This window comes from Tursiops truncatus, chromosome 3 (genome assembly GCF_011762595.2).
Source record: "Tursiops truncatus isolate mTurTru1 chromosome 3, mTurTru1.mat.Y, whole genome shotgun sequence".
In the NCBI taxonomy this organism is placed as follows: domain Eukaryota; kingdom Metazoa; phylum Chordata; class Mammalia; order Artiodactyla; family Delphinidae; genus Tursiops; species Tursiops truncatus.
The window spans coordinates 146699323-147159157 of NC_047036.1; the positions used below are offsets into that span (position 1 = coordinate 146699323).

The 459835-nt window shown below is 43.0% G+C and overlaps 4 protein-coding genes, 2 long non-coding RNA genes and 1 pseudogene across 24 annotated transcripts; 3 read left to right on the plus strand and 4 right to left on the minus strand.

Annotated features, from left to right (window-relative positions):
• Nucleotides 1-41147: 41147 nt before the first annotated feature.
• Nucleotides 41148-173268, minus strand: FBXW11 (F-box and WD repeat domain containing 11). 8 transcript variants are annotated; one of them, XM_019945889.3, is made up of 15 exons: nt 173081-173221; nt 164053-164214; nt 136450-136551; nt 86722-86784; nt 82862-83087; nt 73545-73731; nt 72655-72745; nt 65032-65169; nt 60072-60190; nt 57948-58197; nt 54950-55068; nt 53099-53209; nt 52187-52265; nt 50946-51131; nt 41148-43696 (listed from the first exon to the last, which is right to left on the minus strand). In XM_019945889.3, the coding sequence occupies exons 3-14, from the start codon at nt 136498-136500 to the stop codon at nt 50970-50972; spliced, it is 1596 nt and encodes a 531-aa protein (XP_019801448.1). In that variant the 5' UTR covers nt 136501-136551; nt 164053-164214; nt 173081-173221; the 3' UTR covers nt 41148-43696; nt 50946-50969. The 8 variants fall into 8 exon arrangements, with proteins under 8 accessions (XP_019801448.1, XP_019801430.1, XP_019801463.1 ...); XM_019945871.3 differs by lacking the exon at nt 164053-164214 and having other exon boundaries at nt 173081-173268; XM_019945904.3 differs by lacking the exon at nt 136450-136551.
• A 204-nt stretch (nt 173269-173472) lies between these two features.
• On the plus strand, nt 173473-246901 carry LOC109551818 (uncharacterized). 5 transcript variants are annotated; one of them, XR_012330963.1, is made up of 4 exons: nt 173473-173737; nt 241239-241421; nt 243317-245610; nt 245754-246901. It is a non-coding gene; the product is annotated as an uncharacterized lncRNA (long non-coding RNA). The 5 variants fall into 5 exon arrangements; XR_004525945.2 differs by lacking the exon at nt 245754-246901 and adding an exon at nt 223166-223254 and having other exon boundaries at nt 243317-245641; XR_012330961.1 differs by lacking the exon at nt 245754-246901 and having other exon boundaries at nt 243317-243576; nt 244448-245641.
• STK10 (serine/threonine kinase 10) lies at nt 238772-358411 on the minus strand. 3 transcript variants are annotated; one of them, XM_033853561.2, is made up of 19 exons: nt 358256-358411; nt 334320-334484; nt 307535-307583; nt 302201-302350; nt 289588-289660; nt 288425-288619; nt 287759-287840; nt 279643-279777; nt 278235-278780; nt 275641-275771; nt 270961-271084; nt 270331-270510; nt 254976-255068; nt 251999-252128; nt 249952-250076; nt 248020-248208; nt 247291-247416; nt 244513-244626; nt 238772-241253 (listed from the first exon to the last, which is right to left on the minus strand). In XM_033853561.2, the coding sequence occupies exons 1-19, from the start codon at nt 358409-358411 to the stop codon at nt 241113-241115; spliced, it is 2904 nt and encodes a 967-aa protein (XP_033709452.1). In that variant the 3' UTR covers nt 238772-241112. The 3 variants fall into 3 exon arrangements, with proteins under 3 accessions (XP_033709452.1, XP_033709453.1, XP_033709454.1); XM_033853562.2 differs by lacking the exon at nt 248020-248208; XM_033853563.2 differs by lacking the exons at nt 238772-241253; nt 244513-244626 and adding an exon at nt 246933-247065.
• A 473-nt stretch (nt 358412-358884) lies between these two features.
• Nucleotides 358885-377032, plus strand: EFCAB9 (EF-hand calcium binding domain 9). Of its 3 annotated transcripts, none has more exons than XM_019945982.3 (5): nt 358885-359402; nt 366939-367107; nt 369907-370055; nt 370841-371017; nt 371752-377032. In XM_019945982.3, the coding sequence occupies exons 2-5, from the start codon at nt 366972-366974 to the stop codon at nt 371944-371946; spliced, it is 657 nt and encodes a 218-aa protein (XP_019801541.1). In that variant the 5' UTR covers nt 358885-359402; nt 366939-366971; the 3' UTR covers nt 371947-377032. The 3 variants fall into 3 exon arrangements, with proteins under 3 accessions (XP_019801541.1, XP_073658900.1, XP_073658899.1); XM_073802799.1 differs by lacking the exon at nt 358885-359402 and having other exon boundaries at nt 366780-367107; nt 371752-371916; nt 374516-377032; XM_073802798.1 differs by lacking the exon at nt 358885-359402 and having other exon boundaries at nt 366780-367107.
• On the minus strand, nt 375096-432803 carry UBTD2 (ubiquitin domain containing 2). Of its 4 annotated transcripts, XM_073802796.1 has the most exons (5): nt 416323-416342; nt 414565-414638; nt 395561-395611; nt 392823-393059; nt 375096-377671 (listed from the first exon to the last, which is right to left on the minus strand). In XM_073802796.1, exons 1-5 carry the CDS (start codon nt 416325-416327, stop codon nt 377274-377276), a joined length of 765 nt encoding a protein of 254 aa, XP_073658897.1. In that variant the 5' UTR covers nt 416328-416342; the 3' UTR covers nt 375096-377273. The 4 variants fall into 4 exon arrangements, with proteins under 4 accessions (XP_073658897.1, XP_073658898.1, XP_033709460.1 ...); XM_073802797.1 differs by lacking the exons at nt 414565-414638; nt 416323-416342 and adding an exon at nt 432597-432803; XM_033853569.2 differs by lacking the exons at nt 395561-395611; nt 416323-416342 and adding an exon at nt 432593-432803.
• LOC117312049 (U5 spliceosomal RNA) lies at nt 391877-391968 on the plus strand (annotated as a pseudogene).
• On the minus strand, nt 418958-432584 carry LOC141278360 (uncharacterized). Its single transcript, XR_012330964.1, has 2 exons — nt 421564-432584; nt 418958-421153 (listed from the first exon to the last, which is right to left on the minus strand). It is a non-coding gene; the product is annotated as an uncharacterized lncRNA (long non-coding RNA).
• Nucleotides 432804-459835: the final 27032 nt, after the last annotated feature.

Consider the following 459835-nt stretch of genomic DNA (forward strand, 5'->3'; position numbering starts at 1 on the left):
CTAGAGAAGACTGACACAGCTCTGATACATGGTATGCGACCTGGCTCTGGTAAATGTATTCTTTTCTCTCCCTGTCAAGAAAGAGTACCAAAAGCAGTCTGCATTGCCATGGGACAGTCCACAGTATAAATTTACAGGCTCACTCTAGGGCTATATTAACTCTCTCATCCTTTTTCATAATACAGTCCAAAGGGATCTGGGCCATCTGGACATTCTGCAGAGTATCCCATTTATCAATGACAGACATGGCAGATATCACTACATCAATGACATCATGTTAATCAAATTGGATGAGTAAGAAGTGGCAAGTATGCTGGAGGCCTTGATAGGAAAAGAGCTCCAGAGGCTGGGAAAGTAACCTTGCAAAAATCGAGCGACGTTCTACATCGTTGCAATTGTTACGTGCTGTGGCTTGAAGCATGCAAAAGTAGATACACTATATAAGGGGATGTCCCATCCAAAACGAAAGATGGCAGCTAAGCTCACCTGAGCCCCCGGCAGTGAGCAGAAAGCTGCAAGGAAATGCGTCCAGACATTCACTCATTCACTTATTTATTCATTCGTCCACCAAAAATTTGTTGACAGCTACTCTGGGCAGCCTGCCCTATGCCTGAGGTTGAGATGGAGTGGATTGGGAACTGTTGGATGGTGTCACCACAAGGGAACCAGGGATGCCTGGATCCTGTCTTTTATGACTGCCACCACCATCCCCCAGAAGGAACCCAAGGAGCAAGGGTAGAGGAGAACAGAGAAACCATTTGAGAAACAAAGTTCAAGGTCAAAGTAAGGCCACCTATCCTTCTCCAAATTCTTTTAGTTACCTACTCTCTTCCAAACTCCCTCCTGGAAACACAGTGAAAGCTCAATAGAAATCCAGACTGTCTTGAAGGACAGAGGGTTTCCTCAGGGGGATTTGTATATTAATCACAAGAGCTTATGAAGTCAGGTTGGGGTTTTTGAAGCTGGCTTGTGGTGTGCACACGCCCTATCCTCTCAGAATGTCTGGCCCCCGAGCGCTCCGCACCCACTCCCTGCGTTCTGCTCGGTGGCCACTGAAACAACAAACATCCCTCAGCTTGTACACAGTGAGCTAGAGACAGGCCAACTCCGACGGAGCTCTGCTGCTTCCAAAATTATCCAGCAAGCTTACTGGCGTCGGTCCACGTTCTTCCAGGTTTTAGTGGGGACAGAGGCTGAAAATTGGTCTCTTGAAGCACCCTTGGCTGAACTGAGTGAGTTCATGAAAAGAAAAAAAAAAAAAACACGGAACAACTGCTCCAAGAAAAATTCCCATTGGGTCGCAGTGTGTCACTCCATCTGACCTTTTCCAAAGTAGGGTAACCATCTTTACAGAGTAAAATGCCCCAAAGCAAGGGCACCCCATGTGGTATCATGGAAAGTACAGAGGCTTTGGTGTCAGAAGGAGCCAAATTCAAACCCTAGCTCTGCCTCTGTGTGGTCTCGAGCTACAGCCGCTTGGAGCCTTGGTTTCCGCATCTGTAAAGTGGGAATATTAACTGACTCCTCACACGGATCAGAGGAGAGTGCAGCTGTGAGGTGCCTGGCATGCAGTGGATGGTCTTGGAGTCGCTTTACCATAATTGGATCAGCTTTCACAGAATCAGAGCTTGTCAGAGTTGGAAAGGACCGGAGAGAGCGTCGTGTCCAAGCTTCAGTTGAATATTCAATTCTTACAGCCCCTGGGGCTTCTGTCTTATGGTTGACCTCACCCAAAACAGAGAGGTAGAGAGGTCTCAAGAAAAGAAACCAATACAACATTTTATTAGAAAGAAAAATATTAAAAGGTGTCTTCTCCCACCCCAGTTTCTGAGATCTTGCCATCATCCGTGCTTGCTGTGTGTCTGATATATGGACCATGGCAGGAGAGCGTGACAAAGGAGGGAGGGAGACGCTTGTCCTGGGCAGCCAAGCAGGGATCCATGACCTCCCCAACGTGTTGTCCCCTGAGCCTGGTGAAGGGGTATAACTCAACGGCTGCATCTGCAAGATGGCCTGGAAATGCTTCCAAGGAGAAGAATGCGGCGGAGGCGGTAGCTCTCTATTAGGAACAGCTCATTCTCAAGTAATACAAGACTAATGAATTAAGAGACTATATTGACCCCTGCAACTGAGAAGTCCAGAGGCAGGATAGGTTTCAGCAAAGCTTAGTTAGCAGCTCAGTGGGGAATCCAAGAAGTTTGTTTCTTTCCATCTCTTCCCTCTGCCTTCTGCCCAAGGCTGCCTCCCCTCTTGGCCACAAGACGGCTGCCAGCAGCGGCAAGGACATCCTAGTCCAGTGAGAAAAGAGAGCTCCTTCAAAAGGGCTTCAGTGAAAGAACAAAGAAAGGTGGGGAAAGGCTTCCTTCTCAGAAGTCCCCAGCAAATGCTTCCCTGGGACACTTGCCAATCACGAAGGCCAGGGTATTGAGCTGTGAGCACTTGCCGAGGACAGCTAGGGTCCACTTCCGGGAGCTAGGACTTGGGCCTGCTTTCCCTTGAGGTACAAGAGCTACGTGGGAACAGCACCCAACTGAAAATTGGTGAAAACAAGATAAAGGGGGAGTGGACGCTGGGAAGCCAATGGCAGCAAATGTGCAGGACACCATCAAAAGCTTTGCTTACCCCAGACAGGCATCAGCTCTGATTCTTCCACTGCGTCCCCGGTCTCCATCCTCCTGAAGATGATGAGCAAATCTGACCAGATCGTCTCTCTCCAGTATAGACGTGGCTCCTTCACTGACTAATGTCTTGGTGGAAAAAGCCCATGGTTGCCCAACTCCCTGAAATCACTGGTTTCCAAGTTTTTACCAAGGAGCACTTTTGTCCATGGAGCTGTCTCAGGGGGCATTGTAATTGCAACAGAAAGGGGGTGACTGTGGATGGAGAATGCTGAACAGGCCAGGCTCTGGGTCCCCCTCTTCTATTTTAAGCTCACACATATAACCCTGGCACTACCTTAAAATGGGTCTCTGATACCCAATATCATTGCAGCCTTGACCTTGGCCTTTGACCCTGTCCCACATCCTAATGTAAATACCAAAGCCTTCCAGCCTCTGCCTTCAAGAGCTCAGTTTCCTGATTGTGTGTGACCTCAGTCGTCAGACCATGTCCCTGAGATTTACTTCCCCCGTGGCTCTGAGCCAACCCCTAGAACCTTCTATGTCACATTGGCACCGCCTACACACAGTCAGCACTGTCACTTGACTAACCAGAACTAGCCTGCCTCTGCCACATCCCAGCTGTGTCACCTTGGGGAGATCACTTTACCTCTCCCAGCCTCAGTTTTCTTCTCTATTAAATTGCAAGAACAAGCCACAATCTGGACCAACAAAAATGCTGCCTGTTGGGTCACTGGGTTGACTGTTACATTTGCAAACTCTCTCTTCTTATTATCCATAGTGGCTGGAAATGCTTGACCTGCTCAACATTCATGTTAACTGTATCCAGGCTGTATCCATTTTTTTTCAAAGCTCTTTATAAAGGGAATTCGAGGCCCCTGAAGACAACACTTGCACTAAGTGGACCATGAGTGGCCCCAGGCTGGTTCCCCAGAGCTCCATAACTTTCTAGAGCCTCTCCAAACACGATGCTTAAAGCTAAGACCGTACTCCAAAGCTGGGTCCACTTACAAACACACCTGCCCCTCGGAACTGCCTTCTGCGGCCGCTGCTGAAAGCAACTCTAAAAGCTGACTAAGATGTGCAGGCCTGGGTCTTCTCTTTGCTGCTCCAAACTCCTGCCTTTGGAAGCCCGGCTGCTAGGCTCAACCAAGGCCCTGACAATGAGCACAAAGCTGTCTCAAGGAAATGCATCCAGCCATTCACTGACTCACTCATTCATTCACCCAAAACTGCTGACAGCCACTCTGGGCAGCCTGCCCCAGGCCTGAGGTTGAGGGAGTGGTGAACTGGGAACTATTTGACGGTATCACCGTGGGGGACCCAGGAATGCTTGGATCCTGCCTTTTACCACCGCCATCACCACCCTCCCCCTGAGGGAACCCAAGGAGCAAGAACAGAAGAGAAACCAAGGAAGAATTTCAGAAACAGCACCTCAGGTGACCCTTATAAAAGGCAGAGCACCCTAGACAAAGTTCAAGGTCAAAGTAAGGCCACCGATCTCTACTCCAAACCTTAATCTTAAAATCGTCATACCAACGCATGCTGAGAATAAGCGCAAGAAAGAGAGGGGAAGATGGGGGGAGGGAGAGAAAGGCAGCTACCATGAGAGACAACCAGGCACCAAGAGGGACCCCGAAGTCCCCTTACCACCCACAAGGATGGAGAGGAAAAGAAAGACAAATAAGAACATCCCCGGCCCTGCGAGCCAAGTCTTGCTTATTCAGAAATGATGTGATGGGGTTGACCAGGTGGATGAGGCAGTGGAGAGCATTCTAGGCTCACAGAACAGTATGTGTACAGATACAGAGGGTGAAAAATCAAGGCAGGTGCGGGAGACTCAAGGGGTCTCAGGTGGCTGCAGCAGAGGTGCCAGAGAGAGGAAGAAAGAGATGAGACACGGGAGGTCTGCAGGGGCCAGATTACAGACGATCTACTTTAAACCCCACGTTTGCCATAGCCCTCAGAACGTGCATTCCCATCCCTTCACTTTGGGTTTAACCAGGTGACTTGCTTTGACATGTGGATGATAGCAGACATGAAGAGAGCAAAGGTGAGGCATGTGCTTCCAAGATTAGGACTGTCCCCTTGTACTCTGGCCTGTCGCCATGACAAGAACATGCTCTGAACAATCACTGATCCAAGGAGGCTGAGACATATGGGGCAGACCCGGGACTCAACACACAGCCTGGAGTCAAGCCCAGTTGGGCCCAGCCAACATCAGCCACAACCCAGCCCACCCACAGATGCATGAGCAAGACCAATAAACGCTTACCGTGGTATGCCACTGAGTGTTTGTGGTTATTTGTTACACAGCAATTGCTAACTGATTCAGCCTTGTGTGCTTAGGGAGGACATTTGGAATCTACCTTAGATGCACAGGTCATTTAATAATCTTATGCTGATGGTCCTCTCACAACCTTCCCAGCGAAAATCTGGAGTATGAAATTCACTCCCTACTCGGTCTCTGGAGCAGTGCTGGACCTGTAGAACATACACACTAAATCCTTGCTGATAGCTGACAGGATCATGAGCTTTGGTTTATGAAGGTTCCTCTGCCTGGGAAAACTTTGCCCATCTCAGCCACCTAACAGATACGTTTTTTCCTACCCCAAGAACTCTGCTCAGAACCTTCACAGAACCTTCCCCAAGCTGGATTAGAAGCGCCAGCAGACAAGTGCATGTGGAACATGCTCTAGGACTGACCACATACTAGGGCACAAAACAAGCCTCAACAAATTTAAGAGTACAAAACTTATTTCAAGCATCTTTTCTGACCACAATGGCGTGAAACTAGAAATCAACCACAGAAAAAGACACAAGAAAAGAAGCAGCTCCAGCAGATATTAGACTATCGATTTGGCTTCTCCTTTTCTAGACTGCGAGTCACTTAAGAGCAGGGACAAAGTCTCTTTTCTCTTGGGTCCCCAGCACCTAGGACAGGGCCTGGATGGAGTCAGGGACTGGTCAATGTTTATTGAATGAATGAACAAATGAACTTCCCAACAGCTCCCAGCACAAAGCTAGGCCAGTGGTCCTCATGCAACAAATAACTGGTTTCCTGGCTGCCAATGTTTATCTTCATTAATTCCCTTGCCTGTTATTTCTTTCTTCTCTCATTTAGAATCACAAACTGCGTCCTGTGTGCTACTCAGCTTCTGCTACAATAACCTCTTTATTCCATTTTAATAATACCTAGACTATGGACAGAGTGACATAAAGGAAACCGGTGAGTCAAAACATCTATGGTAGGAAAAATACAGGTGACCTATAAAGTACTTCACCAACTTTCCTGAAGACTTCATGTTTGGACCTTATAAATCACGGGCGCCTGTCCCGCACAGGCTAAGCCAGCCGCGCTGCAGTGAGCTGCCCATCTTTAAGAGGCCTGGTGACACAATGCCTTGTTGATGTAGGGTATTTATACAGAATTTCCCACATCAATCTTGGTGTAAAAAAAGATGATGTCATCAAGCAGTGAAATAACTATCATCTGTAGAAAATATTAGGCAGTCTCTGGGAAAGAGTTATGCTTGTTTATTGATTCAAGGCCGTATGGATTGTAAGATGAACACTGAAGCTGTGCTATAAAGACCAGGAGCTGCAGAAATGGTCCTCCCCTCTGACCCAGGAATCATTCCCCTTCTAGGAATCTGTCCTAATAAAATCATCAGGGAGGTGCAGAGAGAGACGCACAAAGATTTATGTTCATAGTTCGATTCCTGGGATGGTATCTAGAAAAAAATACAAATGGCCTCTACTTAATACTATGGGGAGGTGGTTAAGCCAACTAGATACTGTAGTGTTTTGCAGCCATTACAAATGGTCATTTGGTCCTCTCCCCTTTTCTTCCCTCCCTGATAAACTTTGTCTAGAAGCCATTAGGTGCAGCTGAACAAGGTAGGCATCTTCAGAAGGTGAGAGTGGGGAGTTCCAGAGCCTGAGCGAGGTAAGGGGTGTGTCTACACAGAGTGGTGGCAGTGGCAGGGGTGGCCCGGCCCAGCATGTTGAAGCCTGAGTGTCCATGTAGGAGGGTGGCCTGGCACAGCTGTCTCACCAGGCAGGTGAGGAGTGGTGGCAGCCTGGCGTGGGGTTCAGAGCCCAGGTGAGTGGAGGAGAGAGTCTTCATGAGCAGTGGCAGGTGCAGTGGGCCAGTACGGAGTGTTGGAGCATGACCAGAGTTGCAGGGGGAGGGAGATACCCCCCAGCACATCAGGTTAGAGCCCAAGTGATCAGGAGGTCACACACATGATTGAGGGTGGGTAGCAGTGGCAGTGATGAGATTGCGAGAGCATTAAGCAAATAAGTAAATGTATTTTAGGTTTCTCATTACCAGAGAAGAGTGTTAGAAGTATGGAAAGGCAGAAAACTAGAATCGATCTGTCGTATTGGATTGGAGATATCAGTGTGAATTTATGGAGAAAGAAAGGTAGATAGAGAGACAGATAGATAGAGAGGCAGGATAGATAGATAATTAAACGTAAGATTGTGTCTGTGTGTCTGTGTGTGTCTGTGTGTGTCTGTGTGTGTGTGTGAATTCCCAACTGTCTTCTGAGCGCATCTATGAGCAAAAATAGCTCAAGGCCATGAGCACACCTAGCAAGGAGATCTCGGTTTCTAAACACCACTTTCCATTAAACGGAACCAGGGGTCTGTGGAGAAATGGCTGTTAGAAGAGGTAATTTGCTATAGACCTAAGCATGCCTGGATATTCTTACTTGCTGTGCTAAGAATGGAAGGATCTGACCACTCCTTTCTGGGCCTGTCTCAGAGCTGTGTTTGCAGTGAGCAATTTTCAGAATGAATAGTGTCTCCCTCCAGGATGACGAGAAGGCTTGCTTAGTACCTGCTATAAAAGCAGTGGATTTCCCAAGCTCAGTGTTCTTCAGCTGTAATGCAAATGCACTGCCACGCATCCATCTGGGCCATTTCACGTTGCTTCAACCGGACGTGGGGGCAGGAAAACTGATTTAAGTACGCTGATGCTCATGTTTTTTCCTGTGTCATAAGTAATAAAGTCCTTTGTCTCTGACTCAGGAGTCTCATGGATTCTGCCAGCATCCGTGAAAGAGTAAAAGGCTCTTATTAGCTTGAAAGTAAGGTAAAATCAAATCCCAGAACCAATGATTACTGATTCCAAGTCTGGGCCAGGAAAAGTAGGAGACATGCCTGGAATATCCTTTACCAGAGAAAATGAGAAATTGCTGAGAAAGATGGCAACACATCCAAAGGATATAAAATGCAGCCTGAAGGAGCTCTCATTGGCCAAATCTGGGACAATCTGAACATCAAAATAAATAATGATAGTAACAGATTATAACCTATTGAACAAGACAGGAACCCACGACTTCATACTGATTTAAGTACACAAACAGGCAAAAGATGTATGCTCTGCTCTACATAGAGGATGGAAGATAGGACCTCTTTTTGGTTTGTTTGTTTTTAAGAAACTATTCCCCATTTCCCAATATTTATTTGTGGTTCCCGCCTCCTTCCTCAGGCCGTGAGGTCTGGATGAGAATCTCTGCTTCAGATGTGGAACAACACACGAAGCATTCCTGGTCCATCAAAGCAGGCCATGCTTTTGGCCATTGAAACTAGTTCGGAGATGGGCACTTGACCTAGCCTTTCCAACCAAAGTGAACCTCAAAAGTTTTGTGAGAAAAAAAAAAAAAAAACCTTTACTCTTTCCCATTGGGCTTGAATTTGAAAGGGTGTGACTTTAGAGCTGCTTGGCCATCTTGTCACCATAAAGGAAGATCCCGGAACTCTTGGGGACACCGTGCTGAACCTGTGAATGAATGGTGTCATGTTGTCTGGAGGCCCAGTGACTTGTGAGCATCCTTGATATGCATGTGTGTTTCTTCCACACCACCAAGCAATTAACTCAATTCAATCCTGACACTATCTACCCGGTGAGAGCATTAGATCCCACAGGTGAAGGGCTCAGTCCTACAAAACTGCGCCACTTCAGATGGCATTCTCAAGTCCAGGTTGTCACCTGTGCTTCTAATTAACTGGCTATAGATCAGGGGTTCCCATGACCCCCTCCTCAAGTTCCATTGATTGTCTAGAGTGGTTCACAGAACTCAGAGAAATATTTACTTGCATCTACCAGTTTATTATACAAGGATGTAACTCGGGAACAGTCAGATGGAAGAGACGCATAGAACAAGGTTTGTATGTGGGAAGGGCACTGTCCTTCCATGCCCTCTCGGAGTGCACCACTCTCTCAGCATCTCCACAAGTTCACCGACCCAGAAGCTCTCCGAACCCATCCTTTCGGGGTTTTATGGAGGCTTCATTATATAGGCATTCGAATAAATTACGCAGGTTTGATTGACTTGTTGGCTATTGGTGATTGAACTAAATCTTCAGCCCCTCTCCATTCCTTGGAGGTCGGAGGGTAGGAAAGTTCCAACCATTTAATCTCATGGTAAGTTCCCCTGGGCAAGCGGTCCCCATGCTTAGTTGATCTAGAGCCTTTCCAAAAGTCACTCATTAACATAACAGAAGACACCTTTCTTGTTTATCACTTAGGAAATTCCAAGGGTTTTAGGAGCTCTGTGCCAGAAATGGGGAGGAAGACCAAAAACAAATTTCTTATTATAGATCACAATATGTTTATTCATCCTTATGAATTCTTCCTACAGGAGAATTCAGAAATTTTGCTTCTCTAGCCTCTTTGCACCTAGCCACAGGCCTGTATTCTGGGTGTCACCTGTAAAATGTATTTATGCAGATTTTGAATATAAAGTAGCCAAGGTGGGCAAGGAGTCATTGCTCAAAACACACGTTTCTGGTGAAGGTAGCAGCAGAGGCCTCTGGATGCAAGGGTGGTTGAAAAGTCACATTACTGGCACTGGACGAGCATCAGTGTTGGCAGAAGTATTAGTTGCACTGAAGTTGATTTCCTGACAGCGATGCAAGCTATAGCGTTCACTGCTTGGTCATCACAGTGGCAACGGTTTTCTCATCATATTGATTCCCCAACATTTTGGGGGACATTATTTCTGGAAACTTAGCCTTGACCCTGATTCTTCAGCCCTTGCGACAATTCTAAATTACCCAATACCCTTTCATTAATCTCCTTTTCTGCTTAATAAGCTGGATTTGATTTCTGTTACACACATCTGAAATTCCTCCCTGTTTTTTAAAAAAATATTGGTACCACGAGTCGGGTAACGACAGTAACAGAACTTAAAACTTAGGAGAAGAAGGACCTGATCATTAATGGCTGAAGCAGATGACTTTTTATGCAGTGGCAAATGTTTGGTCAAATTGTCTGCTCTACCATAAGACTTCATGCCAATTGAGGTTATAGAGTCAGAAGAAATGATAGGAAAATTCCAGAATATTAGTCCATGCTGGTTACTTCTTGCCATTTTTAATAAAATTCTAAAAGAGAGAGATGATCTCAGACAAGAGCTAGCCAGCCTGCAAGCAGGTGAAAGGGATACAGCTTTCCTGAGAGAGGCACTACTGTATCTGACTGCAGCCCACTTTCTCAATTGACTGAGAATCCCATAATTTGAAGCTACATAAATGGAAAAAGCCCAAGTAACAGCAATGAAGCTAAAGCATTAGCAGGAAATTAGATCAGTGCCTCAGTTTATGGTTTAGAACCTCCCCTTAAGAGTTCTCTGTCAAGGGACTTCCCTGGTGGCGCAGTGGTTAAGAATCCACCTGCCAATGCAGGGGACATGGGTTCGAGCCCTGGTCCGGGAAGATCCCACATGCCGTGGAGCAGCTAAGCCTGTGCACCACAACCACTGAGCCCACGTGCCACAACTACTGAAGCTCATGCTACAGCCCATGCTCCGCAACGAGAGAAGCCACCGCAATGAGAAGCCTGCACACCACAAGGATGAGTAGCCCCTGCTCGCTGCAACTAGAGAAAGCCCACACACAGCAACGAAGACCACTGCAGCCAAAAATAAATAAATAAATTGTCAAATAAAGGAGGAGCATCAGTCAACATGCAAAGATCCAACGAAAGGAGGTGTTTCTCCACCCAAGGTTACTATTTTTAACTGCTCCAAAGAAACACCCGATAAACAAGGACGAGAGGGTTGGGCAGAGCACAGAGAAAGAGTAGGTAAGAGATGGGACTATTTAGGCTTCCATGCTACCTCTAGATGAAATCTTTGTTGTGGTTACTTACACATGGAAGTCCCCGAAATCAAAGACTGAATCTCTATTACATTTTTGAGGGATGTATTATTTTCAAAACAATCTGAGCCTGGCCTATGATAGCCTGTGACTGTTAAACCCTGAAAATAATCTCTGGGGGTCAAACTCTCACCAAGAAGAAATAAGCCACTAAAGCTGTGCAGCCCCCAGAAGAGACACCCATCCCAATAACTGTCTCAGATGTAACTGAGATACCAGATAGGTATCATCCTCTCACATCTGGACCAGATGAGTGGGCTGCACATCATCACCCAGATTCCTGGGCTTGGAGATGGATGCAGTAACTGACTTTGGGTAATACATTGAGTATATATCCAGAAAGAAAGGCGTGTGTGGAGGTTGGGTAAATAAAAGGATGAACTACAGCAGACATTTTTAATTGGTTCCCAACAGCCACTGACAACTCTCTCCTTCCTCACGTCCCTCTACCAGCACAGCTGAAAACTATTCACCTTTCCAGACTCCTTTGCAGCTAAGGGTGGTCACGTGACCCAACACAATGAACAGTACAATGTAAGGGAAATCATTAGGGAGGCTTCCAGGAATGTTTTTTTAAAAGAGATAGGCTCAGCTGACATAAGTAAGGCAATTAAACTTTTTCTTTAAAAAAAAAATCAAAAATATTACATACAAAGTTGAAGTGTCCTTTGACCACCCCTCAATTTTTTCCTCTTACCCTCCCCTCCTCTCCTGTTATCAGGTTGGTATGTCCCCTGCCAGACCAATCCCACGCATTTGAATATGTTTGTATTTGTATACATCCAATATATGTGTGTGTGTGTGTGTGTGTGTGTGTGTGTGCATAAAACAGTGTGTATATGATATATAATATTGTTGTGGTTACATATATGGTATCATATTGAGGGTATCACTGTGCAACATGACTTTCTCATTCAACAATGTATCTTAGAGGTATTTCCATGCCATACTTATAGGATCTACCTCATTCTCTTTACCCGCTTCATGATTTTCTACGGATGGTCCGCAATTTATTTAGCCATTTCTTTTTATTGATGGACATTGAGACCGTTTCCAATTTCACTATTTATTTCTTATTCTCAGAAATAACACTGGAATGAGAATTCTTGTCCAAGGCTCTTCGTACACATGTGCAAGTATTTCTCTAGGGTAGATACTCAGAAGTGTAATCGCTGGGTCATAGGCTATGCACATTTTTTATTTTTATGTCCTTTTAAAATTTTAATAGATCCTGCCAAATTTCCCTCCAAAGTGGCAGTACAAATTTATAGTCTCTCAGCAGTGCATGAGAATTCCCCACACTCTCAACAACTTGATTTTTTTTTTTTTTCTAATCTGATGGGTAAGAAATGGCTTCTGATGTGTCCCCTTGCAATTTTCTAAAGAGTAGTGAGTTCAGCTTCATTTTCCCAATTCTTATCTCAGCAGGGGCTTGTTTTGGCCCCAGCAGCTCAGTGGGTTCAGGTCAAGCATCTACATTATGTAAAGGAAGGGTCTCTGGAGTGGGAACCACCAGAATCAGGTTCTCATGTCTTTGCTACAGGAACTCAGGGAAGTTACTGAACCTTCCTGGCTCACAGAGCAGCATGGCTATTAAATGAGACAATGCACAGAAGGGATTCAGCCCAGTGCTTGGCACAGCAAAAGCATCCAGTAAATAGCAGCTATCATTATTATTATTATTATGACCACCATCTCTACTTTCCTGAAATGTGATAGGAAGCTGCTGACACGGCAGCTCCCAGTAGACCCCACCTCCTGGTATTCACCCCCTGGTGCAATCTCCTCCTCTTGAGTGTGTGTTGAACCTAGTGACCCACTTAATGCAAAGATTACAGCAGAAGTGATGGGATATCACTTCCATGATTAGGCTGTGAAAGACTGTGGCTTCCATCTTGCTGACATACTCCTATTGCCTTCTTGGTTTGTACATCTTGATGAAGGAAGCAGCCGTGCTGGAGGGGCCCACATAGCAAGGACTGAGGGCACCCTTCAGCTCTCAGACAGTGAGAAACTGAGGCCAACATCCCATGGGGAACTGAAAGCTGCCAGGAACAATGTCAGTGAGCTTGGAGGCCAACCCTTCCCTAGTCATCCCTACAGCCCTGGGTGACACCTTGACTGCAGCCTGTGAGGGACCCTGAGCCAGAGCACCCAGCTAAGCCACACCCAGACTCCTGACCTGCAGAAACTGTGGGGTGGTAGTAAATGCTGTGATTTCAAGACATTGAGTTTGGGAGTCATTTGTTACGTAGCAGCAGATAACTGATACACGATATTAGTTTCTCGAGGACTGCCTTTCTTGGTCAGTAGCATGAAACCCAGAATCTCTCCTAAAAACATGGCAAAAATGCCCATTTGACTGCAAATAAACCTGTTGAATAGTTCTCTAAGACAGGAAGATGTTGTGAGTTATTTCAAAGGCAAAAGCTTCCGGGTATTTTCATAGCTGTTAGCTTGATTTGCCACCCTGTGCTTATGAAGGTGGGAGGCGATGCATTGTGACAGAAGGAGCAAGGGTTTGACAGTCAGATGGACCTGGCTTTCAAGTTCAACTCTGCTGCTTCCTTGCTAGGCCACCTCAGGCATGTCAATTCTCCTCTCTGAGCCTCCATTTCCTCAACCATCAAAAGAGGTTTAAAAAAGAAAGCAACCCCCCCACCTCTTTTAATTGTGCAGATGCAAAGATACACGACATACCCAAGAAGCCAACACACAGTGACACGGAAATATTACTCTCTTCTTCCAAGACTTTTTGACCTTGAAATATTTGCCCCTTCACAACCAGAGAAAACACTGGAAAATATGCCACTGAAATGGTCAAGGAGAAATTCCAGCTCTGTTGAGCTTGTATGAAAAGAGAAGGGAGGTCCAGGCTTTTCTTCACAGGATTAAAAGTGGATGAGGTGTGAGAACCTATTCAGGAATGGACAGTACTGTAAGAGAATGTTATCAAAATGGTTGAGATATGCTTGCCCTCTGTTCAGCCTTGGAAAGGAAGAAAGAGAGAGAGAAGGATTTGGAGTGTTACCTAGAAGGCTGAGAGTTGATTTTTCTTTTAACTTTTCAGTTAATCTTTTTATTCACCTTCTAAGTAATTAGGGGCTGAAAAGTAAAGGTCTGCTGGCCTTGGATGGACCCTATCTGGGGCACTTTTCCTTCTTTTTTCCAAAAGAAATACTCTCTCTAAAACCACAAACCTGCACCTGTTTCCCCTGATTTAAAGGCCCCCAAAATGATGTTTTCAATTAGTAGATGCCTTTCTTTCTAAACTTGATCTCAGGCCAAAGCTTTATAGTTATTCATTTTCTCTCACAGCCCTCCCCCAAACAAACAGATAAGAAGAAGCAGCAAACATCCAGTGTTCCTTACCTTTCATTAACTTTCTCACTGTGATACTTCAAGCTTTTCCCTCAGTGGAAGCACGAATCCTTTGAAACTAGAGCGAGCAACAGCCCCAGGCCAATTCTGGGGATGGCCCAGACAGCCCAGTCTGAGGATGGCTTGAGAAGGACCGGTGGTGATGGCTTGAGTTTCAGCTTTGGCCAAGGCCTGCTTCTGCCTGTTTCCTCCCCAGCCAGAGCCCTGTCTAGACAGTCAACCCCATAGATTATTTCCATTTCAGCTCAGTTCCTTCCTTCACCTGCTCTGGAGCCATGGGGACTCATTGGTAAGGACTTTGGGGCCCTTCCAGAAAGATCCTTGCGTTCTCTGCTTCCAGGATGACCTAGCGGGTGGAGGATGGAGAGGAGGCATCTTCTGGTGTTTTGAAAAGTGGGCACAGAAAAGGAATGACCATGGGAGTCATTCCTACCACGCAGGTCTTCTCTGGGTGAAGGCAGCTTTGAAAAACATTCAGGCAGGTGACTTTTTAAAAAAGAGAGGTTTTGAGAAGCTGCAGTTGATATTTGCTTTTTTGGCTATTCTACATTCAATAATGTGATCAGTCCAATGCCCCAAGATTGTCATTGTCACCACAGAAGTGGAAGGGGCAGATGTCCCCTCCCACCAACCTAAAGCAGAGCACAGCCCTCTGGGTGGGTTGACCAGAGTTAGCAAGTAAAAATACAGGATGCCCAGTTACATTTGAACCTCAGATAAAGGTCTGCTAAAAAAATTTTATTATCTAAAATTCATACGTAACTGGGCATCCCGTGATTTTTCCCCAACAATGCCTGGAAGGAATGACTCAAAGGCAGAGTAAGAGATGGCTCACCATGGCTCCAGGAGGGTTAAGAGTCCAGGAGGGAATAGGAAGACCCAGAGCTGGCAGTGCCATTGGTGACGGCAAATGTGCCATTGCAATGGTGCCAGCAGCGTTAGGTGAAAGGAACCACCACTGGGCAAGGTCTTGTCCCTGCCTCAGTCTCCTCATCCTTCCACCTTCCTCCTGATTCTCAGAGCTGTCTGATAATCGTCCAAGAAATTCTTTTCTGATAATGCGTTTTTAACTGTAGTTTTCCTAAATGTATCTCCTGAGTTGAAAAAGAAAAAAGGCTCATCTCTCAGTCTGTCTCTGGGAAGTCCCACCCTAGGGACGGGGGCCAGGACCCCACCCTATCTGATCCCAGCCCCTCAGAAAGGGCTCGCCTTCTCCCTCAGGTGGGCGGATGCCCGGGAGGCCACTCCGCTGCCCTTGACTTGGAGAACCAGGCCAGGATGCAGAAAGGCTTCTGGCTGGCCCCGCCCACCTTCTTCTTTGCCGTTTGTGGGTTCACAAGGAAAGGGGCCATTTATGGAGTGGATTTTAGTGCAACGGGGTGCTGCCATCCCAATGCCGGCTGCATCTTCTTCGCCTCTGAAGGCCGGTGCTGGCAGGGGTAGGACTGTTTCTGCACTCCATCCTCCTCCAGTAAAGAGCCCCTCAGGTCCTCCTTCAGCCGAGAGCTGGTCCATCAAGCCACTTGCTAAAGAATTCGGCAGGGCACAGTACCCACAAAAAGGGAGGAGACCCTGCCCTTACGGCTCACTGCTGGGCTTATTCCTGGCTGCCCCACCACAGCTGCCTGGGACCTGCCCTCCACCCACTGACTCTGTCCCTCCACTTCTCCTTCAGCCCTTTCTTCCCTGCATGCCCCTGTTTAAAAACAAAGGGTTTGGAGCAGTACAAATTCTCGTTTGAGCCCTGGCTGTACCACTCTCTGAATATGATCTATCATTGTTCCTTTCTGAGCCTCAGCTTTCTCATCTGTAAAATGTGGGTAATAAATGAATCTAGCTTATGGGCTGCAGTAAGGATGCAGTGAAATGATGCAAGTGAGGTGCTTAAACAGTGCCAGACATCCCCTAGTCTCTGCTCAGGCCCACTCTTACAGAATCGGAACCTTAACCCATCCCAGGAGGCAGAGTCAGTTAAGCGTGCCAGCTGTGATGGACTTGTCTTCCCCACCTGGACCACAAGCCCACAGACAGTCCCTGTAGGATGCCACACAGAAAAGTCTCAACCAATGCTGGACAACCATGAATCGTGATAACGATAATCATCGCTCTCATTTATTTAGTGACCTTATATCCCAGGAACTGCAGTGGGGATCAAAATAAAATAAAATGACAAAAAAACCTGCCCTCATGAAGTTCCCATGCTTTATCTCAGTCAATGTTCACATTCACCCCATGAGGTAAGTACTACTGTTATGCCCATTTTACAGATTAGGAAATTGAGGCTCAGAGAGGGTAAGTGACTTGCCCAAGATCACTCAGCTTAGTAAGTAATCAAACTAAGAGTCAAACCCAGACTCCAGAGCCCCTCCCTTTATTACTACTTGGTTTACTCAAGCTTCATGAGAAGGCTGTGCAGTAGAGATTACCTGGCACCATTTTACCAATGATGAGGATAAAAGAGGCTGAGTCAGGATAAGTCACTCACCACAAGCCACCAGACTGGTCAGGCCCAGAGTTCCAAGTAAATGCTGGTGTTTATGAATCCACAAGGCCATGGTGCCTTCATCTTGCTGCCAGAAAGGTCACCTCTGAGCATCCCTGGAGGAGGCCAAGGACTGGGACATGGCGGGCACCTCAAAAACCCTCTTTCATTGAAAGAGACCCCATGCTCGACTCAGCTGTAATGAGAATGGCAGAGATAGAGACCATGGAGAAGTCAGGGCATCCACTTCAAGGTCAAAAGGAACTAGATGCTGAACTGGTCCTCACCTCATTTCTACTCCTTTCTGCTCATTTGTGGATGGCTGATGGGGACTGCCTTAGCCATGGCCCCTCCTTGCTCAGCCCCCCACGAGGGCTCAGGAAACCAAACCCAGTGCCACGTATGTTCGGCGACTCCCATCTGTAAACGGCTGCTCGTTCGAGTTCCTGTCTGAGCATCCTACTAAGTGACAGCCAAGCTCATTCTTCACAGCCCCATCCAAGGATTTTCAAAATGATCTTTCCCCTTTTTGAAAGCCTTTTTAAACCCAAACTACACTTTTGTTTTTAACTGCCAGCACCCCAGCCTACTCTAAAAACTAGGAACATTGGTGGTAAAGGAGCTCTGTCCACCTCTGTCCTGCATGGCTTCTGAGGCAAGGTGGGAATTCCTGCCTAAGTAAGAAGAGACTGGTGCCCACTCACCTCATTTTACTTCTGCATTTGCTACCTCTAGCTATTGGAATAGCACAGACCTGGGCGCAAATATAAGCACTCTCCTTGCAATTTGTAATTTAATTAATCTTATTCGTTACTAACTGATCCCCCTATGTATTGTTCAGGAATTTTAGCTGTTAAGTAACAGAAAACCAACTCAAGTTTAAGGGGAAAAAAGGAGGGGAATAGGGGTTAGGTATTTATTGGTTCATGAAACTCAAGAGTCCAGGATAGTATCAGTGCAGCTTCAGGCACAGCTGGATCCAGGAGCTCAAACAAAGTAGGACTCAGTCTCTCTCTATGTTTTTCTTTTTTTTTGTATTGGCTTCTGTTATGGGCTAAATTGTGCCCCCGCCCACCACCAAATTCATTTGTTGAAGTCCCAACTCCCCAGTACCTCAGAATGTGACTGTATTTTGTGAGAGGGTCTTTAAAGAGATAATTAAGGTAAAATGAGATCACATGGTGGGCCCTAACTCAATACAACTGGTGTCCTTATAAGAAGAGATTAGAATACAGATATGCACGAAGAAAAGACTATGTGAAGACACTGAAAGAAGATGCCCATCTGCAAGCCGAGGAGAGAAGCCTCAGAAAAAGCCAACCCTGATGATACCTTGATCTTGGACTTCCAGCTTCCAGAACTGTGAGGAAATACATTTCTGTTATGTAAGCCACCCAGTCTGTGGTACTTCGTGACGGCAGCGCTAGCAAACTAATACAGCTTCATTCTCAGTCAGAATCTTCTCACATAGTGACAGTAAGGCCTCTGCAGTTCCGGGTTTACCTGCCCGGCTCCGCAACCTGAAAGAGTCTCTTTTCCCTAGCAGATCTAAAAAAACAAAACAGGAGCTTCCCTGGTGGCGCAGTGGTTGAGAGTCTGCCTGCCGAGGCAGGGGACACAGGTTCATGACCCGGTCCGGGAGGATCCCACATGCCGCAGAGCGGCTGGGCCCGTGAGCCGTGGCCGCTGAGCCTTCGCGTCCAGAGCCTGTGCTCCGCAACGGGAGAGGCCCTCGTACCGCAAACAAACAAACAAAACCACAGTTGAATCTCATTGGCCTGACTTGGGTCACATCACATGTACACTCCTGAGCCAATCCCTGCAGCCAGGAAGATGGAAGAGGCTGATTGGCCAGACCTGAATCTTGTGCCCACCCCTCAAGTTACGTAGAGTCAGCCAAACCATGTGGCCTGGGAGCAAGGGGGTCAGGGGGACTACTCCCCTGGGGAAGATCAGGGCAAAGGGGAGAAGAGTGCAATGGCAGGAGGCTGAAACAGCAGGTGCCTGCTCTCCCTGGCTCTAATCTACCCCCAGCCACAATTCACCCTCCACTGAGCTGCCCGAGAGCTTTCTTCATTTCAGATCAGACGGTCTCACCCCCCTCCTTCAATAAAGCGTCATTATCTGTCCCTGCCTGCCTTTTCCATTTCCCGCCTTTGAATGCACCTCTCAGGATGCACCACAGCGCTTAGCACGCACCCTCAACTTTGGAGGCCTTGGGTCACCGCTTCCTCTACCTCAGAAACGTTCTCACTCCATCCTCAAGATACAGATTAAAAAATCACTCTCTGGGCTTCCCTGGTGGCGCAGTGGTTGAGAGTCCGCCTGCCGATGCAGGGGACGCGGGTTCGTGCCCTGGTCCGGGAGGATCCCGCGTGCCGCGGAGCAGCTGGGCCCGTGGGCCATGGCCGCTGAGCCTGCGCGTCCGGAGCCTGTGCTTCGCAGCGGGAGAGGCCACAGCGGTGAGAGGCCCGCGTACCGCAAAAAAAAAAAAAAAAATTACTCCCTTACATATTTGCAAACGAAGCAACTGTAAAAGGATTAATCTCCAAAATATACATGCAGCTCAATATCAAGAAAACAAACAACCCAATCCAAAAATGAGCAGAAGACCTAAATAGACATTTCTCCAAAGAAGATATACAGATTGCCAACAAACACCTGAAAGAACGCTCAATGTCACTGATCATTAGAGAAATGCAAGTCAAAACTACAATGAGATATCATCTCACACCGGTCAGGATGGCCATGATCAAAAAATCTACAAACAATAAATGCTGGAGAGGGTGTGGAGGAAAGGGAACCCTCTTGCACTGTTGGTGGGAATGTAAATTGATACAGCCACTATGGAGAACAGTATGGAGGTTCCTTAAAAATAAAAATAGAACTACCATATGACACAGCAATCCCACTCCTGGGCATATACCCTGAGAAAACCATAACTCAAAAAGACACATGCAACGCAATGTTCATTGCAGCACTATTTACAATAGCCAGGACATGGAAGCAACCTAAGTGTCCATCAACAGATGAATGGATAAAGAAGATGTGGCACAGATATACAATGGAATATTACTCAGCCATAAAAAGAAATGAAATTGAGTTATCTGTAGTGAGGTGGATGGACCTAGAGTCTGTCATACAGAGTGAAGTCAGAAAGAGAAAAACAAATACCGTGTGCTAACACATATATATGGAATCTAAAATAAAAAAATGTTTTTGAAGAACCTAGGGGCAGGACAGGAATAAAGACGCAGATGTAGAGAATGGACTTGAGGACACGGGGAGGGGGAAGGGTAAGCTGAGACGAAGTGAGAGAGTGGCATTGACATACATACACTACCAAATGTAAAACAGATAGCTACTGGGAAGCAGCTGCATAGCACAGGGAGATCAGTGACCACCTAGAGGGGTGGGATAGGGAGGGTGGGAGGGGGACGCAATAGGGAGGGGATATGGGGATATATGTATACATATAGCTGATGCACTTTGTTGTATAGCAGCAACTAACACAACAACATAAAGCAATTATACTCCAATAAAGATTTTTTTTTTAAAAGCAAACTAGCTGGTTTAATCAAGGGAAAAGTGGGGAAACATCTGTAATGAGAGCGCACAAAAGACAGAAAAATTTTTTTAATTGTACTGAAATAAATTTGAAAATCTTAAAAAAAAAAAATCACTCTCTCTGGGAATCCTTCCCTTTTGAACAGACCCATCTCATTTCCAAAGCACAGCTGGATAGCATGACGGTAAAAGGCTGGACAGACCACTTAGGTGCAAATCTGTTTGCTGTGTGACCTTAGGGTAAGTTACTTACATTTCTGTGCCTCCATTTTCCCAGGACCTAGCTCCTAGGATTGCCGACAGAAATGAATGGGTTAAGACATGAAAGCACTTGGAACAGTGTCTGGTACATGGAGAATGCCTAAGAAGCTTTCTCTCTTTTTACCTCCTGTTGGTTGAACACATCCCTATTGGGAATGACCTGTCCATTTCCCCTACGGAGTCTGGGTTCCGCTCTGAAGGAGGGAATGCCTGTTTATCACATTGGACCCCTGGGGTTCTGTAGGTGTGCTGTTTCCCCAGCACAGAAAAGGTGCTTGGAACTTCGAAACCCTGAATGCAGGTATGAGTGAGTAAGCAAAGCAAGTTCCTGCACACAGAGAAAGAGTCTCCAACAGCGAGTGGAACAGCATCCTCCTTCGGTCTGCAATCTGTGCAAACCCCACCTGGCCTGCAATGGCTCTCACCTCTGAGGCAACCCTACCCCTCTCCTCCAAGCCACTTTCCTCCCACCCCCTCCTCCTACTTCATTCAGCCCAAGTTCAAGGGCAAACCACCAGGAAAACCCAAAGAACGTTCATCGGATAAGTCACCCGATTACTAATCAGGTCCACCCACCCCACGGCTAACGACTATTTTCCCTGCGAAAAGTAAACACCGCCTCCTCCCCACCGCCTGACAGCAAAGCCATTAAACCCAGGAAGGGCGTGTCTCCACAGCAGCCCAGAAACAACTTGAAAGTGGAAAAATACGGTGGATTTGGTGATTCAGTGGTCGTTAAGATAGCCAGAATGTTTGGTTTCAGCTCACATGGAACCTATTCCTCTCCCCTACTGGTCTCTTCTAAGATGAGAGGGGGCAGAGCCTCAGAAGACACCTGAGCAGGTTGGATGTCTTTGTGACCCCGCCGGCGAGTTAACCCAGCCCTTGAGTTTCTTTCCGATTTGCCCCCTATGCGTGGGGCTGCCTGGAGGTGCCCAAAGGTTCTCACCCAGGCAGGCGAACTTGAACAGCGCCCCCTGGAGGAAGCCAAAGCAGTGCTCGAGAAACCAGGGAGCAAGGCCCCCAGCACTTGGGCGACACATTTGGCTCCAGCTTCTGGCAGCTCAGGCAGAAAGAGAAACACATCGGGTTGCATAGTTTTCATTTTCCAACAACAGAAAGCATGTTCAAACCTTGGCAGAGACAACATTTTTACTGGAACCAGGCTGCAGAAGGAATGTCTTGGGGCGCTGCAGGTTTAAAGGACCCTGGGTGACAGGCTGGGTGATCCCTGTAACTGCAGCTTCATTGTCCCCACGTTGGTTCTTTCACTCTCAGAACAAACACCTGCTGAGCTGGCATGCTGTGCCTGCCCTTGGCTGGGCCCAGGCCGCAGAGGGGGCATGGCACACTCCTTGCTGCCCAAGGCTTCCGGATCACTCCCTCCTTCAGCATTGAGGATGCCTGCTCCTTGGGTTATCACCTCCATCCACCCATCAGTAACAGCATGACAGCAGTGTTACTCTAACGGCTGCATGGGACTTCCTCCCTCACCTCCAGAACATAATCATTTGGAGAAAAGATGGGACCAGGGGTAGCCCCCACACCCAGGGGCACCCTGTGTCCCAGTAGCCAGCCTCCCACTTCGTCTTTGCTAACAGAACCCCTGTCTTGGTAGGGTGTGCCAGGCCCTAGGGGATACATGATTGATCTAAGAAAGCTAGGACGCCTCCATTCCCGTATATTAGAGACTTATTTTCCCATCCCTTGTAGCTAAGTCTGAGCCTGTGACCCAGTGCTGGTCAAAGAGATGTCTGCTAAGGCCTCTGGGAAAGTTCTTTCCTCCTTAATAAATGGAAAGCCCCTATTTTCAACCTTGAACACCATGTGTGAAGACATGATGCTTTGAGCTGTGGCAGCCATCTTAGGACAATGAGGTAATAAGGCTGGACTCTTAAAGGAAATACATGGAAGATGGCAACATAAAGAGAGAGAGTCCTGGATGTTAACTTGGAATCATTGAACCCACCCGGGACCAACTGTCTCCCTGAAGACATCTAGTAGAAAATGTCTTTATTGCTTATACTACTGTTAGCTCATTATCCTCTCACTTGCAGCCAAATACATCCTAATTAATACAACAGGTATATACACAACATAGGGAAATTCAGTCCTGGGGAGACCACAGGCAGTCATGAAAAGAAAGCTTGCTTTGGAATAAAATGATTTTTGGCTTTCATCTTGGGCTCTAGCATTTATTTGCTATGCATTCTTGGAGAATCATTTTTACCTCTCTAAGCCCCTGTTTCCTTGCTGGATTGATGTAAAGATGATGGGGGAGAATAGATGAGAAAGCACTGGACCCACTCTCTGCTTGGTCGCCTGGCTGCTGCCTGCCTATCTTGTTCACTACACTTCCCCAGGCTTCTAGAGGCAGGCCTAACATGTGGGAGGCATCCGATAAAGTTTTGTTGAACAAAGGAATAAATTCCTTTCCTTCCCTCTTATAAAATGAGGTTTCAGGGCTTCCCTGGTGGCGCAGTGGTTGAGAGTCCGCCTGCCGATGCAAGGGACACGGGTTCGTGCCCCGGTCCGGGAAGATCCCACATGCCGCGGAGCGGCTGGGCCCGTGAGCCATGGCCGCTGAGCCTGTGCGTCCAGAGCCTGTGCTCCGCAACGGGAGAGGCCACAACAGTGAGAGGCCCGTGTACCGCAAAAAAAAAAAAAAAAAAAAAAAAAAAAAAAAAAAAAATGAGGTTTCAGTGGTATATTGGTTTGCTAGGGCTGCCAAAACAAAATAGCACAGACTAGGCGACTTAAACAACAGAAATGTATTTTCTTGCAGTTCTGGAGGCTGGAAGGCCAAGATCAAGGTGCTGCAAGTTCGCTTTCTTCTGAGGCCTCTCTTCTTGGCTTGCAGATGGCCACCTTCTTCCTCTGTCTTCACATGGTCTACCCTCTGTGTCCTCACTTCCCTGGTGTCTTTCTGTGTGTCCAAATTTCCTTTTCTTATAAGGACATCAGTCCTATTGGATTAGGTCCTGCCCTAATGACCCCATTCTAACTTAAGTGCCTCTTTAAAGGCCCTATCTCCAAATGCAGTCCAATTTTGAGGTACTGGGGGTTAGGGCTTCCACGTATGAGTTTGAGGGAGACACAGCTGGTTATTGCCAGATTTATCCCTCATTGCTTAATTTGGGTCTTCCCCTCATTCCCTGCATGTCCTCTGGTCATTTGGGCTTCAATCATGGAATGGTTAATGAAGATCATTTTGATAACTGTTATCATAACATTCATTTGACAAACACTGGCATAGCCCTTTTGGACTTTTTTTCCAAAGCACTTTCCGTATCTATGGTCCCACTGTCTCGTGGGTGGTTCTCATTTTGCACACGAGAACACAAAAGCCTAGAGAGGTCAATTGACTTTCCCAAGGTTATTTGCTAATAGTTGGATCAAAGGACAAGGGGCCAGGTGTGTCTGACGCTGAGCGCTGGCTTCTCCGCACAGCCTGGTGTGTGTGTTGGGGGTGGGTATCTTAAGGTGCTGTGGGTGATGGCAGGGATCCCAGGCCTCTTCTTCGAGGAAGCTCTGCTCTGTGACAGCCCCTGCCATCTCCCACCCCTGCCTGTCTTTCACTTCATGGCCCAATCACACAACGCTTCCCCACACACACACACCCTCTCGCCTGGACAGGCTGTGCCTCCGCTGAGACCACCCTTCCCTACATCCTCCCTGCCTTCATGATCCCCCCAGAAAGGCCTACGCCCCCTCTCCCTATAATCTCAATGCATAGCCCTGACCTCAAGGAGTTAGTCCTGCTGGTGATGGCCTCCGTCTTGGGCCAGGAGGATTTCCTGTTGCTTCTGTGCCCTCAGCACTGGGCAGCACAGGACTGGGCAGAGTGTCCCTGCCCAGTGAATATGGCTCTGCACTGAGGTGAAGCCCGTGGACAGACATGGCAGCCTGTTCCCCTGCGGAGCGAATGTTTTAGTTATTTTAGAGATCAGGGGAAGGGAGAGTTAACTGAGGGCCAAGGCCGTGGGGAGGGGCTGCAGGGGATGAAGATGGGCCTCAGTGGTCACAGGTGTCCAGGAGGGAGGGGGATTCAGCTTGTGCACAGACCTTCCCCATCCTAGAAAAACAAGAAGCTGGCTTCCCCTCCTGTCCTTTTCTTTTGTTTTTTTTTTTGGCTGCGTTGGGTCTTCGTTGCTGTGCACGGGCTTTCTCTAGTTGTGGTGAGCGGGGGCTACTCTTCATTGTGGTGCGCGGGCTTCCCATTGCGGTGGCTTCTCTTGTTGCGCAGCACGGGCTCTAGGTACGTGGGCTTCAGTAGTTGTGGCACGTGGGCTCAGGAGTTGTGGCGCACGGGCTTAGTTGCTCTGCGGCATGTGGGATCTTCCCGGACCAGGGCTTGAACCCATGTCCCCTGCATCGGCAGGTGGATTCTTAACCACTGCAGCACCAGGGAAGTCCTATGTCCTATCTTTGGGCCAAAAGGAGAGAGTCCACACCTGAGCATCCCACGTGCAAGTTTCTTGCCCAAGGAAGGGGGAAAATCCTATCTTCCTGCCAAGGAGAAGGCCTAGCTCACTTTTGGTAGAGAAATAATGACATCCAGTGGACATCCACGTCATCCTCAGACTCGGGCCATGGCTTCCCTGGCCAGGAGGCCTTCCGGGGCTGGGACAACGGGGAGCAGTGAATTGAGCACTGCAAAGCTGAGCTGGAATCTTGATTCTACCTCTTAAGCTGTGTGACCTTGGGTAAGTCACTTCCCCTCTCTGGACCTCTGTCTCCTCCATGAAAAAGGAGGGACTCCGAGAGCCCTTATTGTAAAGTATTAAGCAAACAGGGTTCTCCTACTATCAGAACTCCGGTTTCTCGTTAACAATAAGTTCAAGGCTGTACTACAAACTAGCAGGGCAAGCTTTGGAATCAGACAGCCCTGGGTTCAAATGCCGAATTCCCGACTGAATGACCCGAAGCAAGTAACCATCTCCTTGAGCACTTAGTTCTGCAAAACAGGTTCATGGTTGTTTCCAAACGCAAAGGTTGTTGCCAGTATGGGATCTTATTGTGGGTGCACAGGCAACAGCATTCCTGGAATATGGGAAGGCGGACAGGTCCCCACCTGGGGGCACAGAGGAGAGCTTCAAGTCCCCATATTTCCTGAGCAGGCTCCAGCAGCCCTCTAGGCATGTCCAGGGGGTATGGCTGAGATCCCACGGGGCTCCAGAGGCCTAGGCCATGGTTTGGTAGAACAGTCACCCAGGCCAAGGGAGCCAGGCTGGAGAGAAGTGGATGGGAGGCAGGGGAGAGACAGACTCCAGGCCACCATCCCATCGAGAGGGAAAGAGGAAGCTGGGAAGGCGGGGACAATCACATCTGAACGGGACTGAACTGGAAACCCAATCAACAGGGCTGGAGTCCCTGAACTGGAGTGAGGCAAGGCGGGAAATGACTAGTGAAGGGCTGCGAGGCACACAGGGGAGCTCAGAAACCAGAGTTGTCAGCCTGTGTTCTAGAAACAAAGTTGCATTTTTGCATGCGAGTCTGTGACTGAGACAGGAATACTATTGACTAAGGCAAAGCATGTGGAAATAGGAGGCTCTCAGGAGAGGTTGCCTGCCTCTCTGTTCCTTTACCTCTCCGTGAAATGAGTTCCTGCTTGTGGAGAGCCCCATCCGTGTCACAGGTCTACATGTGCTGGGGCACTCGTCCCATTCATCTGGATCTCCTGGGAATGTGTCTGTGATTGTAACCCCTCACACGTTAGCCCAGCCTGGGCAGGAGACAAATTCTCAGCACTTGTAATCGCACTCTCTAACCCCGCAACAAACCTGCAAGGGAAGTATCATGCCCCCTCCCCGCCCACTTTATAAACAAGGAGGATGCTGGAGCCCTGAGAGGGTGTGTGAGGTTCCCTGAATGGCACAGGTAGAAAACTGAAGGGCCAGAGACTGAACCTGGCCTCTGGCCACTGCCTCCCAAGGACTCTGGATGGGATTCACTGAGGCCCCGCTGTGTGCAAGGCCTCGTGCTGAGGCTTCATGATGAAACAGAAAAAGTTAACGTTTATTCAGCAAGTATTACATCCCGTGCTCTGTAATGGAAGTAAAGTATGTAATACTTGACTGCATTGTCTCATTTATTCCTCACAAAATTCCTATGAACTGCTCTTCCCCTTCCTCCCATTTTGCAGATGAGGAAACTGAGGCTCGAGGAGGTTACATGAGTCACCTAAGGTCACTCAGCCAGTCAGTGGTAGGACTCAGTCTATGCAGATGCCGACGTCCTCACGCTTAACCCTTCTGTGATTCCTGGGGAGGCGGGCATGCTGTAACAGAAGCCGGGTAACACCTGGACAGGTACGGCACCTGCACTCCAGAAGATCTTTCAGGCCTCCACTGTGCCTGTCAGTTGCTCTCATCATCACCTACCTGCCTGAAATTTGGCATACCCTAATGCTGCAGTATAAAATATCTCTTTTCTCTTTCCTTCTTAACTAGCTCTGTGACATTGGATAAGTGCCTCTACCTCTCTGAGCCTCAGTGTTCTCACGCATGGATTGGGGCCTGTAAGTCCCAGGTACAAAAGTACCGTGAGCTGTGGTTTTCGTCCCACAACCCTCTGCTCCCTGAGCATACCTGTGAGGTACTCTCTACCCACCCAGCCTGGATTCCGGCCACCAGCTCTCCTGTCCTGGCTCTTAGTGTGGCCCCTGCAACAAGCCAGCACATCTGCCTGAGAACGCCATGGAACTCTGCCCCTGAGCCAGGGTCCTGCCAGCAAAGAGTTTAAGCAAATAGAACTGGGCTGAAACGAAATGGTCTATTGGTTGTAAAGAGTTGCGCCTCATGCTTGTGCTCTCAGGTTTCATGATAATCCAAGCGATGGTTCTCCAGAGAAGGATTAGGAAGAAAACGGTTGGGGGCTCTGAAGGGAGCGGAGAAAAAACAGGCATGGACCCAAGGCAAGCATTGCCAAGAAACGGCCCCAGAGGGTCAATAAAACAAAGATGGGGGGCAATGATTGAGGCACAGGAGGAAAGGAAAAGTGGGGCTCTTTCCAACTCTTCTAGTGCCTAAGTCAGACCTTCACCAGCGAGAGAGCTTACCACTAAATTCGTGGAGAAGGACTACCAGCCCCCCCAAAAACCACTGTGGTCAGAAGCTGGGATGGGCACCTTGATGGGGAGCCGGGGCTGCGAGCTCAAATGCCCTCCAAGGCCGTGCAGGTAAAGCACGAAGAGCATAAAGAAAACAACAGACACACAGGATGAGGCATGACAGCTGATGCTCAGCCTCAGTCTCAGGAAGGCAATTGGGAGCGACGCGGACTGTGGTGCTGGGGACAGCTGGGACTGAGCTGTCAGCCCCAGCCAATCTCTATCAGGCAGGAATACAGGCCCGGGATTGCCAATCTTCTGATTTTTTGCAAGAGAAGTAGGAAAGAATGAATTTTGTTTTTTAATGTGCAGGTTCTCAATTTTAAAACATTGGCAACTAATTCAAGTGTTTTTTTCCTCTAAGTACTATGTGGGCCAAACAAAATATATCAGGAAGCCAAATTTGACTCACAGGCCAAGGGTTTGCAATTTCTGAAGTTTTGTGTCATGGTAAATGCAATGGAATCCGTCTGGGTTCAAACCCCAGTTCTCCCATCTGCTTTGGGGTGACCTTGGGCAAGCCATCTAGCCTTTCCAAGTCTCAGTTAACTCATCTGTAAAATGGGTATAATAGTAGCATCTACTAATATGATATTTGAGAAAATTATATGAAATTATGTCATGGAAATTCCTTGGCACAATGCCCAGCACATGGTAAGCCCTCTAGAAATTTTAGCTATTATTAATAACGCACCCAGAAGGATAAAGATAGGGCAGCAGGAATGGGCCGAGAAGGAGGCCGAGAAAACAGATCAAGCAGGCGAAACAGGGCCAAGTCTGAAAAGGCCAATCAACAATTTCCTGTCTTGATGCGTCAGGAATGGCCCTTAAGAGATTATTGTCACAAACTGGCCTCAAATCGACAAGAGAATTTTGACCAGGTTGGGCAGTGACCTGAAAGGTGGTGGCCCTCCACTATTCCTCTACCTCCTTCCAGAACATCATCAAAGAGGCTCTTGTGAAACTTCTGGATTGTTGTAGAGCAAAAGGTGGTTAGGGAGGGTGCCCTGCAGGGGGCAAAGTTGTGCCCCAGGTCTGTGGCTCGTTCACTGCCCAGCTGTGTGATTTTGGCTGTGTCATTTCTTCTCCCGCTGAGACTCCACTTACCCATCTGTAAAATGGGATGATAATACCAGCCTCTCAGGATACCGCTGGGGATTAGGAATAATTCAGTGTAGCGTCTGGTGCAGAGCTCATGTACCACAAATGGGGGCTGCCATTATTGGTTATTGTGGTTACAGTTTGTATTATTAATGGGGCAGTTGAGGTGCTTGCCTGACCAGCAACCATTGCCCTCTTTTCAGGTAACTGTCTTAGTTTTCCTATGGGGAACCATCCCCTCCCCATTCCCAACTGAATAGTTCAATTGGTGTTGGCTCCACCCCTGGCTCGAGGGACAGGGGTGTGAATCAGGCGTAGCTAATGAGAGTAGCATAGTCTCCTGGGCCAATGGGAATGAGATCCAGGCTTTCATTCAAACTATGAGAGCAGAGAAGCTCTCCCTTTACCACCAGATCTGTTGTAGTGAGGAGTAGGCCGGAGCTGCTGGCAGCCGTCTCACCACCACATGGGAAGAGCCTAACTAAGAATGGAGCCAAAATCGAGGAAATCAGAGCAAAGAGCTGGAAAAATTCTTGATCCTTGATAACATTGCTTAAGCACCTGGATCCAGCTGTGCCTGAGGCTCACACTATGCTGGGCTATTCCATTACAGGAGCCAAAAATAATTTCCCTTTTTTGCTCTTAGAACATTTTGAATGGGGCCTTCTGTAACTTGCAGCCAAGAACCTCAACAGATACATGAGCCTTAAAGATGAGTTAAGAAAAATGCCCAAAAGGGAGTTTAATCAGTTGGCAGTTCTTATACGCTCTCAGAGCATGCTCTGAGTGTGACAGCACTATATTCCTTCTTCTGAGAGGATGGTAGTATACTCTGAAAGCCTTTGGTCAGGCTTTCCTTAAAGTAATTGTTCTCAACCGGGACGGTTTTGCCCCCCAGAGGACCTTAGGCATGTCTGGAGAGATTTCTGGTTGTCACGGTGGGGCAAAGGGGAGGAAGTGCTGCTGGCATCTAGGGGGTAGAGGCCAGGGATGCTGCCAAACGTCCTACAATGCACGAGATAGCCCCTCCCCCAACCAAGTATGATCCCCTCCAAACGTCAACAGTGCTGAGGTTGAGAAATCCAGAAGAAGCAATGCATCATCCAGCATTTTACTCCCACCAGCTCTCCTCTACACCCAGAGCTTCCCGGGGGTCTTAAAGTACAACATACTTGAAGACAAAAACCAGGCTCTTAGGGAACTTTATTACTTCGTGATGTCCTCTTGGACTCAAACCCAATTGACTCAAACCCAATTCAAAGAAGCTGCCCAGAGTTTACACACAGGTTATGCATCATCCCCTCCCATTACCATAACAACCACACCTCATAACTACTGGACCAACAGGATGAGCAGGCAACCTCTCTGAAGACAGTCTCATCCAGTGACACCTGCATGGCTTCCCACATCCGGCAGTAATGATCAAACCAATCAGCAAATTATATAAATCCCACATATCCAATAAAGAGGAAAGATAGCATTCCCTTTCTATCCAGAGGAACATTTCTCAGTGTGTTGCTGCTCCAACACTAGTCCTGTGAGATAATCATAGGATTAAAATATATATATATATATATATATATATATATATATATATATCAAAATCAAATAAGTGTGGGAAACGTGAAAGCCTCCATTACCTTGTGGGCAGAAGGCTCTGGTAAGTCCTACAGTTTAAAAAACCTGTTTAACTTTCTTGAACTTGGTATTTCCCAAATTCCCATGATCACAGAATCCTTTTTCACTTATAATACTTATTTAATATTTCATAGGACTATTGCCCCACAGGACACCCACTGGGAAACATTTCAAGGGAACTACAGAGAAAATGAAATATTAATGAGATATAAAAGCAGATCTGGGGAAACCAAGTAACGGTGGAAACAGACCAAGTTCCTTTGGCCAGAGAACTGTGCCTTAAACTTCTCAGCATGGCTCATCCTAGTTTCATTTGAGCATCCCTACCTTTTTATGGCTACTCCAAAAGAGGCTCTTGAGGGCTGAACGACTGTCAGGCGCTGGGCTAGACAGTGGGATTGAGAGAAAAGTCAGACTCCACTAGATACTGCAGTGATGGGTAGGATTTGGAGAAACTGTCATGGAAGAGATGATGCTGTTCTGTAGATGCCAGCCTTCCTGGGGAGCCTTCTCATGTGAGGGAGAATGGAGGGATTGACCCCTTGAATCTTAAAATCTTCAAGTAATTTCAGGAGCATGCAATTCCTACATATCAGTTATATTGACCTCTCCAAGTTTAACAAGGAGCTGGGCAGGCACAGGGGGTCGGAGGAACAGTGCCCTGACCCGTGAATGGTGGCGTCAGGCACAGCCAAGTGCCTTCCTAAAGGAGACCACCCCATCCAAGGCCGCTGTAGAGGGAAATAACTTTAGGCTGTGCTTGATCAAGGGGCGGCCACGGATTGGACAAAAGATGGGCACCTGACTCAAGGGCAGCCCATCCATTGGCTGGTTGGTGACCTATGAGGAGGCCAGAACAAAAAACCCTGCCCAGTAATTTCAAGTAATTGAGTTGATGGGTTCTGTGCTTCTAAGATTTAAATAGGAAAAATATGGAGTGAGTCAGCAAGTTGGTGGCAGAAGAAAAAGAGGCACAAGTAACAAGCTGACACTGCAGCGATGGAATGAAGATGCGTGAGCTCCTGCTCTGAAGGGATCAGAGAGCAAAGAGCCTGCCCCAAATCCTGACCTCAGAGACTCACACGCAGAGCCAGGAGCCAGGCTCCAGGCTGTTGACCCAGAGTCCTGGCTCCTAATCAGTGGGGCAGCACAGGGAGCCCAGGAGTCTGCTGTTCTCCGAGGAGCCAGTGTCAGCCTCAGGCTGACGTCACCCAAAGAAAGGCGCCGTTTTTAGAGCCTGCAGTTAGGAGAACTGGGACCTTGATAGTGACAGTCAGTCCAAATGCTGGCTGGGACCAGCCCTCAGCAGGAAGCCCCTTCGCCTCCCAAAGGTACCTTTGGAGTCTAGGACCATTGAGACTTCACAGATTCTGCAGTCATGACATATTACAGCTAATGTCACACCCAGGGGCTTGCCATGGCTGTCCCAGAAATCACACGGAAGGCACTGCAAAAACACAATACAAAACCTCGCGCCTAGAATAACAACGCCACAGTGCTCTTGATTTGAAGCTTGGGTGGCTTTTTGCAGGGGAAGGAGATGGTCAAATTCACATACTTGTCTTGAAAATGAAGTAATGCCAACCAAGATGCAGGGAAAAGGGGCTGGGGTCGACTTCACTTGCCTGAATTCTGCTCCCAGCAACAGCATTCTGGAGGAAGCAGTGGCAGCAGAACTATATCACAAACCACTTGAATTTCATCCCAGGCTTTAGGACCTAAGCGTCAGTGACCAAATGTCTTGGGGCAGGAGTGTGAGACCCAGCGGGAGATACAGGCAGCCGGCCGGACCTCCACCGCACCAACCCAGGGGGTCGCGTGTATGTCAGACCACCGAGCAAGACTTGGTTCAATCCCATCACACTCACTGAACCCACACTTCGTGCTCCACATTGTCCTCAGTGCCCTCACACGTGTGACCCCATTTGTTCTCTCCATAACAAACAAGTCTCTCGACACGTATTAAAGTTATGGGATGTGGCTGCATATTAAGCCAGAATGGAGTGAACCTCGCAGGCGGTTTAAATTCAGAATTTACTATTTTCTCTTTGCCTTTTACCCTCTCACCTCCCGCAAGTTATTTTGAGAGCAGAATCATTTGAATGATGGAGTATCTGCATTTAGACTTTTCTCTTGCCTCCTTTGACCAGCTTGGTTGTTCTCAGACTCTAAACGGATGTCAGAGTTACTGCACTGGGTCGTAGAGCACACACACTGTGTCCTGCACTGAATTCACATTTTAAGGGTTTTTAAGAGTCTCTGACTCTATGGTTTTTCACGTGAAGTGCTCACTTTGGAATCCAAGGGCTGCAAAAGGGGAGACCCTATTGTACCCTGACAGTTCTGGAATCCACAGGTTTGTTCATTCAACACACATTTATTTATCAGTACCTGCAATCAGGGCTGGGATCGTAGCGATGACCAAGGATGGATTCTGCTGTGAAGGGAATCGAAAGCCCTCTGAACCCAGACTGGGCTGGTTCATCTCACTGAATGCTCAGAGCATGCCCGAGAAGGAGGAGGGCTTAGAAAGAAGTATCTGGTCCTCGAACATCCGACCAATAAAGAGCAGACAGGAGATCTGAACCCAAACCCTCTAACTCCAAGGTGGACTCTTTTACCCTCTCTACCCCCCAGTCCTCAAACGTGCACATTAATAGCTACAACGCCCAGGAGATAGTGACAAGGCCGGAGAGCAGTCCAGGCATGGAGGATTTAGCTCCCCACTCAGTGGATCAGGAAGGAGGTTACATCTGAGCTGAGCCCCGAAGAGTGTGCAAAATTAGTCATTTCCCATGGCAAAAAATCAGGCCAGGCGGCAGGAGCAGTGGACACTGGATTTTCTCTGCCCGGCCTCTGTTCCCCTTTCTTTTTGGACCTTAGCACCCTGATCTTCCTTTGGGCATCTGCCTCCCTTCCCATCTCAGTCCATGTGGTTTGTGTGGGGTGGACCCCAACGCCTCTCTCCAGGGTGGCTACGTGATCCAGTCCTGGCCGATCAGAGCATCTCATTTCTCTGACCACCGTGAGGGGTTTCAGGGTGGGCACAGGACCGAATCTGAGCCAAGGAGATGAATGCAAGGACTCTCTGGGCCCGCCAGGAAGAGGGATTTTGCTCCACCAGAGATACTAAGAGGCTAGGATGTGCTCCTGGGGTTGCTTGGAGCCACCTGGCCACCTTGTGAGGAGAGAGCCTGTCTTCCAATGAGACCATGAGAGAGAAGAGCTGGGCAGGTAGGGAGAGTCCCAAGAGGAGGTGACATCGTTTGAGGCCATGCCTGAAGCTACCCCATCCCTGGGCTTATGTGTATATGAGCCAGTAAATGCCCTTCTGTGAGGAAACCAGTTTGAATTGGGCTTCCATCCTTGGATCAATAGAGTGAGCAGAGTAGAAATAATAGTCTGAGAATAATAGCACTGAAACTATGTTGGACCTTGACATTACTATTCAGCTGGGGATGCAGAAATCAAAACTTCTTCGTAACCTTTTCTGGAACACAATTTACACGTTGCTTGATCAGAAGGCAGGGTAATAGACTCTCTAGAGCTTTAGCAGATGTACTGTGGCTCAAATTCTCATTTGGACAAGGAAACGGGGGCTCAGAGAGCTGAAGGACATGGCCCACAGCGGAACAGAGAGCAAGTAGCCCCACAGAGAGCAGGATGCTGAGGAAACTGTCTTGGATAGGTGGGCTTGGATGTGCGAAGGGTGGAGGACCTAGATGTGGGCTGGAAGAAGGAAGCAGTGGGCAAGGCACCTGGCAAGAGGCCTTGGGCTGGGCAGGCCTTGTGGAGAGCCAGTTCAGGATCAGACAGAACTGGAGTCACATCCTTGATCTGCTGTTTTATTAGCAGAGTGATCTTGAAAGCCACATCCTGTTCTGTGCCTGAATGCCGTGGTTTATAAAAGAGGGTTCGGTCCTTCATTGAACTATGAGTCCCTGAGTTCTCTGATGACCACACCCCAAAATGGCCTCTGAAGAAGACAAACCAGGTTCTGGGCGGGCCTCAGAAAGGTTACGCTTCTGGTCAGGGAAGTCAGGAAATACACAGTTTGTTCATCATCTGCCTTCCCATCTCATCCTGTAGGCTCCAGGGGACGGGGAGATTTGTTTTGTCACTGCCTAGCTCAGTACCTAGCACGTGGTAGGCCTTCAAAAAATAAGTCTTGAATAAATACGAGTGAACAAATAAAGTAATAAAATGGTAAGTACTGTACAGTAAATAGAATACAGGATGTGATAGAGAGTGACACGGGATAGTTTAGACGACCTGGTCAGAGGAGGCTTCTCAGAGAAGAGGGTATTTGAGCTGAGACCTGACTGGCGAGCAAACGGCCATATGAAGAAGCTGGAGAAATGCCTGCTAGGCAGAGTGAACAGCATGTGCAAAGGTCCTGGGGCAGAAATCAAGACTGGAAAGAAAGCCACGTAGTTCCAGTGGGAGTGACAGAGGGAAGCTGATGTTGGAGAGGCCGGCAGGGACTTGATCACTGCTGACCATAACAAGGAGTTTGAACCTGAACTAAGCACAGTGGACAGCCATTGGAGAGTCCTGGACAGGGCAGGGACATGATCTGACTTACATGTTCAAGAGCTCTCCCTGCCCACTGTGTGGTAGCTGAAATTCAGCAGGAAAGACAATAATGTATGTCACACACAGCATGTGGCACACAGTAGGTGCTCAGTGAACAAGAAGCATCCTTCACGACCCCTAATGCCACATCTACAAAGGCTCGCCAGTGTCCATTCCAGGCCAAGAATGTGCTCTTTATCCTCTGGGTTCAGGCTCTCTCTAGCTACCCTCTGTGTACTGTGATGGCCATAGTAAAGCCAACAGGCTAAGCTTTGGAGGAAAACCCCCTCCCCTTTTTGGTTACAGTAACAATCCAGGAGTCACGGTGGGGAGGTGTAGGGTGCGGGGCGGGTGGAGTGCGAGCCTTCTGTTCAATGTTGAGCTGCTCCCAACATACTTTTCAAACATTCGTTTGCTTTTGCCCAGTCTCCTCCGTAAGAGACACGCTTTCGGATGTGTTTTGAAAAATATTCCATATGCTAATGGAATGTCACCATCTGCCAAAGAAGGCAGAGCTGTTTTTAAAGGAAAAACTATTACAGAAATGAGGTATTCACAGAGGGGCACTAAAGAGCCCAAACGTCGCTGACCTGAGGCTGACCTGGGCTGCCTCGTGTTACCAACATGAAAAGGGAGTGAGAAAATCTGAGGCCAATTAACTTCTCTCTCTCCCTCCCTCTCTCTCCCTCTCCCTCTCTTTTTCTCCCCTCCCCTTCTTGGAGACATGATGAAATTTCCTGAAACAAAAACTCGCAGCCCGTTCTATAAAATGCTTTCGCCTTTGGTGGAAAAAGCCCCGATGGTCCCTTTTATCTCCTCATTCCTGAGGCGCAGACCTGGCCCCCCGTCTGTTTGGGCAGATGGGCCACAGGGAACACTCCCAAGGCCCCGAGAGGCCGGGCCGGAGCGGGAGGCCCCGGCGCCCGCTGGCTCTGGCCGCCCAAGCCCTTGCCGTCGGGAGAGCGCGGCGCTGTCTTGGACGGAGCAGGAAACAGGATTAGGTGTCCCGTGGCGTGATTACTGGACAGGCATTGTTCCTTGGGAGGCCTGGGCAGCTCGGACAGACGCAGTGTTTGGAGAAGAAGGTTTTCCAAGCTCTGGGCACGTCCTCTGGGTCCTGCCAAGCCTGCTGGTTATCACGCCCCTACCTTTCCGGTGGCTTCTTCTCCGCCGTGGTCGCTGGCTTGTCCTCCTGTGCCCTCTCCTAACTGCCATGTGCTTCCGGACTCCGTGGCAGGCCTCTTTCTTCTCCACAGCCCGAGTCTGCACCACTTGAATATCTCCCAGGCACCTGCAATGTCCAAGTCCAAACGCCCTTCCACCCCCTCAGCCCGACTGCTCCTTCCCTTATCTGGGGGACCAAGCGCCCCGCCGGCTAGTTTGGTGCAGGGCATGCAGGGGTTTCCCACCTCAAGGCCTTTGCATCTCTGCCCCCACTAGCCTGGAATATTGCATGGTGGGCTCCTGCTTATCGTTGAGGTCGTGGCTCAAATGTCTCCCAGGCCACTGCCCCCCACTGCCCTGTGTGATCTCTTCAGAGCACTTATCAGGGTCTGAATTTATCTTGTGAACTCATGCGTATATGGGCACCTTAGCTTTCACAGTGTGTTGTCAATTTCTTCTTGGGGGAATGTAAGTTTCCTGAGCGCAGGGACCATGTCTCCTTTCCATTAGAGTGGCACTTAGTGGCACACAGAGGGAACAGGGGTGCCACTGTCAGCGCCCACCCCCCCCAACCAAGGTCCGTACTTTCTGTCTCAATACCCCTCAAAACCGCCCTCAGTGTTCTGCCCTATTCCAGACCTCAACCTTTCTCTCCTGAATCTCAACACTAGCCTTCTAACTGGACGCTACCAGTTTCAAACCCCGCCATGGCTGCCTACTGCCCCCAGTATACAGCCCCCTACTCGGCTGGGCCCCTGGCACTCATCCCGTCCAGCTCCAAGCACTCCCCCACCCACCGTGCCTCGCTGAAGGCACACCACGCGTATTTGTTACGACTGAAGAACAGCTGCACAGGTACGAGTGGGAGGGAAAAGAGATGTGCAGAGGGTCTGTTAATGCAGGGGGACTGCACAGCGTGAGGCCTGGCTCCGTGGGGAGACTGCTGGCATCATGGTGCCCACTGAGAGGGAGAGGCTAGGCAGCGTGGTGAGAGCTCAGCCGTGGCAGTCAAGACAGACTGGAATCGAGCTCAGGGCTCGCTAGGGAGACACACCTGAGCCTCGGTTTCTTTAATGTTAATAATATAACCACACAGGGTTATTGTGAGGATAAGAGTAAAGCCCTTACCAGCAGTCCTGGCACGCACTAATGGTGGTTATTTCTATTCTTGCTGTCGTTGCAGTGGTGTTAATCAGTCTCTCCCCTGCATCGCTCACCACCCCCAGCCCTGCCACCTACATGCACACTGAGGACCTGATATTGTCTCCTGTCCACTTGGAGACGCTACAACGAGCTGAGGATACTGGAATGTTGAGGTCTCATTCGTTTTCCAGAAACATCCCCTGCAGATAGGATATATAGGCTGACTGCTTTTAAAGCGGAGTTATTTTTTTTTTTTTTGCAGTACGTGGGCCTCTCACTGTTGTGGCCTCTCCCGTTGCGGAGCACAGGCTCCGGACGCGCAGGCTCAGCGGCCATGGCTCACGGGCCCAGCCGCTCCGCGGCATGTGGGATCCTCCCGGACCGGGGCACGAACCCGTGTCCCCTGCATCGGCAGGCGGACTCTCAACCACTGCGCCACCAGGGAAGCCCTAAAGCGGAGTTATACTTAATTAAAAAAAAAAATTAACAAAAATAACTTGGTGTAAACATTATTCACCTGGTCCATCTCCCCCTGTTCCACCCACTGAATAGCCCAGACTACTGGTTACAAACTCAAGTCCTCACCGGGACCAGTCCTCACGGGGGACTGTCAGCATGCTTCCTCATTTTTCCCCTTCAGGAGGCCCAGGTAGGCTTCAGTCTGCCTGCGCACGTTTAAATTTGTGTCATCTCACACCCTCCCAAACTCTAACCCTTATACTTTTCTCTGCTCTGGGAATTCTGTACCATCTGTTTAAATGCCACAGTTGAAGCTACCAAAAAGAGCTGGCACCAAACACCTATTATGTACCAGGCACTGTGCTAGGCACTTTAGGTCATCTAGTCCTTACAGTGATTTTAAAATACTGTCTCCACTTCCCAGATGAAGCAGCTCAGGTTCAAGGCAGGGAATGCCCTTGCCCAGAGGGCCTGCTGTCAGTTAGCTGGCAGAGCTCCAATACCGACCTAGGTCTGTGGGCCCCAAAGTTCATGCTCTTTCCTCTGCCATCCAGTAGACCAGTGACCCCCGTGGATAGTCTTCATCAAGATCCAAAGGCTGTGGTGTTCTAAGAGCATTTCTTCCCAATCCCCAGAGCTGCAGGATATTTGGGAGAACAAACACAGCCCATGAGCACAGAATGGTTCCTTGGATCCAAAAATGGTGGTGAAGGGTGGAGGGAGCTTAAGTTGCAGTCATGATACCTTCCCAGAACATCGGCTTTGAGCTGCTGTTCCTAAGGCATGCCCCGCCACAGATTTAAAGTCTTTGGCGTGGTCACTTCCCTGTTTTCCCAGACCAACCCAACAATAACCTGTCTACTCTGAGAAATACAATTAAGTGATTCTTGGACACAGGATGAGTAGGTGGTCACAAAGTTGAAAGCAATGGGACAATACAAATCCATTTACAGGAGTATGCTTTCCAGGTTACCCTGCGCGCACAGAGGAAATAGTTACTGCTGATCTGCACTACAATTCTTCCACATGGCTTCATACAACCAATAAAAATTTTACAACACTTGAATGAGGATTTCAGTGCATTTGGGCAGGTAAGCAGCTGAATATGGCCCTGTTCTCAGTTATCCTGCAGATGCTGATTGAGTGTCTATGAGGTGTTAGACCCAGCTCTGTGCAGCAGACAAGCAGAAGTTTGGAGGTCTTGGAGCTCCCAGAGTCTTCCCCAGCTGGAAGTGCATGCAACGTGTAGCATGTACAAGCACGCTACCTTCAATGTTAAATGTGATTGAAGACAGTGGCTGTCAGCTCTTGATTCCTTCCTCCTCCTCTCCTTGTCTTTTCAAACACCTCCCTTTTTGGGTCATTTTTTATTAACCAACATGTATTGACTACTGTGTGCTGGTCACTTTGCCACAAAGCTCATCACTTAATTTGTCCCTTTTCTCTGGAATCCCTTTCATTCTTCAAGAATTCAGTTGCCAATCTTGGATGCAATGCTTCAACAGGTCACTGCTAGAAAAGCTTAAGACGGTTCAGAGACAGCAAGCTGATACTCTAGCAATTGACTTAAAAAAAAAAATCAGTTCTCAACTTTGATAAATTGGGTCTCTTCATAAACTGGATTTTCAGCTTTTCTTGAAAATTTACACCTGGCATCACTGGGTCTGCATTCCAGCAACAGACCATCCAGAGCTAGGGCAGGCACCCTCCAGGACTTGGACTAGTGAAACCTACTCTTTTTTTTTGAAACCTTCTCTTATACATGGGAAAGCTGAGATCCAAAAGGGGGGATTGCCACACAGCTAATTAGTAACAGGATGATCAGCCAGTCTCCCTAATTTCCCTTCTCCTTATTATTTTTTTGTGTGGTACGCGGGCCTCTCACTGTTGTGGCCTCTCCCGTTGAGGAGCACAGGCTCCGGACGCGCAGGCTCAGCGGCCATGGCTCACGGGCCCAGCCGCTCCACAGCATGTGGGATCCTCCCGGACCGGGGCACGAACCCGTGTCCCCTGCATTGGCAGGCGGACTCTCATCCACTGCGCCACCAGGGAAGCCCCCCTTCTCCTTATTAACTAGAAACCAAACAGACTGAGGTTGCAAAGCACCACTTAGTCTGATTGTATATCCAAGGAGTTCTACCAAAATCTGAGAATCTCTGTGCATTCGTAGCTGTGAATTTCTTGCAGTAACACCTCACCTACCAAGGAAAAGAGAAACTAGTACTGACTGCTTTGTATTGACTGAAGTTATGGACTGAACACCTATATGTGAGGGCAGGAGACGACTGGAGGTGTGAAGATCCAGGCCGACACCTGAGGCTTTTCCACCCTGCAGCACAGTTTGGGTTCAACATCTGCTCTTCATAACGATTAGCCCAAATCACCAAGAACAGTTTATTCTGTTTAGCACAGGCAGGGATAGAAAGACCTGTGAAAATGGAGAGTCATTATAGGAAAAGTCAAGAAACCACTTCAACCTGGTGCTCAAGGAACTAAATAAATTATGGAATATCCTTATAACCAAATACTAGGCAGCCACCAGCAAGAATTACATGTACTGACATAGGATATAATCTCAAGAAGACTAGATGAAAAGGTGCAGTACAGCACGCTACCATTAATGTTACAGGGCATGGGGACAGTACGTATGTTTGTATGTAGACAGGCAGGTAGGCATATACGCATAGACACGTACATACACACACCCTTCTGTACACAGACCATTATCTGTCAGAGGATATGCAAAAAACTGGTTAACAAGGATTGGAGGACGGAGGGTCAAGAGTGAAAGGGAGAACCACTTTGTACACTATCTTTTATGGCTTGTAAATTGGTTTTCTTAACCGTATGCATACTAGCTATTTCTAAAACATTTTTTTTTACAAGAAAAATGAGTGGGGGCAAAACTGTATAGAATTACTCTAATTTCATCTCAAAAGTCTACATTACCAATTCGGCTAAGGGCTGGCGGAATCTAGTTATCAGGAAAACTCTGCTACTGTGCAGGCCTCCTGAGCAGAATCCTGCAGATACTGTATTTCCTTCTGCTCTGGTCCTCAACCAGTGATGTGTCAATCTGCCAAAAGGAAAGACAACAATTTCATGTCCGATGTGTAAGGGGGAGAGGGCTGCAGCTGCACTTCTCACACTGCCCCCCCCCCCCACCCCTTGGAGAATCAGAGGATCTACTCCCACCCAGAGCCATCTGGCACGTTTAAGGGACCATTTTCGTAGTAACCTGCAAGGCAATTAAGCACTTGTGGAAAGCAGATTTGCTGGGGAGGAGTTCTGAACCAGCCCCAGGGCATGGACTGGCATTATCTCATACCAGTTCTCCCACACCAAAAAAAGTACTTTGTCTTCAACCTCACTGTACAGAGCAGATGATTTTTTCAATCTACAAACTTTAATTGTATGTCACTGATATACTGACAGCACGTTAACAGTTTTTTTTGAAAAATTTCTTAACAGAACATCAGAGTATTGCAACACTTTATTAAGAGTATTGGCTTTGAATTAGTAGCTGAAGTAACAATTGCATGAAGCCAGATCAGGTGTACTGCATAATACTCATACTTGATTTATTGACATTACTTAGCAATTTATTGGACAAAGGTCAAACTTTTTGTTTTTTATTAAGCACATTCCACAGTACAAAGCTGTCGTGAATAATATCTGTACAATTTAACAGTTTCAATAGCTGTTCAGACACAAATTTATTTCAAACAGTTATTGGCAAACATAATTAATTACAAGTTAGAATCAGACTATCCCAGTGCTTTAAAACATTAATATAGCAGTAATTTACAGTTTCTCAATTATGGTTAGCAAAATAAAGTCCAGAGTACAGCTGGGAATTACTACTATAATCCCAGAAAGTCAGAATTCCTCGGGTGCCAAAGTCCCCTGCTATAATTTAGTAGGCACAATTCAAAGGTTGTGTGCATATTCAAAGGCCATGATCTCCCAAGGAACCAGAATTTCTATATTAAACATGCAGAGACAACCACAGAAAGTCCATTCGTTCAGAAGAATTGCCTCCTCCCCTGCCCCTCCCTGCCCTGCCCCCTGGGCTCTCCTAACCAATCTGATATTAAAGCTGTAAGGTAAGAGTGGTCAAAGTTAAGTCACTTTCACAACCGCTGTCAGGGTTACAACATCCACCCGCTGAACGGAGATTTCTTTTTTTTAACACTTTGAGACTCAACTTTTCAAAACCAGAAATTAATTTACTAACATGTAGGAGGGAAGGATGTATTTTTTAAAAAGGACAAAGGAAAACAAAAAAGCAAACCAACCCAACAAACAACCACAGACACACACATTGATTCCCACACCATTCTCAATGTAAAGGACAAAACAGAGCCCAGGCACCTTCCCCTCAGTGGGAGAGTGTGCTTCCACGGGAAGAGGTTTAGTTACAGGAAGTTCTCATTGGTCCTTTAAAACGTTAGCAACATTCCTTGATCTTTGGAAACAATGGCAAGGGGCAAATCAAAACCTAATATTGAACAAGGGAAAAGGAGTGCCAACCAGATGCCAAAGTCCTTTCCACGCACGTCAGCATGATGGTGCCATTCACACATTCGGGCTGCGGAGCGCGCGGGAGCCAGGAGAGCTTGCCGGGGCCACGGCAGCAGGCGACACCAGAGATGACAGGGATGGGACCATGAGCCTGAGGCTTCACACCACCTGGGAGGACCCTTCCCCTCAAGATGGGCCCTTGAACCAGCCTGACGCGGGTCCCGGGCTCCAACACACAAGTGGGCCCTGCTACCACCTGAGAAGGGCAGGACGCACGAATGCCAGAGCCGGGAGAGCCAGTCAGCGGGGGCCTTCTCGCTCTTCCCTTCCCAGGGTTACTAACACACAGAGTGTGACCTGTGACGGTGGAGTCAAATGAATGCTATGGGAAGTGACCACGGGTACTTAAGGAGTACTGATGAGGAAAAGAACAACAAAAGTATTTAAGGTACCTCTCTACTGTATATACTGCACAACAAATAAAACATTTTGTGTTAAACTTTAGAAATTACATCTTAAAACAAGATTCCCATTAAAACACACACACACACCACACACACAATGACAATGACAATGACAAAATAAGAACACCGTATGAATACTGCAGGAAGGGTTCTAGGTAATCCACATCAACCCTGGTAGCGGGTTCTTGAGTCCAGCCCACGGCTAAGGGCGAACACACTCTGCATTAGTGTCTCAGGCACGGGGGCCCTGACTCGAGCAACCTTGAGGTTAAACTGTTATGTACATTATATCTACATGCGGATACAGTATTTTAAATTAGGAGGCAAGCACACATGTAAAGGTGTTACTCTACCAAATATCAGGAGATGGTTGCGGGTACAGAGAACAGTTAATAAAAGAAAAGAGCTATATTACCTGTTGGGAGATAATATAACCTGGCTTACAGTTCTTTAAATTAAAAGAAATTGGTACAGAAAGGAAGTATAATCCAAAAAATATTACTAAAACAACCCAGAGAAATGTTTCCATTGTCCAACATGTTCCTAATACAAGTCACAATTCATAATGACTTGGACGGTCAAAAGGAGAACGCTAACTTCTGAAAAGGAAAGCCCTGGACATTCTGGGTAGGTGTTTGGCACCCAAAATTTCACCGAAGAATGCTGTTTCTTAGTATCAGACCAAAGTGCAAAGCAATATAAATTAGAGGCCAAGTCTTCTCTTGACGGTCGATTTACTTCTGTAAAACAGACTGTACGTTCCTTTTATATGAACAATTTACATTTGAAGCGATAGATTTCTTTTCACTGATGGGGGGAGGAAATGGGCTTCTGTACTACTGAAAGTCGGTGAAGCTAAGGTATCCTTCTCAAAGTAGAGGCCGGAATCGGAGGTGAGAAATGTCGGTACTTGAAGAGTTAGGCTGCTTTGCATCTACCCAGCGTCTAGAACCAATTCCAGCTTCATAACTCAGCTGTGAAGAACTCCCTTAGGCATTTGGTAGCCATGTAGCCAGTAGTTCAAGACTAGGAAACCCTGAAAAAACAAAAACAAAAACAAAGGGAGTACGGATGGATATTCTGGTTAGACATGGAGATATACACCACAGCCCATCCACATCCACACAGACATGTATGTACTTGCGCACACATAACACTGATTTTTAAATAATCAGCATCAAAATAGAAGTTGCAAGTTGTTTTGCGTATACTACATACCAGGTATCAGGTTTATTTAAACCTCTCAAGAACTTTATAAGGTAGAAACTATTATACCTACTTTACAAATAAGAGAACTGAGGCTCAGAAACATTATTTGGTTTAAAGCATTAGCCATTATATCCTGGGATAAACCATAATGGAAAAGAGTATAAAAAAGAATGTATTTATGTGTGTATTACTGAGTCAGTTTGCTGTACAGCAGAAATTAACACAACATTGTAAATCAACTATGCTTCCAGAAAAAAAAAAAAAGCAAGCATTAGCCGTTAAGTGACAGAGAGGGGATTCTAATAGATGACTGATCCTATAACCTATCATCTTTCATGCTGCTAAAAGTTATGCATGTAACAAAATATGCTTAATGTTAGATTTTATATTTAGCATAATCTTAAATTTACGCCATCCAGAGGCCACCAGGACCTCTCTCATGACCGACCCAGTCTTCATCTATCACTGTGAAACAAAAATATGTAAAAGCTAGTAAACAGAGTACTCCTTCTAAACAGAATGCCAACAGTCAGAAATTACTTCTTTTTGAAATAAATCATTTATAAAAGGACAACACAATGTAGAGGGGAAGACAACTGAATGTTCTGTATTTTTTTGACCATGACCTTGAGTCAGGAACACATTTTAATCACAATCTCTACATTCATCCGTGTATGTAAATACACACACATACCCCTACGCAGAACATTCTAACATTCCAACACTAATCGTTACTATGGACAATGCAGGCTGACATTTTATGTCCTGAATTTTACCCAAAGTCAAAATCCATTAAAATGATTTCACAACCCCTAATAAGTTACAACCCTTTCCAAACACTGCACTAAACCATTGGCCTGGAAGATCTAAGTCACCTTTAGGTCTAAAATTCTATGGCCAAAAAGAGAGAGAGAAAAAGAAAGGGGGTGGGGGTGGGGGTAGTTGTTTGGTTTTGTTTTGCTTTTAAACCTTGTATATATTTTTTTAAAGGCAATTTTCCTAAAAGGTTAATTTCCACAAAATCCTAATTTCACAAGAATCCTAATAAGCTTCCAAACGAACGCAAGACAGATTCACAATTTCATCTGCCACTGTTTTCCCATGAAGGATATGTAAGAGTATTTGAATTATTTTAAAAATATTAACACCCAGAGATAAGAAGTCAGCACTCTCAAACGCTGCTGGTGGGAATGTCAACTGATGTAACTCTTCTGGAGGGTAACACAACTCTTAAGTATCAAACCTCTTTAAACATCATAGCTTTCAACCTAGACACTGCAGACATTTCTAGAATTCTATCCAAAGGTAATAAAAGGTTGGGCAAAGATTAAGCTGAAAGAATCATGGCAATGTGTTTTATAATAATTAAAAGCTGGGGGGGGATATAAATCTATAACAGGTGTGTATCCAAACAATCAAACATGATTTTGCCATTAGGAACAGTAATTTAGACAAATAGTGACATTACTGACAGGCAACAATTTCACAATAAAGAAAAAAAAAGCACAGTTATCAAACATAATTTTTAAAAGCCTGAAAGGCTACATACAAAGGAGTTAATAATGGTGAACCAAGAAGAGGAGTTATCTACTTTTTACTAATTTCCTAATATTGTCTCATAATAAAAAAGAGAGCTACTGTATACATAGCTCTTGGGAGTTAGTAATTTTTTTTAAAAAAAATGACTCAGCAAAAAAATCTATTGCTAAATTTCTCGACATAGAAATACTCCTACCTTATATTTTAGGGGTAAATATTTTACTGCAAGGTTAAATCATCATTAGGGTAGTGTTTCTTATTATGCATAAATTTTACAGCATCACATGGTAATAATTTTTTTCATGTTACAATAAATGAAAAGAATTTGGAAAAGAGCAATAAAATCTATAAAGTTGACTGCCAAGGTTGTCAGAAGTAATTCACTTTGAAGAGACAAACACATTTGAGGTTTCATTGCTTGTGCTGCTTAAAAAGCAGATAAGATTTTTCCACTGATTTATAATTGTGGATCATAACAAGGCAGTTGTTCTTAGTTTCCCAAAAAGGGGGCGAGAGGAGGGCCTGGAAGAAGTAACACTACAGTTTCCTTTCCACCACAGCCAATGAGAGAAACGGCATTGGTGATCATTTCATCTCTCAATCAAAGGAATCTAATTTCACGGCATTTTAAAGTAGTATATAAAAGTTGTCCAATTTGTGAAAGTTTACTATGTTCTATAATTCATCTATCAAATTCGCCAGAGGGGGAGAAAACATACTACAGATGTCTTAGATTTTATCATGTGCTTCTTTAACAGTGGAAAGACACAAACACATATCCAAGCTACAAAAGAGGTATACTTAAGTTGTTGTATGATATACCTACTCCCCTGACCCTATCCATTCCAGAAGCTCAGCCACAATTGTAGTTGTCTGTGTTCTATTTTATCTATTTATCTATGTGGGAAAATAAAAGCAGAAGCATTGGGATACAGTCAAAGCAATGCAGAGAGAATGTATAGCTCAGAAAATAAAAAATTAAGAACAGAATAAACTTAACAAAAGGTGTGCAAGACTTCTACACTAAAAACTGCAAAACACTGCTGAAGAGAAACTGAAGAAGACCTGAATAGTAAAGAGATATACTGGGTTTATGGATTAGAAGACTCAGCATTTGTTAAAGATGGAAATTCTCCCCAAGGTGACCTTTAGAGTCAATGCAGTCCTGATCATAATCCCATAATCTTCATAGAATTTGATGATTTCATTCAAAAATGAGTATGAAAACCAAGAGGACCTAGAAGAGTCAAAACAATTTTTTTTAAACTGACTTATTACACAGCATGGTATTGGCAAAAGGATAGCCATAGATCACAGAACAGAACAGAGGCCAGAAAAAGTATAACAAACAAGTGGTCAATTGAGTTTCTGACAGAGTGCTATAACAATTCGTTGGGAAGAGGACAGTCTTTTAACCCAAAAGAGCTGGAACAACTAGAAGGCTGTATAAAAAACACCATTCACAAAATTAATTCTAAATGGATCAAAGACCTAAATGTAAAACCTAAGCATATAAAACTCTTACAACGATGCTGGTCCAAACACGGTAGTCACTAGCTACACGTAGTTATTTATTATTTTATATTTTATTTTAAAAAATTTTTGGCTGCGTTGGGTCTCCATTGCTGCACGCGGGCTCCCTCCAGCTGCAGTGAGCGGGGGCCCCTCACTACGGTGGCCTCTCCCTCTGCGGAGCACAGGCTCCAGGTGCACAGGGTTCAGTAGTTGTGGTACGCAGGCCCAGCAGCCGCAGCTCGCGGGCTCCAGAGCGCAAGCCCAGCAGCCGTGGCGCACAGGCCCAGCTGCTCCGTGGCATGTGGGATCTTCCCGGACCAGGGCTCGAAACCGCGTCCCCTGCTCTGGCAGGCGGACTCCCAACCACTGCACCACCAGGGAAGCCCGCTACATGTAGCTATTTAAATTTAAGTTTAAATGAAGTACAATTAAATACAATTAAAAATCCAATCCAATTCAATTCAATTCAAATATAATTAAAACTTCAGTTCCTAAACCAAACCGGACACATTTCATGAGCTTAATAGCCACATACGGCTCGTGACTATCAAAGTGGACAGTGCAGGGACTTCCCTGGTGGCGCAGTGGTTAAGAATATACCTGGCAATGCAGGGGACACGGGTTTGATCCCTGGTCCGGGAAGATCCCACATGCCGCAGAGCAACTAAGCCCATGTGCTACAACTACTGAAGTCCGTGTGCCTAGAGCCTGTTCTCCGCAACAAGAGAAGCCACCACAGTGAGAAGCCCGTGCACCGCAGTGAAGAGCAACCCTGGCTCACTGCAACTAGAGAAAGCTCACGCACAGCAACGAAGACCCAACACAGCCAAAAATAAATTAATTAAATAAATAAATTAAAAAAAAAACATCACAAAGTGGACAGTGCAGCTGTAGAAAATGTAAACTAATCTGGTGAAAGGAAGCAGGTCAGTGTTTGCTAAGGCTGTGAAGGGATCAGGCTCTGACTACAAAGAGGACACAAGGGAACTTCTGGGGGGTGATAAAAATATTCTTACCTGGAGTGTGGAGGAAATTGCAGGGGTGTATATATTCGTAAAAACGTGTCACAAAACAGTATAATTTAAGTGGGTACAATCTGTTTTACAAAAATCATACCTCAATAAAATTGATTCAAAACAGCAATGGGGCTTAGCGAAGGTGAAGGGGGCGGGGCAGAGGGAGATGTGTACATCTAGGTACCTGTCTATATGTAAGGAATATATTTAGTACTTGACTATGCCACTTTAGACAACTTAGTCTAATTTCTTACTGAGCTATTATCTTTATGTTTGTGGAAGGTGTATGAATACACTGCAGTTTCGCACATATTTATTTATGGGCAAATTCTTGTTGGCCCAGGAGAAAGAGCACAGAGATGTCATGTTGGCCCCGGGTGTCACTTGACCAACAAATGTCAACAAGCACTCATAATACACTGTGTGCTCTATTAGATACTGGGGCTCCAAAATAAAAGGAGCTCCACGCCTGGTAAGAGAGACAGGCATGCAAATTATTTCAATACCAAATAATAAATTAAGTCAGATGAAGGAAAGGAGTGGGGGTGTGGTGGTATCCACAAAACCCTAACAACACAAGCAAGGGGAGGGAGGTGGCAGAGGTCTGTACTACTGAAGTGTAATTAGGGAAATTAAACAGAATTCAGTCTGGTTGGAGCCCTGGATTTTTGGGAGGCAAGAATGCAAGGCTGGGGTGGGGGAGGGTAGAGAGGACAGAAGGTAAGAGCTAGATATTGAAATTTCTGTTAGCTAATCTTAGCTAAGCCTTGCTCCTGAAAACAAAAGGAAGCTAGTGAAGAGGAGAGGCAGGGCTAAGATGACCATAGTTGGTAACAGGATGAAGGGTGGGCTGAAGAGGGAGAAGAAGAGAACAGGAAGGAGGAAATCAGTTTTCATTTGGGTCCCTTCCTCCTTCCTTATGTATTTCTTTAGTTTGGGGCGAAGGGAGGTTGAGGCGGGGAAGAGCAATCACTCAAAAAATCCTTGCCGGGCTTCCCTGGTGGCGCGGTGGTTACGAATCCACCTGCCAATGCAGGGGACGTGGGTTTGAGCCCTGGTGCGGGAGGATCCCACAGGCTGTGGAGCAACTAAGCCCGTGCGCCACAACTGCTGAGCCTGCGCTCTAGAGCCCATAAGCCACAACTACTGAAGCCCACGCGCCTAGAGCCTGTGCTCCGCAACAAGAGAAGCCACCGCAATGAGAAGCCCACGCACCGCAACGAAGATCAAATGCAGCGCCACCCCACCCCCCAAAAAGAGATCCTTGCCTTCTTCCTCTGTAATTTCCTATAATTCCATAAACGTAAAAATTCTGCCATGTGAATTTCTCAACTGACTTGTGAAGAATCTATCCAGAGAGAAAGCAGCAAGGGAGATGGCCACTGTCACAAGAGCCAGTATGAACACAGCTGAGACCAGGAACGGCAACTATGTATGTGGCTTACAGGTCACTACTGTGGCTCAGATCCTATAGCCAGGGAGGCACAGCCAAGCCATTGAGGCACTTAGGCCTTCTGGGTCCATGTGGGGTCCCATCATCCTTCCAAAGGCAGTACACCAGCCAGTCACTACGGATCAAACTGAGTTGGCATGAAGAAACAATGCATTTGCCATTCCTGATGCAGATCCTTGGTTTATCGCTAATAGATGGAACAGGGGCAAGACCAGAGGTCCGCATGCTTCTTCTTAATGGGCCAGATTGTACGTATTTTAGGCCACACAGTCTCTTTTGCAACTACTCAGCTCTGCCACTGAAGCACGAAACCAGCCACAGACAATACATAAACAGATGAGCTGTGGCTGTGCTCCAGAAAAACTACTTATGGGCACTGGAATTTGAATTTTATATAATTTTCACATGTTCTAAAATAATATTCTTCTTTTAATTGTTTCAGAGTATTTAAAAGTGTAAAAAACTATTCTTAGATTGCTATGGTAAGGATAAAAAAAATAAGGCAGTGGGTCAAATTTGGCCTCCAGCTGTAGCCTGCCGACCCTGAATAAGATAAACTTCCTGGAGCAGAAATAAGGAGTATCTGAAAAGATGTCAACTTAGTGATCTAGAAAGCAGTGATTCCCTATCTTTTCACCCCCAAAATTTCACGATTCTGCACACGGACTTTCTTTACATTTTTAATATTCAATGAACAGGAAAATATACAATGACAAAAAGCTACTAAGCATTAAGTAATGTTTTTACATAAATATGAATTTTATTAACACAGTCTTTACATACATATATACATGACAGTACAAATATGCACAAACATTATTTATTCAATCTACAAAGTTTAATGTGCACAGAATTCACAGGCCCCCTCGCAAAATTCTCAAGAGTTGGGAATACTGCTCCAGATGAACATGGTCATCAGTCCCAAGGACACTGCCAAGTAAGGCTTCTCATCCTCTACCTGGACACCCTTAGTAATCAAAACATGCCATCGTCAATGTTATTATGGCCCTAAGTCTTCCTGTTACCGGAGCAAAGGACTTGGCTTCCAGGGTACCTGTTGTGTCTAATGGATGAAGAACGAGTTTTAGGGGCTCTCTCAACAAACACCCTTCTTTGATTCCTACCCTAGGGAATGGTGGTGGTGGGTGGATTGTAATGGGGGGGTGGGGAGGGGAGGTAGTTTTAAGTGTTTGCCTGATGGTGATTTTTAAAAAAATAAAAGCTAGAACTGAAAGACAGGAAAGAAAGAGAAAAAGGAGATCCTTGCACCGCAAAACAATTTGGAGGACTTTACTGGTACTAAATTGGTATGACCTGGGAAAAGTTTTAAAAAACAGGAACCGTGGTGTCTACCAATATGAAAACCCACAATAAGCAGGATTTCGATTTAGATCTTATTTTGATGTGACCATAAAGATCTAGCCTTATGCTAGAACTCTGCAAAGTTGATGCATCTAATGTTCCTATTACTGAGAAAGGAACCCAAACCATAAAATTTCCCCAAAGGGAAGGTGAATTCAATCAGCAAAATTAAAAGTGGGGCAAGTACTCACCTGAAACAGGTAAAGTGCAGACTGTTATCTGGAGATGTAAGTGTATGTTCTGGAGGGAGAACGGGTCTCATTCTGGGCACTGGGAGGCACATTTAAGAAATCCCAAATCAAAATTGTGTCATCATGGGAGCTGCTGATGATCTGAAATTCATCAAACTGTAGCCGAAACACACGTCCAGAATGTTCCTGTGAAACGTAACAGCTTTATGAATAAAACGAAATCTTTACAATCCCTCCTATCTCACTACCAGGGAGTTGGCACAGGCTGAAAATACAGCTCCTTATCCAGGCTTCCTACATAACTTTATTGAGCTTTGTCCTTCTCCCTAGGAATACAGATTCTGCCTTCCCTTCTAGGCTTTTTCTTTAATTTAACTTTGTGTCCTAGATCCTGGCCCATTAATATGTCAAAGAAGAAAAACTATGTGATCATCTTACAAAGGGTCTTAAGAAGGTAAGCAACAATATTTAATACCCATTCTTGATACACTGTAAAAACTAGGACCAGAAGAATAGTGTTTTTAACACCACCAAGCATATCTATCTCAAACCACAGCTAACATCAAAATTAATGGTGAAATACCAGAAGTCTTCCTATTAAAATCAAGAAGAAAACAAGAATGGCCCTGACTCAAGTTCTGCATGTTCTTCTAGTCAATGAAAGGAGAGAAAAAATAGAAGGTAAAACTACTGAAAATAAGAAAACTCTATCAATATTTTCAAACAACTGTCTCCTCAAAAATACAAAAGTAAACAGACTGCTAGAAATAATGAGCTTGGCAAAGTTGGTAAAACAAGATTAATATATAAAAATAAAGTATTCCTATATGCCAAGCAATAATCCGTAGAATACAGATTGAGGGGAAAGTCCACCATAATAGTACAAAAATGTGCTGAGTTATAAAACACAACACAACCACAGACACCCATATTAGGAAATCTCCCAAACTTGCAGACAGGAAATACTTTATGTTCTAGGAGGAAACCAGTCCACCTACAAATGAGGAAGCCTGCTTTCATATTTTAAGTTGTGTTAATACTCTTTATAAAAGAGCTCACAGAAATATGAATGTCAAATATTCTCCGATTTTGACTAATAAACAAAATTAACAGAACAGCGCATTTCTCAGAAGGCATGCTGTGAGGTACAGAAGCTTTCCAGTGATAGGCTCAGGGAGGTCTATCTGCAGGTGGCCAACCGCCAGCACAGGGAAGCACTTCCCTTTCAACAGATCACATACCACCAATGTGCGCAGACACAACGTGCTTGCTGGGGCTCGGGGGTCGAGAGCAGCCTGCAAGTCCCAAACTTTGATTTTCCTAGAAAGGAAAATGAAATCACAATTAGTGGAAAAGTCAACATTTTATATATTGTCAAGCATTTCCTCGATAGAAAGGAGTGCATTCGAACTGCCTATTTTAAAAGCTAATGGGGAACCTGCTGATGTTTTGACAAGGTATTTAAACCAATTACACTTGATTTGGAAAAAATAAGGACCTACACATTCTCAGAATTGCTGAAATTGTGAAGAAATATTGTTTGAAGGGAGACAAGAAAACAACTTCACATTATCTAAATTCAATTCCTGACTTGATAATCTATGTCACCAAATTCATTAATCAGGAAGCTCTCTAGGGCTGAGTAGGTGCTGCTGACAGAAGCTAGGGCTCTCTGTGAAATTCCAAGGATACCTTTCTCCAAACTAAGCAAATGCTGAAAGTTAATAATAGGAGTATGAACAGACCAACTAACCCGCCTGTGAAGTATATATAAGGTCATCTTGAAAGGTTTACGGTTGCCATTTGCTCATTTTAAAAGTCATGAGGCTTTTTAAAGAGGATGTGTTCAATTCACCAAAAGGGGAAAAGAAATTTATCATTGAACTCACCAAAAAGAAAAAAAAAAAAGCCTGGATTAATTTAGTACTGGGACAAGGAACTAGCTACTCCCTGAGTTTACAATAATGGTTAAAAGCATAAGCTTATTAATTCATCCTTCTGGGTCTCAGTGTCCCCACTTGATCCTGCCATCCACCATTACATAAGAAATACCTAGCATGGGACCTAGCACATACACAGCTGCTTAATATGCAGTACTTATTTTTCCTCTTCATATAGTTATGGCCACGCATTTGAAAATTTGAAACACGTACCCATCATAGGCCCCACTGACAATCCTCTTGTTATCAAACCGGATGCATCGGACCAATTCTTCATGTCCCTCTAGGACTCTTAAACAGGCGCCACATTCAATATCCCACAGTCTTGAATGAAAAACAGATTTCTGTGAATCAACTTCCTACGCATGATTCAAACTATCCATACGTGATCTTCTCTACCCTGGGAATCTTTTTTTCTATCTCACTCCCAGTTCATATTATACACATGTGAAGATATGTGTGTACCTTTGTACCATTCATGTGTTTTTTAAGAACTAACTTGGGAGAAAGGCTTACTTTTCATTTTATTTCCTTTTACATAGTTTGAAACTTTTAAAAATCACATGCATGTTGTTATTATTTAAATAATACCAACAAAGAAATTTCAATTACATTTAGTTTGTAGGCATGCTCTTGATGTCTGAGTTGATGAAACCAAGTAGCCAAATGGTCTAGGAAGAATTCTGGGGGGGAAACAGGGATTGCAGGCCGTAAAGAAGAAAAAGGATGTCGGTGTGGGGAAGATAATAAATACAGCCCAGGGGGTTAGGCTTCCACCACCAAGGTTAGAACTGGTGGACCAGCACAATGGTCTCCCTCTCCTGATGAGGCTTAGGGATTCCCCTTCCTAGATACAGTATTACAAGGTCAGAGTGGGAGCCTCTCATTAGGCATATGCAGTGTCTTAGAAATATAAACCCAGTGACTACCATCCAGCCTTTTTCTCTGTATATGATTTATGTAACAATTCTGGAAAGAGATTTTTAAAAAATTATCACTGATTTAACTACATTATTTGCAAAAAGAAACCACAGCAAACTAACATGTACAAAACAAAGTTAGCAAATTAATTCTATAAAGACATTTTCTTAGCCTCCCCACTAGTACCTATCATAAATCCAATGAATATTCTATCCTCAGCAAATGTTCTCATCAGTGTCAGTGATGATGGCTTCTCTAATCTACTGTGAAGAGAACACTGCCACTATAACTCCAAAGTGGTTCTCTTCCATAAACTATTCAGCAGTACACATTATTATTTTGTAGAAGCTCGGAGGTTCCAATGAGGAAGTTAAGAATTGTTTATTGCTGAAATATTAAGTAATACCAAGCATAAAGAATGCAACAGAACCAAGATTCAAGTTCTCAACTGACTTTTATGATACCTTAAAACTTAAAATGATAAAGAAAACTTTTGGCAGATAAAGCTACATTGTGTTTGCTTTCTTTCTTTCTTTTTCTAAAAAAATAATCTTGAACCCAATCCTTATTTTGCCCAAACAGGCAATTTGATTATAAAAAAGCTACTAGAATATGTTGGGACAGTTGGAAAAATGACTTGGGGTAATTAAATAGATATTTAAGGGAAGTTCTTAATAAGATAAAAAGTGTTTAAAGACATTCATATTTATTAGAAAGCAAGGACAATGAGTGTTGGGAAGAAAAAAGGGAGATAAGATAAATGACCAAACAGGAATTGATGACAGTGTTGGGAGAGAGAAATAAAGTACACTGCCCTCTGTTAGGGAGAGAGGCAGGAGCTCACTGGTAAGGGAAAGGAGAGCATCAGGCTGGAGCATCCTCTGTTCTGAGGCACTACGGTATTAAGTGATCTTGGGTGGAGTTGAGGTTATAAAACCTTGTGCACTGGGGGAATCTTGGAAGAATACCCAGGGCATACACAATTTACCCACTTTAGTATGCAGAACCAGAGAGATAAATAAAAGTTACCTAAAGTTTTCTTATCTGAAGCAACCCCCAATGCTTTTGAGCATCAGGACTGGAGATAAGTCAACACTATGGCAAAAATGAGCCCACTCTGTCACCACACCAACTTCTACCCACCTTATGGTATTATCGGATGATCCACTAACAACCAGCCGATCCCTGTACTGGAGACAGGCAATGCCTCGCTTGTGCCCATTCAGAGTACGAACAAATTCACAGGTGCTCGTGCTCCAGACCTGTACAACAAATTAGCAATACATTTAAGAATAAATGCAGAAAAGCCCTTGCACAATGTACCTTTAAAAAAAAAAATCAGAACTTCTAAGAATGACCACAATACTTGATTATGAAATACGCTGGGGAGGTTGGGGAACAGATTGGATAGCATAACATTTCCTAAGCTGCTGAGTGATAAAACTGGAATGAAATACAGAGGGAATTTGTGAAGTCTCCAAACCTTGAGATCTTCACAAAGAGAACATCTCCTGGATGGTTCAGACATTCATTTGCCTAGAGAGAAGGGTCTGGGCCAGATCTTATGTTTTTAGGCCGGGTGACACGTCAAACCCAATGTAACTGACGTGAAAGGGCTTCACCTTTTGCATTCTCTTCTTTTCCAGCATAGTTTCTCGAATAGCTCCATTTGTTTTGACACATCACTCCTAATATTATGTATGTGGAATAAATAACCCCTCTTTTGTGAAGCTGTCTGCAAGACTCAGATGTCCATAGACACACTTAATACCAGCCAAATAAGGAGACACAAAGTAACCAATGTTCCCTGAATTATTTTATTAGCTGCATTTGTAGTTGAATGGGACAACCAGATATCCAGAGGCAAAAGGATGAAGTTGGATCCCTGTGTCACACTGTATACAAAAATTTAATTCAACATGGATCAATGATCTAAATGTAGCAGCTGAAACTGTAACTCTCAGAAGAAAACATAAGAGTAAATCTTTGTGACCTTGTATTAGGCAACTGTTTCTTAGATATGATAATAAAAGCACAAGTAACAAAAAAAATTGATGAACTTGACTTCAACAAAGTTAAAACTATTTGTGTTTCAAAGGACACCATCAAGAAAGTGAAAAGACAACCCACAGGAAGAAAATATTTGCAAATCATTTATCTGATAAGGGACTTGTAACCAGAACATGTAAAGAACTTTTGCAACTAAATAATAAAGAGACAAATAATCTAAGGTTTGAAAAGAGCAAAAGATTTAAGTAGATGTCTCTTCAAAGAAGTTATAAAAATGGCCAATAAGCACATGATGCTCAACATCACTGGTCATTAGGAAAATTGAAAGAAAAACTGCAGAGATACCACTAAATACCTACCAGGATGGCTATAATAGACACACACACACACACACACACACACTAACAAGGGCTGGCAAGGATATGGAGAAATATCTGGGCTGATATTATGCAACATCTGTTTTTTTTTTTTTTTTTTTTGCTGTACGCAGGCCTCTCACTGTTGTGGCCCCTCCCGCTGCAGAGCACAGGCTCCGGACGCGCAGGCCCAGCGGCCACGGCCCATGGGCCCAGCCGCTCCGCGGCATGCAGGATCCTCCTGGACCGGGGCACGAACCCGTGTCCCTTGAATCGGCAGGCGGACCCTCAACCACTGCGCCACCAGGGAAGCCCCAACATCTGTTTTGTACAAAGGCCCAAACCCTCTTGACTTCCAGGCACTGGTCTCATACAAATTGGTGTGACTGACTGGTGAGGTGCCAAAAATCCTAGTTTTTCAGCTTCCAGACTCTATCCAATCTAAAAGTCTGATGCTATCTAGTCTGTGATCTGTGGGGCTAGATACTAGCATGCTGGCCAGTACGGGTCATAAAAGGAAGGTTTCTGAGCCCATACACTGCTGGTGAGATTGTTAAATGGTGAAGCCATTTTGGAAAACAGTTTGGCAGTTCCTGAAGATGTTCAACACAGAGTTACCATCCCAAGAGAATTAAAAGTGTATGTACACGCAAACATCTGTACACAAATATTTATGGCAGCATTATATATAACAGATAGAATGTGCAAACAATCAAAATGTCCGTGAACTGACGAACGGATAAACAAAATGTGGTGCATCCACACACAGAATTTTTCTAGTCATCAGAAGGAATGAAGTCTGATTCATGCTGCAAAGTACATGGATGACCCTTGAAAACACTACACTAAGTGAAAGAAGCCAGACACAAAAGGCCACATGTATATGATAACATTTATCTGAAAAGTCTCAAATAGGCAAATCCAGAGAAGGAAGATTACTGATTGTCAGGGACTGGGGGTAGAGAACAGGGGTTGACTGCTAATGGGTATGAGGTTTTTTCAGAGGGTGATAAAGATGTTCTGAAACTAGTGATGACCATACAACACTGTGAATATACGAAACCACTGAATGGTATGCTTTCAAATGATGAATCTTATGGTATGTGAATTATATCTCAATAAGGCTATTATAAAAATATAAGGAAAGCTAAAATTTTAATAAGTTAACATGTACATTGGAACCAGCACTGCATTTACCATACCCGATGGATCACCCTAGACTACAAGTGCTTGTCACACGTCTGCCTCACACCACACGTTGAGCTCCTTGGAGGCAGGGACATGTCCTGTTCCTCATCATATCTCTAGCATCCAGCCCAGGGTCTATGGCATGGCAGGCTCTCAAGATTAGGTGAATAAATCAAAGCTGAACTCTGCCACTAACTAGCTAATGTGGCCTCCAGCACAGTCCTCTGTGCCACATCTGTAAAATGTGGCTCAGCAGAGTGCTGGGAGGGTGGAATGAGGCAGTAATGGGAAGCTTCTGGCACATGGTACATGTCCCATAGGTTAGTTCTCTTCCCTTTTAAAAGGTTATCAACAATGTCCTTTCATGAAATAGAGGACTGCTCTCGGTCCGGACCCCATGACCCTTTTCTACGACCTCGCCTACGGCTTGAGAAGCATAAAGAATGAGCATGCCTTGAGGTCTCATAAGCACAAGTAGAGGAGAATAAAGATCTTGCCAGATGCGAGGTTGGTATAAGCCACCTCTGCTTTCTCTGTGTTCTAAAAGGGATGGCAACAAGCAGAGTTATGACTGCAGACACACTTACTTTGATGGTCCTGTCCCCAGAGGCAGACACTATGTACTTATCGTCAAAGTCTACTACATTGACAGCAGCACGGTGGCCAACCAGGACACGGCGTAAAGTGATATCAGTGGCAGAAGCCATGTCCCACACTGCGATGGAGCGGTCCTTGGAACAGGTCACCATCAGTCCATTGCTGAAGCGTAAGTGCAGTACAGCCTCGTTGTGGTGGATCAACGTGTTCAGAACTTCACCCGTGTTCACATCCCAGACTCTAGGGAACAGAAAAGCACAATGCTTAATTATCGAGACAACCAGGAAAAGATTCCTGTGTCTGTGCTCTGGGCCCATTTTTAGTAGTAGGCTGGGGAGGAGTGGACTTCACGTGTATCTGGTGACTGGGACCTGACACCATGCTTAAAAGGAGCCCCCAGAAGCAATTTCTCTATTTGTGAAGAAATGGTAAGATGGTTTCAAAAAAGAAGGCCAGGGCTTCCCTGGTGGCGCAGTGGTTGAGAGTCCGCCTGCCAATGCAGGGGACACGGGTTCGTGCCCCGGTCCGGGAAGATCCCACATGCCACGGAGTGGCTGGACCCGTGAGCCATGGCCGCTGAGCCTGCGCGTCCGGAGCCTGTGCTCTGCAACGGGAGAGGCCACAACAGTGAGAGGCCCGCGTACCGCAAAAAAAAAAAAAAAAAAAAAGAAGGCCAATTCTGACTCCTGCCCAGGTATTCAGGGATGGTGTTTGCAGCCTTGTGCTGATGGCAAAAAATGATGCAAGGAAGTGGGCTTTGCAGTGAGTTTGAGATGACAGAAAGAAGATGGCTTGGTGGCTGGGTTCCAAGCTTAAGGTTGTTTTTGACCTCTGACAAGCTTTTGAGTCTATTATTTATCCACTGCAAACTGGAGGCTGTGGGTCTCATCAATCACCACACCCATCTATCTACCCAACCGCTTTATGGACAAAGCACATGTCTCCAATTGCTTCACCCTTGAGATACAGGCTTCTTAGGGGCAGCCCTTTCACATCATAGCTTTTCTGTAACCCCAATCTCCTAAGGGGACAAGTTCGTGCAGAGCAGACGAAGAGAGTCTCAGGCTTCTAAGGCCGAGACATGACCTATCGTGGAAGCAGCAGCCTGGAAGCACTGAGTCAGGGAAAGGATACTAGGCATGCTGGTGACTATTTCAATCTCTTAGGTGTGCCTGTAAAGCAATCCTCTTCAAATCTCTGACTCACTCTAGAAGAGGCATTTCCTTTCCTCCCCATGACATGCCTTCCTCAGGCTACCAGCAGTCCAGCTCAAGCTTTACTGTATTACCTCTAGGCTCTGGTGAACGCATCACTATAGCAAAATCCAAAGCCATCTGGTATGGAAAAACATCCTTGTCCCAGTGGTTTAGGAGTAGATCCCAATAATGTTTCCTTTCTACTCTCAACTCCCAACCAGCAGTCACTGCTTCCCTTCTACTGTAGAACACTGCCACTTCCATCTTCATCACTCTGCCCCTGGGGTGGCATCTGAAAACTACTGTCTCCATCACTGGAAAAGCTACATAATATCAAGATAGTCTTGAGTGCTATAAATTCAAGGCTCGAAATTAACTAACTATGTGACTGAGTAAATTATTCGCCTCTCTGGCCTCCATTTCCCAATACTACATCTATAAAAAAGAAGATACTACTTACTTTAGAAAGGTTGATGTGAGAATTCAATAGAATAACATTATACAAAATATCGGGCACATTATTTGTGTCCCTCAAAAAGTGCTGCAAATCTCTGCTTCTGATTCTTCTGGTACTTGTAGTTTACTGTCCACCACACTCCTAGAACACCTGCTTCCTTCCTCTCTCCTCTAGAGCGTGGTCTCCCAGGAGAAAGCTACCCTGACACTGTCAGGTACTGTGCTTTTACAGGAAGGCATGTTGCCATCTCTAGAATGTATGGTAATGGGAATAGGACCTACTTAACAAAAGTTAGCTTTCCTGCCTACTTTGTTCAAATGTACCTACACCACAAATGGTTTTGATATATAGCATACAAAAACATATACAGAGCATGTGTGTACTTCATTGCAGAAGAAGAGGTGAATCTGTCTCCTTGTGGAAGGTACAGAAGTTCAGGCCAGTGAAATCCAATCACTCACCTCACTGTAGAGTCAGAAGAGCCAGTCACAATGACACGTTCATCATACTGGAGACAAAGGACAGAGCCAGTGTGTCCCGTTAACACTTTCAAACATTCCAAGCTGGTTTTATCCCAGATCTATTGAGACAAACACAAACAGTAATTTAGTATATCACATTCTGATCAATGTTTTTATCATACCTTATTTTCTGAATCATAAAACAAAACAAAGCTGTGTTACAGTAAATAAGAGCAGTAAACATCAAACAGGTGGTAAATGACAAGAGGGGAAGAAGAGGCAATACTGAATAACTTCCAGAATAGGTATACTACTTTGTTTACTTTGTCCCCATAACTACTGTGCCCATTATACTTAACAGCTTTATAAAGAGAATTTTTAAATAAACTCTGTGAAAAGAGTTGGCTCACCCTCTGGAAAACAACGTGACAGTATCTATTAAGAGCTTTTAAAAATGCATACCCCTTAACCCATTACATTTGTTTATGAAAGTTTAAAAATGAAAAATGTTCAGCATCTCAGAATAACTTCAAAGTAAATTATGAAGAGTTTTTAATGAGAAAACACACTGCTTTATTATAGTTACTTTTTTAAAAAAATCAGAATAAAAGTCATCTCTATAGTGACATAAACATTATGTATATTTAAAAAAAAAGATTAAAAGGAAGTAAAGTGTTGATAGTTGACTTTGTACTCTGAATGCCATTTTTCTCCTCTCTTTTGATCTTTCCAGTGTTTTCCAAGTTTTCAATAATGTCCCAAAATAATGGGGGGATGGAACGTGATTTTTTTCAAAGACTGTTTTGTTAAAAATAGAGTCTACGGAACTATTTCTTCCCTTGTAAAAGTACTATCATAATTTGCAGTGTCCCTAAAGTTTACCACAAATGGCCAAGATATTACAAGCACTACAGACAGTTAAGTGTCTTTCTATAATAGTAAGGCTTGCTTCTAATTTCTGACCTAGTAGAACCACAGCTATTTTGAAAGTGTGAGCTGATCAAGGACTGAAGCAGAATGAAGTACAGAAGGTTTCCAACCATTGGTCTAGATGAGCTCTCTAAAGCGTATTTTTGCTCCATTGTTCCGTGTCTTATAAATCAAGTGTAGGCCTAATTTAGGCATGGGTATGCCTCTATTAAGAGAATTCTTTGGAAACATCCAGCGTAAGTGAAATGCAAGCCCATGGCCAGCCCATGCTTTGACAAGGTCATTATAAACCATTCTTACCTACTCCTTAAAGGAGAACTGCCAAAATTAAATAACAACACTTTCAAGAGCATTTTTGTGGCCACAGGTGAGGACTATCAATAAGTATTACATAAAAATAGAGTTCTGTGGTCAAGTATGTTTTCTAAGTTGGAAAACTCCGGGTGCCTCTACTGTATGTCTTCTCAGAGCCTTTATATGCTACTGTAACCTGTACGTTTCTAAGAAAGGGATACAGCATGCAGTGTTTTCTAAATTTCTTTGAAGGGAATTACTCTTCAAAGCAATATCCTTTGGATTCACATCCACAGAATACCTTTTGGGAAACACTATAATACATATAGGAAACCAACAAAACAGTTTCTTTATATTCTATAATTCAGTGATTTTTTGCCCCAGTTATTGGAATTATTGAAATTCCACTATTTTATAAAACAAAAAACACACAAGCAAAAATACCTTTTAACTCACCCAAAGTAAAAGAATATAGAAAACAAGGCCAAGGGGAGAAAGCCCACTACAACCTATCTTCCCAGTTGACTGTAACTAAAAACTCTAGACAAAATACAAAAACAACTAGCTGAGGGCTCTGAAAACTGTGAGGGGAAGGGCAGCCAAGAGAAAGCAAGTATTGTATTGAATACATTGTAGCAAGGGGTAAGAGTTTGGAGACAGGATCCACATGGGGTGAGTTTACCATTCTTTCTGTTTTCTCGTTTCCTTCTTTTGTGGTCTTGACCCAAAGGCAGGTCCAGATCAAGGAACTGCACAGTGAAACAGCAGCACAGGCAGCTACAATCTGAGAAACCAGTCTTTCTGGACAGAAAGGCTAAAAAAGGAATCCTTGGGGACCAAAGAATGTGCGAAAGACCCTATTTTCTTTTTCTCTTTTCTCAAACGGCTTTGATCCAAAGGACAAGCCCAGTCATGGAGATGTACTGCAGAGCAGTGGAACAGGTAACTAAAATTCTAAGAGAAACCCCATTTTTCTGGCCAAAGGAAAATGAAGAAAGGATCCTTGTGGGCTGTAGAGACTTAGGGAAATCCAAAACAGGAAAGAGCTGGAAAAAAGAAAAAGGCTTCCCTAATTGTATATGAGAACCCACACAACACATGACTTGGGCTTGCCCTTAAGCAGTGCATGCACAGGACAGACTAAGCCAACACATCAAAGGCCGGAAAAAGCGCCCTGATATTTAAACTACCACTGAAGTCTCAGACTAAACTCTGAGTAGTGCAAGCCCAAGACAGACCCAAAGTAGCATGGCAAAAAGCAGAAAAGAGATTAGAACCAACCCCCCTAACTAGGCTGACCACCTGCTTAAAAAAATACTCACTCACACATATTCTCCAGAGGATTATAACAGGATCCATAGACTTTACAATACAACATCCATAATGTACAAGATACAATCCAAAATTACTTGACATTCAAAAGCCAAGAAAAGTGACCAATTCTCAGGGGAACAGACAATCAACACACGACAAGCTAGAGATTACCCAAATGTTGTCACGGTCAAAGACTTCAAAGCAGTTGTTGTAACTATACTCCATGAAGTAAAGATAAACACATTTGATATGAATGAAAAGAGAGAAGTTCTCAGTAGAGAAACAGAAACTATAAAATATAATATCTGAAATCTTAAAATTCACTCAATGGGGGAAAATAGCAGAATACAGATGAAAAATTCAGTCAATTTGAAGACAGGCTAAGAGAGATTACCCAGAAAAGAGAGGGAAAAAAGATTGGGAAAAAGTAAGACAATATCAAAAGATCTAATACTTGTGTAATTAGAGTCTCAGAAGGAGAGGAGAAAGAAATTGGTGCAGAAACAAAATTGAATAAATAACGGCCCAAACTTCTGAAATTTGGTGAAAGACACAAATTTACAGATTCAAAAAGAACTCTTAGATATGACATCAAAAGTATGAGGCATAAAAGAAAACACTGGCGGACTTCTCTGGTGGCGCAGTGGTTGAGAGTCCGCCTGCTGATGCAGGGGACACGGGTTCGTGCCCCAGTCCAGGAAGGTCCCACATGCCGCGGAGTGGCTAGGCTCATGAGCCACCATTGAGCCTGCGCATCCAGAGCCTGTGCTCCGCAACAGGAGAGGCCAGAACAGTGAAAGGCCCACTTATCGCAAAAAAAAAAAAAAAAAAAAAAACACTGGCAAACTAGACTAGACAAATTAAAATCTTCTGCTCTACTTAAGATATCATTGAGAAAGTGAAAAGACAAGTCACAGAATGGAAGAAAATATCTGCAAAACATATCTAAAAAAGGACCTGTATCCATAATATATAAAGAGCTCTCAAAACCCAATAATACGAAAACAGAGAACCCATTTTAAAATTGTACAAAAGATCTGAATAGAAACTTCACCAATGAATATACAGATGGCAAATAAGCATGTGAAAAGATGCTCATTATCACTGATCACTGGAGAAATGTAACTTTACACCAAAATGAGTTATGTCTACATACCTATTCGAATGGCTAATATCCAAACAAAACAAAACAAAACAAAACAAAACAAAACAAAACCCTGAGACTACCAAGGGCTGACCAGGATGCAGAACAAAAGGAATTCTCATACATCGCTGATGGGAATGTAAAATGGCATAGCCACTTGAAAATACAGCTTGGCCGTTTCTTCACAGGTAAAACGTACACTTACCATATCAGTTAGCAATCCCACTCCTAGGTTTTTATCCAAGTGAACTGAAAACTTACGTTCTCGCAAAAACGTGCATGCATATGTTTACAGTGTCTTTATTCATAATTGTGAAAAACTGTAAACACAAATGTCCTTCAGTAGGTAAATGGATAAACACACTGTGGTGTAACCATAAAGCAGAATGTTACTCACCAATAAAAAGGAACTAACTATCGTTATGTGCAACAATGTAGAAGAATCTCTAATGCACAATGCTAAGCATAAAAAGTCAGACTCAAAAGGCTACATACTGTGTGAGTCCATTTACAGGACATTCTTGAAAAGGCAAAATTATAGGGACAGAAAAAAACATCAGTGGTTGTCAGGACCCCGGGGAAAAATGGGTAAACGCAAAGCAGCAGGACAAAGGAATCTGGTGGATGATGGAACTATTCTGGATCTTGATAATAATTGTTGTGGTTGCACAATTCTTTGTGCTTGTCAAAACTCACGGAACTTTACATCAAAAAGAGTGCATGTAAATTATAACTAAAAGTAAAATTATCCCACAACGTTTTCTTAAATATGAGAAAATAAGCTACAAACAATGTGAAACAAAATCTATTAGAGCCATTAAACATTAAACACAGAGAAATGATCCCGTTTATCTACTATTGAAAAGTAAATAAAAACAATATAAATTGCTCTATCATTCTTTTGTGTTATCAATTGAGCCTTTCACAGAAACCATAAAAGGTAATGATTTTCATTTATATGCAAGTCAGCAACACTTTTACCAGCTAGCCAAGAAATCAAGAGCCCTGTGGATACTGAGATATTTTCTACTTGCACCTAAATACGGAATACAGAAAGTGAATGTGCTTAGAGAAGGGTAAGAAGCAAGAAAATCCAAGGGTCCAGTGTTAGTAGAGGGAAACGCTCTGGCTCTAGTTCTTTAGAACCACGCAGACAGCTGCCAAGATTGAGTGGAACAGATAAAAACCAATCAGGAGGAAATGGAGAGATTGTTACCTCTAATGTCTAACATGTAACCACAATTCTAAAAATAATACATACAAAATGCAGTCATTCACCTTAATAGAATTATCTCGAAGGCCACTGATAATTTTTTCATCATCATACTGTAAACAGTAGACACCTTTACTATTTTCAGAGCGGCACTGAATCCTCTGCAAGTTGTGTCGTCCACACCGCCAGTTAGATTCTATAGTCTAAGGGAAAAAGGAGGCAACAGATGAGTTTTTGTGAATCAACTATTCTATTAGGGTTCAGACTTTGGGGTTCCAGAAACAGCATACCACTGATACTCCATCTTGGTTTGCATAACTGTCTGTGGATAGGAATCACACTCTTTTCCAAGTAAGACATTAGCCCAACAATATTTTTCCTCAAATGTTCCCTGCCCATCTGGCAACTGTCACAGGATTTCCAATGAGTTTGGGTTGGGTTTGAAAAAAATGGCCTAGACAGAATTCAATACGTTTAAAGAATGCCATTTGCACCCAAAACATACAAATAAATAGTAACTCATTGGGTCACTCTCTAATGCCAGTTAAAATATCTGGCAGAAGACCACCACTAACATTAAGCATATACTAACAATCTGTGTATCCATCCACAGCACTGATTGTCCTGATCATTGAGAAACGATATTGACAACTACTACATGCCAACTACTATAGCAAGAATTTTATTATCCATTTTTAATCTTCTACCAGACTGAAGCCCCTTTGGAATAAGAATGGCACATTTCAGCCCTGGATTCTCATTCTTTCATCATTCGTACAACACTTACTGAGATGTTAGTATATTCCAGGTACTGACTGTGCCAGGCATGGGGTGAAAAGACTGACAGGAAGCATAATGCTTTCAAAGGATGCAACTGCAATACACAGGCACGCAGTAACTGGAATTGGATATACTCTAATCATATGTTTATTTGGTTAAATGATCCACACATTAACCTTGGAAGGAAGTCCTCAGTTACTTTCCTTTTACAAACAAGGAAACAAGAGTTTAACTTGCCTGAGGCCACAAAACTAGTAACTGGATGAGCTGGAAATCACACCCAGTTCTTCCTGACTCTGAGCCCATGCTTTTTCTACTAAAATATGCAGTGTCTACAAAGAAAGTATAGCCCTAGCTATTGCGGCAGTGAACACATAAAAAGATCAGTAACAACTCCAGATAAAATATCAGTGCCAAATGAGTGATTAAAAACTGTAAGCGCTGCAGGACTAAAGGGATCTTAAACAGCGCGACAGCCTGAGACCAGTGGGCAAAGTTTAAAGAGGAAGTGGGTCATGCCCAGAGCACTAGAAGACCTAACCTTTGGTAATGGATGTCAAGGATTTTCAGGATCAAAAGATACACTAAGAATAACCAAAGTATAAATTCCTGATCCTTGAATTTAGGGGACAATAGGGACTACAATTGGCTATACCTGAGAGTTCAGGATCTAGTTCAGAAGACATGTCTGAGTAGCTAATTATCTGAGTAGCTAAAAGTTTAATTAGTTGCTTTAGTGAAGAAAGGAGATAAATCTCATCTTTATTCACAATAAGCACTTAATTACTGGTTCTGCTGACATCTAACAAACCATGTTTCCTCTTATTTTGAAGGCAACATGCTTCTGTATGCTCTGAAATGTTAAAATTTACGAATGTTATGCCAGGTACCACGCTTCCATAACACTATGCTATGTGTTTTATATAGTTTACAGTTAATTTAATCATCACAATTCTGAAGCCAAAATTATTGTCCTCATTTTACAGAAAAAGAAATGGAGGATTGGAGACACTGATACATGTATACTTAAACAGGAAACTGTTTCCTCATTTGTGGCCTCAGTACTTAGCACAGGAGCCTGGAAATATAAGCCCTGCCCTCAAAGAGTTCCCATACATAGCCTTGAGAGAGGCCAGGATCACATATTTCCAACATCCAGGGGATGCAAAGAGGTACCATGGAGGTGCCATGAGCGAGAAACAGCTCATCTGTCCATCTGCTACCAAATCAGAGCTTCTTAGCCAGCATCGTCATCTCTACTGAGTTTGTAAAATGTCAGACATAAAACCACATTTCAAAAACAAAAAACCAAACAACAAAACAAAAACAAAAATTTACCCCACTGTGGCTACCGCTACCAAGGTAGACAACAGATATGTCTGTGAGCAACTTTTTAAAAAGGGATTCAGAATATAAAGAATTTCTTAAATTGAACTCAATGCTTGGAATCATTTAGAGAAATAATGTATTTTTAGAGTGACTGAGCCACGTCAGCATGCTAAGCATACCAGGAAAATGCTGACTTAGGAGGCAGACCTACTGGTAACAAGTCTTATTCATGGCCAGTGACTCCTGGCAATGGTCACCAACGTTCAGGCTACACCCTGGGGGCCCAGATGGTTGCTGCTAAATGTGACTCCACATAAACCCAAAGTATTACAAAGACGAATACATAACCTGTCTTATCAATATATATGGTGTTATTTTCAAAATTCGTATCGTCGTTCTTAGTTTTAAAACATACACAATTGCTTTAAAATATTATTGAATCAGTAAGCAGCTTTGCTACTCTGTATAATATTTCAATGAATAGAAAAAGCACATTTATTTACTATCACATGGGAGCTTGAAAAAACTTTTTTTAACTTTCGTATGGGAATCCCCATACCAAAAAGAATTTCCTACATGCTCTCCCACTACTCTAAAATGTTTTTGAGAACCAAGAGACTTGGCTATAATCTATTACTGTACCTAAAGCCCTGAGGACACGGCAGAGAGAAACTGGGTAAGGCAACACGATCAGCCTGTGATACACCCACCCCCTAAGACGTCTGGACAGAGAACACTACCCAACATAAAAGGCCAAGCCATACCCTCTATCTCCAACCCTCAAACAAGAGCCAGAGGCCAGGACCTCTCAAAAGCTCTGCTAGATAACAGGCTTTCATTCTAAGTCAAGTAGAAGTTAGGAAATGGCTTAGCTTCTCAACACTTAGAACGAGCCTATTTTCTAAAATACATTTCTGAATTTTAAAAGAAGAAGGCTTACCAAATCATTTTTCATGGGTCATTTTAGGAAGTTCCCATCTAGGGCTGTTTTAAAAATTATTAGGTTCCTGAATCCCAAAACAAGTACAGTTTGTTTCAAAATGCCAGGAAAGGGACACTAAATGAGACCAGGGAGCTGACTACTTTGTTATACACCAACCCGGTGTAATTCCTAAGACTTTACTCTTCTCAATTCTCAAGGCCACCCACAAAAGAAAGCAACACTTCCTGCTGACTGTGCCTGCCCAAAATACTACCTACCACCATATTTGACGACCTCAACTGGCTTATATAAGCCAGGACTTTTTCAGAAAAACTAGACCTTTAAAAATGGAAGGCAGCCCATTGTAGTAGAAAATACCTAGGTCAATTAGCAGCTTTAGCAAATGACTTGGACTGTTTGAATTGCAGTCTCCTCCTCTGTAAAAGATAATATATACGTTCTCAAATCTGTTGGAAGGATCAAATGAGATTACGTACATACAGTGCTTATCACAGTGCCTACAAACGGTAGCAGTGACGCTCTTTCTCATTTGTGGAGAACACTGACCAAAAGGAGTAGGCTGTGACCAAAAAAAATCTCACCAAATTGCCGGGAACTGTTGTCTCAGTCTAGGCTGATCTTCAATGCTGATAGCCCTGAGCCCTCCCCAACCATTCCCAGGAAGGGGCTCAGCCTGCAAATGCAATTCAACAATCATCTTAACTTCAGCAGTAGGAATACAGGGCATACACAGGTGCACCTCTTTAATGATGCAGATACCTGCCATTTCACTTAGACATCATGTGGTGTGGCTACTGTAGAGGAATATTTCATGTTTTTGAGAACTTGTAAAATCCCCTTACCCTGTGCAAATTTTCAAAATACTGGGAAAGTAGCCATGATACACAGAGTATACAGCAGCATTTAAATTGGCAATAGAGTGAAAACAGATGTCTGAGTATGAAGGAATAACATTATTTTTAGAAGCCTAAACACAACTGGGTGGGTGGGCAAATTTCAGCATTTTCTGGTTAGGACAATGTTAATATCAAGTTTGCAAACCACAAAAAAGCTCCCCACTTTCCCTGAATAAAATGTGGTTTATTATAAGGTGCGATACAACACACCATCGTTTTACTAGTGGTCTGTTCCAAGGAGAGTGCTTCAAAGGCTTTAATCCAGTGCATAAAAAAAGGAAAAAGGCATATTATATGAAAGAGTTTGCCACTAATCTGAGATGGCAAAAGAGAAAAATCCAAGTTCAGGACATCAGAACTCTGACTGCTTGAGTCTATTATAACAACTCCCACCTCTCTGTTGAGGGACATCTGACGGCATGGTAGGGCGAAAAGAGCATGGACTTTGGACTAAGAGTCTCAGTTTTGACAATTTGAGGACTAAATTAAATTACTGTGGCAAAGTACCTAACAGTAGTCTCATCATTAATAATAATGAGGATGAGGATGATAATAACAATTAAGACTCTAGATAGCAAAGGAAATATGGCTGCTTCTTTTAGGACTGTGCCTCAGGTTTTCCAGGAATTCCTTCTCAATTCAGAGGCACTCTAAACTCTCTCCCTCCCACCCTACCCCCTCTTCTCTCTCCCCCTGTGTGTGTATGCGTGTGTGTATGGCAAGAGCACCCATGAGAGATGAACCTTTGCAGAGAACTAAGAATTCTTATTCTCTTCAGACTTCATTCCTCACATTCTCATTTCCTGGATAATAGGGGTTGGCCATACTAAGCCAGGTTCCCTACTTCTTAAAAATTAGCCAATTTCTGTTGGGTCAATGTGGAAGGGCAAGGTCATCTGCTTGTCAGAGCCAAATATGGGAATGGATAGATGACAGGAGCCAGCACATGAACTGGAGCTTTCAGGGTAGAGCAAGAAGGATAGAAAGCAAAAGGTGCTGTGAACTGGCAACCCTGCAAAGCATATGAGAAAAAAACACAAGAGACTCCAAGGCTGTGTATGGGCAACCAGGGAGGGGGACAAAAACATCCACTTGATGTTCAGGGTGTCATTTATCTTTTGGCAATAGTCTTAAAACCCTCTAAAGCGCTACCTTTGCCATAACTGGACTAAAACAAGGCCAACTAATCTTATCTTAACTCATATGCTTTTTTCAACTAAGAGTTTGCAAGCAATTGGACAAAGATGAGAAGATCACCTTGAAAAGTCTGTAGGCATTTAACAACATACCTCTTTCTCCTTCTCTTCTGGAATTTTCTACTTTGAAAATGACAAACAACAACACTAAGCCTAGAGCTGGCCAGACCTCAGTTAAAATCCCTTGTCTTCTACTTAACTATGTAGGAAGTTCTAAAATTTCCCTTAGTCTCAGTTTCCCCTCCTTACAGATGAGGATGACAGGTAGCTTGCTGTAAGAATTAAATGCAATTAATAATCTATGTAAGTCACACGACATGGTTCATGAGTATACTGCGAGGGCTCAAAAGAGGGTACTTGTAATTATTATAGTCTGCTTGTGAGGGTTTTGTACCAGGCACATGGGTAACAGCCAAGCCTGTGAGTCTCTCATTTGTTTGACCCACGAATCACTGACACAACTCTCTGCTTTGTGTGTCTACCCAGGACAGAATAAAACACACTCACAAAGCAGAGGTAACGAACTCTATTTTGATGAAGTACCATTGATCTATAGCACACAAAAAGTTGCATTAAGTGCAGAAGAATGTAAGGATGATCACAGACTCAACTACTGACTGGTTGTATGATCACCGGCAAGCTATTTAACCTGCGTGAGCCTCAGGTTCCTCAATTTTAAATATGGACAGGGCCTAACTTTCAAGTATTGTCCAGAGTGTTAAATGAGAAAATGCATTATAAAATGCTGAAAGTATCTAGGACAAGTAAACACTCTATACGTGGTACATTATTTTTATTATTATTACTATGAGTGAAAGTACCAAAGTATAAAACATCATCCCTTAAACTAAGAGATCTAGCCCACAAAAATCTGGAGGAGACTCTTGTGGCCAACCAGTGGGTTTTCCTAAACCACACTTTAAGAACCACTGGGTAGACCACCATGATATAGAGGTTTTGTGTCAAGAAGGGTTTTCCTCCATAGCTCTATTTTCCCTCACATCTGCCTCCTTCTAACTTTAAAATATTATTTCAGCCTGAGTAAATGGTTATGTTAGGTGGTGTCACATACTGTCATGCCACAGAAAACCGAGTTCATACTGTCGATTATAACACTACTAATGGGAATTAAATAATATATGTCACCAAATCTTCAACCTGATCAAAGTTCTTCCAGAGTTCCTATTTATTAATGATTGACCTCAGACATCATCCTTCTTATAATAAAGGACTTGCTGAAATTATTCAAGGAAATGTGGAGATACTTTATAAAGAATAGCTGGGAGGAAAAAAGTAACAAGTAATATAGTTTCTAAGATCTGTGCATAAGCAGTGTCTTAGTAAAACTACATGGGGTAAAAGACAATCCCTCTAACCTGAAACACACATACACCAACCTAAGGTTCAAGTTAACACTATGTTTCAGCTACTAAAACTGTAGGAGCAATTTATTCTAAGTTTTGAACTGCCAAGGGATCAATTAATTCCTAAACTTTAGGATTTGTATGGCAGAAGTTTTAAATCATTTAACCTACCCTAAAAGGTTACTTATAGCTCATTTTAGGGAACAGAATATTCAAGACAATGGCTTGCATTTGAAATAATGATATTCCAGTCATATTCAGATTTACTGTTAACAAAGCGATTCCATTAGTTCACATCTGCCTTAAAAAGAAGGCAGCGGGGAGGGGACTCCAAGAAAAGCACATGTTTCTCCATTAATGAATTTTGGCACAATAACTTTTATGTCTATCACCTGGGGGTGAGGATTACTTCATGTTTGGGAAACTGAGTATAACTTTATGGGTGATACAGCATTGCCTAGCAAAGGCTGAACTTTTTTGCCAAGGAGGAAATCAGTGAAGTAACCAAGACCTGCCAAGAACACATGTGAAAGAGTTAATCAGAAATGCCTGTGCATGTCTTTCTTGGTTCAAGGAAAAGGGCTAAATAATAAAACTGAACTAATTAGAACACATGAACAATATCAAACATCTCCAATGTTTCTCATCAAGTTCACAGAGTTTTACTGGTCTGGGGAAGTTACACTCAACTCCAAAATGGTCCACGAGCATAATTTGCTCTATAAAAGCCACTTAACTATTGCGTAGAATCATATTTGAGTCCTTTTAATGAAAAAGTATGGGAAATTTACAGAGGAAACTGAGACTGTGCCTTCTCTAGTTCTCTAGAGATGGCTCAAAAAATGTAAAACCATGCTTACCTGAAAAATTGGGCCTTGGATTTCGGAAATTTCATCAAATTAAAACCAAAGGGTAATTTTGGATTAAGGTTTTAATTAACTGGTAGTCTTGCAGAAGCATTTCATGTTTTAGAAAAGTTAGATTAGTTTTTACAAAAAGGTACTATCTACTCTGAAGGACAGCTGCAGATTACACATTGTGACATATATGCTCTAAGACTTCAACTTAAAAAAAAAACAGTTCTATGATTTTAGAACTAGACAACTAAGAACACTAAGACAACAAAAAAGTTGAGAACAAGACACAAACAGCCCATAAAACAGATAAATCATAAAATTACCTCTATATCCTGGATAATCTTTGGGTATAATGACCTATAAAATGAATTGGGAGGGCCATCTGTTGGTCTGTTTTTAAACAGGTACTGATCCCTGGCAAAAAAACACAAGCAGATGTTACATTTTTGCACATAAAAGGGTGAATTTTATTTAAACATGGTGCTTACAAAGATGTATCTTTCAAGTCTTTTGACTTGCATTGAGCTTTAACAGTTCCAAAGCAGGATTTCTGACAATTAAATGTACATGTTAGGCACAACTTTACTTCAGCTTACAGTTCTTTAGCATGGTCCTAACCTTTTATTTTCTGAATACCCAACACAATAATCTAGCCTTTCATTCTACAGTTCGATAAAAAGTGTTAATGTAGCTTTGTGAAAAAGCTAACTGAGTACATGAACAAACTTTTTCCCATAAAGAGAGCACAGCCCTAACCATCACTCACACAGCCACCTATCTGTCCTAGCTGTGGCACTCTCTTTCTCTGTGCTGTCAGGGTACTGACATGTACAGAGCTATAAAGCTGTATTTCAGACAACAGGTTGTCTCTGAAAAATCCTGCCTGCTGTACCTTCCATCTTCAACCAGGATCAATATCTAATAGCAAAACGGCATTATTTGCCTTTCTCATATTTTCCTTTTTCTTATCTATCTTTTGGTAATGGTGTCATCACCTAAGGAAAATGTGAAAGGAAAAGCATAAACACATAGCCTTGAAAAGCCAAATTGCTCAAACTGTGCATCTCCCCCCGCAACTCTTGACTACTCATCTTTTCCCACTTGTTTAAAATAGGCCAACACATTTGGCAAGTATAATTGCATTTTTTAGTAATCAAACTGACCCTAGGTCAAATAAACTTTTTTCAAGGGAACAACCAACCTAAATACTTACCACCCTCTTCTTTCTGAAAGTCCCTTCCATAGAGGGTCAGTGCGCACCATTCGTTCAATCAACTTCTTCCAAAGCATTCCTTCGGAGATGACTCGCTGCCATTCCTTACATACCAGCTCTGCTGCACACAGAGACCTGGCATCCAGGTAGGAAAGAATGTTTTCTGCTATGTGATCTAAACCTTGCTCTACAAAATAGAAAAGGCAATGAAGGAATAGGAAGGGAGATGGAAACGTACCAGTTACCATTTCCTTAAAGATAAGAGGAATAAAGAAATCCTGAACCAGGAAACATACCTGAGTAATATCAAAAGTTCTTCAGATATACAAGTGCATGAGTACATAGACATAGACACTTCTTCTTGGTTCTGATTTTTTAAGATAAAACAATTGATGGCACCAGTTCCTGTCTGTAAAAGCCAACCCTGGACAGTTCTGTACTTGTCAGACATTATAATAAATGATTTCTTTTACATAACTCTATGGGGTAACGACACCCCAAATTTTACAGATGAGGCAGAAAGAGGTAAAAGGATTCAAGGTTTTACAATTATAGGGTAGTGAAGCCAAGACTGGACTCTGATCTCTTGCTCCAAAGTCTGCATTCTTTCCCCTCTGATTTACTGTTTCTCGTAACAAGTCATCCTATTGATACATGACCTATGTGAATCCCTTGGGGCTAAGGAGACAAAAAGGTGAGAAACACTGACTTATCTGAAAAGTTTATGGAAAGTTAAACGACAATCCAAGAGTTAAGTCAGGTGCACTAAGATGTATTTTCGTCAATCATTTCTCCATCTCCTTATGGAGGTAAAATCCTCAAAACCATGAACCACATGCCTAAAAATTCTAGAACCTTAAGTCGTTTATCCTACACAATGCAAGTATCCTCTCCAAGACAACCAAGATTCAGCCTTCGCCTGACATTCACGAAGGTAAGAAGATCACTATGGTCAATGCTGTTGCCACCTGTACACTCCCATCCTGTGGTTTTGGGCATGTCCTCTGCAACTACAAGAAATAAAGCTCATCCCCAGGCCTCCTCTGTGTTGGGGTGGGAAAACTAAACACACAGTCGGAAAATTCCAATTTCAAGTCTGGGTTCCCCACCTAGAACTTCTATGACATGAAACAAATACTTAAACAATACTGAAACATCCCTGCCCCTTGGTTTTTTACCAAATAACATGGTAATGGCCAGTAACAACTGTCCTTTCTCACACTACTTGTATGAATCAAAAAAGTTCTACAGGAAGATTTTAAAGACAACAAAGTACCATTTGGGGTTAATACTTGTTCTCTTTTTCAAGATAAATAGAAGGAGTATAGTCATACTAACTTGGCAGGGTATAGGTAAATCGTTAAACTTTCAGAACCTCAATTTCCTCATCTGTATAAAACAGGGATAATAATCTCTGCCTTATTTTGAAAATATCACAATGAGATGCTGCATAAAAAATGCTTTACAAACTAAGGTTTTTTCCAACTCTAAGAATGACTATTTACACTGTTGATTATGGTTTACAGGCCCTTCATATACTAGTTCTACTCTATAGTAGGTCTAATACCCAAGTTATGATCTGATAATGAAGACTAACTACACTGCACGTTATTATATTAAGAGTTAAGGCCATCAAAGATTATACTGCCTTCATCTAACAGTCATATCACAGTAGACTCCTAAGATGGTAGTAAGTTGAATTAAAATCTTAGGCCCTTCTCCCCAAAACATCTATTAAAACAATTCCCCTTAATTTCTGTATTTGTATGGGTAGTTTAGAAGGGGAGGGCAGCTCACACGGAAGTCTACAGTTATCCTCTCTATAATTCACCTTCAAATCTTTATCTGACCCTTCCATGTCAGTCTCAACAATTCTGATTCTGTCACACAGAAAAGTGGATATTCCACACCAGATCTTCATGGTGGGCAAATGCAGTAACTCTTTACCCCAAGTTGCTGGCAAACATGTTAAATGGGTCAGAACCAAGGACAGCACCCGTGATTCTATATTTCCCTTCAAGCTATCATACACCCATTCATTAAATACTCACAAGGTACCAACACTGAGCCACCAGTTCTAAATCATCTGGATTTTATATTACTATTATCCAGCCCATATCTCTCTATTCAGTCCTCAAGGATATTTGGAGAAACTCGGCCCCATGAAGACACTGCCATCTTTATTTATATCATGTTTCTGACTTGCTAGTCTCATAACTTTATCCAGAAAGGAAATCAAGTGACTTTGGTACGGTTACTCTCCACGTTCCCTTGCTGGTGCTTACTACATAAAGTTGGTATTGCAATTTTCTGTTTACAAGTTGGCACTACCTGCTTTGTGTCACTTTTAAACATATATAACCCATGTTCATTATAGAAAAACTATAAAATGCATATAAGCAAATACCTTTAAATCCCTAAACCCCACCTCTCAGAGATAATAGCTTTTAACATTCTGTATACTATACCTTTCTAGGATTACACAACCCTACACAGTCTTTTCAACAGCTAATTAACTTTTGATAATCCATTTGAGAATTAGGCTAGAATGGAACATCAAATTCAATAGCCAATAGCTCTCATATACACCTTCTCCAGTTCTCCCGTTCTTAAGACCAGGAAATCTGCTCATCAATCATCTCTGGGTTCTATCATGCAGGACTACCAAACACAGTTGTACAAGCTGTATGTTCACAACTGTACAAGCTATATGTGCACAACTGTACCCAGTAGCTCTACCTACTGGTTTCCAATTACTTCTCAATGTTCCACAATTCTGAAAGTCACAGACTTAGGTTCTGTCACTATCCCGGCACACAACATTTTTAGGTCTACTTGTTATAGGAGCTGTGTTAAAGACAGCTTCATATCTTTCTTGGACTACAATTTTTCTGTCCTTTCTGGTTTTAAAACCATTCTTCTTAGTGGGGAAAGAAAAAAGGATAAGTTAAATGAGGAGTGAAAATATGCTGTTTCTTTCTATTACCACTACACCATCTATTCCAAGTACACTGTCCCTTCATTCTTCGTGTTCTTGCTCCAAACAGTTGATTATTTTATTTGTTTTTAACTCTCCCAAATTCCTTAACCATTTTGGACAATTTCACAATATTTGGGGCTTGGCCTTCTTGATACCATTCTCAAAGGTTCAGGCTACCTTTTTGTGTATCTCCATGCCCCTTTCTTCCATCTTCTGTCCAAGTATATTTAAAATCAGGGAAATTCATGGAAAATCACATGGGATTCTACTTGTGCCTATCCACTGACAGGATTAGCAAATTATTAATCAGAACTTTAAATTTCAGAATCTCTCTACCGTCTTTAATCATATTTTCTTTTACAGTCTCTGGCCATGGCCTAATAAACTTAGCTCTTCTCTGAATTCTTCTAATTCTGGGGTACTTTATCTGACTATCTTCTAGTTTCTACACTTAATATGAGAACACAGTCACTTTCCAAGGTTTATGTTAATCCTAATCACTAACCAAATCCTCCTAATTGGTTACAAACACACCCCTAACCAACTCCCCTCTCAAATCCTCTGCTGAGAGAGGAAATGAACAGACAAGAACACATTATATAGCTGTCTTTTCAGGCCTCAATGGCTGCCACATCCCCATGGTCTATATATGAACTGGGAAAGCTGCATCCAAACCCTCCACCTGGCTGGGTAGTCTATGCGCTGGTTCTCAGAAGCCTGTGTGGTTATATCACTTAGGGTTACTAATCTGAGAAGCAACAGCAGCAGAAACAGCTTCCTAAATATTCTCCTGATCCACTGAATCAGAACCTCTAGATGGTGGGGCCCAGAAATCTACATTCTTAAGAATTACTACCAGATAATTCTGACATGCTGGGAACTACTGCTTCATAGCAATAATATCCCTTTTAGTCCTCATTGATTTCCCGCCACCTCAATATCTCACACCACTGGGCTATCAATGAGATTCTGCAGAAAGAAGCTCATTATTAGACACATACTTCCTACTCTTTCAAATGCCACTGGTCCAATTCGGCAACATCTCATTGAAATCTATGAGATTTGATTTATTTCCTTTTGGTAATACGTTAAATTCACTTCATCCTTCTAGGGGGCAGCATGTTTTAGTTTCTCGGAAAATGCACTGGCTATAGAGCCATATAATCTGGGTTGAAGCAAATCAGTTTTCCTTTTTGGATCTCAGTCTGCCATAAAATAGGAATGATATTAAATGCCTAAGAAGGATCATCTCGTATAATCTGCATGATAAAACCCTCTGAGATAGGCTATAAATAGCCTCATTTTATAGAGAAGGAACTTCTTAACCTTGTTGGAAAGGTTCATAAGAGGAGGTTATTCAGGAGCCAGATACAGAGCAGGTACTCGATAAATGTCAGTCTCTCTTCTTCCCTCTTCCAGAAATCGCTTTACCTGATATCACTGGTCAAGGAAGCTAAGCAGTATTCCCCTTCCTTGTTACTTTCTGCAGAGAAAATATGACACACCTCCCCTAGCAAATCGCTAATTCCTCACTAATAGCTTGGAGTAAGTCTCATACCCCTTAAATATTTAAAGAAGAATAGGAATCACACAACCTCTATTTTGGGCACCTTGGAGTAACTAGCCCCAGGAGCCATGTAGACCTTGTAACTTTCTGGTTTCAAGACTGTTCAGAACAAAGAGGTTACTGAATAAGGTGGTCCATTTGCCTGAGCTAGAAAGTGCTCTGAGGTGTTAAAGCTAAGCATTTTCTTAAGTATCAATGTCTGGCTCTCATTTACTCTATGGTGCTGAGACGCCCCCATCTCCTGCCACCCCCCCCTTCCCAAGGTAATAAGAGGACACATTATGGCCTCAGAAAATGAGTCCAGAATACTGCACACATAGTGCTGAAGAAGTGCTGCTGTTGCTAATTATAGGCACCAGATGAAGGTCTGGAAATTTTTCAATAATAAATTAAAACAATTAAAAGGCAGAATTTTCAAAGCTCAATATGTAAATAACATTGTACCAAAATGAAACTCAAATGTGTAATGTCAGTTCAATGCCCTTGACTATAGCCAGTTTTAAGACAGCTGCTTAGATCATACAATTACAGAAACTTTTATTATTTTAGAAACACATTTCAAAGAGCAGCTGCAAAGAAATTTCCTTCCCCACCCACCCCTGCTGTCCCTTCCCCCTCCCTAGTCACAGATCTAGTTGTAAAATCTGAAGTTAGAAACTTTCTTTCCTGAGAGCAAAAGTCTGTCAGTGGATGCCTTTAACTTGGAATATACTGACCTAAGGATTCAGACACAAATGCTCAGGTCACAAAGTCCAACATTTTGTTATGCCAACAAAGTGGCACACACACCTACCTAAATGATGTCAGGATGAATCAATTCGGAAATCAGTGGGTGAATAATTAAAACTTCCTGGCAATAAATCGTACTGCAGGTGCTTCCTGCCTCTCTGGGCTTTTTTTTTTTTTTTAACTGACATCCTCAGAATACCCACCAGATGCTAGGCATATTATATACAATGTCTTTAATCTTCACAATATCCTATAAGGTATTATTATCATTCCCACACAGATAAGGAAACTGAGGATCCAAAAAGTGAGCTCACGTAACCATTAGGGGCAGGGGCTGGATTCAAATGGAGGGGCTGTCAAATCCAACACCCATCATCTTTCCACTCTGTCATGCTGGATCTCTGGCCCTGCATCCAGCCTAAAGCCTACACTCTGGTTCTTCCACATCTCCCAAGACCTCTGATCTAATCTCTGTCACATTCACAGTCCATAATGGTTTATCATCCTTACTTGAGGATGAGACAAAAGAATAAACCATGGCCAGGAAGGTAAGTGTTTTTTAAATTCTTAATTGCTTAGACACCTCACCAAACAGATCACCAATGCTTATCGTCCTTCTTGAAGTACAATCTGTCTCTACTTCAAATGGTATAAATTTTCCCTTTAACAACAGTTCTTACAAACCACAAACTTAGCCTGCAGAAATTGACATTGCAGACTAAACATTTACCATGATTTTTAGAAAAGCATATCATAATTATCACTTTTTCCACTGAACCAAAAGGAGCCAGAGACCACAAACATTTTCCATTTTCCCTATACTGACAGGTACGATATTCACAGTAAGCATTAAAAAGTCAAAACTACAGACCGTTTTTATAGAATTAATGGTTTTCACAATCAAAAGAAGTCTTAAGTAGACTGTCAATTTCAACAAAGTAAAAATTCAAACTAAGGATCATCTACAGTAAAAGTTAAACACCAAACCAGGATAATGATTAGTAAGTTGTTCCACACATTATTAAATCTAAGTATGAACAAACACATGGACCTGTTTCTCCCCTAATGCTCTTAAGGCAAGATCTGTGCTAAGGAACTAATGCCAGATTTAATCCAAGTCTACTAGACACTAACTAACACAATCAACTTGGCCAGCTTGTCCCCAGCTATTAGATTCATATGTATGATATATACTGACATATGTATATATGTTCAGATCAAATCCTGTTAAAACAAATAGCATTTTAACAAAAATATTTCCATGTCCCAGCCAATGGTCCGTTCATTTCATGTAATACTCGATACCACAAAATTCCACTTTAACAGAGATATGGACAATGCCTTAAAATTCGCTGTAATGAAAACTGAATTGTATGCAATTATACTAACCATATTTATATACATAACACATGTTCATCTGTTCTGTCTCTTCTCCAATTCTGTACACTCCCCAAGAGAAGGGGCTGCCTCTGAACTATACTCTGCAAATCAAGAGAACTACAACAGTGCCACCTCGTGGATATTCTGTAAATACAAGTTGAATTCCCTGGTGCTCTAAAATGTTTGAGAGGCAAATTATAGGGAAAAAATAAAAATAAACCAAAACAACAGAAAGCAAACAGAATGGATTTGCCTCAAAAAATGGGAGCATAGCTTCATTTATTTAAAAGCACTTAAGAGGAACAAGTATAACTGTCAACTTTAAAAACTACCCTGTCTCTTCTTGGTGTGAAATGTAGCATGAGTCAGTAGAAAGTCTTGGATGAGGGGGGTTCTGAGTTCTGGGCTGCACATACAGAGGAGCTGCAGCACATGTGCACTCATCTTACTCAAATTCACCTATAATTCTCTCTCTCATGCAATTAGAAGCATAGCTCTTCTCTCCCACTCTCTCTCTTATAATTAAAAGTAAATGTTACTGAATTGGGGTGTAAACCATGTATACTTGAGGCCAGTTTAAGGCACTGTCCAGAGTAATCTTAACTGGAAGTGATTTCAGCTTTTGTACTAGCTTTTGCACCAACCCCCACCATCACCTGCAAAATCACAATAACCAACATGTATGATCTTAGGCATTTCACCCAATTCTCTGATCCCTGGCTTCATAATCTACCCAATGAGGAACAGCACTAGCTGACGGCTAAGATCCCCTTCAGCAATTAAATACTATGATTCTAGAAAAAGAGGGTTCATGTTTTGCTTTTCTAGAAATACTAATTCAAGAAATGAGGAAAATAATGCTACATTTCAGCATAAAAAGAACAGTAGGGGCAAAATTTTCTAAGCTAACTCTCAAATATCCCTAAAACACTCCCTTTGTAGAAAGTAAACTTATAAGTTCTAGAAGAGGGATTAGGAATCAGAGGCTGGCATGTCACTTTGCAGCCCCAGGTTTCAGGCCTGAGGCATGAACCCAGGTCCTGTCTACTGTGGAAATACTTAAGACTATGGAGTTGTGATGCACTGTAAATCACAGACAGGCTAAGAGAGAAGCTGCTCTTTGAGGAGCCATCCAGAAGCTCTGAAAAAAGGGTAGGGCTGGTGGCAATGCTACTGGTTTATCCCTGGCTATTTCTAAGGCATACCCTGGCACAGCAGCTATAACCTCCAGGTTACCCTGACCACGTTAGAGGAGAATGTTCTGGCCAACAGTCTCACATTCTCTTCAAGAGTGAAATCTCTCTATCTTACCTAGACAAACTTAAAATAAAAAATTTAAAAAAGAACACAGAAAAGAATTAACGAGTGACCAAAAATCAAAGAGGGGGACTTCCCCGGTGGCGCAGTGGTTAAGAATCCGCCTGCCAATGCAGGGTACACAGGTTCAATCCCTGGTCTGGGAAGATCCCACATGCCATGGAGAAACTAAGCCCGTGTGCCATAATTACTGAGCCTGCGCTCTAGAGCCCGCGAACCACAACTGCTGAGCTCATGTGTCACAACTACTGAAGCCCACGCACCTAGAGCCTGTGCTCCGCAACAAGAGAAGCCACCGCAATGAGAAGCCCGTGCACCGCAATGAAGAGCAGCTCCCGCTCACCGCAACTAGAGACAGCCCACGCGCAGCAACAAAGACCCAACGCAGCCAAAAATAAATAAATAAATAAATTTTAAAAAAAAAATCAAAGGGGGATGAACAGGCAGAGCACAGCGGGTTTTTAGAGCAGTGAAACTGTTCTGTGTGACACTATAATGGTAGATACATGTCACTATACATTTGTCAAAAGCCACAGAATGTACAACACCAAGAGTGAACCTTGAAGTATGTACTTTGAGTGATAGTGATGTGTCAGTGTAGGTTCATGTATTGTAACAAATGTACCACTGTAGTGTAGGATGTTGATAGCAGGGAGGCTGTGCTGGGAGCTGTTGCGGGTGGGGGGTAGGATATGGAATCTGTACTTTCTGCCCAATTTTGCTGTGAACCTAAAACTGTTGTAAAAGTAGTCTTTTTTTTCTTTTAAACCAAAGTAAACTTAACTAGGGGGTGAGGAGGGAGAGACAGAGAAAGAGAAAAGGGAGAGAAGAACACACTCATGCAGGGGTAGGATAGTGAGGGAGAGGATGCAGAAATAAGTTTTAAGAAATGTAGTAAGACATGCTATCAATTTCCCCAATACTTTTCTGCCATTACCTAAGTGTTACTTCAGATATAAATGAACATCTTAAATTTGGGGACACTTCCCAAACACTGTAGGAAAAATTGTCCCATATTAAAAAAAAATACTTATAAAGGCAAAATGCAGATTCTATAGACACCACATCAAAATAAAAAGTACAGCATTAATTCACTAATGTAGCAACAGTATTGACCAATGATCAACACTAGTAATCACAGAAACTGCCTACAGTTCCTAGATAGATGCTAAATTATAGCTGCTCTTCAAGTACCACATATTAAAGTACAGTATGTGTCCCAAAGAAATGCTGTCTCACGCTGTACTCATTCATTCATTTCACAAACACCTACTCGGCTCCGTCTAGGCTCTTGGGCTGGGCATTCTTCCACTTCTCAGCTTTTTAAAAGACAAGCATGGTTACCTGGTAAAGCGGTAATAAAGTCCCGCTGCAACATGGGCTTCAGGTAAGAGTTAATATGTCCATGCTGGTAATGACACATTCGTGAAATAAGGTGTTCCACAAATTCCACTTGATCTGATTCAGACCACTGGTCAAAATATTTAATACACAAGTCTTTTTCTTTTTGATAGTTTCCTTCTGATGGCCTCTTTCTGGAGACGATCACTGATGATGTTCCATTACTTATCTATTTTAGAAAAACAAAAAAGTAATTAGTTTGACAAGGAAAATAAATCTTAAGAGCATATCATCAGAAACATTTTTTTGCCCTGTGTATTTATTCTTAAAATGCCAGTTTTACCCTAAAGCCAAACTCATTCCTTTATTAATTAATTCAGGAAATAATTAAAAAAGCATTCAGGGCCCATGTACTCGAATTAGTCACTAAAGTAATGATAAAGTTAGAGTTCTATCTAAAGCTAAATGGTGTCTTAAATCATCATTCTCCAATGCTTATTCCAAAATCGTGCTGTTATCAGTTAACTAACTAAGGTTGGAGAAGACCATCTTAGAAAAACTGTTCAACTTGGCAAAGTGGCAACTGATTGATTATTGATGGTTTGTTTTCCTTCCTCAAAGTTGGAAGGTAAAGCTATATTCATCTATGCAAATAGTTCTCACACTTGTGCATGCATCAGAATAACAAAAGAGCTTGTTAACACACAGACTGCTGGGCCCACCGCGGAGGTTCTGATCCTACAGGTCTGGAGTAGAGCCTGAGCACTTCCAACAAGTCCCCAAGTGATGCTGATGCTGCTGGTCTAGAGACTGCACTTCAGGGACCTCACTCTGAAAACTACTCGTCTATGTAACGGAGAAATCAGAGAGCAATTCAATCTAAAAAGCTTCATTTTACCTAACAGTTTCAATCTCCTCCGTATTATTTCCAGGGCTGCTAACTGCTGACAAAATAGTTTACAGACTTTCACTGTCTCTTTCAATCACCTACTCAGAAAGTGACCCAACGTAAACCACATATACCTGAAAAGTTCCTCATCTTATTTAGTTGGTTTACGGATATCCCACAGACTCCTATACTAAATAGTTGCATCTCTCATCAAATCTACATGGTCCTTACATAAAATCAGTATACTTTTTAAAAACTGAAACTAGGGCTTCCCTGGTGGCACAGTGGTGGAGAATCCGCCTGCCAATGCAGGGGACACGGGTTCGAGCCCTGGTCCGGGAAGATCTCACATGCCGCGGAGCAACTAAGCCCGTGCGCCACAACTACTGAGCTCACACGCCTAGAGCCTGTGCTCCGCAACAGGAGAAGCCACCGCAATGAGAAGCCTGCACACCGCAACAAAGAGTAGCCCCCGCTGACCACAACTAGAGAAAGCCCGCGCACAGCAACGAAGACCCAACACAGCCAAAAAAACAAAACAAACAAACAAAAACACTGAAACTACATGCACTGCATCTGGACAACAATATCCAAAAAAATCTAAATCCCTAGACTGAACCACAACTGCTACTGATATTATGAGGCTCAGTAATTTCCCTGTTTACAAACAAAAGAACCTCAATACTTTCGTCAAACATTTGCCAAGTCATCTGTCCATCACTATTCTGAATGCCCCTTCATGTGTAACACTAGAAAGAATAACATATAAGAGAATTTTGAAAACTGAAGAGTTGCATCACAAACATTCATTAATTCCATTAGGAGCTTATTTCAGAAGTCTTACATGGGAAGAATGAAGAGCTTTTTTTATCAGTATATCCCCTAACTTAAAGTGAACTGAACCCATCCCAGAAAGAAGACGTCCTTTGTAAATATCCAAAGGAGTCTTTGGCCTTCCTTGGTAAAATCTTAAAAATCCTTCATATCTGAAGTGAGTTCTTATATCGACATTTAGAGGTATAAACCTGGAAGGCATTAATCTCCCACCTCACTTATCTTACCACTTCCTTGTCTGAGAACGTTTTTTCCCTTATAATTTGGGTGAGGGAGAGCTCATTGACACCGGGCACCACCAGGGGGCAGCATTGAACAGAGATTTTTGATGTTGCTTGTAGTAAAACATTCATATCAAACAGAACCAAAACATCAGCATTAAGAACAGTCAGACGAAGTAAACATTCTTTGCTGTGGTGAATATCAGCTAGCATAAGGAGCACCTTTGCTACTTCTAAGCACAAGGATGTTCACCATAATGTTATAATAAAATTCAGAAAAAACTACCCAGTTACAGGCAACTGGTTAAAGTGAATTATATAATACATCTACACAAAGTACTACGATGCAGCCATTAGAATTAGGTTTATAAAGTAAGATTTTAATAACAAGAGAACATGTTTATGAAATAGTATTAGGGACAAAAGAATTTTATATAGCATATGATCACAATAATTTGTGTGAAGGGAAACACGCCAAGAAAAAGTAAAGAATATAAATGAAAATGTTAAAAGTGCCTAATCTTGAGAGAGAAAGCTACATATTTTTCCTTCCCCTTTTCTTTCTATATTTTTTTCATAATACTTGCCAAAATAATTGCTTTCATAACAGGTTAAATATAATTATGGTAACAACTTGCATTTGTGTACTGCTTTATTGTTTATAAAATACTTTCACACCCATTATCTCACTTGATAAGCAAAAGGGTTATTATTTCATTTACAGAAGGGTTCCTTTCCTAACCATCTAGCCCCCTTAGAGCATCGGTATACCATTAACTAGTTGACTGAAAGGCAGATGAAAAAAAAAACAAAAAACTGAAAGCTAAAGTGTTAAGAACCACTGTGAATTGAAAAGCAATAGTAAATTAAAGAGAATCCTGTTGCAAAATACCAGACGTGGAGGGAACAGCAGTCAGTCTGCACACAGTTCCCCCTAAAATAACAGTATGTGCCCAATTCTACAGCACATTTTCCATTTCTATTTCTAACCACCCGCTTGGCCTAGAAAGATCTTCCTGGAATTGCACTGCTTTGTTTCTTTTCATCATAAATTTGTTGGGGACACTTTATTCTTGCTAACTCCTTTGATTCAAAACAAGTGAACCCAGAGAACTTTTTTTTATCATTATTCTCTTCAGATTTAGATTTGTTTTGCCTTTATTTGTATCTTCATGAAGGGAAAAATTATGTGTACCATAATGGTCGATGAAAACACGAAATCATGAAACTTTATATGCTCTCCATCCCGCGCCTTACAAAAAAACTGGGGGATTGGAAGGAAAACTGGAAAACTAAAATAGAGGTAGGAGAGAAGGAAACTGAATTTAAAAGGAAAAGGCAAACAAATAGGAAATGGGGGAGAAGGGTGACGGTTGGGAGAAAAGGTCGGTGCATACACTGGTATGCGGCATGGTGCCATTCTGGTGACAAAGGACACCACCACTGTCCATCTTTGGCTTAGACAGTGGCCCCAGAGACGGAATATTTTGGGCTGCAGCCAACTTCAGAATCTTGGTGAGAATTCCTAAATTCTTTACTATTCATAATGACACTTCCCTAAGGAACAGAAGATAAATTAGGGTGAATTCTTTTTTTTTTTTTCTTATGTGGACCATTTAAAAAGTCTTCATTGAATTAGTTACAATATTGCTTCTGTTTTATGTCTTGGTTTTTTGGCCCTGAGGCATGTGGGCTCTTAGTTCCCCAACCAGGGATCGAACCCCCACCCCCTGCATTGGAAGGTGAAGTCTTAACCACTGGACCGCCAGGGAAGTCCCAGGGTAGATCCTGAAACTAGCAGAATTGCACAAAAGAAAACAAAAGTACTTGGCTCTTAGTTTCACTGAGGACAGGAGCTGAGGGAGCATCTTATCTACAGTAAGTCAATTGCTATCTTATCTGTGCGCCGTCATTCCTACCTGCCAAAGAGTATTTTTCTTTGGGGACTCATCTTCATTTTGATCCTCCATAACTGAAGTGTTCTAAGGGGGGAAAAACAGGTTATTTGAATTATGCCGAGTTTTGCAAATTCTAAATAACTACACCAAAATATAGTTTTGAAAACCCAAACTGGAGTGTACCAACACCAACCCAAGAGCTGTTTGGCTTGTGGCTAACACATGCCATTTTGGGTCAACAGGGGTGTTTTCATCTTTGATCAATCATTAGTTAGTGGTTGGACAAAAGTAAGCATAAAGTCTTTATGAAGGTTGGGTGTACTTAGAAAACAGGCTAAATTATGGGAGTGGGGCTGAAGCTCTACCTCAATCATCCCCGTTATTCTTTTAACCTGAAGAAAGAAGGCCCAGAGACCCACTAAGTTCCTGATGATTACACAAAACATTTACTAGAATGTCTGCTACTCAGTAGCCCACCCCAGCCATCAGCAATTAGAAGTGACAAAGCCCTGGAAGCCCCCCTGCCTTTCTCTTTCCTCCCTTGATGGCCTTGTTTTCCTGGAATGGCTTTGCAATCTCCCCTAGCAAGCATGGTGGGTGCCCCAACCTTTTCCCTTAAGAGGAGGATGCTGTTAGCCAGCAACAATCTGGCTTGCCTTGGGAATGCATTAGCTTTTGATTTTTGTGTTTACTGCACAAAGAGGCACTGTGTATTCTTTCTGGTGACCTAGTCGCTCAATAGATGCCCATTAACTGGAGATTATACATGATTGGATTTTCCCTTTTGAAGCTCCTACCTAATAGCTAAATGGAAACTTAATGAGAAGGGGAAGTGGGAGAGTTGTGTTCTGAAAGGAATAACAACTCATTTATGGATAGCAGTCTCTCTAAGATTCCTTCCCAAGCCTAAAATTCCAAGATTGGGGTACAAAATTTAAACTATAACATTTGTCCTGTAGTATTAGTCGAAAAGATCCTATAGATCTATTTATCAGTGTTTACAAGAGCTTGTTTACTGCCTATAGGGAATAAGCCTACCTCTCAAATTTTCCGTTTTTCCTTTATGTCGTCAAGTTGTAAAATGTTTGGGCACATACAGTATTTCCAAACACTCCATTTGAAAATACCCAACGTAGGTGGTGGCAGAAGAATCACCACTGGACACTAGTGCTCTGCAGGTCTCACAGCAGGCTCTGATAAGAGATGTAGAATGAGGGCTTCCCTAGTGGCACAGTGGTTAAGAATCTGCCTGCCAATGCAGGGGACACGGGTTCGAGCCCTGGTCCAGGAAGGTCCCACATGCCGCGGAGCAACTAAGCCCATGCGCCGCAACTACTGAGCCTGCGCTCTAGAGCCTGCGAGCCACAACTACTGAAGCCCACGCACCTAGAGCCTGTGCTCCACAACTAGAGAAGCCACCGCAATGAGAAGCCTGCACACCGCAACAAAGAGTAGCCCCTGCTCTCAGCAACTAGAGAAAAAACCCACGTACAGCAGCAAAGACCCAAGGCAGCCAAAAATTAAATAAATGAATAAAATAAAATTAAAAAAAAAAGAGATGTAGAATGATGTAGTAGAAAAGCCAAAGGCTTTGAAACCAAAGAGAGAAGTTGGAATCCAGATTTGGTCGGTCACTCTGTGTGTGTGTGTGTGTGCGCGCACACGCGCGCGTGAGAGAGAGAGAGAGAGAGAGAGGGAGACAGAGGGAGAGGGAGAGAGAGGGAGAGGGAGAGAGAGGGAGCGGGAGAGAGAGACAGAGAGATCCTGAGCAAGTTGTTCTACCCATGGACAAATACAAACCACACAAAGTTGTGGGGATTGAGACTACCAGCACAGTGCTTGGTGTATAGTGGGTATTCATAAACTCTGTTTATGCCCTGCTTTGAAGATACTACTTTCCCCCAGGTGTTATCTATTCTCATGCTTTTCTAACTTCAGACTTTGACAGAAAGGCTCCAGATGGTTGCCTAATAGGGAAAACCCACTGGCTTCCTTGATAAAACCTTATAAGCCGCATAACACCGAGGTCTGCGATGGGGAAGGGGGGCAGGAGGGCAGGGCTCCATATGTTAAAGTCAACCATGAGCCAGAGAGGAAGGAAGTGTGTCCAAGTGTCCAAAGCAGGTCTAAAGTGGTGGCAGCAATAAATGATCCTGAATGGGAAAGGGGGGATGAAGAATAGGGAAACACAAGTAGTACTCCTCCCTCAAATTTTCCTTTTACTGCTATCTTGAAGGACTTAGGGATTAATAAAGCTGACAGTTTCCTTAGGGGAATGAACAAAGTGGGAACAGTGACTCAGTATATCACCTGGATCTGACTGGTAGTTACAAAGGCATCCTTGCAATATCACAATGTCCTGGGTTCTGAGAGAGTGGCAAGAAGAAAGAATGGCTGGGAACATGGAGGTGAGCGTGCCAAATGGAAGAGAGATGGGAAGTAAGTTCCCGCTCCCTCGTCTCCAGGCAGCCCAGGAAATGTGTGAAGGAGGTATATGTGCAAAGGGTTTTGAACTCCAAAGTTTTAAAACACAGGAGTCTGAATCCACCAGAGCTATTCTGACGTAACCTACCTCAATACTTTCCTCACTCAGGCAGGAAACATAAAAACGTCAGAAGTTCCTGCGGACTACACAAGAAACAACCGTCTTTCCAGTAAGAAAATTTAATTCTTCCTTTCATTCCAAAACAGAGAAATGGTGTTTATTTACATAGCTGAAAAGAAAACAACCCCTCTGATAAAAATAGCAACTATTCTCTTAAGGCTTGATGAAAGTGGATAAAGACATACAATTTAGTAAAACTGTATTTAATAGAGCCCTGTGGGGGCTGGAATACATTTTTTTTTCAATTTCTCTTATAAAGCCTTCAGGAAAAGATGCCAAAGGGAAAAAGCTGCCCTCCAGCTACACTGATCAGAGGATCATTTCCAAAGAGTAATCCAGGTGACACAAGAGATGCTCAGAGGAAAAAGGGTCCTGGGGTCTAATTAAGTTTGACAAATGCTGCATGCTCACGTGTGTGCTCTCCCCCGCCGCCCTTCTTCCTTTCCTACACAAACACACCCCACAATGCACTTCGTAAAGATACTAAAGGCTCTGACATCTTATAATTTTAAAAATCAGGTTAGATTAGTTTAACAGCTATCCCTAATTTGTTGGGTATGGCCAACCCCCCTTCTACACTCTCTCAATAAGAGCTCAGCACACTGGCAAACAGTGGACTAGGGCAGTAGCATGGCACGATTCCTTCCTCCTCCCACTTCACTACATGAATACTGCTGAGAGACAAAGGAAATGCCCACTTTTGGTAAACACAATATATACCTCTCCTATTCCTCATTATCTTATGTGGGGATAAGAATGGGTGGCAAGCATCAAAAATTCTAAGAGCCACAGGTTTTTATTTTTAGTCACTTTGACTGGGCTTCCCTGGTGGTGCAGTGCTTGAGAACCCACCTGCCAATGCAGGGGACACGGGTTTGAGCCCTGGTCTCGGAAGATCCCACATGTCGTGGTACAACTAAGCCCGTGCACCACAACTAGTGAGCCTGCGCTCTAGAGCCCGTGAGCCACAACTACTGAAGCCCACAGTCCACAACTACTAAGGCCCGTGCACCTAGAGCCCCGTGCTCCACAACAAAAGAAGCCACTGCAATGAGAAGCCCATGCATCACAATGAAGAGTAGCCCCCGCTCGCCCCAACTAGAGAAAAGCCTGCACACAGCAACGAAGACCCAGCGCAGCCAAAAATAAATAAATAAATAATCATTTTGACTTTTATTCCTTAAAGGTTTAATAGACAAAAGGTCACAAGTTCAAGGGAGAGGTAAGAAAAAACAATGAGTCTTCCTTCCAGGAGAAAAGGAAGGTGGTTTCCTACATCCAAGCTCTCAGATGAAACCATGAGGTAAGCCAATCTGAGAGGTGAGATCCTCTTTTAAGTCTCCAACACTTCTGGGAAAGGAAAGTTCTTTGAAATACCAACCTGGCTTAATCACTTCCTACCCTTCTCATCATCATCTCTTTCATCCTACACCTACATCACATGCAAACAAACAAAAAACGCAGACCTTCCTACTACCAATGGAAGATACAGTCTAGGAAGCAGCAGCTAGACTCTAGGGCAGATCAACCTTAGTACTAGTGACATTTGGGGCCAGATTAATTCCGTGGTGCGGGGGCGGGGGGAGCGTGGCTGTCCTGTACAACGTAGGATGTCAGGCAGCATCCCTGGCTTTTCCCTGCTAGTTGCCAGTAGCAACCCCCTCCCCTGCCCTAACTGTGATAACCAAAAATGTCTCCAGATTGCCAAATGTCAGGGGTGGGGATTGGGGGCTCGGGGCAACAAAACTGCCCCCTCCACTTGAGAGCCACTGCTCTAGGGGTGTGAGCTCCTAAACTCGCTTCCTTAGGAAAATATACTAAAAATCACCACCATCTCAGACCTGGCCTTTCTTTCTCTTCAGGCTTCTTTTCCTTTAACCCCTGTGACAGTATGTGATTTCTTCAAATATAGCCTGACCGTACCATGGTCAAGTAATTCATAGAGTACATAGTTATCTCAATTCTGGGGTAAATCCTGCTTGCCATTCAATGCCTATCCAGGAAAACTTGATATAAGGAGTTCTTTACTAGAGATCCATGGGCTTGGGGGTGTGAATGAGGGTGATAAATATCATGAAGTCATATACAAAAGTTCGTGTGTATACAGTCCTCCAGAAAGAAGATCCAGAGCTTTCATTAGATCTCAAAGGTGTCCCAAATGTAATAAAATAGCAAAGCATGTCTGACCAAATAGGTGGCCAGGGTGGATGGAGCCTAGGTATACGTGTTTTGCTTTGCTTTAATTTAAAGTTCTCCAGGTAATTTTTATGTATGTGTCTGCTTTAAAATCACTGCTATGGCAAAATGATGTGGTCCATGTAGTACCACCATCCTAAGGAAATTGCACTGATACCGTCATGACAGACTCCATCCCAATATGTGATATTTCAGAACTACCAAATACCATGAGAATCTAATGCCTGTTCCTTCTCTTATAAAGCCTTCAGGAGAAGATGCCGAAGGGAAAATGATGCTCTCAAGCTACCCTGATCAGAGGATAATTTCCAAAGAGTATTCCAGGTAACACAAGAGATGTTCAGAGAAAAAAGGGTTCTGAGGTCTGAGTTTGACAAATGTGGTGCACTGCATGAGTGTTCCCCCAACTCCACTCCCAGAGGTTATGATATACTTCACTAAGATACTAAAGGCTCTGTAACATCTCATAATTTAAAAATCAGGCTAGGTTAGTTTAACCTAGCTTTCCCAAGTTTGTTGGATATGGCCACCCCCCTTTCACATTCTCTTAATAAGAGCTCAGCACATACTGGCAAACACAGGACTAGGGCAATAGCATGGCATGATTCCTTCCTCCTCCCAATTCACTGGACAAATACTTTGCGGGGGGGCGGTGGGCAGGGAGGGCCAAGGAAATGCCCACTTTGGTAAACACAATATATTCCTCTCCTATTTCCCATCATCTTTCCCAGTCTGTTATATGGGGTTAGTTTGTATAAAAGCACAGCAGGCTCTAAGCAGTGATATATCTTTGCCAGTAGGTGCCACCAACTAACACAGAATATATTTCACTTGGAAAATTCCCTACTTGAAGAGTTATGTAAGAGGAATCAATTTCCTACTTTAAAAATCCTACAAATTCTGCATTTTGGCTTTCATGATGAGAAATGCTTATACAATGTAAGGTTTTCATATCAAAAACATCTTTACTCCTGAGAGGAAGCAAAAACAAAAACAAAAACCTTACAAAGGATCTAGAAAACATGCGGGCATTTTGCCCTTTTCTCTTGCGTTTTTAAATGTTTGGATTTAAGAAATTAAGGATAGGGCTTCCCTGGTGGCGCAGTGGTTGCGAGTCCGCCTGCGGATGCAGGGGACGCGGGAGAGGCCACAACAGTGAGAGGCCCGCGTACCGCAAAAAGAAAAAAAAAAAAAAAAGAAATTAAGGGTAACAGATACATTGTGCAAAATGTTATTACATAACTTTAGTCTCTGTACTAGGCTTGTTTCACATATTGTCTTTTTCTTAACATTTAAAAAAATTTATTTTATTGAAGTACAGTTGACTTACAATGTTGTGTTAATTTCTGCTGTACAGCAAAGTGATTCAGTTATATATATATGCATTCTTTTTCATATTCTTTTCCATTATGATTTATCACAGGATATTGAATACAGTTCCCTGTGCTATACAGTAGGCACACACTGTCTTTTAATCTTCAGAAAAACTATGTAAGTAGACATTCCAATTTTACAGAAGAAATTGAGGACCAGAGAAATAAGTAACTGGATCAGATCTAGGTCTGTTCTACTCAGAAATCAATGTACTTTCTATACAGAAAAATACAGCTCAGGTGTTTTCCAACTGCTGGTTGTAGCCTATGAAATCAATTTAATGGGCTGTAACCAGCACTTTTTAAATAAAAAGCAAAATTGAATCCGGGCATTCCCCTGCCCACAAGGGTAATAAGCATAACAAAAAACACATAGAAAGGCTAAAAGCAATAAGCAAAACATAACAGGAAAATTCAAATTAAAAGGAAAGCAAAAGTCATTATTGCAAGGAGAGCAATATTCAAGTCAAACCACTGAATAACATTAAGAGCTTTAAAACTCTCTAAAAAGCAAAAATCTATAAAGAGGATAATGTGTGCTTTTATATACTGAATAAAATTCCACAAAGTACAAAAAAGTTAGAAATATTTAAAAAAATTTTTAAGCACCTTTTCATCTTCGACAGATCAAGCAGACCAACCAACAAACAACACTTAAGATTTTCCACGGAACGTTAAAAACAACAACAACAAAAAAAAACTGATAGAGAATCCTAGGCCACAAAAGAAATCTCAAATACAGTTAGAAAGCAGGAAGAGATTATACATTTGAGAGTAGGCCAAGCAGAAAAGTCTAGATTTAGTTTGCCAATTATTACTTGCATAAATTCCAAAGGTAAATACACAGAACAATGACTGGCACAGGCAAACCAAACACCTTTGAGTTGTTATTGTAAATGCCAGCTTGGCCCCTAACCTAGCCTACAATTCTTCCCCCTTAAACCTAAATCTTACCAACACGTTGTTGGGAAATGAGATCAATGGAAAGCCAGAAGCATTCATTTGGAAAAAGAAGAGACAAGCTTGTCCAAAAAAGCAGCCCCTATCTCTCATACCACTCTTGCAACTCAGAAGGAAGAAAGCCATGAATAAATACATCTATACATACATGACTTTTTAATACAACGACTCCAGCCACCAGTAAGCACAACTTAATCAGAAACCTTCTACTCCTCCACACAAACACTAAAATGTAGAAACAAACTGTTTTCTTTCTACAATAAAACTAAAAAGTAATAAAAAATTTTAAATCCATTGGGAGTTTGACTGAAATCACTGCTACATGCTATTTCCAATGTAGTAAGTTTCCTTCCAACTTACCTAACCTGTAGTTCCACTCAAATTTTTAACAAGTATTTGGCTGCTATTAACATTACATGACAAGATTATACTAAGGTATCTGGAAGAATAAATATAGGAGAGTTTTTCTTCCTTTCCTCACCACCAATTATTTTTTTAAAAGAGGGGAATGCTTATGTTATTAGATATTAAAATTTTTCTTAAAAGCTATAATAATTAGTGTGGTACTAGCAAAGCAAGACCAATGAAACAAAACAGGAAGTCGAGAAACAGATTCATTTACACTTACAATTTGTGTGTGATGAAGTTAGAACTTCAAATAGGGGAGAAAGGGATCATTTAAGAAAGAGGATTAAAAATAAAAGTTAAATGCTACCTCATGTCACATACCAATATATACTATGGATAAAAAGAATCAAGTGTGAAAAACTCTAAAACCATAAAATGACTAAAAGCAGCTACCAAACAGAAATAAAATTTAGATTTGCCTAAAAAATTTTTTTAGCTCAGGAATGTTCATAATCAAATTTTAAAGACAAATACATTGGGGGAAATATTCTGACATATGGTAAATAACTTACCATATAAAGATCTCTTATAAATTACTTAGGAAACCAAAATTAATACTTTAATAGGCAAATAAGCAGAGTAATTACCAATATTGCAAAACAAGAAATTTAAATGGCTGTCAAAAATGAACATGTACATAACAAAGAAAGATGTAATTTTTCACCTATCAAATTAGTAACTTTAATTTTTATATACTTTATAGGAACTGGGCTCTTTGGTAGGATTATAAATTGTTACCTTTCAGAGAATATTTATCAACATTACTACATAACACTGGATATAATTTAACTTACAGCAATTTATCCTAAGGAATTGTAGACCTACACAAAATTGTAGCTACAACAATTTATAACACAGAAAAATAGAAAACAATGTAAATGTCTAACAAGAGGGTTCGGACATCATTTAAGTATATGATACAACAGGAGAAAATTTAAGTTCTTTTAAAAAACTTTTCTACTGAAGCATAATACATACACATTACATACATAAATACATATATACACACACATATGTTACACACACATAAACACATATACTCATGTATATAAGGTCTAGATGTAAATTTTATTTCTTACTGTAAAAACACTGAAAACCCCTGGTTAAGGTATTAGAGTACAATGAATCCCATACTGCAAAACTTACCACCTTTTCAGTTTTCTTTCAGTTCTCCTAATTATATCAAACTATATTTTCATATCTCTCTAATACCTCCAACTGTCTGTTCTTAACAAAAAGAGCTGGTCTCCTGTTCAGTTTACTGTAACAAACAGTATCTGGCTAGAATTTCATTATAGGTTTTGTTTTTAACGGTATTTATTTTTACAGTAACCTATCTCAGTAAGTTGCCATTATTTCATGGCAACTTACAGTGATGCATAAGTTGCAGTGACGCATAGTTCCCTTTTCTGATTTTTCAAAGAAAGCGGATTTTAAAAATATGTGAAGTAGAACAAAAGAACAAACGCTATGCATATATCAAAAGCTGTGAAGGCTGCTGTCACCTGTCTAAAACTGGTGAAATACTATCTAAAAAGAACAGTGACATGAAAAATGGTCTAAACTATATTAAATGGAAAAAAAAGCAAGTCAAAATATGTCTGTACGACCCCATCTTTACAAATAAAAATTTATCTATCAATCTACTTATTTAGAAAAGCAACTAGAAAAAGTGTGTTAAAATGCTAACAATACTATCTCTAATTTTTATTCTTTTTCCTTATACAGCCTATCTAAATTTTCCTTGAAGACACATCTCTTTTTAATAACAATGAACAGTGGTTTTTTCAAAATGAAACTTAAAGGAGTAAAAGATCTACATCAAGACCCCAGATATATATGCTCTAGTTTAAAGAAAGAGAAACTAGTCACTGAAACTTCCAGCAGAGTCAGATGCTGCTGCATGTCATCTGACCTCTCTATGCCTGTTTCCTGATCCATAAAACTGAAATGAAAACAGGGCCTCCCCGACAGAAAATTTTAAAAAGATAATCCTGGCACTTAATATGGGCTCCTTTAGTCAAATTTAACCTCCACAGGACAGAGGTGTTTGACTGTTTTATTCATTCTGTATTCTTTTTAATTTTATTTATTTATTTATTTTGGCTGTGTTGGGTCTTTGTTTCTGTGCGAGGGCTTTCTCTAGTTGTGGCAAGTGGGGGCCACTCTTCATCGCGGTGCACGGGCCTCTCACTATCACGGCCTCTCTTGTTGCGGAGCACAGGCTCCAGACGCACAGGCTCAGTAGTTGTGGCTCACGGGCCCAGCTGCTCCACGGCATGTGGGATCTTCCCAGACCAGGGCTCGAACCCGTGTCCCCTCCATTGGCAGGCAGATTCTCAACTACTGCGCCACCAGGGAAGCCCACATTCTGCATTCTTAGCATTTAGAATAATTCCTGACACACTACTTAAGTAGAGAAGTATAATAAATATCTACTAATAATATTATCTATAGTTATTACAATCTTCCTGTTAACTGTAAAGGCCAAAACTGTAATTTTGTTTCTGCTTACTCCTTTTCCATATTTTCCAAACTGTCTACAATGAGCAAGGATTCAAAATGTAGGGGAAGAAAAACATGCAACACCATTTCTGGTCCTCACAGAAAGTAGCAAGAAATAAAATCTATTTTCAGAAAGGCAGTCACCCTTATCACCTCCAAAGTATTCATTTACCTAGGTAAAAGAAGAACATCTCATTAATTATTTGACTGTTTAAAAAGGTCCAAAAGAAGCACAGACACAAGTCTGCTGGGGTCTCCCTAAGAAAGCAGACAAGGAGTGGCAGCATATGCACTTAAATGCTTCCTAGGGCTTAACACTTTGGAGAGAACTTTAAAGTAAAACTTGTAAAATGTTTCATATGCACTAAAGGAAGCCAGAAAAAGAAGGTGCTTTAGAAGTGGTAACAGAAGAATGGCCAAGAGATCCTGAGTTGTGAAGAATGGCGGAAGGCGTCAGTCTGCTGAAGTGTAAAGAGCAGGCCTTCAGAGCCAGGAGTCCCCAGTGCAAATCCCAGGCTCTGCCAATTACAAACTGTGACTTCCGGTTAAGTCACTTGACTTCTCTCTCAGATTCGGTTTCCTCTTTTATAGGACAGGGATAATATTGCCTATGTTGCAGGAATAGAAATAACATGTGCAAAGTACCTACAACATAACATTGCTGGGGGGGGGGGGGGAATAATACACCAGAAAAACATTTTTACTCTTTTGCTTCTACTATAAATCATTTTAAAAGAAACATGAAAGCATCTATCAGTGATGTCAGGCAAAGCTAGAGAAATACCATCCCACATCACAATCATTTCTCATATTACTGTGTTCAAGGGTAACTTAACAGACTCAGCAAAGATTTCAAACAAGAAATCTACCCAAGAAATTGTAAAGCAATGAATTATATTGAATATTTATAATAACAGTAGCTACCACTTATTGAGTACACTTTAGAGATTATATCATTTAATGAAAACTGGGGAAAGAAAACCAAAACCACCAAAAACTTAAAAGAGTAAGAGATGATGAATTTAACACGATACCAATCAAAACTCCAGCAGGCTTTACCACCACCCCACCCACCCCACCCCAGCCCCCAGCAAAATGAGCTGATTTTAAAATTCATATGGAAATATACAGAGTGAAGGCAATCTGGAAGAACTAAGTAAGAGAATTTACACTACGAAATATCAAGATCTAAAATATAGCTATTGTAACAAAGAGAGTGTTAATATAGGAATAAAAGTAGACAAATTGATCAACAGAACAGCATCCAAACTCAGATTCACACATGTGAGTTCACTTGACTGAACACTAAGGCAACACTTCGGTGCAGTGGAGAAAAAATGCTCTTTTCAATAAAAGACCGTATCAATCGGACATCCTTATATTTTGAGCCCCACTCTCTCACCAAGGGGGAAAAAAAGTCTATTCTAGATAGACTGTAGATCTAAATGTAAAAGGTAAGCTTTTAGAAGAAACCACAGAACATCTTCATGACCTTGGAATAGCTAAAGCTTTCTTAAACAGGACAAAGCAACTGCTAACCAGAAAGAAAAATCTGATAAATTGGATTATAATGAGGAATTTCTCTTCACTGAAAGCACCATTAAGAGACTGAAAAGATTAAAATGTTCTAAAATTTATTTATGGTGATGGTACAACACTGAACTGCATACTTGAAATGGATGAATTTTATGATACGCAAAATTTATCTCAATTTTTTTAAGGAATTAAATTTAAAAGAAAAAAGGCAACCCACAAAGTGAGAGATTGATTATATATCCAGAACTTTAAAAAACAAACAAACCAACCCTCACTTCAAATCAATAAGGAAAGCAAACACACACACACCCTCCCTGAAAAAAGGTGAAACACTTATACGAGCACTTCACAAAAGAAAATATCCAAATTAAGTTAAAAAATGAAAATTCAACCAAAGTGCTGTCATCTGGAGACAACCATTTGCTTTGGAACACAGGTTGAAAACTATAGATATATAAAAGAAAACTGTCTGAAGCATGCTCTCCAGTAGAACTGCTTTTCACATATGTCATAGATATCTTTCCATGTCACTGTAGACCTTTATTTTCATTTTTAATGCCAACAGTTTACATCATCACATAATTTATTTACTCAATCAGGTTAAGTAATGAACATTTAAACTTTTTACTGTCACATGCAACACTGCAATTAACCTTCATGCCTACTTTGAGTAATTGCCTCTTTCGATCAAATTCCTAGGATTGCTGAATCCATGAGAATGTGTATTTAATAAATGGATGTCTGAACAGAATTTAATTTCCTTTGTTTAATCATTTCTTTTCATCAGAATAGACTTCATATGACAAGTTATTAAATCTAATGGTCAATTCTCATTGCTCATATTTCTGTACCTATCAACAAAATTGAGCATTCCCCCCTTCGTGATATACTTCAATCACATGGCTTCTGGGGCTCTGCATTCACCTAGTTCATTCACCTACCACAAGAAACGTTAAAGATTTTCAGACAGAAGAAAAATGAAACCAGAAGAAAACTTGATTCTAATGAAGGGATGCAGAGATAAATGAAGAGAAAAATGGTAAAAATGACAGTTTTTATAAAATAATTTTTTTCCTTTTTTAATTTCTTTAAAATCTGATTGACTACCTAAGAAGTTCAAAATGCTGCTGAATGATATTAAACAAACCACAAATAAATGGAAAGGCATCTTTTAGCCATGAATTTCAAGACTTAATATTGTTAAGATGACAATACTACCCAAAGCAATCTACAGATTCAATGCAATCCCTATCAAAATTCCAACAGTGTTTTGCAGATATAGGAAAGCCCATCCTAAAATTCATACAGAATCTCAAGGGACCCCAAATAGCCAAAGTAATCTTGAAAAACAACATTGGCAGCCTCACACTTTCTGATTTCAAAACTTACTACAAAGCTGTAGTACTCGAAACAGCAATGGTACTGGCATAAAGACAGACATACAGACCAATTACAGTAGAGAGCCCAGAAATAAATCCTCACATACAAGGTCAAATGATTTTTTTTTTTTTTTTTTTTTTTTTGCGGTACGCTGGCCTCTCACTGTGGTGGCCTCTACCGTTGCGGACCACAGGCTCCGGATGCGCAGGCTCAGTGGTCATGGCTCACGGGCCCAGCCGCTCTGCGGCATGTGGGATCCTCCCGGACTGGGGCACGAACCCGTGTCCCCCGCATCGGCAGGCGGACTCTCAACCATTGCACCACCAGGAAGCCCAGTCAAATGACTTTTGACAAAGGTACCAAGATCATTCTATGGGGAAAGAACAGTCTTCTCAACAAACACTATTGGAAAAACTGATATACACATGCCAAAGAATAAAGTTGGGCCCTTACCTGGTAACATATATAAAAATTAACTCAAAATGGGTCAAAGATCCAAATGTAAGAGCCAAAACTACAAAGCTCTTAGAAGAAAAGATAAAGGAAAGGCTTCATGACATTGGATTTGGCAATGATTTCTTGCACATGACTCCAAAAGCACAGGCAACAAACGTAAAAATACATAAGTCAGACTATATCAAAATTTAAAACTGCTGTGCATCAAAGAGTACAATCAACAGAGTGAAAAGGCAACCTACGAAATGGGAAAAAATATTTGCAAGTCATATATCTGATAAGGGATTAAGATCCAGAATATATAAAGAACTCCTACAACTAGACAGCAAAAACAAACAAACAAACTGATTCAAAATGGGCAAAAGACTTGAATAGACACTTCTCCAAGAAGATATACTAATGGCCAAAAAGCTTATGAAAAGATACTCAACATCACTACTGATTAAGGAAATGCCAATCAAAACCACTATGAGATATCACCTCACACCTATCAGAATGACTACTATCAAAAAATCAGAAAATAACAAGTGCTGACAAGGATGTGGAGAAACTGGAACCCTTGTACATTGCTGATAGGAATGTAAAATGGTATAGCTGCTATGGATAACTGAATGGTGGTTCCTCAAAAAATTAAAAATAGAATTACCACATGATCCAGCAAGACCACTTCTGGGTCTATATCCAAAAGAATTAAAAGAAGGGTCTCAAAGAAATATTTATACACTTATATTCATATAGCAGCATTATTCACAATAGTCAAAAGGTGGAAACAAACCAAATGTCCATTGAAGAATGAAATGCTAAACAAAATATGGTATAAATATGCAATAGAATATTATTCAGCCTTAAGAAGAAAGGAAATTCTTATACATGCTATAACATGGATGAATCTTAAGGACATTATGCTAAGTGAAATAAGTCAGTTATAAAAAGACAAATACTGTACGATTCCACTTATGTGCAGTATTTAGAGCAGTCAGTCATAGAAACAGAAAGTAGAATGGCTGTTCCTGCTTTGCCAGGGGAAATGAGAAGTGGTTATTTAATGAATAGGAAAAAGTTCTCAAGATTGGTTGCAATGCATAACATTGTATAACGTTACTGAACTATATATACTTAAAGTTAAAAATGGTAAAATGTATACTGTGTGTATTTTACCACAATTTTTAAAAAACCTTTTTAATTGTTGACTGAAAATGACTTTACCAATATTTTCTTTCAGTTTTACTGAGATATAACTGACATATAGCAATGGGTAAGTTTAAGTGTACAGCATAATGAGTTGACTTATATACATCATGAAATGATTACCCCAATAAGTTTAGTGAAAATCCATCATCTCATACAAAATAAAGGAAAAAGAAAAAATATTTTTTCCTTGTGACGAGAACTCTTAGGATTTACTCTTTTAACAACTTTCATATATAACATACAGCAGTGTTAATTATATTAATCATGTTATAATTACATTCCTAGTACTTATTTATCTTATAACTGGCAGTTTGTACCTTTTGACCACATTCTCCCTCTCCATACCCCTGCCTCTGGTAACCACAAATCTGATCATGTTTTCTGTAAGTTTGTTTGTTTTTAAGTATAACTGACCTACAACACTAAAAATAAATAAATAAACAGCTTCTGAAGTTATGCATTTACACACATACATATGACTCAGTAGTTAAAGCAAAAATAATAACAACATATCATGGAGTTTATAGCCTTTGTAGAAATAAAATGTAAGACAACAATAGCACCAAGGAGGGGAGGAAGGAAGGGGAAGTATTGAATGTATAGATGTAAGTTCTTTCTTCCACATGTGTGAAGCAGTATCTTATCATTTCAAGACAGGCTGTGACAAGTTAAAGGCACGAATTGTAAACCATACAACAACCATTAGAAAAAAAATTAAGCAAAAGAGGTTTAACTAATAAGCCAATGGTAAAGATGAAAATGGAATCACTCAAAAACTAAATCCAAAAGAAGGCAGAAAAAAAGTGTAAAAAGGGAATAAAGAGCAGGTGGGACAAATAGAAAACAAATAACAGGGGTAGATTTAACACCAAACATCTTAATAGCTAGTTAAATGTAAGTGGTCAAAAAAACCCCAATTAAAAGACAGAGATTGTGGAATTGGAGATAACTATATGCTATCTACAAGAAACCCATTTTAAACACAAAGGAACACTGGCTAAACCTAAAAGGACAGAAAAAGATAAATAACATCCAATGACTGACTAATCAAAGGACATCTAAAGTGGCTATGTTATTATTGGACAAAATAGATTTTAGAACAAGGAATGTAACCAGGGATGAAGTGACATATTTTCATAATGTTAAAGGGATCAATTTATTAAAACAATATAATGATCCTAAATGTATATGCCCTTGGCTAACAGTTTTAAAATACATGTGGGGGAGAAAACAATAACATACTCAAAGGAGAAAAAGACAAATCCAAATTTTTATTTGGACACTTCAACAGTCCTCTCTTAGTTATGCATACAAGTAGACAGAAAAGAGTAAAGATATGGAGGACGTGAATAACACCATCAGCTAACTTAACCTGACATTTATACAGCACTCTACCCAACAAGGGAACACATTCTTTCCAAGTACAGACCAAACGTTCAACAAGATAAATGCTATTCTAGGCCATAAAACAGGTTTCAATAAATTTAAAAGGACTGAAATCATGCAAAATATGTACTGAGATGACAAAGAATTAATCCAAAATTAATCTAATAGAAAATCCCTAAATGTTTGGAAATTAAACAATGCATTACTAAACAACACATGGGTCAAAAAAGAAATCACAAGGAAAATTAGAAAATACTGTGAACTAAATGAAAACGAAAACTCAACATATTAAACATTGTGGGATATAACTAAAGTGGTGCTTAGAGAGACTGACAGCATTAAATGCATGTATTAGAAAAGAAAAAAATGGTCTTCAAAGCAATAATCTAAGCTTCCACCATAAAAAAATAGAAAATTAGTGAATTAAACCCAAAATAAGCAGCTGGAAGGAAATAATAAAGATGAGATCCAAAATTTGTACACTAGAAAATAGAAAAACAATAAGGAAAAAAATCAGTGAAACCAAAAGTCATGTCTTTGAAACAATCAACAAAATTGACAAACTTCTAGCTAGACTGATAAGGAGAAAATTGTATAAGAATCATTTCCGGGCTTCCCTGGTGGCGCAGTGGTTGAGAGTCTGCCTGCCGATGCAGGGGACACGGGTTGGGGACACGGGTTCGTGCCCCGGTCCGGGAAGATCCCACATGCCGCGGAGCGGCTGGGCCTGTGAGCCATGGCCGCTGAGCCTGCGCGTCCAGAGCCTGTGCTCCGCAACGGGAGAGGCCACAACAGTGAGAGGCCCGTGTACCGCAGCCCCCCCCCCCAAAAAAGAATCATTTCCAATCTCAAAAATAAAAGTGGGAACATGAATACAGATCCTATAAACATTAAAGGAAAACAAGGGAATATTACAAATATGTACTAATATATTCCACAACTCAGATGAAAGGGACAAAGTCCTTATAAGATACACAAATACTCACACAAGAAGAAATGGAAAACTTCAATAGCCCTATAGCTATCAAAGAAACTGGTTTCAGTCGTGAATTTTACTTAGTATTTAAGGAAGAAATAGTATCAATTCTATATAAACTCTTCCAAAAAGCAGATGAAAAGGGAGCATCCCCAACTATATATATATTTTGTTTGTTTTTTGCGGTATGCGGGCCTCTCACAGTTGTGGCCTCTCCCGTTGCAGAGCACAGGTTCCGGACGTGCAGGCTCAGCGGCCATGGCTCACGGGCCTACCTGCTCCGCGGCATGTGGAATCTTCCCGGACCGGGGCACGAACCCGTGACCCCTGCATCGGCAGGCGAACTCTCAACCACTGCACCACCAGGGAAGCCCCCCAACTGTATTTTGAGGTCAGATTACCTTGATAACAAACATCTACCAATGACCAGTCCCTTCCATCAGGAAACTTGCACAAGCCTCTTAGATAGCCTCATCCACCAGAGGGCAGACAGCAGAAGCAAGAAGAACTACAATCTTCCAGTCTGTGGAGCAAAAACCACATTCACAAAAAGACAGACCAGATGAAAAGGCAGAGGGATATGTACCAGATGAAGGAACAAGATAAAACCCTAGAAGAACTAAATGAAGTGGAGATAGGCAACCTTCCAGAAAAAGAATTCAGAATAATGATAGTGAAGATGATCCAGGACCTCGGAAAAAGAATGGAGGCAAAGATCAAGAAGATGCAAGAAATGTTTAACAAAGATCTAGAAGAATTAAAGAACACACAAACAAAGATGAACAATACAATAACTGAAATGAGAAACACACTAGAAGGAATCAATAGCAGAATAACTGAGGCAGAAGAACGGATAAGTGATCTGGAAGACAGAATGGTGGAATTCACTGCTGCAGAACAGAATAAAGAAAAAAGAATGAAAAGAAATGAAGACAGCCTAAGAGACCTCTGGGACAACATTAAACTCAACAACATTTGCATTATAGGGGTGCCAGAAGGAGAAGAGAGAGAGAAAGGACCTGAGAAAACATTTGAAGAGATTATAGTTGAAAACTTCCCTAATATGGGAAAGGAAATAGCCACCCAAGTCCAGGAAGTGCAGAGTCCCATACAGAATAAACCCAAGGAGAAACACGCTGAGACACACAGTAATCAAACTGGCAAAAATTAAAGACAAAGAAAAATTATTGAAAGCAGCAAGGGGTAAACGACAAAAAACGTACAAGGGAACTCCCATAAGGTTAACAGCTTATTTCTCAGCAGAAACTCTACAAGTCAGAAGGGAGTGGCATGATATATTTAAAGTGATGAAAGGGAAGAACCTACAACCAAGATTACTCTACCTGGCAAGGGTCTCATTCAGATTCGATGGAGAAATCAAAAGCTTTACAGACAAACAAAAGCTGAGAGAATTCTGCACCACCCAACCAGCTCTAGAACAAATGCTAAAGGAACTTCTCTAAGTGGTAAACACAAGAGAAGAAAAGGACCTACAAAAACAAATCCAAAACAATTTAAGAAAATGGTCATAGGAACATACATATCGATAATTACCTTAAAAGTGAATGGATTAAATGCTTCGACCAAAAGACACGGGCTTGCTGAATGAATACAAAAACAAGACCCATATATATGCTGTCTACAAGAGACCCACTTCAGACCTAGGGACACATACAGACTGAAAGTGAGGGGATGGAAAAAGATATTCCATGCAAATGGAAATCAAAAAAAGAGCTGGAGGAGCAATACTCATATCAGATAAAATAGACTTTAAAATGAAGAATGTTACAAGAGATAAAGAAGGAGACTACATAATGATCAAGGGATCAATCCAAGAAGATATAACAATTATAAATATATATGCACCCAACATAGGAGCACCTCAATACATAAGGCAACTGCTAACAGCTATCAAGGAGGAAATTGACAGTAACACAATAATAGTGGGGGATTTTAACACCTCACTTACACCAATGGACAGATCATCCAAAATGAAAATAAATAAGGAAACACAAGCTTTAAATGACACAATAGACCAGATAGATTTAATTGATATTTATAGGACATTCCATCCAAAAACAACAGATTACACTTTCTTCTCCAGTGCGCACAGAACATTCTCCAGGATAGATCACATCTTGGGTCACAAATCAAGCCTCAGTAAATTTAAGAAAACTGAAATCATATCAAACATCTTTTCTGACCATAACGCTATGAAATTAGAAATGAATTACAGGGGGGCTTCCCTGGTGGCGCAGTGGTTGAGAATCTGCCTGCTAATGCAGGGGACACGGGTTCGAGTCCTGGTCTGGGAGGATCCCACATGGCGCGGAGCAACTGGGCCCATGAGCCACAATTACTGAGCCTGCACGTCTGGAGCCTGTGCTCTGCAACAAGAGAGGCTGCCACAGTGAGAGGCCCACACACCGCGATGAAGAGTGGCCCCTGCTTGCCACAACTAGAGAAAGCCCTTGCACAGAAGTGAAGATGCAACACAGCAAAAAATAAATTAATTAATAAACTCCTACCCCCAACATCTTCCAAAAAAAAAAAAAAAGAAATGAATCACAGGGAAAAAAACGTAAAAAACAGAAACACACGGAGGCTAAACAATACGTGACTAAATAACCAAGAGATCACTGAAGATACCAAAGAAGAAATCAAAAAATACCTAGAGACAAATGACAATGAAAACACAATGATCCAAAAGCTATGGGATGCGGCAAAAGCAGTTCTAAGACGTAAGTTTATAGCTATACAAGCCTACCCCAAGAAACAAGAAAAATCTCAAATAAACAATCTAACCTTACACCTAAAGGAACTAGAGAAGGAAGAACAAACAAAACCCAAAGTTAGCAGAAATCATAAAGAGCAGAGCAGAAATAAATGAAATAGAAACAAAGAAAATAATGGCAAAGATCAATAAAACTAAAAGCTGGTTCTTTGAGAAGATAAACAAAATTGATAAACCATTAGCCAGACTCATCAAGAAAAAGAGAGAGAGGACTCAAATCAATAAAATTAGAAATGAAAAAGGAGAAGTTACAACAGACACTGCAGAAATACAAAGCATCCTAAGAGACTACTACAAGCAACTCTATGCCAATAAAACAGACAACCTGGAAGAAATGCACAAATTCTTAGAAATGCACAACCTGCCAAGACTGAACCAGGAAGAAATAGAAAATATGAACAGACCAATCATAAGTAATGAAATTGAAACTGTGATTAAAAATCTTCCAACAAACAAAAGCCCAGGACCAGATGGCTTCCCAGGTGAATTCTATCAAACATTTAGAGAAGAGCTAACACCCATCCTTCTCAAACTCTTCCCAAAAAAGGCAGAGGAAGGAACACTCCCAAACTCATTCTATGAGGCCACCATCACCCTGCTAGCAACACCAGACAAAGATACTACAAAAAAATTAATATACAGACCAATACCACTGATGAATATTGATGCAAAAATCCTCAACAAAATACTAGCAAGCAGAATCCAACAACACATTAAAGGGATCATACAACATGATCAAGTGAGATTTATCCCAGGGACGCAATATACAGAAATCAATCAATATATCAATCAATAAATCAATCAATATACAGAAATCAATCAATGTGATACACTATATTAACAAATTGAAGAAGAAAAACCATATGATCATCTCAATAGATGGAGAAAAAGCTTTTGACAAAAGTCAACACCCATTTATGATAAAAACTCTCCAGAAAGTGGGCATAGAGGGAACCTACCTCAACATAATAAAGGCCATATACAACAAACCCACAGCAAACATCATTCTCAATGGTGAAAAACTGAAAGCATTTCCTCTAAGATCAGGAACAAGACAAGGATGTCCACTCTTGCCACAATGATTCAACATAGTTTTGGAAGTCCTAGCCATGGCAATCAGAGAAGAAAAAGAAATACAAGGACTACAAATTGTAAAAGAAGAAGTAAAACTGTCACTGTTTGTGGATAACATGATACTATACACAGAGAATCCTGAAGCTGCCACCAGAAAACTACTAGAGCTCATCAATGAATCTGGCAAAGTTGCAGGATACAAAATTAATGCACAGAAGTCTCTTGCATTCCTATACACTAATGATGAAAAATCTGTAGGAGAAATTAAGGAAACACTCCCATTTACCACTGCAACAAAAAGAATAAAATACCTAAGAATAAACCTACCTAGGGAAACAAAAGACCTGTATGCAGAAAACTATAAGACACTGATGAAAGAAATTAAAGATGATATAAACAGATGGAGAGATATACCAAGTTCTTGGATTGGAAGAATCAATATTGTGAAAATGACTGTACTACCCAAAGCAATCTACAGATTCAATACAATCCCTATCAAATTACCAATGGCATTTTTTTACAGAAGTAGAACAAAAAATCTTAAAATTTGTATGGAGATACAAAAGACCCCAAATAGCCAAAGTGGTCTTGAGGAAAAAAAACCGAGCTGGAGGAATCAGACTCCCTGACTTCAGACTATACTACGAAGCTACAGTAATCAAGACAATATGGTACTGTCACAAAAACAGAAATATAGATCAATGGAACAGGATAGAAAGCCCAGAGATAAACCCACGCACCTATGGTCAACTAATCTATGACAAAGGAGGCAAGGATATACAATGGAGAAAAGACAGTCTCTTCAATAAGTGGTGCTGGGAAAACTGGACAGCTACATGTTAAAGAATGGAATTAGAACACTCCCTAACACCATACACAAAAATAAACTCAAAATGGATTAGAGACCTAAATGTAAGACAAGATACTATAAAACTCTTAGAGGAAAACACAGGAAGAACACTCTTTGACATAAATCACAGCCAGATCTTTTTTGGTCCACTTCCTAGAGTAATGGAAATAAAAACAAAAATAAACAAATGGGACCTAATGAAATTTCAAAGTTTTTGCACAGCTAAGGAAACCATAAACAAGACAAAAAGACAATCCTCAGAATGGGAAAAAATATTTGCAAATGAATCAATGGACAAAGGATTAATCTCCAAAATATATAAACAGCTCATGCAGCTCAATATTAAAAAAACAAGCAACCCAATCCAAAAATGGGCAGAAGACTTAAATAGACATTTCTCCAAAGAAGACATACAGATGGCCAAGAAGCACATGAAAAGCTGCTCAACACCACTAATTATTAGAGAAATGCAAATCAAAACTACAATGAGGTATCACGTTACACTAGTTAGAATGGGCATCATCAGAAAATCTACAAACAACAAATGCTGGAGAGGGTGTGGAGAAAAGGGAACCCTCTTGCATTGTTGGTGGGAATGTAAGTTGATACAGCCGCTATGGAGAACAGTATGGAGGTTCCTTAAAAAAACTAAACATAGGGCTTCCCTGGTGGCGCAGTGGTTGAGAGTTCGCCTGCCGATGCAGGGGACACGGGTTCGTGCCCTGGTCTGGGAAGATCCCACATGCCGCGGAGCGGCTAGGCCCATGAGCCATGGCCGCTGAGCTTGCGCGTCCGGAGCCTGTGCTCCGCAAAGGGAGACGCCACAACCGTGAGAGGCCTGCATACCGCAACAACAACAAAAAACTAAACACAGAATTACCATATGACTCAGCAATCACACTACTGGGCATATACCCAGGGAAAACCATAATTCAAAAAGACACATGCACCCCAATGTTCACTGCAGCACTATTTACAATAGCCACATCATGGAAGCAACCTAAATGCCCATCGACAGACGAATGGATAAAGAAGGTGTGGTACATATATACAATGGAATATTACTTAGCCATAAAAAGGAACAAAATGGGGTCATTTGTAAGAGGTGGATGGATCTAGAGACTGTCATACAGAGTGAAGTAAGTCAGAAAGAGAAAAACAAATATCATATATTAACGTATATATGTGGAATCTAGAAAAATGGTACAGATGAACCGTTTTGCAGCAGAAATTGAGACACAGATGTAGAGAACAAACGTATGGGCACCAAGGGGGGTAAAGCGGTGGGGGGCGGTTGGGGTATGATGAATTGGGAGATTGGGATTGACATGTATACACTGATGTGTATAAAATGGATGGCTAATAAGAACCTGTATAAGAAAATAAATAAAATTCGAAAAAAAACCTATCAATATCACAAGAAAAAGAAAAAAAAAGACCAGTACATGATTGTTGTAGATATTATACTACATTCATCTGAACTGGAAACTTAAAATTGGTGAATTTTATTATATATAAACTACACATGAAAAAAGTTAGCTTTTAAAAAAAATTAATTGCTACACAAAAACAAAAACTTTCCCACAAAGCAAACTCAAGCCCTAAATGTCTTTACTGATAAATACTATCAAACATTTAAGGAAGAAATAACAGTAATCTTTCCCAAACTCTTTTTAGATATAGAGAGGTTAATTCATTTTATTAGGCTAATCATAATGCTAAAACCTGAGAAAAGACATTATCAAAAAAGGAAGTATTGACCAATTACCTTCAGGTAAAAAGATTAAAATACCCTCAACCGAATATTAACAGATCAAATATAAAATTATATAAAAATGATAATACCTCATGATCAGCTGGGGCTTTCCCAGAATTAAAGATTAGCTGAACATTCAAAAAAATCAGTGTGATACACCATATTAAGAGAATAAGAAAAGTTATATGATGATTTCAATAGATGCATTTAGGGCATATAACAAAATTCAAAACGCACTCATGATTAAAAACTCTCACGTAACTTCCTCAATGTGATAAAGGACATATACTTTTAAAACCTATAGCTAATATCATACTTAATGGTCAAAAATGAAACACTTTCCACTGTACTCAAAACAAAAGTAGAATATCCATTGTCACACTTCTATTCAATACAAATTTCACTAGTTATAGCCAGTGCAAAAAGTCAAGAAAAGAAATAAAAAGCATAAATATCAGAAAGCATCCAGATGGCATGAGTACCTAGACAGAAAATCTGAAGAGTGTACAAAACAAAACAAGTAGAATATGCAATGTTGGCAAAGTCACAGGATAAAAAAAATAAAAAGAACGAACGAAGCTACACAAAACTCAAGCCCTCAGCATAAGCAGAAGGAATAGAAAATAAGCAGAAAAAGAAATACTTAGATCCTAGGATGCCCATATGTTCCTACCATAAGCCTTCATGAAGAGCAAGAGTAGTCCAGGATAACTGTGCAAAAGGAAAAAAAGAGGGAAACAAGCAGCAGACTGAAGACTGACATAAAATCCCATTAAGTGTGAAAATACTGAGAAAGAGTTTTGATAGGTCAGAGTTGATTACAAATTTGGGACTCAAAAGAGGATTCGAGATGCAAAGAAATAGTCTTCCAGGCACCACTCTTTAAGGAAAAAAAGTGTAAAAGGAAAGGCAAACAGAGGGAGCACTTCAACTTGATAAAGAACATCTACAAAAAACCCATAGCTGACATCATACCTAATGGTAAAAAACTTGAAGTTTTCATGCTAAGGAACAATGCAAGGATGTCCCCTCTCATCACTGTTTTTCAACATTGTAGTGGGAGTCCTAGCTAATGCAATATGACACAACAAGGAAATAAGAAGAATACATATCGGGAAGGAAGAAAACTATCTTTGTTCACAGATGCCATCATCATCTATGTAGAAAAAACAACAACAAAAATGACCCCCAAACTCCTGGAACTAGTAATCAATTGTAGCAAGGTTGCAGAATGCAAGGTTAATATGAAGTCAATCACATTTCATATATACCAGCAATGAACAAGTGGAATTTAAAATTAAGAATACATTACCATTTACATTAGGACCCCATCAAAATGAAGTATTTAGGTATAAAGTTAACAAAATATGCATAAGATCTATACGAGGAAAACTATAAAACTCTGACGAAAGATATTAAAGAACGAAATAAAGGAGATATTCCAAGTTCATAGATGGTAAGACTCATTATTGTCAAGATGTCAGTTCTTCCCACCTTGATCTAAATATTCAATGCAATCCCAATCAAAATTCCAGCAAGTTATTTTATGACTCTCAAACAAGCTAATTCTCAAGTTTACATGAAGAGGTAAAAGATCTAGAATAGAGAACACAATGTTAAAGGAACAGAAGAAAGTCAAAGAACTGACACTTCCTAACTTCAGGAATTACTATAAAGTAACACTAATCAAGATAGTGTGTGGTATTGCTGAAAGAACAGACAAACAGATCAAGAAAACAGGAGAGCCCAGAAACAGACCCATATAATCAGCTGATCTTTGACAGAGAAGCAAAGGTGATATAATGGAGCAAAGATAATCTTTTCAACAAACGGTACTGGAATAACATAGGAGAAAATCTAGGTGACCTTGGGTATAGCGATGACTTTTTAGATACAACACCAAAGGCACAGCCCATGAAAGAAATAATTGACAAGCTGGACTTCATTAAAATTAAAAACTTCTGCTCTGTGAAAGACAATATCAAAAGAGAATTTGGAAAAAAAAGAGAGAGAGAGAGAAGCCACAGATCTGAAGAAAATATTTTCAAAAGACAAATCTGATAAAGGATGTTAGCCAAAATAATACAAAAAAAACCCCTTAAAACTTAATAATAAGATGAACAACGCAAATTTTTAAATGGGCAAGACATGAACGGACACCTCACCAAAGAATATATACAAATGGCAGTAAGCATATGAAAAGATGTTCACTTCATATGTCATCATATATCAAATTAAAACAATAGATACCACTACACACCTATCAGAATGGCCAAAATACAAAACATGGACAACACCAAATGCTGGTGAGGATATGGAGCAACAGGAATTCTCGTTCACTACTTATGGGAATGCAAAATGGTACAGCTACTTTGGAAATTCAGCAGTTTCTTACAAAACTAAACATACTCTTATCTGATCCAGCAATCACGCTTTTCGGTATTTACCCAAATAAATTGAAAATTTATGTCCACACAAAAACCTGCTCAGTGATGTTTACAGTGGCTTTATTGATAATAGCCAAAATTTGGAAGCAACCAGGATGTCCTTCCGTAGGTGAATGGATAAACTGTGATATAGCCAGACAATAAAATATTATTTGGCACTAAACAGAAAGGAGCTTTCAAGCCATAAAAAGACATGAAGGAAACTCAGATAAGTATTACTAAGTGAAAAAAGCCAATGTGAAATGGCTACATACTATACGATTCCCGTTATACGACATTCTGGAAAAGGTAAAACTATGGAGACAGTAAAAATAATAGTGGTTGCCAGGGGTTAGGAGGAGAGAGGGAAGAATAGGCAGGGCACAGAGGATTTTTAGGGCAGTGCAACTATTCTGTATGACACTATAATGGTAGATTCATGTTATTATACATGTGTCAAAACCGATGATGATGTAGGTCCATGGATTGTAACAAATATACCACTCGGGTGCAGGATGTCAATAGTGGGGGAGGTTGCGCCTGTGTAAGGACACGAGATATATGGGTACGCAACAGCCTGAGGTAGGGAAGATGCGTTAGTCGGGGGAAGGTTCTAGAAAAGTGGCGGCAGTGGCTCAAGCGGCAGTGGCAGCAGCACCGCGTCGCGAGTGGAGGTGCTCCTAGCGACGCTGTTTCCCGAGCTGCGGCAGTTCTCACTAGAGCGCCAGAATGCGTCCGGTTCGTGTTCGTCCGCGGAGATCTCTCTCATCTCGCTCGGCTGCGGCCAATCGCGCTGAAGCAACTGAGTCCGCGATGGAGAGAGAAAAGGAACAATTCCGTAAACTCTTTATTGTGGCTTGAGCTTTGAAACTACAGAAGAAAGTATGAGGAACTACTACGAGCAATGGGGAAAACTTACAGACTGTGTGGTAATGAGGGATCCTGCAAGCAAAAGATCAAGAGGATTTGGTTTTGTAACTTTTTCATCCATGGCTGAGGTTGATGCCGCCATGGCTGCAAGACCTCATTCAATTGATGGGACAGTAGTTGAGCCAAAACGTGCTGTTGCAAGAGAGGACTCTGGAAAGCCAGGGGCTCATGTCACTGTGAAGAAGCTATCTGTAGATGGAATTAAAGAAGATACTGAGGAACATCATCTTAGAGATTACTTTGAGGAATATGGAAAAATTGAGACCATTGAGATAATTACGGATAGGCAGTCTGGAAAGAAAAGAGGCTTTGGGTTTGTTACTTTTGATGACTGTGATCCTGTGGATAAGACTGTGTCGCAGAAATACCATACTATCAATGGTCATAATGCAGAAGTAAGAAAGGCTTTCTTTGTCTAGACAAGAAATGCAAGAAGTCCAAAGTTCTAGAAGTGGAAGAGGAGGCCACTTTGGTTCTGGAGATTCTCGTGGTGATGGTGGCAGAAATTTTGGACCAGGACCAGGAAGTAACTTCAGAGGAGGATCTGATGGATATGGAAGTGGTCGTGGATTTGGGGATGGCTATAATGGGTATGGAGGAGGGCCCGGAGGTGGGAATTTTGAAGGTAGCCCTGGTTATGGAGGAGGAAGAGGAGGATATGGTGGTGGAGGACCTGGATATGGCAACCAGGGTGGGGGCTACGGAGGTGGTTATGACAACTATGGAGGAGGAAATTATGGAAGTGGAAATTATAACCAGCAACCTTCTAACTACGAAGAGTTGAGACTTTGGTGGTAGCAGGAACATGGGGGACCATATGGTGGAGGAAGTGGGGGTTATGGAGGGAGAAGCCAATATTGAGCTTCTTCCTATTTACCATGGGCTTCACTGTATAAATAGGAGAGGATGAGAGCCCAGAGGTAGCAGAACAACTTCAGGTTACCGAACTAACAATGTTAAGGAAATTCTTTTCTCAGCCATGCATAAATACGCAGTGATATGGCAGAAGACACCAGAGCAGATGCAGAGAACCATTTTGTGAATGGATTGGATTATTTAATAACATTACCTCACTGTACAGGAAGGATTGTAAAAAAAAAAAAAACACCTTTGAGACAGTTTCTTAGCTTTTTAATTGTTTCTTTCTAGTGGTCTTTTTAAGAGTATAGAAGCATTCCTTCTTTGATAACGTTAAATTTGTAAGTTTCAGGTAACATGTGAAACCTTTTTTAAGATTTTTCTCAACGTTTTGAAAAGCTACTAGCCAGGATCATGGTGTAATAAGACATAACGTTTATCCTTTAAAAAAAATTTAAGTCCGTGTGTAGAGTTAAGAAGCTGTTGTACCTTTACGATTTCATAAAATAATTCTAAAGGAAAAAAAAAAGACAGAGAGATGGGAACTGGGAACCGTCTATATTTTCCACTCAGTTCCAGGATAAAACTGCTCTAAAAAATTAAGTTTATTAATTTTAGAAAAAAAAAAAAAAGGAAAGGAAAAGCCAGTTGTCTTTTGGAAACCATACAATTAAGGGAAGAAGAAATGGCAGGGGAGATATTTTAAGATCCTGCAAGATTAAAGAATTTTTTGAAACATTCAAAGGATGCAAACAAAGCCCTTCCTCCTCGATCTCCTGCTCCCCACCCCAAAACAAGACACCCAGTAAAGAAACTATGTTTTGGGGACTTCCCTGGCAGTCCAGTCGTTAAGACTCCGTGCTTCCATTGAAGGGGACACGGGTTCGATCCCTGGTCTGGGAAATAAGATCCCACATGCTGTGTGGCGCAGCCAAAAAAAAAAAAAACAAAGAAAGAAACTATGTTTTGTTACACTGACAGAAGATGTTCTTAAACTAGGACTCATAAAATTAACCTCAAACTGCCAGTCCTGCCCCCCAATATGAAGTGACATAAGCAAATCTTCATCTACACACACACAAAAATTCAGCTAATGAAATCCCCACACATAAAAGAAGAAAGGACAGGGAGGGGCAGAAGAAAATGAAAACCTCAAATCAGTCTCTCCTAACTGAGGTTCTACAAGATAATTAAGCCCTACTGAGAGTGATTTTGGTAATTGTTCACTTGATTTTCCTAGGGATAGTACATAGATACTATCATTCTAGTTATACATAAGAAAAGTCAACTTATTATGTACTACGTATGCCTTAGTGCATTATGGCATATTGCGCTTATGGAATGTGCCTGAAAAGAGTACTCCAAACTGAACTCAATATGCTGAAACAAATATATGATGTTATTTTTTAAATGCCTTGAATCAGAATGTCAAAACTCAAGAAGGAAAACATACCAAAAGCAGAAAGAAATGAAACAAGATTTAACTCAGTAAAGAAATAAAAACAAGATTATAATAGAAATGAAAGTAAATTACAATGCCCCCAAAATGATAAGCTCAAATGAAAAATGTAATAATAGGCATTAAAGAAAAGCAGGAAAATAATCTAAGAGAACGAAAGTGAGATAAAGAAAGAAACAAAACAGGACAGAGAAGTAGCTGAAACCGAAGAAAAAGAGGAAGCCTTTCAGGGACAGACCCCTCCCCAATATCTTCTGCTTTAGCCTCTGTCTGAAGTACCTAGATACTAGCTAGTATCATTTCCTGAGCTGTCTTACAGATGTTAAAATGCCCACCAAATGCAAAGCGTTAACTAGTTGCTGACCATGAGCACACAGCCTCCACAGGCCTACTAGAGGCTAAGAACTGATAATGTTCACCCCTGTGACACGGCCCTGTTACCTCACCATCAACCAAAGAACTATGCATGAGCTGACCACATACCCGGGGACTCCTCTCCCTCATCTTGCCTTTAAAAGGGTTTTCCTGAAACCCACTGGGGAGTTCAGGTGTTTTGAGTACTAGCTGTCCTGGACTCCTTGCTTCGTGCCCTGCAATAAACGCTGCACTTTCTTTCACCATAACCTGGTGTCAACAGACTGGCTTTACTGCGTGCAGGTGGGTGGACCCAAGTTTGGTTCAGTAACACTATAATTCAAGAAAACTTTCCAGAAATAAAAGGAAATCTGAACTGCATGTTAACAGGGTCTTCAGATACTAGGGAAAATTGGCCCACAGCACCGAACTCCTAGAGATACCCTAGTAAAATTATTAGACTTTAAGATAAAGAAAAGATTTCTCAGTCTCCAGTCCAAAATTTTTTTTAAATTAAAAGAAAACTTACAAGAGAAAGAGTATGAATTAGACTGGCATCAAATATCTTAAAAACAATGTACCAAGCAACGTATCAGTGGGACAGCATTTTCCAAAAACGGTAGAAAAGGAAGTGTACGGTAAAGATTTTCTAACCAAAGACAATAGGAAAATAGTTTCAAACAGGTAACAGGTCAGGGAATTCTGTATCCTTGAGCAACCAAGAGATGACTCAGAACACTTTAGCAAAAAGATTAATGGTAAACATTTAAAAATAATTACAGTAAAAAAAATATATAAAATAAAATAAAATAATTACAGTATGGATATAAGAATAAAACAAAGATGAAGATGATGAGGGTTGAAGAATATATGATACATTCTGAAAAGTAGAAATAATGCAGCTTAAAAGGAGAAGGGACCAGAAGAGGAAAGAACAAGTCCTGACTGTTGTATAGTGAACAGGTGGCAGTTAAAGAATTTCATTAAAAGGATAAACTTGTTAATAAAATATTAAATAAAATCCCAAGAATTACAAGCATTTTAAAAGTTGTAAGTAAAGGGTAATCAATAGAACAAAAATATACACCTTTCTAAGTTTAAACAAAAATTTCAAAAATAAAAGAGCAAAGAAAACAACACATCATGAAAAGAAACTAAAAGATATGCAAAGAGACATGGATTAAAAATACACTAACACACACTACTCCCAATACAAAGCAGATCAAGAGGACCAAAATATAAAGTTCAGAAGAATAAACATAATCAAGAAGGTACAGCAAATATTAAAGACATCAAACTTTACACCCTGTAAATAGAGACTAATCTGTTTTTCAGGCACACATGAAAAATTTATGAAGACTCATCATATATTTGATCACAAAGAAATAAGTTCTACAATAGAAAAAAAATCAGATAATAATAGCCTCTGATCAAAAGATATAAAACTAGAAATAACTCCCCCCAGAAGAACTGTTTTTTTTTCAAAATCAATGCTATGAAGCAATTTATGAAGCTTCTGGCCTACACATGCTTTGAAGATTTGGTAGAATTCCCCTGTGAAACCATGTTGGTCTGATGCATTTTTGTGGCTTGGTTCTTTGATAAGTTTCTCTATTCTCTTCTTCAAAATTAGTTCTTGGATAAGACAACTCAACATTATAAAGATAACAGTTCAGCCTAATTTATAATTTTAAAACACCCCAGTATAGGGCTTCCCTGGTGGCGCAGTGGTTGAGAGTCCGCCTGCCGATGCAGGGGATGTGGGTTCGTGCCCCGGTCCGGGAAGATCCCACATGCCGCGGAGCGGCTGGGTCCGTGAGCCGTGGCCGCTGAGCCTGCGCGTCCGGAGCCTGTGCTCCGCAACGGGAGAGGCCATAGCAGTGAGAGGCCCACGTACCACCAAAAAAAAAAACAAAAAACAAAAAACAAAAAACAAACCACCCCAGTATCACATAAAAAGCTTCTTGTGGAACCAGACAAGTTGGTACTCAAATTCATGTGGAAAAACTTACAAGAATACTCAGAAAACAACATGCAAAAAGAAGAGCTACAAGGTGCGATTAGCCCCACCAGACATTTAAACATACTCTAAGTCTCTCTAGTTAAAAACAAGGTTCTTTTATGGCATACGCATAGATAATTACTCTGACGTAGGGGTCAGCAAGCTTCTGTAAAGGATGAGAGGTGAATATTTCAAGCTTTGCAAGCCTCACAGTTTCTGTCACAACTACTTGACTCTTCTGTTGTAGCACAAATGCAGCCATAGACGATAAGTAAATAAACGAGTGGGGCTGTGATCCAATATAACGTTACTTACAAAAATAGGGCTGGGTTTGGCCAGAGGGCCATAGTTTGCCACATCCTGGCCTAATGGAATAGAATGTTCAGAAATAGACCCAGGTACATATGGAAATTTAGTAAGTGATAAAAGTGGCTTCTCAAATCACTAGGGAACTTCAATGTTGTGTTGGTTTCTGCTGTACAGCAAAGTGATTCAGTTATACATATGTAATACATTCTTTCTTATATTCTTTCCCATTATGGTTTAATCATAGGATATTGAATATAGTTCCCTGTGCTATACAGTAGGACCTTGTTGTTTATGCATTCTATATTAGTTTGCATTTGCTAAACTGCAGAACTTTTTAATAAGTGCTGGGACAACTGGTCAGCCATTTGGAAAAAGATAAAATTAGAACACTGGAAAAAATATTTAAAACGTATGTCACAGGTAAAAGGACTTATATACCTAAATTTTTCTTTTAAATTGAGGGGGATAAAAATTACCAAAATCCCAATAGGAAAATGAGGAAAGGACATGGACAGACTTTTTAAAAGATATAAAAACAACCCTTAAATAAGAAAAGATGTTTAGACTTACTCATAATTAAAGAGAGGCAAATTAAAGCTATACATTTCTCACCTAACACTGGCAAATATTCACAAGTATGATGAGACATTCTGTCAGTAAATGAGTAAGGAAACAGGCACTCCCATATACTTCTGGTGGGAAGGCAAATGTGTACAACCCTTCTGGAGGAGAATTTGGCAATATCTAACAAAACTACATAAGTAGCTTGACGTTTTGATCGGGCATTACCTTTGATCCTGTATCAACCTTTTTTTTTTTTTATTTCTTCGTTTTTGGTTTTTTTTGGGGGGGTTTTTTGAATTTTATTTTATTTATTTTTTTTATACAGCAGGTTCTTATTAGTTATCTTTTATATATATATTAGTGTATATATGTCAATCCCAATTTCCCAATTCATCCCTTGATCCAATAATAAATTTCTAGGAACCTTCCCTGAAGATACACTATAATTAAATACTATGAAAACACATATGCACAAGGTAAACATATGCACTGGAGTCCTGTTTGTAATTTAAAAAAAAACAAAAACAAAACAACCTGCATGCTCATACTTAAGATTCTAAGCCGAATATACTATGGTGTATCAACACACAGTATGCAGCCTTATGCAAGAATAAGAAAGGCCTCTATGGGCTAATACAGAGTAATTTTTCAGGGTACATTTTCAGGTGAAAAAAGCAAAGGGCAAAACAGTATCTACCTATATACTACCCTTTGTATAAGAAGTAAACAGAAATAAGAAAATATACATGTGTGTACCTGTTCCTTAGTGCATAAAGAAACCCAGGAAGGATAAACCAGAAACTAAAAAAAATTGGTTACCCAATGGAAACAGGATGGAAAGAACAGATGAATGGGAACAGGACAGAAAGGATGACCTTTCTGTATTGTTTTTACTCTTAGAACCGCAATACATGCTTTATATACTCAAAAAAATAAAATCAACAACGACTGGGAGAGGGAGATGGAATATCAACAGAAACAAACGAACCTACATACATTTCAATTGAATAACATAATCATACTTAATGGTGAGGAAAAAATTAATCCAAGTGACTCTGGAACTCAGCAGTTAGAATATATAGCCAAAAACAAAAGTTAATTGTAAAGAAATATTCAGTATGGTTAGTAAATTTATTTTTCAGTGATATAGGTAAGCAATTCTAAAACTATTGAATATGCATTCTAGAACTGAGCAAGTGAATAAATATACTGTGGAAAACAGGAGTCATTGTTTCTCACTGTTAGAGAAGGGAGTTACAAATATGAAAAGGGCTACCTTAGAAAACTAGAATGAAATCTGTGAGACTGGACTAGAACTATCACTGTGAACTCGCGGTTTTTTGGTGTTTTTTTGCGGTACGCGGGCCTCTTACTGTTGGGGCCTCTCCCGTTGCGGAGCACAGGCTCCTGACGCGCAGGCTCAGTGGCCATGGCTCACGGGCCCAGCCGCTCCGCGGCATGTGGGATCTTCCCGGAGCGCGGCACGAACCCGTGTCCCCTGCATTGGCAGGCGAACTCTCAACCACTGCGCCACCAGGAAAGCCCGCGGTTTTTTTTTTTTTTTTTAGATGTTGGGGGTAGGAGTTTATTAATTAATTTATTTTTGCTGTGATGGGTCTTCATTTCTGTGCGAGGGCTATCTCCAGCTGTGGCAGGCGGGGGCCACTCTTCATCACGGTGCGGGGGCCTCTCACTATCGCGGCCTCTCTTGTTGAGTAGCACAGGCTCCAGACGCGCAGGCTCAGTAGTTGTGGCTCACGGGCCTACTTGCTCCGCGGCATGTGGGATCCTCCCAGACCAGGGCTCGAACCCGTGTCCCCTGCATTAGCAGGCAGATTCTCAACCACTGCACCACCAGGGAAGCCCCCGCGGTTTTTTAATACATAGAAAAGGAGGGAGTTTTTTCCACAGAGACAAAATTATACATATATTACCTAACACTGTTGGCTGAGAGAGCCTATAGAAGCAGTGACATCCCAATAGCACTAAGCACACTTAGCAACCAGATCTAAATACCATTCTTCACAAAAAGAAACCAAGGCTCCTTACAGAATTGACTAATTCCAGGGCTGACTATGGGCAAATACAAGATGAGCCTGGAAATTTTTTTTTTGCCCCAGAAAGCAAGAAGTGCTTAAAGAATTATGAGGACAGATCAAAAGGATACAGGACCCAGCTTGAAACGGCATGCAATGGCCAAACTTTGAACAATCTGACCATCAAAATATATAATCATAATAACAGATTATAACCCACTGAAAAAAATAAGAAACCACAAGTCTATAAGTGAATAAATTGAAATTCTAATGAAAAGAGGACATTTATACAGTTTCAAAGTACCTCTCCACAAAATACTTAATTACAGAGAGAAAAAGGGTAACTTTATAGTGAAGAAAGCTCCTAGATACCACCTTCCTCAAATAATCAAGATGACCACCATTAGTAACAAGAGAAATCAAAATCATGTACTACATAATAAGATGCAAAGATAAAGAACACAGCGTCACTTCTGTGATATTCCTTTCAAAGATGTATAAACTAAATTTAATCATAAGGAAACAGACAAACCTACACTGACAGACATACTACAAAATAACTGATCTGTAATCTTCAAAAGTGCCAAGGTTGGGCTTCCCTGGTGGCGCAGTGGTTGAGAGTCCGCCTGCCGATGCAGGGGACACGGGTTCGTGCCCCGGTCAGGGAAGATCCCACATGCCGCGGAGCGGCTGGGCCCGTGAGCCATGGCCGCTGAGCCTGCGCATCCGCAAAGGGAGAGGCCGCAACAGTGAGAGGCCCGCGTACCCCAAAAAAAAAAAAAAAAAAAAAAAAAAAAAAGTGCCAAGGTCACAGAAGTCCAGGAATGCCGGAGAAACTGTTCCAGATTGAAAGAAACTAAAGAAGTATGACAACTAAAGGTGTCTTATCATTCTGAACTGGATAGCTTTGCTACAAAGGACATTATTGGACCTTTGGTGAAACTCAAGAGACTGAGGACTGGATGGCAGTAATGTATCCAATGTTAATTTACTGATTTGATTCTCATATTATGATTATGTAGAACATCCTCCTTTGTAAGAAATATACATTAAAACACTAGAACATGAGGGAGCATTCAGCCAGCTTTACTTTCACATAGTTTGAGAAACAAAAAGTTCTTAGTACTGTACTTAAAATTGAGCTCAGGACTGGCTCAAAATCAATAAAAATAAATCTTCTAATGGCTGGTTTGCAATAACTAATACCCAACACTTCAAACTGTGGGATCATAACCCTAGGAAAAAATTGTGCTGAAATGATTTGTGCTTTTTTCACCACCACTGTCAGATGATTTTAGTAAACATCTCAAACCAGTACTGACTGAGGACACTACAGGCTCAGTGTCTTCCCCAAGCCATTCACTACTAGCTGACAGTTAGGGATTCTTCCATCCTTCTCTTTCCTGCGAACTCTACCAGATCCCTCTGGGCAATGTTTCTTCTGGCAAAGTTTTTACTTTGAAATTAATTAGGTGTTGGTTTCTTCTGGTTACCATTACTCTAATCCTTAATTTTTCATTTCCTGTTGTCTTACAGATGAAGGATTTAACATTTGCCTTTTACTCCGAATTTAAAAAGATGGAAGCATGCTATAATATAAGAGCTTTTACAAGGACTTCAGTAAGCGACTCCTGGTTTTCTAAAGGGAGAATGGGGTAGAAAGAACCTTCCCTTACTGGGGTAAACAGTTTTCATATGCCATCTATCTACAAAGATTGGCAGCTGGCTCTTTGTACTACCGGATCATAGCACAGTGCATGGCACACAGCAGGCAGTCAGTAAAAATGTATTATGGGTGATTCTATACTTTCTGTATTTCCTGAATAACCTCATCTAAACTGAATAATCTCAATTTTGAATTCTAGTCAGAGCACCCAGGCAATTCAATAAGAAGGCACATGTTGGAAAATGTCTCTCAAGTCCTTTATTCTTGGCCACGCATATCCAGTATTATTAGATCTTATTTTAGTAGGCCATGCCTTAGCTGACTCAACATATACTCAAATTGCGCAGAGAGGAGAGCTGCCATTTGTGAAGAGGCTGTGAATTTAGAGTATTCTACTGAATCACACAAATCAGCCTTGTTAAATTTTTTTAGAATAATAATGTTCAATCCCAGTGAGGGTACAATGATATGCAAACACTCTGGAAAACAATTTGACAGGATATATACAGTACATCTCCTAGGAATATATCCTAGGTAATTGAAAATGACAGCAAAGAATTATGCCAAAAGATGGAGATTCGTTTTTAATAATTAAAAGTGAAGAGTTTAAGCACCCAGAAAAAATGTTAAATTATGGGCTGTTCATGAAATATGGTAATTTCAAATTATGAGAAATTTTTAATGACAGGAAAACATTAACACAATAATTCTGAATAAGTGTACAAAACATGTAAAGCATATAAAGATATATAGAATCATATATATATATAATTCTCAACTATGTAAAGCATATGCAAAGATTAAAAACTCAAAGACAATATGCCAAAATACTAAGAATGGCGCTTCCCTAAACTGAGGATTATTTCTCATTTTTCTTTCCACTTTTATCCCAACATTCTACAATATGCATGTACTGCTTTTATAATCAGAAAAGATTTTTTAAGCAAAACAACAATACAATAAGCTATCCTTCAAAGAAAAATCAATTTTTACTCAAGGAACTCCCTTCAACTCACTTGAATACCTGGATTCAAAGAACTCAGAGAACTACGTCGAAAGTAGTTCTGGCTATGACAGCAAATACCACTACCCCGTATAATCCCAACAAAGCTTAGAGACAGCCATTCCTTCACACTCCAGTTTATTCTGTCTGTCCAGGAACTATTTTAGAAACAGGTGAATTTGTCATTCAGTGAACAGTGAGACATGACCGACCCTTTTCTCATGGAACTTGGGATTCTGATGGGAGAAAAAGACAACAGACAGGAGGAAAAAAAACAAACATGGAATGTAATTTCAGGCAGTGCAAAGTGTTCTGAAGAAAAAATAAAGTAGGGTAAAGGAACAGAGTGAAAAGCAGGAAGCTATTTTAGATTGGGTGGCCAGAGAAGGTCTCTACAGAAGAGATATTTGATCATGTACGCTACTTGTGTAATAACATAAATAGCATTCCTATTGCATAATTGTCCTAGAAAACCCTATTTACAACTTAAAATACAGATAATCGTCTCTATGAAAATAGTCTCTACTTTACGAGGCAATAAGGTGTATTGGAACCAGAGAGACTAGGTTTAAATCCTGGCTTTGCCACTTAGTAGGTGTGCGCCCTTAGGCAAGTCGCAAGCTTTCTTTCTCAGTTTCCTCATGTATAAAACAGACATAACAAAACCTATTTCGTAAAATTTGTTCAGAGGATTAAAAAAGACAATATATGGGAAAGGGCTTAGTAATGTGTCTAGCGTAAGTGCTAACTGTGAGTTCCCTACACACTTACGGTTCTTCCACAAAATGAGTACTATGTACTGAATGACTCTTTACGAAGAATCATTACTGAAGCATTTCATTATTGCAAGTAGATACATATTTTTATCTTCCCATACCATGGACTCCAAAGTCCAAATCACCTCTGACTAAAAGGTTATTAGATATTGGTGATATAAATGATATTGGCTTGATAAGACTGGTATCATTTTTCCTAATGTCACACTCACCTTTTCTTTCTTCATTTGGTCATGGACTACCTCTGTTCCCATTTGTATCCCTAACTCCAAATATTGGCCTCTTTTCAGTCACAGTTGTAATAGTTAATTTTATGTTTCAGCTTGGCCACAACAAACTTGGCCAGTTGTGTGGTCAAGCTTTAGTCTACATGTTGCTGTGAAGGTATTTTGTAGATGTGATTAACATTTATAATCAGTAGACTTTGAGTAAAGCAGATTACCCTCCAAAATGCAGGTGGGGCCTCATGTAGAAAGTTAAAGGCCTTAAGAGCAAAGATGCTGCCTCAAGACTGTAAAGACTGTAAAAGATAAATCTTGCCTGCATTTCTGCTCACACAAATTTCAAATTTGCCAGTCCCCACAATCATGTGAGCCAATTCTCTAAATTATCCATCTATCCATCTATCTATCTACTACTGGTTCTGTCTCTCTGGAGAACCCTAATACACTGGTCAACCTTAGAGTTGGTCCCCCTGCTTCCTCTCTTCATTCTATTATCTAATAGGTCCTATTAACACATTAGTCAGATAAATTACACCTTTCGTCAAAATTCTCTAATGACTTCCCATCTCATGCAGAATAAAAGCCCCAACCCTTGGGGTGCCCTACTCCCCGCCCCCACTTTCTCCACAGCACTTCTTACTACTTAAAATACCATGTGTTTTACTTATTTTCTTTCTTTTCCCACTAAAATTTAGGTTCTAAGACAGTGGCTTTTTGTCTATTTTGTGCACTCTTGTATTCCCAGCCCCTACAATAATCCCTGGTACACAGTAGGAGCATCATAAATATGTGTTGCTTGAAGAATAAGCAAATGAATAAACAAAGTGTGATTTTTTTAATGTATTCTTTGGGCTTTCCTATGTTTTCCAGTTTTCTACACTGGGCATTTATTTGTACTATCATATACTGAGATAGTATACTATCATATGCTAAGAATAATATAAATTAGAATAACCTCTTTGGTGGAGGATAGGTCAATTTTTTTGTTTTTTTTTTAAATTAATTATTTATTTTAATTTTTATTTTTGGCCGCATTGGGTCTTTGTTGCTGCGCACGGGCTTTCTCTGGTTGCGGCGAGGGGGCTACTCTTCGTTGCGTAGCACGGGCTTCTCGCTGCGGTGACTTCTCTTGTTGCAGAGCGCGGGCTCTAGGCGCGCGGGCTTCAGTAGTTGTGGCACGCGGGCTCCGTAGTTGTGACACACAAGCTCTAGAGCACAGGGTCAGTAGTTGTGGCACACGGGCTTAGTTGCTCCGCGGCATGTGGGATCTTCCCGGGCCAGGGCTCAAACTCTTGTCCCCAGCATTGGCAGGCAGATTCTTAACCACTGCGCCACCAGGAAAGCCCTTGGTCAATGTTTAAAAGCCTTAAGAAAGTTCATATCCTTTGACTCAGAATTTCTCCAATGAATAATACAACCTAAGAAATAAGTATAGACTAAAATTTAATAACCTTAATGTCCATCAGTAGGAGAATGATTAAATTATTGTACATCCAGACAATTAAACTCTACATAGTTATTTATTAAAAATGTAGACCTAAGTTTACTAATGTGAATCATATTGGTAAAAATGGAGTTATAATTCAGTATACATAGAGTATAAGCCTATTTATAAACTAAACAAAACATACACATATACACACATACATAAAACTAAAATGTCGGGCTTCCCTGGTGGCGCAGTGGTTGAGAGTCCGCCTGCCGATGCAGGGGACACGGGTTCGTGCCCCGGTCTGGGAGGATCCCACATGCCGCGGAGCGGCTGGGCCCGTGAGCCATGGCCGCTGAGCCTGCGCGTCCGGAGCCTGTGCTCTGCAACGGGAGAGGCCACAACAGTGCGAGGCCCGCGTACCGCAAAAAAAAATAAAAAATAAAAAAAATGTCAAGAAGAAAAAACAATGAATGGGCACTAAAATGAAGTGAGATTATGGCTGAATGATTAATTTCTTCTTTATACTTCTCTACTGTCCAAAATTTTTGCAGGGAAAAAGTGTTACTTTCATAAACAGAGCAATAAAAATAAATCAACAGAAATACATAAAACCAGAATTCTTACAAGCAATAAAAGTCTGTAGTATGAGGTATATTGTGTCATTTTTGTTGAAAAAGTAAAAAGGCATTTTTTAATGTGGTCTGAATCCCATTTACCCACCTCCCTATCCTCAAATTACGTATACTGTTAAACCTTACTCAACACGCATACTGCCTTATCCATCACGCACACTGTTTTGGAAACCATAAATTAAAAGTGTTAGTAAAACGAGGCATAGTTTTCATTTTCCCATAGCAGAGGCTCTCTTCCACGGAAAATATATGTGATTTCTTGAGTGCCTAAAAATATGTATATGATCAATGAAATTAATAAAGTGCTATTTCTTGAGGGCTAGTACTATATGCCAGTCATTGTGCTATCATTAAAACTTTCTCCAAAATATGAATTTACTTGTTGCTTCAAATTCTGAGATCACCAAGTCACCCTATATTCAGAAAATGACATGGAAATCACTAAAAAAAAAAAAAAAAAAAAAAAACCCAAGAATTTCAATTCACAGTAGAAACAGGAAACATCACTTCTTTAGAAAAATGCTAAAATGAATCTTTCTGTTTGGCACTTTGAACTTTTGAACTTTCAAAGCTTATCATCATTAACAGGACACTCTGAAACCAGCATTATGTGTATGAAAGACAGCATGATACACCGCGGACCATGACAAGCCTAAAGAGGTTAATAACTGATGATGATACTAGAGAAGTAAAGAAGAACAAAAGCTTGAAAGAGATTTCTGTGAGTGGGCATCATCAGATACAAGGAAATGGAACATGAGCATATGATCTCAAACCAATGGGGGAAAAGCTAGATCAGTAAATAGTATGCAGAAAACAGTGTGGCCATTTAGAAAGAATGTGGATCCCTGATTCACAGCATATACCAAAATAAATTACAGAGAAACAGAAAGATTTAAATATAAAACATAAAGCCATAAACCACTAGAAGAATGGTAAAGGAAAAGAATGACTACAGATGGCCAACAGGCACATGAAAAGATGCTCAACAATGCTAATTATTAGAGAAATGCAAATCAAAACTACAATGAGGTACCACCTCACATCAGTCAGAATGGCCACATTAAAAATCTACAGATAACAAATGCTGGAGCGGGTGTGGAGAAAAGGGAATCCTCCTACACTGCTGGTGGGAATGTAAGTTGGTGCAGTTACTATGGAAAACAGCATGGGAGGTCCCTCAGAAAACTAAAAATAGAGTTACCATATGATCCAGCAATCCCACTCCTGGGCATATACCTGGACAAAACTATAATTCAAACAGATACATGCGTCCCTATGTTCATAGCAGCACTATTCACAATAGCCAAGACATGGAAACAACCTAAATGTCCATCGACAGATGAATGGATAAAGAAGATATGGTAATATATACAATGGAATACTACTCAGCCATAAAGAAGAACGAAATAATGCCATTAGCAGCAACATGGATGGACATAGAGATGATCATACTAAGTGAAGTAAGTCAGAAAGAGAAAGACAAATACCATATGATATCACTTACATGTGGAATCTAAAATATGGCACAAATGAATCTATCTATGAAACAGTAACAGACTCATAGACATAGAGAACAGACTTGTGGTTACCAAGGGGGAGGGGGTTGGGGGAGGGATGGACTGAGAGTTTGGGATTGGTAGATACAAACTATTACATACAGAATGGATAAACAACAAGGTCCTACAGTATAGCACAGGGAACTATGTTCAATATCTTGGGATAAACCATAATGTAAAAGAATATAAAAAAGAAGGTATAAATGTGTATAACTGAGTCACTCTGCTGTACAGCAGAAATTAACAAATTATAAATCAACTGTACTTCAATAAAAAATACATTAAAAAAGAAAAAAGAATAAGTATGATTATATAAAAAGTAAAAATTTCTTTCAAAATCTTCTTCAAAGCACAAAGCATTATAAACAAAACTGAAAGGCAAATGTCAAACTAGGGAAAACACTTGCAATAAATGACAGAGTTACTGGATTTAATATATAAAGAATTCCTACAACTAAGATTTTTTTTAAAAAAGTCATTTTAGAAAAATGGAGAAAAGGTATGAAGAGGTAACTCATAAAACAAGAAGTAGAAATGGCCAATAAATAAATATGTATTTTAACATTTTCATTTATCAGAATGGCAAAAAAACACAAAATTAAATTATCCAATGCCAGCTAAGGCATATAAAAAGGGAATCTCTCATCCGCTGCTTTTAGGAGTATAATCTGAGCCAGCCTGTCAAAAGTACAATTTAGCAACCTAAAGTGTTTTAATGTGCACATTCGTTCACCTAAAGAAATAATCACAGAAGTATACAAACACTTAGCTACAATGATGTTCTACTCAACATGGATGTCTCAAAAATTGGAAGCAGTCTTGACAAGGAAGGGAGAGTTTCTTAAAATCAGTAATATATATATTAAATGGAATATTATGCAGTGATTTTTAAATGATGGTAGAAAGTCTTAATTCATCATGTTACTATTTGTCACTTTTTATTATTAGTTTAAATTGGAACAAGTATAGGTTGTTTTTAATAATATTTTTAAAGTAAACCTTAAACATTTTTAAATGATATCCAGAGCTTACAGAAATAAACTAGATTATAAACTGGTCCACCCTCCATGAAAACGATTTAGCCTCACCTATCAAAATAAATCACTGCCCATTTTGTGACAAATCACTGAGCTATATAGTTAAGATTTCTGTACTTTCTACACATATATTATAATTCAAAGAAGAAAAAAAAATGTATTCCTCGCCCTCACTGCCCCCAAATCTATGGATGATAAAAGTTGGTGAAATTTCCACTGGTGAAAGAGTTAGATTTTACAAAACCTGGGGACATGTCTGCAATATCACTGTAAGTAAAGAGGGAAAATCCCTGTAATTGTTGGGTTACATATCATCCTATGAACAAAAAACCAAAACATGCAATGGTAGACAACATTAACTGTTCACATTTGTTGCGGGGGCGATGGAAAGGAGAGATTATTACTTTTCTGTATACAGACAATTTAATAATAAAACACTGATACTCCTTGACCAAGCAACTGTACTTCTAGGAGTTTATTCTACAGACATAATCATGCAAGCCTAAAGGTATATGTTCACTGAAATTAGCAAAGTGCCATAACAGAAAAAAAAACCTGAAGCCTAAAGTTCCATTAATAGGGAACGGGATATATATATTTTTTTAAATGATAAAGCCAATATGATGAAATATTATTGCATCCACAAAAAAGAATAGGGTTTATATGATTTTATATGCTGATATGGAAAGATGGGCGATGTATCTTACTAACTGAAAAAGTTATTAATTGAAAAATAATATGTATAATATGGTTCTATTTCTATTTTTTAAGTTTCTGTCTAAACGATAATGGGAAACTCAGAAGTGATACTTTGGGAAGTGAGAACTGGGTTCAAAGGAAACTTTACATGTCTTTTATAACCTTTGGTACCAGTTGTACTATTTTTTTATTCTTTGAAACTTTTTTATATATTTTTTTTCGCTGACATAAAACAGTGATTTGTCAAACTCTTTTTTTTTAAAAGCTATCTTAGATTTGTTTTAAAATGCCCCAGAAAAAAACAAAGTTCAAGAAAGAGAAAGTTGGACTAAGAATAGCATAATTTTGAAAACTATTCAAGGCTGAGTTGAATGGATCGCTTTACTCTTTTGTGTGTTTAGAAATTTCCATAGAATTTTTCACATAAAATCTTACTAAAAGCTTTGCTATATAATACAGATAAATCCAGAGCTATTCCAGGTGAGTAAGTGAGAGAGGCATTATCCTTCTAGTGACTCCAAAGTCACACTCTGGGGTTCCATGGGACATTAAAACACTATTTTTATAATCATTTTCATCACCACAATAACAAAGAGAACCTGCACAATTTGATGAATTCCTCCCTGCCCAACAGGAAGGAGGAAGACAGACCTTAAAACAGCAACAAATGTTCTCTCTGGGTGGTGAGGTTACCAATGGATTTTTTTTTTTTCTTAAGAAACTATATTTGTAAATTTTCTTATACAGGGAAAAAAATGTGTTTTTTAATGTTCATAAAATACTACACTCTACCACTGAAAGGTTACTCCACGACTTCACATTATTGGCCCTAGAGTGCAACAGAATAATGAACAAGAAATAATAAATCCCCAACGCTCATTAAAAAAAAAGACAGAGACATTGAGTTGGAACAGCCATGTGTGACCTTAGGAGACAGCCCTGAACAAAACACGAACACCTGACAGCAGGGGCCATATCATATCATATGCCCAGTCTTTCATCTTATTCTTATCTTGCCCTGGACTCTAAGACTGGAGTTCCCTCTTCTTGAATAGGGAACCAGGTGCAAGCAATGAAAGAAATGGATTTTCATTCCTCAACAGCAAGCAATTGGTAAGGTGTAGCTGTTATCTCCCCTCTACCTCAGACAGATATAACTATCTCCATGTAAAGGATGAGGAAACCGTGGGTCTGGAAAATTAAGTAACTTGCCTAGCGTCACAAAGCTATTAAGCATCAGGCAGAAGACTAGAATTGACGTTTGTCTGCTCCAGAATAAGGATTCTTTCTACCAAGCTATCTCCCTTCTCTAAAAAATATTCTCTTACGTTGGTAGCTGTTAAGTTCCAACTGTAATGTTCTCAAACCAGTGTGGCTCACTATATATACTGAAAAGAAAAGAAACGAGAAAGGCAGATGTCAAGAAGTTCTATTAATAACTGCCCAGCACTATCCACAATGGAGCTAGGTGAGAGGCACTAAAACTTGATTCACATGACCCCTGCTGTCATTTCAAGCAATCAGTCCAACTCTTTAAAAAAGCTTATCACTAACACTCTCCCCAACTGAGAGCTTGCAAATGTCATTCCCAAGAAAACTTGTCAGATCACTACATGGAACCTCTACATTCCAGGTGCATTAGCTTTCAACTTTTTAATGTTAAAAATAAAGAGGAGGAACTTCTCTGGTGGCGCAGGGGTTAAGAATCCGCCTGCCAATGCAGGGGACACGGCTTCGAGCCCTGGTCCAGGAAGATCCCACATGCCGCAGAGCAACTAAGCTCGTGCACCACAACTACTGGTTCTGTGCTCTAGACCCTGCAAGCCACAACTACTGAACCTGCGTGCCACAACTACTGAAGCCCACGTACTCTAGGGCCCATGCTCCACAACAAGAGAAGCCACCGCAATGAGAAGCCCGCGCACCGCAGTGAAGAGTAGCTCCCGCTCGTCCCAACTAGAGAAAGCCCGCACACAGCAACGAAGACCCAACGCAGCCACAGATAGATAGATAGATAGATAGATAAAATGTATTTTAAAAGTAATTAAATAAATAAAGGATAATTGTTTCTACCCAAAAATGGCAGTTGCCAGGTTAAGGTCACTACAGCATGGTGACCAGAACACTGGCTTTGCAGTTATCCAGACCTAGGTTCATAACCTAGTTCTGCCACTTAAATAAATGTGTAACCTTAGGCAAGTCAATTCAATTCTATAACTTCATATACAAAAAGGCAAGATAGATAACTTCTCCATAAAGGATTAAATGAGATAACCTAGTACCTAGGACCCAACACTTAAAAAGAAGGTGGAAGGGCTTCCCGGGTGGCACAGTGGTTGAGAGTCCGCCTGCTGATGCAGGGGACACGGGTTCGTGCCCCGGTCTGGGAAGATCCCACATGCCGCGGAGCAGCTGGGCCCGTGAGCCATGGCCGCTGAGCCTGCGCGTCCGGAGCCTGTGCTCCGCAACGGGAGAGGCCACAACAGTGAGAGGCCCGCGTACCACAAAAAAAAAAAAAAAAAAAAAAAAGAAGGTGGAAAATTAATGATACATATATATAAATAAATACATATACAGTCATATATATATATGATACCTATATGATAATTATATTATCATATAAACGATACATATATACACGGTCTGAACTCTTGATTTTATGATGTAATAATCAACTGGTTGAATCTGGTTATCTGAACCAACTAAAATATTGATTCAGTTCAGCTTAGTTCAGAGACAACAAGATATTCTAGTTCAACTGTTCTAAAAAATGTTGAGGGTTAGTCCTAGTTCAAAGTGTTTCACTTTTTTTTTTTTTTTTGGCTGCACTGGGTCTTCATTGCTGTACACAGGTTTTCTCTAGTTGTGGCAAGCGGGGGCTACTCTTCATTGCGGTGGCTTCTTTTGTTGCGGAGCAGGGGCTCTAGGTGCGCAGGCTTCGGCAGTTGTGGCTCACGAGCTCCAGAGTGCAGGCTCAGTAGTTGTGGTGCATGGGCTTAGTTGCTCCGTGGCTTGTGGGATCTTCCCGGACTAGGGCTTAAACCCATGTCCCCTGCATTGGTAGGCGGATTCTTAACCACTGCGCCACCAGGGAAACCCAAAGTGTTTCACATTTTTTAAAAGTATGTATGTATGTATGTGTGTGTATATTTACATGTATGTGTGTGTGTGTGTGTGTATATATATTTGGCTAACTTCAGAATTTCATCTCACACACACACACATACAGGGACTTCATTTGTGGTTCAGTCTATAGATTTTTGTTCACAGGTCTGCTTACTACAATGGGTTCCTTGAGAGCAGGGAACAAGTCTGTATTGCTCATCTTTTTATATACCCAGCACCAGTACAGGCCCTGGCACATACCAATCGTTCAGTAAATATTCATGGACTCGAATTTTCAGAAAAGCCACCAAGAAACTCGCTAGCTTTAGGATTCAGGAGGGCTCAGCTTGGCAAAGGGAATGCAATTTCCCCCGCTATAGATACTTGGCAGGTTTTCTTTTTTTATTTTCAGATAATGACTAAACAAGCCACACACTGGATATCGCAACAGTAAAGTTTTCACAAACAAAACTAAAATGGAAAACTCTAGAAATAGTAGCATTCCAGTGTAGAGGAAAGAAAACCAATTTTGGAATCATGCAAATTTTGGGTTTAAATGCTAGTTCCACCACTTCACAGATATGTAAAGATTAACTTGGGTCCAATCACACATATCACCTCTGAGACCCAGTTTCTACATCTGAAAAAATGGGAATAATAATACCTATCTCATAGGGTTGTCACAAAGCTAATATATGTGAAGCCCCAAGTACAATTGGTGTGATTTTTTTTAACAGTTTTATTGAGGTGAATGAGTGATTTTTATTTTTTAAGTCTTTACTATTCCTTTTCCCCTCTCACAGGTGGCAGAAACTATGCCTAAAGGGAACTACAGTACTATCTTTACTCCTGCTTTTCAGAAGGTACACTAATTCAGCCATATATCAATAGATAGGCTAACTGGCTAAAGATGCAACTGTTCATGGGTCCAATGTGGCAATTTTAAAGGAGGCCCTTTCATGCAACTCCAGAGCCCCAGCAAAGTCAACCAGGCTCTTTGGGTAGCCTGTTCCTTCTCTTCTTAACATGGGCTTGCTGAGAGGCATGCAATGTGAAGCAAAAGTCATCTTTGTGATAAACCTAAGATGTAGCATATAAACAACAGGCATTCTTTGAAAAAGCCCATACCCAAATTAAATTTTAATCACTAAGTTTTAGCACTTGTTTGGATACTGGAGGTAGGGAGGAGGAACACTAGTGTTAAAATAATATGTAAAACCAAGGGGTAGAGAGAAAGGAAGTCTTCTGGGTTCATATACATATGTTTACTTTCCATTCACAAATGGAACAAAATAGAGCAATGATTTGCTAATCCCAATCAGCTGAGCACATATTTCACTTTACTGTGCTGCATACTCTATCATAAACTAAAGAAAATGAAAACCTAAGTATGTGAAACTCCCAAATACACCTCTGAAGACAATATCTGTTCCATTCACATTTCAGTGACTATCATTCAATATTTCACCTTATTTCAAGGTCCAATCAAGGCAAAGTTTACATTTTTTCTCTTAAATGATTTTCACTTGGAGAGATGAGTCAAAGAAGAATTTTTAACACGTTTGGGTTTCCATTTTCAACAAGGTAGGAACCCATATTTCCTCCCACTCACCCCACCTCCAGAGAATTCACAATACTGTTACTAAAATATATTGAATAATGCCTTCCATCAGTCAATTGCTTTTAACTGAATGCAATAAAAATAATCTGCTCGTCCAGACCTCATTAACAACTACAATTCTTCGCCTGCTTAAATTTCTGGAAAAAAAAACTGGATCAGTCCACTAAAAAGCAAACTGTAACATTCAAGTAAGCATCTTCAGAGAAATAGAGACAAAGATGTACACTATTACTATAATGCAAATATCCATTATTTAGCACCAAGGAGAACACATGCAATAATGTCTGCTATTGCAAGAACATTTTTGTTAAAGATACATCACATGCAGGGAAGCCGCTTTTCCAAGGATAAACATACATTACCCTGCAGCATCGCTGAAACACCCAATCCCTGGACCCTAAGAGTTGTAACCTAAGTTTTTATACTGACCCTAAGACAGCTGGATCTTACATTAAATTCACTCTCTAGTTAACTGTGTTAGTGAGGTTCCAGCACAGTTTTCTAAAGAAAGCAATCTGAATCAATAACCACACCAATGCTGCTCAGAATGTTTGCTCATAAGTAAATAAAAAGCATGATCCCAATATGAAGGAAACTCTTCTCCTTCCTGGCCCCCCCAGCTCCACTTAAAGACTGTAAACATGAATAGAAAGATAACCTTGAGAACAGTAAACTCACCCACACCATCAATAATATCCCTCTAATTCATTTCCTGATTCTACAGTGTTTTCCTAAAACAGAGCAGTCTCAACAGGATGCCAGGAATTCAATATTGCTTTTTAAAGATATATCAAACTGTCTGGAATATACAGTGATGAAAACTGAATACTGCTACTGAAACCATACTAAATTAAATTCATGCTTTCTCTAAACAGAGCTTCCCCAATAAAGTCACAATGTTTTCTGCCTTGGCTCTCTTACAATCCATCCCAACAAGTGAGGTCAGTCCAGCTGCACTCCTGCTAATAGCTTTTTTCTGGAGCAACCCCTCCCACACCCCAAAAGAGTTTTACTTTTATCTGTGGAATTCTCTGCCAGCCTCGGCCTGGAAAACTGGGTGGACCCTAAGGACAGGTGTGGGAGGTGGCCCAAACTGATAGTTATTGCCAGCATAAAGCTGTGATCTTTATAAGCTTCAATTTGAGGCTTTGTACCATTAGTGATTCTTTCTCCACTCCTTTATGGAAGGAGGGAGAGAAAGCAAGCCAAAAAGATGAGTTTCAAAATAGAAAAATCACCACTTGAATTATGAAATCCTCCCAACTCAACAAAGAACTGTTGAAAGTAGCCAAATGGAAAATGTCAAGGTTGTTTGGGTACATGCACAGCTATTAAACATGAGAATCACAGCTTCAAGGTGGGGGTTGGGGGGATAAAAAGCAGGAGCAGAAAAAGAGGAGCACAACAGGGCCCATCCAAAGACCCATTTGCTCAGAAGGGCCCCTCCTGGCATGAACTCCTCCATGTGGGGCACCCAGGCTGGAGGAAAGCAGAGGGTTACACAGAACATTTAGCAGACTTAACATTGGATTAAACACACTACTGCAAGTTTCAACAAATGTTCATGGTATACGTAAAAAACACATTTACAACAAGAAAGAAGAGAGGCACCTGGAGACATCTGACACTGGGCATGCTCTGCAGGCAACTCAGTGCGCACATGCTCTCTACCAGGTTGGCGCAGCCTAGCCACAAAGACCTTGGCACAGAACACTGCAGGATGACAAAAAGGAAGGAAGAGAAGAAGAAGCAGTTAGAGGCCGCAACAAATCACTCCTTCACACAGGCAACTTGAATGTTAGTTGGGCGGGGGGTGCACCCTTGGCAGCTTGGAGGTCAGGGGTGGTAGTCCAACAAAACTTACTGAAACCTTGGGAAAGGGCCCACTTTCTGTCCTACGGAAAGGAGGTTTCTGCTGCCAACCACTAACTCCTCAGGATACAGTGAACAGAATCAAGAGGGAGAGAAAGAATGTTTAAATGAAAACCACTAAAGGGAACTGTAAAGTTTGAGTGCAAAACAAGATTATGGTGAGATCGACACTCTAGCTTCATAAAAGTAGTGGTTTTTGGTCTATGTCATGTAATTATAATTGCTATCATTACATCACCTACCATGTGCCAGGCACTTTAAATGTGTTCTCTAATTCCCGCACCACAGCGTCAGGAAACTGAGGCTCAGAGGTAAGTCATTTGCACAAGGACAAACAGCAAAGGAGGGGAGAGTCAGAATTTCAAACCTTGATGGCTGCTATTAAAACCCACATTCATTCCACAAGACTATGATGCCTCTATTATCATTGATCACCTGAAATTTTATCATCTGGGTACAGTTTTGCACATCCCTAAATAAAATTACAGGAGACCTAGAGACATAAGGCAAAAAGAACAAGAAAGATAAGCGACAGACTGATTGATAGATACAGGAAATAAAAGAGCTGATAAAAACGCATCTGATTTTGAGTGTCATCCATATCTCTGCCTTCCCAAAGGAAAAAACTTTAGAATAATCATGATTTTCATTTTGGACTTTGCTTACAAAGTTCATTTGACACAAGTAAGAATTAAAAGCTTCTTTCATTTACCCATTCCCATTCCTCTTTCAAGAGCTTGCTGGTTTTAAGGGAATTAAGAAAAAAAGTAAAATATAAACATATGCATTATGGCTAGTATTTTTTAAACCATTAGATTATTTATGGTATTCAACAAGTACTTTTTCAGACCTAAGGTCAATTAATTTACTCTGGCAAAATCAATAATCATGCCAAAAAAAAAAAACAAACACAAAAAACAAACCTGAAGGTGGGTGTTTGGGTTCAACCAAAATACTGCAGAAGCCTCAGGCCCAACCTCATAAACTTGTTTATTCTAGCTATAATTAGGATGGTTAAATATACTCACTTTCCTGGGACAGTCCAGGTTTACACTTGTCCCAGCATAACTTTCACTCTCAAAGTGTTCTGGTTTGGTAGATAAATTCTATGGTTACCCCAGCTATAATATAAACAAAGTCCACTATGCTTGAAATCAGACCCGATTCCTTCCTATCCAGCATCTGTACTTTCTAGTTATATCTCACCTATAATGTAACTAGAGTATTGAGATTATTTAGAAAAGGTATTTAAAGAACACAAAACCAGGGCTTCCCTGGTGGCGCAGTGGTTGAGAGTCCGCCTGCCGATGCAGGGGACACGGGTTCGTGCCCCGGTCCGGGAAGATCCCACATGCCGCAGAGCGGCTGGGCCCGTGAGCCATGGCCGCTGAGCCTGCGTGTCCAGAGCCTGTGCTCCGCAACGGGAGAGGCCACAACAGTGAGAGGCCAAACCAGAGGACTCAAATGGAATAAAAAAACAGAGGAGGTTTTCAGTAACGATAACATGCCACACATTTCCAATAGTGTGCTTTCATTTCAAAGCTTCCCATAGCCAATACAGTAAAGTATATCACTGATACTCCAGTCACACATATTTTGCCACTCCAACACTTTCATAGAGTGCCATAAAAGATGCTGAATAAATGTTCGTATAATATAATGAAAATAGCTGCCATTTATCAAGCTCTTGTTATATGCTAGACAGCTGACATAGTAAACCCTCACAAAAAACCTTGTAAGACAAGTATTATTCCATTGTACAGATGAGGAAACCAAAGATCAGGAAAGGAGAGCTTGATTTGTTGAAACAGCAACTTGTCCAAGGTACAAGAAAAAAAGGGCTAATTGATGGCAGAATTAGGACTACAAGTTAATCCTGTCTGACTCTAAGCAAACATGTTTTCTTTTTACTACAACAAACTCTCTCTATCCAGAGATACCTAGCAAAATGTTTAGGGCAGAGAAAAGGCCCAAACACATTACGTATGTATACACAGATTACACACATTATTTAATTTAAATAAACTTCCAACATCCTCATAGCTCAAGTTAGGTTTCTTTTTTGGAATCTTTGTAGTTATCCAAATCACAGAATCACTCAGATCTGAGAATAGAGTTTAAGGATTATACTTGTACTCAGCAACTAATACCAAATTAGTGCCAAAGCTCATCTGCAAATCAATTTTCATTTATTCACTAAAAACAGATTCCCTCTGCAAGGTTTAACATGTATTTGCCTCAAAGGGTAAAAACCATGAAGGCATAACGTACTGTACCCTGATTAGATTCTGCTAGTAACTTGAGATCCAGAACTTAAAAAAAGGACCAATTTCCACATTCAATAAATCGAAGAATCATAGACTGTGGAAACTGGAAGACCAATTAGTTCAAACTTCCACCCCTGATTTCAGAAGTGAAGAAACTAAAGCCCAAAGAAGAAAAGTAATGATCTTCCCAAGGTTTCCTAATCATCTAATGATCGAATTAATACTTACAAGAATATGGAAAACAACATAAAGAAAAACTTCTGAGAACTTAATTTCAAAATATTAAACGTTTATTACAAGTATTTTTTAAAACTTGATATTGAACGTGTATATCCAGAAAAAGACTTTTAAAGGACCCTTTGAGGGTCCAGTTTCCAAACTTATCTTTATAACGTCCATGGAAGATACTTTGGGGTAAAGAGAGTGATGCCAGTGTTCATAACAAGTATTAGAACTGCCCTACTTTCACACTCAATTACCCTGAAGCTAAACAACCAACCACAGTGCTGAAAAATAGTCTTTACTCAAAAGAAAATGCCACTCTAGGAAATACATCCATCTTTAAATAAAGTCTACACCTGCTCATCTAAATAAGGCTCCTCTTAGGTCTAATGGTCCAAGAGGACATTGATCTAATTTGAAAATAACAGCTAAACATAAAAGTTCCATATTTATCAACCTAAGAGCATTAAAATACAGCTCTGACCACAAGCAGTAATTGATTCTTAACGCTGCTAATTTTAAACTTAGGGACCTGGTTGAAAATCCATGTTGACTATTGTGGAACAACTATTATCCATCACTCTTTAACTGAATAATGTAAAGATTTCTTCATATAAGCTATAATCACAGTGCAGACTATTATCTTTTTCTTTTTTCTTTTTTTAAAGCTAACAGTGGTCTATCTTTAAACTTCTGAAACACTATCTCATTGTTAAAATATGTCTGAAGAACTTACCCTGATACCGTGGGTATTTACCAATTTTAACAAACACTTATTGACCTACGTATTAAGCTAACAACAATACAAACTAAGCCTCTTTCCTCTTGAGACTTCAGCCTGGAGCTCAAGAGAAACCCAGAGGGATCACAATGGAGATGCTTAAGAGAGGCCTTTCAGGGGTAGAAAACCCCTAAGAAATGTTTGTTTTAATTTCACATTTAGCTACTTGTAATGACCAATATTCTAATTTAGGGTTGTTCACAGAGAACAGGAAATGATTCACAGGGGATTCTAACATTAACAGCAAATACCCAATTAGACTGATTATATTTGTATGTTCTATAGCCAAAGAAAATAACATTAATCAAGGAAACTGATAGTGTTTATTAATTTTGTCATACCCACTGTATAATCAAAAACGAAAATCAGGGCCACCATGCTGAGAAACACTATAAGACAAAAAGAATAATAGCTTTTGGCATTTTTCAAAAGCAAAAAGTTATTAAAAGAGGTAGGAGGGAAATGTCCTAGGCTCTCTTCCTATTGCCATAGGAACCACAAATCAAAAGGGAAAAGTGGCTGCAGGCACCTTGCCTCTGATTGGCTAGTTTTAAGAATAACTCACAAAAGCTAACTTTGGTCTGTGTCTAGATGGAATTGTTTTGAATATCTTGCCCTGATTCCTTCTCAAAGAGGCAATTCTTTTAAAAGCTACTCAAAGAGGTATTTTATGTTAATCGTCTCTCTAATGTCACTCTGATTTAGAAATAATGCCCTATAAATCCTAATTTGTTTCTTTCCACAGAACCATTACCAGCTTCTTCTATCATCACGATTGAGATAACCAAGTTGAGGGGCTTAAATACTATTCCATTCAACAAAAAACTTACCTGACCTTATATCTGCAGACAGAAACGCAATGAAGACATTCTCTCTTTCCTCCAGCAGCTTACAGGAGGGAATTTTGAGAATGTGCCATGTAAATACACACACACACACACACACACACACACACACACACACACACACACAGAGTCTCTTAACACACCCAAAGGAGGAAAATGCCTAAACTAAGCCATAAAGGATGAGTAGGAGGCAGCCAAGGGAAAAAGAGAGAGAGACACATTTCCGGCAGAATAAACAGCATTAAGCAAAGCCAAATAGCTAAGAAATGGCAGTCCTATTCAAGTATCTGCAATTAATTTAGCATGACTAAAGTATCTAAGTGTGAGATGAGGAAAGCCTGATAGAGAGGGGCCAAATCACAGAGGACTCCCTTATACCATTCTATCGAACTTGAGACTTCATCCTGTAGGAAAACAGCTCTTCGGCTGCGTGCTATAGCTCACCAGTTAACAGCCAATCCTTCCCAGGTGTGCGGTCCAATATTTTATCAACGTGTATGAGATTTTGTTTTTCCCTGCAACTCAGTATACCTACTGCTTCAACAATATGTGTCAGAGGAACAGAAGCAGGTCATGCAACACACTGGCAAGGGTGGGGGCGAGGTTCTTAGACTAAGAGAAGTAGGAGATAAAGCATAATATCAAGCCAAAGTCAAGCCGATTCAAGCAAGCATCAAAGAAAAAAGATGCTGTTCTCTAGAACATGTGGGGAACATTTGCCACATGCAAGAATAGAGAAAAAAGAAGTTGGCTCAATAGTAACCCAATGATAAAGAAAGGAAGTAATAAACAGTATACAAAAACTGTATATGTTTTTATAAATATTGTGAAATAAGAGTGTTTAGGATGGTTTAACTCCTTCAAATGAGACATCAAAAACTTTAACATTCAAACCATTGCTAGAGACAATGATGAGACAACTATTAAACTTTTAAGCAGAGGAATGACCTTTGGCAGCTGGAGTGAAGCATGTTAAAGAGAAGTTAGAAAGATAAGTCTATTAGAGAGACTAAAGACAGCCCCTCATTTTTATTTTACAACTAATGCAAATTTCTTTCAGCTGGGCTACAAAGAGTAGAAACAAGGGCCAACACTTACCTTTGGAAGTACATGTCTAAAGTCAATTTTTTTCCAATAAAACTCCCACCATAATACAAAGAGTGCCATGATAATGAAATGGGAGCTACCAAATACAGAAGGAATGAGAGAAAAGATCTATTTCATAGTAATCACTTGGCGATAACACGCTCTCCACTGGGAATCTCTATCCAGGAGTGGGGACTTGGTTCTGAAGAATGATACAGTAGGTGGGCTCAAGGAGAGTATGAAACTCCAGCCCTCTAAACCTAGATGTGACAGCTATAGAGTATCCATTCAGTTTCTGCTGGAGGCTGTCCTCATCTCAAAGCAAATAAAGCAAGAATTAAAGTTAATCCAAATTAGGAACTATCCTACTGTGTCTGAATTCTCAGACTGTTGCTTTTCAAGAAGCTGCAGTAGTTGTAATGAAAACAGAGCCACAAAGCTTTTAAAAGTGTCTTTCTGGGGCTTCCCTGGTGGCACAGTGATTGAGAGTCCGCCTGCTGATGCAGGGGACACGGGTTCATGCCCCGGTCTGGGAGGATCCCACGTGCCGCGGAGCGGCTGGGCCCGTGAGAAATGGCCGCTGAGCCTGCGCGTCCAGAGCCTGTGCTCCCCAACGGGAGAGGCCACAGCAGTCAGAGGCCCGCGTACCGCCAAAAAAAAAAAAAAAAAAGTGTCTTCTAAGAGTCACAATGTAGGTTTCTGCTCTTATAATGTTTGATGGCAGCCTACAAGAAATAGCAAACTCTCACCAAATAACTGTATTGTTTTTAAAACTAAGAACCATAATAATCAGGTTGTAGCATTATGAATTCTACAACCTGATTAACTTTTGTTAATTCATAGTTTAAAGCTATTTTCCAAAGTGTTTTAAAGAACCGAACACTGGTCCATGCCTCAATGTGTGAAAGGTTTACATTTCCTTATAATGGTATTTTATTATAACAGAATTTGACAGTAACCATGTGACATGTAACATCTAGTACTTATAATAATATTTTAATACTACATTGTATAATTTTAAGTGATGCTTTATTTTTGTTTAATTATATAACTAGTTATATAAGTTGTTATAAGTTACAAATAGTAACTGACAATTTAAATAAAAACAAATTCTTTTCCCAAGAATTAATTGAGTCTATCTCAAATACCTGTGGTTTAAAATGAGTTAAAATGCTGAGTGCTAGAAAAATATTTTACCTAGTGACCTTCAGAAACAGCAGTGAGCATCAAAACGGTAACAGCTTATTCCTGAGTAATTTCAAATGAAAAAAAAATCATCCTTGTCCACTTCACAACTACCACTCCAAACTGTCACTATGTTTTTTCAGCACTCTAACAGAAGCTGGAGAGAGGAAGGATTAGATGTATGAAGGGGGAAGCAGAATCTCTATTCGAAGCAGCATGACAGAGAACAGGATGTAACACAATAATCTATTTCCGGCATAGCCACATGGGTCCTCAGTTGTACCAGGACCTGTCTGAGGTTCAGCTGCCAATAAGGAACAGATTCCCCTAGCAAGCTCCAGGTCAGATCAGTTTGAACCCAATCCCAATGGGGTTTATCCAAGATCCACAAATCCTGAGACAGCAGAGAAGTAAACAACAGTTAAATTAAGTACATCTGAGCCTTTAGGCAGTTAGCATCTCTGTTCCAATTAGGAACATTTTTCAGGACTAGGGGAGACCAATAAACTATAAATTTAATATCATTTTCAATAAAAAATGTAAATGAAATTTACAAAAAAGGATAATTTGGGAAGGAGATGCAAATTTGTGTTTTCAGAGTGCCTACTATGTGCTAGACACTGTACAGCTATCGTGATCTCATTAACTGTCACACCACCTCTGGACAGACAGGTATCTTAGTTTTAAAGAGGAAGAAACTAAGGATCAGAGACATCAAACCACTTGCCAGAGGTCAAAAGTAGCAGACTTGCAACTCTGACTCCAAAATCCCTACTTTCTTCCCTGAATTATACTCCCTGTCACTTCCTTTGTTAGACATTAAACTCCCTAAAGCAGCAATTTTCCTCTGATTTACTTTCAAATTTTATCTGCTTGTCACTCATCTATACTGCTGATGGGAGCGTAACTGGTACAACCTCTCGTGTGCAACTTATCAATACATACTCAAGACTTGAAAAAAATGCACATCATTGATTCAGCAATTTCATATGTAGGGAATTATAATACAGGAAAAAATAAAGATATGTCCAAAAATATAGCTAAGAAGATGTTCATCACATGACTGTCATAACAGCAAAGGAAAAAATGCCCAACAATAGACTGGTTAAATAAATTACAGATCATCCAGAAGATAGAATATTATGTTTCCACCAAATAAAAATCATTTTTATAAGAGTATATTTACTGACCTAGAAGTAAGTTACATAAGAAAAGGAAGTTACAATACAATGAAATAAGTTCAAGAAAACTTAAGTGAATAAAGCCTACAAAATCAGGACTTACATTATATTATGATCTCATTTTATTTAATAAAACACACATAGGGGCTTCCCTGGTGGTGCAGTGGTTGAGAGTCCGCCTGCCGATGCAGGGGACACGGGTTCGTGCCCCGGTCCGGGAAGATCCCACATGCCGCAGAGCGGCTGGGCCCGTGAGCCATGGCTGCTGAGCCTGCGCGTCCAGAGCCTGTGCTCCGCAACGGGAGAGGCCACAACAGTGAGAGGCCCGCGTACCGCAAAAAAAAAAAAAAAAAAAAAAGCACATATAGGATACAGAATTAAATACAGGTGATTTTTTACTCTTTTTGTCTACCATAGTTTTTCAGATGCAGCCAATATAAAACTGGCAATATAGTATTCAAGTTTCTCACCCCTTTCTCCTCCAGGCCACCTCAAAACAAAGTGGCATTTCCACACTATTACTTGGGGTTCTGGTCCTAGCAACTTTTCCCTTGGTTCAGGCCCATGCTCCAATGAATGTGGAGAGCAGGTGGGGTTAGGCTAGCTACCAGAGTTTGGCTGCACTCTGAGGTGACAAAGACATTACCCTAATAGCTGAGAATACCCAGCCACAGAAAACTCTTCAACAACCGTGTTGTCTTAGGAGGCTACCACTTCTAAACATCTGACAATCCATACTCCACACTGCATGACACCTGAAAAGAATTCCAGGGTGCAAGAACTGAAAACTCACCTTGTTTTGTAGACATCATCTGAGCACCAAGAGACATCTGCTCTCATTATCTATACCTGGGCACCAGCCCCACCCTGAGTCAGTCCAACCTCCCCTTCTTTACCATTCCAGACACAGGTGCTGGCGGCACCCCTTCCTCATCCTTCTACCAACTCTCACAAGCCAAAAAGCTTTAATCAGAGAATTTCTGGAAGTGCCTACACAACAAGATCTGACTGCCCTATCATATCAGTACTGAACCAAAATTCTTACCCTACTTTCATGTAAGAGAGTGCAAAGTTTATCATGTTTTAAAAAGAACATTAGAGTTTATTTCCTGGCAGTCTTGTGGTTAGGACTCCATGCTTCCACTGCAGGGGGCACAGGTTCGATCCCTGGCCAGGGAACTAAGACCTCGCAAGCCGCTCAGCATAGCCAAAAAAAAAAAAAATTAGAACACAAAGAAAGAGGAAACTTTTTTTCCCCTAATATAATGAACACTCTCATTTTTTCTAGGAAGAAATATCACTTTCAGAAAGATGCCTTAAGGAATGTTACTGCATCTACTCTCAATAGGTCTGACAATTATAGTCAGACCACATCATAATCCTACTTTAACTCTTTCATTTAAACTGATTATTCATTCAAAAAGTTTACTGAACATGCCAGTATACTAAATGCTTCAACAGACAACACAAGAATTCTGAAAACCAAATATTCTGGTATCAAAATTATTTCTGGAAATAAAGCTATATTATTTCCCAGTTCACTAAAGGGAGATAAATGGCTAAATTCCTGAAGTATAAAATACTTCAAAGAAATGCAGTTTCACTGCTTTCAAGAGTATTAAAACTCAACCTCCACTAACTAATGGTATTTTAAAAATCACTTCCAAAGACTTTCAAAGCTTCCACTATCTAACATACTTCCTGTCTCACTGTACCTATCGAACGAAAGTTGGTCCTGCTAAGAAATCTTTTGAAATCAAACCTTGCACCATTTAAACAAGCCCTCTAATAGTTTCTAAACACTGCTCATTTCTCGAATATCCATTTATTCTCAGAGACCTAACCAGCTCCCATTCCAAAGAAACACATATTCCAAGTTAGTAGAGTCTCAATGTTTAAAATTTTATACACACACACACACACACACACACACACACACACACACACAGCGATGGATCTAGAAAAAGATCGTAATCAAAAGTTTGCTTCTTTAAGCTAGGAATAGCATGAAAGTGAGTGGTCCAAGCTAATAGATATACAGGGATTTATCAACCCTTAATTAAATGTATAGTAAACTTTGCATTTGCTCTACTTTCTCATATAATCCCCATTGTTCTCATATCCTAAGCAGACCTTGGTTTCAAATAAGAATGAAGTTTTGTGCCTCACAATCCACTGGGCTCTAAGAACAAACGAATCTGTCTTTCAGCCGGGGGCTAGGACTGCCTTAGTAAGGATTCCTGCTGCTTGCTGCACAGCAAGGTTTTCTTTGATTCCCTTCACACTGTTTCCTGCAGGCAATTGGGTACGGTGAGTTCTTACCTCTTGAAGCCAGAGATTTCATTAAATTCTGGAGCTGAAAGGGACCTTATAGAGAGCATTTTGTCCATCTTCTTAAAATGTTTTTATAGCCCAGGTCTTCTAAATATCTCACGAGGTGCTTTTGGTATGTACCCCCTTGAAAGCACCTAGTCTCAACAGCAGATAATTGCTGCGAGACACATGCTACGATAAGGTCAACCTATACGTTACAGACCTTTGTGCAGGAGTACATATGAACACAGGTAGACTACAACACTCTGGAAGTTCTCACACAAAGGAAGTAATGAAGTCAAGATGTAAAGGCCCAATATCAATTTAAGAGATACTGGACTTCTTTGTCAAAAACACTATTAAGCTCCATTGTTTTAATAACTTTATGTATGACAGCTATAAGTGGTCAGTCAAGATGTTCTACAAAGCACGGAACAGAGATGTCACCATCATAATAAATTTTTTATTAACTCTGAGAAAATAGAGAATTGAGAGGAGGATCAGAAGACAAATCTCATGCGGGCATTTTTTTGCTGCATTTAAGACGAAAAAAAAATATTCCATGATCCACATTTCTTTTAATCGACGAATTAAAAGTCTAAAGAGAAACAATAAAAACAGCTACCAAGGGGCTTCCCTGGTGGCGCAGTGGTTGAGAGTCCGCCTGCCGATGCAGGGGACACGTGTTCGTGCCCCGGTCCGGGAAGATCCCACATGCCGCGGAGCGGCTGGGCCTGTGAGCCATGGCCGCTGAGTCTGCGCTCCGCAACGGGAGAGGCCACAACAGTGAGAGGCCCGTGTACCGCAAAAAAAAACACAACAACCCCCCAAAACAAAAAAACAGCTACCAAGATTGGGATGTGAGCAAAAAAAGGTTGAAAGGGTGATTTTTACTTTTACTTTGAAAATAATCAAACTCAAAAACCAAAAATTGGTCTATAAACCACAGGAAAACACAAAGTACTAAACTTTCCTATAAAATTTGTACTTTATTTCCAAATAAAGTGTTGTATTTCCAAAATAATTTATAAAAAATAAAGTAATACAAGCAATTAATAAGACAATTTACCAATTTACAATGTAATGCTTTCAGGTCCTCACAGCGCTTGTACAGAGTAGGAATTCAATAAATATTTGCTAATTTATCAAATAATTAACATGTAAAGTCCAGAAGGTTACATGCAAAGCAATAATTTGATTCAGAGGCTAGAGAAGAATGTAATGTTGTAATTTTAAAGGGCTGATGGTGGACGCTTGTTTTTTGACTACATCATCTAATCACAGTGTGATTAGGTGAATAAGCACATACTCGGGAATAAGCACATACTCCAAGTTGAATCCAGGATTTCTACAGGAGCCACAAGAAATCTCTTTCCCCACTGAGCGTGAACATAAGAGGATGAAAGCTGGAACTGCCCTCATGCTACCACAAGGGACAGCTGGTTCTAGGAGGTACTACATTCACTCTGAGGAATAAAGCTGAATCCACACTACCTCTGGATTTTTCAAATTATAAATTCTCTGTTTCAGCTTAAACCAGTTTTGAGTTGGGTTTTCTGCTACCTTATGCTGGAAAAAAATCATAACAAACCTTAAATATTTAGTTCAAATAAAACAGGCAAAAGCCAAAAACGTATTTGACATGGCCACGGTCTTAAAGACAAAGAATATTCTGCAGATGAAACATTCTTAAATTTATTTTTATTTTCCTAGGAAGTCATTTTATTCTACTAAAAGTATTCAAAACTAAATGTTCGAAGAATATCCCATTCCTGCTATAACACAGATACTAGACAAAGAAAAAAATATGTAACGGGGTAAACTAAACACTAAGAAGAATGCAGAAAGAAAGTACAACAGAAAAAACGAGTCCTGATTCTCCAAGGAGCTCTGACACCCAATACTGAGAAAGCTGACCCACTGCTTTACAGGCATTTAATTCCAAATAAGCAATGAGGTTGGTAGTACCAAGTACAAGCACACCAAATAAATAAATAACCTTAGAGCAAGGAATATATTTATCATCTAAGATTACAAAAGTCCTGCAAACTGCTACAGACACAGAATATTACTATTACAAGCAGCGCCTAACCTGTGCCCCTCCTGTAACAACTAACCTTATTCTATGCATTTTTGTGTAACTTTAACTCTTCCTTTACCTTATTTTACTACATTTATTTTTTCCTTTCATCTTCACTTATCCACTTATTTTGTTTTTATCTTCCTACACTGTATGGGTCATTGTAATCACTCAAATTCTTTTTTTTTTTTTTGAAATAAAGTAAGGTTTAAGTATATACCAACAATAGCAAAAGTCATTACATTTCTGAACTGAGAAAAAGAAAAAAGTTGAAAATTTTAAAAACTATAGGAATAAAACTCTAATACTGATCGTCAATACCATAAAATGTGTCATCACTGTCCTTGGCAAAATTGACAACGACATGTGGATATTCCTGCAGCCAGGTTACTGCTTCTCTATCAGCTGTCAATAAATTATGCAGTTTTTAACTCAGAAAAATGCAAATGCAAAGAAGTTCTGTATTTCTTCAAGAATCACTTACTTGGAAAGGAGAGAGAATATCACAAAAGTAAGAAAGCACCATAGCACAGTGGACATAGCATGAGTTTTGATTTTTGTTTTATTTTGTTAATTGATAGAGAAACAAACTAAACTTAAATCTAACAAACCTCTGGATGTGATTACCAATTTATAAGAAATACAAATGAGATCAGAATATGTAGACCTAATAAGAACATAATTAGCAAAATCCAAATTTGGGGAAGTTACACAGAACAAATGACCAATCCAGTTTCTTCCATAAATACACAGCAAGAAAAAAAGATGGGAGAGGCAATTTTTATAGATTAAAAGAGATTTGAGAGACTATTAACTATATGCAATGTGTGAACCAACTCTGTCTCCTGAATTGGAAAAACCAACTACTAAGAGACTTTATGAGAAAAACAAGACAAATTCCAACAGAGGGCAATACAATATACCTGACCAGTGCTCCAAAAAACTGTCAAGGTCATCAAAAACAAAGTCTGAGAAAATGACACAGCCAAGAGGAGCCTAAGAACACATGGCAACTGAATGTAAGGTGGGATCCTGGATGAAATCCTGGAGCAGAATAAAGACATGAGGTAAAAACTAAAGACAGCTGAATACACTATGGACTATAGTTAATAATAATGCGTCAATAGCAGCCCATGACCACGCTTATGTAAGATGTTAATAATGGAGAACACTATGCAGGGGAAGAGGGTGTATATGACAATTCTGTACTACCTGCTCAATTGTTTTGCAAATCTAAAACTGTTCTAAAAAGTAAGGGCGATTAATTTAAAAATTATTTGTGAGACAATTAAGCAAATATAAACACTATTTGATATGAAGGAATTATTGTTAATTTTTTAGGTATAATAATGGAACTATGTGCTCTATATGTGTGTGTTTTTATCAGTTTTTTAAGTGCACATCTTTTACAGATACATACTGAACTATTCATGGATGGATGAATGAATAAAGTTAAAAGGGTAGGCTACAGCAATGTTTCCCAAGGTTTAGTATTCAAGGTGATTTCTGGTGACACGTAAGGGTGTTTTTTTTGTTTGTTTGTTTGTTTGTTTGTTTTTGCGATACGCGGGCCTCTCACTGTTGTTGCGGGACACAGGCTCCGGACGCGCTGACTCAGCGGCCATGGCTCACGGACCCAGCCGCTCCGCGGCATGTGGGATCCTCCCAGACCAGGGCACGAACCCGTGTCCCCTACATCGGCAGGCGGACTCTCAACCACTGCGCCACCAGGGAAGCCCAGTAAGGGTGTTTTTAATGTTTAATAGCTATACATTTAATTTAAATACATTATAAAAAATATACAGCGAGCACATCAAACCCATGATTTCACAGATTTTCATTGCTTAGGGTGGATTTCCCTTAGGAAAAAATTTGTTAAGACTAAAAAAAAACACTTAGGCAGAGGTAGGTTAAGATTCTAGATTCACACTATGTGACCTTAAGCAAGCCAGCTGTTTCAAGGAGTACAGCACCTGCTACATCCAAAGCAGGCACTCAATAAATATTAACTACTGCACTATTGATAAAAAGCCAATCTATCAACAGAACTCCAACAAAGGAGAAAAGACTGGAACTGGGGAGAATGAGTTAAGCACAGAATGAGGGAGCAAAGGAAGCATGAGGGCTTACAGAGGCAATTTGGGCAGGGGCAGGCAAGGTTTCCCCTGTTCTTCTCAATCTCCCCAAATACTGACAATCTGCTGCTGCCCACCTACAACCTGGAAACTCTGCTGCTCCAGAGTCTCTGGCACTTTTAAGAGTCCCAAGCTGCCACCTAACACTCCTCAAACTAAGGTGATACCTAGAGGTGCGGAATCTAAAATAATCAGAAGAGTTTTTCTTTTCTTACCCCAGGCAGGGATGGGAAAGAGCACAAGGTTTTGTAGAGATAAAAAGGAAGGAAGGGAGGAAGGAAAGGAGGGAGGGAGGGAGGGAGGACAAGAGAAAGAAAGAGAGGGAAAGAATCACTATGTGACCTTGAGCAAAAAAATAATTCTCTTCTCCAGTCTCCATTTCCTCACATGCTAAAATGTGGAAAATAAGCCTATCTTTCAAGGTTACGGTGAAGATTAAAAGGAATCGTAGATGTAAATCTGGCATTTAACGAGTGTTAGTTCCCTCCCTCCTTACTTTGGCAGGGTGATAAGAGAACCCTTGGTGAATAAAAGAAGTTGGGGTGAAATACACAAAAATAGTAAAGAGCCTTGGGTTGTATCAGTTTTGAACCAAAATAAAGGAGGAGAGGAATTCTGGGGTCAGAAAGTTTGGGAAATACTGGGAAACATATTATTAAAATGACAATTACCAAGTGAATTTCTAAGAGGAGGAGATTACGTGCAGCATTTACTAAATTTACTTGACCTAAGGAAGCAACTCCCAGTAATAGTGATCCTATTAATCTCACACACTCACACACACACACACACACACACACACGAAAAAAAAAGGGAGGGGGGAGGAAACGAAAGGTTAGCAGTTTACAGCAGCTGACAAATCCTTCAAAATGACAGCTGTAGTATTACTATCTGGACAGATCAGAAGTCAATGTCTGGTTTAGAGGCAGAGAGGGAGAGAAGGGATGCGTTTTGATCTTCTGAAAGGAGTTACTGATGCCAACAGCTTAATTTTCATGACCAAGTCATTTAAAACTAAGAGATGATAGTGAAACAGAAAACACCAAGCAATGGAGTGAATGTATTCATTTTAAAAGTACATATAAACTTCTGATACAAGATGGTTAATTCTTATTTGCCCTCCTAAATTTATTCCTTCATTCAATCAACTGGGCAATTGTATGGCATGCACTGTGCTAGATGCTGGGAATATGCTATGAACTGAATAGGACATGACAGACGTGATCCTTGTCCCCATGGAGGTTACCTTCTTAATAAAGAAGCTGACTCTAGTGGGGGATTACGCAATACGTTTATCAATTACAATTATGTTAACAGCTGTGAAGAAAAAGAACTGAATGCTGTAATAATATGACAAAGGGAATCTAACCTGTAGGGGGGTACATGGGGGCCCAGACACAATCCCTGAGGAATTGATGCTTGAACTCAGCTCTAAAGGACAAGCAGAGGTTAAATGGGCAAGAAAGGAGTTAAGGGTGAAGCCTCCCTGATAACAGATAATAGATGTTAATGCTTGTTAGGTCAAGACAGAATCTGGTGCACTGGAGGAAGGGGTGGGGGAAAATCACTGTGACTGAAGTATGGAAAGCTGAGGTGAAAAAGAGCAAAAACAGACAAGACTCAGGAGGAAGACAGAGGTGCCAAGGCTGCGGTTTCTGACTGTGCAACTGAAATCATCAAAGGAATATCAAAGTAAAAGACAATGGCACTGGAAACCTGGCTAGGGTGCTCTCCACAAATATAAGGAATTTCTATTAAATATAATAGAGAAAAAACTGGACTGGAAACAGGGGTTCACTGCACATAAACAAAGAAAAGTCTACCTGAAAAGTAGAAGAATTCCCAGCAGAACCTCACTTCCTAGGTCAAAGCAGCAAAAGCTAGTAGGAGGGAGTGTCCCTGAAGCTGTCAGTGAGGCCAGTCGAGACGGATCCTAACGTGCTTCATAAAGAGCACCAGCAGCCAGGGGGGCAAGCCAGAGCAGTGACCTGGCTTAAGCTTGCCGCAGACAGTCTGCTGAATAAAGCAGATACTCCTGCAGCTGGCTTCAAACAAAAATGGTCATTTCAATCACAAAAGGGCAGCACTGCCCCAGCCACAACAAACTCAGAAGTTCCTCACCCAGGTGACTTCCTTCTGCTACTCCCCAAAAGCACCTGGATCTAGAATCAGCAGAGAAGACAGCTAATCTACATACTTCCCTTTCTTCACGAAAGAAACATAAATAGCCACAAACCTAAGACATATATGTCCAATATCACTAGTAATTTAAAAAAATAAAAATTTAAATTCTTTAACCAAATTGGGATTTTAAAAAATTATTAATACCTTAAAATGGCATAAACATGGAGAAAAGAGCACTTTCATAGACTATGGTCAGTTTGATATGTCATGTTCATATAAATAACAGAAAGTGGGTAAAACCTTTGGCTATATAAAATACACATGCACATTTTTTGTGTACACTCTTTGACTCAACAATTCTACCTCTTAGAACTTACCCCAAGGTAATACTCACAGATTTGTTCAAAGATTAAACTTCAAGAAAGAGCACCACCTTTAAGTTGCTATAAATTAGAAATAACTTAAATGTCTAATAAAGGAGTGGTTTAACTATTTATCCTTTGCATATTCATGCATATTTGGCACCCCTTCAAAATGTTATAAAGAAATGTATGATGGTTCAGAAAGATGTCACAAATATTGCTGAGTTTTAAAGGCAGTTTGAAAAATAATTTTATGTGTGAAAAACAAATATGAAACATATAAGAAAAAAATATGTATATGAAGGCAGAGAAGTATACCAAATATTAACAGCAGTTATCAGTGGAACTTTTTATTCTTTTTGTTTCTTATTTTACATAATTTTTATTTGCAATTTTCCTATAATAAATATAAATTACTTCTGTAAAAAGAAAATATAAGTTTCTTACTCAACATTTTTTCAACAGTTTTTTAACGTATGTGTAAATAACAGTACTGGGCTAATTGGGTAACCATGGGAAGTAAAAATGAATCTTGATCCCTATCTCAACCATAAAAAACAATTATTTTGAGATGGTAAAAACATACCGCTTCTAGAAGAAGGCACAGAGTATCTTTAAGACCTTAGAGTAGGCAAAAATTTCATAAACAGGACACAAAAACTAGTAACTATGTAAGAAAAAATTGATTAATTAGACTTCATTAGTATGAAGACCTTCTGCCCATCAAAAGACAATATTAAGACATTGGAAATGCAAGCCACAGAACAGGAGGTGTCTGCAATATGTATGTCTGACAAAGAACTCGTTTCCAGACTATAATGAAGAATTCCCACAAATCAGTAAGTAAAAAGACAACTCAATTTTTTTAAAGGGTCAAAAGATTTGAATAAGCATTTCTCTAAACAAGATAGCTAAATGGTCAATGGGCACAAGAAAAAAATGCTCAACATCATTAGTCGTTAGGGAAATGTAAAATAAAACCACAATGAGATACTATTTCACAACTATTAGAATGGCTAAAACTGAATGACAATGTCAAGTGCTGATGAGGATGTAGAGCAACTGGAATTCTCATACACGGTCAGAGGAACTCTAAGAATGTACAGCCTCTTTGTGAAAAGATCTGGCAGTTTCTTGAAAAACTAAACATACATCTACACTCTACCCCAGCAATTCCACTCCTAGGTATACACAAGAGAAAAGAAATGTCCAAACTAAAACTTGAACATAAATGTTCACGCAAGCTTTATTCGTAATAGCCAAACACTGGAAACAACCCAGATATTCATCAGCTGGCGAATGGATAAGCAAAACTGTGTATACTTGTATAATGTAACACTGCTAAGCAATGAAAAGGCACAAACAACTGATACAAGAATGAATCTCAAAAACACGTTAGGCAAGATAAGCCAAACAGACTAAGAGTACGTGCAGTATACGCATGCTGTACCCATCCCATCTGTATGAAATTCTAGAACACGCACAACTGATCTACAGTAATAGAAAGCAAGTTATCTGAGGCCGAGGATGCTGTTGAGGGGACTCCAAAGGGTAATGAGGGAAGGTTTTTTTTGGTAGAAATGTTCTATATCTTGATTGTGGTAGTGGTTACATGAGTATATATAGTTTTCAAAACTCAAACAGTATACTTGAAATGAGTACATTTTATTGCATGTAAACTATACATCAATAAGCTGATTAAACAAAAAACCCCCAAAACTACAAAATAGATACCAGTACACGCTCATCAGAATGGCTAAAATGAAAAGGATTGGCAAAGCCAAGAGATAACTGGAACTCTCCACATTATAGGTAGGTGTCTAAATTGTCATAAGTGCTTGGAAAACAGTTGAGCAGAATCTACTGAAACTAAACATATGTCTATCCTCTGACCCAGTAATTCCACTCTGGGGTTTTTATAACTGAGAGAACCAAGTGTTTATGTCCACCTTAGAAGTGTTATTCACAATAACAGCCAAAAATTGGAAACAAACCAACTAATTTATCAACAGTAAAATAAATGAATCATGGACTATATATACAATGGAATAATGCACGGAGGGAAAAATACACAACAAAATGGATGAATTTCACGGATACAGTAATGGGGGAGGGGGAACACAAGAGTACATATATATGCTATATAACTCCATTTATATAAAACCCAAAAACAGCCATAACTAACCTATAATAAAAGAGGCCAGAATAGACCTTTGGGAGGGTCTATTGACTGGGTGAGGCACAGACAAAAGAGCCCTCAAGTGGCTCTAGCATGTTTTCTATCTTGATTTGGGTAGTAGTTACACAGTGTAGTATACATACATGTAAAAAAAATCATTAAGCTGTACACTTAATATTTGTGTTCTATACTGTATGTAAGTTAAAAGCAAAAAATATATATATATGCAAATGCCCTTTAATCTATCTTTGTTCATCCCTTGAAGCTGGATGCTTTTTACACAGTATCCAGGTGTGGCCTCTGTCAGTGTGAGTCACTCTCATTCCCAGTCTACTCAGTTACATGTTCTTCATGTCCACCTCCCTCAGATTATCTGAGCTGGTGGTGCTACTAAATATCTGGAGTAATGGCACTGGAAATGGGACTGGATAAAGTCATGCCCTAACCAGACAGGGAAGATGTCCAAAATACTTATTATTATTATTACCAGTATATATGGTTTTAATAAAGGTGTAATTTCAAGTCTACAGTACAGTCAGTCCCTTGTTGATTCACTATCCTTTTGATTAAGTTCTTGCAGAGATTGTGGGGAAAATTAAATACAAGCAGCCAACATTCTGAAAATAAGTACTAGCATTGCTAATATTTTTGCTTGAAAGTTTAGCTCCACAATTATAAGGAAAGTGACTTTTAAAATCATAATATAAATATTCACTTTATAAACAACTTTCAGAAATAAAGCCATGTCAGAGTTAGACTTTGTTGAAGCACGTTATTTGCATATTGCAAAACTAAACACAGTGGCAACGCATGAAACTATTACTGCTGTCTTCCAAAATTAACCAACAGATTAAAAAATATGTGGTTAAGTTCCAGAAACTATAATTAATTCATTCACAATCAGTTAATTCATAACTGATTTATGAATGCAAAGCTTTTTAGAGACAGGACTTCATGTTTTAAGAGAGTCTGATTTACATTCTCTTCAATACATGCACATACATACTCATATCTATCAATACAATCTACCCATTCTACATTTAAAATGTCTCATCTCCTCCTCTTCCACACCATCTGTTACTATCTTGTGATTTCTTCCCTGGAACATTACAACAGTCTATTAATTGGTCTCCCTGCTCCACTGCATCCTCCAAACTGACTGCCAGAGTGATCTTTCTAAAGCACAGATTTTGCTCAAACTTTCAGGTCATCTCTCATCTCAAACCACACCCACTACCCTCACCCTTCCTCTCCTCCAGGGATGACAAGCTCAAAAGTAAAGAAGGCCTTACAGGAGCTATGGTGACCAGGAAAGTACAAGACTTGACTCAAAAAGGCAGCCACTACTCAGCTCCAGTTTTCAGGCAAAACCAGAGTGTTTTGATATGAAATGTCTAATTTTTAAAAATCTATGCAGATCAAATAAAATACATCTGTGGATCTCTATCTACAGGCTACTTGTCTGTAACTTATAACCTAAAGGATGACCCAAGATTTGGTTATAATCTCTTTACAAATTTATCTACCTCAATCCCTTCACACAAACTACACTCCAACAATCCACAGAACTACTTACTCCCAACAGACAATACACACCACTGCCTCCCAGCTACTGTTCATTTGGTTACCTTTGCCATGATATTCCTCCTCTGCCCCAACACATCCACATCCATGTCTAATTTTTGCTCAAGCCCCAAAGGGTAACTTTTTAAAAATTTCCTTTATGAGATTTCCTTTCTTTTCTAGCTCCCACACAACGTATGTCCACCTCTCATGATCCTTAGCAGTTCTCACATTAAACTATACTTTTTTACGTAAAAGACTGTAAGATTCTGGAAGCAAGGTACACATCTGATTCTGTTCTGTATTCCCCACATTACCAAACAGTACCTGTTCGATTACATGCTCAATAATAAATGAATAAAGCTATTTATCTGCCTATTTGCATAACAATTAGTACCTCAAATAGACGGCCATTACACAGTATGATCCCTTAGATTTTGAAAATCAAAAGGCTAACAAGGTTCAGAAAAATATCCCTGTAATATTAATCAGAACTAACATGAACACATGGTTCATTTTAAATATACGTCTTAGGTCTGTCCACTGAAAAGGTCTAGAAGCAACAACAACCCACCAGTATTGATTTTGTTTCTAAACACCATTCCCCACTAAAAGGAACCAGAGCTTCTTGGAGAAATGGTTGATTCCTGATATGCAGGGAAAAGTAGAAAACCAAGAAACACACCAAAACTGATGGGCTCATGTTAAAAAGGAAGCAGGAGCTATCTTGAAGGGGCTCTCATTAGCCAAATCTGAACATCAATAAAGATTGTAATTGTTAACACAGTGAATAAGTAAAATCCATGAGAGTACGGTGACACACAAAAGGAAGGAGGAGAAATGAGATGGCCTCTGTGAATGCTAGCTAACAAATATAGACGAAACGACAGAAAACCACAATTCTGTAACTTACATTGTAATAACTGATTTCAGGCTCAGGATGCTAAAACCACTGGGTGAAAGGCTGTAATGGAACAGGATATTTACAAGGTGCCAAAATATTATCCCATAGTCCTTTGTAATAATAGGGGATAAAACTGTACCTTAATGGAGAGATCTGGCTGCTGCCACCTTAGTCAAGGGATCAAAATTAGCATAGCTCATAATGGGATAACCTATCATTAAGTGCCTCCCGACATGACTCAATGCAAAGTACACTTCACCTATGATGAAGCATTCTTGTCACTCTTATTAAATGGGCTGCAATCAAGCCTCTCACATAACTTCCAGTTTACAGCAAGTATAGGAGCTAGAGAAACGAGTTAAGTAACACCATGAAGAAATATTCAGACAAGTGAAGAATGCTGCACACGCTACAGGACAACTAACTGAGCTGGACTCTTAAAAAAAAAAAAGTCAATTCCAGGAGAGGGAAAAGGGCAGAGGGACAGTTAAAACAAAAAGAAATTTAAAAGACATCTACAACCAAATACAAAAGGTGTGTTTTATTTGGAACTTGGTTTTTTTTTTTAAAGAGGGGGTGTTTTTTAAAATATTGAACTGAATATTTGTTATTATATTATGGAATTACTTTCATTTTCTTAGATATAAAAATAGTATTGTGGCTTTATATATGTATAAAATACATATGAGTATATTTAATATTTGGTTATATATGGAGATGTATACTATATACATGGTGTGTGTGTGTATGCACGCTTGCTTTTAGAGAGAGACTATCTTAAGAGATACATGCTGAAATGTTTAGAGGATGGGGTATCATGTTTGCAACTTACTTTCAAATTGTTTAACAACAAAAAAGGGTACTTATTTGGGGAGAGAAGGACAGAAAGGGGAGGAGAGGGACAGAGGAAGAAGGGAGGGAACGGACGAAGGGACGACCAAGGAGGGGAGCAGACAAATGATCCAAATACAGCAAAATGTTAACTGTTGAGTCTAGGTGGGGAGAGTATACAGGTGTTTGTTGTACTGCTTTTCCCCCCAACTTTTATATATATGAAATTCTTCATAATAAAAAGTTATGGGGGAAAAGAGAGAACAACTTTAAATGCAACCAGCTTAAAACCAATGTAAAACCTTGAGAGTGTCAGGAAATAAGAGTACTCTCAAGCAAAGCCTGCGAGAGTGTAAATTGTTGCCATGTGACTGGAGGACAACGTGGCAATGTCTATCAGATTTTTTAAAGCACCTATCCAGTGACACTCCCAGGAATCTGTCCTGAAGATATACTCCTCCACATATGAAATGACATACACGTCAAGTTATTTTTTACAGCATTATGTATAACAGCAAAAGACTGGAAATAGCCTCTATCTGTAACAGCCCAGACTGGTTTCACAAATTATGGCACATATAATAAATCAGCGTGCATCTTTTAAATTATCTCTTCAAAAAACATGAGAGTTCTTTGGAAACTGATATGAAAGATGACCATGTCATATTTTACATAAAAAAAATCAAGGTGCAGAATAATGTGTATAGCACACACACACATATATGAAAGCTACACAAGAATGTGGTTGAGTAGCTGGAGCTAAAGAGAAGTGAGACTTTTTTTTCCTTACTGTGTACTCCTTTTTGCACCTTATGAATTTTGTACCATAGACATATATAATGTATTCAAAAAAGTTTTTTGTTAAGTATTGATTGACTTCAGCTGTAATGAAGTCTTCACATCTCCATGCTTTCATTACTAAAACCTAATTACAGTGGAGTTATGTAGCACACCTGGGAATAAGGGTCTGCAGTCAGTACACAAGGTGAAAACAGCATATAGTAAAAATCTGCCTTAAAAATCTCTTAAATATATGCCACACTGGACCAACACACCATCTCAATAATTCCTACACAGCTAATTTTCATACCAGCACTTGAACAGTTTGCTGTTTCTTCAACTGACTAGTAGATTAAACAGCTGGCTTGTACTTCAGCCTCATGTTGTGATGTTAAAAATGTTTCTTTAAAATACCATAATCACACTCATCACAGCTAGATGAGAAGCATTCAGGAATTGAGACAGGCTGAGAGAAGAGCAAATTTCCATTCCCCATTTCACGTTTGGTCCAGAATGTTCACTGTTTAGGTTAGTTTTCCCTTGCTTTTGTCACCAGATGTAAAGAAATGAATTTGATAAATGTATGAAAGATGTGTAGTGACAACATGGTGCTTTCTAAAATACATTTCAAAAACAGTACCTCTATTAATTAAACAAACCCCTACAGTGGAAAAAAATATCACAATCCAAATATAATGGACTAATTTGCTGATTGGGAACAGGCTGTAACAATCCCCAGATCAATGTGAGAAGGACAGAGGAGTAACACCTCTTGAGAGACATCACATATGATCTCATAATCTGAGCTGTAGCCCATTCCTTTATATTAGCATTTCCATACAGATATATAGATTCTTCAATCTTTACTCCGAGTTATCTTCTAACTCCAATAAGTAAAGTTAGCTATCACTGAAGCTAAATAAAAACTCCCAAATCTTTCTATCCCTGCTCTCTCTGGTGAGCGCCAGATCAGTATTCCTACTAGATACTTCTCCTTTTAGAGGATTCACCCATAGGCTACTCAAATTCACTACAAACCGAACTCATTCTTTCTCCTCCCTCCACTCCCCCCAGTCTGTTCTTCTAGTATTCCCTATCTTGGAAGAGAGCACAAACAACCATTCTGGCGCCCAAGGCAAAAATCTAAAATTATACTATATTCCATCCATCTCTTTCTCCTATAACCAATCCCCAAGTTTGGTAGGTCCTGCCACCTACATCTCTTTTAAGCCCACCCCATCTCCACCATGCCCACTGTCAATGCTTTGGTTTGCCTTCATCATTGCACACTTGAGCGAACTGGTCTCCCTGCCTTGAGTCTCTTCAATCCATCTTACAGACACCTGAAAAGTTAACTTCCTAAAATGCAAATTTGGTTACATCACTCTTTCTATTTTAAGAACAGAAGGATCAAGAACAAGTCCCAAAGTAATGATATAGTAAGCTAAACACAAGCTCATTTAATAACATGACATAATGCAAAGAGAATGTACTACCAGGCATATTTTTTATGAGTATATTCCTATTCTACCCCACACTATATGACCAAATTAAATAAGCTATTAAGTGTGTTTCAGTAGAAAGAGGCCTTAGGGAAGCAAGGAAAATTCAACTGCCTTCTTAAAGAGAGTCAAAAATGAACACAAAATGGATCCTAACAGTGATAAAGGTGCCTTAAGGAAAACAAGGAGTTTCCCAGACCTAAAAAACAAGAGTGCGTTCAAGCTGAATGTAAATATTAACATGCTTAAAATGAATGCCGTAATCAGAAAAGGATTGGGGAAGTAAAAACAAGCAGAGAAGCTGAAGGAAGACAGAAAAACCATCCATCCCTAAAGTAAAAGCTGAATGAGGTTGTCTCAGTCCCAGGCCAGCAAATGTCACTTCCCTGGTCAAGTCCATGCTAACGAAACCAGGTGACTATGATCTGACCTGGTAGGTAAAGTCTACCCACTGGACAAGAATATTTTGGTCATTTGGCTTGAGTCTTCAGTTCCCTCTAAATATCTCTTCTCATTTGAAAAACTTAAACTGGCATGTTAAGTAGGATCTAGTAAGGAAGTCTACCTATCAGAAAAGTTTATATTAATCATGCCAACAAGCACATATCATTATAAATTAATAAACTGGAATTCTGGCTTTACACATCAGTCTTGCACAGCTGGTTAATGAATTTAAGTCTAACCGTGGGATAAGGTGCTGGCTTTCAGCATGCTGACAAGATCAGATTTCTAAGGGTGTTAAATCCAAGACCAGACCTAGGATGAAGGTAAATTCTATAACTGTATTTGTGGCTATTAAAATTAATTAAAATTTAAAATTCAGTTCTTCAGTTAACAGAGCCACATTTCAAAATAGCCACAAGTGGCTAGTGGCTACCATATTGAACAGCACAGATAATGAACATTTCCATTATCCAGAAAGTTCTAACTGGACGGCACTGTTCTGGAAGACAACCTTAAACTAACCCTACTGTGAGTCCTCTCGGGAAACAGGCTGAGATAGTCTTGGATGGCTAACACAGAATCTGAGATCTAGACTATTCTCTACAGAAGGTACGAAATAGATACTCAGCAACCATTGTTTCCTTTCCCTTTGCAATGATTTTTTGAAATCAGAATACAGTTTTAGTCTTCAGGATTTCTGCCCCTCTTTTTATCACTGGATGGTATTTTAAACTTGAGGCACAGACATTAGAAGCACATTCTCTGAAACGAAACTGCCCAGATTCATGTCTCATCTTTGTCTCTTACTAGATGTGTGACCTTGAACACGTTCCTTAACTACTCTATCCTTCAGTTTCCTCATAACTAAAGTGGAAATAAGGGTACCTACATCATTGGGTCACTATGAAAATGAGTTTATACATGTAGAGTGTTCAGAATTGTGCTCAATACAGAGTAACTGCCCATTAAGTGTAAACTACTACTACTTTTCCTACTACCACCACCCTGAGAGCTCTTCACGTGACAAGCGTGAAAAATGCTCAACTAGAAGAAATACTAACAAATATAAAAAGTAAAACATGGATCACAAAGCCAGAGTGTCAGCCTATGATAAAAAGGTTTTTTTTTTTTTTTTAAGGGTAAAGGAAATGGGTAATCTGGAGTGATTAAATACCAGAAAAAGTCATGGGTTGCCTGACAATGTCTTACTTGTAAGGCTGATAAACCAGAGATCAAAAGAAGTCTACATAGGGACTTCCCTGGTGGTCCAGTGGTTAAGACTCCATGCTCCCAAGCAGGGGGCCCAAGTTCCATCCCTGGTCAGGGAACTAGATCCCACATGCTGCAACTAGAAGAGCCCACATGCCGCAACTACAAGAGCCCACATGCCGCAACTAAAGAGCCTGCATACTGCAATGAAGATCACGCGTGCCGCAACTAAGACCCGGCGCAGCCAAATAAATAAATAAATAAATATTAAAAAAAAAAACATGCTAAGAATGTCACTGTTAAAAAAAAAAAAAGAAGTCTACATAATAAGCTACTGAGCTATTTAAATAACCAATAAAAAGTAAGGAGGAACTGAGAAGATACAGGTTTGAGTTCACTAGACCAAATGATACTTCCCTATATAAAACACATTTTGACATGCAAATGTATAGCCTCTCTTATACTTCCTAAGTTACCTTTAGGTTCACTTGGTGACTGACTAAAGATCTTCTAATCTTTTCATTAAGAAGGGAGAGCACCAGATACAATTAAGATACCATGCTAAACAACGATCCATCATGTGTTCTCCAAGTGAAAACCCACTGTAGAAAACCGCATCTTACTCTAACAGTATATAGACAATATGAAAATCCTGAAGTTGAAGTACAAACTTCAGCAAATGTAGTCAGATGGAAAGAGCCAGAGCTCTGGAGACACACAGGCTCAAGCTTAAGCTTGGCCTTGCCATGTACTAGCTGTATGACCCTGGGCAAATTGTACTTAACGCTCATGAGCTTCATTTTACAATCTGTAATATACACGTAAAGCAGGTGCCAACTAAGTAAGAAATATATGTAAAGAGCTTACAATAGTGCCTGGCACTTAGTAGATGCCCAGTAAACAGCAGCTACAGTAAGTAAATCGTCCTGAGAAGACCCTCCAGGAGTCCTAAGAATAAAAGACCACTACTTTACATGGTAAATACAAAAATTATTCTGACCAGGTAATAACTATAAATCATGAGATAATGCCACAAAATTGTCATTTGCTTTCCATAGTTTATAACCTATTCCTCAAACAAATGTCCCTTGTTTACTGTACTGTATTCCCTGTTAGGCTATGACTACAAAACTTTTGGGCCTATTTAATAAAAATAACTGCATTTCTTACACTGAAACAAAGTTTTTACTAGCAAATACCTTCACTAAACCACATCCAAACATGAACACTATGAATAAATGTCTAACATTTCTTCTTTCTCTATTATAATGGAAAAAAGTAAAGAAATTTTAAGTTTCTCTCAGTGAGCTGAGTTCTACATAACAAAACAATACAGGGTAATTGCTTACCTGGACAATATTTTGTACTTCAGATCCACCAATCCAGAATGAATGGGGGTATTCCCTTTCAGACTAGTCTGAGAAAAGACAGCAGTCAAGCAGCTTCCAAGATTCTTTCCGCTTACTGTATCCAGCTTTCTTCAACAAAATCCCAAACATGCACTTCGGTAACTGTTGAAAGACAGAAAGCAATCCATACACCCACCATGGCACCAGCGGCAAAGGACAGCCACCAAGAAATGGAAGGGTCAATGGAGTGGTAGATCTGAAGCACAGAAAGAGTTACAACCCTTGAGTCAGCTATTTGGTATAAAAGGTCTGTAGTAGCACTGCTCATCTCTGTGTTGAGAGAAGGATAAGAAATTCTACATAACAAAGAAGGAAACATCCCTAATACTATTATTTGTTCATGATAAATATCATGCAATTTCCAAATGCATGATAAAAATTTCTTCTATTATGCACATAAATTGTCCCAGATCATTCAGCTGCAATGAATTTTATCCATTTTCTAAGACAGCTCCTCTACTACTACAGAAACTTTGTCAGCCAAAGTTAATATAGGAGGGCTCAAATGTCTCCCAATCAAAATATGTATTTAAGCACCTAACAAGAAATCTTTTGGTTTGCCACATATAAGAAATCAAATCCTCACATCTCTCAAATCTTCCACCCTCAGCTGAAATACAGGACATTTTAAGACATGTGACATAACTTCAAGAGTAAACTTCTGACTCAATAAAGGCCAATCCCCCACAATGGCCAGTCACTGGGTAAATTAGGGAAAATAATAAAGAACACTAGTAAACAATTTACTAGATAACACCTTTAAATACATAAGCCCACTCCACATTATATCAACATTCTTTTATTACCATACCAACTCTTCCATTAGACTGTAAACTCTAAACAAACTACGAGGGAGAGAGAAAAAGACATTCAACAGGATGACATAGATAAAAACTTAAAAATCCAAAGACTGTGAAGCTGCTTGCACATAAATTTGCTTCTTCCTCAACTGTCACACTACTGCCAAAATGTTCCGGCAGTAATTATAATACCTACCTTTATTGAAGGGTTACTAATGGGCCAGGACTTTCACATTCATTACTCATATTTAATTCTCAAAAAATATGAGAAGAAATAACTTGCCCACAGTCCCACATCTACTAGGTTGGAGAGCCCATGCCCTTTTCACAGAATACTGTGGCCTCCCAAGTCCACAGTCCATGGATCAGAAAGACCATGATTCCTGGGGCAGAAGAAACCAAGCTTTAAGCTAACTGACGTCAGAAGGGAGAACCACAAAAATACAGAAGAGTTAAGTATTTCAGCCTAGCTGAACTAAAATACAACTGAACTTGTTGAGCCATCCTGAAAGGGCTGACTCCCCTGATGTAGCCACTTAAAAGCATTTCAGTAACAAAAAGCCATGCAATTCTAAGGCCCACAATATTAATTTTATAACAAAACACATTATAACGTTGCCCAAGCAGACTTTGTGTTTAGCAGCAAAGATGTGTCTGTGACAAAGAATCCCAAACCCAGTTGAAACCAAGGAATTTTTAAATTCCAAGATCAATAAATAGTCCACAGGCAAAGACTAAAGATGTTCTGATTTTTCATGTTACAGGCAAAGCAACTGAGGCGACTGACTGAAGTACAAGTCTAAGATTAACCTCTTCATAACAAACGGGTGGAAATATCTTAATACCCTCAACTTAAAGGCATTATTTGAGTAAAATCACAAGCAAAGAATAATTGCTCAAGCTCTTCTCATTACTCTAGAGCCTAAGAATAAACTAAAAACCCAATTTTGACAAAAGCTGCTAGTGGGCTAGTAGTTAACTGCTAGAGCAATATACTCTGCTTTTCAAAGTATAACTCACTGCTATAACCAAAATGCCGAACAATTATAGCAAAACACAGCCACAACAATTTGACTAACGGACTCACTCCTGAACCTCTTGCGTTGTCAGGGCTTTTTCTTGTATTAGTGAGTTAATTTTCCCCCCTTCCCTTCAAATAAACATTTACTGAATGCCTAATTGGTGGCAGGCCTTATGCTAGAGAAACAAAGATTAATAGATGCCAGACCAGGAATGTAAGGACTGACTTCTTCCTGTCCCCTGCCCCTTTCTCTCTGAGTCTCCTAAGCAATCACTTCACAGAACCAAAACATATTTTATTATTAGTTCCCAAAACTGGTTAAGTGATCTGAATTTAACTCTCAAAAAAAAAAAAAATACTCAGGTTCCTTTTTCTTAACAGCAGAGCTCTCATTTTTCTTTTTCTTCTGTGGATCAGAGGTTTGCTATTAGAGAATGGTTTCCTATATTCATTGTACTTAGGTATTTGCCCATCTCTCTACTCAGTCATCTTTTTCAATTTACATGTTAATGTCTCACTGTTTCTACTTCACTGCTTTCCATTCTGTGAAGGTCTTCATTGTTGACTAACCCTGAGAGGGAATTTCCTAAAAAATGTTTCCTGCTGACATCACTGAACTCTGCAATCTTTGAATTTTGTTAAAACAATAATAAGATCCAGGTTAGAGATACCCTACTGGACTGTCAGGTCTTCCTGGCTGGTCTCTCATTTGCCTACAAAGACAAGCTTCCTGTGAGGCAATTGCGATCAGCAGAAACTGAACTGAGGGTAACAAGCACTTTCTTGACCAACAGGTTTTTCCCCTTTTCTCAACTAATTCAATGAACAACAATACAACTCAGGAGGAAATCTTGTAGGATAGTCACCACTTATTCTGTTAAAGGTCAAAATCACCAGCTTTGCTAAAACAAGGATAAGAATTTGAAAATCCTAATTTCCTTGTCGAAACTAAATTGATCAAACATAAATCACAAAGCTCAATGTTAATATGAACAATTACCAGTCTCTTTCTACCAGGATACCTAAAACAGGGTTAAGTGGGTTCTCTCCACAGGTAGAGTACAAGTCTAATTATGGCTAATTGGTAGTTCTTAGTAATTGTAACAGTACTTCCCAGATTTCCAAGACAGTACTTATTCTGTATGATTTCATCATCTCCTCCAAAGATGCCTCGTTAAATGTATGGCTAAAAGCAACTGAATTTTAGGCCTCTGTAAAGCTTCACAATTAAATACACACACAAATCAGGGGGGAAAATTTAAAACCTTCCTCACATCATCTGTCTTGATTGTGCTTTACAAAATATGGTCCCTGTACTTGTGGGGAGAGTTAGCTTGGCAGGTAGTTGCTGAGAGACAAGTCTTTGCAAGGTCCTTTCACATGCATCTCTCATAATCCTCCCAGCAGCAATACCTACATTTTCTTATTTTTATATATAATGAAATCATACCAGAGTTTAAACGTTAACGTTCTTAAGGTCACACAGCCAGCAAGTGACAGCTAAGATACAAACTCAGGTGTTTCACTCTAGAGTCCATGCCCTTTATGCTAAATCACGCTTCTCTAAGGTCACAGCATCCTTAGAACTTATCGACTGTTTGGCAAGTTCACGTCAACAGATATAAAAGGAGTTTGGTTTCCTCAGTCCTTCTATCAACCACTCTCTAGGATGTATATAAATCAATCTGTATGTGTATAAAAGTCTGTAAATAATGGTTAAAATGTCTATGAATGTCTGTGTACCACATCCCACCTTCCTTTTCCCCTTAGCAGTCTTTCTCGTCTATCTATCTCCACCTTTGTCTTAAGATTATCAAAAGGAAATCTTTTTTTTTTTTTTTTTTTTTTTGCGGTACGCGGGCCTCTCACTGTTGCGGCCTCTCCCGTCGCAGAGCACAGGCTCTGGACGCGCACGCTCAGCGGCCACGGCTCACGGTCCCAGCCGCTCTGCGGCATGTGGGATCCTCCCGGACCGGGGCACGAACCCGTGTCCCCTGCATCGGCAGGCGGACTCTCAACCACTGCGCCACCAGGGAAGCACCAAAAGGAAATCTTAAAAAGTTTTCACAGCATGGAAAAAAAACTAACGTTAATTTAAATCAATACCTACTGCACACCCAAGTGTGAAGTGTAGTGAAGGATTCAAAGGACAATCAGATACAGCCTCTGGAAGAGAAGCTTAGACATGATCAAACTTTTATGATACACAGGAAGGTCTGATAAGTCCCATAAGAGTTAGGAACAAATTATCGTAAGAACTAGTGATATAGGTGAGAATTTCCAGAAAAGAAGATGGCTAAGATACAGGCAGACAGCAATAATACACGCAATCAACAGGAAAGTTCAACTCAACATTTACTGAACACCTACTACAAGAGGCACTGTGAGGAGTTTATCATTTAATAGGGGACACAAACAGGAAACTATAATACAAACCCAGAAGATGTTCACTGCCACAAGATAAAGTGTCAGAACTCATTCATTGAACGACGATTATCATATAGGCAGTGCTATAGATAAAAAACCAAAATGGTATCTGCCACCATAATATAAACTGACATCAAAAAGAGAAGGCATCTAAGCTGTGTTCTGAGGGGATAGTACTTCATCAGCATAGGTGGAAGAGAGGATTGTTGAGATCTGACCTAAAGCAACTTGGCCAGAGCACCAACTATTAGGTCCTTCCCATAAACATCAGTAGCCTTAAATACATGGGTTTAGGTCAGTTCGTATCAGTGCTGACAAAGGAAACAGTGAGCAGAATCTGAAGAACCACAGATCCCCACGCTTTGGCTGGAATATAGAATAAGTGAGGAATGTGAGAAGAAAAAGCTGAAGAGAGGCTGGAATTTGAATTACTAGGACTTGAAATGCTTTCTTTCCCTCAAACTGTAAATATCACCAGATGGAAGCCAAGATCCCAGGTACCTCACAGCACAGAAAAGTTTGTTTCTAGAATTCATAGAACCAAACAGTACTACTCAGAGAAATACATGTGCTGTCCTGTAAAGCTATGTAATGGGTTAGCGATTCTTCTGTGCTATACAGAACTCGCAGTTTTCAGGGGACAGCAGTCAGGGGCCAAAGAGTGGCAAGACTTGTGAGCAGGATCATGTTTATCCTTGTCAAATCTGAAAGGACATCTAACCTACTCCAAAATCAGGAGTAAAAATTGATAATATTTGAGCCACAGCCTCTTGAGGCAGGTCAGTGAGGTCTATGCATATGCATGTGATTTGTTTCATTTGGACCCTACTTAAACTTCTGTCTACTTTATCTGCATTTGGTAAATCAACACATGGCTAGTGGCAGATGAGGGTAAGCGACGGTGACAAAGTAAGACCCAATTTCTTAAAGGAGTCACTAAACAATCCCACTTATTCCACTTAGAAAGCCAATGACAAGGCGGGGTGGGGGGACACAAAAAGATAAAAAGATAAATATTTCCAATAACGTCACTTAGTTTCTTTCATCTCCTTGGACTTGTGGCCTGTCTGTACTTCAATAGCTCTAAAAATAGATTTGATATTACAGCTTCTTAATAAGATCCAACATATTTTACCTATATCACTACATTCGACAAGTAATATAGCCATTTAGAGATAACACAGAGGGGAATGACTCACTTAAGGTCACTTAGCAAAGAAGGGAACCATTCAGAGGCTAACAACAGAGTATAAAACTACCCATTACTTGTGTAAAGGGGGGAAGGGGTACGCTCACACCCACAGAGGAAGCAGGATTATCTTTCCCAAACTTTTAACATTAACTTCTGCTATCTTCTAATAGGAAAGACTAACCATCTTTTTCCAATTAGCAGCTATGTGAGTGCTTTCTAGTAATAAGTGCCTGAACATAAAACTCATACTACTTCTAACTCAAGTGTTAAATATCATGTGACACACAATGCACAGGTTTCATTCTTTCCGGTGAAGTCCACCACACTAGACAAAGTTTGGTGAACTTTTGTGTATTTCCAAATGGATTACTACTTTTCTACCTTATTAATAATAAAGCTAATTTTACCAAAGTCAGAAGTTTGAAAAACAGTCCCACAAACTAGGTACAGTACTGGGCCCACATCAAGCCGCCAAAGTCATTTGGTGGTTAAATTATTCACTATCAGCAATCGTAAATTCAGTTGGCTCGATGAAGAGTTTATAGTCTATATTAAAGACTGAATCCTACGAGGTAGGTCAGCTGCAGAAGCACTTTTTGTGGACCTGGCCACAGGCAGGGGTAGGAGTCACAATGGGGGTTATATTTTGAAGATTTAATTATTCTGCTATCACCAGTTTTACTTCCTAGTAAACTAAAAAACTGCAAGAAAAAGAGAAAGAATCAAAATCAAAGAAAGTAGAGGAATGAAGATTAAGAAATTGGTGAAACCCAAGAACTGTTTCCTTTCTTTGAAACAGCAAGCTCTGGAATATCAAATGAAAGTTATCCTGTTAACCATTAAGTACCGAACTGGTACAGGCAGCACAATCACAAATATTTGAGTACTGAAGCTGACTCATAAAATTCTAAAAATATTTCATGCTTTAGGCTTTCAAAATACCATCAGTTTAACCCCTCCCCCTCCTTTCATCATGTTATTTTGAAATGTAAATGTTTTTAACCTAGTTCTGGAAACTCTAATTAAAATGCAGTGAATACAGAAAGCCACATGCAATTAGATTTCAAGGCATTATCATTCCTACATCTGATCCTGGATTTAGTAAATCAGTTGTTAAGTACCTGTGCTATCAACTACACTAAAATAAATATATATGTTTAGGAAAAGAGTTGCCTAAGAGTCTTAACTGCTTAACTGATAGCCCTTTGAGGGAATATAAAAATCCGTTTATAAAAAGCCATTGTAAAAAAAAAAAAAAAAGCCATTGTAAAAAAAAAAAGCCATTGTAAAATTGATCTAGAGAACTACTTTGTTAAATTTTCTAAGAATCCCAGTTTATAACGTCCTTGAAAAGGCTGAAATATCTTTTCAGGTCATAGACAAGTACAATCATGTAAAATCAAAACTTATGAGCACTGGATGCTAGTATATTTAGGCCAGAAATGTTTTTCTACATCCATTCAAAGACATTAAATGGATTACACTGTACTTACTCTAATTCTTTTGCAAACAAATACTATTTATTTATTTAGGCCACACGGTGCAGTTTGTGGGATCTTAGTTCCCTGACCAGGGATCAAACCAGGGCCCTCGGCAGTGAAAGCACTGAGTCGTAACCACTGGACCACCAGGGAAGTCCCTAGTTATTTTTTAAATGAATGGAAATGGAAGGAGCACTGAACAGCCAATTTCAAAGAGGTACCAAGTTACAATTTTTTGCTATGCAGTACTCCTCCTGTTGTAAGTACATGTATTATACACACATAAGAATATGTACTATGTAACTCCAATTATGATATTTTACCAAAATAACCCCATACAAAATTTGAAGAATATCAAAGGCTTGACCTCAAAAGTTTGATAAATTGTACTGAAAGGAAAAATTACTTAATAAATGAACATCAAAAACTCATAAGTATCAGTATCCCTTAGAAAGCAGCCATACGTGCACATACCCCCCCCCCACACACACACATCAGAAACTACCAGAGCTTTTTTTCCTCTAGTTTTCAAGACTGCTGGAGAAGTCTAGTGAATTATGCAAAGGACAGCAAATATTAAGCTGCCTCTGTATTTATGCTACTGTACTTCCATTTTTAAAACATGCATCTCAACTCCCCAGATACCATCATCCACAGAAACCATGCAGCTATCCAACAGACTTTCAGTGTCACCATTTATTATTTATAGCATTAAATGGGGGAAGTGGCTCTGATGTCACCGACCCTACCCAGTGGAATCACTGACTCAATAAACATTTTCACACTGGAGAAAATCTGGCTAGGAAAACATTTTGCTGTGTTAAGTAGAGTCTTTCACCTTTCCTCTCAACCCTGGGGTAAAAGTTGTTACTGTGTTAGGAGAGATACAAAGAAACTGTCAAGGTTTCCACAGGAGGAAAACCTGAGCATGTCCGTTTGCTGAGGCAAAGACTTCCCCCTCCCAACCCTCCGGAGCCCAGTTTGATTTCCCTAACGCTCAAATTGCCATATTTTACTTCTTCCACCAAATCATCCACCAAGTAGGAAATTCTTCATTTCTACTAGCCACTCTCTCGTGGTCCTGTTTCTAAAAACCCGTTCTGACTCAAAGTCCTAAGGCGGAAGGGGGCTGGGGTGTTCGCGGGGCCAGGAAGTTTGGCCTAGCTACCAAAGGTTTCTAACAGAAGAGTGATCGCCGCCCCAGGGCCCTAGGACACCCCCCCTCCCCCTTTTTCTAGAAGAAAGAACTGGCGGCAGTGACGAGGACAACCCCTCCCCCCTCCTCCCCAATTTCCCAAAGCAGCTTTGGAAAACGTGAAGTTACAGTTTCTCTTTCCTGGGAGATGGAATCCAGAGTACCTGGGGCCTTGCTATGCAAACATCCCTCTCGGCCGAGTAAGAAACCCTTTGTCCGAGAAGCCGGACACCCCAGGGGGCCGGGAAAGAGGCCCCTTATCGGCCACTTCTTCAAATCCGAGAGCTCTCCACCTCCACCCCTGTAGGGCCTGTGCCGGCATCCTCATAGCCCTAGGTTGAAGACAGGGTGCTGAGACCCCTTCTAGGACGCGGAGGCCGAGACCCTAACCGATCTTCTCGGTACCCTCTCCCATCAGCATCTCACTCGGCCTGAGTGGGGCTTGCAAGAGCGATGCAGGCCTGGACCGGAGAAACAGAGAAAAAAAGAAAGAAAGAAAAAAATCCCTTCTAAAGGGGGAATAAGATGCTAGAGCTAGTGCGAGCTAAGGCCACAGCATAAGCGAGCGAGGGTCGTTCGAGACATGGGCCAAGAGACAGGAGGAAGGGAGGGAGGAAAAACGGGGGGGGAGGGAGGAAAAACGAGGGGCAAGGAGGGGGCCGGGCCAGGTCCGGCCTGAAATCTCGAGGGATCCGGAGGAACCGCGCCGGGCCGGAGGCCAGGGAAGGCGGGGGGCCCAGGTCCCGGCCGAGGCAGCGAAGAAGGGTCAGGGCCGACCTCGCGCGGGAGGTGGGCAGGCCCGCCCGGAGCCGGACGGACGGAAGAACGGACGGTCCAACGGCCCGCACTCACCATGAGCTCGATGGTCTTGTCCTCAATCACCGAGTCGGGCTCCATGGCGGCCCCGGCGGCCCCGCCTCGCTCTCCCCGCGCAGCAGCGAACAGCCCGGGCGGAGGAGGCGACGGCGGAGGCGGCAGAGGCGGAGGCGGCTATCGCACCCACTCTAGCTGCCAGCCCGCCCGGGCCGCCGGCAGCTCCGCCCTCCCCCTCGGCGAACGCAGTACGCAGAGCTAGGACTACAGCTCCCAGCAGGCGCCGCAGGCCCTGTAGAGCGTTGTGGGAACGAGAAGCCGACACCAGGCCAATCTCTCCTGACAGCTCGAAGCTGAATTCTGAGCCGAAAGTAGCACTGGACTGTGAATGCGAGACGTGCAGACCTAAAGAATTAAGGGGTGCCTCAAGGTGGGGCCTCGGGAGCGATACGACTACATGTCCCAGAAAGCCCTGCGCTCGGGTTCTCTTTCCGGCTAGTTTCTCCTGACTTCCTGGCAGCCCAAGGCTACCCAGACCCGGACGGAAACTCGGAGGCAACTCTTCGTTTGACAGATATCCTGCGTGCGCGACTGATTTCCGCACATGCGCGGTCGGTGTCTGCAGGGCACAGGACGCCTAGGTAGCGGAGCGGCTGGTGCGCTGTCGTCTGTGGTAGAGTGAGGTGTTGGCGACAGGTGGGTTCTAGATACTTTTGGAGGGGATGGTTTTGGGGCTCAGGTGTGGGAGGGGGCCAGCGAAAGAGAGAAGTTCGGGCAAAGCTCTGAGAGTATGGGCGTCCCGGGAGGGAGGGGTTTGGAAATTTAGTTGGGGAAGAGGAGGTTTATGGTCTGTATGCACCAGGTACTGGGAGGAGCTGAGAGGTGAAAGGGAGCCTGTGTATATTGAGCCCCTCTTATTCATTTGTTCAGAAAATGTTTTTTAAACTTCCAGCCTCTGCCGGGTACCAGTCTAGGCACTGGGAATCAGCTCTGAGCCTTACAGACAAGGGCTCTCTTCTTATGGAGCTTAATTCTAGTGGGGGGTGGGGGGGGAAGACAGGCATTAACCACAAGAGTGATAGGTGCTAAGAAGGAACACAGCTGGAGATCTGGAGACTCCTTCTGGTGAATTCTGCCTCCAGCGCTATGTGAACTTTGTCAGGTCTGTCAGTACCCTCTAAGCAAAGACGACCAGGGGGCGGGCGGATAGTTGAACAAGTTGGGTTTCTGACTGGTTGCAGGAAGGGAGATCACACACCACGAAGAACTGTGGGGCATCTCAGTAGGAGTTGTCAGGTCATTTGGAAGCGAGGCTTTACTCTGGATAAGATGCTGTCAGGAAGTGGGGGTGATTCTATGATTGGGTATCTCGATAAATCTTACCTAGAAGGAAGGAATGCTAGACTGAGGCTGAAGGTCTAATTGGTAGAGAAGCAGGAGTCCGTCATTAGCCAGGATGGGGGATGTTTGGTCCTTTTTTATGGTTTGGACAATGTCATGTTTTATCTGTGTTCAAATGTAATTAAGGAGCGGTCTTGCTTTTATATTGATCTATCATGGTCACAGAATGGCTTCATCTAACGTTTATGTTCCGTGAAATTTATGTTCAACAGGGGAACACGAGGCCTAGCTAAGAGGGCCAGGCTATCATCTAGTAACATTACTGCCTGTCTGATTGTATCACGCCAGCTTCCGAATGTCTGCTTTTCTTTCTCAAGTGTTTTGCATTCTCTGCACCTGTAGGGTGAAGGGACAAGACCTAGAAATCTTTCCATTTCCAAGGACCAAGTTATTACAGTAATTTGTATGCATGCAGGACACAGTGTAAGTTCCGTGTACGTAGAGTTTTAAGTTTTATAGTCCTTATCTGATGCTTTCCACCAGAGGAATCGAAAGAAAAGCAATGGGAAGAAAGAGCACAGAACTGGAAAGTTATTGCCACTAATTTGCTGTCTGAATTTCACCATATCCTTTTGCTTGTCTGGGCCTTGAGACATTCATTAGTAAAATAAAGGGGCTGAAATAAATGACCTCTGTTTCAGTTACCTATTGCATCATAATAAACCACCTCCAAGGCTTAGTAGCTTAAAATACCAGTGCTTTATTATTCTTTACAATTGTGTGGGTTAACTGGACTCAGCTGGGCCCACATAGTATAAGCTGAAGTTACTTATGGGATTACGATCAGCTGGGAGCTCATCAAAACGGGTTATCCTCGAGGGCCTCTCTCTTTACCTCGTTTCTTACCATTCAGGCTTCTGCATGGTGACTAGCTTCCAAGAGGACAAGCCCCAGTGAACAAAGGCTTATCAAGCCTTTGGTTGCACGCAACTTGCTAATGTCCCATTGGCTAAAACAAGCCACATGGCAAAGCCCAGAGTCAGTGTGGGAAGGGACTACACAAGGTTGTGAATACAGAGTCGTGGTTCGTTGGGGGCCACTAACGTAACAGCCTATCAAGACCTCTAAAGTGTCAGCACTTGCCACGGACCTAGCACATAGGGCTAGGGTAGGAGTCACAAGCTGAGTATGAACCCCCAGTATGTCTGTTTATCCTGCACTGTCTTTTTTATTGTTTCAAAATTCAACAGTCTCACAATTGAAAATCCAAATTTCTAATTTCTCTTGAAAAGTTAGACTATCTTGCTGTTCTGGATCTGCGTGGCAACAGTATGCAGGGGTTAAGTAGCAATTACCTTCTTTATATGAGGCATTTACTCTATAGATTGCCACTGTTACCACTGCTCCCTGTTGCCTTATATCTGCAAGCTTTACTCATTTAAGTTGTATGCTTAACCCATATAGATATTTGAGTTTGCAACCCTTGGCATTGGAACTGTAATGGAGATAACTCAAGGTTTCTCTCCTTTTATTAAAACCATATCCCACCTTAAGAGGTAAAAAAAATACTGATTTTATTGGGTCAAATTCCAGGAGCTCAGTAAGATGAAAAAGTTATGTATACGATAGAAGTCATTCCCAAGCTGTTTAAGAGGCAAACCGAGCCTAGGCTTATCACTTTGCTCTCTCCTCTTCTCAAACAAGAACTCAGACCCTCGGGTATTTTTATTGCTTTAGGCTTGATGCTGACTGGCGATTAGATTTGGTCATAGATAAAGGCAGAAGACCTTGAGGCATATTTTCCCCCCAGTTTTTCAGATAGATCTGCACTGGGGTTTATATGACATGCTAACAGCAAACTGGTACAGGTCCACAATCCCTTAACCAAAACCCCGAGGTCCGGATATGCTTCAGAATTCAGAATTGTTCAGATTGTACAAAGGTAGTATGATGTACATACTGTGTATATAATGTAACACTGCCACTGGGGTCTAAGACAGCATTTCATAATGAAATACATTTATTTTTCTGCAGCAGAGCATATGGGTGCCTGTTATCAATTTATAGCCTCTCAGTTCCAAATCCAGCCTTCTTTTCCATGCTTTGAAATACTGGAGTGGGACCCTGTAAATATTTCTCCCCTGGCAGCTGGCACAGTGCTTAACTTTGTCAATAGAGAGCCCTAGAGGAGACCAGCCAAAGGGTCTTCTCTTCCTTGTTCCAGAATACTTTCTTTTCCTTCTTGCCTTTGTGGCACACAGTAGCAGATGGTTTGCAGAACCGTATCCCTCTCTCTACATACACACACTCACACACACACACACACACACACGTGTGGCTAGAACATCTAGAGAGTGCTTCCCAGTGAGTTCAGTGGCACCTTAGCGGGCAGTTTCCTGCTTTCCAGCCCCAGCCTGTAGCCCCTCAGCAACATCATCCAATGGGCCATAACTATCCTCTCTCTAGTGAGATCTGAATCTCATCCTAGCAGTGGGGGTGGGAGGATTCTTCCAAGTTTGTTCCTTCCTTGAGTTCTCTGCCTCAGCCCTAAAGGTAGTAGCGTCTCCCTATAACTGCTATTTCTGTATTCTTTAGAGTTGTCTTTACCCCCTTAGTACTTAATACCCTGTTACTAGTTAATAATTTTTTGTATTAAATTTTCACAAAAGAGAGTGTGGCAGATGTGAGGGTGTGTGACTTCCAAGACTAGATCGTAAGAGTTGTGCGTTCCTCCTTGCTCTTTCTCTCTTGGGTTACTCACTCTGGAGGAAGCAAGCTGCCGTGTCATGATGACACTTAAGCAGCCCTATGGGATGTCCATGTGGTAAGGAACTGAGGCCACCTGCCAACAACCAGCACTAACTTTCCAGACCTGTGAGTGAGCCATCTTGGAAGCCATCTCCTCCTGCCCCAGTTAATCCTTCGGATGACTAGCCCCATTCAAATCTTGACCTCATGAGAGACCCTAAGCCAGGACTACCCATCCAAGCCATTCTTGGACCCCTGCCCCACAGAGGCTGTGGGAGATAATAAATGTTCATTACTTTTAAGGTGCTAAATTTTGAGATAATTTATTACGCAGCAACAGATAACTAACAGAGGTACCCCCCAAAAAAGAGCTCGTTCAAAATACTGAACTCAGTTCTCTCTTTCTTTGGGGGGGGCGGGGATCCTAGTTCCCCAACCAGGGATCGAAATTGTGCCCCCTTGGAAGCACAGAGCCTTATCCAGTGGACCACTAGGGAAGTCATGAACTCAGTTCTCTTTTTTTTTTTTTAATTTTATTTATTTATTTTTGGCTGCGTTGGGTCTTCGTTGCTACACGTGGGCTTTCTCTAGTTTTAGTGAAAGGGGGCTACTCCTTGTTGTGGTGCACGGGCTCCTCATTGTGGTGGCTTCTCGTTGCAGAGCACAGGCTCTAGGTGCACGGGCTTCAATAGTTGTGGCACACGGGCTCAGTAGTTTTGGCTTGCGAGCTCTAGAGCGCAGGCTCAGTAGTTACGGCATACAGGCTTAGTTGCTCCGCAGCGTGTGGGATCTTCCTGGACCAGGGCTCGAACCCGTGTCCTCTGCATTGGCAGGCGGATTCTTAACCACTGCACCACCAGGGAGGTCCCTCAGTTCTCTTTTAATCAAGGCACTTTTAATCAAGTCACCTAAACACTTGGTAGGGCTTTTTGTCTTTCCCTTTCTTACAAATACTTTTTCAGGGAAAGGGTGACATTTTTTTTTTTGGCTGTGTCGGTCTTAGTTGCAGCATGCAGGCTCTTCGTTGCAGCATGTGGGTTTCTCTCTAGTTGTGGCGCGTAGGCTCCAGAGCGCATAGGCTCTGTAGTTTGCAGCACATGGGCGTGGCATGTGGGATCTTAGTTCCCCAACCAGGGATCAAACCCCTGTTCCCTGCACTGGAAGGCAGATTCTTTACCACTGGACCACCAGGGAAGTCCCAAGGGTGGCATTTGAAAAGGGTATATTTTGACCTGTGCTGGGTTTTCTGAATTCAAATACATTGTAGAGAAGGGTAGTGCAGTGAAATTTTGACTTAACTCATTCCCAACTAACGTAAAGAACAAAATTCTCTTGAAGGAGAATCATGTGAAACCAAAGGAAAGAGAATGTTGGGAAGAAGTATTGAAGGTAGCAGCTCTCTGTTTTATCCACATGGTAAGGTTCCATGCCTTATCCATCTATGTATAGAATCTAGAAAAGAAGATAGTTATCATGAAATACATATGAACACGTTTATTTGAACTGAAAAACAAAAGCCAGACTTTTTCTGAGAGTCTAACTTGGCTGACTGGTTTGATAGGTGGCATAACAATAATAGATGTTAGATGAGGTGAATCTTTAGTTCTATAATTTTTAGGAAAATACATTTAAAGCACATGAGGAAAAACATTTCATCAATTAATGTATTGGCAAACATGTATTAAAATTAATATTTGTATCTTCCCAATGCTTTTTTGTTTCTTTAACTTATCAGGTCACTTAAGACCACCAAGTGAAAGAGTAAAAAAAGATTGTATTAGAATAGAATACACTGTGCCACCATGACAAATTAACTCTCTGTATATTCAGAATTCAGTCAGAGAAGCAGAACCACTAAGGGTGTTACTAAGGGGCTTTTTTTTTTTTTTTTTTTTTTTTTACAAGAAGTTGACCTCATGTAATTGTCCAAGCAATCTCTGTAAGGTTGCAGTCTTTGCAGTCGATGCTGGATCTTCAAGTCCACGGGGAAGGCAGTCAGGACGAGAAGATGGATGTAAGGTGGGGAGAGCAGGCATAAGCCAAACTGGAGTCCATGAGGACAGATGAAACCTGTGTCAGTTGTTATTGCCCCTGACCTTGGTGGTATGGACGTCCTGAAGAGGCTGGAGCCCTTTGCCAGAGAACTGAACACACACAGGCCTGCCCAGGAATTAGAGAAGCTGAAAGAGGCTTTAGGGGAAGGTGGAGTGATTGCAGGCAGGGCCTTTCCTCATGCCAAGGAGGTGAGTGAGCAAGCAGATCAGTGACAATGTATATGGGCTGCAAAATGACTACAGTTTCACTTCCACCTTCCAAATCCCTACACCAGACTGTCTGGTGGCCCACCCTGATCAGAAATGTAGGTGAACAGAATTCTGGGAAATGTAGTTTAGCTTAGTCAAGTTGACATATTACTAAGTGTCCACACCCTGGAAACGTAGTGACTTTATATACATGTCTTGTTCATACAAGGTCTAATGGAGTCAGCTAGCCCTCCATCTTATAGTTTTCATGGTCTCCAGTATTGCTGGGGCAGAGGGGAAGCTCACCAGCATACTCAGAAGCACATTACTCCTGCTCACTATTCATTGGTCAGTGCCTAATCACGAGGCCCTAAGAAACTGCAAGGGAGGCTGAATTTGGTGAACACAAAGGAATTTTGGTAGATGATGTGTGCTATACCAGTAAAATTCATATTCATTTAATAAATCTTGGTAAAGACTTTTTGGTATATTTCCCAGAAATTGAGAAAGTGAATTTCTCCAGTGAATATACAAAAAAATCATTTTACTAGTCAGGTGGTTTCCAAAACTTTGCTTTCAAAAAAACTGAAGGAAGATTGAATTGAATTTTAATGATAATTTAAAATAATTTTGCTAACAGACCACTATGTAATATTTGCCATAATAACTTGGAAATAATCTTCAAAGTTGCATACCATTGCTATGAGAAATGTTCATTCTTATATGAACAAGTCTTCTTAGTACTGACCATGGGCACTGGTTCCTCATTCATGTCTGAAAAAGTAAGTGCGGGGGCCAAAGGCTGAGTGGGGACAGCCTGTGGCCACAGAGGGGACATACCTGTCTTGGGAAGGGCTCATACTTCCCAAGTTCTGAGGGGCAAAGATGCATGGTTTGTGGGGACCAGCTGTAGATACCACAAAAAGATTGTTTTGAAATAGTTGTTGACCAAGAGGACCATCTGGAGGGTCAGGATGGTCTCAACAGGCATGCCTTGTTGAGAGTATACCACAGGAAGCGCTAGATTAAGAGGAGGGGGATTTCAGGTAGCTAGCCAGAGGAGGTGGTATCTCTCATCTGAGAATAGCAACCCCAAAAAATGCCCCAGGAGAGCACTTTGACATGAAATACCTAGGACGTACATGTACCACATTATAACTGGGCAAGTCAAGACATCTCTTCCCCTGCCTCAGCTTGGGTTCCCCAGAAGCAGACCCTGAGTCGAGGATACTGTAAAGGGCTTTATTAAGAAGTGCTCCCAGGAGAAACCTGTTAGAGAGTGAGGAAAGCAAAAAAGGGAAGTTGTGCTCTCAGGCAGAGTTCCACAGAGAGGAGTTTGAGCTGCAGGCTGATCCTGTGTGGTGCTCCAGAATGTAAATTACTCCTCAGAGTTTGTCCTGACTTGAGGGGTGAGAGCTTGGCTTTCCTGGTCCTACATCAGTCAGTCTGCCCCCAGGCACTTCTGACTGTGCAAAGCATCACCAGCAGGAGGACCGTCCTCCAAAGAGTAGTTGGTGTGGGCCTTTAGAAAGGAAAGCACACGGAAGCCAGGAGAGGAGGTTAAAGGAATCTAGGTTTGAACACGCACCATCTGCTACAGATCATCCTGCAGACCGCTCAGATCTACTTGTAATATTTTACATTAAGTTCACCTCGTCCCAACTGCTTCAAGATTGGGATTGGTCGCAATGTCTAGGTGAAAATTTAGAAGAATGTTAGAGGGATGAGCGACAGCCCCCTCTGCTGCAGTTGTTGCCAAGGCTGTAAATTTGTCATCTTCCTTTCTCTGTGTTCTAGATTTCCTCCTTTACCCTTGATTGTAATGCTTCTGCTGTTGTAGGTGGCTTGCATTGAAGGGTGTCCCAGACCTTCGTCCCTGAGAGGTCTGAGGCCCTGGATACCCATGCCTTTATGAAGCTGGGATTGCTGTGATTGGCCATTCACCATTACACCTGGCCTGGGAGTACAAGATCTCACTGAGCTAGTACCTCTAAGGGACCATACACAGCCCACAGTTCCCACAGGAGAACTGGACAAAGTCCTGCTCTAGCTCTTCTTTGTAATGATGTATCGCATCTACCTGGTCTTCTCTCTCTGAGTCTTCTGTTACCATTTCTGTCTTATTTCACTTCTGCAGTCTCAGTGTAACCATATTAGTTTCCTGTGGCTATCACAACAAATGACCATAAACTTGTGGCTTAAAACAACAGAAATTTATCCTCTCACCTTTCTGGAGACCAGAAGTCTGAAATCAAGGCGTGGGCAGGACCATATTCCCTCAGAGTAAGAGTTCTTTATATATTTTAGATATTAATTTCTTATCAAATATATAATTTTAAAATATTTTCTCCAATATTTTCACTCTGTTGATAGTATCCTTCGATGCAAAAAAGTTATAAATTTTTATGTAAATATTTTTCTTTTGTTGCCTGTACTTTGGGTGTCATAGCCAAGGCATTACTGCCAAATCCAATCTCATGAAGCTTTTTCCCTGTTTCCTTCTAAGAGTTGTATAGTTTTAGCTCTTAAATTTAGGTGTTTGATCTGTTTTGAGTTCATTTTTGTGTATGGTGTAAGGTAAGGGTCCAACCTCATTCTTTTGCCTTTTTTACCTCTTCCAGTTTCTGGTTGTTCCTGGTTCCTTTTCTTGTGGCAGTGTAATTCCAGTTTCTATCTCTGTCTTCACATGGCCTTCTTCTCTTTGTCTCTGTGTTTCTCCTCTGTGTCTGTGTCTTGTAAGAAACCCATCATTGGCCCACCCTAATCCAAGGTGATCTTAGCTTGAGATCTTTAATTGCATCTACAAAGACACAATTCCAAATAAGATCACATTCTGAGACTCTGGGTAGGAATATTTTGGGGAGGCCACTCTTCAACCCACTATAATGTCCATTCTAATCTCCTTTGCTATAAGCAATTTTATTACCAATCCTTTTGTTCCTTTTCCTTAGAACAATCTTTAGCATCCTCTGCCACATCCCACTTAAAGCGCTCCACTCAACCCAGTGAGCACCAAGTCCTGATCTATTGGCTTTTTAGCTATATCTGTTCAGTATTTTCTTAGTGGTTGTTCCAGGGATTGCAATATACCTCCTTAACTTTTCATTTACTTAGAATTAATATTTTAACACTTCACCTAAAATACAGAAACCTGGCAACTGTACGGATCCATTTATCCCTTCCCATCTTTTATGCCATAGATGTCATAGGTATTATGTCTACATACATTAGAAACCTCACAAGGCAAAGCTATACATTTTGCTTTAAGCAGTATTATGTATTTCTTTTAAAAGTCAGAGGGAAGAAAATAGTCTTTTATGTGTTACCCAGTTATTTACCATTTGTGATTCTCTTTATTCTTTCCTGCATATCCAGTTTTCCATCTGGTATCATTTCCTTTCAGTCTGAAGACTTCCTTTACCATTTTTTGCAGTACCTCCCTGCTGACAATGAATTCTTTTGGTTTTTCTTTTATCTGAAAATGCCTTTATTCGTCATTTCTTGAAGGATATTTTAGCTAGATTTAGAATTCTAGGTTAAGAAGTTCTTCTTTCCACCCTTAAAGATGTTGGTCTTCTATTATATTAGGTTCCTGGGGCTCCTATAACAAATTACCACAAACTTCATGACAGAGCAACAGAAATTTATTCTTTCACAGTTTTGAAGGCCAGAAGTTCAAAATCAACGTGTGGGCAGGGCCACACTCCCTCCAAAGCCTCTAGAGAAGCATCCTTCTGTGCCTCTTCTAGCTGTTCCAGGCATTGTTTGGCTTGTAGTTTCATAACTCCAATCTCTGCCTCCCTCTTTACATGGCCTTCTGTGTTTCTGCTCTTCTTATGAGGATACTTGTCATTGGATTTAGGTCCCACTTGGTTAATCCACAGTGGTCTTATCTCAAGATCCTTAATTGTATCTGTAAAGACCCTTTTCCAAATAAGTTCACATTCACAAGTACCCAGGGGTTAGGACTTAGACACATTGTTTTTTAACTGAGATATGATAACATATAAAATATATTAGTTTCAGGTTTACAACATAATAATTCAATGTTTGTATTTATTGCAGAATGATCACCACAGTAAGACTAGTTAAGCCACACATAATTACAATTTTTTTCTTGTGATGAGAACTTTTAAGATCTAATCTCTTAGCAACTTTCAGATATACAATACAATTATAGTCACCATGCTGTATGTTATAGCTCATGATTTATTTTATAGCTGGAAGTTTCTACCTCTTGCCCATCTTCACCCCATTTTGCCTGTCCTTCAACCCCTGCCTCTAGCAACTGCCAGTCTGTTCTCTGTATCTTGCATTCAGTTCTTTGTAATTTTTTAGATTCCACATGATTATATGATATTTGTCTTTGTCTGACTTATATCAGTTAGCATAATGCCTTCAGGGTCCATCCATGTTGTCACAAATGGAAGGATTTTCTCATTTTTTATGGCTGAATAATATTTCAATGTGTGTGTGTATGTGTGTATCAAAACTTCTTTATTCATTCATTAATTGAAATTTAGGTTTCTCCATGTCTTGGCTATTTTTAATAATGCTGCTATGAACATTGGGGTGCAGATGTCTTTTTGAGTTAGTGTTTTCATTTCCTTTGGATATATTCCCAGAAGTGGAATTGCTGGATCATTGGTAGTTCAGTTTTTATTTGGGGAGGGGGGATCCTCCATACTGTTTTCCATAGTGGCTATACCAGTTTACAGTCTTGCCAGCAGTACACAAAGGTTCCCATTTCTTTACATCCTCACCAGCATTTATCTCTTATCTTTTTGATGATAACAGTTCTAACAGGTGATATCTCATTGTCGTTTTTTGCCCATTTTTAATTATTTTTTTGGACACGCCACGCGGCTTGCGGGATCTTAGTTCCCTGATCAGGTATTGAACCTGGGACCTCGGCAATGAAAGTGCAGAGTCCTAACCACTGGACCTCCAGGGAATTCCCTCACCCATTTTTTAATTGGATTGTTTTTTTGCTATCGAGTTATATGAGTTCTTTATTTTGGATATTTATCCCTTATCAGATAAATGGTTTACAAATTTTTTTCCCATTCTATACGTTATATTTTCATTTTGTTGATTGTTTCTTTTGCCACGCAGAAGCTTTTTTAGTTTGATGAAGTCCCACTTGTTTGGTTTTTATTTTGTTGATTGTGCTTTGGGTGTCATATCCAAAAAAATCATTGCCAAGACCCATGTCAGGGAGCTTTTTCCCTGTGTTTTCTTCTAAGAGTTTTGTGGCTTCAGGTCATACGTTAAGTATTTAATCCATTTTAAGTTAATTGTTGTGAGTAGTATAACACAGGGACCTAGATTCATTCTTTTACATGTGAATTTTCCCAGCACCGTTAATTAAAAAGAATCTCTTTCCTCCATTGACTATTCCTGGCTCCTTTATCAAATATTAGCTGACTGTGTATGGTTGGTTTATTTCTAATCTCTCAATTCTGTGCCATTGATCTATGTGTCTGTTTTTATGGCAATATCATACTGTTTTGATTACTATAGCTTTATACTATAGTTTGAAATCAGACCGTGTGATGCCTTTCATTTTGTTCTTTCTCAGGACTGCTTGGCTAGTTGGGGTCTTTTGTGGTTCCTTACAATTTTTCTTTTCTACTTCTGTAACAAATGCCATTGGAGGGCTTCCCTGGTGGAGCAGTGGTTGGGAGTCCACCTGCCAATGCAGGGGACGCGGGTTCGAGCCCCGGTCCAGGAGGATCCCACATGCTGCGGGGCAGCTGGGCCCGTGAGCCATGGCCACTGGGCCTGTGCGTCCAGAGCCTGTCCTCCCCAATGGGAGAGGCCACAACAGTGAGAGGCCCGCGTACCACACACACACACACAAAAAGCCATTGGAATCTTGATAGGGATTGCATTGAATCTATAGATGACTTTTGGTAGTATGAACATTTTAACAATATTAATCTTCCAATGAGTGAACACAGGATACTGTTCTATTTATTTGTGTTGTCTTCAATTTCTTACATCAGCGTCTTGTAGTTTTCAGATTAGAGCCCTTTCATCTCCTTGGTTAAGTTTATTCCTAACTATTTTATTGTTATTGATGCCTCTGTAAATGGGATTGTTTTCTTTATTTTTCAGATAACTCCTACTTACTATGTAAAAACACCACTACTTTTGGCACATGAATTTTGTATCCTGCATCTTTACTGAATTCATTGATTGGATTTAACAGTGTTTTGGTGGAGTCTTTAGGATTTTCTATATATAAAATGTCATCTGCAGAGAGATAATTTCACTTCCTTTCCGTTTCTGATCCTTTTATTTCTTTTTCTTTTTTTTTTTACATCTTTATTGGAGTATAATTGCTTTACAATGGTGTGTTAGTTTCTGCTTTACAACTAAGTGAATCAGTTATACATATACATATGTTCCCATATCTCTTCCCTCTTGCGTCTCCCTCCCTTTCCCCCTCCCTATCCCACCCATCCAGGCAGTCACAAAGCACCAAGCTGATCTCTCTGTGCTATGCGGCTGTTTCCCACTAGCTATCTACCTTACGTTTGGTAGTGTATATATGTCCATGCCACTCTCTCGCTTTGTCATAGCTTACCCTACCCCTCCCCATATTCTCAAGTCCATTCTCTAGTAGGTCTGTGTCTTTATTCCTGTCTTACCACTAGGTTCTTCATGACATTTTTTTTTTAATTCCATATATATGTGTTAGCATACGGTATTTGTCTTTTTCTTTCTGACTTCCTTCACTCTGTATGACAGACTCTAGGTCTATCCACCTCATTACAAATAGCTCAATTTCGTTTGTCTTTATGGCTGAATAATATTCCATTGTATATATGGGCCACATCTTCTTTATCCATTCATCCGATGATGGGCATTTAGGTTGTTTCCATCTCAGGGCTATTGTAAATAGAGCTGCAGTGAACATTTTCGTACATGACTCTTTTTGAATTATGGTTTTCTCAGGGTATATGCCCAGTAGTGGGATTGCTGGGTCATATGGTAGTTCTATTTGTAGTTTTTTAAGGAACGTCCATCATACTGTTCTCCATAGTGGCTGTACCAATTCACATTCCCACCAGCAGTGCAAGAGGGTTCCCTTTTCTCCACACCCTCTCCAGCATTTATTGTTTCTAGATTTTTTGATGATGGCCATTCTGACTGGTGTGAGATGATTTCTCATTGTAGTTTTGATTTGCATTTCTCTAATGATTAATGATTTTGAGCATTCTTTCATGTGTTTGCTGGCAGTCTGTATATCTTCTTTGGAGAAATGTCTATTTAGGTCTTCTCCTCATTTTTGGATTGGGTTGTTTTTTTTTTTGTTATTGAGCTGCATGAGCTGCTTGTAAATTCTGGAGATTAATCCTTTGTCAGTTGCTTCATTTGAAACTATTTTCTCCCATTCTGAGGGTTGTCTGTTGGTCTTGTTTATGGTTTCCTTTGCTGTGCAAAAGCTTTGAAGTTTCCTTAGGTCCCATTTGTTTATTTTTGTTTTTATTTCCATTTCTCTAGGAGGTGGGTTAAAAAGGATCTTGCTGTGATTTATGTCATAGAGTGTTCTGCCTGTCTTTTCCTCTGAGCATTTGATGGTTTCTGGCCTTACATTTAGGTCTTTAATCCATTTTGAGCTTATTTTTGTGTATGGTGTTAGGGAGTGATCTAATCTCATACTTTTACATGTACCTGTCCAGTTTTCCCAGCACCACTTATTGAAGAGACTGTCCTTTCTCCACTGTACATTCCTGCCACCTTTATCAAAGATAAGGTGTGCATATGTGCGTGGGTTTATCTCTGAGCTTTCTATCCTGTTCCAGTGATCTGTCTTTCTGTTTTTCTGCCAGTACCATACTGTCTTGATTACTGTAGCTTTGTAGTATAGTCTGAAGTCGGGGAGCCTGATTCCTCCAGCTCCGTGTTTCGTTCTCAACATTGCTTTGGCTATTCGGGGTCTTTTGTGTTTCCATACAAATTGTGAAATGTTTTGTTCTAGTTCTGTGAAAAATGCCAGTGGTAGTTTGATAGGGATTGCATTGAATCTGTAGATTGCTTTGGGTAGTAGAGTCATTTTCACAATGTTGATTCTTCCAATCTAAGAACATGGTATGTCTCTCCATCTATTTGTATCATCTTTAATTTCTTTCATCAGTGTCTTATAATTTTCTGCATACAGGTCTTTTGTCTCCTTAGGTAGGTTTATTCCTAGATATTTTATTCTTTTTGTTGCAGTGGTAAATGGGAGTGTTTTCTTGATTTCACTTTCAGATTTTTCATCATTAGTGTATAGGAATGCCAGAGCTCTCTGTGCATTAATTTTGTATCCTGCAACTTTACCAAAATCATTGATTAGCTCTAGTAGTTTTCTGGTAGCATCTTTGGGATTCTCTATGTATAGTATCATGTCATCTGCAAACAGTGACAGCTTTACTTCTTCTTTTCCGATTTGGATTCCTTTTATTTCCTTCTCTTCTCTGATTGCTGTGGCTAAAACTTCCAAAACTATGTTGAATAAGAGTGGTGAGAGCGGGCAACCTTGTCTTGTTCCTGATCTTAGTGGAAATGCCTTCAGTTTTTCACCATTGAGGACGATGTTGGCTGTGGGTTTGTCATATATGGCCTTTAGTGTGTTGAGGAAAGTTTCCTCTATGCCTACTTTCTGCAGGGTTTTTATCAGAAATGGGTGTTGGATTTTGTCGAACGCTTTCTCTGCATCTATTGAGATGATCATACGGTTTGTCCCCTTCAATTTGTTAATATGGTGTATCACGTTGATTGATTTGCATCTATTGAAGAATCCTCGCCTTCCTGGAATAAACCCCACTTGATCATGGTGTAGGATCCTTTTAATGTGCTGTTGGATTCTGTTTGCTAGTATTTTGTTGAGGATTTTTGCATTTATTTTCATCCGTGATATTGGCCTGTAGTTTTCTTTCTTTGTGACATCCTTGTCTGGTTTTGGTATCAGGGTGATGGTGGCCTCGTAGAATGAGTTTGGGAGTGTTCCTCCCTCTGCTATATTTTGGAAGAGTTTGAGAAGGATAGGTGTTAGCTCTTCTCTAAATGTTTGATAGAATTTGCCTGTGAAGCCATCTGGTCCTGGGCTTTTGTTTGTTGGAAGATTTTTAATCACAGTTTCAATTTCAGTGATTATGATTGATCTGTTCATAGTTTCTGTTTCTTCCTGTTTCAGTCTTGGCAGGTTGTGCATTTCTAAGAATTTGTCCATTTCTTCCAGGTTGTCCATTTTATTGTCATATAGAGTTCCTTGTAGTAATCTCTCATGATCTTTTGTATTTCTGTAATGTCAGTTGTTACTTCTTCTTTTTCATTTCTAATTCTGTTGATTTGAGTCTTCTCCCTTTTTTACTTGATTAGTCTGGCTAATGGTTTATCAATTTTGTTTATCTTCTCAAAGAATCAGCTTTTAGTTTTGTTTTTTTTTTAACATCTTTATTGGGGTATAATTGCTTTACAGTGGTGTGTTAGTTTCTGCTTTATAGCAAAGGGAATCAGTTATACATATACATATGTTCCCATATCTCTTCCCTCTTGCGTCTCCCTCCCTCCCACCCTCCCTATCCCACGCCTCCAGGCGGTCACAAAGCACCGAGCTAATATCCCTGTGCCATGCGGCTGCTTTCCACCAGCTATTTACCTTACGTTTGTTAGTGTATATATGTCCATGCGTCTCTCTCGCCCTGTCACAGCTCACCCTTCCCCCTCCCCATGTCCTCAAGTCCGTTCTCCAGTAGGTCTGTGTCTTTATTCCTGTCTTACCCCTAGGTTCTTCATGACATTTTATTTTTCTTAAATTCCATATATATGTGTTAGCATACGGTATTTGTCCTTTTGTTTCTGACTTCACTCTGTATGACAGACTCTAGGTCTATCCACCTCATTACAAATAGCTCAATTTCGTTTGTCTTTATGGCTGAATAATATTCCATTGTATATATGGGCCACATCTTCTTTATCCAGTCATCCAATGATGGGCATTTAGGTTGTTTCCATCTCTGGGCTATTGTAAATAGAGCTGCAATGAACATTTTGGTATATGACTCTTTTTGAATTATGGTTTTCTCAGGGTATATGCCCAGTAGTGGGATTGCTGGGTCATATGGTAGTTCTATTTGTAGTTTTTTAAGGAACCTCCATACTGTTCTCCATAGTGGCTGAACCAATTCACATTCCCACCAGCAGTGCAAGAGTGTTCACTTTTCTCCACACTCTCTCCAGCATTTATTGTTTCTGGATTTTTTGGTGATGGCCATTCTGACTGGTGTGAGATGATTTCTCATTGTAGTTTTGATTTGCATTTCTCTAATGATTAATGATGTTGAGCATTCTTTCATGTGTTTGCTGGCAGTCTGTATATCTTCTTTGGAGAAATGTCTATTTAGGTCTTCTCCTCATTTTTGGATTGGGTTGTTTTTTTTTTTTGTTATTGAGCTGCATGAGCTGCTTGTAAATTCTGGAGATTAATCCTTTGTCAGTTGCTTCATTTGCAAATATTTTCTCCCATTCTGAGGGTTGTCTGTTGGTCTTGTTTATGGTTTCCTTTGCTGTGCAAAAGCTTTGAAGTTTCCTTAGGTCCCATTTGTTTATTTTTGTTTTTATTTCCATTTCTCTAGGAGGTAGGTCAAGAAGGATCTTGCTGTGATTTATGTCATAGAGTGTTCTGCCTGTCTTTTCCTCTAAGAGTTTGATAGTTTCTGGCCTTACATTTAGGTCTTTAATCCATTTTGAGCTTATTTTTGTGTATGGTGTTAGGGAGTGATCTACTCTCATACTTTTACATGTACCTGTCCAGTTTTCCCAGCACCACTTATTGAAGAGACTGTCCTTTCTCCACTGTACATTCCTGCCACCTTTATACAAGATAAGGTGTGCATATGTGCTTGGATTTATCTCTGGGCTTTCTATCCTGTTCCATTGATTTGTCTTTCTGTTTTTGTGCCAGTACCATACTGTCTTGATTACTGTAGCTTTGTAGTATAGTCTGAAGTCGGGGAGCCTGATTCCTCCAGCTCCATGTTTCGTTCTCAACATTGCTTTGGCTATTCGGGGTCTTTTGTGTTTCCATACAAATTGTGAAATGTTTTGTTCTAGTTCTGTGAAAAATGCCAGTGGTAGTTTGATAGGGATTGCATTGAATCTGTAGATTGCTTTGGGTAGTAGAGTCATTTTCACAATGTTGATTCTTCCAATCTAAGAACATGGTATGTCTCTCCATCTATTTGTATCATCTTTAATTTCTTTCATCAGTGTCTTATAATTTTCTGCATACAGGTCTTTTGTCTCCTTAGGTAGGTTTATTCCTAGATATTTTATTCTTTTTGTTGCAGTGGTAAATGGGAGTGTTTTCTTGATTTCACTTTCAGATTTTTCATCATTAGTGTATAGGAATGCCAGAGCTCTCTGTGCATTAATTTTGTATCCTGCAACTTTACCAAAATCATTGATTAGCTCTAGTAGTTTTCTGGTAGCATCTTTGGGATTCTCTATGTATAGTATCATGTCATATGCAAACAGTGACAGCTTTACTTCTTCTTTTCCGATTTGGATTCCTTTTATTTCCTTCTCTTCTCTGATTGCTGTGGCTAAAACTTCCAAAACTATGTTGAATAAGAGTGGTGAGAGCAGGCAACCTTGTCTTGTTCCTGATCTTAGTGGAAATGCCTTCAGTTTTTCACCATTGAGGACGATGTTGGCTGTGGGTTTGTCATATATGGCCTTTATTATGTTGAGGAAAGTTTCCTCTATGCCTACTCTCTGCAGGGTTTTTATCATAAATGGGTGTTGAATTTTGTCGAAAGCTTTCTCTGCATCTATTGAGATGATCATATGGTTTTTCTCCTTCAATTTGTTAATATGGTGTATCACGTTGATTGATTTGCGTATATTGAAGAATTCTTGCCTTCCTGGAATAAACCCCACTTGATCATGGTGTATGATCCTTTTAATGTGCCGTTGGATTCTGTTTGCTAGTATTTTGTTGAGGATTTTTGCATCTATGTTCATCAGTTATATTGGCCTGTAGTTTTCTTTCTTTGTGACATCCTTGTCTGGTTTTGGTATCAGGGTGATGGTGGCCTCGTAGAATGAGTTTGGGAGTGTTCCTCCCTCTGCTATATTTTGGAAGAGTTTGAGAAGGATAGGTGTTAGCTCTTCTCTAAATGTTTGATAGAATTCGCCTGTGAAGCCATCTGGTCCTGGGCTTTTGTTTGTTGGAAGATTTTTAATCACAGTTTCAATTTCAGTGATTATGATTGATCTGTTCATAGTTTCTGTTTCTTCCTGTTTCAGTCTTGGCAGGTTGTGCATTTCTAAGAATTTGTCCATTTCTTCCAGGTTGTCCATTTTATTGTCATATAGAGTTGCTTGTAGTAATCTCTCATGATCTTTTGTATTTCTGTAATGTCAGTTGTTACTTCTCCTTTTTCATTTCTAATTCTATTGATTTGAGTCTTCTCCCTTTTTTACTTGATTAGTCTGGCTAATGGTTTATCTATTTTCTTTATCTTCTCAAAGAACTAGCTTTTAGTTTTATTGATGTTTGCTATTGTTTCCTTCATTTCTTTTTATTTATTTCTGATCTGATTTTTATGATTTCTTTTCTTTTGCTAGCTTTGGGGTTTTTTTGGTTCTTCTTTCTCTAATTGCTTTAGGTGCAAGGTTAGGTTGTTTTTTCGAGATGTTTCCTGCTTTTTAAGGTGGGCTTGTATTGCTATAAACTTCCCCCTTAGAACTGCTTTTGCTGCATCCTATAGGTTTTGGGTCGTCGTGTCTCCATTGTCATTTGTTTCTAGGTATTTTTTAATTTCCTCTTTGATGTCTTCAGTGATCAGTTCGTTATTAAGTAGTGTATTGTTTAGCCTCCATGTGTTTGTATTTTTTACAGTTCTTTTCCTGTAAGTGATATCTAGTCTCATGGCGTTGTGGTCAGAAAAGATACTTGATACAATTTCCATTTTCTTAAATTTACCAAGGCTTGATTTGTGACCCAAGGTATGGTCTATCCTGGAGAGTGTTCCATGAGCACTTGAGAAAAATGTGTATTCTGTTGTTTTTGATTGGAGTGTCCTGTAAATATCAATTAAGTCCATCTTGTTTAATGTATCATTTAAAGCTGGTGTTTCCTTATTTATTTTCCTTTTGGATGATCTGTCCATTGGTGAAAGTGGGGTGTTAAATTCCCCTACTATGAATGTGTTACTGTCGATTTCCCCTTTTATGGCTGTTAGTATTTGCCTTATGTATTGAGGTGCTCCTTTGTTGGGTACATAAATATTTACAATTGTTATATCTTCTTCTTGGATCGATCCGTTGATCATTATGTAGTGTCCCTCTTTGTCTCTTGTAACAGTCTTTATTTTAAAGTTTATTTTGTCTGATGAGAATTGCTACTCCAGCTTTCTCTTGGTTTCCATTTGCATGGAATATCTTTTTCCATCCCCTTACTTTCAGTCTGTATGTGTCTCTAGGTCTGAAGTGCGTCTCTTGTAGATAGCAAATATATGGGTCTTGTTTTTGTATCCATTTAGCCAATCTGTGTCTTTTGGTGGAAGCATTTAGTCCATTTACATTTAAGGTAATTATCGATATGTATGTTGCTATTCCCATTTTCTTAATTGTTTTGGGTTTGTTATTGTAGGTCTTTTCCTTCTCTTGTGTTTCTTGCCTAGAGAAGTTCCTTTAGCATTTGTTGTAAAGCTGGTTTGGTGGTGCTGAACTCTCTCAGCTTTTGCTTGTCTGTAAAGCTTTTAATTTCTCCATCAAATCTGAATGAGATCCTTGCTGGGTAGAGTAATCTTGGTTGCTGTTTTTCTCCTTCATCACTTTCAATATGTCCTGCCACTCCCTTGTGGCTTGCAGAGTTTCTGATGAAAGATCAGCTGTTCACCTTATGGGGAATCCCTTGTGTGTTTTTTGTTGTTTTTCCCTTACTGCTTTTAATATGGTTTCTTTGTATTTAATTTTTGACAGTTTGATTAACATGTGTCTTGGCGTATTTCTCCTTGGATTTATCCTGTATGGGACTCTCTGTGCTTCCTGGACTAGATTAACTATTTCCTTCCCCATATTAGGGAATTTTTTGAACTATAATCTCTTCAAATATTTTCTCAGTCCCTTTCTTTTTCTCTTCTTCTTCTGGAACCCCTATAATTCGAATGTTGGTGCGTTTAATGTTGTCCCGGAGGTCTCTGAGACTGTCCTCAGTTCTTTTCATTCTTTTTGCTTTATTCTGCTCTGCAGTAGTTATTTCCACTATTTTATCTTCCAGGTCACTTATCCATTCTTCTGTCTCAGTTTTTCTGCTATTGATCCCATCTAGAGTATTTTTCATTTCATTTATCGTATTGATCATCATTGTTTGTTTCACCTTTAGTTCTTCTAGGTCCTTGTTAAATGTTTCTTGCATTTTGTCTATTCTATTTCAAAGATTTTGGATCATCTTTACTATCATTATTCTGAGTTCTTTTTCATGTAGACTGCCTATTTTCTCTTCATTTGTTAGGTCTGGTGGGTTTTTATCTTGCTCCTTCATCTGCTGTGTGTTTTTCTGTCTTCTCATTTTGCTTATCTTACTGTGTTTGGGGTCTCCTTTTTGCAGGCTGCAGGTTCGTAGTTCCCGTTGTTTTTGGTGTCTGTCCCCAGTGGCTAAGGTTGGTTTAGTGGGTTGTGTAGGCTTCCTGGTGCAGGGGACTAGTGCTGTGTTCTGGTGGATGAGGCTGGATCTTGTCTCTCTGGTGGGCAGGTCCACGTCTGGTGGTGTGTTTTGAGGTGTCTGTGGACTTACTATGGTTTTAGACAGCCTCTCTGATAATGGGTGGTGTTTTGTTCTTGTTTTGCTAGTTGTTTGGCATAGGGTGTCCAGCACTGTAGCTTGCTGGTTGTTGAGTGAAGTTGGGTGCTGGCGTTGAGATGGAAATCTCTGGGAGATTTTCCTTGTTTGATATTATGTGGAGCTGGGAGGTCTCTTGTGGACCAGTGTCCTGAAGTTGGCTCTCCCACCTCAGAGGCACAGCACTGACTCCTGGCTGCAGCACTAGGAGCCTTTCATCCACAGGGCTTAGAATAAAAGGGAGAAAAAGTAGAGAGAAAAAATTAGTAGAAGTAGGAAGAGAGAAAGGAAGGAAGGAAGAAAGAGAGAAAGAAGAAAGAAGGAAAGAAAGGAAAGAGGGAGGGAGGGAGGGACGGTGGGAGGAAGGAGGGAAGGAAGGAGAAAAGATAAAATAAAATAGAGTAAAATATAATAAAGTTATTAAACTAAAAAATAATTATTAAGATAAAAAAATGGACGGATAGAACCTTAGGACAAATGGTGGAAGCAAAGCTATACAGACAAAATCTCATACAGAAGCATACACATACACACTCACAAAAAGAGGAAAAGGGGAAAAAAATCATAAATCTTCCTCTCAAAGTCCACCTCCTCAATTTGGGATGATTCATTGTCTAAAGGAGGGAAGGAAGGAAAGAAAGAAAGAAAGAAGATAAAGTAAAATAGAATAGATTATTAAAATTAATTATTAAGAAAGAAAAAAAATTTAAAATAAAAAAACGGACAAATAGTACCCTAGTACAAATGGTGGAAGCAAAGCTATACAGACAAAATCTCACATAGAAGCATACACATAAACATTCACAAAAAGAGGAAAAGGGGAAAAAATCATAAATGTTGCTCTCAAAGTCCACCTCCTCAGTTTGGGATGATTCGTTGTCTATTCATGTATTCCACAGACATGAAGTTGATTGTGGAGCTTTAATCCACTGCTCCTGAGGCTGCTGGGAGAGATTTCCCTTTCTCTTCTTTGTTCTCACAGCTCCCAGGGGCTCAGTTTTGGATTTGCCCCCGCCTCTGTGTGTAGGTTGTCGGAGGGCGTCTGTTTTTTGCTCCGACAGGACGGGGTTAAAGGAGCCGCTGATCCGGGGGCTCTGGCTCACTCAGGCCGGGGGGAGGGAGGGGCACGGAGTGTGGGGCAGGCCTGCGGTGGCAGATGTCGGCAGGACGTTGCACCAGCCTGAGGCGCGCCGTGCGCTCTCCCGGGGAAGTTGTCCCTGGATCCCGGGAACCCGGCAGTGCCGGGCTGCACAGGCTCCCGGGAGGGGCGGTGGGGATAGTGACCTGTGCTGGCACAGAGGCTTCTTGGTGGCGGCAGCAGCAGCCTTAGCGCCTCATGCCGGTCTCTGGGGGGTCCGCGCTTTTAGCCGCGGCTCGCGCCCGTCTCTGGAGCTCCTTTAAGCAGCGCTCTTAATCCCCTTTCCTCGCGCACCAGGAAACAAAGAGGGAAGAAAAAGTTTCTTGCCTCTTCGGCAGCTCCAGACCTTTTCCTGGACTCCCTCCCGGCTAGGCTATCCGTGGTGCACTAACCCCTTCAGGCTGTGTTCATGCCGCCAACCCCAGTCCTCTCCCTGCGCTCCAACCGAAGCCCGAGCCTCAGCTCGCAGCCCCGCCCGCCCCGGTGGGTGAGCAGACAAGCCTCTCGGGCTGGTGAGTGCCAGTCGGCACCGATCCTCTGTGCGGGAATCTCCCCGCTTTGCCCTCTGCACCCCTGTTGCTGTGCTCTCCTCCGAGGCTCCGAAGCTTACCCCCTCCGCCACCCGCAGTCTCCCCCTCACGAAGGGGCTTCCTAGTGTGTGGAAACCTTTCCTCCTTCACAGCTCCCTCCCACTGGTGCAGGTCCCGTCCCTATTCTTTTGTCTCTGTTTATTCTTTTTTCTTTTGCTCTACCCAGGTACGTGGGGGAGTTTCTTGTCTTCTGGGAGGTCTGAGGTCTTCTGCCAGCGTTCAGAAGGTGTTCTGAACGAGTTGTTGTGTAGGAGGTGTTCTGTAGGAGTTGTTCCACGTGTAGATGTATTTCTGGTGTATCTGTGGGGAGGAAGATGATCTCTGCGTCTTACTCTTCCGCCATCTTCCCCTCTTACCTCTGCTGGTATTTTATTGAGAATTTTTGCATCCGTATTCATCAGGGATATTGGTTTGTAGTTTCCTTCTCTGATAGTGTCCTTTTCTGGTTTTGGCCAAGGTGATGCTGGCCAAAGTTTGGGAGTGTTCCCTCTTTTTTGATTTTTTGTAAGAGTTTGAGAAGGATTGGCATTAATTCTTTGAATGTTTGGTAGAACTCAAGTGAAGTTATCTGGTTGTGGACTTGGTTCTTGGGAGGTTTTTAATTAGTGATTCCGTGTCTGTTGAGATTTTGTGTTTCTTCATGATTCATTCTTGTTAGGTTGCATGTTTCTAGGAATTTATCCATTTCTTCTAGGTTGTACAATTTTTTGCTGTATAATTGTTCATAGTAGTCTCTAATGATCCTTTGTATTTCTGTGGTGTCAGTTGTAATGTCTCCTCTTTTATTTCTGATTTTATTGATTTGAGTTCTCTCTTCTTGGTGAGTCTAACTAAAGGTTTGTCAATTTTGTTGATGTTTTCTAAAAAAAACAGCTCTTAGTTTCATTAACCTTTTCTATTGTCTTTTTAATCTATTTCATTTATTTCTGCTCTAGTCTTTATTTCCTTTCTTCTGCTAAATTTGGGCTCAGTTTGTTCTTTTTCTAGTTCCTTAAGGCATAGAGTTAGGTTGTTTATTTGGGATCTTTCTTGCTTCTTAATGTAGGCATTTATTGCTTCTAAGAACTTCCCTCTTAGAACTGCTTCTGCTGCATCCCATAAGGTTTGGTATGTTGTGTTTCCATTTTTGTTTGTCTCAAGATACTTTTTAGTTTCCTCTTTAATTTCTTCTTTGATCCATTGCTTGTTCAGGAAAGTGTTAATTTCCATGTATTCATGAATTTTCCAGTTTTTCACTTGTTATTGTTTTCTACTTTCATGCCATTGTGGTCAGAGAAGATACTTGGTATGATTTCAGTCTTCTTGAATATGATAAGACTTGTTTTTTGGCCTAACATATGGTCTATCCTAGAAAATGTTCTGTGTATTCTGCTGTTGTATTTGTATTTGTATTCTACTGTTGTCAGAATGTTCTATGTATATCTGTCAGGTCCATTTGATAGTGTTCAAATCTACTGTTTCCGTATTGATTTTCTGTCTGGATGATCTATCCAGTGATGGAAGTAGAGTTTGTTTTATTATTAATTTTTATTGCAGTATAGTTGCTTTATAATACTGTGTTAGTTTCTGCTGTACAGCATAGTGAATCAGCTATATGTATACCTATATCCCCTCTTTTTTGGATTTCTTTCCCATTTAGGTCTCCACAGAGCACTGAGTAGAGTTCCCTGAGCTATACAGTAGGTTCTCATTAGTTATCTATTTTATACATAGTATCAATAGTGTATATATGTCAATCCCAATCTTGCAATTCATCCCACCCCCTGCTTGGTATTCATACATTTGTTTTCTATATCTGTGTCTCTATTTCTGCTTTGTAAATAAGATTGTCTATACCAGTTTTTTCAGATTCCACATATATGCGTTAATATACGATATTTGTCTTTCTTTTTCTGACCTACTTCACTGTGTATGACAGTCTCTAGGTCCATCCACGTCTCTACAAGTTATGCAATTTTGTTCCATTTTATGGCTGAGTAATACTCCATTGTATATATGTACTACATCTTCTTTATCCATTTCTCTGTTGATGGACATTTAGGTTGCTTCCATGACCTGGCTATTGTAAATAGTGCTGCAATGAACATTGGGGTACAAGTGTCTTTTTGAGTTATAGTTTTCTCTGGGTATATGCCCAGTAATGGGATTGCTGGGTCATATGGTAGTTATATTTTTAGTTTTTTAAGGAGCCTCCATAGTGTTCTCCATAGTGGCTGTATCAATTCACATTCCCACCAACAGTGTATGAGGGTTCCCTTTTCTCCACACCATCTCCAGCATCTGTTGTTTGTAGATTTTTTGATGATGGCCATTCTGACCAGTGTGACGTGATACTTCATTGTAGTTTTGATTTACATTTCTCTAATAATTAGTGATGTTGAGCATCTTTTCATGTGTTTGTTGGCCATCTGTATGTCTTCTTTGGAGAAATGTCTATGTAGGTCTTCCATCCATTTGTTGATTGGGTTGTTTGTTTCTTTGATATTGAGCTGCATAAGCTGCTTGTATATTTTGGAGATTAATCCTTTGTCAGTTGCTTCATTTGCAGATATTTTCTTCCATTCTGAGGGTTGTCTTTTTGTCTTGTTTATGGTTTCCTTTGCTGTGCAAAAGCTTTGAAGTTTAATTAGGTCCCATTTGTTTATTTTTGTTTTTATTCTCATTACTCTAGGAGGTGGGTCAAAAAAGTTCTTGCTGTGATTTATGTCAAAGAGTGTTCTGCCTATGTTTTCCTCTAAGAGTTTGATAGTGTCTGGCCTTACATTTACGTCTTTAATCCATTTTGAGCTTATTTTTTGTGTATGGTGTTAGGGAGTGTTCTCATTTCATTCTTTTACATGTAGCTGTCCAGTTTTCCAGTACCACTTATTGGAAAGGCTGTTTTTGCTCCATTGTATACTCTGGCCTCCTCTGTCATAGATTAGGTGACCATAGATGTGTGAGTTTATCTCTGGCTTTCTATTCTGTTCCATTGATCTATATTTCTGTTTTTGTGCCAGTACCATACTGTCTTGATTACTGTAGCTTTGTAGTGTAGTCTGAAGTCGGGGAGCCTGATTCCTCCAGATCCTTTTTTTTTTTTTTTTTTCTCAAGATTGCTTTTGCTATTCGAGGTCTTTTGTGTTTCCATACACAAAATTGTAAAAAAAATTTTTTAGTTCTGTGGAAAATGCCATTGGTAATTTGATAGGGATTGCATTGAATCTGTAGATTGCTTTGGGTAGTACAGTCATTTTCACAATATTGATTCTTCCAATCCAGGAACATGGTATATCTCTCCATCTGTTTGTGTCATCTTTGATTTCTTTCATCAGTATCTTATAGTTTTCTGCATAAAGGTCTTTGGCCTCCTTAAGTAGGTTTATTCCTAGGTATTTTATTCTTTTTGTTGCAATGGTAAATGGGATTGTTTGCTTAATTTCTCTTTCTGATCTTTCATTGTTAGTGTATAAGAATGCAAGAAATTTCTGTGTATTAATTTTTGTATCCTGTGACTTTACTAAATTCATTGATTAGCTCTAGTAGTTTTCTGGTGGCATCTTTAGGATTTTCTGTGTATAGTATCATGTCATCTGCAGTGACAGTTTTACTTCTTCTTTGCCAATTTGGATTCCTTTTATTTCTTTTTCTTCTCTGATTGCCATGGCTAGGACCCCCAAAACTGTGTTGAATAATAGTGGTGAAGGTGGGCGCCCTTGTCTTGTTTCTGATTTTATTTTTTTTTTAAGATTTATTTTCTATTTATTTTATTTTTACTTTTGGCTGTGTCAGGTCTCAGTTGCAGCACGCGGAATTTTCATTGAGGCACGCGGGCTTCTCTCTAGTTGTGGCACGCAGGTTTTCTCTTCTCTAGTGTGGTGTGTGGGCTCCAGTGCACATGGGCTCTGTAGTTGTGGCATGCGGGCTCCAGACGCATGGGTTCTGTTGTTTGTGGCACACAGGCTCTCTAGTTGAGGTGAGTGAGCTCAGTAGTTGTGACACGCAGGCTTATTTGCCCCATGACATGTGGGATCTTAGTTCCCTGACTAGGGATTGAACCCGTGTCCCCTACATCATGAGGTGGATTCTTTACCACTGGACCACCAGGGAAGTCCCTTGTTCCTGGTTTTAGAGGAAATACTTTTAGTTTTTCACCATTGAGGATAATGTTTGTTGTGGGTTTGTCATATATGGCCTTTATTATGTTGAGGTAGTTTCCCTCTATGCCTACCTTCTGGAGAGTTTTTATCATAAATGGGTGTTGAATTTTGTCAAAAGCTTTTTCTGCATCTATTGAGATGATCGTATGGTTTTTATTATTCAGTTTGTTAATATGGTGTATGATATTGATGATCTATCCAGTGATGCAAGTGGAGTATTAAAGTCCCTTACTCTTATTGTATTGCTTTCCATTTCTCCTTTTATGTCTGTTAATATTTGCTTTATATTTTTAGGTACTCCAGTGTTGGGTGCATAAATATTTACAAATGTTATATCCTCTTTTTGGATTGACCCCTTTATCCTTCTTTGTCTTTTAATCTTTGTCTTAAAAGTCTATCTTGTCAGATATAAGTATAGCTACCCTCTGCTTTCTTTTGGTTTCCATTTACATGGAATATCTTTTTCCATCCCTTCACTTTCAGTTTGTGTGTGTCCTTACATCTGAAGTGAGTCTTTTGTAGGCTGCATATAGATGGGCCTTGCTTTTTTATCCATCCAGCCATTCTGTGACTTTTAGTTGGAAAATTTTGTCCCTTTCCATTTAAACTAATTTTTGACAGATATGTACTTATTGCCATTTTGTTAATTGCTTTCTGTCTTTTTTGTAATTCTTCTGTTTTTTTCTTCTTCTCTTGCTCTCTTCTTTTGTGATTTGATAGTTTTCTGTAGTGGTATGCTTAAATTCCTTTATCTTTTGTGGATCTACTTTAGGTTTTTGCTTTCTGGTTATCACGAATCTTACACAAAATAACTAACTATATTTACGACAGTCTGTTTCAAGTTGATAGCAACTTAAGTTTGAATGCATTCTAAAGCTCTGCAGTTTTACCCTCCCCCACCACTTTTCATGCTTTTGATGTCACAATTTACACCTTTTTATCTTGTGTATCCCTTAACAAGTTATCGTAGTTATAGTTATTTTTTACTACTTTTGTCTTTTAACCTTTATACTAGCTTTATAAGTGATTAACCCACCACCTTCACAAGATTAGATTATTCTGAATTTTACTCTATATTTACCTTTGCCAGTGAGTTTTCTACTTTTGTATATTTTCTTGTTACTAATTACACCCTTTCATTTCAACTTAAAGAAGTCCCTTTAATATTTCTTGTAAGGCCAGTTTAGTGGTGATGAACTCCTTTAGCTTTTGCATATTTGGAAAACTCTTTATCTCTTCTTCAATTCTAAATGAAATCTTTGCCAAGTACAGTATTCTTGGTTGGCTTTATTTTTCTTTTGGCTCTTTGAATATACCATGCCACTTCCTTCAGGCCTACAAGGTTTCTGCTGAAAAATCTACTCATAGGGTTATGGGGGTTCTCTTGTATGTAACAAGTTGTTTTTCTCTTACTTTTAAGATTCTTTCCTTGTCTTTAACTTTTGACACTAATTATGTGTCTTGGTGTGGGTCTCTTTGGGTTTGTCTTCTTAGGAACTTTCTGGTCTTCCTGGAACTGGATGTCTGTTTCCTTCCCCAGGTTAGAAAAGTTCTTGGCCATTATTTCTTCAAATAAGTTTTCTACTCCTTTCTCTCTCTCTTCTCCTTCTGACATCCTCATAATGCAAATGCTAGTCTGCTTGATGTTGTCCCTTAAGCAGTTCCCCATGCTATACAGTAGGTCCTTGTTGGTTATCCTTTTTTTTTTTCCATTTTGCCTCTTTCATTTTTAAAAGTGCAAAGGGGATGCAAAATAGAGTATGGCTTCATTTACTTTTATTTTTTTAACATCTTTATTGGAGTATAATTGCTTTACAATGATGTGTTAGTTTCTGCTTTATAACAAAGTGAATAAGTTATACATATACATATATTCCCATATCTCTTCTCTCTTCCGTCTCCCTCCCTCTCACCCCTCCAGGTGGTCACAAAGCACCGAGCTGATCTCCCTGTGCTATGGGGCTGCTTCCCACTAGCTATCTATTTTATGTTTGGTAGTGTATATGTGTCCATAATTCTCTCTTGCTTTGTCACAGCTTACCCTTCACCCTCCCCATATCCTCAAGTCCATTCTCTAGTAGGTCTGTGTCTTTATTCCTGTCTTACCCTTTGGTTCTTCATGACATTTTTTTTTCATAAATTCCATATATATGTGTTAGCATACGGTATTTTTCTTTCTCTTTCTGACTTCATTCTGTATGACAGACTCTAGGTCTATCCACCTCATTACAAATAGCTCAATTTCATTTCTTTTTATGGCTGAATAATATTCCATTGTATATATGGGCCACATCTTCTTTATCCATTCATCCGATGATGGACACTTAGGTTGTTTCCATCTCAGAGCTATTGTGAATAGAGCTGCAATGAACATTTTCGTACATGACTCTTTTTGAATTATGGTTTTCTCAGGGTATATGCCCAGTAGTGGGATTGCTGGGTCATATAGTAGTTCTATTTGTAGTTTTTTAAGGAATCTCCATACTGTTCTCCATAGTGGCTGTACCAATTCACATTCCCACCAGCAGTGCAAGAGGGTTCCCTTTTCTCCACACCCTCTCCAGCATTTATTGTTTCTAGATTTTTTGATGATGGCCATTCTGACTGGTGTGAGATGATTTCTCATTGTAGTTTTGATTTGCATTTCTCTAATGATTAATGATGTTGAGCATTCTTTCATGTGTTTGTTTGCAGTCTGTTTATCTTCTTTGGAGAAATGTCTATTTTGGTCTTCTCATTTTTGGATTGGGTTGTTTTTTTTTTTGTTATTGAGCTGCATGAGCTGCTTATAAATTTTGGAGATTAATCCTTTGTCAGTTGCTTCATTTGCAAATATTTTCTCCCATTCTGAGGGTTGTCTTTTGGTCTTGTTTATGGTTTCCTTTGCTGTGCAAAAGCTTTGAAGTTTCCTTAGGTCCCATTTGTTTATTTTTGTTTTTATTTCCATTTCTCTAGGAGGTGGGTCAAAAAGAATCTTGCTGTGATTTATGTCATGGAGTGATCTGCCTATGTTTTCCTGTAAGAGTTTGATAGTTTCTGGCCTTACATTTAGGTCTTTAATCCATTTTGAGCTTATTTTTCTGTATGGTGTTAGGGAGTGATCTACTCTCATACTTTTACATGTACCTGTCCAGTTTTCCCAGCACCACTTATTGAAGAGGCTGTCCTTTTTCCACTGTACGTTCCTGGCTCCTTTATCAAAGATAAGGTGACCATATGTGCATGGGTTTATCTCTGAGCTTTCTATCCTGTTCCATTGATCTATCTTTCTGTTTTCCTGCCAGTACCAAACTGTCTTGATTACTGTAGCTTTGTAGTATAGTCTGAAGTCGGGGAGCCTGATTCCTCCAGCTCCGTTTTTCGTTCTCACATTGCTTTGGCTATTCGGGGTCTTTTGTGTTTCCATACAAATTGTGAAATGTTTTGTTCTAGTTCTGTGAAAAATGCCAGTGGTAGTTTGATAGGGATTGCATTGAATCTGTAGATTGCTTTGGGTAGTAGAGTCATTTTCACAATGTTCATTCTTCCAATCCAAGAACATGGTATGTCTCTCCATCTATTTGTATCATCTTTAATTTCTTTCATCAGTGTCTTATAATTTTCTGCATACAGGTCTTTTGTCTCCTTAGGTAGGTTTATTCCTAGATATTTTATTCTTTTTGTTGCAATGGTAAATGAGAGTGTTTTCTTGATTTCACTTTCAGATTTTTCATCATTAGTGTATAGGAATGCCAGAGATTTCTGTGCATTAATTTTGTATCCTGCAACTTTACCAAAATCATTGATTAGCTCTAGCAGTTTTCTGGTAGCATCTTTGGGATTCTCTATGTATAGTATCATGTCATCTGCAAACAGTGACAGCTTTACTTCTTCTTTTCCGATTTGGATTCCTTTTATTTCCTTCTCTTCTCTGATTGCTGTGGCTAAAACTTCCAAAACTATGTTGAATAAGAGTGGTGAGAGTGGGCAACCTTGTCTTGTTCCTGATCTTAGTGGAAATGCTTTCAGTTTTTCACCATTGAGGACGATGTTGGCTGTGGGTTTGTCATATATGGCCTTTATTAGGTTGAGGAAAGTTTCCTCTATGCCTACTTTCTGCAGGGTTTTTATCAGAAATGGGTGTTGGATTTTGTCGAACGCTTTCTCTGCATCTATTGAGATGATCATACGGTTTGTCCCCTTCAATTTGTTAATATGGTGTATCACGTTGATTGATTTGCATCTATTGAAGAATCCTCGCCTTCCTGGAATAAACCCCACTTGATCATGGTGTAGGATCCTTTTAATGTGCTGTTGGATTCTGTTTGCTAGTATTTTGTTGAGGATTTTTGCATTTATTTTCATCCGTGATATTGGCCTGTAGTTTTCTTTCTTTGTGACATCCTTGTCTGGTTTTGGTATCAGGGTGATGGTGGCCTCGTAGAATGAGTTTGGGAGTGTTCCTCCCTCTGCTATATTTTGGAAGAGTTTGAGAAGGATAGGTGTTAGCTCTTCTCTAAATGTTTGATAGAATTTGCCTGTGAAGCCATCTGGTCCTGGGCTTTTGTTTGTTGGAAGATTTTTAATCACGGTTTCAATTTCAGTGCTTGTGATCGGTCTGTTCATATTTTCTGTTTCTTCCTGATTCAGTCTTGGCAGGTTGTGCATTTCTAAGAATTTGTCCAGTTCTTCCAGGTTGTCCATTTTATTGGCATATAATTGCTTATAGTAATCTCTCATGATCTTTTGTATTTCTGCAGTGTTATTTGTTACTTCTCCTTTTTCATTTCTAATTCTATTGATTTGAGTCTTCTCCCTTTTTTTCTTGATGAGTCTGGCTAGTGGTTTATCAGTTTTGTTTATCATCTCAAAGAACCAGCTTTTAGTTTTATTGATCTTTGCTATCGTTTCCTTCATTTCTTTTTCATTTGTTTCTGATCTGATCATTATGATTTCTTTCCTTCTGCTAACTTTGGGGTTTCTTTGTTCTTCTTTCTCTAATTGCTTTAGGTGCAAGGTTAGGTTGTTTATTCGAGATGTTTCCTGTTTCTTAAGGTGGGATTCTATTGCTATAAACTTCCCTCTTAGAACTGCTTTTGCTGCATCCCATAGGTTTTGGGTTGTCGTGTCTCCATTGTCATTTGTTTCTAGGTTTTTGTTTTTGTTTTTTTTGTTTTAACGGTACACGGGCGTCTCGGTGCTGTGGCCTCTTCCATTGCGGAGAACAGGCTCGGGACGCGCAGGGTCAGCGGCCATGGCTCACGGGCCGAGCCACTCCGCGGCATGCGGGATCCTCCCAGGCCAGGGCACGAACCCGTGTCCCCTGCATCAGCAGGCGGACCCTCAACCGCTGCGCCACCAGGGAAGACCTGTTTCTAGGTATTTTTTGATTTCCTCTTTGATTTCTTCAGTGATCACTTGTTTATTAAGTAGTGTATTGTTTAGCCTCCATGTGTTTGTATTTTTTACAGATCTTTTCCTGTAATTGATATCTAGTCTTATAGCGTTGTGGTCGGAAAAAAAGTCTTATAGCTTTGTGGTCTTATAGCGTTGTGGTCGGATACAATTTCCATTTTCTTAAATTTACCAAGGCTTGATTTGTGACCCCAGATATGATCTGTCCTGGAGAATGTTCCGTAAGCACTTGAGAAAAATGTGTATTCTGTTGTTTTTGGATGGAATGTCCTATAAATATCAATTAAGTCCATCTTGTTTAATGTATCATTTAAAGCTTGTGTTTCCTTATTTATTTTCATTTTGGGTGATCTGTCCATTGGTGAAAGTGGGGTTTAAAGTCCTCTACTATGAATGTGTTACTGTCGATTTCCCCTTTTATGGCTGTTAGCATTTGCCTTATGTATTGAGGTGCACCTATGTTGGGTGCATAAATGTTTAGAATTGTTAAATCTTCTTCTTGGATCGATTCCTTAATCATTATGTAGTGTCCTTCTTTGTCTCTTATAATAGTCTTTATTTTAAAGTCTATTTTGCCTGATATGAGAATTGCTACTCCAGCTTTCTTTTGATTTCTATTTGCATGGAGTATCTTTTTCCATCCCCTCACTTTCAGTCTGTATGTGTCCCTAGGTCTGAAGTGGGTCTCTTGTAGACAGCATATATATGGGTCTTGTTTTTGTATCCATTCAGCCAGTCTGTGTCTTTTGGTGGGAGCATTTAATCCATTTACATTTAAGGTAGGACTTCCCTGGTGGCGCAGTGGTTGAGAGTCTGCCTGCTGATGCAGGGGACACGGGTTTGTGCCCCGGTCCGGGAAGATCCCACATGCCGCTGAGTGGCTGGGCCTGTGAGCCATGGCCACTGGGCTTGTGCATCCGGAGCCTGTGCTGCGCAACGCGAGAGACCACGATATTGAGAGGCTCGTGTACTGCAAAAAAAAAAAAATCTGAATGAGATCCTTGCTGGGTAGAGTAATCTTGGTTGTAGGGTTTTCTCCTTCATCACTTTAAATATGTCCTTGCACTTCCTTCTGGCTTGCAGAATTTCTGCTGAAAGATCAGCTGTTAACCTTATGTGGATTTTCCCTTGCTGCTTTTAATATGTTTTCTTTGTTTTTTTATTTTTGGTTTTTTTTTTGCGGTAAGCGAGCCTCTCACTGTTGTGGCCTCTGCCGTCGCAGAGCACAGGCTCCGGACGCGCAGGCTCAGTGGCCATGGGTCACGGGCCTAGCCGATCCGCGGCATGTGGGAAGAGCATGTGGGATCTTCCTGGACCGCAGCATGAACCCGTGTCCCCTGCATCGGCAGGCGGACTCTCAACCACTGCGCCACCAGGGAAACCTCTGTATTTAATTTTTGGTAGTTTGATTAATATGTGTCTTGGCGTTTTTCTCCTTGGATTTATCCTGTATGGGACTCTCTGTGCTTCCTGGACTTGATTAACTATTTCCTTTCCCATATTAGGGAAGTTTTCAACTATAATCTCTTCAAATATTTTCTCATACACTTTCTTTTTCTCTTCTTCTTCTGGGACCCCTGTAATTGGAATGTTGGTGCATTTAATGTTGTCCCAAACGTCTCTGAGACTGTCCTCAGTTCTTTTCATTCTTTTTTATTTATTCTGCTCTTTAGTCGTTATTTCCACTATTTTATCTTCCAGGTCACTTATCTGTTCTTCTGCCCCAGTTATTCTGCTATTGATCCCTTTTAGAGTATTTTTCATTTCATTTATTGTGTTGTTCATCGTTGTTTGTTTCCTCTTTAGTTCTTCTAGGTCCTTGTTAAATGTTTCTTGCATTTTGTCTGTTCTATTTCCAAGATTCTGGATCATCTTTGCTATCATTATTCTGAATTCTTTTTCAGGTAGACTATTTCGTCTTCATTTGTTACGTCTGGTGTGTTTTTATCTTGCTCCTTCATCTGCTGTGTGTTTTTGTGTCTTCTCATTTTGCTTATCTTACTGTGTTTGGGGTCTTCTTTTTGCAGGCTGCAGGTTTGGAATTCCCATTGTTTTTGGTGTCTGTCCCCAGTGGGTAATGTTGGTTCAGTGGGTTGTGTAGGCTTCCTGGTGGAGGGGACTAGTGCCTGTGTTCTAGTTGATGAGGCTGGATCTTGTCTTTCTGCTGGGCAGGTCCACGTCTGGTGGTGTGTTTTGGGGTGCCTGTGGATTTATTATGATTTTAGGCAGCCTCTCTGCTAATGGGTGGGGTTGTGTTCCTGTCTTGCTAGTTGTTTGGCATAGGGTGTCCAGCAGTGTAGCTTGCTGGTCCTTGAGTGAAGCTCAGTGTTGGTGTTCAGATGGAGATCTCTGGGAGATTTTCGCCATTTGATATTATGTGGAGCTGGGAGGTCTCTTGTGTACCAGTGTCCTGAAGTTGGCTCTCCCATGTCAGAGACACAGCACTGACTCCTGGCTGCAGCACCAAGAGCCTTTCATCCACATGGCTCAGAGTAAAAGGGAGAAAAAGTAGAAAGAAAGAGAGAAAGAGTATAAAATAAAATAAAGTTATTAAAATAAAAAATAATTATTAGGAAAAATAATTTTTTAAACAAAACAAAACAAAAAAATGGACGGTCAGAACCCTAGGACAAATGGTGAAAGCAAAGCTATACAGACAAAATCTCACACAGAAGCATACACATACACACTCACATAATATATCTTGCTCTCAGAGCCCACGTCTTCAATTTGGGATGATTCGTTGTCTATTCAGGTATTCCACCAATGCAGGGTTCATCAGGTTGATTGTGGAGATTTAATCTGCTGCTCCTGAGGCTGCTGGGAGAGATTTCCCTTTCTCTTCTTTGTTCGCCCAGCTCCCGGGGTTCAACTTTGGATTTGGACCCGCCTCTGCGTGTAGGTCTCCGGAGGGCGTCTGTTCTTCGCTCAGACAGGACAGGGTTAAAGGAGCCGCTGATTAGGGGGCTCTGGCTCACTCAGGTCGGGGGGGAGGGAGGGGCACGGAATGCGGGGCGATCCTGCGGTGGCAGAGGCCGGCGTGACGTTGCACCAGCCTGAGGCAGGCCGTGCATTCTCCCAGGGAAGTTGTCCCTGGATCATGGGATCCTGGCAGTGGCGGGCTCACAGGCTCCCGGGATGGGAGGTAGGGATAGTGACCTGTGCTCGCACACAGGCTTCTTGGTGGCGGCAGCAGCGGCCTTAGCGTCTCATGCCCGTCCCTGGGGGGTCTGCGCTTTTAGCCGCGGCTCGTGCCTGTCTCTGGAGCTCCTTTAAGCAGCGCTCTTAATCCCCTCACGTCGTGCACCAGGAAACAAAGAGGGAAGGAAAAGTCTTTTGCCTCTTCGGCAGGTCCAGACTCCCTCCCGGCTATCCGTGGTGCACTAACCCCTTCAGGCTGTGTTTATGCCGCCTGTCCTCTCCCTGTGATCCGACCGAAGCCCGAGCCTCAGCTCCCAGCCCCCGCCCGCCCCAGTGGGTGAGCAGACAAGCCTCTCAGGCTGGTTAGTGCCCGTCGGCGCCGATCCTCTGTGTGGGAATCTCCCCGCTTTGCCCTCCGCACCCCTGTTGCTGTGCTCTCTTCTGCGGCTCTGAAGCTTCCCCCCACAGCTACCTACAGTCTCCGCCCGCAGAGGGGCTTCCTAGTGTGTGGAAACCTTTCCTCCTTCACAGCTCCCTCCCACTGGTGCAGGTCCCATCCCTATTCTTTTGTCTCTGTTTATTCTTTTTTCTTTTGCCCTACCCAGGTACGTGGGGAGTTTCTTGCCTTTTGGGAGGTCCAAGGTCTTCTTCCAGCATTCAGTGGGTGTTCTGTAGGAGTTGTTCCACGTGTAGATGTATTTCTGATGTATCTATGGGGAGGAAGGTGATCTCCGCATCTTACTCTTCCGCCATCTTCCCCATCTCCCCTGGTTATCCATTGTAAATAAAGCAGTTGTGTACATGTCAATCCCAATCTCCGTAACTATCCCTCCCCCTGTTCTTTTTTTTTTCTTTCTCTCTGCTCTGATTATGTGAGTTCCACTGCCCTGTCTTCAAGTTCACTGATCGTTTCTTCTGCTTCATCTAGTCTGTTTTTGAACTCATCTATTATATTTTTCCATTCGGTTGTGGTATTCTTCAGTTCTGTGACTTCTATTTGGTACTTTCTTATATTTTCTGCCACTTTGTTGAAATTCTTACTTTGTTCATCCATTCCTCTCCTGAAATCAGTAAGAATCTTTATGACCATTACTTTGAACTCTTTATCAGGGAAATAGCTTATCTCCACTTCCTTGAAGTTTTTTTTTTTTATATAAATTTTTAAATTTATTGCCGTGTTGGGTCTTCATTGCTGCATGCGGGCTTTTTCTAGTTGCGGTGAGCGGGGGCTACTCTTCATTATGGTGCGCGGGCTTCTCATTGCAGTGGCTTCTCTTGTTACAGAGCACGTGCTCTAGGCTCGCAGGCTTCAGTAGTTGTGGCTTGTGGGCTCTAGAGCGCAGGCTCACTAGTTGTGGTGCATGGGCTTAGTTGCTCTGCGGCATGTGGGATCTTCCCGGACCAGGGCTCGAACCCATGTCCCCTGCATTGGCAGGCAGATTCTTAACCACTGTGCCACCAGGGAAGTCCCCTTTTTCTGAGGTTTTTATCTTGTTCTTTTGTTTGGAACATATTTCTCTGTATCTTCATTTTTCTACACTCTCAGTGTTGGTTTCTGTGCATTAGATAAAACAGCTACCTCTACCAGTCTTGAAGGAGTGGCCTTATGTGGCGATGAAATTTATTGTTCAACTTTGCGCTAGCTCTTGGTTGTCTCCCCAAACCTTTATGATTGTCCAAGCAACCTACATTATTTCTAGTGGCTCCCTGTAGTCGAGGGACCTGCTAAGACCTGTCAGTGTCCCAAAGGGAAGGATCTCAGTCAGCACCTAGGTTCAGGCTGATTGGAAGGCAGACCCTCAGGCAGCAGCTTTTAAAGTATGCAGGTATATGCTATCCTTTGGGACTGTGAGTGTAAACCCCACTGACCACCAGGACCAGGTGATCGAGAAGTGTCCCTGGGCAGAAGCTGTAAAAATTAGGGTGCCAGACAAGTGTATAAGCCCCTTTCTGGGAGATACTGACGACCTAAAGTGAGGCAGAGGGAGAACACAGAGATACTGTCCACCAGCGTTCATTGCAAGAGAGCACCTCAGTAGTCTCTTAGATGCATGCCAAACCAGAAGCCTGCCCCTCAGACCAAAGCTCCAGGAGAAGCAAAGAGGCCTCTCTCACAGAAAAACTGGAGGTCTGTTTCAGTCTGTTGTCCGCACTGTACGCTGGCAATGGTAGTTGCTCAAGAACTATCTCTGATCGTTATAGCCCCTTGGGACCAAGAAACACAAGTGCCACTCCACTGGCCTTGACAGCCAGGTGATCACAGGCCATACCCTGGGCAGCAGCCACAAAAACGGGGCACCCAATGTAAAGTCTGGGATACCAGATGCATGTACAAGCTCCCCTCTGGGGAATACTGGCCCTCTGGAGCACCGTAGAGGGAGAGCAGGAAGATACACCCACCCTCCAAGGTCTCTGAAGAAAATTACAGCCAGCCCTTAGATGTGTGTTTAAGAAGAAGCCTGTTCTTCAGGCTACAGCTGTGAAGATAAACTAATAGACCTATTTCACAGAAAGACTAGGCGCCTCAGTCTGTTGCCTCTCTGCTGTGCCCTGGGGTATAGCTGGTTAAGAACTCTTTATTTGTTGTTACAGTCCTGTGGGACCCATGAGCATAAATCCCCCTGGCCACCAGAGCCAGGCAACCTAGAGGTGTCCCCAGGGCGGCAGCAGCAAAAATCATGGTGCCAAATGAGGGTGTAAGCTTCTTTCTGGGAGTCACAGGCAAGCTGGAACAGGGCAGAGGGAGGGTGCAGAGATGGTAACCACCAGCCTCTATCTTTGGAAAATAAGCAAATAAGCCTCTTTCACAGAAAGTCTGTGTGCTTTTCAATCAGCTGCCTCCGTGCTGGGCCCTGGGGTGGGTGAGTCTGCCAGTCTGAACCCTTCAAGAATGATTTCTCAGTGTGCTGAAGACTTGTGGGTCTCATGAAGGCAAGCCCTGTTGGCTTTCAAAGCCAGGTTTTTGAAGGGCTCATCTCTCAGGTGCAGGTCTTAAATATTGGGGTGCCAGATGTGGAGTTCAAAGCCTTTGCTCCTCAGGGAGAAGCTTGGGGTTTTGAGATACCTCCTAATTGTGGATTTGTAAGCCAAGGGTGGGGTTTATGGAAAAATCGTGTCTCAGCCTCTCCTACCTGCTTTTTGATGTGGGTTTTTTCTTGTTCACCTGATGTGTAGCCATTGCTCAGCTAGTATTGGTCTCTTACAGAGGAAATTTTTCCATGTGTAGCTGTAGAATTGGTGTCTGTGGGAAGAGGTGAGTACAGGATCCTCCTACATTGCTGTCCTGAACCAAATCCCAGACAGATCTTTTTTGGGACCACACTTCAACCCACTCCATTTGTCTTCTGGCCTCCATCTTTTCTGATGAGAAGTCAGTACTCATTCAGGTTGTTGTTCGCCTGTATGTAATTTGTCACATTTTTCTCTGGCCGTTTTCGAGACTTTTTTTTAATCTTCGGTTTCAGCAATTTGACTGTGATGTGCCTGGGCATGGTTTTCTTCATACTTATTCTGCTTAAGATCTGCTGACCTTGAATCTTTAAATTTATATCCTTCGCCAGACTTGGGGCAATATCAATCATTTCTGCAAATATTTTTCTGCCCTTTCTCTGTCTCCTCTTTCTGGAGATTGTCCTACAGGTCCCTGAGTCTCTGTTCACTTTTTTCCTCATCTTTCTTCTCTCTCTCTTCTGATTGGATAATTTCTTTTACTGAGTCTTTCCTCTGTCACCTCCATTGTGCTGTTAACTCCATCCAGTGAATTTTTTACTTCAGATACTGTGTTTTATTCAATTCTAGAATTTATTTTTTTTTTAAATATGCGTTCTCATAACTTTCATTCGTTGCAAATCTGTTTTCCTTCATGCCATCGAGTATTGTTATAATAAACACTTTAAGATCTTTGTCTGCAAATTTCAACATCTGGTCATCTTAAAATTGGTCTCTATGGACTGTCTTTTCTCCACAGAGTGGGTCACATTTCCCTGTTTGTATGTTAAGTAATTTGGGGCAGTACCCTGGATGTTCTGAAAGTCATATTGTGGAGACTGGATTCTGTTATATTCTTCTGAAGGGTGCTGGTGATGGTGGTTGTGATTTTAAGCAGGCAGTTGGCTTGGTTAAATTCAAACTGTAAACTCTGTCTCCTGGACATCAGCTCACATCTCAGTTCAGTTCTTTTATTCTTGGCTGGGCTGCTCGCAGTCAGCCCTGTGCATGCATAGGTTAGGGGTCAACTAGAGTTTGGACAAAGCTTATACACACAATCTGGGGCTTCTCTCTCATCCTCTCCTTTCTGGGATATCCCTTCTCACTTTGCTGCCACATAATTGTCCTGAAGTGTGTTCTCTGGTTTTTAAGACCAAAAAGACTGAGAATTTTCTTTCAGGGTTTGAGCTGCCTTGCATAGCACCAACTGCACCCTACCCTCAGGCTAAAAGCCACAAAAATTGGAAACTCATCTCATACTATTCTCTTCTTTCAAGTTCCAACTCCCCTCCAGTATACACCTGCTTTTATTTACTCTCGTGTCTTTAGGTCATTTGTTGTTGTGTTTTTGTTTTTATTTTCCATATTGGTCCAGAGTTTGTAGTTGTTATCTGTGGGAAGGTCAGATTTACTCATCACTCAGAGTATACCTAGGTTTTTTCCTTCTCCATCAGCTGGTGGAGAGAACCTTCCTCTCCCAGTGAAGCCATAGGTATCAGCTGAAGGAGAGGCATTAATGGGGCTCAAAACTGGTAGCCTATTAAGTAACTCAATGGATGGGTTGGAGCAATATTCTCAAGGGCAGAATGTGCCATCTCTGAAACTGGAAGAGGCCTGGCAAGCATGGTGCTTCTCTCTTAGCATTAGGAGTTGCAAGGTGCAATAGTAATTCCTGTACTCTAAAGGGGATGTCCTGGCATAACATGCCCTGGATCATTGAGCACTTCAAAACTATACTTGCATAGTAAGATTTTTATCTCCCAACCTCTTGGAGCGCATGGTCTTACTGGGACATATAGAGTCATGGCCACTTCTTGCTCATCAGGTCCAATTAATATTACGTATCCATATAATGGACCACTGTGATGATACATGGAAGGTCCAGAAAATCAAGGTCCGTTTGGACTGTGTTTTGACAGAGAACAGGAGAGTTCACAGGAGAGCCCTGAGGTAAGATTGTCAATGTATACTGTTGTCCATCTGTAAATGCAAATTGTTTCTGATCTTCCTTTCTGATCAGTATTGGAATATTAGGTCAATAGCCACATACTCTGTGAGAGAGGCTATGTTGCTTCCTTCCAGTATAGATACCAATCCAGCATAGCAGTTGCCGTGTGGCTGCCCCTTAGCTAAGTTTGCAGTAGACCACCGTCATCTGCCATATCTGTCTGGTTTTTACAGGGACCAGACTGGTAAATTAAAATAAGATATAATGGGGACTACCATCCTTGCATCCTTTAAGTTTTTTAGGTTAGCGCAGCATTTGACCCAAGAGGCAGTATTGTTAGTGATTTACTATCTTAGCCAGATTCAGAGTGATGGGGAGGAAGATAGCAGTTCAGGGGCTTTCATTTGGCCTTTTCTACTGTAATGGTCCTTATTACATAGGTCAAGGAGCTAATGTGAGGGTTCTTCCAGATGCTAAGTATATACAACCTGATTATACATTTAGGTACCAAGGAAATGATTACCAGATACATCTGTGAAGACTTCGGACCCACTGTAACAAAGTCCAGAGCCAGGACTTACATCCAGAATCCCTGCTTTAATGATGAGTCTTTGATGTGCTTTAGTTTTGGAACTTCTACTCTCCTTCTCAGCACCGTCATGGTAGTTCCATCATAGTACCTCACTTAACGTGGGCATCAGCTTTCCAAGTATCTAAACACTATCTTACTTTTAGGATCAGTTCCAAGGCCTCTTGTCAGCATATTAAATATTGAGTCCTGGAAAAGTATCTCCATGTCAACAAACACTCCTTTAATCAGACTAATAGTCCACCACCCCTGACCCTGGTTCAGCATCCTCGGTACATTTGCAGGCAAGCACTCCTGGCTTTTGCTGCTACATATTAGCCTGGTTCTGTAGCTCCTTTGGTGAATAATTCTTTTCCACCCTTAACAGGCCAGCACTTCCCCAGGTGGGTCGTGCTGAGACTTAACCCTAGTTATTGGCCTAGGGTCCAGAAGGGGATGTGTAGGAAGATCTTGAGGAATGCAGATACTGTTTTGCAGGACATCTGCCTCAAGTAAGACCTCTGCATAGTTTCTGCAAGGAGGCATGCTTCTGTTGTCTTCTAGCGAGGGGAAGTAATTCGCTTTTGCATGCCCAGAATGTTCAAACGGATGTCAGGTTCAATATTCTCAAGTGCATCTTTCTGGATATCCCTATCCCAAGTCTCAGCGTCCCACTTCATCCCTATCAGGGGCCTAACTTTGTTGTAGGAGACTTATTGAGGCTGTAACGTTAGCCACTGCTGCAATTCTACTATTCTTACAGTATAGCCTTGTGCCTGGTCTTTAGCACAATTTACCTTCCAGCTACAGTAGATGACAGTCTTTTTTGAAAGCTGCTAGTGAGACCTTCTGATTTTCACATCTTGCCTTAAAGTGGTAATTGTCTGCCCTGAGCTTGTCGTTTTCTCTCTTCCATGCATCAGTAGCATCCAGCAATAATGAACTAATTCCATAGTCCTTTAAGTTATTGTTTCCTCTGTATTGCACAAGCCCATACAACTCTTTTCAGTTGTATCTGATTCCAGCTTACCACAGATACATGTTTTAGTAATGTCCGTGTTATGGCATAGCAGGTGATAATAACACTGCACTTACCATCATTGATGGCATCTTTATTGCCATCTGACCAGCAAGTGATCAGATTCCAAAATCTCATCCTTAGAGTCTGTTTCCTGTGACCACTACGAGTTCCAAATGTCTTAGGTAGGGTTCTTCAGAAGCAGACTATGAAATGGGACTTCATGTGCAAGTAATCTATTTAGGAAATGCTCCCAGGAAAAACTGGAAAATGAATAGGAGAAGCAGGATACAGGAGGGGAAAAGCAAAGCAAAGCAAGTGTGTGATCTCAAACAAAGTCCCATGGAAGGTAACTTCAGCTTGATGCCACAGGGGAACTTCGGAATATAAATTGGGCCTCAGAGTTTTTGTCCTGACTTGTTGCCAGGAAGCTGGGCTTTCACACTCCCACACCAGTCAGTCACTGGCTAAGGCCCATCTCAGGGTGGGTGGATGTAAATTCCCCGAGCACTTCTGACTCTGCCTATGGGCACAGTGGCTCCGGCAGCCCTTGAGTAGGCCTTTGAAGAGTCTCAGGTGTGGACTGTTAGAAGCAAAAGACACAAGCTGGGGGAGGGGCAAAGAGAAACCTTTAAGGGGATCTGGGTGGAGCCCCAGGAGTATCCACTATAAGTACTTACCTTTCCTTCCCTCCATAACTCCTCTTTTACTCCTCCAGTCCTGGGGGAGCCAGACACAACAGAGTGAGTGGGGGAAGAAGAGAAGAGCGAAGTGGCAGAAACGATGAAGAGGCAGATTAGTTGGGATAGGCTAGGTTATACTGTACTAACAAACAACCCTAAAATCTCAGCAGCTTATCACAATAACGTTTATGCTTTCTTATGCCTCATGTCCTGTGTGGATTGACAGCGGGCTGTGCTCCGCATGGTCACTGGGGGCTAAAGTTGTTAGAGGATCCACCGTCTTGTTCTGCAATATCTTGAACACACAGCTTCCTGGGTGATTTTTTTTTCTTTTAATTGAAGTATAGTTGATGTATAATATTATGTTACAGGTATATAATACAGTGGTTCACAATTTTTAAAGGTTATACTCCACTTATAGTTATTATAAAATACTTGCTGTATTCCCCATGTACAGTATATCCTTGTGGTTTATTTTATACCTAATAGCTTGTACCTCTTAATCCCCTAACCCTGTATTGCCTCTCCCTCCGTCCCTCTCCCCACTGGTAACTACTAGTTTGTTCTCTATGTCTGTGAGTCTGCTCTGTTTTTGTTATATTCACTAGTTTGTTGTATTTTTTAGATTCCATATATGTGATATCATACAGTATTTGTATTTCTCTGCCTTCTTTCATTTAGCATAATGCCCTCCAAGTCCTTCCATGTTGTTGCAAATGGCAGAATAATTCTTTTCCGTGTGTGTATACATATATATACACACACACATATACATACACACCACATCTTCTTTATCCATTCATCTGTTGACGGACACTTAGACTGCTTCCATATCTTGGCTGTTGTACATAATGCTGCTATGAAAATTGGGGTATATGTACCTTTTCAAATTAGTGTTTTTGTATTTTCTGGATACGTACCCAAGGAGTAGAATTGCTGGGTCATATGGTAGTTCTATTTTTAGTTTTTTGAGAAACTTCCATACTGTTTTCCACAGTGGCTGCACCAATTTCCATTCCCCCCAGCAGTGTACAAGGGTTCTCGTTCTCCACAGCTTCACCAACATTTGTTATTTGTGTTCTTTAGCCATTCTGACTGGTGTGAGGTGATATCTCATTGTGCTTTTGATTTGCATTTCCCTGATGATTAGTGATGTTGAACATCTTTTCATGTGCCTGTTGGCCATCTGCATTTCCTCTTTGGAAAAATGTCTATTCAGTTCTTCTGCCCATTTTTTAATCAGGTTGTTTGTTTTTTTGATGTTGTATTAGCTGTTTATTTATGTTGAATAGTAACCCCTGATTGGTCATATCACTTGAAAATATTTGAAATATAGAGAATCAAATGGTGCAGTTGGTGAGTATCATCCCGACCATTCCTGTCTTTTTCACTGCAAGCTTCTAAGTCTAGTTTAAGCTTGAGCTGGATGAGAAAAAGTTTAAATCAAATGTGAAAGTAAAACTTGGTAACGAGACTTGCCGAAATAATTTTAGAAAAACAATGGTATTTGCCAGAGATTTTGTCACCAAGGCAGGGGAAAATGGTTTACCTAACAGAGGATGTGAAAGAATTAAGGTTCCTAACAAAAAACTGAAAATAGCCAAAATGCCTAACTCTATAATAGTGGTTAGGTAGATTATGTACATTGACAGGTGGGTAGGTTACTTAGCCATTTCAAACTATGTGTTTCCCGAGAACTTTTAGTGGTGTTGTTAAAATGCTTATGATGTAAGGGGAAAAAGTTAGGATATAAAACTGCATATGAGAGTTCCCATCTCTTACCTGGATTACTGTAAAGGCCCTACTTACCACCCTTCTGCCGCTCCAGTATGTTCTTTATGTTGCAGCAGTCACCTGTCTCCAGCATAAAGCCAATGACCTTCAGGATAAAATCTCTGTTTCTTTTCATAGTTTACATATATCTGTCTGGTCTGTCTCTCCTACTTCATTTTTCTCAACTACCCATTTCATACCCTATTCTCAAATTTATACCCCCAGCCCAGACATTTCCTCCGAGCCCCAGATGTGTGTAGACAAGCAACATCCCTCTTTGGTTGTGTCACAGGCATCTCAAATTTAACATGTGCAAAATTAAACTTGGTTTTCTGGGAGGTCTCACTTTAAAATTGAACTTCTGATTCCCTCTCTTCAGTACACCAGTGTCCTGTGCCCATCTTTTCTAACTCTGTAAATGCTACCTCTATCTACCCGGTCACCAAAGCCAGAAATTCAGGAATCACCCTTGAGTCTCAGCTCCTTTCTAACTTCAGCGTGCACTTGGACCCTCATGGTCTCTCTGATCCCTCACTATGTCATGGTATTTCAGCCTCTCAACTTCCATTTCTAACTGGTTGTTCTCTGAGTATACCCCAGTTCAAATCACTAAGAGAGAGATTCCAGTTGATTCAGTTTTGTCCCTACTAGGTTTTTGGTGTCCTGAAGGAAGACTCAACCCATCTTACTGGTTCTACCATTTCATCAATTTTTTAGCATGTTTCCTCTCTCTCGGAATTGGTAAGAAAAAGGTTTTGCAAATTTTTCTAAGTCTCATCCAAAGTGAGAAGACATGGACAAGTAGAGGTAGGAAGGATGGAGCTCCAAACTAATTTCATGATTGTTGGAGGCTTATGACAACATCCGCTATTGTGCCTATACACTGAATATTTCATTGCAGTTACTCTTGTTTCATGTCTAGACTTTTTACTTGTTTCTTTTTTTCTTAATAAAACTTTTCTTGAGATATAATTCACATACCATAAAATTCACCCTTTAAAATTATACAGGCAAATCTCAGAGATATTGTGGGTTCAGTTCCAGACTGCAATAAAGTGACTATCACAATAAAGTGAGTCACATGAATTTTGTGGCTTCTCAGTGCATATAAAAGTTATGTTTACACTATACTGTCATCTGTTAAATGTGCAGCAGCATTATGTCTAAAAATGCTTAATTAAACCTTAATTAAAAATACTTTCTCGCTGAAAATGAGAAAACAATTACAATAGTAACATCCGAGATCACTTATCACAGCTCACCATAACAAATACAATAATAAGGAAAAAATTTGAAGTAGTGTGAGAATTACCCACATGTGAAGCAGAGACACGAAATGAGCAAATGCTCTTGGAAAAGTGGTGCCTCTAGACTTGCTCAATCCAGGGTTGCCACAAACCTTCAAGTTGTAAAAAAACACAGTATCTGCAAAGTGCAATAAAGCGAAGCACAATAAAATAAGGTATGCCTATACAACCAGTGGATTTGGTTTTTTGTTTGTTTTTTAGTATATTCAGAGTTACACAACCATTACCGCTACCTGATTTTAGAACACTTGGTTCCTTTTTAAACTTTTGTTTTTAGCTCTCTGCTGAACATTTCGAATCACGTCCTGTCTCCTCAAAGATAGTAAGCACAGTGATTTTATCCTCAGATTACTCCAGTATCTGGCACCCCTGTTGGTCAACTTCTAATGTTTTTTCTGCCAACTTTAGCTTTAATATTTTCCTATGTGCCTAGTTGTTTTTGTTTTTGTTTTTTTTGGGCTGTGTTGGGTCTTTGTTTCTGTGCGAGGGCTTTCTCTAGTTGCGGCGAGCGGGGGCCACTCTTCATCGCGGTGCACGGGCCTCTCACTATCGCGGCCTCTCGTTGCGGAGCACAGGCTCCAGACGCACAGGCTCAGTAGTTGTGGCTCACAGGCCTAGTTGCTCCGCGGCATGTGGGATCTTCTCAGACCAGGGCTCGAACCCATGTCCCCTGCATTGGCAGGCAGATTCTCAACCACTGCGCCACCAGGGAAGCCCCCCGCCTCATTTATTTTTTAATTGTGTGCTAGACATTTTATTTGTAAAATTGTTTGCAGAAATCGTTGAGACCTAAGATGTTGTTCCCCTTCAGAGAGGATTCACCTTTGCTTCTGCCTGGAGCTTGTGAGCACTAGCAATACTGCATCACCCGAGGCCAATTTTAGGGGTTTTGATTATTTGAAGGAGAACTACAGTACCTATGAGGCCTCTTTTTTTTTTTTTTTTTTTTTACGGTATGTGGGCCTCTCACTGTTGTGGCCTCTCCCATTGCGGAGCACAGGCTCCGGACGCGCAGGCTCAGCAGCCATGGCTCACGGGCCCAGCCGCTCCGCGGCACATGGGATCTTCCCGGACCGGGGCACGAACCTGTGTCCCCTGCATCGGCAGGCGGACTCTCAACCACTGCACCACCAGGGAAGCCCTATGAGGCCTCTTAACATCGGGTTTACTGTTATTCATGGGTGTAGCCTTTGAGGGCCCTACAGAGGCAATGGTTTCACTTGGGTCCCCTCTGTCCTGCCCTTATCAGGCTTCTAATCCTTGTGCTCTTGGCCCTGGGAGGTTGTCAAAAGCTTACCTCCACATTTCTGTTATCCACTCTGGGATCAGCAAATGCTCCCAGGGTAAAATACCAGCATCGTCCCTCTGGCTCTCCATCCTTGCTTGAATCCTAGCCTGGTAATTCTTCACTATCTTGGAGTTCTCATATGCCTTCAAGTAGATGTGTTTGTTACCAACCAGGGTCCTTGGCCTTCCTTAATCAATAGAAATTGGTAAGAGACCAGACAAGAAATTTAGGCCAGGCTTTATTGGGGCCCCTGCTGCAGCAGAGGGAGAGCGAAAACAAATAACAAGTTCCCTTGCTCTCTCGCTGGCTTGCTGAGCGGGGGCCGAGCTGGTTCCTTATATGGGGTGAAGGTAGGGGTGTGTCCAAGGGTCGGGCCCAAACTGTGGTTTGCCCACCCCTTAGGTGGTATTGTGTGGAGGGGGTGTGCACAGTACCCTTCTTTTGCTCCTGTCTCCCTGCTTTTGCTCCCGGCTCTTCAGAAGTGGCAGTTGGGTTTTTTTGGTCTCTTTGTATCTTGTTGTCCATAATTTGCCCCAACTGCGTGGGCATGCATGCAGTTATTTTTAGTTCCTTATAGTTTCTTTGTATTTTGTTGCTTGAGGAGTCGTTTGTCCAGGTGCAAGCATTGCAGCACTGTAGCAAAGGGTCCCAGGTCCCTTGTCTCATCCCCTGTCTCTTCCCTGCTAAGGGATTCTACACCCCTTATTCTTAAGGGGTAAGGGGCCAAAGGTCTGTTCTTCTGAAACTTCTTCTTGCTGGACAGGGGCTGTAGGCCCTAGCCTACCCTAGAGGTACAGTTGCTGACTGTTCCAAGGACCTGTAGGGAACTGGGCCATCCTCCGCTGGAATGGGCTGAATTCCTTGAGCCATTGTGAGTCTTACTTGAAACTATTGGAGCCTAGAAGACACAAACTTAACCAAAAAGTTAAATAAACAAGGGCCAAAAAGGGGAAGGACAAAAGTAGCCATTAAAGGGCCTAGAAAGGGAAGGAACTAGCTTAACTTCCGGAGGACTTCTTTAACTGCTGACCAGACAGTGGAGGAGATATCACCCCTACCAAAATTATGAAGCCACTCTGCCTGGTCGTGTATTCCCAGGTGTGGTAGGAAGTATTAGTTATCACACAAAGTATCTGTCGATGGTGCCTGTCTTTTGAATGAGTATCTCAGATTTTCCACTGGCTCACAGGTGTATTGTTCTTTTGCGACCTGCGGGGTTTCTGGATGTAAAAGCTTTGGTCTGGACAAATGTACCCAACTAGCTGTCCCTTGCAGGTTGACAGCAGTGGGGGTGGTTAAAGTTACTTTATAGGGGCCCTTCCATTTTGGCAATAGTTGGCCTTTGGGGGACCCCTCTTTCCAGGCTTTAAGAAGAACTTGGTCCCCGGGGTTTATTTGTGAAGGAATTGCTCCTTCCTCTATATTTTTAGCGGGAGCTGGCAGTGCCCTGTAGGCATAGTCCTGGATTGCCTTCTGAACTTGTCCTAGATTAATAATGACTCTCAGGGCCTGGTTCACTTCCTCATCCAGTAGAATGTCAGTAGTTAGAAAAGGCCTCCCATAGGTCACTTCAGATGGGCTAAGACTCAGACCACTCCTGGGGGCTACACGGACCCCGAGGAGTACAATAGGAAGAAGTTGGTCCAGGGTTCATGAGTTTCTTGGTAGAGCTTTGCTAAGGTTTTCTTTAAAGGATGGTTCATTTTCTCTACCTTCCCTGAAGACTGTGGGTGCTAAGAGCTGTGTAGCTTGTAGTCTATCCCTGGGGCAGTTGTGAGCCCCTGTGTGATTTTGGCTATAAAAGAGGACCCATTTTCGTGTTAGAGGGACTTTGGAAGTCCAAACCAAGGAATTCCTTTTAATTGGGACTTACACACTTCCATAGCCTTTTCAGATTGCGTGGGGAAGGCTTCAGCCCATCCTGTGAAAGTATCAACAAACAGCAAAAGATATTTATATCCTGATCACGGGGGCATTTGGGTGAAATCTGCCAGTCTTCCCTCTGTGTTGAATTGGCCTGAGTAACGAAGGGGGAATTGGATGGGCCTGTGGGTTATTCCAGGCACATAAACCACAGGCAAGCGTTACTTATTTTACTGTTCCTTTAAGCCCCGTCCCTGAAAAAGTCTTTTGCATCAAGTTCCACAGTGCATCCCTCCCATAGTAGGTGGCATCATGTAAACTCTTAGTGAGTTTCCATGGTTGGGCCTCAGGGATTAGAACCTTATCCTCCTTTTTATACCAGCCTGTGCTTCCTTTCTCATAGCCCCATTTCTCAGCATTTTCTTGTTCCTATGGGGAATACTGGGGGAGGCTAGGGAGTTCACGGGGGCCAATCACTAGGGCCATGACTTGTTCAGGTTCCTACAGTCGAGCTGCCTGTTTTGCAGTTTGATCAGCTTTGCTGTTCCCTTGGCTCACAAAGGATCCATCCCTCTGATGGCCCCTACAGTGGGTTACTGCTACCTGGGTCGGGAGCTGCACTTGCTTCTAAAAGATCCAAGATCAAATCTTTATGTTTTATGGGGGAATTTCTAGCGATTAACATTCCTCTTGCTTTCCAAATGGCAGCATGAGCATGTAGCATGTGGAACCCATATTTAGAGTCAGTAAAAATATTTGATTTCTTATCCTTCCCTAATTGCAAAGCTCTCATTAATGCAGTTAGTTCAGCTTTCTGGGCTGATGTCTGGGGTGGCAGTGCCTTGGCTTCTCTGACTTCATCTAGACTAACTATGGCATACCCCACCTTCCAGGTTCCCATTTCTAGAAAACTGCTCCTATCAGTAAACCGTTCGACCTCAGAGCTGTCAGGAGGTTCATCGAGAAGATCAGGCCTGCTGGAGTAAGTTTGTTCTCTGGTCTCTATACACTGATGCAGTAGGTCTCCACTCCCGACCTCTGAACGCACAGTTGCTGGGTTCAGGGTTTGGCAATGTCTGGGGTGTCCGTTAGGAGGGCCTGACATCTTGTTAACCTTCCTCCAGTAAACCAATGATGTCCTTTGACTTCCAGCACAGATGGTACCTGATGAGGGGTTAATACATCTAAGTGTTGTCCCAGGGTGAGCTTGGAAGCCTCATTAACCAACAAGGTTGTGGCTGCTACTGCCTGCAGGCAGCTTGGCCATCCCAGGGCCACTGAGTCCAGTTGTTCTGAAAAGTAAACCACTGGTCTCTCTCTGATCTGGTCCCAGCTTTTGGGTCACGAGTCCTAGTGCTATCCCTGACCTCTCGTGAATGTATAGGGTAAAGGGCTTGTCCAAACTTGGAAGTCCCAGTACTGGTGCTCTGCTCAACTCAGTCTTTTTTTTTTTTAATGTTGGCTGCACCAGCTCTTTGTTGCAGCTTGTGGGATCTAGTTCACCGACCAGGGCTCAAACTCGGGCCTCCTGCATTGGGAGAGCAGAGTCTTACCCACTGGACCACCAGGGAAGTCCCTCAACTCAGTCTTTAGAGTCTCAAAGCCCCACTGGTGGTCCCTATTTCATTGAAGGTTTTCCCTTTCTTCTCCCTTTAGAACCTCATATAGGGGTTTTGCTGTAAGGCCATAATTTGGAATCCAGATACCACAGAACCCAGCCATCCCGAGAAAGCCTTGGAGTTGCCTCTTTGTGGTTGGGGATGGTTATATACTAATTGCTGTTTTTCGATCTATGGCCAGGGGTCGTGCCCCTGGGGTCAAAACAAATCCTAAATATTGAACCCTTGTTGTGAGATCTGAGCCTTGGTTGGAGAGACTTTATATCCCCTTTTTGCCAGAAAATTTACGACCCTAACGGTATTTTGATCTGAATCTTATTTGGTCTCACTACTTATCAATAGATCATCAACATATTGTAGCAGAGTTCCCTTCTCAAGGCTCAGTTCCCTCAGTTCCGAAGCTAACACATTTCCAAAAAGATGGGGCCGTCCCGAAAACCCCGCGGAAGCACTGTCCAGGTGTATTGGGTAGCCTCCAGGGGGTCAGGGTCCCTCCAAAGGCAGAAAGGTATTGCGTTTGGATGTAGGGGAATACAGAAAAATGCATTTTTGAGGCCCGAAAAGAGAAATACTGAGTGCTCCCTGACACTTGGGTGAGGAGGGTGTCAGAGTTTGTTTGCCACCAGTGGGTGAATAGGGATGACTGCCTCATTCACTGCTCGTTAAGTCTCGCACAGACCGATACTCCCCCGTTAGGCTTCTGCACGGGGAGGATCGGGGGTATTGCAAGGGGATTGGCAGGACCTAATGGGTCCGTGTTTTAGGAATTTGGTGAGCAGTGGTTGGATTCCCCTCAGGGCCTCAGGCTTTAAAGGATATTGTCTTTTCCAGGAGTATTTTTCCCCAGGCCTTAACCTTATTTTTATTGGGGGAACACATTTTGCTCTTCCTGGCACCGAGGTATCCCAGACTGCAGGATCTATTTGTTCTCTAATTTCTTGGGGGATGTCTTGGGGGGATATTTTGATGACCAGCAAGTGGGTCATCTGGGGCTACTAATAGATGCATTCTCTGTTTGAATTCTCTACCTCCTTGGACTTCACCCTCTCCTAAGCTGTCCTACTAGCTCCTAACTTATTTAGCAGATCTCTCCTGAGGAGGGGGACAGGGCATTCTGGCATATACAGAAAGGAGTGAGTAATAATAATGGACCCAACTCTGCAGACAAGGGGAGACGTAAATCGCCTTACCTTTGGCTGTCCATCAACTCTTGTCACCGTAGTCATGGTTGGAGAGGCCAGCCGGCCAAGTCAGAAAAGAGCGGGAAATTCAGTTCCCCTACCTGCCACATCGAGGGTGACCCAAGGCTTCACTGGAGTGACGAGGATGGACTGAGTGGGATCTGGAGCCGGGCAGGCGCTTGGACCCCGTCAGTCCATGTGTGGGAATCTCTCATCCGAGACATTCCTGGGGAACGGGGGCCGGTCGGGGTTGCCCCTCCAGTGTCCCACAGGAGGGCGCTCAGGACATTCCCCCTTCCAGTGCCCCTCCTTCCAACAAAAGGCACACTGGTTTGGGCTTCATTTTTTTTTTTTTTAATTCTTTATTGGAGTATAATTGCTTTACAATGGTGTGTTAGTTTCTGCTTTATAACAAAGTGAATCAGTTATACGTATGTTCCCATATCTCCTCCCTCTTGCGTCTCCCTCCCTCCCACCCTCCCTATCCCACCCCTCTAGGTGGTCACAAAGCACAGAGCTGATCTCCCTGTGCTATGCTGCGGCTTCCCACTAGCTGTCGATCTTACATTTGGTAGTGTATATGTCCATGTATATGGAATTTAAGGAAAAAAAAAAATGGTTTGGGCTTCTTGGCAGTCTGTCTAGCCTTCTCGGCCCTCCGGGATCCCCTGGAGGTGGTGGGTGAATCAGAGCAGCCGAAAGCTGCGTTTTCTTTATTAGCCTCTTATCCTTCTTGGCTTCCTCCGTTAAGTCTCGGTTATCTTAGACCTTGAAGGCCTCCTCCACCAAGTTTGACAATGGGGTTTGGGGCCCAGCCTCAAGCTTTTGTAATTTTCTCCTGATATCAAGAGTAGCCTGGGTGATAAAATGCATGGCCAGCAGTGTCCTTCCTTTTGTGGGCTCAGGGTCTGTATCGGTGTACTTCCTGAATGCCTCTGTCACCCGGCTCAGGAAGACGGCTGGGTTTTCATCTTTCTCTTGTGTGACCTCTCAGACCTTATCAAAATTTACAGCCTTCACCATACACCTTTTCATTCCTTCTGACTGACAAGTAATTTAATGTCTCATCCTAGCCTGGCCTACACGATCTTCATAGTGTGGGTCATGTTCTGGGACTGCATCCCCACCCACCTGATAAATGTGGTGGGGTAGATTGGTGGCCAGTAGGCCATCTGCATGTTCCCTGGCCTTTTTTAGTATACCCTTCTTTTCATCCAGGGTGCAGCAGTGGGCCAGAATAACCATGATGTGCTGACAAGTAAGAGAGGATGTTCCTATAAGTTTCCCTATGCTGGCATGTATTCCTTGAGATGGAGCATCTGTAAAGCCTACGATGTGGGCTACTTGAAGTGGCCAATATGTAATCCGTAACGGTGTCTGGGCTGCCAAGGCCTGGAGTGATGGGGGTCCTAGAGGTGCAAAAAGGAACTCCGGGAGGAATTGGAGTTGGGCACAATGGAAAATCCACAGGAGTCAGGACCTGAGGGCCTAGAGGTGGGAGTATACCTCCAGGGGACTTTTTTTCCTTTTTTTTTGGACAGAGAGTAAGGTGAGAGTCTAGGCAGCAGGAGAACCCAAAACCCTTTCCTCTGTCTGTTTGGTGGCTACAGGAAAATTGGGGAGAGCCTGATGATTCCATCTGACACAGGCAACAGTGAGTTTGGACAGTGTTTCCCATGTAATTTAACATATCAAATGAACCCAATTAGTTTAGGATTTCTCTTTGGGATGCTCCAGGGGTCCCTTGAAGCACCCCAAAGTTAGCTGGAGGTCAAAAGAATTTCAATTAGAATTTGATATTTGGGAAGCCTGTCAAAAATTTTAAAAAGTTTTAAAACACCTGGTCAGACAGAATCATAGGTTGCTGTGAAACAGTACTTATTTCTTGAGCTAAGGTGGAAAATGATTTCAAAAATAAATACAGATCACGTAAAGGCACAGAAACTCACACAATCTGTTATCAAAAGCAGCATTCCAGGAAAACTTTGTTCTCTTATGAGAGAGAGACACCAAATCCAGACTTGCATCAGCCTACGCTTAATAAAATCCATTTACCTAATTAAATTTAATCCAACCTTAGAAAGTCCTGACCACATACAAGATTCTTTTTCAATTGTTCCTTTTCCACAAATCTACTGCAAATTTCTGTAGCCATATTTTGTCCCTTATTCTTTTCCCATTCAGAAATAACCAGATCTAGGACAAAATCACCTTTTTCCTTTTAACAATATATTTTCGTTCCTCATACCTTCTTTTCTGAAAACACACATCCTACTCTCCTTAAACAACCATGAACTGTCTTTTACAGTAGCATTCCTTGATTGGAATATCCCATAACCTCTAGAAACTTGTATCTTCCCAAAGCACAATTGCTTTCCTTAATGTGGTGCAAGACATGTGTCTAATAAACCCAAACATTTTTACTTTCCCTCTCACAAGAAGACAGCACTAGGTAAATTTAGACCTGTTTAGCAATTAATGTTCCAATATTTCATCTTATTTGAAATGGCTTGGATACTCAGTGGATTCCTATCATTCAACTTAGTTTAGTTTCAAGTTACCAAAATTTGGAGGGACTATTTAGATGGACATTTCCAAAACATAATTATTCCTATAGAGTTTACCAAAAAGCTCTTATCCCAGTTATATTTACTTAAAAGTTTAACTATATCAGGTTATTCTACTTGTTGACAGATTTTATAACAGAAACAATATGCACTTATTGACTTCCAGTAACCTTAGCTACAATAAAAGTATTGATATTATACTTAATGTTAATGGCTCTAAAGATAGGTCTGTATTAATTAAACCCACAGACTTAAGCTAGACAAGTTAATTTTTACATAAAGACAGAACCAGAGATCTCATAGTTTTCCCATTTGAATGTATTTTTTAAATTTTTTTTAACATCTTTATTGGGGTATAATTGCTTTACAATGGTGTGTTAGTTTCTGCTTTATAACAAAGTGAATCAGTTATACATATACATATGCTCCCATATCTCTTCCCTCTTGCGTCTTCCTCCCTCCCACCCTCCCTATCCCACCCCTCCAGGCGGTCACAAAGCACTGAGCTGATATCCCTGCGCTATGCGGCTGCTTACCACTAGCTATCTACCTTACGTTTGGTAGTGTATATATGTCCATGCCTCTCTCTCACTTTGTCACAGCTCACCCTTCCCCCTCCCCATATCCTCAGGTCCGTTCTCCAGTAGGTCTGTGTCTTTATTCCTGTCTTACCCCTAGGTTCTTCATGACATTTTTTTTCTTAAATTCCATATACATGTGTTACATACGGCATTTGTCTTTCTCTTTCTGACTTACTTCACTCTGTATGACAGACTCTAGGTCTATCCACCTCATTGCAAACAGCTCGATTTCATTTCTCTTTATGGCTGAGTAATATTCCATTGTATATATGTGCCACATCTTCCTTATCCATTCGTCCGATGATGGGCACTTAGGTTGTTTCCATCTCCGGGCTATTGTAAATAGAGCAGCAATGAACATTTTGGTACATGACTCTTTTTGAATTATGGTTTTCTCAGGGTATATGCACAGTAGTGGGATTGCTGGGTCACATGGTAGTTCTATTTGTAGTTTTTTAAAGAACCTCCATACTGTTCTCCATAGTGTCTGTACCAATTCACATTCCCACCAGCAGTGCAGGAGTGTTCCCTTTTCTCCACACCCTCTCCAGCATTTATTGTTTCTAGATTTTTTTGATGATGGCCATTCTGACAGGTGTGAGATGATATCTCATTGTAGTTTTGATTTGCATTTCTCTAATGATTAATGATGTTGAGCATTCTTTCATTTGTTTGCTGGCAGTCTGTATATCTTCTTTGAAGAAATGTCTATTTAGGTCTTTTGCCCATTTTTGGATTGGGTTGTTTTTTTGTTATTGAGCTCCATGAGCTGCTTGTAAATTTTGGAAATTAATCCTTTGTCAGTTGCTTCATTTGCAAATATTTTCTCCCATTCTGAGGGTTGTCTTTTGGTCTTGTTTATGGTTTCCTTTGCTGTGCAAGAGCTTTGAAGTTTCATTAGGTCCCATTTGTTTATTTTTGTTTTTATTTCCATTTCTCTAGGAGGTGGGTCAAAAAGGATCTTGCTGTGATTTATGTCATAGAGCGTTCTGCCTATGCTTTCCTCTAAGACTTTGATAGTTTCTGACCTTACATTTAGGTCTTTAATCCATTTTGAGCTTATTTTTGTGTGTGGTGTTAGGGAGTGATCTAATCTCATGCTTTTACGTGTACCTGTCCAGTTTTCCCAGCACCACTTATTGAAGAGGCTGTCCTTTCTCCACGGTACATTCCTGCCTCCTTTATCAAAGATAAGGTGTCCGTATGTGCGTGGGTTTATCTCTGGGCTTTCTATCCTGTTCCATTGATCTGTCTTTCTGTTTTTGTGCCAGTACCATACTGTCTTGATTACTGTAGCTTTGTAGTATAGTCTGAAGTCAGGGAGCCTGATTCCTCCAACTCCGTTTTTTATTCTCAAGATTGCTTTGGCTATTCGGGGTCTTTTGTGTTTCCATACAAATTGTGAAATGTTTTGTTCTGTGAAAAATGCCAGTGGTAGTTTGATAGGGATTGCATTGAATCTGTAGATTGCTTTGGGTAGTAGAGTCATTTTTACAATGTTGATTCTTCCAATCCAAGAACATGGTATATCTCTCCATCTATTTGTATCATCTTTAATTTCTTTCATCAGTGTCTTATAATTTTCTGCATACAGGTCTTTTGTCTCCTTAGGTAGGTTTATTCCTAGATATTTTATTCTTTTTGTTGCAGTGGTAAATGGGAGTGTTTTCTTGATTTCACTTTCAGATTTTTCATCATTAGTGTATAGGAAAGCCAGAGATTTCTGTGCATTAATTTTGTATCCTGCAACTTTACCAAATTCATTGATTAGCTCTAGTAGTTTTCTGGTAGCATCTTTAGGATTCTCTATGTATCGTATCATGTCATCTGCAAACAGTGACAGCTTTACTTCTTCTTTTCCGATTTGGATTCCTTTTATTTCCTTCTCTTCTCTGATTGCTGTGGCTAAAACTTCCAAAACTATGTTGAATAAGAGTGGTGAGAGCAGGCAACCTTGTCTTGTTCCTGATCTTAGTGGAAATGCTTTCAGTTTTTCACCATTGAGGATGATGTTGGCTGTGGGTTTGTCATATATGGCCTTTATTATGTTGAGGAAAGTTCCCTCTATGCCTACTTTCTGCAGGGTTTTTATCATAAATGGGTGTTGAATTTTGTCGAAAGCTTTCTCTGCATATATTGAGATAATCATATGGTTTGTCCCCTTCAATTTGTTAATATGGTTTATCACATTGATTGATTTGGGTGTATTGAAGAATCCTTGCCTTCCTGGAATAAACCCCACTTGATCATGGTGTATGATCCTTTTAATGTGCTGTTGGATTCTGTTTGCTAGTATTTTGTTGAGGATTTTTGCATCTATGTTCATCAGTGATACTGGCCTGTAGTTTTCTTTCTTTGTGACATCCTTGTCTGGTTTTGGTATCAGGGTGATGGTGGCCTCGTAGAATGAGTTTGGGAGTGTTCCTCCCTCTGCTATATTTTGGAAGAGTTTGTGAAGGATAGGTGTTAGCTCTTCTCTAAATGTTTGATAGAATTTGCCTGTGAAGCCATCTGGTCCTGGGCTTTTGTTTGTTGGGAGATTTTTAATCACAGTTTCAATTTCAGTGTTTGTGATTGGTCCGTTCATATTTTCTATTTCTTCCTGATTCAGTCTTGGCAGGTTGTGCATTTCTAAGAATTTGTCCATTTCTTCCAGGTTGTCCATTTTATTGGCATAGAGTTGCTTGTAGTAATCTCTCATGAGCTTTTTTATTTCTGCAGTGTCAGTTGTTACTTCTCCTTTTTCATTTCTAATTCTGTTGATTTGAGTCTTCTCCCTTTTTTTCTTGATGAGTCTGGCTAATGGTTTATCAATTTTGTTTATCTTCTCAAAGAACCAGCTATTAGTTTTATTGATCTTTGCTATCGTTTCCTTCATTTCTTTTTCATTTATTTCTGATATGATTTTTATGATTTCTTTCCTTCTGCTAACTTTGGGGTTTCTTTGTTCTTCTTTCTCTAATTGCTTTAGGTGCAAGGTTAGGTTGTTTATTCGAGATGTTTCCTGTTTCTTAAGGTGGGCTTGTATTGCTATAAAGTTCCCCCTTAGAACTGCTTTTGCTGCATCCCATAGGTTTTGGGTCGTCGTGTCTCCATTGTCATTTGTTTCTAGGTATTTTTTGATTTCCTCTTTGATTTCTTCAGTGATCACTTCGTTATTAAGTAGTGTATTGTTTAGCCTCCATGTGTTTGTATTTTTTACAGATCTTTTCCTATAATTGATACCTAGTCTCATAGTGTTGTGGTCGGAAAAGATACTTGATACAATTTCCATTTTCTTAAATTTATCAAGGCCTGATTTGTGACCCAAGATATGATCTATCCTGGAGAATGTTCCATGACCACTTGAGAAAAATGTGTATTCTGTTGTTTTTGGATGGAGCGTCCTATAAATATCAGTTAAGTCCGTCTTGTTTAATGTATCATTTAAAGCTTGTGTTTCCTTATTTATTTTCATTTTGGATGATCTGTCCATTGGTGAAAGTGGGGTGTTAAAGTCCCCTACTATGAATGTGTTACTGTCGATTTCCCCTTTTATGGCTGTTAGTATTTGCATTATGTATTGAGGTGCTCCCATGTTGGGTGCATAAATATTTACAGTCGTTATATCTTCTTCTTGGATCGATCCGTTGATCATTATGTAGTGTCATTCTTTGTCTCTTGTAATAGTCTTTATTTTAAAGTCTATTTTGTCTGATGAGAATTGCTACTCCAGCTTTCTTTTGGTTTCCATTTGCATGGAATATCTTTTTCCATCCCCTTACTTTCAGTCTGTATGTGTCTCTAGGTCTGAAGTGGGTCTCTTGTAGACAGCATATATATGGGTCTTGTTTTTGTATCCATTCAGCCAATCTGTGTCTTTTGGTGGGAGCATTTAGTCCATTTACATTTAAGGTTATTATCGATATGTATGTTCCTATTCCCATTTTCTAAATTGTTTTGGGTTTGTTATTGTAGGTCTTTTCCTTCTCTTGTGTTTCTTGCCTAGAGAAGTTCCTTTAGCATTTGTTGTAAAGCTGGTTTGGTGGTGCTGAACACTCTCAGCTTTTGCTTCTCTGTAAAGCTTTTAATTTCTCCATCAAATCTGAATGAGATCCTTGCTGGGTAGAGTAATCTTGGTTGCAGGTTTTTCTCCTTCATCACTTTTAATATGTCCTGCCACACCCTTCTGGCTTGCAGAGTTTCTGATGAAAGATCAGCTGTTCACCTTATGGGGATTCCCTTGTGTGTTATTTTTCCCTTGCTGCTTTTAATATGCTTTCTTTGTATTTAATTTTTGACAGTTTGATTAACATGTGTCTTGGCGTATTTCTCCTTGGATTTATCCTGTATGGGACTTTCTGTGCTTCCTGGACTTGATTAACTATTTCCTTTCCCATATTAGGGAATTTTTCAACTATAATCTCTTCAAATATTTTCTCAGTCCCTTTCTTTTTCTCTTCTTCTTCTGGAACCCCTATAATTCGAATGTTGGTGCATTTAATGTTGTCCCAGAGGTCTCTGAGACTGTCCTCAGTTCTTTTCATTCTTTTTGCTTTATTCTGCTCTGCAGTAGTTATTTCCACTATTTTATCTTCCAGGTCACTTATCCGTTTTTCTGCCTCAGTTATTCTGCTATTGGTCCCATCTAGAGTATTTTTCATTTCATTTATTGTGTTGTTCATCGTTGTTTGTTTCATCTTTAGTTCTTCTAGGTCCTTGTTAATGTTTCTTGCATTTTGTCTATTCTATTTCCAAGATTTTGGATCATCTTTACTATCATTATTCTGAATTTGTTTTCAGGTAGACTGCCTATTTCCTCTTCATTTGTTAGGTCTGGTGGGTTTTTATCTTGCTCCTTCATCCGCTGTGTGTTTTTCTGTCTTCTCATTTTGCTTATCTTACTGTGTTTGGGATCTCCTTTTTGCAGGCTGCAGGTTCGTAGTTCCCGTTGTTTTTGGTGTCTGTCCCCAGTGGCTAAGGTTGGTTCAGTGGGTTGTGTAGGCTTCCTGGTGGAGGGGACTAGCGCCTGTGTTCTGGTGGATGAGGCTGGATCTTGTCTCTCTGGTAGGCAGGTCCACGTCTGGTGGTGTGTTTTGGGGTGTCTGTGGACTTATTATGATTTTAAAGGGAGCCTCTCTGCTAATGGGTGGGGTTGTGTTCCTTTTTTGCTAGTTGTTTGGCATAGGGTGTCCAGCACTGTAGCTTGCTGGTCCTTGAGTGAAGCTCAGTGTTGGTGTTCAGATGGAGATCTCTGGGAGTTTTTCGCCATTTGATATTATGTGGAGCTGGGGGGTCTCTTGTGGACCAGTGTCCTGAAGTTGGCTCTCCCACCTCAGATGCACAGCACTGACTCCTGGCTGCAGCACTAGGAGCCTTTCATACACAGGGCTTAGAATAAAAGAGAGAAGTGGTAGAGAGAAAGAATTAGTAGAAGTAGGAAGGAAGGAAGGAAGGAAGAAAGGAAGGAAGGAAGGAAGAAAGAAAGAAAGGAGGGAAGGAAGGAAGGAAGAAAGAAAGAAGAAAAGAGGAAACAAGGAAAGAAGGAAAGAAAGGAGGGAGGGAGGGACAGTGGGAGGAAGGAAGGAAGGAAAAAAGAAAGAAAGAAGATAAAGTAAAATATAATAAAGTTATTAAATTAAAAAATAATTATTAAGAAACAAAAATTTAAAAAAAAAAACAAAAAAACGGACCAACAGAACCTTAGGACAAATGGTGGAAGCAAAGCTATACAGACAAAATCTCGCACAGAAGCATACACATACACACTCACAAAAAGAGAAAAAGGGGAAAAAATCATAAATCTTGCTCTCAAAGTCCACCTCCTCAATTTGGGATGATTCGTTGTCTAAAGGAGGGAGGGAGGGAGGGAAGGAAGGAAGGAAGGAAGGAAGGGTAAAATAAAATAAAGTTATTAAAATTAATTATTAAGAAAAATACAAAAAATAAACGGATGGATAGAACCCTAGGACAAATGGTGGAAGCAAAGCTATACAGACAAAATCTCACACAGAAGCATACACATACACACTCACAAAAAGAGGAAAAGGGGAAAAAATCATAAATCTTGCTCCCAAAGTCCACCTCCTCAATTTGGGATGATTCGTTGTCTATTCACGTATTCCAGAGATGCAGGGTACATCAAGTTGATTGTGGAGATTTGATCCGCTGCTCCTGAGGCTGCTGGGAGAGATTTCCCTTTCTCTTCTTTGTTCTCACAGCTCCCAGGGTTCAGCTTTGGATTTGGCCCCGCCTCTGCGTGTAGGTCGCTGGAGGGCGTCTGTTTTTCGCTCGGACAGGACGGGGTTAAAGGAGCCGCTGATTCGGGGGCTCTGGCTCACTCAGGCCAGGGGGCCGGAGGGGCACAGAGTGCGGGGCGGACCTGCGGCGGCAAAGGCCAGCGTGACGTTGCACCAGCCTGAGGCGCGCCGTGCGCCCTCCCAGGGGAGTTGTCCCTGGATCCCAGGAACCTGGCAGTGGCGGGCTGCACAGGCTCCCCGGAAGGAAGGTGTGGATAGTGACCTGTGCTGGCACGCAGGCTTCTTGGTGGCGGCAGCAGCAGCCTTAGCGTCTCCCGCCCGTCTCTGGGGTCCGCGCTGTTAGCCGCGGCTCGCGCCTGTCTCTGGAGCTCCTTTAAGCAGCGCTCTTAATTCCCTCTCCTCGAGCACCAGGAAACAAAGAGGGACGGAAAAGTCTCTTGCCTCTTCGGCAGGTCCAGACTTTTCCCCGTGCTCCCTCCCGGCTATATCCGCGGTGCACTAACCCCTTCAGGCTGTGTTCAGGCCGCCAACCCCAGTCCTCTCCCTGTGCTCAACCAAAGCCCGAGCCTCAGCTCCCAGCCCCGCCCACCCCAGCAGGTGAGCATACAAGCCTCTCGGCCTGGTGAGTAGCGGTCGGCACCGATCCTCTGTGCGGGAATCTCCCCGCTTTGCCCTCCGCACGCCTGTTGCTGCACTCTCCTCCGCGGCTCCGAAGCTCCCCCCCTCCGCCACCCGCAGTCTCTGCCCGCGAAGTGGCTTCCTAGTGTGTGGAAACCTTTCCTCCTTCACAGCTTCCTCCCACTGGTGCAGGTCCCGTCCCTATTCTTTTGTCTCTGTTTTTTCTTTTTCCCTACCCAGGTACGTGGGGAGTTTCTTGCCTTTTGGGAGGTCTGAGGTCTTCTGCCAGCATTCAGTAGGTGTTCTGTAGGAGTTGTTCCACATGTAGATGTATTTCTGATGTATCTGTGGGGAGGAAGGTGATCTCCGTGTCTTACTCTTCCACCATCTTCCCCTCGTCCCATTTTTTAAATTTTTTAAAAATTTGTATTGGAGTATAGTTGATTCACAATGCTGTGTTAGTTTCAGGTGTACAACAAAGTGAATCAGTTATACATATATTGGGAAAAGTATACATATATTACGGGAAAACCCAACATTTTGGCCAACCCAATATAAATATATCCATTCTTTTTCAGATTCTTTTCCCATATAGGTTATTACAGCATATTGAGTAGAGTTCCCTGTGCTATACAGTAGATCCTGTTGTTTATCTATTTTATATATAGTATTGTGTATATGTTACTCCCAATCTCCTAATTTATCACTTCACTTCAGGTTTCCCCTTTGGTAACCATAAATTTGATTTCTAGATCTGTGAGTCTGTTTCTGTTTTGTAAGTAAGTTCATTTGTATCATTTTTTTTTTGTGGATTCCACATATAAGTGGTATCATGTGATATTTGTCTTTCTCTGACTTACTTCACTCAGTATGATAATCTCTAGGTCCATCCATGTTGCTGCAAATGGCATTATTTCATTCTTTTTTATGGCTGAGTAATATTCTGTTGTGTATATATGTACCACATCTTCTTCATCCATTCCTCTGTCGATGGACATTTAGGTTGCTTCCATGTCTTGGCTGTTGTAAATAGTGGTGCATTGGGGTGCATGTATCTTTTTGAATTACAGTTTTCTCTGGATATATGCCCATGAGTGGGCTTGCTGGATCATATGGTAGTTCTATATTTAGTTTTTTAAGGAACCTCCATACTGTTCTCCATAATGGTTGTACCAATTTACATTCCCACCCCACTTGAATTTAAAAGACCTCTTTTTTTTTTCTCTTCTCAATTTGGGGGGCTACAGATAGATCAGGTAGTTCCTGAGAGCCCAGGCAGAATAGTTACATTGCAGAAGCAGAGGAGAGAAATGCAAACTCCTTGAGTTCAGATAGAATAGTTACATTGCAAAGGCAGAGGAGAAAGATGCAAGCTCCTCTCCCCGCCCCACCCCCACTGCCTGTTTTTCTTTAAAATCCCAGTAAGTAGCCCAAGGCTGGAGTCTTGGGTGATGTGGGCTGTGTTTGTATTTCAAGGCTTAAGTGCTCCACTGTGCCCACAATGTCGGCGGAGACTTGCAGGAGCTATTGGACAGACAAAACTACATAAAACAAAGATACCAATGACAAAAACTTAAAGACACGAACAAGAAGTTTTCAGGATAAAGGGGACCGGAGTGCAGGTATAAGGATCAAGGGAGAGATAAAGGGAGGAGGGACAGAAAAGACTGAAAAAGAGAGAGACAGCAGGAAAATAAAGGTGAGAATATCAGGACAATAGGACTTCCAGCCACTACACAGTATGAGGTTTGAGCCTCTATCACTCATAAATCTCCCTGCAGAGAGAGCCCGCTGGACCAGGATTTGCACGGTGTGAGACGAGCCTCTCCCGCCTCTGCTTGTCACCTGTCAAGGTGAGCCATTGCCGGCCAGAGGGAGCATGGTCTCACAAGCTGAGAGGAGTGATGCTGTAGCTGCCTGACGTCCACGCGGAAGGATAGGCCAGAAGTAGGAGAGGACAGAGAGAGGAGAGGTAGAGAGCTATCAGGAGAGGGAAAGGGACAAGGGAGAGGGGGAAAGCATTGCCTGAATGAGGGTACTGAGGCCCCCAGGGGCCAGGAAGGCAGACTTACCAAACATGGTGATGCTGAAACAAGACGTTCAGGTGGCCACTTGTCACCCATGGGGAAGCTGCATTCGGTGGTCCCAGAGGTGCCCAGGTCCCCTCCCGGGAAGGCATGCCAGCTGCTTATCCGCCTGCATCCTCTCAGACACATCGAGTTCACAGACCTTTGGGACACTGTGACAGTGGACTGCCACCTGCTGGTGAGAAGGTTTCTTGGACAGTGACAGGAAAGTTTCTAGGCCAGTGACAACTCAGGGCTACAGACAGAGGAGGGGTTCTTAAGGCATTCCACAAACAATATAAACCCCTTCTCAGAATAGTATTTTCAAATGCACAGTATAAAGCACATAGATTACAAGTGAAACCAGTCATAATGCAATAGAGGTGTCAAAATATCAGAAAATATATATACTATGTGTGATATATGTCATATGTATTATATTTGTATCTCATTAAATAACAAGATCTAGTAGTAGGTCCAATAACTACTATAATTAAATGATGAAGGAAAATGATAATTGAAGATGTCTGCAACAGCTGTAACGTGAGATGCAGTCTCTGTGATTTCTACTGCTGACATAGTCACAAGTACTGCTAATAATATTAGAGTTTGTTGCCTATACCCATAAGCAAAGGAAATGCTGTGTTTCAGTTAGAGGTTAGTGAAATTAAAGACCAAATATTTCCCATCCAGGTACAAAGATACCCTGAATTCTACCCATGGATCCCTTGTGTGTGTTTGAGGGGGTGTCCATGGACTCCAGGTTAAGAACCCCTGAATGAGGTTTTAGAGGCATGGCTGACACTTTTTTGGGGGCTGCATTGGGTCTTTGCTGTGCGCAGGCTTTCTCCAGTTGCGGTGAGCGGGGGCTGCTCTTCGTTGCGGTGCGCGGGATTCTCATTGCGGTGGCTACTCTTGTTGCGGAGCACAGGCCCTAGGCATGTGGGCTTCAGTTGTTGTGGCACGTGGGCTCAGCAGTTGTGGCTCGTGGGCTCTAGAGTGCAGGCTCAGAAGTTGTGGCACACGGGCTTAGTTGCTCCGCGGCATGTGGGATCTTCCCGGACCAGGACTCGAACCCGTGTCCCCTGCACTGGCAGGCAGATTCTTAACCACTGTGCCACCAGGGAAGCCCATGGCTGACACTTTTGAACATGGCAGAGATGCTGGTGGTTAAGTGTGTGTGACTCTTGCTAAATGTAATGGGTGCACTTGGCAGGAGAGGAGCTGTGGAGGAGACAGTGAAGTTCAAACTTTGAAGCCATAGGCACTTTATCAGCACTTACCAGTGCTCTGAGCTTTCGCCTGACTCTCCCCTTACCCAGCATGTTTCCTTGTCTATAAAACGAGAATGACAATGTCTTCCTCGTGGGTTGTTGAAAGGATTCAATAAGTTAACATGTAAAAACTCCTGGGGTCAAATGTTCACTGTTAAATGAGAATGATATAAATGTCTGTAGAGAAAACACACACACAGCCAAGCATAACTTCTTTCAGAACAGAAACTCCAATGTCTGACCTGCTGTACAACCTGGGAGGCACCAGTGTACTCAGAAGATAGGAAACCCTTTCTTGTTTAAGTCTGCCCTGCTTTTCCCACCCGAATCCAAGAGAACAAACCCAAATGCAAAGAGTTTCCAACCTTGTTATTTTATTAGAAGCATATTTACATTCTCGCAGTTAACTCTGAAGAGAACATTTTACAAAAGTTTTTTATATAAAGTTTGGAAACTACATAAAAATAACTTCATAAAGAGGAAAATATAAGTTAGTTCTATTTACTCTGCTAAAAATGACTGTAAATGTGAAACAGTTCCGTCTGTCCCTTCCAGAGAAAACATTAGCACAGAACACAGAGAATACTGCACGGGCCTTCTCAATGCTGGGCATTGCACGCTGGCTCAACTGTGAGACTGGGAGACCCAACCAGACCCCATCCGGGAAGGACAGGGGAGGTGTTAAGGCTAAGGCAGCACTGAGCAGGAAGCAGCAGCACCTTGAATGAGATTCCAATGTGAACGACAAACCAAAGAAGGAAATGATCAAAGACTTTCACCTACACCATGAAACCGGCATTTCACCTAATACTCATTCTCACACCCCAGGCTACAAAAGGCAGTATTGTAACTAAAGCACAAGTCAGCCCTGCCACTGGCCATCACCTGACCATTCGCCAATGCTGGCCTCGCCTGGTGGAACTGGGTCTGTGTTCTGTAGTTACACTGTTAGTTCATGTTTTCCCAGCACCTGTGCACCAAAGAGAATCAAAGGGCATAATTGTTTCACTTGTCTCATTTGTGTGAGACCTGAAAATTGTCCCTTCTGGGTCAAATAGTGAAGCAGGCAAGCTGAGTGCTCACTAACCGAAGAGGACCAGTGCCTTCCCACGGCCCCCATGCATCTTTACTGCATATGTAAGTCTTTGGAACCCCAAGTCCCTTTTTCTATTGAATGGTTACCCTACTTTCCCAAGATCCATTTACAACCAGTCCCCAGAAAACTCCAGGGAATTGCTTCAGAAAAACAAAGCACTGAACCCTTACCTATAGGAGTGAAGAAAGAGGAAGTCCTCCCAGGGTGTGTCAACCACCCCATCACCACCAAAATAGTACCCAGACTCGGTACACCCATTTGATTCCTCAGAATCACCTTCAGTTTTCCGCTTTTTTTAAAGCAGGCATTTTCCTAAGGAAGCCATTTATTTATATTTTTTTCAAGTTAGACATAAAGGTGAAAAAAAGTTTTCTTTGTAAATAAACGGAACGCTGGGTTGAGCATTTGCTTTTATTGGGTTATCTACGCTCTGCAGCCTGTGGGGCTCAGAATCTGTGGGAGGCCAGCTGAGTCATCCAAAGGCCCAGCATTCCATCTGAGATACAGAAGCTTTGCTTTTGCCAGGTTCCTGGGGGCGGGAAGCACTGCATTTCTCCCTGATGCTTTTTCTCCCTGAACAGAAGTTCCATTGACTGCCAGCCTCTGTCTGAAGTGTGAGGCCGGACTCTGAACTAGGAGGGACACAGAGCAGAGGGAAGCAGCCTTCCCGTATCACCTGCAGACAGGGTGGGCAAGTGTGAGACAGAATGACTGGGGTGGGAAAGTCTTGTGCGGCGAGGAATTTATCCCTGAACATAGGATCCCGTGCAGGCTGGTGGTTCAGCCTGTGCCTCTGGTGCCAACCCCCAGCACGCCCACACCAACGGCTCCCCTCACGTGTTCAGTGGCGCAGGCCCAGGCAGCGAACATGTTCCAATCCACCTGGCACAAGAGGCCCGGGGGGCCAAGGGTGTGTGTGTGCGCGCACGTGCGTGCGTGCATGTATGTGCAGGAAGGGAGAGTACAAGATGGCACGAAACACTTGAGATCAGGGTGAAGCGTTCAGCCTCTCCCCATCCCACCACTGTAGATGCTGTCTCAAGAAGAAAGCAGATTGGGGGAACTGGAGGAAGGAGGGCACCCCCTGAGCAGCTGGCTGCAGACTAGGCTCCACTGGGAACCAGAATGGCTGTTAGAAGGCGTGGTTCTTGGTCTGACACTGCAGGGAATGGCTGAAAAGCCACCGGCAATTACAATAGGACACGCCCACGGTGACTTCAGCAGTAGCACTTTGTGCCCACAGACAGCAAAGCTGGTGTTTTGGCAAACAGGAGGGGCCTCGAGGCCAAAGAACACCTATTCCTCCTGGTCCCTGGCCCCCCCAACAGCCCAAGTCGCTGACAGCGCAAAGGAACCTGGGGCTCAAATGGAATGCACGTTAGTATCAGGCAGCACATCATAAAACCTCGCCCTCCACGACCAGCGAGAAGTCAGAAACGCCGGGTGGGTCTGTCAGGCACAGCTGGGGTGGCACAAGGCAAGGGGCTGGATTCGAGCCGGCATGGAAGCAAGAGGGAAGGGGCTCCTGAGTTACTTGTTCACAGAGAATGGGAGGGCCCCGAGGCCCACCAGCCTGCCAGCCACAGCCCTGGGCGGCTGTTACGAAGCATCCGCAGAGCTGTAGGGGAAGAACTTGGTGGCCTTGTTTGGGGTGGTGGGGCTCAGGCACTCTGCCTCCTCGTTCATTTTGAAGAACATCTCCTGCTCTCGTTTCTTCTGGTTCAGCTCTTCTTCCAGAGCCTAGGACAGAGGGCAGACGGAGCTCGTTTGGATCCCTTAGGACACAAGTCTTCCCCAACCACAGGACCCCCACCAAAGTGGCCTTCTCTGGAACTTCCCCTCCCAGGCCTCAGTGCTCGGGTAACTTGGTCTTCCCTCGCTCCTGTCCCAGCGCCCGTCACCCAGAAGGTAGGTACCACCTCCTCCTTCCTCGTGCCACAGCCACGCAGGAGTTTCCTATGGACCAAGGGCTCTGCTTTGGGGAAATGCCAGTCTAGATGGGGTGTGCAAATCAGCTGGCAGGAAAACAACCAAAAGAATGGAGAAAAACCTGAGGTAGCAAATGAAGCAAGAGGCTTAACAGCAGGGGAAACAGAGATGTCCGAGTTACATGGTGTTCCTAACCAGGGCACCGTCCTGCAAAATCAGGGGACTTCTTTTCAAAATATACGTGCAGTCATGCCACCCCCCTGAGATTCTAATTCTGAACATCTGTGGTAGGACGGGTTCTCTACGTTGTAAAAGCCCATCAGATAACTGCAAGGGGAGCATCTAGACGACAAGCGCTGCAGGAGCTTCCCTTGGGCACACGCAAGTTTATCTAGCTAAATTGTGTCCCACCAGAAAAATTTCTTGAGGGTTCTCCAAAAATAAATAATTATTCGACTAAGAAAGGAAGCAGAGTGCAGAGGAAAGAGCAGGGGCTTTACAGTCAAACAGAATTCAGCTCCATTACCAGCTGGGTGGGCCTCCGCATGCTACCTTTCCTCTCCAAGCCTGTTTCCTCTCGTGTAAAGTGGCAATATCACTACCTGCCTGGCCGGGCTACTGCAAAGATTAAATTAAAAACGAATGGGCTGTAATTACTTAGTACTTCCTACATGTCAGACACTATGCTAAGTGCATTACATCTTATTTAATCTTCACCCTATGAGATAGATACCACTATCCCCATTAACGATGGAGAAACTGAGGCTCAGAGAGCTTAGGTCACTTGCCCAAGGTCATTCAGCTGGCTGGGAGCAGAGCCAAGATGGGTCTAACTTCAGAGTTCAAGCTCTGAAACACTGTGCCACCATCTGCAAAGCCAGGCACACATGGGTTACTCAGTAAATGTGGCTTCTTTATTACTTTCACTATAGAAGAACCACTTTCACAGGATTTGACCAGCATTCTATTATGTCTCTCTCTTTAAAACTATTATTATTATTATTATTTTTTTTTTTTTTTTGTACGTGGGCCTCTCACTGTTGTGGCCTCTCCCCTTCCGGAGCACAGGCTCCGGACGCACAGGCTCAGTGGCCATGGCTCACGGGCCCAGCCGCTCCGCGGCATGTGGGATCTTCCCGGACCAGGGCACGAACCCGTGTCCCCTGCATCGGCAGGCGGACTCTCAACCACTGCGCCACCAGGGAAGCACCTAGCTACCACTTTTTTGAGCACAGAGAGGTTTAGTAACTTGCCCAGGGTCTCACAGCGAGTAATGGGGGAGCTAGGACTTTCTCCCACGTCTGTCTTCCTTAAAGCCTATGCTCTTAAGCACTGCTCTATTTTACCTCTATATAACCTATATATTCCTCTATATAACCTACGGCAGGAGTCAGCGGTCTTTTTTCTGTAAAGGGCCAGATGGTAAATTTTTTTGCCTTTGCAAACCTTAAGGTCTCTGTTGCAACTACTCAACTGCTGTTTGGTGTAAAATCAGCCAGAGACGATATGTAAATGAACGAGCATGGCTGTGTTCCATTAAAACTTTATTTACAAATACAGGTGGTGGGTCAGATTTGGCCCACGGGCAATAGTGTACTAACACCTGTTTTAAGGGAAGAAATGTTATCTTCATCTTATGGCCCCAAAAAGCAAGGTTCAGGAGGGAAGACTTGTCTGAGGCCACACTCTGTGTCAGCTATGACCCAAGCAACACCTTATTGACCTTACAAGATATTCTATACTTACTGAAAGAAATCTGAATTTTTCTAAAAATATTCCACAATGTACAGTCATCTCGCCTGCCCCCCCATACATGGGCAGCAGCTCAAAGCTGCCGACTGAAATGCAAGAGTGTAAAAGAACGTGTATTCCAGGATGCAGATCACCACCTCCGGCCCAGTGTTCCAGCAGCAACCCAGGTGACTAAGGATGGGATGATTCTACAAAGAATTCTGGAAGGAGGCAGCCCGCACCAGCAAAATCCAACGGCTCTCCAGATACACCCTGCGGCACCTCCCCTAAGCCCAGGCACCCCCAAGAAGCAATCTGGGCAGTTGCTAGAGGCAAGATGATGATTCATTTTCAGACTCTCAGGATGTGCCAAGGGTATAGAAGCCCTAGGTAAGAGAACCAGGTGAGCATCTATTTCCTGATGCCAAATCCGCCTGTGTCAGCAGGAGTATCATTGATTCGAGTGTCAAGTATCAAAAGTCCTAGCGGACCATGCGTGGTTACAGATAAGCGTGGGCCTATTAACAGGAAGGTCTGGGACCCTGGCCAGCTTCCAGCTAGAAAGCTCCATTAGCACAGGGAGGGAAGCCTCTATTCAAGGACTCCCAAGGCCGTTATATGGCTGAGGTGGGCAACTGCCTCCTGGGCAGATCACAGTTACAGCAAGTAGAGCTCAAGTACGACGGCAGAACAAACCTCAGGGCTCAGGACACATGATCAAGGGTAATTAGGGCAGCTCTCTCCTCAGAGAGTTTAGGAGAGTGGGAGGACATGAGTACGTCCTTGGCCTATACTGTGGGCTGGTGGCTTTCTGCATAACACTATACAATATTCATTATCTTCACTTTACAAATGACCACACTGAGGCCCTGTGATGGTCAATTTATTTGTCAACCTGGCAAAGCCATGGTAACCAGTTGTTTGGTCAAACACTAGTCTAGATGTCACTGTGAAGGAATTTTTTTATATGTGATTAACATGTAACTCAGTAGACTGAATAAAGCAGCTTACCCTCCAAAATGTGGTTGGGCCTCACTCAATCAGTTGCAGGCCTTAAGAGAAAAGACTGAGGTCCCGCTAAAGAAAGAGGGATTGGGCCTCCACACTGCCCTGGGGCTCAGCGCTGCAACATCAACTCTTCCCTGGCTCTCCAGCCTGCAGTCTGCCCTGCAGATTTCAGGCTTAACAGTCCCAACAAGTGGGTGAAACAGTTCCTTCAAATAAACCCATAAATCTGTACCTTATCCATATCTGTATCTATATCCATACCCCAGGCAGAACCGATGCCACAACACGAAGCAGAGCCCACCACTGAGCCCACCAGCCCAGCCAGGGTTACCTTTTTGCGTGGCCGAAGCTTGTCCCGCCATTCCTTTAGGTTCTGGTTATGGCTTTCGTCCAGGGCCTTCAGCTTCTGGGTTTCATGCTCTACCAGGAGGTGACACTTTTCATTCTGCAACATATTCCAGGAAGTACAGGTAAGAAGCACAGAGGGCTGAGATATACCATGAAGGTACCAGCATCATTCATTTATTACTTCTCCTTGATTATAAACTCCATGTATACAAAACGCTCTACCTGTAAGGACACATGCACCAAAAGGTGCCTGGAAGACTATTCCAGAATATTAACATTAATAATTCTCACTGAGTAGTGGAATCTGCAGCAATTTTGCAACTTTCTACTTCGGGCTTTCTGCATTGTTTGAATTTTTCAACATGAACGTATAAAACTAATAACAATAATCTCTGCCCTAATCCCACCACACAGAGGCAACCACCACAGAATCTTAGATATATTTCCCGTCAGGCTCTGTCCTGTGCATTCTTTAGCTCACCCTGTATACACAATTCTGAAACCTGCCTCCCTCTCCTCTTAACATTATAATGTAAACATTTCTACATGTATACAAAGAACTAACATCTTTTACAATCATCATTTTAATTCCTACAAAATATCCCACAGTATGGTTTATCTAATTTATTTAAACATTTCCCTATTTTTGGCCACTTAGGTTGCTCTTAATCTTCACTACTATAAATAGCATTGTATTAAACATCTGTGCTATGTACTGAATCGTGTCTCCCCAAAATTCATATGTTGAAGCCCTAATGCCCAATGTGATGGTATTTGGAGATATGGGGCCTTTAGGAGATAAATAGGTTTAGATGAGGTCAAGAGGGTAGGGCCCTCATGGCGGGATTAGTGCCCTTATAAGAAGAGACCAGAGAGCTCACATGCTAAACTGCTCCCTCCCTGTCTCCTTCCCTCCTTTTCTCCCTCTCCCCATCTCCCTCTCTCCCCCTCTCCTCTCCTCTCTCTCTCTGCCATGTGAGGACACAGCAAGAAGGCATCCATCCACAAGCCAGAGAGAGAGACTTCACCAGAACCCAGCCATGCTGGCAAAGCTGATCGTGGATTTCCAGGCTCCAAAACTGTAAGAAAATAAACTTCTGTTGTTTAAGCCACCCAGTCTGTGGTATTTTGTTATGGCAGTGTGAGCTAAGATAATCTGTGTGTATAAATAATTTGTATTTATATAAGTTATATAATTATCTGCATCACATACCATTTCTTCAGGAGAGACTTGTGACGGGGTAAGGGCCATGGACCTGGCTGAGGCCTGCCAGCCTCACTGTTCTCTCGCTGAGGTAAGTTACCTGCCTCACAAAACTTAGCCTGGAATCTCTCAAAGGCAAAAGTGACAATTCCCTGTTGATTCCTCACAGGGAATCAATCTTGTGGTTTCTAAGGAGTTTAGAAGCAGGGGGAAAGTGCCTTCATCCAGATACCTCAACCCTGCTGGACGGGAAGAGTACAACCCCTTGGGGAATTTTTATTTGGGGTTTCAAGCTCAAGGGTTCTGGGAATTTAAAAATTGCCTTGGTTGGGAATAATACTTATGGCAGCCCTGAGTACCTCTGGCCTGCCCAGAGCCGGGGTCCCAGCACTCTATGGGTTTTCTCAGTTCATCCTCACAGTAAACCCATGAGGCAGGGTTGGGAACATAGACACAGAAGGTGAGTGGCCTGGCTAAAATTCACACAGAAACAAGCAGCAGAGCCCCTACCTGACAGGCTTCAATACCTGCAATGTTTCCCCCACACCTCCCTGCCTGTCCAGAAATTGCCAGATGGATCCAATAGCCTAAAGAATTTCCTGAGGTCACAGAGGTTCGTGGCAGCCCATCTGTCAGGTATGGCAATGCCTCGCTCCACCACAAGGGGGCTCCAAGTACCAGCTCCCGCGCAGGGACCCTTAGGGTGAGGCAAACCTTTTGTGAGGCAAACAAGAGGTCAAGGATCTCCCCAGGGAAGGAGGTCACAAAGGGGCTTGTCAGTATCAGGATACCTTTTCCTGACGTCAGTGGGAAAGCTCTGAGCTTCTCACCATTAAGGATGATGGTAAGTCGCTGTAGGTTTTTACAGATACCCTTTATCAAGTTGAGGAAGTTCCCCTCTATTCCTAGTTTACTGAGAATGTATCATGAGCAGAGGTCAGCTTCTGTCAAGTACTTTTTCTGTATCTGTTGATGATATGATCATGTGACGTTTCTTCAGCCTGCTGATGTCATGGATTACATTAACTCATTTTCATCTATTGCACTAGCCCTGGGATAAATCCCACCTGGTCACGGTGTATACTACTTTTTATACATTTTTAAATTCTATTTGCCAACGTTTCGTTGGGGATTTGTGCATCTGTGTTCATGAGAGATACAGGCCTGTAGTTTTCCTCCTTGTAACGTCTGGTTTTGGTATTAGGGTAATTGGGACACCTTTTCCCAAGACACAGTGGTGACCGAGAAATCCAGCAGCATGCCCACTGCCAGGCCCCGGGCATGGCACGTTCAGCTCAGCTGTCATCTCATTTACAAAGCCTCACTCCAGTTCTGCAAAATAGGAATTATCATCCTTACCCTCTGCCTATTTTACGAATGTGGAAACTATGGCCTGGGAGGGTGATGTGATTTGGCCAACATCACACAGAGCGGTAGGATGGAAACCATTCCACCCTGAGCTTCAGACTCCTTCCCCCGTTTGTAGGGTCTTTGGGCCCCCAGGGAGCTGACTGACTGCCTCGGGGGGCGGTGAGGCGAGCAGGGGCGGGGCAGTACCTGCAGCTGCTGCAGCTCGCCCATGTTGCTCTCGCACTGTGCCGCCATGTCCCGCGTCTGGCTCTCATGTTTTTGCTGCTGCTGCAGCCGCTCTGACTTCTGCCTCTTCTCCTCCTGCTGGGAGAACTGCAACAGAGAACAGGTGAGGCGCCTCAGCGGGCCACGGGCCTGGCTGGGGGCCCAGCTCAGCCCTGTCCCGGGGAGACCCCATCTGAGGGGCTGGTTTGTACACAGCCACACTGCCCTGCACCACTCAGGCTGTGCCCCCTGTCTGAAGTCCTCCCCGCTGAGCTGAGACCCAGCCCCTGCCCTCAAGGAGCCCCCAGATGGGCGAGGACACTGAGACATGCTAGGACAGCGCAGGTAGTAAGCAGGAATCACAGGAGCCCACGGCCACCGACTCTGTCCCGGAGCCACATGGGTGACTTGTGAGCGGGGTCTCAGTAGAGGAGAGGAAGGAGTTTACCAGCAGAAGCAGCTGCAGGATAGACACCCTGAGTGTGACAGGGAACGCGCATGAGATGCAACGCCAAGCCTCCTCCCCTGTCCGCCAGAGGAGGAGTCACGTGAGGCTTTTAGGCTTCCGGGCTGTTACTTCTGGCTTCCATTCCATTCCTCCTTCCAAGACCCCGTGCTGCGTCTTAGATTCTATACCCCCCCAACCATGTAAGATTCAGGCCGCACCAAACCTGGATCTGGCCCCACTCCAGGACACCCCCGGCCCCCCACCTGCTTGATCTTCTCGCGCTGCTCAGCAGCACTGCCCGCCCCGTTGATGTGGAGGCTCTTCTTGTACATGGCCATGCGTGTCTTGCCCTCGCTCCTCTGAATCTTGGGCAGCCGCGCCTTTTCCTGCTGCTGCCGCACCTTCAGCTGCTCCATCATGCGCTGGTTGTAGCGCTGCATCTGCTCGCACTCCTGAGGGGGACACCCAGCCCAGGCCAAGGTCAGATGCGTTCCACGCACGTGGGCGTGGTCAGATGCCAAGGCTGCCACACGCAACTCAGGAGCCCAGGACCTGCGTGGTCCAGAATGCTCAGCAGAGCAAGGCTCGTGTCATTTTACTATACTACCCTTAAATATCATCTTCTGTTCTCACTTTAAAGATTACTGTGAATAACCTTACCTTCTTACCTTCTGAATGCCTTCTTAATCTCCAAAATATACAAACAGCTCATACGACTTAACAAAAAAAAAACCCAAGCAACCCAATCGAAAAATGGGCAGAAGGGGCTCCCTGGTGGCGCAGTGGTTGAGAGTCCGCCTGCCGATGCAGGGGACACGGGTTCGTGCCCCGGTCTGGGAGGATCCCACGTGCCGTGGAGCGGCTGGGCCCGGGAGCCACGGCCGCAGAGCCTGCGTGTCCGGAGCCTGTGCTCCGCAACGGGAGACGCCACAACAGTGAGAGGCCCACGTACCGCAAAAAAAAAAAAAAAGCCATTTATCCAGAGAAGACATATAGATGGCCAGTAGGCATGTGAAAAGATGCTCAACATCACTAATTATTAGAGAAATGCAAATCAAAACTACAATGAGGTACCACCTCACATTGGTCAGAATGGCCACCATTAGAAAGTCTATGCATAACAAATGCTGGTGAGGGTGTGGAGAAAAGGGAGCCCTCCTACACTGTTGGTGGGAATGTAAGTTGGTGCAGCCACTACGGAAAACAGTATGGGAGGTTCCTCAGAAAACTAAAAATAGAGTTACCATATGATCCAGCAATCCCACTCCTGGGCATATACCCGGACAAAACTATAATTCAAAAAGATACATGCACCCCTGTGATCATAGCAGCACTATTCACAATAGCCAAGACATGGACACAACCTAAATGTCTATAAATGGATGAATGGATAAAGATGATGTGGTACACATACACAATGGAATACTACTCAGCCATAAAAAAGAAAATAATGCCATTTGCAGCAACATGGATGCAACTACAGATGGTCATACGAAGTAAAGTAAGTCAGAAAGACAAATACCAAATGATATCACTTATATGTGGAATCTAAAATATGGCACAAATGAACCTATCTACAAAACAGAAACAGGCTCACAGACATAGAGGATAGACTTGTGGTTGCCAAGGCCAGGTGGGGAGGGAGAGGGATGAACTGGGGGTTTGGGATTAGTAGATACAAACTATTACGTTTAGAATGGATAAACATCAAGGTCCTACTGTACAGCACAGGGAACTGTGTCCAATCTCCTGGGATAAACCATAATGGAAAAGAATATTTTAAAAAGAATGTATGTACGCACATAACAGTCACTTTGCTGTACTGCAGAAATTAGCACAACATTGTAAAGCAACTATACTTCAATTAAAAAAGTATTCTGAGGGAATGCATGGGAAAGAGATATAAAATGAAAATGGAAAGAAAGGCAGGACAAAAAAAGGGAAAAAGTGAGAGACACGTACATCAGGTGTCAGGGTCAGCGAGGGAGCTGCTTGGGCCATCTGCTTCCCTGCCAGTTTCCCCAATTCCTAGCCCCTGGATCTGAGGCAGGACATCGCCCAAGAAGCTCTCAAGCCTCACTGTGGCCGACTTGGCTGCTCTCAGGAGCAAGTGATGCCCCACTGAGGGGCAGCCTCGCGGCTCTCCCAGGTCTCCCAGTGGCAGCCCCCGAACCCAAGCTGACTAGGAGCCTCACCTTCTCATGCTTGCGCACCAGCTCGTGCCGCTGGAGGAAGTACTGGTCTTTGAGCTGCTGCTTCACCAGCTGGTGCCTCTCCTGCAGGTGATGCTCCTCCATCTCCCACAGCGCCGCCTCCCGGTCTGTGGAGGACATGTCACCCGGTGAGGTGCAGATGGCCAGAGCCCCACCAGGCCCTCCCCTCCACTGCCCCGAGCCAGGTCTCCTCACACTGGCTGATAACTATGCCACGTCCTTAGACTATGTGGGCTGAGCCAACTCCTAGAAACTTCCAGGGATGACAGCACCCAGCAGCATGGTAGAGCAGGAAGTGTTTGGAGTCAGGAGCCAGAGAAACCAGAGGCTAAAACCCAGCTGCATCACTGGGATTTGAGATGAACGCAAAATCCTCTCCAGGCCTCACCTTCCATCTCTGCCAAATGGGCACAACCACACCACGGAGGGAAAATGTCCTTGGAAGATACTTTTATGTTCAATCTACACTGCACCTCTGCTTTCCTAATGGGCAAATAGGAAGGGCTCACGTGGAAACCCCATGAAGAAGACAGCCTCTTGTCACTATTTCCTCCTTCGAAAAATAGGTGAGACCCTTCATGTCCCATATATGCATTATTGAAACAGTTATCTGGCATTTTATCACTGGAAGTCTCAGGACAGGGCAGGGAGCTGGTGTCAGATGGAGAACCTCACGCCCTGCAAGATACAGCTGGTCATGCTCAGCCTACTGCAAAGTTGTTTATTTCACTGCAGTCCTGTTCCATGAAAGCCAGCATCTATCCACAGAACATCAAAACAGTGATCTGGCTTCTAAACCAAAATCAGAACCCCAGTCCCAGAGGTAGGATGGTTCTTACAGGCCATCACATGATAAGAAAAGGAAACAAGGGCTTTTCTGAAACATCCGTGGCTCTATTCAGAATGTCGGAATACCAAGGACCCCATTTTTCTTGGCCCACATCAAGCACTGAGTGGTTTATACTGTTTTAACTGCCCTGGCCATCAGAGTCCTGGCTGTGGCCCCTGTTATAATAATGAGCCAGAGACAGCACTCGTATATTAGTCCTATGTTTACATCTTTACAACGGACAGGGACCATTAGCTCCCAAGCCCACAGGCACCAAACTCTAATTTTCACCCATCCAGTTGTTTTAAATGCAGTTCAAACAACAGACTTCCAGCCATTTGGAGCCTGCTTGCTTTGCATACCCCATAAAATTGTACCCAACATCTGCTAGCCATAAATTAGATAGCCTGGGGGCTATATACAGACCCCAAGCCCTGCACCCTCCAGAGCTCTCTACCCCAGAGCTTCCTCAGCTGAGTGACATCATCAGATACATAAGCCCCCTTTCTGATCCCCTTCTTCCCCAGGGTCTCCCCTGCTCTCCTCCGTCTGGGTGGTGGCTCACACTGTTGTCCCCGGACAGTCTAATGCTGGGAGGGACTCAACAGCATGCAAACCTGCCAAAGCACCACCACACAGGGGTAGTTAAGAGCTTGGCTTCAAGATAAGGTCTGCATCCAGGGCCCACTCTACCACTCATTAACTGTGCAACCCAGGCCACAGAAGAGTCACTCTCCAAACATCAACCTCCTCATCTATAAAAATGGGGAGGACAGTAGGGCCTGCCGTGCAGGGTTACGGGTAGGATGCAGGGTGACTAAGGTGTAAGATTAAGGCACGTGGCTAGGCAGAGGAGTCGCTCACTACGTGCTGCCTGCTAGGAGCGGCTCTCAGTACTGCCCCCCCCCCCCGACCCCGTTAACCCAGCTCACTCACGTGCAATTTCCACCCACTCTACATTGCTTCCTTTTTTTTTTTTTCCTTTCCTCGACATCCACAATAGTGTCAGATAGTGTTGTTGCTAACTGGTATCTCTGCCTCAGTCCTGACTTCAGTGGGGATTTTCCTCATGTTTCACCATAAAGGCTGATGTTTGGTCTTAGGGTGGAGAAGACCTAGCAGTTCTTCCTTGCCCGGGGCTGGCATGTACATTCATGGAGAGTCTGGGCCCACATGCGCGCCCCGCTCTCGGGCACCCACCTCGAAGGAGCTCCTGCTTCCTAGTGAGGCACTCGCGCTCCTTGCCGCAGATCTCCCGCCTGTTGTCGGCCGTGATCTTCTTCATCGCCAACTCCAGGTCCTCCTTCTGCTTGGCGAGGAAGTCCCGGTCCTATTAAGTATTTAAAATTTTAGACGTGTTCATGATATTGTGGTTATTTTTTTTTAGAGATACATATTGAGATATTAACAGGTGACATAATACGATGTCTGGGATTTGATTCAAAATAATACAGTAGAGTGGGGCAGTGAGTGGGCAGGAATTAATAATTACTGAGGTCAGGTGATGGGTATATGGGGATTCATTATACTGTTATACCCCTTTCTGCCTATGTTTTAAACTTTCCTTAATAAAGAGTAAAGAACTGAAATTTAAATTAAAAAATTTTAGCTACTATATGTGAAGTAGATAACCAACAAGGACCTACTGTATAGCACAGGGAACTATACTCAATATTTTGTAATAACCTATAAGGGGGAATTCCCTGGTGGTCCAGCGGTTAGGACTTGGAGCTTTCACTGCTGAGGGCCCAGGTTCGATCCGTGGTCAGGGAACTAAGATCCCGCAAGCTGCGCATGGGGCACAGCCAAAAAAAACCCAAAACCAACCAAACAAAAAAACCTATAAGGGAAAAGAATCTGAAAAAGAATATCTATCTATCTATCTATCTATAGATAGATATCACTAAATCACTGCACTGTACACCTGAAACTAACACACTGCAAATCAACTATGCTTCAATAAAAAAATAATAAATTTAAAAAAAAATTTTTAATAAAAATTTTAGGAAACATGTTAAGAAACTAAAAATTTGCACTAATCTTATCACTTAATGCTAGCAACTGGTTTTGGTGTATCTATATAAATATATTTACATCTGTTGTTTCACAAAGATTATTTTAAAAGACTTAAAGAAATATTTGTACACCCATATTCATGGCAGCATTATTCACAACAGCCAAGGGATTGGAAACAACTCAAGTGTCCATAAACAGATGAATGCATAAACACAATGTGGTATATACATACAATGAAATATTATTCAGCCTTTAAAAGGAAGGAAATTCTTATATATGCTACAACACGAATGAATCTTGAGGACAAGGTAAGTGAAATAAACCAGACACAAAAGGACAAATACTGTATGATTCCACTTATATGAGGTCAAATTTGCAGAGACAGAAAGTAGAATGGTGGTTGCCAGGGACTGGAGGCAGGGTGTCATGGGGAATTACTGCTTAATGGGTCCAGAGTTTCTGTTTTGCAAGATGAAGGGTTCTGGAGATGGATCTTGGTGATGGTACTCACCATGATGTGAATGTACTTAATATCACTGAACTGCACACTTAAAAATGGGTAAGATACCAAATTTTATGTTATGTCTGTTTTACCACAACTTTTAAAAATTATTAAAAAGACCTTTCCATGTCATGATGTAATCTCCTATCAAAAATAAGTTGTAATGGCTGAAAATACTTCATGGTATAGCTAGCTATACCCAACTTATCTACCCAATATATAATAGGTTGTTTATAGGTTTTCTTTATTTTAGATACTGCTGCTCTTCACATTCTGGTAGCTAAATGTCCTTGAACCTCTGTGATGATTCATCTTCAAGATTAGTCCTAGAAGCAGAAAATCTAGGCCAAAGGATGTGTATGTTTTTGAAGCTCTTGATGCAACTTCCAGAGTGGCCTCCTAAAAGGGCCAGTCTTCTCTCCCTCTGTGGGGACTAGGGCCTGTCTCCCCCACCCTCCCTAGCCCTGCATTCTTTTTCTAATCAACCTGTCAAGGGACAGGTTGGAGGAAAGTATGATGGTGTCCTGGAGTCAGACTCAGCTTGAGGCCTCGGACCCCACTGTTAACTGTGCAGTGTCACCTCTCTGAGCCTTAGCTTCTTCCTCTGTAAAGGGGAAACCAAACAGCACCTATCCTGGTAAGCCATGAATGCTAAACCAGAGAACATACGAAACAATTGTAATTGTAGACTCTAATTTTCTTTGCATTTGGGGGCAGAGGAAGTGGGACAAAATGAGAACATGAAGTGAAAAGGCTACCGAGGCTGGGGTAGAGGGTACTGAGTGTAGCTGGGAGAGGCTGACAAGAACGAGACCTATAGGGCCTTGAAAGCATGTGAGAAGGCTGATCTGATCTTATGGACAAAGTGGGAGCCACTGAAGGTTTTAAAGGCCCAGGGCTGTTGGGGAAGGGTGCCATGATCAGATCTGGAATCCGTATTGATCACAACAACTGGTATGAGAGAAAGAACTGCAAGAACTGGAGGGAAACTAGCTGGGAGGCTACTGCAGTAGTCCAGGCAAAAGACAAGAATGGCTAGGGAGTCACAGAGATGTTGACAAGTTGATGGATCCAGAGGGAGTTTGGAGATTAAAAGAAAAACAAAACCCAGGCTTCAAGAGGTGATGAAGGATTGCAGGGAAAAGGGGTGTCAGGAATGACAAGGCTTCTGGCCTGACATCACAGTGGAGGACGGTGTCCCCTCAGAACACGAGAACAGGACCAGGTCTGGGAGATCTGGGTTTGGTGTCTTTGAGACTCCAAAAGATGCCAAGTGGGCAGAGGGATGTACTGGGTTGGTCAAGATGTGATGTACAAACAGCTCTAAAACAAGGCAGGAAGCGCTAAAGGCTCTGGGAGAGGTGGATGTAAAGGTCTGTGGTATCTCCTAGAGATGGGAGAGCTCACTTCCAGCTGGAGCAAGGGCAATCAAGGAAGGCTGCATGGGGGAGATGATAACAGGGAGGATTAATCCAGATGGTCTGATTTATTCAGAATGAGGATAATCCGGATGGTCTGATTTATTCAGAATGAGAGATAGGTGAGTATTCAAAGGGCAGGGCATGGGCACAGACAGAGAAGAGCTCTGGTCACCATTCAGGGACTCAAACCTGTGACTCCCCAACCCCTCTACTCCCCAACTGAGGGGCAAGGACTCACGAGAAGCTGCTTCTTCTGCGCATGCTCCTCCATCTTCTGCTTCATGCTCTCCTTCCGCTGCTGCCTGGGGAGCTTCTCCACCTCATTCTTCACCTGCACCAGAGACAGCAGAGAATGGCTAGGTCAGCGTACCTCCACACTTCATATTGAATAAGCCTTCAATCCCAGAACTCCTGGGCCAGGGAGACTGAAGAGGAGGCTCAGCTTTCTAGGCACTTGCCCCGACTCTGCTCTCCACTCCGCTGACAGATGACACCTACTGGCCACCCGTCTGCTGCTGGCTCCAGTTTCCAGACTCCTTCAGAGCAGACAGATGCCGTTTTCGCTGTTTGGTATCCATCCCCCTTCTTCTGATGACAGCACCTCAGTTTCTTTTAGGACAACGTTTCTCAACCTCTTTTTAAATTGTTGCCCCCTCAGAAGCCCTTTTTTAGACACTTTTTCCCTAATGAACCAACACCATGAAATTTTAATCCCACAGATATACTGTCAATCTGTTAGACCATTATAATATCTAAGACGTTTTTAACTCCTTGGGGGTGAGAATGCATGCATTAGGTAGCCCCTGCTCAGTCTCTGAGGTTCAGGTATGGCTGATGCCCCCAGCCCCATCTGACTCTAGGCTGGGCATATGATCCAAGCTGTCAATCAGCATATTCCATGCCTTGGCATCTGGGATTGGTTCAGAGATGAGCATGTGATCTTCGCTGGGCTAGTGAGAGCTTCAGGATGGGTGCTAGAATTATTGGGGGAAGCCGCTCTCTGTCCTTTGGGGTTGCTGAGCTGGGAGGATGTAGGCCATGGTGGACCACCCTGGAGGGGGTCTGCCTGAGACAGAATCAATGCATGGAAGCAATGTTAAGAGATGAAGGATGCCTGGTGACACTTCTGCCCTCCTGGTCAGAGACGGGAGTTCTTGGTTTGATGTCTTTGAGACTCCAAAAGATGCCAGGTGGGCAGATGGTGAACTAATAGTATTCTCAGGCCAGCTGGAACTGGCTTTCTGTTTTATATAACAGAAGAAGAAGAGATTCATGACACTTCACTATAAGGAAGCTACAGTTCCTCAGTTTTCTCTGAGTAACCCATACCTTCACAGTTACCTGACACCCCAAAACATGCACTCACTGACAGGGCTCTTAGGAGCAGGTAATGAAGGATTTTTCCATACTGTCCATGATCAAAAAGGAGCATTCCAGGAGAGTTCTACTTCTGGCATGGTGAGGTACGCCAGTGCAGCCTCTCATTCCTGCTGATTACAGTGAAAAACTCTGGATAAAATACAAAAAGCAACTAACTGAGGACTCTGAAAAGTAAACAAAATCAGGTGGCTATGAAAGGGAGTCAAAACTTATAGAAGGGGCTGGTACCAGGGGTGAGTTTCCTGGGAATTTTTTTTTTTCCTTTTGCTCTCCTGGCTTTGCCCCTGTCCTAGACAGTGATGCAGTGGCTAAAACTGTAAGAAACATTGTGTTTCTGGCTAAAGAATCAGGCAGAAGTCAATAAAATTAATAAACCTTTAGTCAGATTGACAGAGAAGATGGAGGAAGTGGAGAAGAAAAAGGAGGAGGGAGAGGAAGAGGATACTACAACACAAATTACCAGTATGAAGGGTGAAAGAGACATGACTACAGATCCTACAGTCATTAGAAAGGATACTAAAGGAATCCTATGAACAGCTTTATGTCAGTAAATTCAGCCACTTAGGTGAAATAGACAAATTCCTTGAAAGAAACTACCACAGCTCATTCAAGAAGAAATAGATAACTAAAACCAGAGTGACATTAAAACCACTGACCAAATCCTTTTCATAAATAGACTCAAAAGTCCTCATCAAAATATTAGCAAATTCCTGCTGGTGGGAATGTGAATTGGTTCAGCCACTATGAAGAACAGTATGGAGGTTCCTTAAAAAACTACAAATAAAACTACCATATGACGCAGCAATCCCACTACTGGGCATATACCCTGAGAAAACCATAATTCAAAAAGAGTCATGTACCAAAATGTTCATTGCTGCTCTATTTACAATAGCCCGGAGATGGAAACAACCTAAGTGTCCATCATCGGATGAATGGATAAAGAAGATGTGGCACATATACACAATGGAATATTACTCAGCCATAAAAAGAAACGAAATTGAGCTATATGTAATGAGGTGGATAGACCTAGAGTCTGTCATACAGAGTGAAGTAAGTCAGAAAGAGAAAGACAAATACTGTATGCTAACACATATATATGGAATTTAAGGGAAAAAAATGTCATGAAGAACCTAGTGGTAAGACAGGAATAAAGACACAGACCTACTAGAGAATGGACTTGAGGACATGGGGAGGGAGAAGGGTAAGCTGTGACAAAGCGAGAGAGAGGCATGGACATATATACACTACCAAACGTAAGGTAGATAGCTAGTGGGAAACAGCCGCATAGCACAGAGAGATCAGCTTGGTGCTTTGTGACCACCTGGAAGGGTGGAATAAGGAGGGTGGGAGGGAGGGAGACACAAGAGGGAAGAGGTATGGGAACATATGTATATGTATAACTGATTCACGTTGTTATAAAGCAGAAACTAACACACCACTGTAAAGCAATTATACTCAAAAAAATATATATTAGCAAATTCAATCTAGTAATATATAAAAAGTAAACTACATAATGACCAAGTGGGCTTTATCCCAGGAATGTAAAGCTCATTCAATATTTGAAAACAAAGCCATGTAATTCACAATATCAATAGACTAAAGAAGAGAAACTATATGATCACATCAATTGATATAGGAAAAACATCTGACAAAATGCAACATCCATTCATGACAAAATCTATTAGCAAACTAGGAATAGAAGGGAACTTCCTTAATCTGAAAGGGCATCTACAAAAAACCCTAATGCTAACATCATACTTAACTATGAAATACTAAATGTTTTCCCCTTAAGACTGGAAACAAGGCAAGGATGTCCACTCTACTATTCCTATTCAACATCCCACTAGAGGTCCTTGCCAGCATCATAAAGCAAGAAAAAGAAACAAAAAGCATATAGGAAGAAATAAAACTCTGTTTGCAGACATCATTGTCTATGTAGAAAATCCCAAGAAATCTATATTTTAAAAAGTACTAGAACTGGTAAGTGAGTTTAGTGAGGTCAGTATACAAGATCAATATACCACTATTTTCTATACTCTAGCACTGACATTAGAAATTGACATTAAGGGGGACCTTCAAGATGGCAGAGGAGTAAGACATGGAGATCACCTTCCTCTCCACAAACACATCAAAAATACATCTACGTGTGGAACAACCCCTACAGAACACCTACTAAAGGCTGGCAGAAGACCTCAGACTTCCCAAAAGGCAAGAAAATCCCTACACACCTGGGTAGGGCAAAAGAAAAAAGAAAAAATAGAGACAAAAGAATAGGGACAGGACCTGCACCTCTGGGAGGGAGCTGTGAAGGAGGAAAAGTTTCCACACACTAGGAAGTCCCTTCACGGGCGGAGACAGGGTGGGGTGGGGGTGGGGGGTAAGCTTTGGAGCCACGGAGGAGAGCACAGCAACGGGTGCAGAGGGCGAAGTGGAGAGATTCCCGCACAGAGGATCAGTGCCGACCAGCACTCACCAGCTCGAGAGGCTTGTCTGCTCACCCGCTGGGGCAGGTGGGGGCTGGGAACTGAGGCTCAGGCTTCGGTGGTCTGGTCCCAGGAAGAGGACTGGGGTTGGCTGCATGAACACAGCCTGAAAGGGGTATAGTGCACCACAGCTAGCCGGGACGGAGTCCAGGAAAAACTCTGGACCTGCCTAAGAGGCAAAAGACCATTGTTTCGGGGTACACGAGAGGGGATTCCTTCCCCGTCTGCCCACAGAAGGCAGAGCAATGCCTAAACGAGCTCCAGAGACGGGTGCAAGCCGCAACTGTCAGCTTGGACACCAGAGACAGGTGTGAAATGCTAAGGCTGCTGCTGCAGCCACCAAGAATCCTGTGTGCAAGCACAGGTCACTAGCCACATGCCCAACCCCCACCCCCCGCAAGCTTGTGCAGCCCGCCACTGCCAGGGTCCTGTGATCCGGGGAACGGCACGCCTCAGGCTGTTGCAACACCACGCCAGCCTCTGCCGCCAAAGGCTCGCCCCGCATTCCAATTATAACTACTGTACCCCTTCCTCCTCCCCCACCCCACCGGCATGAGTGAGCCAGAGTACCCTAATCAGCCGTTGCTTTAACCCCATCCTGTCTGGGCGGGAACAGAAGCCTGCGGGCAACCCACACGCAGAGGTGGGGCCAAACCCAAAGCTGAACCCCAGGAGCTGTGCAAACAAAGAAGAGAAAGGGAAATCTCTCCCAGCAGCCTCAGGAGCAGCGGATTAAATCCCCACAATCAACTTGAGGTACTCTGCATCTCTGGAATACCTGAATAGACAACGAATCATCCCAAAATTGAGGCAGTGGACTTTGGGAGCAACTGTAGACTTGGGGTTTCCTGTCTGCAACTGACTTGTTTCGGATTTTTATGTTTATCTTAGTATACATTTTAGCGCTTGTTATCATTGCTGGATTTGTTTATTGGTTTGGTTGCTCTCTTTCTTTTCTTTTCTCTAGTACTTTTTTAAAAAATTTTATTTATTCATTTTTGGCTGTGTTGGGTCTTCGTTTTCGTGCGTGGGCTTTCTCTAGTTGCGGCGAGCGGGGGCCACTCTTCATTGCAGTGCGCAGGCCTCTCACTGTCGCGGCCTCTCTTGCTGCGGAGCACAGGCTCCAGATGCGCAGGCTCGGTAGTTGTGGCTCACGGGCCTAGTTGCTCCGCAGCATGTGGGATCTTCCCAGACCAGGGCTCGAACCCGTGTCCCCTGCATTGGCAGGCAGATTCTCAACCACTACACCACCAGGGAAGCCCTTCTAGTACTTTAAAATTTTTAAATTTTGATTATTTTATTTTTTAATTATTTTATTTATTTTTACTTTTTTATTTAAAAAATTATTTTTTCTTTCTTTTTTTCTCCCCTTTCTTCTGAGCCGTGTGGCTGTCAGGGTCTTGGTGCACTGGCCTGGTGTCAGGCCTGAGCCTCTGAGGTGGGAGAGACAAGTTCAGGACATTGGAACATCAGAGACCTCCTGGCCCCATGTAATATCAATTGACAAGAGCTCTCCCAGAGATCTCCATCTCAATGCTAAGACCCAGCTCCACCCAACGGCCAGCAAGCTCCAGTGCTGGACGGCCCATGCCAAACAACTAGCAAGACAGGAACACAAGCCCACCCATTAGCAGAGAGGCTGCCTAAAATCATACTAAGGTCACAGACACCCCAAAACACACCACCAAATGCAGCTCTGCCCACCAGAAAGACAAGATCCAGCCCCACCCACCAGAACACAGGCACCAGTCCCCTCCACCAGGAAGCCTACACAAGCCACTGAAGCAACCTTACCCACTGGGGGCAGACACCAAAAACAATGGGAACTATGAAACTGCAGCCTGCGAAAAGGAGACCCCAAACACAGTAAGTTAAGCAAAATGAGAAGACAGAAAAATATGCAGCAGATGAAGGAGCAAGGTAAAAACCCACCAGACCAAATGAAGAGGAAATAGGCAGTCTACCTGAAAACAAATTCAGAATAATGATAGTAAAGATGATCCAAAATCTTGGAAATAGAATAGACAAAATGTAAGAAACATTTGACAAGGACCTAGAAGAACTAAAGAGCAATCAAACAATGATGAACAACACAATAAATGAAATTTAAAATTCTCTAGAAGGAATCAATAGCAGAATAACTGAGGCAGAAGAAAGGATAAGTGACCTGGAAAATAAAATAGTGGAAATAACTACCGCAGAGCATAAGAAAGAAAAAAGAATGAAAAGAATTGAGGACAATCTCAGAGACCTCTGGGACAACATTAAATGCACCAACATTCGAATTAGTGGGGTCCCAGAAGAAGAAGAGGAAAAGAAAGTGTCCGAGAAAATATTTGAAGAGATTATAGTTGAAAACTTCCCTAACATGGGAAAGGAAATAGTCAATCAAGTCCAGGGAGCACAGAGAGTCCCATACAGGATAAATCCAACAAGAAACACACCAAGACACATATTAATCAAACTATCAAAAATTAAATACAAAGAAAGCATATTAAAAGCAGCAAGGGAAAAGCAACAAATAACATACAAGGGAATCCCCATAAGGTTAACAGCTGATCTTTCAGCAGAAACTCTGCAAGCCAAAAGGGGGTGGCAGGACATATTTAAAGTGATGAAAGGGGAAAACCTACAACCAAGATTACTCTACCTGGCAAGGATCTCATTCAGATTCGATGGAGAAATTAAAACCTTTACAGACAAGCAAAAGTTAAGAGAATTCAGCACCACCAAACCAGCTTTACAACAAATGCTCAAGGAACTTCTCTAGGCAGGAAACACAAGAGAAGGAAGAGACCTACAAAAACAAATCCAAAACAATTAAGAAAATGGTAGTAGGAACATGCATATCGATAACTACCTTAAATGTAAATGGATTAAATGCTTCAACCAAAAGACAGAGACTGGCTGAATGGATACAAAAACAAGACCCATATATACACTGTCTACAAGAGACCCACTTCAGACCTTGGGACACATACAGACTGAAAGTGAGAGGATGGAAAAAGATATTCCATGCAAATGAACATCAAAAGAAAGTTGGAGGGGCTTCCCTGGTGGCGCAGTGGTTGAGAATCTGCCTCCCAATGCAGGGGACACAGGTTCGAGCCCTGGTCTGGGAAGATCCCACATGCCGCAGAGCAACTGGGCCCGTGAGCCACAACTACTGAGCCTGTGCGTCTGGAGCCTGTGCTCCACAACAAGAGAGGCCGCGATAGTGAGACGCCCGCTCACCACAACGAAGAGTGGCCCCCACTTGCCGCAACTAAAGCCCTCGCACAGAAACGAAGATCCAACACAGCCAAAAATAAATAAATTAAAAAAAAAAAGCTGGAGTAACAATTCTCGTAACAGACAAAATAAACTTTAAAATAAAGACTATTATAAGAGACAAAGAAGGACACTACATACTGTTCAAGGGATCAGTCCAAGAAGAAGATATAACAATTGTAAATATTTATGCACCCAACATAGGAGCACCTCAATACATAAGGCAAATGCTAACAGCCAAAAAGGGGAAATCGACAGTAACACATTCATAGTAGGGGACTTTAACACCCCACTTAAACCAATGGACAGATCATCCAAAATGAAAATAAATAAGGAAACACAAGCTTCAAATAACACATTAAACAAGATGGACTTAACTGATATTTATAGGACATTCTATCCAAAAACAACAGAATACACTTTCTTCTCAAGTGCTCATGGAACATTCACCAGGCCAGATCATATCTTGGGTCACAAATCAAGCCTTGGTAAATTTAAGAAAATTGAACTCATATCAAGTATCTTTTCTGACCACAACACTATGAGACTAGATATCAATTACAGGAAAAAACTGTAGGAAATACAAACACATGGAGGCTAAACAATACGCTACTAAAGAACCAAGAGATCACTGAAGAAATCAAAGAGGAAATCAAAATATACCTAAAACAGGGCTTCCCTGGTGGCGCAGTGGTTGACAGTCCGCCTGCCGATGCAGGGGAGTCCAGGAGGATCCCACATGCCGCAGAGCGGCTGGGCCCGTGAGCTATGGCCGCTGAGCCTGCGCGTCCAGAGCCTGTGCTCCGCAACGGGAGAGGCCACAACAGTGAGAGGCCCGCGTACCGCAAAAAAAAAATCTACTAACAATAAATGCTGGAGAGGGTGTGGAGAAAAGGGAACCCTCTTGCACTGTTGGTGGGAATGTAAACTGATACAGCCACTATGGAGAACAGTATGGAGGTTCCTTAAAAAACTAAAACTAGAACTACCATACGACCCAGCAATCCCACTACTGGGCATATACCCTGAGAAAACCATAATTCAAAAAGAGTCATGTACCAAAATGTTCATTGCAGCTCTAGTTACAATAGCCAGGATATGGAAGCAACCTAAGTGTCCATCGATAGATGAATGGATAAAGAAGATGCGGCACATATATACAATGGAATATTACTCAGCCATAAAAAGAAACGAAACTGAGTTATTTGTAGTGAGGTGGATGGACCTAGAGTCTGTCATACAGAGTGAGGTAAGTCAGAAAGAGAAAAACAAATACCATATGCTAACACATATATATGGAATCTAAAAAAAAAAAATGGTTCTGATGAACCTAGGGGCAGGACAGGAATAAAGAGGCAGATGTAGAGAACAGACTTGAGGACACAGGGAGGGTGAAGGGTAAGCTGGGATGAAATGAGAGAGTAGCACTGATGTGTATACACAACCAAATGTAAAATAGATTAGTGGGAAGCAGCTGCCTCGCACAGGGACATCAGCTTGGTGCTTTGTGACCACCTAGAGGGGTGGGATACAGACGGTGGGAGGCAGGCGCAAGAGGGAAGGGATATGGGGATATATGTATACATACAGCTGAATCACTTTGTTGTACAGCAGAAAGTAAAACAACATTGTAAAGCAATTATACTCTAATAAGGATGTTTAAAAAATTAATTAATTAATTAAAAATAAATGCTGGTATACTCACAAATGAAGAAAAAAAGAAATTGGCATTAAAAAATAGCACCTTGTACAACAGCACCAAAAAAATATGAAATAAGAATAATTCTAACAAAATATATGCTGAATCTGTATGCTGAAAACTAAAAAAGAACACTAAGGAAAGATGTCAAAGAAGACCTAAATGAATGGAGAGATATACTGTGTTCATGGAAAGGAAGGCTCAATATTGTTCAGATTCCCTTCTCCCTAACTTGATCCATGGATTCAACTCAATCTCAATCAAAAATCCCAGCAGACATTTTTATAGAAATCAACAAGCTGATTCTATGGTGTATATGGAGAGGCAAAGGAACTAGAATAGCCAAAACAATTTTGAAAAAAGGAACAAAGTTGGAGGACTCACACTACCTGATTTCAAGACTTACTGTAAAAATATATTTATCAAGACATTGTAGAACTGGTAAAAGATAGATCAACAGAACAGCACAGAGAGTCCAGGTATAGATACATAAATGTGTGGTCAATTGATTTTGCACAAAGATGCAAAGGCAAGTCAGTGGAGAAAGCACAGTCTTTTCAACCAATGGTGCTAGAAAACTAGATGCTAGGACATCCACAGGCAAAACAATAATGATAATAATGGTGAAACTCATCATACATTATGCATTTAATATAAAACCTAAAATTATAAAACATCTAAAACATATGACCTTGTGTTATGCAAAGATTTCTTAGATAAGCCACTAAAAGCACGATCCCTAAGAAAAAATGATAAGTTGGACTTCACCAAAATTAACTGCTTCCGCTCTATGCAAGACACTGTTAGGAGAATCAAAAGACAAGCCACAGATGGGGAGCAAACATTTGCAAAATATATAACTGACAAAGTACTTGTATTCAGAATGTAAAAATAACTGTCACAATTCAGTAATAAAAAAACAAATCACCCAGTTAAATAAATGGGTAATAGGTTTAAACAGGTACCTCACCAAAAAAGATAGATAGATAGCAAAAAAGCACAGGAAAAGATACTCAACTTTAGTCATTAATGAAATGCAAATAAAGCCACAATGAGCTACCGCTTCCTATCAGAATGGCTAAAACAAAAAATAAAACTGATAATACCAAGTACCGGTGAGGATGGGAAGCAACTGGAATTCTCACACGTTGTCTTGGAGATGTAAAATAATACAGACTCTTTTGGGAAAGTTTGGCGGCCTCTCCTAAAGTTAAACATACACTGTCATCTGACCCCAAAATCCTAACAGCTATTCTTTATTGTCTCTTCTTCCAGTTCCTGGGTGTTTTCTTTCATGGTTTTAGGTTTGTAATCTGAATTCTGCCCCTTTGTTCTTTAGCTTTAATGGCCTTGGATTAGGGTTTCTCAACCTTGGCCCTACTGACTTTGGAAGCAGATAATTCTTTGTTGCGAGGGATGTCCTACGCACCGTGCAGGATGTTAATAGCATCGCTGCCCCTACCCACTAGATGCCGTAGCACCCTCTCCCCCGTTGTGACAACAAAAATGTTTCTAGACACTGCCAAATGTCCCCTGGTGAGCAAAAGAGTCCCTGGTTGAGAATCACTGTGTTAGAAGTCCTCATAAAATATCTCAAAAATCTCATTTGTGCCACATCACCTTCCATGTCCAAGGGCTCGCTTGGATAATAGGGTACATAACCATAATTCAGCACCAGTCAGGTGTTCGTCAAAACGCCTCTGACAGCCCCATTCAAGGCATCATACAACTGAAAGGATGCACTAGCTTAGAAGTGTGCTTTTCAAGCTTGATGATGTGGTTTTCCAGGACAGAAGATGAGAAACAGCAGTTTAGAAAAGGGTTTGGAGGTTTCTGCTAACGGCACTGAACAGTCTTATACCACTGACAACGGAGGGAGAAAGCAAAAGAACATTCAGAGTAGAGTCCCATGGAGCTACTTAGCAAAGGGACACCTGGACCTGCTCATAAGCAACCCCTGAGGACAGGGATGGACCAGCGCCACTCTGGCTGAGTGGCTTTCTACTACATGTCAGAAATCCTGCTTTCTGGTCCAACTGCACATCTTTGGAACAGTCCCTGGACTTGTTTCCCATTTTCTCATCAGAAAAAAATGATCTGGCTTTTAACTAAAACTTCTAGGGTCCTTCCAGGAATATAACTCTCTGATGTTACAGAGATCCAAACTATTTAAGAAATAGTTAAATTATGTTTAATGAGTTTTGCCTAGGAAGGCAGGAAAACAAAGAGCTCTGGAAAGATTTCCTTCAAGACTGATTGAATTTGTTTTCAAATTTAGATGATCTAAGAAGTAAGTTACAATTGTCCACTGAGTTTCTCGTGGATGTTAAGTGTACTGTGTGTATGGGGACTGAGGACCAGACCATCAATTCCATTCTCATAGAACACAATTATACATTTATTCTATTTCTATATGTAGACACACACAGTACTAGATTTAGTTAATTACTTGAAACAACAACGAAGAATAAACACGTCCCCATTCAACTAGCTTACGAATAATGATATTTCCTAATATGCATACCTCCTAAATGCTGGAAGGTCATTAGCATGATATTTCATAACAATTGCTGTAACCATGAAAGAGGTCCCATGAGGCATCTCAAGTTTTACCCTCTGTTATTTTTGTATGTTTTCTATGCCTGAGATCACACCATGACTGGCTTTCTCACATTCAGTGGATCATAGGGAGATGGACAGGGTGAACCCTTCCTTGCTCTGAACTAATTAAAGTCAAGTCCACGTGGGTCTGTGTATGGTCTTCTTCTCCAGCATCCACGTGTGGATTTCTCTGATGCAGCACTGGGCTGGCTAATGCATCTGTGGATAGTTCAGAGCCCGCTCAACTGGGGGTCCTACTCATTCCCACTTTTGTCCTTCACCCCTGCTGGTGCATCCTAACCACCAATCCAAGGGCGTACCCAAGACTCCCTGCTGGGCTTTGCCAGCAGCCCTCACACAGGTGACCTTTGTGATCGAAGGTCTTCAGACTGTGGAGTAGGCAATGGCAGGACGTGGAATCGTGGGACACCTGGGGGGGGTACCATGAAGCAAAGCCCTTCACTGGCCCCCACCAGCAAGAATCTCTAGACCTTACTTTGGACACTGATAATAATGATAATGGTAAGAATAACCGAAAGGGCCAGCATGCAGTAAGTGCCAGGTGCCAGGCGCCTGGCTCTGTCATTTAGTCTCTATCCAGAACAGCGTCATGAGTGATCCTGTCATTACCTGCTTTCACAGAGGAGACAGAGGCTCCGTGAGTTGCAGCAGCTTGCCCGCGTTCAGAGTCGGGATTCAAACTCGGGTTTCTCTGACTCCAGGCCCACACAACCACTTCCCTGTGATGCCATCCTAAAAGAACTTGCTTCTCTCTTTACAAGTGGAAAAGGCCACCTTCCCCCTTTACTCCCTCTGATAAAAATGTAGTATGTTCTCAAACTTCTTATAACCATGTAACATGCAACTCTTTCCCTATTGACAGCCTCTTACAACAATGGCAAATCTGAGGACAGGGGCTGTGTGTGATTTGCTCATCACTGCCTAATACAGGGGTGACAAACAGTAGGAGCTCTAAAAATATATACTGATTAATTAAGTAACAAAACCCCTGCAGCTAGCTCTGGGAACCGGAAGCAAGCACAAGCCGCCTACACTTCGCCTGGCTCCACCGTGAAGCAGGTTAAAGCCAGCGGCTCTGTTCAGTCAGCGAGCCGGAGTCCTGGCGGCAAGAATGCCTCATGGGAGGACAGTGACAGGGTCACAGTCTTAGCAAACGGCAGAAGCCAAAAGGGCAAAGAGGTCAAGCTTTTTCTTTCCATGAAAACGTTTTGAAGAAAAACACCCAGGGAAAAAGAAAAACCTAAAAACTGAATCTGAGTAGAAGCCCAAGTACCAGATCCTACGCACTGCCTCAGAATTCACTGACAGGCTTGAAAACCCTCCTAGAATGCTGCCAACAACAAGAACGTCCACCTTTGTTAAAGGTCGGTGCCGGCCAAGGGCGAGGAACTCCGTGGCGACCCCTCACACCTCCCCGTCCCAGGCACCTCCTCTTTTTCCCACTTTTAAAGTCCCCACAACTCCTTCCCCCACCCGCACGTACAAAGGGTGCGCGTACGTGATGGGGTGAGGCGCCAAGAGGAAACTGGAATCCGCGGGGTACTTGCTCTGGGGCAGACACTGGGTGCTTCTCATTTAATGCTCAAAATATCTGAGAGGAATGCACGGTAAACAGCACCAAATCAAACAGCAAACTCCTGCCTCTGACTCACCTCCCTCCGTGATTTGGCCCCTCTCTACCTGTCTGATTTCATCTCGTCCAAATCTCCCAATCACTTCCTAAGCTCCTGCCACACTGATCATTTTTTCAGTTCTTTCCAAGCTCTTTCCCACACCTCAGGGCCTTTGCACATGCTGTTCCACCCTCCTAGAAACATCCTTCTGGTCTCAGCCTAAATGTCACATACTGATCTCTCCGTAACTTCTCTAGTTAACCAACCTATTTGCTCTCACAGCATCTATGCAATGGGCAAGTGTTTTTTTATTTGATGTTGTGCTTTTTTTTTTTTCTGGTTTCCCTGGCAATTAACAACTCCTTGAGTGTAGGGACCCTATCTATTTTGTTCATTACAGTATCCCTGGCACCTCCTACAGTGCCACACATGTAGATATTCAACAGAACAGTAGCTGAATAACTCTCACTGTGACAGAAGGCAGCCAGAACTCAGGCAAGAACTCAAAAAATATTGCTGGCTCGGTTCCCGACCACCACAATAAGGCAAACATCTCAATAAAGCAAGTCACGTGAATATCTTGGTTTCCCAGTGCATAGAAAAAATTATCTTTGCACTATACTGTAGTCTGTTAAGTGTGCATCAGCATTATGTCTAAAAAAAAACAACTGTATATAACTTAAAAAATATTTTATTGCTAAAAAAATGCTCATCATCATCTGAGCGAGTTGTAATCTTTTTGCAAAAGTAACATCAAAGACCACTGATTACATATCACCATGACAAATATAATCATAATGATAAAGTTTGAAATATGCAAGCATTACCAAAATGTGGCACAGAGACAGGAAGGGAGCAAATGCTGTTAGAAAAATGGTGCAGAAAGACTTGCTCAACGCAGGGTTGCCACCAACCTTCAATTTGTAAAGATAAGAAAACACAGTATCTGCGAAGTGCGTTAAAACAAGGTCTGCCTGTAGCTTGTCCAAAGCCCAGCAGTTCGCTTTGAGCCACACAGCCAAGACCTGGAACCAAGTCTGTGCTCCCAGCATTGGAGCTGGGGATGTGCTTAGTATCAGCTTCTCCCTCCTCCCCTCCACACATCTCAGCCCACTGGCCCATCTCTCAGCAGGAGGTTCAGGACCAGGGTAAGCCAAGGCACTCACCTCAAGCACAAAAGGGAATGCCAAAAAACTCAGTGATCAAGATAAATACAATTTTAAAAACTCAAAATTCATGCAAAAAAAAATTATGAACAAAATTCAAATACAGACAGGGTCAAGTCCTATACTTGCAGGGCTCAGCCTCATCGCCTCACACTAACCCCAGCCCTGTCGGATCCTGCCTATTTTATTTTATTCTATTTCATTTATTTTTGGCCACGCCACGCGGCACGTGCGATCTTAGTTCCCCGACCAGGGATCAAACCCGCGCCCCCTGCAGTGGAAGCACGGAGTCTTAACCTCTGGACCGCCAGGGAAGTCCCCTGCCTCTGTTTTAAATAGCTGATATTCTGTTCATCATGAATATTTTACATGAATTTTTATTTTAAAACACTGCATCAGAATATTATTTATGTTGATTATGGAGTTTTTTGGCACCTCCTTAAATTCTGTGCCCTAGACAAGTTGTCTCATCCCAGCCCTGGCCCTGCTCAGCCAGCCCGTGGCCCCGGTTCCCACAGGCAGCCACCGGAAGGCCCTCGGATACACCAAGTGTCATGTCCGTCACAGTCAAGTCTAGGAGCTGGGTTCTGAGGTCCCCGAGCACCATGGAAGCTGTTCACCTGCTGCTCCCATCTGGAGATTGGGAAGCAGCCTTGATTGGTATACCTGCCCCAGGGCTTCTACCCTCCTCGTCCCCCTCCTTCCTCCTGAGAGTTTAGGAAAGAAAGTCTGTCCCAGCTTCCCAGTGTCTGGCTCCACAGGGGGAGGTGTGAGCTGCTCTCTGGGACCCAGATGCCCTTCCCTGGGCAGGCTGAGAAATACGCCACCCTTCCCTTGTCTCAGGACCATCTACCTCTTTGCCACCTCCCACTTCCCCTTCCAGCTGGATGGGAAAAGAGGGAGAACAGGCACATAGGTCCAAACTAGGGGGCTGCTGTTCTGGGGGGAGGGAGAGTAGGGCATGGAGGACGTGTGTGCACCCATCCGGCACCCACGGCCCCTCTGGAGACAGCATCTCAAGTTTCCCTGAACTGCCATCCCTTCCTTCCTCCTGCTCTTTCAGCGAGGGCTGCTAAGCTGGGGGGATGTACAGGAAGCTGCCTGAGGCCGCATGGCGAGGGCCTGCCTGAAACCAAATCCACACAGAGGAAAGCAGAGCCCAAATGACGGGGAAGGGGCTCCTACTGCCACAGCGGGAGGGTGTAGACCCAGACATAGCTGGATGTGAGCTTTTCATGCATACAAGCTCCCCCCAATTCCCTCTGTTTCTGAGGCCAGGTTGAGTTGGGTTTTGATTACTTGCAACTGGGAGGGTCCTAATCCTCCTAGACACCCCTGCTTCCACCCAACACGTATTCACCTCCTTCTTCATCAGCTTGAGCTGCTCCTGGAACTTGGCGTAGTCCCTCTCCTGCTCCAGGCGGATCCGCTTGGCCTCCTCCCGGCGGCGCACAGCATGGTCTTGCTCCATCTTCTCCACTTGTTGCTTTTGCTGACGCTCCAGGTTCTCCAGCTCTGTGTCAAAGAACTTCTTCTTGGCCTGGAAGGAGCAGAAAGGGAAATTCAGGAAAGTCACCTTATACCTGGGAGGGAGATGGGGAAAGCCCAGGGCCCGTGCTCAGACCTGGGTTTGAATCCCAGGTCTACCACCTCTTTGCTGTGTGACCTGGGACAAGTCACTGAACCTCTCTGAGTCTTTTTGCTCATGTGCAAAAGGAAGACCAGACCATCTACCTCGCAGGGTTGTTGCATGGGGCTCAGTAAAGGTTATGGCCCCTCTAGAGATCCTCCTGCGTGACTCAGAGGAGCATCGTGACCTTCATGCAATGCTGTGTTTATAAGTCAACGCCTAATGAGATCAGGAAACAGAGGAATTGGGCAATTGTCGTGAATTATTCTCCATGCCCAATCATCCTCACTCTGCAACTTCCGCTTAAAGAAAACATGGAAGCAAGAAGCCCTATAGGGACCCATCTTTTCTCACGCTCACATTGATTTCTTGTTCAAAACGTTTGTGCATCTGCTCCAGCTGCAGCTCATGCTTGCTGCTCAGCTGGGTCTGGTTCCGATGCTCTTCTTTCTGGAGCAGCCGAAGTTCTCGGAGTTCCTGGCGCCTGAAGGGTGGAAGGATGTGGACATTTCAGTCAGAAACTGCCCTCAGTGATCATGTAACTCATAGCTAGGGACACTGAAGGCTGGGACGTGGAGAGGCGTCACACAAGACTGGGGTAGAGGCATGACGCGAACTTAGAACTCAGACTTTATTGGACATTTATTGACAGACAGAACATTAATAATTTTAATATATAAAGGGTGCTTCCAAATCCATAAGAAAAACAGGAATATTCTAATTTTAAAAAGCGGCACAGAACATGGACAGACATGAAACAAAAGACAAAAATCTTTAAATTAGCTAGGTGGATATGAAATACAAATTAAAAAGAAATAACATCTTCATTAAATAGGCAAGAATACAGGGGGAGGACAATGCAATAAGTCTCTGCCTTTTGACATAGTAGCTTCCACTTCTGGACACTGATTCTAAAGAGATATTCATAGATGCACAACAAAATTGAATAAGGATATCCGTAACAACGCTATTTATAATAGTACAAAATTAGAAACAAATGTCCATCAATATAGTCTAATTAAATATGTCCATCTGATGTAATTTTATACAACCCTTAAAAAAATCAAGTTCTCGGAGATACTGAATTACATGGAAAAAACAATCTATGAAAAATGCAGCAATTCTTTATGAACAGATAGGGATGGATCCCTGAATGAAAAAAGCAAGGTGTTGAAGAGTGTGGGTCTCTTATGCTACCTACCATCTGGGTGAAAAACAAAAAGGACCCTATATGTGTGTGCACATGTGCATGTGTGTGTTTACTTTCCTATTTAAACACTGAGTGTTTCTGGAAGGATTACACTGTAAAATATTAACACAAGGAGGGGAGCTGGATGGCTGGCAGAAAAGTGAGAGAGGGAAATTTTTCGCTGTTTACCCTCTTTTTCTTGTCGAGTTTTGAACCACGATATTACCTATTCAGAATGTAAATACAATAAAAATTTGACCCCAACCACACAGTATACCTTCATTTGGTAACATACCTATTGTCACTGTGTATATGTGTGTACACAGAAAAAATACTGGTGGGATAAACCCCACCAACTGTGTTTCTTTCTGGGCAAGTCCATTAAAACTTGATATGTATCATTTATGGAATCAGAAAAGAAATTAAAATGATGCAGAAAGAACTTGGGCCTCTTGACTGTGAACGGGGGGCGGTTCCCTGGCAGCCCGTGTCCTATTCCAGTCCAGCGTCTGCAGCCTGTACCATGGCCACCCCCGCTGTGGGGCTTTCCTCACAGCTCTGAGTGGAACAGCTGCAGGAAGAGAGGCCTGCACGCTCTCAGGGGTCGGGGGGGCTTATTTGACTCTTAGCTCAGCTCACTTTCCCTTAGGCAGTCGCTCAGTCTTTGCAGGCTCTGTTCCTGCATCTGTAAAATGGGGAGATAATCTTCACCTCTCAGGTTCTTTAAGGTTACATGAGATGATACCTGTAGTGTCTGTCTGGCACATGGCAATCACTCCCCAAGTGGTAACTTCTCGAATGATAACGAGAAGAAGAGGTAAAGGCTGCCCAGTCTCTGGGAAAAGCCAGAAATGCTTTCTAGAGGCACAGAAGAAAGCTTCCTTGGGAGCCTCTGCGTTTGGGAAGAGAGGAGACAGGAGGTGATTGCTGAGAGCTGACGAAGAGAGGGAGACCCTGACACAAGAGAGACTAAGGCTCAGAGAACAATTGACCAAAAAACGAACAGAGAAGGAGGTAAGCAGCCAGGTTCTGACATCTCCTCCTTGACCAACCTGAGTTCTCACAAGGGAAAGGCAGGCAGACACAGGCTTAAGAAGGAAAGAACCAGCAATTTTAGGCAAAACCAGAAGGAACTCTGACCTAGCAGCCTCAATCTGTGAGAGCAACCATTCGGTGACACCATTCAAAAGCCTACGTGTCACCCGATCCTCCGGAAACGCTAGGATCCAGGTACGACCAGGGACGTGGGCCAGAGCCTGCCACAGCTTGCAGCCTGGCGGCCTGGCCACATTGACAGGACGTGCGGACCTTCAGACCACAGCAGGCAAACAAGCAAAGCCTTGTTCTTTCACCGTGAGCACCTCTTCTCCACCGCGGCTAAATCTCACCTTTCAAACCTAAGTGGCACCCACTCCTCAGCTTGGGAGGAAGGTGGAGGCCCAGTGCCAGGGCCAGAGGCATCGCTTCTAGACGGGGTGTGCTGGGTCTGGAATTTCAACCCCAGGAACCTGAACTGCCCAGAGGGGAGGTGATGGAAAGGAAACGGAGCCCTTGGGGTCTGAAGAGTGAGGAGTACAGGTCACCTCCCAGGTGACCATTAAAACAGAAGGTGGTGTCATTGTCCAAGAGCAACCACACCCACCCCTCCCCCAGCCTCACGCCTCTCCAGCACACACAGATGAGGACACCAGTGCGTGCGTGCGTGTGCGTGTGTACACGCATATGCGTCCACGCGGAAACTCCACCAATGAAAAGTCTGCCTCTTATCCCCCTGGCTCCTAGAGGGCAGAAATGCCCCCAGCCATCCAAAACTGCTTATGTTTGGCTTTGAGATGTCTGTGTTTTTTTTTCTCCTTTTTATTTTATTTATTTATTTATTTTTACATCTTTATTGGAGAATAATTGCTTTACAATGGTGTGTTAGTTTCTGCTGTATAACAAAGTGAATCAGCTATACGTATACATGTATCCCCATATCCCCTCCCTCTTGCGTCTCTCTCCCGCCCTCCCTATCTCACCCCTCTAGGAAAATCAGGCCTTGTTTCTTTTTTTTTTCTTTTTTATTTATTTATTTATTTATTTTCGGCTGCACTGGGTCTTAGCTGCGGCACGCATGTGGGATCTAGTTCCCCGACCAGGGATTGAACCCGGGCCCCCTGCATTGGGAGCGTGGAGTCTTAAACACTGGACCACCAGGGAAGTCCCTGTGCTTTTTAAAGATATGAATGTGTTTGATATGTTAGAGATGTCCTACAAATCAATCATGAATTTAGCCTTCAAAGGCCTGGCCTCAAGGGAGATTCGTGGGTCCAAGGCCTCCCTCCCTAACTGTGAAGCCCCTCACCCCCACCCCTTGCAGGCCCCCAGCAAGCTTCCTGGTCCAGTGGAAGCCGGGTAGAATCCTCACACAGACAGAGCTTCTCACCTGGATGACCTGAGGCAGGTAAGTTCCCACCAAGAAACAGTTTCCTAGGGCTTCCCTGGTGGCGCAGTGGTTGAGAATCTGCCTGCTAATGCAGGGGACACGGGTTCGAGCCCTGGTCTGGGAGGATCCCACATGCCGCAGAGCAGCTGGGCCCGTGAGCCACAACTACTGAGCCTGCGCGTCTGGAGCCTGTGCCCCGCAACAAGAGAGGCCGCGATAGTGAGCTGCCCATGCACCGCGATGAAGAATGGCCCCCGCTCGCCGCAACTAGAGAAAGCCCTCGCACAGAAACAAAAACACAACACAGCAAAAATAAATTAATTAATTAATAAACTCTACCTTAAAAAAAAAAGGTTTAAAAAAAAGAAACAGTTTCCTAATTTACAGAACGGCCGAGATAGGGTCTCCCTGAGGAGGGCTGTCAGGGCACCTGAGCGCCTTAAAAGTGCAAAGATGGTTCTTAGCAAACAGCTTTGCCTCACACCCTCCTCCCCACACCAATCCCTTCCAGTTTCATGGGTTTTGCCTCCAAAATGCATGCTGCATCCAACCACTTCTTCCCTCTGTCTGGCCACCATCCTGGCCGGGGTCCCCCTGGATCCCTGCCTCAGTCCTGCCCCCTCTACGCCCAGACTCATACGGCAGTGGAGCTGGCTTTCAAAAGGGATGTTACCGCTGGTCACTCTCCACCTGCTTCACTCCAGCTACACTGGGGATGAAATCCACACTCTTCCACCCCTGCCCACGGGCCAACATCACCTTGGCCCTGCAGGTTCCGGGACGGCTCCCCATCCTTTCCCTCCCACCTTACACTCCACACTCCAGCCCTGCCCTCTCAGGTCCCTAAACAAGCCACGCAGTCAAACCTCAGGCCTTGGCCTTGCAGTTCCCTCCGTGATCCCCCGGCTCTGCTCGTGGCCAGCTCCTCTCAACCTCCTGGCTCTGCTCAGGGGATTTCCCACAGAGCGGCGTCCCCGACCCCGGCCCAGGGCTCACTATCCTTTCACCCATATTATTCCCTTCACAGCATGTACCACAGGTGGGAATTATCTTGTGTGCTGTTTGTTGGCCCATGAGGTGTAAGTTTTACAAAGGCAACAGCCTCAACTACCTGGGTCACCACCATGTCCCCCAACCTGCTGGGGGGTATGGATACATGGGTGAATGGCTGGCTGGCTGGAAGGGAGGGTGGAGGGCTGGGTAGGTGGGTAGGTGGTGGATGGGTGGGTGGATGGATTGGTGGATGGGGGGTTGGGTGGGTTAGAGAATGCAGGATCTCAGGCAAAGCCAGCTTCCTTCTGTGTCCCTGATCCCACACTTGATGCTGTAGACAGACAAACAGCTCTTGCACCAGGAGGACCCACGCCCATCCCTCTCACCGCATCCCCACCCTATCACCACCATCAGCGGCCCTTCCCGGGCTTACCTGAGAAATCTCATCTCCTCGTCCTTCTTCTCATCGTCACTGATGATCTTGGAGGTGGTGATGCTCACCTCCACGCCGTCCACCACAAACTTGCGTGTCCTCTTGAGGGTCTTATTGTGCAGCCTCGAGTTCTGGCCGGGGCAGATCATCAGGCAAAGCTCAGCATCACAGCTACGAATCCACGGGCGACACAGAGGGTGCAGCCCACAGCCCTCCTGGCCCCAGAGCCTCAGCCCCGTCCAGGTAGGAGGCGACTGTCCATTGTCCCCCTCTTGCCTCAAGCTTTTCAATGGGGGGAGCGGGCCCTGAGTGTCTGACGCTGGGCCCTTTCCTCTCCCTGATCTCGCCCTTCAGACACAGCCCATCCCCTGCTCGCTGGCTGCCAGCACTCTCTCACACACAAGACGCGGCGTCAGAAAGAGCGAGCTGGGTTCCAATCTTCCCTCTACCACCTACTGGCTCTGTGACCCTGGGCAAGTCCCTTGGCCTCTCTGAGTCTCAGCTTCCCCGACCTGTCAGAGGAGGTTCCAAAGGTGCGATGGTGGTGGGGCATACAACACCACCCGGCTCGTGGCAAGGGTTCAACGCTTGGTATTTATTTTTGATACTTATTATTGCAGACCACGATCTCTTATCCTCAATGCCAAAATCCAAAGAGCCCGGAAAACCAGAGTTCATAACTGCTTTGGCAGCCAAATCTGACCTGACCTGAATTCCACAGGAGGCCACGCCCATCTGGAGCCACCACGAGATTACTCATAATCTTTATCTTTACTTTTCCCTATGAATAATCATGCCTTTCACGTGTGGTTGCTTACACAGTGCTGCCAGAACTCCTCCAGGAGGAGTTAAGGGTATTTAAATACCCTTTGAAAGTTCTCCATCCTGATTCGGATGAGGCCCGTGGGCCTGCACGGAAGTCATCACGGCCTCTCCCCTCCGACCTCTCCACTGGTTTCCGAGGCCCTTCCTGGTGCAGTCCAGGCCGGCCTTTCCGAGGGCCTGCCAGCCTGAGAGTGAAGGGAGAGCCAGGGTGGCGCCCAGCAGGAGGCCTCTGCCCTCAAAGTCCGCGCTGACCCCCGTGCCCGCTCGGTTGAGCCCAGCAGACTGCCCTTGGCCCTGAGGTCTGGGTTCCCCTCCCCTGCAGGCTCCCACCTCTTCCAATAGCCCCTCACCCAGGAGCTCTGGATGCTACGGGCCCTGAAAGGTCACCCTGCAGCTCATCGCCCTACAGCATCCAGCTCACGTGTCCCAGGACTCAGTTCAAGATGAGTCAGGCTAGCAACCAGAAATGCAGGCTGGCTGGAGATGGCGGGGGAGGAAGGAGGCCTGGGTGCAGCCCTCACACTAGAGCTGCTCCTGGTCACAGGGTCTCCGCCTGGGGGTAACAGGCTCCCCGTCAAGCCAAGGGTGCTGACGCAGCCGTGGACTCTTATCAGAACAGCCTCGTTCCCTGACTCACTGCCAGCCCGCCAGCAAAGGATGTTCTCAATACCCTTGAGAAGAGGTGGGGACCCGGCTGTGGGTGGGTCAACCTTTATTTAAAAGAAAAAAAAAAAGTTACTGTTTTCTTTTTAACCCTTAGTGTCTTTTTAAGAGAAGGGACAGACCCCCTATCCTAAGGAAGATGATTATACATCAAAGCTGCTGCCATCTCCGCTTGTCCTGGCGACCTGTTAAAACTGTGCTTTCTTTCTGTTCCCAAAGCTAATCGTGCTGGCTGACTGCCTCTCCTTTGGCTCTCTTTCATTTGGCCAATATTTCTGAGTCTCTGCTGTGTCATTTTCACCAAGTAAGTGACAGAAGGAAAAAACAAAAAAGATGCAGAACCTTCTGTAAATTCAGCCTTGGTTGGGGATGAGGTCCTCAGTGTGGCCAACCAGGTGACCAACGGCGAGTTCACAAATATCTCACGATTTGTGAGATGGGCAGGGGATGCGGTCTGCCCTTCCTGAGGACAAGCAGGCCAAAGCTCCCACCGCGAGGGCAGAATGGCATGTGGGATTCAGAGCTCAGAGTCTGGAGTCTGACCAGCTCCCCACCTCCCACCTGAGCCTCTGTTTGCTGGGCTGTACTTTGGGATGATTGAAGGCGCCTCATCTGTGGTTGCTTTTAAGCATTTTGCAGTACGGGCCCCGTGCTGAGCTCTCAAGTGCAGTGGCTACTGTCATTCACAATGCTACCTCCTGCAGAACAGCCACGAGCCAGGAGGAAGCCTCGAGCCCACTCCCTTTAACTGAATCAGTCGGCAGCTGGACCACACGGCTGACCTCCAAGTCAGAGAACTTTCGCTTCTAGAATTGTCTCTCCCCCATTTTAGCAGGGCCTTTAACCAAACCCAATTTAAATGGAAACCCAAACTGAAATTAAAACCCAAACCAATTAATTGCCTGACATGACTAAATCCCAGACCGAACTCAGATATTTGGGGGTTTAACTATGAATCAGACGGAGAGCTCTTTAAAGAAAGAGCAGTCTCATGAACTACTTATAATGGAAGGCAGCCACCATATGCCTTCAAACACCAAAACTGGGCAGCAACACATTCTGCAGTGCTTCCTGCTCCAAGCCTGAGGCACAAGGGCCAGCGTTACCTTGATAGACAGAGAGCCCGTCTCTCTGTTCAGGGACAGGTCGGCTGAGAGGGAGGCACCATAGTCCGTGCTCTCGGAGGTGGAGACGCTGGCACAGTCTGAGTCCCTCTTGGAAGGGCCTAGAGCCGCCTGGGCAGGGAGCTCCAGGCTGCCGTTGGCCAGCTTCTCGTCACCCAAGGTCTCCAGGGCGCTGCTGTTGGGACGGCTCTGGCTTGCTTTCTGGGACCTGCTGGCTGCTGGACTGAGGTCCCCACCCTGGTCAGTGGCTTGCTTCTCCTCGGATACCTGAATCCTGGCATCCATGGACACCGGTCGGGACTTCCGGAGGGGCACGGGCACTGCTAGGCCGTTCTCATTTCCAGGGGCCACATCTGGGGGGCAGGTGGCTTGGAGGGATGTGTCCCCAGAGGGTTGGTTGGGCCCATTCACAATGTCCTGAGGCTGGCTAGGTGGCAGTGGGGCGAAAGATGATTCTTTGAGAAGCTTGTCAGCATCGAGGCTCAGCTGACTGACCTCAGAGGATTCCCGAGTGTGGTTCCCCAGAGGCTGGGAGAAAAAAAAAAAACATAGTCAAGGCCATGCTACTGTGTGTCCGAGGCAAGAGTCAGAGATGCAGTGAGGTCAGAAAGTCAGACACCCACAAGGTGAAGTGGGCCAGGGAAGTACGATAGGTATCCCTCTCTCGTAGGCCACAGTCCTCCCCACTCCTTATTGCCTAACTAACAATAAAATTATTGTACTACTTGCTTTGAGGAATAGGTATTCCTCCTAGGAGTGGAGGCAACCGTGGCCAGCTAGATAGCTCATGCCCTGTCGAAAGGGGGCAGTGGCTACTCTGCTCCAGCCAGTTGTGACAACATGGGAACATGGGTCCCCTGTGCCCAGACCTTCCAATTTTTCAAGGCAAGCTCGAATCTGGACTTGTACATGACATCTCCCAATTTTTAGATGGTAACTAACTCAAATGTTAAAAAAAAATCACAGAAAGGCCAAGCCAAACCTATCCAGGGGCTAGATTCAGACTATTAGCCACTTTTTTTGTTTTGTTTTTGTTTTTTAGAGCTTTTCAGGGGTAGAAAGTACTGAAAATGTTGCTATTGTGAAATACTGTGAAGAGTTGCTATTGTGAAACACAGTGAGAGGCCCCCGTACAGCAAAAAAAAAAAAAAAATCTGATTCCGGGTCTTCCCTGAAAACATACAGGATTTGGTCAACACGCCCTGCTGCCTCATCCCAGCCCACGTGCGGTCTTACGTAACTGGTGGCGTGGGGGCCTGTGACCTCTGAGCTGGGGATAAACAGAAGGGAACCCTTCCTGCACCGCCAGGCCCCTCCCACACCAGTCAAGGCCTGCGGGGATCCCATCCCTCCCGCACGCCCCCCCACCCCCGCTTCCTCCAGGCCTTACAGAGGTGGCATCCACCGAGTCCTCCTCTTCCCCCTCATCCCGGCCGTCTTCAATCTCCTCCATCACTTCAGCCTTGGCCTCGGCCACCAGTTCCCGCAGAGCCTTGTTGCTGGTGATGCTGCTGACGAAGGGATGCTGAGGGGGGGCAAGACAGCTGGATTAGAACCACTGTGGGCTGGGGGGTGAGGAGGGGCAGCCAAGGCTGGGGGAGGCGATCCCCCAGGCGGAGAAGGCCAGCGGCATCCCTGAGCGAAACGTGAACGTGAACTTGGTCAGGCAGACCCAGAGGCAGCTCAGCAAGTCCTGTGTGTGGTGGGAAGTGAGCCAGCTCTGCCACTCACCAGCTGTGTGACACCAAGCAAGTCCCCTTCCCTCTCTGAGCTACAGGCTTCTCACCTTTGAAGTGGAGACAATAAGGCCAGACCCACAGGGAAGGCATGAGGATGGAATGAGATCACGCGCAGGGAAGAGCTTAGCCCAGAGCGGGAGCAGAAGTAATGTTTCAGGAGGTTTGTTTGTTAATTTACTTTTTTAAAAGGTTTTCATATATGGTTTAAAAAATATAACATATACAGCATATACATGCGTATACACACATATACTTTATTGAAGAATTACTTACACACAGTAAAGTTCACAAATCATTAAGCTCAGGGACTTTTTCCATACGTACACACCTGGTGTAACCACCACCCAGCTTAAGACACAGACCATTTCCATCACCTCGAGAAGGTCCCCATTCCCCGTGCAGTCAACCTCACACCCCACAGCCACTCAGCTCCAGAGACTAGGTTTACCTTCTCTTTAACTTCATCTGAACAGAATCACAGAGTTCGTATTCTTTTGTGGTTGGCTTTCTTCACTCAACACAAGTTGAGCTGAGACTAGGAGGTTCACCTACCCTGTTGCATATGTCGGTAAACGCTTCCCTTGATTCCCGTGCGGTGTTCTACCACGTGACTCTGTCACGGTTTGTTTCTTCTTCCTGCTGTTGCTGGCCATTCGTGTTGTTTCCCATTTGGGGCAACTATTAATAAAGCTGCTATGGACATGCTCGTACAGGTCTCAGGGTGGACGTGTGTGTTTGCAAAATCTCGAGGCCAAGTAGCGTATGTTCTATTCTTAGGTGTTTACAGAAATGCCACATCTTTAAAAAGTGAAGGCTCTTTCACGGACCTTGGAAAACACCAAAGCTTTTAACACCTCCGCAGATGGTAAATCAGCCCGAAGATCTCCCTGGTACCAGTCTGTCTCTGAGCATCTTGTCCCCAGCACCAGGTTGTGGACAGGGACAAGGGATTCCTCAATTCCCCACACTCACTTAGAAAGGCTTTGGCAGGGGCAGGGTGGGACAGTTGTTAGGTTGGAATTTGCTCATTTGAAATGCGCAGGAAGGCTCTGATGAAATTCACTGTTTTTACTGTCAGTTATCAGAGGAGGAACAGTGTCAACAAGATTGCAGGGAAGTATTTAAATGACTACAGAGAATAAATTTTCTAACACCTTGAAAACACATTCACAACGGATAGGTCCACTACAAATCATTCCTATCTGCTTGTTCATTCTTATCTGTTTAGTACATTTGTGGAAGGCCAGAGGCAACACCCTATTCAACCTGGGTACCCCACTCTGCACACGGGAAAGCAACACACCTCACTCCTTTTACAGAGCCCTGCCATTCAGATCTTCCTAAGCCAGCCTGACTTTCTCTAGTTAGTCCAAACTAGTAAAGACGTGAAGAATTTTATTTCTTATCTTTCTCTCCCACACCCACCCCTGTTCATTCGTTGATTCATGCCTCAGCCCCATGTTGAGGCCAGTGATGTACCAGGTGCTGAAATAAGGCCAAACAAGGAGACAGGCAAGCTCCCTGGCCTTGGGGGCTCGCAGCTGAGCGGGAAAGATATAACCAAAAGACAAGATCATTTTTCAGATCAGGTAATAGGATAGGCTGGAGGAACATGGGCCTGGATTGGTGCAGTGGATGGGTGGCCGGAGAGTCTGCCTAGGTCTTTGGGCAGAGGGCCCTCCTTGGGAGGTGACATTCAAGCTGAGCCCTGAGGGATGTGAAGGGGCTGGCCAGAGAAAGATCTGGGCACAGAGAATTCCACGCAGGGGGAGCAGCAAGGACAAGGGCTGCAGTGATATAAAGAGTAACCCTTTGAAGGTATCACTCTGGCTGCTGTGTGGCTCCAAAAGGTCTTGAAATGGATATTAATAAGGAGGTACTAACTGTGAGAGGCAGGAGAGTACAGCAGTGAAGACTGCTGGCTCTAGACTCGAGAGCCAGGCTGCCTGGAATAAAATCCCACTTCCACCAACTCGGACAAGTCATTCAACCTCTCTGAGCCTCAGTTTGCTCATCTGTATACTGGGAATAATAGTATGGCTGTTCTAAGCATTGTAGTAAGAGCTCAAAATACAGCAGCCGTCATCTGTATCATCACCACCATCATCAGTGTCATCATCACCACCACTATCATCACCACCACCGTCATTACTATAGCCACCATCATCACCACCATCACTACTGCCTCTGCCATCACCATGCCCACCATTACTACCACTGCCACTACGATCATCACCACCATCACCAGCAGCAGAACCACAATCAGAGAAGCCTTTAAGCACCAGTTTGCACTCCCAGCCGTCCCCATGCCCTCCTGCGTCCCCAGAGGGCAGCTTTTTGGAACTGAAGGTAAGAATCAGATCCCAAAGCTTCCCGAGCTTCACACTGCACAACCTCACACACATGACCTTGAGCAAGAAGCCACGGGACACTTCACTGCAGTTGCTGAAGCAGGTGCGGCAGAAACAAATAATGCAAACACAGGCTTCTGGAAATACCAGGTTTTCATCAGGCCATATCACATATTGACCAAATTAGTGACTCTTCAGCTTGGCCAGGAGCCTTGCTTTCTTGAGGCTGAACATCTGCAGGGCCTCCTTTGAGCACCCCGGGGTCTTTAGGAAGCGGAGGGGGAGGCACGGGGAAGAAAGCCTCTGACAGAGGGGCAGGTGAGCAGGGCCATTCCCCTCTACGCCAAGCTCCTGGAATCCCCAGGCAAGAGGGGCTGGCAGATGGGGCAGGCCCTCCTGTGTCTGATTAGGCCCGGAACACTGTTCTGTAAACTGCTCTGGGACACAAAGCACAGACCACCTCCTCCACTGCATCAGCTCTGTTACTTCCAGGGTTGTGTTTAGAAAAGACGTTTCAACTGCCACGCTGCCAAGGCCCATTAGAGACAAAGCCCAGCACAGAAGGGTACGGGACCTTCCCCGGTGCCAGCACACTGTGTACCTGCACAGGGACAGGCTGGTCTGGGCACATGGGTCCCTAGAAAGGTGCTCGGTCATCCCCGTGGAAGACCCAGATCAGAGGGAAACTCAGCCGTCTGCTCCTTCAGGAAGAGGAAAAGCTGTTCCGTACTATCTCTGCAGGGAGCCCCAAGGTGCCACAGAGCTCGCCAGCTGGCACCCACCCTCTGGCCAGGACCTCTCCTGCCACCTACCCGGTCATCCTTCCCGAGAACTTGAGCCTAGTTTTCCTCTGTGTGCTTAGAAACCATCAGCCGGGGTGTCCCACACTCCAAGACTGGCTTTAGAAAATGCCTAATAACACTTCCAAGTTTTCAGGTGTCAGCATCTTTCCTTCAGTCCTCCTTCCCTCCCTCCTAACTTTATTCCATCTCTCTTTCTTTCCTTCATTCATTCAGAGAGGCAACTTACTAGAGTGGTCAAAAGAACAGGCTTTGGAACCAGAGGACCAGGATCAGAAATCAGCTCTGTCACTTACACGCTGTGTGACTTTGTGCAGGCTACTTAACCTCTCTGTGCTTCAGTTTTATCATCTGTTTGACAGAGATCCAAACAGTACCTATTTCATAGGGTTGTCATGAGGATTAAATTAGCTAACATTTGCTAAGCATTTAGAATAGAACCTGGCATGGAGAAGAGGTTACATAACATTTAGTTAAGTAAAAATAAGTAAACGTATTTAACGAAGGGCCTCTCCATACCAGGCACTATTCTGGATGACTGGGGCACATCAGTGAAAGCAAAAACGAAAACAAAAACAAAGACTGCCGTCCCCAGGGAGCTGACATGCTAGTCAGGGAGATCAATGATAAACTTAATCAACATGTAAGTTATATGCTATAAGTGCTATGTGCCACGGAAAAATCAAAAGTAGGGCAGGGGAGGGAGAATTAGGAATGTGAGGGTGCAGTAGGTTTTAAACAGCGTACTTGGGGGAGGCCTCCCTGAGAAGCTGCCATTAGAGCAATGACTTGAAGAGAAAGAGTCAGCCGTGGAGGTGTCTAGGGGAAGAGCACCCCTGGCATAGTGGACAGGCAGTGCAAAGGCCCTGAGGCTGGAGTGTCTGAAGAGGAGCAAGGAGGCTGGTTGGCTGGGGAAGATTGAGGGGACAAGAGGAAGAGAAGTCTGAGGAGTCAAGGTGGGGTGGGCAGACCTTGCAGGACCTTGCAGATCACTGAGACTGTGGATTTTACCCTGAGTAAGATGGGAGCCATTAAGGGGCTCTGGACTCAGGAGGTATAGGAGCTGACTTATGTTTTTCCCTCTGGCTGCAATGGAGGTGGTGAGAAGTGGCTGGATCCTGGGCATGTTCTGAAGCCAGGAACAATAGGATTCCCCGGTAGAATGGATAAAGAGTGTGTGAGAAAGAGAGGGGTTAAGGATGCTTGCGAGGTTTGGGGCCTGAATGCTGGCAAGGTGGGGCTGCCATCGAATGAGACAGGAAAGCCATCGCTAGAGCATATTTGGGGAAAGATGGGGGCGCTCAGTTGCGGACGTGTTAAGTTTGAGATATCTACGGACACCTAAAGGAGTAGAGGGTAAACAGCCAGATACAAGGGCCTGTGGGCGAGGAGGGCAGTCTGGGCTGCAGGCAGAAATGCGGGAGTCATGGCGAACAGAAGAGCCCATCAAGGTGATGGAGACGGAGGAAAAGGCCCTGGCGCACTTCACGTGAATGAGCTGGAGAAACAGGAGCAGGCGAAGGAGACAGACGAGTGGCCAGTGAGAAGGAAGGAAACCAAGAGAGCGTGGAGACTTGACATCAGGCGTTGACAGCCAAGGGGAAGAGGGTCGCCTGTGGCTCTGCTGAGTCCAGCAAGACCAGCACCGAGGCCTGAGCTGACCACGGAGTCCAGAAGGTACTAACGACCTTGACAAGAATGCTGTGCTAGAACGGGGTGGGTTTAAGAGCAAATTCAACAAGTGCGTGCTGCGCACCGGATGTGTGACAGCCACGATGCTGAAGACAGCGGGCGGGCACAGAATCGCATCCACTCACACACTCCCGTGACGCAAGCACGACCCTCCTACAGAGGAGGAAACTGAGGCTCAGAGTGAGGACCGCTCGGGTTTCAGGAGGGCGAGCCTGATTTCAGAGCCTGGGTTACCACCAAGTGACACGGTCCCAACAACATATCCATGCAAGCGAATGAATGGATCCTAAACCAGCAGGGGCATAAGTCAGTCAGCTGAAGGCGGGATGCAGGGCAAGAGGAGGGGCCGGGAGGAACGTGGGGGCCGCTGGCAGATGGGAGGTTCTGGAGGGTGTGCTGGCAAGTCAAGGTCTGGGCTTACCCGTGGCCACTCCAAGTCAGGTGACCTCTGCAGGCCACTTCCCTGCCCTGAGCCTCAGGGTCCTCACCTAAGGCGGTAACGATGCCCCACCCTCCCTAACTCAGAGACGAACAGGCACGTGGAAAAAACGGACGGCAGCCTAAGCTCTGAAAGGAGCTTTCTTTGTCTGGAGGGATCTCTACTTTCTTCTGCAACCTTTCTGTCTCAGCGAAGAGTCCTCCGACAGGACGTTTTTTTTCTCCACCATGGAACGGAAATTCCTGTCTCTGGCTGAGGCTCCTGGGCTGCCACGAGGGGATGAGGGACAGCCGGTCTCTTCCTGGCAGCATATCCTGGAGGCCGGATGTATCACGCCAGGAGGTGCCTGCTCACGGGAAACAACTGGCCCCAGGAGCTTGGAGCTTTTGTATCTGTCAGTGACAGCAGGCCCACGCACCCCCACCCCTGGTTGGCCTGGTCCAGTCCCTTGCCGACGCCACCCACCAAACGCCGCGATACCCAGAAAAGAAGGCCTCTGGTAACTCCAGCCGTGTGCTTTCAAATGCAGTGCAGAAACCTACAAGGAACAATGATGAGCCCCAGCAGACAGACCCCATTCTGCATCCCCGCTTCTTTCCATTTTTTTATAATTCAGTTCAACGCATCAGCTATTCACCGCACACAGCACTTAACAACGAAGCTAAGCGCTTTACAGTGTCGTCTCACTCAACCCTGTAAGGGGGCCCTGGCTATCATCCTCACTTCAGAGTGAGAACAGGGTCACAGAGAGGTTAAGCCCCCTGAGCAGGGTCTCACAGCCAGTAAGTGGCAGAGCTGGGATTTGAACCCAGGACTTTCCAACCCCAGTCCACACACTGGATCACTGTGCTGCACACCCCAGAGAGATGCACTGTGGCCCAGAGTGCCAACCACAGCCCCAGCACCTGGCGCACAGTAGGTCGGTGCTTGGGAGAAGCGGCTGAATGTGAAGAAAGACTCGAGGGCACGGTGGAGCGTCGGCCCCCTTTGCTCCCACAACACGAAGGGGGAAGGACCAGAGTGGACAGGCCACATCACCCAGGCCCACTTCCTCTCCCTCTCCCAACAGCATTGGTGGCCCGGGGAGTGGAATCAGCCACGCTAGAGACACCGGGTGTTTCCAAACCTAGCTGCAAACACTCCAACCCTCACCCCGCCAGGACACGAGGCACCAGCCCTGGGCAAGGGCAGCTCGCAGCCACCTCCAATATTTCAAAGAGGCTCAACAAAGAAACAGTCATCCACTTCCCCACCTGGAGGCCGTTCAGCCAGCTAAGGGGATGCTCCCTGAGTCAGTTGTCATCCTGGCTGGTCCTGGAGATTCCACACCCAATAGCCAGAGGGAGCCTCCTAAGTGTAAGTGAGATGGTGTCTCCCTCCTCCAAACCCTCACGGGTGCGCCGTCACACACAGGGTGAAGCCTGCATCCTCCCGAGGTCCTGCATGACCTGCCATGAGCTGGTCCCCCTCCTCTTTGAAAGGCCTGCTTCCACCGTTGGTCTTTCGCCAGGAACTTGGATTTGGGGAGGGTTCCCCCCATTAACTGATAAGAGGGGCCAGCTCTGCCTGAACTGCAAGCGACGTGGCCCACGCTGAACGCCTGCCAGACGTCTGCAGTCTGGAATGCTGCCCGTGCCAGGCAGAGGCTGCCCACGTGGCCAGCCCCCAGTGAAACCCTGGGCCCCGAGCTCTCCAACACGCTTCCCAGGTAAACAACACCTCACACGTGTCACCACAACGCACAGCTGGGGGAACTAAGCACAGACCGTGTGACTCCACTGGAAGGGGACTCTGGAAGCTCCTGCCTGGCTTCCCTCAGGTGCCTTTTCCTCTGTATCTTTTTGCTGTAGTAAGTCAGAGTGGAGAGTACGACTAGATGCTGCGTCCCAAGTGTCCTCCTAGGGAAGCACTGAACCTGGGGGTGGGCACGCCCCCGTACCCCTCCGATCTCATCTCCAGCCCTGCCCCCCTCCTCACCCCGGCTCCTGCACCCTGGCCCCCCAGCTCTCCCGGCTGCACCAATCGTGCCCCCATCCTAGGCCTTCACCTCTGCTCCTGAGCACCATGTGCCTGCCCCCCTGGCCTCCTTTGGGTGTCTGTGCACAGAGCCCCTTGTGTCCTCCTTTTATAGGAGAGCAACCCCTCCCAGGCCCCCCCCCCCCGCCGTGCTGTTCTCTTTTCCTCCACAGCCCTGCTCTCCACCTGCCACGTACACTATCTGCTCATCAGCTGCCTGTCTGCCCCACTGGAAGGTAAACTCATTAAGGACAGGAGTCTGGGGGCTCCCTTACCACAGGCAGCACCCCCCGCACGAGGGCCGGCATGTGGCAGGTGCTCAGGGAACGTCGGCCGACGAGTGAACAGTTGTGCACACCATCGCCTGGGCCAGGGGAGGACGAACCCAGCTTCCAGGTCACGGGTGATCTGTCCACAGGAAGGGCTGGGCAGAGGGACAGGCAGCCACCCGGGAGAGGGGACCACTCACCTCCAGGAGCTGTGCAGCGCTGGGCCGGGTCTCCGGGTTCTTATCCAGGGCCGTCTTCAGGAAGTCTCGGAACTCCGCAGACCTGGGAGGACAGACAGGTAAGCTGGGAGCGGGCGAGAGCCGAGAAAACTCCCCACCATCACTGACTCCACTCTCCCGGGAGGCGTGTGCTTCCCAAACACGCCCTTCAAAGGACAAAGGGCGCCTTTATAAGCTACATGGCAGAGGCGACGGGGCCTTCAAGATGCCCTTCTCGTCGCAGACAGCACCAACAGAGAGGATGTGGAAATCAGAGGAGCAGGGACTTGCCCGAGGGCACACAGTGAAACACAGCAGTGCTGGGGTTCGAGCCCCAATTCCCAGCCCAGGGCTGTGCCACGGGGCTGCTGGAGCTCACGTGGGCTCTTACTCCTGCAGTGGGATCCGGCTTATCTGGGTTACCCATTCTCTCTGATGGAGAGCCGATGTCCACAGCACAGAGGGAGGAAAGAGCCAGGAGGGTCCAGGGAGCTCAGAGAAGCCTGCAGACCCCCAGGCCCAACCGCTCCCCAACTGCAGAGCCCAGCAGCAACGGCAGAGCCCTGGCACCCCGCATCCCCCCACCCCGCGTCCCAGGCCCGCTGGCCGTCCAGCAAACACCCTCAGGCAGGCCTCCTGGCCACTTACCACTTAGAAGGCGTGAGTAGCGTGGGAGGGTCTGACTTGGCAATCTTGAGCAGGACCCGCATGGGGTTGAGCTCGTGATGCGGGGGCTCGATCTGGGCCATCTCAATCAGAGTGATGCCCAGGGACCAGATGTCGGCTTTGTAGTCATAGGGGGTGTCCTTCATGGTCTCACACATCACCACCTCGGGGGCCATCCTGAACCAACCAAGGGACAACAGAGGGCTCAGATCCTGGCCTCCACAGGCGCTTCTCAGAGACTCAGGGTCAAGGACCAGCACAAGCCAACATCAGGGGGTTGGCAGCACTCCCGAGTCATGATTTTCATTCCTTTCCATCCCACTGTCTTTCTTAGGACCGTTTTCTCACACAAGGACGCCTTCCAAGCGGCTCCGATGCCCAAGTCCTGCTGCAGTTCTGATTCCTACCACGAGATGGCAGCAACAATCCAGAACACAGGGTCCTGGGGAAGGGGTGGGTGGGAGCAGTGGGAAAGGTACCCAGGAAAAACTGGGGGTGGGAAGGGGGGGTGAAGAGAACACAACAGCACAGAGAGAAGGGATGGGAGAGAAAAGGAGAAAGAGGAATAAAAGGGCAGAGAGAGAAAGAAAGAGTGAGTAATAAGCAAGAAAGGAACCTCACTCCATGATGGGAAGTAAAACAGAAAGTAGTTAGGTGTGAAACAGAGGGTTTTTTGTTTGTTTGCTTGTTTTTAAAGTAATAGTTTTGGAAAAGAAGGAAACACAGTGGACTGGATAAGTCTGGGGAGATTTCATATAAGCACAGGAACTGAACTTGTATTGTTCATCTTCATGGCCCTAGCCCTACGCCTGGCACTCAATCAAGAACCGTTTTTCAGGGGTGTCAGTTCTTATTAATGGAGCATTTTCTATATGCACCATCCCATTCAATCCCCACAATAGCCCATTATGTAGGTGCTATTATACCGCTGATTTTACAGGTGAGTAAACTGAGGCACACGAAGCTGAGCAACATAGCCAAGGTCTCAGCGCTAGTAAGTGAGGGGATCTGGGCTCAGACCCAGCAGGCTGACTCAGGAGCCCCTGCCTCTGTCCTCTCTCCTCTAGACCAGCCAGAGGAACCGTGGAGAGTTGGAGGTGTAGCGTTCAGTCCACCATCCCCTTTCCAGAAGCTACACGACTCACCAGTAAGGCGTTCCTATGAAGGAATCTCGTTTCTGCAGAGTCTTCAGATTCTTGGCAGACACACCAAAGTCAGCTGCAAGGCAAGAATCTCAGATAGAGGACTGGATGAACATTCCTCCACCCACAGCCCTGGGGCATGGACTCAGAGACACATGTTCCAAATCAACTAACAGATGCCATTTTCTATCTAGCAAACTAGTGATCATTAAAAAACAATAATACCTACTACTGTAAGATGTATTGAGACATGCACTTTCCTACTTGTTAAGAAGAATAGAAATTGAAGGGGACTTCCCTGGTGGTCCAGTGGTTAAGAATCCACCTTCCAACGCAGGGGGTGCGGGTTCGATCCCTGGCCGAGGAACTAAGATCCTACATGCCGCGGGGCAACCAAGCCTGCACGAGGCAAATAGAGAGAAGCCCACGCGCCGCAATGATGGATCCCAGGTGCCGCAGCTAAGACCCAACACAGCCAATAAATAAATAAATAAATTTTTTTTTTTAAAAAAAGAATATATATTGGAGAGGCTTTTAGGAAAGCAGTTTGGCAATGAATAACAAGAACCTTTCAAATTATCCATACTCTTCTGGTGCAGTAATTCCAAATCTAGGAACCTACCTTAATGGAGTAATCAGGTTTTTAAAATTTTTATTATTTATTTATCTTTTATTATTTTTGGCTGCATTGGGTCTTCGTTGCTGCGCGTGGGCTTTCTCTAGCTGTGGCCAGTGGGGGCTACTCTTCATTGCAGTACACGCAGGCTTCTTACTGCAGTGGCTTCTCTTGTTGCGAAGCACAAGCTCTAGGCGTGAGGGTTTCAGTAGTTGTGGCTCACAGGCTCAGTAGCTGTGGCTCGCGGGCTCCAGAGCGCAGGCTCAGTTGTTGTGGCGCACGGGCTTAGCTGCTCCGCGGCGTGTGGGATCTACCTGGCCCAGGGCTCGAACCCATGTCCCCTGCATCGGCAGGCAGATTCTTAACCACTGCGCCACCAGAGAAGCCCAAAATAATCTTAAATATTAAAAAAAAATTATGTGTAACGATATTCACCAAAGTGCCATCATAATAGAGACGAGTTAAAAACAATCACAATCGCTTTCAGGGAGTGATTTTAAAACTTCTTGTATGCAATATATAATATATTCTATCTTTTCCAAAAAGAATTTAAGGGACTCTCCTGGTGGTCCAATGGTTAAGACTCCACGGTCCCAAGGCAGGGGGCCCAGGTTCGATCCCTGGTCGGGGAACTAGACCCGCATACATGCCGCAACTAAGAGTTTGCATGGCACAACTAAAGGTCCCACACGCTGCAACTAAGACCTGGCACAGCCCAATAAATAAATCAGTAAATAAATATTTTTTTAAAAAAAGAATTTAAGATGGTGTATCAAATACACACACACACACACACACACACACACACACACAGAACAAGATGAACTAGGAAATTAGGAGAGGTAAGAAAGAAGGTAAAGGGTAAACAACTGAACAGATTAAGAAAAATGTGATACACAAACACAGTGGAATATTTTGTAGTCATTAAAGTTTTGAAGTACTTTATTCAATATTTTAATATTAAATTATACATATTAATATTAAATTTTAACATATCTTTCATAATGATAATAGATGAGGAAGGTTAAGAGGTAGAAACTTCCCATTACAAAACAAATGAGTCACGGGGATGCAATGTACAGTGTGGGTACTATAGCCAATAATCATGTAATATCTTTGTGTGGTGATAGATGGTAACTAGACTTAACATGGTGATCATTTTGTAAAGTGTAGAAATATCGACTCCCTATGCTGTGCACCAGAAACCAGCACAGTGTTGTCAATTAGACTTCAAAACAAACAAACTCCTAGAAAAATAGATCAGATGTGTAGGGGTTCGGGGCAGGGGGAATTGGATGAAGATGGTCAAAGGTACAAACTTGCAGTTATAAGGTAAATAAGTCCTAGGGAGGTAATATACAACGTGACAAATAGAATTAACACTGCTGGGTGTTATATATGAAAGTTGGTAACACAGTAATTCCTAAGAGTTCTCATCACAAGGAAAAACATTTTTTCTTTCATTTTGTAACTATACAAATGGATGTTCGCTAAACTTATTGTGATAATCATTTCATGATATATGTAAGTCCGATCATTATGCTGTGACCTTAAACTGATACAGTGCTGAATGTCAATTATATCTGAATAAAACTGGGAGTAAAAATAAATTAAAGTTTTTAAATAACATATATTTCAATGTTTCAATATTTAATAGAATATTAAAATATTTTATTGGTATATTTATATAGGATAAATGGGAAAGGGAGAGGATGTATATTGTATGGTCAGAATTGTGCCCCACTCCCTCCCCCACAAAAGGGCAAAAATATATTTTGAATTATTGGAGGAAATGTACCAGCCTGCTTAAATGGTTGTCTGTGGGTGGTAAGACTAGACGAGGTTTCTTCTGTTTTCTGAATTCCCGAAGTTTGCTGTGAGAAACGCGTATGACTTTCAGGACTAACAGAAAATAAATAAATATAATTTCTCTTTACACACACATCCACCACCACCAGTCTTGCTTCACACACCCGCTGCTAAGGGAAGAGCCCAGAGCCACGAAGAGGAATTTTCTCCAGTGCTCTGGCCTTCAGGGGCCAAGTTTCATCTTCATTAAAAACTAAACTCAGGAGGAAGCAACATCTTGAGAGAACTGTCGATGTTCAGTTTGAAGCCTGGCTTCGAGAAACTGCAAAGTTGCTATGTAACTGCTGGCCACCCCGGGAGCCTCCGCCTGGGTCTGGAAGCCACGATCGGGTGCTTTAATCAGACTCACAATTTCAAACCAGGAGGGAGCATAATGCTGAGAGACGGGCCTGAACACTAGAGAGGTGGGTTCCAGTCTTGCCCCTTCTACTGCACCAGGTTCATTCATCTATTCATTCAGGTACCATCTGGAACCACACACAGGCCCAGGGCAGAGAATACAGTGGGGAAAAAGCAAATGAAGTCCTTGCCCTCAGGCAGCTCAAAGCTTACTTGTGGAAGCAGAGAGCAATCAGATAAACACAACCACGGAAAGATAGGGCTGCGGGGCTGGGAGGGTCTACAGTGGGGGGATGTGACCTCAAGAGAGCAGGGAAGGGAGGACCTGGAGGAAGTACCACCAGGCTATTCATTCATTCAACAAGCACTAACTAAACATCCCTGGTGGGCCAGGCACTGTTCTAGGCACAGAGATGAACCAAAACCCTCACCCTCATTGCCTTGTTATTCTGGTGGTGGAAACAGGTTCTCCACACCACGTGATTCCTGGTAATGAGGAGGGCCATGCAGGGATAAGGCAGGGCAAAGGGACAGAGAGTGCTGGATGGATGGGCGGCTATTTTAGACAGGAGGTCAAGGTCTAGGGGAAACTATTTCCAGGCAGAGGAAGCAAGCTGGCTGGAGGGCCCAGGAGGGGCAGGGCAGCATGGCTGGAAGGGCGTGGACTTGGATAAGTGGGGGAAATAGGCAGGGGCCAGGACAGTTACCAAATCTCTGACCCTCCGTTTCCCCGCCGGTGACATGGGGATGGTGAGACTGTAGAACTACTTTGCAGGGTTGCGATGAGAATTAAATGACACATAAAGCAAACAGCTCCAAGCCCGGCTCTTGGTAAATGCTCTGTCACGATGGTGAAGATTCCATGGGTACCTGAGCTGGCACCCTCGAGATCCTTACGTCGAGAAAAGGACAAGGCTGTACTGAGACCCCTTCCTGGGAATGGGCAGGAAAGCTGGCCTCCGAACCTCAGTCAGTGCTAACTGGACAACAGCTATTCCATCAGCTGATGACAGTGCTCACGGGACAGTCTGGCTACTGGGGTTGGGGGGCTGTCGCCTTCCAGGGTGGGAGCAGCTACTGCTGCAGGGTGAGATGCAAAAACCAGCAAACCCAGGTGAGAAGCCAGCTCTGCTGCTGACCACCCTGTGGCCTGGGCAAGTCATCACCGCATCACTGGGCTCCTGGGTAAGAATGGGGAGCCAGGCTCACCTCCTTCCTGCTGGGTCCGCCTGGGCCCCACGCGGGCCTGGCTATCCTGTAAACACCAACAATGGCTGGCACGCCATTCCACGACGTCTTTGCAGGAGAGCGACTGCCTCTCAGACCCAGGGTGAGGCTTCCAGGAGGGAGGCTAGAGCTGGCCACTCCCATACCGCAGCGCCCACTGGTCCCTTCCGGAGAAGGGAGAGGAAAAGCAGAAACCACCAACTTTCAAAATGACACACAGTTGGTCCCCAGGGCCCTCCCTGAAGCAAGAGCCTGCCAGCTTTTTGGGTGGCTGCTACTTCCCCTTCTGGGGACCAGCCAGGAGGGTGGGGCGGCCCCTCCCTGCAGCCCAGAACCCTCACACTGTCCCTGGGCAGCGGTGGCCACAGCCGTTTGCTCCCTGAATGGAGTTTATAAGCCATGTCCTCCGACGGGTAGATGGCTGCCCTCGGACAATTCAAAGGCAGTCTGAGATTTTCACCAGGCAGTCTCTTCTGTTGAAAACACTCCTCCCTTCCCTTTTCCTATTTTGAAACAAGAATCAGAGACAAAGCAGCAGGCAGGTGGGGACTCCATAAATTATCATTTCCATATGGAAAGAGGCCATTTCTGCTTTGTCCCCAGCAGTATCCCAGCACCACATCTGCCACATGAAACACTCAACAGGGCTCTCAAATGAACAACAGAATAAATGAACGGACGGAAAAAAATGACAAAACTGGGTTTTAAGAAATATGTTGGACAACAATTCTATTTCTGGAAATAAATCCCCCCCCAAACAGATTTCAAATATACATGGAAGTTTCTGAAAGCATTATGCAAAAGAGTGAAAAACTGGAAAAAACCTAAGCTGCTGCTGGAGCCTGGTTGGTAGATAGTTCAGTAAATCTGGGCTCACCCGGACCATGAGATAACACGCAGCCCTTAAAAAGAACGGATTTGCCTTCGTCCACACTAACTTGGAAGTTCGTCCATAACACACTGTCCCCACCAGGGTGCTGACAGACCGATGCACTGTGTGGTATGAACAGTATGAATTCCAGTTGCATCTTAAAAGAGTGACCCACGCATACCGCGTGCACACAAAGACGTCCACAAGCATCGGAAAGAGTCTGAAAGGCTGCACATCAAACTCATTGTGACTACCTCCCCGGAAGTGGGATTTTGCTGGGGGCAGTGTGCTGAGGGGGCCTTACATGTTTTACTGACTACACCTTTTATTCTTTAAAACGTTTATGATAGAGAGTACGCATCGCTTTTATGAAAAGCAGGCTTGAAAAGCTGAGATGCATGTGACAAAGTTTGGGGTGAGGGTTGTGGGGTTTTGTTTTTGTTTTTTCAAGTAAAACTCAGTGGGAGCCAGGATGTGGTGAAAGAACTTCACACTCCACTGGGGGGTGTGAACTGGTGCACCCAGCGTGAACGGCACATTGGCCACAGGTATCAACACCACCCGACACGCTGCACACACCCAACAATCCTAATTCCAAGACTCCCCCTCAAAGGTGTGATTACAGACAGAGACTTGCAGACCCATGAACAAGCATGCCCATCACTGCGCTTGTGAGAGGATAACGTGAGAAACCTCACGAGATGCCTAAATATCCAACTTTGGGGGTTTCATAGGTCAATTATCGTTTGTGCACACGATGGAATGAAAGAAAAACATTAAATAACCATGTTTCCGAGGAATATTTAAGGATGTGGGGAATTATCGGATATTATTCTATTTTTTTAAAAAGCTGACTGGAAAAAAAAATATATATATATACTATGATCCAAATTTTTTAAAAAAATACATGTTAATCTAATAAAAACTAATATTTACTGAGAACTTATAAGGTGTGCAGCGCTACACAAAGAGGCTTATGCGTATCATTTACCTTCCTCTGTAAGTCATTTTGCATCTCATCAGCATCTATATTCCTACGTATGTCATTTATATCTATGACCCTTTGGGGCAGGGTCCCATCTTACAGATGAGGACAAGGAAGTTTAGAGAGATTAAGTAACTTGCAGGTGGTCACCCAGATCTAAGGACAAATGTGACGCTAAGTGTGTGCTCTACCACTCTCTGGTCTTTCTGAGCTCAGAAAAAAGACTGGAAGGAAGCAGTGCATCTTGGCAAGATTAGAAGAGACTTTAATTTCCTTCTTTGTGGGTCTTATTCCTAACTGTCTATACGACTCTATCTACCTATATACTCATTCATATATTTATTTTCTTATTACCAAGGTAATACTGCTTATCAAAAATTCAAACCTTTACAAAATAAAAAGTCTCCATAATCCTGGCAGAGATAAACACTTATGAGTTTGCTGCATAGAGCTCCAGATTTATTTATAAAAATAGAAATCATATATGTAAATAAAAATATATTAAAATTATATGTATAGATCATGTTCAGGTGTTTGCTACTTTTAACAATGAAATCACATTCAACATACTATTCTGCAACTTGTTTTTTCCCCCTTCACAGGATGTATATACATCTTTACAAGAGATTACACATTTTCTACAACTTAATTTTCAATAGCTGAAGAACATTCCATTGTATGATAGTACCATAACTTATTTAAGTAATATTCTACTGGAATAAATTGGATCATTTCTGATTTCTTGCTGTTACTTATACTGTTGCAATGAATACCATTGTACATATCTTTCTATACATGTATAAATAGCACATATTACTTTTATAATCAGAAAATTACATAACAGTGTAAAATGCATTACATATTATACACACACACACGCGCACACACACGCACACACGCACGCGCGCGCGCAGGCAGTGAACTTAGAATGTATGAAGATATATAAGAGAATCTTTCATCTGTCCCCTTAACCGCAGGCGACCAAAAGAATCCAAGATAAGAGGAGTCTTTCCCCAGACAATGCCAATTAAAGGCAAACCACTGCCCAATTGTCCTCCCCTCCTGGACCCTCCACCCCACACCAGCGGAGTCCACAATCTAGCTTGGTCAGGGCTTACACTCGAATTCTAGGTGTCTGAGAAGCTTCCAGGTGGGCCTCAATCAGGGGTCGTGCCATGTGCCCCAGGAAGTATTTGGAAATGAATGGGGGCAGTCAGGTTACCACAACAAAAGACAGTGCTGCTGCCATTTAGTGAGAAAGAGCCAGGGACACTGCATCTCCTTACACGGCAAAAGTGTCCCATCCAGCCAGCAGTGGCCCTGTGGGCAAGAACTAGCCACAGCCCTCGTGGTGCAGACAGAAAAGTGAACCCTCTCTAGAGGGTTTGGGACCTGCTGAAACTGGGGTGGTGACAGGAGAATCAAAGGCTCCCATCCCCAGCCCTGGAATCCCAGGGGTTTCCTTCCTTAGAGCAGCCGGAGGCATGCCTGGGCTCAAAAGAGAGAGGCTTCCACCAGTCACCCAAGTGACCTCTCTTAATTATCAGGACTTCTGCCTTCCCAGGAGCATCATGGGAACAGTACCAGGCAGGGAAGTGAGAAGAGTCTACTGTGATCTGAGATAAACTACTTCCTGTTTCTGAGCCTCAGTTTCCTCATCTATTAAATGGGGGTCATATTACGCAACCAACTGTGAGACTGAAAGAACTGCTCTATTTTTCTGTTTCTATTTTTATTTTCTTTTGTCTTTTAGGCAACCAGGTACACATGACCACTAATGAGGGCTTTGCTTTCCCATTCATTCCCCTCCATCTTCAGCCTCCTACCTCACTGCCTTCATCAACTCTCTCTTCTCCCACATAACCCTGCATTTTTCTGGTATTTTCTGTCTCTCTCAACCTCAATTGCAAACTCAGTCCTTTGTTCTTGCTTTCCATCCACATCTGCCTCACTCACTCCCTCTTCTGGGTCTCTATTACTCCAGCAGGCTGTGCCAGTCTATGGTGGACAGCAATTTGCTTTTCTGGCAAGTCCAAATCTTTCCTCCTTCTAGAAAACCATCTTGCCCACCCACAACCCCACAGTTTCAGGAGGGTGAGGGGGACTTCCATACTGCTACATGATCCCGCCTCCATTCTCAGAGACTGACTACAAGCTGGGCCAATAAGAGAAGCCCTCCTTACTGGGCCTCCTTGATTGGTCCAGGGATCTGCACCTGAGCCACGCTGGGCCAATCAGAGCTCTTCACTGGGATTATTGACTCTGAGACTTGAAATGATGAGGTTCAGTTCATCCTGCAGGAGGCAATGCTGGGGAAAGTAAAATTAAACCCAGCCAGAAGCTGTGTGTGAGGGGTTGCACTGAGAGCCTAACCAACATACACAGAAAGGCAGAAACCAGAGACAGTCCTAGCAGCATTGTTTTCCAGGGTCCAACTAACTCCATGTCCAGCTGCATATCTTCCCCAGCACGGTTCCATACACCATATACACACATTCTCCTGTCTGCCTTAAGTCGCGTGACCAGTTTTAATCACCTGCCACCAAGAGTCTAAGGAGGGTAGTGGTTAAGCACATGGGCTCTGAAACCAGATGCACTGGTCTAAACCCCAGCTGTTCCTCTTACTAGCTGTGTGACTTTGGGTAAGTTAATTAACCTCTCTAGGTGCCAAATCCTTCCTGTGTAAAATGTTATCAGTAGTCTGTGAGGATTCAGTGAGTTACATACCAAACACTGGCTCAGTGCCTGGTAGCCACAATGAAAGAACCAAGACCCCAGCCTGCTGGCAGCAGCACACAGGAATTCTGGGTTAGGGTCCAGGTGGGGGTGAGAGGCAGGTGACTGGCTCCTGCCAGGCCTCCTGAATATCAGGGGGCCTTTGGGAAGTAGAGATCCTGTAGTAACTTGAACTGATAAAGTAATGGCAATGCTGGACACTACTATTTACTGAGCACCTACTATGTGCCAAGCTCTGTGTTAGGCACTTTGATTTTTAGGCCAGTTCAGACCTCTTCTCGGAACTTGAAAGACCCCAAAAGTTGTGAATTTCACCTCCCATCTTCAGAGAAGCACCTCTGGGGAGAGGAACACAGGTTCTTTGGAGAATGAAGAACATTCCTCCTCAAGACAGCTACTGTGAGACATCCCTCAGCCCAGGAAAGAAACTCAACCTTTGCCAGGCCTCTCTCTGATAGGCTGGGCACCTATAGATGCTTTGCATATATTGCCTCATTAAATCATCATACCAATTCCATGAGGTAAGAACTACTACCCCACTGTTTGAGGAAAGTAAGATTCAAAAGGGTTAGGTGACTCATCCAAGGCCAAAGGCAGGTCCAGGACAAGAGCACAGATCTTTGGACCTCAGAGTCCTCACCCCACTTTACATCTGAACTGTCTCTGGTGGCAGACACTCTTCCTTTCCCTCTCTGCACAAATGCATTCCCACTGGCCATGAAGAACTGCTTCACAGCCACCCGGAGCTGGAATGTGTGCTCTGCTTGGCAACTATCAAATGAATCTCAGAGGAAGTCTGAAATCCTAGACAGAAGTAAACATTTAACACAAGGAAGAAGCAAAATGCCTAGTAGCAGAGAGGGACAGAACCCTGAGGCTCCCAGTGACAGTACTTTGTGTTTCAGCCCACTGGTCACAACCCTGTGAGGAGGTTCTGTTGTTACACCCACTGCACAGATGAAAAGACTGAGGCCTGAATGGTTAAATGTGTCTGTCCAGCTCGGAAGTGGCAGAGTCAGGATCTGAACCAGGCTTGTCTGTGTCTAGGGCCGACGCTTTGCTCAGCTCACCCTGCTGCTTCCCATTTATTCCCACTCCATCGAGAAACACAAACTGTCTCTGATAAGGTGACATCTCTGCTTGGGAGAAAGATCTGCTGAGCAATTCTCTTATGCAGCCCTGAGTTGCATAATGCCCCTCCAGGGGCCCCAGACGGTCCCAGGGACCTAGGAAGAGGCAGACAGACTGCTACCTCGTCTCTCAGGCCTCCTCCACTGCTTCACCAGGCGGCAGATTCCAAGCCCCAGGGGGAAGGAGGATTTTCTAAAACAGAATATCAGGACTCAGCAGGCGTCCACACCAGGTTCCCAGGGCCCAGCTGTAATTGTGTAAATACTCGCACATTCAACTCTCCCTGAACTTTTCTTCCTCCTTAATTGGTTTCCTAGTTTCCTCACCTGCATCTGTCAAGTCATCTGGAAAGCTGATGCCCCCATCTGCTCCTGCTGGGTTTCGAGTGCGGTTCTGGAGTCAGCTCGGCCCGTCAGCGCCCTCCCGACTGAAGGGGTGTGTGGAGGAAGTCAGCAAGGGAAAGGAGACCCTCACTGGGCACATCTTAGCCCCAGGCTGCTGGGGCCCTCCCTCCATCCCTGTCTCTACCCAGGGCTTCCCGGGCTTCCCTCTGCTGACAGCCCCTTAGGCTGCTCCTGACCCAGGCTGTCTGTGTCCTGTCTCCTCCATTTGATATGTTCTTTTTTTTTTTTTAGGTATTACCGTATGTATTTACTTTATTTTATTTATTTTACTTTTTTTAGTATCTTGCATATTTTTTTCAATTAAAAAAAATTTTTATTGGAGTATAAATGCTTTACCATGTTGTGTTAGTTTCTGCTGTACATTTAACACGTATCTGTGGAATCTAGAAAAATGGTACAGGTGAACCCATTTGCAGGGCAGGAATAGAGACACAGACATAGAGAACCGGCATGTGGACACGGCGGGGAAGAGGAGGGTGGGACGAGTTGGGAGATTAGGACTGACGTATATACACTACCAAGCGTAAAACAGATAGCTAGCGGGAACATGGCATAAAGCATGGGAAGCTCAGCTCCGTGCTCTGTGACGACCTAGATGGGTGGGATGGGGGGGTGGGAGGGAGGTCCAAGACGGAGGGGATATAGATATACATTTGATATGTTCTTGAAGGCTGAGCGAAGGTTTGCCTTGAATTCCCCAGAGCACATAAGACTCTTCTGTTCCCAGATTCTCCCTGACCTGGCTCTTCCCTGGCCACCTCCCTCCACCTGTGACAGAGCCAGTCCACTGGCAGCTAGAGTCAGGGAGACCCAAGTCCAAACCCTGCTGCTTCTCCCCACTCATGGACTGATCCTGGGCATCTCATTCCATTGTGGGTCTCAGCGTCCTCACCTGTGATGGGTATAGTCGCCTCCCCTCCCCCAAGTGTCCTCAGGAGTGCTGACTAAATGAGATGACGTCTGGAAAGTGCCTTGTCTGAGGGCTGGCATCTAGAGGGTGCTTCCTAAACCGATAAATATACATATCACTTTTTTTTATATTTTATTTTTATTATCACTTTTAACTCTTCTCATATTTACTCCTGCATTTACGCAGGAGTAAATATGAGAAGAGTTAAAAGTGATTGTCTTGAGCGGGGGGACAGGGAAGGGAGATGGTAGGAGTAGACGACACATGTATGTGTTATTTTGATTAAAAAAACTTATTAAAAATATAAAGAAATTCTGACACATGCTACAACATGGACGAACCTTGAGGACATTGTGCTAAGTGAAACAGGCACGAAAACACAAATGATTGCATTTATATGAGATTCCTAGAGTAGTCAAATTCACAGAGACATTCAAGAGAATGGTGGTTGGGGACTTCCCTGGTGGTCCAGCGGTAAAGAATCCGCCTTCCAATGCAGGGGACGCAGGTTAGATCCCCTGGGGAGGGGACTTAGATCCCACATGCCGAGGGGCAACTAAGCCCACACGCTTACAACTGCTGAGCTCGTGCGCCTCAACTAGAGAGCCTGTATGCCACAAACTACAGAGCCCGTGTGCTCCGGAACCTGCATGCCACAACTAGAGAGGAGCCCGCGGCGTGCTGCAACAAAGAGCCCGCGCACCGCAACTGAGACCTGATGCAGCCAAAAATGAAATAAAAATAAATTTAAAAAAAGAGAGAGAGAGAGAATGGTGGTTGCCAGGAGCTGGGGGCAGAGGGGATGGGGAGATGCTGTTTAATGGGTACAGAGTTTCAGTTTGGGAAGATGAAAAAGTTCCGGAGACGGATGGTGGTGATGGTTGCATAGCAATTTGAATGTGCTTGATGTCACTGAACTGTACACTTACAAACAGTTAAGATGATAAATTTTGTTATGTATATTTTACCACAGTTGAAAAGAAAAAAACAGAGAGGAGACATAAAAAAAAAATTAATAAGGTTTCACTATCTGCCCCCGATGCTCTATTTTCTGTCTGGGAATGGATGAGGGCTGTCTTTCCGGCCATCACTCTCTCTGATTCTACCAATCAGAAGCAAGAGCAAAAGGGGTTGGGCCAGTGCCTCCTTGCAGCGCTGTTGGCCTGTAGGCAGGATCACTCTTGGTAGCAAGGGGCTGTCCTGTGCACTGTAGGCTGCTGGGCATCCCTCTCTCTACCCACCAGATGTCAGTGGTCTCCCCCAACCTTTAGTTGTGACAACCAAAGATGTCTCCAGACATTGCCACTGTCCCCGGGGGACAAAATCACCCTCGGTTGAGAACCCTGGAGTAGATGCAGCCATGATGGGAACTGTGGCCCTGCGGCCCGGGCAAGACCGGGGAGGACCTCGACATCCCATGGGAGTGCGGATCCACACTCGCTCCCTCCTGCCCGCAGAGGCCAGGCCGACACCCCCGGCAGGTGGCGCAGGGCTCTGCCTTCCCGCCTCGCCCACAGACACCCCTTACCCAGCCTGATGTCTCCCTCAAGCGTCATCAGCACGTTGCCAGCTTTCAGATCCCGGTGGATGACCTTCTTGCCGTGCAGGAAGGTGAGGGCTTCCAGCATCTGGCGGCAAACCACCTGAATCTGGGGCTCAGTGAGGCCTCGGTCCAGCTCTGGAAACAGAGAGAACTTGTCAACTCAGCAAGTGCTCAATGCAGGCAACTCCATGTCAGGCCCCTGCCAGGTACAAGAAATACATAAGCCGCCAATGTGGTTGCGCACTTACCGTATACCAGGTTCACTTCTAAGCACTTCACAGGGTACCTGCTTCGTCCTCACAGTAACACTATGGAGCAGGCACAATTGTTCCGCCATGTCACAGGTTAGGAAACTGAGGCTCAGAGAGGTCAAGTCACTTGCTCAAGGTCACACAGTAGGGAGTCACAGATCTGAGATTAAAAACAGCCAGCCTGGGGCTTCCCTGGTGGCGCAGTGGTTGGGAGTCCGCCTGCCGATGCAGGGGACACGGGATCGTGCCCTGGTCCGGGAGGGTCCCGCATGCCGTGCAGCGGCTGGGCCCGTGAGCCATGGCCGCTGAGCCTGCGCATCCGGAGCCTGTGCTCCGCAACGGGAGAGGTCACAACAGTGAGAGGCCTTCGTATGCAAAAAAAGAAAAAAACCAGCCAGCTCTGTCTTCAGAGCTCAGGTTTGCAAACACAACCTTTCTGAGGGGCAGAGACCCATTCTGTGGGCCGGCACTGAGTGTCAGGCTCCGTGCTGGGTGTGGGGACACAGAGAAGGGCATGGAAATGACAAGCAACTTTTGGAACACAGGGGGGTTGGGGGGCATGGGAGGGCAGGACAGGCAGCAACCCCTTTTGCCTGGGGAATCTGGAAGCTCCCCAGAGGAAAGGGCATTCGAGCTGTGTCTTGAAGGAAGAACAGGTGTTTGAGAGGAGAAAAGTGGGGCAGGGCATTCCAGGTCAAAGAACCAGCCAAAGCGAAGGCCTGGAGGTGACATGAGCTGGTGTTGAAAAATGTTAACTGGCCGGTGGTGGTGGTACCAGAGATGGGGAAGGTGAGGGGCCGTCATCAAAAGCCTCTCGTGTGCTGGTTGGGGCCATGCGTGCGCGCACACACACAGACACACACACTATTCACAACCCAGCGTCCACTTAGAGACGGCAGGGACTTCTTTTCTGAGCAGGTGAGGAACGCAAAGAAGAGTTCCACAGCATGTGCAAAGGACCCCACTTGGCTGGCGGGGAAAGTTAAGTGGAGGTCGGAGGTTGGCAGGAGCTATGGAGGCTGCATTTTCTTTGAAATGCAAGGGGCAGTCTGGGAGAGGCTCTGAGTGGGACAGAGATACAACCTGAGTTTTGCGTTTAAAAAATTCCTCCTGGTGCAGCGAGTGAAGAGCTTGCAGGGAACAAGAGTGGGCAGGGGGCTTGGCTGGGGGCCACACCATGGTCCAGGAGGGCTAGAAGGTGGCCAACGCTTTGAAGAGGAAGGATTCCTGACCTGGGTTGGGGAGGGGGGAATGACAGAGTGTGGGACCAGGTGGGTGCAGTGGCGAGACAGGGTGCGAGAAGAGTCAAGGACGACATGCCCCACTCTCTGCCCCACTGGTCACCGTGATTATTGAGTTTTTGCTGCCGCCCAAGCTCCCTGTGCTGAGGTGAGCCTCACAGCCTTCAGGCTGCAGGCTCCCAGGCTGGTGGGCCAGAGCACTGCACTGAGGCCTCCCTCTGGCTGGAGAAGCACTCTCCCTTCTGACTTCCCAGGGCCAGGGCCAGGGCCAGGGCCAGGGTGGAGGTGCCAACTGCACTGTCCTGGGAAGCCCGGCCCCAAAGCAGGGCTCCTGGACCAGAGGTCCCTCTCTCTGGGTCCACAACTGCTCCCCTTCCCAACTGCTCATCCTTAACCCCTGTGCTTCCGCCAGCAGGGGTCTAGGCTCAGAGCCTGAGGGGACCTCAGGGCCACACAGACTGTGCCTGAACCCAGCGCTGCCTCTTACTGGCTGTGTGGTTTCTGGCAAGTTGCTGTATCCCACCGCATCTTCATTTACTGGTCTGTAAAATGGGAGTATGATGATGGATGTAGGCAGGGCTCCAGCGATAAAGCATGTTAACTTCTCAGCATGGAGTACAGTCAATAAAAGGTGATCGCTGGTCCTGAGATTATGTCAGATTATCTGCAGCAATTTTTTTTTTTTTTTGCGGCGTGTGGGCCTCTCACTGCTGTGGCCTCTCCCGTTGCGGAGCACAGGCTCCGGACACGCAGGCTCAGCGGCCATGGCTCACAGGCCCAGCCGCTCCGTGGCATGTGGGATCCTCCCGGACGGGGGCACGAACCCGCGTCCCCTGCATCGGCAGGCGGAATCTCAACCACTGCGCCACCAGGGAAGCCCTGCAGCAAATTTTTAAATGTCAAAAATGAGTCTGGCTCATGTCTGATTTACTTACATAAATGAAACAGGAAAAATCAAAGTGATGATGTGATGACCATGATCTCAACGCCACCATTTTTGGAGCCTTTACAATGCACTAGGCACAGGGATAAGGATTTGGGTACATTATTTCATTTAATCTTTACAATAATCCAGTGAGGTAAATAGATAAGACATATTTTTAAAGTCTAGTTTATTGAGATATAATTTACATACAGTAATATTCACCTTTTTTTGGGTATAGACTTCTATGAACTTTGGCAAATGTAGGTAGCCACAAAAACAGCACCACAATTTATTAATAGAATACATATTTCCATCACTCCCCCAAATTCCCCTGTGCCCCTTTCACCCCCATTCCAGCCCCAAATCAATCACTAATTTGATTCCTGTCCCTATAGTTTCATCTTTTTCTAGAAAGGCATATAATTGGAATCACACAGTACGATAAATTTTTAAGATGAATTCTTGATTACACAGCAATACATGAATACTTTCTCCTTAATAAAAGAAGCTGCAACATTGCAGATGAGTCTATTGCCGATGAGTCTAAGTCCCCTTCGAAACCACATCCAGACCCACCCCTCACCCTACCGTTCTCAGGAGGGCTGAGAGCCAAAATGTTTAGCAGCTAGCAAGGCGTGGCCCACAGGATCAGAACAAACTAAGATGGCCACGTGGTGATGTGCCGCGTGCATGTTCTGCCCGGGCCGTAAAGGAGCCAGCCCAGGACCCCACAGCTACCAAGCCAAGGAACCTGGGATGGACCTCAGGAAGCCTGGACCCCAAGCCCAGGCTCATCACTTTGCACAAGTCTGCAAGGCGACGGGAGGCAACCTAGGGCAGAAAGCCCCTCTGAGCAGGGCGGGCATCTGCGGGACAGTCCACCCCTGACCACAGAGCTGCAGCCTGGCTCTCCTTGTCCCAGCTTCTCTTCTCCCACCTGGATTTCTAACATGATGATAGCACTTTAACTGCTGCCACCAAAAAGGAGCGAGAACCACTTGGGGCCGGAGCCGTCGGTTCCACCGGGAGACGTGAGACAGAGCCCAGGGTGAGTTTGCCTGCTGGCTGAGCAATAGCCCGGGGTGACGCCCCAGCTGTGAATGAGCTCAAGGACCTGGGACTCATCAGTGCCTCTTCCCTCTCTGATATCCTTCCCCAGGTCTCATTCAGCTAAGCGGCAAACCGGGAGAGGCAGGCTGCTCGTTGGTTCCCATTCTCCCCTCTTTTTTAAATATCCAAACATACGGCCAACCAGCCAGAAGACCACATTTCTCAGCCTCCCTTACAGCTATGTGTTACTATCTTCTAGCCAGTGAGATGAAAATGGAGGTGTCATGTGGGGCTTCTGTGGTGTCTTAAAAGAGTGGCAGTGGGATGTGTTTTTGTGGACCTGTCCTACCCTTCCTTCTTCTATCCTGCTATTTGGAACTCTGATGTGATGGCTGGAGCTCCCACAGCCATCTTCTCACCAAGAACAGAAAATCAGCACGAGAATGGGGCCAACACAGAGGAAAGTAGGGTCAAGAGTTGGAGAAGGAAACCAAGTTCTTACAACAATGTTTTTAAAACCCTTAGCTCAAGCTGTGCCTGAAGCCTGACACCCTTAAACTTTTCAGTTATTAGTGCAAATAAATTCCCCTTCCCACATCCCCTAACTTTTTTTTTTTCCTAAACCAGTTTGAATAGCCCTTATAACCTAGAGCATCTCAACTCATACAAGACCATCATTTTTACGTTGTCAGATTCTACCCAGAACAGTGAAAATCTTCAAAGCCAATCTCTGCTGGGAGAAGGTACACCCAAGGGCCATATCACAAGTGCCCGTATCCTGTTCCCTACTGTCATTTACCCACCTGGGAACTCTGGGAGTGGCAAGAGGCTCTGCAAGGAAAGCCAGCATTCTATAGCTCAGGATGGGAAAGGGCTGCCATAAATTTGAGACATTCCTGAGATAAACTGAGGGAGAAAACACCCTCTTCACAATAAAAACGTGGCTGAATGGTGCTATGTTATACTGAGGGCCTCTCCTCTCTCGAACTGCCCCAGAATCCCGGACATGTTATTCAACCTTCTGGGCCCAAGACTCTCAACCTCTCCTCACTCACTGCTCACCAGGCTGGCAAAAGCAAAGGATAATGCAGGGTGGGCAGCAATTAGGAACAGCGTCCCCCAGACCTGGGTTCACATCTCAGCTCTGCTGTGTGACTCTGGGCGAGCTCCTTAACCTCTCTAAGCATCAGTCTGGTCAATAAAACAGAGATGCTCTTTCTGATTTTATACATGAGGATAATATACATGAAAGCAGCTACCACAATCTCTGGCATATAGTGGCCGTTCAAAAAATAGAGGTGATTACTAATATATATTTTTTGTTACTGCTCAAGCTTGCCTGGAACCACAGTTTCCCCACTGAGCTCTTATAGAATGGGTGGGGATCCCCACCTTACAAAGAACCTCCCTCAGGTGTCTCATTTTCACCTCCTAGGAGTACTGTGGGGTCCGGCAAGGGAGCACCACACCTGTCTTATGCCGAGGGCTTGAGGGAGAGAATGACCCGCTCAAGGTCATGTGGCTTTTTGAACGGGAAGTGTTGGTCTTCCAAGTGTCCTGCATCCTCTCCAGTAACCCAGCCCCTGCTCCCAAAATGGGACAGAGTGGGGAGGTACTCAAACAGACCACGGGCATTACTGGGGCAGAGGAGTGATGGACACCAGTCCTAAGCAGCGCCAACACCAGCACCACTGCATTGCATGAAGGAAGACTCACCCAGGGGGCTTCCCTGGTGGGCCAGTGGTTAGGACTTCACGCTTCTACTGCAGGGGGCAGAGGTTTGATCCCTGGTTGGGGAGCTAAGATCCCGCATGCCGCGCCAAGAAAAAAAAACAAAAAGCAAAAAACTCACCCAGCATGATGGCATCCACAGCTCCCCCAGGACAGAACTCGATCATGATCTGCAGAAAATACAAGGCAAAGTAACAATGAGCAGGCGCCTGGGAGAGCCACCAGATCCAAGCCTTCAAGGGCTCCCAGCCCAGCACGGCAGATGGAAAAGGGCAATTAGAGTAAAAAGTGCCGTGGGTATTGACACAGGCCCTCCCTCTCTGGTCCACTCCCATCTTCACACTTCCTGCCCCACTCTAGGCTCCAATCCTTCCTGCCCCACTCTAGGCTCATATAGGAGAAGGCTCGTGCCTTCTCCTATATGAGAAGATGCTTTCTCTGTTTTTTAAAGTGCTGATAGAGGCGGGTGGGGAAGGCAGAAAGTGACACAGAATTTAAGGCACTCCCAGCATCTCCTCCAGCTCCAGGCTCCCGGCCCCTGCTTGTTGTAAAGTCCCTCCAACCAAGCTCAGCAGAGGCAGACACAGTGCCTGCAGCGTGGTCAAGAAGGCTCGTCGCCCTAAATAGAAAAGGAAAAACCTCAGCCATGACCCAGCTGGGCCAGAGCCAGCTCTCCAGCCAGAGGACGGAGAAATAGCCTTAAGGTTCCGATGAGGCCTCTGAGCTTGTGGCCGCCTTCCAGAGGCTTCCTGGCAATGTAAACAGGAGGATGTGGTGATGCATGTCTGGACCCAGTCCCAAGCCCACGGCTCACTAGTTGTGACCTTGGGCAAGTCACTTCCATCGTGTGAGCCCGTTTTCTCAGCTGTAAGATGGGGCTGCTGATGCTATTACTCTTAGCTGGGCCCCAGCTCTAAGTATATTTAGGGGGAAGGACACCCCTGGGGGCAAGAAACAAAAGGAGGTCAAGCAGGGGGCTTTAAGCTGGGCCAGGGACACCAGAGATACTGGGACCAGGTGTAGCAAGACTGCACCGCCCTCCCAACCCAGGACAGCAGACAGGCCTGCCACACGCTGTGCTACTCACCATGGGAGGGAGCGATGCAAGGGGGCACCCACCCACTCACACACCACCACCTGCCGAGGAGGAGAGACCTGGCCTCTGACGTTCCTACAGTCACTCTGGTCCTGCCTGGCCATCGGAGCATCAGGCCTGACCCCAGCTCCCCCAGACTACCTCTCTACCATTTTGGTGACTGTCGTCCTAAATAAAAGTCATCAGAGATTAATGTCCTGCAACCCAGAACACGAGGAAGTGGTACTACCTTCTCCCACTTACTCACTCATTCATCTGTTCATTTAACCAACCACCAATGAACCAGGCTTGTTTCCAGGGGTCAGGGTGACCTGGACACAGGCACTGACCTCTCGAAGCTCAGTGTCTCATTCTGCCTTTTAATAATCCTCAGCTCCACAAAAGAGAACCCCAAATCCTGTTAATTGCTAGAAAAAAACCCAGCTACGAGAAGCAGTGGCGGGAAAGAAGCCAAATTTAGCCACCAAGCAAGGCCACTTACTAGTTAAGTGGCCTGTGAGATGGTGGGATACACGCCCGAACCCCACAGGAGTGACAAAGTCATCCGGGCCTTGCCGGGCGACGGGTGAGGCTCAGTCAGTATGAGCCGTTCCTATGATTCCTTCCTTGAGCTCAGAGGTTCAGGCTTTTTTGGTTTTCGTGTTGTCTTTTGAGACCCCACGAAAGCCACCCTCTCTCCTCTCACACAGAAAAATGCAAACAAATGTTTGTGTGCAATTCCACTGACTTCTTGCACGCCCTTAAGTCCCACCACCAAACCCAGGCTGGGAACCCCTGCTCTTCACCCGCTACTATCTTTGCGGCCTTGGCAATGACCTACCTCTCTGCAAAATGGGATAATACTGTGGATGCCCCCAGAACTACTGTAATGGTTGGATGAGGTGGTATTTATAAAGCAACAAGCCTGAGCCTCACACATAGCAGACACAGGACAGGCTCAGACATTCCCTTCTCTAACAGGGGGCAGCTGAAGAGGAAAAGGTGGTAGTGCCTCTTAATTAGCTATGTGACCCTGGGTAAGCCACTTAGTGTCCCTGAGCCTCAATTTCTTCGTCTGTAAAATGGTACTAAGCTTCTCTCCCTCCAACATCATCAAGACAGTCAACGACATGCCCAACACAAAAGCCACACCAACTAATAGGCACTTGTCGAATCTAGCAAAGGAAATCACTAGAGAGTGTCACACTTAGACCATGTTATTTAGGCCTCCTACAAAAATATGCCTTCCCAGAACTACAGTTCATCAACACACCCATTGCCGTATCAAAAGTCAGTAATGAGAAGTGGTCAAACCCAGGCAGTTCCTGCATCTTTCAGTTAAACTGTCCCTTACACAACATCCTTACTCAAGGTCCCCCATGACCCCTCCTCTCCCAGGTCAGCACTAGGAAAGCTTGAGCACTGGGCCATTCTGGTTTGTTTCCTCTTCTGCAATTCAAGAGCTCCATGCCCCCTTGCCCTTCCCGTATTTTTTTACTTATTATTATTTTGCCTTGGCTGCTGGGAAGCTCTGAGCTTAGCTTTGGTTTTATTTCCATGAATAAATGTACTGACTTTTCATTCTATGCCAGGATTAAACCTATAATACGTCACAATTTGCATATGGACCCCGAGGAAGTATCTTAGGAGATTACTGCCCTGTAACACAGGCATCCCCAACCCCTGGGATCTAATGCCTGATGATGTGAGGTAGAGCTGATATAATAATAGAAATAAAGGCACAAAAAATGTAATGCGCTTGAATTATCCCAAAACCTTCCCACCCACCCCCCCACCCCGGTCCATGGAAAAATCGTTTTCCACGAAACTGGTCCCTGGTGCCAAAAAGGTTGGGGACCACTGCTGTAACCCGCACTTCAAACTCTGAAGCTTTTTTTGTGTGTGTGGTATGCGGGCTTCTCCCCGCTGCGGCCTCTCCTGTTGCGGAGCACAGCCTGCGGACGCGCAGGCCCAGCGGCCATGGCTCACGGGCCCAGCCGCTCCGCGGCAAGTAGGATCCTCCCAGACCGGGGCACGAACCCGCGTCCCCTACATCGGCAGGCGGACTCTCAACCACTGCGCCACCAGGGAAGCCCGAAGCTTTTTTTTGAAACAGCAGTCCTTGTTCAGAGTTAATCAGAGTGATGTTCCATTAATTAACTTTTTGTAATTCTGCCCAACTGTACTCTCACATGTGGCAAAATAAAGTTTGATTTTTCTTCTTTTTTTTTTAAAGTTGCTTTGTTTTCTTTGTCCTTTTGGTTTAAAAAGCTTCATGTCTTGGTGCCTTTTATGTGATGCCAAAAAAAAAAAAAAATGTCCCTTTCATGACATGGTTCTCTCACTAGGTTCCATTACATGTATCTTAACACTTTACCTTTCAGCTTGCCAGTGGTAGGGTCACAGGGGGCTTATATTATAAACTTCTCAGGGCTTTTACAGAAATGCATGAGGTTTAATTAATAAGACAATAATCTCAATAAAGGCAATAAAAACAATAAATAAAATAATCATCTTAATGCCTTAGGAAATTACTAAATATGCCTGCTTAGAAAAGAGAATAGAAACATACATCAATACCCACAGAAGGATTACCGGTGTTCTGTACTTTCATGTATTTTCCATATTTTATTCAACTAATATGTAAAATAAAATTTTATATTAGGAGTCCTCTTTTTTTTAATGGAAAGTACTGGCCTAAAATCACCCATGGCTACAGACGCATCTATTCATCTGAAGGGGGATGGGGCTGTGCCCATCCACGATGAAGGCCCCAGCAGGACCATGCCCAGAGCATCCTGTGATGAAAGGAGGCGCCTCAGGATCCAGGGTTCCTGGGTACAAAGCTGACGGCCTCTAAGCCCTCGCCAAGCCCCAAATCCAACAGCTCCCAGTACCAAGGACCGACTCCTAGAACCCATCAGAGGTTCATCTATCACTCTTCCTCGAGAGGGCAGCAAGCAGCTTGTGACCGAGGGTTTTCCCAGGATCTGGTGAAGGGAGGTTTGCGATCAGCTTAACTCATCAACAGCTGAGAGTCTACCCAAGGGCTCACATCGCTAGGCAAAGTGGGGGCCACGAAAGAAGTATTTGATCAACAAACACTACCTGAGCTCCTAGTCTATGACAAGCCTGGGGACCCAGGACGATTCAGACAGGTCCCTGCCCTAAGGCCACAGGCAGAGGCAGACGCAGACAGAGGTGAGTGGTGCAGGCACATCGTGGCTATAATTACCCAGAACCTGTGGCCACAGTGGGTAACCCAGCCTGGAGCTGGAGAGCTTGATAAAACACAGATAATCGGGCCCCACCCCAGAGTTTCTGGTTCAGTAGGTCTGGGGGAGGATCCAAGAATCTGTATTTTGAACAAATGCCCCAGGGATGCTGCTGCTTCTACCCCGACTATACTTTAAGAACCACTGCTCTATAGGAATTCGCAAAAGAGCGAGAGGTCTGGACCCTAGAGTCACATCTCTCCTCCGCCTACCAAAAACATAATGTAAGATGGTGGTACAGAAATCTTGGGGACAAACTGGTGGAATTACCGTTTCGTTTATGTTCCTTAATTAACCTGAACTTCATCATCAGTGTTTCCTTTACTTCTTGCCTCTAACCAAGGAGCTAGGGGCTTGGGGAGGATGTAAGACCATCCTGGTGAGCCTTTACCAAATGATGGTTTGAGAAGCCCTGGGTATTGGCAAAGAGGCTTTAGGGATTTGCCTTATTAGAGATGGTCAGATTGAAACAGAAGAGTATTTCAATGAGTATTTTTTAAAAATAAGTATAAATATAATTATTTAAATACCCTCCCATCTTTTAAAAAAAAGATTTGTGGGCCTTTGAGTGTGTGTGTATCAAGGGGCATGATGAAGATCAGGTGGGTAGAAGTGACACCAGAAGCACAAGCAATAAAAGAAAAAACAGATACACTGGACTTCATCAACATTAAAAGCTTTTGTGCATCAATGGACACTATCAAAAGAGTGAAAAGACAACCCACAGAACGGGAAAAATGTCTGCACGTCATATATTTGACAACAGGCTAGTATCCAGAATATATAAAGAATTCTTAAAGTAAAACAATAAAAGGACAAATAACACTATTTAAAAATAGGTAAAGGATTTGAAGAGATGTTTCTCCAAAAAAGATATAGAAATGGCCAATAAGCACATGAAAAGATGCTATCACTGACCATTAGGGAAAGGTTAATCAAAGCCACAATGAGATACCACTTCATGCCTGCTAGGATGCCTAGAATCAAAAAGATGGACAGTGATAAGTGTTGACAAGAATATGGACAAATAGGAACCCTCATACACCGACAGTAGGAATGTAAAATGATGCAGGCACTTTGGAAAACAGTCTAAATGTTAACAGTTTAAAACGTTAAACATGGCATTACAATATGATCCATACAATTCCCCTCCTAGATATATATCCAAGACAATTAACAACATACCCATTCCACAAAAGATTCCAAATAGCCAAAACAATCTTGAAAAAGAACAAAGCTGGAGGCATTATACTTCCTGATTTCAAACTATATTACAAAAGCTATAGTAATCAAAACAGTTTGGTATCAGCATAAAAACAGACATACAAATCAGTGGAACAGAATAGAGAGCCCAGAAATAAACCCATGAATATTATGGCCAATTAATCTACAACAAAGGAGGCAAGAATATACAATGGGGAAAGGATGGTGTCTTCAATAGATGGTGTTGGGAGAACTAGATAGCTACATGCAAAAGAATGAAACTGAACCCACTATCTTACACCGTACACAAAAATCAACTCAAAATAGATTAAAGACTTGAATGTTAGACCAGAAACCAGAAACCTCATAGGAGAAAACACAGGTGGACATCGGTCTTGACACTGGTCTTAGCAATATATTTTTTTGATCTGACTCCAAAGGTAATGGTAACAAAAGCAAAAATAAACAAATGGGACGACATCAAACTAAAAAGCATCTGCACAGCAAAGGAAACCATCAACAAAATAAAAAGGCAATCTACTGAATGGGAGAAGATATTTGCAAACCATATATCCAATAAGGGGTTAATATTCAAAATATATAAAGAATTCATACAACTCAATGACAAAAAAAAACAAACAACCTGATTAAAAAACGGGCAGAGGATCTGAATAAACATTTTTCCAAAGAAGACATATGGATGGCCAACAAGCACATGAAAAGATGTGCAACATCACTAATCATCAGGGAAATGCAAATCAAAACCACAATGAGATATCACTTCCCACCTCTCAGAATGGCTATTATCAAAAGGACAAGAAATAACAAAGTTGGTGAGGATGTGAAGTAAAGGGAACCCTCATTCATGCACTGTTGATGGGAATGTAAACTGGTGCAGCCACTGTGGAAAACAGTATGGAGGTTCCTCAAAAAATTAAAAATAGAACTACCATGTGATCCAGCAATTCCACTTCTGGGTATTTATTCAAAGGAAATGAAACACTAGTTCGTAAAGATATATGCAGCCCTACATTCACTGTAGCATTATTTACAATTGCCAAGATATGGAAACAACCCAAGTGTCCATCAATGGATGGATGGATAAAAAAAGATGCGGCATATGGAATATCAAGGGACCCCAAATAACCAAAGCAATCTTAAAAAGAACAGTTGTTAAGAAACTGTTCAAAGAAAGTTGGAAGTCTCACATTTCTTGATCTCAAAACTTACTACAAAACTACAATAATCAAAACAGTGAGGTACTAGCATAAAAACATATAGACAATGGAAAGAGATCCCAGAAATAAACCCTTGCATATGCGGTCAAATGATTTTCAACAAAGGTGTCAAGACCATTCAATGGGAAAAGGACAGTCTTTTCAACCCATTTTGTTGAGAAAACTGAACTACCCATATGCAAGAGAATGAAGATGGTCCCTTACCCTACACCATATACAAAAATTTACTAAAACTGGATCAAAGACATAAATGTAAGAGGTAAAACTACAAAACTCTTAGAAGAAAAAAATAGGGAAAAGCTTCATGACATTGAATTTAGCCATGATTTCCTGGTTATGACACCAAAAGCACAGGCAACAACAACAAAAAATAAATAAACTGGACTTCATCAAATTTGATAACTTTTGGACATCAAAGGACACTATCAACAGAGTGAAAAAGCAACCCACAGAATGGGAGAAACTACTTGAAAATCATATATCTGATAAGGGACTAATATCAAGAATATATAAAGAACTCTTACAACTTAATAACAAACAAAAAAATTGTATAAAATACTTGAACAGACATTTACAGATATACAAATAGGCAATAAGTGCATGAAGAGATGCTCAGCATTACTAATTAGGGAAATACAAGTCAAAACCACAGTTAGATATCACTTTACACCCATCAGGCTGGCTATTAAAAAAAAAATAGAAAATAACAAGTGTTGGCAAGGATGTACAGAAATGGGAACCCTGTGTATGTAAAATGGTGTGGCCACTGTGGAAGCGAGTACGGCAGTTCCCCAAAAATTAAAACTAGAATTAAAAAAAATTAAAAATGGAATTGCCTTATGAACTGGCATTCCACTTCTGGGTATATACCCAAAAGAACTAAAAGCAGAGTATCAAACAGATGTTTGTATACCAATGTTCAGAGCAGCAGTACTCACAATAGCTAAAAGATGGAAACAACCCGAGTATACATCAAGAGATGAATGGAAAAATAAAATATGGCATATCCATACAATGGAATATTATTCAGTCATAAAAAAGGAATGAAGCACTGATACATATGAATGAACCTTGAAAACATTATGCTAAGTGAAAAAAGTCAGACACAAAAGGCCACATATCATGTGATTCCATTTGTATGAAATGCCCAGAATAAGCAAATCCATAGAGACAGAAAGGAGATTAGTGGTTGCCAGTACCTGGGGGAGGGCTCCCAGGGCAAGAGACCGTGGGCTCTGAAAATATGACCCAAGTGCTTTTCAGCTCAGAAAACTGCTGACACTATGTGCCAAGCCCTGTCCCAGGCCCTTTATTCACAGTCTCTCATTTAATCCTCACACAGTTCTATAAGATGAAGACAATAATCATCTCCCTTTTCTAGATCAAGGGTCACCAAAGCTTTTCTGTAAGGAACCAGATAGTAAATATTTTTGCCTTTGTACTCATGAGCTCTTTGTTTCCCTGGAGACCTCAGCCCATAAACATGTTCAGAGGGTGCCCGACAGGGGACAGCCTGCAGTCCTGCTGGCTTTCCACTCTGGCTGGAGGCCAAAGGAAACTGGAAACCTGTGTTTACCTCGATCCCCTATCAGTTTAGATTAAGCAGCTGTCATGGTGTAGCATAAGGGTCACGGTCTTGCTATATGATCCTGGCAGCCCACATCACCCCTCCTATCATTCATCCATTCATTCATTCGTGCATTTATTAGGCACCTACCCTGTTCCTGCACTATTTTAGCCATGGGAATTTAGCACTGCACCTGCACAGCTCAGATCAAGAAGTACTCTCTTCCCTCTCAGGCCAGTGTCCTCTCAGAGTTGCACTGGGACTGGTTACAATAAAAAACTTCTTTGGGGCTTCCGTGGTGGCGCAGTGGTTGAGAGTCCGCCTGCTGATGCAGGGGACACGGGTTCGTGCCCCGGTCCGGGAGGATCCCACATGCCGCGGAGCGGCTGGGCCCGTGAACCATGGCCGCTGAGCCTGGGCGTCTGGAGCCTGTGCTCCGCAACGGGAGAGGCCGCAACAGTGAGAGGCCCGCATATCGCAAAAAAAAAAAAAAACTTCTTTGGAGCTGTTGCAAATGAAGAATCAGCTCAGTACTCCTTAGGACTGAGAGAGTCAGAATTTAAAATCTCTCCTCTACCTGATCGACCCTTCAGGACTAAACCCTGACCCCACAGTGCCATGCCAAGCTGATTTCCACCCTTCTGGATAACACACACGGAAAACACCACCTATGCACTGCTTCCCCCATATAGTCTCACTCTACACCCTCCACCTCCTCAGGACGTAAGCAGTTGCCCGGTCAGTTAACCCAGGTCGGTCTCAGTTTCCCCACCCATGACATTTAACAGGAATCAAGAGTTTATTCTGTGCCAGGCCCCTTTGCATGGACTATCTTACACTCACCATCTGAAGCGGGTATCCTAAAAAATGCCTCTACCTCATGGGGTTTTTGGGAGGATTAAACAGGACAATGGACGCCTGGCACTTAGAACATTACCTGGAACACAGTAAGTAAATGCTTGATAAATGTTACCAATTATTATCAGCATTTGGTGATACTTTATTCCCATTTTACATACGAGGAAACTGAGGTTCAAAGAGATTAAGGTCACAGAAATAGTAAGTATCAGAGCCAGGACCTGAACTGGGACGTATTTGGGTGCCAAGTCAGCTCTGCTTGTCTCCCCGATGGAAGAGACCTAGTGACCCCATCCTCTCTTCCTTGTGCCTCAAGAAGGAAGCCACAAGCTCGAGACACAGCCCCCAGGTGGTGGAAGAAAAGGCCCCTCTGTCTCCCTGCTCCAGCCCTCACTGGGCCCCACTGGTCAGCTCACACACACCAAGTGATCTCGCTCACCCAGAGATAAGGGAGCCAGGATGTCACAGCCCAGATAAGAGAGGGCCTGGACCACCCACAGGGTTTTAGACATTAACGTGTACAGCCCACAGGCAGCAGGGCCAAGTAGCAGGATGGGTCAGCACTGCCACAGCCCGACCGTCCACAGGGGACAACTGAGGCATGCTCAAGCCATACCCTGGAGACCACACGGTGCTCGGGGCCTGGGTCCCGTCCTTTCCCTGGCCCTTCCTGAGGCCGGCAGGAGTACTGGGTTCACAGAAGGGGCTCAATAAATAAATGCTGGCAACAGTCCTGGAAGTAAAATTAAATAAAATTAAACCTCTTCTGTAGGTCTGGACATAGTCCCAGATCTGCCCCTGTCCTTCTGTGACAGTGCCATCAGAACCACTTTCCTGCTTTGAGCCTCAGTTTTCCTACCTGGAAAATGAAGCTTTTAACATCTGTAAGGTCATTTTCAACATTGACATTTGAGGGTACAAGGTGAAGGACATCCCTTTATCACTGAATAAGCAGTTAATATTTATAAAAGTCCATTCATATCAGCCATTATCAGAGCCTGGACCTGGTATGTGAATAGTAAGGGTTCACTGAATGAATTTATGAAGAATGAAGAAATATGAATGAAACATTTCAGTGGCTTTGAGATGCCCAGAAATCAGGGCAAAACAGCCAACACAGACTAACACAGCTGTTTCTGCAAAGAAAGCTGGACTAAAGCAAGCCAGTCCCCTCCCTCTTCTGCCACCCGAGAGAACAGAGATGACGGCTGCCATTACTGAGTGCCTAATGCATACCTCAGAGTGCTAAGCATTCTACAGGCATTCCTTTACATACTCCTGTGAGCAGGTATACTTACGTCTATTTTACAGATGGGGAAACAGGTTTGATGGGGAAAGGGCTTCCCCAAAGCCACTCAGTTCCTAGGTGAGGGAACGAGGGTATAAACCCAGGTCTGTCTGACTCTAAGATGCAAAGATTGCTGAAATGTGCAGCCACAGGCAAGCTCCTTTCCCTGTCTAGGCTTGTTTCTTCCCGGGGTAGGAGGGGTAGGTGCTGCAGTCACCCCTTCCTTCCCAGGTCTCCCTACCCTGAGAGGCAATGTCTCCTGGGCACGGGGACACCCCATCCGAGCAGAAGACAGAGGCTTCTGGTCACTCAACAGAGACCTGTAGAAAGAAGACCCCCCTCAAAAAACATAACAGTGAACACAAAAATGTCTCCAGCTTCTCAGCAGCCAGTCCCTGTAGGTGGAGTCCCGGAACCTCCAAACGTCTGAGTTCCAGGCCAAACAGTGCGGCCATTGAGCGGGGCAGCCCTCACCCACAAGGCCTCCCAGGAACGCCGGGCCTTCTCCTCCGCCTCCAGCTCCACCCACCACGTCACAAAGAGTCTGAGGAAGGAATCTGGGCCTCCCCTCGAGACTGTGGGAACTGAGTGCCCCTTGGCAGGAAGGAAGGGCACAAGGGATAACCTTGGGGTTCCTGAGGGGAGGGGAGGGGGTCCTGCCAAGGCAACAGGGAGCCTCTAAGCCTGTCTGGCACATTCTGTGGCACCTCTGCCACAACCCCTGCGGGGAGGATTACTAGATGAGGAGACCGAGATGGCGCCACATCCAAGTGTGCAGGCCCAAGTCCCGAGGCATCTCTGGGATGGAACTGAGGTGACTGCAATTCGGGGTGCCTAAACCCTTCTGATACTGTCTGGCCCAGAGATCAGAAGCACTGGGCTTCAGGGTCCAAGTCCTCTGAGCTTGAGTCCAAATGCTGTCACTGTGTGTCTTTAGGCAACATGCTTCACCTCTCTGAGCCTCTATTTGCTCATCTGTAAAATGGGGACAACACATTCTAACCGTGACGGGGTCCTGAGGGGAGTAAATGAGATAGCACATGTGAAAACAACAAGCACAGTGCCTGGCAACTCGCCGGAGGGTGACAGACGACAGTCACTGTCATCACTATGATGATTATCACCATCGCCACTCTCCTCATCACACCAGGAAATCAGGGCTGGAACCAGACTCCAGGCAGATGCAAACTGGATTTTCAGCCCCTAGGGGAGACACAAGCAGTTCTCTGTCTGCACAGACATTTTTCATCTATTTGACCATCTGTCTGTCCGGCCACCATTACCTAAAGCCAGGGGTGGCAAGGTTCATGCTGCCATAGAGAGGAATGGTCCAGGGCCATGCCCCTCATTAGAAGGACTCACAAATCCACAAGCCTAGGAGTGATCAGGGTCACAGGAAATACAGACACACAGCTGGAAGGCCTGCCTGACTGGTAGGAAACGGCATTTTCCACTAAAATTGTTAAAGGTTTGTGGCATGTGAGATGGTCCTCAAGGGACAAGTAGGATTTGAAACCAAGGGGAGAGGGGTGGCGATGTGGAGAGGTGGGCATGGCAGGCAGAGCCAGCGCTGAGCTGCTCACAGAGCAGGGAAGACGGTGCAGGGTGGGTGTTCGTGTCCTGTTACATCCCCAAGGGCAACCCCCAGTCTTCCTTGACTTATTACCCGAGAGACAACGTCTCCAAGGAACCAAAACACCTGAGTAAATAAGGTGAGCCCCGGGTTTTGACTCTGGAGTCAGATACACCTGGGTTCCAACTCCAGCCCTGACGCTGACTAACCTTGGACAAGGGAAGACCTCGGAACAAGCGCAGAGATGTGAGCCTCGGTTTGCTCGTGTGTAAGGTGTGGGGAACTATAGGATCTGCCACCTGGGTAGTGAGCAGTGGGATGACTTGGGGAAAGCCCACGGCCCAGGACCCGGCATTCGGCAAGCGTGCTCCAACCGTTAGTAACACCAGAGGCTGTATCCACGTGGGAAACTGAAATGACCAGCCCACACTCAGAGACAAGCCCCCAGCGCCAGTGGCTGCCCATGAAAGGTTGAAGGAACAATCTGAGAGCAGCAGAGAGCAGGGCGAAAACACTGGGCGCCTTGGGCAAGTCTAAGCATCTATTTGCCCATACACCCTACAGTCTTATTATGTCCATCCTCTGCCTCCCCACCCCTGCTGCCCCACAGAATGTAAATTCCCAGAGGGCAGGGCTTTGTGTCTGTGCCTTCAGCAACTAAAACAGTGCCTGGCACACAGCTGGTGCTCTGGAAACATTTGTTGGTGAACGAATGAATGCATGAGTGAGTCAGTGAGTGAACGCATGAATGAATGAATAATGGCTGCCCCACGTGCTCCGGGGAGGGGTGTCCAGTCACATGAGATCGCGGATGTGGAACACCAGACACAGGGGAGGCGTGATCACGATGGGGATGCAGAGACTGCCACAGTGGCAAGTACTGAAGTTTCCATCAGTGATGACACAAGTCTGAGGGCTTCTGAGACAGAGACCGGTAGGGACACAGCCAGGAAGGAAGAAGGGCCCTCACTCTCCAAGGAAGACAGAAGACAGTCCCTCAGCCCCCGGCTCATCCCTCTGTTTCCCCACTTCCCCCGCCCAGGACTGGGATTATCTGTTCCCATCAGGGCCAGACAGGGTATAAATGCAGGGAAGCGGCCAGGGTGGGGGTGAGGGCAGATGGGAGAGCAGGTGGCCGTCCATGGGGTAGCAGCCCTCAGCCCAGCTCATAGATGCCGCAAGGGAACATGGGCCCCTGTGGCGAGAGCTGCTTCAGGCCAAGCCAAACATTTGGATTCCTATATGAAAAACACCAACTTACAAAGGGTCACACTATTGCAAAACACTAGAAAAAGTCTGCCTTAGGTACAGCCTGTGGACTGGGTTTACACGTTTATCTGCCAATCTAGACTTTGAACAACACACATGACCTTTTCAGCTGGGTGCCTGGTACGAGGCTCCTACTGTCTTGCCAGCTGGGACGAGCTGGGTTTCTAATCCTGGGCCAACAGCTGCGAGATCAGTGTCATCACCCTTCATGTCCAGATGGGGAAACTGAGGCTCAGAGATGTGTCTGGGGTCACATAGCAGCACAGAGGCAGCAAGATTCCAGCCCAGGTCTAGCTGACTCCAAAGCCGCTGCTTGATGGACCGAAGGAACGAGGGTGTGAGTGAAGCTGGGGCAGGGGGTGGGGGGCGGTGAGTGGGGATGGAAGGAGCACACAGGCTTGCCACAGAGGGGATGAGAGCTGGCTGATGGGCTCAGGTGGTGAACTAAATGCCTGGGAACATGGCAGGCAAATCCCCGGACCACAGAGTCACCCTCGATCCTGTGAATGTGACACAGAGACCCCGGCCCGGCCATTCCAACAGCAGGATTCCAGGCAAAACCCCACATTACCCCGGCCTGTCCGTCCACAGCTACACCATTCTACTGCCATTCTACCTGCTAGTAGCTGACAGTCCACCGCACCCAAGGTAGAAGCTGGATGGATCCTCGAGCCACAGGCCCCTCCCCACCAGACGCTGCCAAAAAATGGTCTGCAGGACAACGGGCTCCTCAGGTGGAGGAGGGGGGCACAGACTGTGTGGGCTGGCACCTGGGGGGCGTGGGGTGCCCTGCAGAGGTGGGAGCCAGGCTGATCTGAGTTGGAACCTGGATGTGAGCCCGGAGACAGTCACTCTCTGTCTCTGACCCTCAGTCTTCACATCCATAAAATGGGGGTGACAACATCTCAATCCCATAGAATTGTGAGGATTCGGCAAGATAATCACGAAAGCGCCCGGCACAGAGAAAGTTCCCAGCAAAGGCCAGCTATGTGTGTTCTTTTGCTGACTCTTCCCTCTCACCTTCACCCCCTGCCTCCTGATTTACCCTCTGAGCCAAGAAGTCACAAGCTTCTGTGCCTGCTTCCCCTCCCTGAGCCTCAAGGCACTCTATCTGTACAACAGAAGTGGTAAGAAGTAACAATACGCTTACCCCAGAGGACTGAGAGGGCTGCATTTCAAGTGCTTCACAAAGTGCTATTGTGGATCTGCGTGTGTGTCCCCAGAGTGGACGCCCCTAATCCAGAAGGACGGCAGGAGTCAGTGAATGCCAGGGAAGCCCAGGGACCCCAGGACCCCCGAGCCCATGGGGAGAGGTCCTGGCCCACAATACTGCGGAGAAGGGCCACCACAGGCCACACAGCTGACCACGAACCCGGAGTTCAGGATTTCAGAGATACCTGAGCTAGGACAAGCTGAGCCGACTCAGGCCAAAAGGCCTCCTTGAGATCATCCCTTCCAAGGCCCTGGCATTACGGGCCAGGAAGCAGAGGTGCAGGGAAGGGACAGTGCTTCCTACGGTCACAGAGGGTTGATCCCAGATCTGGGAAGATCTCAGGTCCCCTGACTCCATCCAGCCCAGCGCTCCTTCTGCCGCGCTAAGTGACTTTCTAAATGCACACAGTGCAGTTGGTGACTTTCTAATGTCACATTCTCTTTACAGTTCTAGTATTTTTTAAGGCCAGATATGCAACCTCTGTCAGTGACCAACAGCTAGCCTCTGAGCCCAAGGCGACAAGCCACAGAAACCCTGGCCAGTGACATGTAGTCATATGAACATGTGTGGACAGCGGGCCCCTCCCACCCACGCCCGGCTCTGTGACCGTGGGCCCTGCACTTCCTCTTTGTAGAATGTTCACTTTCTGACAAGAAGTCACACTCTGAAAAGCCTACAGTCACTCCTTCAGTTCCTCTCTCTCTCTCACACACACACACATACACACACACACACACACTCACACACAAACAAACAAACTTGGTATATACGTACAGGAAATTCACAGCCGCCTTACAAACCTATTTTTGCATTCCCTAGGCCAGGAGTCCTGGCTTAAATGCCACCAGGTCTGAGGAGCTAACTTATGGGGCAAAGCAGCTCTGCCTGTATGAAAAAATGTCATCTTGCACACTTTTCTAAGAACACAGTCCTCTTGGTTATCTGCACTTTCCTCAGTTTCGATAGAGACATGGGAATGAGAAATATATCCTCTCAATTCTACTTGAAGTAAAACAGTGGCAGATATAGAGAACAGACTTGTGGCTGCTAAGAGGGAAGGAAGAATTGGAAGATTGGGATTAGCAGATGCAAACTAGTATGTATAGTATGGATAAACAACAAGGTCCTACTGTATAGCACAGGGAAGTATATTCAATATCCTGTGATAAACCAGAAAGGAAAAGAGTATGAAAAAGAACGTAAATCATTTTGCTGTACAGCAGAAATTAACACAACATTGTAAATCAACTATATTTCAAAAAAAATTTTTTAAAACGAATGAACAACAGTGGCACACACCAATGACATACAGCCCTTAGGCTGAGTATTGGGGACAGTAGGGAGTAGTGAGGTCTGAGGCTAATTAGAGAGCAAATCTCCTCCTAAGGGGCTGTTGCTGCTCAGCCCCAGGCAACTGCCGCCACATCTCCAGGTTGTTCAAGAAAAGTCCAAAGGCCAGAACTTTATGTGCCATCTTCTGACAAAATGCTAGCAGCAAATTTCTAAAACCATCTCGCGTGCCAAACAAAATGTGTCCGTAGGCCCGTTCCAGCAGACACCCTCCTCCTCCCAACAACAAGAGGCTGTGAGTGGCAGAGACACGTAGTTCTCAACCGAGGGCAGTTTTGTCCCCCAGGGGACAAGCGGCAACATCTGGAGACGTTTATGGTTGTCACACTGAGTGGGGAGATGGGGGTTCTGCTGGCATCTAGTGGGTAGAGGCAGAGACATTGCTAAACATCCTACAACGTACAGGACAGCTCCCCGCCACATAGAAAACGATCCAAACCCTGAGGCAGACCAAACAGAGTCCAAAAGACTTGGAAGCTACTCTGGGGACCACCATGGGAGTGGGGGGCTGAGGGTGACAGGAGGCCTGCTATTTTCTCTGTGGCCACAGGACTTCCGTGAAGATTTCAACAGAGGAGGAATCCACAGCTAAGAATGCTGGGAAAGCCGAGGTGTAGACAATGAGGGTTGAGATGTGAGCTGGGGGAGCAAGACCACTGGCCTTCGGGTCAGGAGAGGTGGGTCCAAACCCAGCCTCTGGCCCGAGTGTCCCTGGACAAGCTGCTGAGCCTGCCCGCCTCAGTCCTAAGAGGACCGTCCCCAACCTCTGGCCTTCCAGGCTTGGCCAGACCCAAACACCCCTGGCCTGGGCGCATCCCCAGGCGGAGGTCCTGAGATCGGGGCACTGCACGGCACTGGGGGAGAGGAGTTCCTCCACCGTGCTTGTCCTTCCAGCCAAGCCCCGTCACTTGCGAGCGCTAAAGAGACCCACGGTGACAAACTTCCTCCTAACAGGGAGCACAGGGCCTGGGCTGAGGGCTTTGGCAGGCAAAGGGATTGGGCCAGAATGGAAGAGAAGTGGTTTATTTTCTTTTATTTCTATTTATGGCAAGTGGGTCCTAATTTTCCATTTCTGGTAATGAGACGGAAGTTTCTTTTTCAGTGAACGTAGTTAATTTCTAAAAAGTGAGTCACCTTAAAAAAATATGAACTATTCCACAGGTAGGAGAATGAATGAGGTTTGGGAGAGGCAGCCCTACGGAGAGTGTTACGTAAATATTACAGCTCTTTAGCTTCGAGAATGACAAGTTCATACCTGGGGGGGAAATCCAGGGAGGCTCTCCAACTGTGGAGGCCTTCCATGCAAGCAAAGGAGTCAATGCTTTGTTTGGTAGTCAGCAAGGAGATTCCTGGGCAGATAAACTTGTGCAAAACTTTCTGCCCAGACAAACCTTGGGGCAGAGGGACTTCTGAACTTCTCCTGTGCCGGGGCTCCAGGGGTGGTGGCCAGGCCTGGCTGTGTGCACATGAAAGGGCTTTCCTCACCCTGTGCTGATTCCTTCATCCACCCTGACATCACCTTTCTTACTGTCTGGGGGTGACACGGATCACAGCAAAGCCTCGGGTAGGTTCATCAGGTGAAAGGCAGAAAAGCCAGAAGAGAAGAGGCTGCCACAAACCAGGGGGTGAGGGTGTAGTGGGAATGGAATGAAAGGACTGTGAGAGGAGGGGAGAGAGAAGCAATGGCATTAACTAAGCACCCACTTTGTGCCAGACACTGCTGCCCATGCCCCACCTCACTTGATCCTTACAATGGGATAGGTTTTGCTACCATCATCCCCATTTTAGGGTTAAAGAGCTAGAGACTCAGAGGTTAGCTAAGATCTCAACTGGTGCTACGAGCCAGGACTTGTCCCAGTTCCTCCACTGCAGGGTAGGGAAGACAATGCATGAGACAGACATGGAGAAGAATCAAAGGGACTCAGAAATTAATCAGATTAATGGCCGAGGAAGAGGGCAGATGCTGGACTGCTTGAAACCTCCTTGAGGTTTCTCAACACCTACACTAAGACCACAACCCCTACCTCCCTGACCCCATCTCCTACCACCCCCACCCCATCCCAGGCATACCGGCCCCTCATTGCCTTTGAATGCAGTAAGCATGCTCTCACCTCAGGGCCCTTGCACTTACTGTCCCCTTGATCCTCCCTTGACTGGGTCCTTCTCAAACGTCACCTCCTCAGAGAGGCCTCCTGCTGACCACGCACAGAAGGTGGCTTGCCCTGTCCCTAGCCACACCTCTGATTTCATATCCATCATGGTCCTTATCGTTACCCGAATTATGTGTTTCTGTGCTTATTGGCCATCTTCCCCACCAGACTGTAAGCTCCATGAGCAAGAGGATTGTAACTCTTGTTCACTACTGAATCCCCAGTCCCTAGAACAGGGCCTAGCACACAGCAGGCCATGACAATCTGGTCTCCTTTCATATGGTTCTCTGCCTCTCTTCCTTTGCCATCCTCCAGCCACAACAACTTTTGTCTGGTCCTTTAGAGGCGTCACTGGCTCCTGCCTCAGGGCCTTTGCACTTCCTATTCCCTTTACCTAGAACTTTCCACCTCTGAATTTTCTGCAGGTCTGCCCTGCATCCTTCCTTTGGGGCCTCAGCTAAAAGGTCACCTCACGAGAAAGGCCTTCCCTATCCATCCTATTTAAAGCACCTGTTCCTGACCCTACCCTGGGAACCTCTATCCCATTTCCCAGTTTACTTTTCTTTCACACACTTAACACTTGCTGAAGTCCTCTCATTTACTTCTTCATTTGCTTCCGTATCACCTGCTTCTACCCCAAGACTCTGAGCCCAGTGAGGCCAGGGACCTGGCCGATCTGTATCCTCAGGGCTGGAACTGGGCTGGGCACAAAGAAGGAATTCAACAGACACTTGTTTACATGAATAAATGGAGAACCCTGTGGTCTGACAGGGCTGCAGGCTTAATTCCCCCACGATGACCCAAGCTTCTAGAGATAGCAGCCAGAGTCCCAGGGTGAATAGGTAACAGATCAAAACATAGGGTTTGCTGTCCTGTCAAGAAGGCTGAGGGCAACGAGGGGTCAGGAACCAATCAGAAGGAGCCTTCAAAATCCTCACAGCCTTCAAAGCAGGACTCTACAGCCACCTTCACTTCTCAGCCAGATTCAGCAGAAAGGAAGAGCTTCAGAGGCAGGAAGATTCCTCCTCTCCTCCCTGCAAGCTACCAATAGCTGGAGAATTGTTTCGGTCAAAGGCAAGCGCATCCTTTCATGTGCTTCTTGGCCATCTGTATGTCTTCTTTGGAGAAATGTCTATTTAGGTCTTCCGCCCATTTTTGGATTGGGTTGTTTGTTTTTTTGATATTGAGCTGCTTGTATATTTTGGAGATTAATCCTTTGTCAGTTGCTTCATTTGCAAATATTTTCTCCCATTCTGAGGGTTGTCTTTTTGTCTTGTTTATGGTTTCCTTTGTTGTGCAAAAGGTTTTAAGTTTCATTAGGTCCCATCTGTTTATTTTTGTTTTTATTTCCATTTCTCTAGGAGGTGGGTCAGAAAGGATCTTGCTGTGATTTATGTCATAGAGTGTTCTGCCTGTGTTTTAGCCGCATAGCACAGGGAGGTCAGCTTTGTGCTTTGTGACCAACTAGAGGGGTGAGATAGGGAGGGTGGAAGGGAGGTGCAAGAGGGAGGGGATATGGGGATATATGTATACATATAGCTGATTCACTTTCTTATACAGCAGAAACTAACACAACACTGTAAAGCAATTATACTCCAATAAAGATGTTTTTAAAAAAAAAGAAAACGCAAGGGCAACGTCAGCCTGTGGGCTGCAGGTGCCCCACGGCCTTCAGTCTCCCCAGGGCAGGGCTGGCCTCAAAAGGGGAAGGGGGGGCTTCCCTGGTGGCGCAGTGGTTGAGAGTCCGCCTGCCGATGCAGGGGACACGGGTTGGTGCCCCGGTCCAGGAAGATCCCACATGCTGCGGAGCAGCTGGGCCCGTGAGCCACGGCCGCTGAGCCTGCGCGTCCGGAGCCTGTGCTCCGCAACGGGAGAGGCCACAACAGTGAGAGGCCCGTGTACCGCAAAAAAAACAAAACAAAACAAAACAAAAAGGCGGGGAGGGGGTCTGCCTGGACCTCCACTCCTTCCCCTGCTCTGGACCAGCCCTGGGGGAGCAAAGTCAGGGTCCTGTCTACCGGAGGAGGGAGACACCAAGACATAGAGGTACTAAAATGTGACTGGTAGGAGAAGAGAAAACTAAGGAGCAGAGAGAAGAGGAAGAGAAGGTAAATTCCACCTAGAGGTACCAGGGAAGAATTTAAAAGGTCTCATGGAAGAAGCGATGCTCCTGCTGACTCTGCAGATGACAATGCGAAGGGCCTGCCTGCAAGAAGGCACTAGATGAACAAAGGCCTGGAGGTACCACCTGCAAGTAGCTTAGAACAGCTGGAGAAGAGAGGCCTGGGAAGATACCGACAGGTGGACTATAATTAGCCTGTGTACCAGGTAATGGGTTTGGAATGTATCCTGGAGAGCTGTGGAAGAGCTTTTCATAGGGCAGCGTGACATGCGTAGGGCCTCTCATCCACAGTCTCTGACATCTGTATGTCTGGGCTTGTGACTAATTCACTGTGTGACTTTGGGTAAATTCCAGACCCTCTCTGGTCTGCAGTTGATTCATCTTTCAAATGAGATGTTGGCTGCATGACATCCAGCTGTAGCATTCTGCAGTTTAGTCAACACGCCTCTGGTGTGGCTCCAGAGGTGTGCCAGAGCCAGCTTTCACTGGCTTATGAGGACTGATTGTTAAATTTTCAGCAATTTTTGTAAGCTGGTAACATAACCATTGTTTACAATTGTTATGTAACCTTATTATTTAAAAAATTGAATTAAAAACAACAAACAGGATAAACACTCAAAACTCATCGCTTCCCTAATTATCTTAGCACGTTCTAGTGTTATCTCTACTGTTAAAGTTATCTACAATCTATCGTATCTGTATGGCAGGAATAACTTCATCACGGAGCGCTACTGCATCTCTTGCCAACTCTGTGTTAGTGACATTTTGTTTTAGCTTGAAATTGACCATGGTGGGAATACACCACAGAAACTGGCAGATGCTATAAACCAGGGCTGTTGTTCCCAGAGAGTTTATTGTTAAACATTTACCATCATGTTACTCTGTCTCTGTCTCACTCCCATAAGACGTGTAGGAAAAGAGACCTAACCCTTGAAAGACTTTCCCAGAGGCCAAAATCTGGCTCAGGGCTAGGGGTGGGGGTGGGGGGATGGGACTGTTAGGGGGAGGGGCAGTTATAAACCCAAGGAGATTCATGAGCTCAGCCCAGGGTTTCCCACATTCACTTACTTGGGGGGCCTGGTGTACATCCAGAGCTGCATTGTCCACACGGTCTAATGCGGGAGCCACTAAACACATGTGGCTATTGAACACTTGCGGCTACTGTAGAACAACATGTATCATTTTATTCACTTTTAATTAATTTAAGTTTAAAAACTGGTACTCGATGCTGTTATTGGGATACATTTCAGAACGCCGGAACAACCTAGGGATGTGAATCTACTTGTTCACCTGTAAATTTTATGACATCTAAATACAGATCAAGCATTTCTAACGAAAATTTAGCTCCTGAATTGAGATGTGCTAGAAGTGTGCGACACGTACTGGATTTGAAGGCTTAGAAGGAAAAAGAGGTAAAGTAGCTTATTAATAATTTTTACACTGATGACATGTCAGAATGATAATATGTTTTATATACTAGGTTACATAAATTATATTATTTAAATTAATTTCATCAGTTTCTTTTTGCTTGAATGTGGCAATTAGAAAATTTTTAGGGAACTCCCTGGCGGTCCAGTGGTGGTTAGGACTCCACATTTTCACTGCCAAGGGCCTGCGTTCAATCCCTGGTCGGGGAACTAAGATTCCGCAAGCCGAGCAGTGCGGCCAAAAAACAATTTTTTTTTAATTACATATATGGCTATCATTATATTTCTATTGGATGGTGCTGGTTTAGAATATTTGGGGTTGTTTTTTCCCCCACTTGCACCACTTGATATTCAAAAGCAGAAGTGGTCATAAGAAACCACTAGAAGGATCTTGTGAAGATTACAAATTCTAGAAGAAAATGAGCTAATCTTGTCAGATGGCAGGTAGGGTGGTTTAGTGAGTGACCTCCACCCCAGCTGGGGAAAGTCCATCCCTGGCTGCCATGGCTGGGGAAGAGGCCCAGGACACTTGGGCAACAGTTAATTTCTCATCCCAAAGCCCAGCCCCTGAGAGTGGACCCCAGGCCAGGGCTGATTTTGTCAAAGACACCCACGCAGAAAAACTAGCTCCTGGAGCCGCACAGAAGGCCTGGCCTGGCCACAAGATGGGGCCAAGAATCATCACACAGAAGGAAAGAACCAAAAAGTTGGTGCACCTTCAACATTATATCTCAGAATGAGACTCCTCCCTTCCACACTTCTGTACATGCCGTCCCTCAGACTGCCTCTCCTTCTCTCATCCCTTGAAGAACTATGCATCCTTCAAGATCCCGTTCAAATGTTCCTTTCTCTGAACCCTTTCCTGACCAAATGATGTTCCCATCTCACATCCTTGGACTTCTGGCCTAGTCTATTCTTACCACTTCCTGGTCAGTCTCAGTGCTTTCACTCTTGCCCCCTCAAACCTGGTTTCTTCCTAAAACGCAAAATTTGTGTCTCTCCCTGTGAGACTGCCACTGGGTCCCTATTACCTAAAGCAATAGTTCTCAAACTTCAACAAGCATCAGTCACCTAGAACAGATGGCTACACAGCACTGTAAATCAACTATACTCCAATAAAACTTAAAAAAAAACAAAACAAAACAACAACAACAAAAAAACACAGATGGCTGGGCCCTATTCTAGAGATTCTGATTCAGCAGGTCTGGGTTGGGCCCTAATATCTTGCACTTCAAACAAGGTCCCCAGTGCTACTGCTGCTACTACTGGTCTGAGAGGTTGTACTTTGAGAACCACTGATCTATTAAAAGATCAAGTGCAAACTCTTCACCTGGGCATTCAAGGCTCTCCACAACATCGCCTCCTATGACTGCCCTCATCTTTCACCACGTGCTGCCCCAAACCTAGTCCACCGTGATCCCAACATGCCACACCTTTCCCGCCTGCACACCACGGCCCATGCTGATTCTCCTGCTTGAAACATTCTGTCTGTCTTGATCCACCCAGTTCCAGGGCCACCGTCCTTGATTTCACAATGTCTAAAACCCAAATCTTCAAAAATGACGAGATGGCACCTTTAAGGGTCTACAAAGTAACAAATACAGGCTATAGGGGCAAGTACAAAAGAGGAGGGTGAGAAATGATTTTGACCAAAACAGCAGCCCTGGATAAGAAAGTACCAGCCTAAAGCGACAACTTTGGGACAGAAAATTCTGGCGTATCTGTTTAAACAACCTCATCACAGTCACTGTCCAGTTACAAATTGTCCTTTTTCTCCATCGGGTTTTCCAGCTCTGCCACTTTCTAGCTATGTGGCCTGGCAGGGGGGGAACTTACTCAGTATCTTTGTTTCTCACTTTCATCTATAAGATGAGGATAAAGCAACAACCTCAAAGAATGAAGATTAAATGACATAATGCAAGTAAAATGCACAGCAAAAGGCCCAGCAGAAGGCCCAGCACACAGTAAGCCTTCAATAAATGTTAGCTGTTGTTGGTATTATCTTTGGACTTGGGAATGTAATGAACTTGGTATCCAGTCACAAACAATAATGGGAACAGACACATAAAACATGTTTTTCTTAATGGGTACGTAATCAGCAATTCAATGAAGATTGTGTTGATGGATAGCAGGATAGATGGACGGATGAATGGGTGGGTGGGTGTGCATGTGTGTTGTAGGTAGGTGTTTTGATGGAAAAACTCATTTGTATAATATCAAAAGTGGCTCTGGGGACTTCCCTGGTGGCGTAGTGGTTAAGAATTCGCCTGCCAGGACTTCCCTGGTGGCCCAGTGGTTGAGAATCCACCTGCCAATGCATGGGACACAGGTTCGATCTCTGGTCCGGGAATATCCCACAGGCCGCGGAGCAACTAAGCCTGTGCGCCACAACTATTGGAGCCTGCGCTCTAGAGCCCACGAGCCACAACTACGGAGCCCACATGCCACAACTCCTGAAGCCCACACACCTAGAGCCCAAGCCCTGCAACAAGAGAAGCCACCGCAATGAGAAGCCTGTGCACCGCAGCGAAGAGTAGCCCCCGCTTGCCGCAACTAGAGAAAGCCCGCGTGCAGCAACTAAGACCAAACAATGAAGACTCAATGCAGCCAAAAATAAATAAATAAATAAATTCATTTTTTAAAAGAAGAATCCACCTGCCAATGCAAAGGACACGGGTTGGAGCCCTGGTCTGGGAAGATCCCACATGCCGCAGAGCAACTAAGCCCCTGTGCCACAACAACTCAACATGCGCTCTAGAGCCCACGAGCCACAACTACTGAGCCCACATGCCACAACTACTGAAGCCCGTGCTCCACAACAAGAGAAGCCATGGCAATGAGAAGCCCGCGCACCATGAAGAGTAGTAGCCACCCTCACCGCAACTAGAGAAAGCCCACACGCAGCAACGAAGACCCAATGCAGCCAAAAATAAATTAATTAATTAAAAAAAAAAAAAAGTGGCTCTGTGAGACCGGCTTGGCAATAGACACTTAAAAATCTTAAAAATTCTCCTAAAGAGATTCTCAGGCAAGAACACAAAAATTCAAAGATGTCCATCACAGAGTTGCTTATAACAGCAATTAAAATTTTTAAAAAAAGCAACGGCCTAAATGCTCAATAGTCAGAAGATGGAATTCTACAGAAAAAGAAAAAGTGAAGATGCAGCTGTTTCCCTAAGGCATGAAAAGTTGTTCTTAATATATCTTAAATACAAAGGGTAAAAAGTGAAGTAACTAGTCTGGTGTAAGTTTATCTTTTTTTAATAACTATGAGTGTGTGTATATATAGAAAAAGTCCAGAAAAATATATTCCAAATGTTATCAGTGGTTATCTTTAGTGTAAAGATTGAGATGGTATTAATCGTTTTTGTTTTTGCTTTTCTGTATACTCTCATTTTCCTCTGATAGCCATATATTTTTAAATTTGTTTAATTTCTTAAAAGAAGAAAAATTTTTTAAAAGGCAGCTCCATGAATCAAGACAGAAGAAATGCATAGGCTCAGCTTCCTGGGCCTCAGCTATGTGACCATGAGCAAGGAGCCTGCCCTCTCTGTGCGTCTGTCCCCTCCCCTTTGGAAAAGGGTGACCAGTCGCCTGCCCGGCTCACCTTCCAAGGTGCCCAGAGACAGTGGATGAGGAAAGGCTTTGATATCCACAGCTGGCAGTCAGGTGATGGTGGTTTTATTCCCCCGGGGACATCTAGAAGACTCCCCAAGGAGATGCTCAGAGAAGCAAAAGAAAGCTGGCCTCCATTGCGGGGCAACCAGTTTTAGTGGACAGAGTTCTGGGCGGAGCTGGGGTGCCAAGTTCTCACCCCCCTCGGACACTGGCTTCCTTCATTTCTGTGAAATGAGAGGGATGAACTTTGACAGTGGTTTCTAAACCACTCCTTTGGTTTTCTTAAATAACAGGATCCTTTTCTCAAATGAAACACAGATTTCTCCATTAAGCATCAGTAGCTCTGTTCCTCAAAATCAGGCATTCTGTGCAAAACGAATCAACTTGGAGTCCATTTCGCATTATTTCAAATGGGAAAAATTATAAAGCATGACGTGTCCACTCAAGACTCCCCATTAATTTCCTAAAATGTAACTAACACATAGTAACACTCTCCCTGTACATGGCAAACTATCGTAACAGGAGGTCCAATGCTTAAAACATACCCTCTTGGGAATCCCCTGGTGGTCCAGTGGTTAAGACTGGGCACTTTCACTGCCATGGGCCCAGGTTTGATCCCTGGTCGGGGAAGTAAGATCCTGCATGCCACGCCAAAAAAAAAAAAAAAAAAAACCCCTCCTGACCACCAAGTCATTATTAACAACCAGTAACTGCGGTAGCATGAGCCTGGGCCGCTCTCCCGGATCTGGCACATTCCGAGATGCCCAGCCCCCACTGACCCTCGCTCCCTTTGCAAACCGTCTACATGTGAGTCAGACAGTCTTCCAATTACATCTAGAATTCACGAGACTTCCTGCCCATCATCTCGTTACAAATGTTATGCTGAGTTTTAGGAACGTAAATATGGTGTTTTACGGGCTCAACACTGGCTGAAAAGGAAGTTTGGAAACATGTACCTTCTTTTATAAACTGAGAGGCATTAATACTAGGAGAACATCAATGTGGGAGCCATTCTGCAGGGCAGGCTCTATGAAAACCAGGGCACCCTGGAATTCCTCCAAGGGTGATGCTGAGTGGGGAAGGTGGGGATTGAAGCTGTATCTGCACTGTGCACCTCAAAATATGAGGTTGCTGACGGAGAGTGGGGGCTATTAAAGGGTTCCCTTTAGTGCTGCCATTGAAAGGCATCCCCTTGGAGTAGCCGCAGCAGTAGTAATAACGATGCCACCACAACAAATAATACAACAGCTCACACTCAGCGAACTCTGACATGTGCCAGCTACTCTTCCAAGCACCCGTCATAAATTAGCTCATTTAATCCCAGGAACAACTCAATGAGCTAGGTACTGTTATCATCCCCATTTTACAGATGGGGAAACTGAGGCAAGGAGAGGTTAAGAACTTGCCTAGGGTTATCCAAGCAGAGCTGCGATTCGAGGCCAGGCAGCAGAGTTTCAGAGTTCCTTCCCGCTCCAAACCACTACCCCTGGCCCCCCAAAGTGGGGAGGCTCTGCAGAAAGAGGGGGCAGGGGACCCAGAGCCCCCCCAACTTCACCTTGTCCTCGCCCCAGCCCTTGCCCTTAAAGCAGAAGCTGAGAAAGTGTTGAGGCCCTTAGAACCAAGCAGGGTCCGGTGGCATCAGGCCATGGGAGCCAAGGGGGACGGGCGGTGGCACCTTACCCACAGCTTCCAGTCATAGTAGTAGGCTCCCAGGAGCTTCACGATGTAGGGGTGGTCACAGGTGGCGAGGATCTCAATCTCCACGATGTAGTCCTCCAGCTCCTCCTCACTCTTGGTCTCAATTACTTTGGCAGCAGCCAAGGCACCTGTCTCCTTGTTCTTGGCCTGCAAAGTTGAAGACACAGAAGGTCAGCAGCCATGGTTGGCAGGAAGCTGACCCCTGGAGGCCAGCTCAGAGAGGTCCACGTTGAGTGGGAAACAGAGGCCAGATGTCCAGATGCGGATAAGAGGCTGAAGTAGGAGGTACGCTGTTCTCAACAATGGCCAGTGCTCGCTCATTATGTCAGCTCAGGAGGGCATGCGTCAGAAACAATGTTCTGTGGTTAATAATAAATTATTTTAAGTACAGTACACCCATACTATAGGATAAATAAAAATACAAGAGCAGCATAGATCTAGAAACAACAACATGGAAAGATCGTTTATTGTTCAGTAAAAGATGCAAGTCACCGAACAATACAAGTGGTATGATGCTTTTTATATAAAAAATGGAAAACTACTCTTTTATAAATGCTCACACATGAACATAAATGCATGGAAAACTCTGGAGAGATACTGCCTGACAGCAGGCTGGGGAGGAGCCTGAAATGGGGACAGATTCAAAGGACACGTTCACTCTCTCTGTACTGTTTTAAAACTTTAATAGAATGTTTCGTGCATTTATTTGCATCATTTCACATACATTAAAAGTAAAATGAGGGACTTCCCTGGTGACGCAGTGGTTAATAATCTGCCGGCCAATGTAGGGGGATGAGTTTGAGCCCTGGCCAGGGAAGATCCCACATGCCGCGGAGCAACTAAGTCCAAGCACCACAACTACTGAAACCCGCGCACCTAGAGCCCGTGCTCCGCAACGAAGAGTAGCCCCCGCTCGCCGCAACTAGAGAAAGCCTAGTTTCTCTTCGTGGCTGCAGCAACGAAGACCCAAGGCAGCCAAAAATAAATAAATAAAGTAAAATGAAAAGGTTTTTTAGTGCCCACCAGTTACAGGGGAAGTAGCTCCTAGATGCATTTCACCTGGTCGTAACAACAGTTTCTTATGTGATGAAAAAGAGAGAATTTCACACGTATGAGGATAGCTATAAATTTTTAAAAATGGAAAATAAGTGTTGGTGAGGATGTGGAAGAATTGGTACCTTTGTGCATTGCTAGTAGGCATGTAACATGGTGCAGCCACTGTGGAAAAGAATTCCCAGCAGTTCCACTCAGGTATATTTGCAAAAGAACAGAAAGCAGGGATTTGAGCAGTATCTGTACACTAACGTTCACAGCAGCGCTATTCACAAGAGCCAAAAGGTGGAAACAACCCAAGTGTCCATCAGCAGATGAATGAATAAACAAAACGGGGTACAGTCAGCCCTCCCGCATCCTTGGGTTCCACATCCTCAGATTCAACCAACTGCAGATCAAAAATATTCAGGGAAAAAAAAAAAAAAAACCAGAAAGTTCCAAAAAGCAAAGCTTGAATTTGCCACGTACCTGGCAACTATTTATATAGCACTGACATAGACTTAGGTATCACAAGTAATCTACAGAGGACTTAAAGTATACAGGAGGATGTGCATAGCTTATATGCAAATACTATGCCATTTTATATAAGGGACTTGTGTATCCATGAATTTTGGTATCTGCGGGGGGTCCTGGAATCAATCCTCGTGGGATACCGAGGGAGGACTATATATACATCCAATGGACTATTATTCAGTCTTAAAAAGGAAGGAAATTCTGACACAAGCTACAACATGGATGAATCTGGAGGACATTATGCTAAGTGAGATAAGCCATTCACAAAAGGACAAATATTGCATTATTCCACTTAAATGAGGGTCCCTAGAGTAGTCAAATTCATAGAGACAGAAAGTAGAATAGAGGCTACCAGGGGCTGGCTACCAGCAGGAATGGGGAGTTAGTGTTTAATGGGTACAGAGTTTCTGTTTGGGATGATGAGGAAGTTCTGGAAATGGATAGTAGGGAAGGCTGCACAAACACTGTGAACATTCATAATGTCACTGAATTGTACAGTTAGAATTTGCTAAAACAGTCAATTTTATGTTACGTATATTTCACCACAATTTTAAAAACTGAGAGCGAGCAAGAAGTAACCGTGTAATAGTGCAAAAGCAATTTCACCCACGATGAGCTGGTGCCCAGGAAAAGGGTGCAGGGCCCACTGTTTCCCAGGTGGTCCCGTGAGCCTCGGGGGCCGCTGCTGGGAGCACCCACCCACCATGCTGCTGGTGGTGGTGGGAGATGTCCCGGTGTTCAAAGAGAGCATGCTTTCCTACAACACGGGCCTAAAAGCCAGCTGCTCGTCTGCAGCCTTTGAACAGCAGTCTGGTGTGGAAAGCACGGAAAAAATGAGCCACCCTGGACTCCGCCGTGGTGCCTTCCCGTGAACAGCACCACACGCCACTCGCCTAACAGGACAACTCTGCCACCTGATCCGCTGGAAACGCCAATGGCTGAGTCGCTCCTGCATGCCCAAGTACCCCTGGGGATGACAACCGGCATTCCCATCAGCTCACGTGACACCCCATTCTACAGACTTAGAGAGGGGACGAGACTGGAACTAGGGAGGCAGCACGAAAATGTGCATCTGGGTCCTCTAACTTCCAGGATTCTGAGCACTTTCCACTATCACACAAGCACACAAGCACTTTCCACTATCACCCTGTCATCTCCAGAACTCAGAAGCCTCTGAGACCAGATGCCAACAGGCAAGAGCACCCCCAGGCCAGCCCTGCACAGGGCACTCGCAATGCTGAGACAATGACCCTGCTCCTGGCCTCAAGGAGCTCAAGAGCCAGCTGGAGAGACCCACCCCTCTACTGCCTGTGGCAAGATAGTGAGCTTATGGGGGATGGGGGGTGGAAACTGGGAGGGGGCGCCAAGCCCCGCTAGGGAACCTTCCGGAAGGGAGTGATGCCAATAGGCAATTTATACGCTCATTTGTAAATTTACTCCCAGTTTAGGTGTTTCTGCTAACTGAGCTGCAAAGTCCCCAGGTCCCAAGCAGTGACAATCACGGTTTCACATTTGTCAAGGACCCCCTCTGCAAGGGACCCTGGTCCACACTTCAACCTGTGCTAACTCATTTATCTCCTCATTTATCACCATGTAGGTGCAATTATTATCTCATGTACAGATGAGGAGATTGAGGCAGGGTCCCAGCGACTTGGGTGACAGAGCTGATCTGCAACGCTGGCAGCCCTGCTCCCGGGTCTGCACTCTTGGAGTGTATGGAACCTTCCACATCTGGCCCAGGAGCTCCGTTTGGGGAAGGGAATTTCATGCGGGGCCATTCCCCCGAGATCAGTCCCTGTCCTAGAATTCACGCTGCTCACTCGGCCCTACCTGGGTGGGGTCCTCCCCCGTGAACTCAGTTTAGAAAGCTTGTTCAGAATGCCTTAGAACCTCATTGATTTAGCATTTGGGCTCTCTCTCTCACACGCTCACACGCTCACACGCTCACACGCTCAGACACACACACACACTTAACTGATGATGTGCCTGCCTTTTCATTTGTTGTAAAGCTGATTTTCTCCTGTCCCACTAGGGGACCATCCAAGTATCCTTTCACATTGTACAGTACTCATGCTCTTCCTCCTCTCCAAATCCAGAGGGAAGTTAAGGGCCCACTCTGCTCCTTTACAGAGAAGCCAGGAGCGGGCTTAGTGGGTGGCCAGAGCTAGGGCCAGGTGACCAAGGCACCCACCCTGAACATGCCCTCCCAGCCCCCAGCCACAGCAGCACAGGGAGAGCTGAGCTCACCTTTCACTCCTGAGAGCTGGTGAAGGAGGCTGCAGCCACCTTTTCCTGGGTTTCCTTAAAAGGTCTGTTTTCTCCTGAAGGTAGGCGAGGCCCAGGCGGGGACCGTTTTCCAGGAGTGCACAAAACCTGTTTTGCCCTCCATCCTGAAAGGCAGCACTGACCAGAGGTCCCAGCCTCTGGCGGGGTGCCAATATCAAGACGGAGGATCACCCGCTGCCCAGCACCTCACTCAGATTTCACAGAGAGCCAGGGCCTGCCAGAAAGGGGTTGGTAGCAATCGTGGTACATAAAGTGACTTGGCCAAATTAAGTTCTCTAAAAGCCTGGTTAAGGCAGTATCAACTGGAAAAAAAAAGCACATGAGAGTTGTGGGCTAAGTTTTATTTGGGGCAAAACGAGGACTACAGCCCAGGAGACAGCATTTCAGATAACTCTGAGAAACTGCTCCAAAGAGGTAGGGAGGAAGGTCAGTATACATGTGATTTGGGTGAAGGGGGAGTACATGCAATCAAGTGCATTTTTTTTGCAGGTTTCTGCTAGTCTCCTGAAAGTTACTGCTAGTCACAAGGAGCAGACGTCACCACGAAGGATCTTACTGCTTTTCTAGATATGAGGAGATACGAGAATTGGGCTCATAAAATTGTCTCCTGAAAATATCTAACGATCTGAAGACCTGTTCTGCCAGTTTCTTCCAGTGCACAGAGCGCCTCCTCTCTGCTCTCCACCCCGAATTCCTTTCAGGGAGTGTTGAAAGTCAGCAGCCGCAGCAGCAGCTCATGATTTGATCCTTGTAGAGGTAGATGACAAGTGCCAATTTGTAGGTGACAGCAGCAATCTATCACCTTGAGGCCACAGAGAACGTAATGATGGCTGATGATAAAAACAGCTAATACTGTCTAAGCAGTCACTGTGTGCTGCGACAGGCCCCGAGTGGAATCTCTCATTTCATCCTCAAGGCAGCCCTTAGAGACAAATATCACCATTCCCGATTTACAGATGAGGAAACTGAGATTCAGAGAGGCACGGTGAGTGTCTCAGGTCACACAGCAAGTGGGAAGGTGAAGGCTGAATACAAACTCAAGCCTGCCTGGCTCAAAGAGCCTGAGCTCCAAATCACTTCCCAGCACGCACTTCTTGGCGAGTGCCCAGCGTTCCCTGCTCCATCTCCCTTTGCTAAAGCCAATAGCAACCTCTCAGCGTCAGAGCGCTTGGCAGCTGCGGAGGACTGAAACTGCCAGGATTTAATCTACCCACGAGTCATTAAGGCAGGTGCCAGCCATCACGTCCATTTCCCAGATGAGGAGACTGAGGCTCAGAGAGCTATGAGGACCCACCCAGGATTGTGAGCTGTGGTGGTCTCCTGACTCCCAGTCCAGTGTTCCCTTTACTACACTAGGCTGGCAGGAATCAGCTTAATTCTATTCATTCATTCATTCAACCATTATTTACTGAGTCCATATTATGTGTGAGGCACTTTTCTAGTGAAGAGTTTCTGCCTAGAGGGAGAATCAGCAGGTTGGAATCACTGCCCTCCCATAGCATAATTCACCCTTCCCTGATTTGTCTTCAGAGGAGCCAACCCACTCTCATTCCCAGTCCCTAAACTGTAACCGGGCTGATTCCACCACCGTATCTAGAAAAGCAGGTGGGTGACTTATGCCGGCCAATCAGAACACTGCATTCCCCCTAACCACAGTGATTGGTTCAGGGATAGACACGTAATCAAGTCAGCTAATGAAATGCAACCTCAGAACAGTTGCTGCCCCAAGCCCTCCTTTACTGCTAGCCTCCAGCACTGCCTACCACAGTCCTGGAGCTTCTAGGTCATCGTGCTCCCAAGGGGAGACTGAAAATGAAACTAGCTCCGAAGTAGCAGAGCCTAGAGAGGGCCCGAGGGGACACTGCTAGATCCCCTCAATTAATTTTTACAATAGGGTGGTGTTATTATTAAGAGCCTCATTTTATATATGTAAGAGAATTGATGCTCAGAGAGGTGAAGTCACTTGCTCAAAGTCACACAGCAGGTAAAACAGCAGGGCTGGGAGTTGAATTGGGGCCTGTGTGACTTCAAAGTCCATGACCGCTTTGCCAGACGTGCCTGTAAATTCTGCCAAGGTCCTTTCTGGGTCTCTGCATCCCCCTCTGTGCCGTAGGAGAGAGGGGAAATGATAACCAAGCTCTCTGCAGGGTCTGATGTGAGGGCATCTTGGGGAGTGGGTGGGTACTGGAAAGCTAAGGGCGTCCACGTGGACGGGGCACCCACGGGAGTTGCAAGAAGTCATATAAAGAACAAGTGGCTGTCTGTGGCCTCTGACGTCCGTCTCTCCCACCGGCCGAGGCAAGACTGGGGTCCAGCAAAAGATGGGGGGAGCGCCCACCTAGCCCTCCACTGCTGGCCGGCAATGACTAACGCCTCAGCCCACACCCTTGAGAGCACACACACAGTGGTCACTTGTGCTTTCTGCCCAGGCACCTCTGTGCGAACAATCCTCCCCCTTGTGCGGCGCGGGGCCCAGCCCGAAGGAGGTGGGAACAACCCTCCCAGAAGAAGCCCTGTCCCACCCAAAGTGCCCAGCCAGCCCAGTCAGGGACTGGGAGCTTCCTGAAAGTCAACCACACAGAGACGGCCAGCTGGGCACAGCCCCCAGGCCCTCCTCTTCCCTCCTGGCTGCAGGCTGATCACTCTGTCCCTCCCTCCTCCTCCAGGGAAAGGGCTGATGTCACAGAACTCAGGGACCAGGAGAACGTTAGCCGCCCCTCCTAAACCCCAACTCCCAACTCCCAGTCTGCAGATGGGGAAACTGAGTCTGTGAAGGTCATGCAGTGCCCAGAGTCTGATCTGTGACAGCTGCCTTATCTGCAGAACCAAAACAGAGTAAATGAGAACACAAGAGCAGAAGGGCCTGGGAGGGCGTGTTGCTGTGGCACGGCTCACTTCAGGCCCGGGAGGCAGTGGAGCTGCCTGGAAATGAATCCTAAAGCGGGGCAGCAGGGGAACTGGCCGGCATCCGTTTTCCCCTTGAGGATTCACAACTCCAGTTCCCTTTGGGAGCCGTCTCTCTTTCAGTCTCAGTGCGAGAGATTCATGAGGCGCTGCTGAGCCCACCTGGTCCTGGCACACAGCCCAGCCCAGCCCAGCCACTCAGTCCTGACCCACTCAGTCACAGCCAGTGGCAGGCCAACAGGGTCGTACCTGAGTGGTCTCTTGGTTTGCTTTTGGGTGTTTTTTTTTTTTTGTAAAATTATCAGCAAATAAGTTTTTTCTTTCTCTGGGGTTGCTAAACTGGCAGAACAGAAGGCTGGAGGGTCTCGTAGCCCACCTTGCCACCCCTCTGAAGAGCCTGCTTGAGGGTGAGGCCAAGACCAGGGAAGACGAGACCAGCCACAAATGGAGGAGGGCAGATGCCGAGGGTCTGCGAACACCACGCACCAGCTGATCTTGAAGGAAGGATCTGCCCTTAGACTTTCCTCAGGGAACCAACAAACTCCCTTTTGAATGACTGTCATTTGCACCAAAAAGGAAATGAGCTCCCCAACGCTGAGGTTATTCCAGCAGAGAGCAGACGTCTATGGAAATACTTCACCATGCAACATCTGGTAACGAGGTGCTCTTCACTCCCAAGGGCACCATGACCTACAAAGTGACCTTCACTGAGGCCTCTCGGAGGACCTGACTGATAATCTAGGATCAGGGACCCAGATGGGAAACGTGGTTACTAACGGGCCACAGGCAGACAGAAACCATGGGATTCTTCTGCCAAAAGACTCTTCCTCCCAAAAAGCGGAGAAGATCACTTTACACTTATTAAATTAACAAAGCAAGGGACTTCCCTGGTGGTCCAGTGGTTAAGACTCTGTGCTTCCAATGCAGGGGGCACGGGTTTGATCCTCGGTCGGGGAACTAAAATCCCACATGCCACAAGGTATAGCCAAAAAAAAAAAAAAAAAGGCAAGGAAAAATGACCACCTCTACTGCTGGTAACCAAACGGGTGGTAAAATGCATAAACTGATTACTGACAAGAAAATAAACAGATTCAATCTCGTAAAGATGAAAACTGGCAATAGGTTTCCAGAGCCTTGAAAATAACTTTTAAGCCTATTAGCCCTCATTCCTGAGAATGTAAGGCCAGGAAATAATTCCAAAAAAGACAACAGAAGACATGTACTAGGATCACATTCACATTAGCCCACAATTATGGCGAAAAACATGGAAATAACCTGAACGTTCAACTATAGGATGATGTTTTAACTTAGTGGGATATTAAGCAACCCTTTAAAATGATAACTAGGAAAATAATATAGTAATGAGAAAAAATAATTAAGCCATAACAAGTAAACAAAGCTGGATGATAAAATTGTAGCTAAGCTATAACTCCGGGAAAACTGTGTGTGCCTCCAGACAGGGAGGTGCTGAGACACAGCATGAGGGATGCAAGTGGTTTCTAAAGGTAATTTTCACCCAATGACATCCGGCAATTACCCACAGGGGGCCCGGTGAGGACAGACTGGGGTTGGGGCACAGAAATTGACCAGTTCATCCAGATCTTGCCTTAAATGTTTCCAGAGATGGGCACTCTCTCCTCTCGGAAACCCACTTGAGCTGTGCTGTCCAATATGGTAGCTACTAGCCCCATGTGGCTATTTCAATGACCTGAAATTAAATGAAATTTAAAATGGAGTTCCCCGGTTACATTAACCACACTTCAAGTGCTTAATAACCACATGTGGCTAGTGGCTACCAGACTGAATAGAGCAGATACAGAACAGTCTCATCACTGCAGAAAGTTCTGGTAAGTGGGCAGCTTTGCACTCAAGGCTGCACCTGGCAGAAAAGGCATTCTCACAGAGGTAAGGGAGCATCTAAAACACTCCCAGATCCAGCCTCAGAAACATGCATTGCTTTCTCTAGGAAGAAACAAAGGGCTTGAGCGCAGAAAGTGGGTAGAAGAACATTGGGTGGTGATCATATGCTCGTGAGGTCGCCTAGCAACCTGGCTGGGCAGCAGGCGTGAGGAAAGGCTCTCAGCTGACCTGTCAGAGGAGCAGCCCAGGCGGGTGGGTCAAAGCTGAAGGATGGTGCGGTCAAGGCGAATCAATCCCCTTGATTGATTCTGGACGCTGGGCCAGGCATGTGTCAAATGAGGTTCAGGCCACTGGAACCGAGAAGAGGCTTGGTGTGTGCCCCACAATATACAACTGTGGTATCCCTGCCTGAACACACTTAATCTTTGCCTGGTGACGACGGTTACCAATGGCGGGAAAGGCTTCAACTCTATTAAGGAAGGAGGAAATCGGGCCCCGGAAGAAACAGGGTCACAGCAGAACCGGCTACGTGCAGGAGAAGGGCCCAACATCAACTCAAACAGGGTGGTCTGAGGGCTGCGGACAGGATGGGTGGCAGATATGGCCTTGGGCTCAGATGCTGCCACCGCCCCCGGGCTGTTGGGCATGAGTGGGCGGGCAGAGTGGAGCCACAGGCACCACATGCCAAGAAGAAAAAGGCCTGCTGAGGCCTCCTATGGTCTCTTGAGGCAGGATAAGGAGCGCCCCACCTTAGCCAGCACGGGTCCACGAGGGATGCAAAGTACTGCCACCTCCTCCTGTAGAAAACGAAGGCCCAGGTAGAGAAGGTGACTTGTCCCAGGTCACACAGCTAGGAAGTGGCTGCCAGGGTTCGACTCAGGTCCAGCTCTCTGCCCAGTGCTCCTTCCCCTCAGAAGCCCTCCAGAGGGAAATCTCCAGGGGCTCCCACCCAACTGCTGTGTGTGCCAATCCCCCTTTCCCACGGCTCCCTCCGTTGCCTTTAACCAGAGACCCTCTTAGGGCAAACCCTCAAGGGCTCCCTGCTGCTGACACGATCAAGCCCAAGTTCCCTGGCCCAGAGCCTTGGTGACCTGCCCCCTTCACTTGTCCAGGATCCCACTGCTCCCCTGCGTTCACCTCTTGCCACAGCCAGTGCCTGACTGCTTCCTACTTCCATGCTTTTCTTTATGCTCTTTCCTCCACCTGGAGTGCCTTCGCCATACCTGTGGTTTAACCATCCCACAAAGTCTAACTCAACCACAGCCTGCTCCAGGAAATGTTCCCAGAACCCCAGCCCCCCTCCCCTGCTAGAACTTCTTCACACCTTATTAGGGCTTTCATCACAGACTGCCTGGAGCCATAGTCATTTGTGTTCACAAATTCTCTCTGACCTGGCTGTGAGCTCTGAAAGGCTAAGCCCGTGTCAGATTCATCTTGTTCTGCCCCAGAGAGCCTAGAACAGAACAGCCAGTGGATGGGTGGGAGCATGGGAGGGTGGGTGTGTGGGAAGATGGGAGGATGGCTAGCCAGACAGGCAGATGGGTAAGTGGCTAGATGAATGGGAGGATGGGTGGGAGGGAAGGCATATGGAAGGATGGGTGTGTGGGAGGATGAATGGATAGATGGGTGGGTGGATGGGAAGATGGGTAAGTGGGCAGATGGATGGATGGATGGATGGATTGGCAGATGGATAGGAGAGTGAGTGACTAGGAGGATGAATAGATGGACGGGGGAGAGGGATAAAAAGGAATGAAAGGTATGTCTAGGGAGCAGACAATCATCCAGTCTTCCTTTCTTCCCAAAAGGTACCAGAGCCTACCTTGTTGCTGGCTTCTGTGAACAACCAGCCTCTCTTCTTCCCTCTATACTACAGCCAACAAAGTTCTTTTTACAAGTACTGATGCTACTCCATCCAATATCCCCAACTTAGTAAACTGAAAAATGGGCAAATTTCTTTTTTTTTTTTTTTTTTTGCCTCAATACACGGCATACAGGATCCTACTTCCCTGAGCAGGGATTGAACCTGCACCCCCGGCACTGGAGGCTCAAGTCTTAACCACTGAACAACCAGGGAAGTCCCAGAAATGGGCTAAATTCCTATCAAGTGATTTCTGGAATGGAAACAGCACAGGACCTAGGTTCAAATTCCAACTCTACTACTTACCAGCTACGTGTCCTTGGTGAAGACAGGAAACTAGACTTTAGTTTCCTGATGGAGATGGAGATAATTCCAGTGACATGAAAAAGTTTATGAGCCACCACGGGTTCGTCAGTTGACTATTGGTTGTTACTACCTTCACTGGGACTGTGTATTTTTGGTTTTCAAAAGCCTAAAACCATGTTTATCTCGTTCACCAAGGTATCTATTATTCTATCTGGCCAATAAGTATTTTAAAATAACAGATGGATGGATGGATGGATGGGTGGGTGGGTGGGTGGGTGGGTGGGTGGATGGATGGATGGATGGATGGATGGATGGATGGATGGATGGATGGATGAATGAATTGGTGTGTGTATCTCCTTGTAAACAGAGAGAAATGAGGCCTCCACATAAAAGAAAGGAAAGTGGCATGAAGTCCATTGTCTCCTCAACACAGTTAGATTCCTGAATCTAATCTGTTCTCTGGTTTGGGAAGATGGGCCGTCTTTACCTTGGGAAAGCCAAAGCCTTTGACTGGGCCAGGACATACACAGTTAATGAGAGGAAACCACTTCCTGATCAATAATCGCCGGGCAAGTTTCAGTTCAGTGACAAATGAAACGGCTGAGTTTCAGAACAAGTAACACTTAAGGACGGCAAAGATTATGAAGCACAAAAGCAGAGGAGTAACGTGGCTTCCAAAGACGGGCATTTAATACTCTCTCCCTTGGGGAGGAGAAGGCTGGCGCGCAATCCTGGCACAGCAGGGAAATGCTGAGGCGCCAAATCCTTCTGGGCCAGCAAATAAAAAAGTAAAACCCGAACAGGATTGGCCCCAAAGATACCATGTCATAGCCTTGGCTAAAAACCCGGGCAACCTGTCCAACTTGGCTGGGGATAGGAGAGGTTTCAGATCTCAGCTCTTCAAAAGTTCTGGGGAATCCAACCCCGCGTTATCACTGGTAAAGCAGGTGGGACAGGTGACGTGGGCTCTGCCTCCTTGAGGCTCCTGCTCCCACCTTTCCCAGGCTCCCTCTACCCAGAGGACTGGGAGAGGACTGGGTGCTGAGTCACGGGGGGGCGGGTGGCCTGGGGTCGACGGCACAGAGGAAGGAAGCACCTTTATCCAGGCCGCCGCCCTGGACCCACTCCCTGCACATGCAGGCACCTTTAAGCCTCACCTCACTCAATCTTCACCACAACCTGGGGGTCATGTATTTTTATCAACCCTGTTTTCTAGTCAGTCCCAAATCTCAGAGAACTTAAGGTTGCCCTGTGCTTTCAATCAACAGTACTTTTTGTGCTGTTTTTTATTATTCCAAAAGCATTACACACTCGTTAAAGAGCATCTTCAAAACATACTGGTACAAAGAAGAAAATCAAACCAGGCATCGTCCCAGAGATAACCGCCTTAAGCATCTTGGAGCACCTCCTCCCAGATTCCACAGTACAGAGGCACCTGGACTTGTCTGGAACCCCACCCTAACACCTCCCAGCTGTGTGACCCCAGGGGACTTACGTGACCTCTCTGTCCCTCACTTTCCTGCTTGGTACAATAAAGATGTTAGCAGTTCCCACCTCATGGGCTGTTGTGAGCATTCAGTGGGTTAATACGTCAAAGACGCTTAGAGCAGGGCTGGGCCGTAGTGCACGCCCCACAACTGTCCACTCATGCTTGTCTCTCTCTCTCCACAAATGTGTCCTTGCATACTTCATAAAAATGGGATTCAACTGTATACATTGATTTGTCATTCTCCTTTTTACTTAGCAATATGCCACGAACAGCCCTTCCGATCACAAAACACCTTCCACAGCATCCCCTCCAACTACTGCAGACTGAATGGTGGGCCCACCGTAGGTCTAACCAATCCCCTGTCGTTGGGCTCTCTACCCTGGTCACAGGGCGCTGCGTCCAAAAGCCTGAGACTTGATTTACAGGTTGCCAGACAGGTCTCCAAGTGGCAGGGTCACTCCAGGCCTCACGGGTCACACAGGTGGGTACCCTAGATAGCACTGAGATGTGAGGCCAAGCCTGGGTCAGTTTTGCTGTGTGCCCTTAGGCACTGGCCTTGTAAGTTTGCAGGTGTAAAGACACTTTGGTCCCACCTATGAAAGGGACTGTATTATCCCCCTTTTTCAGAAAAGGAAACTGAGGCTCAGAGGGGTGACATCACTTGCCCAAGGTCACTCAGCAAAGACAATGGCCTTGCTGGGACTCATGGGATGAAGGGCATCACCCAGTCCAGAGCCTCTGAGGAGGACTCTTGTGGGAGGTGTGGGGTGATTCAGGGGTCTTCTGAGGTGCACCCTGCTGGTCCCCGCAGGCGGTCCTGCAGACAGATCACAAGCTCGGGATGGGGGACAGAGGCTGGCACTGGTGCTTGGGGTTCCAGATTCCTCATGAACGGAGGCACACCAGTCACCTCTCCTCAGCCCCAGCTGTCACCTCGAAGTGGGTGCAGGGGTGTTGTAGGCACTCGGAGGAAAAGGAGGCTTGAGAAGGAACTAGGCCTACCCAGTCTGGCACCAGAGCCCACCAAGATGCAAACCAAAGGTAGAAAGAGGGCTTCCCTGGTGGCACAGTGGTTGAGAGTCCGCCTGCCGATGCAGGGGACATGGGTTCGTGCCCCGGTCCGGGAAGATCCCACATGCCGCGGAGCGGCTGGGCCCGTGAGCCATGGCCGCTGAGCCTGCGCGTCCGGAGCCTGTGCTCCGCAACGGGAGAGGCCACAGCAGTGCGAGGCCCGCGTACCGCAAAAAAAAAAAAAAAAAAAAAAAAGGTAGAAAGCATCTCAAAGCCCAACAGAGAGGCATGCCAGCTCTGATGGGGTCATTCCTCAGGGCGACAAAGCCAGCTTTGTGACAACCACCTCAGAGGGCCAAGAATTGGGTCTGGGCTGCCAGACAAGACAGGCTGGAGCTTTCCAGGAAGGAGGGCGAAGGGAAGTGAGGCACCGGCATCAGCTTCTCCCTCCAGGCCATGAATGCTGCTCTTCTGGTCATCCAGGATGGCCTTGGCTATCCTGGACCAACTGGTCACAGGGCGGGCATGGAGCTGAGACTGCCCTCCCCGGGCAGGGAACTTCTCAAAGGCTGGACGGAGCCTTCTTTGTTCATCCTCATTACACAGCCGTAAGCTTTAGGCTGATCCCCGGGACGCGACACACCAGCGTCTACCCAGGAGCAGCCTCCAGTGTAACAAGCAAGGGAAGGTGGACCACGAGCCTCAAGGGAATCTGCCTGTCAATCGTCAGAAAGCCAGGCCAGGCAATCTAGTCAACCCGCAGAGAACATCATCATCACAATGACAACAGCCCCATGCACTTCTCCTTCCTCCATGCTGGGCACGGTGTTAGGGTTGGCCACACGTCTCCATCTTCACAAATTCCCTGAGGGAAGCACTATTTTGATCCCCATTTTACAGCTCAAGATACTGAGCCTCAGAGAGGTGAGGTGACTTTCCCAAGGTCACACAGCAAGCAGGCAGCAAAGCCAGGAGAAAGCTCAGAACTGATTTCAGTGCCTGCACTCATCACCACAGTGCTGGCCTGCCTAAAGAGAGGGGGGAGCCTGGGTCTGGCATTTACTACAATTCGTTTATTCATTCAGCAGTTATTAACTCAGTATCTACCACATACCTGTTATCCACAAAAGATGGATAATTCCCTGCTCTCCAGGACCTGACATTCTCCAGAGAGGAAAGAAAATAAACAAGGAGACACACAAGAGAATCCCAGTTTGTGACAGGAGGCTTGAAGGAAATCAGCAGGGAGCTGTCACTGTGGTCAGGAGGGAACATGGGAGTTGAGACCCAGAGGATGAGAAGGAGCCAGCTGTGCAGTCATCGGAAGAGAGTGGCAGGCAGAGGGACCAGCAAGTGCAAAGGTCCTGAGGCAGAAAAGGCTGTGCTTCCTTCAACTGCTCTCAGTGGCCCCCATCCTCCTTAGACTTGGAGGCTGGCTAATGTTAACTCTTTAGTCACCAGCATAGTGGTTAACCCTCCACCTGCCACCCTTAGGGCTTGAATTCTGGTTCTGGTACAGCCTGTTCTTAGGAGGAAAAAAATAAGCTATAGGAGAAGGAAGAAAAAAAATTGTAGCAAAGGGGAAAGCAGAGAGAAAGGGGAAGAGAAAGAGGAGTGAGCACATGGAGAGCGGGAGGAGGGGGTGGAAGGAGGAAGCTCTTTTGCAAGTCCCTTCCTCCCTGCCTATCCCTCCCTCCCTGCCGGCAGCCTACAGGAGTGCACAGCACCTTAGGGCCCACAAGGGCCTCAGGAGCACCCAGCTTCCCCACCCTGACACCGCCCCCTTCCCCTGCCACTTCCTCTGCTAACCCTGCCCAAGACCATCACCACTTCCTCCGCATTAGAGGCCACCATCGCCATCCCAGGGCTCAGATTCAGTGGAGGCTGAGGCAGGCCCGAAGAAGAGGCACATTCCTGGGCTCACAAATGTCAAGGCCACAGGAGATACCACACTGAAGGGACCCTGGACCCTCTCCTCCCAATAAGCCCATTTGTCTTCCCCTCTGTATTGTACAGCAGAAAAGGCAGAGGCTCCTGGCCAGAGATATCTGGGTTTAAGTCCCAACTTTGCCACGGAAGAGCTGTGTGATGCTGAGCAAGTCACTGTACCTCTCTGGGCTTCTGCATCATCAGGTGGGGATACTAACTCCTGCTTTTCATGGGGCTGGTAGAAGAATACATGATGGAATGATGGACAGATATGAACGGAGTGGGAGTTCCCTGGTGGTCCAGTGGTTAAGACTCCGTGCTTCCACTGCAGCAGGCATGGGTTCAATCCCTGGTTGGGGAACTAGGATCCTGCATGCCGCACGGTGAGGCCAAAAAAAAATGAATGGAGCAAAAGTCAACTCCCCACTCCTTTATCTTGTTCACCTGGGAACCCACGGTGCCTGACACATAGGAGGTGTTCAGCTGATCATGCTAATGACTAACACCCATGTGAGCTTTTCCAGAGTCCTGGACTAAGGGGTTTACATGGGCTATTTCATACTCCAACAACCCAATGAAGTAGTACCTTTCTGCAACTAAAGAAACCGAGGCACAGGTAAGTACTTTTCTCAGGATCACATAACCTGCAAGAGGGAGGGCCAGGCTTTAACTCCAGGAACCAGGATCGCATCCAAGTTCCCGGACCATCTCTAGTCCCTGGCAAACGTGAGCCTCCCTTCCCATCTCACCGACTCTGCTCTCTTTCCTTACTGACTACCAGGCCTAGTTCTCTAGAATCCTCCATGCCTCTCACCCACGTACAACATCTCCCTCTCGGGCTAGTCCCCTTCCATTAGTCACTTCCCCTCCCTGGACTCTAACTTGGGCTCCAACCACAGCTCTGGTCCTCCTCCCACCCCCACCAGCTCCAGCCACCAAGACGTGGCCACTCTGTCCCAGCCTTCACTCATCAGTGGCTACCCTGACCTTGGGCAGCCAGGATACCTGGCTCTGGCATCCCCCAATTGTGTGGGCAAGCCACTCCCCATCTGGTGACCATTCAAAGATCACTCTTCTCTAACACCACACAAGGCTGACCTCATGACCTGGTCAGACCCCGGAGGCTTGGGGCAGGCAGGACGGTAACCGTCATATTCAAATCCCTCAACTTGGCATTCAAGGCTCTCTTGACTTGACTCCCACACACTGTTCTAGACCTGGCCCGCCCTGGCCAGCTCTCCAGGCCAAGCCCAGCTCCCAAACCCACTGACCGCTGGGCTTGAGGAGGCATTTGAAATGTGTACAGTGGACCAGGGGGAGGGCACCAGGTGCTGGCGGACAGAGAGGCCAGATCTGCGCTGCCCAGTATAGCAGCCAAGGTCACTACCGAGCCCCTGAACCGTGGCTGGTCCACACCGAGACACACTGTAAATGCCAAACGCACACCAATTTCAAAGACTTAGTATGGAATGAGAACTTTAAATAACTCTTTCTTTGTATTGATTATATGCTGAAATGATCATACTTTGGAAATACTGGGATAATCAAAATATACTATTGAAATTCATTTCTCCTGGTGTTTTTCCTTGTTTGAATGAGGCTACTGGAACATTGTAAGTTGCACACGCGTCTCCTGTTACATACCCCTTGGACAGCGCTGGCCCAGAGGCTGCCCCTCGCTTCCAGCAGACGTGGCCCCGCAGGAGTACACGTGGGCGGTACCAGCACATCTGATATTTCCACACAAGACAGGGATCAGGGTTCTTATGGGAACTCTCCTGATCTCAAAACGCCTGCAATCACTTCAAACTTGGTTCAGCCACCGTGGGAGCCACACAAACCCACCTGCAGGCCCTTCCTGGCTCAAGGGCCACCAGGGGACAACCTCAGGCCTCACTGTCTGGCCTCTCTCCTGGCCCAGACTTCCTTCCCTCCAGCCTTCTATCCCGTCCCACCCGCCCTGCCTGGTGGAAGCCGTCCCTTCTCACTCTAGCCCCATCTTGGTCCCGCTACAGCTCGCTCACCCTGGCAGAGCTTTCTTTTCCTCCCCCGTGTGGCCCTGAACACAGCAGGGGTGGCAGGCGCCTGGCCCATCCTGAGCACCTATGAGCTACCGGTCTGATTCTCACAGCTGATCTGTGGGGTGAGTACTGGTCTCGGCCCCACTGGACACATGGGGAAACTGAGGCTCAGAGACAAGCCACTCGCCTGACGTCACACAGCGGCGAAGTGGGGCAGCCAGGGTTGAAAGCCTGGTCTACCTGGCTGTGAGGCCCGAGTCTTTCATCACACACCCCCAGGGATGTGATACACACAAGTGAACGCGGCCTGTTTGCTGAACTGAATCGAGGCACATTCATTTGTATGAGGCAGCAGTGTGCCACGGGAGTGATCTTGTCCCCCAGGGGACATGTGGCCTTGTCCAGAGACATTTCTGGCAACTGCGGGTGGAGGAGGAGGTGCCGGCAGTGGTGGTACTTTTGTGGGTAGAAGCCAGAGATGCCGCTAACATCCTATAATACACAGGCAGCCCCCACAGCAAAGAATGAGCTGCCTCAAATGTCAGTAAGGTGGGGAGCCTGGTATCATGGACAAGCTACAAACACTGAAGGCCTTCTGCTTGTCCCCAGTTTAGCTGCAGTAGCTGGCCAGGACCTTCTCCGTTTGATAGCAAGAGCATCAACCATAATGAACTATCATCCTTTCCTGCCCACTTCCTGGGTGGAGATCAGGTGCTGAATGTATTGCCCCTCCCTAGCTCATCTCGTCCTCCATCGTCCTCCAAATTATCACCTCCATTTTACAGACAAGGGTCTGAGGCTCAGAAGGCGGGGAAATCACTTGTCTGGGGTTACAACCCAGATCCTCCTGAGCCCCAGTTGCTTCCCTTAACCACCCTGCTCCACTGCCCTCAGCAGGAGCTGGGCCTGGGAGTGACCATCCCGGGCTGTTTTCTCGGGGCCTGTGGGGCGGCAGCCCCTGGGGATTTCCCCCTAGTCCGGGTAACCTCGGGAGGCCAGGGAACCCTGGATGGAGGTGAAGGCTGGGGGCACCGTTAGTTGTTTAGCTCACTTCACCCTGGCCTGCTCTAGACCCAGCCAGAACAAGTCTCAGGGCGGCCAGTGCTAAACCTGCCCCTCCAGACCCAGGCAGACCCCCTGCGCAGGCAACATCCCCAGGAAGCTCCGGCCACCTTGGTTCTAGGACCCAGCCAGGAACCCACTCACAATAGCATGGACTTGTGTTTAAAAACACTAGACTGAGCGGAAATAAGGTTACTGCCTGGGGGCAGAGCTCTTTCCGGAGGAGGAGGGGAGGCGCACGGGAGACCTCGGCAGACCCCGGAGGAAGGAGGAAGCGGAAACCGAGGCTTTAAAACTCTTGGGCAGAGATGAGGGGAAAGGAGCCGGCCTGGCCGGGGAGGGCCCAGAACCTCAGCTTTGTCTGAACTGGGTGGCAGGGCAGGATATGGCACCCGAAGGATGGGGGTTAACAATGGCTCTCTGAGCCCGGGGGCACCTGAGGTCCCCACCCATGGGGCAGACGCTGCCAAGATCCCGGGTTCCTGCAGGGTTCCAGGGGACTCGGGGACTGGCTCTTAAGCGAAGGCAAGGGGCAGAGGGGGCCGCTATTAACTTATCTCATTTTCTTTTAAAAACCACCCTCAAAGAGCCATGCATCACTCCCTCAACCGAGTAACTCCCTTCTAGGAGTCTAGCATAAAAAAATGATTTAAAATATAAAAACTTTACAAGCAAAGCTGTTCATCAATATAGAGTCAGCCTAGGGCTTCCCTGGTGGTGCAGTAGTTAAGAATTCGCCTGCCAATGCAGGGGACATGGGTTCGAGCTCTGGTCCGGGAAGACCCCATATGCGGCGGAGCAACTAAGCCCGTGCACCACAACGACTGAGCCTGTGCTCTAGAGCCCGTGAACCACAACTACGGAAGCCCGCGTGCCGCAACTACTGAAGCCTGGGTGCCTAGAGCCTGTGCTCCACAACAAGAGAAGCCACCGCAATGGGAAGCCCACGCACCGCAACGAAGAGTAGCCCCCGCTCGCCGCAACTAGAGAAAGCCTGCGCGCAGCAACAAAGACCCAGTGCAGCCAAAAATAAATAAATAAAAATATACAGTCAACTTTGCTATAAAGTTTACTTTAAAAAATGCCAGTTTTGTTTCAACGCCACTGATGTATTAGGGAACAATTTTATCAAAACGCTAAATTCACCTTTGCTTATGTTCTGTTCTGTCTGCCAGAAACGCTAGGTGAACACAGAAAACTTCACCCAGATGAGCCAAGCAGCAAAGGAATGCACAAATGGCACAGGCACCTCAAACATCTCTCAGCAACCTTTAAGCCACACCCACCCCATCTGGGGGTCCAACGTGCCCCCTGATTTCAGATAACCCTCTTTTCAGATAACCCTCCTTCCACAGCTCCACATACTGCAATGCTTCCCACCCACAGCCACAAGCATCCTTGCAGACCTCTTTCCCAGTTCAGTGTTGTATTTATTGTGATAATTTTGTCTTTCTTATCTGCAAAACTTGTGTAAAACGGTGCTACTTGTTTTTTAGGTTCCTATCTTTATTTTTTTCTAATGTGCTGATGAAGTTTTTGAGTGTTGTGCCCTTAGCCCCATTTTTCTCACAAGGCCTCTGATTTTTGCTGCATGTTTTGCACAATTCAGGGATTTTTAGGAAGGCGTATTTACACTACAGCAGACCTGACTGTATTGTGTAAAGGGCTTAGCACAGCGCCTGGCACATGATAAGCATTTAATCAATTTTAACTTGTTGGGCTTCCCTGGTGGCGCAGTGGTTAAGAATCCGCCTGCCAATGCAGGGGACACTGGTTCGAGCCCTGGCCTAGGAAGATCCCACATGCTGCGGAGCAACTAAGCCCGTGTGCCACAACTGCAGAGCCTGCGCTCTAGAGCCCGTGAGCCACAACTAGTGAGCCCGCATGCCACAACTACTGAAGCCTGTGTGCCTAGAGCCCGTGCTTTGCAACAAGAGAAGCCACAGCGATAAACCCACGCACCACAACGAAGAGTAGCCCCCACTCACCACAACTAGAGAAAAGCCTGCGTGCAGCAACGAAGACGCAGTGCAGCCAAAAATAAATAAATTTATTTTAAAAAAATTTTTAACTTGTTAATAGTAAAAAGAAAATGGGGGGGTAGGAATTAAATATCCAATAAGATTAAAATCATGGGGGCACTGAGCCATCCCAGAAGGTATGTGTGAAACATTTAGAATAACACAGGAAGAGGCTTTAGGAATGAAAGATAACATAAAACACTGTAGGTGTGTATTATTACAACCCTGCATTAAAAAAATTTTTTTCTCCATAAAAATCGATTAAGTCTGGAAGGAAATATATCAAAATGTCAACAGCAACTGATGGGACTTAAGGTAATGTTTTTCTTTTTAATTAAAAACAAATTTGTACTATACACCTAATTTTGCAAAATCATAAACATTTTAAAAGCTTAAAGACAACATAAGACAACAACTAAAGCAATTTTCAAGAAGCAGAAAAATCATCTCAGCCTGTTAACCCAACTCTTCATGCCCCCATGCTCCCTGTCTCTGTTCAGTACATAAGTACCTGTTTCACCCACAGCTAGGACAGCGGGCACACCCTGCTGAAAGCAGTTTCTTCCATTCAACCCTCCATCTTGTCTTTAGAGTAAAGATTATTATTAAGGGCAAGAATTTTGAAACTATATAGCTTGTGACTTTTACTTTGTATCTAGTAATGAACGAGAAATGATTTTCTTTTGAAATCGCTTAAGGAGTAGGTGAGCATGAACTTGACTGTGCAAAAAATCAATCCTACGCGCCTCTTTTTCTCCCGAGATCAACTGATGATTTATCAGGGAGAAGACGGAAAAAGAGGCTCCACATCGTGAGACACTAATGTCTCAAGACATGAGGCTTTGAGCCTCTGCAAGACACTCCTCAGGACATCTGTAATTGGAGTCCTCTTCTGACAAGCCTTTGACAAACTGGGATTCCTATGGCTTCCTACACCAGCGAAATCCTCAGAAAGGCCTTCACCACCTAGGCTGCCAGGAGAACAATCTGCTAGTTCTAGGACAGGGAGAGGAGGTGCTGCTGGCCATCACTTCACCAGCTCGCAGCCAACGGGTTACCAAGGTGCCACGTCAAAATGGAAGTTCTGGTCCCAGACATAAAACCTAGATGGAACCTCTGGCCTGTGCTGCTGAAATGGCCATGCCAGGGAACAAAGAAGTGGGAAGGAGTCATGGTCCCTGATTAGAATCTTTAGTAAAGCAACACCTGCTTCAACTTCAACTCTAAGGGCCTGACTAAGCAGCACTTCTTCAGGGTAGGAGACGAGGTCACAGGGATCTCTGATCCAAGACGGGTCTTCCTTAGCTGGTAACTAAGCCCAGAGCCTTGGGTTCTAGTCCCTTCCTTTCCCTGAGCCCCCGTATTCCTGCGTGTAACATGGGGTTGGGTTAGATCAGAGGGTCACACACCAAGGCCAGGCAGGGAAGCTAATAAATGTCCAGGTGTGTCAGCCATCACACAGCTCTCCTGATCTACCTTCCCCTTGTCTTAATTATGAGAAAATCATGGGTTCGGAGGTGGTGGGGGAGGGGCTTGTGGTGCAGCCGGCTCACAGCTTTGAGCACTAGACTCACTTTTAACAGGGTTCACGTGCTCTGGAGAACCAGGAGGAGACAAAATAACCTGTGAATCAGATGGGCTCCTTTGTATGAAACTTTCAGAGCTGTAAGGGAGTTTTGTGGGGCTAAAGCAGGAGGAAATGACAGTCGAAACTGACAAGGGGAAATCTTACAGCCTAGAAGCAAAGTTCTGCATTTAGGTTTGAAAGAAAATGAACCTTATGAAGCCAGGATTCATTAGGGGACAGGGACAAGACTGCAATGGAAAGTCAGCCTCTAACAGAACAACATCATGCACTAAAAACACCAACTTAACCTTCTGGAGAAAGCGGGGGATGTGGTGAGCTGACCAAGGGTCCAGCTGTTCTTACGGTGCTCAGAGCACACCTGGCAGAGCAGGCTCCATCAGGGGAAAGCAAGTACACCGGTGGGGTGTCTGGCGGGGCCGCAAGACTGAGGACAGTTTCCTGGTGCCGCTAGGAGGGAGAGGCAGCTCTGAGAAAGGGAAAGAAAAGATGTGCGAGTGAAGTATGTGCTGAGGGCCCTGGAATACGTGCAGAACCCTCAGGCAGAGAAAGGCAGCAAATCAAAGCAGCTGAGAGCCACAGGTATGAGTGTCACAGAGGCCAGCCTTCCAACCACAGAACCTTTGCTCCAGTGGGGCTTTCACCCTGTAAAAGGAAGTGCTGGCTCCGTGGGGAGGTGGTAAGGGAACAAAACAGGCACCCTGAGGGGCCTGGGTGACTTCAAAATTGCCCCTAGAGCAATGTTCTCAAACTTAAAGCGCACGTAACATGGGGGATTCTAATCAGGGGGATCTGGGCATCTGTTGAAATGCAGACCCTACTTTATTATTTATTAGGTCTAGGGTGGGGCCTGAGATTCCGCATTTCTAACGAGCTCCCAGGTGATGCTGGTGGTACTCCTCCAGGGACTACACTTTGGTGATTAGGCTCTCCACCACTTTCAAGGCAAAGAGAGCAAGTCTTGACCAGGGGTGGCCTAGAGACGCTCTCTCTGTGGTCCAGGCTCCTAAAAGGGAAACCCTGGGGTCAGAGTGATCTACAAGCTATAGGAGCCCCAAAGAAGGTGATGGTGGCTTAGGAAGGAGGTGCCCTCCTGTAGAAACCACCAGCTTAACATGTGGGTTTCTCTCAGTAAAGAGTTTCCTGGGGGAAAGGAGATCAGGGAAAGCGTGGCGTCAAGCTCTAAGTGTTTGGGTCCCCAATACGACTGAGCAACTCAGAATGTGTTCTCAGGACCAGAAACCAGACAATGACCTGCTGCAAACGTGTCTACAAATAATCAGCTCTGCCCCACCCACCCCTCCACAAAAGCTCTCTGGCCTTTCATTCTTCTAGGGAAAGGTGACTGCAGACTGGAAGACTCCCCAGCTGTGACTCATCCACATACTCAAATCTGACCCGAAGCGCAGGATTCACGAGGCCCTAGACTTTTCCCCTCTGCCCAGCCCCAGCCCACATTTCCATGCCTAACCTCTTACTCTAGACAACACCCCCCTCCACCTCCTGTCTCTCCCGTTTCTGGCTCGTCTTCAGGTGTGTCCCCAACTTCACCGGACTCAACCCTTCCAGACGCAGCCGAGTTTCTCTGCCCCCAGCGCCTCGGCACTCTCACGGAACCTGAGTGGCCTCCCTTAAAAAGTATGCCTAGTATCAGTTTTACCGCGGATGCCTCGTCTCGGATGCTAAAGTCCTTTAAGCGCCCCCTTTGTCTCCCCCTGCGGCGCCGAGAGCCGTGCAGGGCGCACAGGAAGTGCTCAGAAACTTAGCTCGGGGCAGCAGCCGTGCCCGGAGGGGGCGTCCGGCACGCAGGGACTCAGCCGGGCTGTGTGAGGATACCCCACCCCCGACCCCAACGAAGAACAAGGATCACCAGGACAGGACCCCGGGACTCCGAGTTCAGGGCCGGGCAGCCCTCTGCGTTCTCCCGAGCCGTGGCCGAGACTGACCAGGGCCAGCGCCCCTTCCTTCCGGAGCCGCTCCACGCGCCCCGAGCCACGCACCACCAACACAGCGCCCTCACCTTGTAAACCTTGCCGAAGGCACCATCGCCCAGCTCGCCCACGATCTCCCACACCTCGTTGGGGTCCAGGTCCCGGCGAACGTGCTCATATTCGCGGGACTTTCTCTTCTCGAAGGTAGACCGGCGCAGGATGCGGCGGAAATTGGCGAAAGCCATGGCTGAGGGCACGCGAGCCGGCGGGCGAGGTGGAGCCGGCTCCGGCTCGGGCTGTAGCTCCGGCGGCCGCGAGGGAGGGGCTGGAGGACGCCGCGGCGCTCTGGGGTTCTCCCCAGACCCGCCCTTCCCCGCAGCCAGACCCCGGTCAAGTGCGCCCTGGGCTGCGTGCGGCGGGAGCACCCGGAACCGCGCAGGCGGCCGCGGTCCCCGCCCCCGCTCGGTCCAATCTCCGGGCCGCTTCCCGATGTAGACCCAATTCGCGCCGCGCCCCCGCCCAGCCCGCAAGCCCCGGGACGCGTTCCGGGGACCCGGCCCCGCTCCCGCCCATCGGCCCGACTCCACCTGCCGCTCCCCGGCAGCGCCCGGAGACCCCCTAATTGGCTGCGGGCGCTCCCCGGCTCCGCCCGTCGCCGCAGGGCACTCTGGAAACTGTAGTCCCCCGCGCGCCGCACGCCCGCGAGCCACGGACTAGGCTTTGGCGAGCTTAGTGGACCCTTCGGCGGGACCATACCGGGTCTGGGAGGCCCACCGTGTCTCGTGGCTCCCAAAATTTCTGCGGGAGCGAAAGGGGAAGCAGACTGGTTATTCGGGAGCGCCCACTGATTGCTGTCCAAAGACCAAAAAGGCGAACCGGCATTAATCATTGAATCCGCCCCGTAACGGCCCCGCGCGGCTGCTCTGCTCGCGCCCACTTTTCAGGTGGGGGCGCCCGGCGGGCGAGGGCACTAGCCCCGGGCTGCACATCCTGCGGGCGGATCCGGTGCGGATTGCTCGGCGTGGTGCTGCCTCCTAGCGCGGGAAATGCTGCGCCCTTGCGGCAGCGGTCAGTCCCTGAAAACCCAGGCTCCCCGGCTCGCTTCCAGCTTCCCAGCGGCTCTGCCCCACCGAGATCCACCAACCGGCCAGGATTACAGGGCTAAGAGAGAGCGCTCCGTGGGGACTTACTTATCACATGCTTCCTGATGGATCTTCAGATATATCTGCATATTAGGTAAAAAACTTCCTTATTCTTAATTTTACAAATTTTAAAAATAAGCTCATTATACATAGAATTGAAGTTTTCTTTGACCACCATCATCCTCGATCCTGTCCGTTTTCCACCTGCTACTGTTAACTGTCTCTAGGACAGTTAACACGTATCTAAATCTAAGTAGGTTCCAAGCAGCGAGTGCTGAGGGGTGGGCAGGTGGGCAACCTGTAAAGCTTATTATGGTAACTCTCCCACATAAGCAAATTGAGTCTCGGGGAATGTCACACTCCAATAGACCACGTCCCTGCGGAGAAGGTCCATGTTGAGGTGTTTTCACCCCTTCCTGAGTCGCATGCAAACACCAAGTATAGTTCTAAATTTGGAAAGCCAAATGCAGAAGCCTAGGGTACTGGTGGTGGTCTGCACAAAGGATGCCCTGAGTAAAGGTTGCCAAGCACTTTGAAATGTCCCCACAACCTAATGAGTGGTTGCAGTCGTAGAGGGTCTTTATCGCTAAAAGGAGGAAATGCAGCACAAGACTGGGCTCTCACCAAGTAAGCCCAAGTTTAAACCTCCCAGAACAAGCTGGAAGGCCGGTCTTTCATTAGTTTCAGTCCATTTGACCAACATTGTGAAGGGGGTGAGGGGACAATGGGGGAGGCTTTCCCACTGGGAGGTGGGGGCTCTGACCACAGGTCAGTCTAGAGGGGCTGGGACTGGGAGTCCCAGTCCCAGTTCATCCCCAAGCCGGGCCAAGCCACACACGACTCTGTGAGACTGGCTCTGTGATAGCTCCAGAAAAAATGAAATGAGAAACAAAAATGGAGAGCTTCACTCAAAAATGTTGTAAGAAGCCAGACACACAACAGCACACGTTATATGATTCCATTTGTATGCAATGTCTAGAAAAGGCAAATTCATAGGGACAGAAAGCAGATTAATGGTTGCCAAGGACTAGGCTGAAATGGACATGAGGAGTCTTATTGGAGTGATGAAAATGTTCTAAAACTGGATTATGGTGATGATATAATAACTTGGCAAGTTTACTAAAAATCACTAAATTGTATACTTGAAATGGCTGAATCTTATGATATGTAAATTATACTTAAGTACAGTTGTAAGAAATCAGAGAGGTTCAACAAAACCAAAGCTATATCTCTGAGATAACTAACAGACAAGGCTGGTCAAGAAGATAAAAAGAGTTGCAGAAAGAAAAATATTCCCCAAGACAATGAAAATGAAAAAAGTGACAGAATATTAGGTACAGTAGAGATTTTGATATCAGTATTTTAAACAATTTTATGTGAATACGTTTTAATTTATGTGAAATGGGTAATCATGTAGAAGAAAATATAAATGATATGAACAAATGATATATAAATATATGAGATATGATATATAAAAGACACATAATTTCAATAAGAAATAAAAAGCCTAAATAAGCTAATAACCAATAAAGAAATGAATCAAAAATCTAGTCTGCCTCCACTGAAAGACATCAAGTTATGTGGTTTTACAAATAATCTCTCTCTTCATATAAATACTTTAAGAAGATAGAAAAAAAGGAAATATACTCATTTTTATGAGATGAGCTTTACTACAATTAGCTAGGAATAGTAAAAGAAAATTGTAGACTAATTTCACTTAGGAAATAGATGTGGGGGGGGGGAATACGAGCAAGATGAAACCAGAGGCTAATAAAAACATCATGACTAAGAAAGGTTTATCCAGAAATAAAAGAATGGTTCTATCTAGGAATAAAAACCATTAAAGTAAGACACTGGATTGAGAAAGTAAAGAAGAAAATCGCATACTCTTGATAGTCACAGAAAAAGCATTTGACTGTATTCTTAGGCTAGATTTCCCCAAAGATAAGAATCTGAATGCAAATAGTTTATTTGGGAGGTGATGCCAGGAGGCACCAGTAGGGAGTGGGAAGCTAAGACAGGAGACACTTGAAGCCAGTAAAGGGTGTACTTTGTAGATGATTACTGCTGTGGCCAACTGGGGCTTAATCCCACTGGGGGATTCTGGGGATCAGGATGATGCAACACACTTCAGACTCAGCCTATCTGACAGTCAAGGACCCTGGGGAATTTTCCTCTAAACCTCATCTGTCCTTGGCCAAGGGCTGCTCCCTAGGGCAGCACTTCTAGCCTGCCCTGCTAGAGGGCCAAGAGGACACCGCTAAGTTGAGAGATGTCACGGGTCTTTGTACAGCTTCTGCTGTAACAATCCTTACACTTTTTTTTTTTTTTTTTTTTTTGTGGTACGCGGGCCTCTCACTGTTTCGGCCTCTCCCATTGTGGAGCATAGGCTCCGGACGCGCAGGCTCAGTGGCCATGGCTCACGGGCCCAGCCGCTCCGTGGCATGTGGGATCATCCCGGACCGGGGCACGAACCCATGTCCCCTGCATCGGCAGGCGGACTCTCAACCACTGTGCTACCAGGGAAGCCCCTTTACACTTCTTATTTCTTCTACTTTCCTATAGCATTTGCTAGAATCTTTAGCTTTATGTTAAACAGTAACTGTGAAAATAGGAATTCTTGTCTTGGTCCAATATTTGATGGAAAAGGGTTTAAAGTTTCTCCTTTAAGTATGATGTTTACCAAAGATTGTGGCAAAAGACCTTCACACAAAGTTCCCTGCTATACCTAATTTGCTAATAAGTTTTTCTCATAGCTGTAGAACTTTATCAAATGTTTCTTCTGCATTTATCATATGATTAATCATATGAGTTTTCTCATCTAGTCTATAGACATGGTAAATTTCATTTATTGAAACATTCTTGCATTCCTGGAAAGCAAATATTTTATCTCCCTCTAGAGAGGCTAAGTAACGTTTCCAAGGTATGCTTCTTCATAAGTCAGTCCCCATTGACACGCCTCACCCCAGGCAACCACTAATCTGTTTTCTGTCACCGTATATTGGAAATATCTTTCCTAGTTAACCATATAAATGGAATCATACAGTAGTGCTCTTTTAAGCCTGGCTTCTTTTCACTCAGCATATTTTTGAGATTCATCATGTTGTTTTATGTATTTGTGGTTCGTTCTTTCTAATTGCTGAGTAGTGTATGGATATACCACAATTTGTTTATCCATTTAGCTGCTGATGGACATTTGAGTTGCCAGTCTTGTTATCATGAATAAAGCTACTATGAACATTTGTTTACAAGGCTTTGTATGGATATATATTTTCATTTTCCTAGATGCACCTAGGAGTGCAATTGCCGGATCATACGCTAAGTATATGGTTAACTTTTTAAGAGGCTGTCCAAGTATTTTACAAAGTGGTTCTATCACTTTACGTTCCCACAAGTGATGTTGCTCCAATCACACTGATATCATCAGTTTTTAAAAACTCTAGCCATTCCAGTGACTACTAGTGGTATCTTACTCTAGGCTTTTGCCCTCAAGACATCTGCCAAATCCTAAACTGCAGAGCTTAGGGAAGGAGGTCACGAGACCAAACAGAAAGCCAATAGGCTCACAGACCAGAAGAGCTAAGCAGAGCCTAGATTGTGGTCTCCAAATACAATTTTCCATAAAATGATACTATGGCTCCTTGGAGAAGTCTTTCTAGATGTAAGACAGGAAATGTCTATCCTTACATCAACATCTGTGCCTCTGTCTTGAAACAAAATACAGATGGCAAACATGCACATGTAAACATGCTCAACTTCATTAGTCATCGGGGAAATGCAGATAAAAACCACTGTATCCATTTGAACAGGCTGTTATGCTGCAATAAAACCCTCAACGTCTTGGTAGCTTAACACAGCAAAGATGGTTTCTTACTGTATAGAAAGCTACAAAGAATGTAGCATCTATCTTAGTGAGAAAAAAAGATGGATGATCTACAAAACTATAACTTTTCTTGAGCATATCAAAGAACTGAGGTCACAAGGCAACCAAGGAAAGTGAATTCTCACAAAGAACAAGCCCCTGCAAGGAGAGAGAGGGCACACCAACCATTGGACCTTTGGCAGAACATGGCTGAAAATGGCAGCCACCGTACAAGTGGTGAAGAAAGCTTTAACCAAAGTTTGAGCAGATGATTAGAGGCAAAGTTTGGGATACCACGTCAGTGTGGAATAGCTGGAGTTCCCAGACACAAGGGGCAATCACACACACTGGCAAACTCCTTCCCATGGGTCGCCAATGGGAGCCTGTAAGAAAAACTGGGGGCAGGGCAGCAGACTGGAGACTGTCAGTTCTTGCTGATGCAGGAGTGAAGGAGGTGGTTGGTGCCTGCCAGGGGCTGAGTATAAGGTCTCATCTACTTCCTCAGAAGTAGCAAAAGCAAAATTCTTCAAAGCAACAGCCTTCTGCTGCTGGGAGAGAGGAACCCCTCACTCTCAAGGCCCAGATAAAATCCACAGTGCTCACCCCCAGGACATGGAAAGATCCTCTGTCTTTTCGTGTAGTCACTGAGGAACTCAAGACTGATAGGGAACCATCATCTATTTTTTAAATTTATTTTTTATTGGTGTGACGTTGGTTTATAACATTAAATAAGTTTCACGTGTACAACATTGTATTTCTACTCTGTGTACACCGTGGCACCCTCAGAACACCATCATCTTGAATGTTACTGCTACTATGGCAATGGAAAAGAGAGTTCTGACATTTTGGGAATTGTTTGTTACAGTAGGTAGCAGTACTCACCCTAATACGCTGGGAAAATGCAGTTAAATATTACACCATTTTTTTCTCCCTTCCCCTAGCAGCAATAGATCTTTCCCTACGTAGCTCCTGGTGAGTTCTGAGGGCACCACAGCTGGCTTCTTCATGTGACATTATTTTTAGTGTTTTATACAGTCAAGATCCATTTAGATTTACTCACATATTTTCAATTTCTGATACTCTTCATCCCTTCCTGAATTTCTGTGTTTCCATACGGAATTATTTTTCTGTGCCTGAAGAATTCACTTATAGCTGTTAATTTTCTGGTTTTGTGTGCATGGATTTATTTTGTCAGCTCCCTCCTTCTGTCATAATTGTATTGCATTTAAATTTTATCATTTTAAACTCCCTATGACATTGTTATTATTTTACCCCATGGTTGTTTACTTGCACTGACCCACGTATTTTTACTACTTTGTTGCTCTCTATTCCTTCTGATATCTTGGATTTTCTCTCTGTGATCATTCTCTGACTACCGTAGCTGATCCTTTAGAATTTCTTTTGGGAGGGTCCGTTGGTGATCATTTTTAGTTTGGTTGGTTGTTTGTTTTTGCCTGAATACAGCTTTATCTCATCCTAATTTTTTTTTTCACTATAGAAAATTTCAAACATATTCAAAGTAGAAAGAATAGTATAAGCTAGTACTCCTGTACACCCATCAGTCAGTTCATGTTTGAACAATCCTGTTATATGTATACCAACACCCACGGGCCTGGATTATTTTGAAGCAAATTCCAGGCATCTTACCATTTTATCTTTTTAAACCACCACCACATCCACTGTCATTCCTAATATTACATCCAATCAGTGTTCATAGTTCTCCATCATCTCATGCTTTCGTTGTTTGTTTTTGTGGGTTTTTACATATATAATCTCTATGAATTAGGATCCTCATAAGTCCATACACTGTAATTGGTTGATGTGATTTGAAAGAAATTTAACTATTAATTTATAGATCCCTCTTCCATCTCTTTTTCTTTTCTTGTAAATGTTTATTGAAGAAGTGGAGTCATTTTCTTTTAGAGCTGTCCAGTCTGGGTTTTGTTGATTGTGTCCCCGCAGTGTCATTTAACATGGACCTCTGCTGTCCTGTTTCCCCGATTTATATTTTCTATAAATTGATCAAATTCAGGTTTGATTTTCCTCCTCATTCTTTTAAATGAAGGTGGAACTCACATAATATAAAATTACCTATTTTAAAGTGTACAATTCAGTGGCATTTAGTACATCGACAGTGTTGTTCAACCATCACCTCTGTCCAGTTTGAAACATTTTCATCGCCCCAGTGGGAATCTTTGGATCCAGTAAGCAGTCACTTCCCATCACCCACTCCCCCGGCCCCCAGCCCCTGGCAACGACTGATCTGCTTTCAGTCTCCATGGCTTTGCCTCTTCTGGATATTTAATATAAATGGACTCATACAATATGTGACTTTCTGTGCCTGGCTTCTTTCACTTACTATAAGGTTCATCTACACTGTAACATGTATCATTCTCTTTCATGGCTAAGTATTTCACTGTATGGATGTGCTACCATTTCATTTGTCCATTCATCAGTTGATGGACATTTGGGCTGTTTCCACCTTTTGCCTATTGTGAATAGTGCTGCTATAAACATTTTGTACAAGTATCTGAATACTTGTTTTCATTTCTTTTGGATATATATCTAGGAGTGGAAATGCTAGGTTATATGGTAATCTCATGTTTAACTTCCCTTCAGTCTTGAAAGATGATTTTACTGAGTGTATAATTTTAGCTTGGCTATGATTGTTTTTACACATTGAAATAGTACTACATTATGTTTTGGTTTCCATGTTGTGAAGAAGTTGATGTTAAGTTTAATCATTAGTCCTTTGAAGATAATCTTTCTTCTCTGATTGCCTTTAAAATCTTTGTCTTTGGTATAATGCAGTTTCACTCTGATGTGTACATATATGTATTTCTTCTTATCTCAACTACTTAGGACTTCAGTCTTTTGAGAAGGAATATAGCATAGCTATTAAAAAGCAGTGATTATTGCCAGACTAGGTTCACATGCTGACTTCACTATTAATTAGCTTAGTGACTTTAGGAAAATTACTTAACTTTTCTGAGCCTTTTTAAAAAACTTTTTATTGATACAATTCATGTACAATATTATACAAGTTACAGGCGTACAACATAGTGGTTCACAATTTTTAAAGGTTATAATCTATTTATAGTCATTATAAAATACTGGCTAGGGAATTCCCTGGTGGTCCCATGGTTAGGACTTTGCGCTTTCACTGCCAACGGTGCGGGTTCAATTCCTGGTCCAGGAACTAAGATCCCTCGTGCAATGGGGTATGGCCAAAAAACATATATATTGGCTATATTTGCTGTACAGTATATCCTTGTTGTTTATCTATTTTATACGTAATAGATTGTAACTTGAGCCTGTTTCTTAATCTGTAAAATAGGTATAATAATCTCTACCTCATAGGATTGTATGATTAATCTTTGGACTAAATGAGTTAATATATTAATACACTTACAACAGTGTAACATGTTACTATGTAACATGTAGTTATGTAACTGTTCACCTTGATAATGATGATGAGCACAGTCTGTGGGTGGGTGTCTTTCATTGGTTTTGGAAAATTCTCAACCATTTTTTTTTTGGCTGCTCCGAGTGGCTTGTGGGATCTTATTTCCCCAACCAGGGCTTGAACCCGGGCCACGGCAGTGAAAGCACTGAGTCCTAACCACTGGACCACCAGGGAATTCCCACAATTTTAATTTTTTTATTGACCGTTTCCTATGATGCTTTGACGTAGGAAGACCTTTATTACCAGAGCTTCTCTCTATCCAACATTCTAATTCTGAGGCAGAATTCTCTCTTCTACTGCAGGTTGCCAGAGTCTTTGGCTTAAAGGGCACCATAATGAAACTGAAGCAAGGATCGTTTCTGTGGTACCTCTATCTGGATAAACTATATTGCTTATTATCCGTGAGAAATGTGAAGGCTTTGGTGGAGTATTTTCACCTTCTTGATGTGCACCGCAAGAAAACCTTGAATGGTTAGTACTTTCAGAAATGCTTCCTCTGGGTCATTACCTGGTTTTTAACGAATGTGCAGGAAAATTTATAGAACCAGAAACTATTTCATTAATGTATATATTATATCTTCTAAATGAAGCACAGAGAAAAATTGCCAACTGAGACTTGAAGGCTGTTCTGTGAGGAGGATAAAATTGCAGGCTCTGGGGTTAGGTCCTCCACCCATTATTCCTTGGTGATTTGGAGAACAACATCATCCTCTTTTAAGTCTCATTTTCCTCATCTGTAAGTGAGGCTTCTAATAATGGAGTCCATCTCACAGTTGGAAAAAAAAAGATAAATGAGATAATGCATGGAAAATGCTTAGCATGGTGCCTGGCACACTGTAAGGATTTAATAAATGTTCCTTATTATTACAACTATTCCTGGGGACTGAGCCCCACTCAGGCATTAACCCTCAAGACTCCCTTAGCAAGACTTCTCGTCTATCAAATGGGAGGTTTGAATCAGATGATCTGCAAGATCGCTTCTAATTCTTGGTAATTGTGAGTGACCAGAAAATGCTGATGATCTCGACCCTGCCTTTGAGTGCACAAACTAATAGAAGACCAATTAAAACACTTTAGGTTTTCTTTAAAAAATATTTATTTATTTATATATATTTTTGGCTGCATCGGGTCTTAGTTGTGGCAGGCGGGCACTTTCATTGCGGTGCGCAGGCTCTTCATTGCCGCATGTGGGCTTCTCTCTAGTTGTGGCGTGCAGGCTCAGTAGTTGTGGTGCACAGGCTTAGTTGCCCCACAGCATGTGGGATCTTAGTTCCCAGACCAGGGATCGAACCCATGTCCCCTGCATTGGAAGGCGGATTCTTAACCACTGGACCACCAGGGAAGTCCCCTAGGTTTTTTTCGTTTGTCTGTTTTGTTTTCAGGACTGGATATAAATAAGGTGTCCGACTCATTGTGACCTGAGAGAGATGTCATTTATCAATAAGGAGTTTCTTCCATAAAGATATTTTAAAGAGTTCATTCAATCTTTATAAAATAATAAAAAGATACTTTAATTTTCTCATACTTTCATGCCTCCAGTTTACACACAGTATGTCACCAAATCTTCACAATAACCCAGTCCTAGATAAAGCAACTGTAGGACGCGTAGATGTAAACAGAAGATCTGGGACCAAAACCCAAAGCCCACACTCTTAGTCTCACCAGCGTTTGCTGAGCAGAGTCTGATCTCCCTGGTAACTAAATCACTCCCTGGTGATGCAATACCCAAGAGATAAAGTCATACTTGTGTCTTCTGGTCAACCAAGGGACTGGATGGTGACCTGAAAGGGAGAAGGCATAGCCTTGAGTTTTGCCTTCCAGGAAGATAGTGACTTAAAGCCTTGGAGACTTGAGTGGGCCAGAGCCGGCTGATTGAAAAACAGTATTTGTTTAGTAACTACTAAGTCTCACAATAAAACATTTCTCAAGGAGCAAACATCATGGTGTTTACACATGGTGTGTTGTTCCCAAGTGCTCGTACCTGGTTGGACTCATACCTGGTGGGACGTGGGGAAGGAACATCAAGAGGCCATCAGAAACCCCCAGATCATGACATTGTGACGACTGGTTTCACTGTGCACTTAGCCAGCTTCAGCCAGGACTCCAAACCACACAGATGTGCTTTACGGATTTAGTGGAGCCATGTCTTGTGCAGGAGGTAGTCTCTGTAATCAATGGGCAAGGAGAAATCACATGTAGACAAAGTTACACTTGCAAATCCCTGAAATCCCCTGGGTGATTTGTACATACAACCTGTACAGCCACATATCACTGTGTAAACGTATCACCATGTTTGTTTCTTCCATCTAACACTCCCTGAGACAGATGATTAGTGAGTGGAATTTCAGGCAAATACTTTCCCTGTCCTTTACAGTATTTTTTTCTCTGATTGTATATGACTGTATATGCATTAACTAATGTGCAAAAGATATGGCTTCACTGTGGAAAGAGCAAGGCTGTGGAGTCAGACGGACCACATCTGAATCCCAGCTCTGCCACTCAAAGTGTGGTCCACTGACCAGCAGCTGCCGCATCACTTGGGAGCTTGTTAAGAATGCAGACTCAGTCCCATGCCAGAGTTCCTAATCAGAATTGGTGTTTTTACAAGATTCTCAAGTGATTGGTATGCCTATTATATAATCTCAAGAAGCCCTGAGATTAGTTACTACCTGAGACTTATTGTAAAAGGCTGTGTAGGGTTGTCAGGGTTCAGTGACATGTGGCACTTAAAGTGCCCAGCATCTAAGATGCTCAGTGATAGCTCTTTTCCCCCATCACCGAATGCATTTGCTTTATGTAAGCATGAGGAAAAGTGATACTTTTACAGAAGAGGAATGATTTTAAAAATTTCTCGTTTTAATTCTCTCAAGTGAAAGGCCCAGGTGAAATGTCAGCTTTTCCAAGAATGTGTCATAGGCCCCCAGTGAGAATTAAACTCTTCCTTCTATGTACCAGGAGCACTTTGAGACTTTTATTGGTTACGTATACACATCTGTCTGCTCCGTCGAGCGTGTAAGCTGGGCTCAGGAACCAAGCCCTATCCACTATCTCCTTCTCCACAAGTCCAGGTACAGTGCTTTTCCACACAGCTCAAGGGCAACTGAGGTTTGAGAAATTGTGGGAGGTATAGTGGCAAAGCCGGAAACAAAATATTATCATTACTATGGCCAGGTCAACAAGCTTCCAACATGACAACCATTTATGTGGTTCCCAGATGTTTAACATTTTGGAACCGTTTCAGAATAATCCATCTCATCTCCTTACCAACAGATGTGCTATTCTACCACTTCCTTCATCACGTGACTGACCTGAAACGGAACCAGATCACAATTGTGTTTAACATGCTGGACTGGAATGCTGTGGGCGAGATTGGTTTTGACCAGTTCTACATGCTGGTTTGCATACTGCTGGCACAGGAGGCAAGTAACGAGTCAGGCTCTGTGGAGCAGAGGGGGCACAGCTTGGCTGCTGCCACCATTTTGCTAAAGGTAGCACCGAATTAAGAGTGCATCAGAATTTTTCTTTTCACTTGAACCAGGAAGAAAAAAAATGGTGGGAGAACTACTTTCGGTTCCTAAATGGCCCATCTATAACCTAGGAGTTTCCAAAGGTTATCCAGCCTCCCTTCCACATTGCCTTTATAAAGAACGAATCTCATCCTGTCACATCCCTCCTTGGCATGCCCTTCCTTGCCCCTTCTAGCTGGTGGGTCTTAAAATCATCACCAGTAATCCTAACTGCCTCTCCTCCTCAGTGATCCCTTTTCTCAGAGAACTTTCTGAAGGGGATGAATGATAAAGACAAGACACACTCTTCTTTGGGTTCCCACCTTACCTGGTACACACTCCTAGTGTGTATTTACCTCTTTCCCACTCCTTGAGGAAAGGCACCTTGTGTCAGCGTTTTACTGCCAGTGCCACAATTTTCATAAGTAGATTTTCACTGAACATAAGGAAATACATTCTAGTGACTAGAGTTCTGTGTAGCAGAACCAATCACTACAGGTGGCATAAGTCCCCCCCGAATGCAGATGATGAAGCAGGATCTGGTACATCGACCATAGAACCCTTTCAGCCCTGAGCTGCTATGATTCTGCCTTTTGCTTTTAGCTCTCTAGGAAATGGATTAGTGAATATATGAGTCTTGATGTCGCAAGTTTAGAAAGCAGCACCAACAACATGTTTCCGTATTTCTCTCAAAGCAGAACCATTTGGAAGAGCAATTTATCTTCCGCCATTCCCGGCCTGTTTTTGAGCTGCTTGACCTGGATGGGGAGCTGAAAATTGGCCCATCCAACTTCCACATGTACAACTTTCTCTTCAAAATTAAAAAACAGCAACTCAGAGACCTGTACCATGACTTTGACATCACAGGTGACTGTGTAAGTGCAGATCCCTAAAGTGGGGCCCGGCAGCCCCTCTGTACAAAGGTAGAGGACCATGTCCTGCTACCTACACTGGAGACAGGGGAGGAAGAGGGTGGGAAAAACCTACTGGAGCGTGTCATGGCTCTGGGATCATAAAAAACTAAAGAGATATATAGGCCTGTGAGAGAGGACTGAATAACTAAGTGCTATGTCACAGAATGTGGATATAAAATTATAGAAGTTTGGAGAAGGAAATTTTGTTTAGAAGTTCAGTTGAAAGAAGGAAATACATCAATATGGCAGAAGTTGGTCTTAGGGGAAGGGTTTATAGATTTTAATAAGGAGAAAGGAAGAAATTCTTAGATGGGAACACATGAGCTAAATCCCAAGAGAAAACAACTGTGGAGAAGACAGTGGATCCTGCCTATTTAAAGAGGAAGTCCATGTTGACTAACAAGTGAGAGCTAAGGTTTACGGTTTAAAAAGATGGATCAGATGGCAGCCTGACAGAGTCTGGACTTGATGTAGCAGAAGTAAGAAAGTGACCCTTGGTGCCTTTAGAGTCTACAATAGACTCTCTGTTTCTGGCTCCTAGACTACAATTAGACTATAATTATGTCCTAATTACTGGGCCTCTTTAATAAAGTTTCCAAGGTTTTAAATGAGAAATGATTACAATCCTGCCGTCATCTGAAACAAAGTATCAAAGCCTTCCTGAAATAACTTTTCTTTTTGCCCCCCAACACAAGCGTCTTAATTACAAGGAATTTAAGCTGTTTACTATCTTCTCCATGAACAAATACCAGGAGAGTCAGAAAGCAGTGGAAGAAGAGAAAGCTCTGCCCGAAAAGAAAGTGTCACAAGTTAATGTGAGTCAAAGAGAGAGTCTTCTTGGAATAAATCATTTTGAAAGTGTAAGTAATTACAATTGTGAACATCTCTAAAAATAAATTTAGAACATCAAAGTAGATATCTTTAAATTGATTTTTACACATGCGGGGTTCAGATAAGCACTCCTCAATCAGCATATTCTTAACTTCAATGACCTTTAGACCTCACAAATGACTCACAGTTACGTAAGTGAAGTAAAAACTTTCTCTTTGTTGACATGTCCCAACTCTGCTGCTGCTTTTCAGATCAACTCTGTCCATTAGGGCCCTGTGTATGCAAATAATTACCAACTCTTACTGGAGCCAAGCAGTCGGAAGGTGGTGCTTTCCTAACATTTGTCACTAGTGGTCCAATACTTTCAGAATTCTAATTCTCCCACTCCTTAGGCTAAAACAAACTTCAAATTGGCAAATGGCGAAGTGCCTCCAACCGTAAGGGAAACTGACTTTTAAGGATATGGGGACTGTGTTCTTCCTACAATTTAAGTTACTCTTTGATGAGTTAAGTGCTTAAGCAACTATACCAAATCTACTAGGGTAAAATAATTATTACATGCCCTTGTATAATTCTATTTTTTTGTATAATTAATGCTTTGAATAATTTTTAAGTGTCTTTAGCATGGGATTTGTGAATCCTCCTTGACTACTGTGATGTTAATGATGATAACGACCACTGAGTAAGTGCTTGCAATGGGTCACGCAGGGGCTTTAGACGCATGAATTTATCCCCTAACCCTGCGAATTAAGTGTTATCCTCAATTTACAGATGAGGAAATTGAGATGTCAAGATTAAGAACCTCGGGCTTCCCTGGTGGCACAGTGGTTGAGAGTCTGCCTGCCGATGCAGGGGACACGGGTTTGTGCCCCGGTTCGGGAAGATCCCACATGCTGCTGAGCGGCTGGGCCCGTGAGCCATGGCCGCTGGGCCTGCGTGTCCGGAGCCTGTGCTCTGCAACGGGAAAGGCCACAACAGTGAGAGGCCCGTGTACCGCAAAAAAAAAAAAAAAATTAAGAACCTTACCCAAGGTTCTTAATGACTCACTAGTGGCAGGACCAAAGTTCAAATTCAAGGTCAATCAGACGCTTGTACTGAGAACAAGTGATCTGAGTAACTCACTTCAGTCTTAGCAGATTCTGTTTAAGTTTTAAGCTGGCATTTCACTGGCTCAGAAACCCCGTCTACCTAATGCTAATTACCACATCTCCTTCTACCATAGATTTCTGAGGGACATGTTTGGTGATTAAAGAAATACAGCTCATTTACTATAAACCAAGAATTTCTTAAGGAAATAATATATGCAATATAACTGACCGTAAGGCATTCAGTGAGTTCCAGAGTACTTAATAATCAAAAATCACTTTGTCAATGTGCAACAGACAAGAATACTGCCTAAGACTGTCATTCATAAGTCACACGTAATAACTGAAATCATGTTAATTACTATGAACATTCTCTATATTTACTCTAATAGTCATGAGATTTCGATAACACACTTATGAGTAATGCTTAGCAGCCAAAACTTTTGTCTTCCCCACAACGGTACTACAAAAACTAAATGGAGCTAGCGGGAATCCCCTGGCAGTCCAGCAGTTAGGACTCCATGCTTTTGCTGCTGAGGCCATGGGTTCAATCCCTGGTCGGGGAACTAAGATCCCATAACACAAAGTAAAACCACATGACACAGGTTTCCACCTAGACTGTCAAAGATCAGTAAGTTGGTCAGGGACTTCCCTGGTGACGCAGTGGTTAAGAGTCCGCCTGCCAATGCAGGGGGCACGGGTTTGAGCCCTGGTCGAGGAGGATCCCACATGCCGCAGAGCAACTAAGCCCACGTGCCAGAACTACTGAGCCTGCGCTCTGGAGCCCGCGAGCCACAACTACTGAGCCTGAGTGCCACAACAGCTGGGCCTACAGGCCTAGAGCTGGTGCTCCACAACAAGAGAAGCCACCGCAATGAGAAGCCTGCACACCGCCACTAAGAGTAGCCCCTGCTCACCACAACTAGAGAAAGCCGGTGCGCAGCCACGAAGAGCCAATGCAGCCAAAAATAAATAAATAAATAAATTTATGGGAAAAAAAAAAGTTGGTCAGAATATAGGAAAGTAAGAGCAGTCATATTGCTATAGTATTAAATTGGTTAAAATCTATTTGGAGGGCAATTCAGCATCTACTCCCTAAATGTATATACTGTTTGATATAGCAATGTACATAGATGTAAAGATGTAGCTATAGAAAAGGACATTTCACAGTAGCATGGTTTATAGTACCAAAAGACTAGAAACAGCCAGACTGACCTGTGGTACTCCAGACAATGGAATACTACTGCACCTGTAAGAGGAATGAAGCAGATCTAGCTCAACATATATGGAACAATCTCTAAGACTAACCATTTTAGAGAAAAATCAAATGTATAGAATAGCATATGTTATTTATGGAAAAAACAGGGTAGGGCGGGTAAATATACTCACATACACTAAAATAGTGGTTCTCACATTGGGATCCCCGGACTAGTAGCAGCAGCATCACCTGAGAACTTTTAGAAATGCAAATCATTAGACCCCACTCAGACCTACTAACTCTGAACCTCTGGGGGAAGAGCACAGCAATCTGTGTTTTAATAAGCCTTCCAGGTAATTCTGATGCATGCTGAAGTTTGAGAACCAGTGTGGTAGAGCATCTTTAAAGATATCCAGAAAACTGGGAACAGCTGTTACTCTGGGGAGAAGAAATGGGATATGAAGAACAGGCATCTTCAGAGAGACTCTTCACTTCGGTATGTTTGGATTTTTTTTCCCATGTGTATGTATCACTTATTTTAAATAAAAATTAACAATCAAAGCCTACCACTTTGATCCAAAATGGATAAAGAAATGAGCTCAGTGCTTCTGAAAAACTGAATTATGGGTTTTGGTTTACAGCATGATTCTTAAAAGAAAAAAACAACAACCTATTTGAGACCAAGATTTCAATGCAGCAAATAAAGTATATCTATAAATGACCATGTATGGTTTGACATAGTAGAGCCTAAGTTTGGTAGTAATGAACTTGTTAGTTACTGAGCTGGGAGGTTTTAAAAAGGGGAAAAACCTTTTTAGAGGTTTTTTTTTTTTTGTTTTTTTTTTTAATCAGAATGAAGCAGATTACCCTTATTGTGGAGAGTAATAATAATTAAAAACCCAGAATAAAGGCAAAGACAAAGAGAAAAATTGAACTTTTTTTTTAAAAAAAGCACAAAAACCCTACATACTAAAATTGTACACATCAAGTATTGGTCCAATCTTATATCAATCTATTTACAATTAAACAGCACCATGGTTTTCTCACCTAGGTTAGTTAAATGCCCAGAAAATTGTTATTCAAAGTACACGTTCCTTTAAAATAAACTATTAGGAGAGCTCCAATCCTCAACAAAAAAAATCTACCAACTATAGATTATTATATCACCAAATTTACTTAAGAAAAATAGATTTGAACACTTTTTTTGTCCTCCAGTTAACAAACTTTGAGAGATGTTGCTGTTCAATGTGACACACAAATTAATAAGGAAACATTTTGATGACAGGGGCATTATATTGAAATACCCTCGCATATCTCCACCTCCATATATAAAAATACTCCTTTGGAATTAATGCTGCTGTTGCCTCTTGAATTTAGATTCAATTATCAGTAAACCTAAATTAAATGTAGCCACAATCTTTAAAATGATTGCATGAAAAAGAGAAGCAGTTAAAGCTCTCAGAAACATGATATGTTACAATTATAGATATTATGTGCAATCAGGCTATAGGAAATTTAATAGTATTTTAAACATTACATTTAAACTAGTTTCATTTTGCCATTAAAATTAATAATGGTGCTTCACATCCAAAATAACATGTGAAGGTTTGATTATTTCTCATTTGAGAACAAGGTAAGTGCCTTCTTGCCTCTACTTTTCCATCTCATGGATTCTCAGGGGTTCAGAAATCACTTGGTAGCCCCCTTCTCACTTACGGGACCAACCTTGAAAAGGCTCCAAATTAAATATAATCCTTGGCAGCTTTGTTCCAGTCCTAGTACAGAAGAGTCAGGTTATCTCACCAAAATTTTCAGTCCTCTAATATAATCTGCAGATGCTTCTTAATTTGCCTCTTTGCTAGGAAAGATGAGAGAGGAAAATTCTCATCCACCACAACTACAGGTAACAGTGAACTATGGAAAGCACTAAAGTATAAAGCAACGTATCAACATTTGGTCTCACTGTCGATGTTTAGGTGATGTCAGTAAATATTTCACTCTAGCAAATTATGAGTTGAAATTTTTTCTAAAAGATTGAAGACAGGCACAATTCTCCCAGGCACAGACAGAATGGGTTTTCCTTACACCCTTCCTGCAAATTGGGGGAGAAGAGATAATTACTTTATTATCCTACAGTAGGAACAGCTGTACTTGATTCCATGCATTCCCTGGGATTCCCCTGAATCCCTGGAATGATTCAAGTACATTCCCAGCTGTACTTGATTCCATGCATATCCATGCATTTGGGGGCACAGTTAGCTCTGAAAAGTTCTAAGCAGAGTAGGTAGATCAATGAAGGTTTTACATAGTAGTGTCCTTCTAAGCCTGGATATGAAACAGCTTCATTATATAGACATTTCAAAATACCTATGCAGCAAGAGGACAATAGACTTTTCAACTAAGTTATCAGTTGAAAGTCAGAGATCTGAATGCACTGACTAAATTATTGCCTAGTGTTCCAGAAAGGTGCCTGCCACCAACGTGCTGAAAGGCACCAAAATTTAGTGTGAATGTAAACAAGGAGCTCAACATATGGGGATGGGGAAAGCAATACTGAAACACAATTTGCCAGTCTCTACTCCTTTATGGCTAAATATCAATTGAGCAAGGAATTAAGACCAGAAAAGAAGAGAACCTCAAGTACTGCTCTTTTCAGTTTCCATTTTAAAAAGTTCAAGTTTTATAACTGTTATTGATGATTTCTGGAAATTGTATTTGATTTATTTTTTAAGAATTCTATATTCACAGGTGCTTGGTGCTGTTCTGCATGGATGCAATGTTCTATTTACAGTCCAAATCATTTAAATACAGCCATTATATAGTTGTTGGGTATTTTAAAATAAATGGTTATCTATTTCTTAACTGCCTCTTGAATTAGAAACTGTAATTACATGAGTCTCAAAGGCTGGCTCTTTGTGTTTTATTAATTATTTTCGTTGGTCTCCATCACAGATGGAAGTTTTCACTGGTAATTCCTCAGAACTAAATCCATTCATAAGGAATTCAGAGCAGTGAAAATAAATTTCACGCCATAGAGTAGGAAATGATAACAACAACAATAAAAAGGAGCAGGAGGGATCTAGGGACAGCCAGCAGGACCAGTTCAGTTCTCAACTGGTGTTGGGTTTTGCAAAGGTTGGCTCATTATAACCTGTACAACATAGTCCTTTGGGATCTTCAGCTCTTCCAACTTCATTTTGTCGGTGAGAGGTCTGCCAGAAAAGAACCACCGCTGACTAGCCGGTTCCACTCCTTCTGCTGCATGTAGCCGCCTCTTCATGTGGTACACTGTGTCTGTGCTGCGGACCACAAGTTTGAGGTCCTTGCCGGTGGAAAGGCGCAAACGGAGCTGAGATTCATACCCCGAATTGGGCGGTGGCTCAGGAATATCCAGAGTCTCTATGTCACTCTTTTCCTCTATCATGTTGATTGGTGGTGCCAAGCAGTAGACTGGAAGCTGATACCTATTCCCCAGTTCATCATAGCACTCTGTAAGTGCACCTTAAGAAAGAGAAGATATGAAAAAGAGTTTAATCTAAATGAATGCATTTTTCTTTACATCTTGCAAAATGCTCAAACATCTCATTGGCGTGCCACTGTAGAGAAAAAATTGTAAAATAAGGCCAATCTCTGTCAGTGATCATCAATAATCATTATCAAGACCCATGACCAGGGCTTCCCTGGTGGCGCAGTGGTTGAGAGTCCGCCTGCCGATGCAGGGGACATGGGTTCGTGCCCCGGTCCGGGAGGATCCCACATGCCGCGGAGCGGCTGGGCCTGTGAGCCATGGCCGCTGAGCCTGCGTGTCCGGAGCCTGTGCTCCACAACGGGAGAGGCCACAACAGTGAGAGGCCCACGTACCTAAAAAAAAAAAAAAAAAAAAAGTAAAAGAAAGCACACAAAATTCCAATTTACTAATATTATCAATGCTTAGACCAAATTAATGGGAGATGCCAATTACATTGGGATATCTTTTTAGGAAATGAATCAGCTAACCTTAAAAAAAAAAAAGGCAAAAACCCCAGATCCCTAAGCTCAATTCTCCACAACACAGTGTTCCAGAGTGGTTCTCTTAGTGCCTAGACTTCCTAAGTTGAAGTACTTGGCCGGAAGTCCTCAGTCCAAAGAGATCACAAACTAGAGATGACAAGCTTACCAGCTGCCATTGTCTCATGGCTTATGTATGGATCTCATTAGCACAACTACCACAGAAATGACTGAGGTGTTTTATTTAACCCAAATTAGTCAATCTGTTACAGAGAAGCTTTGAGTTAAAAAGGAAGAACAAAAGAGGCATGAAGTTTATAACTGGCTAGCTCAGGGGAGGGGGAAAAAAGTGTTTATGGTTTAAAAGAAGGTATTCATGGTTAATTTCTTTATAAAGTATAAACCATTGTAATTACCAGAGCTTCCCTTGGGGAACTTGAAAGCATACTTAATGAATGTTTTATTTTAAGGTTATTCATAATGTGTCTTTTGCTCAAACTGGAACATTAATGTCAGCTGATTATCAATTTGGATAAAAACCAAAAATATCTACCATATTCAGAACACTCATACACAGGCTAATGAATATGGGGCGTGGACACTGAGAAACGGTTACCAATGAACAAATGACTTAATAAACTGATCTCCATCAATAGGCTGAAAATCCAAAGCATCCCAAATGAGACTGGAACAGTCACCAATCCACCAAGGGTTGAACTGGGCCTGCTTTCTAAGTTACATAAGATGGGCTGGGGTGAGAACTCAGGCACCAAGCATTAATACACGCGAATCTCCCCCTTCCTCTGTATTTAAAAATAATGTTCAGCCTCTGTTATTCACTAATCTGAACACTGCTATGACTGTAGAAATAGATATGCTTCAAGCCCAGTTGTGATCACCAGCAATTCCCTACACTAGTAACCATCACACTGCAGTATAAATATTATTTATAAATAGTCAGTTGTGCAAACTTCACTGTTTATATACTTGATATAGCCTTGTCCTAAGGCAAAGAAACCTCAGTGCCTTTCAGGTGGGCTGACCATTAGGAAAACTAGCAAAGAGAAGGTGGAGAGTTCACTACAGACTCATCATCTCTCAGGAAAATACCTTCAGATATATATCCCATTGATACTGGGGCATCAGTAATGTCAGCCTGATAGAAACAAGAACATATATATTTACATAACTGTTCTGCTAGAAAAACATTCTCTAAGAGAGGCACCATTCTAAATCATTACCTTTGGAATCAGGAGACCAAGATGATATTCCCAGCCTTGTTATTAACTAGGTGTACAACCTTGAGCAATGTTCTTTAACCTGTAATACTTCTCTCAATTAGCAAAATGAGGCAGGATAAAAATGACCTCTAACGTGATTTCCAGGTTTGCACATGCTGCTTCATCTTCATGCACCACAAGAGATAGAAAATAAAAGTGCAAACCAAAGCTGTCAAACTACAGGCAGAACAATGTCTTGACCGAAAGACAGCCTATATTTTTAGCCTCCCTAGAAACCAGGACGAGAGGTGCCATGGCAGCCTCTAGCGCAGTGCTGAAACAGTAGTGCATGCCAAGCTTAAAACAAATGTACAGTCTTAACAGGCACTCTGGCTCTTCCTAGAGCTGAATACTCACTCTTTCATGACAATAGAAAGCTGAGTCTTGCCCCTTCTGCCCTTCAGCCCAGCAAGTCAGGGGTTCAGTTTTCAGACTCAAATGGGTGAGAATAAAAACTCCATTGAAGAGGTACAGCTGAAGATGGCATATCTTCTTATTCTAGCTCAGGCAGCCTCCCATCTACGAGGCTGGAAATCAGCTATCCAGACTCTATTGCTTAGAAGCTCCCATAGTCCAATATTTTGGGGAAGGGTAACTTGCAATTTATTTAACATGAAGTTTCCTGGTTTATTCCTTTCCTCACTCCTACCAGTCAAACTATACTGTAATCTGAGTCATAAATATGCTCTAGTTTTAGATTAAACAAAAAACTAAATAGGGGAAGAACTCAGGCCATGAAGTCAAACATCATTTAATTACATTTTTAGGCTGCAGTTTTATGGGTTACCCTATCCCCAAATTAAATATCTGGGATCATAAAGTATCAATAAAAATAATCAATATAGCCCAGAGCTGAATATTACCCCAAAATTACCTATTCAGAGCAAAATGACTCCTCTGCAGGCTCAAACTCTTTTGAATAATATACTCCTAAATCTTCCACCACTCTATGGCCCCATATCTCTTTATTAAAGAAAAAACTGCTCTGCTAATAGGGTCTCTAATCACACAATCTCTTTAGGACTTCGTAAAGATCACTAGAAAACAATTCTCGCGTTCCAGAGTTGCTGCATGAACAGTTACTAAACACCTAGAAGTGTGTAGGATGTGTCACTGGCACTAAGTAGAGAAGGTTACAAGAGAGCCAAGACTGTCCTTGACCCCCAGGAGCTTATAATCAAGGTGAGCAGACACAGCATACCCACCAAAGATTTAAATACAAATTGACACTGAAAATCAAACATAGGAGCTGAGATATCACACAATAGAAATGTGACTAGAGTTGGTACAGCCAAGAAGGAAAAATTCTGTAGAAATAGTGTGTTCTGGGCATGACACAGAATACAAATGTAGGGCATCCCAAGAAATACGAATGATATGGAAACAAGAATTAGTACAAGAGGGACTTCCCTGGTGGTGCAGTGGTTAAGACTCCACGCTCCCAATGCAGGGAGCCCGGTTCAATCCCTGGCCAGGGAACTAGATCCCACATGCTGCAACTAAGAGTTTGCATGCCACAACTGAGGAGCCCTCGAGCCACAACTAAGGAACCCGCTTGCTGCAACTAAGACCCAGTGCAACCAAATAAATAAATATTTTTTTAAAAGAAGAATTAGTACAAAAAAAATAAATAAATAAAAAAAAATAAATAAAAAAAAAAAAAAAAAGAAGAATTAGTACAAGATAAGTAGGGGATAACAAGTGGCTCTGCTGAGGTGGAATACACAATCAATGGTGTGAAATTACTAAACAGAGAGCAATAGTGAAATCCTGATAGGAGGGTTCAGGAGTTTAGACTTAATACCCTAGGAAATTTCTAGAGGAGGCTAGTATAGGTACACGTGGCTAATATAGGTCCATGAGTCATTCATCCAACAAATATTGAGTGCCTACTATACGCCAAGCAATGTTTCAGGTGCTAGGGTTATGCTAGTGAAGAAGACAAAGCCTAAAGATTATTTCATTATTTGCATGAAGGGAGAGTGACTGACTGGAATCAGGGGGCCCTGCTAAAATGACTGGCTGACTAACAATGCAAAGAAATGGATCTGAGAGAACTGGAGGTAAGGGGCAAGACCTAATGATAGGTTAGGAAAGGAATCACCTAACCAGGAAATAAGAGTGACAGAGAATTTAGGGTTACAAGATTCTCTGCTTGGATTCTTTTTTTGTTTTTAATTTATTTATTTATGTATTTATTTTTGGCTGCGTTGGGTCTTCGTTGCTGCGCGCGGGCTTTGTCTAGTTGTGGCAAGCGGAGGCTACTCTTCGTTGCAGTGTGCAGGCTTCTCATTGCGGTGGCTTCTCTTGTTGCGGAGCACAGGCTCTAGGCGTGCAGGCTTCAGTAGTTGTGGCACACAGTCTCAGTAGTTGTGGCTTGCAGGCTCTAGAGCGCTGGCTCAGTAGTTGTGACACACGGGCTTAGCTGTCTGCGGCATGTGGGGTCTTCCTGGACCAGGGATCGAACCCATGTCCCCTGCACTGGCAGGCAGATTCTCAACCACTGCGCCACCAGGGAAGCCCTCTGCTTGGATTCTTAACTGCTTCAGGTTCAGGGAGATACTTCAATTGAGTTACTGAAGGTAACTGAAGAAGCATATTGGGAAAAGGGTAAAAGCAGTTTGTAGAGTAATAATCTCGAATGTGTAAGTTTAAACATAAAAGCAAACACTTAAGAGGGCTTACTAGCTCTGTCTAAGCACTTTACATACATTAACACTTAATCCTCACAACAGCCCTCTAAGGTAAGTCTATCATACTCATTGTACAAATGGGAAAATTGAAGAAGAGAGAGGTAGCTTGCCCAGGGTCAGAGATAGTTAAGTAACACAGTAAAATAATCTGATTCCTGAAGAAGTCAATGTGTAACACAGGGATAAGGCTATAGGGCTTGTGACAGCTCTATGAGACTCCCAGGTTAATGATATGGTTAAGGAGAGGAAGAAATGTGCTTGGAAAAAGGCAGAGGATAAATACCAGAGGGATGAAGAACCAAATGTGAATCACAAGGAGCAAGAAACCAACACTCCAAATGCAGCCCAACAATACGTTTGCCAGTGATGTCAGTGACAGGTCAAAGAAGCATCTGGAAGATGAGGCAAAAGAAAGTGTTGACTAAGAAGTTTCAGTGCTGCGAAGCCACCACATGTAGTGACAAAATGGACCTATTACTATCACTGTCTCATCTATGATATTTGAGAGCAATGTGTAAAAAACAGGGCATGGTTAGAAGAGAGTTTTGCTTAAAGAAACACTGTATTTAAACAAAGAAGGGAAGGAACCACTCTAAAAGTTGATAACATAAGGATTTTTTTACGTTTCCAAAAATCACTCCTAGCTATGTTTAATTATGCAATTTACAAAAGGCTTTTAATCATCACCCACTGGCCACTGACGGTGCAGTTCATCTAATAATTCTTCACTAGTTCTAAAGACATTCTAGCCAGGCTTGCTTAGATTGCTCACCTAAGTACACTTTTTTTTTCCCCGTCTCCTCAAAAACCCATTATAGGCCTCACTCAAGTCCTAGCAGAGACAGATGGCCACCGGGATAAATGACTGCCAGGCCACTGCTTCCGCAGACCAGGAACCCCTGAAAGCTCCCCAGGGTAGGAAGAACGCTGCCAAGACTACCTTCTGTTCTGATTTCATACATAATTTTTTTTTTTTTTTTTTTTTGCGGTACGCGGGCCTCTCACTGCTGTGGCCTCTCCCGTTGCAGAGCACAGGCTCCGGACGTGCAGGCTCAGTGGCCATGGCTCACGGGCCCAGCCGCTCCGCGGCATGTGGGATCTTCCCGGACCGGGGCACGAACCCGTGCCCCTGCATCGGCAGGCGGACTCTCAACCACTGCGCCCCCAGGGAAGCCCCATACATAATTTTTTGAAGTTGTTTTTATTTATCTTCTATCTAGATGACTGGCTCAGATGTTCTATTTTCCTTGGTCAACACTTTTCTATGGCTGTTTTTAATTAGGCTTCAAAATACTTCACAAGAAACTTATAAAGACTAAATTATATACCAAATAATAAAAATAGCTTTACTAAATGCCAGAACGTCTAACACTTTACTCTTTCTCAAGTAGCTTTCAGGTTAAAAAGAAAGACGTCTTTTTAAGCATTCGAAGGCCTCACTGGTTTTCCCTCTATGTTCACTCCTGCAAGACTGCAGCTCAGTCTTAAAATTTTTACCACGTGAGACTTGCAGAGCTACATGAACGAATCTGCAAAAGTTAAAAATAAATTTTTATGTAAGGAAACTTTTGAGGATATTAAAAAGTTACCTTGATTGTAGTGATGGTTTCATGGGTGTTTACATGTCAAAGCTAACCAAACTATACACTTTAAATATGTGCTGTTTAGTGTTCTTCAATATACCTCAAAAGAGTTGAAAACATTTAATATTTAAAACATACTAGCAATCTGATGTAGAAAACGGTCCTCCCAAAATTAATTAAGAAATTAGGAAAGCAATATCCTAGAACTGCAAGGCTTTTGTCACATTGGGGGTTTCTTCCAAGGATGAGAAAAGACATCTTTATTCTCGACTTCACTTTTCTAACTGATCCAGAACGCATGAACGCTTCATAAAACATGACTTCCTAAGACAACAGAAGACCTAAACACATAAGTGAGTTGGACACAGCTAAAAAGGAAAAGAACACTGAAGTAACAGAAAGAATGGGAAGGAAAGAAAGAGTGGGTTAGACCTATGATTCAGGCAGCCCACTGTTGAGCCTGACAGAGGAATAGAAGACTGGAGAAGCAGTAAATGTGATAGAAGGAACAGTGGTTTTGGAGCCATCACACCCACATTTTAATTTGAATCCTAATCTTGGACATATTCAGTCTGTTTCCTCAAGGACCCTACTATCTACCTCACAAAGTAGTTGTAAGGATTAAATAATAAAACACATGCAAAATTGACTAGTACATATAATGTCAGTTCCCTTCTCATACAAGTTTTAAATCTCAGAACCAGACTTACGGAGGAGAGCTCACCAATAGCAATATCACAAAGGATCAAAGTTTCATAATGTTTGAGCCCACTGCTTTATGCTTCATGGGGTCCTTTACAAACCTCACAATAATGTCAAAAGGGCCATCGAAATTACCCTTCATCCAGGTGTTATGAGCCGTCTTTCAGGACTAACAAATTACAGGCTCTCTCATGCAAACACTTTGCTGGGAATTATATTAAGCTTATGTCTGATAGGCTTTAGGAGAAGCAGGTTCAGTTGTCTCATTCCACCAAATTAGCTATTAAGACTGGGATTCAGAAGTACCAAGTCTATCATCTCTTCTAGCAAGCACAGGTGAAAAGTGGCTTAGTTTGGATGTATTACCAAAGTCTTACGATGGTTAGACCATGATTAAGAGCTTGTGTAACATTTGGCCACATTTCTAATGGGACACTGATCTTTAATTCCAACTCTTTAAAAGGAACAGAGGAACAGACCAGCAGCACTCAGGCACTGGTTTATTTAGCTGACCTGGCTTTACAGAAGTGGAAGTCGGTGCAGTACACTTCCTGGGACCACATCAGAAACCCTGCTTTCCGTCCACCCCCACCACCCAGAATGGCAAAGAAAGGAGGTCTTCTTCAGAGACAAGCCTACTGACTCAGGGACAAACTCCCACCTCAGCTATTTTAGGCCCTTTGCTGCTCTACCTGAAGAAAAAGGGTGACAGCAGCCGAGGAGTGGATAAAGCTACACTGTGTAACTCCAAATCATTTTTGTTTCGTTGAGGATAGAGAGAGGAAAAGGATATAACATTTAATTTATGATTAGTCAGTCATCAGATCCTTTATTAAGGCCCCATTTCATTTCTAAACACAAGTCTGGTAAAAATCCTCTGTCTCTCATGTATGTACAATTTTCATGCTTTCGTTCTTAAGCTTTATGTTCATGAATTAAGTTTATTAAATGACAAATTCTTATAGGGACCTTTAAAGGAATCAGAATTCATGGCTTGCTTTTTTTTTTTTTAATTAATTTATTTTATTTATTTATTTTTGGCTGCGTTGGGTCTTCGTTGCTGTGTGCGGGCTTTCTCTAGTTGTGGTGAGCGGGGGCTACTCTTCGTCTCGGTGTACGGGCTTCTTGCGGTGGCTTCTCTTGTTGCAGAGCACAGGCTCTAAGCGCCCGGGCTTCAGGAGTTGTGGCTCGCAGACTCTAGAGCGTAGGCTCAGTAGTTGTGGCGCACGGACTTAGCTGCTCCGCAGCATGTGGGATCTTCCCAGACCAGGGCTCGAAGCCGTGTCCCCTGCATTGGCAGGCGGATTCTTAACCACTGCACCACCAGGGAAGCCCCATGGCTTGCTTCTGAATGGGCGTCTAACACACTTAAAGGAAAGAGAAACAAGGCCTACACATATGCATTTCCTATCTGTCCATGTCTGAGAGAATTCACTTGTTTCTCTTTAGTATTAATAGAAGTATATCATTTTAAAGTATTCTAGGGACTTCCCTGGTGGCGCAGTGGTTAAGAATCCGCCTGCCAATGCAGGGGACACGGGTTCAAGCCCTGGTCCGGGAAGATCCCACATGCCATGGAGCAACTAAGCACATGCACCACAACTACTGAGCCTGCGCTCTAGAGCCTGCAAGCCACAACTGCTGAAGCCTGTGCGCCTAGAGCCCGGGCTCCGCAACAAGAGAAGCCACCGCAATGAGAAGCACGCACACCGCAACGAAGAGTAGCACCGGCTCACTGCAACTAGAGATAGCCTGCAAGTAGCAGCGAAGATCCAATGTAGCCAAAGATAAACAAATAAAATAAATAAATTTATAAAAAAATAAAGTATTCTATATAGTGTGGGAGAGACCTAAAATGGTACACATGGAATTAACATTGAAAATTACTCATGTAGTAACTTTACAGAAAACACAGATGAAATGTCTTGACCCTGTAACTTAGTTGCTTTAGTTACCGTTAGATCTAGGACTTGAGTTCAAAACCCAATTTCATGACTTCTACCTCGGAAAAATAATGTAACTTCCCTGTGCTTCAGTTTTCTCATCTGTTTAAAATGGGGACTGTTGTAGGTGATTATCACAGGCATGAGAATTAAATAACATCAATTCAAAACATGAACTGATAGTATTTTATTATTTCTGATTCTCAGACCAGGAGTTCTTATCATCATGTTGGCTTCCTATACACAGAAATGCTCTATTTATGCTATTTATAAGTGCCTTAGTTTTAAACAACTTAAACTGCATTATACATAATTTAATTTATTCACATTTGATATATTCTGAGATAAGAAAGACCAGGAAAAAGAAAAAAAAATTCTGGGCAACTCCTTTCCCACCTGTATTTTGAAGGTGACTAAAAAATAAAGGTTTTTTCAAGAATTACTATTTTCTACCTCGCATATCCTGAAGAATGAGAAAGGACAAAAGAAAATGGCCTTCAAAAGTCCAACTGAGGGCTTCCCTGGTGGCGCAGTGGTTGAGAGTCCGCCTGCTGATGCAGGGGACACGGGTTCGTGCCGCGCTCCGGGAAGATCCCACATGCCGCAGAGCGGCTGGGGCCGTGAGCCATGGCCGCTGAGCCTGCGCGTCCGGAGCCTGTGCTCCACAACGGGAGAGGCCACAGCAGTGAGAGGCCCGCGTACCGCAAAAAAAAAAAAAAAAAAAGTCCAACTGAATGGGTAATAGTGAGCAGCTACTCCTCCTATACAGGGAAGATTAAGAAGGGAGCTTTTACACGTGAATTGCAAGGAGATGGAAAACACATTAATTGTAGATGCTAAAGAAATAAACAACAACCTTTCTAGAAAATTGGAAGGTAGGGAAAGGAGTAGGCAATTTTAAAAATCTTTTTAAATCTTCTGAATAATAATTTTAAAAAAGCATTAAATCCTCCTCTTTACCAGATAAACAGATACTGTTTCTGAACGAGCTCTCACCGAAAATATCTGAATAGCCACTATGAACCAGACTCTGTGAAATATGAAAATAAAAACCACCTTCTTTTCACCATGTTTATGCTAATTTGGGCATGCCATTTAATCTATAAGCTGGTTTCACAGGCAAAACACTGTATTTAGGAATGTTTTTAGGAATTTTAGGTAGTGACAAAATAGCACTCAATTAGAAAAAGGAAATAAGCTCTTTAAGAAATTTAAGACCATGAGTAAAAAATGCTGTGTAAATAATGAAAACTAAAGCTCTTCTAGGATGGGGAGGCTGTGGAAAAGAAGTAGCAGACATTAGAATCACGGAGGGAGCTTTTTCCACAATAGTACACTATTACACATGTCCATATTATCCTCTACCTGAGTCATAATTTCCAAAGTGAAAATATACATTCATATGTAAAATCCCCAGGTAGTTATGACACCAACTTCCCTCTTAAAAATCCCTACTGCCATTTGAGAATAACAAACTAAAGACTTCTCACAGATATTAATAGAGGAAGATAATTAAAGAGCACAGAATTATTTTGTGCTTGGACAGGCAGGAATACAATAAATATGACCTGCTGACTGGAATTAAGATAAAACACATTAATTATCAAAGGAACCACTATAAGAGAAAGAAAAGAAAGAGAAAATATGGGGAAAAGGGTTTTTTGTTGTTTCCTTGAAACAACAGAAAAGGTAACTATCATCACAAGAAAAAAGGCCATTGACAAATACATAATTTTTATGCATAAAACACTGACACTAAATACAATGTAAATCAAAAAGGGCATAATCCTTGCTTACTTTGAGCATACAATCTAAAATAACAGACAACACAGATACAAACAACATTTACAAAGACATTTTCATATGGTTTTCAAGCTTTAAAGAACTTTATATATAATATTTATACTAGGAAGATAATATGAATAAGGTTGAGATAACAAAAAGATTATGGGAAGAGAAGAGAGGATGAGATGAAAACAAAAAAGGAGATCTTTGGAAGAAAACTTAGAAAGCAGTGTATATCCTAGGATCTCTTCAGGCTGTCAATCTATGATTAGTTCAGTAATCTTATGGGTAATACTGACAGACGGAGATGAAGGGGATGGGCATGGATCAGGTGTGAGATGATGCTAAACTAACAATGTCCTCACTGCTAGGTGTCTAATTAATAAATCTACTACTGCGCTTCCCTGGTGGCACAGTGGTTAAGGATCTGCCTGCCAAGGCAGGGGACACGGGTTCGAGCCCTGGTCTGGGAAGATCCCACATGCCGCGGAGCAGCTAAGCCCATGCGCCACAACTACTGAACTTGCGCTGTAGAGCCCACAAGCCACAACTGCTGAAGCCTGGGTGCCTAGAGCCCATGCTCTGCAACAAGAGAAGCCACCGCAATGAGAAGCCCGCTCACCACAACTAGAGAAAGCCCGCACACGGCAACAAAGACCAAACACAGCCAAAACTAAATAAATAAAATAGAAATTTTAAATAAATAAATAAATCTGCCACTATTGTCGCTATTGAACGAACATAACCTCAAAATTCCATTAGGCATATGCCCAAAAGAAGGGTATTCCAAAAGCCAAAGAAAGATGTTACCAGTAGACAGTACATCCAGAAAATGACTGAAATCTATAATTTAGGTGCAAGGAATTTACTTGTTAATGTCAGAGTTCAAGAAATAATCCTTGAGAGGGCAGACAGCAGAGACAAGAAGAACTACAATCCTGCAGCCTGTGGAACTAAAACCACATTCACAGAAAGATAGACGAGATGAAAAGACAAAGGGCTATGTACCAGATGAAGGAACAAGATAAAACCCCAGAAAAACAACTAAATGAAGTGGAGATAGGCAACCTTCCAGAAAAAGAATTCAGAATGATAGTGAAGATGATCCAGGACCTCGGAAAAAGAATGGAGGCAAAGATCGAGAATATGCAAGGAATGTTTAACAAAGACCTAGAAGAATTAAAGAACAAACAAACAGAGATGTACAATACAATAACTGAAATGAAAAATATACTAGAAGGAATCAATAGCAGAATAACTGAGGCAGAAAAACGGATAAATGACCTGGAAGACAGAATGGTGGAATTCACTGCTGCGGAACAGAATAAAGAAAAAAGAATGAAAAGAAATGAAGACAGCCTAAGAGACCTCTGGGACAACATTAAACATAACAACATTCGCATTATATGGGTCCCAGAAGGAGAAGAGAGAAAGAAACGACCCTCACACCGGTCAGAATGGGCATCATCAGAAAATCTACAAACAACAAATGCTGGAGAGGGTGTGGAGAAAAGGGAACCCTCTTGCACTGTTGGTAGGAAGGTAAATTGATACAGCCACTATGGAAAACAGTATGGAGGGTCCTTAAAAAACTAAAAATAGAATTACCGTATGACCCAGGAATCCCACTACTGGGCATATACCCAGAGAAAACCATAATTCAAAAAGATACATGCACCCCAATGTTCACTGCAGCACTATTTACAATAGCCAGGACATGGAAGCAACCTAAATGCCCATCGACAGATGAATGGATAAAGAAGATGTGGTACCTGTATACAATGGAATATTACTCAGCCATAAAAAGGAACGAAACTGGGTCATTTGTAGAGACATGGATGGATCTAGAGACTGTCATACAGAGTGAAGTTAAGTCAGAAAGAGAAAAACAAATATCGTATATTAACGCATATATGTGGAACCTAGAAAAATGGTACAGATGAACCGGTTTGCAGGGCAGAAATTCAGGCACAGATGAGAGAACAGACGTATGGACACCAAGGGGGGAAAGTGGTGGGTGGGCGGTGGTGGTGGGATGAACTGGGAGATTGGGATTGACATGTATACACTAATATGTATAAAATGGATAACTAATGAGAACCTGCTGTATAAAAAAATGAATAAAATTCAAAAAAAAAGATACAATCATCAGCACTACTATTCATTAAGTGTTTTTTGGACTATGATAAGCAATTTACATGTTTTATAATCACATTTAATCAATACGACCACCCTACAATGTAGGTACTTACAATCCATATTTTACAGATGAGAGAAATGAAGCTTACAGAAAAGAAGCAATTTGCCCAAAGGCACATAGCTATAAGTAATACAGTAGAGGCAGGAAGTAAGGCTAGGTCTGATACCAAAGCCAGCTAAACAAGAGCTAAAGCCTATGCAATATTTTAAACTCAAAATATGAAGTACTTTGGGATGGTTAGGGTTTAATACAACAAAATGTATCCAAAGTAAAATTTCAATTACGTAATTACACCTAAAAGATGGAAGGGATTTCACCAATACCAGTGAGGTGTAGGTAAAAACATGTAACTAAATAGCTAAGTTATAAACTAATGGTGAGTTAGAGTACCTGACGAAATATAATTCAAAAGTCCACCCAAGAAACATTATTGGTAAGTTTCAGATATGAACAAGGGAAATCAATCAAGGGTACCAATGACAATAATATTAATACACATAAAGTTATTACACAGCTTTCAAAGAGGAAAGCTTGAGGAAAGTCAATTTGATTCTTTCATGCTAAAGCAGAAAATATTCCTTAAACATAGAGGGGACGAGTTGAGGCTCATCCAATATTCTCAAATATCTAAGAATTCTCCCCAGTCTGTTGGTTGGTGGGGCTGCCAGGATCATTACTTTGCGGTTCACACAGATAAACAGAAATGAGGGACTTGAGTTTTTAGAGATCTGAGCCCGTTTCTAATAGGATATGCATAAGTCCCTACCTTAAATGTAACAGAGCTGTTATGCCTCCATGAACTTGTAAACAAGGCCATAATTAACAGAACAAAATTAGATTTTCCCATAGGTAACTATGACAGGTACAAAGTAAGGAAGTCAAAGTTCCAAGGTTCTGGGCCTTGGGCTCCTAAATCACAGATAAACACCTTCCCCACCCGACTCGCGGGCCTGTACAGATACCAATATATTCTGCTTTTAAAATATAGGATGTAAGCAGTAAAAAGAGATGGATGATAAAACTAACTGTAAAGGAAGGCCCTTCCCTTTATATTATATAAAGGTAGTATTTGAAGACAAATTATAGAACTAAGAAAGGTAATGGAACAAGGTGATGTCCACTCCAGTCATGTAAGAAGTAAAGAATTCAGAGACTATCCATGAAAATAGGGACTAAAGAGTCATACTAAAACTGCATTCTATTATAAATTTTTCAAATGTAGGACGGATTATTTTTACACCTGCGTAGAAAAAGTGATCTATATATAGTGATCTATATATATAGGGTGCTCAATGTTATTAACCCAAGCCCATCCTAATAAGGTTTTACTACTAAAGAACAGAACAGCTATGGAATATATATTTTTAAAAGTTTCTTGGAAGCACAATTAATTCGGAAAATTAATGGAGATTTGGAACACTGGAAAGGATACTAAGTTAAATACCTTTTATTTGACAAAGAGTCAAAGCCGATGATTAAACAGTGAAAAGCACTGTTCCTCTGAAAATGTAGACAAAGTAAGATACTGAACGATACTTGTGTTTCTCTTCAGATCGTATGAATCTTTCACCTTTTACTAAAAATTCCCATGGGGGGAGAAAAAGAAAGGAAAGAAGAAAAGAAAAAAAAGGAAGATACTGCAAACTAAACAATGAGAGTATAATAATAAATAGAAAACTATTCAACGAAATATAGGATTATATTGGACCTAAACAGACAACTTAGAAAAATATTAACTTGAAAAACTGAAAAGTCAATTTATAAATATAGTAATCAACAGAACAAGAATATAATATACTGTAAAATTAACATCTAAATCTTAGTATAGCATGAAACTTTTTTGTTTCTAATCAAGGAGACTAAACATGAGGATATGCATGCATCCAGCATACATGTGTCCCTGGAAACATTCAAAGCTTATGGTGGTCGTTAGAGTCACATTCCTAAGCAAAGGAGAGAGGTTTCTAATAAAGCTCAGGGATACAGTCATAGAAAACTGTCCTTAAGAATATGTGAGACTCACTTCTAAGTTTAGGTTTGCTCATTATGTTAAAAACAGACTTAATGAGAAAGGATAATGACTAAAGGTGTGTCCACTGAGTCTCCATGGCTTCTGAGATCTAAACTTGAGACTACCTCTCTAGTGCTAGCAGGAAACCAGTGAACTAGAAGCTCTAGAAGATTGGGGCCGGGGGCAGGCCTTGATGGAGAACTAGATTAGACGGAAGTTAGAAAATACAGGTTTATCAAGTGTTCTCTTTCTTGATATTAAAAAATACACATACACACACACACAGAGTAAACCCATCTCCAGCTAAAAGATATACAAGAAGCAAAGAGGAATGTTCCTCTTTGCTACATTAAAAAAAAAAATTTAGAATAATGCATAGCAGGAAAATGAACACTTCCCATTTGGTTTCTTGCCATTAGAAAGGAGCTGATGATGTTCCACTTTGTCCTTGACAACAACCAAACCTACCATGTGGTAACGTTATGTTCGCACCATCAATGATTGCCTGTGCCAGTTCATGATCATTGTTTTCAAAAGCATGTGCTGCAGCCTTCAAGGCATCCCAAATCTCTTTACGGCCTTCAAAAGCTGGTGCAGTATCCCAAAATTCATCTCTCTTGCTGCGTAGTTGTCCATCTGTCATGGGATAATCACTTTTCCATTTGGGTTTCTCCTTTTTCAAAGGCTGGTTACGACCTAAAGCGACTGAGAAGAAAAATAAAAGGCTGACATCAAAACCAAAATTTATAAAAGATGTTTTAATAGCTATCTGGCCATCTTCTTTGGTTCTTTCATCAAAATTATAGCTGGAAAGTTGGCCCACTAGCTAACTCTTGCATTCTGAATTCCCTTAACCTATTTTATTTTAGATCCACAAGAGCAAATGGAGATATTAGGTAGCTCTACTCAAATCTTCCAGTGACAAGTTAGTAGCTCTTTTCCATTCAGTCTGCCTTCTCCAAAGGAGAATTTTTGTTTGTTTTTTGCGGTACACGGGTCTCTCACTGTTGTGGCCTCTCCCGTTGCGGAGCACAGGCTCCAGGCGCGCAGGCTCAGCGGCCATGGCTCATGGGCCCAGCCGCTCCGCGGCATGTGGGATCCTCCCGGACCGGGGCACGAACCCGTGTCCCCTGCATCGGCAGGCGGACTCTCAACCACTGCGCCACCAGGGAAGCCTGAGAATTTTTTAAATTATCTAGAAAAATCGTAGTAAGTGTTCCATCAGACAGCAGTGGCAGAATTTAAAAAGAGTCAAAGGATAGCATAAAAGAGAGGTGAGATACTAGGAGAAACCAAATGGCATATGTCCAAGGGTCCTTGAATCTCAGGACCCTTGAACATATGAAGCCGGAAAGCAGGAACTGAGAAATCTCAAAGAGGGAAAAGACTACTTTGTGGTATCCAAAGGAAGAACAGCCAAACCACCAGATCCACAAGGAAACCTGATCATAGAAAAGCTTCCTCTAGCACCCTGTTCTGGACATGAGTCTAAGGAACTGTAAGTATCTTTCCCTGAAACTCAAATATAGAAGCTAATTTAGAAAGGGATGAGGGCGAGAGGTAGTGCTTTACTCTTTAGAGGGACCAGGATTGGAACAGGCGATCCTTGATACTAGGCCAAAGGAGAAGTGCCCAACCACAAGGAGAAGAACTACAACACCCTACTCTAGTTTTAATCCAAGAGGAGAAGAAAAAAGAGGGTAAGAGTCCACTCCTTTTTTGCTCTAAGTGGCAGCGTGGCTCCTTAGAGAATGTAGTAGTAGTGCTATAACGAGTCTGATGCAGCTTCTTTGCACCCAGATACTTACCTGGCATATGACCACTGATCTCATACTGACATACAGAGACATTCTTATCTTACACAGAGCCACAGATAAGAAATGGTTAAACAGAAGAACAGGTAAAAAGAAAACTGAAGCTCCATGGAGTGTTGGGTAAGAGTGGGTGTGAAATAAATGACAGAGTGGGTAGGAGGGAGAGGGTGTATATCAAAATTCAATGTTCTATATTTAATTGCAGGAAGAATACTAATTTAAAAGAAATTACTCTCAAAATGGTTCTAAAGAATCCCTGATATCAACCATTCCCTCACTGGCCCAGGGTCAGATGAAATTTGAGTTATTCATAACAGAAATAAAACAAAATAACTCTAGCCCCTAGGCAATCTCTACATCCTATACCAGGCTATATTTCAAGATGACGGGACCAATTCATGCTGCAAAGTGTATCTGGTCTGACACTTGGAGTAAACCATGCTCTCTTCACCCAATCTGGCCACCTCATTTCAAGGCAGCACATCAGGCCTCATCCCCTCACCTTCAGAACACCCAAAGGTGTTCAGAATATGTCAGATAATCACATTCCACCCCCTACTGATTCCACCAACAAGGTAAAATTAAAGGTAAATTTTATTTTCTGCTATATTAACCTTTAGATGAGTCAGAAACAGTTTAGAGACAACATTCACTATTAGTTTACTGAGCAGGGAGTGGAAGATAAGACATCACAAGTAGATACCTATTTGAATAGGTAGCTAATTCAATACTCAAATAAATACCTATTTGAATAAAATTTCATGTCTACTTGAAGAGTTCCAGAGAATTGTCTAATGTCTATTAGACAATTGTCTATTGTCTAATTGTCTGTCATATGTATTAAGTGTACCAGAGAGAAAGTTGATATAACTGTAATTGTGGGAGAATCGCAACGCAAAGGCAAAGACAACAACAAAACCTCCACGATCTCGGTACTTAAGCAAAGGAAACTGAAAGGTCCTCAAAGAGAAGAACCCAACAGAAAAACTAGCTCACAGTAAAGGTAGAAGATACTTTGGAAAAAGTAAAAGCACCTTCCTTACAAATATGACAGCTTTATTTTATCTCCCCTCACCTGTAGAAGGCATAAGAATAAAGTCAAATAAAAAGTATAAATGGGACTTCCCTGGTGGCACAGTGCTTAAGAATCCGCCTGCCAATGCAGGGGACACGGGTCCGAGCCCTGGTCCGGGAAGATTCCAAGTGCCGCGGAACAACTAAGCCCATGCGCCACAACTGCTGAGCCGGCGCTCTAGAGCCCGCGAGTCACAACTACTGAGCCCACGTGCCACAACTACTGAAACCCGTGCACCTAGAGCCCATGCTCAGCAACAAGAAAAGCCACCGCAATGAGAAGCCCGTGCACCACAACGAAGAGCAGCCCCCACTCACCGCAACTAGAGAAAGCCCGCGTGCAGCAACGAAGATCCAACGCAGCCAAAACTAAATAAATAAATTTTTTTAAAAAAAGTATAAATGATACATTATGCTGCTTAGGGATAATCATTACTCTAAATGCATTTTCAAATCTGTATGCTGTCAACAGTTCCAAAGTAATTACTTTGTGTAAAAGTAAATAAGACAAAATGAATGCTTGTGACATGTAAGTAAAGCTTACTTTTACTTCCGCCTAGGTCTCTGCTTTCCCTATATCACAAACATCTGTAATGGAGAATATCTGCCTATCAAATGTCCACTATAAAAATACTTAAGTCTTGGGATTTCCCTGGTGGCACATTGGTTAGGACTCTGTGCTTCCAATGCAGGGAGCCCAGGTTCGAGCCCTAGTCAGGGAACTAGATCCCACATGCATGCCGCAACTAAGGAGCCCACGTGCCACAGCTAAAACCCAGCACAACCAAATAAATAAATATTAAAAAAAATACTTAAATCTTTGCAACATAAAATATTTTAATGAAACCACTAAGCAGTACAGAATTTTCACTACAAAATATGAGGTTAAAAGCTTCATGTTAGGGCTTCCCTGGTGGCGCAGTGGTTGAGAGTCCGCCTGCCAATGCAGGGGACGCAGGTTCGTGCCCCGGTCCGGGAAGATCCCACATGCCGCGGAGCGGCTAGGCCCGTGAGCCATGGCTGCTGAGCCCGTGCGTCCGGAGCCTGTGCTCCGCAACAGGAGAGGCCACAACAATGAGAGGCCCGCGTGCCGCAAAAAAAAAAAAAAGAAAAGTTTCGTGTTAAACTAAATGTGGTTTATCGTCTAAGTTATTACTTTTGTTAAATAAACTGGGGAAAAACATGAAAATTTAGCAAAAGCATTTAAACTATCATCCTGAAATATTTATCTTCATGAAAACATTTAGGGTTGTTATGAGGATTTAATAAATTAACACTGTATAGCACTTACAATAATGATAGATATATAATAAAACTACAGTAAGTGCTTGTTAAATAAAAATAACCTTGGAAGTATATATGAATTCTTAAATCTTCAAACATTTTTGCAAAAATATACAGACTAAGTCTTTTTTCTTTTCATGATTTCTGAACAGAACCTGACATTCTGAGACCATAAAACAAAGTACCTTCCTTAATTTTTCCTTACCGAAAAAAAGAAACAAAAGATTAATAAAGAAATTAATTTTTTTTAAAAAAAACTAAGTTATTTCAGAAAACACCCTTTTTTCCCTATCAATACACATTTACTTTCAAAACTTTGCCAAAAACTCACCCTTCTCAGAAGCCTCTTGATAACATTCATCTACGCCTTATCTTCTCTTTCCTTGTAACCTTTCAACATTTCTTCCCAAAGATGTGACAAATAAATAGATCTAACATGTAAAAACCCCAAGAAAGATTTGCTTCTCAGAGCTAAATATCGATAAGAAACACAATCTTAAATATTTTTACTCCACAACTGAATGCTTTTTGCAACTCATTTTGACATTTTATTGGTAAAAAAACAATGATCTCTGAAGTGAAGTATGTTTGTAATTGTTTTCCTGCCTTTGGTTCCTCTTTTGAAAACTGATTTAATATCGGGACTCTTCAAATGAAGTAAGGAGAGGCCATTAATGCACAGGTACTGTAGATATCACAATATGACTCAAGAAATAATAGCTTTAACAGACTGAAAACTCAAAGAGTTTTCCTAACACAACATTCAGGTAAAAAAAACCTGAATATTTAAAAAGATCACAATCAAAGGGAAAAATGTTGTTCAGAAGAATTCTGAAGACTTTAAAGCAACACGGAATAGAACTCGGATAACGCACCTATTTTAGATTGATTATAGAGTCTTAAAATCGTGAAAATGAAAGGGAAATTTTTCTGTCACTTCAAGAGTTAAGAATAGATCCTACAGAACCCTTCTGTAACAGATTGTGCTAGCTTAAAAGGATAGTTGTAAAATATTTTATTCTCACGTAAATTTAGAATACACTATATATACACATACGCATACATATATTCCCTAAGGCAACTAACTGCCAAAATAAAAATAGGGATATGGGGCTTAAAATGCCTAAAATACGAGCATCAACATGCCAACAGTCAATACCAAACCCATATCTGCTCTACTGTCTGAGAATTTAGAGGTGGAAGAGACCTTAGATGGTTTGAGCAACCTTACTATTTGACAGAAGACCTAACGAGGATAAATGACTTGCTCAAGGTCAAAAAGAGCCAAGACTAGAACCCAGATGACTAGATTCAAAGGCCAGAGCTCTCTTTGCATTATAGCACTCCATGTCTTACCAGAGCTGAGAAGTATGTTTTCTTTTACAAACCAAATCAATTATGAAGGTTCACTCAAAATAAAGCATGTGTTGAGCTGTTTTTCTAGTATCACTCATCCATCTTTCACGGGCTTCATTATGACCAATGGAATGTCTCTGGTACGACAAAGGAAAAGCTAACCAAGCAGCACCAGCTCCCCAACTCCATCCAATTTACCACCTAATTCATTTCTTTGGAGATATACTCACCGAAGAAGAATCATATAAGGAAAGAGGTAATGCAGTTTTCTGGCCTGTCAGCTTCAACTTACAAAGTACTCAGCATCTATACCACATTAGGCACTAAAGATCACATGTATGCATACTTACTTAAGTAACTTAGATACATCATTTTTTTATGCTACAATTTAATACTAAATAGAAATGAGAACTTTGATTGTACTTCTACCCTAAAGCTTATAAAAATTAAGCAACTAGAGCATAATTTTAAAGGCATATAATAATTTCTAATGTTGTTTGAGCTACCTTTATTGAGGGGGAAAAAAAAATCAACATAATGACCTCATATCGACTTCCTGGCCCTGTTTCTCAGAGTGTAAGTCTACTTACCAATGGTCTGAGCATACAAACAGGCAAAAGGAGAGCCTAACTGCAACATAATGTTTCAAAGACTTTTTTAATGGATGAGTCTTATTAGAAATGTTAGAAAAACATACAATTAAATCACACACACAAAACAACGTTATTAAAAAGGGCAACATTACATAAAATTGGGACTAAGAATATGGTCACCTAACACCAGCACACTGTACCTTTTAAGTAATACATTAAACTTTCAGATGGTTCATTCTACTGAGGGGTAGGGAGGTGGGGAATGGCTTTATCCAGCATTACATTCTTTGGAATGCAGGGACCTTTTCTTCTCTCAATTTACGGGCAGTTTGGGGGAGGGAAGCACACACAAGTCAAGGATGCCCACAATTTCCACTACTATCTAACACTGTGTTGAAAGTACTAGCCAGCACAAGCAGACAGAACAAAACAATTAGAAGTATAAGAACCAGAAAGGAAGAAAACCGTCTCTAACTGCAAATGATATGATGGGTATGACTGGAAAATACAAGAAAATCAGTGCTAAAATGAATTGATAAAAGAAATTAACATAGTAACAGGATATAAAATGTAGGCCTTCTTATATACATAAAATACCCAGCTAGAAGATGCAATGGATGAAAAGGTGCTGTTTATAATAGAAACATAAAAGATATAATACTCGGAATGCAACAACTCAGGAAAACTTTTTTAAAACCCATGAAAGATGCAAAAGTAGACTTGAACAAAATGAAGACATCTCTTGTACTTGAACTTCAACATTATAAAAATGTCAATCCTTCTAAAGTTAACACCTACATTTAACATGATTCCAGTGAAAATAATTTTTTCAAAACTTTTTCTCATGCTAGATGAGTTGATACTAAAATACATACAGGGGACTTCCCTGGTGGTGCAATGGTTAAGAATCCGCCTGCCAATGCAAGGGACACGTGTGTGATCACTGGTCCAGGAAGATCCCACATGCCGTGGAGCAACTAAGCCTGTGTGCCACAACTACTGAGCTTGTGCTCTAGAGCCTGCGAGCCACAACTACTGAGCCTACGTGCCACAACTACTGAAGCCCATGCGCCTAGAGCCCATGCTCCACAACAAAGAGAAGTCACAGCAATGAGAAGCCTGTGCACCGCAACGAAGAGTAGCCCCCTCTCACCACAACTAGAGAAAGCCTGCACACAGCAACAAAGACCCAATACAGCCAAAAATAAATAAAATTAAATGAATAAAAATTTTAAAAATTAAATAAAAGGGAAAAATAAGAAGAAAGGTTCTTTCTTACTGACAAATGCTGGTAATAAACAAAGAAAAGAATGACATATTTAAAAGAATCATTCTTTAGAACCCCATAACTGATTCAGGTAAGGATTATCGATAAATATACTAAAGCATCATGGGTAACAGAATACGCAGGGTATCAGAGGATCACCCCAAAATATTGTGAACTGCTAAGGAGAAATTACACTGTAGATACCTGACATTCATTACCTTAACCAAGTGACCAAACTTAAGTCTCCTGATGTGCTGCAATATGAAGTAAACAGAACAAAAATGAAGTGTTCTTACCCAAAATGTTTAACTTGACTCTAATTAAACTTCTAAACCTAACTTCTCATTTATAGGAAATACAAAGACTAAAGGAAAAAGTTAAAACATTTTCAGACATTGCCAAACATCCCCTGGAGGGTAAAACTGTCCCCAGTTGAGAAACACTGGTCTACACCAAATGAGACAAAATATGAACTTTGGTTGAAACCCGGTATGGAAAAAAGTTATAAAAGATAATCTGGGACAACTAGATAAATCTAAATAAGAATAGATAATAGATGTCATTAAGAAATTACTTTAACATTTTCCTAGGGGAATTCCTTGGTGGCACAGTGGTTAAGAATCCGCCTGCCAATGCAGGGGACACGGGTTTGAGCCCTGGTCCGGGAAGATCCCACATGCCACGGAGCAACTAAGCCCATGCGCCACAACTACTGAGCCTGCACTCTATAGAGCCCACGAGCCACAACTACTGAGCCCACATGCCTAGAGCCCGCGCTCCGGAACAAGAGAAGCCACCACAATGAGAAGCCTGCACACCAGAACGAAGAGTAGCCCCCATTCGCCAAGTAGAGAAAGCCTGCGTGCAGCAACGAAGATCCAACGCAGCCAAAATAAAGAAAGAAAAAAATTTTGTAATGACACAGCAAAATAGTCTTATTCATGAAGTAGAGGCATGCTGAAATTTTTAGAAGTGTTACAATGTCTACAACTTTCATTGGTTCAGCTGTTAAAATGGGGAGTGTGCCTGTATATATATATACAAAACATACATATACACACATACAAAAGAGAGAAAAAATGTGAATACAGCAAAACGTTGGCTACAAATTTACATGGAAAGTACATGTGTACTCATTTACCATTATGTTTACACAACTGTTGAAGCTCCCCATAATTGATTTTAATAAAAGATAAAGGAATTATACATTTAAGATACAAAGCATATAAATCAGAAGCTGAATCCTTGCTACTCAAACTCCCAGTTTCAGAGTCCTCTTTAGGTATGGCTTTTAGGCACATACCTAATCCTCATATATTTCCATATCCAGATTCCAACGCCAACCCTGAGCACTGAAGCTTGTTGGGACCATCTACAATTTAGAACACAACAACTGAAGGGAGATCTGGAAAACTCAAAACAAAAGCAACAGAAATATTGAACAGTTATTACTTAAACTCTCATCTGTGGGATAGTGCTTATTTGGAACAAAGAATTAATAAACCAGCAATAACATTTTAAAAGAACATTAAATAATTATAAAACAGCCAATTTTGGGCTTCCCTGGTGGCAAAGTGGTTAAGAATCTGCCTGCCAATGCAGGGGACATGGATTCAAGCCCCAGGCCGGGAAGATCCCACATGTCACAGAGCAGCTAAGCCTGTGCGCCACAACTACTGAAGCCTGTGTGCCTAGAGCCCATGCTCCGCAACAAGAGAAGTCACTGCAATGAGAAGCCTGCACACCGCAACAAAGAGTAGCCCCCACTCGCAGCAACTAGAGAAAGCCCATGCACAGCAACGAAGACCCAACACAGCCATAAGTAAATAAATAAATAAATAAGAATTTTTTCAAAAAACAGCCAATTTACCAAGAAGATATAACATCATAAATATGTATGCACCTAACAATAGGGTTTCAAAGTGCATGAAGAAAAAACTGAATTAAAGGAGAAACAGACCATCCTAAAATTATACTTAAATATTTTAAATTCTTCTATTAGTAACTTATAGAACAATAAGCCAGAAAATCAGCAAGAATACAGAAGACCTGAACATTATCAACAAACTTGACTTAAATGACACTGATAGGAAACCCCACCCAACAAAGAGAACATACATTCTTACCAAGTGTATATACAGGCCATTCACCAAGACAGATTATACAAACCTTAAAAGAAGTCATACAAAGTATGCTCTACAACCATAATTAAATTAAATTAGAAATTAATAACATAAAGATACATGGAAAATCCCCAAATAACTATAAATTAAATAATACACATATAAATAAATCATGAGTCAAAGGGAAATTAGAAAATAACTTGAATGGAATGAAAATGAAAATACAATATATCAAAACTCTAGGATGGACTTCCCTGGCGGCACAGTGGTTACGAAGCTGCCTGCCAATGCAGGGGACACGGGTTCGAGCCCTGGTCCGGGAAGATCCCACATGCCGCGGAGCAGCTAAGCCCATGCGCCACAGCTACTGAACTTGTGCTGTAGAGCCTGAGAGCCACAACTACTGAGCCCGCATGCCACAACTGCTGAAGCCCGCACACCTAGAGTCCGTGCTCCGCAACAAGAGAAGCCACTGCAGTGAGAAGCCCAAGCACCGCAACGAAGAGTAGTCCCCGCTTGCCGCAACTAGAGAAAGCCTGTGCACAGCAATGAAGACCCAACTCAGCCAAAAATATATAAATAAATAAATTTTTTTTAAAAAAAAAGAAAAAACTCTAGGATGCTGCTAAAAAACACTGCTCAGACAAAAACTTACAGCATTAAAATGCTTCTATTAGAAAAGTCTCAAATCAATAAAGTAGGCTTCTACCTTAAGACTAAAAGAACAAATTAAACGCAAAGTAACCTTAAGAAAGAAAATAATAAAGAGCAGAAACCAAAGAAATTGAAAACAGAAAAATACAGAAAAATCATAAAAGCAAAAGCTGATTCTTTAAAAATATCAAACTGATAAATCTCTACCTAGACTGATCAAGAAAAAAAGAAGACAAATACTACCAATATCAGGAATGAAAGAGGTAATATCACTATAGACCCAACAGATACTAAAGCGATAACAAAGGAATATCTATCTATTCACGAAGAAAACAATTACTTGACTAGCTCTGTATATACTAGCTGTCTATATACTAAAGACATTGCATTGTTGCAACAAAGAAAAGTCCAAGTCCAAATGGTTTCACTACTGAATTCTATCAACATACAAGGAAGAGATAATACTAATTACTCACAATCACTTTCAGAAAACAAAAGAGAAGGGAACACTAAGTCAATTTATGAGGCCATGACTGCACTGATAACAACACCAGACAAATATAAGAAAACTATCAACAAATATGCCTCATAAACATAGATGCAGAGATGCAGACTTAAAGACCTTATCAATCATATAAGAACTGAAAGAATTCATCACCTACATACCTGTACCACAGGAAATATCAGAAGTCTTTTGGGGACTTCCCTGGTGGCACAGTGGTTAAGAATCCACCTACCAATGCAGGAGACACAGGTTCAATCCCTGGTCCAGGAAGATCCCACATGCCACGGAGCAACTAAGCCTGTGCGCCACAACTACTGAGCCTGTGCTCTAGAGCCTGTGAGCCACAACTACTGAGCCTGCATGCCACAACTACTGAAGCCCGCATGCCTAGAGCTTGTGCTCCGCAACAAGAGAAGCCACCGCAATGAGAAGCACACACACCACAATGAAGAGCAGCCCCCGCTCACCACAACTAGAGAAAGCCCGTGCACAGCAACAAAGCTCCAAGCAGCCAAAAATTTAAAAAAAAAAAAATCCTTTGGGCAGAAATAAAATGATAACAGATGGAAATATGAATCTACATAAAGGAATGGGGAGCACCAGAAATGGATAACTACATGAATAAAACCATTATTATTCATATTGCCTTAAAAAAAAATTGGGTTGGCCAAAAACTTTGCTCAGGTTTTTCCATGTTACAGAAAAACCTGAACTAACTTTTTGGCCGACCCAATAACTGAGTGATATCATCGGAAAAGGAGTAAGGACTTCCAAAAACTCCTCCTCCATTAATACAATGAGAACATTGGCAAAAACTCAAAATAAACTTCTTCAGTATTTTGGAAATTAACCAAAGACCTGCAACAATCCAGGGAACATTTATTCTTTCTTATTCAAGAAAAATAGCTGAATTTTGGTTAAAAAAAAAAAAACTGTATGTGGTATTTAAGCATACCCTAGGCCCATCCCCCTCTCCTCAGCTCCAGGGTAGCCTTGAAAACCAACAGATAGCAATACAATGAAAGCCACCAACTCAGCAGCCACATGAAGGGTCAAAACAGGGTTGGTACTCTTTAAAAGCCCCATCTGCAGAGAATTGTCATTTTTTGGCCTATCTGAAAGTTCTTTAGAAAATACTACTCATAAAGCTTGTCCTTATTTGACCTGACTTAGAGAGAACCCAGTATGAACAGCCTTTTCCTGGGGGCATTTGTCAAAAACAATCAGCAGCAATTGTTTAACACTGTACCTGCATGGGGCAATGAAAAATTTAGACCAAGAAGCTAATCAAAGCTGCAGAATGAGATGTCCAGAAAATATGACATACTTTTGGGGATCTAAAAGGTTACACATACGCATATAATTGTGTACACACAGGGCCATGCATTCAGGAAAGACCTGAGAAGGTCCTACACTCTCACTTATGACTGAATATTGAGGCTCTGTGCACAAAGGAAGTAAGAGCTAAGGAAACTGCCTGAGTTTTGAAAGTAGACCCTAATATGAACATAGGGCCACTCAGCAAAGAATAGGAGACTTACTCGTTCTAGGCTGTTAAGGAAATCTGTCCAATCATTAGCTTACCACTAAGCTAATTAAGCAGAGATTTCACTGGCTACACCTAACAAGGAATATAAACTTTACAGAATAAGTTCAGGAAAGTCAGTAAACAAAAAGCAACAACAATAACAAACCCTGAGGGAGAAGGGAGAATCTGATTTCCGGGGTTGCCATATATTAAACGTCTAGTTTTCAACCAAAAATTATGAGGCATGCAAACAAACAAGAAAGTATGGCCCACACATGGGAAAAAAGGCAGATAATAGAAACTGTCACTGAGGAATAGGAAGCCCAAGCATTGGACTTACTAGCCAAAGATTTTAAATCAGCTATTTTAAATATGTTCAAAAACCTGAAGGAAATCATGTGTAAAGAACTAAAGCAATGAGAATTAAGTCTCAACAAAGAGATGAAAATTAGTTTTTAAATTAGGGAGTTGAAAAGTACAATAACAAATGAAAAATTCACTAGAAAGGCTCAATAGTATATTTGAGCAGGCAGAAGAAAGAATCAGTGAACTTGAAGATAGGTCAACTGAGGTGACCTTGTCTGAGGAACATAAAAGAAAAAACGAATGAAAAAAAATGAACAGCTCAAGTGGGGCACTGTCAAGATTACCAATAGGGCTTCCCTGGTGGCACAGTGGTTGAGAGTCCGCCTGCCGATGCAGGGGACACGGGTTCGTGCCCCGGTCCGGGAAGATCCCACATGCCGCGGAGCGGCTAGGCCCGTGAGCCATGGACGTTGAGCCTGCGTGTCCGGAGCCTGTGCTCCGCGACGGGAGAGGCCACAACAGTGAGAGGTCCGCGTACCAAAAAAAAAAAAAAAAAAAAAAAAGATTACCAATATACACACAACGAGAGTCCTAGAAGAAGGGAGAGAAAGGGGTAGAAAGAATATTGGAAGAAATAATGGCTGAAAACTCATATTTCATGAAAAAGATCAATCTACACATGCAAGAAACTCAACAAACTCAGAGATCACCACTTAGACGCATCATAATTAAGCTGTCAAAAGTCAAAGATAAAGAATCTTGAGGGACTTCCCTGGTGGTCCGGTGGGTAAGACTCTGTGCTCCCAATGCAGGGGGCCCAGTTCTATCACTGGTTGGGGAACTAGATCCCGCATGCATGCTGCAACTAAGAAGTCCGCATGCTGCAACCAAGAGCCCACATGCTGCAACTACAGGTCGCACATGCTGCAATGAAGATCCCACATGCTGCAACTAAGACCCCACATGCTGCAACTAAGACCCAGTGCAGCCAAAATAAATAAATAAATAAATATTTTTTAAAAAACATTAAAAAAAAAGAATCTTGAAAGAACAAGAAGTAACTCCTCACATACAAGCATCCTCAAAAAGTTTAACAACTGATTTCTTATCAGAAGCCATGGAGGACAGAAGGCATTGGGACAACATACTAAAAGTAATGAAAGGAAGAGTGTGTCAACCAAGAATTCTACATCCAGAAAAAAGTATCCTTTGAAAATTAAAGAGAAAATAAAACATTCCCAGATAAGCAAAAACTGAAAGGATTTGTTGGCAGCAGACCAGCTCTGCAAAAAATACAACAGGGAGTCTTCAGGCTGAAATAAAGGATACTAGACAGTAACTTGAATACACATTAAGAAATAAAGACCAGGAATCCCCTGGCAGTCCAGTGGTTTGGTTAGGGTTTCGCGCTTCCACTGCAGGGGGCACAGGTTTGATCCCTGGTCGAGGAACTAAAATTCCACATGCCACACAGAGGGAGGGAGAGAGGGAGGGAGGGATGGAGGGAGGGAGAGAGGGAGGGAGGGGGGGAGAGAGGGAGGGAGGGATGGAGGGAGGGAGGAAGGAAGGGAGGAAGGAAGGAAAAGAAAATCAGTAACATTACACAGGTCAACATAAAAGACAGCATGTGTGTATTTTTTTTCTTTGTAACTTTGTTTCCTCCTATTTGATTTTAAAGACAATTGTATAAAAAATAATTTAAAATTTGTGTTGATGAGCATACAACATTTAAAGATGTAATATGTATATCAATAACAGCCCAAAGAAGGTGGGAGGGAATGGAGCTGTATAAGTTTTGTTTTTTTTTTTTTTTTTTTTTTGCAGAGCACAGGCTCAGGACGCGTAGGCTCAGCGGCATGTGGGATCTTCCCGGACCGGGGCACGAACCCGTGTTCCCTGCATTGGCAGGCGGACTCCCAACCACTGCGCCACCAGGGAAGCCCTGTATAAGTTTTATATGCTACTGAAATTAGTCTGGTTTCAATCAGAACCGAATTGTTATAAATTAAGATATTAATTATAATCCCCAGAGCAAGAAACAGGAAAATGACTCAAAATATATAGTAAAAAAAATTTAAAGGGAATTAAAATGATACGCTAGAAAATATCTATTTAACACAAAAGAAGGCACTAATGCAGGGATGTAAGTAAAAAGGAATAAGACATACAGCAAAAAAACAGCAAAATGGTAGGTGTAAATCCTATCTTACTAGTAATTACATGAAATATAAATATTAAGCATTCCAATCAAAATGTTGAAATTTGCAGAATGGACCAAAAAACACAATCTAACTGCATGCTGTCTACAAAGAGACATTTTAGATTAAAAAACACATTTAAGTCGAAAGCAAAAGGATGGAAAAAGATATATCATGCAAGCAGTTATCAAAAGTGGAGTGGCTATATTTATATCAGACAAAATAGACTTTAAGACAAAAATTTTTACTAACAAAGACAAAGAAGGACATTCATAATAAATGTGTCAATTCATCAGGAAGACATAACAATTACACACATATATGCACATACCAACAGAGCTCCAGAATATATGAAGGAAATATTGACATAACTAAAGGGAGAAATAGTTCTACAATAATAGTTAGAAACTTCAATACTCTAATTTTCAATAATGGGCAGAATATCTAGATAGAGTATCAGTACAGAACCAGAGGACTTAATATTATAAACCAGTTAAACCTAATATACATATATACAGTCGACCCGAGCATTCAAACACAGGTTTCAATGCTCAGGTCTACTTTTATGCAGATATTTTTCAATAGAAAATACCTCTGTACTACATGGCCTATGATTGGTTGCATCCACAGATGTGAAGGAGCCACAGATGCAGAGGACCAACTATAAATTATATACAGATCAACCCCACTTGTTCAGGGTCTACATATATAAAACACTCTGCCCAGACTAATAAGTTAGGTCACAGAACAAGTCTCAGTAAACTTTAGATGAAATCATACGACATATCTTCTCTGACCATAATGGAATAAAGCTAGGAATTAATAACAGAAAGAAAACTGGAAAATTCACAAATATATGGAAATTAAGCAACACACTATTATACAACCAATGGACCAAATAAGATATCAAAAAGAAAATGAGACAATACATTAAGACAAATGAAAACAAAAACGCAAATACAAAAACTCATGGGATGCAGGATCTTCCCTGGTGGTCCAGTAGGTAAGAATCCGTGCTCCCAATGCAAGGGGCCTGGGTTCGATCCCTGGTCAGGGAACTAGATCTCACATGCATGCTGCAACTAAGAGTCCACATGCCGCAACTAGGCCCGCATGCCACAACTAAAGATCCTGCATGCCACAACTAAACATGCTGCAATGAAGATCCCGCATGCTGCAACTGAGAACCAGCACAGGCCAAATAAATAAATAAATAAATAAATAAATAAATAAATCACCTCATGGGATGCACCAAAAACAGTGCTCGGAGGGAAATCTCCAACTATAAACATCTACATTAAAAAAGAAGACAGGGCTTCCCAGGTGGCGCAGTGGTTGAGAGTCCGCCTGCCGATGCAGGGGACACAGGTTCGTGCCCCAGTCCGGGAAGATCCCACATGCCGCGGAGTGGCTGGGCCCATGAGCCATGGCCGCTGAGCCTGCGCATCCGGAGCCTGTGCTCCGCAACGGGAGAGGCCACAACAGTGAGAGGCCCGCGTACCGCAAAAAAAATAAAATAAAAATAAAAAAGAAGACAGATCTGAATCAATAACCCAACTTTGCACCTTAAGGAAGAGCAAAGTAAACCCAAAGCTAACAGAAAGAAGGTATAATTAAAGATTAGAGTGGAGATAAACAAAATAAAGGACAGAAAAACAACAGAGATTCAACAAAACCAAATGCTAGTCCTTCTAAAAAATGAACAAAACTGACAAACCTTTAGCTAGACTGACTAAGAATAAAAGAGAGAAGGCACAATTAAAATCAGAAATGAAAGTGCAAATATTACTACTGACCTTACAGAAATAAAAAATATAAGAGAATACTAGAATACTATGAATTGTTGTACACCAACAAATTAAATAACCTAGATGAAATGGACAAGTTCCTAGAAACACAAAATTATCAAAACTGACTTAAGAAGAAATAGAAAATCTCAACAGACTTATAACAAGTAAAGAGATTGAATCAATAACCAAAATCCTCCCAACAAAGAAAAGCCCAGGACCAGATGGCTTCACTGGTGCATTTTACCAAACATTTAAAGAAGAATTAACACCAATTCTTCTCAAATGCTTCCAAAAAAATAGAAGAGGAGGGAACACTTTCTAACTCATTCTATGAAGCCAGCATTCCCTAACCAAAGCCAGACAAATACAATACAAAAAACCTACAGACCAATATCCTTAAGACAGATGCAAAATCCTCAACATAATACTTGCAAACTGAATCCAACAGCATATTAAAAAGATTATGCACCACGACCAAGTGGGATTTATCCCATGAATGCAAGACTGATTCAGCATAGAAAATCACTGTAATATGCCATATTAATAAAACAAAGGAGGGAACTCCCTGGTGGTCCAGTGGTTAGTACTCAGCACTCTCACTGCCATGAGCCCAGGTTCAATCCCTGGTAGGGGAACTAAGATCCTGCAAGCTGCATGGCATGGCCCAAAAATAAATAAATAAAATTAAAAAACAAAGGAAAAAACCCACGTGATCATCTCTATGACTGCAGACAAAAAGCACCTGACAAAACCCAACACGCTTTCATGATAAAACACTCATAAAGCTAGGAATAGACAGGAACTTCTGTGACATGATAAAAGGTCTTTATGAAAACTCACAGCTAACATCATACTCAATGAAGAAACAAACTGAAAGTTGCCCCCCAAGATCAAGAAGCTAAGAAACTCTTATTGCTGTTGTGAGGGGGAAGGAGGGAGGGAGGGAGGGAGGGAGGAAGAGGGAGACCCTCTAAGTATTGCTGTGCTTTACTGTACAATCAAGCAAAAAAAAGTTACTATTCTTTGGAAATTCAAAGCTTTTTAATTCCGACATGTTTGAATTACATAAGAGGATATACAAAAACATCATTTAAATATCTGCAATGATGATGATCATTAAATACCTGCACTACAATGGAAAGAAACTAGCCCATTTCAAACAAGGAGTTCTATGAGACATTCAAAATCTTAAGAGCATAGTTATCACTGTGCATGATGGTATAACTATAAAGTAATGAGACTGTCTATCAAATGCCACACCTAAAACAAGTTATGTATAATCACTATGTATTTACACAAATATATTCTGAGTAGGTACTGTTGATGAGGCACTATAAGGCCAAAAAATACACTGAAAGGTATAATATAATTTGGAGAACCAAATTTTCACTATTTAAAAGAAGTACTACAACAAAAAAAAAGGAAGGAAAGCAGACAGACAGGTATCAGCTCATTTGTACAAAAGGAAACAGAAGGATAAATCAGAAACCAATGGTACTGGTTACTTACAGAGGGTGAGTGGAAATGCAATGGAAATAATGGAAAGATGGGTAAGAGGTAGAAATGAATAAGGGTTACACTTCTGAGTATACCTTTTTGCCTAGTTCTAACTTACACTTCTGAGTATACCTTTTTGCCTAGTTCTAACTTTTAGAACTATGTTAACATTACACATACTCAAACAAGCAAACAAATAAAATCAACAAGAGGGGGAAAACTAAAAATGGAACACAACTAGAAATCAATGAATTTAACTGTATTTCAAAGGATTAAAAAACTACATTAAAAGGGTGTGTATCTAACCCAACATTTGAACACAGTAATTTTACCCTTAGGCTACAGACATAAAGAACTGTAAACAAATACTGAACTCTAGTTAGTAGTTTTGTTTTTCACAATGAAATGTATTAGCAATTCCAAACTATTCTATGTATATTCTCAGACTGAGTAAACAAGTAAATACACTGCGGAAATTGGGAGCCAGGTTTCTTTATTCTAAGAGAATTATAAATATGGACAGGGAAAGGCTAGAATGAACCCTGTACCATTAGACTGAATGAGAGAGATCAGTATGAACTCATTATTTTTAATATATAAAAAGGTACAGATGTGTGTTATACACATGTATATATCATATATATCTGTATCTCCTATATAGCTTAGGGATATATAGGCTATATATAAATATGTATCCTAGCTCTTTCCACTGTGAGGATCTAGAGGCAAAGACACTCCAATAGCACCAAACACACCTGCATTCTAGATTTTGGCTTCTAAGTATCATTCTCCACTAAAAGGAACCAGGGGTCTCTGGCTGATTCCAGGGCTCTGACAAGTAAAATACAAAATGAAACTGGAACATCTTGTTATGTCAGAAAACAAGTAAGTGATCAAGAATAATGAAGTCATGTCAAAAGAATGTAGAGGCCAGCTTGGCGGAGCTCCCACTGGCCAATCTGGTACAATTTGAGCATCAAAATAAATAACAATGGTAACAGATTATACCCCCATGGAATAAAAAAGAAAACCATGAGTCCATACCAATGTAAATAAGTAAGCAAATAGGGAAGATGAGAGCTCTTTCTTACATTAAAATGCTGATTAATAAATATAAAACAAATAGTGAAATTAGAAAAATCACAATTTGACAACCACCGTAATTATTTAAGGCAAGAATTACCAATGGATGATAAAACTAGTGACTGTTTGATAAGAAACAAAATATTTACATAGACTCAGTCTTCCTACTAGATACTTATTATTTGCAGAGGGAAAAACAGTAACTTTGCAGGGAAGAATCTTGGCTGGCACCATAAGTGATTAAAGTTAACATCACCAATAATGGGAAAAGCAGACATTATATGACCCCTGACATGATGCACTAAGGACACAATCTCACTTCTGTGGTAGTCTTATCCAGACTGCATAATAATGGAGGAACCTAAGCGTGAGGAAACATCAGACAAATTCCAATTGATGAACACCCTGCAAAATAACTGGCACGTACTTTTCAAAATGCCAACGTCGTGAAAAGACAAAGTCTCCAGAACCGTTCCAGATTAAAGACGACTAAAGAGGTATGACAGTTAAACACAATGAATGATCCTAGGTGATTTTCTCTGAATATTAATGAAGACAATGGGGAACTCTGAATAAAATCTAGAGTAAATATTATTTCAATATTCATTTCTTGATTTTGATTATTATATTGTGGTTATATGAATGTCCTTTTTCTTAGGAAATACACACTAAAGTATTTAGGGGTAAAAGGGTTTATTGTGTGCAACTTAAACAGCTCAAGAAAATTTAAGTATTTACACACATGCATGTATATATAAAGAGGATGACAAAGCAGCTGTGATAAAATGTTAACATTTGAGGAAATTCAGATGAAGGGTACCAGAACTTCTTTGTACTGTTTTTGCAACTTTTCTGAAGTCCAATGTTATCTTTAAATAAAGTGAAAAAGAAAAAAAAAAGACCTGTGACCCTTTGATAATCCCTTGGATATAGATTTGGATTTGGTACAACAATTATGATATTAACTTAGATTTCACTTGGCCCCCAAAACCCACGACACCCTAAAGGTGCTGATTGTGTCTTGACAGAATTAGACACTTTGAGACTTTCCTTGACCAACTCAAAATTCTTCAGGAAAAGAAGAAAAGTTCCTGTAAGCATTTCAAAAACCCTGTAGGGAATGATCCCTACTACTCTGACTGTTACATCACAGGTGAAGGCAGCAGTTTGCCAAAAATGTTGCTTTTCTCAGAGAAAATAACAATAGTCAACAGAGAATGCATACTGTGGTCCAGCCACTGTGCAGAGTGCACTCTATATACCACCCCACTCAATCCTCTCAATAACTCTAGTGTAATCTCTATCTTAAAATGAGGAAACAAACTTAAGAAGGTAAAGTATCTAGGTGGGGAGGAGGATAAGGGAGACGGCAATAATAATATCTGTTTCATAGGATTGTTACAAAGATTTAATGAGGTAATATTTCTCACACAATTAGAACAGTGCCTGGAACATAAAAAACAATACCTAAATGTCTGTTAAATGAATAAATATAAAAAATATCCCAAAGATCATAAGGCTAAATGGTATAGCTGGGATTTAAACCTAGACTAACTCCAAGGTTCATATTCTTAGCCACTAGGACTATGGTGTCTCATGGTTTTAAGAATTACTAGAAAAAGTGTTCAACATGGTCCCAGACTTTCACCTACAAAGTGAAACTACATGATCAATCCATCTCTAAGGTCTTGGGGTTCCATGAGGTTTCAAAGCTGTGAACCAGTACTTAAGATGGCATAGCAAGTTGGCATCGATCTGAAGTGCCCAAACAACACGCTATTTCCCAGACACTAATTACCAAAAGCGTGTTGGTGCCTGTCCCAAGCCCAGTGCCAAAATTAGTACTAAGTGTTTCCTGAGAAAGATACTAGCAGTCCATACAATTCTTTATTCAAGATGGTTTCCCTTTTCAATCTGAAAAGTTTCCTTTGCTTGAGAAATTCTAATGTTTTTAAGAGCCTGCCAAAGATGTAGGTAAACATACTTTACTTGAAATTTGTGTTCCTCTGCCAAGTCCTTCTCCTTGAATGGGATTCTAAGTGCAAAGAACTCTTGCTTTTAAGAACAGATAAGAATCCAAGAGTAGGTACAGCAGAACCATAGAAAATAATGATATTTTGGCTTGTCTAAGATTTTGCCACAAAATCCATAAAGCAGAACTGGGGCTCAAACATCAAATTCTCTATCAAGTTAAAAAGAAAGTGATATCTGATGCAAACAATCAAAGTGACAGAAAAAATACTAGAAAGTGTATTGCCTTTGGGTTAGATTCGTAGGAAAAGAAATACATCTTGGATGTCATTTAATCCTTTTAAATTGCATCTATGGCTATCACTATTACAAAATCCCAAGCTTTACTTTCAGCTTATTTAACTGTTCAGAAGGAAGTAAAGAAATACTACATTCTTGCAAACTGCCCACAAAAAAGCATCAAGCAACTTGCCAATTATAGTGTGGTATTCCTTTCTCCAGTTTACACTGCATCTCCTCACGTTAAGTCCTGGAATGTGCATCTCTCACATCATTATGATGACTCTACTAATTCCTAACTTTTAAAACAGCCAGCTCAATTTTAGAAAAAATACTGACAACACTCCCAAAATGAAAAGCTAACAATGACATACTCATTATATCCCAAAGCTAAAACATCAGTAAAGTCAAACTCTAGAAGCTGTAGCTGTGACCTCAGAAAGCACGTCACAATTTCTCTAAACATATGAACACATTTTTGCTTCACTCTCTCTTTTATACACACAGCCATATACTCTGAGTCTGAAAGGATGTACACGAAAATGTTTACGTTAGGTCATAGGATAAGCTTTTTCTTAAACATGCTTTCTACATTTAAAAACATTTTCAGTTTTTAAAAAGATTTAAAAATGACCATAAGTTAGTAAAAAAAGATTCATACTACACAAATTCTCATATAAAACAAAGAGATTATATATAATAATGTATATAATATGCACAGTATATGTCTATATATCTATGTATATGTTGTATATGTGTATAGTGTTTATGTTGTATATATATTGTATATATAATGAACATATATGTATAAGAGTGTGCATGTTATGTATAGGAATCAAAAGCTTTAATTATTCTCTTTTCTTACTTAGAAGGCAAAAGTGATCTTACAAGTGCTCCAGTCTGAACTTCTGGACAGGTATTGATTTAGTTTAGCAATGTTATAAGTAGCTTGTAGCTTGTATCTAGGAATAAATGCAAAGATATTGTTAATCAATACTTTAACTATTTTAAAATTGTATAGCATTTCCCCCCCCCAAGATTTTACTACAAAAATAACTCACCAATGTTGTTTATACTTCCTATTTATTATTAAATCAGAACTATCAGAATTATTTCTCAACGGAAACTGAATTTTATTCTACATCTTAAGTTTCTTTAATCTCCCTCAATGTTTCACCTGAAAACGTCTTTTCCCTCCTCTGATAAATGGTGAAACTTTCACACACGTAAGACTTTTAATATACATCCTTGTCCCAAACTGAAAAACCTACCTCTACTACTGAAAAGTAAGTTCTGTCCCTATTTATTATTCCCTTCTTAAAATGGTTAAAGATCATCTGTGACAGAAAAAGAAAAAGGTTATTTTTCCGGTCATTTGCTTGCCCTATGCAGTTACACTGTAATTTCTAGTCAGTACACTTAGTGCTGGTATATAGAAAACAAAAATACAAACACACACAAGAACCTGTTTTCTACCCCATGATAGATCCAATGCAAAAAGATAGTCTCCTTCTTGCCTCCAGTAGTATTTATTACATTTTATTACAGATAAGCAATTTTCCCCATTCTCAAAGCTCTTGTTACAGCTTAAGTGTCTTATTCAATGTTCAGTCTAGAAATATTGGGTATCATTTTATTGTTTCCTCAAATTCCTTTTCATTATGTCCCACTTGTTATATGTAGTGACACATCTCAATTTTTCACTTCATAGTTATGAGAATTTAAACGGTATATAAACTACTCTGAGTCATTTAAGAAGAGAGAAGTATCCATGACAAGATGCAATCATCACAAACCAAGAGCTACAAAAGCCAAATTCACGGAAGGGTTTGTTCAACAGGCCCTGTGTGTTAATTTTTGCAACACAGCAATGATCAAAGGCCCAAAAGCTGTTTAATCACCATCAAGTTAAAATTATTATTTCCAAGTCAAGGAAGAAATTTATTGGTGACTGCCAGAAAAAGTACAAGCTCTGATAATGAAACTGTATTATGGGACCACCATAGGTTCCCCCCTCCCCACTTCTGAATGAGACACTCCAGGTGACCAGGTGATGGATGGTTTCAGTTCCTTTTATCAGGTATAAAACCAGGAGGTGGTTTCAAATGTCCATATGCTGATATTATAAGTACAGACACTCATTCACTTCTGGGTTCCAATCCCCATCCTTAAATTTCTGTATATACTAATCAGAGTGAACTTTCATGTAACCTCCTTCAACTCACCCTTCAGGACAATCACCACTCTATGATTTGAAGCAGACAGATACTCTAATACTCCACTAAGGGTGATTTAAGAGCACCCTTTATTAAAAAGACTTTATAAGCTTTCTCCAAACTAGACAAAGCCTTCTTTTCTTGTACTTTAAGGACCTGAAGGAAACTTGTTTCCCCACAAAGTTCAACTACTAAATTCAAGTCAAGCTGGAATAAAACTGAATTTTAAGCTGAAAACATTCAGTCTGGGATAGGAGGCAGAGGTAACAATGAAAAAGAAGGTAACTGAGTAAAGGGGCACAAAAGAAGATGAGCAAGATTATCACTTTTTTCCATTTGAGCCAGTTAGATAATTAAGATCTCAGTTCAAAATTTCTATCTTGTGAGATGCAATATAATTTGTTGACTAAGATCAAAGACAATTACTCACCTCATTTCTTACGGCTGCCATCTCCATTTTGGAGTATGAAGAGTCCTTAAGAACCACATTTCATTAACTTCAACTCAACTGTGTTTACTGCCATGAACGAAAACACACACACACACACACACACACACACACACACACACACACACACACACACACACACACACACACACACACACACACTCTGCGCAGCACAGCACACACACACACACACACACACACTTCTGCTCCAAGGAAAGAAAAGTCAACCAAAACCCCTCCTTACCATCTGTGGAGAGAATACTGAGTTAGAAAACAGAAGACAGAGACTACAGTTTGGGCTACTGTTTTTATTCCTTAATCAGATCAAAACCATCTGTGTGCCTCAGTTTCCTCCCTTCTAAAATGGCGATATTAATATCAGCCTTCCTTAAAGTCAAAGGTTTCTTGAAAAAATCAAGAAAATGTATGTGGGACTTCCCTCGTGGCACAGTGGTTAAGAATCCGCCTGCCAAAGCAGGGGACACGGGTTCGAGCCCTGGGCTGGGAAGATCCCACACGCCGCGGAGCAACTAAGCCCGTGCGCCACAACTACTGAGCCTGTGCTCTAGAGCCCGTGAGCCACAACTACTGAAGCCTGCGTGCCATAACTACTGAAGCCCGGGTGCCTAGAGCCCGTGCTCCACAACAAGAGAAGCCACTGCAATGAGAAGCCTGCACACCGCAACGAAGAGTAACCCCCGCTCGCCGCAACTAGAGAAAGCCTGCGCGCAGCAACGAAGACCCAACACAGCCAAAAATAAATAAATTTATTTTAAAACATACTTATCCAAATTGGTGAATTTTTGTGTAGCCATTTTAATATTGAAGATGGAAGAAGAAAAAAAACATTTTCAGTATATCATGCTTTATTATTTCAAGAAAGGTTAAAATGCAACTGAAACACAAAAAAAGATTTGTACAGTGTACGGGGAAGGTGCTATGACTGATCGAACGTGTCAAAAGTGGCTTGCAAAGTTTCGTGCTGGAGATTTCTCGTTGGATGATGCTCCACAGTCGGGCAGACCAGTTGAAGTCGATAGCGATCAAATCGAGACATTAATTGAGACAATCAATGTTATACCACGCGAGAGATAGCAGACATACTCAAAATATCCAAATCAAGCACTGAAAATCATTTGCACCAGCTTGGTTATGTGAATCGCTCTGATGTTTGGGTTCCCCATAAGTCAGGTGAAAAAAACCTTCTTGACCATATTTCCACATGTGATTCTCTACTTAAACATAATGAAAACGTTCCATTTTTAAAACAAATTGTGACGGGCGATGAAAAATGGATATTGCACAATAATGTGGAACTGAAGAGATCGTGGGGCAAGCGAAATGAACCAGCACCAACCACACCAAAGGCTGGTCTTCAACCAAAGAAGGTGATGTTGTGTATATGGTGGGATTGGAAGGGACCCCTCTATTATGAGCTCCTTCCGGAAAACCAAATGATTAATTCCAACAAGTACTGCTCCCAATTAGACCACAAGAAAGCAGCACTTGACAAAAAGCGTCCAGAATTAGTCAAAAGAAAACGCATAATCTTCCATCAGGATAACGCAAGACCGCATGTTTCTTTGATGACCAGGCAAAAACTGTTACAGCTTGGCTGGGAAGTTCTGATTCTTCCGCCGTATTCGCCAGACATTGCACCTTTGGATTTCGACTGATTTCAGTCTTTACAAAATTCTCTTAACGGAAAAGATTTCAATTCCCTGAACGACTGTAAAAGGCACCTGGAACAGTTCTTTGCTCAAAAAGATAAAAAGTTGGAAGATGGAATTATTAAGTTGCCCGAAAAATGGCAGAAGGTAGTGAAACAAAAGGGTGAATATGCTGTTCAATAAAGTTCTTGGTGAAAATGACAAATGTGTCTTTTATTTTTACTTAAAAACCGAAGGCGCTTTTTGGCCAACTCAATAGTTTTTATATGGAGGAATGTGGTTTCGAAAATAAATAAAGGACGAATAGTTCTGAGCCCCAGAGTGAAATCAGTCTTTAGTAAAGTACTTCAGAGAGTAGTTCCACCCTACAAGTTGTCCCCAGGTTCTGCCCTTCTCCAAAATCCCCTAAAATGTCTCCTCAGAAAAACCCCGAACACCTAAATTCAGAGAATTCTTAAAGGGTGTCTTCATTATTCCTTGTCAATATAATACTTTACAGGCTGCATGTGAGACCTAGATTTCTGCTGCATTCAACATAAGCACAGAATCAGCTCAAAAACAGCCTGACATAAATGCCACGGGGCTGGGTGGGCTTTAAATATAATTAACCCTCTTTTCATATGCAAAGCAATTCAAATCACCACTAAGTTTGCTAAGGATGACAGAATAATACACAAATAAACACAAAATAAGTGGGGAGACTTTAACAAGCAAATCAGATCACTCCCTCCCTTTCATCAAATAGGCAAATAAGAATCTATCCCAGAGTTAATTATCATGAGGAAAATCACTAAAGATAACAGGCCCTTGTACAACCAAGGACACAGTTGTACATTACAACATTACAATAGTTTTTATTACTATACATTTCACCCAAAAAACAAATGAAATAACTAAAGCCAAGTAGTAAACTTTTTATTCTCCAAATGATAAAACAGTCACAACTATTCATTCATTATTTCACTTATTTATTCAATCAGCAACTACTGAATGCACATGTACCAGTAACTATACTAGACACTAGGCATACAGTAAAGAAGAAATCAGAAAAGGCCCCTGACCTCACAGACCTTATAATATTGTGGGAGAAGACAGGAAATAAGCAAGTAAACAAATAATTTCCAAAAGCAATATAAAAAAATAAAACATGGGGAAAGATCATGCTATTTTTAAGAACTGTAATAAAAAGCACTACACAGCAAATATTTATTTACATTAAGGCAAAGGCCCTGAAATGGGAAGAAGCTAAGCTTTATTCACTAGATGCAAAGATCTTCCGCTGACACCCCTTTTATGATTCATCTCAATCTAGTCCATTCTTCATAAGCAAGAGTCAGACTCTCACAAACATGGCAGACACCAGACCTCACCTCCAGGTCCTTCCCAGCACCTCTTCTGATTCTAGTTCCTCCTTCATAAATCACAAGTACAAGATCTTATCCAACAATCGCTTTTCCATGAAGTACTCACTGTCTGAATTTCGAAAGGTTAAACATAACACAAGTTTGCCCAATTGAGGGCAAAGAGTTGGAATATTTTATGCTCAAGAGAGAAAATAGAAAAGTGAAAAGTGACATGGCGTCAGAGGTAGGGAAAAGCAAAGGCCTAACCGTACCAAGGTGCACTTCCAGCTTCAAATGAACTGAGAGGTGAAGTTCACATCTTAAATAATGAAATACCTTCACTTTCAGGGAAGCCCTATGCCCTCATCTTAAAAATTAACTGGAGAATGCTTAGTGAAAGTAAAACATAAACCATAATACTGTATGACATGTTAGTGTTTAAGTTCTGAGTATAGCGGATAGTGTTAGTTATTCAAACTTTTAGAAAAATCTCCTACAGGGCTTCCCTGGTGGCGCAGTGGTTCAGAGTCTGCCTTCCGATGCAGGGGACGCGGGTTCGTGCCCCGGTCCGGGAGGATCCCACATGCTGCGGAGCAGCTGGGCCCGTGAGCCATGGCCACTGAGCCTGTGCGTCCGGAGCCTGTGCTCCGCAATGGGAGAGGCCACAGCAGTGAGAGGCCCGCGTACCGCAAAAACAAAAACAAAATCTCCTACAGAACTTTATGAGACTCTAAATCATTTATTTTTATTTTTTAGTGACTATATACAATCAAAATAAAAAGAAATCAAATGCTGAGACTGATATATTAGTGTTCAGTGTAACATATACCTAAAAAAGAAGATTCAACTATTTAAAAAGTTGGAGTCTACTGATCTCATCCAACATGCTCATTTTATAGATGAGAAAAAAACTAAGAAACCAGGAAGTCAAGTGACTTATTTAAGGTAACTGATACAGGGAACAGAGGTGGAACCAGAACTGAAGAATTCTGACTCCCAGATCTTTTCATTACACTGTATGGTCTTATTTAACAAGGTTTTTGTTCTAGAATTAAATAATGTTCTATCAAGAAAATATCACTTTCTCCCTAACGCCATTATAAAGTCAAAGATGTGTTTCACACAATTGTTAACTAAGCCTAAAGTACTATGAAGAAACTGAAGTCTCTGTCCCAGGTCCAATGCAGCTTATATTCTGAGAATGTAAGTAATGTACAAAAATAACGATGATAGAAGATTATTGTAAAAATGGGAGAACGGGATGTGGATCAAAGGGCACAAACTTTCAGTTTTAAGAAGCAAAAGTTATGAAGATCTAACGTTCAGTATGGTGACTGTTAATAACAGTACTTTATACTTGAAAGTCGCTGAGAGTAGACCTTAAGGATTCTCATTACCAAGAATGTGTTAATTATCTTGATTTGGGTAATAGTTTCACAATGTATATGTATATGAAATCATGATATTGTATACTTTAAATATATACAATAATATTTGTCAATTATTCCTCAATAAAGTTGGGGGAAAGAATGAGAGGAGACTAAGCACTAAAGAATAATAGTACTATGATATTCAGGACAGCAGGATTATTTCTGCGTGGAAAAATGAAAAACAAAAAAAGGCTCATACTTGTTCCGTAATGAAAGATTATCCCAGTGTTGGAAGTTAGATAGCAGAAAAGAACTAGGAAAAGTTTGGATTTTGGATCTACTATAGTCTAGGAAATAAAGAATCATATATATTTTGTTAGAATTAGATCTAGCTGGGACTTCCTCTGTGGTGCAGTGGATAAGAATCCACCTGCCAAAAAATGTCATGAAGAACCTAGGGGTAAAGCAGGAATAAAGACGCAGACCTCTTAGAGAACGGACTTGAGGTTATGGGGAGGGGGAAGGGTGAGCTGTGACAGGGCGAGAGAGAGTCATGGGCATATACATAGTAACAAACGCAGTAAGGTAGATAGCTAGTGGGAAGCAGCCGCATGGCACAGGGATATTGGCTCGGTGCTTTGTGACAGCCTGGAGGGGTGGGATGGGGAGGGTGGGAGGGAGGGAGACGCAACAGGGAAGACATATGGGAACATATGTTTATGTATGACTGATTCACTTTGTTATAAAGCAGAAACTAACACACCATTGTAAAGCAATTATACCCCAATAAAGATGTTAAAAAAAATAAAATAAAAAAAAAAAAAAAAAAAAAGAATCTGCCTGCCAATGCATGGGACACAGGTTCGATCCCTGGTCCGGGAAGATCCCACACATGCCGCAGAGCAACTAAGCTCATGCGCCACAACTACTGAGCCTCCGCTCTAGAGCCCGTGTGCCACAACTACTGAAGCCCGCACGCCTAGAGCCCATGCTCTGCAACAAGAGAAGCCACCGCAAGAAGCCCGTGCACCGCAACGAAGAGTAGCCCCCGCTCACCACAACTAGAGAAAATCTGTGCGCAGCAACGAAAACCCAACACAGCCAAAAATAAATAAAAATTAAATCTTTAAAAAAAAAAAAGAATTAGATCTACCTAATTTCCAGTCTAAAGAAAATACAGAGGCTATAAGAATTCACTAAATACACCACAGGGAAACAAGACAAATCCAGATGGTGGTACATAATATAAGACTCTTCAAAAAGTCAATGTCATAGAGAAGAAAAGGGGGGGAAGTTTTCTAGATTTAAAAAGATTAAAGAGGGACTTCCCTGATGGTCCAGTGGTAAAGAATCAGCCTTACAATGCAGGGGATGCGGGTTTGATCCCTGGTCAGAGAACTAAGATCCCACATGCCGCGGGGCAAATAAGCCCATGTGCCACAACTACTGAGCTAGAACACCTCAACTAGAGAGCGTGCATGCAGCAAACTACAGAGCCCATGTGCTCTGGAGCCCACGCTCCCTGGAGCCTGCACGCCACAACCAGAAAAGAGAAAACCTGCCACCACAACTAGAGAGAAACCCACTACTAGAGAAGCCCATGGGCCGCAACGAAAGATCCAATCATTGACCCTGTGTGCCACAACTAAGATCAATGCCGCCTAAAATAAATAATAAATAAATCTTTAAAAATATTTAAAGAAAGAATAAATTTCTAAAGAAAAAGATTAAAGACACAAACAAATGCAATGTCTAAATGCAGATTAGATCCTATTTTGAAAAAAACAGATATAAAAGACACTTGGGGGACAACTGGGAGATTCTGATTATGGACTAGATCTTAGGGAGTAACAGTTAATCTTCTTAGGAGTGATAATAGTATTGTTATGTAGGAGAAGAGCTTTATTTTTTAAAGATGGATGTTGAAGTGTCATGATGTCTGTACTCACTTTCAAACAGTTAAGCAAATGTATATATACATACACATTTGTTCAATCTAATTGATGGGTATTCAAGTGTTTGTACTAGAGTCTTTCAACTTCTCAACATGTTTAAAAATTATCATTAAAAATGTTTTTAAAAGAATTAGATATCTTGATAGAGAAGATCTAATCCACTAATCCTCTCTGTTTTTCAAAAAAATTTTTTTTTTCTTCAGAAGAAACTGAGCCCAAAGTACCACAGCTAATGCAGGCCTTTTCTCAATAGAAATTAAAACTCAGGCAGATCTGCAGAATCTTAGCCCAAACTCTTTACATATGCCACAAAACTGGAACCCAAGAAAAAACAACTGATCTGGGACAAACACCTACATGTGTATGTAAAAAACAAACATATTTTTTATGAGTATTTTTCTATTTTATTTTTTTAATTTTTAAAATTTTTATTGGAGTATAGTTGCTTTACAATGTTGTGTTAGTTTCTACTGTACAGCAAAGTGAATCAGCTATACATATACATATATCCCCTCTTTTTTGGATTTCCTTCCCATTTAGGTCACTACAGAGCACTGAGTAGAGTTCCCTGTGCTATACAGTAGGTTCTCATTAGTTATCTATTTTATACATAGTATCAATAGTGTATATATGTCAATCCCAATCTCCTAACTCATCCCACATCCCCCTTTCCTCCTTGGTATCCATACATCTGTTCTCCACGTCTGTGGGTCTATTTCTGCTTTGTAAATAAGATCGTTTATACCAGTTTTTTCAGATTCCACATATATGCGTTAATATACGATATCGGTTTTGTCTTTATGTTTAATATGTAATAATCCCATTACAACTACAAAAGAATAAAAATCTGTTAAAGACTACAACAACCTAGTACATCAGAAATTTGTACAAAATAACTTCAGAATGCAGCATTAAATGGGAATTAGTTCATTAGATGCACAAAAAAACAAACAGTAAAATTTTAAACCACTTAACTAGTATCGCCTATAATATTGTCTCACAACTTTGTCTATTGATTATGTCAATTATGCCTTCCAAAATCTGACAACATACCCTAATAACTTCATGTTTCACCATTCCCTCCACAAGCTTCTTGCCAGTTCCCCAAAATGCCATGTTTTTTCATATTTCTATACAAGTAATTTCCTCTGCACACAGAATACCCTTCTGCCTTTTCTTCATCTACTCCTCTTTCAAGACCAACTTCTTATATCACCTCTCCAATGAAGTTTTCTGACAGTGCTCCACACTGCTCCTTGAACTTCCATAATACTTTTTTCATTGCTATAGAGACTTTTTAAACTTTTCCAAATTATTTAAACGTATGATTCCTTCATTAGACCATAAGCTAACCTGATTTCACAGAGCAAGTCTTATTTATATCTCTACTTATAGTTAGCTTCAAGTGCTGGCAATTAGAAATAACGGAAGCTGTCTATTTTTAAAAGACAGCTTTCTTCCTTTCAGGAAGAACCTAAAAAATAAAGTGTTTGCCCTGAGTTGAAAGTGATAGTTTATTATGAAGCAGATTCATACCTTGAATGACTTGGACAATTTGTTACTCTGCCCCTTTGATACTCTTGTCACATAGCCCACAAGCATGGAAACTATCTGAACAAATGCAAAGAAGCAATCTGACCTTGCTTATACCTACAAACCAATTATAATAAATACATAAAATTATCTGAAGGGTTTCTTGTGAGGGTAAGAACTCAAACAGAGAAGTCCCAAAGTCACTAATTCATTACTTATTGAAGTCTTGAGCAAATGTATCATTAAGACTTCACACTCAAGTAAAATTCATATAAAATTACCCCCACATGTAAATATCTCTTTTTCTTAAACAGCTACCTTCAACAGAAATTTCATTTCTAAAAACAGAGCTATAATGGAAACTTCTAAAATTTTACTGCAAACATGCAAAAGTATGGCATTACAATACCCAATGTATACTCAACAATATTTAACCACTCAGCTCAATATATGGAGTATATTCAAAACCTAGCTTGATTCTTGCTGCCTGCAAGTCAAAGTAGCTGATGCAAGATGAATACATGCTTGATTGTTCTTGGCCGACACACATGCATCTTTAAGTACATACGCATTAGTAAAGTCTCAACCTATGGTCCTTGAACTACCAGTGAAACATGAGGAGCCTGCTGGTAGCCTAGTACTGCCCGACAAGCAGAAGCAGAAAGCTGGGTAGGGATGGTGAGGGGTGGCAGGGAGAATCAGCTGCAGTGGTCCACCAAATGAAGATAAACCATTCAGGTGGTCTGCAGTAAGGAAAAAGGAGAGAATCACTAAATCAGCAAATTGATCACCCAATTAATATGATCATGTTGCTTACCAAAATCAACTTAATGCTCCCTTGCAACAAGAGAAGAATGTGTTTCGGTCAAAAACCACAAGAGAGATAATTCATTAACATAAGGCAAAAGTTCCTAATTACTGTTATTAACACTCAATAATCATTCACATTAGAAGACTCACCTGGGTATAGTACTACTAGCAAGGTGCTGCCAAAGCTTTGCATTTACTGTAAGAAAATCAGATTTAAAAATAAAATCCACTAATTACAATTTCTCCATAAGAAAGACAGGTATTACAGATTAGAGCCATCAAAAATCAAAGGAATGACAATTCCTATCATTTCTAGTGGCTTAAATCTTCTGTCCATACTGTGTATCACTAGCAACTGATTCCTAAATACAAAATCAGATGAAAAAGCCCATTTAATATCCATAATGAGACTCTTCTTTCAAAATGTCTTTCCAACATAAATTCCAAAATAATCTTGACTGGGAAAAAATTTCAACCCTCTACTTAGTAGAAAACTGAAAACGAGTGGGACTAGCCCAGTGGAAGGTAGCTGATGAGGCGGGGGCTACAACATACCATGTCAGTTTTTTATGTAAACCAGAGTTTTAAAATCTTTTCTCAAAGAGGATTCAGCTTGCCCCATATGGCAGTATTTTCCAACTGTAGCTTCCCTGGCCTAATTTCAGTTCTCATACCTACTGGACCTACCTACCCACCCACAGTACCACTCACTGTATTTCCAACCTGCGTTTTCCTGCTGTATATGTCCCTTTTGGTTCTTTCCACACAACTCCACTCGTAGTCAAATAAGCCACCCTCTGCTTTATCAAGTAAATGCCTCCTATTTCACAGTGTGTCTCTCTCCAAATGGTATAAAATTTTATGCATCCCTCTCATAAAGCCCCAGAGCTCACCAACCCAAAAAAAATATGAAAGATTTTTACTTCTACTGTCACACTAGGGATAAAAAAGGGGGAGACTTAATCTTTAGTCCTAGTCACGTTCAGTGTGCTTCATTTTTTACTATAGGCACAGTCCTAAGAGTAGAAGCAAAAGAAAATTCAATAAGCAACCTAGTTAGATGATGTGTATAAATAATACATGGGACACTGAAAATACATAAGGAATAGATTTGCATGATATTCTTGGAGAAGAAAGTAACTGATAGGCTTCCCTGGTCGCGCAGTGGTTAAGAATCCGCCTGCCAATGCAGGGGACACAGGTTCGATCCCTGGCCCAGGAAGATCCCACATGCAGCAGAACAACTAAGCCCATGTGCTACAAATACTGAGCCTGTGCTCTAGAGTTCGTGAGCCACAACTACTGAGCCCACGTGTCACAACTACTGAAGCCCGCGCGCCTAGAGCCCATGCTCCACAACAAGAGAAGCCACCGCAATGAGAAGTCTGAGCACCACAATAAAGGGTAGCCCCCTGCTCGGTGCAACTTGAGAAACCCCATGCACAGCAACAAAGACCCAACACAGCCAAAAAAATAAAAACAAATAAATTAATTTTTAAAAAAAAAAGTAACTGATGTCTTGTAGAGGATGTGTTTGTTCTGAAGTACACCAACCTCAAAAGGGCTGTTGGTATATTCTGGGGCTGGATGCCTAAAAAGTCTATCTTGTATTAGGATATGAGTCAAACTACAACTAAAATTTTTGCAACCACCATACTAGAATGAAAAGTTCAAATACAATCAGATCTATCAGTTTCACAGGCAGACCTGTTCTCCCATTTCCCAATAATTCAACAAAATCCAGTATACTAAGTACTTACTATGGTCAGGTCCTGAGAGGTGATTCTCATTTCTCTACCTTTTGTGAAATTTTCATGACTCAATTCTTAGTACTTTCCTCCTCTTTTTACTTACTCACAGCAATCATTCACTTTTTCACCTTCAGTCAATCCCCCAGGTGATTCCAAAATCCACATTCATAATCCTCAACATTTAGGAGTTCCATATCTAAACTTCTGCACCATCCTAAATGATATCTCAACTTAAAAATTCTTCTGTCATCTAAACCTTAAGCCACCTCAATATTCTTGGTTACCCAGGTTCACAAACATAGTATTTTCTTTTCTGTATCCATTCCTACATCCAATAAATCACCAAGTTCTGCCATTTTTTTTGTACCCTAACGGGTTCCTCACTCCAGTCTCTTCCCATGGTAAGCAATCCTCTATCAGTGTTTCTTGAACTTTAACGTGCATGGGGATCATTTGAGAATCTTGTTAAAATGCAGATTCTGATTCAATAGCTCAGGGCTAGGGCTTGAGATTCTGTGTTTCTAACATGCTCCCATGTGATGGCAATGCTGCTGGTTGAGGGACCACACCTGTGAGCAGCTGAGGCCACTTTGTTTTCCTTTATTCCCTCAGCATGTGCACAATTTATTCAATGGTATTTTTATCTGTTTAAATAGTGCTTTATAGTTGCTTCATGTGTACATATTTTATTACATTTTCCTAAAAAAGGATTCTGACATACTCAAGAAATAGGATAATGATTCCTTTTTTTGGAACAACAGCAACCAATACAAAGTTAGGCATACTATGGGTACTCAGTGCTTGTTGATTTTAAAATGTTTCCCCAGAAAATACAACAATCGCCTCTTAATTACGAAGTTGAAGCGGGTTAATGGATTACCTTTGTCAACTTTTTAGAAGCCATTTCACTGCAGGTGCTTCCCTGGTGGCCCAATGCAGGGGACAGGGTTCAACCCGTGATCTGGGAAGATTCCCACATGCCACAGAGCAACTAAGCCGGTGGTGAGCCACAATTACTGAGCCTGCGCTCTAGAGCCCACGTGTCGCAACTACTGAAGCCCACGCACCTAGAGGCCTTGCTCCACAAGAGAAGCCAATGCAAGGAGAAGCCCGCGCACAGCAACAAAGACCCAACGCAGCCAAAAATAAAAATAAATAAATAGTTATAAAAAATAAAATAAAATAAAAACCATTTCACTGCAAATCAACTTTTTCACCAGATCTGACAGAGGAAATAAGCTTAAAACAGCTTTCTATTCATAGTTAAAAAAGCAAATGTTAATTTGTGAATTACTGGTTATAGATTTATTCTTTCTCCATCAGTGAAGGATTAAATACATATTTAAAACTGAAACTGTAAGCACAGGCAACAAAGGGAAAAATAGATACACTGGACTTCATCAAACTTTTGTGCATCAAAGACACCATCAAGAGAGTGAAAAGACAACCTACAGAATGGGAGAAAATATCTGCAAATCATGTATCTTGATAAGGGTTTAATATACAGAATAAATAAAGAACTCTTACAACTCAACAACGACAAAACCCCAAACAACCCAATCAAAAAATAGGCAAAGGACTTAAGTAGACATTTCTATCTATTAAAAGAAGATATTCAAATGCCAAATGAGGACATTAACATCACTAGCCATTACAAAATGCAAGCCAAAACTACAATGAGATACCACTCACTTCACACCCACTAGAAAGGCTATAATTTTTAAAACAGGAAATAACAAGTGCTGGTGAAAATGTGGAGAAACTGGAACCCTTGTATGCTGCTAGTAGGAATATAAAATGGTACAGCCACTGTAGGAAAGTTTGGCAGTTCCTCAAAAAGGTAAACACAGAATTACCACATGCCCTATTAATTCCTAGGTTCTCCTAGGTATATATCAAAAAAGCACTGAAAATAGGGACTCAGCTATGTGTACACCAAAGTTCATAGCTGCATTATTCACAACAGCCAAAAAGTGGAGACAATACAAATGTCATCAGTGGATGAAGAGATAATCAAAATGTGGTGTATATATATACAATGAAATATTATTCAGCTGTAAAAAGGATTTAGTATTGATACTTGCTACAGCTGGATAAGCCTGGAAGACATGTAAGTGAAATATACCACCAACAAAACAATAAACATTGTATGATTCTATTTATATGAAATATCTACAACAGGCAAATTCAGAGACAAAACATAGATCGGCAGTTACCACAGGTGGGGAGGGGAGGGGAGCAAAGATACTGCTTAATGGATCCAGAGTCTGTTTGGAGTGATAAAAAACTCTGGAAATACACAGTGATGATGGTTGCACGTTGTGAATATAATTAATGCCACTGGACTGTACACTTAAAAGTGGTTAAGGTGGCTAGTTTTATATGTATTTTACTAAAATTTTTAAAACATAAAACTAGAAAAAAAGAAAAAAACTAGCATTCTTTATTATAGCCCTGAGTTTAAGCTCTGACTCTGCCATTTGTAAGCTATGCCATGTTAAGCAAGTTATTTAATTTCTCCCAGCTTCAATCCATCTATAAAACAGAGATACTATCCACCTCCCAGAGTTGTTGAAGACTAAATGAGAACATAATCACAGCACCTGTTACATAATAAATACTGGATAAATGGTAGCTGTTGTTACTCAAAAACCATTGTTCTCATCAAGTAGGTGTTAAGGCTGCTATAAATGGATATCTGAAAGAATTCCATGATATTCTCAAGACACTCTGAAATAAAGCAGTCAATGTTCAGCATTCAGAGTTATCCTCCTGTAAACCTGGAAACTGGTGACCGCCTGGGTCGGTAATCTTGGGATATCACTGAATGTACAGAATAAATGACACACCCAGAAAGTGAGAACCTACTTTGTACATCACTATTTTCATTAAAGAAATGATCAAAATATGAAAAGAAGGTAACTGGCTGTCTTCAATGAATTTCATTTTATTGTTTTTTCTTCACATATTTCTTATTTTTAAAAATCCTCAGAGATTTAATTACTTAGCAAATGCCTTGGGCTAGAGCCTTGTCTAGAGGACCTACATGCCAACCTCAGCATCACAATGTCATAATAAGGTGGAGAACCATACAAAATATGCTGTCTACAAATGTCAAAACAATTGGAAATCTAGGAGTGTGGAAGCTTGGAGAGACCTGTTAAATGATCTTGCATAACTCCTGTAATATACCTTTCTTGATTAAAATTAGGCATTTAAAAAATGGCCAAAGTAGCTGAAACTCAAAAACTGAATTCTAGGCAAGGTATGCCAGAAGATACAGCAATTGATTCCAAAACAATAGACAACACAAATCCTATAACATGAATTAAGCAATTTCCATATTCTATAACCTCTTACAAAAAATTCTCAAATTTCTTCAAAGAACTAATCCACCTAGAAAGGAAGTTTTTCTCAATATACACACAATTATTTGCATACTTAAGAGACTTAGATTCAGAGGGAAAGGGAAAGTACAGTATCTCAAATAGCGAAAAAAGTTGGGTTTTTTTAGTCATCTTACTAAGTCTGCTGATATTCAGAAAGTGAAGCCATACTAAAACGGTGATGTTTGCACTATACCGTGGATGTAATTAAATCTGTCATGAAAAGCGTCGGAAACTGTACTTAACTCCATGCTGATAAAAAAATTTTCATAGGCCAATATGTCCGGATTAAAACTACTAACGACTGTGGTACGTCTGAAAAGTGAAGGATCTGTGCCAACACCCTTAGGAAAAAGTCTTTCCCTTCCCAACAAAAATCTATCATGATAAGCAAGAAACTATTTAACATGTTAACCTGAAACCCTCACCTGAGCTAATTCCTTTAAACCACAATTAACTCTTTAACTATCATGACAATAATGAAGAATAAAGGCCTCCCTAGTTAAATTCCATAAGTAATCCTTTTATGCCACACAGCTCATTCCTTTACCCCAGTTACATTAGGGTCATGCCTTCTCTCCAGAAAAAAAATAAAGAGGTTTGGTGATTGAGGTTTCTTTTTTCTAAACTTTATTTCAAAAAGGTAAAGCACACCTTAAGATCCAGAGAACTCAGTTCTCAAAGAAACTGATACTATAGTTATCTAACTAGATACCATTGGTAATAAATTACCAAAAGCTAATACTTCTTGCTTTAAAAAGCCCATGCTAATAATGCCTGGCTGGTCATAAGTCACACTACCAAAAGGCCATAAAACCATAAATTGGTTCAAGTGCATTACCAACAATAGAAAAACGCTAAATTGTAATATTAAAATAAGTGTGAAAATTTTTAATTAAAACTAAACACTACCTATAACAAGCACACTACCTGTACTTACTAAAAAGTAACACCACCTATAGTTCAGTACCATTAATTATCACCTCAACCGCAGGAAGAATCATCTGACCCCCAAGTTGATCTTAACCTAAGGGTGTTTTCAATCATGCCCTTTTTATCTTCCTGCCCTGTTTTCAGGGCAAATCTCATTGTTAATGTGCCACTGAGTAATTATGCTCTGACTTGAAATGCACTATAAAGTACCGTTTTCATGGACGATTTTTTCAAGACACGCTTCGCTGAGCTCTCAAACCATTTACCCAGGACTTAGACATACAGGATGCCCATACATTTTAAATGAAGTGGCATGGCTAAACATCAGGCAATTCAGGACATTCATCAGCCAAACCATTCATGTACATGGTTTATAGATGGAGCTTAGTGACAGGCAAGCAGCTGGTCTAAATGCTAGCTAGCATGTTAAGAAAAAGTTGTAAACCCACCCATCCCCAAACGACTTAGTCTAGGAACTTATGCCCCACATTTTGAGACGTCTAACACAAGGTTGGAGCAAAACCAACACTGTCATCTTTGCTGTTCCTAAAAGCGATTTCTTATTTAAAACATTCTGTCCTCTACACAAGCTACAGAATGGACTCAGCAAGAGATCATTTAACTAAAAGTAGAATTCACTGTATTATTCTTCTGCTATACTACAACACCGATTGCATTAAAATACTCTCCTCAGCAAACTGCTTTTTACAATAAATAAGAAGTGCGTTTCATGTTACAAAAACTTTTACAGTACCGATTCTGCTAGGGTAAACGGACTCTCAGGCATTTGTACTTTTATCCTACATATTTTCCTTTACGTAAGACTGACAGGAATTTGACTAGCCCACCCCGACACTGGTCCAACACCCCCGGGCTGTAGCAAGAAGCCACGTTTTACTCGAGAAGACCGTTTCCCCACCCCTCGTTAAAGTAATGCCTGTGGCCGCTTGAGACTTCCCCGGCCGAGCTCCAGGAACTTGCAGGTTTAAATGGCCAAATTGGAACCAACCAGGGCAGCTGTCATCTGAAACTCAGGAAAGCTGAGACCAGCCAACTCTGCTGAACAAGGACGGGTGCGGAGAGATGTGACCGGGCGCGTCGGAGGGAAGGCATCAGGCTCCCCCCAACCCCCCATCAATTGGCTTTTCTGCAACCCCAGCGCCGCCATCCTGTTCCTGAATAATTAAACCAACTGGAGAGGGAGTGAGGTGGCCAGAGGCGGTTTCTGGTCCGAGTTTCCCGAGCCGAGGCGGTGGGATCGAGAGGCCGAGGGCTACACCCCCGGAGCGCTGAGGGCTTTATCGAGGGCCAGGGAGAAAAGGGGGCGACCCCGCGGCCAGCGGGGTGGCCGGAAGCGGAGCGCGGGGAGTGACGTGGAGGCGGGGATGACAAAGGGGCACGGGGACCCCGGCCGCGCGGCCCGCGGGCCCGCAGGGGCCGGGACAGGTGGCCGGGCCTGGCCGGGAACAATGGGGGGCCGAGGCTGCCCCCTGGCGCTCACCTACCTCCGGTGCCCTCCGAGTTCTCGTTGAGGCTGCCCGAGGAGTCGTGCTGGGCGCCCACACACCCGCCCATGGGGGCCCCCGGCGCCTCGTCCGCCACCTCCGGGCGCTCGTCCGGGCCCGCCGCCGCCTCTGCCGCCTCCGGCGCCGCCGCCGCCGAGCTCCGGACAGGCGCGCCGCTCCTCTCGCCCGCCGCGGCCCAGCCTCCGCCCCCCTCGCCGCTCCACCCACCGCCTTGGCTCGGCCCCTTCCTCCGCGCCCACTTCTACCTCAGTCCCCGGGCCGCCCGCCCGGCAGGCCTGTCCCGCGCGCCGCCCTCGCCTCCGGCTCGGCCCCGGCAGGCCGGGGCTGGCCCATCCCGGGCGAGCCGCAGCGCCCGCCTCACCCCTTCACAGACCCGCACACCCGCGTCCAGGCGAGCCCAGCGCCGGCGCCGCCCGACCGCCAGGCCCCATCGGCCCCCACGCCGCGGCGCCGCCCTCCACTCCCGAGGCCTGGCCTCAGCCGGGCCACCCCAGAACAGCCGGGGAGGGCGGGGCCGCGGGAGGCTGCGCACTGATTGGCTGCGGGCGAGGCCGCGGGCGGAGGGGTAGCCGGGAGGCGACGAGGCAAGAGGAGGGGGCCTCCGAGCTGGAGAAAAGGAGGTGACCGGGCGATTGCTCCCAGGGACTAGGCGTGGAAAGCAGGCGTGGAGGAGGGAGAGGCGAAGACGGGAAGAAGAAAAGAAGTCGATGAAGGGAGAGAGAGCAGGAAAGGAGGAGCAAAAGTGAGAAAGGAAAAGTGGAAAGGGGCGAAATCGAGTTTCTGACTCCTCGGGCGGCGTCAGCTCTTTCTTGTAGAAGCGGGTCGGGAGCGGAAGGTGGTGGTGCACAGAGCAGTAGTGATGGGAGACTCGCAGGCGGGGTCCCAAATAACTGGCAGAGGGAATGCATTAGGCTGGCCGAAGGATGAAGTCCCAGCACCTTTTGGATTTGTGTAGAGTTCAGTGGGTTGGTATCCCGAGTCTGGGCTTACCCTTGCCTGCCCCACCCCCTTGCCCCCTAAAATCTCTGTGCCCCATTATTAGACGCAGAGGCGGTCATTGTGGTTGCAAACTGAACTCAGATTACAGAGGCAAGCCATCCGGTGCAGGGAGAGATAAGCGTGGACCTTAGTTCAGGGGACGTGAGCTAGTTTCATTCCCACAGGACTGATTATTCAGACACAGTGCTACTTCTCAAGATCCTCCCTTTAAGTATCCTAAGTCGTCTTTAGAACAAAGTGAAATATAAATAAATAAAATACCCTGCTTTTTCTAAACTAGAATTTGGTACACTGACCACGCCCGACGTTCTTGGCGGTTGCTATCCCAGTCTAAGCCAAATTGTTAATGGTCCCTTCAGAATCGTGCTTCTTGCCATGATGCCTTAAAATTTTTATCACCTCGCTTGGGTCTTTCTAAAGCTTATTTCTGCCTAAGAGCTGTTTTAACTATCTGCTCCATTTTTATAATCAGATTTCTTTTTTTAACATCCTGGGTCAGCTTTTGCTTAGCATTAAAGAAACAGATTTAAGTAAAATACCTAGGAAAGAGAATCTATGCAGCTTGGAATTTGCATTTAAATATATTTTCATACACTGCTGGTGGAAGTGTAAATTGGTTCAATCTTTTTGCAAAGCAATTTGGAAACACAGATCAAGAGCCTTAGAAATGTTCACACCCTTTGACTCAGGATTATCCCACATGTGGGAATCTAGCTCACAGAAACAGTCCAAAAGAGAGACAAAGATTCATTTGATAATCAGATTAAAATGAATGTCCAACGAACAAACAAAACCCTATACTTATATGAAAATACAGAAATGCCTTGTGAGAAATAGAAGTCTGCTATATCAAATTTATACTGACAAATTAGCGTTGTCCTGGGTACTCATGAACATTCAAAGAGCTTATATACAAGTGACATCTTTATGAGTTTTCAGAGGGTGCTCTGATATTCAGTTACTGTGTTATAAAGCCTTCTATCTGATCATTCTCTGCTAAGTATTCACATTGGCAGATGGACACATCACTTCGTCACTTCCCCAAAGGAGAGAAGCTGCATACTGATATCTTCAAAGGGATTGCTTTGTTCTAAATTTTGCTCTAGAAACTGTAGAAACCAAGACTTCCACAATGTCTATTAAACAGATGGTAGGCACCCAAGCGATGAGTGCTTTCTGAGGAGCATTGAGGAGTTGGCACTAGGAAGAGAGAACAATGTCATTGAGAAATTCTTAGCCATGGATGTTCTCCACCTTGCCTTTATCTTAAACCAGAGACAGAAATTCCCAGGAGAGAGTAATGTGGTAGTTAAGGGCCCCACAGAATCTGGCTTTATCCTGTACTAGCTGTATGACCTTAAATTTCTGTACAGCTCAGTTTCCTCACCTGTAAAATTGGGCCAATAATAATGCTGCAAACCCTGTGGGAACTCCTTATTAACTCTCCTCCTTACTTCACCTCTAGCATCACCTGTCTAACCATACTGCATGACCCAATCCACTTAAGATGTTTTATATAAACATGCCTTTTTCTACTTTTTTATAACATCTTTATTGAGGTATAATTCATATATCATAAATTCACCAGTTTAAAGGGTAGGATTCAAATAAATTGGTGCAGCCACCATGGAAAACAGCATGGCGATTCCTCAAAAAATTAAGAATAAAACTACCATGTGATCCAGCAATTCCACTACTGGATATTTATCCAAAAAAATTAAAAACACTAACTTGGGACTTCCCTGGTGGCGCAGTGGTTAAGAATCTGCCTGCCAATGCAGAGGACATGGGTTCGAGTCCTGGTCCAGGAATATCCTACATGCCGTGGAGCAACTGAGCCCGCATGCCACAACTACTGAGCCCGCGTGCCACAACTACTGAAGCCCATTCACCTACAGCCTGTGCTCCGCAGCAAGAGAAGCCACCACAGTAAGAAGCCCACGCACCGCAACAAAGAGTAGCCCCTGCTCACCACAACTAGAAAAGGCCACGCAGCAACGAAGACCCAACGCAGCCAAAAATAAATAAATTTATATAAAAAAACCCCACTAACTTGAAGAGATGTGTGTACCCCCATGTTCATTGTGGCACTATTTACAATAGCCAAGATATGGAAACAACCTAAGTGTGATCAGTGAATGAATAGATAGAGAAAATGTGTTGTATATATACAATGGAATATTAATTGAGCCATAAAAAGGAGACCTTGTCATCTGTGACAACATAGATGGACCTCGAGGGCATTATGCTATGTGAAATAAGTCAGACAGAGAGAGATAAATACTGTATGATCTTACTTACCTGTGGAATCTAAAAAAAACAATGTAACTCATAGATACAGAAAACAGGTGGTTGCCAGAGGCAGCAGGTGGTGTGTTAGCAAAATGGGTGAAGGAATCAAAAGGTACAAACTTCCAGTTATAAAAGAAATAAGTCACGGTGATTTAAGGTACAGCATGGTGGCTAAAGTTAATAACACTGTATTGCATATTTGAAATTTGCTAATGGACCCTTCATACAAATGGGGATTATATGAGGTCTTTTGTGACTTGTTTCTCTCATGTAGCATAATGTTTTCAAAGTTCATCCATGTTGTAGCATGTATCAGTACTTCATTCCTTTTTATGACTAAATAATATTCCATTGTGTGGATATACTACATTTTGTTTGTCTATATGTCAGTTGATGAGCATTTAGGTTGTTTCCGCTTTTTGGCTATTATGAATAAAGCTGTTGTGAACATTCATGTACAAGTTTTTGTGTGAATGTAGGTTTTCAGTTGTTCTGGGTAGATACTTAGCGGTGAAATTGTTTGGTCATATAGTAACTCTATGTTTAAGTTTTTGAGGAATTGGCAAACTGAATTTTCCAAAAGAGCTGTACCATTTTATATTCCCACTAGCAGTTTATAAGGGGATATAAAATGGTGCAGCCATTTTGGGTATGTAGGGTATCTCATTGGGATTTTGACTTGCATTTCCCCAATGACTAATAATGTTGAGTGTCTTTTCATGTGCTTATTGACCATTTGTATCTGTTTTTGGAAAAATGTCTACTCAGATCCTTGGCCCATTTAAAAATAGGATTATTTGTCTTTTTATATTGAGTAGTAAGGGTTCATCATATATTCTGATGAATATCCCTTAGCAGATATATGATTTGCAAATATTGTCTCCCATTGTGGATTGTCTTCTAATTTTGTTGATATTGCACCTTTGAAGCATGAAAGTTTTTAATTTTGATAAAAAGTCTATTTTACCTATACTTTCTTTGGTTTCTTGTGCTTTGGACCTCATACCTAAGAAACCATTATCTAATCCAAAGTCATGAAGATTTATGCTTGTTTTCCTCTAAGAGTTTTACAGTTTCAGCTCTGACTTTTAGGTCTTTAAGCCACTTTGAGTTAATTTTTGTATATGGTATGAAGTAGGGGTCCAACTTCATTCTCTTGCATGTGGATTTCCAGTGTCCCAGCATTTGTTGGAAAGACTGTTCTTTATCCCATTGAATTGTCTTGGCACCCTTCTTGAAAATCAGTTGACCATAAATGTTTGAGTTTATTTCTGGATTCAATTCTATTTCTTTATGTCTACATTAGTCTTTATGTCTGTTTTTATGCCAGTACCACACTATCTTGATTACTGTAGTTTTATAGTAAGTTTTGAAGTTGGGAAGTATGAACCTCCAACTTTATTCTCCTTTTCAAGATTATTTTGGCTTTCTGGATTTCTTACATTTCCATATATATTTTATCAGCTTTTCCATTTCTGAAAAAAAAAAGACAGCTGGAATTTTGATGGGAAATGTGTTGAAACTGTAGATCAGTTTAGTGAGTATTGCCATCTTAACAATATTAACCTTCCAATTGAGGAACATGGATGTCTTTCCACTTATTATGTCTTAAATTCCTCTCAATGACATTTTATCATTTTCAGTGTACAAGATTTGCACTTCTTTTGTTAAATTTACTCCTAAGTATTGTATTATTTTTCATGCTATTGTAAATAGCATGATTTTCTATTTATTTATTGTCTTTATAGACAATAAAGATAGACTATCTATACAAATAGATTTATTGTCTTTATTTTCTTTTCAGATGGTTTGTTACAAGCATATGGAAATACAATTGAACTTTGTATATTGATCAAGTATCCTACAACCTTGCTGAACTTGTTTATTAGCTCCAGTATTTTTTTTTTTTTTTTTTTTTTGTGGTACGTGGGCCTCTCACTGCCGTGGCCTCTCCCGCTGCGGAGCACAGGCTCCGGACGCGCAGGCTCAGTGGCCATGGCTCACGGATCCAGCCGCTCCGCGGCATGTGGGATCTTCCCGGACTGGGGCACGAACCCGCGTCCCCTACATCGGCAGGCGGACTCTCAACCACTGCGCCACCAGGGAAGCCCCAGCTCCAGTAGTTTTTGTTTCATGTATTTTGGGGCTTTGTTGTTAGGTGTTATATGCTTACAATTGTTATACCTCCAGTGCCGCCTTTATTCAGCTAATTCTCCAAGGAGAACTGGCAAAGGGAAAGGAGGAAGGAGAAGAAATGCGTAGGAGGGGAAAAGGGAAGGGAGAATGAAGTCCAGTAGCTGTCAAACGCTATTGTGGATTTCAGTCACTCAGGGAGCTTGTTAAAATCACAATTTCCCAGAGATTCTGATGGTGGAGTCTTGGAACCAGCATTTTTAATGCATGCATCAGGAGTTTCCTGATGCAGTTTGGTCCACAGATGGAATTTCACAGAACACATGTTCTTGACAAAACTTGATTCTGCACATTCCCTGCCAACCTGTTTTTACTTTAGTCTTTCTCATCCTCTACAAATGGCACTCTAGTCCATCCAATTGCTCAAGCCTCAAACTTAAGAGTTATTGGTGATTCCTCCATCTTCCTCACCTTCTGCACCCAGTCCATTATCAAGTCCTTTATATGCTATCCATTAAATATATTCTGAGTCTCTCCTCTTTTTCCCTGTCTGTGTTGCCACCAGCATCTCTCACTTTGGCTACTGCAATACCCTCCTAACTGGCCTTCCTGTACCCTTTCCCACCTCCTCCTATAATTCATTCTCCAGTCAGCAGCCATCATGATTTAAAATAAAATTTTAACATAGTACACTGCACATACTTAAAGTGTATACTTTTATAAGTTTAACAAATATATACACCTATGAATCCATCACCACAATCAACATTATGAATATATCCATCACCCCAAAAGGTTTCCTCATGCCCCTTTGTAATCCCTGTCTACTGCATCTCCCAAGTCACCTGTCCCCAGGTAACCACTGATCTGCTTTATGTCACTATAGATTACTTTGCATTTTCTAAAAATTTCTGTAAATGAAACCATACAGTATGCACTCTGTTTGGTATGGCTTCTTTCACTCAGCATAATTATTTTAAGATTCATCCATATTTTAGGGTTTATTCCTTTTAGATACTGAGTAGTTTTCCACTGTATGTTTATGCCAGTTTGTCCAATCACTTGGTGAACTTTTGGGTTGTTTCCAGCTTTTCGTGGTTACAAGTAAAGTTGTTATGAACATTTGTGTACAAGTCTATGTATAGGCACATCCTTTTCTTTCTCCTGGGTAAGTATCTAGCAGTAGAATGGATCAATCATATGGTCATTTTTTTTTGGGGGGGGGTGTTGTTTGTTTGTTGAATTTTATATTACTTGGTTTTTTATACAGCAGGTTCTTATTAGTCATCAGTTTTATACACATCAGTGTATACATGTCAATCCCAATCGCCCAATTCATCATACCACCACCACCCGCCCCCCACCGCTGCTTTCCCCCCTTGGTGTCCATATGTCTGTGCTATGCATCTGTGTCTCAATTTCTGCCCTGCAAACCAGTTCATCTGTACCATTTTTCTAGATTCCACATATATGCTTTAATATACGATATTTGTTTTTCTCTTTCTGACTTACTTCACTCTGTATGACAGTCCCTAGATCCGTCCACATCTCTACAAATGACCCAATTTCGTTCCTTTTTATGGCTCAGTAATATTCCATTGTGTATATGTACCACATCTTCTTTTTTTTTTCTACATCTTTATTGGAGTATAATTGCTTTACAATGGTATGTTAGTTTCTGCTTTATAGCAAAGTGAATCAGTTATACATATACATATGTTCCCATATCTCTTCCCTCTTGCGTCTCCCTCCCTCCCACCCTCCCTATCCCACCCCTCTAGGTGGTCACAAAGCACAGAGCTGATCTCCCTGTGCTATGCGGCTGCTTCCCACTAGCTATCTATTTTACATTTGGTAGTGTATATATGTCCATGCCACTCTCTCACTTCGTCCCAGCTTACCCTTCCCCCTCCCCGTATCCTCAAGTCCATTCTCTAGTTGTTTGTTTGTTTTTAAAGAAACTACCAAACTATATTCCAAAGTGGCCTTACTGTTTAGATTCCCATCAGTATTGTATGAAAACTCCATTCCTCCACATCATCACCAACACTTGGTTTGGGTCAGTTGTTTTTTTGTTTTTTTTTTTTTTGCGGTACGCGGGCCTCTCACTGTTGTGGCCTCTCCCGTTGTGGAGCACAGGCTCCAGACGTGCAGGCTCAGCGGCCATGGCTCACAGGCCTAGCCGGTCCGCGGCATGTGGGATCTTCCCGAACCGGGGCACGAACCCCGTGTCCCCTGCATCGGCAGGCGGACTCTCAACCACTGCGCCACCAGGGAAGCTCTGGGTCAGTTTTTAATATTAGCCATTCTAATAAGTGTGTAGTATCTCACTGTATTTTTAGCTTTCATTTCCCTAATGACTAATGATGTTGAATATCTTCTCCTATTATTATCTACAATTTGTATATCTTTTGTGAAGTGTATGTTCAAATCTTTTGCCCATTTGTAAATTGGGTTGTTTTCTTATTACTGAGCTTTCAGAGTTCTTTATATTTTCTGGATACAACTTTTATCTGATATTTAATTTGCAGATATTAACTCCTATTCTTTGCCTTATCTTTTTATTCTCTCTCTCTTTTTTTAATTGGTCACACTGCACGGCTTGTGGATCTTAGTTCCCCAACCAGGGTTTGAACTTCAGCCCTCAGCAGTGAAAGCACAGAGTCCTAACCACTGGACCACCAGGGAATTCCCTTTATTCTCTTAAAAGTGTCTTTTGAAAAAACAAAATTTAAAAATGTTGATGAAGTTCAGTTAATCAGTGTGTTCTTTTGTAGATCATGCTTTTGGTGTCATATAGAAAACTCTTTGCCTAACTCAAAGTCAGAAAAACTTTCTCCCTTTTTTTCTTCTTGGCTCTTCATAGTTTGGGGCTTTACATTTAGGTTTATTATCCATTTGGGGTTAATTTTTGCATATGGTGTAAGGTATGAATCAGAGTTTGGTTTCTGTAATTTTGGTTTTGAATATAAATATACATCATTTAGGAACATTTGTGGAAACTGTCTTCTCTCAACTGTCTTTGCACTTTTGTAAAAATAAAGGGTTGTCCGATTTCCAATAGCCAAGACATGGAAGCAACCTAAATGTCCCTCAACAGATGAATGGATAAAGAAGATATATATACAATATATATACAATGGAATACTACTCAGCCATAAAAAATGAATGAAGTAATGCCATTTGCAGCAACATGGATGGACCTAGAGATTATCATACTAAGTGAAGCAAGTCTGAAAGAGAAAATCAAATATCATATGATATCATTTATATGTGGAATCTAAAATATGATACAAGTGAACTTATTTACAAAACAGAAACAGACTCACAGACATAGAAAACAAACTCATGGTTACCAAAAGGGAAGGGGGGAGAGGGATAAATTAGGAGTTTGGGATTAGCAGATACAAACTACTATATATAAAACAGATAAACAACAAGGTCCTACTGTATAGCACAGGAAACTATATTCAGTATCCTGTAATAAACCATAATGGAAAAGAATATGAAAAATAATATACACATATATATGTATATGCATATATATATATATATATAAAACTGAATCACTTTGCTGTACACCAGAAACTAACACTGTAAATCAACTATACTTTGATTTTAAAAAAAAGAGTTGTCCATATATGTGTAAGTCTATTTCTGGACTCTCTACCCTGTTTCTTGATCTATTTGTCTCTCTTGATGCCAAGATCACATTGTCTTGATTACTGTAGCCTTATAATAAGTCTTGAAATCAGGTGTATTAATCCTTCAACTTTGCTCTTTCTTCTCAAAGTAGTTTTGACTATCCTAGGTTCTTTACATTTTCATGTGAATTTTATTTTTTTACGTATTTATTTATTTTTAATATTTATTTATTTATTTATTTGGTTGCACCGGGTCTTAGTTGCAGCAGGTGGGCTTCTTAGTTATGGCTTACCGGCTCCTTAGCTATAGTACGTGGCTCCTTAGTTGTGGCATGCGAACTCTTAGTTTCAGCATGCATGTGAGATCTAGTTCCCTGACCAGGGATCAAACCCAGGCCCCCTGCATTGGGAGCGTGGAGTCTTACCCACTGCGCCACCAGGGAAGTACCCCCATGTGAATTTTAGAATCATCTTTTCAATGTTTTTTTTTAACCAAAAAGACTCTGTAGTGATTTTGATTGAATTAACATTGACTCTATAAATAGACTTTGGGACAACTGACATATTAACAATATTGAATCTTTTGTTTTCTTTTTTTTTTTTGCGGTACGTGGGCCTCTTACTGTTGTGGCCTCTCCTGTTGCGGAGCACGGGCTCCGGACGCGCAGGCTCAGCGGCCATGGCTCACGGGCCTAGCCGCTCCGTGGCATGTGGGATCTTCCCGGACCGGGGCACGAACCCCTATCCCTTGCATTGGCAGGCGGACTCTCAACCACTGCGCCACCAGGGAAACCCAACAATATTGAATCTTTTGAAGCATGAACACAGTATATTTCTGTTTACATCTTCTTTAATTTCTCTCAACAATGCTCTGTAATTTTAACTGTGCAAGTTTTTGTTTCTTTGTTTGTTTTTTGGCTGTGCTGTGCAGCTTGTAGAATCTTAGTTCCCCAACCAGGGATTGAACCCAGGCCCAGGGCAGTGAAAGCACCAAGTCCTAACCACTGGACCACCAGGGAACTCCCTAAGTGCACAAGTCTTGTATATCTTTTGTCAGATGTATCCCTAAGGACTTCATTTTCTGATGTTATCAATAACAATATTGTTTTTTATAATTCCAATTACTGCCTGTTTGTTGCTAGTACATAGAAATACAACTGATTTTTGGATGTTGATCTTGTTCAATCTTGCTAAATCATTTGTCAGTTCTAGTAGCTCTTTCAGAGATTCCATTGGATTTACTAAATCGATGATCAGGTTGTCTGTGAATAAAGAGAATTTTACTTCTTCTTTTCCAATTGGTATGTGTTTTTGTTCCTTGCCTAATTTCACTGGTTAGTAGGCATTACAATGTTGAATGGAAGTGGTAAGTTCAGACATCCTTACTTGTTCCTTATCTTAGGGGAAAAGCATTCATCTTCACCATAAAGTATGATGCCAGCTATAGGCTTGTCTTTAAATAGTCTGCAAAATATACATAACATGGTGTTTATCATTTTAAAGTGTACAATTCAGTGGCATTAAGAGCATTTATGTTTGCAACCATTACTACAGTTTAGTTCCAGAACTATTTACTCACTGCGAGAGGAAACCTGGTACCCATTAAGTAATCAGGCCCCATTCCTCTTCCTCCAAGCCCCTGGCAACCTCTAGAATGCCTTCTATCTCTATGGATCTGCCTCTTCCGGATATTTCATATAAACTGAATCATAGTACAGTGGCCTTTTGTGCCTGGCTTCTTTCACTTAGCAGGTATCAATACTTCATTCCTTTTTATGGAAGAATAATATTTTATTGTGGATTTTATTATGGATATGCCACATTTTGTTTATTCATTCATCAACGGGTGGACATTTGTGTTGTTTCTACCTTTTGACTATTGTGAATAGTGCTGTTATGAACATTCACATACAAATTTTTATTTGAACACCTGTTTTCAATTGATGGCTAGGACTGATGGGACATATGGTAATTCTATGCTTAATTTATTGAGAAGTCACCAAACTGTTTTCCACAATGGCTACATCATTTTACCTTCCCATCAGTAATGCATGAGGGTTCCATTTTCTTCACATCCTTAACACTTGCTATTGTTGCAAGTTAAGTTGTTGTCATTCTCCTCCCCCTCCCCCTCCCCTCCCCCTCCCCCTCCTCCTTCTTCTTCTTCTTCCTCCTCTTCTTCTTCTTCATTGGGTGTGCAGTGGTATCTCATTGTGGTGTTGGTTTGCATTTCTCTAATGACTAATGATACTGAATATCTTTACATGTGCTTTTTGGCCCTTTGTGTATCTTCTTTGGAGAAATGTCTGTTCAAGACCTTTTGTCCGTTTCTTAATTTGGCTTTTCTTTTCATTGTTGAGTTGTGAGAGTTAGCTGTAGGTTTTAAATAGATGCCCTTTATTAGACTGAGGAAGTTCCTTTCCATTCATAGTTTACTGAGAGTTTTTCTTTTTTCTTTTTAAATCAAAAATGGTTTGGGACTTCCCTGGCGGTCCAGTGGTTAAGACTCTGCGCTTCCAATGCAGGGAGGGGGTGCAGGTTCGATCCCTGGTCGGGGAGCTAAGGCCCCACATGCCTCGGGGCCAAAAAACCAAAAGGTTGTAAAACAGAAGCAATATTGTAACAAATTCAATAAAGACTTTAAAAATGGTCCGCATCAAAAAAATCTTTAAAAACAAAACAGGGCTTCCCTGGTGGAGCAGTGGTTGAGAGTCCGCCTGCCGATGCAGGGGACGCAGGTTCGTGCCCCAGTCCGGGAGGATCCCACATGCCGCGGAGCGGCTGGGCCCATGAGCCATGGCCGCTGAGGCTGTGCGTCCGGAGTCTGTGCTCCGCAACGGGAGAGGCCACAACAGTGAGAGGCTCACATACCGCAAAAAAAAAAACCAAAACAAAAAAATGGTTTGCCAAATACTTTTGGGGGGCATCTACTGAGATGGTCATATGGTTTTTCCATTTTAGTTTGTTATTATGATGAATTACAGATTGATTTTCAAATGTTAAACCAAGCTTGAATTCCTTGGAAAAATCTGACTTGATGTTTGTCCTTTTTTATATACCATTGGATTCACTTTGCTAAAATTTTGTTCAGAATTTTTCCATCTATGTTTATGAGGGATATTTGTCTATAGTTAGTTTCCTTTAAAGTTTTTTCTTTAGTTTTGGTATCAATATCATTTCAATGTTTTGGAAGGGGAAAAGTAACTCTAAAGAACAGAGGAGGGCTTCCCTGGTGGCGCAGTGGTTGAGAGTCCGTCTGCCGATGCAGGGGACGCGGGTTCGTGCCCCGGTCCGGGAAGATCCCACATGCCGTGGAGCGGCTGGGCCCGTGAGCCATGGCCGCTGAGCCTGTGCGCCTGGAGCCTGTGTTCTGCAACGGGAAAGGCCACAACAGTGAGAGGCCCGCGTACCGCAAAAAAAAAAAAAAAAAAAAAAGAACAGAGGAAAGGCTGACTAAGAAACAGCCACGTCCCTTGGGGCTGAGATAGTGCTCTTAATTAAGGAAGACATCCTTCTAAGGTTGAGAGCCAGACCTTCTCAGAGAGGACACGGCCCTGGTTTGGTGAGTACCAGAGTGGTTATTGTTGTGCTACATCAGTAAAATTGCTGGAGCTCCACACTCCAGGACTGGGTAGAAATCCGTCCTGTAGGGTGCTAGAAATTGTCTCACTGGAGGCATTCTGCTATGACTCTACCTGAGGGGAAGTGCCTGGGGAAGCTGTTGTTTGCTAGGTGTTGGTTCCTGTGCATTGCAGGAGTTGGATCTTGGAGAAGCTGCTGCCATTGCAGGAGCCTGGTGTTGAAGCAGTTGTGTATCCTGAAGGAGCTGCATGAGAGAAGCGGTTTGTGCTACAGGAGCTAGGCTATGGGCAGGGTGCACACATCACAGGAACCTGGCCCTGGAGGACCCATGCTGCAGCAGCCAATGGGAATTCCTCCTGCAGCATCTCTCCAGTGCCCTCTATTGTCAAAGCTAAACACTGTGCCTACTGACAAAGGCGCAATATTTAAAGGGCTCATATCCATTTTTGCAAAGCAGGCAATGAAGAGTGATTTTGGATCTGGGTTGCAATAATTTGATAACTGGTATAATTTCCTACCTGGAAACTTTTAAACCTTGTATTTAACAATGCTTGGATATATGAGAATCACATAAATTACAGAATTGCTACATGTTAGAATCTATGGTATATATGTAAGGCATATATATATCCCAAGGAAAATTCATATATATATATCCAAGGAAAATTCATAGCCCTAAAACCTACATCAATAAAATTAAATAGAATTAAATTAAAATTATTTAGATTCCCAATTTAAGTTAGAAAAAGAACAAGAGAAACCACAGGGGAAAAAATAATAAAGATAAAAGCAAGAAGTAATGAAGTAGAGAACTAGAAAACAGTAGATCAAAATAAAAATTCAGTTTCTTTGAATAAAGTCAGAAAATAGGCAAACAGCTAGGCAATTTAATTTTTAAAGTGTGTATGGAGGAGAAAGCAGAAATCTGTAGAGAAAGAAGTGACAAGAGAAAAGTAGCTATTGACACAGAGGAAGCCAGAAGGTCATAAAACAGTCCTTAATTTACATACACAGTGCCATGCAAAAACTGTGAACCTAATAAAATGAACAACGTCTTAGGAAAATATAGTTGACCACACTGACCACCCCCCACCAAAGATAAAATTTTAAACAAATCAACTTCAAGGAAGAAATATAGAATGATAGCAAAAACTATCCCACATCAAAATACCAAGCTCAGATGTCTTCACAAGAGAATTCCACCAGATATTTAAAAAACAGCCCTATTGCTACATAAATTGTTTCAGAGTAGAGGAAAATGAAGGTAAGCTTCTAAATTTTTTCTATGATGTAGGTTAACATTGACAGTGCAAGTTAAGTGCCACACACCACAAGATAAAATTACAGACCAATGTTATTTACAAATATTGATTTAAGAGTCCAAAATTTAGCAAACAGAAAATTAAGAAAATTATAAACCATGACCAAGAGGGGTTTAAAGTAATACAAAGATGGTTCCACATTAACAAATCTATCAATATAATTTGACATATTTATATCTAAGAAGAAAACTCATGTTGTTATTCCCATAAGAACTAAGAAGAAAAATTATGTGATTATCACCATATGTGTTTTAAAAACTTTAACAAAATTCAACACCCATTCCAGAAAAACAAACAAAAACTAATGAAACAAACAAAAAGCCCTCTTGAAATAGGAATGGCTGGACACTGCCTTATCATGATAAAATATATATACCTTAGTCAGTATCTTACTTAAGTGAAAAACACTAAAGGTCAGGAATAAGCCAAGGATACCCACTAACTCCACTAATATTTAACATTGTGTTGAGTGTATCAGCTAATGCAGTTAGACAAGAAAAGTCAAGGTAGGCGTAAGAATTGAAAAAAATATTAATTATAACTTGTTCTCTTGGCCAAAGACATGAGAGTGTACCTGGTAAACTCTAGGAAATAAATGACAATACTAACTCAAACAGTAAAAGAATCCTGCAAGGTACAGCATATAATATTAACACCCAAGGGGATGAGTGGCCAAGATGGCAGCGTAGGAAAGCCTTGAGCTCACCTCCTCCTATGGGCACACCAAAATTACAACTATTCACACAGAAACTATCAATGAGATCAAACTGAAGACTAGCAGAAACAATTTCTCAGAACTAAAAAGATATCAAAAACAACCGCAAGACAGGTAGGAGGGATGGAGACATGGTTCGGTCAAGACCCCCCCCCCCCCCCCGGACTTCCCTGGTGGCACAGTGGTTAAGAATCCGCCTGCCAACGCAGGGGATACAGGTTCAAGCCCTGGTCCAGGAAGATCCCACATGCCGCGGAGCAACTAAGCCCGTGCGCCACAACTACTGAGCCTGCACTCTACAGCCCGTGAGCCACAACTACTGAGCCCGTTTGCCACAACTAATGAAGCCCACGCACCTAGAGCCCATGCTCCACAACAAGAGAAGCCACCGCAATGAGAAGCCCGTGCACCGCAACGAAGAATAGCCCCCGCTCGCTGCAACTAGAGAAAGCCCACGCACAGCAACAAAGACCCAACGCGGCCAAAATTAATAAATAAAAATAAATTAAAAAAAAAAAAAAGACCCACACCCCCAGGGAGGTGACCAACAAGGGGGAGGATAATCACAATTACAGAGGTTCTCTCCAAGGAGTGAGAGGACTGAGCCCCACATTGGGCACCCCAGTCCAGCAGTCCTGCACCAAAATACAAGCCTTCAGAACATCTGCTTTAGAAAGCCAGTGGGGCTTGAGTTTGGGAGAGCTGAGAGGCTGTAGGCAACAGAGACTCTGTTCCTAACGGGTGCACACCAAACCTTACATGCTCTGAGACCCAGGGCAGAGTCAGTAATTTGAAAAGATCGTGCGTCAGACCCCACTCGCTGATCTTAGAGAGCCTCCCAGAGAGGCAGGAGGCAACTGGGAACTCCCCCTGGGCACACAGATGCTGCGACAGACATTTTTCAGAGCTCCATACCCCAAAAGGATGCTGGCTTCGACAAGTGCCATTTTGGAGTCCTCCTTCTAACCTATTAGCACCGGGAGCTTACTCACCCACCAGCTGGTTGGCACCTGTCCCAGGACCACCCAAGCCAAGCAGCCAGCCAGTGGGAATCCAGCCCCGGCCCCACACCAGCAGGCCCAGGACTTGGACCCGGCCACCAGCCGATCAGAACCAGCCCCAGGACCCACTGGGCCCCAGAGCCAGTGATACCAGTAGCCAGCCCTGTCTACCAGCGGGCCAGTGCCAATACTGGGACCCCTAGGCCCAGCTGCCAGTCCTGCTGGAACTCAGCCCCACCCAATCAGCAGCTCCACCTGAGGCAGGGCCCAGCAGACAAAGAGAAATTAAGAAAACGATCCCATTTATAATTTGCATCAAAAAGAATAAAATAGGGCTTCCCTGGTGGCGCAGTGGTTGAGAGTCTGCCTGCCGACGCAGGGGACACGGGTTGGTGCCCCGGTCTGGGAGGATCCCACGTGCCGCAGAGCGGCTAGGCCCGTGAACTATGGCCACTGAGCCTGCGCGTCCGGAGCCTGTGCTCCGCAACGGGAGAGGCCACAACAGGGAGAGGCCCGCGTACCGCAAAAAAAAAAAAAAAAAAAGAATAAAATACCTAAGAATATATCTAACCAAGGAGGTAAAAGACCTGTACCCAGAATACTATTAAGACATTGATGAAAGAAATTGAAGACAACACAAACAAATGGAAAGCTATACTGTGCCCATGGACTGGACAAATTGATTTGTTAAAATGACCATATCACCCAAACAATCCACAGATTCAATGCAATCCCTATCAAAATGCCAATGGCATTTTTCCCAGAACTAGAACACATAATTCTGAAACTTGTATGGAAACACAGAAGACCCTGAAAGCTAAAATAAATTCTTGAGAAACTGGTAGGGATGAAAATATTTTTTTCCTCTGTTTTTTCCTTTAAAAGGGCAATGTTGTAGCCAATAGACTAGTTCTTCCAGCCTGCCTTATTGAGACATCATCTCCACTTGCTGAGGTTTTCCAAGCTCAGGAACCTGATTTTATTTTTTCATGGAGGGTGAAAGCTCAGGGAAATGATAAGGAATAGATACATATGATGGAATGCCACACTATTCATTTATGCCTGGGAAGATAACCCTCCAGTCCTGGTCATATGTGCCAGTCTCCCTCCTAATGCCGCAGGTGGGAACTTTCAAGAGACCAAGTTCAGAAGGTTGCTTGGTAAGAAAATAATTCAAGCAGGTGGCGCTGGATCTTCCTAAGGAATATTTCTGTTCTCTGTTTTCTATCTTTTCTTCCTCCAGTCTGAAAATAAGCAGATATACTTTTCTCTGGATAAATGGAATCAATTCTGAACATCAGAGTATTCTGTCCCTTGGAAAATGTTGAAGAGATCCTATAAAATCTTGCTCTCTAACGCAATTTTCTGGACTCCACGTAGAACACTCTGTATTATGTCTAGACAATGGACTTACTGCAACAGCTGCATAAAGGTTAGATTTGAGTGTGTGTAGTTTGAGCTTGCCTAGTATTCATTCATTCTTCCCTTAGTAACGTTGCCCTGAATTCCCTTTGAAGAACGAATTCCTCCCACCCATGACTCCGTCCATATGGTTCTGATGGAGCACACACCATCCCCTACTTCAGGGTGGTTCCAAGACCTAGACTTGAGCCAGTCAGTGCATTCTAAAACCATGATGGGTTTAGGATGAGCATGTGAACCATTTTGGACAGATGAGAATCAGATTCAGGACTTTTTTTTTTCCACAGTGGTTTAGAAGAAAGAATCTTTTTTTTTTTTCTGAACACAAATTTGGGAGGACATAAACTTGGAGCTACCTGGAACCCCCGTCAAGGGAAAAATTGGGGCTACTTTCCAATAGGAGAGGGCCTACCCAAGAGACAAGCCAAATCAGAGGAAAATACAGCTGAGAAACAGGGAAAAAAACCAAGCCTTGAACACCATGTGAGCTGGATCCGGCGATGCCTAAATCTACTGCCTGGAATTTTCAGTTCCATAAAACAATACATTTTCACTCTATTCCCTGTAAATCTGCTTGAGTTGGGATTCCCTTGCTTGAGGATAGGAAGTAGGTTTTATCTATCTTTGTCTCTCAAGCACCTAGAACAATGCCTGGCACACACCTTCCTCATGTGTCAGGGTAAAGAGGTTTAGACTTTATCTTGGGCAGGTGAGGAGTAACTGAAGGGCTTTAGGTAGCAGACACGTGGCATTTTTGTGTATCAGAGCTACGGATGGGTAGAGTTTGGCGTTTTTGCTGCTTGCGAAAGCAAGCAGGGGTGAACATGATACCCTTACCTCGTAGCCCACCTGGCTGAAATTGCACACCTGCTGACAACAGGAGGACGGAGCTGTAACTGAGTTATATGCCCCCTCTAGAGGTATGTGAGCGATAGGCCTTCCGTCTGGACTGCTCCAGCAAGGAGTCTCCAAGGTGTCCACGAGGCAGGACTGCACACATCGAGAGCCGGCGGTAAAGCACGTTTCACAGGGTAACATCAGGCACTCACTGAAGGAATGCAAGAGCTGTGGGTGATTAAAATCTAATTGAAACAAGCATCCTGTGAATGGCTTCCAGAATCCAGGGAAGAGAACATTGTTAAACGTCTGCAAATTATTTTATGGTCAAACACCCCCCACTCCCTTTCCCCACAGACAATCCTATTGGCAGAATTGATGTCTATCTTCTATTCTTCTTCTACTCTCATAGTCTCTCAATTACCAGATGTATTGTCGTATGACTGTAAAGTGCAGTGAAGTCTGTATTCCCTTCTAGATGTGAACCTTGAGGGCATAGACAGTTATTCATGTTTATTTCCCTGCTGTCCTCACACTCTCCATGGTGCCCTCAATGCCTGTTTGTTGAATTGAATTGGTGAAACTCCATCTCTAGCTAAGTCTGATCCAAAAAAATGATCGAAGATACACATATTTGCTGACTCCCTATGTATATTAGGACTCTCTGCGACTGCTGCTGGAAACTCAACTCAAACTGACCTAAGCAAAAAATCAAAAAACCAAAAACCAACCATCGATCACCTTTAGGCACAGCTAGATCCAGATTTTCAGTGTCACCCAGACTCTTTTTCTCTACATCTTTTGGCTCTCTGCTTTCCTTTGCTTTAGGCTTCATTCTCAGGCAAGCTCTGTGCTGGAGATGACAAGGATGGTCACCAGCATCTACAGGCTAAATTCTGCCAGTTTAGCAAGCCCAGCAGAAAATAGTTCCTCTTCCTCAATATCTCTGGCAAAGGTCCTGAGATCAAGTTTCATTAGCTTGGCTCGGGTCATGTGCCCATTACTAAACCAGCGGTAGCCCGGAGACTGGGCTGCACTAATTGGTCAGATCTGAGTCACATGCCCATTCTTGGCACCAAGGAGTGAAGCCCTTTCCAAATCACATGGATTGAGAGTAGGGGAAGAGTGTTCCCCAGGGGAAAATGAGGGTCATACTACCCGAAGAAAGGAAACTAGATTATGGGCAGCTAAAACTCACAATGTCCATTCTATACACATTTGATAATTCGTGTGTGTGATTATATCAACAACAACAATAATAATGGTAGCCACCATCAACTAAGTTGTTTCACATTAAGACAACATAGGTTAGAAGCACAGGAGAGTATTTGATTTTTTGTCTTCCCCTTCCACCACCCAATCGGCTGGGCCATTCACACAGCAAACACTGAGCTCTATAACGTCTGAGTCTTCTACCAGATACTCAGAGAAAAGTAACAGGAGATCCCTGCCCGGAGGATGCCAGTCTGGTGGGGGGAGACAGACATATAAACACAGGATTACCACACAATGTGGTAAGTGTTAGAGCAACATTCTTTAGAACAAATTTTTCCTTTTGTTTCCTTCCACACAAAGGGGTTTTAACATCTTATTAAAATTCAGTGGTGTTATGAAAAGAGGCTCAAAGAATTTCGATCAAAATCAAAATTATTGGGCTTCCCTGGTGGTGCAGTGGTTGTGAGTCCGCCTGCCGATGCAGGGGACACGGGTTCGTGCCCTGGTCCGGGAAGATCCCACATGCCGTGGAGCGGCTGGGCCCGTGAGCCATGGCCACTGAGCCTGAGCGTCCGGAGCCTGTGCTCCGCAACGGGAGAGGCCACAACAGTGAGAGGCCCGCATACCACAAAAACAAAACAAAACAAAACAAAACAAAATTATTTCTACCATGGACCTCAACAAGCATTATTAGATCCAGAAAAGAGTGGTGAAAATGGGGTGATCCTGGTCAAATTTCTCTTTGCAATTATGAAAATGTACGTACTGCTCCCCAGCTGCCAACTTCAGGGTGCCATGTCCACTCTGACATGTCCACCTCTCTCAACATATCTAGTCTATGTGAGGTTAAATTGTCCTGTGCCCCCTAGACCTCACAAAATCATCCAGATTAATCCACTATCTTTTAAAGTGTAAGAAAGGCCATTTGGGGTGCTATTCTCATATGTGTGAAATGCCATCAACTTATGGTGTACAATTATTACCATTTCCAGTACTCTTGTAATTCTTCTGTTTTATTTTTATTTTTTTATTGAAGTAGAGTTGATCTACATAATTCTTCTGTATATACTTCTTTATATAGTTCTTTTAATGAAGTATAAAATCTAATTTTGGTGTTAGCTTGTCTTTAACACCTCCTTAACACATGCTAATCTCCTTTTAGGAGAGAGAGAGAGAGGGAGAGAAAGAGAGAGAGAGCCTCATTGTCAGAACCTTTAACTGGTAACTAACTGTACCTAGCCGGAACTCAGTGACACTATTTTGATTTCATTGTGTTTACTTTTACAGTTACCTTCTATTTATGGAAAACCATACAGGCTTTCCAACTGTCATGATATAGCTTCCCTTTAAGGAAACATATTTAACTTTTGGGTTAATCAAAGTAACTTATTAAGGAAATGCTGATACAGTTGGGATGTGGACATAGCAACATTTATGAGGGTGCCACTCAGCTCAAGTTTAGGGAACACTGCCCTCACCTATTGGGGTCCCTATTTTTGACCTTTTGGACAGCTTTTTTATAAATTTATTTATTTATTTTTGGCTGAGTTGGGTCTTTGTTGCTGGGCGTGGGCTTTCTCTAGTTGCAGTGAGCAGGGGCTACTCTTCGTTGCGGTGTGCGGGCTTCTCATCGCCGTGGCTTCTCTTGTTGCGGAGCATGGGCGCTAGGCTCCGCGGCATGTGGGATCTTCCCGGACCAGGGCTCGAACCCATGTCCCCTGCATTGGCAGGTGGATTCTTAACCACTGCGCCACCAGGGAAGCCCTGGACAGCTTTTAATAATCATCACCCCTAGGCAGCTTTCCCTTGCCACTCTGTGTCCTTCAGACATTTTGTGCAGTATTCTCTTATAACTCTCCTACCTGTAGTTGTCTGTAGGGCAGTCTTTCCAGTTAGGCTATATTTTTCTTATTTATTTCTCTGTCCTCAGTTCCCAGGACTGAACCTGGCCCAGAGCAGGCCCAGGATTAGGTTGGTTGCCCCTGTGCTCTCATGCATGAAGATGGAGGTTTCAGGACTGTCCCTATGGGATCAGGACTCAGCTACCTCATGCCAAAGCAGTTCTGCCCCCTTGGAAGTCTGTCTGTCATGGATCTGCTGGAGTCTGTGCAGACGTCTGGGAAGGAACTTCAGCCAGGGCACGCTGGATCCCTGACGGACGTGAGTGGCAGGGGAACCACATAGCCCAGGGTATGTTCTTGGCCGATGTTACTGACCCACTATTGGAGCAGAGGGGCAGACTTTGACTCTGAAGGGGACACATGGGCCCCGTAGGCTGAAAGAGAGCGGTCTGTAAGGGGATGCTGACTCTCTGTTCTCCCTGCCACTGGGCCACTTGCTAGCCTGGCCCTGGGCAGCCGTCTTTCAGCTCACGTAGAAGGGACACGTTAGTTGATGTTGGAATGTCCAGCTTTCAGTGATGAGTGATAAGCACAGAAGTGGAAACCCTTATCCTGTTCATCGGGCCTGCGTATGTGTATTGGTAGGGGAGGGCAGGAGACGAGGAGGTAGCACCCGAACACCAAACCTTGGTCTCCTATGAGTCCCTGGTCCTGATTCTGAATAGTTGAGGGGCACCTTTGGGAATCCAGGAGTTCCCTTTCCACCCCCCGCCCCGACCCCAGACTTGCATCCCTTAGCTGAAAAACTATGAATTTTTTTTTAAGGTAATTAAATACAGGCAGAACTTAATGGAGGCACTACCCATCACAGGACCAGAACTAAAAGACTTTTGCAAAGCAGGAGGTTCTTGGAAGCATTTGCTTTTATAAACAAACCCGTTCTGCCTACACTTAGAGCACCAGCATGGAGCGTATTTCTGAGAATCTCTACAGCGTGTCCCCCATGGCACATCTGGTTTTGATTGATAATAAGCCCAATGAGCAGAGGTGCACCTGGAAAAAAGAAGTCTCCTAATTGGCTTTGCCCCACTTGCCAGTGGCAGGAGTGGTTAATCGCTTAGTTTCCTGGACTTTGCTTATTAAAGTTCTCTCAAGGGGCCTGGGGCCTGGGGCCTGGCCTGAAGCAGCCCAGTGAAGCAATTTCTTTGAAGTCTGCAGTTTTATCTTAAAAATGCAGGCGAGTTTTATATTCTATAGCGTAACATATCCCTGTTTGCTTCCATATGAAAATGTGTAAAATAACTTCCTGGTGAAATTGCTTACATCTCTACTCCCAACTTTTTTTTCCTATCACCAACTTTTGGGGAAAAATCAAGTCCCAGAAGCAGCTTTGAGTATCTCTTAACACACTGCTGCTGTGTGCTCCCAGGGAGCCTGCCAGGGTGAAAGTGAGTTGCCAGGTGATCCTAGCACCTTTCAAATGTCTTCCAGAACATACACAGAGCTTCTGTAAGCCCTCCTCCATGCATGGAGGGTGCTTACAGGAAGTGGAGAGGTTGGTGGTAAAAAGACTTTCCCACTGGAGAGCATTTGTCTGCTCATCCCTAGGGCTTGGCAAAGATAATGAGAGGGTTAGGATTAAAAAGGAAGATGGCGTTTCTTAACTTGGGTATACAACTTCTCTATGAGAATGTTTAAATTTTGCATTTCCATTTTGATAATATTTTTTTAAAAATGGATAGGCATATTCTAGATCATCTGAATGTTGGCCTCAGCAACAATTCTGTTAGCAAGTGAATTGTGGTCCCAGGCTAGTACTTTCAGTTTCATGGGTTAACGAGAACAGGGCCAAGTTTAATTTAATACATGTTATGGACTGACTGTTTGTGCCCACCCCCCATTCATGTGTTGAAATCTAATCCTTGATGTGATGGTGTTTGGAGGTGGGGCTTTTGGGAGGTAATTAGGTCATGAGGGTGGGACCCTCAGAATGAGATTAGTGTCCTTATAATAGAGGCCAGAAAGCTAGCTTGCTCTCTTTTTGCCATGTGACCATACAATGAGAAGTCAGCAGTCTGCAACCCAGAAGTCTGGCCCTCATGAGAACCTGACAATCACTCTGGTCTCAGACTTCCAGCCTCTAGAACTGTGAGAAATAAATTTCTGTTGTTTATAAGCCAGTCAGTCTATAGTACTTTGTTATAGCAACCTGAATAAACTAAGATAATATGTAAGTGATGTATTAACTATTACATTTAGAATGGATAAACAACAAGGTCCTACTGTATAACACAGGGAACTATATTCAGTATCCTGTGATAAACCATAATGGAAAACAATATAAAAAAAGAATGTATATATGTGTATAACTGAGTCACTTTGCTGTACAGCAGAGACTGGCACAACTTTGTAAATCAACTATACTTCAATTTAAAAAAATCGAAAAAAGAAAAAAAACTTATGCAGACATAAGTGATGTATTTACACCAAATGAGGGCTAAATGCACCATGATGTGCTGCTTTAACAAAGGTTTTCCCAGTATTTCCATTAGAGAAAAATGAATTGTCATAATACACAGAATATATAGACACATTGACTCCAAAACAACTTGCTCCAATGTGGTTGTTTCTATCCCGTCATTGTTAGTGGAGATATGGTTTCAGCAAAGCCAGATTAGCCCATATATATATATATATTTACCACTAAAACAAATGAACAAAAAAAGCAACATCAGCTCTCCTGTTAATGGTGTTAAGATAAATTCTGTTGGTTTTGTAGTTGTGTGTCTAACCTCAAAAAGTGTTCAATTTTATTTGTATCCTCGCTACAAAAGGAACAAGTTTATGCCTGGTTTATGTTAGGTAACATTATACTTAAACTCATTTAAGTCTAAACACTGGGAGCCTATAAGAATTTTATTATCTTTAAAATGAGTGGGTACAGGGCTTCCCTGGTGGCGCAGTGGTTGAGAGTCCGCCTGCCGATGCAGGGGATGTGGGTTCGTGCCCCGGTCCGGGGGGATTCCACATGCCGCGGAGCGGCTGGGCCCGTGGGCCATGGCTGCTGAGCCTGCACGTCCGGAGCCTGTGCTCCGCAACGGGAGAGGCCACAACAATGAGAGAGGCCCGCGTACCGCAAAAAAAAATAAAAAATAAAAAATAAAAAAATAAATGAGTGGGTACAAACTCAACTTTGAAAAGTCATTTTTAAACATAAGGAACTCTATCTCAAAAATGTGTTCCAGGGACTTCCCTGGTTGTCCAGTGGTAAAGAATCTGCCTTATAATGCAGGGGACACAGGTTCGATCCCTGGTCGGGGATAAGATCCCACATGCTGTGAGGCAACTAATCTCACGCGCCACAACTACTGAGCCCGTGCGCTCTGGAGCTCACATGCCACAACTAGAGAGAAGCCCACATGCTGCAACAAAAGATCCCACATGCCTCAACTAAGACCTGACGCAGCCAAATAATAAAAATAAAAGTGTTCCATGTTCACCCTCACCACTTTTATTCAATATAGTATTGGAAGTCCTAGCCAGAGCAATTTAAGCAAGAAAGAGAAATAAAAGGCATCCAAATCAGAAAGGAAGAAATAAAACTGTCACTACTTGCAGATGACATAATACTATATATAGGAAACCCTAAAGACTTCACCAAAACAAAAACAAAACAAAAAAACCCCCCAAAAACCCACCACCACCACCAACAAAAACTGTTAGAACTAATAACAAATGCAGTAAAGTTGCAGGATACAAAATCAATACACAAAAATATGTTGCATTTCTATACACTAATAACAAACTATCAGAAAGAGAAATTAAGAAAAAGAATCCCATTTATAATTATAGCAAAGAGAATAAAATACCTTAGGAATAAGTTTAATCAAGGAGGTGAAAGACCCGTACACTGAAGACTATAAGATGTTGAGGAAAGAAATTGAAGAAGACACAGATAAATGGAAAGATACTCCATGCTCATGGATTGGAAGAATTAATATTGTTAAAATGTCCATACTACCCAAAGCAATCTACAGATTCAATGCAATCCCTATAAAAGTTCCAATGGTATTTTTCACAAAAAGAGAGCAAACAATCCTAAAATTTGTATGGAACCACAGAAGATGTTGAATAGCTAAAACAATCTTGAGAAAGAAGAACAAAGCTAGAGGCGTCACATGCCTTGATTTCAAACTATATTACAAAGCTATAGTAATAAAGGTAGTATGGTATTGGTCCCGAGATAAACATAGGGAGAAAAATCAGCAAACCTGCAGCTCTTGCAAACTGAAGACCAAGTTGGCCTGTTTACTCTGAGAAGATAGTAACTAACACACAGCATCCAAGCCACATTTCTCAGGTGGATGCATCATGATGGAGCACAAACTCAATTTAATACAGTAATAATAAAATTCTGCATAGCCATCAATTTTTAGGATCTACAGCAGCATCTTCCAAAGTATGTTCTGTGGGATGTCCATAAATGTTACGTGAAAAAAAAATTCTGTTGTGAAACACATTTTGGCACATGGGATTAAACAGGTTAAACAGCTTCTTTACTGACTGCAGGATTCTCAGAGCCGTGCTAGTGTGTGACACGGATTCCAAGTGGGGAGGCTTGGAGAATACTCAGGCAAGTGGTTGCCAAATGGATCTGACCACACAACGCTTTTTCAGGATCATGTGAGGGACTGATGTTCCATAAACACACTTTGGGGAAACTTTCATTTAGAGAAAAGTAATAAAATAGGAGATGGATAGACACCTGACCAGGGTGTCAGCAAACTATAGCCCTTGGGCCTAATCCATCAAACTGCCTGTTTTTTCAGAGAACTGAGAATGGTTTTTACATGTTCAAATGGTTACATTTTAAATAGTTACGTAAGTTCTTGCATAACATTCTGGTTTTGCCTCTTGGCTCCCAGAGCCCCAAATATTTACTATCTGACTCTTTAAGAAAAAGTTTGCCAACTCCTGTACTAGGCCGTGAAAATTTGAAGACTGTTCATTCTTCTTGACTCTTCACGGAAGCAATAATAATTATGATGTCCTGTTAGAAGTGCCTACTGTGCGCTAGGCATGTATTATTTCCATTAATCGTCACAACAGCTCTGTGAGAAAGGTGTTATGGTTCCCATTTTATTTTATGGATGAGAACACTGAGTATCAGAGAAGTAAGGTGTGTATCAGAGTCAGAACTCAAACCCAGGTCTAACCCCAAAGTCGGTCATGGTTCCTTTGTCAGTGGTTTACAAAGTAGGGTCCATGAATCCCGGGGGCGGGCAGATAAGACAAGCCATTGGAGCTCAGTGAAAAATTAGATCTTTTCATTACATGTATTTTTAGCTTATCCTTCACTTTAAATTTTGTATATGTATTTTATTATAATATATAATAATTATAATAATAATAAATCAGCTAAAATTAGCCTAAATCAGTAGCCAATAGACAGTTTTTTTAGGAGCCTCATAAATTGCCCCCCTTTCACCTCACCTCAATTCCCAAGTAACTGAGAGAGACAGAGGGATCTGGGGACTGGAGAACGAAATGCCACCTTTATTCTTGAGAGAGCCGTGGGAGAATCTGTCTTAGGTGAGGTGTGCGGCAGTTATGGGCTTCCTAAGGCTGAATTCCAGAAATAGTCATGTTCTTTGATCCAGTCACAGATGCCCCTGAAAAGCACAGGATGCTTTTTGTGGGGTCCTCTTTACCACTAAGCCTCCCACTGTCAGGGACAGAGGGGAAGGTGTGCTTCCTGAGGACATCTGTCGCCATAGAAGAGAGAGGGAGGGGCTGAGCTATGCATGCCTGGCTCCTGCCTCCCTAAATATCAATCATCTAGATAATTCCCCCTTCTCCCCTGGGGAGAGGGAGGAAGGGCTGGAGCATTATGCTAATGGAGCTCTTCCTTTAGGTGGAAGGGAAACCCATGCATTGGGTGTGAGAATTTTCCACCTAACAATATTGTACATGATGTATCTATTTAGTAATATATGTATTTTATATAGTTATTACTGTATATATGCTAAGCATTTTTCTATCAATAAACCATCAGGTACACAATGAAAACCATCTGAAGACCACTATTCTATACTATGCTGTACAAGTATGTGGCCAAGTTCCCTGTAGTTGAAAAAGAATAGGAGAACACAGTTTATTGTAGGATCTGGGCCTCCTGGGTCTTAAGAGGAGATGAACCTTGGCTTTACTAACTT

What these genes read in the sequence shown, in the direction of transcription:
- FBXW11 (XM_019945871.3), bottom strand. Translation starts at nt 173,125, where the DNA reads ATGGAGCCCGACTCGGTGATTGAGGACAAGACCATCGAGCTCATG. An exon ending in AGAAAAATACTCTTTGGCAG is followed by an intron (nt 83,088 to 86,721) that starts GTAGGAATGACG and finishes TTTCTAAAATAG; the next exon opens with ATAAGTAATGGAACATCATC. An exon ending in TCTTCTGACTCTACAGTGAG is followed by an intron (nt 58,198 to 60,071) that starts GTGAGTGATTGG and finishes TCTGTTCCCTAG; the next exon opens with AGTCTGGGATGTGAACACGG.
- STK10 (XM_033853561.2), bottom strand. Translation starts at nt 358,411, where the DNA reads ATGGCTTTCGCCAATTTCCGCCGCATCCTGCGCCGGTCTACCTTCGAG. An exon ending in TGTGGATGCCATCATGCTGG is followed by an intron (nt 302,351 to 307,534) that starts GTGAGTTTTTTG and finishes CTCTGTTTCCAG; the next exon opens with AGCTGGACCGAGGCCTCACT. An exon ending in GCGAGCTGCAGCAGCTGCAG is followed by an intron (nt 244,627 to 247,290) that starts GTACTGCCCCGC and finishes AATATGTTGCAG; the next exon opens with AATGAAAAGTGTCACCTCCT.
- EFCAB9 (XM_019945982.3), top strand. Translation starts at nt 366,972, where the DNA reads ATGAAACTGAAGCAAGGATCGTTTCTGTGGTACCTCTATCTGGATAAA. An exon ending in GCATACTGCTGGCACAGGAG is followed by an intron (nt 370,056 to 370,840) that starts GCAAGTAACGAG and finishes CTCTCAAAGCAG; the next exon opens with AACCATTTGGAAGAGCAATT. An exon ending in TTGACATCACAGGTGACTGT is followed by an intron (nt 371,018 to 371,751) that starts GTAAGTGCAGAT and finishes CCCCAACACAAG; the next exon opens with CGTCTTAATTACAAGGAATT.
- UBTD2 (XM_033853569.2), bottom strand. Translation starts at nt 432,666, where the DNA reads ATGGGCGGGTGTGTGGGCGCCCAGCACGACTCCTCGGGCAGCCTCAAC. An exon ending in TCGGAGGGCACCGGAGGTAG is followed by an intron (nt 414,639 to 432,592) that starts GTGAGCGCCAGG and finishes ATTTATTCCTAG; the next exon opens with ATACAAGCTACAAGCTACTT. An exon ending in AAGTTCAGACTGGAGCACTT is followed by an intron (nt 393,060 to 414,564) that starts GTAAGATCACTT and finishes TTTTCTTCTCAG; the next exon opens with TCGCTTTAGGTCGTAACCAG.